This window comes from Sciurus carolinensis, chromosome 4 (assembly GCF_902686445.1).
Source record: "Sciurus carolinensis chromosome 4, mSciCar1.2, whole genome shotgun sequence".
NCBI lineage: Eukaryota > Metazoa > Chordata > Mammalia > Rodentia > Sciuridae > Sciurus > Sciurus carolinensis.
The window spans coordinates 97,392,065-97,968,780 of record NC_062216.1 but is presented as its reverse complement, the minus strand read 5'-3'; the positions used below and the strand labels follow the sequence as shown (position 1 = coordinate 97,968,780).

General features: G+C 39.3%; 4 protein-coding genes, 4 non-coding genes and 5 pseudogenes across 9 annotated transcripts in view; 5 read left to right on the top strand and 8 right to left on the bottom strand.

Moving 5' to 3' along the window:
- Fgd4 (FYVE, RhoGEF and PH domain containing 4) overlaps positions 1 to 116,181 on the bottom strand; it is a 188,573-nt gene extending 72,392 nt beyond the window's left edge. The window contains 1 exon segment of the mRNA XM_047548975.1: positions 115,703 to 116,181. Coding sequence (XP_047404931.1) covers positions 115,703 to 115,979 — 277 coding nt within the window. The 5' untranslated portion in view covers positions 115,980 to 116,181.
- Positions 116,182 to 129,146: 12,965 nt separating this feature from the next.
- On the bottom strand, positions 129,147 to 380,694 carry Bicd1 (BICD cargo adaptor 1). The gene is given in 15 exon segments (XM_047549256.1): positions 129,147 to 135,330; positions 140,963 to 141,038; positions 150,744 to 150,752; positions 162,473 to 162,666; positions 163,611 to 163,928; positions 167,633 to 167,784; positions 172,039 to 173,133; positions 187,036 to 187,129; positions 187,131 to 187,230; positions 187,233 to 187,418; positions 187,421 to 187,457; positions 197,667 to 197,786; positions 197,788 to 197,820; positions 284,668 to 284,880; positions 379,984 to 380,694. Coding segments are annotated over 15 exon segments (2,928 nt in total). The 5' UTR covers positions 380,197 to 380,694; the 3' UTR covers positions 129,147 to 135,242.
- Positions 202,520 to 203,852, bottom strand: LOC124982160 (PCI domain-containing protein 2-like; annotated as a pseudogene).
- Positions 312,409 to 313,715, top strand: LOC124982159 (60S ribosomal protein L26-like; annotated as a pseudogene).
- On the bottom strand, positions 327,626 to 327,828 carry LOC124984102 (small nucleolar RNA SNORA73 family). The gene has a single exon (XR_007108564.1). It is a non-coding gene; the product is annotated as a small nucleolar RNA SNORA73 family (small nucleolar RNA).
- LOC124984186 (uncharacterized) lies at positions 354,358 to 354,457 on the bottom strand (annotated as a pseudogene).
- Trnat-ggu (transfer RNA threonine (anticodon GGU)) lies at positions 373,272 to 373,343 on the top strand. Its single transcript has one exon. It is a non-coding gene; the product is annotated as a tRNA-Thr (tRNA).
- A 33,910-nt stretch (positions 380,695 to 414,604) lies between the features above and the next one.
- On the top strand, positions 414,605 to 415,153 carry LOC124982848 (leptin receptor overlapping transcript-like 1; annotated as a pseudogene).
- Positions 415,154 to 465,147: 49,994 nt separating this feature from the next.
- On the top strand, positions 465,148 to 465,254 carry LOC124984167 (U6 spliceosomal RNA). The gene has a single exon (XR_007108622.1). It is a non-coding gene; the product is annotated as a U6 spliceosomal RNA (small nuclear RNA).
- A 32,671-nt stretch (positions 465,255 to 497,925) lies between these two features.
- On the top strand, positions 497,926 to 498,032 carry LOC124984175 (U6 spliceosomal RNA). Its single transcript, XR_007108630.1, has one exon. It is a non-coding gene; the product is annotated as a U6 spliceosomal RNA (small nuclear RNA).
- Positions 498,033 to 522,001: 23,969 nt separating this feature from the next.
- On the bottom strand, positions 522,002 to 525,116 carry LOC124982471 (polypyrimidine tract-binding protein 1-like). The gene is made up of 2 exons (XM_047549156.1): positions 525,033 to 525,116; positions 522,002 to 524,437 (listed from the first exon to the last, which is right to left on the bottom strand). Exon 2 carries the CDS (start codon positions 524,283 to 524,285, stop codon positions 522,873 to 522,875), a length of 1,413 nt encoding a protein of 470 aa, XP_047405112.1. The 5' UTR covers positions 524,286 to 524,437; positions 525,033 to 525,116; the 3' UTR covers positions 522,002 to 522,872.
- Positions 525,032 to 546,582, bottom strand: Resf1 (retroelement silencing factor 1). 2 transcript variants are annotated; one of them, XR_007108286.1, is made up of 4 exons: positions 546,020 to 546,582; positions 537,185 to 537,315; positions 526,755 to 531,341; positions 525,032 to 525,116 (listed from the first exon to the last, which is right to left on the bottom strand). XR_007108286.1 is itself a non-coding variant. In XM_047549155.1 (3 exons), exon 3 carries the CDS (start codon positions 531,282 to 531,284, stop codon positions 527,082 to 527,084), a length of 4,203 nt encoding a protein of 1,400 aa, XP_047405111.1. In that variant the 5' UTR covers positions 531,285 to 531,341; positions 537,185 to 537,315; positions 546,020 to 546,582; the 3' UTR covers positions 526,754 to 527,081. The 2 variants fall into 2 exon arrangements, 1 of the variants encoding a protein (XP_047405111.1); XM_047549155.1 differs by lacking the exon at positions 525,032 to 525,116 and having other exon boundaries at positions 526,754 to 531,341.
- A 27,185-nt stretch (positions 546,583 to 573,767) lies between these two features.
- LOC124983523 (la-related protein 4-like) lies at positions 573,768 to 576,079 on the bottom strand (annotated as a pseudogene).
- Between the last annotated feature and the right edge of the window lie 637 nt (positions 576,080 to 576,716).

Genomic DNA, 576,716 nt, shown 5'->3' with positions numbered 1-576,716 from the left:
AATAACCCAGTTTTCAAAAGATAAGTACTGTGTGATTCCAGTTATATTAAGTAACTCGATTTGTAAAATTCATAAAAGCAGAAGCAGAATGGGTGTTGCCAGGAGCTGAGAGGAGGGGATATTGGGGAGTTATTGCTTAATGATGAGCATGGAATTTCCGTTTTGCAAGATGAAGAGTTCTTCTGTAGATGGATCATGGCAATGATAATGTAACAATGTGGATGGATTTTGATGCCACTGTACTGTATACTTAAAAATGGTAAAGATGGTAAATTTTGTGTTATGTATTTTTAAAATTTTTTTCAAAAATAAAAGTATATCTATTGCTTAATGAAGAAAAACTCCAGAAATACTAACTTTTCCTTATTTCCAATATACGTAGGCATCATAATTGAGCTCTTTGAAGGTGAAGTGCTGCTAAGTGCAGTGTTTGGTTCTTTCCCGGCCTGTGCTCACTCACACTTCCTTGGTGATCTCAGTCAGTCCCAGGCCTTCGATATGCTGGGACTGCTACACTTACTTTCACTCCAGACCTTTCACACAAACTCCAGAGTTATACATTCAACTGCCTATTCACATCCCCACTTGTATGATTAAGGACTTTGTCACAACTGATATTCTCAAATCTGAATCTTGTATCTCCAACTTTCTCCCCAAACCAATTCCATTACAGTTTTTGCCACTTCTGCTAATGACAACTCACCTATGCTTAGGCAAAATCCTTGGAAGTATCTGAAACTGCTTTCTCCTCTTTGTATATCCTCTTCATCAGAAAATCCTGTTGGCTCTACATTTGATATTTCCAGATGTTGTCCATCTATCACCACCTTCATTGCTACTTTCCTGGGCCACCCTACAATAATCTCTAACTGGATTGCAGCAAGACCCTCCACCTAGTCTCCCTGCTCTTTCCCTTATCCCCACTATAGTTGGTATTGTCTAAAAAGGCCCAGAGAGATCCTTTTAAAATCAAATCAAATCTTGTCCTTAAGATTCTCCAATGGTTCCCCATTTCACTCAGGGTAAAATGTCATGTCTTCATAGTGGTTTGCAGACACTACAAGAGCTGGCCTTGGTTCCATTACTTGATCACCTACTACTGCAACTGTTCACTCTGCTCCAGTCATGCTGTCTCCCTGATGCTCCTCACACATCAGGCCGTTGGTCCAGCTGTTCTCTGCTGGGATGTATTTCCCCCAGATAATGACCATCTGATTGCTCCACCTTCTTCAAATCTTGGCTCAAACTGCATCTTGTTAACATGGACCACCCTGACCACCTGCTTATTATAACTGCAACAACTACCCTGCCCTGCTGTACTCTTCGTTTTTTTCTCAAAGCACTTATCACCTTCTAACAAACACATTATCTATTTTACTTATTGCATATTGTCTGTTTGAACTAATAAATTCCAAAGACCTTAGGTTTTTCTTTATTTGCCTATAATCTTTGTTTCTATTTCATGAGAGTTATTTTCTAAATTCTGACAGTAAAGAAATAAATAGTTGCACTGGGGTTCACTCTATGTGAAATTTCAGACCTTTCCATTCTTGTCTAAAATCTAAAATACTCAAGGTTATTTCTACACAAGTTCTAAATATTTGGCAGAAAAAAGAAAAGGAAAAAAAAAAAAGCTACACCCAAATAATCTTCTTCACATCCCAGAAGCAGATTTGAAAGCATCTGGAATTGTGAAACTATGCAGATGTTTATCTTGTAAAAATAGTTGTGTGTTTGGGCTGGGGGGGGTGGCGGGGGGTGAAATCCCAGCAACTGACTGAATATTTCAGATTATAACCTGTAATTTTATTTATGGTCACTAGGATCACTAACGAAAATGCACTATGGGATGCCAATATTTCAGACTCATCACCCAAAACTACCTAATATTAAAGAGTGTTATACTATCAGGTGAAGCAAATGGTTTGATATCATTGGAGTTAAAAGGCAACATGAACTCAAAATAGATCTTGAAGACCAGTAGCTGCAGATATTCAGTATATTTAAAGGCCTTACAGGTAGATAGCACAAAATAAATGCAAGAGGTAATCTCTACTATTGTATCTTAAACATATACAATAATGTGTGCATGCAATTGAAATTTTTTAAAAAAATGTTCAGGATCTAAAAACTGGAATCATTTTTAGAAACTATGATCAAGTGGACACACTGGAATGTGTCTATAGTCCTAGCTACTTGGAAGGCTCAGGCAGGAGGATCACTTGAGCCCCAGAGTTGGAGAGCAGCTTGGGCAACATAGCAAGCACAACCCTGAGAAGAGGAGAGGAGAGGAGAGGAGAGAAGAGAAGGGAAAGGGAGGGGAGGGGAGGGAAGGAGAGGAGGGGAGGAGAGGAGAGGAGAGGGGAGGAGAGGAGAAGAGATATCATTTTCTGATTAGAAATATTTATTTTATTTTTCCCAAAACACGCTCCATAATTATGTGCTGATTTTTTTCTTTTGCTACCCCAAAGGGATGAAAAGGATAATCAACAATAAGATTTCTAGAGTATACTACTGTTTCTGGTCCCTTAAGAGTTAGAATTCTGTTAGGTGAAACACAGTCCCAATCCTTGTTCCACCACTCTATGGGTGACCAGTTGTTAGGTGTGGTGTTCACCTGCACAGCACTATTGACAGTGCATCCTCTGTGACGACACCTTCATTGGGGCTGGGATTGACTCAGCACATCTGACTCTACCTTGGCATAGTGTTTTCTTGGTAGAGAATGAACTTCCTACATCAAAGAGGCCACTTTCCCTTCCCTAAAGCTGCACTGATGGAAGTTCCCCTTTTGGCTCTGTTCAACTAAGAATGTGAGTCAACATTATGGAAAGCTCTTCCTATTCAAAGTACACCAATCATTCTGCATCTGCAGCCATGACTCCAGTGGAAGGCAGGAGTAAAGAGAAACCACAATTGATCACATGTGTTTTTTCTGACTTCTTGCAAAGACCCATTCTAGTTGACAGTCTTTTGAGCTGGAGGAGGTTCATAGGCTGCTGTGCTCTATCTGATGATTGTTTCCAACTCATCATAACCTCTGTTTGTTTGTCCTTTTTTATTGTTAAGCCATAACCATGTAGAAGTGACTGGGCCACAGATTTATCAAAACATCCTGCATTACTACTGAATTGTTAATGAGAAACAGGCCAAAAAAGTTGACCAATCATATGATCAGACAAATGCTGAGTTTTCAAACAGTCACATTTTTTGATGGAACCTAAAATTCCAACAGTTTTTAATAGCTTTGCTATTAAATATATCAAGATGACCTCTAAGCTGGGCATATTGGTGCATACCTGTAATCTCAGCAACACTGGACAATTTAGCTAGCTATTTTCCTCAAAATAAAAAATAAAAAGCTGGGATGTAGCTCAGTAGAAGAGCATCCCTGGATTAAATACCCAGTACCACAAAAATGGAAAGGAAGGAGGGAGGAAGGAAGGAAGACCTCTAAGTATATTATTGTGCAGAGGTGCCTGACACTGATAATTGACATCCAATTTCCCTGAGAAGATCATCTGTATCAAAAAGGCAACTCAGATGCTATGAACATGCACACCCAGGCAACTTTCTTTGATCCCCAGAAGCATGGCATTTGGTTGTTTGGATGCCAACTGTACTAGTTACTGTGTGTTAAGTACCCAGTGTACTTTTATAGCAATTGAATCATTCCTGTCATATAACTATCATTTTCCTGAGTTCAAGTCCAGCCTTTGCCATTCACTAGTTATTAACTGGATCAATCAACGGTGTGATTGACTTACTTTCTCTATAGTTCTATTTCTTCATGTGTAAATGAGAAGTCATAGGATTCATAATAGTATCCACATCAGAAGGTGGTTGTGGGGACAAGAGTAGTCAGCACATGGTTAATGCTACATTAACAATTTGCTATTATTATCACTTGTATAATACACAATGATGTATGCTGCCGGAGTTGTGACAGGGACCTGATCATTCTTTCCCCAGCTCCTAAGGCCCCAATTTCTTGTTTGCTTCTTTTCTACCTCTGTCTGCTTTTATCTGGTCTTGCTTCTGCCTGAATTTATTTTCTTACCATCCAACACTTGCTCATACTGGCTTATTTCTCAGCCTTTGCCATTTGCTCCCATGCTAGCCTCTCTGCTGCTCTCTGGGATTACCAATGAATGACTCCCCTATACATTAATAATAAATTATGTACAAGTGGATAGGCCTTATACAAATGTGAATCCCTATTCAATAAAGACAACAGTCTCAGTAATAAAATGTCTGACAATTGATAAGAAGTAGAATTTATGTAGAAAACAGGAGTCTCAAATCATCATTCTTTACAATATCTTTACCATAGTGCATTACTATAAATGTATGTCCTAAATTCAAACTTCTAAAAGATTTCCCTCTGTTTGCATTTCTTCCTTTATTATTATCACAAATACTACTGTTTGCTAATGATTCGCTTTCTAAAAATGCCTATTTCCACTTTTTAAAAAACTCAATATTTATTCTTAAAAGATTTCATCTTTATGCCTCCAGATTACAAACTGTTCTGTAAGTACCGAGATATCCAATGATCAACTGCAAAAAGAATAACAAAACTGCTTAAGTTTCTTTTGTATTCTTTTTCTCCCTAATTAAAGGCACTGAGTGATAACTCTCTGATTAAAAGGGCATGGTACTCAGATAATTCCTGAGGACAAAAAGACAAATAAGACAGTGTTTCCCCTCAAGTAATTCATTAAGGAGGTTAAGGAGGAAACTGTACAGTTAAGAGGCAACTGCACCAGCCCAGAAAGAATGACAGGAACCTTAGGAACACAGAGGCAGAGGATAAAGAAGAGATGGACGACGGTGTGATGCACTGAGAAGAAAATGAGGAGACTGGCTGCAGATGGCAGAGACAGGAGGAGAAGGCGGTGCTTACCTGGGCTCCTCACTAGTGACACAGGGAAATGGTGCCTTTCATTTTAAGAACACAAGAAGGATGCAGTTTGACATGTCATTTCAGGAGCCTACGAGACAGTCTGGAATACAGTCTGCCCTGAAATTCGTTAGTCCAGCCAGCCCTGCACACTCCATTAGCCCTCGCTTTTCAATTTTATTGTTAAAGTTTTTAAATACATCCCCTTTGGTACTTTCCTTAAAACTTTATGTGCATTTTAAGGAGGTGAGCCTATTTGTGTGATCAAGGACCAAATATACTCAGGCTCTGATCCATTGTGGGGTTTTTTTTTCCCCTTTCCTTAACCTTTGGCCTCAGTAATTATGGGTTGAAAACATTTGTTCTTCCTCTAAGAAGGACTGGTTTCCTTAATTGTGTTAACAGCAACAACAAAAATCAGGCAAGTAATTACACTAGAGGGAGAAAAAATACACCCAAGGAGAGCCCAGAGAACTTTTGCAGTGTCTATGGGTCCTTCAGAACCCCACAGGGTTAAGAACAATCCATTAAAGGATCCAAAGCAAAAGTCAGCATTATTCACAGCACAAGCCTCGTGCCCTGGGGCTTTTCTGAAGGTGTGTTTGGTAAAACTCTGCTAATTAGAGGATCCCTCATCCCCACCCCTCCGCCCCTGGCCAAGTCTCTAACTTCTAAGTGAAATGTTTGTGATGGCCAAATTTTAAAGCTTTATCATGTATATTCGTAATGTCAATGGGCACACTAGAGGCTCTGGAAAGGTCTACCTGGTTCAACTCTGAACCCAGCATCTGTTCAGGAAATTTTCCATAATATGCATGTCAACATCCCATGGCACTAGTGTGTCTCGGAACACATTTGGGAAAAGCTACCCTAAGGACTCTCCACAGTTCCTGGCAGTGACTGCCTTGGCTGTTTCCCACACTTTCCCACCTCCTGACTTCCCAGTAATCATCTTGGCTGCCCTCTTGACCCGGACTCTGAAACCATGAACTGAACTCCAACCTGCTCCTGCCTCTTGGCCCTGACCCTGTATACTCCAGCTCTGAGGCTGCATAAACCCACAATGCTCAGACCATAAAAAGCAGCATTAGGGACAGGACCCAGGACATCTGAGTTCTGTGCACAGAGTCTGGAAACTAGAGTAGCCCTCAGCCTAAAAAAAATCAGATGAAACCATGTTTTGTAATTCTGCTGGTCCGCTTTCTCTTTGTTTTCTACATCTCCCTCCTCTTTTTCACCTGCAAATTCTCACAACCTAACAGACATGGTGGCAGGCAAGTCAGTAGTCACAGGAAAGCTCCAAAGGAATTCTTTCTTTCCTTGAAGTGGTTATAAAATAAATCTGCACATTTCCTTAAGCATGGGCTATAAAGTATTATAATAACAATACAGAGAATAGTAGTATTCAGTTTTATTTCATCTGTAGAGGATCATAAGACCTCTAAAATTAAACCACACCACTGACCTTTAATTCTAAGTAGTGAACAGATACACTGTTCCTTTGCTCTATTTCCTCCCTCTGGGGGTTAAACCCCAAGATCAGGCAAAACATTTCACTTGATAACCTAGATTCTTACTAAGGACTTATAACCCATAAATATACCAACAAGGTACTAGACTAGGTTATGTTCCTTGTTTTTAAGAAAAAAAAAAAAAAGTTTTTAAAATGAACTTTTTCCCAACTGATTTGTTCTCTGGACACCAAGAGGAACCCGTATGAATGTTTTTGACAGGGATAAGTGGTTCCTTCAGTAGCATACCCTTAAAAAATTTATCCTGAATGTCACAAAAATATCAACAACCATAACCTGGGGTTTCATAGTGCAATTAAAACTTACTCATTTTACAACAAACTTGTTTTCAATGCTACTACTATTCTTACTGCAAGTAGTAATAAAGATACAAGTGTCTAACAATACTGGGTGTTTATTTTGAGCCACACATGCACAGTGCAAGGCACATTATATGCATTATTTCATGTGCCTCTCTCAAGAATCCTATGAGGTCAAGTGAGACAGGCATTTTAATATCCATCATAAAGATGATTAAACTGAGTGGTGAGGCTGGTGCCCAATGTCATCTCTACATTTGGTTCATAGGCACCTTCCGCACAGGGACTCCCACTTATAATTCTTAGGTTTTTGCCCTGCAGGTGAATGAGTGCTCACATCTGTTACATTAGAGCTACCTGCCATGACCTGGGCTTCGGTTTCAGCCAACACTATGTATCCAGGAGCTTCAAGAGATCCAGGATACTAAACAATCCCAAGGCAAGAGAATGGGAATTTTGATTTGGGATAACTAAATAGATAGAGACAATTCCAGATTACCTTTTCCATTCCCAGGTTTGAACCTTTTTCTCATCTGCTTTTCAGCTTCTCAGACACCTGACATCCTTCTTCTTGTTCTGCTTCCCATTTCTGACATACACTTGCTTCTCCACTCTGAGGCTCAGGAGGTCACCCTTATACAGACTCTCAGTCACTCACTGGGAGCCAGTGGGCACATCTGCAGGCTATCCTCCACACTAGTTAAGCTGCACACTAGTCCAGTCCCAGTGAGCTCTGGCTGCATGGCTGTGTTTTCTGCTAAGCCTGACCCACCCCTCCTGGGAGAGGTGAGGAAAAAGCTCACAAGGCCCTCAAACACATGTCACACTTCTCCTTCAGCATCCCTAAAAGGTTCATAGGCCAGGAATCTACATACTGTACTACTGTTGAAGAAAATAAAGTTGGTTAAAGCGGCAAAAGCAGGAGTCACACCACAACTTTTGATTCCCAGGTCCCTTCTCTGTCCACTACAATCAACAGCCTTGTTTTCAGGTCAATGTACTTGGCATTAGGAATGGGTTCATAATTTGAAACTGTATTTCCAGCATTTAGGGAGCTGTGAGAATCCACCATTGTTAGTTCAGTTTTGCCAGACACCATGTATAAACACCACTGATCTTAAATCCAAATGGCTTGAAATAAACCTTGTGTTGAGAAACTAACAATATTCACAAAATTATTAGATACCCAATTGTATCACAAGACCAAATTAAAGAAATACTTTGGGGTTTTAAAATATTTTAGAATATAAGATTTTAAGATAAGAATGTCCACAGAGTGAGGTTAGATCTCTAATTCACTTCAAGGATTCTACCAAAACATATTAATTACATCCTGCCACAGACCACAAAGCATTTTCTCTCCACAGCTGGAAGATGAGCCAACTTTTTCCCACACTGGAAGGGTTGGAAGTAGCAGAAGTTTGGAGTTACAGATCTGAATTAATTCAACAAGCTTTGATTTAACACTTGCAATGAAGGCATGGTAACAGGATTGGTTTGCGACAGGCATCATGTGGGATAGGTAAGATCCTCACCCTGCTCTCAAGAAGACCACCCTCCAACAGAAGGGTAAAGTGCCCCTCCGTCACAGTCTGCAATCTTCAGGTCATGGGCCAAATCCAGTCAGTCACTTATTTTGTCAGCACAGCTACACTCGTTCAGGTGTGTATCATGTGTGATACTTTTCACCACACTGGTTGAGCTGAGCAACAGAGACCCTGAGGCCTGCAGAGTCTAAAGTATTTACAATCAGGCCCTTTACAGAAAAAAATTTATGAACCCTGGACCAAATAATGAAGGCATCACAGTAGGAATTCATGTAATAATTTTCTAATCTTGGTTCTGTCTCCAACTAGCAATGTGACCTTGGGCAAGTAAAACCTCTGGGTTACAGGAAACTCATTAGCAGCATTATAACTCAGTGGATCATGGCATATAACCCCCTCTGGGGTGTATTTGGTAAATTAACAGTGTTACAGGCTATAATTTTTGTTTCTTATTGTTCTAAACTCTGCATGCCTGGCATGCTATTGTGTGGTTTGCCTTCTGAATATGTTTAGCCAAAATTATCTTTCTGGGACATGTTTTGCATGTGAACCATTAGAATCACCTGTGGAAAATTGCAATACCCAGTTTGCACCTCACATAGCTTAAATCAGAATCTCTGGCGAGTTGAACCCAGGTGTCAGTTTAAAGTTTTCTAGCAGATTCAACATGCAGTCAAGGGTGAGAACCAACATTCTTGGTGTTGTAATAGGCTTAGATCAAAACACTACCTCCAAAGGAAGCTGTATGAAATGAATACCATGATTTTTCAGTTAAGCTAAAGTTCCACCAAAATTTAAAAAGGGCATAAACACTTACTGACATATTTCAATAAAAACTATTTAGGTTCACAGTACCATGTGATTGTTAAGTCATAGCCAATATTTATAGGCTAAGTATGAAGCCCTCTTCACAGATAGGCAAAAGATGATCCGCTGATTTGTGACATAGTAAGAAATAAATTTGTCCCTGGTTTCTGACGAAAGGTAGCTCCTAAAACCTTTGGAACCTCCTGAGCGTTAAGGACACTAGGAGCATCATGTGTTCCTAACAGAGAGGTCTTGAAACCTTTGGAACTTCCTGTGTAATGGGAGCCTCTTTCATTCTCATCAGGTGATTCTTGGTGAGATCCTGGAGAGTTTCAGGATAGGGACCACTGCCAGAAAGTCCAGCTCTTGATTATAAGCCCAGAGCTTCCGGCCCCAGTCCCTGCAACTTCCGGGGAGAAAAAAGGGCTGGGTATTGGGTTAATAAGGACACATGCCTATGTGATGAAAGTTATCAATGCCAAGATCCAAAGAGCTTTTAAGTTGGTGAATGCAACCACGTGCAGGGAGAACAGAGCATGAGACAGGAGTGCCTATGTTCAGGAACCTTTTGGACTTCACTTCTCCATATATCTCTTCCTTTATAATACTTAGAGTAAACTGGTAAATGTAAGTCAAATGCTTTCCTGAGTTCCATGAGCCTTAGTGGATAAATGAACCTGAGGAAAGGGTCATAGGAACCTATGATGTATAACCAGTTGTTAAGTACTGAGATGTCTGGGACTTGGAACTAGCATCCAACATGGAAGCAGTCTTATGGAACTGTCCATTTGTGAGGGCTGAGGCTAACTCTAGGTAGTTAGAGTCAGAATTACATTGTAGCATACCTGTTTGGTGTTCAGGGAGTAGGAGAGTCGGTGTGAGGGGGAAAAAAATACCCACAAGTTTGGTGTCAGAAGTGTTCTATGAATAGAAAGAGATCATAGTACCACTTTTGGAAAAAAACATTAAGATATTCCCTGGCTTATATAAAAGTCCCCATTAGGAACTTTGATAATTCAAAACGAGAAGATTATTTATGGTAGACAAAGAATGTCGAAGACTCTGCTACATAAAGAGAGACTTCTACAATAATGAAATTAAAATTTATTTTGACTTTGTAAATGTGAATGAAATAAAAACAGATGTAAGAAAAGAACTTGAAGGGCAAAAGCTACAGCCAACTCACTTACTCAAGATGTCTGGTTTATAAACTAACTGGAATTTTGGCTTTTCCTTTTCTTTCTGCCCGCTGCCAAACTATTTTCCATTTATTCACAACAAATTTATCTGCACATCCAGAAAGAAGAAAATCCAACTGGCCAGTGTTTCATATGTTTTGACAAAGATGCTATTAAAGCCAATTATAATTGTTTTTCATTACTTCAGTCACAAGTAACCAAGAATGCACTACTGCTTTTCTTCACAAAAGGGAAAACATCCTTTTCATGAGCAAATCCTTCCTGACTTTGTTGATTTTCATTAATCTCGTACTTGTTTTCTGGTTAATTTTTTGGAACTTGATTCCTCTCAGTTTGAGTCCTAGCAGCTAAAATATCTTAGCCTACTACTATTTTGTACGCTAATTTCTGTGAGCTTCCAGCTGACTTCCACTTCTCAGCCCACTGTCCTGAGCACTTGGTTTTACAGTTTCTGACACTATGTATTTACTTTTCAAACTTAAGTGGAGCCCTATGGCAATAATGGATAAAAACCAACCCTACCGAACAGGAAAAGCTCCCTGGGACCCACTGTTCTAAATGTGTGCATGGGTCACCACAGGCACAGCCTCAGGATCAGCCAGACCTGGTAAGAGGAACGAGGTCATTTTTCTGGAAAGTACTTTTTTATTCCTCCCCAGGAGAAAATAGGGTGGATTAGTAAAATTAGAGCTTCAAAGGTACAAGTTTTGGCATAATTATGTATTTCATGACTGTGGGAAAGTTACTTAACTTCCTTAAAAATTAAAGAACTATTTTCACTGCTCTAAGTGACATTGCTTAGGCAAGGTCATAGGTAGACAGACGTAAACCTCAAATTTCTTCTATTTGACTCTTGGCAATTTTTAAAAGTCATTCTGACAAATTAGACGGCCCACTTTAAAAGGTTTGGGAACACCTTCCATCCTTTCCCAATTCTCTGATACCCTTTCATTTAAGATAAATGTCAGTATAAATTCCATCTTGCCACACATTTAATATTTAACAGTTTACAAAGTTAGGTATTTGCTTTCCTTAGTCCCTGCTGTAGAATCAACCCAGCAGGCCTTACAACGCTTTCCCTTGGCTAGATTCTAGCCAGAAGCACAATAGCTTCTTGTGTTAAGCTTCAAACAGTGCAGAGGATTGTTCCAGGCATGCAAAACTTAAAAAGCAAATGCTGCATCTAGCTTATCTTTTATTTCCTATATTTTTTCTGGCTGACAGAAGAAGGAAGTTAGGAAGAAAAAAAATGAGCCAATTCATCAAAGATAACCACTTTTCCAATTCTGATGATGCTCCTACAATAAAACGCTGAACTATTGTATTTATTCAATGAATGAAACCAATCTTATTACTCCTGTGCTTAAAATTCTTTAATGAGACTGTACGATCCAGTAGGAAAAACACTCCAGTTTGTATAAAGAATCCCTCACCAGACATCAGTCTACCCAGAGGCTTCTTATCTACTCACAATCCAGTTTCTATGTTCTCTACTCTGGAACACATCATACTCTCTTCACACACCTGTCTTTCTGTATATGTTGGTTCCCTTCTTGTGATACTCCTTCTTATGACAAACACATAATAATCTTTTTTGTGTGCATATGTGGTACTGAGGATAGAACCCAGGGTTGCTCTACCATTAAACTACATCCCCAGTCCTTTTTATTTTGAGACAGGGTATTGATAAGTTGCCCAGGCTGACCCGGAACTTGTGATCCTCTTGATTCAGCCTCTTGAATCACTGGGATTACACGGTTATGCCACTTTACCCAGGCCAATGTCACCTTTCTTGAGGAAATTTCCCTCAATAAATTCAACAGTGGGTTGCTCTTTCTTTCCTATTCTCCAAACATGTACTTTGTACCTCCACTCTGACAAATGTCACTCCCAGTCACTGTTTTTAGATATCTGTGGGGAAAGCAGACTTGTATGTCCTTAAAGGCAGGGGTATTAAATATTTTGGAGATTGAGTCTAGTGAATACAGTTATATTTCCTATCTTGTTACTATTCTGTGTTAAAATAATTTACCAATTTTAAATTTAAGAGGTATTCAGAGTATCTTTAGCTGGGTGGCATGCACCTGTAGTCCCAGCTACTCAGGAGGCTGAGGCAGGAGGACAGTCTGAGCTCAGGAGTTTGAGGTCAATCAGAGTAGCACAATAAGTCCATCTGAATGGAAAAACAAAAAACCAACAACTTATTGGGCAATATAAGAGTAGAAAAACATGTCATTCTATATAAACTGGCAATTCTACCAGTCTTAGAATCATTGGGTTGCTTACATCTACAATACCACCAAAATAATCATTTTCAAGCTTTGTATATTTTCTTTCATCTTACTAAGAAGTCATGAAGTCTAATAATGTGTCAATATTCAGATAAAGTATATTATCATATAGCAAATAACAGTTCATAGATTTTGACTGTTGGTTAAAGATTTTTAATGCAGGACAATTTCTAATTATTCAACTTTGGAAGGAAATTGCATGAAACATAAATACACAAATAATTTCACACTTTAGTTCATACACTCATTTTCTACCCCTTCAAATCAAGCTTTAAAAGAACTATTAGGAAGAAATGTTTCTAGATTGATACTTTTTATTCAATCTTTTTTCTTTGCCTATCTCCCTCCAGCAGAAATAGAACAACAGGAAGGAAAAAAAAAACATGAAAAATGAAAAGGAGGAAGTAGACTCAAAACACAGTAAAACATCACAAAATTTCTTTTCATCATGTCATAATTTTCTCCATACTGACAAAATGTTCCCCAAATTATTAGTTTCACATCCCAAAGCTTCTTATCTCCTTCCCCTCTCCAAACACAGTTCATGAATTCATCATCCAAAACCATTTACTAAACTCATCTGTAGACTCCAATCTCACTACTCCCCCTGCTTCCTTCTGTCTCAGTTTTTATCTTTACAGTTCTTTAGATCAACTTGGCTTCTCAGACTTTTCATGGGAAGAAGCCCATCATTCAGATTCTGCTCAACAATTGAGACCAGAAGCTAGCAAGCAGGGCTATTTACTCCTTAAAAGGAAATCAAGGGGAAGAAATGGAGAACACTACAAAGACTTATAAATTATCACCTTGTTGTATATTCTTGCTCATTTTGCTTTAAGTTTCCCAGCAGAAAAAAGGCATAGGAATATCAGAAATGTATTCATTCAACAAATATTGATGAACCACCCTGTATTTATCAGTTCCATTTCTAGACCCTAGAGATAAGGCAGTAAACATAACAATAACAAAAAAAAAAAAAAAAAAAAAAAGCAATTATGTAACATACTAAATGGAAAAATGTGTAGCCTGGAAGGTAAATGGGAGGGAGTACTATTTGGTGAGGGCAGCTATTGTATTTACATACACACACACAGTGGAGGAAGGCCACATGGATAAGGTGAGCTGAGCAGACCGGAAGGGAGTGAGGCACACAAATATTTGGAAGATCAGAATACCAGGCAAACCAAAACTGCAAAGTCCTAAGGCAGAGGTATAGTTGATGTGTTTGCCAAGAAACAAGCTTGCTGCTGAAGCCAGAGCATGAGTGGGGTTGGGGCTGAGGCTAGAACAGGAAAGGCCTTGCACACCACTGAAAGGGCAGGGCTTGTTCCCTCTGATAGAGCTGGGATCCAGTGGAAGAATCTGGAGAAGAGGATAATGATGTGTTTTCCATTTTTAAAGGGATACTCAGGCTGCTGGGCAGAGAACAGATTTCAGGAGGTCAAGGATAAAGAGGAATCATCCAGGGGACACTGAGTGTAACCTGAACCAGAGCCATAGCAGGAGGAAATGGACATGGTCAATTCCATGTATCTTGAAGCAGCATTTATTAACAGGCTTAATATGTAAAAGACAAAAGAACAAGGAAGACTGAGGATTTGGGCCTAAGCATTGTTTAAAAAAAAAAAGCAGCTGTATAATGGCATAAAGAAGACCAGACAGCAATGGTAACTCATGGTGATTTTATTCATTTACAATTAAAAAAAAAACAAAACTTCTCTATATTCACTCTCATCACTTTCCCCTGGCCAGGTTTTTAAACTATCATGTACTAGGAGTGGTGGTGCTCATCTGTAATCCCAGTGTCTCAGGAGGCTGAGGCAGGAGGATCACAAGTTCAAGGCCAGTCTCAACAAATTTGCAAGATCCTTTCTTAAAATAATAAAAGGACTGAGGATGGAGCTCAGTTGTAGAGTGCCTGGTTCAATCACTAGTACTACCACCACCACCACCCAAAGTCCCAAAACCACCATGTACAATGACTGCCTTCGATGATACACTACGTATCTCTTCAAAGGTGTCCTTCTTCTGCCTGTGCAACATGTGACCAACCAATAAACATAGAAGGTCCTGACCTAGTCAGGCACTGCAGGGGATAAGTCAGGGAACATACCTAAACCAGGACGAAGATCTTTAAAAAATATACAGCAGTCAAAAAATTAGCTCCCTATTTTATGAAGAAGAAAGAACATCCAGAATAAAGATTATCATTAGAATGTGAATCAGAAATGAGACAGGGATGGATAGGTCTACACAGCAGCTAAGAAAAGACCTTTAATTTTTTAAATGAATTAACTTTTTCCTAGATTATTCTAGTAGCTCCCGTCTACCCTTGACCTCTGAAGTCTGTTCGGAATCTAAGAGGAGTTAGTAAGTTTAAATCTGAATTCTGCATTGCACTTTAAGTGTAATGTAGGTTTAGGTGTATATTAAACGAAGACTATTCCTCAAAAGAACTGCATGGCACCTCATACTGAGTCTTTCGTCATACTCTCTCTTACTAAATTTTTATGTGAGAAGGGTTTGCCTACAAGCCTCAGTTTAAAAAAGGAAATTTTTTTCCAGTCATTAAAGACAAAATGTACAAATAACGCATACATTAAATTTGCATAAATTTTTCTTGCATAACTTACAAGCAATAAAGTTACCCGGTAACACGGGCAGGAAGTGGCTACATCACTGTCTTTTCAGTTCAGACCTTTTTAAAGGAACTCATAAAGCCTGCATTGTTGTAGTGGCCATGCTCTTCAGGGTGTTGTCCCCTCAAGCAGAAAGGAGGCAAGAGCTTCCCTCCGTGGATGCACACTGCCCTCTGAAGCTTGCCTTCCTCCAGCCTCACTGCAGTCCTCCCCCCAGCTGAGAGCTGATTCTCTCCAGTTGTCCCTAAATGAAGATGGAATGAGAAGCGACAGAAGTCATTTGAGGAAAAAGAGAACTTCACTGATGAAGAGAGAAAATACTTCCGTTTTGCTGCGTTTCTGGTGCTTTCCTTTTTGTAAATTTCACATTCAAATATAGTGGTAAGCCATGGAGAGATCACAAGAACCCTGAACTTCACACAACAGTGAACCCCTGGCAAAGGAATTCATGCTTCTGGCTGGGTGGTGGAAGAAGCAGGCGCAGAGGCATGGAATGAGCTGCTCAAACCTTCAGCAACTACTAGAACCTGGGAACACAGCCAGCCAGAGTCACGCAGCTGCAGGACGGGGCTCAGCTCAGTTCTCCAGGTGCAGGACTATGACCAACCTCACCCAGAGCTTCCACAATCGGTGCATGCACCCCCGAAGTCAAAGGCAGGAAGGAGACACACCACAAGTAAGAGACTCTTGGTAACTATCAGGATTGCCTAAGTTTCAGTTCATACTGGTTAGCAATGCAGACATTCTTCAGGGAGGTCTATATCCATACAGAACCAAGGGGAAATAGCTAAACAAAATGAATCTTTTTCAGTTTTTAAAAATATTTTTAGCAGATACTTCCTGTCACATGGTATTTTTACCACACAGTGGAATTGCATTTCTATGTAAAAGACTCAGTTTCTCATTAATTAGAGCTCTTGAAAATTCAAGGAAACCACTGTGGATTAATACTGCTACTAACAATTTTTAAAAACAAATCTATGCCCATCTAGACAATGTTACCGTGTATGAAAAATAAGGAAAATTCACTCCCTGAAACTTCTTTGCTGAAACAAGTCTGGGGTGGTGGGAATACTTGTTTTAACAGAATAACATTCCACACACTACACCAGAGAAAGGTGGCTGGTTAACACATCTTAACTGGGTTCACACCAGAAATGCAGGCAAAAGGGGAACTTTTGCTTTCTTTCTCTGCATTCCTTCCTTCACTGGCTGAATTTTCAACCTTTCCAAATATTAGTTATATTTCTCTGGTTCATTGTTACTACCAAACCAATCTGTATTGCGTTAGCCCCGAGGAAGCTGCTTGGGAAAGCCAAAAACTGTCAGTAGTAATATTTTAATCTTGAAGCTAAAAAACAATGTGAGGCTTATTCTTAACTTTAAAACAAAACTGAACTCTGCCACTTTTATGCCCTTTCAGCATGCAGTTATTACACAGTGACCCACACTGAAAACAACATAAGAAAGATATTGTAGAAAATGAAACCACTTACCTTGATCAGTGGACATGACTGCATGTATACTGATAATTAGTCCACTCTGGCTTAGTAAGGAAACATTTGGTTTTACTCTGTTAAAGTTCATGTGATAAAATGTCACTCCTGGCTTTATAGCACTGGGGTAACGAGATTGCCCGGGATCACCCAGGAGCTCTGGCGGGTGCACTGTGGACTTCAGTACATTCTTAGACCTTACTGTCCAAGGACAAGCCCATGCATAATATGCCACACCTCCCCAGAGGATGGGCTGCTGCTGTGTTTTGCAAGAGATGCAGTACAGGAGGACGGAGAGATTTCTATTTATTACCGTAAAATAAACAAGGTAGGCACATGGAACCTTCAGTTGCACTAGAAATACAGTTGGGAATAGGATGGTTTATAAACTGACTAATGCCTGAACTATTAGTAATCCTTAAAAAAAAAAAAAAAAAAAAAAAAAAGCTAATATGAAAACAGTTCGTTTCGCTTTTAACTGGGTCCATGCCCTGGACCAAAGATGTCACTGATTCACAATTCATAAGCTTTAAGATATTAGGATCTCAGTTTGAATGATGTCAAATGCTATTTTGCCAAGTATGACTTTCCTTTTTAGCATAGCTCATTGATTTTTGTAAATAAACTGCAGAATGAATAAATGCATCAATGTCCTAAGGAAACCGAGTTTTATGTTATTTCAGAACATTATTTAACTGGTAAAATATTAATTGCTCATTTTCATATAATTTGCAAAATTTGATCATTAAAGATTTCTCAGAACCTTGAATTAGGAAACGTCAGAATTAAAATATTTACAAAAATCACAATGAAGTAACAGGCTATAGACATCTCCCTCAAAGGAGAAAGTAACCTCTCCAAACCCCTCCTCCAAGTGTCCAGATACGGTGGACCTCACAGTCTAGTGCATACAGATAGATGTACCTGGGTAACTGTTCACACATATTGCTGGCTGGGTCTTCTTTCCAAGGTCTGATTCGACTGGTATGCTGTGGGGCCACAGAATTTGCAATTCTAGGCAGCTCCCAGGTGACACTCACAATGCTGGCCTGGGCTGACACTTCAGGAATCACACTTTGAGAAACACTGAGCAGGTTGCTTAATCTCACCAAGGACTGAGAGCACATGCTCAATTACACACCCACCAGGACCAGTTAAAGTCCAAGTTCCAAGGGTCAGTTCCCTTCCTTCAACACAGGTATCCATTTACATGGGACTCTTAGTAACTTGCACCTGTGCATGATGAAATGTGGGCCAATCATTTTTAATACAAATTATATTTTTTAATAAATTTGCTCCCTGTGCTTGGAGATATGGCTCAGTATAGGGAGCACTTACCTAGCAGGCATAAACACAAACTTGACCCCAAGCACAGCAAAAACAACGAAACACACAAAAGAAAATTGTCTCCATAAAAAGCATGAGGAAGATTTGTAACTAATCTAATAAAAGAATACAGAATTAGAATGTAGAAGAAAGAACTCAAAGAGAAAAAACCTAAATTGTCTTTTAGTTCCTTCACAAACTTTACCAGTATGTGTTTAAATTTCACTGTAGAAGGGAAACTGTTTAGATTTGACTCCAAGACCACGCAGTCTTGGCGCATTTCAGTAATGTAAAAACCAGAAGGCTTCTCTGTCACAAAAATGTCCCATCGTCTGCTTCCTAAGCCTTGATAGTAACATTTAAATTACAGTCTCAGGTTTGGTTTTTAAACAAATTCCTTTTTTTATAGCTAACATTTACTCTGTGCCAGGTGCATGTTAAGCACTTTCCAAGCAGCATTTCATTAAATTCTCACTGTCAGGTAATAATTTATCACCATTTTAAAGAAGAGAAAACCAGGTTTAAGAGGTTAAAAGCCTTGGCCATTCACACTAATAAAAGGACAACCTCTGAGAAATTATATTCACTTTTGTGCAACAAATTAAGATATAATGGTATTCATCTTTTCTTTATAAATAAAAGCCAGAAAACCAAAGCATGGTTTATAACTAGCAAGTGATAATTAAAATAAAACATCAAGGACCAGGAGTGTAATTTAGCAATGAGAATGTGTGCATAGCATGCCCAAGGCCTTCAGTTCAACCCCTGGCATCAAAATAATTAAAGTATAACTATTGCGATTGATACTCTATTGTTCTCAAGTAGATAATCTACAATTATATGCAGCATCTACCACAAACATGGAAATAAGTTCTAAGCCACTCAAGGTAGTCATGGCAATTCTCACACAATTAAGACACAGTTGGCCAGAGGCTTAGGAGGCTGAGACAGGAGGATCGAAAGTTCAAAACAAGCCTCAGCGACTTAACTGGGACCTAAGCAACTTAGCAAGACCCTGTCTCAAAATAAAATATAAAAAGGTTTGGGGATGTGGCTCAGAGGTTAAGTGCCCCTGGGTTCAATCTTCAGACCCACCCCCCCACCAAAAAAAAGGGATGCACTTGCACGTACCACATGATGACCCAGCAATTCCAACTCTAGGGACTTAGCCAGGTGAAACAAATACCCTCACTCAAAAATCTTGTACATAGATGTTTACAGAAGCTTTATTTGTAATCATCCCAAACTGAAAACACTCACTTGTCCATCAGCTAGTCAACCAGGACATCCCTACAATGGCATACCACTGAACAATAGCAAGGAATGACCTCAGGACACTCAAGCATGCACTCCAAAGAAGCCAACATAAAAGGCTACCCAGATATGATTCTGCATGACATCCTGGAAAAGGCAGACTTACAGGGATAGAAAACAGATGGATTGTGGTATGCACAATGACTGATCACTAATGGACAGGATAAAATTTTGGATGATAAAGGTATGACTGTATGCATCTATCAACACTCAGGAGTGTGCTCTAAGGGTCATTTTACTGTTTGTGAATTCTTAGTTTTTTTTTTTGTTTTTTGTTTTTTGTTTTTTTAATTAAGGAATGCAAGCAATTTATTCTTTTAAAAAAGCAAGAGGTCAGGAAACAGGTGTTCTGACTTCCCTAGTGTGAATGCAAAGGTGAAGGTGGTGCAGTACATCTATTGCCCTTCTCATCTTCATAAGTAGAGATGGTCCTTATTCTTTTGTCTGTTTTCTGTGATTTAAAAAAACTTGACAAGTACAAAAAAATGAATTTAGTAGCTCCCCACACAAAGTCCAATTGTGAAGGTTGAATTTTATAAAAGCACATTGAAAAGGTCCTTTTAAATACATGTTAAGACATTTCCTTAACGGTATTTGTTATAGATATCAGCCCTGGAAAATACCTAAAATCCCTCCTAACCAACTTGCGGCTCTTCATAGAATACCTGTGCTCTTAAGTCTTAGCAGGCTTTCGCCCTATCCTTCCATCTTTCCTCACCGTAGGGATGTTTATTTCTTTTTAAAAAAAAAATTTTTAGATGTTGATAGACCTTTATGTGGTGCTGAAGATTGAATCCAGTGCCTCACACATGCTAGGCAAGTGCTCTACCACTGAGCTACAACCCCAGTCCAAGATGTTTATTTCTGTATAAATTCCACTGAACAAGGAACTTTTAAACTTCTGCCACATATTCACGTGGTATTTCATAATAATTTTTTCATTATGTTGAATTTAAATTTCCTTTTAGGGAACACTGCCTATGTTATTTTAGTAGTTCACCATTTTTAATGAAAATGTTCTAAAAATCAAAAGTTTTGTGTGTAACCTGTACTTTTTGAATTAAAACCTATAAATCTACAATTTTCCCCCCTATGGAATAAATCCAGGAATGCGTAACCATTGAGCAACATCTCAGCTCTTTTTATTTTCAGACGGGGTCTCACTAAATTGTTTAGGGCCTCACTAAGTTACTAAGTTACTGAGGCTGGCCTTGAACTTGTAATCCTCCTGTCTCAGCCTCCTGAGTTGCTGAGAGTACAGGTGTATACCCCACACCTGGCTTATAAATCTACAATTTAAAAAATAGATGAGTGACTACGTTGTCTGCCTTGGCATATTTATTTAAAGCTAACTGGTACATCATCTGTCACATAATTGAAAACTTCCATCTATTAAAATAGCAAACCTAGGGCTGAGGAGATAGCTCAGTTGGTAGAGTGCTTGCCTTGCAAGCACAAAGTCCTGGGTTTGATCCCCAGCACCACAAAAAATAAAATAAAATAGCAAACTTAGCTTTAATAAATTATTTACTAACATACATTTTACAATAAAAGGAAAACTATAGTACAGGGATGTTAGTATTTAATCTTGTTCAGAAAGAACATGGAAGTAGTAAAAGTAGGAAGTAGGAAAAGATAATGAAAGACTCCTCATTTTCACTTATCAACTAAGAAGTCAAATCCTTAGATTGGTTCTGCAATGTCATTTAACTGGGGGAAATTCTGATTTTCATAGAATGAATCTAATCTGAATCTTAACCATTCTGCATTTGTTAGTATACTAATAACAATCTAATAAATCAAACAACAATTTAGTAGTAAAACAATTTCCTCATTGGTTTGAAATGACACATTTTTAAAAAACCATAACCAACTGAGGCATAATTTCCACGTTGCATGTCTGAGCCTTCCAAACCAAGGTTTAGAAATTTTTGAATATATGCCAGGTAAATCCTGTTGCCTGAGTATTTTTGTACTAAATATTTTTAGTTTGAAGATCTTCAGATCTTAAAAGCAAACTTAATATCCTTGAGCCTCTTCTTTCATTAAAAAGTTATTTAAAATGTTTCTATTTCTATTACTTCATTAGTTACATGCTCAGTTAAAACTGCAATCACACAGCACTGTTGAAGAAGTGCCAACCCCCACCCCCTAACCAATGTTTCTGGATGGATGAGACCATGATCATACATTGAATGGTTGCCCATTCTAAATCCATCTCATTACTCTTCTACTTTGGAAGTCCGACAAGGCGACACACCTTTCTAATGGCATGTGAATAGGGAGGTACAGTGTACTGGGTCGTAAGACACATAACATTTTGGTCAATGACAATCTGCACATACAACAGTAGCCTCATAAGATTATAAAGGAGCTGAAAAATTCCTAACACCTGGTGACACTAGCAGTTCTAACACTGTAGCACAACATATTACTCGCCTATTGGTAGTAAAGCTGGTATAGACAAACCTTCTGCACTGCCATTGTGAAAAGCTACAACACATAGAATTATATAAAGTATATAATACTTGATAAGAGATTACTATGCAACTGGTTTATGTATTTTCTGTATTACACCATTATTTTAGAGTATACTCTTTCTTCCACTTATTAAATAAGTTTACTATAAAAGCATATGCCATGTCACACTGGCAGTAGCCCCATGCATTTATCACTGTCTCCATTGCATCTCAAGGTTGTGTTGAAAGCCAGATGTGGTGGTACATGCCTGTAATCCCAGCTACATGGGAGGGTAAGGCAGAGGACTGCAAGTTCGAGGCCAGACTGGGTAACTTAGCAAAACCCTGTCTCAAAATAAAAGAGGGCTGAGGGTGTAGCTCAGTGGTAGAGTACCCCTAGGCTCTGACAAGTGGTTGAACTATACCACGTAGGCTTGTGCATGTTCTATGATGTTCGTACAACAAAACTGCCAAATGATGCATTTCTCAGAATGAGTCCCTGGTCCCTGCCATTAGTGATGCATGACCATATTTTTGAAAAACTGCTCAGAAGAAACCTTTTGACTGTAAAGCCATCTGACCTTAATAATTTTCTTCCAATTAAAAAAAAATATATAGGGCTAGGGATATAGCTCAGTTGGTAGAATACCTGCCTCACATGTACAAGGCCCTGGGTTCAATCCCAGGCACCACAAAAAAAAAAAAAAAAAAAAAAAAAAAAAAAAAAAAAAAAAAATATATATATATATATATATATATATATATATATATATATATATGGAGGCCCTAAGCAACTTAGCAAGACCCTGTTTCAAAAAATAAAAAGGGTTGGGGGGATGTGGCTCAATGGGTAAGCACCCTTGGATTCAATTCCCATTACAAACAAAAAAAACATGATCCTGCCAGGTGTGCACTCCTTGGGAGGCTAAGGCAAAGGGTCACTTGAGCCCAGGCGCTTGAGGCCAACCTGGGCAACATCATGAAACTGCATCTCATTAAAAGAACAAATTTTCAAAAACATCTATATAGATGTAAAATCCCAGAGAATAAAACTGTCTCCTGGCCTAAATTAGGGAACTGATCTTCAAACTCCAGTTTATAGTCTGTCCACATCACTCAATTGGATGTCATTTCCTCTTTTTCAGCATTTTCCCATGGGGTCTACCCACCTCTGAAATGTGTGCTGCCCTTGGCCAAGAGGCAGCAGGACTGCAAAGGGGCCCACAGCTCTGGCTCCCTGCCGCTAGTCAGAGCTCCAGGGAATAACACTTCCCTGCACCTGTAAAGTTCGGTTCAACACTAAATACTGCATAACGCTCCATAGTTTGACTATATCAGCAATTCATTTAAGTAAACCAGTAAATGTAATTTCTACTCTTTCATTTTTTAAAAAAGAGATAATTCTGGTAAATATTTCCCTGTACTTTTACAAGTACTTCTGTGAGAGATTACTACAAGTAGACATGATATCTCAATGGTACATAAATTTTACATTTTGATAACTCACTAAAAACTTTACCTCCCAGGGATGATACTAAATTCTTTCTTCCCTTCACTCTTTTTTTTTTTTCATTTTTAAAATTTGTTCTAATTAGTTATACATGACAGTAGAATGCATTTTGACACATCATACATAAATGGAATATAACTTCTCATTCTTCTGGTTGTACATGATAAAGAATCATACAAGTCATGTAATCATATATGTACGTAGGGTAATAATGTCCAATTCATTCCACTAGCCTTCCTACCTCCATACCCCCTTTCCCTCCCTTCACTCCCCTCTTCCTAATTCAAAGTACCTCTATTTTTCTCTAGTCCTCCCCCTTATTGTGAATTAGCATCCACATATCAGAGAACACATTCAGCCTTTAGTTTTGGGAGATTGGCTTACTTCACTTAGCATGATATTCCCAGCCCATCCATTTACCTGCAAATGCCATAATTTAACTCTTCTTTAAGGCTGAGTAATATTCCTCTGTGTGTGTGTGTGTGTGTGTGTGTGTGTGTGTCCTATTGAAGGACATCTAGGTTAGGTTCCATAGTTTGGCTATTGTGAATTGAACTGCTATAATCATTGATGAGGCTGTGTCATTGTATTATGCTGATTTTAAATCCTTTGGGTATAAACTGAGGAGTGGGATAGCTGGGTCAAATGGTGGTTCCATTCCAAGTTTTCTGAGGAATCGCCATACCACTTTCCATAATGGTTGCACCAATTTACAGTCCCACCAGCAATGTATGAGTGTACCTTTCCCCCCACATCTTCACCAACATTTATTGTTGCTTGTATTCTTGATAATTGCCATTCTGACTGGAGTGAGATGAAATCTTAGTTTTGATTTGCATTTCTCTAATTGCTAGCGATGGTGAACATTTTTCATATAGTTGGTGATTGACTGTATTTCTTCTTCTGTGAAGTATCTGCTCAGTTCCTTAGCCTATTTATTGATTGGGTTATTTGGTTTTTTTAGTGTTGAGTTTTTTGAGTTATTCATACATCCTAGAGATTAACGCTCTATCTGAGGTGCATGTGGTAAAGATTTTCTCCCAATTTATAAGCTCTTTCTTCATGTTGATTGTTTCCTTTGCTGAGAAGAAGATTTTTAGTTTGAATCCATCCCATTTATTGATTCGTTTTTAAAAGTATTTGCCAATTTAATATGTGAAAACAAAAAATGAATAAATCTATAGTGTATTTGTGTGATATAAAACAGCGAGTGAAAATAAGTGAAGTACAGCTACACCTCAACAGGGGCCAACTTACAATGTGAAACACAGAGTCACAGAACAGGTTGTGATTCTGGTTATATGAAGTTTAAAAGTATTCCGGGGCTGGGGATGTAGCTCAATTGGTAGAGTGCCTCACATGCACAAGGTCCTGGGTTCAATCCCCAGCACCACACACACACAAAATAATAAAATAAATAAATAAATAAATAAAATAAAGGAATCAGATAATATATAGACTTTGGGAATTGACTTTAAAAAAAAAAAGTTTAAAAGCATTCCATACAATTGTTTTACAGAAATGTATCCATATATAAAATCAAAGGGACAAGGCAGAGTACAATAAACACAAAATTCAGGACAGCAGATACCTCTGGTGGGAGGCTTGAAGAGTAGAAAGGCACACAGAGGGGCTTCAAATGTACTGGTCACATCCTCCTCTTTAAGCATGATGTTTTATTCTTGTTCTTTAAACAATTCTTAAAAACTTTGTGTGTTTTCACACACACACACACACACACACAATTTAGTACTTTACATTTAAAAACAGTGCCTTATTATTTAGATTTGTATTTTCCTAACCAGCAAATTTGTATGATTATAAATGTTTATTAACCAGTTATTTTTTAACTTCTGTGAACTCTACTCATAATTTTTTCCCACTGATTTCTTATTAAGTTATAGGAGTTTTGAAAGGTTTTCTACTATATCACAGATACTTTCTCCAAATCTGGCAGATCTCTTATCAAATTTTGCTTTTATATTAATCCTAGGGAATTTATGTTATCTTAATTCTGAGCAGAAAAATTGTCTGATAAATAATGGCATTTCTTTAACTATGACTATTAATATTTTTACACAAAACTTTCTTTGGATTCCACTTGATCCAAACTGGAAAAGTGCCTGGGTTTCTGGATGTAAATCACATTCACTTCTCTGGTCTGCTCCATCCCTTCATATCAGTCCCTCTGCTTCACCCACCTGCCCATGGACTATCACTCTGCATGTGCTTTCTACTGCAGCTTAGAGTAGATGAAAGACCCCCATCTTTTTCATCCATACCTACACCACAATGATGCTATGTGTTGCTAGCCAAAAAAAAAAAAAAGAAACAACAATAACAACAACAACAAAACTATCTATTTAATGAATACAGAGCTCCAGCTTGGGAAGCTGAAAAAGTTCTGGAGACAGATGATGGTAACGGTTTTACAACAGTATGAATGTACTTAAAGCTATGGAATTCCATTTGAAAATGCTAAAAAGTAAAATTTTGTTCTATATATTTCATCACAATAAAAAAATATTGTAACTAGAACATTTCCCACCATATATTTATGCTTCCCAATCTCAGCCAGCTTCTCCTAACTTGCTTGTTTGTGCTTAGCCAATTCCTGATCATAGACCTTCCATGACCTGTATTATTCCTTTGCATTCTCTCCTCACAATCCCTGACAACTGACTCATGCAGGGCTGTAGCTCACTCCACTATGCAGAAAACTCCAAAATGTCCATTTCCAGTTACAACCTCCCTTTCCGACTTCATCTCAATCCCGATGTCTAGGCAAGTACCTCTCCAAAGAAGAAGGGAGGGTTGAGGTTTATCTTGAAGGATAAGTGGGATTTTGCATAGCAATCAATGAATGGAAAAAGTATTATTTTAGGCTTTGTACTGAGGTGACCAGTGGCAGATCTGCAAACTTCACTGCAGCTTCCGGAAGTGTCCATCAGTCCCCAGTTGACAACCTCAGTGGCTGCTTTAGTGCGCTTAAAATGAAATAGAAACTCCATGCGGGGCCTGCTGGCTCTGCCCTGCTCACCTATTCACTCTCATCTTTTGCCACTTTGCTTTGCAAATATGTTCCCAAGCCATTTTCCCTCTATCAGTCAGCTGAAGTTTCAAGAAAGAAGTCAAGAAAAATGTTTTCTTTTCATAAATTTCCACAGGAACCTAACTATTATTTTTTCCAACTTTGAAATAACTATGCAGCTTCCAGAAAAGGCTCCTCTGAGGTTTTAAGAAAAAAATAAAATGTAAGCTCTGCCCTTGGCAGGTCAGACAAAGGATAACGTACAGCCAGTTATTTGCTACTAACTTGGGACATAAAAGGGGGAGTTTTCATTTCCCTATTTTTTGATCAACTGCCTGATCTTAATTTGTTTTAATTATTGTTTCCCTTTTCCCAAGAGACAAAAATGGAGTTTTCTGGGGTAACGTAGCTACTCAGACCTCTTGTATTGGCCCCAATATTCTCAAAGGCTAAAATTAGAATGTGGACAAAAACACCTGAAATATAATCAAGACTTTGCTTATTTTCTTATCCCCACTCGACAGATGATACTTTTCAATGTGCAACTTCCTTTCTTTGATGCAATTTCAGAAGTACATTAAATAATGAAAACAGGGCTGGGGTTGTAGCTCAGTGGTATGGGGTACTGGGTTTGATCCTCAGCATCACATGTAAAATAATTAAATAAAATAAAGGTCCATCTACAACTAAAAAAAAAAAAAAATTTTAATGAAGACAATTCCAAAGAAAGAATATTAGTAGATCCTAGATTTCAGTAACCCTTCAGATAATATTTCCCAAGTTACTATCTTTGTGGTGGTAAATAAGGTCAAGGTTATAAAGGAAACCAATTCAGAGGGGTGGGGGGCAACTTATATCATCCAGGCCTTAACTGATAAACTAGTATTAAATAAAATATGTATTTCCTTGCCTGAAAATTTCTAATTATTATAGTGGCAACCTACATATTGTCAACTTTAGCAATACTGCTAAAACTGAACCAGATTTTCAGTACTAGGCGAAGGATTAAAAAACATTCATAGAGCCCTTAAGACACTACACGTAGGTTTACACATTAATCACTAGTGGAACTTGAGATAAATAATCTTATATTAGTAAGCAGTCATGGCTCATGGAGTATGACTTATCTTTATCATCTACCTGGGACAGCAAGGACAAATGCATTCACTATGTAGGCAAGTGAAAAAACAGAGGAGACTCAGGTTTAAAAGTAGAAATTAGAGTTACCTATGTATAGGCAAACTGGAAAATGGTTTTTTTAAATGTTAAAAAAATTGAAATTCCTTCTAAAATGTTTGTATTAATTAATTTACATGGAACTCAGTATATGTGACACATCACTTGGCATTTGGGAATCTGTCATAAAGTTCTATTTTCTAATTGAGTTCTAATTGAGGAAAATAAGTTCATTATTTTCCTATTTCCTTCAGCCACACTATATCCTCCTCAATTCCTTGGGTTTTAAGGTCTTTACATATGAGACTATTTCACCATCTCCTGTGGGTTTCCTTTGAACATTTATTTAAAATAGGAATTAAATAATCTTACAATGTCCTTTATTAGCATTTGTTTTCCCCACTATATTCAAAGTTTCTGTAGAGCATGGATGGCGTCTGTCCTTTTCATTCAAGGCCCTGTGTGCATTGTGTCAAACACTATGTACAATCTCATCAAATGGTTCCTTCTCCAGGAGCTAAATGGAGAGCAGGCAAGTAAAATGGGGGTTGACAAGCTTGGCTGGGGCCTTGTCACTGCTGTAAATGCACAAAGGAAGTCAGGAAGGATTTCTAGAACAATGTTCTACAAACTTTTTGAAGGTGTATACCTTTATATATAAAATCTAAGTACTCCTAGCAATTGAGTTCCATATGTGAGTGTATGCATGAGTTAAATACAAGTATTATTGTACTAATACACATAGTGTAAAACAAAAATATATAAAACTTAAAGTCAGATGATGTAAAGGCAAAGTACAACTTTTCTGGGAACATACGATTAAATTTGCTTCTTTTTAAATTTTTTTTGTTTAAATATTTCATAATATAGCAGTCTGAAATATTGGGTCTAATCAGTTTACTTCTATAGTTGACATCAGGGAGGCCCTAACTGAGAATGATTAATTGCTCTAAGGGAAGAAGTACATCATTGGCTGTGCTTAGTAAAACGTAGATTTTACTAGCCTGTCTAACTAATTATACAAAGAATTTCTTTGAAATTCTTCCAACAAATTTTCATCTGCCCTGATATCTTGGAAAGTGGTTCTTGTTTTTTGTTTCTTTTTTTTTTAGATAACTTGGTGGTTCTTGTTTGTTTGTTTGTTTTAAGGTTGGTTTAAAAACCTGCTAAAACTATTTCAAAGATTTTTAAACAATGTTTAAAAGAATTCTTGAGTGTATATGCAGAAATTTTTTAAAAAGATATGCTTAACTCACTGTTAGTGATAAGATTACACAATAATGGAATCATTTCAAAAGAGTCATTTAAAAAATGTTTTGTCTGTAGTGCACTTTTCCCCCGCTCCAGATTGCAGGTACTTTCTCATTTAAATTTCACCTTTAAACAAAAGGGACTGTGTTCATTTTTTTTTTTTTTTCAAACATATCCACTAGGTAAGAATCTACTAAAAAGCTATGGACATATATTTACTTTCACATGAAAGGGTAACAAATGAACAACATTTGTTTTTCTGCAAAAGAAAAAGATGCAGTATCTTTAATCTGACACTCGTTTAAGTACTATGCCAACATAGAACCTATGATGTTTATGGTCACCTGTTACCAAGAACTGCCAAAATCCCACTGTCGAAAGTAATGTAATCTCTGTCTACCTAACCAGACTTGTTTAAAATGCCACAGACAGAAAGGTCACATGAGAGGCTGCGCTGTCCACAAAAAACCAGAGTCCTCATAAGTACCAGATATACTGGATACATTTGACAAGTGGACGGAATGCAGATGCTAAAATAAGTCCATAAATATTAGGAATGCTAATGTTTTCTGGGTTTGGTTTTGTTTTTACCTCTTTGGGCAAAACATATTTCTCTTGAACTTTTTTGGTACTCGCCAAAAACATATTAGATATGAATTTGCCCAACTGAAATAATTATCATTTCCAAATCTACTACAGTATTATGCAACAATATTTCCAGTATTAGGTCACAGATACGTAAGCATTAGACAAAATTAGTATTTTAAATCAAAGCACTAAGTTTCCTACTCCTTTCCTCATTTGAGCAATGAATTATACTTTTGGCACTTTCATAGGTCAGAAGCATTTTACTAGAAAACTATTTTTGCTTTTGTCATTTACATATAAACCACCTAATAGGTACCCTGGGGTTTGAAATAAAGCTTTAATCCTAGCGAACCTCATTCTACTTTAAATATAAAAGTTAGTGTTAGGAGATCACTTTTTAATTTACACACTTTGCAGTTCATCAGATGCATCAATGTAAGCATGTATTTTCAGAATTGATAACCTATGTCCATTTCATCATTGTTTCTATTAACCAAGATGGTGTTTAAAGGATCACAGCACTCAGTGCAAAGAGGAAATGCTGATCATATATAAATCACAAGCTTGAAGGTGGAAAATTGGTTTCTTTGCTGTATAATTCCACCCTATAACTTTTCAAAGGGCTTTTATTTTTTTGCTGCTTGCTATTGTTATTTTTCTACTGGTTTCTGAGAGTACTTTAAGTTCTGCTTTTGGCAATTTTAGTTATTACCTCATGCACTAATTTGGATGAACAGTCAGTTATTTACTAAAATCAAGTTACTGGGCTGGGGATGTAGCTCAGTGGTAGAGTGTCTGCCTATTATGCATGAGGTCATTGACCCCCAGTACTGCAAAAATAAATAAATAAATAAATAAATAAATGAAAATCAAAACAATAAAATCAAGTTACTAGTTGAAGATTAGGCTAAGCCACTTCTTCAATATGATTATCTCATACATTGAGTTCATTTATTTGCTTTTTAAAAGGGGGCATTTCATTCAAAACCAGTTTTCAATTCATTTGAACTTCCTCTACAGGATTCTGGCCCTTAGCCATCCCTGATCATTTTCATATTTAAAAGACACAGGGCTGGGGAGGTAGCTCAGGTGGTAGAGTGCTTGCCTCACAAGCACAGGCCTGGGTTCAATCCCCAGCACTGCAAAAATTAAAATAAAAATAAATTTTAAAAAAGTAAAAGACACAAGTATTCACATTTATCTTAAAAATTCTGTTTCTGTCTTCTTCTCTCTCTTTTACCCCCTGTTAAAAGGAGTCAAGAAGTTAATGATTACTTAATTCAGGAGAGAAGGAAATGAAGTTATCTGAAGTGCACCACACTGGAATGCTGAACCTCAGTACAAATAATCTCAAACGAACAGTAGGGACAGGTAGAAAAAGCAAACGAATATGTATTTTAAAAGTCTTGGTTTTATTCCAAAAGAATTTGCTGCTAACTCCCTGGGCCTACTGTCAATGATATCTTTCAAATTCTTAGAGATTCTCAAACACTTTGAAGAAGTCTTGAAAAGACGCATTTTTCTCATTTCTTCCATTAGGTGCTTTATCTAGCAACTTTTAGTTCCTGGACTTTGTGCAAACACCTGGAAGCACAAATAATTAAGAAAAAAAACCTCCAACAGTACCCAAACCAACCAGGGAGAGCTGGGTGAGAAGAGATAAAACCCAGCAGTGCACAGTGGATCACAGTTCAAGGCTAGCCTCTGCACCTCAGTGAGACCCTGTCGCAAAAATTTTTTTTATATTTTTAAAAAAACAGCCAAGACCCTTCAAGGATTTGCAGAACTGTGTTGGCAGAGGGCCCTTCTTTTTTTTTTTTTTTTTTTGGCGGTGCTGGGGATCGAACCCTTCTTAAAGCAGAGACACTAGGCCACAGGTGATCGCTGTTCAAGTCCCATGTTGTGGGACCTCTCCTATCCCCAATTACTGAAATGGTAACAAACAGCTATCGCTGGCAGTTTGAATCAGCTCCTTTACCTTATGTTTTTTTTCTTCAGCCTTAGTTCAATTCAACAATCTAAGTGTTAGGATGATTAGTATGGATTCCATGCCAAGCCAAAAGCTGGAACACAAGAGGATATAAGTAAGACAGTTCCTTGCCTCAGGAATTCAATCTAGCTAGGGAGAGAGACAAGGTAATAGCCAATTTCAAATACAGTTGACCCTTGAATGAAGTTGTCCATGCAGTGGAAAATCCACATGTAACTTTTGATCCCCCAAAACTTAACCACTAATAGCCTGCTGCTGACCAGAAGTCTTACCAATAAGCAGTTGACTAATACATTTTGAGTATGTACTACATATGGTAGAAAATACATAAGAACTGCAAGCAATCACTTTTTGTTACAATATGCAATTTACTGGAGAGACAAACTGCTCACGTGGAGATGATTAGTGTCACTTGAGTTTCAAGCGGATACTTGGCAACACTTGGACTAACTGCAAAAACAACAGGAGGTGGCTATGAAATTATTACAATAATACAATGTGTACCACAGTTAATTTTATGCAGCTATGATTTAATACTGCATCTTTTCATTTGTTTATATTTCTCTTGACGACCGATGGCGCCCAGTATGGCGTGAGTTTGAGTGAACAAGTTATGCCAGATTCTAACATTTTAGAATAGACTTGTGCATAATTTATGGGAGTAAATGATAAAATAGACTGTTGCCTACATATATTTTATGCATTTGTGACATACGAAGTTTTTTCTTAATTCTTTCAACATTTCTAGGCTATGTGGTTTGACTACAAGGTTTTTCAAATGATTGCAGGTCTTGAAAAAAATCTGCATATAGGTCTGCACAATTCAAACCTGTGTTGTTCAAGAGTCACCAGTATGTTGAGGACAGAGAAAATCCATCAGAGGTGCTTCAGGAGTTCAGAGAAGAGAAACAGAGCCAGGGGAAAGCAGCAGACAAGAAGTGTCTTCAAGGAGCCTAATACTGCAATACTTTCTCATTTCATTCAAAAGATCAAATATCTTACAGTCATTTCTTGCCTCAACATTCATGCTGCTTCAGTATCCTACAGCTGAAATATATATAACAAACTTGTTAACTTACCAGACAAGAGTTTAGACCTTTTTCCATGAAAAAAAAAAGTATGTATGTATATATATTGTATGTATGTATATATGTGTGTGTGTGTGTGTGTGTGTGTGTGTGTGTGCTTTTCTCCAAGTTATACTGTGAATTCTGATAAACCCTGTTTTATTTTCTGCTTTCACTTCACAGCAAGGATTTAGCCACCTGTTGATAGAAACCATTTTAAATAAGTAGGAGTTTGTCTTTAAATCTTTTTTTTAATTACTTTTTTATTTTACAGACTGCATTTTGATTCATTGTACACAAATGGGGTCCATCTTTTCGTTTCTACGGTAGAAGGAAATGGGAGGGAGGCAGGGAATGAAAAATGGTGGAATGAGACAGACATCATTACCCTATGTCTTTAAATCTTTTACTGTCACACATTTTTTGGCAAAAGAGATGCAAACCGTTTATCATACTAAGAATATTGTATTGGACTTAATGTGGCATTTGTTTTCAAAACATAAAAAAATACAAAATTCAAACATAAATTTAAACCAGTTAGACATGTGACAAGAAATTAAATGCAGTTTCTGAGTCATCCAAGGGACTGGATCTGCCTCTCCCACAGTGCCCCAGTGTTAACTAATGATGCATCATCTAGCCGCCCATCCAAGCTGGAACTTCAGAGCTGTTCGCCACTTCCCACTCTCCCGCCCCCATCCACACATCCAATTAATCACTAAGTCTAATGGGTCTACTCGTAGCAATTTCTCAGTGCCTTCTTTCTTCTCCATCCTTGAGCCACTGCCTTAACTCAAAGGATGCATCGTCTGTCTCCTGTACCATCTGCTCCTCATGAAACTGCCAAGGCTCCTACACTTGCAGCCCCAGCTCTTCCTCTGTGTACTGTCAAAGTCACCTCTCCAGAATGCATAAACCATGTGGCTTGCCAGCTTACAGCTCTCAGCTCCTGCAGGACTAAGTCCTGGCCTCGAGGCAAGGCTTAGACTAATACACCCCTATATCCAATCCCTGTACTCCAAGCATGCATTATTCTCTTATAGTTTTTACATTATGATGTAGGTTGTTCCCTTCATATGAAAGCTGTTCACCCAGCAGATAACACCTTATCCTGAAGATACAGTGCTGAGCTATCTCCAGGATAGCATTTTTCTGGTTCTCTGGCCTGGACTTAAGTCCCTCCTTCTCTCTTCTCGTGCGATCACCACACATCACACCCACCTTTGTACAGTTGTATGACCTTATGTTATACTTTGCTGCTACTCTGAGAGAAAGACTGTTTTCTTTACTGCCCTATCACAGCACTGGGCATAGAGAAGACTCTCAAATGTTTACTAAATGAATGGCCAGGTTGCCTGGACAAGGAAATAAAAATAAATCCATCTAACTTTGATGTGAGGAGATTCCATTTGATCTATTCTCCACTAGAATTTGTAATACCCTTCATTTTTCTGCCACTGTTCACGAACCAGAGAATGACCTTTCTGGAAAGGTAGTGTACCTCTGGGCAATTAAGAGAAATAGCTCTGGATGGTGGAGGATGCAGGAAAAATAGATGGCTGCTATGTATGCTTCAAAGCCTCTGACTTCCATCCTGTCTCCTTTTCACATCTGTGTGGTCAAAAAATCCCTCAGTTTTTTTTCTAATGTTGAAAAATATGTGTCCCCAGAGAGGTGAAGAGCTGGACCCTGGATCAGCCTTTTTCAGATTAACTGCATTTTAGGTAGACATTTTAGATAGATGGATTGGCTCTCTGCTGGTTTACCTGGTCTAGACCTGGTCCTTCTGAGAAAAGACACTCCTACTCAAACAATATTCCAGGACGAGAATAAGAAGTTATGTCTTTTTCTAATGAACAGAAATATATCTTTAACCACCTTAGCAAAACAATGATGACCACACTCAGGCCCAGATTAAATAAAATTCCCCGGTTTCTGCATAACACAGAGGAATTTCAATCCTGATAGTTAAACAAGGAGTTATTTTACAGTATAGCTGCTAATGTATTACTGTCATAGTTCAACATAATCACCAAAAACAAAAAAACCAAAACAAAACAAAAAACAAAAACAAAAACCCTGCACACTTACCGTACTGACTTCACTTTGCTATGGTGTGGAAAAGGGTCCCCCAGCTATTAAAGATTTGGTCCTCAGTCAGTGGCACTTTTGGGAGGTGGAGCTTAGTTGGAAGCCTTCCAGTCATATGGGAGCATACCCTTAAAGGGAATATTGGAACCCTGGCCCCTCCTCTTTCTCTCTCTCTACTCCCTGGCTACTATGAGGTGAGATACTTCCTCCACCTCATCCTCCCACCATGACTTGCTTCCTCACGATAGCCCCAAAAGAAAACCACTAGGAGCAACCAACCATGGATTGAAACCATGAGCCAAAAGAAAGCTTTCCTCTTTATAAACTGAATTAATTGAATTGTTTCAGGTATTTGTTACAGTCATGGGAAACTCTTGTTTATAATTGGCTGAATTCTAACTCTATTTCATTAATAATCGTTACCCAGAACTTAAAATGATTACCCTCACATAATCCAATCTCTGCCTTTGAGATATGACTCAAATTTGTTGCCACCTGCTTAATCCCACAAACTCTGAGACTCCTGCATGATTCCACATCATCTTGTTCTCAAAAGGTATGTGAGTTGTATTACACGATCTTCCTCTAATATTTAATTGAGAATATTTAAAATGATCTTTCCAGACTAAATTGTTTTCCTGACAGAACATTAGGGTTGAGAAGGACTTTAGAAGTCATGGAGTTCTACATACTTATCTGATAGAGGAATCTTCTCCATAACACCTCTTAGAAGTATTTGTCTAATTTCTACTTGAATACTACCAGAGATAAAAACAGTCCAATATTAGGAAATCAATCCATATGTTTTCACTATATAATCTGTAATACAAATACATACAAGCCTAAATTGGTTACTATTACTTGGCTTTTCTTCCCTATCAGATTTTAATTTGCCTTTTTAATCTTAAACTAATTTACTTTTGCCATAAAATTCCTATAACACCATTGCTAATCATTAAAAATCTACAGAAAAACTGTAAAGAAAAAAAATGTCAAGCTATTGGTCATGTAGCAGGTATGTGCTTGTATTTGTTGCTGCTGGTGAAGTAACCCCTGTGTCTCATGGCCACAGCTGACAGAACTTAGCTGACCAAAGCTTAGCCCATTAGCCTTTTTCTCCAGGGTGTTAGAAGTAAGAACTGCATGTCTCCACCAGGCTCTGAAACTGGGAAGTGCTATAATCCGACTGGGATGGCCATGTTTTCTATCATTCATAGAAAGATGTGTAAGAGGCTAGTGTGAAAAGCAGGAAGCACACAGCAGGGTGGGGGGCGGGGGACAAGAGGTCAAACACCCACAGGAATAGAAAGTGTAACTGTCTTGGTTCCAGGCTCTTGTGAGGCCTGGATGAATTCACCCCTGGTTTCCATGAGATACCTTTTCACTGTTTCTACACATTCCTCTTTTCTCTTAAGTTACAGAACAATTCTAGTCCTTGAAATATATTATATACTCCAAAGGAAAAAATATTTAGTACATTTGTTTTTCCCCCAAATTTCTATTATTGTACACTTATCTGAAGTATGCAATGATGCTAATCCAGAATATAAGAAGTCAGTAAATTTTTGCCAATATAAGACTATTGTGTATTTCTTTGACTGTTATTATACATTGGCCATTTGTGTTTATTTTTTAACCATTCACATTCTTTAACAATGACCAACTACCTAAGGGTTTCTTAAAGACAGTGAATCATTGTCTTCAACTGTTTGTAAACTCATGTCTATATGAAAAGTTTCTTCTGATGATGATTATGATGTTACCTAGGTTAATGTAATGACTTTATAACTAAAGAAAATAGAGCATAAAAGCTAACACTGATTGAAGCCCAAACAGATAATGGTTTTTATTCTAGCTTGCCATTTAACAGTTGGTAAATTTGGATTATTATGTATCTCCTAGAAGGTTTTATTTGTTCAATGAGCACAAATCCCTTATATTCAAAAAGTCTAGCTGGGATGATGAACAGACTCTGCAGTGTCTGCAGTACTGCATCAATTGCAATTACATTAGTTGCATCATAAGTACAGTTAAGCCTCCTCAAATTGAACTATATATGCTTTGCAGATAAAGGAAACAGTGGTGTGAGAGAGAGTGCATGCACAAACACAGATGCAAGAGTTTGAGTTGCTCTCCTAAGTCTGACCTGAGGTTCATGTGCCCTGTGTTCGAGAGTAAGACAGAAATCCTGAACCAGCTGCTGTCCCAATTTCTCTTGGTTCACTTGTGACTTTCCAAGCCCTCACCACACGGGGCTTAATTCTAGGCCGACATTTCATACATAGCCACACATAGCATAGCCCCTTAATACAAGCAAAGTAATTATTTTATCTCACACCCAACTGAAGAAGCTCCACTCTTTCTCACCATGGGAAAAACCGCACCCATTGCATTGGACTCAATGAGAGTTGATGCCCCACTGAGGGAGTTTTCAAGTGCTTTTTTGACTATGCAAGTTTCACTTTATATGCCGACTTTAGAATCTAAATACCAAGAATAAGATGTGACTTAAACATTGTGATGGTGACAAAAGAAGAAAAACTTTGCTGAGGATGAAGAGGAAGATGATGATGAAGATTCCCAGCTGCCTTAAGAAACATTCCCTCCAATGTTGCCATTGTTAAGCTGCCAATTGTCTTTTCAGGTTATGGGAGATCTATTTCCCAAATGTTTAAAGCCACTCAAAAGTCCCTTGTTCTTTACGGGACACAGTAAATAGTTTTGAGAAGGCAACACCTCCACCCCCACATCCTGCCCTGCCTGGTCTCAGATTCTGCCTTCAGCTACCAGCACTTCTGGGTCAGCCAGCCACCCTGCTCTAGCCTCCTCAGACCAGAAGTCCCAGCCCCACCTTCCCTGCCCAGCCGGTTGCCCCCCATCCCAACTTTCTCCACTATGTCACCAACCACCCTGAGGGCAGCACAGTGTGAGCACAGATCCTAGCCCTGTTCTTCACCTAGAATCTAGAAAGGTAGAGTGGACACTCAAACAGGGCTTGCTGAATAAATGAGGGTGAGGGTGAACAGTCCCTGGTGGTTCTCCCTGCCAAGAGTAGAAAAATCTTAATATTCAGGGAATTATTACCCAGGTCCCTTAGAGAACACCACAATTATCACCATCACCTTCAGTACTAATTGAAATTTTTTAACATACCTCTTCTCATACAATAACCCCATGAGTTCTGACAATGGAGAAACAGAGGTTTCCTGAGGTTAAGTAACTGGCTTAGAGACAACCAGGCAGCCAGTATGCATGGGTCTAAACCCAGATCAGCTAGATTTCAAAAGCCTGCGCTTAACCACTGTCCTGAAATGCCTTCCCATGCTTGTCTGTTAAAACTCTAGTTTTGAAAAAGAGTACATATTATGTCCTGGGGATGGGTAGCGGGTGGGTGGAGGGTGGTGTAGTGTAGCTTCACAGTTATTTTAACATGATTTTGGAATGATCCTGATTATTCACTCTCAATTCCTACCTCCATAAAGTGAGGGTGACAACCCTCCCACCCACACTGTATCACACTTGGCTGGCTCCAAATCATTTTTGTCTATGTGTACACAAGATGGCCCTAGATAAGCATTTCCTGACTACTCAGTATAAAGCTTGCTACTCTAAACCCTCCTTACCATTTCACATTTTGCCTTCACCAAATTGCCATTATTTGAAAGTATGTTGTTCACTTATTTTATTTACATTTGCCTTATGTCCCCCACCTTGCCTTATGTAAATTTCAATAAAGTCTTTGCCATTATGCCCAGCATCAAATTCTCCATACCTGCCCAGTAACAGCAGAGAGGAAATTTGTTCAATTGTATTTGATGATGAACTGGAAATGGTGGTACATGCCTGTAATCCCAGCAATTTGGAAGACTGAGGCAGGAGGATTGCAAATTTGAGGCCAGCCTTAGCAACTTAGTGAAGCCCTAAGCAACTTAGCAAGACTGTGTCTCAAAATAAAAAATAAATAAGACTGGGGATGTAGCTCAGTGGTTAAGCACTCCTGGGTTCAATCCACAATACCCCCCCCCCAAAGGCCCCCAAACAAACAAACAAACAAACAAAACAAACACATCAGTAACATCTGATAGACTGTCTCAATAGTAGCTGAGGTGGTCTGGTGCCAGTGGGGGCATGTGGTTGGTGAGGGGAGAAGAAAGGGAGTCTGGGTAGGCAAACACAGGCTGTACGTCTGCAGTTTTCACAGAAGAGGGACACAGACACACAACAGGCATGTATGATCTGAGTGACAGGTGTGCCCTGCAGTAGAACTACAGTTATCTGCCCTTCAGGCTGTCCTTCTTTAGTGCTCCACCCACCACCTGCTCTGGACTCCACAACTGCCAAGCGACATTCTGATCATCATTTTACATCTCATATACATATGGCTTTAGGAAAGAGAGCATGCAAACTGAGACACAAATATCTACATGGTTTGCCAGGTAATGAGAAATCCATTTCTTATGACTTGGATTATTAAGGAAATCATCTTTCAAACCTGTGTTCCCTGGAGACGACCAAAAGTTCCATCTGTGAGTTCCATCAGCACCCCCACACTGTGCTCCTTGAAAGGCCAACGATGTAGAAAATCAGGTGACCTTGTTCGTATCTTCGCATTCAACTTGCTGTACCTAACATTAGCTATTTCTGCAACTCACAGGTTTCCTGACCTGAGATAAGTTCCTTCATCTTTGGGGGTCTTAAATTCTCCTCTAAAATGAGGATAAAATGAAGATAATTCTGTTCATATTGGAATCTTTAAATAAATGTGAAAACAAATATCTAGGGAAATAGAATAGGGATCAAAAAGAATGTAATAGATTCAGTCTGTCTGCCTTATGCAACTATACTGTGTCTCATTATTTCAGTAATATGAGTTCAGGACCAGGAAATTGGTAAAATAAATAAATAAATAAAAAAACACAGGATTTAGACAGACGAGGAGGAAGGAAGGAAGGAACTACTTACAGGAGGAAGCCAAACATTCAAAACATTTGTTACAAAAGAACAATTAGCCCCACAGAGTGGTGTTATTTGTGAAAATACAGAACTTTTCTAAGAATAAGGTGCTGCTAGACACCCTGGTGCAACTCCATTGAGCTATTCCTGGGGTTAGAGTGATGCCAACTGAAGGAGAAAAGGCTAGGTGCCATCCATCCCCACAGCCGTTCCAAGGCTCCACTGCAGCCTACGTAGGCCTACTCCTTGCCAATTTATGGAAAGTTTGTCTTCTTGTGTTAGACAAGCACAGGAGCAGTTATAAAAACAGAAGAGCTGAGGACAACTCAGAAGAAACAGCAGCCAATATGCAAATCTATGCCACACAGAGAGAGAGAAAACCCCGCCAAATGCAACAAGCTTTGAACCATGGATTTTGTGCAAGTTTACAAGGTTCACACACCTGCTCTGTAGGCCACCCATCCTGTAAGTTCTGTATCTACCGCAGCAACGTAAAATTTTGCTGATGCACACAATTAATGCACTCCAAGCAAATGCTGCAACCATGGCAAAATGGAATTGTGGGAGAGGGCAAAAGAGAGCCCTTTTCAGTACATCTACTTTTAAGTCATGAAAAAATGCTAGCAGATTCAGCCCCAAGGACCAACATTAGTAACAACAGCATTGACAGATTCTCCACTTCAAATTCCTACTATTCCATCATCTCAGACAACTCAAGGATCCAGTGATCCAAAATAGCTAACTTCAAAAGATGGACTATTAATCTGTACTCAAAAGTAAAGAGAAACACCAACTATATTTAGGAGTTGGGCAGAATGAGTCAACGAAACATAAGAAGAAAAATGTATGAAATTTGCCAGTGTTTATTAGCTCTGTGGCCTTCTCTGAATATAAGTTAGGTCGGGCAGTTTCCCAGTATATGTGTCAAACAAAGTAGCAGAAAGAGGAGACGGTGGTGAACTTGTAGTGGGTTGATTTGCTGTCTGCACAGACAGCTAAAGATCTGAATCACTCTAAACACTTTAGTTCATGTTTGTGATCTATATGATACTTGTACAAGAAATAACTCCAAATAAAGTTAGCTTTGCATATTTACAAGAACAGTCCTTCACTCCTTTAGTAAAATCTTAAATTGTATTGAAAATTGAAAAGCATCCAACTATCAGAGTTGGGAAAGTTGGAAGAAGCCTCCCACACCACTGAAATCTAGCACTTCCCCTCCAAATATGAGGACGGTAAGACTCAGAAAGCAGGGCTCGGGGCAGACCTGAGGATTCAGTACTTCTAAATTCTTCGCCACCAGGCGCCATGCACATCATGGTAGCTTTCCCCATGGACACTACTGTGAATGGAAGTGGACATCTCACCAAACCCCAAAACCACATCCTCTTGAGAAAAGGATGTCATGGAACTGTGTACTCTTGTCCCTGGGGTGCCCTGGCTGGGATTGCAGGTGCTCCAGGGACTATCCCTGTTGTCTACTCCTCTTCACCAATTTCAGTAAAGGGGTCTCTTCAAGAACCACCAAGTATCTTGTCAGAGGTTGAAGGAATAAAGCTTTTAAAAGACATTTTGGAGAACCTTGCGGTTTTATTACTTGTTACTCTGGAAACTAAACAAGGAGCACATTGACAAATATGCTTTCAAGTGAAAGTAAGTGACCAAGTACCTGCAAATACCCATAAAGTGCTGGGATTGTGTTCCAGCATAAGCATTTAATTAAAAACCACGATCTTAAAACTTTAACTCAGTAACAGTAAAAATAGTAAGCATACTCACAAACATTAAAGAAGTCGAGAAGTGTACAGATTTACCTAGTTCACCTCAGTGACCTAAGTGACCACATCCCAGGCACAAAGAAGCCACACACTTTACACCCGCTTGCCAGGCTGTTTCAGGTTTCTAAGACACATATCATTAAAGTACTCTGAACACTTTAAATGTACGTGGTGCTTTTAAATCAGCTCATTTCCTCCCACACCTTATACTGAAAGACTGTTTTTTATGGGTCAAAATTTTATCCCAATAAGATTAACTCAGAAATTTTTACAGATGATGCTAAGGAAATTTTTAGACAAACATGTTATCATTGGAAAAAGATGCTTCTTAGAACTAGTATGTAACTAATCTAATTTTATACATTAAAAAAACAATATTTATGGACAGTAAGAGCAAAAGATCAAAAGAAATTTAAAATTCTTAATTAAATGAATAATTGGGAATTTAAATTCTTAATACCATGAATCTACAAATAACAGTCAGGCCCGAAAATCTATTCTTGAAGTAAGAACATGAGTTCTTCATCAATATGAGGTTATCTAATTTTATACTATCATTAAAAAAAAAAAAAAAAAATCAAGTAGGGTCTATTAGCAATGACCTTTTCTAGGTCTCTGGGCAGCCAATGGCCCACTGACACCAATGTCCAAGACGACAGCAGAACAGCACAATTAGGAAGACTAAAACTGCACAGGCAAAGCCTCGCCCTGCAACCCTTCCTATAGTAGATAAAAATGGCAGACCCAGTTAGACTCACAGCACTGGCGCTATGGTTTAAATGACAGAAAAAAAACTTACAAAAAGGAAGTCTCCAGAGTATGCACAGCACTCTTTTTGTTTTTCACTTTTATATTTTAGGGCACAGTTTTGGGGAAGGGGATATACAATGCTGCTTTACAAAAGACATAGAAGTCCCTTGTTTGAGCTACCAACCTCTTAGCCACACAGAAAAATGTCAGTCATCCATTTGTTAGCACCAAAATCTCCTTCTACTGCTCACAATATGCAACACAGATTTTAAGGGGCTGTTGAAAGAGAAAAACAAAGGAAGCTCTTGAAATAGCAGGGACCTTCCTAGCTTTGCCCCGGCCTTTATCACTGTGCCTGCACGCCGGCCGGTAAAGGACTGTCACATTGTTTCCACATGCTCAGGCCCTTGAAACTTGTGCAAAAAGCATTGCAAAATAAAACTGCATGAACATCACATTTCAAAACATGACCGAGTAATAGTAAACCAGTCCTGTGGGCCAGAATAATCATTAATTGAATCATACCCTACAAACATCCCTGACCAGGGACGTTTTTCAAGTAAGGACATTGAACATGTTGTGGCCATGGGCGTATTTCAGCAAGAATACTGGTGTAATCCATTCTGAGGAACCATTAAAAATGACTGTCTCTTTGCCACTTTTCAGGGGTCATAAAACAATTTCACAGGCAGACATCATTTTTAAAGATTAAAGGATAAAAATCTTTCATTTCCCAACATCAACATATTATTAAAGTGCCTAAAAATCATATGACACAAGTGTGTAAATGGGACATTTCTTCCAGAAGAGCTCAAAGCTCCCTTCTCTTGGACCACATGGAGATAATGCCCCACACCAAATGTAGTACAAACTGGATAACAGTATCAGGGTTACTTACCCTAGAAAAGCTGAATTTATTCCTGGTGGCTAGAAGTCACGAATGGTTGAAGTACGACCCCCTTCATTTGTTCTTCCAGTGAGCCAAATCGAGCCTCCCATTAACCCAGTCCATTGCAGATAATCTCCCACCACACAGGCTCTCCTGCTTACCCCAGTTCCCAGCCCAGCAAGGATAATCACATTCCAGCGGCGGGGAGTGAACAGATGGTGGATTCCATGGTAACCAGCCCTCCTAAGGCGATTGGTAGAAGTGTGTGACTACTGCTTATTGGGTAACAATCGCTGTCTTTGTGTTCCAGCCCTGCAAATCCTAAAGGAAGGAACGTACATAGCTACTCACATGCGCATGGCTTGCCTAGCAGGTGTTGGGCTATTTAAACAAGGCAATACAGCCCAACTAAAAGCTTTCTGCAAATTTACCCTTGGTGGTACAAAGTCCTAATGTTTCAGATCGTGAACACAGCTCATTTAGGGAGCAAGGTCACGCAGCTTAACTTGATAAATGGAAAGGAAAACTTGAAAGTTAACTTGCAAAGTCACGATAAAAGCATTCTAGAATTTAAAGCTGCATCAGCGAGTCATTTTCTGATTTGCAATTCACCTCAGAAGTGAAAACAGATCTCTTTAAGGAATTTTTAAACAACTATAAATGCATAAAAAGTTTAGAAATACAGTCCAGTTGCAAAATCAATTCTGTTGGAAGAAAACTTGTATAAATTCATTTTTTACTTTACTGTTTACTGAATGAGAAGGAAGGTTAAAATTTTATATTCGAATATAAAATTTTACATTTTCATTTAGAGTCTTACACAATTATAGCCTTGAAATCTCTTTATTCTATACCATCTACTGGGTTTAATTTGTATCTGCGTCCATGAAGATTAAATGTTGATTCAGCAGGAAAACAGTTGTTTCCTCACTACCTAATGTTCACTAAGGAATCAAAGAATAAGTCCTGGGAAGACCAAAATGGCTGAAAATGAAATGCACCACACAAAAAACAGCTGTCAGAGGTGAACAGAAACTACAGGCACTCAAAATAGTCATCAGAAGTAAATTTTAAAAGGGCAAGGAAAATTAATAATTAGGATCAGCCTAAAAAGAAAACAAAAAAATGGAACCACAACTAGGTTTTTAGGTATTAATTGCTTCCTGACTTCATAACCACTCTTTCTTCAACTTCAGAACTCTTTTCTTGACATGAGTAAGAAATGTGATGCAAACATTTAAAAAGACATAATTAGCACTTGCACATAATGATTAAATTCCCACTCCCCAAAAGAGAATCCCGTAGTATGTTATTTATAGTACCAGAAATTCAGTGCAGTAACCAAATATATCAGTATAATTTCTTTAGAAGAGCAAAAGTTATCACAACATTTACTAAGATTGAGTACTAACAATGGCAACCAAAAGTGAAGAATATGGTAAGTAATATTATCAAGAAATGTTATGTGAAACATTTGGGAAAGAACCATGAACTCTTACTAGGAGAAATAAAGAAAAAACAAAAGGATAAAAAGATCCATTAGAAAGATACCAAGCCTTCTCAATTTACCAAATAGTCCTCTAGTAAAATTTCTAATATGCTTATAAAAAATTTTAATGAAGAGAAGTTTGTTTGGATTTTTAATAAAAGAAACACCAAAGTATTTTATATGATAGGAGTAAAAGTAATAATGCGTAAAGTAACTAAATGTTCCAAATTTTTCAAATGTGTTATAAACACCACAAATACATTCACACACCCCTAAACTCAGGACCCCCAGACAAATCTCTCTCCTATGAATTCTAGACTCCTGCATCCATCTGCATATTCTACATCCTCCACCTACATATTCAATAAGCATCTCAAAGAACATTCTGAAATTCAACTCCTGATTGTCGCCTCAAACCTCATCTTGGTCCTCTCTCTTGCATCACTCCTTGGTTTTGGAAATGGCAATTCCATCCTTCCACTCAGGTTGAACCCCTGGGAGCCCATACTTATCTCCTCCCTGACATCTCACATCCAACCAGTCTGCTCACATGGTGGACTGGTTTTCCAAATCTGGCCACTTCTTACCACCTCAACCACTCCCAAATCATCTCTCACCTGAATTCCTTTAAAAATTCCCAATTGGACTCTGCTTCCATCTGCCCCCTACAGATCATAAAACCTAAGCAGAAAATGCCCATTCTCTTCAAATAAGTTTTTCCATTGTACTGAGAATGCAAGTCCCAACTGGTATAACGAATTAAAAAACCCTTAATATTGTGGGCCCCCACCTCCCTTAACTCATTCATCTCCTACAACCCTCTCCTACCTTCCCTGGGCTCTCCAGAGTCTGACATTTTGTCCTCTCCTCTGCATTTCTCAATATTTGAACTGTGATGTTTTACCACAGCCAGAGATTGTGCCACATTGTTCCCAACACCCAGCAAAGGTCCTTGTACGTAATGAGCACCAAATAGATATGCTGGATGATTAAAAGACTGTGCTACACAAATTTTATTCTAGGGCAAATCTACAGGTAACCGAAGAATCTAATATTAGATGAATAGTTATGCAAATAATAATGTACCTAATTTGATAGACTATCATGCAGTTATTAAAATGTGGTCACAAAGACTATGTAGCAAAAGGGAAAAGGTTATGGTATCTTATTAATAACAATGTACTCTCTACTGAGTTCCTAGTGTGTGCTAGGCACTATAACAGGCACTTAACAATTATTTTGTTTAAACCTCAGTGGAACTATGAGATAAATATTATCATCATCATCTTTTAGATATGGAAACTGAGACTCAGAATTCAAACTCTTAGTCCTGGATCTCTCTCACACTGAGACTAGAATCTCATTTGTCTGAGACCAAAGCTTAGGTCTAAGTTAGTGCTATACCACCTTCTAGAAGTTGGGGGAAAACTGAATACAGGCTAAAAAACATACACAACACCTTTACAATGACATACAAAAGAAGAGATTCTTAGGAACAAAGTTGATGTCTACCCAGGCTTCAAAATGTGAAGGGTATCTTGAGAAAGAAATGCTGATGATAGTTTCCTATTTCCAAAAATTTTATTTTCACAAATTTTAATTTTCTAAAAATAATATTTATTCCTCCTGTTCAAATTTTTTAACATCTACTCCAAAAGGTTCTTGGGTATATCCAATATCTAGTGAGACAATTTAAAAAAATTAAAAGGAACTTGGCTCATAGTTTCTGGAAAATTAATTCCATAGGAATTACTCAGAAAGGGAAAGAGTGGCAGATCTAAGAACAGCAAGTTGGGACAATGGGTCCTCTCCAGATTCAAGTTCACCCCTGGGTGTCCTGACATTGTCGTTATGATGGTGCCTCAAAACTCACTGCCCCCAGAATCTAACAATAGGGCACCAAACGTAAGTGATAGGGCATGTGACAAAGAGTCAACAATTACCACAAAGGTTCTCAAGACTTTAAGGGGGAAAAAAAGGCCTTGGCAGCAGAGGTCTAGTAATTTATCTTCCTCAAATACTGGGTGGCGGCAGCACTGCCTGGAATATCTGCTGTAGCAGCCGCTGTGCCAGCCACGGGGCCATCGGATAATCTTGGGAATGTGGCTCTCACTCCCTTCCCTGCTGAGGATGCCAGTTTCACTCACCTCTTTTTTCTTTTCCTTGGCTAGAGGCTTTATCCAAGAAGAGATTAATTAGAGGGTCCCGAACTTCTTCAAATCACAGGGCCCTTAGCATTTCAGTAACTTTTTCATGACACACCAAGCCAAGAGAAATTCCTGAGAGCTCTGTTTGTTAAGGAGTAAGGGACAAATGATCGGAATGCTTTCTGACCTAGCAACTTGGCACCACTTGAAAACATAATACAAAATAATTGCAAGAAAAATCATTATTTTTCCTTCACTGGCGTTACTTCCTAATGGAATGCGGGTGCCTTGGGGTCCTGTACGACCACACCCACCACAGATGGTATTAGACATCACAACCTCACTTCATGCCCCACACTGATTTTCACCACCTTGTTATCACAGTAGTCACCAAATCCCCAGCTTTGCAAAAACAATGACGTCATTGAAAGAAACAGCATATTCTAAACTAAATCTGGCAACAACCTGAAGGTAGAAGTTTGCACAGTGTTTGATAGCTGTTGCTGTGTTTTCCTTGAAATTTTAAGATATCCTGGAGGCAACAGCACCCCAGTGAGTTGGCAGTGGTGCTCCAAAGCACCTAGCACCTACTTTGGGAGTGATGTTTTTAAGCCCTGAGTTTCGAAAGTCCAATGACAGAAAGAATCCCTGATTAGAAATTCAGAAACCTGGACTCTTGTCCCTGCCAGTTCTTTCCCATCCTGGGTGTTGTGCATTTCAATCACTAAAGTGGGGAGCAAGGTTAGGTCAGCCCCAGAATTTCTTCAGCTCTAAAACAAGAGAGTGAATGCTAGAGGAAGGAAGGTTCTTCCTAATTCTTATTGAGTTGGAAAAAAAAAGCAAAAATAAAAAGCTGGAGTCACAAAGATAAGAAGAAAGATCTATTTTCCAGGGGGAAAGGGCATATTAAAAATTTCAGGAGCATACACCTGGGTACTTCCTACCCCAGGTGGGGATGACTGAAAGGCTGGAGCAGGAAGTGTGGCCCTAGCACCGGGGAAGACAGGCAGCTGACCCTGCACACACATGCCTCCAGGGCACACCTGGAGTAGCTGCCTATCAGAGCTTAAAATGAAACACAACATCTACAAAGTTGACGTTCTGTTGGGCATGGTAGTGCATACCTGCAATTCCAGCAACTCAGGAAGCTGAGGCAGGAGTATCACAAGTTCCAGACCAGACTCAGCTAACAAGAACCTGTCTTAATTAAAAGTGCTGGGATGTAGCTCCATGGTAAAGAGCTTGCCTAGTGTGCATGAGCCCCTGAATTTAACCCCAGCATCACAAAAAAAAAAAAAAAGAGGAGGAAGAAACATTTCCTTAGGTCTTTTCAGTGAGCTTCCATGAACTCTGTGGTTTGGGTTCACAGTCTATGAAAGTTTATTTGATGACTGGGTGTGGTGGCCCACACCTATAATCCCATCAACTCAGGAGGCTGAGACAGGAGGATTCCAAGTTTGAGGCCGGCCTTAGCAACTTGGTGAGACCCTGTCTCAAAAAATAAAAAGGGTTGGGGATGTGGCTTAACCCCAGTGGTTAAGTGCTCCTGGGGTTCAATCCTCAGCACAGAAAAAAGAGGTGGAGGGGAATTTGACTATTTTTCTTTCATAATCAGTTTTATTAAGGTGATTTAGAACAAAAAGATATTTGAGGATTATGGAGTACCTTATAAGCCAAAGAAAATACACTGAAATAAATTAAACTTTCCTGCCCAGTTTGGCAGGGGATAAGATGAAGAATCCAGCCTGATTTGATGGAAGCATTTCTCTAATTGCTCATCTTTCCTGATTTGGTTAGCATTTCAGAGAAATATTTGTTGTTCCAGAACCTGCCTAGTCTCCATGGTGCAAAGAAAACAACACATTTTGGACATAATAAGTAACCATCAGGGGTCTTGTGTTACTCCTTCTTTTCCATCCAAGTCCCATCATCAGGACTCCACCACAGGGTCACCGCTGCCCAGAGACATTTTTTACTAAAATTGGGATGATGATCTGTCTAGTCAAAGGAGAATAAAGGAATTTGACTCTTCACATCAACAGATTATATTACTGTCTATAAAAAAGTCAATCTTCCCTGTCTTTCCAAATCCTTAATACTAGTTCTAACATAGGGGTGAGAGGAAACTATCAAGCATTTGGGTCCCAGTCTCTTGCCTTCCACACTTTTCTCATCCATACTTATTCAAGAAGTGATTTAACCAAAGAAGTTAGAATCTAGATATTTTATTCCTTCCTAAGAAAATTTCTGAAATATGTGTCTATAGAAAGTACACAAGTATAACAATATATTCATGTTAACGTACTAAATTAATAAATATCTAAAATATTTGTAAGGTGTAACGAATAGAAAAGAGCTGAGAATAAAGAATGTTCTCTAAATAAGATCTGTTGAGTGGTAAATATGCAAAGTTCCATTCTAAACTCCACAGACCAGAGGAGGAGCTGGCCCCTCTCTTAATACATTTGAGAAAGACTTTTACTTCTTGTTGTAGGGGTGGATGGAGCCAACAACATAAGACAATAAGAGAAGAAGGGCAACAGGTGAGCAGTGAAGATAAACCACACAGACAAAAACCACCACAGTATCAACCTGTGAACCTTCTCTCTCCTATCAGGGCTAAGGTCAAAGCAGAACGAAAATGATGACAAGTAAGATTTTATCCTCATAAAACCCAATGCTGAACTGCTAATCCCTGCAGCTCAAAAAATATTCTCCATAGAGCTGGGTGCTCTGGCACAAGCCTGTAGACTCAGTTACTTGGGAGGCGGAGGTGAAAGGATCCTTTGAGCCCAGGAGTTATGAGCCAGCCTGGCCAACACTGTGAGCCCTGACTTAAAAAACAAAACAAAACAAAAAAAACCGAAAAACCCACAAACTTACAGGATCAACACGTGTGAGCTTCTGATCAAATTTACACAAAAACTATTTTTCTTAAGTTCTGGCGGGTTTCATTTATAAGAAGAAAATGCAAATTTAGCAAAAAAATTAATGATCAGCCAAACCTTTATTGTTGATACAAAGGGATTTATTTATGGCCTTTCATCTGATCTTATAAAGTCTAAATCTCAGAAGGAGGAAAGTATTAAAGAGAGAGAGAAGCCAAGCTTCTAGGCATGGGTCCCTTGAGACTAGGACTAAGCTACGTCCGTGAACATTTGAAGGTTAAGAGTTTGAGGTTGTGTGTGCTGTGGTGGGGTGGGGGGTGCGCAGAGATGTGTAGCAGTGGTGTGCGATGGTGGGTGAGCTGCATGTGTGTGTAGGGGGACGCTGGGTGCAGAAGAGGCAAATCATGGTTAGCTAATGCTGCAGATACAGATTCACACGTGGCTGGACAGGATGTAGTGACGAATTCTTGTCCCACAACTTATTTGCTGGGTGACTTTCAAATCACAACCTCTGAGATTTGAGGCCTTCATCGAAGAACCAGGTATAACATGATCCATCTTGTAAGATCAATGAGATCAGGTTGATGAAACCTCTCTGAATGACAGGTGGCAGGACAGTGACTGTCAAGTGATTTTGCCACCAGATTTCCATTTTTCCTAGCTATGACCCAGACTGTACCTCATCCCCTAAACCTGGTAATCAGCTAAATCCCAACTCTATTCCAAAAAGCTCATGCCATGGGGTTCTCATCTTGAAAACTGAAATAGAGTCAGAAGACCTGGTGCCCATAATAGTTGGCCAGTTCATAAACTTCCAGCTTCATCCTCTGTGGGTCTACTCCTGAATAGCAGGGCTGCCTGTGCTTGGGGTAGCACTAGCTTGTCACCTTTGCTAAAGCTAGAAGAAATGCTGATTCTCTTGCCTGCTGTAATTGCTTTTTTAAAAAACTTTAAGGGGTTGAAGGTATAGCTCAGTGGTAAAGTGCTTGCTCAGCATGCGTGGGTGCTCGATCCCCAGCACTGCAAAAATGAATGAATGAATCAATAAATAACTTTATGAATAGGAATTCATGCTTATTGAAAAAAAAAAACTAAAAGAGAAATAGCAAAAATATAAGTAGTGTAGTTTCTTCTCCTTACCTAGAAATAACCCCTATTAATATACTGGAGTACTAGTTCTAGGTTCTTGTGTATATTTATATATCTACACACATGTATAGATCACAAATATTTTATGTTACAAGAATATCATATTATACATGCTACTGTGTAGTACATAAGATTGGAATTTTTCTGATCATCATGCTTAGTAAGTAGTTTATGAAATCATTTTGACAGAGTAGTTTTTCATTTTTCCTCAATCACGTCAAGAAGTCAGTTGAAAAGGAAACTTTGATGTATAATTAAGCTACCTATAGAAAGTGTCACTGCTCAGGAACATAATCTCTCTAACAGTACAATAAACGTCAATATATTAATTTTAACGTTTTTTTTTTTTTAAATAAACAAACTCTGCCTGAGAAGACTTACCGCATGACTCAATGGGGACCTCTTTATTTTCAGCTAATACACAGTTTTCTCCTGCAGGTTAAGCTAATTCATTATTCAGAGTCACTACCTGACTTTCTGAAAAGGTTTCTAATAATCTCTTAAGTGTTGTTCACTTTAGAGGATTTCGAACCATCAGCTGAATAGTGATTATTGCCGGATGAAGCTTAAGAATTTTAACAGGGAATTGAGATGTATAATCTGGTTGTTTTCTTTAAAAACAGACAACATAATGTTTGAAAGAACAGTAATGCCAGGGAAAAGTGCTCACTCATGTACTAATATGTGTGTGCGTGCACGAACACACACACACACACACACACACACACACACTCCCCTCCTTCCTGCCCAAGCACCCCTGCCACCCCGGCAAAACAGAAAGAAAAAAATGCCACTGCTAGGAAGAGGATCAATGTTACTATGTTAACTTTGGAAAACTAAAGGATTTATGACTTTAGGTTGAAGTACTAGGTCCATGCTCACACTCAATGAGATCGATATGGTCACCAAGGAGACTCTGAGGCATTCCTATTCAGATAGAGGTTCATGACACAGGACACTGAAGCTTTCTTACCACAGAGACACATATGCTGTGAGCTAGAGAGAAGATCAAACGTTCCTAACCACAGAAAGGTTAAAAATCGTTAGGTTTTCCAAGGGAAGGGAACTTCTCTACTTGGTACCATGTCATTCAATCACTTTTATTTGACATTTACCAAGAATGTTAAGTCACTTGTCGATAATCAAAAGAGTCTTGAAAATTACTCCTTGTCCTCATGGGCCTTGCAGCCTAAGACAGTGATTCTGAAAATGTGGTTTCTGGCAGCAGCAGCAGCATGGTACTATTTGCTGGAAGATTTTAAGCTGCAAATTCAATTTGTTTAGCAGACATGGGGCTATTTGAATTTTTCTAGCTTTTCTTGTGTACAGTTTTGCTAAGTGTGTATGTCAAAGCCACTTGCCCATTTCATATAAGTTGAAGAACAAGTTGGCATAAAATCATTCACAACAATTGCTAGTGATCCTGTAGGCTGAATCCTGATACTGGATTATTTTTTCTCATTTCCGATCAATCTCAATCAGGATTTATACTTATCGATTTTATTAAACTTTTTTTTTTTAACTTTTACGATCGTTGTTACTTTCTATTTACTTTGAGTTTAGTTTGCTCTTTCTCTAAATTCACAAGGTGGATACTTAGACCACTAATGTTAGAACGTCTTTCTACTACATGTATGTAAGTTTACGTGCTTGCATGAACCCCAGTTCATGCCAGGTTAACAGTTTTTATGGCAATGTGGATTTCCAGCCTCCAATTACCCCATCATGGTCAGAACCAAGTTTTTCATGGAAATGTCTGTCTTAGTGTTTACTTAAAACTCAAATTGGTTATTGAGAAAAACTAATAAACTTAACAAAGGAGGGGTACGGTACCCATCATGTGAACAGTACACCTACATGTAGGTGCACTGGCCAGACAGCCTAGAGCAATTACAGAACAAATCAGATAGTGTGGCAAAGAACTATTTTGAATGCATGATTTCTGATACTCACTTTCAATCCAATGAGAGGGTTATAACCCAAACCTCCCTAAACTTCAGTGAAGACATTTACAGAAAAAGTGCATCTGGGAAGACTTCACCTGGAAATAACACTCAAACTGCTTCCATCTGGCAACATAAAGATATTTCCTCTTCCTTCTCATGCAGAAATGTATAACCCAACTACACCAATCCAATGACTGACAACCTTTTCATGACAGATGAATTCTCTCATTCCTGTAATGTATTCAAAGCACTCTTGTAGGTGAGAAGGTATGAAACAGAAAACGTGGCCTGCGCTGGAGATAATTTAACAAAACTATAAGAAGCATTTGGGTTAATTTAGATTCTAGAAATGTCGAATGTCAGAATTCTCAGAACAGTAGAGGTCACAAAGTTGCCACTGAAATCTAGTGAGCAAAGGTTGGTGTGCAATCAACTGGGTATTCACATCACACAGAAAAATGAATCTCGACTCATCTCACATCATTCACGCAAATCAATTCCAGGTGGATCACAGACCTAAGTGTGAAAGGTAAAACACTAATAAAGCTTCTAGAAGTGCTACAGGAAAACATCTTTATAACCTCCAGGTAGGTAAAGACTTTTAAATAGGACACAGAGCCCTAACTTGTAAGGAAAAGACTAAAAATGGACATCAGTGCTCAAATGACACCACAAAGAGCAAAAAGAAAACCTTAGAAAGAAAACCACAAAATGGAATAAAGAAAGCCTTAGAGGGGAAAAAAATGTGTAATTCATAATTCTAACTGGATTGCTATACAATATACACCAAAAAAACTCAGCAAAAAACATCAAGAAGACAATCGAAAAAATTTTTTACAGGCCAAAATTGTGAATGGGTACTTCACAAAAGAAGATCTCCGACAAACATATAAAACTATTAAGTATTGGGAATAAGCAAATTAAAATCAAAATGATACTACTACACACCTACCACATAGCTAAATGTTTAAAAACCAAGACACAGTACTGACAAGTATGTGAAACAGAATGGAAACACTATGGACCTTTAGACAATATTGCTGAAAGCTGAACAAATGCATGTGTCATGACCCAATAATTCCACCAAAAGATATGTATATAACAATAATAGCACCTTTCATCACAAGGGCTAAGGTCCACCACCAACATAATGGAAATTAAATAGTATTCACAATGAAAAAGAACAAATTAGTGCAATAGTATGCAATAAATAGGCCATAAACTTTGGAAATAGATGATCTTGGACTAAATTCCAGTACTGATACTTACCATGTAATATTGACTATGTAGATATGGGTATAACCTCATTGAGCCTGCTTTCTGCATCTGAAAAATAGGGTCACATCGCCTATCTTACAAGATTATTCTAAGGTCAGAAAGGTTGTATGTATAAAACAAAGTACTAATAAGGACCTAATAAACAGTAGCAATTATCAACCCTTTTTATATACGTATGAACTCCTTTTTATATATAATCTGCTTCTAGTAAATAATGGTCAGCCTGCTCTGCAAAATAAATCTGTAGCATTTCCACTACAGAAAAAACGAAGGCAATATGAATAGTCAACTGATTCCACAATATGAACTTCTGTGAAAAAAAATAAAAAATTACATGGCTTGATTGTTCCCACTCCAATATTAAGAGAGTTGCCAACTGAGTGGTCAGTGAAACTATATAAGAACCAGGTCATGACATTTTATTATTCAGTTACTTTAAGAACTCCATATGTAATTGCAGCTGTTGGCTCTAATGCCAGAGGATCAAGTGAGTGGAAAAGATTAAACAAATGGGCAGGAGAAATGCTAAGACTGTATAAGCTGCCGGATAGGAGTCCAACTGATTCGGTTAAAAGCTGAACCTTAGAAGCTATGTGCAGAGGGTGTACTCTCTGAAGAGAGGCATACGACAGGTCGAGATGTGTAGAACCACAAAAGAAAGAAAATGGGGACAAATCAAAGTGGGGAACCAAGCACCGTGGGGTAGTCAGACTCACTGAGTCTACTTTAAGTCTTACAGATAAGTCTTATTATTTGTCAGGGAATAAAACATGTATCCTGTAATAAATTCTACTTTGACTTTTAAAAATATTTATATATGTGTGTCTGTAACATTTTAATGCTTATAATGACTCTATGTACATAAAATTTGAAATTAAGTGGCAAAAAAAGATTTTTAAATTAAAATAAAATGAAAAATTACTATTTCTACATAGAGCACATAGTCAATAAAATTTTACTCATTTGTATAGAAAAGTCAGGTTCTCACTTTACATCAACATCTAAACTAGCATAAATCCTCTTTGATCTCTAAGTCAAATTTTCTGATCCAAAATTACACAAAGACTCCAAACTTCAACATTTTTATTCTATAATCATATTACCCTAGCTATTTTTATTCTATCAAATTTATCTCTGTGCCTTGAACTTGTAAATAGAAGAAATCCTTAAAAATTTATGAGTGAGTGCTCTAAACTTCATTCCATTCATTCCACAAGAAAGGTCAGCACAGCATCTTGGTGCAAGCCTGTGACCCAGAGCTCTTCATGACAGGAATAAAGGAGGATAGCCTCTCTCTTCTGTGGTTGAGTTACTGGGAGAAATTCAGGCCTTTTCTAATCTCATTAAAAAAAATAGTAACCAAGGTCTTGTAAGTTTGTATCTTTCCAGGCACCAGATTTTCAGAACTCATTCTTGATTCATATTGTGTGCCAGGGTCTGTTTTTTATTCATACAAGGCTTGGCACATAGAAGAACCTGCCTCAGTTACAGTTCTCTTTCTGTTTCTCTTCTGGTCCACCTATTTGAAAAAGCTATAGATTCTCTTCTACTTTGTCTCTATGAACAAAGCATAGGCTGGATGCCACCAAGAGGTTTTAAAAAATGTAAGATCCCTAACTTTAAACAAACGTGTGTAATTCAATATTTGTCCTTAAAAAATTTAAGGTCAGGTTATTATTAATATCTTAAAAGTCCCAACTTTTCAATTCTACATAGGATGATGGGATGCAATGGGTTAAGAACATAAGCACAACAGAACCCTGCCCCCAGCACTTTGCAAGAGTCTTAAAAATTGATATTCTTATAGTTACTCACAAACCAAAATCTTAAAAATTTTTAAATAGATTAACAGTAGATTAATAGATTAGTAATAGTTAACTAAATTAAGGTACTATCCTGTAAGAGAGTATTATTCAGCTACTGAAAGATAACTCTTGAGAATTTTTAGTAACCCGAAAAAATAGCAAGTGGCAGGGGAAGGCATGTTATAAAACCCACACCCACCATGGCCTCAACTTTGCAAAACAATAGAAACAAACAGGAAAAACGCCTCAACGTGGCAACATAGGTTATACCTGGATGTTTTAATTTTTTCCCTTTCTTACTCACCAAAAATATGTTTAAAAATGGGTTTCTGAATGAAGACATTCATCTAAAGTGGTTTTGGGTTAAATATAAAAACACCATGAGACCATTAAAGCCACAGAATTTAAAAGGATCTGGTCAAGTCAACTAGACTTCAGATTCTGATAAATGATGTGCACTGATTTCTAGAAATCCTTAAAGGAAGAGAGTCTGACACACAAGGCTCATGGGAGAAGGAGCCACAGTGATTGCATTTGAGCCTAACTCCCTCTACTCAGGAAAATGGCTGTGCTGTGAGCCCATAGAGAGGAATGCTCAAGTAACTGCTCTTGGACCCTGGAAACAACAAATATCAAGCACATCTTAATGAAAAGCACAGCATGAAACTTTTCTAAGCGAGATTCACAGTAATTTTTCAATAATGGCACAAATGACTATCATTTAACAGTAAATAAAGACGAACACCAGCAATTTCATCTCATGTACTTGATACAGTCAGAAAATCCAAATGCTTTTCCCCCCAAGTTCAGAAAAGGCAATCACAAAACAGCAGTACTCACAGCACCCCATAAAGGATTCCTTTCGAATAATGTCCAGCAGCACCTTTCACTTTTCTGATCAATTTAGTTCCTGCTTCTGGAAGAAGGACCTGAATTGGCGATGTGTTGTCGAAATCTATAGGCATCCTGCGTTTGGACAGCCGAAAAGCAAGCATCTTGTGTTCAACATGGTAAAGGATTAAATAATGGGAAGTGCAGAGTTATGTTTCTTAACTGTTAGCTGTGATGCAGCCTCAAAGAACTACGCAAGTAATACATTTCGACACTCCACGAAGGTATTTCAAAATGCACTCGGAGGACTTGAGAATACTGTGGGTGGAATGGGAAGGATGGGGCCAACTACATGTGATTTAACTGTAGTTACAGTCTCCTGTTTTATAATAAAACTATATGTTTTAAAAATAGCTTTTAGTCAGGCGCCACACTTGCCTGTTATCCCAGCTACTTGTGAAGCTGAGGCAGGAAGATTGTAAATTTGAGGCAAGTCCGGGCAACTCAGCAAAACCCTGCCTCAAAATAACAAAATAAAAAGAACTTAGGGTGTAGCGCAGCAGTACAGCATCTCTGGGCTCAATCTCCAATATCACTCACACACACACACACACACACACACACACACACACAAAAGGTAGGTCTTGAAGAATTTCAGGATTTTTTTCATGGCCATTCGAAACTTTGAATAGTGAAATTGTATATAAACTCTCCACATCCGAAAAAGTCATGGAAAGATATGTGGGTCACACAGTAATCCCAAGTAACTTCTTCATAAACACATCAGGATTTTAATGTCATAAAAGCACCAATAAGCAAATGTCTCATCCTTGTATGTACAAATTACTTATTAAAAGGAATATTTTAGTTAATATATCTAATAATATAGACATCTCAAAACACCTAAAGGTTTATCACCATGTAGATTTGACTTTTACATAATAATCCAAATTCTGATTTCCCTTTCCACGCGAGAGTTAGATGTTGTAGTTGGGATCAAACTATAATACCTAAATTCAGTTCCACTTTGTCACACCAGGTCTTCAAATATCAACTGAGGGGCTGGGGTTGTGGCTCAGTGGTAGCGCGCTTGCCTAGCATTCATGAGGTACTGGGTTTGATCCTCGGCATTGCATATAAATAAATAATATAAAGGCCCATCAACAACTAACAAAAAAAATTAAAAAGTATCAACTGAAAGCTATGTATTACCTCAGAGTGTTCTGAGAACACTTGAGGAAATGTTGATGCACACAGTAAAAATCATTTCATATACTTATGAACCAAAAGAAGCACAAAAGAAACTGCTCAGAGAAGTATACATAAAAATGACAGTCTCAAAAATTTAGAAATCCTACCACTGTATGGATAAGAAAAATTAGGTCAAGACTGTTAAGGCAGGCTCAGTATTGCCATACTGACACTAGGGAGACAAGTTATATATACTTCAGAGCTTCTAACAGACTGTTTTAGGGCAATTTCCAAGGCAATGTACATTGAACTGATTAGCTCTTTCTTAAACACCCGTGGTCCACTGTAATACCTCCGTAAGTGGGGATTTTGAAAGGTAGTAACCCACCTGCAACAATCACTTGCTGTCGATGTCACTGTCATTATTATAAGTTTTAAGAGCCAATCTCTGTGAAGTGAAAGGTGTAAGAGTGAGAAGAAGCAGGTTCACATAGAGTAGCGGTGTCTAACTGATGCTTAATGCTTTCCAAACCTCAGCAAGTCAAGCCACCAACTTCAATCAGGTTGTTTGAGAGTTGGGATCAACCTCTGTAGATTTAGGGTAAGTTTTGTACAGGAAGTGCTAGTGTTAAGCTCAGGCATGAGTGACACACACAAATGAGGATGTTAGCATTTTTGGTTCCCTGTCTTGAGTCAGAAAAGTATGGCAGGAAACTTCAATCTAACCATACATGCCAGTGAGCTGTGGGCCAAAGCTGGAACTTCCCTGCTTTGCTGCTATGCAACATGGTGGGAAGGAGCCTGATGTGTATTTTGGCCCTTGCTCTTGACCTCTTTTTCAATGTTTTAGCAGTTTGGGCAGCAAAAGAAAAGAAAATTTATGTGGAATGCCTCCTGAAGATTGAATTTGATTGCACCTTGTAAATTTTTATATATCTTTACAATTGACTAGACCTTTTCACTGTTCGGATATTATATGGCTACAGCTGTAGAAAAATGTTGCAGGGAGTGCATTGAAATAAAATCTCTCATAAATGTGTGCTATTTTTCTGAATTTGCCGCTTATATCTTGGTTTGCTAGACTTTATAGAAACAGATTTATCTCTCCTAACTTCACATCAAGTGATTTTGACCAATTTAACCATATACACATTTAAATTCCAGAATAGTTTTAGGAAACACAATTTGTTATAAAGCTAAATGTATAAAGTCCTCCTAAATTATTACATGGCTAAATATGAAGCTTCATAAAAGGAAAATAAGCAAAGCTACTTATCTTCTCCTAACAGCACCATCATTATATTCCATGTCTTTATAAAATCAATATTATCATCAATAATCATAAGTAGGTATCATCACTGTAAACCAACTTACTATGTGCCTGCCCCATTAACCATCTTAACAGAAAGGTACTAGGGGGCCCATTTTATAGATTGTGAAACTGAGAACATCTACACATCATCTACACTAAAAACTTCTGCCCTATGTCATTGTTTCCTTGTGTTTTCCTCCTTAAAAGAATCTAAAACTTTCTATGCCTGGTAAACTTTCTCTTTGTAACTCATGTGGTCATTTTCATAGTTAAATTGCTCACAACTTTGTATTTCATCTACTTGTAGGCAAATACTTTTACCCATAACCCAGAATATGGGATCATTTTGGAGTAACATATCTTACAGTCTGACAGTTCACTCAGTAATAGTCACTTTTATCTTAATTTGCTGACTGGCTATGATGAAGAAAAAGAAGAGTAAAATTGTCACTTCCTTAAGGTCACTTTGAGCCATAAATAGCTTTCTGATTTAAGGTCGGCTTGCACTTCCTCTACAGTGGTAAGCTACCAGTGGTGAGCTGGTCACCAAGAAACAGAAGAAAACAAGAACTACAGAATATTAAAAATACTTTTCAAGACTTCTCAAGTTGATTTCTCTTTCCCACCACCCATCTCCTTTATTTTGCCCACCTCCTCCAAACTGTGATGCGGGGAGGGGAGGAAAGAAGCAACTGCTTTAGCAGATAAAGGAAAAAAATAAAACCACCTTATTCCTATTTCAAACATGAAACAAATGTTTCACTTCCTTATTAATATATAAGGATACAATTGTAGCTACTTGAGAGACTGAGACAGGAGAATCACAAGTTTGAAGTCAGCCTGGGCAACTTAATGAGACCCTATCTCAAAAAATAGAGATAGGGATGTAGCTCAGTGGTAGGTAGAATGCTTGCCTTGCATGGGTAAGGCCCTGGGTTCATTCCCCAGTAATGCCCAAAAGAAGAAAGAAAACTACAATATTTTTAAAAATATGTGTTCAGAGCATTTCTTCTAATTTTACACTGCTTTTTGACTGATAAGTTCAAGAAAGTTCCTAAGACATGTGTAGGTGTCAATGCATGTGGCAACTGGTACTGCAGAAGGGTTTGTCTAATGTACACTGCCCAGCACCACTTTTCATGGTGATGAAAATATTCTACATCTCTGACACATAACAAGGTACCCATAAATGCTGGAAAGGATGTAGAGAAAAAGGAACACTTACACTGTTGGTGGGATTGTAAATTAGTACGACCACTCCAGAAATGGAGGTTCTTCAAAAAGGCTAGGCATGGAATCACCTTATGATGCAGCTATACCACTCCTCAGTGTTTATTCTAAAGAATTAAAATCATCACATGATAGCTATACAGGCATACCCATTTTACAGCAGCATAATTCGCAATAGCCAAACTCGGAACCAGCCTAGGTGTCCATCAACAGAAGCCGGGGTAAAGAAAATGTGGTATATATACGCAATGGAGTTTTATTCAACCATAAGGAGATGAAATGATGTCATTTGCAAGAAAATGGATGAAACTTCAAACCATTATGTTAAGTAAAATAAGGCAAACTCAGGAGGTCAAGGGTGTATGCTCCTTCTCTCATATGTGGAAGCTAGAGAGGAAAAAAGAAGGTGGGGCTGGCAGGAGCAGCGGGGTGGGAGTGGAAGGGTGAATGCATGAAAAGCAAAGGGAGGTGAGTAGAAAAGGAAAGGGACCAGGGGGTGGAAGGAAGGGAAGGAACAGGGAAGTGCTGGGGAGAGATACTGGCCAAACTGTATGAGTACATTGTGTGCACGTATTAATATGTAACAACAAATCTTACCATTATGTACAACTGTAAAGCACCAATAAATAAATGTGGGGAAAAAAACATAAGATAGCCACATGAACACTTGAAACAAGGCTCATGTGACAAAGGAATTGAAATCAACTTTATTTGGGTTAATTTAATTTTAATTTTAAAAGGAACCTTTGAGCAATGAACAGCACAATCTAATCTCTGGGTATATCTTCCTGTTTTTTTTTTTTTTTAACTTTTTACTTTGCAATAATTATAGACTCAAAGGAAGTTGCAAAAATAGTAGAGAGAGGTTCAGTATACCCTTCGCCCAGTTTCCTTTGATGACTACATCTTACGAAGCTACAGAATAATATCAAAGACAGGCCATTGATATTGGCACAAGGTGTTTAGTTCTGTACCAGTCTATCACTTGTATGGACTCGTGTAACCAACCACCACCACCATCAACATGCAGAACCATTCCATTCCCAAAGAGCTCCCTGTGCTACTCCTTCAGCCAACCCAACACCCTTTTCTCTACCATTTCTAACCCCTGGCAACCACAAATGTACTCTCTCTCACTATCATTTTATTATTTATAGAACATTATACAAGAGGAATCATGAAGTAGCAACTTTTTTAAACTCTTTTTTTTTTTTTTTTTTTTTTTAACTTAGCCTAACACCCTTGATACTCATTCAGGGTCTTGCAAATACCAATAACATGTTTTATTTTCCCACATAGAATTCCATTGTGTAGATATACCATAGTTGGTTGAGTCACTCTTATTTTAAAGAACACTTGATTGTGTGCACTTTTGGCCATTACAAATAAATCTGGTCTGACCATTCATGTACAGGTTTTTGTACAGATCTAACTTTTCACTTCTCTGAGATAAATGCCCAGAACTACAAAGGCTAGATTCAATGATAAGTGTCCACATGTGCATGTTTTCATTTGTCATCTGCATTTTCTTTTTGGTTAAATGTGTGTTATGTAGTTTGCCCATTTTCTAATTGTTTGGACAGGTTTTTCCACTGAGATTTTAGTATATATTCTAGGTAGAGTTCTATGCCAAATGATGGCCCCTGATCCCCACTGTTTACCGATTTACATCTTGCTTTTTTTCTCCCAGGGTGAGTTGGTGTAGTACTGAGGATTAAACCCAGGGCCTCACACATGAAAACTATACTCACTAAAACTGAGCCACATGCCCAGCCCAAACCCTCCTAACAGTCTTACGCAAAAAAAAAAAAAAAAAAAAAAAAAAAATTTGGTACTGAGATTGAACTCAGGGGCACTCAACCACTGAGCCACATTCCTGGTCCTACTTTGTATCTTATTTAGAGACAGGGTCTCACTGAGTTGCACTAGCACCTCACCATTGCTGAAGCTGGCTTTGAACTTGCAATCCTCCTGCCTCGGCCTCCTGTAGATGAAATTCATCCATTTTCTCCTTTATAGATGATGCTTTTGGTGCTATGGCTTAAGAATTTTTTGCCAACCTACAGATACTGAAGATTTTTTTTCCTATATCTTCTTTTAAAAGTGCATAGGTTTATATTTAAATCAGATCAGTGATTCATTTGAGCCAATTTTTGTATAAAGTTCTGAGGTTTAGACACAGTTTTTTTGTTTTGTCTTGTTTTGTTTTTGTCATACCCAATAGACAACTGAATTTACTGAAAAGACCATCCTTCTTTGACTATAATACTTTTTTATCTTTTTAAAGATCAATTGGCCATAGTAGCAGTGGTTATTTCTGGGTTCTATGTTTCCTATGTTTGTCTATCCTTCTTCCAATACCACAGTCCTGCTAACTATAAGATATATCTTAATATTGGGTAAATTGATTCCTCTCACATTATTTTGCTTTTTCAAAATTGTTAACCTATTCTAGTTACTTTGCCTTTCCATGCAAACTTTAGAATAATCTTTTTTATAGCTCAAAAACCTTCCTAGGATTTTTACAGGAATTGGGTTAAATCTACATATTAATTTGAGAAGTGATATCTTTACCACATTGAGTGTTCCAACCCACAAATACAGTATGTTTCTCTATTTAGTAAGTCTTTGATTTCTTTCATCAACACCTTATAGCTTTTATGGGTATATCATTTTAAAAAATGTAATGATGCACATTGCTGGTGGGACTGCAAATTGGTACAACTACTCTGGAAAGCAGTATGGAGATTCCTCAGAAAACTTGGAATGTATTTTAGTCAGATTTTTGCTGCTATGACTAAAGGACCTGACCAGAACATTTGTAGAGGAGGAAAGTTTTATTTAGGGACTCACAGTTTCAGAGGTATCAATTTATAAATGGCAGTCTCCATTCCTTGGGACTCAAGGTGAGGCTGAATATCATGGTGGAAGAGTGTGGCAGAGGGAAGCAGCTCACAGGATGATCAGGAAGCAGAGAAAGGGGTCTTCACTTACCAGATACAAACATATACCCTAAGACCATACCCCCAATTCCCACCTCCTCCAGTCATACCCTCCACTTCAGTTACCACTCAGTTCAACGCTATCAGGGAATTAATTCACTGATTAGGTTAAGACTCTTATAACCCAATCATTTCTCCTCTGAACCTTCTTGCATTATCTCAAACATGAGCTTTTGGGAGACACCTCACATCCAAACCACAGCAGAATGGAACCACCATTTGACCCAGTTATCCCACTCCTTGGCATATACCCAAAGGATTTAAAACCAGCATACTACCGTGATGCAGTCACGTCAATGTTTTATAGCAGCTCAATTCACAATAGCTAAGCTATGGAACCAACGTAGGTGCCCTTCAATAAAAGACTGGATAAAAAAAATATGGTATATATGCACAATGGAATATTAGTCATAAAGAAGAAGGAAATTCTGGTATTTGTCAAGAAGTGGATAGAACTAGAGACTATCATGCCAAGTGAAAATAAGCCAATCCCCAAAAATCAAAGACCAAATGTTCTGGTGTGTGGATGCTAATACACAAAAAGGGGGATAGAAGTTCACTGTATTTGACAAAGGAGAATGAAGGGAAGGAAGGAGGGATGGGGATAGGAAAGAAAGTAGAATGAATCTGATAGAACTTTTCTATGCTCACATATGAACACATGACAGTGAAACTCTACATCATGTACAACCACAAGAATGGGAAGTTACACTCCATGTATGTATAATATGTCAAAATACACCCTACTGTCATGTTAACTAAAAGAATTTAAAAAGAAGCAGAATAAAAAAAAAGTGAATAAGCTAGAAATAGTTTGTAAATCCTACCAAAATAAACAGAGGTAGTCCAAATTAATTTTGAAAGTCAAAATGCTCTTATATATCCACTTGGAGCAAATATTCAAAAGATAAGCTTTACATAACTTATGAAGAAAAGACATAGGACATGACAAAAAAATTGTTAGAACAGCCTACAGGGCAGATGAAGAAAGTCACAGTCTTCCATTTACCTGTAGCACTGTTTCCCCTTTTTCTGGGTTATGATGTCTGTTATATGCATCAAGCCTGAACATCAACACATGCAATATCTGCAGGCAGACTCTAAATTATGTAATTTCAAGGACCCCCTTCCAACTCTGACATTATTTCATAAATTATACAGTAGAAGAGCTAAGGGAAGAAAATAATACCTTATGAATTTTGCTGCTTAGATATCTATAGAGAGAAGGTCAAGTAGAAATTTAGTAATTCTGCTAAATAGTAAATGTATATAACTACATGGACAATTTTCTAGTGCTATGGGGAAAAATGTGTGAGAAAAATTTTAAACAATTAAGATTATTTAGCCCAGAAATGTGAATTCAGCAAGCACCTGTAAGATAAACAGGAGGTTCTGTACCTACCCAACAGAAATAAAGAACAAGTTTTGCATTTTATACAAGAATACCTTCTCACCATTAGGAGGATAAGATAGAATGCAGTGAGTTTTACAAACCCTGAAATAAGGTCTTGTTAAGAAGATTGAAATGTAGTTGTGGAGGCAATAGGCTGCCCAAATCACAACAATCAGCGAGTGTGTAATCCTGGACTTCAGACAACTATGTCTGGCTTTCAAGTCTGGCCATGAAAGAATATGAAAACTGTAGAAGGAGCAAAGGACAATGGCTACTCCCTGTCCACACTATCTCTCCTAGAAAGCTTTGCTAGTCCATGCTCAGTGATCTCTCCATGGATTAGCAAGTGCCTAGCACCTCCCGAAGAAAATGGAATTATGATTTCTGGTGATGCAGAAGGAGACAATGTCTGAAAACAAGAATGTGGAAATCATTTTCAAAATTGTGGGTAGGGATAGCCTGCCAGAGAACTTGACAAAGGGATGGAGTATCAATGCTTCTAGAAGGACTCCTCATACAGCATCATGTATGGTAGCAGTCAACACGCATCCTCCACACCACCCACAGTGTCATTCTTAAACACTGCACCAGAGTTGGCAGGGTATGAGGAAGACAGACATGAAAAGCACAAAGAGAAGAACCCAGGCTAGGGATGTGGCTCAGTGGTAGACAGCTTGTCTAGCATGTGTGAGGCCCTGTGTTCAATCCCCAGCACAAGGGGTGTAGGGAGAGGGGCGAAGAGAGAAAAATAAGAAACACTTCATCAGTCACATTTGATAATTATTCAGTAAAACCAAAATCAAGTAAAGGGAACTAGTATTGCCCCAAATATTTTTACGAATGATCAAAGTAAAGAAAAATATTCGTTATTCCCACACTTAACAATGACTTATTAGTGTTCTCCAGTAAATGTAGAACCAAAACCAAAAGCATTATATCAAAAGTACAACAGCAAAGCAGGAGCACACACCTGTAATCCAAGCTACTTGGGAGGCTAAAGCAGGAGGATCACAAGATAGAGGTTAGCCTTAGCAACTTAGTGAGACCCTGTCTCAAAAGGAGAAAAAGAGGGGAACTGGAAGTAGGATTAGTGGTAGAGCACCCCCGAGTTCAATACCCAATTCTGGAAGGAAAACAAAAAAAAGCTAAACATAGAAAATGAATGGCCAAAGATCTAATACCAAATTCTATGAATTTTAAAGGTAGAGGACGAATATAAACCCTGTCGAATCACTCCTGCAGAAGAGATGTAATTTGATTTTTTTTAAAAATAGAACTCCAAATTGAATAGGGAGAAATTTACTTAAACCTAAGTGCTTAGAAAATTCAGGAAGTCATTTACTGTCCCAAGTAAGCAAACCCAATATATGATTCCACTTAATGAGAGAAAGCAGAGGCAACTTCTGTAGCCATCTGTTTTGCCCTCCCCTACAAATCTAGACACAGTTGCACACTGAAGACCTGACTGGTGGAGAGCCTGAGATTTGTTCCTGTGGTCACTCACCCTGCTGCTTCACCACCATCATTTCCACAGCGCGTCGTATTCTGCCCTTCATTGTTCACAACAGCACTCGGTCATTATCTTGAGAAGTGAAGTCTGTGGCAAGGAACTATTTCTCTATAAATAAGGCTACTTTTCTTTATTAAAAACAAAGTCCAGGACTGGGGTTGTGGATCAGTGTAGAGCACTCACCTAGCAGGGTGAAGCACTGGGTTCGATTCTCAGCTCCACATAAAAATAAAGATATTGTGTCCACCCACAACTAAAAAATACATTAAGAAAAAGTCCCGTATCATGATAAAATAAGATGTATGCATATTTCCTTGTTGCTTACAAATTGACATAACCAAAGTAGTGATACAACCAGAGTATTATTCTGTTAATGAGAAATTTTTAAATTTAAAATTTTTTTTTTAAATTAAAAAAGACTTAGTTCATCTGTGAACTGTAACATTTAAAATGTCTAAAAGAGATATTAAGAGACATTCTTTATATATGAAAGTTCTAGCTTAATCTCCTTCCAGATCTTGACACTTTTTTTTGGGTACTAAACAAGAACTTTTCACCAACTCATAACCTTAGGCCAAAAGTGTTTTTCAGTACTGCTGAAAAGGAGCTATCAGGGTGTGATAAGCACAAATTCTTCATCACTACCTCCACAAAGAGGTGAGGTCAAGTCTCCACTTCCTTGATTCTGGGCTGGGTCTAGGACTGTTTAGTCTAGCGGAAAAGATGAGAAATCTCATTGTGCGAATTCTGAACTTAATATTTAAAAGGACTAACAACTTCTGTCTTCCTAATTTCTGGAGTCAAGCTACCATGTTATGAGATTATCCACACACCTACAAGCCAACATGGAAGAGAATCAAGACCTCAGCTGAAAACCTCAACTAAAATCCCAACTAACAGTCAGCACCTACTTGTCAGTCATGTAAGTAAGGCATCGTGGAAGTAAATCTATAGACCTAATCAAGATACCCATGCTGACAGTATAGATCAGAGATGAGCTATACTTACCAAACTCCAAATTGCAATACACTGAGCAAGAGAATAATTGTTATTTTAAGGTACTAAATTTGGGGATGATTTGTGTTATGCAGCAATAGATAACTGAAACAAAATTTGCTACCAGAAGTAGGGATTCTGCTGTAACATAAAACCAAAATGTATACTGGTTTTGTGTCCAATTGGTAGACAAAATCTGGATTTGTAAAACAGTACAGAAATGTTAATGGTAGCTGAAGAAATGAGGAACTAAGAATAATTAGTAAAGTTATTTAATGCAGTAATGTGGAAGATTAAAAGAGTACCTAATAAACTCATGATCTGACTAAGGAGAATTCCAAGAAGAATGTTGCAAGTGTCAAGTGGCTTATTTTAGCAGACTGTGATAAAATGCAGGAATAGTGAACTAGTTTTTTTTTCAAGCAGAATTTAGAGGAAACATAAAATGTTGAACTTAGGTTCAGAAATCATACTATTCATTTCTGCATCTTAGCAAAGACACTCAAAGTAAAAAAAGGCCTCAGGGTGAAGACCAAATCCAGTGCTGCCAGGAGAACACACGCCCAGGGATGTGTTTCTAAGGGCCTCTGATGAGATCTCATGAAGATTTTAGGTGGTCGCTTATACTTTCAGTTAGACCAGAGAATCTAAAACTTTATGTACATCAGACTCAGCCGGGTGGTTTATTAAAACCCAGATTGCTGGGCCTACCCTCCTAGTTTCTAATTCAGCAGGTCTGGGGTGGGACCTGACCACTGTAATAAGTTTCCAGGTGAAGCCAGTACTGCTGGTTTAGAGACCAGGCTTTCTGAATCACAGAGCTAGACCAAAAGGCTTTGAAGAATTTTGAGGGTGTGTATCTTAAGGAGCATCTGAAAGAGACAGCAGAACTTCTGTGACTCTAAAGGTATTTTCACACTGCATCATCTTAAAGGTGATCCAAAGGTAAAGAGAGTCCTGTCTTAAAGAGATGTGTAGGAGTGTTTTTTACTTAATGTTGTGAACCCCAAGGAGATCCATAGGGAAACCCAACACCTTTTTAAGAAAAATATAACAGTGGAAGCTCTATCAGCCCTAAGAGAATACAAGATTCAAGATGAAACTAGTGGGACCAAGAGGATGGAGATGAGACCCACAAAGCCACCCAAGGAGTAAACTGGACCCTAAATGAAAACATTCACCTAGCTGGGGTTTAGAACTGCTATAGACCACTGACAGCTGTGTGACTCCCATATCCCTCTCCTGCCTTTATAAAATATTAATAATGTAATGAGATAATTTACATCTCATACAATTCACTCATTTGAAGGTCACAATTCAGAAGTTTTTACTCTACTCACAGGTGTACACAACAGTCAATTTTAGATGGTTCCATCTCACCAAAAAGAAATCTATACCTTATAGCAATCACCCCCCAGCCTCCCCAGTCCAAAGCAAACACTAAGCTACTATCGCTGTAAATCAGCCTATGTGAGACATTTCATATATATGTGGTCTTCTGTGGCTGGCTGCTTTCACTGAGCATATTTTCTAGAGTCATCCATGTTGTAGCAGGTATCAGTACTTCATTTCTTTAATGACTGAAAAATGTTCCATTTATCATTTGATGGACATTTGGATTGTTTCCACATGCTGGTTATTATTCTGCTGCTATTAACATGCATGTATAGGTTTTTATGTGGACATGCTTTCATTTCTTTGGGGCATAAACCTAGGTATAGAATTGCTGAGTCTTACAACAACTCTATGTTGAGGTTTTGGGGGAACCATCCAGACTTTTCCAAAGCAAATGCACCATTTTACAATCCTTCCAGCAATGTGTTAGGATTCAAATTTCCCTGTAACCCTTAATTTCTTTTGGAAAGGGAGTGTCTTTTATAATTTTTCTGTGCCTGTCTCAGCCTATTGGTTGGGTAGCAAAAGAGAAGGGCAAATAACCCGTGCCTTTTGGAATTCAGACATGGTGGCACATGATGATCTGTGGACCTCTGGGTCCCAACTGAGTTCCCATCCAAACCTCAGGACACCAAAGCCATTCCAGCACCCAGCCTGATATGGCATGAAACAGAACTGCTTGGTCCACCAGCTAAATCATGGAAGAAAATAAAGTGCTGTTTTAAGTTACTAAATGCCGGAGTACATTGCAATCAATATAACCAGAAAAAAGGCTCCTTTTGGTGGTATTTTAAACTTGGTTCTAACTAGTCATATGGGATAGTTGCTTGTGAAGAAATGCAATGTGGAATAAACCTTTATTTCCTTCTGAAAATGTAATGCATTATACCTAGGATCAATTTAACATCATTTAAACAGATGAATCATACCTTCTAGTCTCAGGACAGTTTCCTTAAGATAAGCAATTGATAATGACAAAAATCTAGAGTTTCACCCTGTTCAAAAGATTCACACCTGTAGTCCTAAGTATATCACAGGCTGAGGCAAGAGGATCGCTTGAGCCCAAGAGCTCAAGGACAGCCTGGGCAACATGTGAGAGCTTATCTTTCTAAACAAAAAAAAAAAAAAAAAAAAAAGAAAACCCAAAAAACAAAAAAAATTAAGAGTTTCCATGTTTAGCAGAAAACAATAAGCAGCTAGCTTATCTGGGCCATCAGGAAAATCTAGCCAAAGATGAGCACACTAGGGCTACAGATAATCCTGAGGAAAGGCCCTGTGTATCAAGTAAATTCACAACAGAATTAAGAACTCAGCAAGGGATACACAGATGCCAAACAACATGTGATAATAACCAAGGGGACAGGAATCCTCAGGGTCATCATCAGAAGGAAGGTCTTCTCTCACTATGGCAACCAACAAGGATTCTCAACATGTCTAACTCCAACAAGAACTTGTAAACTCTTCTTTCTCTTGAAAGGAGGCAGCTGCTTTCCTGTGTGCATCTTTGGATTTAGAGGTCCTCACATGTCTGATCTATTCCCCCCTGTCATCATAGAAGGGTCCAAACAGCATAAGAGAGCTTAGAGGATTTCTGTATCCCTAGAACAGGAACAATGATAGTAACTCCCTCAGATGACTGTAGATCTATGCTTATAATTTTCACAGGATAGTTCTTAGAAAAGTACCAGAGACACAGTTAATGCTCAATATTACACTTTATCATATTATATGTGGTAAATTTGTTCAATAAGAAGTGTATCTGCTCTAAAAACAATAATTTTTTCAAGGAAAAAACTTTAAATAAAAGGTTACCAACCTATGCATCTATTAAGAAACTGGTTTAAATAAACTGTCGTATAGCAATAGAGTAAAATACTATGTTATCTTTAAAAATATATAGTAAATAAAGCAAGAGAATTTTGGGGAAATTTCCTAAAACATATAAATAAGTGAACAACCAAGTTGAAAAAAATAGACAATTAGGTTTACAATAAGTATATACCATATATACACACATAGAAAAAACCCTGGTAGGGCTGGGGAGGTGGCGCAGGGGTAGAGCACTTGCCCAGCATAAGTGAGGCCCTGGGTTTGATTCCCACCACTGCAAAAACAAAGAAAAAAATCTGGTAGAAACCACCAGACTAAACAGACACCACAATGTGGGTGAGAATTTCACTTTCTACACAACACATATGAAGACATATGCCTTTTATAACCAGGGAAACATTCATGGAAAGGCACATGGACCCTCCTAAAACAGCATGCTTTTACCTGTGCCGGCTCACACAGTTTCAACGTTCACTCTTCTCTCAGCATCAAGTAGCTCAGATCTGTTTTTAGAACAGGGTCAGAGGCTGCTTGCTACATGAGCTGTTTCCTGGAAAAGGCTGCTATTTTAAATTAATGAACATGCTGCTGTAAGAGATTACAGAGAAAGAAATGCACCACCTCTTCGGCAAGTTAAAGGCTTACTTTGTAAAATAAATGAAAATCTAAGTTACAGGGAAGTACTTTCAAAGGTGTTCGATGGTATTTTGTACTAAGCGCTTTACATCCATTCTAATATTATGATAAGTTAACCACAGTTAAAATCTCCTCAAGGAACAGATCTAAATCTATTTCCTTAATTTCTCTTAAATTAAGATAACAGAGCATCTTATTATTCTATCTTACAATAAACAAACATTGACTGGGGGTGGGAATCAGAGAGAAAAAAAGAACAAATACAGAAATAGAATAAGGTTTCCTTTATTTTATTTATGTTTTGTTTTGTTTTGTTTCGGGTGCTAGGGATTAAACCCAGGGCCTTAGCCATGCTAGGCAAACACTCCATCATTGATCTACGCCTCAGTCCCATAAAATTTCCTCTCAATTAAAATTTTAATAAGCGCCTATATGCAAAACACTACACTAAGTCCTACACTTACTAGAAGACTTAAAATTGTGGTTGCTCTAAGCATAACATAAGAACCCCTCCAATTCATTAGATTCTCCCAAGGTTTATATGAGATAATATAATTCAATTGACAGCTGCTATTGAAACTTCAATTATATGTTTTATCTTTCCAATTCTTCAATACTGAAGAGACAGCAGCCGGGGAAGGAGTTGAGAATTCTCCAAGGGTGGGGAGGTTCCCAAGGTCCCCATGCTCCTCTCCACCAGAAGACAGGTGGGGTTTCCCCACAGATCTAAGAGGAGGCAAGGGGAAGGCCCCACAGCACTGTGTTTAGTAAGTACATTCCAGACGCAAAAGAAGAAAGGGGTATTGTTCGTTTTCCAAACCATAATCCTCATGACAGGTGACAGTCACAATTATACTGAATTCCACCCACACCCTCTTCACTCAATACTCCCCTAAATTCCTTGCATTTGTGTTGCTTCAGGACACCTAAAGGGCTTTCTTACCTATTAGTTTAGTCAGTCAAGTAGGTTTTAGGATCTCTACCTAATAAGGTATATTTAGTTGAAATGCTGGGCTCTGAGAGAAGTTCTGGGTTTGGGATGAGGTCCTCTACAGAGGCCTTGGCCTGCAGCACATCTTGTAGGGAGAGCTGATAGTTAATTTTATGTGTCAACTTGGACACTACTTGGATGAATTCATATCAGCTGAAGGCCTGAACAAAACAGAAAGACCAGTCTCCAGAAGAGGAAGGGATTCTCCAGCAGATGCCCCTGGCCTCAGTCCACACCACTGGGTCTTCTGGGTCTTCAGTCTACTAGCCCACACTGCAGACTTGCCAGTCTCCATAATCCTGTGAGCTGATTCCTCTAAATAAGCCCCCCCGCGCGCGCACACACACACACACACACACACACACACACACACACACCACCCTGTCACATGCACACACACACCACCCTGTCACACACACACACACACCTCCCTGTCACACACACACACACACCACCCTGTCACATGCACACACACACCACCCTGTCACACACACACACACACACCACCCTGTCACACACACACACACACACACCTCCCTGTCAGTTGTGCTTCTATGGAGAATTCTGACTAATACAGTGGTCTCCTTTGGAAAATCATAACCTGGCTACCAGCAGTTTAACTTCTACACAGGAGGGGTTACTCAATGAGGGACAATGGCCTCTCCAGACTAGGGTGGCCTAACTTTCTTCTTGTCAAGGTGCTCTCAAGCAAACCATGCTGTTTGGGGGTGCAGGACTACCCCTGGAATGGCCATACCTAGGGACCTCTTAATATCCCTTACCTAGGAGATTCTCAGAGTGATAGTTTTGGAGGCAGTTCATTCTCTCCTCTTGAAATTCAAAAACACATTAGACCTCAGCAATGACCTGCTGAGGTCACTGTGGAAAGGAAAGGAAAGAGGGGAAGTGAGGACAACAGGCAGTGGTAGAGAGTACAACGACCTCTGATTCAGCGTGTGATGTAATCGTCTTCCCTGTGAATGATGTGCCCAAAATGCCTCAGTATTACCAATGACCAACCCAAACAGTCAAGGAGCTTCTTTATCCAATTATCATCCCTTCACCAAACATCTGCTAGGGAAAGCTTGGCTGAGCAGACATTTGGGTCCCTCCCACTCATCTTTCCATGGGTGCTGGAGCCAATGACGTCTTTCGCACTAACTTTTAGAAGAATTCCTTGGACAAGCACATTTAAAAATCTACTTTCTCTTGTTTTTAATCATCTCTTACTTTCCTCTCATTTCCACAGTGTATCCCTTACTCTATTACCACTACTCTTCTCTGACTTTAATCCTTATCTTAAATGGAGATGTAGGTAGAACCTAGATAATTATTCTACTTGGAGAGTAGATGTAGGTAGAACCTAGATAATTATTCTACTTAGAAAAGAGGAAACAGGCAAAAAGAGATGAAGTGACTTGTAGTACTTCATACTATAAATTAGTGATAAGACTATAATTAAGACCCATTTCCTATTTTGCATAGGGAGGCAGTAGATAATTATTAAAAGTCCAAAATGTCAAGTAGCATTGTATTTATTTCACTTAGGAAACCATGGCCCTTAATATTAAGTTAAACTCTTTGAGCCTTGGTTTCCTCACCTATAAAACTTGGAATGATAATATTATCTACTTTCACTGGGGTTTTGACCACACTTTATGAGACAAAATGAGTAAAACACTTTGAACAATACCTGGCATACAGGATGCTCTCCATAAACTTTATCCATTCTTATGCTTTCATTATTGTTTAATTAGTCTTTCAATGATCATGGAGAATTAAATACCTTACTTGCATTTGCATTTGTTTCTTTAATCTCTTATAGGATCATGAATTTCAGCTGGATGAGGCCAAACACACTTCAAAAAAAACCGTGAATAATCCAGTGTTCGAGTCTATAGCATGCTTCATTGGATCACATGCAAATAAGTGCTTAGCAAAAACACAAAGAAACTTGGAATCAAAAGGAAATCAAATCTCAAAGAATATTTCTACCTGTTGAAATGGCTGCTTAATGGCTATGTGAATGAAGTATCTTAAAAGGACAAATTCCTTCTGGGTTCACTTTCTAGAACACCAACAAAATGGTCTTCACATGGCTACCTAGTAAATCTGAGTAGCAAAGACACCCTGTGGTCTCCTCTGCCATTTTTGACCTCAGGTCTTTACTCCCCACACTCCATTACTCTGCCAGGGCCCCACTGCTCTGTTGGGAAGTGGGCGCGTGGTCAGAAGCCTGAGTTCCCATTTCAATTCTCACATAACTCTTTCAAACCTCAGTGCTACCCATGATACCACCTGCCCCACCTACTTCATAAGTTTTCAGAACAAAAACAGTAAGACAGATGGTTCCAGGTTCGCTGCACTGAGAAAAGAAATACTGGTAGGTCGTGGTGGCACACCTGGAATCTCAGCAGCTTGGGAGGCTGAGGCAGGAGGATCATGAAAAGCCAGCCTCAGCAAAAGTGAGGCATTAAGCAACTCAGTGAGACCCTGTCTCTAAATAAAATATGAAATAGGCCTGGGGATGTGGCTCAGTGGTCAAGTGCCCCTGAGTTCAATCCCTAATATCCTTCCCCTCCAAGAAAGAAAGGAAAGAAAGAAAGAAAGAAAGAAAAGTACTGTACAGATGCTCCTCCTCAGTGCATACCTGAGGAAACTGCCATGCAAAGTCAAACAGAATGGATTACTGATGTTTAAATGATGATACTCGAATGACACATTCCTGGGCTACATGTTCTTTAAACTACCGTGTTGCCCAAAGAGCATTTTAATCTACAACAATGTTTATTCTTGACATTGGCATTCTTAATTACACATTGAAGGGTATTTCATTTCAAGATTTTAGAAGGCAAACAAACCTAGGTGAAAGCTTTGCACTTTCTTACAAGCTATGTGACTTAGAATAAGCACCTGAACTTTGGGTTTTATTGCTTGTTCATGGTCATTGTTTTGAAGAAAGATAGTTCTATCCTTTGTCTCCCAGCCTTGTCTCTAAGGAGCACATGAGATCAAACACACCAAGTAATGAACGAGGTAGCACACTGATGGCCCTGTTCAGTTGGCATCTGAGAGAACAGTCGCATTTTCATTCAAGAGTTCACACTTGAATTTCTCAAGTTGTCTCAAGTGTATTCTCCAAGTGATGTGAGTTAACACAAGCCCACTGATCCAGGAATTGCAAGAAATTAGGTTAAAATCTCCCCACAAAAGCAATACAGGGTGAGTGAAAGACTCAGCAAAAAACATCAGCTGTGATTCACAGTACTCGTGCTGCACTTTCTTCCTGTTCTCACTGCCTTGTATCGTAGTTATGGCCCAAGTAAACACGGAGTGAGCAGATGGAAACTGCAATGCCCTTAGAGCACTACCTGAAGTGCCAACCATACATATTTCAAGAGGCGTAAGCTCATATGAAATTTGGCCCTTGGACATTGCCAACCTGTAAGATCTTCAGTTAAGACAACACTAAAGGGAAAGACTGTCTTCTTCTTATCTTTTCCTCTAAGGCGAGAGGCTTTTCAAACTGTGGTTTCATTCCATTAGTGGGTTGATAATTAAACACGAGGGTGTCTGAGCACCCAGAAAGGGTAAGTTGTGTTTCAGACACACATGAACCCACATGCGCAAACACAGCCTCGGGCTAGGCTGTGTATAAAGTTGGAAAGCCACAGTTCTAAAGCACACTGTTCTCCTGGAACCTAGTGGCAAACCTTAACATTCAGTTTCCCCAGTAACACTTTTTTGCAAAAGTTCATCACCATGACAAAGAAAAGAAGACAGTTTAAAAGGTTGGACTACGGAAAGGAAAGTTGTTTTTTTTTTTTTTTCCCCACTTCAGCGCTTTGGTTGCAACTGATTACTAATAAATCTAGATTGTTAATACATTTTCAAAACAAAAGACAGGAAAAGACTCATTAGGGAGAGGGTGGGTGTGGAGGGAAAAAAAATCTATGCATTCCAGGTATGGCCCTAGGTAACATTTAGCTCATTACTCTATACAATCCAAGGGGATAGCTACTATGACTTTATAGTTTTGCATTTTGAGGGAAGAAGCTTGCTTTCTTATAGACACAGGACTGGTAAGTATGGTCACTGGCACCTACTGACCAGCAATATCTGGTTTGAGTTCTATAAGGGTGTACATTTACAATTACAGGTAACCAGAAGGTAGAATCCAGAACATCTTCCAGTCTCTTTTTCCATAAATAGATCACACCTAAAGCAATATCTCAGTTGCCAAAGAATTGTATGTAACTCAAGAAACAAGACAGACCAATAATTAGGAAAAGACAAGTTCTAGCCCCCCCCCCCATTTGTGCATCTACAAAATAAGAATCATGATGCCTTACCTCCTTCAGATTTGCAATTTTGCCAACAACTAGAATTTTATGATTCAAGCCTTTAAAATGATATATCCTTTCTGGGTACAGAGGGGCACACCTGTAATCCCAGCAACCTGGGTAGCTCAGGCAGGAGGATCTCCAAGTTTGAGGCCAGCCTCAGCAACTCAGTGAGATCCTCAGGAACTCAGTGAGACCCTGTCTCTAAATAAAAAAATTAAAAAGACTGAGGATGTACCTCAGTGGTAAAGCTTCCTTGAATTCAATTCCCGATAACAAAAAAGATACATCTTAAATAATAATTTTGTCACCAGAAGTAGAACAAAAATAAGTAGTACAGAAAAAGTCTAGGGCATACATTCTTTTCCTGGGGCACCCTGACTGGCTACTCCCTATCCTCCAGCCCTGAAGTTCGCCTGACCAGGCTCCCCTAATCTTACAGGTCCGCCTAGAATTTTTGCCTCTCTGATGCCACCTAGTGGCAGCAGGATTCACAGGACTGCAGATCGAATGCTGCCTCCTAGTGTTCAAGAGACAGTCTTTCATTCTCTGAACCAACCAAGGGCTTTCCTCAGCTACCAGGCAGGAGGGAGATGAGAGATGGGCACCCATTGCTTGGTTTTCATTTTTCTTCTCAAAGCTTGTCTTCATGAAGAGAAACCTCCTTTCCAGAGAAGCCAGCACATCAGAAACCCCTGCACTGGGTAATTTTTTTTGAAAAGTAATATATAATATAGATGAGATGATGATGATGATGATGATGTGTGTGTGGTCTGGGGATTGAACCCAGGGTCTAGCACATGTAAGCAAGCATTCTACCACTGAGCTATACTCTAAGCTGTTTTTGTTGTTGTTGTTGTTGTTGTTGTTTTGTGTGGGGGGGGTTGTTTTTTTCCTTTTGGTTAGTGTCTAATGGCCCAAGTTATTTTTACTTTTGAGACAGTCTCACTAAATTGCCAAGGCTAGTCTTAAACTCGCAATCCTCCTGCCTCAATCTCCCAAGTAGCTGGGATTACAGGAATGTGCCACTACACCCATCTTTAAATAGTCTTAAAGACACATGCAAGTAACAAATGCTTTCATCTTTGACTTTATCCATGTGTTAGATTCAAGCCCACTGTGCTGCACAACTCTGGACCAAAATAAGGGGTATTCACAACCTAACATGTGACACAAGCCTGGAACCCAGACATGCTCAGGGGCCTGAGGGCACTCATCACTACTTCATGTAACTCAAGTAACAAGGTTTTCCGTCTAAACCCTGTCAGAGTTTTTCCTTCCTGTTTTCTTGGCAACAGAGCCTCCTGGCCTTACGCAAAACTAAACACCAGAAACACTTAATATTTAAAAAATAAATTAAAATTAGATCAATGGTACATAATGACAAAGAGGGAATTCCATAGTGATCATGGTATGGAATGCCTATTCTATCAGTTATTAGTGGTACAATTTTGGGGAAAAGTCTGTTACTTAAATTCCCTGAAGCCCAGTTTCCTTCAATGCGAATTGAGGATAAAACATCCCATAATGTTTACTAAACAGCCAAGCACTATGCCTGGCAAGTGTTAGAGGCATTCCCTCCCTGCCTCCCATCCTCCGTCTACTTCCCCCAACAATAAGCCAGGAGAGTGGAGCAGCCAAGAGGGGTCTCATAAATGGCCTCTAGTCTTTTTTTTTTGGTCTATTTTTAGAAATATTTGCAAATCTGGGGCTGGGGAGATAGCTCAGACGGTAGAATGCTTGCCTTGTAAGCACAAGGCCCTGAGTTCGATCCCCAGCACCCAAAAAAAAAAAAAAAAAAAAAAAAAGAAAAAGAAATATTTGCAAATCTACTTAAACAAAAAAATCAAGTTCAGTTCTAAAAGAAGACTGTAGTGATTTCTTCATAGACGAAAAAGGAATACAAGAAGGCAAAAGTCAGTGCACAAAAGTAAAAGGTAAGAAAAACCTGGAGACAATGTGAATGTGAATGATAATGAAAGTTAATTGCCTAGAACACCCCACCAAAAAAAAAAAAAAAAAAAAGGAGAAGATAATGAAATAATAGTAACTAGAGAATTTCTCAGTGCGCTGGACGTTGGGTTAGAAGTTTTGCATTCATCACTGTATTTGACACCCACCAGAAAAGGCAAGGTCGGGATAAGCTGGGAGGTCATGAGAGGCTGCCACATCAGAATGGAGAAGTCTCTCCACCAACCTGACTGTTCCACAAGGGCTGTGCTTCCTTGCTATACACCACCTGGTGGGCAGAACCCAAACTAAGTCCATAAATAAAAAAGTCACAGTTTAAACCTTTACAAAGATGAAAAGAAAGGATATTCACAAGACATAAACTGTGCAACAGAGAGGCCCAGCACGGACTTCCATTTTTAAAAATGCACGACATTCTTGAAATTCTCCCAGGGAGGTTTCTGTCCCTTTATGGCATTTCTCAGCACTCTGTGAAAATATGTGGACTTGAATTCCACTTCTGCTAAATTTCACAGAAGATAAACAAACTACCTGGCAAAAAGATGTCCAATGAAGTAGAGAAACAGATGAGTAAATGGAAATGTTACTACTAAATCGTGGCACTTTTCTTCAGCTTGTGAGCTGAAATCATTTGAAAACTTTTCTACTAGTCTGGAGATACCAAGGATCATAAAGGACCACAAAAACCTTTGCCCAAAACTGGGGGTTCGGGGGGAGAGTCAGAAAATTTCATATTTATGCCAGTTTTAATTGCTTGATTAGTTATGGCTTTTTCTACATACCCTGATTCAAAATATGATACTTCCCCAAAAGAAAAGTATTATTTTCCTAACTGAGTATTCTATTACCAAACACAAATTTAGAAGACTCAATACTAATTTTGACCATGAAGAATAAGTTATGGATCACAGACAAAGAAAGGAATAACACACATGAATGCATATATCAGAGGTCTTAGGTAGAGTTAATATAATCTTATAAAAATGAGAGGGAGGAGGGGGCAGGGGTATGAAAGATGGTGAAATGAGACAGACATCGTTACCCTATGTACATGTATGATTATTACATGAATGGTATGAATCTACATCATGCACAACCATAGAAATGAAAAGTTGTACCCCACTTGTGTACAATGAATCAAATTGCAGTCTGTAAAAATAATAATAAAAAATAAAATAAGTAAACAAAATAAAAGACCCATTGACAACTAAATATATATATATATATATATATATATATAAAATCTTTATAAAAAATGTAACTAGTAATCTACTGGAGAAAATCAGTTTCTTGTGTTCTTTATCTTAACTAATGACATTTCCAAATGCCTGGTTACTTCAATGGAAACATTATGTAGAAAAAGGTTAGTATGCCCTAGGCTGAAAAACGGAATCATTGGGATCTTGGGCAGGTGATCACACTTCCTCAAGTCTCAGTTTTGCTGATTATAAAATGACACTTTTAATTTATACAATTAGTGTTCACGCATCACATAACATATGCAAAGGAAACCCCAGAGGCACTTTTCTTTTCTCCCAGTACCAGGGATTAAACCCAGGGTTGCTCTACCACTAAGCTACATTCATTCCATTTTATTTTTTATTTTGAGACAGGATCTGGCTAAGTTGCCAAGGCTGGCCTGGAACTTGTGACCCTCCTGCCTCAAACTCCTGAATTTCTGGGATTATAAACATTCACCACCACACCCAGCTACACTTTTATCTACCAAATGCTTGAACAGATCCTCAAATGATCATCCCCTCTTTGCTTTATCGGCATCTTTGTCTAAATCAGTCATCTCAAAATTTTTATCAGGCAACCACTGACACTTTTTTCTCTGCATTTCATTTTTTCTCTGCATATTCTCTCCATTTATTAATTCTATATATGTACCAATCTACTAACATTTCAACACACAAGAATATGACTAAATAAGATGAAACAAAGATAAAATGGAAAGCAGTTTTAAATATACCACATTCATAATATTTGCTAACATCACAGGCATTATTAAACTAGAGTTGAAGTTCATACTTAACAATGGTGGTTGTAAATTCAGACTTCAAAGGATCTTCTGATGTGATTTGATTTAGGTCATTTTATTGTCCTGTCTGGTCAAACAGTCACTGCTTTTGCATCATCATATGACTCAAAGTTAGGAGTAGAAGCCCTACTATTTTTTTTTCTATTTTTTAATTTAGATTCATTGAACACAAATGAGGTACAACTTTCATTTCTCTGGTTGTACACAAATTAGTCACGCCATTTGTGTACTCATACATGTTCATAAGGTAATGACGTTTGTCTCATTCTATTATCTTTCCTGCCCTGCCCCTTTCCCACCCCTCATTTTCCTCTATACAATCCATCCTTCCTTCATTCTTGCCTCCCCCTCCCCCCATTTTCATCATCCACTTATCAGAGAAATCATTCGACTTTGGTTTTTTGATATTGGAAACCCTACTATTTACGTGTTCTTTACTTGTATTGTTAAACTTGTCTTCAAAACTGATTTTGTAGAGTACTTTTACACTCACATAGCTTTTTGAGTTTAAATCTAGAAAGCTGTTTCATAAATCCACTAAACCAAGCACATCTGAACTGCAGTGTTTAGCAAAACGCTGAAAGCAAAGGACCAAGAAGCATCACCACTCCTGAGTTGTGGGATTCTTATTCTTTCAGGAAATCCTACATACTCTCTGGATGTGACAATATGACATTCAGACCAGGAAGTCACCATTGGTGTATATGTGTCTAAAAGGCAATTCAACTTTTCAGCATACATAACTATTATTATGGCTTGTTGCATTTTTAAGTTCTAACATTTTTCTCCCAATGTCTGGGTTGTCTCTCACACACAGTCTACATCAAAATGCCCTTAAACTGGGAAGAACCTCCTAGCTAACGGCAGCCTCTTCCGCTCTGTAGTCTATCTTCTGTATCGCTTACAACCGTTACCTTTCTGAATTATAATCCTGATCATTTTACCATATTCTCCCCTCTGAAATACTCAAGGTCACTGCACTCTGTGCAGGGTAAATACAAACTCTTTAGCATGGCATAAAAACCAACGAAAGTGGGCCAGGGTTGTGGCTCAGTGGTAGGGCACTTGCCTCAAATGGGTGAGGAACTGACTTTGATTCTCGGGACCACATATAGATAAGTAAAATAAAAATCCATCAACAACAAAAAATGAAAGTAAAGTTAGTAGCCAGATCACACAACCTGACCCTACCATGTCAGGGTGACCATAAAAGGCCTAAGGCATAGGTAAAGTCTCCTCCAAACTCACATGTTCCCAGTTCAAATGCCTACTCGGTGCTTTATTCCAGAGTCCCACCAAACTGCTAGATGCTTCCTGCACATGGTCTTTCACAACTTTATTCATTCAGCAAGCATTTAATGTTTCCCTGGGGAAAAGAAATAAATCTTGGCCCTGGCCCTCAAAGGCTTGGTCTTCCAAGCCTTCCTTCACAATTATCACTGAGTAAATAAAACTCCAGCTTAAGGTGGAAAGCACCATAAAAGCACCGTAATGGAGATTTCCATGAGGGACTGTGAAGGCCTGAGGTGGAGGGGAGTTTCTCAGCTCTTCATGCATGGGAGTGCCCCTTCCTTCCCACAATATGCTTCTCCCCGTATTCCAGGCTCAATACCCTCTTAAAGTCCTTCAGGAACCCAGTCCGAATGTCATCATTTCCACTTCACAAACTGCCCTGGAAAGACTCAAGTCGCATCTCTCCAGAGGCTTCTAGATCACCCTTATCCATATCCTTACCACATTTGCAGCTTTGTCATAAGGACATTTTCAATACAAATTTTAATCACTAAAGAGACAGTTGCTTCTCAGGTGTTTTATTTTTCCAATTTTTAGTGTAAGTAAAATACAGAAAAGAAAAAGTGCACACACCATACTTAATGAATTTGCACACACAACACACTACTGTGAGCACACCCACCTTACATTTCTAAGTCCCAGAAACTACCTAGACACCTGTAGCCAGACCCTATGGGGGTGATGATCATTGGTGCTTCTTTAGAAAATGAGCACGAGGCACCATTATTTCAGGTGTATCAATCCTGAAATAAATTGACAGACAAAATAAGACCAGGCATACTTTGGCTAAAATGTATGCCCCACATTGATTCTCCATGTAACTGATTTCTAGTTTAAAACAAAACAAAAATAACCACACTATAATAATGTTAAAATAGAATAATTAAACCTATAGTTTTGGAGGTTTTGTAGGTACAGTGGCAGATGCCTATAATCCTTGCTACTCAGGAAACTGAGGCAGGAGGATCACAAGTTCTAGGCCATCCTGAGCAACACCCTATCTCAACAAATAATAAACAGGGCTGGGGATATAGCTCATTGGTAAAGCACTTGCCTAGTTCTGCATGAGGTCCTGGGTTCAATCTCCAATACGACAAACAAAAAACAAAATTATACTGGTTATCTTTAACAGAAAGTATGTTCAATCTCCATTACGACAAACAAAAAACAAAATTATACAGGTTATCTTTAACAGAAAGTATGTATTTCTGTGAAATAACTTTTTTTTTTTTTTGAGGGAGAAGTTACAGGGGATTGAACCCAGGGGTGCTTAACCACGGAGCCACATTCCCAACCTTTTTTTTTTTTTTTTTTGAGACAGGGTCTCACTAGCTTGATAAGGCTGGTTTCAAACTTGTGATCCTCCTGCATTACCTCCCCAGTCACTGGGATTACAGGCATGCGCTCTACACCCAGCCTCCTTTAATTAGCTTTTTAATTACAATGTAGAAATACATGGAAAGCAGAGGAGAGAAGACTTACTTTGATTTTAGGATCTAAATGTTTTCAAATAATTTAATTCTTTCAGTTCACTCCTGCCCATTACACAGCCAAATATCAGTTATACGAGTTTAAGTTGTCCCATTTTCATTTTGTCCCAAATATCACCCTGTCAATGCAGAAACAATGCACATTCAAATAAAGCACTTATTTAAAAAAAAAAAAAAAAAAAAAAAAGGCAAAAGAAAGCCAACTCATTAGCTGACTGGAGACCTTTGTGTCTCAAACACAAAAGAGGTGACGGAAGTCTCACCAGACCATTCCAACAAGAAAACCCGAATTATTTCTTCACATAGACTTCCATTTTAAAGAACTGCACCCTTTGTGGAGAAGGATCTGCTGACTTACTGAGAATACATAGCAGGTCTGAGTTTTCTGAATGTTCGCCAGCTCTTTCAGTATAGCACTTGATCGCTTTGATCAATTCTTTCTAGATTGAGGACATTCAAAGCTGTAAGGGCATGATCTAAACTTTATGAAGTTTTTTTGGAAAGAGGTCCAAAATTAAATTAATAACAACAGCAGCAATATGAGTATCATTAAAAAGATGATTAAAGAACCCCCTCCCACCAGTTCCTTTGCCATCTGAATCTACCTTTGAGAATTGGGCAGAAAAAATTCTTCCCAAACTGCCAGTTTCAGGAAAACCAAGGGACAGTGTCCTTTTATTATAATACTTCAATGTGAGTCACTAAGTAGCAGTCATTCAGCATCATGAAAACAGGAAGTAGGAAGGAAAATAGATAAACCAAAAGGACAGCTGTCCACCTACAGTCTCCTCATGAAACAGACTCTGAAATTAAGGGCCACTTCCTGATAGCTTGTTTTTCTGCATCCTGTATTTCCTCATACAGAAAGCAGAGGCTAAAGGGTTGCCCCCAGGGGTCTGACAGATGCCAAGGAAATTAAAACTGACATGTTTTCTGATTGATACAGCCTAATTTAATCTACATATGTGTATTACCTGACATTTGTTTCTGTAAATTTTAACTGCTTTTGTGTGACCCGTGGAGAAGCGATTTAACTGATGCTCCCCAGTTTCATCAAACTGCATAAAGTTCGCTTTTCCTTTTTCTATCATTTGTCTATTTCTTATACTGATGGATGAGCTTTGCCAGCCTAGGATCCATGACTGGCATCTTCGTTACAGCAATAGTCATATGGGTACATTCTGACCACACAGGACAAGAATATAATCACAATAAGAAGAATTAATATCTTCTGAATTTCACCCAATTGAGACAGCTTTTAATAATGGCTATAGGTGAGCCGTTATATTTGCTAAGATTTCTTTCATTTGCTAAAATTTTATTCAGATTATAAACATGTAACAATATTTTAGCAAAAATGTGAGTAAAAATAGAGAGTCCCAAATTATCAATGACAGGAATTCAGTAATGCTTGTTGAGCATTTACACAAGAGCTGAGATGGTCCCATGAAGAAGGGGGTCTGCAAACTGGAAAAACACCCATTCACGGAGATTAATTCCTTTGCTTTTTTATTGTAAGGCAACTGCCAGGGTAATCACAATACTAAATCCTTTCCCTTTTTAAGTAGTCACAAAAAGAGTAACACAATCACAAAAATATCCTTCTCAAGGACTTTGTGACCATCAGCAGTTATTTCATCCATCCCCAGAGTTATGTTTAGACTCAGTGGGCAAATATTTTCATAAGAAAAGCTCTAAAGTAACAAAGCTAGGTTTCCTTCTTTAGATCTACAGATTTTTACACTAGATCTTGCTGCCTCCTAGAGGCCAAAGATACATAAAAACAAACATTCAAAAAAGTCTTAATTTTAACAAAGACCACATATCTTCAAATTCAAGTCTTGATAATGACCATAGAGAACATACCCCAGTTAATTTTATTTTCTGTGCTTTTGGTACTGGGAACTGAACCCATGGGCTCTGTGGAAATCAGGCTCTGATTTACTCCATAACATCCAGAACAGCAGTTTTCAGGCCCATGGTAGAATGACTCTACACCTTGTTTGTACAAGTAAACAACCACCACCTGCTTGGCACAACCATTGGGCACAGATTGACTCATTAAAAAAAAAAAAAAAAAAAAAAAAAAAAACTACTTATAGGTGCCAATTTACCAAACTAAATCAAGAATACCTGGACATGTGGACACCTCAGTCACATCAGGAAACTCAGGTCCATTAGCTTATTTAACACACCAGACAACCAAATGAAGCAAACCCGTCACCCAAGACCCCACCCGAGACCCCACAAAAGGAGAAGCACCCTGGGACCAGTCACAGCAGCACACTAACCCCATCACCTGGTTACCCATCACAAGCCTTGCCCAGGAAAATTACCACTGCGACAACGCACCTCTGAATCTCTGTCCTTGGGATTCCGCACAGCAGTTTGTCCTGCCTGTGCACAACCACACACAGTCCACTCCAAGCTGACCTCTGAAACAGTCATCCGTCCAGATTCTAGTCTAGCGTAAGTTCTGCGCCCTGACAGCGCTGTTCTGAGAACAAGTACTTCTAGGTAATTCCACTGACCACCTCCAGTGGCTGCCTGCATTCCTATCTATATCTATGCTCTGCCTTTGCTCTCAGTTCAGCCTCCTGAGACCCTGTGGTCACCTTTCTTAGCCTTTCTGTCACCTATAAATATATAATTGTGTAAAGTGTGATGTGTGACTTCGGTGTTATAGGTATTAGTAGTTAAGATTAGAATCAAAGAGCCTGTGATTGTCCAACTCATGACTTCATAAGGTGACCCACGAGTATTTGGTGAATTGTAACCACTGAAAGTGGTATGGTCTGTGAATTTATTGTTATTCAATCAATTCTGATACTGTGGAAAGACATAAATGTATTTGGTCTATGTTAATGGAAGGACTCACTCATGACAGGTGCTCTACCACTGAGCTACACTCCAGGCCTTTTTATTTTTCATCTTGCAAGAACTTTCATTTTAAGTCACCCAGGTTGGCCTCGAACTTGCAATTGTCTTGCCTCAATCTCCTGAACAGCTTGAGATTACAGGACTGTGGCACCAACCCCAGTTTATTATTTTAACTGACTTATTTCTATGGAGATATCAACTATGTTAAAATACTAAAATACCAGCTGGGTATGATGGCCCATGACTCCCAGCAACTCTGGAGGCTGAGGCAAGAGAATCACAAGTTCAAGACCTGCCCAGACAACTTAGTGAGACCTTGTTTAAAAATAAAAACTAAAAAGGACTGAGGATATAACTCAGTAGTAGAATGCCCCCTGGGTTCAATCCCCAGTATCATTAAAAAAACAAAAAACAACAACTACAAAAAAATCTAAAATACCTACTTACATTAAAATATTAATACTCAGCATCACTAAAATGGTTAGGAAAAATGTCTACAGATATTCCATCCATCCCTGAATAGATGGACCAAATGCCATAGATATTCTGTTGTCAGTCACAAAAACGGAACATTAAGAAGTACAAACATTTCAAAATGTATACTTTAAGCTTTACTGTTACTATGGTGGTAGTTTATCTTCAAATATCTAAAAGGACTCTATTGCTATACTTCATGTTAGAGCCATATGCCTAAGTAAGCATGAAATATAAAGAAAATGATGCGTGCACAGAATGACCTATTTAACAAAACATATAAAAGTGTTTTCTTGACACAACACTTTGCTTGGTATTAAGAATGAGTACACATGCAATCAACTTGTTGCTAAGTCCTTGTTCACAATTCTTAATGCTAAAGAATCTGTAGAAAACTTCCAGATGAATAAAACTTGTTAATTCAAGGAAGTCAAACACAATGCAATCTTCCTTACTTCTTTTAGGCGGCCTGCTGCTTCATTGTGTTTGTGTAATAAAAGAGCTGGCAAGTGGCTGAGTTTTAATGCATTTGCATGGGGCAATTCTGCAGCAGAGTTACCTTGGGGATAAACATGCTCCCTCACACAAAGACCCATTCTAAGTAGGTCAAAGCTCTCCAATCAGTATTTAGATCACCAGAACCTTCAAAAAAGACTTTAGAACTCTGTCACTTCACCCAGAAAGGAACAAAAAGAATCACAAGATACTTTGTCAGCAACAAGAGCATTGAGGATAAAAAGAGCAACTATTAAAAAGAGAATTTCCGGGCTGGGGATACAGCTCAGTGGTAGAGTACATGCTTAGCATGCTCCAAAAATTTTTCTGAAATTTTAAATTAGAGTCCAGGGAATTTAAGATACACATTAGCAAAACATCATGCTGTATGATCTTGCCGAAATCAACTTTCAACAAGCAAAACAAAACTACTAGATTGGAGACAGAAAGATAAGAATCAAAACTGGTTTAAGATGGGTAATAAAAAATAAAAAGGGCTGGGGATGTTGTGCAGTGGTAAAGCATCCCTAGGTTCAATCCCCAGTACTTAAAAAAAAAAAAAATTAACTTGCTTAAACCGTCATTTGCTATAAAAAAATCAGAGGCTAGGATCTATCACATTGAATGTACAGCACTTCAACAATCGGAAGAGGGCATCTAGTGGAGAATGCTAGGAAAGCAAATAGCACGCATACAAACCCCAGGTTTTCACTGAACTCAAACCGACACTGAGAGGCACCTGTCACTGATTTCCTCATTCCTCAACAATTTCTCACTGCCCAAGCACTCTGAATGTTCAGAAGGAACTGACTTTATTGATATTTTTTTCTTTTATGGATACTGGGGATGGAACCTAGTAGGTACTTTACCACTGAGCTATGTCCCCAGCCTTTTACTATTTTGAGACAGGGTCTTGCTACATTGCTGGCCTTGAACTTCCTCCCACCTCACTCAGATTCCCAAGTTCCTGGGATTGTAGGAGTGTACCTGGCACTTCTACTGCACTGGCTGTTTTCTCTGTTCTTAGATATGACAACTGTAGCATGATTATTTACTAAAATAAATGCTATGGTTTGGTAAGTGTCCGCTAAAGGCCCATGTTTTAAAGACAGTCCTCCGCCCATAGTGCTACTGGGAGGTAGTGGAACCTTTAAGAGGTGGCCTAGTTGGAAGTCTTCAGGTCATATGAGGGTGTGTCCTTGAAGGGAATACTGGAATGCTACGCCCTTCTCTTTCTCTCTCCGCTTCCCAGTCACCAGCCTCCATGAGGTGAAAACCTTGCTTCCCTGTGACATGCTACCTCACCACAGGCCAAGGTAACGAGGCCCAGCAAACAGGAATTGAAACTTCGAAAACCATAAACCAAAATAAAACATTCCTCTTTTTAAGTTGATCATCTCAGTCATTTTGTTACAATGACAGAAAGCTGACTAACACAAAAAGCAATAAATACAATTTAGAACTCTTTTCAAATTTTTTTCTTTCGGTGACAAGTACCCAAGAGCATTTAGGGGTAGTTTAAAAGAGCTGAGTTTTAAAAGGGTGAGGAAAAAAAAGAGGTGAATTTATTATAAAAATAGAATGGTTCCTTACAAAATCCAAATGTGGAGCTGAACTTAGTCTCAGGAAGGACTAGAACTAGAAATTGGAAGACCACCAAAAACCAAAGGCACGTATATTTCTTACCTCTATGTCTCATTTCATGGACCATTCTGATTCTCTGCTCAATTTTCTCTAGTATTTAGTTCCTATGGCCTGCCTCAGGTAGGCCCCAACATATATATTAATATGACCAGTAGTCCAAACTCCATATTCCTGGAGGGAGATTCTCACTGGCCTACCTAAAGTTTGCTGAAGTTTATTTTTGTAAGCAAATGGCATACAATGAACCTGTTTTGATATCCTTCCTAGTTATTCTAACATCTGTGTCAGTCCTAGGACAGTCTCAAGAGATTATTATCTTTATTATGGGTTGTGCTCTCCTGTTTTCTTGCATGCCTGGAAATCTTTGAATGCTAAGAATTTTAAATTTTGCCTTGTTGGATATTTTTATATTCCTATGAATATTCCTGAGGTTTGCACTAGGTTATGGTTAGAAGTTACTTGGAAACAGTTTGTGCCTTTCAGGTCTTGCTTTTATGATTTGTTAGGCAGGTCAAGAGCATTAATCATAAGATTAATTACTCCCCAGTGTGGAGGAAAAATCATCCTGAGTCTTCTACCCAACACCCCAACAGCTGAAAACAAGTACTGGATTCCCTGTGAGCACTGGCCATTGTTTCTCATATCTATACTGGGTAGTTTATCACCAGTCTTGGACATATACACACATAATTATTCCTTCCATTTGGAAAGAGAGGAAGAAAAGAAGGAATGAAGAATCCCCCTTCAGATCTCTGGGTAGCTCTCTTTTTACAACTCTCTTCTTTGATATTCTTTTCTGCAAATTCTAGCCACCATGGTCTCCTGAATTCTCAACTCCCATGTAGTCATCTCGCGAAGCCTTGGAATTTATCTCCTTTATTTCCCTGGGCCCCGTGTCTCCATGCTATTTCCCAGGACCACTGTTCTTTGTTACCTTATGCCTTGTATTTATTCTGGTCTTTTGTTGTTACTGCTTTTGGTTTCATATGGGAAGATAAATTCAGTTGCTCTGTCTTAGGCAGAAGTTCAAGTTCTTTTTTTTGGAAAGAAAGGGAAAGAAGGAGAAATGAAGAGACTGACTGGCAGCTACCCCCAATACTACTAATGTAGATTCTTTTTCTTGCAGTACTGGGATAGAACCCAGGGTCTTGCCCATGCTTGGCAAGCACTCTACCACAGAGCTACATCCCCAGCCCTAACATGTGGATTCTATAAAAAATATTCAAGAGCATATGGAATTTATTAGATCACACTGGTCATATTCAACATATACTGACTTAATAAAACATTTATTGGGTGTCCAGTATGTCTACACCCTCAGAATCTATAAGTGAGAAAAACTTGGTTTCTGTCTCCTCCTACAGCTTATAATTTTGTACAGAAGAAAAAACAGATAATAGTAAAGAGGTGACAGGGGATGGAGGAATGAAAGATGACTACATATTTCAGAATCCTGAAATGAATGAAACTTTGGGAACAAAGAAAAAAGTCAATGTAGGGTCAGTTGAGAAAGAGCTAGGGAAGAAATCTTGTTCAGACACAGTAAAAAATCCAAAGCCTAGATTTATAAACATCTCTTCTTAATTTAAATTTCACTAGCATGACCAATAAATGTTTCACTGTACCATTTATCAAACTGATAGAAGAATTTTCAATGAACATAATTTTTCGCATTGCTATTTTTAAGTATCTGACTTGTTTTCCCCCTTTCACATTTAAATAGGTTACAGTGTCCAATAAATCTTTAAATTATTGATTTGCTTAATATGTCCCTTGTTTTTTTTCCAGCAAGAGGGGTAAAGGCAAAATTCAGACCAAAAACTTCATTACAAATTAATTTTACATGCTTACTAAAGAAAGGACACTATTCTCTAAATGTCTAGCTTCTCTCCTTTTCTTCTTAGGACTTATCAGTTTCAATGCCAGTATCTTAGGTTACCACCTGTCCTCTTAACCTGGAATATACTACCCAACTCACTGAAAATTTCATAATAATTCAATCCCCTTAACACATAAAACTCTAACACTACAACAAACAATAAATGTTAAATTTTTTATCACAAAAAAAAAAAAAGCAGGGAATAGATTCAGTCTCTACACATCACTGTATCCCCCCATAACTAATTAGAAATTTTATCATGGATAAAATCCTGAAGGAGGATAAGCACAAAGAGCACATTTGGGGTGGGGAGTTAGGTAGATACTAGGATTCAAAGTATCAACAAAAAGGGAAATACAAACAAAACCTGGAATTTTGTAATGTTTTGATTTTATGACTTGTTAATGTGATCAGAAAGATGCTTTTGAGTGGAAATTTTCACATCTTAAACTATTTTAGAGTTTGCTCCACTTTTCCTATTTGCTCTCTACATAAAGGTCAATGTCATTTTGACAATTTTCCAATATTTTGAGACATACACAATGTTATTGCTCAGACATATTCACTTCAAAAAATAATAAAGATCTTTTGTTTCTATATCTTAACCTCAGAACATGGTTTTTTATTATGAAATGATTGGCTTTAAGTTCTTGGTAATTTAATTAAAAACTCCAACTAGAAAAACCCTAAAACCATGCCGATTCCATGTTACATGTGATGCACTGGGTTACATTTAATGAAACTTCAAAATTAAGATATTTGTGACCCAAAGTAATCCTAGGTGCCTGAGGAACTAAAACTACTCAAAACAAAAAAATTGTTTTTAACCAATAACAAAAATTTGCTCCAAAATCTTCTACAACAGGAAAAGGATTTGAAGAGCCAATATTCATAAGAAATGGAAAGATGCTTTGGGGGCAACTGATGTTTTACATTTCAAAGTATGTGAGGCTAATGCTTTATCGAAGGCAATAAAAACTGCAGAAACACTTGCATGGGGTACCAATGCTTACATTTGCTCCTCAGTGCAACTAAGTATTTAATAAACTGGAGACAAGATTAGAAAAAAAACAATTTTCATAATCATTTCACACTGTACTTCTAGCGATTCTTTTTACTAACAGCTAAACATTCACAGAAGTCTACATGGGCTGGGTGCAGTGGCACACACCTGTGATCCCAGAGGCTCTGGAGGCTGAGGCAGGAGGATCTTGAGTTCAAAGGCAGCCTCAGCAACTTAGCAAGGCCCTAAGCAACTCAGTGAGACCCTGTCTCTAAGTAAAATATAAAAAGGGCTGGGGATGTAAGCTCAGTGGTTAAGTGCCCCAGAGTTTAATCCCTGGTACAAAAAAAAAAAAGGTCTACAAGGTCTTCCTGGAAGGTCACAGTATTTATTAAAAAAAAAAAAAAAAAAAAAAAAAAAAAGGTCTTAATGGGAAAGAAATTAATTAATTTCACCTAAAATTTTTTAAAATGCAAATAAAACTACTACTATAAAGATGCTTTTGATTCATTCATTCAAAAATGCTTATTGGACATTACCCATCAGTTGTCTGGTAGGTAAGGTGTGTGATAGTAAATATAAGAGGTGAGCCTGCTCTCCTGGATCTTATAGTCTAGAGAATGGGGCAGATGATAAGCAAGCAAACAAATATCTAAAAAATGAAATGTGGTAATACTATGGAAAATGTGGTTTTTGAAAGATATGGTTATAATTTGAAAAAATGAGCTCAAGCCTGGCTCCTCCCAAACAAGTAGATTATTAATCTATATGAGCACCATTTGCTTCTCTGAAGGGCAAGCACATACTGTATTAGACAAACTGGGACACTCATCCATGCTAAACACGGGACACTCATCCATGAACAAGAAGGCCAGGTCAAAACCCAAGAGGGTCCCAGGAAGACTGATATTATCTAGAAAAAGGCGACAATAATACCTACCTTGGAAGGTAACTGTTGAATTGTAAACAACACTCTTCAAGGACCTAATGGAAAGCCTGTCACATAAGAAGACTTAAATTTTTAATATGTGGGATATAATCAGACATTTACCAGAGATCTGAACTAGATCCTTCCAACTCCCTTCCTACCTTCCCCAAATTCTAAGAATTGTTCAAAATTAATCATAGATATTATTGTGAGGTTCATCTCATGAAGTCTGTGACTACTCAAAGCTAACAGCTTAGCAAAAGAGTAATCTGATCTAAAAGATCAGACTCCAGAATGAGCTGATCAAAGTAGGAGAAAGAGAAGCAAATTTTGAAGCAGATCAAGTGAAAATAATTACTTCATCTGTGTTCACTCTGGTGGGAAACCTGGTGCTCCCCAAAGAGTTCCTGTGATGAACTGGCAAGGACTGCCTGAGGAAGATTTCAAAACAAGAGACGAAGGATTTTCTGCAAAAGACCTCCATGAACTCCTTTAACTCATTCAGAGAACTACCCATCATCAATGCAAAAGGCCCTTTTTTTTATTTACATACAGTTGATTACACCTAGAGGCAAGTTTTCTTTTCTGAAAAAAATCCCAATAATTTCACAAAACAAAGGGGGAAAGGAATAAACAGTACCTAAAGCAAAGACGAAATGGACTCCAAGGAAATTCCTCATTTGCCATAAAGTTACACACGGGCACAGTGTGCACACGAGTCTCCACATTTACAGAGCTTCCTATAAAGTACATGGGTGCTTTAAAGATGTTATTTTTGTTCTGTGAGAATACTGCAGGCTGAAAAATTTAAATTCCATTTCACTAAAGTTATTCTTCTGTTTTAATCTTTAAAATTCAAAATTATGACCTGCGCGATGACAAAGCTGGAGCATGGGCAATGGGGTCACTGTCTTCTCCACTTGGCCTAAGTTTGAAATGTTCCATAATAAAAAGTTAAACAGGGCTGGGAATAGTCAGGGGCACAGTGCTTGCCTGGCATGTAGGAGGCCCTAGTTCAATCCCCAGGACAGTTTTGTTTTGTTTTTTTTTTTAATTTTAAGTTAGATAAAATTGTGAATCTAGTGCATGCTTTAACTTATACACTTTTGGCTGTTGAGTCCTATGGCTCAAGGGGTAACAGTAGATTAGAATTCAAAGCAAGCAGAAGGCTCAAATCAATCATTCACCCACTGAGTGTTCACTGAAGCTCTATTGCTTCAGCCAGTTGCATTATTTATAACATACTGTCCTTCACAAACTGACATACCTACATCTGCACTTGTACTGGTAATTTCTTCATTAGCTTCCTATTTGTCTCACCAACATTTCATTCTTAGACCAATGAATGGGTTAGCCTGCTTTTAGATGAACAGTTATCTGCCCACTGCTAGCTCCAACAGTGATCTCAATTATCTGCACATCCCACCGCTAGCTGCCGTGGTGATCTCTAGATTCACCGTACAGAAGGGACAATAGTTGAATCCTGTCTGGTGCATCCCAGAACTGGGAATTCCACAATTATTATTAATTGTACTTCAGAATAATTATAATTATTCTGTACTTCATGCAGAGATATAAAGTCTTTCCTATAAAACTGCTCCACAAATAACCAAAAAATAATAGCAAAAGAGGATGGCTTCAGTGAAATGAGATGGGTTCCCAGAAGGGTTATTTCAATAGGAGAGACTTAACAATAAAAAAGTGTGAAGAAAAATAAGAGTTTTAAAGTTAGCCTGCTTTCTCATCAGTCAGAACCCTGGAGATAAGCCAATAAGTGTTCAGAGTCTCCACATTTACAGAGCTTCTTATAAAGTACACAGGTGCACATGTGAAAAAAAAAAAAACATTCAGGAAGTTCTATTTCCCAACAAATTCGCTTGTTTGTGAAGGAGGATCTGCAAGGGAACACAGTTGAGCAAGGTAAGAAACCCAATGCTATCTTGAGAATATCAGCCTGATCTTCTGCAATAACTTCCTCCCTGTGTATTTTCGAAAGAAAAAGACACCTAAAGAATCACACAAATACAACAGCAACTAATACCCTAGTGGTGACGCCTTTTAGAATCAGAATATAACCTTAAAATCAGAGAATCATAAATTTATAAAATATTCTAGTTTATACAGGGGACCCTAATATGACTTCACAGGTTGAATGCAATCCATGAAGATGAGGATTCCATGTAGCCATGGGATTTGTAAGCCAGTGCTAACATTTTTGTATTTTACGTTGACATATAAACATATGACTTTGTTATATCTAAAAATCTATCTTCACAGATAACATTTAAGTAACATGTCATAAGTTGTCCAATAATGATGTACACGAGCATTGATATGAGAATCAGCACATCTACAAATAATATATCCACCACTTTAGTAGATAAGGACAAAACAGGCCCCCCCAAAAAGCCTAATTAGATGAAAAAACAATCAAAAAAGAAAAGCAATTAAAGATTAAAGAAATACAGGCAAGATTATAATTATCTCTTCACAAAGCTTTACCCAAAGTACCAGAAGTAAATCTAGTCCTTCTGGACTAGTCACACTTAAAAACAGAACCAGGCTGGGCACTGTGGTGCACACCTAAGATCCTAGCTATGCAGGAGGCTGAGACAGGAGGATCCAAGTTCCAGGCCAGCCTTAGCAACTTACTGAGAACCTGTCTTAAAACATAAAAAGGACAGACCGAATATCAGTGGCAAAGGACCTCTCAATGGAATCCCCAGTACCAAACAAAAATACAAGAGAACCGAGCACAAGTCAGATGAGAGGCCCACATGTGGAGGCCAGGGTGGCCCAAGGCATCAGGGCCCAAGTAATATAGGACATCTGCATGGAAGAGGGAGGTGGGGATAAAATAGGTGACTGGTTACACATGGTGGACTGATGAAACAGGTAACTATATTAAAGATAATGGGAGCCAGGCTTCCTATTTTAAGGGAAGGAAGTTATGAATATGGCAAGAGAGAAAACTAGAACAAATCCTGTAGAGTCAGATTAGAATCTGATGTTTCCATCTGAATAGTTTGCGATTTTTAGATAGAGAGCATGTAAATGTGTATATGTGCATATATGTACAGGTACCTATATTTCATTTCCGTCCACTGGGAAGGACTGGAAGGAGTAACACCTCAATATCTTTGATCCTACTTAAAGCCACACATCATTTCCACCAAAAAGTACCTGGGATCTCTGAAGAATTGGCTGATTCTAGTAGTGGGGTAGGAAAGAATGAGACGTGCCTGAATAGCTCATGTCAGCCTGAAGTGCTCAGAGATTTATGGGAATTTGTCAAGAGAAGAGAAGGAAGGCAGCCTCAACTGAGAGTAACAGACCAGAACCCATCAGGAAATGATGAGTACACATGATACAAATGAATAAACTTCAAGTGCAATGAAAAGCAAGATATTTAAACAGTTTCAAAGTACTCTCTGCAAAATACCGTTTAATTACAATAAAGAAATTTTATAGTAGGTAAGTCAGGTACACTCTACCCTCTAAAACCATCAATAATGAAACAAATAGAAACTATGAGCTGCCTGAGAAGATGCAATTAAATGAACAGAGCATCAGTTCAATGATATTCCCCAAAGATGCCAAATCTGAAAGTCTCTAATCATAGGAAACCTAAGATAAACCCAAGGTGAAGGACATTCTACAAAATAGCTGGACTTTTCAGAACTTCAAGGTCATGTAAGTCATAAAAAGACTAAGGATCTGTCCCAGACTGCAGGAACGTAAACAGATCAAATGAAAGCAATTTTTGAACCAGATTCTTTTGTTACAAAGAAGATAATTGGAGCAAATGGAAAACGTTAAATAGGGCCTCGGGATTCCATGGTAATAATGGATCAATGCTAATTTCCTGATTTTGATGGCTAATTTTCGTAGCTGTCATTATGGCTATGTCAGTGAATGAACTTGCTTGTATGAAAAAGAAGGCACTAACAATTTGGAGAAGCTGGGGTTTCATGTGTGCAACTTGCTGTAAAATAACCAGGAAAAAAGTTCTATGTGCTATATCTGCAAATTTTCTATATGTTTGAGATGGTTTTTAAAATTTTAAAAATTGATATTAAGACCACACCTGGTTTAAGTACCCTAAGCAAATTACTTACCTTTAATTTCTCTACCTTAGCTTCTCTGTCTACAAATAACCCTCCGAAAATATTATGGAGACAGTGTTATTTAAACAAATACATTCATTTATAACCATGCTTTAGAAACATTCCATTGTTTCTTATGGCTTCACATTTTACTTAGCACCCCTCCCATCCTTCCTCTCCCACAGTTCAGCCTGTAGGAAGTGACCAGCTGCTCCTGTGTGGCCAGGCTCTTCCCTTCACCTCCCCCTGCTCAGGCGCAGTTGTATTCCAAGACCAAGCTCCAGCACCCCATTTCCTCTGAGCCCATGTGACTCTGCTCCAACTGCTTGGGGCTACATTATCTGTCCTTGTACCTCTACTACCATGCAGCACCGTGACCGCTTCTATTCATTTCCCTCTTAAGATGAGGGCCAACTAGATGACACAGACTCATGTTCATCCCAGACACCGCCACGCTCAGACCGGGGCTCTGAGTTCTGAAGGAATGGATACGCCAAAGTGAAAGAATGAGCCGGTGACACGGGAGGGGCTGAGGTCACAGTCTGCAGCTTCTGAAGATCTGAAACAAATCAGGGATTCACATCTAATGTTTGCTCAGCGGTTCTTTGCCTTGTAGCAATCATCTTTTCCTCTGTAATGAGTAAGTCTGGGGTCCCTACACACAAGGACACAAAAGCGAACCATGGAAATATTTGCCTTCTGTCTCTAATAACACCACAGATAAAAGAGGTTTCTCTTCTGCATTGATTTCAACCTTGAGAACCTGCCACGCCTGAGGAACTGTACTTAGTGCTGAGGATCCCAAGGTACACTAATCAGACTCGGTGTGAGGGAAGGGCAGTGTTTTTGGTTATGCATACCAACCCTTGTCTTATCAAGTATTTTATAGGTGAAAAGTGAGTCATTCAAAGTGATTTGTTCTGTCTCACTAAGTTAATGGATGACCCAGGACAAGAATGCTAAGTCTTCCTTGTAGTTATAGGCCGAATTCTTAGGTGTGTCAGACTGCCTCCCATATTTCAAGTGGACAGTCTCATTTAACACAACATGTGTAAATATCATATTGCCATCTTAAGTCATACTCAAATGTTCAAAGGGAAAGACAACAAATTTTAACTCTGGGCAAGAAAAAGAATAATTTTAAGAGCCCCTATTTGAGTCATCCATCCACACCCGGGAAACCACTCAGTAAGAAATATGAAAGTGGTTCTGAAGCAGGAAGGGTCGAGTGAGAAACAAAGCAGAAATTTAAGGGACCAAAGAATTAAGCAATTCCTCCAGTCTGGACCGATAACCCGCTTAGTTTACAGTGAGATGTGTGAGGTTTCCTCTGCAGCCCAGTGATCTCACTGATGAAATGACCAGTGCCTACAGAGCCGCAGCAGCACCACTATGTAGAAAGTTCTCAAGGGTCACTGGTCTGGCTGGACTAGGGGACTTGTTTTAAGTCTACTTTTTCATAGTTTCAAATTTCCTTGTTCTCTTTTAACCTACACTGGGGAAAAAGGGATGTCAGGATTTTTGAAGACGCAGGGACACAGAAAAGAATGAAACACTCAGGGTTTGCTAACTTCCCCCAGTATGTTAGTAGATCATACGCCTTCCTTCAATTTCACTTCTGTGTGACTGTTCACTCTCCATTATGCCTAAGCATGAAAGTACACATATTTTCCTATTTCTTTGGGCCTTCATTTCTAAGAGCTCCTACGTCATGTAAAACTTATATTAAGTAAATTTATATGCCTTTCTGTTGTTAATCTCTCTTTTATTATAGGTGTCTTTCTCCATTCAAGCTGCTAAAACAAAACACTTTGGACTGGATAAACTTATAAATAACAGAAATTTTCTATCCATGGTTTTGGGGGCTAGAAGTCCAAGATCAAGGCACCAGTAGATTTGCTGTCAAATCTTATAAATGTCCTTTATAAATGTCGCCTCCTAGAGGTGCTCCCACAGAGACACAGAGTGGAAGGGCAAACAAGTTCCCAAGGGCCTCTTCCTGATTTTTTGGTGCTGGCAATTGAACCCAGGGCTTCCAGCAGACTAAGCACAGGTTCTACCCTGAGCTACACCACCCCGCCACCAGGCCTCTTTTATAAGGACCCTTATCATGCTTTTGAGGCCCCTGACCTCATCACTACCACACTGGGGACTAGGTTTCCATATAAATTTGGGGGTTTAGGACCATGGCAGTGCCTTACCTATGAACCCTGCAATGATAAGGGGAACATTTTATTCCTCCCAGACACCATCTAGGGCAGAGAAGACTGGATTTGCCCAGTCCATAGGCATGTCTCATTGGCCCACAAAACAACATAACACTTTTTGTTCGTTGTTTTTTTTTTCAAAGTAACACTTTTTAATTAGCTTCAAACACTGAGAAATACAGAAAAGTGCAGGCTTGAGGCTTCTCTTGAAAAAATCAACATAAAACTTCAGCCTTGAAAAATTCACAAGTCCCACAGGCAGGAGGAGGCTACTTGAATCTGATTTTAACAAAGAAATTTCAGACCCTGGGGAACAGTATTATTTACAACTCACAGAATAGCACCATCCCAGTCCCAGATTATGCTACATTTCCAAAACAGCTGTCTATGTGATCACAGAGATGCGCCCAGCTCAAGACTAGCCAATGAACAGAGGCTGCTCTGGCTTGGATGTGGTTTGTCCCTGAAAGGGTCACAAGTTGGAAGCTTGACCTCAGTGGGGAGGTGCTGGAAACTTTCAAAGGTGGAACCTAGTGGAATTACGCCATGGGTGCTCCACCCTCAAGAACTGATTATTCTGCTTCAAGGGAGTGGGTCAGTCTTATAGGAGGAGATTAATTCCCACAAGAGCAGTCTGTAATGAAAAGAGCAAATCTGGCCCTACCCATTTTCTTGCCATGTGACACTTCATCTCCTTCCCTCTCTCCCTCTAGGTGCTCCTTTTGTGAGGTTCTTATCAGAAGTGGATGTTGATGCGATGTCTTGGATCTCCCAAACTATGAACTAAATAAACCTCTTTTCTTTACACATTATCCAGCATCTGGTATTTTGTCCTATCAACAGAAAACAAGCCAAAACAGAGACCGAGTGATGAACTGCAATAAAGAAGTTTTCCAACTGCCATTTTCAGTTCTCACAGAAACAAGAGATTTTATTCAATAATCTGAGTCCTTACCCAAATAAAAAGCCATTGTTCTGGAAAACAATCCCCCATTTGCAATCTAATCATTCCTAAGCAATGGTCAAAGGGTAAAATTTATACAAGTCAAAGTCAAATTTCCTCAAAACCTACTTTACAGCACAGAAATAGCAAAATACAAGAAAATCTCATTACAGGACTTTTACAAATATGAAAGCTTGTTTTCAAAGAGCCATATTATAAATACTATATTCCTCTGAGAAGAGTTTGTTTCTTGTAAGGACTGGACAGACTGAGACTTCACTAAATATGTTATTATGCACCTAATACTGCTTTTCTAACAGAACAAATCTTGTTCTGGCAAGCACAGGTTCTCCTATCTCTTTAAGGACCTCTGGTCTATCTTCACACTTCACTTGTCCCACATTCCTTCAAGGCTAATTCATGAACACACCCAGTATTCCAGTGGTGAATGTTAGAGGAAGGTCATATTTGCATAGGAACTTATTCATCAATTCTTCATTCCTGTTTCAATTTGCTAAACTTCTCTGAACCATATTCCAGTAACTCAGCCAAATATATTTATAGTAATCATCACTATAAATATATTGTTATACAACTTAATAGAAAACATTTAAATTGTTACAAAGTTGCAACAGAGTATTTTTAGTTAGTTTTTGGTACCAGGAATTGAACTCAGAAGCTCTCTATACCACTGAGCCAAAACTCCTGTCCTTTTTAAAAATTTGTATTTACTTACTCATATCTATTTAATTATTTTTTTGTGGTACTGGGGATGGAATTCAGGGGAGCCTTACCACAAAACTATATCTCCAGCACTTTTTATATTTTTATTTTGAGATAGGGTCCTGCTAAGTCACTAAGACTGTCCTCAAACTTGGAATCTTCCTGCCTCAGCCTCCTGAGTCACTGGGATTACAGACATGCACTACTATGCTGGGTCAAATGGATAGTCCTCTTAAAAGGTTGGCAAAATTTTCTGCTAAATTCTAAAGACACGTCACCCTCAATTTGTTTGTACTTCACCTCACTTCTTAGACTGCCACAAATAAGCACTTTTGGAGAGAGAAAAATTCTTGTCAAAAATCACGGCTTAGTTCACAGTTTCAGGGAACTATCTCAAACAAGCCAAAGTTTTCTCTTAAAAGTCACCCTGTCCATTTTACATGGGTAAATTATATGGTATGTGAACTATAGCTCAATACAGTTATTTTTTTTTAACAGACTGCATTTTGATTCACTATACACAAATGGGGTATGACTTTTTGTGTCACACACGATGTATATTTTAACTTAATAAAAAATACAAATTACTACTTTAGTTTGCTTCTTCAAAATTGTCATCAGAATTAAGTACAAAATGAACTTGGGCTGGGCATGGTGACACAATGCCCATAATCCAGCTTACTCTGGAGGGTAAGGCAGGAGAATTGCAAATTTGAGGCCAGCCTGGGAAATTTAGTGAGGCCCTTTCTCAAAATAAAAAATAATAAGGACTGGGAATGTAGCTCAGTAGTAGAGCATCCCTGGGTTCAATGCCCAGTATCACAAGAAATGATAATAATTATATAAAAATGAATGAATGTAAACTGGGCATAGTGGCGCACACCTGTAATCCCAGCAGCTTAGCCAGGCTGAGGCAGGAGGTTCTCAAGTTCGAAGCCAGCCTCAGTAATTTAGTAAGGTCCTAAGTGAGACCCTATCTCTAAATAAAATACAATATAGGGATGGGGACGTGACTCAGTGGTTAAGTGCCCCGAGTTTAATCTCCAGTACTAAAAATTAATTAATTAATTAATTAATTAATGTAATAGAACATGACTCAGCAAATTGGTGAGAGGTTTAAATGAAACCTTGCATATAAAGCTCTTTGCTCAGTGCCTGGCATGTAGAAGGTTCTTAAACATCAGGAATAAAATACCTACTCCATAGCAACATTTATAGTTCCCTCAACTCCTCTCACAGACTTTTCATTACGCCCTGCATTTGTTCCTGGGTCTCTTTAATACTCTCAAAGCATTCTTAACAGCCCTGACCCCTCTAGTTCTTCCTCAAGTTCATGCCTTGAAAAATGTGGAAATGCAGAACTCTCAATGGAGTATACAGGAAGAGGAACCAATGAGAATCAAGACAGCAGCCCCTTCTCTGGTCAGGCGGAAAGGCTGGCAACCGCACATCCCAGGCAGGTTCTCTGGCACTCTGCCCACAGATCAACAGAGTACAACAGAGCCACAGAGACTGGTTTCAAGAACACCAGCTATTTGGGGGTGCCAGGTCAAATTAGGTAATCCCTTCTCTTCTACCATACTTGATACTTTGCTAAACATATATGACCCACCAAAAAGACTAGAATCTTCTGTAATGTGAAGCTAAACAATGAGGACTATTTCCCTGCATGAGTCATAGAAATACTTTTTCATGCAGTTTGTCAGTGTCTGCTGGGGATTGGTTCCAGGTCTCCTGCTGTGCTCAAGTACCTCATACAAAAAGGCACAGCATTTAGTATAACCTATGCAATCCTCATATATACTATAAATCATCTCTACATCACTTATAATACCTAATGTAAATGCTATGTAAATAATTGCTACACTGTATTAGTCTTTTATTTATTATTTTATACTGTAGCATTGTTATTTTTGGTAGATTTTTAAAATATTTTCAACTAACAATTAGTTGGATCCGAAGATGCAGAACCCGAAATACAGAAGGCAGACTCTGTATACGTATTTACACACATATATACATGTTCCATACACACATCTTTGAAAAAAATTATAGCTAGCATTTAATGAGTATTGAATATGAAAATATACCACGTTTTGTTTGCATTAGTCTATTCAAACCTTCATAGCTTTGTGAAATACATTATCCTGATTTTATAAATAAAGAGCTCAGGGAATTAACTGACTCACCCAAATCTGTGAGGAGGCAGAGACAAGATCTGAACCCAAACCTTTCTTTTTCTTTCTGCCATAGTGGACACAATATCTTTATTTTATCTTTATGTGGTGCTGAGGATCAAACCCAGTGCCTCACGCATGCCAGGCAACTACTCTGCCACTGAGCCACAACCCCAGCCCTAAACCCAAACCTTTCTAATTACTTAAGTCAGGCCTCTCAGCCAGTTTGATCCCACTTTCTCTTGAAGTTACTCTTCTCAGAATAGAAATTTCTATAATTTGCCATTTTTTAAAAATTTTGTTCACTACTCTGATTAGTATCCTGTACACTAATAAAATTCAGTCAAGTCAGGTGCAGTGGCACACACCTATAATCCCAGCAGCTCAGGAGGCTGAGGCAGGAGGATTGCAAGTTCAAAGCCAGCCTCAGCAAAAGTGAGGCACTAAGCAATTCGGTGAAACCGTCTCTAAATAAAACACAAAATAAAACTGGGGATGTGGCTCAGTGATCGAATGTCCCTGAATTCAATCCCTGGTATCCCCCTGCAAAAAAAAAAATTTAGTCAAAACACCATATGGTGCCTCATCACAATATCCACAAAAATTTAAAGTACATTCCCATTTTCCTAGCATGAATCGCCAAGAAGGCAATTAAGTTAATTATACCCATAAAGAAACTGGAGTGGGCCCAGATGCACAAAAATTCTTACTTACATGAAGCAAATGACCTTCCTGAAGAAGACAGTATAATTAAAGCTTTCTTGTTTGAAAAAGCCAGGCTGTTTCTAAGGAGCTAAGAAATGAATTTAGCCTACACATTTAAAATTATTTTCATGTGCATGAAATTTTCCCATTTGGAAGAGGGGAAAGAAACTATTTTAAATATTCCTGCTGTATAAAAGCTATTGGTCCTTACTGTTTTGATTTGGAGATGGCAGGGATTGAAGGGCCCTCAATACGTTGCCCAGGCTGGACTTGAATTTGTTACCCTCCTGCTTCAGCCTCCTGAGTAGATGGGATTACAAACCCGCTGCTTTAGGCAAAAGTTGTGTGTATTTAAACCAATACTCTTCACTCAAGCCTCCTTGTTTGAGCTATAGGATGACCAGCTTTCCATGGATTAGAAGCATGTAGCACAAGTTAAAATAAAAAAAAGAAATTACCATTAAGGTTCTCCTCCATTTTCTAAGTGTGGAAAAGTTTTAGGATGTCATATTAACTAAAATTGTTGCAAAGGGATGGCATGTGTGAGGAACTTTGAAAACCAAGGGAAAGGGCCTGCTTGCTGTGTAATCTGGTTCAAATATATTATCAGTTACTAAGGAGGCTGAGAGCAAGAGGATCAGAAGTTTTTTGTTTGTTTTGAGAAAAAGGAAAAAGATGGTTTATTGCTTTGCTAGCAAAGGAAAAACACAGGGGACTCCTGTCCCAAAGGCTGTGATTCTGCCCATCATGGGGAACAGGGGTTTTTTAGGGGCTGATTCAGAGAAAATGAGATTAAGGGAGGAGAGACAAGGAAGAAGATCAGAGAGGAGAAGGTTGGGAAAAAGAAGATCAGGGAGAAGTATAGGGAAAGGACGATCAGGGAGAAGGTCAGGGAAAAGGTTAGGGAAAAGAAAAACACATGTCAGTTTCAAAGTGACAAGGGATAGAGTCAAAGCATCAAGTGAAGCCCTATTATATTTCCACACTGTCAACATGGGAGGCTGAAACAAGAGGATCAAAAGTTTGAGGCCAGTGTCGGAAACAGTAAAACCCTGTCTCAAAATATAAAAAGGGCTGGGGGTATAACTCAGTGGTGCCCAGTACAAGGGGGAAAAAAAAGTTTTGCCAGTTAGCGCATGAGCAAGGAGAAAATATTGTAAGAAAAAAAAGAGAAATTATTATTTTATTTTTGGAGGGGGATACTTTTGGATAAAGGAAAACAAGCCAACATAAACTATTAAACTTTTCCAAAAGTCCATGCAAAGTTTATTTTCTGAATGATCCACTAGAGTGCAGGAAATGGTTGTGAGAAATTGACTTTGAGACTCAAAACAAGGAAAATAAAGTCCTTTTCCAGATGAAAAAGCAGAATTTATGCCAAAAAATGGACAACTGACAAAATAACTGAAGGAATAAATACTCCAAAAATCAGTGTTTTTAATACAGCAGTGTTGCATGTAATTGCCAGTATAATTTCCCTTAAGTTTACAGAAACAACCCCCATCAACAATACCATAATGCACAGTGTGCATACCTGCAATCCCAGTCACTCTTGAGACTGAGGGAGGAGGATTCTCAGTTCAAAGACCCCCCTAGTCAGTTCCTATTCCTGTAACCAGTTCTTCCACTTTGTACAGCATCTGGAGTATGAATACGCTATGGGTAACATAGCAAGATCCTGCCTCAAAGTAAAAAGGGTTGGGGATGTGGCTCAGCAGTAAAGCACCCCGGGTTCACTCTGAGGGATGAGAGAGGGGAGAAGCCCATGAGGCAGAGAAACCCTTAATGCTCATTGTGCCAGTTCATCAGAGCTTTCAGGACATTTCATGATGACAGCTACCACTGCAGGTGAGGGTTAAGTGACTGTCTCAATTTTCTACTCTTTTTTTCTGCCTCCCTAATGCCCATCACGTAGCTGAAGCAAATCTCCCAGGTTAACAAAAGCATATGAGTTGGTACCTCCATTTCAAAACTTGGAAATGGTCATTAGCTCTCAGTGAAAATGAGCTTACCCTGGGCACCACACTGACTTCAGAACAATGACTGCCATCATTGGCAGTTTCCTCCTTACTTCCTACAGAACACTTCTCTTCCCTTCTTTTCACTGTTTTCAGAGGCAGTGGCCTGGGTTTACCACATTCCACAAAAGAACTACAGAGGGGCTTTAATTAATACCCCAGTCAGTTCCCAGTCCTGCGACCAGTTCTTCCACTTTGGACAGTATCTCGGGTGTGAATTCTCTCACCCATTTTTTATTACACTAAGATGTTAGTAGAGGTGGGGGCTGTACACAATTCTTTTAGGAAAATTAAAATGATTTAACAACAGATAGCAGAAGGACATTGATACATTACTTTTGGAAACACAATTACAAATCCATTCATTATAATTATTTTTTAATGTAACAAAGGGAAAAATGTTGTTTTACCTGTTTTTGCAGAACATCTAAAATTTCTTTAAAATAAATGGCTATTTGCATACTTCAAAATTTGGTACAATACTATCCCCTACTCATGATATAATTTAGTCAAGCAAGTTCTTAGAAAGTAGTGGGGTGGGGGCTGGGGATATAGCTCAGTTGGTACAGTGTTTGCCTTGCCATCACTAAGGCCCTGGGTTCAAATCCCTAGCACTGCAAAAAAAAAAAAAAAAAAAGAAAGTAGTGGGGTGCTTGAGCAGTTAGGTGAGTATTTTTAAAAGTTTAGAGGCACAGCAAAAATGAAAAAAATATTTCTTGTTGCCATCTCCAGACCCTTTTATAAGAATATGGTTTCTATTTTCCTTGAAAATGCCTTGTTTTGCCTCATCAGCTGCAGCAGATCAAAGAGTTGTTTTTAGACTTGGATGAACTAAAGAATATCTGGGGGAAAAAATTTTTTTTTCATTACTAAAGATCAATAATCAGCATCCTTATATTCAAAGAAACTGGCAATAAGACATTTATGGAAAGGCTGGGGTTATAGTTCAGTGGCAGAGCACTTGCCTATATGAACAAGGCCTTGGTCTGATCTCCAGCACTGCAAAAAACACAAAGTTGTATATAAACACTTTTTTATACATGTTATACATATATACAAGTACACATATATATGATACATGTATATGCATTTTTTAATGGGAAATAGGAAAGTACAGGGGCAGCCAGACATGGTGTTACATACCTGTAATCCCAGGAACTGAGGAGGCTGAGGCAGGCAGATTGCAAGATCAAGGTCAGCCTCAACAATTTAGCAATGATCTAAGCAATTTAGTGAGACCCTGCCTCAAAATAAAAAATAAAAGGGACTAGGGATGTGGTTCAGGGATTAAATGTCCCTGGGTTTAATCCCCAGTACCCTCTCAAAAAAAAAAAAAATTAGAGGAGTTAAAGGCATGGATTTAAATCTTGACTCCCCCACTGACTAGCCATGTGAACTTGGATAAACTATTTCAACTGTCTGGACTTCTAGTTCCTTTTCTGTTTAGTGGGGATAATAGTTCGCACTTGTGGTAATTAAGCAAGTTTATACACGTAAAGCACTCAGAATGCATCTGCCTTAAAGTGCTCAGCAAGTGAGAACTGCTATTATTATGACTTAAGATTATAATTAAGAAGGCTATAAAGTGGCAAGAGATATGGAAACAATATTCACACATAGTTTGTTTTGGGATTAGAAGAGGGGGTTGGGGAATTGTTAGCCAGTTTATCCATTATATAATCTGGGACCATGTTTAATAATCTGTGTTTTTCAGATGCAATAAATATTCTACACGTTTATTTTAAAATCTGGGTCAATCTACATTTTAATACCACATGACTTTAAAAATACCATCAATTGCAAGAAATATCCCAATTTCAGAATTTTAAAATGTGAAAAAAATAACATTTTAGATTTAATGACATACATTAAAAGATGGAAAATAATACGGGATATTCAAAATATCAGATTATAATCTTTTTTTATAGGGACTGTGAACTAAAATCCAGCTTCTGATCCTATCTGTCTGCTTGTTTAATCAAGCCCATTAGAAATGGACCATGCATGCAACTGGTTGGTTAACAAGCAGAAGCAACACTTAGGAGACTTGATCTTGAAGCCAAGTCCTAGTAATAAGAAAATTAATTAATTAATTTTAGAAAAAAAAAAAACAAGGAACAAAGAACAATGAAGAAAGAGGATATGAAAGGAAAGAAGACAGGAGAGAAAGAATGGGAAATGAGAACTAAAGGTATAAGATAATGACGCCGAAACTCCTGATAACATACCAATGCATTAGCATTTTCTAGTCTTTCAGCGGAAGAACAACCAGGCCCTACACTCCTCAATATGCTCCTGAGGTCAGGACCTATCACAGCATAAGAAAGGATGCCAAGATCAGGAGGGGAAATGTCAAGGAAAGCTAGGAGAGGGCTGACCTCAGCTCCTGACCAGGAGATAAGATATGCGGAACATGAAAGATGTGAGTCACTAGGGAATCAGTGTTATGGGGGAAAAGCAGGCTTCACTTGGGAACAGAGACAGAGGTGGCTCTGTGTTGAAATTTAAGTTTTAGGGGAGTTGCTTGACATAAAACTTGGGCTCAAGACAGTGTAGAAGGAAAAACTGAGAGAAATCAGCAGCAAAAGGCAGTTTGTCAGGGACTGAGGGGAGGAGAGGGCTAAACCAGAAGGGGAAGAAGGGAGGTAAAGGCCGGTGCCTGGTAGGAGCTTCACATCCGGGGCAGAAACTTGCACAGTAGGTTCCAGGGAGCTTGCAAACAACCAATCACAATCAAGAGACAAACATGAAGGATACACAGAAAATTCCACAAGGTACCCAGACCATGAGGGCACTGCTTGTATTATTCCTAACAACAATACTGAAAAATAGTTAATACTTGGACATTTCCAGGTCCATTAAAAATATGACTCCTAACAACTCCACAATGTAATATTATCATCTCCAATGCACAGATGAGAAACTGAGTCCAAAAAAGTTTCCCAAATCACCGAGCTAATCAGTTCCAGAGAAGGATTAGATTCAGGCAGTCTAAGGCCAGCACTACACTCGAAGTCACTACAGTGTATTCTCTCTCCTTAACTTCTAGGCCCTCACAATGCAGTTCTATAATGTTCAAATACTTGTTGAAGTAATGAAGGATTTCTAGCCTTGTGGGATCAGAAAAAAAAAAAAAAAAAAAAAAAAACAGAAGGCAAATTTTGTAATGAAGGATACAGGGATTTAAAAAGAACACAGAGATACTGATGGAATTAATAGGATCAGAGCTCTAAAATGAACTTGGAGGTAATTTTTTTTCCTGACCTGGTATAGATTTCCATATTGTGTCAGCAGGATGTTGCTCCAACCAGATGCATAAGTCAGCAGACTCAGGCTTACGGATGACCTTGACCTTGTCCAAGTCAGAGATTCAGTCTTCCTCAAGGCAGGATACAACACAGTACAAAGTGTGCCTTCCTCTGTACTACAGCCACCTGCTTATTTGTCTTACACACACAACAGTAGTTTTTTTTTTTTTTTTTTTTTTTTTATTACATTGCTCCTTCTGGGGTGAAAATTATTCAAAGTAGAGGCATTTGTCTCATTTACCTTTGGATTCACAGTGCTACTTATTATATTGGTAAGTCATTAATCAGCATTAAGAGCATGTTTCAGGAAAAAGTTACATGTTAGTCAACTTTCTGCAGAAGAAACAAAGATCATTTTGTTCAAAATTTTATTTTTCTTTAGAGAGCTTTTCATAATCATTTTTAATTAAATTTTTCAATAAGTTGCTAACTTTCTATATATTGCCCTGCCTTGCATTTGAAATTATAAGCAATGACTTCCTTGGTATTCCTCAGTTAGGATATCTTATAATTTATGTGGTTCTTCTATATGCTGACTTTTCACCTTCTAAGCACATATTTTTAAAATACAAATAAAGTGATTAACATTTTTTAAAGTCATTATTAACCTACATCCTAACACAAAATCCTGTCAGGAGTCTCAGTCTTGCAGAGTAGGCTAGACATTTGTCTGCAGCAGCTGCATAACAGCTCACTGCCAGCCCCAGATTGGAGGCAGCTCCCTATTGTCCAGCAGCTCCCTAGTGTCTGCATGGATCACACTTGCTCAAGTTGACAGTTTAATTCCAGAGAATGGATATGCATGTTGAGGGGGCACAGCACCTGGGTTTTCAGTTGATTCCTGCAGAAATGGGAGGCAATAATACAAAGTGACCCACAGAACCACAGTCAACTGCAAACCCAGAATGACTAATTCAAGACAAATACTCCACCAAATATACCAAATTTACTCCTGAAAACAAACACATCCAACTCCTAAATTGTTATCAATGCACAACTAGTCCAACTTTAATAGTCCAAAAAAGATTAAATATTTGTCTGAACTTTATAAAAGGGCGTCTCTATATCAAGCAGTTACCCGTAGTGAAGGGGATCATTTTTGGATATAAACACCCCATTACAGATATCAATAAGGGGGATCTGGGGAGCCATGAAACATTTCTTGACCATGGGAAGGATATGATCCATATTCAGATTTAAGAAAAGTAATGCAGGATAACAACACTGCTGTTGAGAGATGTAGGCCAGAAATAAGGCAAAATCTGACATGGTGAAATAACAGAAATACTGATAAGAACTAGTGGCTGATTGGGTAGCAAGTAGATAACAGATTCCAGCAAATTTAAAACGAAAATTGAAGCCAAAGAAACAGCATATTTGGTGAAATCTGTAGGAAGGGCTGAATTGCAGCAACAAAATAAATTGTCATTTCTGCTCTTGGGAAATTTACATTACTTGAGCAGATCCTTGAAAATGCAAAGCAGGTATGGATAAGATAAATAATTATGCCCACAGGGTTGAAGAGACCATCAAGGACCAGGGAAGGAAGGAAATAAAGGGAAGAGAAAAAAGGGGGGATGGTGGAGGGAAAAAAGGAAAGAGAGGGAGAGGGTAATGTGGGGGGGGTAGAAAGAATAAAATTAAGAACTGGTAGAAAGAAACTTGAAAAACCAGTATAGTAGGAAAATCAAGCACTCTGAGGTCATTAAGACTAAGAAAAGGGGTTTAAAAAGGTGCAAATGTCACAGAAATTAAGAATAAGGGCTGAAAATAGGTTACTGGATGGTGCTTGGGAATTAATTCACTGCTGACTTTACAGTTGAGGAGGACAGCCTGCAGGGATAAAGAAATCAATGCAGGCAGGAGGGAAGCCCACATAGGAGCCTGAGGAACAAAGTCAATGCACAGAAGCTCGGGAGAATATCAAGGTTTAAAGTCTAGGAAAAACTCGTGGGGGAGGAAGGGAGTAAAAGAAGCCTGTGAGAGAGAAAGTAAAAGATATACATCAACATTTTATTATAAATCTTTAGGTAAATTGCTGGTGTAGAACATGGTTTTCCAGTTATTCCAATAGTATTAAAGATAGCTTTATTTTACACACTTCTAAATGTTACAAATATTAGCCCTAACATATATGAACACATATCACCAATTCATTGTTAGTTCTTTCTTTAGGCTTGGCCATTTGAAGCCCTGGGAAACCTTAAGAACTGGTGTTACAAACAGGCGCTGAAACCAGAGATGAGTTCAGATCCTGTCTCTGAAACTTACTAGGTGTAGGGCATCTAATGGAGACTTTCTGAAAAATTTTTTTCTTCTTTAAAATGGTAATAATAACACCACCTATGTTACAGGGTTGTCCTAACAGGAATTGAGGTAGCACACACAAAGTCCTGGTTCAAACCCAGAATTCAATAAACGGTACTTATTCTCATTGCTCTTACCCAAAAATGTCCAACCCTCTTCCTCCAACAATGGTGAAATTCGTCCTCTAAAAGTGCTCAGGGCATTGGAGTATGTGTTGAAAATCTGAGTATTCCAGTTGTGGTGAGAACTAGAAAAGGAACTAACTGTACTTGCACAGAAACTTGTAAAGTCCATAACATGCAAATTCCCTCACCACAAAACACCTCAATGTTGAATGAATTACAACAGATACAGTTTTAAATGCATTTTAAATATTACAGAACTCATAAGAAAATAAAGAAAATGCCCAAGGACAAGAAAAAGAACTTATAAAGCTAAATATGTAACTCACAAAATCATGCTTCCCTGGGAATAATGTCATTCCAAGACCCCTAAGTCCAAAGGACCAAGGGCCTTGCAGGGGAAGGAAGTGCCACATCCGGTAAAAGGGTGGCCTGGGGAAAATCGGCCTTCCACCAAAGCAAATGATGAGAAAATTTATAGACCTACACTAAGCCTAGGCAGAAAAATAACGATAGCAACAATGTGCCCAGAGCAAGCCTGAGTTGAAATTTACATTACCTTGAAATTAGGGAAATGCCTGGCTAATACATTAAAGCAGTCCTGGACTGAACAGGAACAAGTAAATGTTTAAAACATTCCCATAAAATTAAGGGGTAACGAAAGAAAGAAGCAGCCTTGCCTTAGAGTCAGCAGAAGCAACACTGAATAGACAAGGCTCTCCCTCACCCACAAGGGCTTTAATTTACCTATGGAAAAGAAAAAAGGGGAAGGTCTAGAAAAAGCTGGACCAAAGAAAGCACAAAACAAGATAGAAATAAATCCAAGTATATCGTAATTATAAACGGACTAAACTCACCTGTTAATTGATAGCATATTTAATGATTTTAAGCCCCACCTTATATATTTTTTGAATGTATGAATTTTCATAATGAAAAAGATAATTTTGAGAGAAAATAACCAAAAGATTTCAGAATCTTTAAACTTAATTTATGGGACTACAACAATCACATTTCCCTTCCAAGCCTAACAACCACTGGAGTCCAGGACCTTCTTCCTCTCCCAGCACTTCTCACTTCTTGCTTAGGACCAATGAAGACCCGTCACTTCCCAAGGAGGCTGTTCCAAGCAATGCACGGGAAGAGCTGCCTGGGATGCCAGACACACAGGTGTGAATCCTGGCAAACTGATTACCAGTTAATGATTCCAACCAAGTTAGTCACTCTGTGCCTCAATTAATTCATTATAAAGTGGGCATACTGCTACCTAACAGGATTGTGAAATTTATGTGCCTGTATATTTGTGTGTGTAACTCAGTTCTTAATATAGAAAATGTATTCCATAAATAGTAGCTATAATGAATGTCATAGTAAGATAGGTGGGCTCTCAGGGAGAAAGAAAGCCGCACTAGAAGGAGACCCGGATCTATAAGCTTGACTAGCCATGCTCGTCTCTTTAGTGAGATGAATAAAATCTCCAGTGTATGCTTGTACCAGACTAATTGGAACAAAAACATAATCAATTTCAATGTCACTAGATTCACAAAGACCTACACAATGTTCCCATAACTGATTATAGCTAGCAGCTTAACCAAGAAGAAATATTCTAAACCGCAAATATTAAATGATTGATATGGGGTTTGATTTTTTTCACAAAAGCTTGCTGAGAACCTGCACTTTTTTCCTCTATCCTGAGTGGTTTCTCTGAGATGAGCATCTGCGTAGTGCCTTTGGGGTGTGTATATCCTTCTTTTGCAGTTCAATAAATCTTTGCTTGTGCTTTGCTTTCCATGTGTCCCGAAATTCTTTTCAGCAGTATGAGTCAAGAACCTGCCCAACCTGCCCCAGTTATGTCGAAATTCCACTGCCCCCTTGGAGGGAACTCTTCAAACCCCATCTGGTGACAACAGGAGAGCATTAATTCATTAATTTGATAAATATCACAGAATGTCTCCTACGCATTGTTCCCAGTGCCAGATTTTTAGCAACACAGAGATGAATAAGTGACTCCTTTTCTTAAAAATATTTTTTAGTTGTCAATGGCCCTGTTTGTTTATTTATTTATTTATATGTGCTGCTGAGAATCAAACCCAGTGCCTCACACATGCTAAGCAAGCGCTCTACAACCCCAACCCAATGACTCCATTTTATGACATTTATGAGCATGTTTATTTTATGCCAGACATTTACCTATATAATCTCAATCCTCTTGTCATACCATAAGGGTGTACTGTTCCCTCCATTGTCCAGGTGAAGAAACTCAGAAATTGAGAGACTTGGTCCAACTCACAGCCAAGTGATGGAAAAGGGACTAGAACTTGAGTTCCACATGACTCAAAGCCTGTGTACCTCTCTGCTTCACTCAGATAAGGAGCTTCAATTTCAGGCATGTACAAAGGATAATGTTGGTAGACTTTATTTTCATTATTTTTGGCCCAAAACCAGAGAACTCTAAAAATAGTGGGTTTCATAGCCAGAGAATATAGCACTGTTGAACTAAATTCTCTGCCAAGTTCTCGACCTCTTAGTTTTTGTTCCTTCTTTAAGAGGGAAAGTAATATTTCAATTGAGTAATGCTCACTGAATGCATTAGCACCTAAATTCTATTTTTCATATATAAATATTTTTCTGGGTGCTATAGAGTGAACTGGCATTTCTTAGGAATTTAAATATGATTTATTTTTTGATGGGGGGGATATGCTTATATAATATGGATGATTCAATGAGATTTAGTAGGGAAGCGGACTTGATTTAAAAAGGGAAGCACTTTATGAAATGTTTTTACCCTCCCTAAATTGAACAGTGTGTGGTCTCCCAGTGGTTTAAGATACTGCATCCTGGGCTGGGGTTGTGGCTCAGTGGTACAGCCCTTGCAGATTATGGTGAGGCACTAGGTTCCAACCTCAGTACCACAAAAATAAATAAATAAAATAAAGGTAGATAGATAGATAGATACTATATCCTTCTACAGATGCTACAAATTATATTACAGAAAGCAGAACAGTTTTAAGAATTAAGATGCAATCATTACTTCTCAAGTCTGACAATAATAGCAAGACTTTACTTTCAGGGAGTGAACAATGTTGAAACAATGTAACAAACCCAGAAAAGTTATGGCTAGGTCTCTATTTCTTTAAAAAGTACTCCAGATTTCCTTTGAATAAAAAAAAAAAAAAGGTGGGGGTGGGGGGATGCGACTCAGTGGTAGAACACTTGCCTAGCATTTAGAGACCCTTGAGTTCATTCCCCAACACTGCAAAAGTAAATAAATGAATAGAAAATAAAAAAGGAATCTTTCTTTTATAAGCACAGCTGCCTAAAGAATGTTGTATAGACTGCAACAACTCTATTCATCCTTAGTTATAACAAGACATTTCTTATTTTGTTCCTCTTTAGTTTGAAATTAGGTCAGGTGGTCTTAATAAAATGTTAAGAACTGGGAACCCATTATCCTCAAATTTAAAAGAACTAGTTAACAAATTATGTGAATTAAATAACTTGAAAAATGATAAATAAGTACCTTTGAAAAGCAAAGCATTTTCACTTGATAAGGAAGAAATCACTCTTCCATTCATTTTTTAGAGTGAATCACACCTAAAACTGGAAGAGGTTACAGAAATTACCTCACCAGTTTCCTATTTTTGCAGGAACTAAATTGAGACTGAAATCACTGTAATTCAGTTACTTGTTTATATATTTTCTCACATTACTATCTCTGCCCTTACCTAATGTGGTTACACATTTTGAATTCATCATCCATCATCTTTTTCTGCTGTATAAAGACCACAACTTCAGGACAAGAACTAAAAGGGAACATTTTAAATCTCCAAAAGTAATCATATTCAAATCATAAAAATAGCTTTATTTAATTATCAGAAAATGTGTGAAAGAAAATTATTTGCATTTCTGCTGATTAAATAAGGGTTTTGACTCAGAAGCTGGTCTACATACCAGACTTCTCTGGTTATCACATGAATGATGAGAGGAAATTGTAATAAAATTTTGGAAATTGGGCAGAGGGATCCCTAACATGTTCTAGTTTCAAGTTTCCCTGGGGAGAATTGAACGCATTTACAAAACAGAAGAGGTGATGTGGCCTTGATTAGATCATCCTGAGAACTTCTTCCTATATTAAAATTTGATAAGAATTTCAGAATCAAAATGCTGTATTGCTGACCCATAAATATATCAACATGAAAACAGCAAAATTCGGCTTCCTGGTATTAGGTGTTTCCTTAATAATAGACTTGCCGCTTTCCCCTCAGGGTGGAAGTCAAGTGTCCTTTGAAAAGGGAAAACCAGGGCACTAAGGATAGCCAGTTCCGTCACACCCAATAGCGAGTCCGGGGGACCAGGATGGACATCAGTCTCCGCATTCACAGTAGTAGGTCAGCCAAGAGTAGGAAATTAGCGAATAAAATTAAACTTACAAATTTCAGGATTTAGAAAACAGGATTTGCTGATACCTAACAAAACTTTGTTTAAAAAGAGTTAAACTTTACTCCTGGAATTCTAGGAGAAGTGACCTACAGGGCAAGTTCAGGGCTAGGAGGATTCCTGCCCAAGGTCTTTTGGAGGAAGGGCCAAAATAAGTAAAGGGTGTGTGGCCAAGAGCAGCCCTCTAGTACCAGAGGGTTCCTTCTGCAGCCGGAGGAAGGGCACACCTGCAGGGCACAGGGCGCGCCGCTCACCTGCAACCGCGAGCCCTCCCAACCCTTTCCCCGACGCATCCGCACTTACCTGTGGGGTCTGGGGACGCCTGGCGCCTGAAGATGCCCATCTCAGCCGGTCCCAAGTGCGACGAAGGCCTACTCCAGGGCCGGGGGGTCCCGGGCGGCAGGTAGGAGAAGTTGGACTTCCTGCGGATCGCCACCCGCCTGAAGTTGTAGCCGCCGTCGACGCTCATAGAGCTGGGCTCGCTGGCGGCTCCGCCCTCTCTCCTGCCCTGTTCCAGCTGCAAGTGCCCACTTGGCCGGCTCCTTGGCGACGATCGGACCCCAGAGGGCGTCGCCTGCATGCCCAGGTTCGGAGCGGTCCCGGAGGGATCCGCTCTGCAAGTGCCTCACGGTCTCTTCCTGGGACGCTCCGGGCCTCACAGGGAGTTTGGCTCCGACTGCTTCGGCCGCAGTCCCAACGCCTCGGTCTCTGCGGCTCCCGCACTCACCTGATGCTGCCACCGCAGCGGCCGGGCCAAGGCAGCCTCCACCCCCTCCACTCTGGAGCCAATCGCCCGCAGGCCCCCCAGGGAGACGATCCCGGAGGCGGGGAGTCCAGCCTGTTTGCGCCGCCGCGGCCGCCTCCTCCGGCCGGGGAAACAGCCAAGGACGCACTGTGCTGAGCGCAGCGCCCAGGGCGCGGCCCGGGAGTCGGCTGGCTGTGGCCGCCCCGCCCCGCCGCGGACGCGACCATTGGCCCCGGAGAGCCGCGCCGGCGCACACCTGCTGCCGTACACCTGGCGTGCTGGCAAGGTCCGGCGCGCTCACCTGTGGACAGCGCACTGGACTGGGAAGAAAATAAGTCCAACTATTCTGAACTCTGTTCAGGGTGCTTGTCATTCTCACAAACCCACGCCGAGGGTCACGCACGTCTTTCAAGACGCTGTGCAGAGCCCTTGATACTCATTTTGAGTATTTCAGACGAGGAAACCAAAGCGTGGAGTCTACCGTGGGTCATCGAGCACTACGGACCCAGAATCCCTGAGGTTCTGCATACTATCTGCGGGGAGAGCAGTGGGCAGGAGAACGAAGAGAAGAGGTGGAACGAACAATCCACAGGTTAGATCCTCGTCATCATGACCACTTTCAGGACTTTATTAGTAGTGCACTATAGAGTCCTTTTAAAATTGTCAAGTCATATATATATATATAATATATATATATATATTATATATATATATTTAACACAAACTATAAACAAATTAAAGAAAAGAAAATTTTAACGGGCGCAGTGGCGCGAGCCTGTAGTGCCAGCTACTGGAGAAGTTGAGGCAGGAGGATCGCCTGAGCCTAAGGGCTGGAGTTCTTCGAAACTGTTTCCAAAAATAATAAATAAATAAATAATTCACAACTCTGCCTAATAACCAAGAGGTCATGTTTCCAAACCACAGAGACAGAAAGGGAAGATCCTCAGCTCAAGCAGAGTTCCCAAGCCTTCACCTCCACCGTGGAAGCCTCCTCATGTGGCATGGTCCTTCATCCAACTCCCTGAAATAGGATTGGGTAGCCCATATCCCAAACCTCTTCAAGAAACCTTTGTGGAATACAATGAGCTCTCTCAGTCTCCTGGGCTGCTACTCAGAAAACATCCAAACATACCCTTAAAAGAGGGAACTTCTCCTCTCTTGTTCTGTGTGGTGCTAGGGTGTGAACCCAATGACTCCTACATGTTGAGCAAGCACTCTACCACGGAGCTATGTCCCCAGTCCCTGTTCCCTAATTTTTTAAAAAACGTTTTCATTTGTTGCTGATGAAACCTTTATTTATTTATTTGTATGTGGTGCTGAGAATCTAACCAAGTGCCTCGCTCATGCTAGACAAGCGCTCTACCACTGAGCCACAATCCCAGCCTATCCCCTAATTTCTTAATGTATCTAATGTTCCCTGTTAAAAGGAATTTTTTGTTCCCTTAGGAGTAATTGTCCCTTTATCACTGTTGCACCTAATCATTGTTTCTCTTTCTATTTAAATGCAGTGTTGTCTACTGTGCCAAAATATTGTATATCAACCTGGACATATAGTATTAATATTTTACTTGTTAATAGAGATAATAGGAAGTTTGCCATTAATTCATCAACACGTATTGAACAAGAAATGTACTGGGCCCCAGAATACAGTAAGGAGTACCAGAGAGGAGTACTTACACCTATGTTTCTGTGGCTGGACAATGATTATGCTGACCAAACACTTTGTGTTGGGCAAACAAGGAGACTGCATTTAAGCTTTTCAAGAGAAAAATTATGAATGATTTAATTACTGATAGAGCATCACTCACAAAGTTTAAGAAAAATCAAACTTTTGAAGCAGATTCACTCTTATTTCACTCTTACTCTAGGACTGGGGAGTAGCTTAGTAGTAGAGCATTTGCCTAATAAGCATAAGGCTGGGTTCTATCCTCGACACCATAAAAAGAATAGCAAAAGTTCTCTCACTTGGTTGATAAATTGTGTTATTTCCTCAGTAAAATGAGTTATGAACTTCTTAGTTATTAACTTTGATGCTGTCTTTAGGTAGGAGTTTATATAAATGTCATTAAAGTAATAAAGGTCACTAAAGGGTATGAGTCATGCTGATTTTATGTAGTAGCATTAGGGGGCTGTATACAGAAGATAATTTCATAAGGACCTAATTGAAGAAGATGATACAATTATATAACAGAACTTAGTAAACAGTATAGTGTGTGTGTGTGGTACTGGGGATTTAATCCAGGGGTCTTCTACTATTGACCTATACAACTCCTTTTTATTTTGAGACAGGTTCTTACTAAATTGTCCAGGTTGACCCTGAACTTGGGATCCTCCTTCCTCAGCCTGCAGAATAGCTGGGATTACAGGTGTTTGCCTCCATGCATGGCTAACAATATGATACTTGAGTTGGTACAAATCAAAATTTCAATAAAACTTTATATGTGTGTATATAATTTATATATGATTAAATAATTTCTAACATGTTAATTTCATTTCTATGTCTATATTTAGATGTTTTACACAGATTTGAGGTGCCACCCGAAACTGTCCTGGTACAAGTTTGGCCTTCGACTTAAATTCCTAAAGAGGAAATTTTCAGTTGATATCTTTTAGAATTCATTTGAAACTGGAATGGAAGCATTCACTTTGTAAAATGTGCAGTCCCTGGCATCATGGTGCTTACAGCTCATGAGATTAGGAGCGGAGGACCCAACCTGAACTTTGTCTATCAGTAGACCACTGCGAGGAAGTCAAAGTGAAGGGAGACCCAAAGGACGAGGAGTTCGCCTAGTCTGGGGACAGCAGGGTGCAGAGTCACCCTAGTGGAAGGAACACAGGACAGGCAAGCAGGTGGGGTTTACAGAGGATAGAAAAAGAGAAATGAAGCCAGAAAGAAATTGGGGTTAGATCATTGAGGACTATGGAGGTAATAGTTACAAGGGAATAATTTTTAAGAGTTTTAAGCAAGAAGTGATGACAGGTTTGCATTTTAACAATCATAGATGTTCACATCCCTTATTTTTAAGGAAAAAATGCTACTCAATCCTGGATTTTTTTTTTTTTTTCTGTTTTGCACAAGACCTGTGTATGCTAGGTAAACACTTTACCACTGAGCTACACCCAAGTCTCAATGCTGATTAGTTTCATCTAAGAGGATTTATACCTCCATGAATAAGTGAATGAATGAAATGTTGGGGGAAATTTACTTAGATTATGTATTAATAGAGAATTTTAGGAAAATTTCTTCACTACATCTTACACATCTTTCTGCTGGCTACATCGTATTTTTTAGTTTAGCTTTTATTGTGGTAATGTTATCATAGTCTGTTTTGTTAAACATCTCATATATAAACACTGCTGAACTATCATACCAATGCCAAGTTGTCAGGACAATTAGAGCATAGAGTGATGGGATGCAATTCTATTATTTTTGTAATGCTTATAAACTATTTTTTTAAATAATACATTTTTTTTAAATAATAAATTTTAAAACTCTTTTTTTTTTTGATGTTGGGTATTGAACCCCAAGCCACATGTATGCTAACTAAGCATATTCTCTATCACTAAGCCATATACCCCAGGACCTGAAAGTCAGAAGAATATTTTATAACATGAAATTTTGTAAAATACAAATTCGTGTCTATAAATAAAAATTTTATTGAACTTAGTTTATGGCTGCTACAGCAACAGAGTTGAGTAGCTGTGACAGAGACCATATGACAAGCAAATCTGAAAATATTTGCTATCTGGTCCTTTACAGAGAAAGTATGCTGACCTCGATCTTGAAACAAAAAATAAACTTTTAAAAGGCTCATTTGATTTTGGAAACTAATTAAGGCATTTTCAAAAACTATAATATAAAGCAGCTACCCCACCCTTTACGCTGCATTCATTTCCCCACCTCCCAACTACTTGTCAGTCTGTGAACATCCTAGCTAGCTCTTGGTTCATCGGTCGGCTTGCAAGCATCCTTCTCCAATATTGGTCCCATTAGCCCAGCAGAATTCAACTGCTTTAGGATAGCTTCCCGCCATCTTTTCTCATGCTTTCTCTCTCCTCCTCCTTGCTTTTCAGGCTCTCTCCTGCATATGTGCCCTTTCTCTTTTCCTCTCATTTTCTCTCTTACCCTGCAGGGAGACACTCTGTGTGCTTAATAAACTCCCTTATGTGATTTCCTGTGTCCGGAGTGGTTTCTGGGTTCTTACAATAACTATAATTCAAGTTCTGCCATACGATACGTTTGTACATACATAATTATGTCAATAGGAGGTGACAAGCTATCAGACTGTAATGCCTATCTGTACTTGTAAATTTACATCCTTCTCTGTGGGGGGCCTCTCTGCCACATCCCACGTGGATGAGAAAAGGGTTAACTGCTGGAGGATTATGTTAGCTATAAATCAGTCAATTACCCATAAACTTATCTACTCAATAAACACACAAGAGCCAATACTCTCTTTAAATAAGAGGGGTTGTGATTGGTCTGGTCATACCAGCTCTGGCCTCTAACAACATGGAGTAGCCCATTTCTCTTTTATTTATAGACACACAGGTGAAGGGGGCCAAGACCAGGAGGAGCTTCTGTGATGGACAGGATGGAGTTAGGGGAGCCATTCTTTTAGGGGAACTAGACAGGGAACTGTCTGATTCTACTAGATGAGGATGGCTTCCCACACTTCTCCAATGACACCATTGCTTCATTACAAGGCTCACACATTTCACAGGCATTTGTAGTAGCCCATACAGCTCTGCATAATTAAAATTCAAAAGAACTATGTTCATCAGATCATGAAATCTGTGAAAGAGGCAAACTATAAATCTGAAGTTAGTGATATATATGTAGCACCTCCAATAGAATTGTTTTTTCAAAGTAGATACAAATAGACATCTGATACACATTTTAATGAGAATAATGGCAATTAAATGTTTTTAAAGTAGGGTATAAACATTTTTTATGCTAATAATATTCAATTTGTCACAAGAAAACAGTTTCCTAATTTTGGGATCTCCAAAGTGCTGATGAAAAACTGTGTTCATGACCCAGCAGCTCAGAAGGCTGAGGCAGGAGTATCCTGAATTCACAGCCAGCCTCAGCAACTTAGCCACACCCTAAACAACTCAGTGAGATCCTGTCTCTAAATAAAATTTTCAAAAAGGGCGGGGATGTGGCTCCATGGTTAAATGCTCCTGGGTTCAATTACTGGTACCAAAACCAAACCAAACCAAAAGAAAACAAAAAACTGTGTTCAGGAAATGTTATCATCTTTTACTGTATGGTATAGCTACATACCTTTGTCTGATTTTCCTTTCTAGATTATAAGCTCCTTTATGACCCAGTCCAATTCATTTGTATGTTCTTTGTTGCATCTTGTACAGTAACTTCTTTATAGTTAAATTTCTCAATAAATTTTACTGAACAAGAGACTGAAGGGAAAATTACTCATGAACATTAACAGCAATTCTTCTTGGAGTAATAATTCACCTAATAAAATTCAGGTGACAATTTAAAAAAGAATTTTTTTTTTTTTTTTTTTTTTTTTTTTTTTTTTTTTTTTGGTACTGGGGTTAGAATACAGAGGCTAAGTATTCAGGTGAAATTTTTTTAAATAAAAATCTTATTTTTATTTTTTGCAGTCCCAGGGATTGAACCCAGTGTCTTCTGCATATTAGGCAAGCATTCTACCACTGAGCTATACTAAAGTTTAAGTCATTTTTTTTTTCTTTCTTTTTTTGGGGGGTTGGGGTATTGGGGATTGAATCCAGTTTCACTACACTCCCAGCCCTTCTAATTTTCTTTTTTATTTTGAGACAAGTTCTTGCTAAGTTTCCCAGTCTGGCTTGAACTTGTGATCTTTCTGCCTCAGCCTCCCTTGTAGCTGGAATTGCAGGTGTGCATCACCATGCTGGGCAGGCCTCATTTTTTATAATAGTAAAAATCTGGAAATGATTTAAATATCTAATACTAGAAAAGCATTTTCTTTTTCTTTGAGCATTTTCTTTTTAAAAGAAATACAATTTATCCATCCTATAAGTTATTATGCGAGCCTATGAATAATGTAGTCAAAAACTTCCACTAAACTAGTAAAGAGATTCACTATAATAAGCTTAAAGAAAAAAAAATGGATGATTCAAAATTGTATATTCGGTATGATTCATAGAAAGGCACCAAAATATTAGCAACAATTTTTGTCAAGAGGTAAAAATTGTGGGTGAATTGTGTTATATTCATTATACTCCTCCATATTTTTCAAATCTGCTACACTATATGTGTATCTTTTTTATTACTAGGAAAAGAGAAACGTTCAGCAAATAAATAAAGGAAGGGGGTTGACAGATCCTACAAATTGTCTGTGGTCAATTTGTAGGAAAATAATCTGATTTATTCCAGGTGAGATCAATGTTTTTATCCTGAACTAAGCTGGAGTCTCCCAAATTCCTGCTGTGAAGGAAGATGTCACTCCTATCCAAGGGAGAAGCTCTGCCAGGGACAAGTGTGCTGAGCAGCACTCAGCTGTTAGTAGGATCCTCAACTTAGAAGAGCTGACACTGCCTCCGCAGCCTTGCTGGTGTCATTGTCACTTAGCCAACCAATTAGCACCCCATGTCTTTGCCTATCTAGAGGGCATTTAAGAACACAATCAGTTCTTGAATAATTTGTTCAATACCTTAAGCACAGTTTTGCCATCTGAAAATAGGCACAGCCATAGGCTCTCTGTGTCTCTTTTCAAACTTTATCAATGTAGCCCGAGACATATTTTAACTATGTTAACTGAATTTGCATTTCCTAAATGATACAGCTCTTGAGAAGCATCAGTTTTATCCAGGATAGTGCTGCAAATGCTAGAAGGCAGCTGTTTCAGTACATATATATATTTTTTTCATGTTTGGTAGTTGGTGCAAGTTTGCTCAACTGGTTGATCATAAAGAATTTCTAAGATGCTAGTGATGCATATAGCCTATGGTTAATAAATGTTCATCTACTGACTTCCATAAGAAGTAGTAGTAATGAGATTACTTGTAAAAGAAACCTCCAGTTTGATCATGTGCAACAGTATTGAGAGAACACAAGAGAAGAACTGATACCTTCACTTTGAACTCATTATAACTCATTTAGTTTTCAACAATACAATTATGAAGTTATTCCATGGCCCTAACCTGGCCTTACTTTCATAGTAATAATGAAGTACACAGAACAAGAAAACATACTTTAAATGTAAAGGTATATATCTTTTTAGAAATATAGAAACCAGCTGCTAGGTGCTGTGATGCATACCTATAATCCTCGTGGCTAGGAAGACTGAGGCAAGAGAATCACGAGTTCAAAACTAGCCTTGGCAATTTAGCGAGCAAGGTCAGTGAGACCCTGTCTCTACATAAAATATAAAGAAGGACTGGGGATGCGGCCAGCGATTTAGCCCCCCTTCATTCGATCCCCAGTAGCAAAAAAGAAACAGAATCCAGGGGCTGGGGGTGTAGTTCAGTGGTAAAAAGATTTCACTAGTGTGAGTGAGCCCTGGGTTTGATTCCCCAGCACTATATAAGCAAACAAATTAGTTAACTACATAGGAATATGCATAATATGGGCAAATATGGACTTCAAAATACTCAACATCCAACAAAAATGTTTCTGAGGAGCATCTCAGAAAATTTTGTTTTTCTGATGGTCATTAGATGTGGAAATCAATTGGTATTACAGACAATGGTAGGCTGCCATTGTCCAAGGTGAACAATAGTCATTTTCCAGATAAAGCACACTTCAAAAGGGCAGCCTTTTATTGGTCTGATATGCATAGTTAAAAGTACATTATCATAATTATATCTTAATTCAACTCAGCTTTTTTTTGTACTTGCTGGGCATTTTAAAAATAATCTCTTCACAGAAAATATTTAAGTAGACTTTTAATAGGTAACATCTTCATCATCTGGATTTTATTTTCATCTTTGATACTTATTGTGTATGTATAGTACTTACCTAGGCATATAATGTGATGAGAACTTTTCCAAATTATATAAGTATATTTAGTAACATGGTATTTATTTTCTAATAAAATAAATAACCCAGAATTAGAACAACAATTGATGAGAATGAAGCAAAGTCTGACTTTTAAATGTATTCTAATTGCTGTTAATTATCCTGAAATAGGAAAACTTGAAGTTTGAATCTGTACAAATCTAAGAAAAAAGGTTAACACTTGACAGGAAGCAAGTGCAAAGTTTAACAGTATGATAATGGCTTTCTTATAAAAATATTTGAAAAGATACATTTAATTCTATAGAAAATCTGGATGAAAGGATCATTTAAGGAGAGAGAATTAAGGACTAGAAGAAAGAATAGCTTAGTCTCTGTCTATGTATTGAAAAACAATATTATGGGTTATTAAGGAGTATTAATAGGGTTAATTACAAAGACATTAGAATTAATAGTTATCAATAAACTGTTGATAAAACTGTTTTCATAAACCTATTTGTTGCATAAAACTATTTGATAAAATGTTCATAGAGAAAACCTAAATGGAAAAGTCCTAAAACTCCAAGGGGCATACTATCTCTATAGGCTAACTATCGGAATTTCAAAGCAAGATTTTCATGAAATAAAATATATGCATATTTTATAATGATTTTTCCAAATTATTACACTATTTTAAAAGACTAAATTTGAAAATGTTCTTTTGGGCTTGGTGGCACATGCCTGTAATTCCAGCGGCTCCAGGGGCTGAAGCAGGAGGGTTGAGAGTTCACAGCCAGCCTCAGCAATTTATCGAAGCCCTAAGCAATTCTGGGAGACCCTGTCTGTAAATAAAATACAAAAAGCTGGCTGGGGATGTGGCTCAGTGGTTGAGAGCCTCTGGGTTCAATCCTCCATACCAAAAAAAAAAGTTCTTGCGTAATGTTAAGTGTTGATTATATTTCTAGACAGCCAGTAACTTCTAAAATTTTTGAAAAAATTGAATGTGTAAATTAATATTTTTAAAAACTGATACCCATCATGTGAAAAGAATAATTTTTTATTTTATTTTTTTAATGAGGCCCAACTGATCACACCACTTACAATTGTAATGTTTGACTTTCTCCCCACTCCAGTCTGACATGTTTTTTCTCTATTTCTAATTGTTTCTTTTTCCATACAATTTCACTCTCTTAACATACTTTGAAATTTACATACTTATATCTACAGGATTTTGGGGTTTTGGGCATGTCTCCCCATCTATGCTAGATATGTGATACAAACTTTAAAAAGGTCTGAACGATGTATCTTAATCTTAGAACAATATCTGGCTCAAAAAAAATAGGTTCACAAAATATATTTGCTGAATTAATCCATGTCAGTGTGTTGGACTCCAATAGTCTAGGCAGTGTGTTATTAAAAACAGTATTAGCTACCAAGTGCTAAACACTGTAAGATAGTTTGTGTGTTATTTCATTTAATCTTTGAAATTACCTTGTGAGGTAGGCATTTTTATCCTCATTTTAAAACCGAGACAGTTGAGGCTTGGAAAGGTTAAGTCCTTTTTCCAAAATCACAGAGCTATAAAGTGCAGTGCCAGGGCTAGAATTTGAAAAAAAAAAATTCATGTTTTTAAAAGTACTTCTGCTAACATAGCTTGCTTTGGGACAAATATTTCCCTAGAATCTGTGCTTTTTTTTTTTTTTTTTTTTCCCCTGGCTTCATTTTGAAATTTTTGAGAGCCCATATTTTCTTTTTTTCCCCATTTTTTTCCCCATTTTTGAATAGATAGAATCTCTATTCTATCTATTTGCATGGTTGAAATAGCAAAACAACATGAAAAGGTTACCTACTGCAGAGTCTGGCTCCTCTCTGGTCCCTGTCCTCCTATCTCTCATTCTTTTACAGGTAACCATCTATAGGTTTCCACTGTTACTTTATCAAAAACAAGAAAAAAATTAACATATTTTTATTTTCTTCCTTTCTTATATATTGGGTAGCTTACTATATATGAGAGCTCATACTTTTAAAGCCAGTGGATTTCAATGAAGACAATAATTTTTCTTTCCTTTGAAAAATGTGCTCCTTTAAATGAGGCAAATCTTCCTGTGACATTTGACTGACATTATTAATAATTTACAACTTCAAGGGAAGTCGTTATGAAGATAGCAGTAGGTTTCCTAATTAATTTTATATTAATATACACTAATTAAAATGGCTACTGCTGCTATTTTGAAGATTTTTAAAAAATTGTTTTTAGTTGTGGATGGACCTTTATTGTATTTTTTTATATGTGGTGCTGAGAATTGAACCCAGTGCCTCACACATGCTAGGCTGTGCGCTACCACTGAGCTACAACCCCAGCCCCTATTTTGAAGATTTATTTTAAAGATTTTAATAATCTTAGTACAAGGTGGCACATGGGTCAGAGTTTAGAAATTTTAAGTTGAAGCATTATGGCTACATGGAAGAGAGGAGTACTGAAAATTTCAACTTTAAACTTCTTTAACCAGGCGGGGTGGTGTGCACCTGTAATCCCAGGGACTCAGGAGGCTGAAGCAGGAGGATCGTAAGTTTGAGACCAGCCTGGGCAACTTAGCAAGATGTAACTCAGGGGTAGAGTGCCCCTGGATTCAAACCCCAAAACAGGGGAAGATTAAAAAGAAAGGGGGGTCCTCATGCTTGGTTTCATGCTCTATTGTCACTGTCTTGAAATTCTTAATTATTTTGAACAGGGTCTCACAAATTATGCTCATAGTCCTGTTGTGGGATGTGAAACAGACATCTGAATGAATATTTATAATGTCTCTCACCTGATTTTAGTAGTACAGAAGTTAACTTACTGACTTATTCTTCTCTTATCCTCTGACGTAGATAATAAAGAAAATTAGGTATTTTAACGGTAACATTTCTTTACTATAACAATGCACCATTATAGTTATGATTATTTTATATTGCTTTCCACATTTGAATTATATTACTTTGGACACTGCTAATATTTTTCCTGGTGAGATTTATCTTCCTTGACAATTATGTCGTGTGTTGAGCATGCTGAAGTCCTTCTGATAACCATTCACCACTTCTCCGAATCAGTTGGTGTTTAGAGCCTGCTGAAATTATTGTAGGTGACATTAGGTTCTATACACTCAGCTCCAGATGTCTTATGAGCAAAGTTAGATGTTAAGGAGCCAAGAAACCCACTTCTCGGGTACTTGCTACTTTAATTCAAATTTATCAAGTTCCTACTAGTAAATATGTGTACAACCAAAAATTAAGAAAATCTCTTCTGAAAGGTACCATCAATTTTGACCACTTTGTTAAACATAGTGGAGATGTGGGAACCCTCCAAGTTACCTTCATAATGTAGTACCATCTAAGTTGTCTGCAAAATGTAAGAGATAAGACTCATTTCCCCTCCCCACTTTGTTGCTGATTTTTTTTTTTTTTTTTTTTTTTTTTTTTTGAGATACACTAGGAACTTCTGGGCTCAAGCCTCCTGCCTCAGCCTCTTCCCAGTAGCTGGGGTTATAGGCGTGCACTACCCATCTAACTTGAGAAGAAACTTCTCAGGTTGATCCAGTTGTTTTAGTTTTGTGTGTGTGTGGAAGAGCCAGGGTCTTGCTAAGTTGCTTAGGGCCTGGCTAAGTTGCTGATGCTGGCTTTGAACTTGCGATTCTCCTGCCTCAGCCTCTAGAGTTGCTGGGAATACAAGTGTGGGCCACCACTCCTGGCTGTTTTAGCTTTTTGAATGTGACAAAAGTGGTGTTATTGTATATGAGAAGGTCAATATCCAATAGACTTAAAGGTTCAAGCTCAAGAAAGAAAAACAAAACCAAACAACAAACCCAGAGGAATGTGAAAGAAAAAATAAAAACATTTTTAGGAAAGTATTGTCCCTGTGAAACAGGTGAGCAGGCGACTTTTAGCCTGGATGTTGTGGCCCATGGTGGGTGAGTTTGATTAGTTATGAGAGTCGTGTTAGGGGTTTCAACTCATTAGAACCTCACATATATCCACATTCTGTCTGATTCTCCCCCTACCCTGTCCTTCAAATTCAATTCAATCAAAGAAGTTGATTCCCAAAGTGGCTGATTTACTACCAGACATATTTGAAGGAGGAGCCCCGTAAATTAGCCCCCCTCAACAATTTGGGCCTCTGCTTTTCTTTCATGCACAAGAACAAATAATTATCTCCAAAAATAAAGAAGGCAAGCTTCACTTTTGCTGGGTACAGGGGTGCACACCTGTAATCCCAGCAATTTGGGAGGCTCAGGCAGTCTGGGCAACTTAGCAAGACTCCGTTTCAAAATAAAATAAAATAAAAAGACTAGGGATTGGGGCTGGGGTTTTCAATGGTAGTGTGCTTGCCTAGCACGTGTGAGGCACTGGGTTTGATTCTCAGCACTGCATATAAATAAATGGATAAAATAAAGGTCTATCAACATCTAAAAAAATTAGATATATATAATATTAGATATATATAAAGACTACTGGGCTGGGGATAGCTCAGTTGGTAGAGTGCTTGCCTTGCAAGCACTAAGGCCCTGGGTTCAATTCCCAGAACCACACACACACACACACAAAAAAGACTAGGGATGTAGCTCAGTGGTAGAGTACCCCAGGTTCAATCCCCAGTACCACACACACACACAAAAATATATATATATATAAACAAGGAAACCGCCCCCCCCTCAAAAAAATCCCCTTCATTCTTCTTTCATTGAAATAATGTTTCCTTTTTTTTTTTTTTTTTTTTAAACAGGCCTTTTCTTCAAGTTGAGACATTTCTAGCCAAATTTAGCTAAGTGTATCTTCCTGCCAAATACCCTTTTAGGAATGACTACAAGTGGGAGAGAGTAAATACAGAGTATGGGCAAAGTTACACATTACTTAACGGGAGTGTACAGAAATGTTGTTAAAGCAAACCATTCCATTTTTAGTTTAAATAAATTTTTGAGTAAATATATAGATTATATAGAAATTCCAACACTTTTTTGTAATTATAACGCAAAATGACATACAGAAAAATTTCTAGGCTGATAAAAAGGTAGCACTGATGAAATGAACAAAAGGTAACCAGTTTATTTACTGAAAAAAGTTATGCATTACACAATATTCAGTCGTTAACATAAACCAAGGTATAAGAATCGATATATCGGCTTCTGGTTACTTTCTTAGCACTGGAGTGCCTTTCTCAACCCTTGAGTGCATGATCAGTTACACAAACACAAGCACATGGTGTAGGGATTCTCCCATGAGACATTCACTTAGGATTGTCTACAGTAAAAAAATAAAAAGGAAGCAATAATAAATTCATAAGGATTTTTTTCAAATTTAAAACAAATGCATGTGTCTGAGAATGTTTCCTTTGAAATTTGGACTTTTAAAAATAATTTGCCAACAAAAGTTCCTTAGATCAGTCATTTAGTTATGTTTCCATACTGTATTATTAGGTGGAACACTTCACATCATTTAACCCCAAAAGGCATAATAATAAACTGCAATTAAATGCAGGAAAGCTGAATCATTACAACAATAATCGGACAGTGTACAAATCAGGGTTGGCCACGCATGACACCAATGTAAACACTGGAAAGGAATACAATGTGGGAATTATGTTTGGGTCACTGTATATGCGTAATCATGCAAATAAAAACATTGAGTAGATTACAAAAATGTCATAAAAGATTTCCAAAGAATTGTTGACTCTAACAGTCAAAACCATTGAGCTTAAAAATTCTGTGGTGATGACGTTAAAATGATGCATTTCCTCTATGACTTGCTTCTAAACCATATCTATGAACCCCACATTTACTCTGTGTCTCCACTGTCACCGAATAATGATTTTTCAACATAGTGATGACATACCCTTTTACTTTATAAGGTCTCTGATCTTCGTTTTAAAATGATTTTTTTTTTAAAGAAAGGCATACACTCACACTAAAAAAGTAAACACACAGGTTTACTTCTTAGTGTTTTGATTAGAGTCATGATTACCAGAGAGTAATTCTGAAAGGAAGAAAGTTAAAATAAAAATAAGTTCTCGACAAGTGTTGTATAGCAATTAAACGCCAATCTCAGAAATAATCTGGTTCAGCAGTTTATCCAGGCTTCAGTTTAAATAGGGCAAAATTTAAATAACTCCAGAGGAAAGGGATAAAAATACATTGAAGAGTAGAGCCATGCATTTCAATATGGAAAGGAGACCAGGTACAGGTGGCAATCTCCTTACATTCCTAATGGGGAGATCACAGGAGAAATAAGATTTCTAGAGTGTTCATATCAGGGATATGGGAAGGTTTATATGGTGTGAACTATCTCATGCAAACATCTTACACTGTGTACCTCTGTGTACTCTTGCCTTACGCTAATGGCAGTTCATTGTTTCTCCTCTTCTTAAACAGAATACCATTTCTAGAAAATTCTCAGCTGAGGAACATATCTCAACACTAAATACCTCTTTCAAGTATACTTTGAGTAATAGGATGAAAGAGATGTCTAGATGAAGTCTTTCAGGTGTTAATGGAGCCAACCTACAAATGCAATACATCAGGAACTATGGTAGTAAAATTGGCATCTAAATAAAGGTGAAATTAATTTCAGACACAACTCATCTGGGAGCATTGTTACAGAGAATGGAAAAGGTCACTCAGGAGTATTTATTCTCATATGTCCATACAAATTGATTTTAAGGTAAAAAATGATTTGTCAGAATCAGCACTGATCATGCTATCTATCATGACTTCAGTTTGATGGCTTTCTGGAAAATTATGTTCCCTTTATTTGAAAACATATTCTGTAAAATATTTGCAATCTTAAGTGCAGAATTATTTTAAATCACTCTGGTTTATAAATAACAACAACAAAAATCAGAGAATGAACTTTTTAAAATGGGAAATTTACCCCCAAGAGTTGCTTTCAAATCTAGGTCTATCTACAATATCAATGTATTTGTGGCATCCCTGGATTGAACCAGTACTGTTCCTTCCTGAAAATCCATCAGCTTCTCCAGATGTCTTTCTCAGAGACACATTATGTCTTTTGACTAACTGGAGTATGTCAACAAAATGTGACATTCTTATTCCAGTAGAAAATATATTTCATTTCTTCATTTTCTTATTTTGTAATCTTAATTTGAGAATTGGAGAGAATTTTATTTAATATAGTAGATCAGAAAATTCTTACATCTTAGCTATTTTGTTGGACCACTGTTTTAGCCTTTTCAAAATAGCAGGATTTATCTGTTTTATTTCCACAGGATAGGAAAAGCCAACCATAAAGCTTGAAGATTCTTAAAAGTAAAGATAAAATTCAAGAGGTACTTGTCTCCCCTGAGGGATTGCATACCTTTTCTTTTTGAAGTATTCCTGAGGAGATTTTTTTTTTTAAGATTCCAACAATTGAGGCTTTTTGTAGCAAAACTGCTACATTCTAGATAACTTTAAAGATCTTATGAAATATAGCTGGGAGGAAAAATAATACCAACAAAAGCTTTTTAAACCCAATATGTTGGAGAAAGTAAGATTACTATCCTATTTCAAAGGATAAAATACTTTATGACTATCAATAAAACTATAATGTATTTTAAAAAATAAATCATAGGATTATAGCTTCCCATAATGATAACACATTATTGTAAGATATTTTAAGATATTTTGCCACTTAATGCTTGCTAGCTCACCAATAACGTTAATTTAAGAAAACATATTTTCCTTATGATTATCAATCCCAATGATGAATTTTTCACTGTAAAATCCTCCTTCCCAGAATTAGTATAAATCCTTCACACTGAAGACTTTCCTATTCTAGTCTCAGGGATATCTATCGCCGGTGTCTATCACTTGCTAAAATTTCTCTTTTCTTGAAGATCACTATTGTACATGCTCTTCCTTCAGCTACATAAAGTATATCCAAGTCTTTTCTTAACTGTTTAAGAATTTTCTGTTTTTGCAAAGTTCCACAAATTCCCTTTTTTGGAAAGGAACCTGATAAAATGTGAATTGATTGGAAAGATTCATTCAAGGTTTTTTATGCCCCTGAGCACTTAGGCCAAAGGCAATTTATTGCTCCTTTTAAATTTTATTTATTTTTTTTTTTTAATTAAGAAAAATCCCTAGTAAGAAAGCATTTCTGCATACTAACTATTCTTTTCAGCATTGTAATTGTGCTTCCTTTTTGAAAAAACTGCTTGGGTCAGGAGAGGCAGCACTCAGGAGGCTGAGGCTAGAGGGTCACTGGAGTCTAGGAGTTCAAGACCAACTGGGCAGCATAGTGAGAAAGCATCTCAACAAAGTCAAAAACCAAATCTAAACAAAACTTCTACTTGGTTATTCTGCTAAACACTCTTGCTAGATTCCTTTCATCTTTGCTCACCATGTTTGCAACACTTAGCCACTATATACTGTATTTTCTTCAATTTTGTTTTCCTCCCCAAATGTGTCTTTAATTAATAAGGTTCATCCTTTATGGTTTTCACTAGTTCTTCACTTTTTCAATTTCCTTTTGGATCCTGATGTTATCTTTACAGGTACTGATTCTTACCAACAGTACACATATTTATTCATTTAAAATGCCTATAAATAAATATAAATATGGCTCAATTTAAACTATACTAAATGATGCCACACTGTAAATACATGGTATTCTCTCTTACTGCTTAGGGACTACCACCTAATTTTGTGCTGAAAGTGAAAAATTTATTTCCCAGTTTTTAAATTTTCTTGACAAATTTCCACTAAAATTAGTATTTTATAGTTAATTTTTCAAAACAAGCATTTTCCACTCTATTCAGATAAAGAACTGAAATAAAACTAGTTTATAATAGATTTCATACTGGAAGAAATAAATGTTCTGTATATGACTCACTTTTCACTGGGACCTAAATCCAGATAAGGGAACAAGAATAAATACAGCCCCGGTAACAGGACAGTCGTGTGGTTACACAGAAGCAAGACTGACTGCTGAGTTCCCATCTCACCAGACAAAATCCATGAGGCAAACAGAAAGACGTTCTGAGGTACTTGTTAAAAAGGCATGTTTTCCCTCAGGCACAAAGTCAACTTAGCAGCTATGCCACTTTTCAGGTCCAAACACATGATGCTTGAAAAAGGAAAGAAAACAAAAAAGTGTATGTGTGTGTATGTGTGTGTGTGTGTGTGTGTGTGTGTGTGTGGCAAGCGTTCTTGAATCAAACGCTAATAAAATCCACACTGCCTCACTAATCCTGGTGGAGGTAGATGCAACACCATCAAAATGAGGGATACATGTAGAAACAGCAAGGGAATGCAGGCAGGATCGAGCATGTTAGGTTACTGTGAGGAGGGCTTTCGTGAAGATCTGCTTTGCTTGTTTCTGTACTTGAACCTGAATCTCTCTTTTGGTAAAGATTTCAACTATTTATTCCAAGTTGCATAAGAAAGGACTGTTGAAAATAGCACTTGCACAAGGAACACAAAACCTCTTGGTTGCTTTGGTAATGACCACTACTTATCAGGCAAATGACTGACAGAGTCTCCTGCAATGTGCTTTATGACTGACCAGTGGGCCTCTGATGGGCCCCTTTATGAATGTGTCACCCACTTCCACTCTGTAAGCTGAGTGGCTCCTAAACCTCCACTGCTAGTGTCCTGGACTATGAACTGTCCTTCGTGTTAACAGTGGGACCGTATCCGTCCTGAAGAGAAGTTACATGAAAAGGTGAAACCCTTATGGTTGTAAATAAGTTAAGGCTACCTGACAAAGACAAGGAATCAGGGCTAGGAGCAGTTGTGTGGGCAGCACTTGAGAGTTAAGGAGCCCTAGTGTTAGACCTTTCAGCTCAATTAGCTGTTTCCTTGTTTGTCAGATTATGTGCAAAATAAATTTTGCTATGAAAATCCACTGCCTTAAATCAAGTCATAAAAGTTACCTAGCAGAATCTGTAAATTAACTAGGAACATGTCTTATCTCAATATAATATAATGATTGTAGGCACCTGAGTGTTTGTCAAAAGTAGACAGTGAGCTAAGATTTATTATCTATTTTTTTTTTTTTTGGCAAGGAAGATTCGTTATGAAAAAACCTAACAACAACAAAACATACAATTTTAATCAAAATCTGAACACTTTCTGGTAAATAAACTAGCCAAAGTGACCTTGCATCTCTCTATGTATATATTTTCTCATTTGTTCTTGATACCTTTTAGGAGGAAAAACTCATAGTAGGACCCTGAATTTGGAAGAAGTAAAAAAAAAAAAATTCCGGTCATTAAATAAACACACCATTTTTTCCCTTCAGGTTGTTTAGCCTTCCATAATGTCATCACAACGTACACACGTACAAAGAAGCAGCACCAGTACATCTACGCAACTGCAATTTTAAAAAATTGAAGATGCCATCAAAACTTGAATAAGTCAATGAATCAAAACAGTCTCTTTCTCAGGTTTACTTAATAACGTCCAGTGAAGAAATCTAGTTAAAAAAAAAAGCAGTTAATGAGCTACTGATTAGAAAATAAGTGCATAAATAATCAGTGTAGCAGCAAAATACAGTTATTGTTAACATTCTGATGCACCACATTTATCATTTTGTGCAAGAAAAATGACCACAGTCTGGCCAGCTCCAGATTTCAAACTAAATTAAAACTCATACTTAACTGAGCAAACTATGCTTATTTGAAATAAATGAATAAATCCACCTCTCACAGAAATTATTTTTATAGACATAAATCACATAGCAAATAAAGTACAAAATAAATATCAATGACCAAAAATATCAGAATCAACTTCTACAGCTGAATTTGGAGCGTGAGGAAAGATGATTTTACAATATACGTATTTTACATTGTCTTAGGTCTCTCTTATGCTATCGAGGTAAGCCAGCCATCTGAGATACATATTTCATGTTTCTTTGTAATTTTTGAAATTTAACTGAACGGTAGCCGTTTGATTGGAGAAGTTTATCAGTGACTCTGAGGAACCATAAAACTTTTAATCACACCAGGGTCTGTGCTTTTTTGTCATTCTTCTCAACTTTCTCTCCTCTTCCAAGATGATGGACACTAATCCGAATGTACAGCTAACCACCGAGAAGAACACACCCGCCGGAGCGTGGGCAGTATTCTGCGAGTGGCTACAGAACCTTCAGCCCAGATGTTCATCCACAGGAGCTGGAGACTAGGGGTAAGGAGGCTTGGAGAGACAGTGGAGAGGGGCGCACTGCGAGCTGGAATGTGGCTGCTCCTCGGGGAGAGCTACGTCAGGACTGAAAACGAGAAACAAGCTGGTCAGCAGGAAACGCAACGCCCAGGGGCGGCCAGACCCTCAGGGTCAGACCAATCGTTTTCACAGACATTTTTAAAACACGATAGAAGTTATGCACAGAAAATAGTTTGAACCCAAAGCATGACAAGACAACTGTGGTTTTCAAAACCACGCATTTAAAAAAAGAAAAAACATGTTAGAGACATTACATGTGAACTCTGGCCCCAAAGTCACTTTAATATGCATACAACTTTATATGCATTTCAATTTTAATATGCATACAGATCGCCTGGTGATATTGGTAGATTCTGATTTGGTAGATCTGGGTAGGACCCGAGATTCTGCATTTCTTATAAGCACCCACACTTCAGTGATTTGGTTTGTTTTTACAGTACAGGAATTGGACCCAGGGGTGCACTACCATTAAGGTACAAAGCTACATTCCCAGCCCTATTTATTTATTTATTTATTTATTTATTTATTTATTTATTTATTTGGGACAGGGTCTCACTAGTTGCCCAGGCTGATCCCAGCCTTGTGATCCACCTATCTCAGCCTCCCAAGTTGCTGGCCTGGCTCTCTCCACTGATTTGGGTGATGCTGGAAGATGGACTACAGCCTTAAGAGTTTAGGGGCTTCTACAGTTCTCTAGTGGATCTGAATTCAATGGGATAATTAATTTGCTTGTGGAAGGCTAATTCATTCTGAGTTTCTCCTACCTGCTTTAGCACCTGTGGTATAAAAACAACTGAGGAGTTTTATAACATTTTCCATTTGTTAAGTAAATGATGTGGCCTTCCAAATGACTGACTGTCATCTCTGTGGGTTTCCAGTTTAAACAACTCAAGCTCATCAATATCCTGAGTAATCTTGAAAAATGAGGAAGCAAAATAACTGAATTTCCTAGGGTAAAACTAAAAACTTTTGGGGGTTCAGATCTTTTCAAATGTTACTAGCACTGGGGAAAGGACACCATAGGGATTTTTCTCTTCTTTTTCTGAGATGATTATTGCTATGTTGCCCAGGCTGCTCTTGTACTCCTGGGATCAAGCAATCCTCCTGTCTCAGCATCACAAGTAGCAGGGTCTATAGGCATGCAGCATGAAATACAGCTAAGATGGGCATTTTTCTAAAACTGTTGTGTCCTCATATATTATGAAATGCAGTACCATATAGTTCACTCCCGTCAGGAATGTTTGAGAGAACTATTCAAGGTTTATCAATATTGTTGTTATTATTAACTAATTTAAATACTTTTTAAAGCTAATATCATTGAAATAATTAAAAATTAGTATTAAATACATTTTAAACTGTGGTACAGAAATTACATTCATATCTATCTTGAATTTTAATATAAAATCATAATTAAACCAAATATCTAGTCTGCTTCAAGTTATCTTTACTTCCCAAGTTCTTTGCATGTGTACACTTAGTTTAAAAGGAGAATCATGTCCTGCATTTGTTAGAACCAATGGTAAAAGTTATTCTCCTGCGTATTTTAAAAATGTGTGGTACATAAACACAGGAGAACTGGAAGGTCATCAAAAGAACTTGGTATTATTTATCAATTTTAAAAATCTTTTTAAAAGGAAGAAAACAATGCACAGCAAGATTAACATTCGCAGATGGTCAGTCAGATGGTTGGGAAACAGCAGGTTACTGCTACATCAGACAGATTTTCCCACAGACCTAACAGTTTCTTTCTGCAAATCTGCATGAGTTAGAACTGATTCCATTTTAGGGAATTAAATATGTTATACAAAATAAATTATAGCAAGCAATGCATAGTCACATTGTACAAGAAAGATGCATTTTTGAAGACCTTGTGTGATTCAATACTTTCTTTGATAAAGGAAGGCAAGTTTTTTTTCCGCAGCTAACTGACATGTGTGTCAGCAATTTGGGTGTGGGTTACAGTTCACTTGGCCCTGTACCCTGACATAGTATCATTCATGATGACTTACGATTATTTTCATCATTTCAGACTTCTGACATAAAGCAAGAGTTTAAATAACTTCGTAGTATTACTATTACAAATTTGCGTGAAATGAAATCACACTGCATATTATGTATAAACTAACCTTTAAGAAATATATTCATGGTTTGCAGCCTAAGAAATTGTTCCTTTTTTTCTTTCTTTTAAAAATTTTTTATTGGTTCTTTTTAGTTATGCATGACAGTAAAATCCCTTTTGACATAATTATACAAGCTTGGCATATATTGTGTTCTGATTCAGACCCCAGTACCTGTCCTTCCCCTTCCCTCTCCCCACCCAAAGCATCCTTCCCTCTATTGATCTTGAAGACCATATTATAAACAGTAAACTTAGAAACTATTATTATGTCATAAAGTTGGATATTATTTTGAGAAAGTTGTTCTTTTTTCCTTTTCCAAGAAAATAACTACTTGATAGGAATAGAGATGGGCTGAATACCAAACACCTCTATATATTTAAGTAGTATATCCAAGGCTGCAGTACCTTGGGTATTCCTTTCATATTATGAAATCACCCATATAATTTTTGATAATTTAGCCCTATAATGGAATCAGTTTGTAAAAAGGATGTATGGAAAAATTCTACATTTTCAAATGTGAAATATTCTATTATGAAAAAGTCATACAACTTAAGTTATGTGAATATGGGGCTGGGTGTGTAGCTCAGTCCTTGCCCAGCACAAAATCTTGTGTTGGATTCCCATCAAGTGGGGAGGGAGGGGGGGAGGGCGGCAAATAAGTGTATAAACTAAGGGAAGTACAAAACTTCTCCAAAATGAGCAACAGAAAACACCTAATCAGAAATCGCTCAACAATTTGTAGCAAATTTTCTCATTCTCTCATTAAACAAACATCTCTTTTGAAAGGAATCAACATGGATAATTTAAATACTCTTGCTCCTCCCACTGTAAGTAAAGTGAGGGAGGGGTCCTGCCCTCTGCAGGGCAGTTTCTACATGGCGGGCAGTAGGATGGGTGTTGGGTCATTGGGCTGTTATGTTCAGGATGCGTGACCCTGGACAAGTAATTTGACACACTTTGAACTAAAATGGGTATAACTGTGCTTACCTTATGAGGGAGGTGTAATGATTAATACATGTGAAGAACTTAACCCTTGTCTGGAATGTAATATGAATTATAATGTTGGCTATGTTTTATCTTTTCTGTTAGGAAGGAGTGAACAAGGGTTGAAGGCATTAACTTTTACCCACTTGGTAGTGGGTGTGGGTAGGAACGGAGTCAGTCAAAATCCCAGCAACTCTGCAAAGAAGTCTTTTCCAGTTCATATGTGTTTAAACATTTCTTTTTGTTTTCTTTTCTTTCTTTCTTTCTTTCTTTCTTTCTTTCTTTCTTTCTTTCTTTCTTTTTTTTCCCCTCCAGTATCAGGGATTGAACCCAGGGCACTGCCCCTAAGCTATATATCCCCAGCCCTTTTTATTATTTATTTTGGGACAGTCTTGCTAAATGGCTGAGGTTGATCTGGAACTTGTGATCCTCTTGCCTCAGCCTCCCAAGTGCCTGGAATTCCAGGCATACACCATGCATTTAATCATTTCTCTGTGTCAACCACAACAAGGAATGGAGGAAGCTGGGTCTGGACCACGCCGTATTCATGTGGGCAGAAACTGAAACATTTGTAATTCATTAAATTGCTTTTTCTTTCAAGAAAATCGTCCCCATGGAGGAGCAAACAGCCTACATTCAGTAATCGTAGAAGAGATGGAACTGGGTCACAGAATAATTTAGTCACACCAGTTTTCAAAAAAAAAAGATGAAATAAAATTTAAAACATTTCCTCCCAGACTTTCTGTTTCCTATCTCATTGAAACACTTAAAACAATAGGCTTCTCTCTACTCTGTGTCCAAGCAAATTAGAGAGGTTATGATCTTTTTCTTGAGAATCAGTTAGGTAAGAAGTTAGTACTGATGGGCTGGTGTAATAGCTCAGTGGTGGAACACTTGCCTAGCACATGTGAGGCACTGGGTTCGATCCCCAACACCACATAAAATAAATAAATAAAGGTATTATGTCTACCAACAAAAAGTAAAAAGAAAGAAGGAAAAGGATTTAGTACTGATAATAGAGATTGAGTGGAAAAAACAGGCCATGTCTCACTAAATTCCCCTAATATCTATTCTTCTTCATTTTACAAGTGAAGATACAGAATTTTAGTTGCTGAAGAAACTTCCAAGATTGAGTGTTAGAAGTAGGATTCGAAACCACGCCAACTGAGTCCAGAGTTCATTCACTTATTCATATGATCAATATTTATTGAACATCTGTCTTGTGTCCAGCAGTGTCCTGGGTGACAGTGGATGCTGGACTGTAGAATCCCACTGAGATGGATTTGAACATTTATACTTGAATATTCAACTATTTGCAGAATGAAAATTACTCAAGTGTTGACTGCTGATATTTAATGGCATTGGTATATTAGCAAAGAACCTTTCCGGGGAAACAAAACAAAACAAAACAAAACAAAAACCCTCTTGCTGGAACTAGTGAGAACAGCTGACCAGGAGACATCAATTGGAAGACCCTAGTTGGCGACTCTTTAATAATACTCCTTTCTCTAACTCCAAGTTTCTCTTATATAGCTGGCAGCACAACTGTCTCAGAGTCCATGCCATACTTGGGGTTTGGCTGCTACTGGTTTTCTGTCTTTGTAGTTGCCCGGTTGCCCTAACATGTGACCACAGGTAGCCTGTCACTGATATCTATTCCTCAGACACGCATGGAAATATGTTTGGGTCAGCCTCTGCTCAAAAGAAGCTTTCCCTGGTCAGAAGAGCAACAGATACGTTAAAATACACGAATTAGCAGACCATAAAGACACAGCCAGACTATAAAAGCTTGGCACCAGCAAGGTCAGGTAACGGGAGATGAAGTATTCCATGGAGATGAGGAGGTCCTGACCGATGCCATGACGCTGTGTGCAAGTTCACCCTGGGGGAGGTCAACTCGTGACTGATTTGGAAAGCTTTCATCTGGAATAGGAACTGTCAGCAACCTCTCCAGTTCAGTGTCCAGGGAGTGCGCAAACTTGCCTTTACAATTCTTCAGTTAATCTATGTAAAGTGCCTTTCACTACAGATATCCTTTTTTGAATGTCAATTATAAGGTTTTTCTTCAGCTTTTGAACTCAGTTTTGATGAGGGCATTGAGCAGACAGAAAATAGAATCACTTTTGTAAAGCCATCCTGGAATAGACAGTAGACATGTTTTTATATTCCTCCTGTTGATTTGCCTGAGAAATGCATTTGAAGGACAGAAGACAAGCAGAAGAAAAAGCAGGACAAACATCCTAACAATTCCAGGTTTTAAATTTTGAAAGGCTTTGAAACTACTAATTCAAATACTTGAAATACTAATTCAAGTATTTATTCACAGGCAGGAGCTGAAAGCAGCCTTCAGTCTACCAGCTAGTTGCTGGTGACATACATGCAAGCTGTCTTGCATTTTCTTTGGGAACATATGAACTTCAGGTAATGCAAACTGTTTATGAAGGCCATACATGAAATAATGTGTAGCAAAATATAATTATATATAGGTAGTTATGGCATTGGAAAGGGGCGATGGGAGGTGTCTAGGAATCTGTCATGCAGCTGGGTGGGAAGAGAAAGGATGTGTGAATTTACCTGACAGTTGGGCAGTCTTGCCTCCCGTCTAGTTGTGAGCACTGTGGCGGTACGGAGGCAGCAGGCTGCTGACAATCTACAAGAAACTGATAAATTAGACATGTATACAAAGAGATGACAGAGCAAGGTGTTAGTAACAGTAACTAAAGCAGCTGCCTGAGATTTAGTGAGGAATATGCATTCACACAGAAACAGCTTGATTAAGCCAACAGAAAAGACATAGTATTTTTCTTGATTAAATATTGTATTAAAAAATTAGTGACATAAAATTAGTAGTGAGATTTTTCAAGTACATTAGGACACATAGTCATTCATATTTGGTATTTTGATACCTCTAAAAAGGAAGGAGCTATTAATAAAAGATCTTCAAGTTCTGAACTTGAACATGATGGTGGTTACTTGCATAGCACACAAATCTGCTATTCTAAAATGGAATGTATTGAGATAACTGATCCTATTGTCAGGATGTATGGGCATATTGTCAATTCTACAGATACACTGAGAAAGGCATATAATACAATCTTTTTCATAGAAGGATAATTGGGCAAGGAAATCATCTTTATAGTTTTCTGAAAATTGGTTTTATATATTGAAAATAAGAATTGTCAGCAGAAATCTCAGAATGTTTATTGTATAGCAAATTGTTAGTAACTTGGACTTACAGAGAAAGTTAACCTGAATTAATGGGAACTCCATTCTTTGTCTTGTTTTTACCATTTTGAAGTCACACTAGGTTAACAAAATGATAGCTCATGAAAGTCCATGCTATAGCCAATCAATTATGTTAATCATCTGCTTCAAAGAAGACCGTGTGCCTGGTATTTTAAAAAATCAAACATCAGTCTGTACTAGAATCACCCAAGAGTCTAGTTAGAAACACATACATTATATTTATGCAAAAATATTTTTGCAAATAAGTTAAAATTGGAGTTAGACTTAAAAATTGTTCTTAAAAATTTGAAGCACTTCCTCTTGATAACTGTTTAAATTATGTATTTGTTTTGCAAACCGCTTCCCCTATATTTATGTAGATAACATTTAAACCAAATTACCACAAACTCTGTATTTATAGCCTTGAATGAATGACATTTACATTTAAAAATGTATAATAAGTATCACTTGTTCTAAAGCCAATATATTCTCTACATAGCTAAGGAATACCCAAATTCATGAAAATTGTTGATGCTTTTATGCAAGACTTTGGAAATACACTGAAATTGTACCATATAGAATATGATATAAGGTAGGCTTGAATTTAGTTCGTTTAAGAGATTGTTACTGAAGGGACTCTGTTAAATGGTGACCTGTGTTGCAGAGTAACATTAATTATTGCTTACTATATGATCAAGGAAATCTGATTTTGTTGAGTGGCTGGTGTTCAGATTATTATGTTGGTAAAACCTTTCAAATATTACAAATTTATTTTCTCATATTTGGGGAAAATTTTTTTCTTTCATTTTGTTTATCCATGTTTCACCTTAATTAGCTCCAAAGATTCCCTTTTGTAGAAACTCAGAGTCTTAAGGAATACATTCCTTTGTGGTTTGTTTGCTTTTAATCTTTGCTCCTTTGGTCTTTCCTACTAGCTTTTCTATCTGGCTTGCAATTTAGGCATATCTTGGACTAATTTAGTCACTTTTTTTGTTTGTTGATTGGTTATTTTTGAGAGTGTCTTGCTATGTTGCCTAGGCTAGTCTCAAATTCCTGGGCTCAAGAGATTCTCCTGTCTCAGACTCTCTAGTGCTGGGACTATAGGATGCACCACCATGCCTGGCTTAGACAGCTACTGTATTTTAAATGAGGCCAAGATTGTGCACTTTTGAAGTTAACCAGGTGTGAGTTGCCCTCCTGTGGTGTATTTGGGTAAATGCAATGAATGTAAAGAAACCTGGAAAATAACTTTGGAATCTCTGTTTTATATTGGGAGGGAGGTATAAATGAAGCTCTTCTAAAGCCAAGTACTGCCTCTGCTGAATGAGAATACTACAATTAATTGGAGTATTAAAATACTTAAATCTTTTTTAATATCTTACATATATTATACTTTTTTTTTTTTCCCAATAAAGTCATGGGTTGTTATTCATTCAAAATATACTTTGGGATAAAGTTTAGAAGGCAGATGATCAGGACCACAATGCTCTCCCCTAGTGAACTGTTTAATGTGTGGTAGTTATTCTTTACATTTGTAGCGAACATGATTTTTCCTTCTTTAGAAGTAACACCTCTGGCTAAATATTATTTTACATTTATTATTTTTAAGGACTTAGCTAAGTGCTATCCTCAGAAAATAAAAATCAAATTCCACAGATAAGTTGATGACAGACAAAAATTTTAAAAATTATTTATATTGGTCCCACTCAATAATTATCTCTCTCCTCTGGTCTATGGACCTCCGGTAATGCGCAAATCTAGCCCAGCTGAGCTGCAGCTCTCTCTTAGCATGTACTCTATAAGATGAAGGGGGTGGCTGAAAGAGGGAGACAGTCCCTTCTAGCTGAGATCCTGTGGGCTCCCCATGACCTTCCTGGCTCTGACGAGGACCTCCTTCGGCAGGCTCACTCTTGAAGGAAATAGGCTGAATCTCTTTGCAGGCACTGTGGATCCCCCTGCAGCCACTGCTGTTGTTTGGCCACCAGGATTGTCTCAACCATTCAACACTCAAGTCACTCAACTCCAATTGTATGTCAGAAACTGTGTTAGGCAGTGGGAACAAAAGGTAAGCAGAGAAGATAGTTGCTGCTTAATGGAGGAAGACAAACAGATTCAATGAGCAATCACAGGAAGTGATGGTGATGGTGGTGATGGTGATGGTGGTGATGGTGATGATGATGGTAACAGCATCCCACACTTATTTATGGCTTTGCCATGTGTCAGGCACTGTGTAGGCACTTAATATGAACATTCTCCTTTAATCCTGTTTTATTCATCCGATTTGCAGATGAGGAAAGGGCAACTTATGCAACTTGGCAAATTCACTAAGGGGAAGAAAGGCTTTGAATTTAGGATTGTACGAGCCAAGTGCTGAGCTGAACCTGCAGACACATTAGATTAAATCTAACCAACTCAACTAAAACTATTTTTCTTTTCTTTTTTTTTTTTTTTTTTACCAGTGATTGAACCCAGGGATGCTTTACCACTGACCCCAAATCCCCAGCCCCTTTTATATTTTATTTAGAGACAGGGTCTCACTGCATTACTTAGGGTCTTGTTAAGTTGCTGTGGCTGGCTTTGAACTTGTGATTCTCCTGCCTCAGCCTCACTAGCCTCTGGGATTACAGGCATGTGCCACCATGCCTGGCATTAAGTAAACTAAATCTAAATGGTCAGAGACTGCTTCCTGAGATGTGACATCTGAATTGACACCTAACAGATATGTTCTCAGCAACTACACACTGTTTATGGTCTCTACTGATAGTAATAAGTTACTTCATCATAAGTAAAAAAGTGAACCAAACAGAACCGAATTTGATAATATTGTAAGTTGTCACTCACAGGCCTGAGAAATGTCACAGGATATTTAAGAGATTGTTCGTGCTCCCAGGGTAACTACTGTGCAGGGCCAAGAAGGAATCTTAAAGGGAAAAGCATCTAGAATCTTGATAAGCACAGGAAGAGTATTTTCATGTGACATTCCTCATAAACAAAAGCATCAAGTAGGAAGGAAGGCAGAAAAGAGAGATGTCTTTCAGTGATAGAATGCATGCTTAGCGGAGGGAAGCCCCGGGATGCATCCCCAGGACCAGGAAAAAGGAGAGAGAGATAGAAAACAACAGAGGAAAGTATTAGCTGAATCAACATGTAATCTTTCATACAAATGTTACATTAATCATCTGTTTTCATTCTTAGCAAATTCTGGAGTTTTTATTTTCACTATTCCCATAATGAGGAAAATATTTTCAATATATGGGACCATATTAATATATCATGTATTTTGTGCCTATTCTTTTTCTTATTTATTTATTGGTACTGGGGATTGAACCCAGGGGTGCTTTACCACTGGGCTACATCACCAGTCCTATCCTGTCATCTAGCATTATCTTCTTCCTCTCCCATTTTGTTTTTGTCTCACAAATCAGAAAATGTGCTAATCATGATTTTGATATTTTTTATCTTAAGATTAGCAACTAAGAGTAGGGGATGGCCAATAGAGATCACATTTTATAAATATCCATGAGTTTGGACCCTTTGTATCTGTCATCCAACCAGTTATGAATCAAAAATTATCTTACCATCAGGAATTGATTTCTCTCGGAGTCTCAAAAATATTTAAACGGCTGGGGAGATAGCTCCGTCAGTAAAGTGCTTGCCTTGCAAGCACAGGGCTATGGGTTCGATTCCCAGCACCACAAAAAAAAAAAAAAAAAAAAAAAAAAAATATATATATATATATATATATATATATTTAAAAATACCTAATTGTCTATTAGTCAAGGTTCAGTTATACTATGTTCTACTTTCCCAGGTTTTATGAGAGAGGATGAGGGTAGTCTAGCAGAAACCATTTCCTTCCTTCCTTCCTGCTGTGCTTGGAACTGAACTCAGGGACTTGTACATGATAGACAAACATTCTACCACTGAACTGCACCCCCAAACCCCAAAAGTCATTCTTGATGGGATTCTTGTTGGTATTTAGCAATCCCCATTGTATATGAAACTTGCCTAGGATCAAGTTTGTTAGTCTACAGTTCAGAGAAACTTTTCACTTTTCCACTGTATAAAAACTCTATTTCTACATCTTCTCTCCTGGCGCACTTAGTATTGATCCTCTTCTTTCCGTGCTCTTGTTCTTCCTGGGTACCTCTTCCTTTCCTTTCATATACCCATGACTTTTTAATATCTTTCCTTGAATAAGAAAAATGAAAAGGAAAGGGATGTGTGCTTTCTTGTTTTGAGAATGACGACTCATACTTATTCTTGAAAGGGGAAATGCAAGTTCATGGTACAAAGTGCACACACGCCTCTTGTGAGACTTTCAGTCATCTTTGTTAATTTGGTGTACTGTTTCAAGACTATTTTAAAAAGTTTACTAAGGCTGGGTGGGTGGCACATGCCCGTAATCCCAGTAGCTCAAGAGGTGGAGGCAGGAAGATCACAAGTTCAAAGCCAGCCTCAGCAAAAGCGAGGCTCTAAGCAACTCAGTGAGACCCTGTCTCTAAATAAAATACAAAAATAGGGCTGGGGATGAGGTTCAGCGGTCAAGTGCCCCTGAGTTCGATCCCCTGTACAAAAAAAAAAAAGTTTACTAAATCTCCTTGAACAATTGAATTGCTCTCATAGAATATGACATCACTGTTATGTTCAAGTAGATACCACATAGTTGGAGTAAACGGTTAATATTCATCAAAGACCTTTCACAGATGACTAATTAACAGTATGTAGAAAAGCAAGATTATTTAATTATGAAAGATACTAGATAGGAAATTGACAGAGTTATGGACTGTCTTAAGATCAGCACAGCATGGTTAATGATCAAAGCATAGAGGCATTCTCTTTCATGTCCTTATGGGAGGGGAAAGTATATCCATCTTCTTTCCGCAAGTCTGGGCATGGGTTTTGGGTAATGACGGAAAAGGGAAGAACAAGCAGAAGAAGAGTAGAAGGAAGAAGGAAGGATGAGAAATAATGATAACATAATATCTATAAAGTGATAGATATATGCATACACATACATGCACACACACATGTATATATGTAAATGTATGCATACACATACTTATGAACATCTATGAGGCCAAGTACTTTGCATGCAAAGATTCTTTGATCCTTATAAAAACTCAAAGAGACAGATGAGGCCATTGGCAGGGTGATTTAAGTTAAAATCACACAGTTAGGCTTGGCCCTAATTCAATCTGACTCCTGTCCTTGTGTAAAGAGATTACAGAGACACAATGTTGCTCATGCACAGAGGAAGACCACGTGGGGTTCTAGCAACAGGCAACCATCTGCAAGCCAAAGAGAGAGGCCTCAGAAGAAACCAAATCTGCTGGCTCCTTGAACTTGAACTTCAAACTTCCAGAATTGTGAAAAATAAATTTATTTGTCTAAGTCGCTCTGTTTGTGGTATTTTGTAATGGCAGCCCGAGCAAACTGAAACAGAGCCTTTAGTACTTGCTCCAAAGTGGAAGCAAGGATTACTTCTGCTGCCTCTGCCGAGAATGCTCTGCAGTACAAATAAACCCTAATAGCCACAGTTCTCTCAGATTCTTCTAGTCTCCAGGCTCTCCAAGGATTGAAATAAATGGAAGAAAACTCAAAGCAAAATGATATATACATGAGGCCAGCAGTATAAATTATGAATGAAAATATGCACTCGAATTTCAGCAGATTTTCTTCTTAGCAAAAAGCATGTTAGAGAGAAGAGAAAATGTCCAAATCAGTAGTATCGGGGGAACTAAACTGATGATAGGATGTGAAATTTGAAAATCACATTTAAGGATTTGTAATTACATTAGTAGAAAATATAAATTTCTACATACTATACACTAAGGTGGAGATAGAAAAATTGTGTCATTACAAACAAGTCTTCCAAACTCAGGAATTCTGAATGTTGGTGGATAACAGCACAAAGCACTCTCCATAATTGGTAACTGACAATTTTACAGATACATTCAGATCTTAAGTGAGGATTTTAAACAAGATCACAGTTATGGATAATAGGCTAACCACAGTCATTCCCCCCTCCACTTGCCAATGACGCTTCTGCAACAACTTCTTGGTGGCCTTTGTTGTCTGTCTTTATTCTGCATTTGCAAATCTCCTCTTGGCATGGGACCTGGGGTCCCTCAGAGAGACCTACAAGTTTGGACCACTTCTCTGCCGACCAGTAGTGGAGTGACACTAAAAAATGATGGAAACATTTTAAGCCTCAGTTTTTAAGCCTCGCTTATTTGATAAGTGAGAAAATGAGATATTAGTCTTGCAGGGTTTGCAAGAAGACCAGGGAGAGGATGTTTGTGAAAACATGCAGAGTCTACTGATGAGACAAGAGATAGGAGAATGGGGGGAATCTGGCTTAGCAGTTTTCAGATTCAAGAAACAAAGTTATAACAGCAATCAATCAAGAAAGGCCAAGACAGTCATATGGTGAACTCGTTTCCATGGCCATTTGTTCCTGTCATTACATTCATCTCAAGTGTTCCTGGTCTCTCAGACTTCAGAGCTAACCAGTTCCTGTCTAGAAGGAAACTTCTGCTCCTCTAAACTCCTTCAGCCTGACCTTGTCTCCTTTAGCACTTCTTGTCCCACTTTTGACAACTACTTTCCTGACAGTATGTCTGATCTCCCACAGCAGGCAGGACCCTGTGTAACAATTCTTTGTTTTTCCACAGTCGTTTGCTTAGAGAATTTTCATGTGGTTCAAAAATACCTGCAACCCTTCAAGGATCCTTCGATTTGTTTCATTGTTAGGACTTCATCAAAGTTTGAAAGATCCACCAGAAGGGAGAGCTTTCAATTCAGACATTTCTGTCATCACAACAACATCTTTCAATACTGTCTGATACAAAGTTTTTTGTTTTTTGTTTTTTCCTGTACTGGGGACTGAAGTCAGGGGTGCTCTATCATCACGAAGTTATAGCCCCAGCCCTTTTTTATTTTATTTTGAGAGAGGGTGTCACTAAAGTGCCCGGGCTGGACTTGAATTTGCTATTCTCCTGCCCTAGCCTCCCAAATAGCTGGGATCGAAGGGGTATGACATGGAATCTGGCAAGTTTTTAAAGTTAGTGTAGTCATAACATTTTTTCTTTTCTGATAATTTGAGCCATTATAGTATAAGACTCTGATACATAAATATTGAAGATAATATTTAAACTCATTATTTAAGAAGTGTCAAATAACATTAATACTGAATAATTCCTCACTAAATCTACAAAATGATTAATTGTGTGTTAATGAATTAACAGAAAAGTTAATGGAAAGCAGCATCAAGTATATTCTCCCTATAGTAACAACTTGAACATTTAATAGTCCTATGGACTCCTAAACACATAAATTGAAAAGACAGACATAGAGAGAATTTAGAAAAAAATGAGGAAAACTTGAGATAGATGTGTGATAAAGAAAAGTAAGAAGAACATGAGATAGAAACACACAAATACTAATATTTATATAGTAGTTAGGAAAAGTTGAAATCTTAAAAAATATCTAATGATGAGTTTAATAGTACATTGATACTAATAAAAGTGCATAAATGTGAACAACCTTTGACATTTTTTAATCAAACACATAGAGTTGGCCATCTCATTCCTTTATGACAAACATAATCACATGTCCTGTTAACACATTAGTTTCTCTGAAAGAACCCACGGATAAGACAACAGCATAATTTCCAACTTCTCAGGGGTGTAATCTGCTAATTGATATCACCACACACTTCAGACTTCTCTTTACATCAGTGTTTAACAGCAAATTCCATTCTATGTTTATACCCTTGACAGTCAGAAACAATCGTTATTCGTTAATAACCTTCAGAGAACAAAAAGACAGAATGGTTGAAACACATAATTTTTTAAAATATAGATCATGCAAAAATAAGGCCTGGCGACAAAATCTTAAAAAGCATCTGGCTATGCCTCCCATAAGCGACAACTGCATCTAGTTTATCACAACTTGGTGACAAGCATTAAAATTGTCTTCAACGGTGTAGAATCAGAACATGACTTGCTAAGAGAGAGGGAGCTTTTTTGGATTTGCAGTGATTATTGATTAGACAAAAACTTTCACCCAACTTTCCATTTCCTGTCTTAATGAATATCATATGGCTAGCTGATAAAGCAAATTGGTATTCATAGAAAAATTTACTTTTATTTCAAATTTTTCAGAAGAGAAATATGAAAATGCCCTGCTGTCTAGTCACCTTTGTGCTTCTACACCACTTACAATTAAACCATGAACGTGTGTGTCATCAACAGCCTACGCAGGAGAGACGTGGAGTGTGAAGTGGGAGGAGGAACTGAGCACAGTGGCACTAAGAGGGAAAAGTACACTCTTCTTACACCAATTAATCAGCTTTTAAAACCCAGCCTTTTGTTTGGAAATGACCTTCTCAAGAGCAATGCCAGCGGGCACATAGTTAACTCAAGGTGGTGTGGTGGTCTGTTCTTGGTAAGTCAATAAAAGCAAATGAAGACCAGCTTCTCCTCTGAAATGGCAGAATGAATTCATCATCAAAGACACGAAAGAGAAGTACATTAAACGAGCTACAACCAAGCACCCACTGAAAAGATCACTTGTGAAATTAGACCCCAGACAAGAAAAATATATGAGACACCACTCAATGAAATGTGTTTGATTTTCTTATTTAATATTGTCTTCATTTTTAAAAAACCATTGCCAAAAAAATCACACTAGAATATGTTCTGAGAGACTCAGGGCATCCTCTTCTGTAAATCGATGGATCTGAAAATTATAGGCTTTGGTCAATGTCAGTTTCTTGGCTTTTTTTTTTTTCCTCCCCTTTTAAGAAAAGAGATACTTATCACATGCAATTCACATTTTGGGGGGAAACAATTCAGAAACCCAAAACAAAACTAAGTGTTTCGAATATGTCCTATAAATTAAACCATAAGTACAACTTAAAGAGCAATATATGTAGAGTGGATATTTTAAAAATCCAAGTTTACAGAAGGTGCTTATACATTTTTCAAAAAAGATAAGGATTTACAATTACAAGCTCCCTAATGCAATAGGATTTGATTTATAAAAATTTAATTGAACAAAAGCTATTCAGGAATGAAACTATGAAGGAAAACAAGGTTCACCTACATGTTTATAGCCAACTTACCTCTTTTTGCTTTTGATGTCAAGTAGTGCATAAAAAGAGAAAAAAATTTATGTTTAACTGATTCTAATGCATTACATAATGGCTCATTCCATAAATACCTACTCAGAGTAAAATATTGTACTGATTTTTAAAGGATCCTATGTACAGAAGTGAAGCAAGGACTGCTTGGACAGTCAGAAACAGGGATTTCAGATGAACCCAGCAGCATATTCATTGAGATATCTGGGCCAAGGACCTGGGTACCATTTGACCATAAGCAAAGGGCATGTTTCTACTCTAAATTTCTGTCTTCGGTTCTCACTGTCCACATGGGTAAGAGACAGATTTTCTATTTGTAGTACGCTCTTCAGTGCAATGAAAAACTGGGGACAAGGCTCAGTTTAAAGTAAAAAATGGGTAGATGATCAGCATCAGAACAGCAAAACAGTCCACAGCCTGAGGGAAATGTATCCCCACCCCCAACTAAACACAACAACAACAAAGTTTGGGTTTTTTTTTTACATCCACCAAAAATTAGATAAAATGACAGTCCTGTTCTAGATCATTATTGTACAAAACTGATGTACACATTCTCATATAAATCTTTACCTCCACAGTTTTGGAATTATAAATGTTTCTTTTAATGGTAACCATCACATCTAGTCCATCACCTAAGACCTTTAATTGACTAATGTAATTCTATCAGAGGCCAGCTGTAGAAGCAATTCCTCATAAGACCTTGGGTGGGACACACTTGAAGTGACATAAATAATCTAAGTGCTGAAAAAGAATAAGAAAATCCCTAGGGTCCAAGAATGACTAAAGTCAAGATAAACAAGGCTTTTACATGCACATTTCACAAAAACTTTAAATTTGTGATATTTAGAGTATATGGATGACTTTATTTTTGACTGAGAGTTGACAATTAAAGGACATTGATTTAATGGTTGGACAGCATCTTTATGACTTCACGCTTTTTAAAGGGTACAAAGAAATAAAGCCAATCTCTTAGAGTTGTGCTTTCCCTTTTCTTTCTCATACCGTCCAGGCAGAAGATACACTGGGAAAGGACCAAGAAATCCAACAAGATCACGAGATGCTGCATGAGGAGGGACATACAGCTGTGCTGAGGGAATCTCAGAGGGTGGCAGGGATGCTTCATGTCCTTTAATGAATACAGTGCTGTGCGAATCTTTTCTGATTGATTAGCTGCACAAGTTTAATTACTAGGTCACTTTGATTAGTAATCTAGATGTAAATGCTGTGGAACTACATTTTCTTTTCCTTCCTTCCTTTTCTTTCATACTGGGGATTGAACCAAGAGGCATTCTACCACTGAGCTAAATCTCCCAGTCTTTCTTATTTTATTTTGAGAGTCTCGCTAAGCCGAGGTTGGCCTTGAACTTGGAATCCTCCTGCCTCAGCATCCCCAGTACGTGGGATTTCAGGCATGCACTACCGTGCCCAGATGGAGTCACACTTTCAGTACATTGTTTAAAACCAAAAAGTAGGAAGTAGCAAGCCTAGGCCTTCCATGAGCACTGTACCTACATATCATTCACACCATGGTCACAGGCAGAGCTCAGAATGCTCCTTCAGATCCTGTCCAGCTGGCTTGGAGCTCAGGAATATAGAATATAGAAAGGTCCATTCCCCTAAACTACTTATAATGCCCCAGAGGAGTTTGAATGCCTGCCAAGCTGATGGGCACCAAAGAAACATTTCTGAATTAATTTGATGACCCCAAAAATCAGCATAACAATAAAGGTATATTTTTAGATCATGAATCCCAGAAACAAATCAGAGTGTTAGTACACTGCAAGAATTCAGCATGAATTCAGGAACACTGCTCTTTCCTTCCTTGTATATTCAGTTCATTAACACTACAGTGTTAACGTCAAGAGTTTTTTTTTTTTTAATATCTTAGATCAAGGACATTTTCCTCTTTTTTGGAAAAAATTATCTTAGAAACTATATAGTTCTGTGATTTTTAATATTTGTATGTGTCTATTTAGAAACTCGAGTTTTATGTTAGGGGCTCCAGACCCGCTTCCAAGGATACTGGTTGAAGCTCTCTCTTTCAGATTCTTTGCAGATAATTCTTTCCAGGTACAGTTTGGATATAACTTTTCAGGTAATGCCTTATAATCAGAAGATTTTTTATAATAAAGGGTGTCATGTAGTTACAACAAGGGTGAATAGAATACAACAAACTAGTGCAAGCAGGTTGTACTAAACAGTTTGGGCACAACACAGAAGCTTGACAAAGACCCGGATGGCCCCTTTCCCATGGAGTACGAGGAGGAGGGATCCCAGCTGCCCACCAGAACTCTTTTTTGCATGTGGGGCTTTGGGATATAAAGGCAATAACAAAGGCAGGCCATTGTAGTACTCAATTCCTTGGGAAAAAGGACACCGAAGAAACTAAGAGTCAGGTGCTGTAGGTAAGTAATTAATTGCATGTGGTGGGACAAAGGTTGTTCTCAGACGGGGTGGAGACAGGTTCAGGAAGAAGGTAGTAAGATAAAATGCACACTTGTTTCATTCTGTATTTGGTTGAGTTTGTTATTACTGGCTGCAAGGTTGGTCACTTAACTGAGTCTATAGCAGGGTGTGTGGTCTAGGAACCAACTCTGAAAGTGTCCCTTTGGGTTTTCTAGTGCCCCTGCCAGAAAGCAGAGCCATTTGGGCAGGGTCAGGAGAGGACAGTAGTTATTGTTGGGAATGTCCTGGGCTTTCCATGTGTCACAGCACACCTGTTCCTTCTCATTGCCCTCTGGACACAGCTGTCTCCTGGAGACCCCAATCTTCAGCACCATGTTGGTGGATTTGGGTGGACACAAGTACAACCTAATCACTTTTACTCTGAATATGTAACAATTCAGAATATCAAATAAGTATATTTTCTTTCACTTAATGGATATATTTAAAAATTATAGTTTTTCCCTTAAGGATTTAAATTAGAAAACTTCAATTTTTGTAGATTTAATAAAATTTTAATGTAATGTTAAGCCTTAAACTTTAAGTTTAAAACTTCATAATAACACGAAATAGTCAACATGGATTGAAAAATATGATCTAATCTATGCACATTCCTGCTTTGGAGTTCTTACATGATCCCTTCAGTAATGATGGAATTCCATCCTTTTATCATAGTTTATTTTGCTTACAATGCTCAGGTTTTGAATGTGGAATCTTTTAAGGAAATCCAAGTTCTGGACAGGAGTACCTGATGGAAGAGGGAATAAAAAACAAAAATAAAAACAAAACAAATAAAATGCTGATAGAACTGTGGTCATCAGATGTCCCATTAATCATTGCCTTATTTGTTGAGTGGCTCCAATCTGTAAGCATGAAATAGCTTACTCAGTATTGTCTTCATCTTCTCTGTTATTCTGGGAAGAAGGAAAACATTTGGAACTCACCTTGAAAGAGTTCGATGCATTTTCGATCTATATGTGGCACCATTAAATGCCGCCACTTAAAACTGGCAAGATGCATTTTAAACACTTACAAGGCGCTCCCTGCTTAAAATAAGAAATATGGGATTTTCACAACTTGACTACAGCAATGAAAAAAAAAAAAAAGGTCTTGAAGTCATTTTGTTGTTTTAAGAATATTTAAGGAATGTGTTTGGTTAGCACACACCTAAACAATAGGAATTAAGTTATCATATTAACAAGAAAATCTAGAAACAAATAAAGGAGATGTATAAAAAAGGATATGCAAACATTTAATATTACTTACTATTTTTAATATTAAATGTTAATATTAAATATTTAATATCTATTTAAAACAGAGCTATAAATCAGAGAGAAAGCAGAATCAATTTGCAATGGCAAATATCAGAACCACTATTTCTATTTAACAGAAAAGATATGTGCCATCTTAAATCTTATTTTAAAAATCAGATGTTAGTTATTAAAATTTAGATTTCTGTGTGGCAGTTGTATCTGGTCAAAACAGTTGGTAAGGGAAGGTTTAGAACCGTACTGTCCAATAAACTAGCCATTAGCCACGTGTGGTGCCTTTCATGTGGCTGATCCAAATGAGATGCACTTGTAAGTTCATAATACACACAGAATTTCAAAGACTGAGTAAAAAAAAAGTAAAATATCTCATTAATAACTGCTTCTATGGATTTCATGTTGAAATATTATTAATATATTTAAAATAAAATATCATTAAAATTAAGATCACCTGTTACTTTTTCTAATCTATTAGAGAATTAAAAATTATGTATGGGGCTTATATTTCATTTCTACTGGATAATTCTGGTCTAGGAGGTTAAACAGTCTTATAGCTGTCATTTTGTTATTCAGTAAAAAATGTTCCTATTCTACACATGGAAACATTTCAAGGGGTTTTATTTTATTTTATTTATTTATTTATTTTTTTGGTGGTACTGAGGACTGAACCCAGGGGTGTTTTACCACTGAGCCACATGCCCAGCCTTTTTTAATTTTTATTTTGAGACAAGGTCTTGCTAAATTGCCCAGACTGTCCTCAAGGTTGTGATCCTCATGCCTTAGCCTCTAGAACTGCTGGGATTATAGGCATGCAGCACAGTGCCTGGCTCATTTTAAGTTTTCTTAAAGAATTCAAGCTTATCTTTTTTCTCCTATGTAGTTTCTTCTGATTAAAAATAAAAAGATGAGTCGATATGAAAGAAGAGTTTAGATACATTAGGTGAATAAAACAGCATGCATAACGTTGGTGGATGTGCCAGTGTTGTTAATACATATATAAAATGCACACTTGAGTTTATATATGTATGTATTTATGTATATTTGCTTGCATCTGTACAGAATGTCTTTCTGCAAGGATACAAAAGGTTGGGCAGGCACAGTTGTGGTAGAAGTCTACTTTTGATTGTATACCCTTTTGTGCTTTTTGAATTTTGAAACATAACTATTGAAAAATATACTTAAAAACTCTAACATAAAAAAGGAATAAAATAAAAACAAGGGAAGCTTATTATTTATGTATACCTTTCTAGAGTACTTTATAATACATGGTCCAGATGTTACCATCTAAAGTGGATATTTGGACTGGGGTCTTAGCTCAGTGGTAGTGTGCTTGCCTAGCATGTGTGAGGTACTGGGTTTGATGCTTAGCACCGCATATAAATACATAAAAGTCCATCAACAACTAAATATATATATACATATATATGTGTGTGTGTTAAAAAATAATAAAGTGAATATTATCTTATCTTTGTATTGATTTTTAGGTGTGCATTTATTAAAGCAACCAAATAAACACAATTCAAAATGACAAACATGCTGCCTGACTTAAATAAGGAGAGAAAAGAATAATTCACTTGGAAATTCTCCAAAGGCAATTGTTAGGTAGATTTCACTGCATCAACTACAGTAAACTGCATCTAAAATACATTGTCAATAACATGTACACAGAGGGAACCACACATGTGGAAGACACACCACAATAAAGTATTTTCTGATACTGTAGGAAATATGAACCAATGATCAATTATTGAACAAACTGAAGGCCCAGGTACAGGGCAAGATCCTGTGATTCAAAGACCAAGGAGGTTCTTGACCACAGGAGCTTAGGACTTATCCAGGAATCTGATGCTAACCTCTGTGCTGACTGCAGTGGCACACAGTGGGGCAGCGGCTAGTCCTCCCTAGTGGAGATGGGGTCAGGAAAGACTCCGTAACGTTTGTACTTATGTACACAACAGCAAACCTGCTGTATATGACACATAAAGCTTAAAGTCTTTGCAAAAGAAAATAAGAAAGCAGAAATCTTAAAATTCCAAAATATTTTTTATGAAACCAGTTATCAAAATAAAAAACACTGGGCTAAATTTGAGGACATTTGTTATTTATCTAAACAAAGCAAATGTGGAGCTAGTTGAGAAAAATTGGATAAATTCCTATATTTTTCAGTTTTCTATTAGGTGTCTATCATGAACAGTGACAAAGAAAATCCAATAATGAGATGCATCTCTCATGTAATATCCTTAATAATGCATATTCCAATTCAAGATCATTCTAAAAAATTTCCTGTAAAAATAAAATTATCACTTGAATACTGAAAAAAACAAAGAGATTTCAAGGTTTTGTATATTTCCACTGTAAAAGGAATCATCATTAACCTCCTCAAAGGAAGAAAAAAACCTCCTGCAGCATTTATGATTCACTTAAATTTGGAAATCTGAACCAATTTCTAATTGTATACTATATTGGGGCATATATTTGTATTTTTCAACACGTGTTTAGTAATTTTCTGAATTATTTATTTTATTTAAAAATTTTTTTGTGGTGCTAGATTCTCATGGATGCTAAGCAAGCTTTATCACTGGGCTACACCCCCATCCCTAAATTAATATTTTTGAAATAACTTTTGTTTTAGCAGATCCCAAACTAAAGACAACATATTCTAGCATCAGGCAATGCCTAAGCCTTCCCCCATAAGGAAGAACTCTGTGGAGGCTGTGTTAAAAGAAAATATAAGCCTCAAAGACTACAGGTTTCTGGAAGGAGGTGTAGCTCAGTGGTAGAGTGCTTGTCTACCACATTCAAGCCGGTGTTCCCCACTCCGGTAAGATTACAGGTTTTAGCAGATGCTGTTCACTCCAACTATTTAAAGAATTAAATACTGTGGAAAAAGAAAGGAGAGTGATATGAAGACCTGGAAGACGCAGAAATAGGGAAGCCTCTATAGAAAAATATAATTTACAAAAAAACAAACTACCGAGGCCATTAGTTCAGGAAGTAAATTCAAATAGCATTCACTGAGCTCTTTCCAGAAGAAGAAAGGTGATAAGAGCCGGCCTGTGTACGCACAGGACAGGACTGGATTTCATCCGTAGGGTGGACTTTTTTAACTTCACATACTTGAGAACATTCCTCGCAGTTTTGATTCTGGTTAACAAGCGCTTTCATTTACACATTCCATTAGTTTCCATACCTGCTTCTTTATCTTAGATATTACCCATACCTAATCCATTCTTCACCTTGCTGTCAGGATGGTTTTATATAATGGACCTATTCTTGTGTTAGGTGTGCTCAGTGGGACTGGTCCCTGCCCACTTTTCCAAGTCTCATCTCCCATCATTTCCAAGTCTTGACCTAGGTTCCACCCCCAAGTTTAAGGCCTTTGTACAGTTGACTTCCTTTCCTAGAAAGCTGTCCTCATTATCCACCCCTGCACCTCAGTCTCTAGTCACCATTCACGGCCAGCATGTGCCTCTGTTATGGGAGGCTGTGTCTAACCTCTCTAACTCCTTCATTTATTCCAGGAACACCTGTTAACTCCATTACTTATCTGCCTGCCTTCATCCCATACAAGGCTGTGTGTTTCTTGAAGAACAGGGTTGTGTTTCATTTGAATATCATTGTATATCAAGAGCCAAGAAAAGTGCCTGATACATAGTAGGTACTCAATAAATTTTGCCAAATTTTGATGAATAAGTGAATGAGCAAATGAACAAATGGTTTAATGAAAGAAATGTGGTTTTGGTAGAAGCTTAAGAACATAAGCTTTGAAATACAAACAGAAAAATGTTTACTTGTTTGAATGTAATGAAATGTTAAAGCAATTTTTACTATGAACATGCTTGTAGGTATGTTCACAACAATTTTTTTTTTAAGTACTGTAATTGAACCCAAGGGTGCTTTACTACTGAACTGCATCACCAGCCCTTTTCAAAATTTTTTTTTTAATTTTGAGACAGGGTCTCATTAAGTTGCCAAGGCTGGCCTCAAACTTGTCATCCTCTTACCTCAGCCTTCTAATCACTGGGATTGTAGGTGTGCACCACCATGCCCTGCTTGACTACAGATTTTAAAAGGTGATTATGAATCTAAGGTTAGCACATTTCTCTGAGTTACTTTTAAAAATCAGCAAAATCTAAAATATGATAGAAAAAAATTCAGATTTCAAAACAATGCAATTCTCTTACACTAGTTCAGTAATTATGTAAGGAGCAAATTATTTAGGATAGTACTTCAAGAAAACTTCAAAGTTACTTTTTTAAGTTTGGAATTTCTTATCTTGCACAAATGCTGCAATCAGATCTTTACTACAGAAATAACATCTCTTGCCTGTAAATTACATGGATTCCTTTTAAATATTCTGATAGACAGATTTTAATTATTGATTAGTGGTAAGATGATATTGTTGTTGTTGCTGTTTAAGTCTAGGCAGTTATAACATCAAGATAAAATGTTGGCTACAAAATAGCAATGAGTTAGGAAGATATGCAATTTGCTGCCTGATTATAAATATCTTGATGGCAACAAGGTCTCTTTTGATTCAAGTTCATCAACACTGGAAGGCACTTCTCAGATGAGCTGGTAATTGAGACTGTAAAAACTAAGAAGAGTCGAGGACACGGGAGTTTATATGCCAGGATAAGGATAATGGCAAAAATAAGAAGTCAACAGTCATGAACAGAAAACTCTGGAATTTCAGGGGATGACTCAGCAGAATCAAAGTCAGAGGCAAGGGCCAGAATTTTCCCCCAAAAGGTTGTACTAATGTAACAAACCAATCAGTATAGTGTACTAACCAACTAGCATAAAACTAATATTGTAAATCAGTGTTCTACCCTAGAGTGGATTCTTCAGAATTGAGAAGTTGTGCCTTCAAGAGGATGGGGTTTTTTTGTTGATCAGCTTATAGAAATGAAATCTATTTAAAAGTATATCTTAGGGTAAAAACATTTTATGTCTCATGTTTTTAAAAAAACTAATATAATTAACTTATTGATATAATTATTTCAATGATCCTCAATAGAAAAATAATGCTGACATATCTGCTCATTAAAATAATTTAAATTGCCTAAAAATATATATTAATATTTATTTTAGAAAATACATATTAATTTAACAAAAAATCCTGATAAGTGAACAGGGAATGGTACATTAAAAATGGCTGATATAATTTGTTATCAGTCAGTAAATTTTATAATAATCAATAATTAATATTAAACTCATGAATAAAAATCTCAAAATCTACTATTACTTATAGGTTTAAGATACTGCTTGCATAGAATATAGGACTGGTTATAAATATGGCATATTTCTCCTTTTTTGGCATAATGAAAAACGTTTTATATAGTAAAAGCATTCTAAACAACATTCAATATATTTTACCCATTATAGTTCAGCCTAGGAAAAGTAATATATGTTATCAATAATGCAGGTATTTTTAGGAGCTACAGTTTGTTTAATGTGATCAATCAATTTTTATAGTAATTGATTTAATTAAGATCTTTTAGAAAACACTGTTGGTTGACCTAATAATTTGTTAAGAATCTAATTGACTATGTTATGTAATTGAAAGCTCTGTGGGATATAACAGCTTTACTTCTTTTCCTCTTTTATTATTATAACTTCAAATAAAGGGTTAGAATTATAAAGTTTACTTGTAAGTTATCATTAAAGTGATTTTTTGGTCTAGTAATGTTTCTGAAATCCTTATTATTTATAGTTATAATCTTATATATAATAACCATTTCTAAGGCCAACCATATTTTCTGGTTACTCGAAACTAAAGAATTTCAAAAAAATAATGGTACTTTAATTCACATAGGCTAAGCAGTCTTAGAGCTGAAGATATTTACAGTGTGTGTAAAGTAGCAGAAAGATTTAGGTTTTGCAGAAGGGGAAACGCTTGTGGGACAATCCACACACTGATATACCCTTTTGACAACAACATCAAAATGTAGCAAAAGTTATAAAGATGTTCAATTTCTAACCCGTGATTTCATTCTTGAGCAAAAAAATCAAGTACATGGGTAGTAGAATGCATGCGGCTATTCCCAGCAGCATTCAATAATATACCATTATCCATCCCAGTGGACAACCACAGGGGAAGGAGTGACTAATGCAATAACAACATCTGAAATAAAATTTAAGATACAATAACCTTAAAAATAACAATGACCAAGTAGCAACATGGAAATGTTTATGATATAATATTAATGACTTCCACAATGTAATGATAATGACGTAAAATATATAGTCATGTACACAAGAACCAAGCAGTCATACAAAAATGAAAATAGCTATTGTTAACTTTTATTAATTTTAGTCTTATTGCCATACCACCTTTTAAAGTGAAATGCAACAGGAGTTACTTATTAATCATATCATTTGTTTTCTAAGGTCTGGTAGACAGTGCTACTAAATCCATTTGTTAACACTAAAAAGAAGGCTTTTGAGGGTTTTCCCCAAGTTAGATGCTCTGACATATCATTACCCTTTTGGTGACTCACAGAATATCTCAAGGTACCTTCCAAAGGTGTCTAAAAAATAGAAAATGAGTTATGAAAGTAGAAGTGACCAGTGGAAGGATTACTTTCGTGTGTGCACCTGTGCATCTTGGGCTGTTATGCCATTATAATTCACTATCATTGCCGATTTCCTCAACATTCCCCTAACATTCTTAGAATGTAGAATATGTGGTATAAAATATTATAGCACATCTTTTAATCCCAGCCAGTAGGCTGATTAAATGAATCAGATAAGAAAAATATCAGAGATCTAATGGCTGAGGTTTCCAAAAAGGAATTAAGGTAAAATTGAAGTAAATTAGGTAGGAAAGTAAAATTGAAATTAATTAAAACAAACAGACAGACAAAACTCTCACAAAGGTGGCAAACTCAAAGGCTACAGTAGAGGCCAGAAGGTAACAGAAAAGGTACAGCAGGCTAAGTGTCGGTAATAGGGAGTGATGTGACCAAGTGCCAAGCTCACCCTGTCTACCAGCGGCAGCCACCACTGAGCTCCAACAGGTTGTTGGCATGCATGAATGCAGACCAAGGGCTGCCAGATATCCAGAATCGTTTGAAAGAGTTCAGAAATAACAGGCGTTCATATGAAATCCCTGAGTTTGTAACTGCTGACAACTAACTTGAATTTGTTTAAATTTTTTGTTCCCTGTAATAGACAAATAATAGCTGCCCTTGGGCTTATTTTCTTTCATGGGCGTCCTGTTTGGCATCTCTAACTTATACTTAACATTCATGGGTTTTGCAAAAGGATAATCTTTATTTGCCAGAAGTCCCATTTTCTTTATTTGCCATAAATCGTGCTTTTGATTTAGGCCTTTTCATAGGTAAGGTTAAAAAAAAAAACCCAACAGTGACACTAAAGTAAAGCATATTGGTAATCATAAATAAATGGCTTACAAATGACAAGAACCTTATACTAACACCTAAATGTTCCTGAGGAGCAAAGCCTTCAAGGAGTTCACTTTAATTTTCTGTATAATTTTCTGTATAATGACTGACTGTATAATTTTCTGTAGACATGCTGAGTCACTACAAAAGGAATTAGTCCGAAAGCCATAATATAAACAATGTGGCTCTCTGCTGAAATTACATTAAACGTGGTAAGAGCCAAACCGAAATCTGACCAAGATGGAATCGCCACGAGCTACCAAACTGCAGAGAGGATTCAGGTGTGCGCACCTCGGTGCACCTCTCCCTAATTTCCCTTTCACGCTCCCATTCCTTCCAGCTCTCAATTTCCATCCTTGGCTGCTGGAAGGAAGCCCCTGCAGCCTTCTCAACAATGTCTGGCTGTGGACAAGGAGGAGACAGGAAGCCAAGTGCAGAGGAGTATTTACTTCAGTGGTGGGAATTCACACATCATCAAAGTCCTCAGAGTTAGACTCTGTGGATGGGTGAGCGTGAGCGGCTGGAAGGAAGGGGAGAGTTGTCTATTCAACTAGACATTTGCATCACATGCACCCAAGGAAAAAATGTTTACCTGGTGGAGCCACGGTTAACCTTTTTTCCTTGCTGAGCCGGTGCCCTTGGATGAATTCACTCATGGAAGGGGGGCCCTTCAGAAGAAATGATTCTGTGGAGGTGGGATCAGGGGGAACTCTTAATAAATTCTGTAGGTAGGAAGCCCCTGAAGTCCTGGGACGGCTCTGATCACAAAGGGAAGGTGAAAATTGTCTTGCAGGAGATCCAAGAAAAATACATATAGGAAACAAAAAAGTTTTACTTTAATTACCTTTCAACACCTCACCAGTGACAACATTATTTATATTGGCATTTACTTGTTTTAATATGTAAATCAAGATTTTTGCTAATTTTTTTTTAGTTTCCACATCAGGATACAACCCTATTTGGAAACTGCTTTGGATACTGGAAAAGATATTTATTACAGTTAGTTTGACCCTCAAATAGAAAATATATGTATTATTTGATTCTTAAATGAAAGCTCATAAAATAGAAAGTTTTACTATATTAACAGAAAACATAGCGTTAGTAACTCAATAGCCAGGACTTGGGGGAAGAGTCATGAAATCAGGTCACCAAAAACCTTACAAGTGGTTTCTCTGTGAAAGTCACATGCCAAGTGAAAGAGCACAAAAACTTGCTTTTAAAGAAAAGGACTGTATGTATTCCATTCCATTTTACCTAAATACAGGCATGCCCTTTCAGTCATCAGTTTTGGTCATATAGACAAAGTTCCCTTAAGAGAACATATTCATATCCTTGCCCCATGAAAGAGAAGCTGGTAAATAGCACCATTTCCAGAGGTACAATGACTTAAAATTATAATCCAAGTAGAACACAGCTTCATTCTTAATATCCACCTTTACCGATTTTCCGGTTGGAGGTAAGGGAGAGGCATATATGCATACAAAGAGCAGCAAAAATATTAACAGACACTTTGAAAATTATATTATGGTCAAAGCGGTAGGGATGGGGACAGAAAGGAATATAGTAGCATAATTATCACAAGGAAGACAAGCATTTGCGAGGCCCCTCTATAGCGGCTCCCATTTTTTCTTCTTCCCCTCCTCCAGCCACCACAACAAGAGCACATTAATTTTTGCAGTTAACTAAAATCTGGCCACTGCACCATACTATGAAGATCGCTGCATGCATACCTTTTCCTCTGAGTGCCACTGCTGACCCGAATGGTGGGTGTCTGTGGGCCCTGACTATGCAGGAGGTAAGTGTCTATGGTGGGCACGGTGACTGATGCCTCCCCACTTACTTTAGGGCTGCCGATCTTGCTCTTTCCAAGTTTGCCTTTGCTGCGTCGGGACTGCTCATGGTCAAACTCTAAGTCCTCCAGCCGCTGGGTCAGGGCGAGTTTTTGCTGGATTGCCATTCGTAACAAAGTGTTTAGAGTCTTCTTCTCATCCTCTGCAGCTGCTAACTGTCTCTGCATCTCATCCAACTGTGTGACATATTCATCACATCTGGAACCCAAACAGAAAGGTGGTGAGGGGGACATCTTGGTGGACTGACCTGGAACTCAAGTTGGAAAGTACAGTGCTCCTCCCTTAACTATAATTTCACTTCCCCACAGTTTCAGTTACCTGAGGTCATCTGTGGGCCCCAATTTTATGTGTCTTAACTCAAAAGGTTTTTCTTTGAAATTATTTAATCTTATGTTTATTTGTGGTACTGGGGACTGAACCCAGGGACACTCTACCACCAAACTATATCTCCAGTCCTTTTTTATTTTTAATTTTTAATTTTGAGACAGGGTCTCACTAAGTTGCTGAGGTTGGCCTCAAATTTGAAATCCTCTTGCCCCAACCTGCAGAGTCACTACAAATATAGGCAAGTACTATCATGCCTAGCTCAAGAGAGTTTTCCATTCTCAAGATTTTATTACACTATATTGTTATAATTGTTATATTATTTGTTATTGTTACTCTTTTGCCATGCCTATTTTATGGATGTATAGGAAAAAAACATGGCATGTAACCTTTATTACAGTATATTGTTAGAATCGTTCTATTTTCTTATTGTTAACTGTCATTGTGCCTAATTTATAGCTTAAACTTTATAACAGATATAGGGAAAAAAACACTACACATCAGGTTTAGTATTATCAGTGGTTTAAGCATCTACTGGGTTTCTTGGAATATATCTCCAACAGATAAAAGGAAAACTATTGGAATGAATTTGACTAGAATTTAGATATACAGATATATAGAACACTGGTCTTCCTACCAGTGGAATGAATATAACCTTATAGTAATAGAAAACTGGGAACAACAGAGCATGTTCAATAACCCACACAATGGGGTACATATGGGAGCACTCTGAATAGGCATCATGAACCCCAAGGACAGAGTTCTTTGGAGGGGCTGCTTTGTGGCAGTAATGTACAGTCTCACATGTCCAAAGTACCTTAAGTGTTACAATGGCTCTTTCTGCTGTATAACATTTGTCTTCTTTGCAGGAACAAGACAAGTTTGTCATAGGTTATGTCTGTGGCATCCGAAAAAAACAATAATGTTAATGAAGAAAATATTTGCTTCTTTATCTCTATTTATAGGTTTTATTTTAATTTAGTACAGATTGCAGTTGACACTGTTTTCAATATGGTTAATTTGTCTAAATTAGAAAATGGTGTTTTCAATGATTTCTCTACCAGTTGAGAAAGCAGAGAGTTGTCAGAGAAAACTTGCACAGGTTTGATGGAGGTAGAGCCGATCCTCAGAAACATCTTCATTTCAGCTTCATGCTTGTGCTAAGCACGAAGGCAAGCTCAGTGATCTATTTCCCCACCCACTGGGAAACCTGAGCCCATCCGTGTGCATTTGGAAGGAAGAAGGAGTGTGGGAAAAAAGCTTACGCTGAGATTTTGCTGTTTATTTACCCACTAAGATATTAATAACAAATACTCTGCATACACCAGCAGATGGTTAACGACCATCTTGGAATTATTCAAGATGCATTATACAAACTTGGAAATTAGCACAAGCCTGGGGTAGTATTTTAAAGAAGAAAACAGGCTCTGTGTTAAAGAACTTGAAATCTAGGGAGTGCCATTCTCTTTACCTTTGAATGTCAGGAAGCATAGATCATAAGAAAAACCAGAGCTTAGTAAAACACAAAGTGAATTTCAGGACCCTGGATTAATCCTTACTGGCCAGATAACAATATTTTATACAAATAGCATTAGGCAGTTACTGTATCTGAAAAATCAAATGTCTATGAAAATGAACTAATTAGGGATACAGGTTATCACTCGTATATGGAGACTTCAAATATCCCTTTAAAATGTTTTCAATTCCTTTCTCAAAGAAAGAATTTATGTTCTCTTAATTCTTAACATAATCCTGATTTCCGTCATTGGAAGCAGGACCATTCCTGTTCTCTATCCTGCACCTCCGTAGTGGCCACAAGTACATGTATTACACTTTCCAATGCCACTGTGCTCTGAGTCTCAGAAGCCAGTTCCTCTCCACCCCCATGGTCCCTCAGGCAGGTGCTTAGCCTTTTCTCTGTCATTTCCAAAAGATTCAATTACTTAGGACCTTGAGCCTTTTCTTTCCCAAGTTTCGAAGAAAGTTGCACAGATCCCTGGGACTCCCATAAAGCCCAAGTTATTTTTTTAAATTACATTAGCTACATGTAAATCATTTACTGAGTATGCAAATAAAGTCAAAGTTATGCTTTGTGAATTTTGCACCAAATTTCTATCAGAGAAGATATATATAATCGGTGCTTTCTTTCTTGGGGGAGGACTGCATTGTGACAACAAAAAAGGTATTTCAACAGTATATTGAGAATCTCCAGATTTTGAAACCCTCAAATCATTACATTATAATAATAATAGTTATTATTATTGCAGTACTGGGGATGGAACCCAGGCCCTTGGGTATACTGGGAAGAGCCCTACCTACTCCAGAGCCATATCCCAGCCTAATACATCCTCCCCCCCGTCATATTTAAAAAATTAGTGCATTATTAGTTGTACTTAATGGTGGGACTTCTTGTTACATATTGGCATATACACACAATATAACAACATAATTAGGACAGTATCACTCCCTGGTATTTCCCCATTCTCTCCCCTAGTCCCCTTCCTCTAGTCTACTGATCTCCCTTCCATTTTCATGAGATCCCCCACCCACCTTTCTTTTAATTTTTCCTCTCTAGCTTCCACATATGAAAGAAAACATACAACCCTTCACCTTCTGAGTTTGCAGTCCAAATATTCTTTTTTTTTTTTTTTTTTTTGGCGGTGCTGGGGATTGAACCCCGGGCTTTGTGCTTGCAAGGCAAGCACTCTACCAACTGCGCTACATCCCCAGCCCTCCCAAATATTCTTAATAATCACTTCAAATTTAAAAACAAAAGCACTGCCTCATAATAAAATGTCTGTGGGGGGGATAGATACGAATATTTGTAGAATTATTGGGCAATGTGAAAAATTCAGCAATATACACAATTACTATTTTAGAAATAATGTAAGTAGAATTTAATTCACAGTGTATTAAAGTTTCAATATCAGTTGATTTGATGAATATTAATCTTCATTATGGGGGAAATATTGGTAAGCCCCTTTATATATTTTTATGTACTTTGTCACAGAAATATATTTTAGGGACCATAATATTTAGCTATTTTAAGAAGAATTTTTTCCTTTATGGGAAGCTTTAAAAAAAATCTAATATTTGGGATAGGGTTGCAGCTTAGTGATAGACCTCTTGCCTAGCATGTGTGAGGGCCTGGGTTCTTTCCCCAGTATCCCTGATCCCAGCCCAATATATAATTCTTTTGAGCATAAAATCTCTAGAAAAAGTTTATTAAATTAATTAACTTTTTTGTTGTTTGTTTTTGAGACAGTATATTGCTGTGTTGCCCAAGTTGGTCTGGAGCTCCTGGGCTCAAGTGATCCTCCTGCCTCAGTCTCCCAAGTGGCTGGAAAAAATATTTTTATGTAACAGAATTGCTTGATGCAGTGTGTCCAGTAGAGGGCTCTGGAATTGAGCACCTAAGATTTTGCCTTACATTTGTCAGAGTGGAATCTCATATATTTTATTCCTGCTTTCCTGTCCCAGATCATAGTCCGATACACTCAAGATGCACCAAGACCCACTTGTGAGTGCCACAGTCTTTTCTCCCGTGGACTACAATTTTAGGAAGAAAACCCAGTTACCTTGTTGCAAACATTGCTCTCAGGGATGAGAAGGTGGCTGCATCTTCTTTCAAAGCCTTCAGTTCGTTCCTCAGTTTCGTCATCGTTTCTGTCACCATTGCTTTCTCATTCTCATATTTGTTCTTCAGATTAGCTAGGGCCACCTCAGCTGTCTGAAGCAGAAAAGTCACAATGCTCACCCCGTTTATATCAGGAACACTGGTCATACACACTTCTTCATGCTGGGTCTATTATTTCCTCTCATAAATGGAAAGTGAAATTGACTTGGTTAGACTTTACAGAAGCATATGTACATACAATGGATATAAGGAAGGTTTTCTTTAATGTCAAAATGTGTTGTGAGGGCTGGGGATGGAGCTTGGGGGTAGAGAGACAGATTGCCTCACACACATGAGGCTCTGGGCTCAGTCCCCAGTGCTGCCCAAACAAACAAAAACCCCACATAAACCAAAACAGCAACAAAAAGCAAAACAAAACCAAAAACCTGGTGTGAATTCATAATGTGGTAAACTGTCCTAGAAGCCAACTGTGAGCCAGTCAGTATGAGGAGGGAAGAGACTAACTGCAGTCCAATAAGTACTTCATGTAGATTGTTGAAGGTGCAGGAATTTCAGAGCTGGAGGGAGCCAAAACGAAACCTTACAGAAGATGGATTTTATTACGAAGTTAGTAAAGAAGCACAGCTTCCAATTGAAATACATTAGAACTCAATTATTTTTGCATCCTCTGTGCTCCTACAGGCCTAACACCTGAAATAAAAGACCATTGTAATCTATAACATGAGTATATGATACACCATAAGCCTATGTTATTATATGTTTAAGGAAAAGAAGTAACAAAGAATCAGTGAATTATAGTTAAATTTAATTATTCATAATCTCCAAGAAAGCAAAACTCCAAAATGTAGAATAAGTTAAAATATTTGTTTGGATTTGGGAGTGTGGCACATCTGGTTTCTAGAATTAGTAGTGTCTCAAATCAAGAGCTAACCTGGCACGGTAGAAAGTAAAAACACAATGACTGAATCCAGAACATAAAATTGGTGCATATTTAGGACTGCCTGTTTGATGCACAGCACGTGGCACTGGGAAGTCAACACGGAAGTGTGGCATATGGCATGCACTGTGAAGTCAAACTGGAAACAGAATTTTTACGGACTCTAGACTACAACTTTTCAGAGGGTGTAAAAATATCCAATACTAGTGAAAAACCCATTACTAATGGAATTCCCAGGAAGACTACCATTATATTTCTGTGCTTGAAATGGAGAGCTTCAACTTTCTTATGCAAAGTGTCAACTTCTATAGAAATGGATGGATTCATTTTTAATTAAACCAATATCAGGATAGGGGTATTTCATTAATATTTGATTCCAAATTAGTTTCTTATTGGTTTTGACTAAATTTAAATTCAGATTAAAATGACAACTTATATAGCAATTCTGTATGTTCTGTAATACTAATAATCAATGGAATCTTCAGAAAGAAATATTAATATCAATGGAATCTTCAGAAAGAAATATTATAAATTCAAAAAATTATCCAGAATAAATTGACCTGGGGAAAATGTCAGAATGTCAGGTTTTCTCTCTCTCTCTCTCTCTCTTTCTTTTTTCTTTTTTCTTTTTTTTTTTTTTTTTTGAGGTACTAGGGTTCAAACCCAGGACTCACATGTGCTAGGCAAGTATTCTAACACTGAGCTACATCTCTAGCAATGGTTTGGTTTTCCAAAAAGTTTAGACACATATTCATTTTGAACAGATGATTAAGTTTAAGTCATGCAAATGTAGGTGTAAGGAATTTGTAAGCACATAGAGTCATATGGTCAGTTTCTAAGGGGTCCTCCCCCTTAGGGGGATGACAGAAAGCAGGATCTGAAATAGAAGAACTCACTTATTATTTGTGAGAAATGCCCAAAAGGAATCAGTTTTATTTGTAGATTTATTTGTTCATAGACTATGCAAAACTTTTTCAGAATTTATTTAAAGCATCTAAAAATTCATTAGATTTGTTGATATCTTACTTACTTAACTTTCTCCTAGTCACAATCTGAAGTTAACTTAAAAAAAATTTTTTTTTCTATCCTCAGAGACCATCACAAACACACAAACATTCCCTCAATACATCTTCCTGTTTTGTCACTCTTGACCCACTGTACCTAACTGTTTGTCTGTCTGGGATTATTTCTTCTTGCCCTGGGAAAACACTTTCTTATCCTTTAAGAACAAAAGAAAAAACTCAATAATAATTGTTCTTTGAAGTCCTTTCCAGCTTCTCTAAGAAACATCGTTTGCTTCCTCTGCAATGTTCCCATAACTTGTATTACAGCACATATAACATAAAACTATAATTATCTGTATTCTGCCATTCCCAGGGGGCTGTGAGTCCTCTTCTGGCAGGCAGAGACCACATATTAGTCTTATTTGAATCTTCATATCTAACACATTTTAGTACATAAATGATGCTTTAAAACCAAATTATTCCATCAGAAGATACCATGCCTCTGAAAAAAAAATCCTAAACTATAATAAAAGATTCATAGATGGGCTGGGATGTAGCTTGGTGGTGGAACACTTGCCTAGGATATGCAAGGCCCTGCATTTGCTGTCTAACATCACGAAAGAAAAAAAAATTCATTGAGAATACAGAATGCCCATCTCAAAACAAGATGATTCCCTTTCCCCCTAAACCACAGAATTCTCACCTTAGTCTCAATAATTAACATTTCACAATGTCTAAATATAACGATGTTATCTGCTGATAGTCAAAGCTATTTATGGGCATAAGCATCACAGTAACAGGCCCACTGTTATTTAAATGGGCTAGAAATGTGTTTTCATTTGATTTACTGAGCATACTACACAGGCTGTGACTCTGTTGCAATGCAAATGATACCATTAGCACTGTGAAAATAAAATTCAGCTAGGCGTGCTTTGCTCTGCTCTAATTTCTATGGCACTGTTTATACCACTCTAAAGTGTTACACCTATTTTAGCCTATAATTACAAGCATGCGTTGAATTTGTACTAGATTATTAGTCATTTTTTTTTACTAGTTGTTTATTTTTGGATCCCTACTTACTATCTCCCATAAATTATGTGTATAGTCAATGAATGTTGGCTCACAAATTAGTTCTCTCTTGGCTGATCAACCAACTTTACTATTTCAGTCAAATCTCTTGACATTTTCATTGGTCTAGTTTTCTAGGTTGATTAATATTCAACCCTTAGGTAATAAATCAGAGAAGTTATCTGATGACTCAACCAAGAATGACCCCAGGATATTGTGCTCTTGGTAAAGATTGTGTAAGTCTTGTCTAGTGTGATTTTGATCCATGAATTAGCACCCATCTGAAACTCAGTTTCATATATATGGTCACTAGAGTTCATTCTCCCTCTCTCTCTCGCTCTCCACTGCTTTATTTTTATTTTTACTTTTTTAGTTGTAGATGAACACAATACTTTTATTTTACTTATTTATTTTTATGTGGTGCTTAGGATCAAACCCAGTGCCTCACACATGCTAGGCAAGCACTCACTACTGAGCCACAACCCCAGCCCCTCTCCCTTGCTTTTTGATTTGTTTTTTGCAGTGCTGGGAATTGAACCCAAAGCCCATACATGGTAGGCAAGCACCCTACCACTGAGCCAAATCCCCAGTTCTCTTCTCCTCACTCCCCCACTGCCACCACCATTTCCTTCTGTCTCATTTGCTTGCTAGTGTGGGCACCAAACTATTTCATTTGTTGGTAAAATCTGCCTGGTCTTGTTTTTATCACATGGCTTCCCGCCGCTGTCATGTTCTTCATCCCTGAGTCCATGACTTGATCATTTATCTAATACTCTTGTTTCCCTAAGTCTAGTATTAAAGACAAGACACCCATTTTCTGTCTTGTTACATGCCCAGAACTTGAGCCTTGAAGAACCCCCATCTCTAAAGTTGAGGTCAGGTTGGTGGCTCTTAGATCTCCTTTAAACCTGTCTGTACCCAGACTCCTGGAGCACCCGGCTGCCTGCCAGGTGTCTGTCTTTCCTGCCATAGCTCCCTGGTAACTGTTGTAAGCTGCCATGCCCAGTCTCTTCTGCCACTCTCCAACTCTTGCTGCCACACTCACAAGACTGGGGTCCTGTACTTGCAGTTGGGTCTTCTCTTCTGCTCCTACTTTTACCTTCCTCACCCCTTCCTCCACCTAGTTGGGCACAACTACTCTCTGTTCCACCTATTCACTCATTTAAAATAATATCACATTCTGATCTGGCACTAGGATGTAGTTTGTTTTTTTACTCCACTGACCAGTAATTTGAATCTTTGTCTTGATAGTCCTGGAACCTCAACAAAATGGGGCGGGGGTGTAAATTGGTTAAGAAAGCTTTTGACTAGCATGCTTTCACTGTAGAAGGAGGTTACCTGTTTGTTGGCTTTCAACACTGCCCTCAATGTGGCGATCTGTTCCCGTTTAGTGCTCAGCAGGGACTTTAGCTTGAGGATCTCTTCCATTAAGGCCTCCTTGTCTTTATCAATCATGGGGGCCAACTCCCGAGCCGCTGCTCTCTGACGAGACAGTTGCAAGGACCGGTCCACTGCTTTCTGCAGATGCTTGATTTGGTCCCGGATTATGGCATTAAGGTTGTAGATATTCATTGGCTCTTTGCGGATATCACTTGTATCCAATACTGGAGATGACGGTGGGGCAGTAATAACAGGAGAGATCGTGGGGGTCTTAGTTGGACTTGGTTCTTTGCTGGCCTCTGTGTTTTCTTTTGGAACAGGTTCAGATGAGGTCCTTGTTTCTACTGGGGATGACACACCCCGTCTGGCCAATCGTGGAGACAAAAGTCCCCTGGGATCATCAGGGCCTTTCAGGCTGCCACTGCGGGTAACTCTGCTTTGCCTGTAGTAGTCCAGCATGACCCTGTTGGGAGTTTCATTATTACACAGACATACATGGTGGTAAAGCTGAGCTAGCTCCTCACTAAACGTCACCAGCTCATCCTGGGCTGTATTAAGGGTATTGTGATTTTCATTGGCTATGCTGGTCATCTTTTGCAACTCCTTCTCCATGTGGGCCATCTTCTCACCACTTTCCTTGGTGTTCTTCTCAAGGCTTGTCACCTGCTCATCATACATTTGGATCTTACTCTCATACTTGGCCTTCTCTTCTGTATAATTTTCCACAGATTTATTATATTTCTCCTTTAAGGCCTTAATTTCTGCTTTCAAATCAATCACCTCAGTCACTGCCACTCTGTATTTGCATTCAAGGATCTCTAAGCCATTGATGTCTACCTCATAGTCATGGGCCTCCTCCCCTGAGTCCCGGCCCTTCTCCCCGTCCAGCTCCGCCTTGAGCTCCTTGCTGCTCTGCAAGCCCCTCATGGCATTGACATGCTCTGTGAGCCGGTGCACCCGCTCGTGTTGCTCTGTCAGCGCCCCCTTGGTGTGTTCCAGCTGTGTCTGTGACTCCTGGAGATTGGCCAGAAGAATGGCCTTCTCACGCTCTACCTGCAATGAAAAAGAAAGTTTCCAAGTAACTGCAATGCAGTGCTGTGGGGAACTTAATCCCCTCAGAGTAGGGCATGGGCATATTTAAAATAACAGCAGCACAATCAGTGTTCCCATTATTTCAAATTAAATTGGAGTGTTGTTTTCTTATTCAGCACTTCTGGGAAGTCAATCTAGAAGTACATAATTCATAATATGGTATTGATAAAAGTGGAGCCATTTGAATTTTTCATAAAGGAGATAGAAATCTTCTGAATATTCTATTATTGGCATTATGTACGATCCCAGTGAAAATGGATTTCAGCAGTGTTTTATTCTTTTTCCCTTGAAAATCTAATGAATTTCCCTGGAAAAGTCTAAACATTATTTGAAGTGTACATGATTATAGATAAAACCATTTCCAAAAAGCTCCCAATAGGAAAAAAACTTTTGATAAAATAAAAATTGATCAAGACAAAGTGTACTGAATGTGCCTCAAACTTTTTTGAGACAAGTGTCATGATAAATGAGGTAATGGGTTTGGAATGGTTTTCAAGCAGTGCTCTGCCAGTTCATACTTAACATAAATATATTCTAAGCCTAAAAGGATAAGCACACCATTCTCTTCATGATAGCACCTCCAGAAAACATCACACAGAACAGTTTCATGTGGGTATGTCCATATACAGAATTGCTTTCCACGCCCAATGTGTTTCTGATAAGATCAACTGACTACGGAGTGGTAGCTTTTTTTTTTTTTTTTTTCCCTTAAGTGCTACTGGGGATCGAACCCAGGGTCTTACATGCTCAACACACCCTCAGCCCTTTTTCCTATTTTATTTGAGACAGGGTCTCGATAAGTTGCCCAGGTTGGCCTCACACTTGTGATCATTCTGCCTCAGTCTCCTGAACAGCTGGGATTACAGGTGTGCACAACCACACCTGCTATGGTATAAATTTTATATGTATGTATATATTGAATAGGGAGTGGTGTACACACACACATACACACACAACTGAACCGGCAGTGGTACTCAACTTTTTACATATACATATGTATATATACATATGCATGTATATATACACACTACATATATGCAGAGTATATCTATATATCTATATTTACACACACACACGTAATTCTACTCCTTTCCTCCAGACAATTAAGGTTGATCTGACCAAAACGTGATTACTGAATTATTACAGATAATTTTTATAAAATTCCAGCATTATATTCTCCTTTGGTTATTAAGGATTGTAGTACCTTAATGTATTTGGATTTCAAAGAGCAGGCACTTAAACTATTTAAGATTCATTGTGGCTAGAATTAATAAATGTAAAACACTTAAAAGCTTTAAAAAGACTATACATTTTATGTGTCATTATTTTAATCTCCATTTGTGAAGAACTTATTCAAGGGAGATTTGCTGAGTTGATTATAATCTTCTAGCACCAAAAGAGTCACCTTATTTTTTCTTATCCTCTTCATCTTCTATCTGGAACTGGGAGTTTTTTATTTTTTCAAGGTAGGGCTGAATGTTTTATCAGAAAACCTAAATGCCACATTTGTAATCTATTGAGTATAAGTATACAATCTACGTGAGCTATTACTGTTGTTGTTATATCCCATACGTATTTTTAATTTCACTGAGTGTCTGCTATTCATTTATTTCTTTTTGGTACTGGGGATAAAACCTAGAGCCTCCCACACACCAGGGAAATGCTCTATCACAGTTACCTCCCCAGTTCTTTCTTTCTTTTTAATTTTGAGGCAGGGCCTAAATTGCTTACAGTCTTGCTAAGTTGCTGAGACTGGCCTCAAACTTGGATCCTCCTGCCTCAGCCTCCCGAGTTGCTGGGATTATCACCTGTGCCACCATGTGCCCTGCTTGCCTTTTAAATAAACATATTGACATGTATTGTGAACCTATAGAGTTTTTGTGAAAGACCAAGAAAAGATAATTACAGTTAGTATTAGAATTTCTATAGGAAAAGAAATCAAGGCTGTTTTCTAAGCTATCAATTTCCATAAATTTCATTTTTTAGCAATTTAAAAGGATGAGTTTTCTTATTTGTGAATTTTATCTCAATGTGTAATTTTATTGTTTATATTAAAAATAATAATTGTATATATTTTGGGGGGCAGTGTGATGTTATTATACATTTATGTGTTGTAGGATGATTAAATCAGGCTACATATTAATCATTGCACATAGTTATCCTTTCTTTGTAGTAAAAATATTTAAAACCTACTTTTAGCCTGGCACTTTGGTACATGCTTATAATTCCAGTGACTCAAGAGGCTGAGGCAAGAGGACTGCAAGTTCAAGGCCAGCCTTAATAACTAAGCAAGTCTCTAAGCAACTTAGCAAGACCCTGTCTCAAAATAGAAAAATAAAAAGGGTCGGGAATGTGGCTCAATGGTAAAGTGCCTCTGGGTTCAATCCTTGGTACCCAAACAAAACAACCTCCTACTCTTAGCAATTTTTGAATATACATTATTCCTAACAACACCACCACACTGTACAATGGGCTACTAGGACTTACTACTCCTCTCTCACTGAAGCTTTGATCACCTCTCCCTTCGCTGTTCACCAGCCCCCTCCACGCCTGTGGTGACCACCATTCTACTCTAATTCTGAGTTTGATCTTTTTAAGATTTCATAGGTAAGTGAGATCTGTGCCTGCTTATTTCACTTTGCAAAACATCCTCTTGATACATTCATGTTGTCACAAATGACAGGATTTCCTTCTTTCTAAAGAACAAATGGTAGTATTCCCTTGTGTACATAACCCATTTTCTTTATTCATTCTTCCACAGATGAACATTTAGTGTGTTTCCATATCTTGGCTATGGTAATAACATGGTAATGAACATGGGAATGTAGTTGTTTCTTCAACGTATTGACTTTGGTTCCTCTGGATACCAAAAGTGGGATCCAGAAATGGGATTGCTGGAATCTAAGTAGGATAATTCCATTTTTACTTTTTTTTCCCCCCCATAAAATCTTAATTCTAGTCATTTGACTCAATTTGACACTTAAATGATCAATGCAATTCTTATAACAGGATATATGGTACCAGTATGTAAAAAGAGAACTCAGAAAGAAGTAATTTATTCTTCTCTGCCTGGCAATGAGTATCTGCCCTAATGAAAGAGAACGCTATAAAAAAAGGTCAACAGAGATCAAAGGTGAGAGAATCCATCATAAAAATGCATATTTCAAAGGATGTGCTGAAAATAACTCACAGACACAGGCACACAGAAAAGTAAGTCAGGTGGAAAGGACTCAAAAAAAAAAAAAAAAAGGTGAGGGGGGCTGGGGGGAGGCACACTTCCCAACTCATTCTGGGATACTAGTATTACTCTGATACCCAAACCAGACAAATATATTACAATTAATGAAAATTACACACTGATATCAATTAGGAATATAGAACAAAATACTAGCAAACTGAATCCAGTAACATAAAAAGTATTAGACAATACAATGAAGTGGATTTTTTCCTGGGGATGTAATGTTGATTTCACATGTAAGAATCAATAAGTGTAATACCCTGTTTTAATAGAACACATGACTAAAACCACATGATCATCTCAACACATGCAGGAAAAGCATTTGACAAAATGCAAGGTGCCTTCATGGGGGCGGGGGGAATGTCAATGATCTAGGAATAAAAGGAAATTTCCTTACACCAATAAAAGGTAACTATGAAACAGTTACATATTATACACTTCTGTATATCAGCTTTCTGTCACTGTTGACAAAATATGTGAAAAAAATCAACCTGGAGGAGGAAAGAGTTACTTTGGCTCAGGGTTTCAGAGGTTTCAGTCCATGGCTGGCTGGCTCCATTGGTATGGGCTTGTGTGAGGCAGAACATCATGGTAGAGAGGACATGGCAGACCAGAGCTGCTCACCTCATGACGGTCAGAAAGCAGAGGGAAAGAAAGTGAGGAAGGGCAAGGCACAAGATCTACCCTTCCAGGATGCACTTCCAGAGACCTGCTTCCTCTAACTAGGTTCCACCTCCCACAATTTCCATCATCTCCTGATAGTCCATTCAACTGTGAACCAGTCAATGGATTACTCTAGTTTTTGTTTTGGTTTGATTTTGGTGCCAGGGACTGAATCCTGGGACAACTAACAACTGAGCCACATCCCCAGGTTTTTTACTTTTTGAGACAGAGTCTTGCTAAGTTGCTTCTTGCTATTGCTGAGGCTGGTCTTAAACATTCAATCCTCCTGCCTCAGCCTTCCAAGCTGCTGGGATTACAGGGATGTACCACCATGCCTAGCTGGATTACTCTAGTGATGAGATCAGAGACCTTATGATTCCAGTCACTTCCCCAAAGTCTCATCTCTGGACACTGCTTCATTGGGGATTACGTTGGGGGATATTCCAGATGCAACTATGATGAAAGTTAATGGTGAAAGACTGAATCCTTTCCTGCTAAGATCAGAAACAAGACTATGACTAATTGCTTCTACCACTTTTATTCAACATAGTACTGAAAGTTCTAGCCAGGGAAATAAGGCAAGAAAATGAAATAAAAAGCATTTACATTGAAAAGGAAAAAGTATAATTATCTTTATTTGCAGATGATGTGATTTTTATATAGAAATTCTTAAAAAGTCCACTTTTAAAAAACTATTAGAACAAATACACAAGTAGAGTAAGTTTCCAGGATAAAAGATCGATATACAAACCTCTAATGTATTTCTACATACTAGCAATGAAAAATCAAAACTGAAATTAGTAAAATGATTGTATTCACAACACTATCAAAAAGGAAAAAATATTTAGGGAAAGTTTAACAAAAGAATGCAAAATGTATACTCTGAAAGTCATAAAGCAAAATTAAAGAGGACCTAAAGCCAGGCATGAGCCAAGTCCAGAGACTTGGGCGGCCAAGATAGGAGTATTGCAAGTTCAAAGACAATTTCAGCAACTTAATAAGGCCCTAAGCAACTCAGTCTCAAAATAAAAAATACAAAAGTTGGTGATTTAGCTCAGCAGTAAGGCACTCCTTGGTTCAATCTCCATAACCAAAAAGAGAAAAAAGACCCGAATGGAAAAATAAATATCCCCTGTTCCTAGGCCAAAGACTTAATGTTAAAAGGAAAATATTCCCTAATTAAATACATATGCAATGCAAACCCTACCAAAACCTAAGCTGAATTCACAGAAACTGACAAGATGATCATAAATTCACATGGAAATGCAAAGGACACTGAATAGGTAAAAATGATCTTAAAAAGAGTTTCAGAAAAGGACAAACAAGTTGGGGATGGTGGTACACACCTGTAATCCCAGTTCCTCAGGAGGCTGAGGCAGGAGGATTGACAGTTTGAGGCCAGTCTGGGCAACTTAGTGAGACTTTGTTTCAAACTTTTAAAAAGGGTAGGGCATATAGATTTAGTAGTAGAATACCCCTGGGCTCAATCCCCAATACCACAATTAAAAAAAAAAAAAAAAGAAAGAAAGAAAAGAAAAGAAACAAAAGCAAACTGCACAGTTTACTATAAAGCAATAGTAAGGTAGTGTGGTACTAACATAAAAGTGGATATGTAGATTAATGGAATAGAATTCAAAGGTAAAAAATAGACTCATACATCTATGGTACATTGATTTTTGATAAGGGTGTCAAGACTACTCAATTAGGAAAGGAAAGAACAGTCTTTCAACAAATGTTGCTTGGATAAGTGAATGCCCACACGTAAAATAATAACAGGAAACCCCTACCTCACATCGCTTATAAAAATTACATCCAATCATATCAGAGACCTGAATGTAAGAGCTAAACAGTAAAGTTCTTTGAAGTAAACCTACTTACAAAACTTTATGACCTTAGACCAAGCAATAGTTTAATGACATCAAAAGCAACATAACAACAAAATAAACTATAAACATCAAAATTAATTTTGTGTGTGTGTCCCCGCTGTTGAACCCAGTGACTTGTACACGTATCAGTTCTACAACTGAACTATACCCCTAGCCCCAGATTAAAAACTTTTATGCATCAATGAACACCACCAAGGTAAAAAGTCAACCCACAGAACAGGAGAAAATATTTGCAAATCATATATCTGATGAGAATTTTCTATCCAGAATATATTTTTTTAAAAAACCCTCATAATTAAATAATAAAAAGAAATCACTCAGTCAAAAAATGTGCAAAGGAAGTGAACAGGCATTATTCTAAAAAAGATTTACAAATGACCAATAGGCACATGTAAAGATTCTCAATATCATTAGTCGTTGAAGAAATGCAAATCAAGATCATAATGAAATGCCACCTCACACCTGCTAGGATAGCTACGATTGAAAGGGCTGATAACAACAAGTGCTAGAAGAATAGAGGAATCAAAGCCCTCATATGGATGTATAAAGTGGGGCGGTCACTTAGGAAAACAGTCTGGCAGCTCCTTGGAAGGTAAACAGAGTTAACCATGTGGCCCAGAAATTCTACTCCTAGAATTCTACCCAAGAGAATTAGAACATATGCACAACCCAAGTTTGTAGGTGAATGTTCACAGCACACAGCAGCATAATTTATTCATAATAACTCAAAACTGGAACCATTTCAAATGTCCATTAACTGATAAGTGGACAAATAAAGTGTGATACATTTATGCCATGGAATATTATTTGGCAACAAAAAGGAATAAAGTGCTGGTACATGTTACAGCATAGATGAAGCTTGAACATGTTAATGCTAAGAAGCCAGTCACACAAGACAATGTGCTATATGATTCCATTTATATGAAACATTCACAATAGACAAATCTACAGAGACAGGCAGTTCACAGATGAGTGGCTGCTTAGGGCAGGGGTTTCTGGCAAAAATGCAGAGTGGCTGTTAATGGATACATGGTTTCTTTCTTCTCTTTTTGGTACTATGGATTGAACCCAGGAGCACTTTACCATTGAGCTACACCCGCTGCCTCAGCCTTCTGAGTCCCTGGGATTACAGATGTGCACCACCACACTTGGCCCACGATTTCTTTTTGCTGTGATGAAAATGTTCTGAAATTGACGGTGGTGATGGTTGTTCAACTTGGTGAACCAACAACCACATCAGACAGAAGGATTGTTTGCTCCATGAATGGTAAATGGTATCTCCGCAGCCCTGGTCTACAACAAAGACGAAAACAAACAGCAACAACAAAATACTACCCAGAGGCTTTCCCTGATTGTGATTAGAGACAGTCTTCTAATGTTTGTTGATATGTAATAGAAAAAGTAAGGCTGTGGGAAATTTGCTTCCCTACAAATTTATGAAGACTCTAGAGTCTGAAGTTTAATCACTTAAGTGGTACTAGGAAGGTGTCTCTAGGGTTTTAAGAACCAGGACGGACCAAACTTGTAATTCACTTCATCCCATACATATGGAATGAGTCCTTGCCAAGCAGAGATAATATTCAACTGCGTGGGGCAGCTCCCCTGCTAGATCTGTGACCTTGAACACATGATGCAACGTGTTGTACCCTAGTCCCACATCTGTACCGTAGGGACGACATGATCTTCCCCCTATAGTGGTTATAAGCACCAGCCAATGAAGCAAATAAAAATTTGAACTCTTATCAGACAAATAGCAAGCCTACGAGGCTCAACAAAATGTATTAATTTCAATTTTATAGAAACATTGAAGTTTTCTCACACCACACGTAAAATTATCCAATGTGATACTAAAATATAAATCAATTCATTTTTAAGAATTGAAAGTCTTGTGCTGCACTGTATAGAGGGAAAAGAGGGTGTGAAGGGTGGGAGGGAAGGGAAAAAATAACAGAATGAATAAAACAACATTACCCTATGTAAATTTATGATTACACAAATGGTATGCCTTACGCCATGTACAGAGAAACAACATGTATCCCATTTGTTTACAATAAAAAAAATAAATAAATAAAAAAATCACAAACCCAAACTAGAAAGAATGAGAGAAAATCAACAACAACAACAAAAAGAAAGTCTTGTCCTGCTCAGACTCCATATGGATGTAAAGTTAAAAAGAGTTTTTTTTAATCAGAGGTGGAAATTTCAGCACAAGCACAGACTCCTTGTATAGAGTAATTTAGTTAGTTTTTCCAGATAAGATCTACTAATTTTCATTCTAATAAAACTAATTAAGGTCCTTCACTGTCAATGGAAAATGTCAATTACAATCTGTTTGAAACAGAAAGGTCCTGAGGGCAACAAAAAGCCAAAATAATTTATCCAGTAATACCCTCAAATTTTATTCTAGTGAAGAAAGAAAAGATGACGCTAATGGAGCTGTTTACTGTCAAGGCCTACTGTCAAGCATATAGGGACTCTCAGAGGAAAAAAACACCTTTCCTTACTATATTATTATTATTATTTTGTAGTGCTGGGTATCAAGCTTGGTCTCACACAAGCTTGTCAAGTGCTGTACCACTGAGCTACACCCCACCCCTCTTGTATTTTTTGTGTATATGCTTCTGTGTTAAACAAAAACTGGACTAATTAAATTTAAAATTTTAAATATTCCTGTAATTTATTCCATAGTCTTAGAAGACCTAGAGCAGTAAAATACACCAATTTGCTCTAGGAAGAAAAGCACCCCCTAAATTCAATCAGGTTACCATCACCTACCTTTTCCCATACTTTTATGGTTTATGTATTGATTGTCTAAATCAAATAGTAGGGGAGACCTTGACACCTCAAAAACTGATGATAGTTCCAGGACAGTAATGATAACTTAGTTTAGAAATTACACATAGTTTCATATTTACCCTCCCATTTGTTTCTCACAGTTCTACAAAGGAAGCCTGGCATAACTACTGGGGCTTCAAAGTATAACTGTGCAGATTGTACACAGTGCAATTCTAGGAAGAGGCAGGATTTAAACTGTAGTCCCTGTAGATTTTTTTATATCTTATTACCATTTCCCAGCAGATGGCAGTATGACCTCTTAAAGAAGGAGACCTGGTTTCTTTTCTTTTTCTAACAAAGGCCTGGTAGGGACTAGTGCTATGCTAATAATGTATTGCCTTCCTCCTTTGTGAAGGAGTCTCAGAGAAAACAACTACCCAGCATTCCTGACATCCAAGGCAGAAAGATGTGCAGATTTTTTTTTTTCCTGGAATCAGGTTAAGTAAATATCTAGAAATGGGAAAACATAATTTATGTACATAGCTGGAGCCTTCTAAGATAAGAAAAGGCCAACAGGGTAGAGCCTACATACACTGTTTTTAAAGGGGCTCCTTTTTATACAAAATTTAATTAACTTTAATTGACAAATAAAAGATTGTACATACTCTGCATGTACAACAGGATGTTGTAAAATATGGATACATTGTGAAATGGCTATATTTTGAGCTAATTAACGTATGCATTGCCTCCCATACTTATCATCTGCAAAACATCTACTCTCTTGGTGACTTTTAAGAATATAATGCACTGTTATTAACTATAGCCACCACATTGTACTGTACATCTCTTGAACTCATTCCTCCTATCCATCGAAAGGGTTCTTAATCATGAGGAAGACAGTCTTAAAAGCTGCACAGTACACCTCATTTAGGAAGTTGTATCCTGGCCTGTATAGCTCGACACTGCATGGTGTCGAGCTAACTAAGGATAGATGTTGGATTGAAGGTACACGGTTTTCATTTGGATGCAATGCTTTAGACTTGCCAAAAAAAATCCTTAGAGACAAGGGGACTATGAAATACCAAGTACACTGATGCTCTAAGCTGAGGCATACAAAATTGAGACCTGCTTAACAGTGCAGCCTGAGCTCTACCTACAATGGCCACAATTTCAATATCCAAAAAGCTTGAAATGGAAGTTATGTCATAACTCACATGGTGGCAACATTCAGACAGGCCTAAACTCCTGTGGAGCAGCAAAAGTGCACCTGACCAATCTAAGGCCTTTTATATGAAAAATAAGGTTCTCATTTTTTTCTCTTCATGAGTACTAGCATGCTTTACTATAGAAATTTTAATACTAGTATTTAACATTTAGTATTAAGTTTTTAACATTAGTATTAAATTTTTCCACATTTTTATGGGTGCATTATAGTTGTACATAATGGTGGGATAATTTGTTACATATTGTACATTAACATTACTATTTTAACATTAATATGTGATTGTTGGGTGCCACATGTGACCCCATTGGGGATGACACAATATGGTGTGTGCTACATATTATCTTTCTATATTCTGAAAATTGAATTTTAAAAACATGTGGCCTCAAGCATTTCAAGTAGCAATACTTGAAGTGCATTTTATTGGCTTCTCTTCAGAAGCCTAGAACAGTGCTACTCACTATTTTCAAGCTTCACATCAAGATCAATTACAATAATTTCTTGGCAATGTATCCTGTAATGTTTTTATAATTTACTTATATAACAAAACCCAGAAGGATGCACAGCTAAGGAAAAACTACCACCTCATTAAGCAATCATTTATAAGAAGATATACACTGTTTCACTTGTACCCACAGGTTGAATGAAAGGTATTCCCTGAAAAGTTGATATGGTTTCTAAAAAAATGCTGGTCATGCTGGGCATGGTGGCATTTGCCTGTAATCCCAGCTATGTAGGAGGCTGAGGCAGGAGGATTGCAAAGCCAGCCTGGGCAATTTAGCAAGAACCTGTCTCAAAATTTAAAAGGGCTGAGACTGTAACTCAGTGGTAAAGCACACTGGGTTAATCCCCAGTACCTCCACCCCCAACACACAGCTAATTAGGAGAAGATAAATGATTACTTTGAAAAAAGAAAAAAAATTAGATGTTAGTGTTGTTGGTGTGAGGCTGGAAGCTGCAAAGTCCTTCCTGTGCTGAGTCTGGTTTTCATTACTCAATTTGGAGCCAACTTTGTGATCCAGTGCCTGCCTGGGCCCCTCTCCATCTTTACGAACTGTCCCTATTAACTGAATGCAGGTGAAAGACTTGAAGGCCCACAGCCCTTGGGTATATTCGGAGGAAGGGTTTATTCCAGTTTTTCTTACTCTAATGTTTTGCAACACGAACATCCCTTTTCAGACCTTTCCTCTCAGTTGCACATTTCAGTCTTCTCCAAGGTGACAGTTCTTGAGCTAGTAGCAAAAATAACAATACTTAAATAAGCCAGGTGCTTCAAAAACGGAAGGCACTATGGAGTTGGAATAATAATCATAGTTCCAAAGAACTGAGCATTTACTGTGCACTGGGTTCTGTTCTAAGCAATCCACATATATTAATTAGTTCATAATCGTTCACAACAATCAAGAAAGGTATTACGGCTCCCCATTTAATAGAAAGAAAAATGTTGTAGCTCTAAGAATGAATCTCATCTAGCAGCTGACAGGGCATTTGAAATGTGTGGGACATTTTGGTTATCCACAATGACTAAAGAGATGTAACTGGTACTTAACAGGCTGGGGCTGGAGATGCTAAACCTCCTGTAACTTGGGAGACAGTCTCAGAAAGTGAGGAATTGTCCCACATGCATATGTCACTCTGTTGACTTATTATTTTTTTCCCACCACTCTTTTTTATTAAACTACTTCTCTTTTTTGGACTTTGTATTTCCCAATTCTGATTACATTTAAGGTCAAGTGTGAGAAGAGCTTTGAGTTTTCACCCAACAAATGACCTGGTTGAAAACTTTTGAGCTGTCTTACAGCTTGAAGCACCAATTCCTAAAATCTTCTACCCTGCCAACAAAATAAAATAGAGAAACAAAAGCCTCAACTCACTTCTTTTTTATTCCAAAGTCATTAACATGATACTTGAAAATATACTAATCATATATTTAATGCTATTTAATTTGTGGCACAAATTTTTGTGAATATATTTATCATGTATAACTTTTTCAAGAAGAGAGATGTTTTGTATTTCTATCAACCTACTTGTATTAGTATAAACTGAGCAAAAAGATATAGAAAAGTATTACACAGAAAGAACTGGATTTTGTGGTTAGGAGAAACGCTGTATGAAATTGGTTTTCTTCCACTGGTCATGTCCTCTTATCTTGATTCCAATTAAATAAGGCAAAAACAAATTATCTTTTAGCAGCCACAAGCACTGGGGTGGTAAAGTGTAGGGCATGCTAACTCTTGATGCAGTATTAAAAATAAACCTATTAACAAATTAACTTTATTGGCTCTCTAGTCTTTAATTCTGCTAGTTTCATTCTTTGGAAGAAGAAAATTAGAAGCTCTGTTTGCTATAAAATACATGATTGCTAGAGTCTTAACAGTCTCTCATTATCAGCTATACATAAAAAATCTTGGAGGCATGAGACTGAAGATTTGTCCCAAATTTAACCACCTAACAAGCCAGATTCCTGGATCAGTAGATCTATATGGGTCCAGCAATTTGTAGTTCAAATAAACCCCCAGGCAACAGCGGTACCACTGTTCTGTAATATTTCCAATGGCATTGGATTAAGAGATGACAAAGGGGAAGGACTCTAAATAAGAAAATCCTATTACAGTGAAATAAGGTAAAGTCCCTGACTCTTCTCAATACATATGATTTGAAGATGCTAAAAATTTAAGGTTTAGTTTATGTTGAAATATCTAGAATCTGTTGGTTTCAGATTTATACCTGTTCTGTGGTTTTAATCATACAGTATCCTAGCCATTTTGTATACAGAAGGTCCTTGTTGTTTTTTAAGGCTTAAAGTACTCCTGGGAAATGTAACCATTAATCTGGAAGCTAGAAATACAGCTACTTGTGATGGAAAAACTGCATTTTCTGATGTTTCACTTGTGTATACATGACAGTAGGATATATTTTGACATATCATACGTACATGGAGTATAACTTCTTATTTTTGGTTGTACATGATGTGGAGTTACACTGGTTATGTATTCTAAATGAACATAGGAAAGTAATATCCAATTCATTCTACTGTCTTCCTCATTCTCATTCCCCTCCTTCTCCCCACTCTCTCCTGACCTGGTCCAATCCGGTGAACCTCCACTCCGCACCCCCAACAATTATGAGTCAGCATCCACATATCAGAGAGAACTATAGGCCTCTGAGTTTTTGGGATTGGTTTATTTCACTTAGCATGATAGTCTACACCTCCATCCATTACCAGCAAATGCCATAATTTCATTCTTCTTTATAGCTGAGTAATATTCCATTGTGTATATGTATCACATTAAGAAATTCATTTCTTAATGTGATACAAATGAGAGACTTCTTTTCAACATCCCTTCTGTCATGTCTTTCTAAAATACTGTGCCTTCAATTTCTGTTTGAAGAAACAATATTTTTTTTTTCCTTTTTATTTTTTTATTTTTTTAATTAATTTTTTTATTATTATTGTATACAAATGGATACCATGTTGTTCTCTCTATTTGTACATGGAGTCAAGGCAAACCATTGTGTAATCATACATTTACATAGGGCAATGATGTTTGATTCATTATTTTTTTCCTTCCCCCCCACCCCCCCCCCCCTCTTTTCCCTCTATACAGTCCTTCTTTCCTTCATTTCTTACCACACATCCTTATCCCTAACCCTAAACCTAACCCTAACCCTAATGCTAACCCTCCCACCCCCCCATATATGTCCTCATCCGCTTATCAGCGAGATCATTCGTCCTTTAGTTTTTGAGATTGGCTTATCTCACTTAGCATGATATTCTCCAATTTCATCCATTTGCTTGCAAATGCCATATTTTATCATTCTTCATTGCAGAGTAATATTCCATTGTGTATATATGCCACAGTTTCTTTATCCATTCATCAACTGAAGGGCATCTAGGTTGGTTCTACAATCTGGCTATGGTGAATTGAGCAGCAATGAACATTGATGTGGCTGTATCTCTGTAGTATTTTAAAATCAATTTGGAACTAAAACATGAGAATCAGAAATCCCACAAACACACTACATGCAACCTACAATAGTGCCATCTACAATTCTCGCAGACCTAAGCAAAGTTCTACCTGCATAAGCTGCTGCTTCAACTTCTGAATCTCCGAAATGTTCAACTCACTGAATAAGTCAGAGACAGGGTGCAGGACTCTCCTTTCCTTAAGGCGGGTGTCGGTAGTCTCCGTTCAGTTTCACTAGCGGTCCGTGGATGTGCCCGTTCATTTTGTCGTCGTTGTTCGGTTCACTCCCGTCCTCAGCAAACTTGAGCCATCTACCGAGATGCTGATGTGGTTATCGCTGAGGGTGATGTACTGGGAGAGCTCCTTGCGCAGGTTGTTCTTTTGCTCCCTTTCATTTTTCAGCGTCTCCAGCGCTTCTTCCAGCTGGTGCTCAGCGATCTCTTTCAATCGGATGGCATCTTCCAGCTGGCTGTTCAGCAGCACTGTCTCCTCTCGAATCGCTTGATCTCATGCTTTAAGCCTTCGTATTCAACCTGAATTAGATAGGATAAGAAGATTCATAAAACTAAAATTTGGGCCTTACAAAACTGCCATCAAACACTCTAGTGGACCTAATCATTAAAAAATTACATTAGCCTGCAAAATAAAACCATATATATATAATTTTCTTTGGATGCTAGGGATTGAATCCCTAGCATGGGCCTTGTCCATGTTAGGGAAGTACTCTACCACGAGCTATCCCCCCAGTCCAAAATAAATCATAAAAAGCAAAGTATACCCTTCAAGTAACACTGGATGGTTTCCTTAGAAATTATATATGTAATAAACATATATATATACAGAATTATATATAATTAGCATTTAATAGCATGATGTCATTGTTACTTTTTCTAATTTATGTTGGTAACAGAAGTATATAAATATAGGGGCTGGGGATATAGCTCAATTGGTAGAGTGCTTGCCTTGCAAGCACAAGGCCCTGGGTTCAATCCCCAGCACCGTGAAAATAATACGTATACAATATATTTAATTCTTAGTAGGATGAAAAGGTGTCTACTGTCCTAGGATTTCTTTTATAAGATCCAATAGTTAGGGGGTGGGGTGTGCTCAGTGGTAGAGTGCTTGTTTCGCATGTGTGAGGCACTGGTTTCAATTCTCAGCACCACATATAAATAAAATAAAGGTCTACAGACAACTAAAAAATAAACAATATAAAAAAAAGATCCAATAGTCAAAAGAGGAGGAATTGTTTGTCTAATAGATCAGGATTTTTTTGGTAATAATTTATCCAAATACAATCCATGGAAGATTTTATCATCAGTGTTACTTCTAAAAATTTCACTTTTAATAAATAGGAAAACTTCTATACCCAGGGATAAGTTAGTTAAAAGATTGTAATAAGAAATAATCTCAATAAAATATGTTTGAGATTAAGATGAGAAAGCAAGAAACTTATATAGGCTTAAGGATCAAATCTGAAAGAACAATGGGGCATAGTGGCACACGTCTCTAATCCCAGCAACTCAGGAGGGTGGAGGCAGGAGGATCACAGGTTCAAGGTCAGCCTCAGAAATTTAGTGGGGCCCTAAGCAACTTAGAGAGATCCTGTCTCTAAATAAAATATGAAAAAGGACTGGAGATGTGGCTCAGTGGTTAAGTGTCCTGGGTTCAATCCTGGTATGAAAAAAAAAAATCTGAAAGAATGGTGACAAATTACCCAATAACAAAACAATATCTACAATGTTATCAATGTAATATTTTTTTAGTGTAATCAAGTCAGAGCCAGCTCAGATGACCTCTTGGCCATGAAAACCCACAGGTAACAGGGGTCTCTCTTCTGAGTTGCTGTACCTTCCCTGGGACTGTTTCCATGGCACTTGTCACATGCCACCGTTTCCATAAACATTGTATCTCTACACCTACCTTGAAATCTGCTTGCAGAAAGTACTTTTTAATTCACCGAGGTGTCCCTCATAGTGCTTCATTGTTCCTTCAGTGTTATAACACAATTCTGCTCTTCAATAAGCATTTGCTGAATAACTGTGAGTGAAAAAATAAACTAGAAAAAGTAACAAAGACATCAGGCTATTAGATGCTCACATAAAACTGTTTTGCTTTATATTTACTTTTGTATTTATTCATCTGAACTTAAATTTTATAAATGATTTTAAGTATTGTTATCTTACAAATATTAAAAAATAGGTTTGGTGGGGATGTAGGTTTGGCTGATGTAACAGAAACCTACATGAGAATAAGTCAGTCAGATGGAAGATTTTCTCTCTCTGTACCAGAATGGAGGCAGTAGTCAAGACCAGTGGGGAATCTCTGCTCCAGGAGGTTATCCAGGAACCAGGCTCCTCCTCTCTGTTGCCCTGCCTTCTACTCGGTCCACATGAGCCGAGCTAGCTTGTCATCTGGATCGTTTGTCCAGCAGTGGGCTGAAGTGAGGGAACACGCCCTCTGCCTTTAAGGACATGTTCATTGCTCTCATATTGCTTTTTCTCGTATTCTATTGGCCGTTGTTGGTTGCTGCAAGGGAGGTGAAAGAATGAAGCTTTACTCTGGGCAGCCTTGTGCCCAGTTAAAACTGGGAAATGGGGAGAAGTGAAAACCAAAACTTGTTGTTACAGAAGGTCATTGGAACACTGTGGGGCATGGTCTGTAAAGACACTGTATAAAGAAGTTTTCTAGGAATACCAGTTACATAAGGGAATAAGCATAGCGGTATTTCATTAAAGAATGTGTTTACCACATTATACAGCATAATAAACTCTGTAAGGAACATGAATAAAAGATGTTTTTAAGAATGCTATTTGTATATATGAATAAGGAGAGTGGTTATTTCAATAAAAGGAAGTGTTTACCATATTGTGGTGCCTGGAATACATTATGTAAAAACGTCCTATAAAAGATGTTTCTAAAGGAAAAAAAATAATTCAAATTTCAACATGTCAATGATAGAAACACTCAAAAGAGTCAATCAGGGAGACATATGTCTATTATTTATAATGGTAATTATAAAATGCTAATGTTCTACCCTAAATATATCTTTGAATAAATATAAGGAAATACAACAAATCAATTCATGTCATACTACCAATAACTGGCTTCTAAACGAAATTTTGGTGTTTCATATTAACTATAGTACTTAAGATTGTGGGTACTTGATGGGAGAATAAATTGCCTGATGGGGAAAGTACGTAACTGAGCTTTAATTTTGCTTATTTTAAGGTTTATGAATGAAGATTAAATATGACCATTTGACCTAACAGTGCTTCCTCTTTTTTTTTTTTTGCGGTACTGGGAATCAAACCCAGGGCTTCATGCTTGCAAGGTAAGCACTCTACCGACTGAGCTATCTCCCAGCCCTGTAACTGAGCATTTAAATAGTATACAACAGCTATGATGTGAAAATAAAATATATGTGTGTGTGAGTGTGTGTGTGTGTGTGTGTGTGTGTGTGTGTTGCTGGGGATTGAACCCAGGCCTATGTGCGTGCAAGGCAAATGCTCTACTAGGCTACACCCCCCATCACTGAAATATACTTTTCAAAATTCCAAGGAGTTGTTACCTAGCCTAGAGTATTCAATAATTTGACAGTCCCTGGCTACCAACCAACCACTTTCCCAAATGTGTTCCTGTGTTTGCAGTCAGTACTGTAGTGGGCACCATGGGAAGGGACATGTTCTAGTGTTCTTTCCATCAATTCAGACATCAAATGCTTTCAGAGTAGTGTTTACTAAAGTGGCCCATAGACTAACTAGCCTGTAGATGTCTTAGGTCTCACATCTTACTTTGGCTGTAAAATGTTATCAAGTTTTTCGATTGGTAGCTTAATACTAGGAATATCTGACTTCACAAACAGTTTTTTTTTTTTTTTTTTTAAATCTCTAGTTTCTCTTAAAAAAAAAAAAATCAGAAATTCAGGCCTACCTTCCCAGAGGACAAATATCATCTCTAGTGAGCAGTGACTTGACTAGTCCTTTAATGTCTACCTTTTCTCTACATCCCTGTATTTACTAATGCTATTTACAATCCCTTGTGATCATTTGAGTTTGCTGATCCTGCCCTGTACTCTCTTCAGCCTTCTCTGTCTACTAAAGCTAAAGGATTCAACTACATGCTTGCCGACTATCTGTGCTGGAACTAGGTGTTATTTCACACAGGAAGTGCATCTTTTCACCTTGTCTCTGGGAGTGGAAAGGAAAGCTCATTCCTTGATTATAGGAATCCCAGTTGTTGGCAAGGAAGCAAGGGAAACTGAGATGAACTAGACAGGAAGGAATCTATAAAACCACCCTCAACATGATTTAGTGCTCCGCAAATGCCTTGGGATTAAGGGAGCTTGGAAATCAGAAGGGCCTTAACCCTATATGGGAGGAGAGGCAAAGGTGACCTCAGTGTGTTTATGGAAAAGCTAGCCTGACTATTGCTTAGGACAACAGAGTTGGAATTCTTATGACATGGGTTCTTCCAGGCTGCTTATGTTGAGATAAAGCCATCTTCCTCCTCACTTCTTTTCTTTCCCTGGACAATGCAGGACACCCTTTTGCCAACCTAGAATTTAAACCAACCCTCTGACTATCTCCAGATGATGAGATAGCTTATATTTGCCAACACTGATTTAGTTTGTATTGTAAATGTTTTATTCTGTAATCTTTGTTAAACTAATGGGGCAGACCAAGGGTTGTTAAATATTACTATGTCTATGGGCCAACTCCAGCCCACTGCCTTTTTTGTAATAAAGCTTTATCGGAACAAAGGCACAATAATTGTTTAGGTATTGTCTATGGCTGCTTTTTCAGTGGGGGTAGTTGTATGATAAACTGAATGGCCTGCAAAACCTAAAATGTTTACCTTCATAGAAAAAGTTTTGCTAACTCCTATACAGACCTCAAGACATGAAATCAGTTTGCCTTATAGATTTTTAAATTCTGTGATCTTTATTCAATTCATGGCCTAGATTTCCTATAAGACCTGATCTATTTCCATCTGGGCAAGCTTCACTCACAGCACTCACTCAGACGTGGTGCAGGCTCTTAGTGTTCATCCAGCTGCTTCCCGTGGCTCTGCCTGGGCAAAGGCTGCCATCTGGAAAACTCCTCTTCCTTTAAGACCTAAGTCTGATCCTCACTCCGAAGTCTTTGCTACCCACTGAGGCAAACTGGTCACTCTTTCTGGCACCAATGTTGGAAGACTGCATCATAGGACGGGGGCCCCAGCGAAGGGCAGGAACCAAGAAACGGAATGAGAGGGCCTTAAAACTTCATGTCTGACGGGCTGAAGGTAACTCTGTTTGAATGCAGATTTAGCACATGGGAGGCCCTGGATTCCACCTCCAGCATCATCCTCCATTGTGTGTGTGTGTGTATGTTTTTAAAGAGAGCACCAAAGTAGTTATCATGAGAAGAATCAGTAGCTTGTTAAAGATTCCTTATAGCAACTTCATAGTTTAATTTTTATTTTAACTACCTGAGGGTCAGGGGTAGGTGCTATATAATCTTTTTAGGGCTTAGGCACTCTAACAATTCTAATCTGGTGCTGTATTGCTAAGCCTAGCATTTGTTTTCAATAATCACTTACATGGTTGTCAAGAGTTTATTAGTTGCCTTCCCTACTGTCAATATAAGCTTTTTGAGACAGTGACCCTAAGTTTTGTCTTTAAAAAAGTAAATGGGGGAGAAAAAAGCACATGGCCTCACAAAAAGATGACCTTTGAAATACTGGTTAAATGAAATAAAACTGAACTGAATATTTTTCCTAGATCTTTTAGGATATTATTACCTCATATAGAAATCCCTGGAGAAAATGTTCTTCTGGGGGGAGCAGGTACTAGGACTTGAACCCAGTGGTGCTTTACCATTGAGCTACATCCCCATTGCTTGTTCTGTTTTTGTTTTTTGAGACTGGGTGTCACTACATTGCTTAGGACCTTGCTGAATTGCTGAGGCTGATCTCGAAGTTGCAGTCCTCCTGCCTCAGCCTCCCAAGTCACTGGGATTTCAGGCATGCACCACCTATAAGGAGATATTCTTAATGACAGAAGAATGATTGAACTGTTCATTTTAACAAGGTTTTTTCAATGCTTAGATAACAAATATTGAGTGTTTTAGTTCATTATATGAGATATAAGGGGTGTGGGGTTTATTACTTCTTTCCTACTGTCACACGACACCCCTAAAAACTGAAAATAACATAATGTCCTGCTCTTTGTTAGTAATACTGGAATCAGGCAAAATTTTTTGTCCCTATGCTAAATAATACTGGGAGCAGACATAAGCAACTTAGCTACTGGAGGGCACTACTTCTACTTACTCCTGGAAGATAAGACTGAGACCCAACTGAAACACAAAACTCACTTCGAGACCCTCATTTTAGGGGCTGGGGGCACGGCTTGGTGGTAGGCACTGGCCCAGTAGGCATGAGGCCCTGGATCCCATCACAGCATGGAATCCTCTCTTTGCTATGTTTTCCAGCTGAAAGTTCAGTCATAAACTCTGTGTCAGCTAGTTTCCAAAAGGAAGACCCATCTGAAAATCACCTAGTCCAGTTTCTTGAAACCCTATGACCTCTACTCACCCTAAATACCTCTCTTTGAAATGTTACTATGGCTCTACCCAGGAAATCGCTAATTGCTTGACCTGTGGATTTTTCTGGCCATCTGCTGAGGAATCGACAGTTGAATTGACTTCTCATGGCTACTGCCTCTTTCTACACTTTTTTTTTCAGATATCTTGGTTTGAAGAAGTATGAAGTGCAAAATATGTTTATAAGGTCTGATTTGATTTTACTTTGGGTACAGAAGCAAATCAGCATCTAGAGGGATATGGCTAAAGTTTTAGAGCCAACTCTTTAATGCTCCCACTTTTCATATCTAGGATCATGAATGAAAATTGATAAGGTTAATTATGATCATCAACATTAGCTCCTTCTCTAAAATGAAGTGTGTATATTGAGAAATACCAGTTTTCTCATTCTTCCAGCAAGTATTTAGTGAATAGATGCTTAGAGAGGGAGTAGGACATGTTACTTAAATATTATTTAGAAACAGAAAAATAAAACTTCAGAAGGGAAAAATCCCTGTGAACCAAGCATTTTACAATGGCCAGTAGCTTTGCTGCCTGGAGAACACCCAGCCAGGCTGGGGATTCATAACACGGGGGAGCATCAGTAAAAAGTAAATTTCAGACTGATTTTGTGAATGAATGCCAGTTGTCTCTGAACAAAAACGTGTGGCATTTGTGCACAAAATACTTTGCTCGATTCATTAATTAGAGAATTTATGATGCTGATGTCTATAAATAAAGGCCAATAGTAGGGGAAAACCCATGGCATTTCCTTATCTGGGGCAGACTTGGAGCTACAGTATACCCATGTGTCAGGGAACAGGCCTGAACAGCGTGGTGTACAGAAAATGATTTTGAATTAATCTGACACTTAATTGGGGAAATTATCATCTGACATCTAGAAAATAAAATTGAAGAGATGTATACATTTTCCTTTTTCTTCCTTGAAACTCTTGAGTGTCCATGTTTCAACTCCTGAGAGAAGGAACTGGGTAAATGGTAAACAATGATAAGCCATACTGAGAAAATTAATTCCCTTAGAAACAACTTCCAGGTTAATGAACACAGGCAGGGTACTCCGGCAGTCTTTCAAGGACCCCTAATCCTGGCCTTAATTAACCCCCTGGGTGAATCAGCCAGCTACACAGGACCACAAGGAGGCTGTCTGCTCCTGTTCCTGCCTGAGCAGAGGACAGGGAGGAAGGAGGGCAATTTAAATATTTGTATTCCAAGTAAAGTCCTCTACATTCTTCATCAGTGACAAAAAACCAAAACCACACCAAAAAAAAAAAAAAAAAAAAAAAACACAAAAGAACCCCTAAGTCCCTACCCACACCCACCCAAAAATCCTTCTTATTTTAAGAAGTATTTGAGAAGCATTTTTTTTCTAGTTGTAGATGGACACAATACCTTTATTTTATTTATTTATTTTTATGTGGTGCTGAGGATTGAACTCAGTGCCTCACACATGCTAGGTGAGAGCTCTCTACCACTGAGCCACAATCCCAGTCCTTGAGAAGCATTTTTTGAGGGTACTAGGGATTGAACGCAGGACCTTGCACATGTTAGATAAGTGATCTACTATTGCGCTTGTCTCCAGCCCTTTTTAAAATTTTATTTTGAGACCAGATTTCACTAAGTTGCTAAGGCTGGCCTTCAACTTTTAATCCTCCTGCCTCAGCCTCCCAAGTAGCTGGGACAAGTGTGTGTGCTACCATACCCAGCTGAGAAGCATATTTTAAGAATTCCTCTTAAGTATTAATTTCTCTACTGCAAGCTCACTTACCCCAGCCAAATCCAGACCTGGGATGCCTGTATGTTAGGCAGTATTTAGTAATGAACAGTGGAATGTTAACCAATAACACGGCATGGTCATGGGTTTTCTTTACCTTTTTTTTTTTGTATCAGAGATTGAACCCAGGGATGTTTAACCACTGAACCCCATCCCCAGCCCTTTTTATTTCTTATTTTGAGATAGAGTCTCACTGAGTAGCTTAGGGCCTCACTAACTTGCTGAGACTGGCCTCAAACTTGTGAGCTTCCTGCCTCAGGCTCCTGAGTTATTGGGATTACAGAACATGTACTACTGCATTCTGCTTCTTTAAATTACTTTTAAGGCAAATGAATAGTTGAGTGACATAGAAAAATAACAGGTGCATAAATCCTGAGAATAAATTGGTGGAAACAAAGAAAGCCAATTAAATAGGTCAAGAAAGAAAGATCAATGAGGTTAACTCCTGACAGGCAGGGTCCATTGGGGTCACTGTGAAGTGAGGATTTGTGGCCATAAGTTTCTCAATATATTTCAGAAGAGAAATTTCTTTAATAGTGCAGGTACCCTAAGGTAGTTTGACTGGCCACCAACCCCAGTACGCACATTAACACAGGACTGACTTGTAGATGAAGCCACCCTGAACAGGATGGCCACACCACAGTTCTGGAGAGGACCAACTAGGGTCAAAAATTCCATTGCCCAATACCAAGGAGGAGTTCAACACCCGACTCGGGAAGAGTACAGAAGGGGAACCCCAGTTCTCAAGGCAAACATAAAACAGCAATGCATTGGGGGCAGCACTGTTTCCTTTGTCATTCTCTGCTCAGAGACCACCCATCTTCTCGAGAGTGCTATCTGCTTGAGCCTAACTTTACTTTTACTCAGAACAGAATTTTCTTGCATGGCTTTTCTTTAAATTCTTTAAATTTTCTTTTGCTGGAACACAAGAATGGAGGTTTGGAGCTTCAGCTCCCTACTTTCCTGTGACATGTGGATCTGTGGCTTTTAGTGCATGGGGTGTTCAGTGCTCAAAGGGGAAGGAATGAGGTAAAAACACATGGAGATTTCCTGACAACCCTTGTTTTTATTTACTTATTTTTTATTTGTAGATGAACACAATACCTTTATTTTATTAATTTATTTTTTTATGTGGTGCTGAGGATCAAACCCAGTGCCTCATGCATGCTAGGCAAGTGCTCTACCAGTACTGAGCCACAACCCCAGCTCCCTGACAACCCTTGTTGATGGGCTGAATCTACACCCTGTTCTTGTCAGTAGACAACTTGTTCCCCCAGCAACTTCAAAGCTGGGGGAGGTGGCAATGATCAGAAACCAAATTTTAATTGTGTCAGTCCATGAATTTTTCTTTTTTCCTTCCCCCTCATGTTAGAGATCAAACCCAGGGCCTCACAACAGCCAAGCAAGTGATCTACCACTGAGCTAAATCATAGCCCATTAACTCTAAAAGCATAGACTGGCTGTTTTCCAAGTTTACCAAGGTCAAAAATCATGTTTTATAGATTCTTGTATCTCTCCAGCCTTGCACAGTGCCGGGCACATGGATAGATGTGACCTGAACTGAAGGTTACGATAGCATATAGACCAAAATAGAGGTTATGGCTGAGGAAGCTCCTTAAAAAGAATGTGGATATCCAAGTTGCCTTTGCTTCACTACTTGAAACAGCTGTATTCATTCTCATATCACAGATTCAAGAATGTAATTAGTAATAACTATGCAAAACCACAATGCAAAACAATTAAGAAAAAACTAAGCCATCTAAGGCCCGCTACAGAAAAAAAATTACATAATTATGTAAATGTACACCTTTAGAGTTAGGTTACAGCTGAAAAAGAAATCAGGCACTTGATTTCTTATGCTTTTGTTCCTACTAGTATATACTTCATAATCCCTTTCCTTCTACGATTTGAAAGCAATTTACCAAAAAAAGGAAAGTTGAGAGGAAGGGAGGAAAAAAGGGGAGGAGGAAGGAAGCAAAACCAATCAGACAAGTGATTGTAGGGAGACCTTACGCTTGTAGAAAAAACTAAGCTTACAGACACAGGCTTTGAACTAGAAGTCTTCAGATTAGTTTACTGCAATGGGCTTAATTACTGCTGAAACGAAATTAACACAGAGTTAAGGTAGAAACTAAAATTCTTCTTCCTATCAAATAAAGCCTTATTGTAAATTATACTACTTATACATGTATTTTTTCCTTGGACATTTTAGCTGACATTGGAAGGTTGGGAAATTTCAGTACATAAATATTACAGGGAAAAAATTAAGGGATTACAAAATATTTGACAAACTCCTTCCTAAGAAATAGAGGTGGTAGAACCCTAGGTGTCAGAATCTGTGGATCCATTTGCGTATATCTGAAAGAAACCTTCTTAAGTCTCACCTGATTCTGCTTTAACGTGGATACTAGTTTCTGCAAAGTGATATTCTCTTCTTCAAGTTCAGTGTAGTCCTGAAGGAGCCGAGCCTCCCGGAATTTATATTCTCGAATTTCATCCTTCATTCCGTATTCTCTGTAGCTCCACCATCTCATTGTTCTGAAACAACAGAATGAATAATCAATACAAAACTTCCTCATTCTAGATTTTATAAAGTGCAGAGACAGTTCTGCTGTTAATAATAATAATAATAATGCCCCCTGGGGTAAATTGGCCAATTGCCTTTTCTGAATGACAATGTAGTGATATATATATATATATATATATATATATATATATATTTTTTTTTTTTTTTTTTTTTTTTTGAGATGGAGCCTTGCTGTGTTGTCCAGGCCGGTCTCAAACTCCTAGGCTCAAGCAATCCCCCACCTCAGCCTCCCATGTAGCGGCCCTATAAGCATGCACCACTGTGCCCTGCCTATCTGTCAAAAATTTAAAAGCACATATACATGACTCACCAATTCAACATCTAAAAATCATTCCTAGATATATTCTCATATAGGTAAATAAAAAAAAATTCATGTATGCTTTCACAAAGAATTAGAAATAGTTCAAAGTTCTGCTAATTTGACAAATAAGGGAATAAGTTATATATTCACTGATTGGAATGTTACAAATTATTTTTAAAAAGAGAAAAAAAGAATGAGGAAGAACTCTGTTTTACAAAATGAAAATATAGCTATAATATATAATTAAATATAAAAACAAGTTATAGATTAGTATGAGTATTAGGATCCCAGGTGTGTTAAAAAACAAAGTGTACAAATACACACACACACACACACACACCACACCACTTTCATGTCATAAATATATTTGTAAGAATACCCCCCCAAAATTGTCAATTGTTATTTAGAAGAGGTTGGACTGGACAAGCCATACGGATGAGCAGAGGAGTCCATTACTTAGATGCTTACATTCTTCTGGGTCATTTCAAAATTTTTTACAACAAACATGTACTGTCAGGTCTTACGTGTAAAGATTCAGGATAAATAAAACAAATAAATAAATAAATAAAGCAATTAAGGAAAATATTTAACTTTTCCCCTAAACTTGTGTGCAAGTATAAGCTGTTTTAATACAAATATGTAAGGATCTCGAACAGGTATTTACATTTATACATGCAATATATTCATAACCATGGAGAGAAGAGTTATATTTTCTTTTAATTCAGGATCCATGAGATTATTTTCCTATTTGAATAAAGAGAAATATAAATCTATTTTTAAAAGGTACTGTAGGAAGGAAAGACTTTTTTTTTTAATACTTTGATATCTATAAGTTAAAAAATGAATCATGACCACATTTGGTCTTTGGGTTTCATTCTGCTAACTCATGATATAATATTATATAGGGTTGACAATGAATAAAGTACTGCTATTTGAAACATGAGTGAATCTCATTAATGTATTGTTGACTGAAACAAATCAGGTGCAAAGACTGTATGAGTACATGTATAAAAGTTTTTTTGTACTTTATGCATCTTTTTAATAGAAATTAAATTAGTCACTATATAATAATGTAATTATTATATACATTATTATATACACATATATTATATATAATTATTATATACATATATTATAATATAAAAAATTATACATTACATTATATAATAATGTAATAATAATGTAATTATTATATAATGTAATGTATATATAATGTAATTTTTTTTTCCAGTTTAGTATCTTTTCAACAGTCACTTCTAAGTCTTATGGGAAATGTTCTTCAGCATCAAGATGTGGTTGGATGAGTGAGCAATGTCAACATCAACTGAAAGATTTGGAGTTCATCTCTAGTTAATAACTTGGCAAGTAGGAAGAAACCCAGACCCACAAGAGTATTATGCATTATTAGGCCAAGATCAGAGTTAATCCAATCCACACAGACTTTTTCTAAGTTGAGAGTACACATGAGAAGGGATGACTTTATTGAGACTAATAGCCACGTTACTAAGGTTCATCAGGGCAGAATCCATAAGTTTGGTAGTACATCTAAGAATGCCATCTGGTTGGCCAATGTCATCCATTCCAAGACTGCCAGAAAATAAATGCTGCTCAACTACATCTCCACTTTGAAGATGATGATCATTGAAGAAATCATGGCTCCTTTGGAGGCAATTAATTCACCTGAACTATAGAAATGGTCAAGTCTTTCAAGAATATCTCTGTCGGGCTGGGGAGATAGCTCAGCTGGTAGAGTGCTTGCCTCGTAAGCACAAAGCCCTGAGTTCGATCCCCAGTACCGCAAAAAAAAGAAGAGAATATCTCTGTCATGGAAGTATGCTCAATTTGATCATCACTATACAAGTACTGCTCACTCTCGTTCATCTGGTGGCTCTACACCATTTCCAGTCACTAAGAGTTATCCCAGTGAAACTTCTCACTCTGAATTTTCTTAGCCCATTCTTCATCATATTCCACTACAATATACAGCATATTATCACAGACCTCTCAGATTTCATTATTTTTAATCATGCATCATGTCTATAAGACATGCTGAAGCCTGGGTCTCCTTGATAATGATGCTTCTCGTGGCTTGGTGGAAAACTAACAGATAGAAGACAGATTATCTGACACACAAACTCAACATCTTAATATTGAGCAATTAGCAATTTGATGTGTGCAGGGACTATCCAAGATTTAGCTAACACTGCAGCATAAGAGTCATTCACATAAACAGTTCCAATCATTATAACCACTTCTAAAACAAAGTCATTTTCTGCAGCACTTGGTTTTAGTTTATACTTGAAACCAACTGGTACTACTTAAGAACCAATTCCCATCTAATTCTTTAATGATCACACTTGCAAGAGTTCCCAAATATTCAATCACAAACTCTTCCTCTTCATTATTAGAGATCTGGGCTACAGGATCCCAATATAATCAACAAACAAATTTTCAGTTGGTCCATCAAGCTCGGAAATGTTTCTAATCATTTTCATCAGCAATGGATCCTTAAACTTCAGAACCCTTTTCATAACATCTTCAACCCATTCCTTCAGAAAGGACCCAAACAAACAACCTAATGATGCACTTCAAGGCCCTTGAAAAAGAAGAAACCAAGTCCGAAACCAGCAGAAGGAAGGAAATAATTAAGATCAAAGCTGAAATCAATGAACTGGAGAATAAAAAATAATTCAAAGGATTGATGAAACAAAGAGTTGGTTCTTTGAAAAGATAAACAAGATTGATTAAGCCCCTAACCAAACCAACCAAACTAACCAAAAGAAAAAGGGAGAAAACCAAATAAATAAAATTAAGGGATGCAAAAGGAGCAATCACTACAGACATCTGAGAAATCCTGCAGACCATTAGGGACTATCTTGAAAACTTACACTTCAAAAAATTGGAAAACCTAGAAGAAATGGATATATTTCTAGACAACTACAATCTGCCAAAACTGAATCAAAAGAACATAAAAAACCTAAACAGACCAATAAGATATAAGCATAATAAAAAACCTTCCAACAAAAGAAAAGCCCAGAACCAGGTGGATTCTCAGTTGAATTCTACCAAACCTTTAAAGAAGAACTAATACCAACTCTCCTCAAATTTTTCCATGAAATACAAAGGGATGGAACACTTCCAAATTCATTCTATGAAACTGTTATCACACACCCAAAACAGATAAGGACACATCAAGGGAAAAAAAAACTACAGACCAATATCCCTGATGAACTTAATTGCAAAAATACTTAATAAAATATTAGCAAATCATGTTCAATAACATATTGAGAAGATTGTACACCATGACCAAGTTGGTTTTATTCCAAAGATGTGAGGATGGTTTAATATATGCAAATCAATAAATGTAATTCATCACACAAACAGAATTAAGGACAAAATCATTTAGTAATCTCAATAGATGCAGAGAAGGCATTTGACAAAATTCAGCACCATTCATGATAAAACACTGAAATAACTAGGAACAGAAGAAACCTACCTCAACATCACAAAGGCTATAGATGAAAAACCCAAAGCCAAACTCATAGTAAATAGGGGAAAAAAAGAAAGAATTTCTTTAAAATTTGAAACAAGACAAGGATGTCCACTCTCATCACTCATATTTAATGCAGGAAATTCTAGCCAGAGCAATTAGGTAGGAGAAGGAAATAAATGCAATAAAAATTAAAAAGGAAGATGTCAAATTATCATTGTTTGCAGATGATATGATCCTATACCTAGAAGATTCAAAGAACTACACAAAAAGACTGCTAGAGCTAATAAATTTGGCAAAGTTACAAAATCAACATTTAAAAAAAATCAATAGCTCTCCTATATACCAACAACAAATCTGCTGAGAAGGAAATCAGGAAAACAAACCCATCCACAAGCCTCAATAAATAAATAAATAAAATACCTAGAAGTAAATCTAACCAAGGAGGTGAAAAACCTCTACAATAAAAACTATAGAACATCAAAGAAAGAAACTGAATAATAGAAGTTAGAAAGCTCTCCCATGTTCATGGATAGGTAGAGTTAATATTATTAACATACTATCAAAAGCAATATACAGATTCAATGTAATCCCCATCAAAAACCAAAGACATTCTTATTTTTTTTCAATTATATAAAAGTTCAAATTTAATAAATAAAAATGGACACGTCAGAAGATAACAACTCAAAATATCCTTTTTTATAGAAAGACCTACAAAACTCACAAAGATCACCTCTGTGAACACCACTTGGGAAGCAAAGCCTAGCTGCCTGGCACCTCCCTCAGGAGGCTCGCCAGCACAGCCAACTAGCAGACTGTCTGAAAACGCAGGCCCAGGTCTCCCTGCGACTGACACTGATCACAGATGACCACAAGGGTTGGGAGGCTGGAGTGTGGGCAAACTAGTTTTGGCAGATTCCAGTTGCGGAGAGGCGCAGCAGGGAGTCGGATGGAGACAGTCCCGCTCTCCAGGCCGCAAGGCCCCCTGCTCAGCACACTGTGGATGGGGGCAGGTGGGGCGGGGGGCCAGGTTCTGCTTGCTGACTACTAACTTCTGATGCTGGTGGGATATGTAGCCTTTAACGGGACCCGTGTATGTCAGGTTGGCCAGGATGCACTGCGCCTCGTCGATGTCCACATCCTCCACGTGCATGAACTTCAGGTCAACTAGGAAGGCCTCCAGAGACAACTGGTATGTTCTGAGCCACAGATACACTTTCTTGAAGAGGTTCTGGTAGGTGATGCTCTTCAGCTTCTCGAGGATGAGGAAGATGCCGCAGCGATGAAGAAGGTCTCTGCCTTGCCAGTGCCTGGTTGAGCAGGAGCAGGTTGCCCTCACTCACAGCTTTGGTCACAGCTGTAAACTGCATGAGATGGTTCTTCCTCAAGAACTCCACAGTCAGCATGTGGCCCAGCAGCATCTTCACGGGAAGCAGGTAGATCAGGATCATTCTCTTGTTCTTCCGGCTGGCCTGGTGGCAGTGCTCAAAGGCGAATGACAGATGCTCCTCAGCTTGCTTAAAGTCACTGCTGAACAAGGCCTTTTGTCAACGTAGTATTTGTACCTCACTCTTTGTGCAGGGCTGTAATCGTCTCTCAGATTGGAGCTGTGGATGGCTCTAATCAGGAGTTTATACAAACGGAGTTTGTTGACCTTAAAGTAGATCTTTAAAAACTGGTTCACCAGGAACAGCATCCCCCACTTCTTAGAGTCCTCTATGCCAGTGCGGGTGTTGCTGGCACAGATGTGAAAGCAGCTCATCAGCAGTTCAGCAGCTTTTTCCAACATGTGTCCAACTTTGCTCTTTCCTTTCTTCACCAACTGCTGATATGCATTGTTGGCAAACATGCGAAGGTCCAGGGCTACTGCGTACATGACTGGTAGCCTAGTTTTCTTTTTGGGCCTGGAATGCCCACAGGCGTGACTGGACTTGATTGGTGTGGCAGTCGTAAGCTTCCACAAAGTCGCGGCTCCCCACAGCATAGGTGCACCTTAAACGAGCCGCAAACATTTCATCATGAGGGGGTTCCAAAACTTGTTGACATTGCTCTTCTGGAGAAGTCATCTGCAGTCGTGGGTTTGTAACATGAAGATGCCTGAAACACACCAGCTCTGCACAGGAAGCCCCATCTCTGGTGTCAGGGGCTTTGTACACCTGCTGTAGGTACTAGTTGATCATAATGTGCACCATGGCAGAGGCTGCCCAAAGACATTCTTTACAGAAGTAAAAAAAAAAAAAGTCTTCAAATTCATTTTGAAGAATAAAAAACCCAGAATAGTAAACTAATTCTAAGCCAAAAAAGCAATGCTGGAGGCATCATAATACCTGATGTCAAATTATACTACAGAGCTATAGTAACAAAAATTGCATGGCACTGGCATTAAAAGAGACACATAGACCAATGGTATAAAAGAGAAGACACAAGACAAAACCACACATCTACAGTCATTTTTTTTTTTTTTTTTTTGCGGTGCTGGGAATTGAACCCAGGGCCTTGTGCTTGTGAGGCAAGCACTCTACCAACTGAGCTATCCCTCCAGCCCTCCTACAGTCATTTTTGACAAAGGTGCCAAAAACGTACATTGGAGAAAAGAGCCTTTTTAACAAATGGTGCTGGGAAAACTGGTCATCCATATGTAGAAGAATGAAACTAGACCCTTATCTTGTATCCTGCACAAAAAAGCAACTCAAAATAGATCAACCACCTAGAATTAGGCAAGGAACTATGCAACTCCTTGAAGAAAACAGAGGGTCAACATTCCAACATATTAGGCACAGGCTATGAGTTTGTCAACATGACCCCTATAGCTCAGAAAATAATGCCAAGTATTAATAAATGGATGGCATCAAATTAAAAAGCTTTTGCATGACAAAGGAAACAATTAGAAATGTGAAGAGAGAACCCACTGAATGGGAGAAAATCTTTGGGACATATTCTTCTGACAAGGGTTAATATCTGGAATATATAAAGAGCTCAAGATACTTTACACCAAAAAATCAAATAATTCAACTAATAAAATGGGTAATTAATTAAATGGACACATCTCAAAAATAGAAATACAAATGGCCAATATATACATGAAAAAATGTTCAACATCATTAGCAATTTGGGAAATGCAAATCAAAACTACACTGAGATTTCATCTCATGCCTGTCAGAATGTCAGCCATCAAGAATATGAACAATAATAAATGCTGAAGAAGATATGAAGAAAAAGGAACATTTTTACACTATTAGTGGAATTGTAAATTAGTACAACCACTATGGAAATCAGTATGGAGGCTCCTTAAAAGACAAGGCAAGGAACCATCATTTGACCCAACTATAACCACTCTTTGGTATTTATCCTGAAAAATTAAAGTCATCTTACTACAGTGATAAATGCACATCCATGTTTACAGCAGTGTAATTCACAATAGCCAAACTATGGAACCAGCCTTGGTGTCCATCAATGGATGAATGGATAAAGAGAATGTGTAATTTTATTCTATCATAAAGAAAAATGAAATTATGGCATTTATAGGAAAATGGATGGAACCAGAAACCATCATGTTAAGTGAAATAAGTCAAACTCAAAAGGTCAAGAGTCAGACATTTTCTCTCATGTGGAAGCTAGAAAGGCAAAAAGAAAAGAAATGTGTGGGAGGGGGCAGGGATCTCTTGAAAAAAATCAAAGGGAGATCAGTAGAGGAAAGGAACCAATGGAAATGCTGGGGAGTGATACTGGCCAAATGATATTATGATATTGTGTGCATGTATTAATGTGCAACAATAAATCCCTCCAATATGTAAAACTACAATGCATGAATAAAAAAAAATGTGGAAACAATTTAAAAAGTTCAAAAACATGCTATGTTGGTTGATCCCAAAACAGATATGTCAATGTCCTGAGGTTATTGGGTTGGTCCAATCCAATAGACTGGTATCTGTATAAAAAGGGGAACATGGGCCATTGAAGCATACCACACACAGAGGGCAGACTACGAGGAGATGCACAGGGAAATAGGCAGCCCATGACCACAGCTTCTACAGACAAGGACACCAAGATCACCAGCAAACACCAGCACTAGGAAGAAAGAAGGAAAAGTGTCCCCTTGGGCCATCAGAGGGAGCACTGCCTTACTGACACCTTATCTCAGACTTCCAGCTCCAGAACTGTGAGACAATAAATTTCTACTGTTAGTAAGCCGCCAGTCATGGTAGTTTGTTAAGGCAGCTCTAAGAAATGACTGCACATGCAAAACTAGTTGGTGACAGAAGTTGGCATAATATTATCTTTACAGGAAGAGGAGCAACATCTGCAAGCACTAGAAAGAATTTAAAGGTCTCTGTCCTAACAGAAGGTCATCCCTAAAGATAATGCCTGATTTTCCTCTATATACTTTCAAATGTCCCTTATCTTGCTTCACTTTCTGTAAATCTTGATTTCAAGTCGCCCCTTGAACTCTGGTTTTTATATGTACCTCTGTCTGAACATGGTGATTTTTTTCCCCTACTGACTTGATTCCTCAGTACAGCTTTCCCTGGTTCTGCTTATGCTTGTGTGAAAACAGCAAATCATAAACTCAGAATTTTTCACGTACGGAAAACTCAGCTACAGGATCCAAGATGGCAGACTTGAGGGTGACTGCAACTCCAGTCACTCCAGAAACCAGGATTCAAGAAGGGGAGGCATTGAGAGATTCAGACTAAAATAGAACCACGGGGTGAGTCTCCCCACTGGGTGAAGCTCGGCCTGGGCGGCAGGCCCGGATAGGGGTGGCATATCAGAACAGGGCAGGGCAGCTAGAGTCTTCCAAAGCTAGCCCTGTTCACTCCGGCAGTGGACTCCTCCCACATGGCCAGCTTCTCCAGCTTCTCGGAGCAGGCCCCCCAGTGAGAGCCTTTCTGCACAGAACCAGCTCCAAGTTCAGGAGCCAGCGCAGTGAGCTCCGGCCTGCAGGCACCTTCAGGGACCAGGACAGGGCAGCCAGGGACTTCCCAAGCAGCCTGGCTCCCTCTGGCGGGAGGCACCTTTCAAGGCTAGCTTCTCAGAGCAGACCGCCATCTACACAGAACCAGCCACAAGTCCCCGAGCCAGCGGAGAGCTCCAACCCACAGGCAGCCTCTGGGACCAGGGCAGAGCATCAGAGACTTCTCCAGGCAGCACCGCCCCCTCCAGCCACAGGCTCTTTCCACGGGGTGGCAGGCCCAGAGAAGGGCGACTTATCAGAGCAGGGCAGGGCAGCTAGAGTCTACCCCAGGTAGCCCTCCTCACTCTGGCGGTGGGTTCCTCCCACATGGCCAACTTCTGGGAGCAGGCCCACCAGTGAGAGCCTTTCTGCACAGAACCAGCTCCAAGCCCTGGAACCAGTAGCAAGCCAGAGACAGCTTTCTTGGGAAGCACTGCATTATCAAGTTCCTCCAAGACTTCAGGCTACTGAAGGCTGGGAGTGATACACCGGAAATCTACAGGGACACTATAAGTCAATAGAGGAAATCTGCAATATCTCAGAGTCTCACTGACATCTGACCAATATGAGAAAACAAGGGAAGAAAATGTTCCAAATAAACTTAGATACTATATCAATAAAACCCAATGACAGCACAGCAGAAGAAATGTCAGAAAGGGAGTTCAGAATGTACATAATTAAAACAACCAGAGAAGCAAATGAAGAGATGAAAGAGCAAATGCAGGCATTGAAGGAGGAGATGAAAGACCAAATACAGGCATTAAATGATCACACCAATCAACATTTAAAACAGCAAATATGGGAAGCAAGAGATCATTTCATAAAGAGTTAGAGATACTGAAAAAAAAAAAACAAACAAACAGAAATCCTTGAAATGGAGGAAACAATAAACCAAGTTAAAAACTCCCTAGAAAGCATAACCAATAGGTAGAACACCTGCAAGACAGAACCTCAGACATTGAAGAAAAAATATTTAATCTTGAAAACAAAGTTGACCAAACAGAGATGGTAAGAAATCATCAACAGAATCTACAAGAATTATGGGATATCATGAAAAGGTCAAATTTAAGAATTATTGGGACAAAGGAAGGCATAGAGAAACAAACCAAAGGAATGAACAATCTATTCAATGAAATATCAGAAAATTTCCCAAATCTGAAGAATGAAATGGAAAACCAAGTACAAGAGGCTTATTGGACTCCAAATACACAAAATTACAACAGACCCACACCAAGGAACATTATAATGAAAATACCTAACATACAAAATAAAGACAGAATTTTAAAGGCCGTGAGAGGAAAAGAATCAAATTACATTCAGGGGGAAACCAATAAGAACATCAGCAGATTTTTCAATCCAGACCCTAAAAGCTAGAAGGGCCTGGAAGAACATTTACCAAGCCCTGAAAGAAAACGGATGTCAACCAAGAATCTTATACCCAGCAAAACTTACTTTCAGATTTGACAATGGAATAAGATTCTTCCATGATAACAAAAGCTAAAGGAATTTACAAAAAGAAAGCCGGCATTACAGAACATTCTCAGTAAAATATTCCATGAGGAAGAGATGAAAAAGAACGATGCAAGTCAGCACGAGAAACTAGCCTAAAGGAATAGCCAAATAAAGGAGAAAGCAAGTTGTGTCAAAAACAAAAAAAAATGAGTCAAATGACTGGGAATACAAATCATATCACAGTAATAACCCTGAATGATAATGGCCTGAATTCATCAATCAAAAGACATAGACTGGGAAATTGGATTAAAAAGAAAAATCCAACAATATGCTGCCTGCAAGAGGACTCACCTCATAGAAAGAGATACCCATAGACTAAAGGTGAAAGGATGGGGAAAAACATACCATGCACATGGACTCAGCAAAAAACTAGAGTATCCATCCTCATTTCATATAATGTGGACTTCAAGCTAAAACTAGTCAGAAGGGATAAAGAAGGACAATACATACTGCTTAAGGGAAGCAAAAATCAGGAAGACATAACAATCATAAATATCTATGCCCCGAACATAGGCTCATCCATGTGTGTCAAACAAATCCTTCTCAATTCCAGAAATCAAATAGACCACAACACAATAATACTAGGCGAGTTAACACACCTCTCTCACCACTGGAAAGATCTTCCAAACAAAACTTGAATAAAGAACCATAGATCTCAATAACACAATCAACAATTTGGACTTAACCAACATATATAGAATATACCATCCAACAAAGAATGAATACACTTTCTTCTCAGCAGCACGTGGATCCTTCTCTAAAAAAAAAAAAAGAAAAAAAGAAACTCAGCTACAAAATCAATGATTGAATGCTGGCTAACAAAAAGGCCATCCTAAGGCAGACACTGCATTCTCTGTAGAAAGGTTGTTAGCTCAGAGTCTTGGAAGGATGAGACGTTGTTGACTCAAGTGAGAAGACAGATGACAACAAAAAATCATTGCAACCTTTATTAAATTAGTAAGGAAGACTATTCAAAACCACTGCAACTGAAAGGAAGAGAGATTGGCTCAACTCTGAATATAGCAAGGGGAAGTAGAGACTTAGAGTTAAGGACCATGGTAAGGGGGACAACAGAGGGGAAATGATTAAAGGAGATATCAAGGGTAGGACAGCTCTTGCTAAACTAGACCAAGAGAACTCCTGCTAATGGCATTTCAATGACCAAGGCATCACAAAGTAGGGTTGAAGAACTTGACTGGATGTGAAAGGTAATCAGGTTATCAAGGGTCCGGGCTAACTTAGTAGGATTTTCTGTGACAGCTGGCTGGCAGGCCAGACAAGACAGGAGGGAAGGGCTGAGGCCTAGGCCAAAAGAGAAGTCAGGGGAGCTTAACTGAAGTTTGGTCAAGGAGAGAGTCTATGTCATAGACAGTCATACTCTGCACTATGATAAGAGAGTTCGCAAAACATCGGACTTGGTGTCAAGAGAATGTAAATTCTAACTTGGGCAGGGCCAAGGCCCTTTGGGTATCAAATTTTGATCTATTCTGTGTCTTGTCATCATAAAAGTTAGATTTTAAGGGATTTTCTGGAAGTGTACAGACCTTGTGAATTCGCTGTATCTTCTGTGGAATGTAATAATCAATCCTGGGGCTATCCCAGCTAATGGGCTGCCCTTGAAACCTGCGTTCAACTTACTCTGTGTCGTATCACTTGTGCATGAGCAATCTAAGCTTCTTGTTGGAATGCTTCAGACGTCTAGGTCCTCTCTCCTTAGATCTCATTATGATAAATTAATAATTCCAACAGTCACTTCTTCAGTATCTTAATAATTCACCTGTGTCTGCTCCACTAGTTGACTTCAGCTTAATCTCCCTATTGAGCTTCACTCTCTGCATCAATGACTCTCAATGGGATCCTACCCTACTGTAAGCCACGAGTTACTACAGCACAGAAGTGTTCTGAAGATAGTTTGCCAACTCAAAAGAACCTTAGGATTGGCTTCTATGAATTTTCTAAAAACTAAAAGGTGAACTTCTGCTTTCTTGCCTTGCTACAGGAGACATTTCAAGCACATATGACCAGATTTATGAAATAGTAAATACTGGCATATAATCAGAATGTGGTTTTCCCAGCTCTGGAAAGCTATTGCCCAAGCATCCAATACAAGCCAAACTCTGCTATCATAATAGATGGATGGAATAGCAAAAAGAACATTCTTATTCAGCCAAGATCACACAGAAGAGTTAGCAATGACCAAAAAGGGTCATAAAATACAATTTAAACACAAGGCCTGCTTTTCATATGCTGGGGAGGCCCTTCTGTAAGTTTCAAAATCTCCCACAGGGCCTGGCTTGCCTCTCCCTCCACCACTCTGCCCTTTGGCACTCAGCTCTGGCCCCAGATCTTCCCTTCTGTTCCTCCACCCTGTGGACATGCCAGCTGTGCTGCTGCCTTCAGCTTTCTTAACTCCGCCTTCAGACAGGGGGCTCTCAGGCTCATCTCGTGCCATGTCCTCTTTGACAATGTGGGAAAGCTGTGAACCTCTTCTTAGAATATCACTTTAAAGGTCATGAAAGTCAGGGTTATAAAAGACACTGGTTTTGTTAAAATTTTACAGTAACTTAAAGAGTCATGAAATGGTATCTGGGTAGATTAATATAATAATGGCCCAATTACTTTCCTATAGGCAACCTGTGGAGCCTCTTTTCAAAGCAACTCTGAACAGGCCTTTTAATTTGCTTTGACCCACACAACACAGAGGAGGTGCTATGGGACTTCTGGGTCCAGGCCTCCAGGGGCCTTACAGTCATGCTCTTGTCTTATTACAACTTTGCTACCAGGAGAAGTCACCCAGGTTAGCACATGGGGCCACGGGGCCCAGCCGTGGTCAGCACAGCTAGTAGGCTCAGTAGGCCAAGTTGGACTGCTTGGCCTCAGTGAGCTGCCTGATGACTGCAGCCATGCCAGTGAACCCAGCCAAGTCTGTAAGAACTTTCCAGCTGAGCACAGCCCAAACTGCTCACTACAGAATCACGGGTTATTATTTCAAGCACCTAAATTTTGTGGTCACTTATTATACAGTAATACATAACTGGTACAGTGATACGAGCTTCTTTATAAACACAATGTAATCAGATTTTGTGGCAGATCTAGAAATATTATAATGGTGAAGCAATGGCATTGCAAGATACCTGCAAAATCTAAGAAAATTACTTTCTACTGATTACAAAGACCAGGTGCTGCTAATATACCACTGGGGTTTGTTGCCTATATTCAAGAGAAAGAAAATGCCAAATTTTCGTCTAACTTTAGTGAAAATTAAAAAAATAATTATTTTTCCCACCCAAGTTTAGAGATCTCTCAAATTCTATCCACAAACATCCAGAACCTCTGTTAAGATACTTCTGCTGCTTCTTGCCATTCAGGTCTCAGTTCAAATGTTCTCTCCTCCGAGAGGCCTTCCTGAACAACTAAGGACAGCCCCCACCCCCAATCACCCTACATGACTCACTCTATGGATCAATATTTAGCACAGAGTATGTACTAAAAAATATTGTTGAAGGACTAGTGCTAATCATTATTTGAAATTAGCTATTTACTAATTTTTATGCATTTTGCATTAGATGATTACACTTATTTTTTGTTTCTGAATATAATGGACCTTTTCTACCTTGTTCATGGCTGTGTCACTAGTACCTGGCACATTTTAGTCCCTTGTAATTGTGGAATAAATAATCACACAGGTAATGAAGGATTTAAACACAATTTTGAAAATATATATTATTGCATAGATGATGGATGTTGTCTTGTGTTATTTTAGAGAGGGATAAAGGGAGAACAACACACCTTGAAGAAAATATACCCAAATCTGTGAAATAATAAGTAGGATTTTGTATAATGCTTCCTCAATATACTGGTAAGCTACTTGGAAGCAGAAACATTATTTCCTGCTCTTTGGAAATATGCTTTTGCAACATATGTACTCAATTAAATACAGATTAAAAATCAGTAGAGTTCCTCTAATTTAGTTATGAAGTTAAATTATAATATTTTATGGAATTATTATATTTCCAGAAACATGAAATCCTAATTGTTTTCTGTTATTTGAAAATCTATCATTAACTGGGTGAATGATATACATTTATTTACTTCTCCTTATTTAATATGTATAAAGATACCAGGAAGTTCAATAAATTGCATGCCCAATCACTTATATAAAATTGTAAAGAAAAATGTTAAGCTATAGAGCTCTGTACATGAGAATACATACATTCCAAAAAAAAAAATTAATGGCCAGAAATCTGGTTTATATACACTGGGAATTAACCATAAAATCTTAGTAAAACAGTAAATGTCAAACAAATTTAAGGACCATAGCAAAAGTTAATGAGGATCCACTAACAAATAACTCATAAAATAAACTAATGAAAAATGTGGGCTTATTAAGGAAAAAGGAAGAGCTTGGAGCTAGCAGACCAGTTAATGTGGAAGGTACACCAGCAATAACACAGGCACTGGCCCAGGGAAGAAAATGAGTCCTATTTATGTCACTTAAAAAACCTTGCTTTTTGAATTGCCAAAGATCACACTCTATGAGGAAGGTTTTTAAATTCCACAATAAATCAAATAACCATGGCTTTTTTGTTGCACCATTCATGAAACATTCACCTCATGATTTTTTTTTTCTTCCTGGGATAAGGAGTTTTGAGCTCTACTAAAAACTCCCAATGAGAAATATGAGGCATGAAAAATAAAACAGGGGAGGAGAAAGGGGAGGACAGTGGCCAAGCAGAGGATGCCTACCAGACTCCCCTCCTCTCCAGCTTCCTCAGAGAGCAGGATCAACCTAAGATGGTAGCGTGGAAAGAAACATCCTCTTTAGTTGCACTGCACTATGTGTGGCTGCATTCCTACAGCATATTTTAATCAATATTAAAAAGATTTCTTCTTGTATCATCATAAATTCCCTCTATTATTGGTAAGCAGTTAAAATTAAACATGAACCCACACAAAATTAAACATCATCACACAAAGAATAGATGAGAAATGCACGTAAAGTATGTAAAAATAATAATGCCTTCCAGTTGAAATGTTTAGTGTCTCATCTATTAATTAATTTTTGCAGTGCTGAGGATGGCACCCAGGGCCTCACGCATGCTAGGCAAGTTTTCTACCACTGACCTATGCTCTGGTCCTCTCAGTGCTCTTTAAGAATAATTGGACTCATGGCCACACTAGATTTTTTCAAAGTTTTATTTATTAACTTTTGAGATGGGGTCTCAGTGAGTCACCAGACTGGTCTCGAACTCCTGGCTCAAGCCATCTTCCTGCCTGAGCTTCCTGCCTAGCTGTGACTTTAGGTGTGCACCCCTGTACCTGGCTCACACTAGCTCTGAATGACAGCTTGCATTGAGTTGGAGGAGAGAGCTTCAGTTTATTGGCTGCAAAATGGGAATCTAAATTCATAAAATTATATGGTCGCTGTGAGGATTCAGTGATATAACAAGGAGAAATAAGCAGGGATGCCAGACAAACAGATAATTTACCATAACACAATGGGTCCACACACAAAACCTGGGCAATTATTCTGGGTTTGTTGGGCAAGTTTTAGAAAGGAAGTTACATTTGACTGGAACCTTGAAGGAAAAGTAGTTAATGGAAATGAAAAAAGAGTAAATTAAAAAAGAAATGAAAAGAGTAAATGAGGAAAAAGTAAAGTAGAACAAGGAGGACAGATATTCCAGTCAGAGATAAGCCTTTGAACAAAAGCCTCATATTGTGTCAAAGGCAACATTAAAATACCCAATCATCAGACTGAACTTTTCCTTAAGGCCCCAGAGAAGCTATAGCCCTGACAGAAAGTCAAAGAAAAGAGAGAAAGTAGAAAAATCTAGAAAACTGTTGTATGTTTTCAGCATATGCTTAAGTTTGCCTGCTATCTCATAAAATACAATGTTAAATTATAGTCTAGTGTTTGCTAACCTTTGGGAGAGTGGGAAAAGCCAAAAATATTTTCAGTCCTTAGAATCTTTAAGGTTCTTAACTAGGCTGTGGTTTGGGAATAATGCAGTTGGTGTGGTTGGAGCAAAGTAACTTGAAACAGATTCTGTAGGAAATTTTTGTTTAAACCAAGTAATGTGGGGAACCATTGAAGTCTTGCAGGCAAAGCAGCCACGTGATCAGACCTGTTTTGACAAGTGAGTGCAGAGTGCAGAGACTAAAAGACAAGAGTCAAAGACAACAATAAGCAACTGCTTCAACAGCCTCAAGTGATAGAGAGATGAGGAATTTTGAGGAGTGGACAGATCAAGAAACGGCTTAGTTGGAATTAATGAGACTTTGTCATTGATTGATGTAACAGCAAACAGGAAAAAAAAAAAGTAAAGAACAATGACCTAAAAAAGGATAAAAGTACTGTGTTAATCAGCTTTTTGTTTCTGGGACAAAAATACCTGAGAAAAACAACTTAGGAGGAAAGACTGATGATGGCTCAGGGTTTCAGAGGTTTTAGTTCACGGTTGGCTGGCTCCAAGGCAGAAACATGGCAGAAGGGCATGGTAGAGGGCAGTCGCTCCCTTCATGGCCGCCATGAAACAGAGACGAGGAAGGGTCTGGGGCAAGATGCACCCTTCCTAGCGCACGCCCCCAGTGACCTGCTTCCGCCACGAGGGCCGCATCTCCTGCAGTTCTCACCAATTTCCAATAGTGCCACCAAATATTAATTAATGGCTTGATCCACTGATGAGGTCAGAAGCTCATGATCCAAAGACTTCCCAAGAGCCCCACCTCTGAACACTGCTGCACTGGGGACTGAGCCTTCAACACATGGGTATTTGGAGGACATTGCTAATACGAACCATAACAAGTACCTAACAGCTGTTAGGAAAAAGGAAATTTGATATAGAGTTAATGTGAGAGTGAATGATACATCCTGTAAAAATTATAAGGGGTATTTATTTGGAATGTCATACCAGAAAATTTCTGGACCCATGAGAAGAGTAAAGGAAGAGAGCTGTTCAGGTCCAAGTGGAGAAGTTGGAAAGGGGAAGCTGAATAGGCTTTCTGCCAGTCCCAGACTATAACATGTATTTTCCTTCATTTGGGCAAATATTAACCCTTTTCTTATTGGAGAGAGGGGTGGACAATAGTTTTCCTTACCCCTCCGGTGTCTCTTTACCCCTCCAGTATCTGCCCTGGAGTTAAGGGAATTTTGAGGATTACTGGTGGGCAGGGATGGCAAGGGGCTGCCCACTGACCCAAGCGAGCCTACCAACATGGTTGCCTGTACTGCTCCTACTCTGCACCTGAGGACAAGGACACACTCTACTTGTGGATTCCAGGAGCACAAGGCTCTGACTTTTCTCTTTTGCAAGGAAGAAGGATGGGAGCACAGAAGCGTGGGGAGGCCCTGATCTCTCAGTTCCTCGACCTCCTCAACTCAGGTGGTTCGTCTTCCACTCACACCAGTCACTCATTCCCATACTGTCTGTCGCACCAATGCCAATAAAGGCACCTCCTGTTCTTGCAAATCCCCTTCTCCAGTTCTCCCAACCCAACCACTCTTCCACCTCATTAGGGATTCCTGATCTTTGATCTCCAACTTGGTCATTATCTACAACTTCGGTTCCTCCCTCCTCTCCTCAGCCAGCTTCCATTCCACTGTCCTCACATTCTTCCTCTCTTGCACACAAACTTAATTCCCTGTGCCTCCCGCTCCACCCCCCTCTCTGTCGTTAATGAAGCCTAACTCTCTGCCTTCCCCATGTATGTCCATAGCTGAATAGAACTAAAGAAAATATGAATTGGGGTGGACTAGTTTCTGCTCTAATTCATGAGAAGGCAATGTAGTGTAGTGGTTAAAAGCCCAGACTCTGAACCAGACTTCCCTGGGTTCAAATCCTGACTAATACTTATTGATCTTGTCAAAGTCACTTATTTCTCCTTGTCTCTATTTCTTTTTTACTGTAGGGGAATTAGTTTGTGGGTCAACATGTAGATTAGAAGATTGTTTTGTATACGTGATTGATTTAAGGAACAAAAAAAGCATCCTGAATCTCTCACAAATGGGCCTTACATACTGTCTAATGGTCATACTGTAGGTTTAAGTATAGCAAGTTTTCTGCTTCTCTCTCTTCAATTGGTTCCTTCTTCCCTCCCTGAGAATCTTGATTCATAATTCCTTAGGGGGAGGAAGAACTTAAGGAGATATGGCTTCTAATCTTGCTCCTATTTTGATCAATTTCCTCTATTCTACCATAAATCCAGTTTTAAGATAAATCTGGACCTCTATATTCATGCTTCCATTTCTCCAATCACATGCCTCCCTAGTTCTTCCGATGAACGTGGAACCTGGTCCTATCAAAGTCATCAGCAACTTGCACCTTGTCCCTGGATTTGGCTGCCACTTCTGTTTTCCTCTTACTGGACTACGTCAACAGTGTCTACTACCTTTCAAATATTTATTTATTATTTTTGGTACCAGGGATTGAACCCAGGGGTCCTTAACCACTGAGCCACATCCCCAGCCCTTTTTATTTTTTATTTTGAGACAGGGTCTTGCTAAGTTGCTTAGGGCCTTGCTAAGTTGCTGAGGCTAGCTTTAAACTCATGATCTTCCTGCCTCAGTCTCCTGAGCCACTGGGGTCTACTACCTTTTGAAACACTTTCTCCTACTGGCATTCCAGATGCCTAAAGTCTGCTTCTGTATGGCTCCTTATCGCCCCCCTGGTTCTCTGCTGAGCCTCTAAATGTTGAGTGTTTGGGGTCTGCACCAAGCCCCTGCCCTTTTCTGTCTACTCATTCTCTCAAGGCAACCTCATCCAGACCTTGGAGCTTCAAATATCCTCCTATGTGCTGATGATTTGCACATTCACCCCCTGTGGCTAACCTTACCCTATGCACCCTGAGTCTGAAACACTTTAAAAAAGCTCATCACATATCTTTCTTCTGCTCATCCACTGAGCTCCCTTAAGGCCTTCTTTTGTTAAAGACCTCAAGCTGGGTCCTGCTTTAGAGGTTTTGCACCAGCTGTCTCCTCTGCTTGGATTTATTTCCTTCTTGTTCACACTGTTCTGTCTTTTAATTAAGATCTCATCCTGAGCATCATTTCCACAGAAAACTTTCCCAGACCATTCAATTTTAAGGAGCCACCCAGTCATACTTGCTTAACTCTAATGATAAGAAAGCATGTATCACTATCTGATGACTTTATGTGCGTGTTTCCCACTAGATATAAGATTCACTGCCGCAGGGACTTAGTCAGTCTACCACTGTTTCTACACCCTACCCCATCCTACCCTATGCATGGTGGTTGCATCCCACAGCTCAGTCCCACCATTTCCAGCCTGGATTGAATTGGCAGTGACTTGAAGAGGGTTGGTGTATTAATCAGTTTTTTGTTGTTGTGACCAAAATACCCCACAAGAACAACTTAGAGGAGGAAAGATTTATGTAGTCTCACAGTTTCAGAGGATCAGTCCATGGTCAGCTGGGTCCAAGGCAGAAACATGATAAAAGGGTGTTGGGACTAATGACAAATTAACTAATTAAGGCTGACTCCTTACTACCTGGCAAGTGAGCAAGATCAAGGCCTCAAAGGCAGTTTCAATAGTTAATGACGATAAATCAGACCACCGTCAGGGATTGGTTAACAACAGTTCCGCGAACGTGATCAGCTGGTGCTTGCTTGCCATATAGTCCAATGGGACTCTCGCCTGCGTGAACACCCCATGCCTTGCTGACCTTTAAGCTGACTGGTTCCCGCCTAGCCCCACCCTACATAAAAGCTGTGTGACTTCCTCAATAAACGAGTTCCTGCTGTGACTGGTCTCCCTGACGTGTCTGATTGTCCTCCGCCTGGAGGGCTGGGAGCGGGCGGTCAGCTGGCCTTACCTATCCTGGTCTGATCTTGTTGGGGAGTGTCCCCTTCCCTTGTTGCTGGTTGAGAAGAGCAAGGGGGCTTAAGACCCCGACAAAGGGCACAGTGAAAGACAGCTGCTTAGCTCATTACTAATGAGAACAGAGAGAGCAAGACAGGAAGGGACAAGAGCAGGTGTAGTCTCCAAGGCCCTGCACCCAGTGGCCTACTTCCTCCAACCATGCCCTACCTGCCTCCAGTAACCACCTCCCAGTAGTTCATTCAAATTATTAATCATCAAATGGATTAATCCACTGACAAGATCAGAGACCTCACGATCTAATCATTTCACCTCTCAACATTTCATCTATGAACAATGTTGAGTTTATATATTGAAAAGAAAAAAAAAAAAAAAGGGCCTTCCTACAAAGCAGGCCTTGTGTAAAATTCTCCAGTGTTTAAAAACTTTATTGGTGATATCCATTTCATGTATGTTTATACTTTATTTTCTCTCTGTAGAAATATGCACTAAGGAAAAGAGTCAATGAATTCACTCACTGTAAGGTACACTTGGCTGAAGTGACTTGTTATCTCTCTTAAGGATGGGTCCAAGTAATGAGGGAAGAGAAGCACATCTCTGAAATCAGTCAACTGAAATCAGTTCTATCAGGTACAGATATGGGCATCGCAAATCTTGAAGAGAGTTACAGACAAAGAGAACAAGGTATTCAGAGCCCCAAACAGTCGGCATCTTCCCAATGCAATCCAGGCTTAACAAGTGGGCAATAACGAGGAAAGACAAATTTGGCAAGTTTGGAACGTGGCTTAAAACAAATATGTTAAGTAAAGGAAAAAATATAAAGAGATTCGTCAAGGCTGGGAAAGAATAAAAAAGGAGGTGAGAATTAGAACTTCAGGACAGTCAGGAATGGATGTTCTTCGGTTCTGTGTTGTTTCACTAGGAATTACTCACAAGTTTGGGAAACACTAGGTTAAATGAAATTACACACTTTTTTTGGCTTCTGAACTTCTCAGAACCTTTAATATGCTAGTGTATATTGAGCATTCAGACTTTGTAAGAGAAAGATACGGTATATACTGTATTCTAAATTTATTTGACCACAAGAACTTTGCCCCTTCCAAGGAGCATTTTAAACAATTCATAGATAAGATCATCAAAAAATGTTCTGATAGTAAAAAAGATGATAGTATTTGTATAGTGGGGTGGGGAAAAAACCCAAAGCTAACCTAGGATTCTTGCAATTGCAGGTAGCTGAATGGACCATTTGTTTTTGTCTTTGCTTTTTAAATTTTTCATAACATTTTATTTAACACTGTATCTAAAAAACCTAGCATTAAACATGTGACATAAAAATATCAAGATATTCTACATTCTTTCTCATATTAAATCTTCAAAATTCAGCACTTATATTAGAACTGATGCATGAACCATTGATTTAATGATTTAATTTAATGGCATAAAATTAAAAGTAGAGAAGTAGTTGAATGTGAAAGAGAGTGAAACAGATGACCAGATCCTGCACAGCAATGAGTGAGTAAACAAGAGAAGGAGTTCAGAACGTGTCCACCCTATAACATGCCACTTTGGGATATTGGTTATTTTGAGTTGAAGGCATTGGAGGAATAGCAGATGCTGGAAGGGCTTAAGCCCTTTCCTTTTCTTCCTAAAAACCAGCCATAAAATTTCCCAGAGAAAGGTACTTCCTGTGACCAGGAAGAGAAATAAACCCTTATCAATGGACTGAAATCAATGCTGAAATGGATCTGTACAAACAAATTAAACTAAAATAACCCTTATTTTCTACTAGTTTTCCCCACAATTTACAGGTCCTGGCCCAAATGCCATGGTCTTGTCATTTCTTCACAGATTTATTATTTCTTCATCTATGTATAAGTCTATTTTCTGTTCCAGTAACTTTGGGGAGGTCTTCATTTTCTTGTAAGGATTCCCCACTGCAAATGTAAAATTATAATAAAATGCGTATGCTGCTCCAACCATCTATTCTACATCTGCAGAAACTTCTCCTCTTCTTTCCTGCAGAATTGTTTTATTGTTCTTCATTTTCACTTTAAGGTTTGTGTAAATATTGCTCTAAAGAAAGTGGCATGAAGGGTTAACCATCTTATTCTGGATTTGAAGCAATACAGTCTTCTCCCCGTGGGATCACTGCCTCCATTAGAAGCTAAGGACCATCTCATCTCACAAGCAGTTCACGCTTCAGTGCCTCATTTTAAATACTTATCATAGGCAAGATCTTGGCAGCAACACAACATCTGTCCTTTTAAACAGTTGAAATAAATGGTGCAAAATAAATAATATAGGACGGGTCTTCATCTTATATGCTGCTTTATAGATTTTTTGTGTGTAAAAGGACATTAAAAGAATACATGTTATTTTAAACAATAAAACAGATCAATAAACATTTAAATTGCATCTTAGTTGGGCAGAAACATGTATATTACAGGAAAGCTTTCTGTGCAAGATCTTTTCTTTGTATCAACTTTTTGAGATATAAATCACATCTGTATAATTCACTCATGTAAATTTTACAAGTAAATAATTTTTAATACTGTTACATAGTTATGACCATTACCACAATCAATTTTAGTACATTTTTATCACCTCAAAAATAAACTCCATACCTTTAGCTATCACTATTGCCCTTCCTCACAATGCATGGAATTCTCTCAAACCCTAGGCAATCACTAATTATTTTGTGTCTCTATAAATCTGTATACTTTAGACATTTCATATAAAGAAATCATATAATATGTGGTCCTTCGAGAAAGCAAATAAGATTTTAAACAATTTAGTTACTGCTGATAAAATATTTGTTTTTTCAAAGTCGATAGCTTTGCTGCTGTGCAAAATATATTTAAATATATTTATTTAAATATATTTTAAATTACATCAGCAAAGTTACTACAGGGGCTGGCATTTGCTCAGCTTACAGTAGATCCAGTAATTGAGATACTATGTTTCATAAGGTAGTAGGGTCATTTAAAGTTCACTCAAAGGACTGAAAGTTATTTTTTCTTAATAAAAATGTGACTTTGTGACCTGGGTATTGTAACCTGAGTATACTTTGTTTGTTTTGGAATTAACTTCTGCAGATGTAAAATACTGCAATCTTTTCTCTTTTCTATAATCTACCTTGAAGTCAGGAAACCACTGATTAATGTCCCAAAGTAGAGTGGTATTCTCTTTGCTTACTTGTTCAACTTAATTTCTTACTCTTTCTTTTTTTTTTTTTTTTAATTAAAGATGCAAGGCAAACACCATACTGAATGATAGCATAACAAGGTTCTTCTCTGATAGTATCCTTGCATAACTGAATATGTGTTCTTCTTGATACCACCATTACTTCAATCAAAAATCATTAAGTGGAAAAGGGAAATTTTGGTAATGCACTAATAGATTTAAATCCTAGGTTGTACAATGAAGGTGAAAGGTGAATTCACAAACATGTACAATAGTTCAATCTGTAGCAAATATCCTTTCACCTCAGCTTCACAGACTTAGTAAAGAATGATCTAACCCAGAAGATAAATGGCACCAACAGTCTGAAAATCATTGATCCTGATAAGTAAATTTAGGGAATACACTATATATGGAGACAGAAGAGACACCGTGAAAGGGAAATGAGTGAACAAAAAGAGAGGTGATGGTATGCAATAAAGTGATTTGGTACAATGGAGTTAAACATTGAAGTAAACAAGGAAAGAAAAAAATATAGAGGGATGAGAAAGGAGAAAGAACAGACAGTAACAAAATGTGAAAGCAAAGCTTGTGTGGAAAGGGGAATACTGATATAACTTGAGGTTGATTTGAAAGATAAAAGTTAACCGCTCAAGAGACTTAAAGTTATTAGTGATGCTATTTTTATTTTTTAAATAAAAAATTAAAAATTGTGTTTACTTAGAAGTATTCAGACTATCAACAAAACTGCAACTCTTTTGCAATTACAGAGTGCTACACAGTTAACAGAACCACAATTATTTCATATAAGCTGTATCAGAGACAATGGAAATGAAAAAAATCTAATATCTGTATAGATAACTAATTTGTGTTCTCCACCAACAAGAACATGCTTTAAATTTCCATGCTAATTTACAACCCCCATACTGTACTGGCATCTACTATTCCTCTAATGCCTTCAGCTCAAAATAATCAATATTCCAAAGTGGCATATTTTAGGGTGATAAGTTCGGAACTTCCTCCCTTGTTTACTCACTCATTTCTGTGCAGGACCTGGTCATCCGTCTCACCCTTTTTCACATATGACTACTTCTCTGCTTTTAATTTTATGCCATTAAATTAAATCAAATGGTCCATGCATCAGTTCTAATATAAGGGCTGAATTTTAAAGATTTAATATGAGAATGAATGTAGAGTATCTTAATAATTTTATGTCACATGTTTAAATGCTAGATTTTTAGATCTAGTGTTACATAAAATGTTATGAAAAATTTAAAAAGCAAAGACAAAAAACAAATGGTCCATTCAGCTCTCTGCAACTGCAAGAGTCCTGGGTTGGGTTAGTTTTGTGTTTTACCTGTGGACAGGCGAGATGTTCTCCTTTTACTTAGGGGTGCTCTTCAGAACAGAACAAGAAGGCCCACAGAAGCCTCTTGGGTGCCTTGGGATTCCTGAACTTTATTTCCCATTTAGGGGGGATACAGGGTTTCATTTCTCTTTCACAGTGGGCCTTGTTTGCCATTGCCATGTCTTTGGATTTTCCCTTCTCATCATAGACATGGTCTTCCACGTCTCTGAGCACGTCTTAGAAATTCTGAGCTTACTAAAACAGGATGACATTTTGCCTCTTAGCTTCATAGGATCTCCTTTGCCCACGTTGCTGTTTTTCCTCGACAAGGCTGTTGCCAGTGCCTGTCCAGCTGTCACCTGCCCTAGCGCTGTCTCTATAGAGCTCAGGATACCATAATGGCTCTATTTTTGTTTATTCTAAGTATGTGTGTAGTGGTGACTGACTGGCCATTTTGATCCAGATAGTTTCTGAAGTTTTCATAGGGTACCTCATTGGTCTGACTTAGCTGTTTATTTTTGCTGCTATAAAACGTGTTTCTGATCCAGGAAATAAAGTTTAGCCTAAATATTGGTAATGAATGAAAAAAGCTTAAAATAATAGTGAATATAGTTACTCCAATACAGACTTCAATATAAGCAATAATATGAAAATAATAAATAGCTCCAAAGAGCAGTCATTTATATAAAGGGGATGGGAAACAATGCTGAACATGGTCATGGGCTCAAATACTGGAGTCCTGCCCCCAAATGTGTTTCTGGAATATTCCCTGTGAAGGCTTTTGATGTTCTGGGAAGGGAGTACTGGAGGGTGATTAATACAGAAATTCAGTTGTGATGTGCTTATTAAAATTGACAGACTTAGAAGTATTGATCAGTCATAAATTAGCTGGTATTACAATTTTTGACAATCACATCAAAATGCTAAAAATTCAAAGATGTGAGTTTCAAGTAACTTTCCTAAAGATTATCTATCTTCTCCTTTTAGAATCTACATTAGAGTTTCAACAAGAACTCTCCTTAACAAGGTCTTCCTGGCATTAGCTTTTCCCTTTTGCTTTGAAATAAGTGGGAAAACAGGATTTTGGAATCACTTAAAGAGAGGGTGACAAAGGGGTGATAGCCTGGGATATGAGATAAAGCCTAGATAGCAAATTTTTTTAAATTATTAAGGTCTGGGTGAGAAGGAAACTATAATTATCAAGAGGTATGGGCTACTGTGTACAGATGGAGTTAACATAGCATGGCATAGCTCTAGAAGTCAGGACTGACCCTCAGTCATGATAAGGATGAAATAAACTAGCCAGTGATTTATAGGTGTTATTTAAAGTCTGCTCTGAAGTACCCTCTACTAGTTTGTCTACATTGTCTACAGCATTTATAGATTGCTTGGAGGCTGGTTTAATTGTCCTGTTTGAGCTATGTGAGCAGCAGGGCAAAAAGGCCTCTCTGTACACTTTGTGCTTTGGCTTCCCTGGAAACAGGTATCACACTTAACCCTTGGTGGTTCAAAGCCTGGACACAAAGCACGTCCACTGAGACTGAGGAAGGGTCCTGGCACTGAGCCCAGACAGCCCAGCCCTCTCTGTGCCTGCCTGTGCTTGCTCTCTCCTGCTGAACCACATCCTTTAAATTATCAAACCTTCCACAAGTAGGCCCTTTGGAATTTTGTGAGTGATCTGACCTGTATTTATTGCAACTTCCGTAAAAGCAAACAACAGAAACTGAGGCTACAACAGTTTGCAATAATTATGAATTCCAGCAACCGCCCAAGAGGATACTACACAAAAGAGAAGAAGGCACAGCCTCTCTTGTATCTTGCACACTCAGATGAAGCTGAGCTGCAATTCCCAGAGGGCGGATTAGTCACATCAGCCCTAAAGTAAAACAGTGGTGACAAAGGATATGAACTGCATCTCAAAAATGTTGCCTTCCTAAGAAGATATTCTTCGGTATTTTCTTCAAACACTCACAGTAAGAAACATTTAGGATACCATTTTTTTTCCCATAAATTATCTTTGCAAATAGAATTCTAAAACCAAATAAAGTAATATGGGTAAGCTGCACAGAAAGAAACATCTAAGCACTACTTTCCTTACAGCAATTCAATTTATATTTGAAATATATATGTATGTATACACAAATATATATTCAATGCTTTTCCTTATTGGCAGGTAAAGAGAAATAGATTCCTAGTCTTGTGGTTTCTTTCTTTTATACTAACATAACTATATTACTATAATTACTTATTTTTATAACAACTCAAAATGTACTTTTCAATCAATTACAATGCCACTTAAGTGGATAACTTTAGTATTTTAAAATGTTAATAAACATGTTTTCACCGCATACATATCATTTAGACATAGGAAAGAAATTTCTTGGGCATAAAAATGTAAGAGAACATCATCATTCAAACATATATAACTAATATGAAGTATCGGTATTTGGTAATTAAATATAGGTAGTAAAAATAACTCGCTATTTCAATATTTTACTGAAATAATGAGTAAACTGAGGTCCTAATCCTAATCCCAGAGACATTAAGGAGATTGAAATTTCTGAATGAGTAACAGCTAAGAAATGATAGACCTAGGTTTTGACCCAGAGACCCCAGATACCTAAGTCTGAGCTTCATTAAGACTTACTTGTAGGCTCTCTTCACGGGGCGATCCAAGATGGCGGCCTAGAGGGAGACTGCACCCCAGTCGCTCCAGAACCCTGGAGTTAAGAAGGGGAGGCATTGAGAGACTCGGACTGAAATAGAGCCACGGGTGAGTCTGCCCACTGGGTAAAGCTCGGTCTGGGTGGCAGGCCCAGATAGAGGTGGCTTATCGGAGCCGGGCAGGGCAGCTAGAGTCATCCACAGGCAGCCCTGCGCACTCCGGCGGTGGGCCCCGCCCACACAGCCAGCTTCTCCAGGTTCTCAGAACGGAACTGGCCCGCTAGTGAGAGCCTTTCTGACCAGAACAAGCTCCGAGTCCCGGAGCCCCTGCAGTGCAGCGTACTCCAGCAACGAACCAGCGGAGAGCCGCGATCTGCAAACAGCCTCTGGGATTAGGGCAGGGCAGCCAGAGACCTCTTCAGGCGGCTCTGCCCACTCCGGCTGCAGGCTCTCTTCACGGGGTGATCCAAGATGGCGGCCTAGAGGGAGACTGCACCCCCAGTCGCTCCAGAACCCAGGAGTTAAGAAGGGGAGGCATTGAGAGACTCGGACTGAAATAGAGCCACAGGTGAGTCTGCCCACTGGGTAAAGCTCGGCCCGGGTGGCAGGCCCAGATAGAGGTGGCTTATTGGAGCCGGGCAGGGCAGCTAGAGTCTTCCCAAGGTAGCCTTCCACACTCCGGCAGTGGGCTCCTCCCACACGGCCAGCTGCACGGCGCAGGCCCACAGTGAGAGCATTTCCGCACAGAGCCAGTTCCAAACCGTGGAACCAGTAGGGGGTTAGGGGCAGTTTTCTTCGGATGAGCTGCTTTATCAGATTCCTCCAAGACATCAGGCTACTGAAGGCTGGGAGGTGATACACTGGAAATCTACCGGAACACTATAAGCCAGTAGCGGAAAACTGCAATATCTCAGGGTCCCACTGACAACTGACCAATATGAGAAAACAAGGGAAGAAAATGTCCCAAACAAACCTAGATACTACATCAATAAAACCCAATGACAGCACAGCAGAAGAAATGTCAGAAAGGGAGTTCAGAATGTACGTAATTAAAACGATCAGGGAAGCTAATGAGGAGATGAAAGAGCAAATGCAGGCATTGAAGGAGGAGATGAAAGAGCAAATGCAGGCATTAAATGATCGCACCAATCAACAGTTAAAAGACCAAATACGGGAAGCAAGAGATCATTTCAATAAAGAGTTAGAGATACTGAAAAAAAACCAAACTGAAATACTTGAAATGAAGGAAACAATAAACCAAGTTAAAAACTCAATAGAAAGCATAACTAATAGGATAGAACACCTGGAAGACAGAACCTCAGACATTGAAGAAAAAATATTTAATCTTGAAAGCAAAGTTGGCCAAACAGAAAAGATGGTAAGAAATCATGAACAGAATCTACAAGAATTATGGGATATCATGAAAAGGCCAAATTTAAGAATTATTGGGATTGAGGAAGGCTTAGAGAAACAAACCAAAGGAATGAACAATCTATTCAATGAAATAATAACAGAAAATTTCCCAAATCTGAAGAATGAAATGGAAAACCAAGTACAAGAGGCTTATAGAACTCCAAACATACAAAATTACAACAGACCCACACCAAGGCACATTATTATGAAAATACCTAACATACAAAATAAAGACAGAATTTTAAAGGCCGCGAGAGAAAAGAATCAAATTACATTCAGAGGGAAGCCAATAAGAATATCAGCAGATTTTTCAATCCAGACCCTAAAAGCTAGAAGGGCCTGGAACAACATATACCAAGCCCTGAAAGAAAACGGATGCCAACCAAGAATCTTATACCCAGCAAAACTTACCTTCAAATTTGACGATGAAATAAGATCCTTCCATGATAAACAAAAGCTAAAGGAATTTACAAAAAGAAAGCCAGTATTACAGAACATTCTCAGCAAAATATTCCATGAGGAAGAGATGAAAAACAACGATGCAAATCAGCAACAGGAGGCGCTAGCCTAAAGGAATAGCCAAATAAAGGAGAAACCAAATCATGTCAAAAACAAATATGAGTCAATTGACTGGGAATACAAATCATATCACAATAATAATCCTGAATGTTAATGGCCTGAATTCATCAATCAAAAGACACAGACTGGCAGATTGGATTAAAAAGAAAAATCCAACAATATGCTGCCTGCAAGAGACTCACCTCATAGAAAGAGACACCCATAGACTAAAGGTGAAAGGATGGGGAAAAACATACCATGGACACGGACACAGCAAAAAAGCTGGAGTATCCATCCTCATCTCAGATAATGTGGACTTCAAACCAAAACTAGTCAGAAGGGATAAAGAAGGACATTACATGCTGCTTAAGGGAAGCATAAATCAGCAAGACATAACAATCATAAATATCTATGCCCCGAACATTGGCTCATCCACGTACGTCAAACAAATCCTTCTCAATTCCAGAATTCAAATAGACCACAACACAATAATACTAGGTGATTTTAACACACCTCTCTCACCACTGGATAGATTGTCCAAACAAAAATTGAATAAAGAAACTATAGATCTCAACAACACAATCAGCAATTTAGACTTAACGGACATATATAGAATATACCATCCAACAAAGAACGAATACACTTTCTTCTCAGCAGCACATGGATCCTTCTCTAAAATAGACCATATTTTATGCCACAAAGCTACTGTTAGCAAATACAAGAAGATAGAGATACTACCTTGTACTCTATCAGATCATAATGGATTGAAATTAGAAATAAATGACAGAATAAAAAACAGAAACTTCTCCAATACCTGGAGACTAAATAATACACTATTATATGATGAATGGATAACAGAAGACATCAGGAGGGAAATAAAAAAATTCTTAGAAGTAAACGAGAACAAAGATACATCATATCAAAATCTCTGGGACACTATGAAAGCAGTACTTAGAGGAAGATTTATTTCATGGGGCGCATTCAAAAAAAGAAGTAGAAATCAACAAATAAACGACTTAACACTACAGCTCAAAGCACTAGAAAAAGAAGAGCAGACCAATACCAAAAGTAGTAGAAGACAGGAAATAGTTAAAATCAGAGCCGAAATCAACGAAATCGAAACAAAAGAAACAATTGGAAAAATTAACAAAATAAATAGTTGGTTCTTTGAAAAAATAAATAAAATTGATAAACCCTTAGCCACACTAACAAAGAGAAAGAGGGAGAAAACTCAAATTACTAAAATTCGGAATGACAAGGAAACATCACAACAGACACGAGTGAAATACAAAACATAATTAGAAGCTATTTCGAAAATCTATACTCCAACAAAACAGAAAACCTCGAAGACATCAACAAATTTCTAGAGACATATGAACTACCTAAACTGAACGAGGAGGACATACACAACTTAAATAAACCAATTTCAAGCAATGAAATAGAAGAGGTCATCAAAGCCTACCAACAAAGAAAAGTCCAGGACCAGATGGGTTCTCAGCCAAGTTCTACAAAACCTTTAAAGAAGAGCTCATTCCAATACTTCTCAAACTATTCCATGAAATAGAAGAGGAGGGAACCCTACCAAACTCGTTCTATGAAGCCAATATCACCCTGATACCTAAACCAGACAGAGACACATCGAGGAAAGAAAATTTCAGACCAATATCCTTAATGAATATCGATGCAAAAATTCTCAACAAAATTTTAGCAAATCGCATACAAATATATATTAAAAAGATAGTGCACCACGATCAAGTGGGTTTTATCCCAGGGATGCAAGGTTGGTTCAACATTCGGAAATCAATAAATGTCATTCACCATATCAACAGACTTAAAGTTAAGAATCACATGATTATTTCAATAGATGCAGAAAAAGCATTTGATAAAATACAGCATCCCTTCATGCTCAAAACACTAGAAAAAATTGGGGTAGTGGGAACATTCCTAAACATTATAAAGGCAATCTACGCTAAGCCCATGGCTAATATCATTCTAAATGGTGAAAAACTGAAAGCGTTCCCCCTAAAAACTGGAACAAGGCAGGGATGCCCTCTTTCACCGCTTCTATTCAACATCGTCCTTGAGACTCTAGCCAGAGCAATCAGACAAACCAAAGAAATTAAAGGGATACGAATAGGAAAAGAAGAACTCAAACTATCCCTGTTCGCTGATGACATGATTATATATTTAGAGGAACCTGGAAATTCCACCAGAAAACTTTTAGAACTCATAAGTGAATTCAGTAAAGTAGCAGGTTACAAGATCAATGCTCATAAATCCAATGCATTTTTATACATAAGTGATGAATCTTCAGAAAGAGAAATTAGGAAAACTACCCCATTCACAATAGCATCGAAAAAAATAAAATACTTGGGAATCAATCTCACAAAAGAGGTGAAAGACCTCTACAATGAGAACTACAGAACACTAAAGAAAGAAATTCAAGAAAACCTTAGAAGATGGAAAGATCTCCCATGTTCCTGGATAGGCAGAATTAATATCGTCAAAATGGCTATACTACCTAAAGTGCTATACAGATTCAATGCAATTCCAATTAAATCCCAATGATGTACCTTGCAGAAATAGAGCAAGCAATTATGAAATTCATCTGGAAGAATAAAAAACCTAGAATAGCTAAAGCAATCCTCAGTAGCAAGAGCGAAGCAGGGGTATTGCAATACCAGATCTTCAACTCTACTACAAAGCAATAGTAACAAAAACGGCATGGTATTGGTACCAAAATAGACAAGTAGATCAATGGTACAGAATAGAGGACATGGACAGAAACCCAAATAAATACAATTTTCTCATACTAGACAAAGGTTCCAACAATATGCAATGGAGAAAAGATAGCCTCTTCAACAAATGGTGCTGGGAAAACTGGAAAACCATATGCAATAGAATGAAATTAAACCCCTATCTCTCACCCTAAACAAAACTCAACTCAAAATGGATCAAGGACCTCGGAATCAGACCAGAGACCCTGCATCTTATAGAAGAAAAAGTAGGTCCAAATCTTCAACTTGTTGGCTTAGGATCAGATTTCCTTAACAGGACACCCATAGCACAAGAAATAAAAGCAAGAATCAACAACTGGGATAGATTCAAACTTAAAAGCTTTCTCTCAGCAAAGGAAACTATCAGAAATGTGAAGAGAGAGCCTACAGAGTGGGAGAATATCTTTGCCAACCATACCTCAGATAGAGCGCTAATTTCCAGAATCTATAAAGAACTTAAAAAACTCTACACGAAGAATACAAATAATCCAATCAACAAATGGGCTAAGGAAATGAACAGACACTTCACAGAAGAAGATGTACAAGTAATCAACAGATATATGAAAAAATGTTCAACATCCCTAGTAATAAGGGAAATGCAAATCAAAACTACCCTAAGATTTCATCTCACCCCAATTAGAATGGTGATTATCAAGAACACAAGCAACAATAGGTGTTGGCGAGGATGTGGTGAAAAAGGAACACTCATACATTGCTGGTGGGGTTGCAAATTAGTGCAGCCACTCTGGAAAGCAGTGTGGAGATTCCTCAGAAAGCTTGGAATGGAAACACCATTTGACCCAGCTATCCCACTCCTTGGCCTATACCCAAAGGACTTAAAATCAGCATACTACAGAGATACAGCCACATCAATGTTCATTGCTGCTCAATTCACCATAGCCAGATTGTGGAACCAACCTAGATGCCCTTCAGTTGATGAATGGATAAAGAAACTGTGGCATATTTATACAATGGAATATTACTCCGCAATGAAGAATGATAAAATTATGGCATTTGTAGGCAAATGGTCGAAATTGGAGAATATCATGCTAAGTGAGATAAGCCAATCTCAAAAAACTAAAGGTCGAATGATCTCGCTGATAAGCGGATGAGGACATATAATGGGGGTGGGAGGGGCTAGCATTAGGTTTAGGGTTAGGTTTAGAGTTAGGCTAAGGAGAGCGGCAAGAATGAAGGAAAGAAGGACTGTGTAGAGGGAAAAGAGGGGTGGGAGGGGTGGGGGGAGGGGAAAAATAAAATAAACATCATTACCCTATGTAAATGTAAAAAAAAAAAAAAAAAAAAAAGACTTACTTGTCTCCTGGCTTCAGGCAGAAAGCCAAAAAAAAAAAAAAAAAAAAAAAATCAGATGGAACAGAAGCAGAACAAAATATGGAAGGAGAAAATGCAGGGTTCTCTGGAAATCAAAGAAATAAATTCCTCATTTGAGGACCTCCAAATTGGAAGCCCTGTGAAAACAGAAAAGTAAAGATCCATGGTCACAAGTTCTGAGCAAAGTCTTATTTGGCTTAAAGAAAGGACACGGATTCAGGAGAAAATGCAGTGTTTGGAGGACGAGAACATGCTTTACCTCTATGGAGACTCGGAGACGAGAACATGCTTTACCTCTATGGAGACTGGGAGCTCCACACTGGGGCTCCCTTCCCCCAGCCCTGGGAAAGAACTTAGGGAGGTGCAGGCCCCTTCTGGGGCTGCCTAATTGCCAGGGCTGAGACAGCCGTGGAGCCGTACTGTGGAGCAGAGTGCCCAGCAGCTTCCGGCTGGTGAGCAACTGCTCTCTCTGTTGTTGCCTAAAGATCCCCCAGAACACACTTCACACACAGGGCTCCTGCCAGTGTGCAGAGGAGAAGAGAAGCCTTTATACTGAGAAGGGCCCAATGAGAAGGCCTTTCATAAATACACAAAGGCCAATGATGTATTCTTCCCTGCCTAGAATTTCAATTAGCACCTCAGCCAACAGACCTGAAAATGACCAATTGAGAAAAGTCTGCATTTAATTTGCAGGCCCAGGCCAAGGAAATATTATAAAACATATGTTAAGACTCAATATTAGTCAAATGAGTTTTTTGTGTGCATGGGATTCTATGGGAGTTCATATCTTGTCATGGTTTTACCTAAAAAATCCTAATAATTACCTTTTTGTTTTACCTATTTCACAGTTTAGTGAGTTGAATCGTGAGATAAAATTCCTATCTCCCATCTAATTAATCAGTATGTGTCAAATATCTTTGATCCTTCAGTGGTATCTCACTTGTTCAATATAACTTTTATTGAACTTTTATACTTTCAGTAAACTTCACATTAAAATGGTAGACACCCCCCACAGTGCTGGGATTGAAACCAGGACCTTGCACAAGCTAGGTAAGTGTTCTACTACTGAGCTACACCCTTAGCCCTTTGATAGGCTTCTAAATGTGAATTTTCTGGTAAGCCAGGGTTGCTTTTCATAAAGAACCAGCCATGACACAAATATATTCAGATATGGAAATTTATTTTATTACTATCCATATATTTAATGTTTCATTCATCATAATTTTCATTAATAAATTTAGAATTCAAAACTATATAATGGTATTTTGGATCAATCACAATTGTAAATTAACATTTATCCTGTCCCCATGATAGGACAAGACTAGGACAAATCAATTTTAAGCAAACGTAAAATGAAACAGCAACTTTAAAAAATCAAGCGGCACATGTCTGTAATCCCAGCTATTTGGGAATTTGAGGCAGGAGGATCACAAATTCAAAGTTAGCCTGGCAACTCAGTGAGAACTTGTCTAAAATTAAAAAAAAAAAAAAAAGGGCAGGGACCTGGGACTATAACACTACTAGGAAAAAACAAAGTCAAAGTCAACAATTTAAGCATATATTCCTAATGTGTTATAGGCCAGTTTCTCAGCAATCAGATTTATGACATAGGAAGGCAAGTTAACAATGTTATAACACAGTTTAACATTTCACCTGTATCCAGGTGTGGTAGTGCACACCTGTAATCCCAGTGACTTGGAAGGCTGAGGCAGGAGAATCGCAACTTCAAAGCCAACCTCAGCAAAGTGAAGCACTTGCTAAGCAACTCATTGAGATCCTGTCTCTAAATAAAATATAAAATAGGGCTGGGGATGTGGCTCAGTGGTGGAATGCCCCTGAGTTCAATGCCCAGTACAAAAAAAAAAAAAAAAAAAAAAATCATCTGCTTCAAAATTTCATTTATTTCCAATAATACTATTAGAAATACTAAAATGAGTGTACATCCACAAGACTGGGATCCTAATTAGAATAATATATACCCATAAATATGTCAAAATATACTCTACTGTCATGTATAACCAAAAAGAACAAATACAAATTTTAAAAAAAGGAATACTAAAATGATTCCTTAAGTATTAACCAATCTTTGAAACATTTTCCCTATAATTCTCTGGGTTTTTTGATTAAAAAAAAAAGCTATAAATATACACTAGTAAAAATGCCTTTTTGCATATGGCAAATTACTGTTGAATTAGTCCTAAGTACTCTAAAAGTGTACAGTTTTCATAGTCTAAGAAAATAATTTACCTTAAGAAAACTGAGCCAGACATAATGGGTCACTCCTATAATCCCAGTGGCTCAGGGGGTTGAGGCAGAAGAATTACAAGTTCAAAGCCAGTCTCAGCAATTTAGCAAGGCCCTAAGTGAACTTGGTGAGACACTGTCTCAAAATAAAATATAAAAAGGACTGGGGATGTGGCTCAGTGGTTAAGTGTCCCTGGGTTCAATTCCTGGTATCCAATTAAAAAAACAAAACAAGGGCTGGGGATATAGCTCAGTTGGTAGAGTGCTTGCCTTGCAAGCACAAGGCCCTGGGTTCAAATCCCCAGCACTGCAAAAAAACAAAACAAACAAACAAAAAAAAACCTGAAACCCTACTAAGTTTTGGAGGACAGCATTTATATTCCTTAAAAAAAAAAAAAACCCACAGCAACATTTAAGTCCAAAATATTATGTACTCATGTGACTATTTCTAGTATTAAGCTTTAAATAAATCTGCCTTTCTAATATGATGTTCTATATTAATATATGCTACCATTTAAATTTATAATATATTAATTATGGGAAAAATTATAAGCATGTGGGGCTGTGAACATATTATTAATAACAAAGATTCTCAAAGAGTAGTCTTAGAACCATCAGCGACATCAATATCACCTGGCAACTTGATAAAAATACTCATCTTTAAATCTCAACCCAAACCTGAATAAGAAACTCCAGCAGTCTAGTCTTCTGATGCACAACAAACTGACAACCTGTGGTCCGCAACAGAAAAATTCACTTAGGGCAGCTTAAGCACAGTCAGACAATGGATGTTCACAGGAGACTGGCTTACTTGTTATTCAATGACGTCTAGTGTTCATCGATAAAAACAAATACCCATGCGTATTTGACATTCGTCAGTTTTCATCACAGTCACTCCTGTGTTGGCACGAAGAAACCATGAATGTACTGCAGGCTCTTGTCAGTACATAATAAATAAAATTCAAGTCTCAGAGCCAGGGCTCTGGGGCAGGGCTCTAATTCTATAAGGAATAATAATTTCTTACCAGTAAGTAATCATTATTCATTGTTGTGAATAACTAATGAATAATGAATAACTGAATAATTATTCATTGTTCTCATTATAAATTCTCTCTCAGATGCCATTAGTGTGGATTTTAGATCATAGGTGTTCCCAAGGTATTTTTTAGATGACATGGTTCAAATGCCATTCTGGAAGATATTAAGAAGTTGTAATTAACAAGCATAAGAATTTTCAGAATGTGGCCTATTCTCACAATTATAGCACTGTATTGATAGTCACCATACTGACAAAAGAAAAACCCTTATTGTAAACTTGACAATTTTAAAAATTTTCAAAATGCAATTTCATGTGTGTTTCTAGGGCCAGAAAATTCTCTAGGTGATATAAGGAACTGTTCTGATTAAATGACCTGCACCCGCCTCCTACTACCACGGCAAGGTTCTATTACAATGGATGGTTTTATGCATGATAGAATTATAGGGCTGTGACCTGGGAAGGGGAAATGACTAACTGCACAGAAATGACCTCAACAGAAATGGTTTCTGTGCTTAGGCAAAGAAATCTGTATGCATCATCATTAGAAGTTTAAACCAATTTGTGAAAAGCCATGGAAGACCCTACAGACAGTGGCTGTAAGAATGCAGGCACAAATCAATGTAAGAGATGACACACTTCCTCACCATCCTGCCTGACAAGCTAAGAGACACCTGATTGGGGAAGGTGACAGTGTACATCCTTCATACTTTAGAATTCATTCTCCACTTTAATTCACTTAAGCTGGGGATGAAGATGGAAGGGTGTTTTTGAAGGAAACCCAACCTTTGCTCAGAAAAGTCTCTTGGAAACTGAGGAATGACGCTAATTCTCTATCAGCAAAGAACCATCTGAATGAATTTAAATGTCTTAGTTTATAGTAACCTATACTGTTTTCTTTTAACCGAAACACTTGCATGAGCACTTCTAAAGCTGGCTATGATGAAGAGGGAAGGGATGGACTTGGCTCTTCATCCTGGGCAATCAGAAACTGCACAACAGGCCCTAACAGGACTGATATCTAGGACAGGAAAACTGATGAGCTCAATAGGAGGAAATTTCTGCCTAAGGGCCCTGTAGGAGGTACAGAGGAAGGGGTGGAACCCAGAGAAGTCTAAGGCCTAGCTGCGTGAGGAGTTCAGACTCAGGCAGCTGGAAGTTGCCGGGTAAGTACTGGAAAGGAGACAGCTATGGGCTACGCAGAAAGAAAACTCCACAGATCTGCCTATGGGCTTCCTCGAACCCTTTCTGTCTACAAGAATGTGTGCAAAACATTATGCAAAGGCTGGAATTACCAAGAAACAGGGCCCAAAATAGAGTTAAGAATTTCGCATTGGCAGTCATTTCCTTTTCTTTTCTCCTTTTAACTATATTTGTAGTTCTTTGACAATTTAAGATTAATTTCAGAAAACAATTTTTACTGAAACAAACATTAGAACTTTGTCAATGCTACAGGTATTTGATTTTTCAAGAAGGCATTGTAAACTTAACAACCAGTCATTCATTCACTCCTTTTAGTAGTTCAATATATACTCACTGAGTGCACACAGTATATAAGAAATTGTGTAGGTGCCAAGATTATAAAAAGTAAAGGACATTGTCCCTTCCTCAAAGAGTTTTAAATTGAGTTTATAATTGAGTGTATAAGAGCTAATAACAGTATTTAACACTTATTGAATCCTTATGTGCAAGTACAGCTCTAAGTTCTTAATATGTAAGAACTCGTTTACTCTTTACAACAGCATTATAGGATAGGTGTGTGTGTATAGTGTGTATGTTTTGGTGGTGCTGGCCTCACACATGCTAGGCAAGTACTCTACCACTAAGTTATATCCCCATCCCTTTTCAAATTTTCTTTTAGACAGGGTCTTGTTGAGATGCCCAGGTTGACCTTGAACTTAGTGATCTTCCTGCCTTAGCCTCCCAAGTAACTGGGATTACAGGCGTGCACCACTGTGCCCAGCAGTGGGTATTATTATCCCAATTTTATAGGCAAATAAATTGAGATACAGAGAGATTACACAATTTGCTTATTTACATTCTGTGAGTGACAGAATCAGAATTTCAAGCCCTGCAATCGGACTTGAAAACAGTTGCTATTAAACATTAGCATATGCTGCTTAAAAAATGAACTATACCTGAAGTGTTTACTGACAGGCTACCAAGTAGGAATCTCTTTGTTAGGCAGCCAGTTTTAAATACATATAGGATAGCCCCTAGCTTGAATAAATTTATGGTCAACCATGATTAGCATTAAAATAAATACTATGGATTAATCTCTGAAAACATTCACAATACAACACATGACTCCTGCAGGAAAAAAATGCATTATGAGTCTCAAACAATTTGCTTATGAGTTAACTTCAGGAGCACTTTATTGCCAGCTAAAAACTGGCTCTTTAATGTGTGATAAGTTATTAATAATTCTTCTCAGATGAATACTTTTCTTTTTGTGTGTGTGATGCTGGGAATTAAACCCAGGGCCTCCTACATGCTAGAAAAGTGCTCTACCACTGAGCCACATCCCAGTTCTTCTGCTCCTGTTTATTTATTTATTTATGTATGTATTGAGACAGGGTCTCACTAAGTTGCCCAGACTGGCCTCAAACTTGTGATCCTCTTTCCTCAGCCTCTTAAGTAGCTGGGTGTTATAATTTGGATCTGGAATGTCCTCCAAAAGTTCATGTGTTGAAAACTTAGTCCCTAGTTGGCAGTTCTATTGAAAGGGGCTGGAAACTTTAGGTGGTGGGGCTTACTTGGAAGAACGGTGTCACTGGAAGCATGGCTCTGAAGGGTATAGTTTGTCCCTGGACCCTTTCTTCCCTTCCTTTTTCTGGCTACCATGTGTTCCCCTCCATGATGTTCTGCCTCACCTCAGGCCCAGAATCAATGGAACCAAGTGACCATGGACTGAAACTCCTGAAACCATAATCTAAAATCAACCTTTCCTCCTCTAAGTTGATTTTCTCAGCTGTTTTGTCACAGTGACTGAAAGCTGACTGACACTGGAGTTGTAGGAACACACCACCATACCTAGCTTACTTTTTTTCCTTCTAAAAATTTCATCAATCAGGAAAAAAAAAAAAGTACTTTTGGTGCTATATGTTTCCTGCTGTCTGAGTTTCCTGGAGTTGCTGTCACAAATTACCACAAGTGTGGTGGTTTGAACAACAGAATTTATTCCCTCATGGTTCTGGAGTCCAGAAGTTTGAAACTAAAGTGCTGCCAGAGCCTTCCTTCTGAAGGTTCCAGGGATGAATTCTTCCTCACCTTTTCCAGTTTCTGATAGTCCCTGGCATTTCTTGGCTTGTGGCTGAAAAATTCCAATTTCTGTCTTCTTTTCTGTCTCTTATAAAGTATTAAATTTAGGGCCCACTCTACTCCAGGACTGTCTCATCTTTAGTTCCTTACCTTAATTATATTTGCAAAGACCCTTATTCCAAGATCATATTCTGGGGTACCAAGAGTTAGAATGTGTTGAGCTGTGTGGCAGATGTTTTGGGGGCCAATAATCATTCCTCTATATCCATTCTACTCTTATTTTTGTTGTTTGCGGGATACCAAAAGGGGTGGATGACAAGGACATCAGGAAAAGACTTGTTAGTAACGAGAATGGAGATAGAGAAGGACATGAGAGAATGAGTGGAGAAAGCAGGAAGAATATAAGACATCAACCACAGAGTGGGTAGCCAAGGGTTCATGACTCTTCTTCTTAGGCTCAGATGTAGAGAGATCATGGGCAGAGCAGCCAGAGAAGACATTATTAAGAAAAAGATAAGAAACAAATGTCAAGGCAATGGGGCAGCTTTGGGGATAGTGCTCAAAGCTCTGGGTAAAGAGTTGCATTTACATTGTTATAAAAACTTTAAGACATTTATAGATATAGCACATTCATGGACAAGCATAAATAACCTTGTTATATAAACCCAGGATGTAAAACAGGGTCACATTTAATAGTAACAACCCACATATTTCTGAATTTTCCCCTTACTGTTACTGTAACATCTCTAACCAAGTACAAACTCAGCTCATACCCACAATTATTTCTGAGAGTCTTCATGAGTTGACCTCCTGGGATTATAAACATGTCCACCAAGGTATTAGCCATTTCTGGATCTCTGCTACCTCCCCGCTGGCATGAAGGGGCCTCTTATGGGCCCCCTCCTGCCATGTTCCACCAGGACTTGCTGCCTGAATCTGCTGGGTATACCTGGTGCCAATACTGCTTGAGTGGTGGAATCTCTTTCAGATGCCAACACCATGGAAGTGGTAGAATCATCTGGTTTCAAAACAGCACTGGCATCAAAGTGCAAAGCCTCCTGGAACTCCAATGGGGCAACACTGCTTACCTCCCCTATAATATTACCCTCTTCCACTGGGATTTACAGCAATGCTTCTTGTAGACTTCACATCCTTATATACTCTCCCCAGCACCAGGCACACTTTCATTCCACACCACTACAGAAAAACACCAGTGAGATCCACACAGCTGAAGGACACGAGTGGGTAAAGCACCAGGCCACATGGATGGATTTCTGGGTCAAGGTAAGAAAATAAAAAATAGGAACAAATGAAACATAGAAAAAAATGATTACTACCTATACACTGTACATCTAGGAGATGTGTGCACAAGTTTTGGGTGAATTCCCTAGTCTGGCACATGGGTAATCCCTAAGTATTTGTTAAATTAATAAATGAGATAAAGGAGTCAATTCTATGGAAACTACACGATTGGGCCTCCCTAGATAACAAAGTTCACAGTCATCCTTTCTTTCCTGCACCTACAGTAAGACTTGCTTACATCTGCTGTGGATTCCCCAGACTCAATGGGGATTTACGATTTTTGAATCAGTATTTTATTTGCCTAAAAGGCTATTTTTATTGAAATAGAAAATCCAGCAGCTGGGGTTGTGGCTCAGTGGTACAGCATTTGCCTAGCATGTGTGAGGCACTGGGTTCAATTCTCAGTACCACATATAAATAAAGAGAATAAAGGTTCATTGACAACTAAAATACATATTTAAAAAAAAAAAGAAAATTCAGATGATGGAAAAGTCAGTAGGGAACCTATCAGGTACTCAAACAGTTTAAGTTTTAAGACCCTTGGGCAAACCCAATAACTCCACAGGTTTGAATCTGTGGGTTCAGTGGATGCTGCTTACCCCCACAGCACATGGATCTGAGGATTCTGAAGGGCTTCAACAAAAGTTCAGTCTAGAAATCTAATCAGCAGAAGAGAGCAGACAAACCACATGGCTGAAAGCAATGTTTTCAACTAAAGGGCTGTGACTCAGAAGTGGCTTGTGAAATTGATTTAGGGGGCTGATTCCAGCATTAAAAAAATAATAAAAAAATAAAAGAATAGCATAAAGCAGAAGAGAACAGAGTAGCACACACCACAGAGAGTAAAGGTAAACATTGTTTTAGCAAAGTATTTTGCTTTGGGATGTTACATATATGCGTATCTATGACTATGTATGACTGCACACACACATATGCATGCATGTGAGTCATGGTAACAGCATAAATTGTATTGTTTATAGTGGGCTATGAATAAAATGTCTGAAAGACACCATTACAGAGAAGGGAGGCCGACAAGAGTCATGAAGAACCAGAGAGTATTCCACCGAGAAAGGCAGCTACTGCTCAGCTCCAGAGGATTCTGGCTATAGCTTATGATTACCAAGAGAAGGCAGAAATCTTCATCTTTGTAAAATGTCTTGCTTTTTAAATGTTGGCAATTAATTCAACCAAACAAAACAGAATAGATATATGTGTTGAAGACAGTCCTTACACAAACAGTTTGGTTTCTCAATTGTAGACTAGTATTTTAAAATATCTACTGTGCAGAAAGAGATGTTATTGGGCACCCTCCTGCTCACAAATATTTACTGCTATTCTTATGAGGCCCTCCTTTTTATTTGTTTTTATTTTTATATTTTGCAGTGCCAGGGAACAAACCCTTGAGCATGCTAGGCAGGAGCTCTCCCATCGAGCTCCACCCTGGTGGTCCTCCTCTCAGGAAACTGTACGATCCACTCACAGACACCAGTCTTAGACAAATGATCTGCACTGGTCAGTTCCAGGTGAATGGAAGTGAAGGGCTCGTCACTTCTGAGCAGAAGTGTTATGACCCAACACATTGCCACCTCTCTTCTCTGTCTGGAAGCCAGCATTGCCCCATATTGGGGCTGCCTCTTCACCCAAACTTCCAGAATGTTAGTTATGTGGAACAGACCCACTGCCTGTTGGAAACAAACAAGGAACAAGAACAAGAGTTAAACCTTGTTGTTTTAATCTACTGAGATTCTCAAATCATGTGTCTCCGTGGGGTAATTTAGCCTGAACTCACGGACACACTGCTTTTCATAAACTACCTTATTAAATTCCCAAAGATCCTTTTATTAATAAATATCTTGCCTTAAAATAACAGCATATCATATGACCAACAGACACTTTAGAAGTCTGCAACTTCATTACTTTCAGTAAAAGATACAGTACAACCATAGTACACCACCACTGCACAGTCACTAGAATGGCTTAGATGGAAAGGAGAGAACATACCCAAGTACTGGCAAAGAGGTGGAATAACCAGACACTCACATATTAGATGTGTACACTGGGGCAATCACTTCCGAAAATTATTCAGCAATCTCTACTAAAGCTGAACAGGCATATCCCACAGTGACTCTAGACAGATAACTAACAGAAATGTCCACAGACATGCCCCAAAATACACAAACAAGAAAGTTCATAGCAGCCCTACTCATAGGTGCCAAACATCTAAAACCATTTAAATGTCAAATGACAATGGAATGGAAAAACAAACTGATCTATCCATACAATGAGATAAAACTATACATACATGCATAGATCACTGATATGTATTATATGTACCATATGTATGAATATGAACTAATGAACCACAATCACCTGCAACCACTTGAATAAACTGTACAAATGTGAGCTTCTACTGTTTAACTATAACACTCATTTTACTATGAATGGCAGTTGGGTAGTTCCTAGTTTCATCTATTACAAACAGTGTTGCTATGAATTTTGTTGTTCATGCCTTCTTACTCAAAAATGCAGGGTTTTCTGGGGTATATACTTGGGATTAGAATTGTTAGAGCTTAGAAGCCAAACATCTTTAGTTTTACTAGACAAAGTCAAATAGTTTTTCTAGGTGATTTTGCCAAATTACAGGCCTACTGTCAGTATTGGAGACTGACTGTAATGGTTAATTTGAATTGTCAACTTGATTGGATTAAGAGATGCCGATGATTAAGAGGCTTCTGGGTATGTCCATAAGGGCCTGTCTAGGAATGACTGGAATGTGGGATAGTGAACTGAAGTGGAGACCTCCATAAGCATGAGCGGCACAGCACAATAGGATGAAATAAAAGCTGGAAGAACGAGGAAGCAGATGCAGATGCAAGCTCTGCTCTTCTTGAATGGGTTCTTGGTTACTGCTTCAGTCGTCTAAGGATATTGGACTCTCACTTCTTCACTCTTCCAAAGCAAACTCTGCCAGTGATTCTCCAGGGAGTTTCCAGAAGCCTTGGTCTCAGACGAAGGTAGCACTGTTGATCCTCCTTGTTCTGGGGCTTCCGCCTCTTGGACTGCACAGCTGCTGGTTCTTCCAGCTCTTTAGCTGCAAATGGCCATTGTGGACTATCCAGTTACTGGTCGTGTAAGCCAATCCAATAAATCCCCTTTTATAATCATACTTACTGTTGATTCTGTTCCTCTAGAGAACCCTGACTAATACACTGTTGACATCTTCCCAGCATTTGGTATAATCCATATCTTTTAGAAATCTTTCAAGAGACATAAGGGCTTGACAAGATGTTACACAAGTTCTTATGATCACTGGATCATAAGAGCAAGGCAGGTAACATACTTTGTGTTCCAGAACAAATAATTTTCTGTATATATTATATATATTTCTACTTCCCTAAGAAGTAATCTGATCTCTTCTCCATAGTTCTGAAACTTCTGAAAAATTTAAATTTCTAATCCTAATGTTGCTTAGAAGAGATTTTACACCACTGAAAAACATTGTCACATGATAATTTGCATTTGATGCTGAACTGCACAAAGTAATTAGATACTGAATTTTGTTAATGTTGTTCAAGAAAATCAAACTAATATTGAATGAAACTGTTTGTACCAGTGTTTCTTATCTCATGTAATCTTCTAACTTGCCTTTCCACAGATAAAATAAGAAATGTCTTTAACCCACAATGACAGAGCCAAGTGGTAGCTGGATCACAATTCAAAACCAGGTCTGTCTGATTACAAAAAACCTTTATTTCTAATAACCATCTTTGTTTCTTTTTGTAATTTCCTTTCTGAGCTATTATTCTTTCAATTTTTCAAAGTAAGGACACTTTGTGCTGTTGATTTTTGATTTTTCTTTTTTAATTTGACAAAAGGGAATTCTTGCTAGCTTTCTGAAGCTTAATGAAAGCAGGTAACACTCTGTCACCTCACTTCCTCCTGAATGTTCTTCAGCAAGTGAGTGGACCTCCCTAAGCTGCAGTTTTATGACCTTTTATAAAGTAGGAATAACAATCATGTGTTTATCAGAGAATAGCTGTGAGGATTAACATCGATAGATAATGGCAAAGCCCTGGTGTAGTGCCTTGCAAATAGTAAGTGGTCAATATTTGCTGTATTACTAATAACACAGACACAGGCCAACATTTATTAAGAACAACACTTTAACAAGCCTGTCTTCACTACTGTTCTCTGTTGTCTTCATATCCAGCAAAGTTTCTGGCTCAGACCAGCTGGCCCAGGGAGTAGTTTGGGTAGGTGTCAGGGATGTCCTATGAGTGGTGACAGCTGAGATCTGAATGGTGAGAATGTGTCAGTGGTCTGGGGCAAAGCATCTCAGTAAGAAGGAGACGCAAGAGCAAAAGCCCTGAGGGAGGAAGCAGCAGCCAGGAGGCCAATGAGGGTGAAGCAGAGCAACACAGGCATCTGGGAAGTCAGCAGGTGCCTGACCACAGCCTTGCAGAACACAGTACGGGTGACAGTCCCAACTTAGGATGGTGTGGCTTAAGGTTTTCCAACTTTACAGTAGTGCAAAAGCAACGAGCTTTCATCAGAAACCATAACTGCAAGTCTGAACTGCTGTCCCTATGCTAGCTTTTGTGGTAAGATATTCTCACAACGCTGGACAGCAGCAACCAGCCGCAGCTCCCAGTAGCCCCAGTGCTGTGATGGAAATAATGGACATTCTACAATGTACTGTGTCAGTAAGCTACCACGGTCACTTGGTTAGGTGTGTTGAATGCATTTTCCACTTAGGATATTTTCAACTCACAGTGGGTTTATCAGGACAGGATAACATAGTGAGTTAAGAACCATTTGTTTGGATGCTTTCTCCAAATTCAGTGCCTCATCATTAGAAGATTTTTAAGGCAGGAATATGGCACAAACAAGGAATGTTGGTAGAACAAATAAGTATTAAGAGAATCACACTAGCAGTTATGCCTTTTAAAAAGAGGCAGGGCTTTCACATGAGTAGTTTTTTCAAACTCTGTCCAGATGATTGGCATGTTATGGGTTTTTATGAACTGAAAGTTTGCTTTCCCCCAAAGTTCCTAGGATGAAACAGTGACTACCAATGGATATGGGATCTTTGGTAGTTAATTAGGTTTAAATGAGGTCATGAGGCTCTCATCTGATGGGATTAGTGTCCTTAAAGACACCAGAGAGTTTGTACTCAAAATGATGTCTCTGTCTCTCTCTCTCTCTCTCTCTGTCTCTCTCTCAAAGTCATGTGAGGGATATGGCAAGATGTTGACTATCTAAGTAGGAAGTGGGCCATTACCAAGAGCCAAATCAATGGACATCCTGATCTTGGATTGGATTCTCAGCCTCCACAACTGTGAGAAATAGATTTCTGTCCTTTAAGCCACCTGGCCTATGGTATTTTGTTAAAGCAGTCCAAGTAGATTAATACAATAGCCAAGATTTAGTCCAAGGAAGAATGAATGGGTTTAAATGAAAGCACTGAATTCATCTTACTTAATGCTTCTATTTTGGGAGAAAAAAAAAATGCCTCTGGAGAGCTCAAAGAGAAGAAAACTGACTAATTAAACAAGAAGAATAGTAAAGGAAATTGCTTTTTAAGCAATGTTATCTATTGGTTCATTGCTCTTTTCTAATTGTACCCAAGAGAAACTAGACAATAGTATTCATTGAATTCCAGAGGATGGGCCCTGATTTTGCCCCTGTGATTTAAAGCTCAATTCAGCAAGAGGAAGACGATCTGACTGTCCATATTGAATGAGACAGTGGCACACACAAATGCATCACTGTTGATAGCAGCATGCTAAGCAGAGGAGGAAAGATCTTGGAGAAGGTCAGTGTTTCATTTATTTGCTAGTGCTGTTTATGGATTTCCAAATAGATGTTACAAGGAAGTATGTCAAAATATGGGACCTGTTAAGAGGTTCAAATGTCTTGTTTTGCTTATGCAGCAAATATTTCCCTTAGCAAATATTCACTGAGCATCTGTGAGTGCCAGACACTCTTCTGGATGCTTGGAATATAGCAATGAAAAAGATAGGTGTGGTCCCTGCCTACAAGAGCCTGCACAGCACTTAGAAACAGAAAATAAACAAGAAAAACAACCACCCCAAAATCTCACACAGTGGAAGATGCTAAGACTGAAATAAGCAGGAATCCACTAAAAAGGGCTGAGGGAACTATTTCCATCATTAATCATCTACTTCTTGGAATGAATAAATATTAACTGGAATCTTAATATTCATCTCTGCTTTCTTTTTGTGCTCGGAAGAAGAAATGTTTCCATCACTTTGAGTATTTAAAATAACAAAATAAAAATCCATCGTCTTTCTATTGTCATTCAATCATATTTGTGCAGAGTGAGTCCTTTTGAAAGCAAAATGGAAAGATTGCTGAATAAGTCCAATGAGGCACTGAAGTGCATAAAATGTAAGTAGTGTAGCACAGGGACCCTCATCTCTGCATCCTGCACAGCAGCTAGCATAATCCCTGGCATTATTAATATGCTGAATGTAACAGAAAAGTGGGCAAATATATCAAAAAGTAGTTCAAAGAAAAAAAGGAATCCAAATGGCTAATAAACACAGTAAGATGTTAAAACCAATTTTGTAGCATATTCTAAGAGACATATTATGGTTATAACATCAACGATAGCCACAAGGCCCACTCAAGCATCATACAGAGCTGACATTATGTGTCACTTGGCAATAAGAATCAACCTGGCCCAGGGATTCCCAGGAGACAAGGATGCTTCAACATATTGTACCTCTCATCAACCATAGAGCAACCCTGACAAGAACAGCCTAAACTCCCTTTGTGAAAGAAACACTCCGAGTACAGCCAGAACAGCCTGGTAAAGAGGTCTAGGACTCATCTTTGAGGGGAATCAGACGGAAGGGGAGAAGTCACCCCTGGGAAAGCTGGTTAACTAGGACCACCCAGAATCCCAATGATACCAATTAAAGAAAATCAAAGTAAAAAGAGAAGTGGTTTAAAAAATTAAAATTTATCATAGTAGTTAAGTTGAGAAACTTTTGTAAAAACAAACCTCCAGGGGTCTCCTAAATTATGTGGAATCATAAACTTTTACTTATTATTGGAGGGAGATTTAATAGATGCAGTCTTTTGAGAAGGCAATTTGGAAAGAAATATCAAAATATAAGTGTACATCCTGCTTTATATGGAAACCATACCATAAACAATTTATGCCATGTATATATTGCATAAATATGAAATTACAAAGATATTCCTTATATATATTTATAACAATAAAACCTGACAATAAACCAAGTGTCTATCAACGTGGGTGACTGCACTCATAAGCTGTGGTATATGCATACAGTAAAATAGTATGTAGTTGTTTACAAGAATGGAGAATTCCACAAAATATATAATTAGGTGAAAAAAAATCAAGAAACATTAAACATTTATGAAATAATATATAAGTGTATTAGTCTACTTTTCATCACTATGACAAAATACCTGAGAAAAACAATTTATAAGGAGGAAAAGCTTATTTTAGCTCATAGTTTCAGAGATTTCAATCCATGGTCCGCTGGTTCCATTGCTAATTTTAGGCCTAGGTGGCACACACCATGGAGGAAATGTGTGTAGAGTGAGGCCTGTTCACCTTATGAAAGCCAGGAAGCAAACAGAAAGGAAGAAACCAAAAGCCCCTTCTGTGTCGTGTTCCTAATAACCTAACTTCCTTCCACTGGGCCCCATCTCCTAAGGATTCCTCAACTTCCCAAAAGCACCCAGACTGTGTAAGCACAAAACGACAGGGCAGACCTCAACAGATTCAGAGAAGCCGTTTATTCATTCGCGACACGGGATACAAAAATGGCTGTCAGTTACAGAGGGGATTTTGGTTTTGTAGGGTACAATGAGGATGGTTTAATCATTGGAAGCTGTGGACGTGCAGTTTGGACAGTCAGGGCTAGTTGGGTAGGTAGGAGGGTAGTTATAAAAAGGCTGAAACTCATTGTTATGCATTGTTATGGGGAGATAGGAGTCCAGATCCTGAGGGATGAGTACTCAAATCTTGCCCATTGCTTTTCTTTCTCTGGGATCCATTGTTTCCCAGAGTTTTGATATTTGCTATGTCTCCATTTAGGACTAATTTGCATGGGGGAAGGTCAAAGTCCAGGGCCCAACATTCAGTATGGCCCCTTTCCTTCAGGGCCCGTTGTAATTAGGAAAGGATTTACTGGGAGGTTAAAGCGTGGCTAGTTTCACATCTCTCTGCTTTTCTTCGGAGGCTATCTTGTAGGAATATTATTTCCCATAACCCTTCAGGCTGGAAACCAATCCTTCAACACATGGGTCCTTAGGACACATTCAAGATCCAATAATAAGCAAGTGAACTGTGGGGTGGCAGAAAGAATAATAGCTTCCCCAAAGACGTCCACATCCTAACCTTTGGAACCTGTATATATGTTAGGCTACGGGACACAGGGAATTATCATTTGATCATAATCATTTAATCATGTGATAAGAGAAGAGACTAGATTACCCAGGTGGGCACAGTGGAATCACAGGGATCCTCCCAAGTTGAAGAGAGAGGCCAAGGAGGGGACCGTGGAGTTGGCAGTGAGGACACAGCTTGATGTTGCTGACTTTGCAAATGGAAGAAGGGGGGCACAGGCTAAGGAATGTGAACAGCCTCCAGACTCAGGAAGGGCAAGAAAAAGGATCCTTCCCGGGAGACCATGAGATAAACACAACCCCATCGACTCCTTGATTTTAACCTATGAGATGCACTTCAGACTTCTAAACTTTAAGATAGTAAGTCTTTGTGTTTTGTTTTGTTTTGTTTCATTTTAGGTGGTAAGGCTTGAACCCGTGGCTTCATACATGGTAGGTAAATTCTCTACCATTGAGCTACACCCCAGTTGCACTTAAATATCTAATATCCATACATATAACTTTAAAATTATATAATAATAACAATATAGAATTATTTCTAATTGGCATTTTAAAACGTATAATTCCTTTTGTAATGGTGATAATTTTAAAGATAACTTTCTATTCTAGCCAAGAAATAATGGGAGGTATATGTAAGAAAAATAAAATTCAAAGGGGGAAATTTTATCTATGTTCTAGTTCACTCAAAAGGACTAAGAACTGCCTGGTGCAGTGGTGTACACCCGTAATCCCAACAACTGGGGAGCGGAGGCAGGAGGACTGCAAGTTTGAGATCAGCCTGAGCAACTTAGACCCTGTTTCAACATAAAACAGAAAGAAATGGAGCCGAGGAGGTAGGCACATGTCTGTGAGCCAGTGACTTGGAAGGCTGAGGCAGGAGGATCACTAGTTCAAGGCCACTCTTGTAACTTGGTGAGACCCTCAGAAATTTAGTGAAACCCTGTCTCAAAATAAAAAACAAAAGGCCTGAGATGTAGCTCAGTGGTAACAGTTCCTGGGTTCAAGCCCTGAGATGTAGCTCAGTGGTAACAGTTCCTGGGTTCAAGCTCCAGTACCAAAACAAAGCAAAACACAAGTGTATCTTAGTGGACGAGAGTCCCTGGGTTCCATCCCTAGCACCCCCAAAATAAGACTAGTTCATCCTTACAATTTTAGATATGGTGGCCTAAACTTACTGAGAATATGTCTGTATGTAATAAAGATTTAGCAGTATATTTCTGAAAATTAGGTGGGTCCCTAGTAAAAGGCAAAAACAAAACAAGATACATCTGGAGTCTCATTTCTCCTCCTGAGTATCTGAATATCTAATACATCTGCCCCTCATCATCCCCTGGTTTCTCTCTCTCTCTCTCTCTCTCTCTCTCTCTCTCTCTCTCTCTCTCTCTCTCTCAGCCCCAGGGATTGCTTAACCACTGAGCCACATTGCAAGCCCCCTTTTCTATTTTATATTTTGAGACAGGGTCACACTAAGTTGCTGAGGCTGGCTTTGAACTTGTGATCCTCTGCCTCAGCCTCCTAAGCCACTGGGATTATAGGTGTGCACCACCAAGCTTGACCCCTTTCTTTTTTATTTTGTAGGGAGAGGCAATGGGGATTGAATCCAGAACCACATGCATATTGCAAGGAGCACTCTACGACTCACCCAGCTACATCCCCTGACCACCATCTCTTCTAACACAAAAATAAATGTGCACTGCAAATCCCACCTAAATTTTCTAGTCATAAATCACATGGTAATAATAATAAAAATATCTGAAATTGAATGAACATTCTGTTTCCCAAGCATCCTACCAATAGTTTTATGTGTCTGTATTAATTTTATCTTTACATTCAGTGATGAGGAATGAAGGTCACATCACTGAGGTAGGTACAATTTTCATTCCTCTTCATTGCCCAAGGTCCATGCAGCCAAAAAGTGACAAAACCCAAATTTGAACAGAAGCAGGGTATTTGCAGAGTGTGCAATCTTGACCATTTAATTTAATCTTTTATTCAATACAGTCAAGAAAGCTTGACTCAATGTGTAAACAGAATTTCTTGCAATCAATATAGTGTAGGCAAGCTTTAGCTCTAGCATTGGGGACCTAAGGCTGTGGAATTAGCATAATAATGGTCCTTTCATTCCAATAGTTCAGTCTGTCCACCACAATGGCTCACACAACATCTTTTCTTGTGTCTCTAATTTGGTCTCAAGGAATGAATGGGTCACTAACAAGAAAAACTAATCCTGACCAAGTCCCTTATGTTCTTTTAAAAGTCTGTTCTAGGACCTGTGCTTTAGTATCCCTGGGAACCAAGGTCATGCCACAATAAAATCACTTGCAGATTATAGGTATTATCACATTATATTATTACATTGGAATTATGACATAGGAAGAAATTTGCACATAAGAATGAACAAAATGTAATAAGGAAACAACTGAATTATCCGGGCTGCCAATTAACCAAATGCCTTTAAAACACCAGAAGCAAACAAGCAAAGGAACAACAACACATCCGCAGGACTCTGGAAGCCCTTAGTGTTTTCTCTAGGAAAACTCATCCAAAGATGCAACATTTTTAACTAGACTCCATTTGAATGATGTCAGACACCCAGGAAACGAAGGAATCCTCCCTCCCCAGCCACAGAGATCTCTGTAACCTTCTAACAGGGACTTTAAAAAGCCTAGTATGTGTGAGGTACTGGGTTCGATTCTCAGTACTATATATAAATAAGTGGATAAAATAAAGGTCCATCTGCATTAAAAAAAAAAAAAAAAAAAAAAAAAAGGCTAGCTTTGGCCAGGCATGGTGGTGTACACCTGTAATACTAGCAACTCAGGAGGTTGAAGCAGGAGCATCGCTAGTTCAAAGCCAGACTTAGCAACTTATCAAGGACCTAAGCAATTTATCAAGATTCTGAAAATAAAAATAAAAAGGGCTGGGGATGTGGCTTAGTAGTAGGGTGCCCCTGGGTTCAATCCCTGGTACCAAAAAATTAAAAAATAAAAAAGGCTGCCTTTGCTAAAAGTGAAGCAGTGACTCTTTTCTTAGGCCTGCAGATGCCCTGTGGGTAACCAAAAGCAGGATGCAGTGTGACACTTTTGCCTTCATTTAGTACCTATCTGTCTCCTTAATTACCTTGTGCTTCGCTCAGTTGTGCACTGGCATGTTAATCATTTAAGCAGGGTTCATCTAAACTTGAGTAATACAAGGCTGATTAGCCCTAAATTTACCTAACCTACCTGTTCCTCTTCAAGTCTGAGACAAAATTTACAGGGACATTCAAGTTCAGCTTTTATACCATCAGGACCCCTGGAGTGGCACCTTAAAGACTTGGTCATTCTCCTACATCTTCCAGCAACAGCAGAAGGATGAGGCAGTACCCAGGCAGGAGCAATCCTCTCCTGAGAATTAAATTGCCCCTTCCCGATAACGAGTCTGATAGATGAACACCCCAAGCAACAAGTGAAATTGCCTCACGTGATCAAGACTTCTCAGAAGCCACCTTGCAGAAACAGAACTGTAAAAAATGATCCACCAGATCACAGTTTGACCAACACTGCTTAATCACACAGACCTCTCGCCCTGGTCACAGTTCTTCTTCCAGTCAATTCTTCTGTTGGCACCCTGAAGGCAGGGCTGAGATGCTGGATTTCACTTTGCCTTCCCAATATGGCCATATTCATTAAAGTTTCCTTTCCTTCTTTTCAAAACTACCTTTTCTACTTGGTTTTTGAGATAAGTGTTTGGACCTGGTTTGTGGGGACCCCTGGAGTCAGGCCTCTGGCTTAGGGTTCCAATAACACTTTGCCTATGAAGATCAAATCAGAAACTCTTTTCTCTTGTTTAAATTCTAGGTGAGAGGGGAAAAGAAAAGAGAAAAGGCACATTCCCAGGCCAGCCAATTACTTTTAAGAAGATTTGCCTATTGTTAACTAAAGTTTATAATTATTTCAAAGAACTTGTATAAATAACGTTTTCGGTTTCAGAGATGGCTGTACACTTCAGGACTCTTGCCAGTTAAGCCCAGGTTCACTTTTCCAATTCAGGTCTGTTCCTCAGGGCACCAAGAAGTCTGTTCCTTCAAATTGAGATAGAGGGAATAAAAAATATTTAGAAAGGAGATATATAGGAAGGATAAGGAAAAAAGATTTTAACAGAAGTCCCACATACTTTTCCAGATCTGTCACTCCCAAATTCCTGGGAAATCTGTAAATCTTCAGGTGGGCTCCTAATGACTCCCCCAAATAGACTAAGCAAAGAGAAGAGATATATCATATCTTGATGATTATAATTTAGAGAACCTTTCAGCATTACATATTGATCAGATAACGAAGACCATGTCTGCCTGAGGATCTCAAAACTGACCAGATCACTAGAACCCATCTTGAGATCACTGTACTGATGTCATTCCTATAAACCTTTCCATGCCCATTCCTCATCATATTTCCTTTAAAAGAGCCAGGAACCCCAAAACACATCCCTTGCTCCCAAGATGAGGGGTGTTCTCCCTTGAATGTGTATTCCTTGCTTTATCTGCAAAGGTGTCCCTCTCAAGACAACCCAGGTTCTCCATTAGATGTGTACACACTTTCCTAAATCAACCTCTGTCTATGCTTATGACTGACACTTGCTGAAATTCTTTTCCATCACATATTCCAGGAACCTCACTGGTCCTGAATCAGGTACCCGCTTCTCTCTAGAATCTCCCTAAAATTCTCTCTAGAATCTCCCTAAAATCTCCCAAAATCCCTCTTCGGAGATATCTCTTCTCTGGTGACAAAACCTTTTTCTTTCCTTTTTTTTTGACAGCTGCTACTGCCATCAACCCTATTCATCCAGAGTTCCTTTCCCTGAAGCCTGGTACTGAATAATAAAAAAGTTCCCCACTTACTTAGTTTCTCCAGACCACCATCCCACCCTCTCCTAACTCAGAATTCTTAAAATCAGCACAGTAGTCTTTCTTTCATCTCAAGGTTTCCATCTATACAAATAATGAGAACGGAGATCTCCCCTGCTGGAGGACATCACTCTCGAAATTATCCCTCCCACGGCTCTCCTTCACCATCAGTTTCCTCTGCTTGAAGGATCTTCAGTTTATAAACACAGACTACCACCAAGGCAGAATTTAACGACAAAACAACATTAAAATAAAGATGTCCCCATCCTTCTGCTGCCTTTCTAGCAAAAACCTCCAGCAAAATCCTCACATGGATGCTGACACTTGCCACTTCCATTTCCTCATGTGCTCTTCAGCTGTGGTTCCCATTACCCCAGGGGAAACTCTCCTGCCAAACTCATCGCAACTTCCATCTTGCCAAATCCCATAATCAATTCCTGAGCTCATTCTACTCGCGTGGTTCTTCATTTCTTTTTTTGGGGGGGAAACATATTTATCTCTAGGATTCTAGGATTCTAGGCAGCTGCTTTTATCTTGGTCTCTTAAACGCCTCCCTGTCTTCGTGACTTCTGTATGTCAGTGTCCAACACTAGATCCTTGGAGATCTTCTCCTGTCACTCCTTAAGTGATCTCCTCTGACTCAAGGCTTTGAATGCCACCTATTTACTGAAGACTCCCCAGTTTCTTTCTCTAGCTTCAGTTCCTACCCTGATCTCCAGACTTTACATCCAATTATACACTTGTCTTTTCACTTGCATGTCGAAAAGTTTGCTTGAACCGAACACGACTGGAAGTCTGGATGTGCTGCCCACTCTCCCGGCCAGAAGCCCAGTCACTCCGTGAGGGTCTCCCACAGAACAACATGACATCGTGTGATGATCATGCTTTTTACTTGTCTCACTTTAATGTAAGTTTCACGGGGAGAGGGGTGTTGTCTTGAGTTTTGGTGAATTTTTGCATCTAGACCAGAATCTGGCAAAAAGACTGTGTCTAATAAATATTTAATGGATGCAGAATAGCGAGAAAAGAGAAATGAAAAAAATAAACACTACAAAAGCTGCAAATATCAAATAACTATAAAGATGCTTTCTTAAAAGTTCTTTCTAATCAGTAGAAAAGGGTAAACATACCACATTTTTTTTAATGCTCTGTTGGAAATCTGCCATGTATTATGGTGTTATGTCTGGAGGTGGAGATGTTTACTTCTTTTCCTCCTTAGTGTCTCATGCCTCCCATTATTTTCCTAGCTATGTGGTAATCCTGAGAAGGAGAAGCCATAACTAGGAACTAAGAGGACACTGAAGGGATTCAAAGGTATCACTTACATCTCTGGAGGCCAATGCACCGTTGTTTTCCTGTCTAAACACTCCTTATTATATACTAAAGTCAACCTAGGCTATAAAAAAAATAAATAAAAATTTAAAAATAAAATAAGCTCACTGGAAATTTTTAACATTCCTTTTCCACACTTGCCCCTCAGAGTTGTAAGTCTGTACATCTCCTGGAGAGGGAACAGGAAGCACTGATGCCTGGTCCATAGATGTTCTGGTTTTAAGACTTTAGTCCAGTAATTCTCACATCTGTCTCCAGATCTCACATTTATCTCTGGAGAATGAACTCTGGAATTAGATCTTCCCAAGAGCATTTAACCAAATTAGGGCTTCGTGACATTCTTTAAGCAATTCCTAAACTTAAGAGGAGCTATGACAAAACAAGGAACTATTTATCTACTATATTTCAAATTTCTTGATAAGAAAAGCCGAGGGATGCTTTTTCTTTCCAGACGTCAATCTCGCTTCAACCCAACACTCAAGTCCTTAAAAATGCCGCTCCATGTTGAGATTTCATTCTCTTTTCTTAAATATCTGTTTATTGGGCATTTATCCTACTAACCACTCTAAGAGCCTTGCATTAGTTCATCTTCAAAGTAACACTATCTTCAGTATTTTTCTCATCTACAGATAAAGAAACTGAGGCAGGGAGAGGTAAGTACTTGTTCAGGGCCAGATCTTACGCTTTGACTACTATGTATTTTTTGTCCCTGTTGATAATTTGGACTGCATTATGATTGATATATATCATTATTATTTATGCTGTACATATTTAAGATATTTGAAAGCACTTTTAATGAAATTATAAATGATAAAGGAATTAAGATAAAATAGTAAACTTTTTAAACAAACAAAAAAAATCCTTGAGAAATATGATGTAGCTATCAGGTCTAAGAATGGAGATTCCTCTAAATCAACATGACTTAGTTGTTTGCTCCACAAAAACTTTGCCCAGTACAGATGAAACCATAAACCAGTAGTTCAATTTTGCCTTAGGAAAATCACTTAAACTTAGGTGATAGATTGATTGCTCACCTGGGCAAATAGCTCACATATCAAATAACATCAAATAGCCTGACCAGCCCTCAAGCAGTTACTTGAACTGAGTTTTAAATTGAGTTCTTGAAAATGTGGTATATATACACAATGGAATTTCATTCAGCCATAAAGAAAAATGAAATTATGTCATTTGCAGGAAAATGAATGGAACTAGAGGCCATCAAGCTAAGTGAAATAAGCCAAACTCAGAAGGTGAAGGTTATGTGTTCTCTCATATGTGGAAACTAGAGAAGAAAAAGGAAAAGAAAGTGGTGTGGGGGAGAATCACATGAAAATCAAAGGCAGATCAATAGAGGACAGGCACCAGGAGGGTAGGAAGAAGGGAGGGAGGGGGAAGTGCTGGGAGTGATACTGGCCAAATTATACTGTTATATTGTGTGCATGTATGACTATGTAACAACAAATTCCATCATTATGTACAACTATAATGCACCAATAAAAAATGTGGAAAAAGAAAAAAAACTGTTCTTTGATTCCTAGCAAACAAGTAAAAAAGGAAAAAACACACAGTCATACAAGTCTAATTATCTGATTAAAAGTGCTACAAGACATTCAAGAGAAAGGCATTACCTATTATTTTTATCACTATTATACAGATGAAGAAACTAAGGCCTAGAGAGAGTATACGATTTAGACAAGATTCCACTGAAACTAAGTGGTGCGGCCTGAATTTGAATTCAGGTCTTAATCTGACTTCAAAGTGCAGTGGTTATTTTGTTTTTTGTTTGTTTATTTTTGTTTTAGTGAAACTGGGATTGAACCCAGGGGCACCCTACCACCGAGTCATATGCCCAGTCCTTTTTATTTTTTATTTTGAGACAGGTCCTGCTAAATTGCCCAGGCTGACCTCAAATTTATGATCCTCCTGCCTCAGTCTCCTGAGCAGATGGGATTATAAGTGTGCACCACAGTGCCCTGCCAGAATATGTATTTTAAAAATCACATCATACTGTTCATAAGAATGTGCAACTTTTAATCTCCTACATCAAGAGAAAGTCAAAACTTAAGAAAAACAGAGGAGTGGAGGCACTGCAGGACACTTGGGCTATGCTGTGCTGGTTTTGGACAGCGGTGAAATAAAAAATAGGCAATTGGAGATAACTCTGATAATAGCCTCAACTATCCTGTGTCGTAGACTGAAGGGGATGCAGATGTTGTAGGTACCAGTGAGCAGGTATCCTGGGATGATCTGATTGGATGTGGAGGTCATCTTATCTTCTGACAGGGAGACACAGGGTCAAATAGACCTTAAGAAGAGCTATGTCACACTTAGAAAATATTTTGCAGAAAAAAAATGATGCTGAAATATTTGGGTATTATTAGCTCTCTATTTCAAATACTAAAGAAGCTTAATATCAATTTTTCCGATATTTGGTTGCAAAAATAATAGCTTTCTATATTTCATTTTAAGAGACTATCTATGAAAATTAACTATGCAATAGTTGATAAAGAATTATTCTTCTTGGTTAAAGACAACTGAACTAATGATTTTTTGAAGTTACTCTTAGAAGAGATACTAAAATTAGCAGTTTAAAACAAAATAAAAGCCTGAATACGTCTTCCAAACTGCTCTATTAAGAATACACACGAGGGAGATCCAAGATGGTGGACTACAGGGAGGCTGCGTTCCTTGTCGCTCCGTAACTCCGGTTTCAAGCAGAGGATATTTGTTTCTTGGTGAGGCAGTTTTTGCTGCTTATCGATCTACTGCTGTTTACCCCATTTGTCTACTGCGATCACCTGCAGTCTGCCAGTATATCGATGCCTTTTTTGAGTGCAGATTGCTCACTGTCAGGCGCCTATCATCCACCATTTGCCTGCCTCTTGCCTGTCCATCGCCTGCCTTTCACCTATCCATCACCCAATGCATGAGGTTCACCTCCTGATAGTCCCACACCTGCCAGCAGACTGACTGTAGACTGCCAGTGGAGCCCCAGCTGCCTGCTGTTGCCTGGAAGTTCACGGTTACAGTACCTGCAGGTTTGATTACACGTGGCTGCTGCCATTTTGAGACAACAGCCAGGCCCTGTAGGACCCCTGGCTGGACTGACTGAGCGCCATCTCCAGGATCCCTCAGCCCGACCAATCACTCCCTGCCTCTGGGGCCCTCACATTGACTGACTGCTCCCTGCTGCCAGGACCACCAGACCAACTGACTGTGTCCTATCACTGGGACCCCAGACCGACTGCACCGGGCCTCCAGGATCCCACAACCACACCAAACACACCCCACCTCCAGGACCCCTGCCTGACCAATTGCACACCACCTCCAGGATCTCCAGCCGACCATGTCCACACCCCGAGCTGCAGCTCCCCATTTGCCAACACATTTGGAAGCCACAGCGACCATCTTGGATAATCCTGGAAGCCCTAGCTCCGATCTTTAGGTGGGGCAAATCCCATCCTGAGATGCCTGCTGGAGACTTGAAGCTCATTGTCAGGTACCTCTCATGCATCAGGCTACTGAAGACTGGGAGGATTGAATACTATATGACTGTTATAGTGTAGATTTTCTTTCTTCTCCTTATTGAACAATTTTAAGTTTTTATTTCTTTACTTTTTTTGGCTCTCTTTTCCTTTTGTTTACCTGTTCCGTCAGAGTCTCTTTCTCCCTTTTTGCATGCTAACATCCAATTTCTTTTGATTACATTCTCACAATTTCTATTATCTAGAACTTCTATATATTCTTTTCTTATCCCATTAACAGATACATCCTACATCCCTCTGCATCCTCTTTGTCCTCCATTAGAAACTGCAGACCTTATTGCATATCTGATTGTTATACTGAAGATAATATTTGAACTCCCTCTCTTTATTATGACAATTTTGTTATTGTCCTCATAGGGGCTATTTGGTCTAGGATTGCATAGTGTCTGAATTGGGCACCGCTAATATTGATCTCCCTTTAAAGAAAGGGTTTTGGAAATCTATAGGGCCACTATAAGCCTATGGGGGGAAATCTGCAATACCCCAGATCTACACTGCTAGAGGGGAAGATACATGAACAACATGAAAAAACAAGGGAAGAAAATAATCCAAACAAATCTGGATTCTATATTAATAGAATCCAATGACAGTATGATAGAAGAAAGGTCAGAAAAGGACTTCAGATTATACATGATTAAGATGATTCATGAAGCGAAGGATGAGTTAAGAAAGCAAATGCAGGCAATGAATGATAATACCAATAAGCAATTAAAAGAGCAACTGCAGGAAGCAAAAGATCATTTTAACAAAGAGATAGAGATTCTCAAAAAAAACGAAATGGAAATCCTTGAAATAAAGGAAGCAATAAACCCAATAAAAAACTCAATGGAGGGGCTGGGGAGATAGCTCAGTTGGTAGAGTGCTTGCCTTGCAAGCACAAGGCCCTGGGTTCGATCCCCAGCACCCCCCCCCAAAAAAAAAAAAAAAAAAAAAAACAAAGTTGCCCAAACAGAGAAGATGGTAAGAAATCATGAACAGAATCTCCAAGAACTATGGGACATCATGAAAAGACCAAATTTAAGAATTATTGGGATTGAGGAAGGCACAGAGATACAAACCAAAGGAATGAACAACCTACTCAAGGAAATAATATCAAAAAATTTCCCAAACCTGAAGAATGAAATGGAAAATCAAATACAAGAGGCTTACAGAACACCAAATACACAAAATCACAGCAGATCCACATCAAGGCACATTATAATGAAAATGCCTAAAACATTCAAAATAAAGATAGGATTTTGAAGGCTGCGAGAGAAAAGCATCAGATTACATATAGGGGGAAACCAATACGGATAGTAGCAGACTTCTCAACCCAGACTCTAAAAGCTAGAAGGACCTGGAACAACATATTTCAAACTCTGAAAGAACATGGTTGCCAACCAAGAATCCTATACCCAGCTCAGATATGAAGATGAAATAAAATCCTTCCATGATAAACAAAAGTTAAAAGAATTGACAAACAGAAAGCCTCACTTCAGAATGTTCTCAACAAAATATTCCATGAGGAGGAAATGAAAAACAACAATGGAGGTCAGCAAAGGGAGAAACTACCTTAAAGAAAAACCACTCAAAGGAGAAACCAAGCCAAGTTAAAAACCAAAAATAAGCCCAAATGACTGGGAATACAAATCATATCTCAATAATAACCCTGAACATTAATGGCCTAAACTCATCAATCAAAAGACATGGACTGGCAGAATGGATTTTAAAAAAAGAACCAACAATATGCTACCTGAAAGATACTCATCTCATAGATAAGGAGATCCACAACTAAAGGTGAAAGGATGGGAAAAAACCTACCATGCACATGGACTCAGTAAAAAAGCGGGGTTTTCCATCCTTATATCACATAAAGTGGACTTCAAGCCAAAGTTAGTCAGAAGGGATAAAGAACATTTCATACTGCTTAAGGGAACCATAAATCAGGAAGACATAACGATAGTAAATATTATGCCTCAAACAATGGTACATCAAACAAATGCTTCTCAATTTCAGGAATCACATAGAACACAACACAATAATTCTGAGCGACTTTAACACACCGCTGTCACCACTAGATAGATCTTCCAAATAAAAACCAACCAAAGAAACCGTAGAACTCAATAACACAATCAATAACCTAGACTTAATAGACATATATAGAATATTCCATCCATCAACGAGCGGACTCACTTTCTTCTCAGCAGTACATGGAGCCTTCTTGAAAATAGACGATATGTTATGCCACAAAGCAGCCCTAAGAAAATGCAAAAAAATAGAGATACTGCCTTGTGTTCTATCAGATCATAATGGACTGAGAGTAGAAATCAATGACAAAATAAAAAACAGAAATTACTCCAGCACTTGGAGACTAAATAATATGCTATTGAATGAAACATGGATAACACAAAACATCAGGGAGGAGATAAAAAAATTCTTAGAGGTCAATGAGAATGATGATACAACATGTCAAAATCTCTGGGACACTATGAAAGCGGTACTAAGAGGAAAATTCATTGCATGGAATGCATTCCGGAAAAGAATGAAAAGTCAACAACTAAATGACCTAACATTACAGCTCAAAGCCCTAGAAAAAGAAGAACAGAATAACAGCAAAAGTAGTAGAAGATAGGAAATAATTAAAATCAGAGCTGAAATCAATGAAATTGAAACAAAAGAAACAATTCAAAAAATTGACAAAACAAAAAGTTGGTTCTTTGAAAAAGTAAACAAAACAGACAAACCCTTAGCCACACTAACAAAGAGAAGGAGAGAGAAAACTCAAATTACTAAAATTCATGATGAAAAAGGAAATATCATGACAGACACCACTGAGATACAGAACATAATGAGAAGCTACCTTGAAAATCTGTATTCCAACAAAATAGAAACTACCGAAGACATTGATAAATTTCTAGAGACATATGCTCCTCCCAAACTGAACCAGGAGGACATACACAATTTAAACAGATCAATATCAAGCAATGAAATAGAAGAAGCCATTAAAAACCTACCATCCAAGAAAAGCCCAGGACCAGACGGATTCTCAGCCGAGTTCTACAAGACCTTCAAAGAAGAACTCATTCCAATACTTCTCAAAGTATTCCAGGAAATAGAAAAGGAGGGTGCCCTACCGAACTCATTCTATGAAGCTAAAATCACCCTCATACCCAAAGCAGGAAAAGACACATCAAGGAAAGAAAATTTTAGACCAATATCCTTGATAAATATAGATGCAAAGATCCTTAACAAAATATTGGCAAACTGTATCCAAAAACATATTAAGAAAATCGTGCACCACGATCAAGTGGGGTTCATCCCTGGAATGCAACGATGGTTTAACATCCGTAAATCAATAAACGTAATCCATCATGTCAATAGACTTAAGGATAAGAATCATATGATTATTTCAGTTGACACAGAAAAAGCGTTTGACAAAATACAACACCCCTTCATCCTCAAAACACTAGAAAAAATAGGGATAGTAGGAACATATCTGAACATTGTAAAGGCTATTTATGCTAAGCCCATAGCCAACATCATTCTTAATGGATAAAAACTGAAACCATTCCCTTTAAAAACGGGAACAAGACAGGGATGTCCTCTTTCACCACTTCTATTCAACATTGTCCTCGAAACTCTAGCCAGAACAATTAGACAGACTAAAGAAATTAAAGGGATACGAATAGGAAAAGAGGAACTTAAGCTGTCACTATTTGCAGATGACATGATTCTATATTTAGAGGATCCAAAAAACTCCTCCAGAAAACTTCTAAACCTCATCAATGAATTCAGCAAAATAGCAGGCTATAAAATCAACACACATAAATCTAAAGCATTTTTATACACAAGCGATGAAACATCTGAAAGGGAAATGAGGAAAACAACTCCATTTGCAATAACCCCCCCCCCAAAAATAAAATACTTGGGAATCAATCTAACCAAAGAGGTAAAAGATCTCTACAATGAAAACTACAAAACATTGAAGAAAAAAATTGAGGAAGACCTTAGAAGATGGAAAGATACGCCCATGTTCTTGGATAGGCAGAATTAATATTGTCAAAATGGCCATACTACCAAAAGTGCTATACAGATTCAATGCAATTCCAATTAAAATCCCAATGATGTACCTTACAGAAATAGAGCAAACAATCATGAAATTCATCTGGAAGAATAAGAACCCAGAATAACTAAAGCAATCCTTAGCCCGAAGAATGAAACAGGGGGTACCGCAATACCAGAACTTCAACTATACTACAAAGCAATAGTAAAAAAAACAGCATGGTATTGGCACCAAAATAGGTAGATCAATGGTACAGAATAGAGGACACAGACACAAATCCAAATAAATACAATTTTTTCATACTAGACAAAGGTGCCAAAAATATGCAATGGAGAAAAGATAACCTCTTCAACAAATGGTGCTGGGAAAACTGGAAATCCATATGCAACAGAATGAAACTAAACCACTATCTCTCACCATGCACAAAAATCAACTCACAATGGATCAAGACCTTGAAGTCAGACCAGAGACCCTGCATCTTATAGAAGAAAAAGTAGATCCAAATCTTCAACTTGTTGGCTTAGGATCAGACTTCCTTAACAGAACTCCCATAGCACAAGAAATAAAAGCAAGAATCAATAACTGGGACAGATTCAAACTAAGTAGCTTTCTCTCAGCAATGGAAACTATCAGCAATGCAAAGAGAGAGCCTACAGAGTGGGAGAAAATCTTTGCCACTCATACTTCAGATAGAGCACTAATTTCCAGAATATATAAAGAACTCAAAAAATACTCTACACCAAGAATACGAATAACCCAATCAACAAATGGGCTAAGGAAATGAACAGATACTTCACAGAAGATCTACAAGCAATCAACAAACATATGAAAAAATGTTCAACATCTCTAGTAATAAGAGAAATGCAAATCAAAACTACACTAAGATTCCATCTCACCCCAATTAGAATAGCGATTATCAAGAATACAAGCAACAACAGGTGTTAGCGAGGATGTGGGGAAAAAGGCACACTCACATATTGCTGGTGGGGTTGCAAATTAGTGCAGCCACTCTGGAAAGCAGTGTGGAGATTCCTTAGAAAACTTGGAATGGACCCACCCTTTGACCCAGCTATCTCACTCTTCAGCCTATACCCAAAGGACTTAAAATCAGCGTACTACAGAGATACAGCCACATCAATGTTCATTGCTGCTCAGTTCACAATAGCCAGATTGTGGAACCAACCTAGATGCCCTTCAATTGATGAATGGATAAAGAAACTGTGGTATATATATACAATGGAATATTACTCGGCTATAAAGAATAATAAAATTATGGCATTTGCAGGCAAATGGATGAAATTGGAGAATATCATGCTAAGTGAGATAAGCCAATCTCAAAAAATCAAAGGACGAATGATCTCACTGATAAGCAGATGATGACACATAATGGGGGGTGGGAGGAGGACAAGAATGGAGGAAGGAGGGACTGCATAGAAGGAAAAGAGGGGTAGGAGGGGTGGGGGGAGGAAAAAATAACAGAATGAATCAAACACCATTACCCTATGTAAATGTATGATTACGCAAATGGTATGCTGTTACTCCATGTGCAAACAGAAACAACATGTATCCCATTTTTTACAATAAAAATTTTTTAAAATTTTAAAAAAAGAATACACACATATGCCAGGCACGGTGGTGCCTGCCTTTAATCCCAGCAACTCAGGAGCCTGAGCAGGAGGACTGAGAGTCCAAAGCCAGCCTCAGCAACTTTAGCAAGGCCCTGTGCAACTTAGTGAGACCCTGTCTCAAAAAAAAAGTTGGGGGGCTGGGGATATGGCCCAATGGTTCAGTACCAAAAAAACAAAATGAAAAACAAAAACCCATATGCATAATATTGATAATCTACAAACTGAATTACATCATTCAAAGACAAATTAAGAGCCACCAAAATAACTGAAATAGGAAAAAAATAAGAGGAAATAGTATTTTTAAACTTTACATATAGTATTAAATGGCAATAATTAAATAGTGCATCCTTGGAATAGAGTGGGTAGAGAGAATAACATGTTAGGACAGAAATAAGACAGACACAATAATAGAAAATCACAGGAAAGACAGAATGATGTGGAATTTCTCTTAGAAACACAAGTGTCCTTAAAGGAGGAATAAATTTAATTAAACGGAAATTATGAAGAAAATAACTCAGACCAAAAATTGTTTTATTTATTCATTAACTATATATGGAATTACCTTCTTGGAACTGATAAGAAATATAAAGCCTACTGAATATTTAGAATGCATGAAGGTAATCAAAACCTATGTCAGACCAATCAGGCTAGGGGAAATGAGATTACATTTGATTATACTTTGTGGTGCTTTCCTGACCATTTAAAGTAATCATATTGACAATTTAACAAGAAATGTAAACTCTTAGCCTCCGGATTTGTGCCAATTTAAAAAGTTTATAAATGATGTTTTATTCTTTCATCTATTTATTTATTTTTGGTTCTGGGAATTGAACCCAGGGGTACTTTCCACTGAGCTGCATCTCCACCCAGACCTTTTAATTTTTTTTATTTTGAGAGAAGGTCTCACTAAGTTTTAGAACTGGCTTCAAACTTTCAATCCTCCTGCCCCAGCCTCCCAGGTAGCTGGGATTATAGGCAGGCACTGCTGGGCCCAGGGAACAAAGCATACTTCTTATTCATTTCTTTCTTTTTTTTTTTTTTTTTTCTTTCTTTTATATGCCAGGATCCATGCCAAGTTCAAATTGATAAATAAGACAAACTATACCCCTACCCTCAATGACCTTACAAATTCATGTCAAAATATCATTACTTGCCTACCAAATAAGCAATCTAAAAAGAATTATAAAGCTTAATGCTCACCTGATGCTTTCCCAAAGGTCCTGTGTATAAAGCTTGGTCTCCAGCTGTGGCTCTGTTGGGCAGGGAGGCAGAGGACCTGTAAGAGGTAAGCCTACTTGGGGAAAGTCAGGACACTGAGAGCTGCCCTTGAAGAGGAAATTGGGACCTCAGCCCTTCCCTCTATTTGCCTCCTCTCTGTCATGAGGTGAGCAATTTGTTCTGCTGTATGTTCCTGCTAATGAGGTGCTACCTTGTCACAGAACTCAAAGCGAAAGGGCCAACTAACCATGCACTGAAACTTCTGAAACCGTGAGCCAAAAATAAACCTTTCCTCCTTATTAGTTGCTATCTCAGGTATTTGGTTACATGACATGAATGTGACAAACACATCGGGTTTTGTTAAAATGGAAATTTTATCTATTATTGGAGCATAAATTGGTTTAATGCATTGGAAAAGCAATGCAGCTTTCAATAGGGTCTTTTAAAAAAAGTCTTGCCAGGCTCAGTGGCCTACACCTGTAGTCCCAGTGGCTCAGGAGGCTGAGGTAGGAGGATCACCAGTTTGAAGCCAGCCTCAGCAATTTAGCAAGGTCCTAAGCAACTTAGTGAGACCCTGTCTCTAAATAAAATACAAAAAGGACTGGAGATGTGGATCAGTGGTTAAGTGTTCCTGGGTTCAATCCCTGGTGGAAAGAAAGAAGAAAGAGAAAGAGAAAGAGAGGGGAAGGAAGGAAGGAAGGAAGGAAGGAAGGAAGGAAGGAAGGAAGGAAGGAAGGAAGGAGAGTCTTGTACCATTTGATACAGTAATTCTACTTCTGAAATGCTATCCTTAAGAAAAAAACTTAGATATATTTAATAAATATACACACACAGTATTGAAATAATACAATTATCTAACACTGACTCAGCCTTAACTCTGTGCTAGGTACTATTTCAAGTGTTCCGCATGTAAGGAGGTGAAATGCTTGAAATCATCCTTAAAACATCCCCTTGAGGTAGGTATTGTCATTATCCCACTTAACGGATAACAATATTAAGGCCCAGAGAGGATAATTTAGTTACCTAAGGTTACTCAGTTAATATGTACATAACCCATGTCAAACCCTGTGAATGTGGAAGTAACACACTTGCAAAATCTGTACTTAGCTCTAAAAACAAACTCCAAAGCTTTTAATTTCTATTATTTGTAAAGTTTTAAGTAATAAACTTATAAGCAATTCTACTTAATACAATTTTTTGTGTGCATCTTCTTTATCCAACATGAAGTATTTTATTTCTAGACTTCAATAAAATTTCCTGACAATCTAGTTAAAAAAAAAAAAAAAAACGGGTCCCAGGCCCCAGAATAGGACAAATAAGACCATTTTTAGCTTGCAATTTGGTATAATGTGTCGGGGAAAGTCTATCTCTAAAAGCAGTTTGAGCAAAGCACCAATAATGTAGTTACACTTCATAGGAATTCATGCTGAATCCAACCTTCTTAACTATCTAAGTCTGTTTTGCGCTACTATAACAGAATAGCTAAGACAGGTAATTAAAAAAATTGTTTTGTTGTAGATTGACACAATGTTTTTATTTTTTAATTTATTTTTTATGTGGTGCTGAAAATCGAACCCAGAGCTTCACACTTGCAAGGCAAGTGCTTTACCACTGAACTATATAACTCCAGCCCCCTGAAGTAGGTAATTTAGAAAGAAGATAAATTTATTCCTTCTGGAGCCTGGCAAGTCCAAAAGCACAGGACCAGCATCTGGAGAGGGCCTCTGTGTCTTCACAACATAGTGGAAGGCATTATATGCAGCTCAGGTCTTTCTTCCTATTATAAAACAACTAATCTTATCATGGGGCTCTATCCTCATGGCTGCATCTGACTCTAATTTCCTCCCAGAAGCCCCACCTCCTAATACTACCAGCATCTGAACTTGGAGATGATGTTTCTAACATATGAACTTTTGGGGAACACATTCAAACCATAGCAATAACCCTGACTTCTACTCATTTCAGATAGGAATACAAGGACAGATTGCTCATAGACAACCAATCAGTTTCAAGGTCATCTAAGATATGCATAGAAAAACAAAGGACCTGGTGTTAAGTCTTTAAAAAGATTTCTCTCGGACTAGAGAGCTAAGTGGTGTCCACCTGGATGTTTCCCACAGGACATTAATTCAGGTGTGTATTTGGAGAATACTAGCTAAGTGCTTTCTGCTTTGCAACTGCCCCAGGAGGAGCAGCACATGGGCAGAGAATTGTCTTCCCCCATCAGAATGAATTGTATATTCATTTTATTCCCCTCAGCAATGTAATAAAGGTGGACATTGCCTTACACATTCTGCTATTTCCAGCAATGTCTGGCACAGTATTTGCAGAGTAGGTGCCTAACCGGATGGTCATTCCTGAAGGAGGCATTTTACAGCAAATGAAAATACAGCACCGGGTTTCCATTTCTCTTTGCCGGAGTCTGGAAACTTGTGGTTACATATGACTCTCTGCACGTACACATGGAAAGCATTTGCCAACTCAATAGTATTTCTCTCAATCTGAAGCTTAATGGTGGATTTGTCCATCACAATAAGAGGGTAATAACACTGTCTGACCTTGGAATGACTCATTGCCCTTCTCTGCTGACTGGCCCCAGGCAGGAAGGGGAATACAAAATAAATGAATGGGTGAGTACACCGCAATGAGATGGGCATCGCCACTCTACTCTTCTGAATCCAATTGACTTTAAATATATCTTCTCTCTTTGTCCTAATAACACATGCCCCATATAGATTGAGATATGATAAAGAATTGAGTATTAGACAAAGTTATATACTATCTCTTATTTCTCTTATTTTTAAAATTTTTTTTCAAACTAATATAGAATATGCATTTCTAAAGGGGGATGGTATGACCCCTGAGGAGGACCAACTAATGACCCCCAAAGATATTCAGGTCCCACTCCCTGGAACCTGTGAATGTTACCTCATGTGGTAACAGAGACTTTGCAGATGTGATTAAGGAATTTGAGATGGAGAAATTGTCCTGGATTAGCTGGGTAGACCCTAAATGGAATCACAGTGCGCCCTTCAGAGGGAAGCAGAGGGAGGCTTGATACAGAAGAAGGCAACGTGATACTGAGACAAGAAGCCATGCTGCTGGCTGGCTCTGAAGGATGGAGGAAGTGGCCATTAGCCAATGAATCCACGGAGGGCAGACTGGGGACTTGGAAAAGGCTGTGTACACTTCCCCAGCACCTCCAGAGGGCGTTTGGCCCAACCAGCACCTTGACTTTAAACCAGCAAATTGAGGACTTCTGGCCTCTAGCACTGAAGAGAGAAGTGTGTGTTGTACTTAAGCCACAAAATTTGTTGTGGGCCAAATTTGTTATACCAGCCACGCAAAATCAATACCATTCCAAACAGGTCAAAATTGGCCCTTGGAGAATCCAAAACTTTCTTAGATATTATAATGGTTTGTGGACTTCTCAATTGACAGGAAAAATTAGGGGGAAAATGTCCAAAAATGCTCCATAAAGAGATGGCAATGCAAAGAAAGGTTGTGAACTATTTCATTGGCAAGCACTGCCAATGAGAGAGCAATTCAAATACGATGCAACATTTTTATCAAACTCAAGACCCAGTATTATTATTATCATTAATTGTTGGGATAAAGAGGTAAATTAGTATTCTGTTAGTGTTTTCTGTTTTGTTTTTCTTTTTTTTTGTACTGAGGATCGAACCCAGCGGTGCTTAACCACTGAGCTACATCCCCTGCCCTTTTTGTCTTTTATTTTGAGACAGGGTTTCACTGAGTTGCTTAGGACCTCACTAAGTTGCTGTAGCTGGCCTCGAACTTATAATCCTCCTGTCTCGGCCTCCCTAGCCACAGGGATTACAGGCAGGATTACCATGCCCAACTATCATAAGTGTTTGTATTGTTTGTTTTTGTTTTGTGGGTGTGTATATGTGTGGCAAGCATGTTTGTGGATATGGAGGGGCATACTGGGAATTGAAAATAGGGGCACTCTACCACTGAGTTACATTCCCAGTCTTTTTGTTTTTTATGTGGAGACAGGGTCTCACTAAGGAGGTTGCTGAGGCTGGCCTTGAATTATGATCCTCATTCCTCAGCCTACCCAATAGTCTGTTATGTTCTTTCACTTCTTTCATTTCTTTTTGTTCTTTTTAGATATACATGACAGTAGAGTATATGTTGACATATTATACATACATGGAATATAACTTCCCATTCTTGTGGTTGTACATGATGTGGAGTTACACTGGTTATGTATTCATATATGAACATAGGAAAGTTATGTCTGATTCATTCTACTGTCTTTCCTATTCCCATCCCTCTCCTTTCCCTTCATTCCTCTTTGTCTAATCCAATAAACTTTTATTCTCCACTCTGCTTTGTGTGTTAGCACCCACATATCAGAGAGAACATTCTGCCTTTGGTTTTTGGGGATTGGCTTTATATCTTTATTTTAACTCCTGAATTAGCTACTCAGAAAAAGCTTGCTGATCACCTTTTCATACAGGTAGAAAATGTTTAGATAGATATTCTCTTACATGTGCTACATTAAGACATTGTAATAATTTTGCCTAAATATTGTCAATCTATTAATATGCATATCTAAAAACAATTGCATACCAAAACACTGGATACCAAAATACCTAGGTATCAGGAAATTCATTTTGATATTCTAGATTCCTATAATCTGATGTAGGCTATGAGGTCTCTGTAATCTGTGATGGCTTCAGAAGAGATGTATGGTTACAATTCTGCTCTTTGAAAAATTGTTTTAGTAAAACCAAAACCCTCTCAGGAAACTATTTCTCAATAAGTACTTTTAACATTACCACACAAGTGATGATATATAAGACAGCTGAGTAATCAGTATGCAGACTTTTTTCTGGAATGCACAGTATTTTACTTTAATTCAAATTCAAAGTTAAAGTTTCTATTAATACATCTAGTATGATTCAGTCCACAGGGTTTATTTTTGAAATATCTGTGTATAGTTCAAGATATATATAAAAATTCATTATGATAACTCAGCTCACTCCTTAGGTTGCTCAAGTATAAGCTTCCCATAACCTTCAAGAAATTAAGTCCTGAGTGGCTTCGGGTATCCTTGATTGTGAGATTAAGCTATAAATTCCCTTAGGAGAATTAAATGCCTGGACAGAATCTCAATCAGGCTGGACCTGCCAATTGGGATGTTCTTTGGAGATAGAGGTCAAGATATTAAAAAAAAAAAAATGATTAAAATTGCACACTAAGCGTTCCAGCTGAAATGCTGACCACATTCCTTCTCCTTCTGCTCAGTCTGCACAGGGAACAAAATCTGAGCCTAGGGTGGGAGAAAACGTTTGAAACAGAACCAGGCTATTTTTAGTCCAAGAATCAATGTGTGCTAAATGGATTGTGCATGGATCCTTATTCTTATGTTCCAAGAGGTATAAATGACCCTGTTCAAAAGATAAGAAAGGGAAGGAAAGGGAGGGAGGGAGGGAAGGAGAAAACAGAAAGGGAGGGAGGGAGAAAGAGAAGGAAAGAAATGTTCATGTATATGCTGAGTATGCACCAGTTCTACAGTTTACAGAGTGGGCCGCCTCTTACTGTTTTTTATTTGTAAATGGTGAGTGAAAATTAATAAAAACTTAATGACCTTGAATAAAGTAAAGAGGCTGTGCAAGATTATTTAAAAAGATTTTTTTTGTTTTTTTAACCTATGTCAGCTCCAGAGCTTCCATTTCTACAGCATGTCCTGAGCAGGGCAGTCTTGCTATTTCTAACTGCAGTTTGACCTTCCTGGCAGTTTCCCATTTAATTCTCCATTTGGCACTGGTTTAATGACTGGCTATCACACAGGAAATTGATGTAACTGTCACATCAGACCAGAAGTCTATGGCCCTTCTCATTGTCTAATGTAGAAATAAAATAGTTACAAACAATAATGATAATATTTTGAACTATGTCCAAATCATATCTAATACCTGGATGTTGGGACTATTTAAATATGCTTAAGTTTTTGAAGTTTTTCCCAAAATATTTGGGATTATGAAAATGCAAGTCCTTACTACTACCCTATAAATAAGCTCAAAATACTAAAAATATTTTTAAATGAAGATCAGAAGACATCATTTTGAGAACTATTAAAAAGTCATATTATGTCTCATTGACAACTATAATAACCCAACTTTCTAAATAATTGAAAAAAACATTTCCAATCCTTATGTAGAGAAACTGAGTGTATATGCTCTTGATAAGGATGCATGCATTTTATGGCCAATCTATACTCACTGGCTCTCTGGGTATATGGGATTACAATGGGCAACATGATACTTCACAGATCTGCAGGATGCACGCCTCACCTTCCTCTAATGGAAACCGGAGTGTCCCCGAGGGACGCTATTTCCCCCACATCCCTCCCAAGTGCTGACCACTGTATTTCTGAAGTCCCTCTAACCCTGGGCCTGGGAGTGGGACTGCTGCCCCTCGTGGCTCTTCTCTGAGCATTCTCCCTTACTCTCCCTAAAACACTTGTGCCTTAAATCTTGTGTCATCAGACTGCACCATCCACTACCCGGCCCTGCTACTGTGCCAGTTCTTCAGTCCCACCAAACGTCCACTCATTTCCCTGCTGTCACCTTCAGAACTTCTGGTCTTAATTCGGGGCAATCTCAATACGCATGCTCTTGTTTGGATCCTACCTGTCACTTAAGTTCCCAGCTTGCTGCTACTGGGAGGTGGGAGGACCTTTAGGAGATGGAGCCTTGTGGGAGGTGTTAGGTCTTTGAGGTGTGGCCTCACAGGGGGCTGAGAGCCTGTTCTCATCCTCTTTCCTTTATTTAATTTCCTGGCCAGGAGGGAAGTGTTTTTGCTTCACCGTGCACTTCTGCTATGGTGTGCTATACTTCCCCCGAGAGGCCCAAGAGCAATACATCCACCCCATCATGGACTAGAACTTTCCAAACTGTGAGGCAAAATAAACCTCCTCTCTCAAGTCGGAAGGTAATCTCTGATCGCTTCAGGTGTTCCTCAATGACAGAAAACTAGCACGATGCACATAGATGATCTCATTCCCGCAGTTCCTCTTCTCGGGGATCTTCTCCTACCACCCTCACTCACTCCCCCACTTCGACCTTAGTGACCCCTCTCCAGGTCACGATCGCCCACTTCTCCCCTCAAATCCCAACACCTCCCCAACTTCCCTCTCAACTGTGGCTCTGTCCTCCCACTTCAGTGACGTGACTGAGGCCAACCAAAGACGACTTACAGATTCTCTTCTGCATCTATGGATGTGGCAGCACCTGTCTCCACATATTCTGCTTTTCCAGGCATTGCCACAGATGAGAAGCCCTTGCTGACCTCCAAAAGTAGTACCTCCACATTTTTTTGGTAGGGGAGGGTACTGAGGATTGAACCCACAGGCGCTTTATCTCTGAACCACATCCCCAGCAACCCCCTTTTTTTGGTACCAGAGAATAAATTTGGGGGCACTTGACCGCTGAGCCACATCCCCAGCCCTATTTTGTATTTTATTTTGAGACAGGGTCTCATTGAGTTGCTTAGTGCCTCACTTTTGCTGAGGCTGGCTTTGAACTTGTGATCCTCCTGCTTGGGACTCCCGATCCACTGGGATTACAGACATACCCCATTGCGCCTGGTTAATCCCTTCACTTTTGTACCAGATTCCATCTCTCTCTTCTTTGCTTAAGGAGATCAATTGCGCCATGCATCGTTCCCTGTTCTTGGTACAGCCTTAAAGTTCCCCTCTCCAGTGAACGTGCCTATCAGCATTCACATATGCTGCTACTTCATCCATCTTAAAACAGAACAGAACCACCTTGCCCTGAGCCCATTCCCTCTCCTGGCAACCTCCTCATTTCTTTCATCTTCTTTACAAACTCCAATGAAAACATTGCTTCTATCCCGCTTCCAGTTCCTCACCTTATATTTCCTCTTATGTCCACTCTAATCAGGCTTTGGCTCCCACCATCCTCGGGAAATTCTCCCATGGGTAACCAGTGACCATGCCGCTAAGTCAAGGTCAACTCCGTTCCCTCGTCTTGCTCACCCTGTGGGCAGTGCTGGCGCTCTTGGCCGCTCCCTTCCAGCTTGCCGCTTTCTTCACTTGGCTCACATCCTCTCTTCATTTTCTTTCTGCCTCACTAGTATTTTTTAGGGTTTTTTGTTTTTTTTTTTTTGTCTTTTTGTTTGCTGGTTTCCCTTCTAGTCCCCAACCTCTTGATGCTGAGGGGGCCCAGAGTTCAATGCTTGGTCCCTTTCTCTTTCCTGTCTACACTTCTGTCCTTAATGATCTCAACAATACCATGACTTTAAATAGCATCTGTCTGTTGACAACTCCAAAATGTGTAGCTCTACCCTAGGCCTCTCTCTGAACTCTAGGTCCTCAACTCCCACTACCCACCCCACACCTACGCTTGGAGATCTAGCAGAAACTGAAAACCTTATGTGCTCCAAACTGAGCTTCCGATGTTCCCTCATGGAACCTGTTCTATCTGAACACTCCCTGCCTCAACTGATGATAATTCCACTTTTTAAGTTGGTCAAACTAAAAGCCTTGGACTAGAACTATTTTTTTCCTCCCTAACTCTGGTTCTGTACAGCCAACCCATTAGAAAGTCATGCTGGCTCCTTTCTCAAAATATGTTCAAAATATGATGCCTGTTCCCCACCGCCACCTGTCCCCATGGCCTGAATCACCATCTTCTCGTGTGCAGATGGGTCATCTGTGATAATTCTCACTTGTGGCCTTGCCCCAATAGTCCCGTCCCTCCTGTGCTCAATACCTTCCATAAAGTAACAAAAAAAAAAAAAAAAGTTTACCAAAGTAAAAACCAAAACCTAGGCAACAGTCTATAAAGAGCTGTGTGATCTGGCTTCCTGTTTCCTCTTTCTCTTCATCATGCTGGTGTGGTATTGGTGAAGGGACAGGCGCAGAGATCAATACAAAAGAATACAAAGTCCAGAAACAAACCCCACAAACACGGCCAGTCAACCTAGACAAAGGTGCCAAGGCAAATCAACAGAGATAGGGTAGTGTTTCCAACAAACCATCCTGAACAATTGGACATATATATGCCTGAAAAAATGAACTTCAACTTGAACCTCATGCTTTATATAAAAATTAACTCAAAATAGACTGTAGATCTACATATAACACTACAAAGCTTTAGATGAAAAACTAGGAGAAAATCTTTATGACTCAGAGATAGAGAAAGAGTCTTAAACCTGACATCAAGAGCACAACATGCAAGAAGCTTATTGCTGTTTTCAGTGCTAGATGTTGAACCCAGGGACTTGGACGTGCTAGGCAAGTGCTCTGCCACTGTTCCCAGCCCTCAAAATTAGTTTGTTTCATATTTTTACTACCCAGTGTCTACCACTGTCAATATTTTATTGAGTTTTTCTAATTTTTACTTCTATAATGTCAGTAAAGAGCACGCTGTACAGTTTTCGTACTGTCTTTTTTCTTAGTTACATTTATGTGTTTGTGTGAGCATAGGTGTTCATTTTTGGTCTTACTTACATTTATGTGTTTGTGTGAGCATAGGTGTTCATTTTTGTTTTTTTTGCATACATTAGACTTAATCACAGTAAAAAACTTTTTCTTTGTGTTGTGGTTTGAATGTGGTTTATTTCCCAAGGGTTCATATTGGGAGTTTGGTTGTCAGTGTGGCAATGTTGAAGGGACTCGTGGAAGGTCTTTAGGTCAGCTGGAGGTGTACCCTCAGAAGGCACTGTGGGACTCCAGTCTTTCTGGCTTCTTGTTAGGTAATATAATCTTTCCCTCTTGCAGGCATTCCTGCTATCTGCCATGAGGTCCTCACCAGAGCTGAGTGATGCCAGTATTATGCCCTTGAATCTCCAGAACTGTAGTTAAAAAAACTCTCATTTATTTAAAAAGTAGCCTGCCTCTGGCATTTTGTTACAGTAATGAAAAACAGACTATTATACTCTGGCAGAAGGCACTTTTAAGAGAAAGAAAAGATAAGCTGCATACTGGGAGAAAAATATTTGCAAATCACATTTGACAAAAGGCTTGTATCCAGAATATATAAAGAATTCTTAACATTTACCTAGAAAAGAAACAACTAAATTAAATTATGGGCAAAAGCCTGGACAGACATTTACCAAAGAGAATATGTAGAAAGCAAATAAGCGTAAGAAGTATTCAATAGTATTATCCATTATGAAAATGCAAATCAAAACTACAATGGGATACCACAACATGCCTACCAGAGTAGTAACAATTAGAAAATACTGACAATACCAAGTGTTGAAAAGGATGAAATCCAGGCGACAGAAACTTGTGCAATGCTAGGGGGAGTGCAAAATGGTATAGTTACTCTGGAAAAGCTACACACACCTTACCTTATCACAGGACCTGGCTTCACCACTCCCCTAAGTAGTGACCCTGGAAAAATGAACACCTATGCTCACACAAACACATAAATGTAACTAAGAAAAAAGACAGTACGAAAACTGTACAGCGTGCTCTTTACTGACGTTACAGAAGTAAAAACTAGAAAAACTCAATAAAATATTGACAGTGGTAGACACTGGGTAGTAAAAATATGAATGTGAGTGATTTTAAATGTATAAAAATAACATTGTATACCTGTAACACATATAACTTTGTATACCTGTAACACATATAAATTTAAATGATTTGAAAAATAAGCCTTTTTGTTTCATCCCCTATTCTTTCCTTTTCAGCCGGTCGTTAAGTTCTGCCAACTATTTTCTGTTCCCTTCTTACTGATTTATTAGCTCACCTCTAACCATCCACAACCTGCCACCTGCAGCCCTTGAGTCCCTACCTGATAACCACCTGCCCAGCTGGCCCTCCTGAAAGGACACTTCCTCAAAGATGGCTGGGATCATGGGAGTCCTCTGAAATGAATTTGGTGTGATCCTTCATCCTCTACAACATTATGAGCTTTTGATCATGAGCTGCAAATTTGTGGTTAGCTTCTGGTTACAAACCACTGTATAATATCCCTTGGTTCCCACCACAGACTCATATCCCCAAATCCCCAAAACTGCCTTTCTCCTTTATCTGAACAGGTCCTGGTTTTTCTTTGCAACTCCCCTCTACGATCATCTTCCTCAGAAAAGTATCTTATTCCTGTATCCACCTTTCTCCAAAGAACTGTACGGTCACCCTGTTCCAGCAAACCTTCTCTTCCATATACTTTTGGCAATTGTGTGTTTGTTGTTTGCAATCAGACTTGAAATATGGATGGGAATTCCTCTTGCACCAAAGCACTGCCTATACAGCAAAGGTTTTGAGTGTACTATTTCTGTAAGAAAATGAGCAGTGGAGTATGTGCTTAGCATATGTGAGACCCTGGGTTCAATACTCAGCACAATTAAAAAATAATAAAAGGTGATATATCAGTGAAAAAACATAAATGCAAGCGAATGTGTACAGAAGTTCTATTTATCACCACCAAAATCTGAAAATAACCCATGGTTTCTTCAACAGGTGAATCAAGTAAACAAGTTGCAGTGTATTTACACAGTGGAATGATACCCAGCAATAAAAAGGAATGAACTTGACGGATGCAATGACTTTGATGAATCTCAAAGGCATGATGCCATTTTCAAAAGATTACATATCATAAGGTTACATTTTTGTGACATTCCTGAACAACAAAACTTTGGTGACAGAGAAGAAATTGCAGGCTATCAAAAGCACCTAAATGGCATCTGGCTTCACCACAGGCACTGAAGATGTGGAATGAATGAATAAATAAAGTTGAAAATCCAAAAAGATTAAAAACCTATAGAGGAATGCCTAAAGAGAAACTCAATACTAAGGTCTGACAGCTCAAATTTTCAAGGATTCCCAACAGGTGTAACAACAGCCGATAGTGTCGTGTGTGTGTTTTTGTTTGTCTGTTTGTTTTAAGAAGATACACGTGTCAGTCTGAAAACCAGGATGCTGAGGCATCCTGAAACCTGCCACATGAGGAAGTACTAATAATGGATCTAGATATGTTTAGTCTGAAAAAAGAAATGACAAGACAGCTTTTTCTAAATATGTGAAATTGTTGGGCATGGCCTAAAATTGTCAAGTGAAATAGGAAACAACAACAAAAAAATCAATCTCTGTAGAGCCAGAGGCTAGAAATATGGTCACCTGGTAAGAAGTACATGGACCAATGTTCACTTAACAAAAAGGAGCAGCTGAACAATTAGTGCTGCCACACAACAGGATGGGCAGCCTTGGGAAGGAGGCAGATGACAGGAAATGAACAGTTATTTTATTATTTTTAAATTTCAATTGATTGATTGATTGATTGTGGTACTGGTGAGTGAACCCAGGGCTTTCCACATGCCAGGCAAGCACTCCATTACTGAGCTACAGCCAAAGTCCATGCACAGTACTTTAGCATGTTCATAGTACCTGTCTTCTTACACAGGACTTTAGAGTTAGTACTGCCATCTACATGTTGTAAGTAAAGAAACTAAAGCTTAAAGACTATTATAGTTGAGATAAGTGTCCCCCAGTGACTTACATGGTAAATAAACTTTTGGTCTCCAGTTTGGTGTTATTGGGAGGTAGCAGAAACTTTAAGAGGTCTAGTGGAAGATCTTCCAGTCAATGGAGTTATGTCCTTGAAGAGGGTAGGGGAATCCCAGCCCCTTACTCTCATCATGTTTTTGAGTCCCAGTCAAGAGATACTTCACAGAAGAAATACAATCAACAAACATATGAAAACATTTTCATCATCTCTAGCAATTAGAGAAATGCAAATCAAAACTACTCTAAGATTTCATCTCACTCCAGTCAGAATGGCAATTATGAAGAATACAAGCATTAAGTGTTAGCGAGGATGTGGGAGAAAAGGTACACTCCTACGTGGCTGGTGGGGATGCAGATTGGTACAACCACTATGGAAAGCAGTGTGGAGATTCCTCAGAAAACTTGGAATGGAACCACCATTTGGCCCAGTTACCCCACTCCTTGGCCTATACCCAAAGAGCTTAAAATCAGCATACTACAGTATGCAGCCACATCAAAGTTTATAGCTGCTCAATTCACAATAGCTAAACTAAGGAACCAACCCAGATGCCCTTCAACAGATGGATGGATAAAGAAAATGTGGTATATATACAATGGAATATTACTCAGCCTTAAAGAATGAAATTATGGCATTTGCAGGTAAATGGATGGAACTAGAGAATATCATGTTACGTGAAATAAGCCAATCCCCCATATCCAAAGACTGAATGTTTTCTCTGATAAGTGGATGCTGATCCATATTGGGGGTTGGGAGGGAAGAATGAAGGACCTCTGGATTGTCCAGAGGGGAGTAAAAGGAGGGGTAGGGTGGTGGGGAAGGGAAGGATGGTAGAATGAGACAGACATTATTACCCTATATACATGTATGACTACATGACTAGTATGATTCTGCACCATGTATAGCCAGTTATGCTCTGTTTGTGTACAGTGTGTCAAAATGCATTCTACCGTCATGTATAACTAATTAGAACAAATTTAATTTTTTTTAAAAAAGGTAAGGTTTTGCTCTGCTACTCATTCACTACGAGATGTGCTGCCTTACCTGAAGTAAGGGAGTCACTTGATCATGGACTATAACTTCCAAAACTGTGAGCCAAAATAACCTTTTTTGTTTTTATAAGTTTATCATCTCAGTTATTTGTCACAGTGATAGAATGTTAACACAGAGAACAAATGTAACTTGCCTAATATCACAGAATTGGCAAGTGATATTCACACAGAGATGGCTAACTTCCAAAACATGTCCTTTCAGCTTAGTTTAATTCAAATGTGACTCAATAAAAATTATTTTTTAATTTTAATTTCTATTATCTGATTTTGGTTAGGCTTGATATTAGGGATAACAAGAAAAAGGATGGACAAAATATAGTCCCTTCTTTGAAAGGGGATCACAGGTTCTCTTTGCCATGATTCTCGGACTGTCTGAATAACAAGTACATGACCATTTAGGAATGTTGAAGAAATACTCTGGTTCTGGGGGAAGTATATACCAAATAACCACTACAGTACATTCCCACTGCAGAATGTTATGAGTATGAATTCTTTATGGTAGAAGAGATGTATTTTTTAAATGTTCAAATAACAGATTTCTGGAAATTGGGCTACTGGTCTATTATGAAATTTGATTTTCTTATTCCACTGAGGGAAAAATTTGGACTTTCAAATGTGATAAAAATCATATGGACTAAGCATCTTTAAAATTATGCCAGTGTCATATCCCACTAAAATGTTAATATCATTCCAATAAGTTACAGATTAAATTATTGTCAAGCCAGGAAAAGTAGTAGTTATATGCCTGCAATTCCAGCTACTTGGGAGCATGAGGCAGGAGGATTACAAATTCAAGGTCAACCTGGATGACTTAGCAAGACTCTATCTCAAAAACTGAAATGAAATGAGGTAAAGGGCTGGTGAAGATAGCTCAATGGCAGAACATTTGCCAGGAAGACCTAAGTTCTTGGCCTGGTACTGCAAAAAAAAAAAAAAAAAAAAAAAAAAAGTTTGGCTCTTGTCTTAGTCTTAGTCTATTCCTGTTGCTAAAACAAAGTACCTAAGACTGGGTAATTTGTAAAGAACAGAAACTTATTTCTCACAGTTCTGGAGGCTAGAAGTTTAAGGTCAAAGCCCAGAAGCTTTGGTGTCCAGTGAGAACCCAGTCTTGACTCTCAAGATGGCACCTTATTGCTGCATCCTCTGGAGGGGAGGAATGCTGTGTCCTCACATGGAGAAGGGCAAAAAAGGCCTACCCAGTTCCCCCAGTTCTGTTATAAGTGCTAATCCCATTTATGAGTGCACTGTCCTCATAACTTAATCACTTCTTACCACATTATTAAGTTTCGATACATGAATCTGAAGGAGACACAGTAAGACCACAGAAGCTATTATGCTAGTGCCTGTTACATTCTCCAAGAAATGTCATTCGTTTGAGGCACAATTCAGAAGAGGGTGATGCACTTTGGGCAGCTACCATGACAAAGCTACGAGCTTATAGATCAGAGCCAGTTTTCCTGAGTTTAGATCCTGGCTTATCACTTAGTACAAGTACACTGGACAAATAACTTAAATGTCTCTTCAATTCACATGTCCCATTTCCCATTTGAGTAAATAAAATAGGATAATCTACTCATAGCACCTACCTCAATACAGTTGATACAAAGATTCAGCAAGATAACACATGTAAACAATTTAGAACTTTAAAGTATAGGCTTAATCTCTACTGAGGTCAATAAATTTTGACCTCAATTTTGACTTAAAAAGAGGGATTTTTTTTTTTTTTTTTGGTTTGTTTATTTTTTTGCAGTGTCAGGGTTTGAATGAAGGGCCTCACACATATTGGGCAAGCACTTCACCCCTGAGTTATATTCCTGGCCTAATTTTTTCATTTTTTAACTCCAATCTGCTGCATTCCTCCTAAGAGGTCTATCTTATCTGACATACCAATTCTGTTTAGAAATACTGATACAAATGCTTTATGTGCTTTGTAACTACTACAGTAAGTTCTGGCATACCTTACTAAGCAAGCTGTAGGTAATATAAAAAGTTTAATTATCTTACTTTATGGTTTCATCAGTGTGGATTTTAATTAAATTTAGTACAAAGAAATTATTCAATAAACACTGTCCAAATAAACCTACTTAGGTTATCTCTCTTAGGCCTAACACACTGAAGGTAGAAAAATGAAATCCAAACTTGTTTTAGTAAGCTCCGTTTAGGAACTACAGTAATCTATCTGCTTTATGTTCTCACCAAAGTGATGCAAATTAAGATAATGCAGGGAGAGACCCTGCATCTTATAGAAGAAAAAGTAGGTCCAGAGCTTCAACATGTCGGCTTAGGACCAGACTTCCTCAACAGGACTCCCATAGCACAAGAAATAAAAGCAAGAATCAACAACTGGGATAGATTCAAACTAAAAAGCTTTCTCTCAGCAAAGGAAACTATCAGCAATGCGAAGAAAGAGCCTACAGAGTGGGAGAAAATCTTTGCCAATCATACTTCAGATAGAGCACTAATCTCCAGAATATATAAAGAACTCAAAAAACTCAACACCAAGACTACAAATAACCCAATCGACAAATGGTCTAAGGAAATGAACAGACACTTCACAGAAGAAGACCTACAAGCAATCAACAAACATATGGAAAAATGTTCAATATCTCTAGTAATAAGAGAAATGCAAATCAAAACCACCCTAAGATTCCATCTCACCCCAATTAGAATGGCGAGTATCAAGAATACAAGCAACAATAGGTGTTGGAGAGGATGTGGGGAAAAAGGTACACTCATACATTGCTGGTGGGGTTGCAAATTAGTGCAGCCACTCTGGAAAGCAGTATGGAGATTCCTTAGAAAACTTGGAATGGAACTACCATTTGACCCAGCTATCCCACTCCTTGGCCTATACCCAAAGGACTTACAATCAGCATATTACAGAGATACAGCCACATCAATGTTCATTGCTGCTCAGTTCACAATAGCCAGATTGTGGAACCAACCTAGATGCCCTTCAGTTGATGAATGGATAAAGAAACTGTGGCATATATATACAATGGAATATTACTCAGTCATAAAGAATGATAAAATTATGGCATTTGCAGGCAAATGGATGAAATTGGAGAATATCATGCTAAGTGAGATAAGCCAATCTCAAAAAACCAAAGGAAGAATGATCTCGCTGATAAGTGGATGATGATACGTAATGGGGCGTGGGAGGGGTTAGTTTTAGGGTTAGAGTTAGGGTTAGGGAGGGGGGGCAAGAATGGGGGAAAAGAGGGATGGGAGGGGTGGGGGGAAGGGGAAAAATAACAGAATGAATCAACCAACATTACCCTATGTAAATTTATGATTACACAAATGGTATGCCTTTACTCTATGTACAAACAGAGAAACAACATGTATCCCATTTGTTTACAATAAAAAAAAAAAGAGAATGCAGGGATTCCCCATGCATACGGTCTATTATTGATCTTATAAGATTAACTTCTAATTTGTTTAAGATTAACTTTTAATTTGGTTTTTTGATTTGGATGATAACTTTTATTCTTACTGCCCATACTTTTAAATACTCTTTAAAACAGTTTGCCATTACAGACATGTTTACAGTAAGGCTGATAAAATGTCAAATGTCTTAAAAATTGAGAGGAATTATATGCAAATATAGGTTAGTTTTTAACAGTTAACCATAGTCCTGAGGTTTCTTAACAACCAAGGCAGAAAGAGAAGCATATTGTAATTCCTCCTGCCGAACCTGAACCACAATAGAAAGGATTTCCATGATGGTAAATTCAGAGACCTTTATCTAATGTTTCCTTAACCTAAGAATATAGCTCTACATAATGAGTGATATCTTCATCGACTTTTATGGGGAATGTAGAAAATTATTAATGATAATAGCATATGCTTATTACAGATTTATTGTATGCCAAAATAACCTTAAAATAAATTTTACCAATATCAGGAATATAAACTATTAGCAGAACGGAGAAAATTGATTTCCAAATACTTAATTAGGCAATTTTTCCATTTCGCCACTATACTTTCCTACAACTACCATATATGCAAGACAATTTGACCTGGGAATAACACACACATATACACATACCTATATGTGTAAAGCTACCCTACTGCACACAACTTCAGAAACACACCTTTGCCAATACCAACAATAATGATCCTACTGAAACAAGAGATGAGCCCTTTTAGTAACTGCACATGATTTCATTAATTATTAAATTCACACACAGCATCTATCAAGCTGAGGATTTACTAAACTTTGGTTGCCCTTGTGTATTTCTTATGGTCTATTAGGCATATTTTTTTTCTAACTTGCATGATCTCTCTTCTAATCACTATGTATCAGAGTGTACAAAAAATAAAACTGAGCCTACAAAATCAAATCTGAAATTTCAATTTAATATCAGTCACCAAAAGTATGTTATCAGTTAACTAAAAAATATATAATTTATTTCTATTCTCCTTTTATTTTATTTCTATTCTCCTTTTATAACGTGTTCTGCTCTAAATGCTAATAATAATGTTGTTAAGGGCATCAAACAACTTGAAGCCTGATGAAAAACAGCAGGCCCCAGAGACACAGTAATACCATTAGCTTTCAGCCTGTCAGAACATCAACAAACACGTCCTGACACACTTAGGAAATGAGAGAACTAATAAGTTTTTAAATTTTTTTTCTTTCAACTATCTGACAAATCTGAATGAATATATTCATAGCCTAAATTGCCTTGAGTTGCTTTAGATTAAAAAACAAAAACAAATTTGTATGCCCCAAGCTAGTCTATTATTGCAAACCAATTACCCAAAAAGCATAGAAATCTAAGGGTTGTCGAAGAATTCGTTCAGGAGATCATGGTGCTCAGCAATTATCCAAATTGTGATTCTTCTGATCCTCCCTTCCTCAGCTTTGGGCAGATCAAAAAGTCTGAATCAGAGGTTCTTAAAATGCTTCCAGAGCAACAGCCACAGCATCACCTGGGAACTGTTAGAAATGCATATTCTTAGATTCCACCTGACCTACTACATCAGAATCTCCAGGGATAAGACCCAGGATTCCTATTTTGCTGAGTTCTATGACAATTCTGATGCTCGCTGAGTTTTGAGATCAGTTCTCAAACTTCAGTGAGCATTGGAAGGAGTCCTCAGATATTTTTCCACCTGCTGCCTCAATTCCTTGCTAGCCTATGTCCTCATTCTTAATTAAATTTACTCATTGGAAACTACTGTGCATGAGAATGCTCTCAACCCCCACTGCCTGGACTCACAGAAAACTTTTATGGATTCCCTGCCCTTTCCCAAACCTTAGCTGCTTTTTCCTCAGGCAGAGCCATCGCACACAGTAGGGATGTACAGCAGACTCATCCACTGGTCATCAAGACTGCTTGACTCGCGGGTCATAATTCACATAAACCACCTACGTGGGTGCCCATGGTCCTCATGTTGTTCACAACACTCACCGCCCTCTGCCAACCTGCACACAAACCTGCCACTCATACTCAGGTTGCTGCCTATAGATGTCCAGTGCTTGCTTAATCCAGGTGGTGGGCAGTGGCACTACCTTTGGTCTACTTCTGCAGGGAGGCTGAACCTACGGGGAAGTTGGAAGGGTGAATGGCAATTCCTTAGGAGGAGGAGGGTCTAGTACCCTAAAGGGTGAACAAGCAATAGCCAAAAAAAGCACTTCAGATGCTTTAAAATGAAGAATTGGAGAGCAATTTGCACTGGAGGAAAATGAGGCCAGTACTCTGAAAATTGTTTCATGTTCAACACTAGCCTCCACTTGATTTGCTCTGTTCTCAGTTTCTAGAAGTCCTGTCATGTATTTGGGCATGTCCAAAGATAAGGAGATGGGTAAAGCAGAGACTTTATTGTCAATATTCATTTCATTTATTATAATTCATGTGAAAATGTAAATTATTTTTTAAATTTCAGTAAATCTTGGAAAATTTGTATCTCATAATAAGGGGATCCTATCTGTCATATGTCACTACTTCTCTTATATTTAACAATATTTGAGAGAAGGGATTACTTTCTTATATTTCAGAAGATTGAGAAATTTTCTGAATTACTAGATGTTCAATTCAGGAACCTAATTGGTGTGATTCTCGCAGCTGCATGTCAATCACTCCTGCATGGGTGTGGGTGCTAAAGGACATCAGCACCTCTTCTACAGATTCCATATGTGCATGCTGTGTGCGTGTGTCAAAATATCACACTGAGCCCCATTAATAGGTACAGTTAACACATATTAATAAAAAGTAAAACATATTGCTAAAAAATGGAGTGAATGATAGAATATGAAGTTTCCAAAAATGGTCTTATAGGGGTTTGATGAATGAGGCTGCATTTGGCTACCTCTCTCCTTATGCTACCCCTCACTAAAGAATGTCCTGGCAGTCTGGAAAGGATATGGTATGTGATGTTGCCTTGAAAAGGCTGGTGAGGATAGTTTGGTGGAGACTCAGAGTCTGATTGAGATCCCTTGATCTAATTCATACTGGCTATCATTTGCTGTCTTCCTTACAACAAGTAAAATGGTTTAGAGTTCTGCATCACAAGACTCTAAGGCCCTTAGAACACTCCCCTGGGATCTCATTCCCCAGTGAGGAGCATTTTGGGCTAACACTGCTGTCACTTTCAATTCACACTGCTACAGAGGATCACAACCCAACATTCTTCTCTAAATTAAAACAGGCAATGGGGGAAGGAAGTGCTAAGGTCACTGTATTTTTTAAATACACCTTGGCAAAACGGTCAAAGTCATTCCCAGTCCATAAAAATTTTAATTCTTAAAAGACAATAAAAGAGAGGAAAGATCATGTCAGAACAAGCTGCTGTCATTTGCTATAAAGGCAGGAAAATTGCTAGCATCAGTATTATGTGCTTTTTGCTTAATACAGTTCCTCAGATGAAAGCAATGGTTTTGTTGTCTCTCCAGCAGAGAGCACTTTATCTTATTTCTCTCTCCCACACAAGTACTGAGGGAATTGGTTTACTTGTTTACCTCCTTCAGATCCTGCACAACGGCCGTGAGCCTCTCATTTTCTGCTTGGACATTAGTGACCACAGCCCGGCTCTGTTTCAGTTCGTTCTGCATCTCCAAGATCTTGCCCAGGTAGTAAGCTTCCTTCGATGCAGACTCCTGCAGAAGCGTTTCCTCCCGGGTCTCTCCATCCTCGGCAACTTTACGATGGATGGAGAAGGACTGCCCAAATGCCTGTAGATTATTTGTAAAGAAAAAAAGTACACAATGAAATATATCACAGCACTCTAAAGTACACTTGGAAAAACACTTTGGCTTTGCGTATAAAAAAGCTATGCTGAAAGACCTCCAGGAGAAACAAAGAAAAGTAATAATAACCAATAAAAAACATAGGTAACAATCTAGCGGCCCTAATTGGTACTTGAAATCCTTTTTGAATAATTCAAATCCTTTTTGGGGAAAGTGGTGCTGGGGGATCAAACCCAGAACTTCCTGTATGTTAATAAGCACATGCTCTACCACAGAGCTAAAGCTTCAGTCCCTTCAAAATCCAATTTTAAGGAGAAAAAAAATTTTAATTATCTTACAAAAATAGCTATGTGTTAAGGAAATACTTTACTTTAAGGAAGACATCACTGTTTGTTTTGTGTTATTTTTGTTTAGACAGATTCTATTGAAAAACAGCTGAGTTCTAATCAGCCCATAAAAATTCACATTGTCACCTTTGTTTTAGGAAAAAATCCATAGCCAGGCATGATGGTGCACACCTGTAATCCCAGCAGCTCGGGAGGCTTAGACAGGAGGATCCCAAGTTCAAAGCCAGCCTCAGTATTTAGCAAAGCCCTAAGCAACTTAGCAAGACTGTCTCAAAAAAATAAACCAAAAGGGCTGGGGATGTGGCTCAGTGTTTAAGTACCCCTAGGTTCCCCTATGTTCAATTCCCAGTAACCTGACTCAAAAATCCCATAATATTTTACCAAAAGAAAATAATAGTTTCATTAGCTTTCTAATACATTAGCAGTAATGCCAGACCAATTATGAACAAATGCCTTTAAGAGAGAAAATCATCAAAGAACATTCAAATGGCCCAGTACCACAGACATTGAAATGTCATCTCTGTGTAAGAAAACATGTATCTATTTATTTGGGCAGAAAGGAATACAGAAGAATAAACCAGAAACTAAACAAATTGGTTGTCTCCAGGGGATGTTGGAATGGGGTGGAAAGAATAAGGGAATGAAATGCACCGGAGGAACAATGGGGTGCGAGGCTTTTCTGGGTATGCCTTTTCACATAGTTCTGACTCTCAGAACTACAGTTATGTTTCACATGCCCCACAAATACACAGCAGAAACCACATCTTTATGTGTGGTGAAAACCCAAAACAGAACACGAATAGTAAAAGACAAAACTAACTGTATTATAACTGAACAACAAAGTCACACCAGAAGGTATATGGACTAAAAATCAAACCTTAGTATTTTGGAAAACAATATTTTTACTTTATATGAGGTTAAAGACAACATAGTCACTGGGTGCAGTGGTGCACACCTGTGATCCCTGCAGCCGGGAGGCTGAGACAGGAAGACTGGGGATACGAAGCCAGCCTCAGCAAGTCAGTGAGGCCCTGTCTCTAAATAAAATATGAAAGTGTGGCTCAAAGGTTATGCGTCCCTGGGTTCAATCCCTGGTACCAAAAAATAAATAAAAATAAAATTTAAAAAAATTTTAGTTAAAAAAAAGACAACATGGTCTGTACCAAAACACTATATAATCTAGCTAGTGGTGAAGTTGTTTCTCATAGAGATTATGAAAGCAAAGTTTCTCATTGTTGGAGAAAGGAGCCACAAATAAGGAAGGGAGAAATTGAGAAGGAAACTAGCAGTATTAGGTTGTAATGGAAATATCAGGATAAACATAATTTAATGGGTAAATAAATATTCATAGGTGGAGAGAGAGAGAGAAAGGCTTCCCATGGATGTGCATATTCATACACACACACACACACACACACACACACACACACACACACACTTCCCAGCTCTGTCAGCTGTGGGGCCCAGAAGCAATATCATGCCAATAGCAATAAGCACACCCCGCACCCAGATTTTGTTTCTCAATATCAATCTCCAATAAAAAGAACAAGGCGCTTTGGAAAAATTACTGATTCTAGGACTGGAGCACAATGAGTTTGGCATATTTGCGGAAGCCAAGAGTGGTAAAATGCTTTTTAAAAAATGACAGGGAGCCAGGCGCAGTGGCACAAGCTTGTAATCCCAAAACTCAGGAGGAAGGGCAGGAAGATCACAAGTTCATGGCCAGTTTGGGCAACTTAGTTAAGACCGTCTCTCAAAATAAAAAATATAAAAGAATTGGGTGTACATGCAGCTCAGTGGTAGAATGCTTGCCTAGCATGTGCAAGGCCCTGAGTAGAATCCCCAGGACCTCAAAAAAATAAAATAAAAAATTATGGGGATGTGTCAAAAGGACATAGGAGCCTACCTGAAGGAGTGCCCAATGACCAAAATGAATAATTATAATAATACATTATAATCCATTGAATAAAGTATATATTCATGAGCACACATTAATATAATAACTGAATAAATGGGGGAAGAATAGTTCTTTCTTATAGTAGATTCTAATAACATAAAAGGAATGATAGAAATAAATTATGTCAGCATTTGAGCAAATATCAAGTAATAACTATTGAGGAAAAGAATCATCCTTATCATCCATATAACCTAAAATGTTGGGGAAAAGTACTATGAGAAACAAGGTATTTGTCTTAAAGTATCTCCCCTCACGATACTTACTAAATTCCATGGGGAAAATAGTAAACTTATAGTAAAAAAGAATTGGGAGACACCACCTTAACTAAGTGACCAAAAGTTAGATCAACTATGAGACACTGATATCATGTACCCACTAATACAATATGTTGAGAAGCACAATATCACTTCAGTGGTACTCCTGCCCCAAAGCATAAGCCAATTCTTACCATAAAACATCAGACAAACCCATACTGGGAGACTTTCTACAAAACCGTTGGCCAGGACTCTTCAAAATTATAACGGTTATAAAAAATGGAGAAAGACCCCTCCAGATTAGATAAGACCAAGAAGACATGACGTGCTGGGTGGGGTCCTGGATGGGATTCTGAACCTGAAAAAAGGCACTGGTAGAACATATGGTCTATATATCCAGTGGAGTTTTACTCAGTCAAGAAGAAGAACGAAATTTAGGCACTTGTTGGCTAGTAAATGGTTGGAACTAGAAAACATCATGCTAAGTGAAATAAGCCAGACTCAGAAGGTCAAGGGTTGAATTTTTCTCTCATACGCAGAATCTAGGGTGGGGAGAATTTTAAAAAGGAAGAGAGTCTCACAAACAGAATGGAGACCAACAGAATAGAGAAAGGGGACAGAGAGGAGGGGAGAAGGCAAAGGAATGGGGAAGGACTGAGGAACAAAATCTATCATATGCTGTGACCATGTACAAATACACTACAATGTGTATTATAATCACATACACACAATTATATAATTAATAATAACCATACTGTTAATATAATTAATTACTGATTAATATAATTACTAGTAATAACAAGGGAAATTGGTACAGCAGAGCATGCAGATCAGAGGAAGGAAGAGGGGAGAGAAAGGGAAGGTACTGGGAAATGGGATTGATCAAATTATATTATAAGCACGTATGAATAGGCATAATGAATCCCACTATTATGTATAATTATAATACACTAATAAAAAAAGGCCCTGGTGGGACAGTTGATAACACTGGGTAATAGACTGGGTAATCATATTAGATCAGTGTCAATCTCTGGCTTCCACAATTGCAGAGTGGTTATGTAAGATGGTAACATTTAGGGTATAAAGAGTATGTGGAAATTCGTGTAGTATTTTAGCAACTTTCTCTACATCTAAAGTTATTTCAAAATAAAAAGTCAGTACATTCATGGCCTCTGCTCTAAAGGACTTTCCAGGTCTGATAAAATACTGGCACAGAGTTATGGAACAACATCAAGGGCATGAACACCAAAGAAGCACTATATTCAATGAGAATACTATAGCTTTATGGTGTGCCACGATATCATTACATTTTGAAATTTAAAATGCTCCTGGATCATGCTGTAGTCCATGGAAATACAAGACCATAATCAGCCTATGAAACTCCATCTTACATTTGTTATACTGTTACTCTGAAGGCAGAAAAGATATGTGTTAATTATTATAAGAGACATCTGATAATAGGAGGAGATATCATGATTTAGTGATTTTAAAGACAATTTGGGGCTTCTCTTAAATAATACTCATAGAATAAAACATTTTAAAATAATACCCTGAAAACGTGTGTCTTAGTAGACTATATTTAGAATGTCAACAAAATCAAATATGGCTCCTAAGCACCAGCTGAGAACCAAGTCTTCCAAAATAGATGTTCCTCTGTGCACAGAATACTCCTGGTGCTTGGCTTGTTAGATCTCAGGACAGAAAGGAATTCTTGAGTAGTTAGATACCCATGTATGGTGATAAGCATATAAAATCATGAACAGATGAAAAATTGTGTTTGGAGGTCATGTTAATTCTATTCTTCAGTTGGTAATAAACAGATTCTGTGAGGTCACTTCTGAATTGATTACCCATTGAAATACTTCCAGAGCAAGGGAGATTCTGGCAGCAGCTATCACCAGAGTGGGCTGGTGAGCCTTCTGTAGCCTCTCACCCTGCTAAAGGATTCTAGATTCTATAGTCAAGTATTGGTAAAATCTAAAATTATCATGAACTGTGTCAAGAACCGCAGCTAGCTTGTTTTGCACAATGATTTCCCCACTTCTGGGTACAGAAAACTTGAAACATCTGCCAAAGGGTCGTTTTCTTTACTCTGCCTCAGTAAAATCTGTAGGCTTGGGCATTTCTATAGCCCTTGGTTGAAACAACTCCTAACATCTTCATGGGAAGTAAATTTATTATTCCAACCTTCATGTAAAGTTTTCAAAAATCTGTACTCTAGATTGAGCACCAAAGGAGAAAAAAAATTTTTTTCAGAAATAGACATTGAACAGGTTTTCAAAAAACGATCAAGAATTAAAATTGCAAATACAAAATCTTGATGAATATTTTATTTGTTTTTATTCCAGCCCAGAAACTTCAACTAAACATATGGGTTTCTGAAATAAGTCATTATTTTAAGAACTTAGCCTTTCACTGGACCTGATGTGAAAGGTGATCAAAGTGCAGAATGTAATCTAAGGACATTACTGGTGTTTTTTACTTGAAATAGCAAAATAATACCTATTCTGCACAGGCCAGAGATGCCCCATGGTACACATTTGCCAATGAGAACTAATACCACTCAGAAAATATCTGCTTTTCTTAAGAAAGGGAGGGTGAGCCAGGTAGCGTAGTGCATACCTCCAACCCCAGCTACTCAGGAGGCTGAGGCAGGAGGATCACAAGTTTGAGGCCAGCCTGAGCTACTTAGCAAAACCCTGCCTCAAAATAAAATAGAAAAGGACTGGAGATGTAGCAAAAAAGTACAATGCTTTTGAGTTCAATCCCCAGTACTGAAAAAAAGAAAGGAAAGAAGAAAAGGAGGGAGGGAGGAAGAAAGAAAATGAAAAAAAAAAAAAAAAAAAAAAGAAAGAAAGAAAGCGAGGGTAAAGAAGGAAACACTTCCATTTTCCTAATTGCCAGTGGCTGGAACTTGGCATGACAGTCACTGACATTCATCATTTAGTCACTTGCTAAAATTGATTTACCAGACCTGTCTGACTCTCCCAGGCATCTCCTTCCTCTATAACCAATGGTCTCCTGACAAGAAGACAGCAATCTTTTTCAAGGTTATTGAAGCTACACTCTGTGTTGAATCACAAAACCAGCTTCAATGTCCACTTACAGGCAAACTGAGGGTAGGTATGCTTCCAATTATTTTTTGTTGCAATAGAAAATTCCTTTTAGGTACTACAGTAATTTTTTTTATTTTATTGTAAACAAATGGCGTACAACTTGTTTCTCAAGGTACTACAGTAATTTCATGGGTAATTTTTATTTGAAGTCAATTGAGGCAAACTAATATTTCTGTACAGTTTCCGCATGTCCTATGATTTCTCATCAAGTTAGTGTAGCTATAATTGCACATTACTTTTAATATATTCCATTGCAATGGACCAAAATTGCTTTATTTATTAGCATAAGTCCAACTAGCTAATAACAAACACTTTTTTTGTCCTATTATATGACTTCTTAATCCAAAGAAAACTGATATTTTATGTCTTCATGTTCAGGATAACATGTTAACTAAGAAATAGAATTTTCATAACTCTTATTCTTCACAAAATGAAAGGTAAAATTTTGGTGAGAATATTTAACAATATCATTTGAACTTCAATAAGCATGCTTGTTTACAAAATTTTCATTCTTTCATCTTAAAAACTGTGGCAGAAAGTGTACTAGGTCACCCAAGGACATGAGACAAAATATTTTTAATTTGAAACTGCAAAATAATACTGAAATTCGCTCATTCATTCATTCATTTGTTCTTCACTCCACAGATTGACAGAACACTATACTACACCAGGAACTACTTTAGGCACTGATACCACAGTGTTCTAGAAAATCTGTGTCATCCAGAGCACACATTCTACTGAAACATAAACAAATAAATCGATAATAACTGTGTGACATAATGATGGAAAAGTTCTAAGAAAAAAATGAAAGGTAAGCCAGACGCAGTGGCCCACGCCTGTAATCCCAGAGGCTCTGGAGGCTGAGGCAGGAGGATCATGAGTTCAAAGCCAACCTCAGCAAAAGTGAGGCGTAAAACAACTCAGTGAGACACTGTCTCTAAATAAAACACAAAATAGGGCTGAGGATGTGGTTCAGTGGTCAAGTGCCCCTGAGTTCAATCCCTGGTACCCCCCTGCAAAAAAAATGAAAGGCAAGATAACAGTCCAATGGAGCTTTCTGCAATGACATATCTGTGTTGTCCAATGTGGTCACTGTGCTCTTCAAATGTGGCTAGTACAACCAAAGTACTGAATTTTTAATTTTATGCAATTTAATTAATTACATGGCTAGTGGTTACTGTGTTGAACAATGCAGGGATTGAGGGTAACATAGGGCAGGGAGAGGGAGCCTCATTCAGAGATGGTGGTCAGGGAAGAGATTTGAACAGAGTGAGAGAATGACCTAGAACTGGCCTTTCCCCAGAGAAGCCAGCCTAAACTTAAACGTTGCTAAGCAAAAATTATAGCAGTGCCATGGTATCTCATTAAGACTGTCAGTGGCCAGGCATGGTGGTACACAGTTGTAATCTCAGCAACTCAGGAGGCTGAGGGCAGAAGAATCACAAGTTCAAGGCCAGCCTCAACAACTAAGCAAGACCCTGTCTCAAAATAAAAAATTAAAAAGGCTAGTGATGTAGCTCAGAGGTAGAGTGCTCCTTGGTTCAATTCCCAGTATAACACTATCAATGGCAGTTCATGAAAAGCTTTCCAATAGTACTTCATAAACTGAGTGCTCCAGCAAATATTTAGAAATGATTCAACTTGCCATTTCCTTCTTATAAATCCAAATGAGCTAGATCAACCTCCCCAATGAACTGGTTTACCTTCTGTGAATACATAACAAACATTACTTGACCAATTATATTTCTGTTGCCTCAGTTTCCAGGAAATTCAGCATTAAATGAAAAATAGCAATCACAAAATACCTTATGTTTTCGGTATAACTATCTCCTATTTTCTCTATTATAATTTGAGTTTCATTGCATTTATCCCATTGTGTTGTTTTCTTTCATTTTAATCTACTCTGAATACTTTGGGAGTAGAAATGACATGAGTTATAATCCCATCATAAGTTAAAATGTTTAATTACTGTTTGTTTTAAATGAAGTATTAAAGAAAATAGTCATGTTAAAGGAGTCTGAGAGTTTGAGGACTGAAAGCTCTTCCAAGGATTCATTCTCATTCCTTGGAAAATACTGAATCCAAAGGATCTTATGAGGCACACACAAAAAATGGAAAGAATCTAGCTTAACTTGCTACAACTGACTGAGAAGGGTCTCCCAAACACTATATTCCCGCAGCAGAGACTTAGAAGGTAAGATCCAATTGGAAAAGAGCACACTGCAGGTCAGGCAACCCAGAAATATCCAGTTAGTAGAAATGGGTTTCCATGCTTACAGAGTTCAAAAGTTATTAGGCAACATGAGGTTTCACTGAAAAAAGCAAGCCTGATCCTTGAAAAAGGAGATGCACTCATAAGAGACCAGAAAAGGTTAAGAGGATGAGCTCCTGAACCATAGTAAATTTGCCCACTTAGTAACTGTGGCACTGGGCAAGATACTCGACATTCTGCACTCAGTATTCTCATCTGTAAAATGGGAATAATAATAGCTTCTATTTCATAATTTAATTGTGAGGCTTAAAAGGGAAAATCTATGTATCACGTGGAACAGTGTTGGGGACAAAAATAGTAAGTGCTCAATAACTATTCGTGCTTTGAAATCAAGTGCATTTGAGTTTAAATCAGCCTCCTCTGAAATCCTTTTCTATTTTTTGCAGTACTCCAGATTTAACTTGAGGGTGGCCTACCATTGAGTTACACCCCCAGTTCTTTTTATTTTATTTTGGGAGACAGTGTCTGGCCAAGTTGCTGAGGCTGATCTGGATCTTGCAAGCCTTCTGCCTTAGCCTCCAGAGTTGCTGGAATTACAGGTATGCGCCACCACATCTGGCCTTCTTTGGAATTTTTGGCAACATTTAATTTCTGTTTCAGTTACTTCATGTGTGAAATAAGAGCAGTAACATCTATCTAAAAGATCAGACTATCCTAGTTTAGCTGGATGTAATGGCATGGGCCTTGGGAGGCTGAGGTAAGAGGATCACTTGAGCCCATTAAGTACAGGCCAGCCTGGCCAACAGAGCAAAACCATCTCTTAAAGAAAGAAAATACCTAGCCCTTAGGGATATCTGATAAGAGGTGTAAAACTCAGAGCAAATGCCTATGCACAGTAAATGCCTATTTAGTGTTAGACCCCATCCCCTTCTGTCCTGACCATAGTAAGTCTCAGACCTGACCCCTGCAGATCACTGCCTTCTCTGGTGTTAAGCTTCTACTTGGACTTGAGACCAGCTCCATACAGACTTCTGAAACATTAATCCTCTTACTGCAAGGGGACCTCTGATGTATCTTTCTTCTCTTGAAGTGACCAAATATGTAAAAAGACTAAGAGTAATTTCTTAAGGTATAGGCTCTTGAGATATCTTACTGCTGACTTTTGAAGCTGGTGGGTCTTGGTCTATTTCTTAAATTATGGAAATTAATTTTTGTTATATTTTGTGCTTATATCACAAATTTTCTTTTATGTGTATTTAATATATAACAATAAAATTTAGAAAAATCAGGTCAAAAGAGTTTGTTAAGCAAGACAGAAGTGCCAATTACAAGCCATCAAGTATAGAAAAACAATCCAGGCTTTAAGTAAATGCACGTTTGAATAAGAGGCTGTTAGGTGTTACATTGTTGCACAGTTTTACATTCTGCAAACCATTTTTCAATGACCATAAAACTGACAGATATGCATTTTTAATTTGATTACGTTTTTTTTAAAATAATAATACATAACATATTATTAACTGATTTAATCATCACACTCTATGGCTACAGAACATTATTCTAAATAATAACATGATATTTTCTATACTTCCAACAAGTTCTGCAATAACCTGGTTTAATGACCCTGATTTTTCTCAGTGTAACACCTAACAGTCTCTTATATTCAAACATGCATTTACTTAAAGCCTGGATTGTTTTTCTATACTTGATGGCTTGTCATTGGCACTTCTGTCTTACTTAACAAACTCCTTTTTTAACCCAATTTTTCTAAATTTTATTGTTATATGTTAAATACACATATAAAAATTTATAATAAAATATAAGCACAAAATATAACAAAAATGAATTTCTGTAATTTAAGAAATAGACCAAGACCCCAAAAGTCTCTCTGCACCCTCCTTGGTCCTACCTTCTTCACCCCACTCCCCACCCCTCTCCGAGTAGACACCATCCAAAATTTGGTATTTATTACTTTATTTATAATCTACCCCATATGCATTTATGTGTAAACAATGTACTGGATAATATTGTTTTTACAATTCATACAATGGAATACTTCTATATGTATCCTTTTGCAATTTGCTTTCTAATGCAAGCTTAAATTTCTACAATTTATAGATTTATTAGGTGTGCATTTTACATTTATTAGTTTATACATTTATATATTTATACATTTATTAGTTGTTCGTATGTATAGTTCTTTTTCATTGTTATAGTCTCATACATAAATATATCTTATTCTAATAAACCATTCCCTTAACAATGGATGACTGCATTATTTCAAGTGTTTTGCTGTTACAAACAATGTAGCTATGAACAACATTCTCATGCATGCCTCCTAGCAAATGTATTTCTCAAAATACATTTGGAGAAGCAAGAGTTTTATTTCCAATCTTTGGTAAACTAACACTTTTGCAAAACACAATAAAAATAAGTTACTACAAGCCTACACATACCATGTGACTCTCTCTTCCACTCTTAGGTATATATTTACCCAAGATAAATGAAAGTATATGACCACATAGAGATCTGTACACAAATTTTCATAGCAGCTTTATCTGTAATGGCCCCAAACAGGACCAACTCTGACTCCATCAGTAGGTGAGTGGATAAATGAGTGTGGTATATCCTCACAATGGAATATTTGGCAACACAATGTTATGATCTACTGATAAATGCAACCACATGGATGAATTGTAAAATAATTATGCTTAGTAAAAGAAACCTACAAAAGTATAATCTGTAAAAATCCTATTTATAGGAAATTCTACAGAATGTAAACTAATCTACAGTGGCCAATAAGAGTATACTCTGTAAAAATTCCATTTATAGGAAATTCTAGACAATGTAAACTAATCTACAGTGACAGAAAGTTCTGTGGTGGCTCTGAGAAGGGGGAAGAGAATAGGAGCTGGTAAAGGGTGTGGAGCATCAAAAAGGAAAAAATACAAAGAGGCAAGAAATTATTTAGAGAGTGACAGATACGTTCATCACCTTGGCCATGGGTGTATGCTACATCAAAATTTATACAACTGTATATTTTACAAGCTGGGGATTCAGCTCAATAGTAGAGCATTTGCTAGCATGTATGGGGTCATAAGCTCAATTCCCAGAATCACACACACACAAAATGTATACTTTAAATATATGCAGTTTATTTTATGCTACTAACTCAAAAAACATAAAATAATAACTCACTAGAAAAAGGCAGAAGTCCTGGTCTTTTAAATTAAATTTGACAAAACTCTATTTCAATAAACTTAATAAGAAAAAAAGAAAAAGATTATAAAACTTTACCATTATTCACTAAAAGTAGGATTAATATAACTTGTGCTTATCTTGATGCAGACCTGTAGGAAATCATTTCCAAGCCAGCACTGGTCCCCAGATAAAATTTGAGAAGCAGTGTCCTAAGCTACATGAGCAACAGGTTCTTTAGCAGTGCTTCTTCGCCTTATTTGGCTGTTAGAATCACCCAGGGAGCTTTTTAATATTAACTTCATTTTTAATCTTTCTTTTTTTTTTAGGGTCTCTCTCTGTTCCCCAGGTTGGCTTTGAACTCACAATCTATCCTCCTGTCTTCAGCCTCTTGAGTAGCTGAGATTAAAAGTGGAGGCCACCATGCTTAACGCAACAGGGAAACTTTTTAAAAACAAAGACATAGGCCTGGGGATGCAGCTCAGTCACAGAGCATGTGCTTAGCATGTGCAGGAAATGAAGGAAGGAAGGAAGAAAGAAAAAAGGAAGGAAGGAAGGGAGGGAGGAAGGAAGGGAGGAGGAAGGAAGGAAAGAAGAAAGGGAGGGAGGAAGGGAAGGAAGAAAGGAAAGAAAAAGGTTCCATCTCCAAATACTCTGAAGTAACTTATTTGGGATGGAGATTCCCAAATATTCTTGGTTCGAGGACTGGCATGTCAAGTTTTTCATAGCACCCCTGGAATCAATATCTAATAATTCTGTTGAAGTAGTTAGTGCCAAACAATTTACGTCTTTATGTTCTAACAACATAGGAGCTGTTTGAAAAAGCTGTATAAAAAATTGAAAAAAAATATTTTTATTTCATTCTTAAATAACCACGAGTACCTACTAATGAGATGTGTGCACCCACAGGGCACTCTACAGCTTCTAAAACCCTGGTTGGATTGAACTCCATCACCCTGGTTTCCTGTTCCACAGCAGTTTTCTTGAGGCATCTGAAAACAGCAACCACCAAAAACCTTTTATATTAGAAAGGACTGCTGGGTGGACTAATACTGAATCTGCGCTTAACTGTCTTGAGCTAGTCATTCACATAACATCCAATGGAGAGATGCCAAGTGTCACTGAGTTCACTTGAATATTTAAAATATCCCACAGTCCTCTATGGTTTGCTGCGGTGCCCAGGACACTTGGAAACACAATTGAGAACCACAGGTCTGGTTTAAGGCCCAGTTATGTTTTTCTTTGAGATCTTCACATGGCACTGAGAACCACTGCTCTAGAGCCTGGACCAGGAGCTGAATGGCTGTACTGTGACCGCATCAGTTCTTGACAAGGCTACCCAGTTCTCCAACGCCTTTGTCCTGATTCATACTGCCATCAGCAGTGCCCGAGAGTCCCTCTTGCTACATATCGTTACTGCTGGTGTGGAGACTTTAAAACTTTTGCCACCCCAGAGTCTGTGAACTAGTACCACAGCTTTAATTTGCATTATTAGTAATCTTTGATTACTAATAAAATTAAACATTTTCATACTTTTATTAACCATTCACTTTTCCACTTCTGTAATTTCTATCCAAAGCTTCTGTTCATTTTTCTAGAGTGCCTTTTTTTCTTTATTAATTTACCAGTTATATGTTTAACAAATACCTTCTCCCAGTATTATTATTATTATTATTGGTACTAGGAATTGAGCCCAGGTGTGCTTTACCACTGAACTACATCCCCAGTCCTTTTTTATATTGTATTTAGAGACAGGGTCTTGCTAAGTTGCTTAGGGCCTCACTAAGTTGCCGAAGCTGGCCTTGAACTCACAATCCTCCTCTCAGCCTCCAGAGCCACTGGATTACACACATGAGCAACCGCACCCAGCTCCTTCCTTCAGTCTTTATGGCTTGTTTCCTCATTTACTTTGCAATGCTTTTGATGAGATGAAGTCCCACTTAAAAAGGATGAGTTTCTGTTTCCTAAGCTTTCGTCGGTTATATATATGACAAATATTTTCTGCCAGTTTGTGACTTCTTTCCTTCATCCCTGCCCCCACTCTTTTAGATGTGGCTTTTGATAATGTCCTTGCTTTTAAAGTAGTCTAATGACCGATCCTTTCTCTTGTGGCTAGCATTATCTTTGTTTCATTTAAGAAACCCTTCCCTCCCCCAAGGTCATAAATCTATTCTCCTTTATTTTCTGCCAAAAGTTTAAAAGTTTTGCCTTTTAGATTTAAGTTCCTTAATCTACCTGAAATTGATTTGTGGATGAAATGAAGTACCGATCTATTTTAATTATTTTCTATATGAATAATCAATTTCCCCTGTACCATTTAATGCACTGCCCCTCCCTTCCCACAGAGGTGGGCTGCCAAGTCAGCCGTGAATCATATTGACAGAGTGTGTCTGTTTCCAGGCTAGCCTATAACATTCCACTGATGTAGATAAGGTACTGAGGTAAAGGACAGTTCCTCCGAGAAGAACGTTACATCATCTACACCTTAGTCCATAAGTTTGTTACACTTTGAATTTTCTGCATCAAACTGGATGTTGCTACTAAGGTAGCCTAAGAGCAATCTATAGATGAAAACTGAATTTGAACAAAAGGAGCAAAGCCATAACGATGCTGAATGTCATCAATGGATATATCAAACCTAAAATTTTTATCATTATGTAAGTAATGTATATTATATATACATATATGCATGATTAAAGAAAATATAATACACAAATCAGCAAAAGAAAAAAATTACCCCTGTAGCACCTTTTCTCCCCTACCCCCACAAAGTAGGTAAGTTCAGGATCTCCACATCTTTGTTTACCGTGGTCCACTAGGCCCTGGGTGTCCTGAGTATTTCTTCTTCCCCATGTTTGAGCCTCGAACTAGGATCTGGTCTCCTATGCCGGTGAAGTTGTTTCAACTACAAAGGACTCCACGCGCCCAAGGTGATAGCCTCCCATGCTTTCTCTCACTAATTCCTCCCTGGGTTCCTAATTTTTTGTTGCTGGCAGTGTGATAAATGTCAAAAATCTTGGAATCAAAAATTGTTGGACAACTACTGTCCCATAATTATTTGTCTATGTTTGATGTCATTTCTGAGGGTTCGCATCAACTTCTTTTGGTTGGGGTAGAAGCTAGTCTCTTAGTACTACAGCCATGATCCAAATGCAGACTTCAAGAATCAGCACAAGGAAAACTACATGTGCTCAGCAAGAAATTCCAAAAGAGACTGCTTGCTTTGCAGAATGTCAGTCCAGAAGCAAAACTGAACTGCATACATTTTCTGATTATTATAACCAGAAAGAAATTCTCTACATGCCTAATAAATCTCATCTTTTTTTGAACAAATATATACAGAATATATAGGCAAACTATTTTTCCTGGGTCTTGTCTCATGAATGTCTTTGTCTTTATAATGTAGATAAGAGGAAATTATTTAAGTCATTGTAAGTTATATTCTGGGTATCCATGTATAAAGGTTTTAAGTGATAAGATTCATATTCCCTTTCCTAATGAAAAAATCAAACCTCTCCACCACTGAAAAATTAAGGAATGAATTTTTTTCCCTTGTTTTCCTTTTCTTTCTTTTTATGATCACTCTTCCTTCCAATGAACATTCATTGCATGCCCTATGCATTTAGGTGCCAAATTGTTGGCTTCATTATAATGTATGAAAAAAATCTGGAGGATTTATTTATATGCATGTTTTGTATAAAAGCAAGTCTGTCCTGTTCAAAGACAACTTGTTAAGCCATTCATTCCATTCAGCTCAAGAAAACAGATTGAAATCAGCTGAGGCTGTGACCTCACTACAAGGCCCCAGATAATAGGAATATCTCAGAGGAAATTATTCTAGCTCAGAGCTCAGAAAATGAAAGCCTTGTTTCAGAAGAAAGAACCATAGAAAGGAGGCTTTCTTTTAGGGGAAAAAGGTTGTTTCATACTACTCCAGAAAAAAAAAAAAAGTGGTGTCTCTTCTGAAAGCCAAAGAAGAAAGTAATTAGGGATCATTCCAGATCTTGTAATTACTAGCAAAAAGCATTATATGACATGAAATTATCAATGTGACCTAGATTTTTTCCTTTTTCCATATTTTTATTGGTGCAGTACAGTTGCACATAATGGTGGGATTTGCTGTTATGTATTTGTACATGTACATGATATAACTATATAGTTTTGTCAATATCCTTCCCCAGTATCCCCAGGATCTCACCTTTCCCTCCCCTCCTCCATCCTCTGGTCTCTCTCCTCTCTTCTGATCTCCTCTGGATTTTCATAAGATTCCCCACCACTACCACCTTTCTTTTCCTTTTTCCTTCCTATCTTCCACATTTGAGATAAAACATCAAACCCTTCACTTTCTTAGTTATTCCACTTAACATAATGTTCTCAAGTTCAATTCATTTTCCTGCAAATGACATAATTTCATTCTTCTTTATGGCTGAATAAAACTCCATTGTGTGTGTGTGTGTGTATATATATATATATATATATATATATATATATATATATATCTATATATCTCACATCTTCTTTATCCATTGATCCATTGATAGACACTGAGGCTGGTTCCATGGTTTGGCTATTGTGTATTGTGCTTCTACAAACATGAGTGTGCATGTATCACTTTTGTATGATGACTTTAATTCTTTAGGATAAATTCCGAGGAATGGTATAGCTGAGTCATATGGTGGTTCCATGCCTAGTCTTTTGAAGAACCTCCATACTAATTTCCATAGTAGTTGTACCAATTTATAATCCCAACAGTATAAAAGTGTTCTTTTTTCTCCACATTCTCTCCAGTATTTATTATTATTTGTATTCTTGATGGATGTCATTCTAATTGGAGTGAGATAAAATCTCAGTGTAGTTTCAATTTGCATTTCCCTGATTGCTCAAGATGTTGAAAAATTTTTTCATATATTTGTTGGCCATCTGAACTTCTATGAAGTGTTTGTTTAATTCATTTGCCCATTTATTAATTGGGTTATTTGTTTTTATGGTGTTAAGATTTTTGAGTTCTTTATATATTCTGAATATTAATTTTTTGTCAGAAGAGTAGGTCAAGAAGATTTTCCCCCATCCTGTAGGTTGTCTCTGTACATTCTTAATTGTATTCTTTGTTGTGCAGAAGCCTTACAATTTGATGCCATTTCATTTGTTAATTCCTGGTATTATTTCCTGAGCTTTAGGGGTCCTATTGAGAAAGTCATTGCCAATGGCTATATGTTGAAGTGTGGACCGTATGTTTTCTTCTAGGAGTGCCATAGTTTCTGGTCTAATTCCTAGGTCTTTCATCCATTTTGAGTTAAGAGATAAAGGTCTAGTTTCATTCTTCTACATATGGATAACCTCTTTTCCCAGCACCATTTGTTAAAAGGCTGTCTTTTCTCCAATGTGTATTTTGGGCACCTTTGTCAAGGATCGGATGACTACAGATGGGCAGTTTGTCTCTGTGTTTTCTGCTCTGTTCCACTGGGCTGTTTTTATGCAAGTACCATGCAGTGTTTGTTACTATGGCTCTGTAGTATAATTTGAAGTCAGGTACTGTGATGCCTCCAGCATCGCTTTTATTTGAGTTAGAAAAGCTTTGGCTATTCTGGGTCTTTAATTCTTCAAAGTGAATTTGAGGACTCTTTTTCTAGTTCTGTGCAGAATGTCACTGGTAATTCGATGGGGATTGCATTGAACTTGTATATTGTTAATACCAATCTAGATTTTCTTAAAATTCAATTGTGACTAGGATGTAGAACAGATAAAGTGACTTTTATTAAGAAAAGAATTTCTTGGACATAGTTTCTCTTTCGATCTGTATTTGGGTACTGAGCATTCTTACTGGTTAACAAAAAAATAAACTGTATGTTTTGAGTTCATCTTCTTGTCCTCATGTAATACAATTTTTCCCTCAATTTTTAAAAACTGCCTGAGTCTAAATGATTATTTGTAATAACAGATAGCATCTCTAATTCTGCATAGAAGATTCCATAACCTGTCAGTGGGTAAGTGACAGAGCCAGTATTTGGAACTGGTTACAAAATCTGCCTATCACTATATTATGCTGTCTACAAGTCAAAATGCAGCAAGAAGCTAAAAATTAGGAACCTAATAAGAAACATTCATGAGAGAACATGAAACTTTTGCCCTGGAAGTACAGAAATAAAAAAGTAGTTTAAGCAGAGTAAGAAATGAACTTGTTCAGACCAAACCAAAGCAAAAGCATCCTCCAGTTATCCCTGTCCCAGTCTGCTATGGTGAAAGCGACTGTGAGTTGCTGACACAATATATACTCTTCTCATTCCCTTACTAAAGAATGCTGATGCTGTTTGGGTGACAATGTTCCTAGAATGAAGGCTACTTTACCCCAACCTCCTTGGCTGCTAGATGTATAACAAGGATACGTGAGCAAAAGTTAAGCAGATGGAAGCCAGGGAGCTGATTTAGTTGAGATGGATAGATAGATACATTGTTTTGTTATGTTTTGTTGGCCATTCTACTTTCTTCCTGCGTGAAACATGATCTGGTGGCCCAAAACAATCTACAGTTTCAGTACAAGATACTAATGGCATTTTTCCCAGATATAGAAAAAGCAATCCTAAAATTTGAATGGAACCACCAAAAAATCCTGAATTGTCAAAGCACCTTGAGAACGGACAAAGCTGGAAGCATCATACTCTCTGATTTCAAACTATACGACAAAGGTACAGTAAACAAAAAGTATGGAAATGACATAAAAGCAGATACAAAGACAAATACCAATGGAACAGAATAGAGAGCCCAGGAGTAACCCCACACATGTATGTGCAACTAATCTCTGACAAGAGTACCAAGAATACACAATGGGGAAATGCTCATCTCTTAAAGAATGTTGAGAAAACTGAATATCCACATGCAGAAGAATGGGACTCTTGCCTTATAGCTACATAAAAGTTAACTCAAAATGGATCAACCATACATAGGAGAAAAGCTCCTTCACATTGTCCTGGACAGTGAGGTTTTGAACATGACATAAAAAGCACAGGAAACAAGAGCAGAACTAAACAAGAAGGACTGTGTCAAATTTAAAAGTTTTTGCATAGCAAAGGAAACAATCAACAAAACGAAAAGGCAGCCTATGAAATGGGAGAAAACATCTGCACACCATTTATCTGATAAACTGTTAATATCAAAAAATAGAGAGCCCTGGGCGCAGCTCAGTGGTAGAGCCCCTGCTTGGCATGCGTAAGCCCCATATTCAATCCCCAGAACCACATAAGAAAAAAATTGTTAGGACATATTTTTGGCCCAACGTATGATCCAGATGCACTTAAGGAGAAAGTATGCTCTGCTCCTGTTGAACGATATGCTCTGTGTGTGTCTATGGGTCCATTGGTTTACAGTGCTCCTCAAGTCTGCTGTTTCCTTATTGGTTTTACTTCTGTATGATCTACCCATGGGTGAAACTGGGGTGCTGAAGTCCTCTTCTGTTACTGTACTGCTGTCTGTTTTCCCCTTCAGTTGTGTTAATATTTGCTCTATGCATTGAGGTGCCCCAGGGCTGAAGGTATGTGTGTATTGTATTTATAAATGTTATTTCCTCTTGATAAAATGACCTCATGATTACCATACATAGTGACTTTGTGTCTTGTGACAGACACTGAAAGTCTGTATGGTCTGAAATAACAATATTCGCTCTGCTCTCTGATGGTTACCATTTGCATGGAATGTCTTTCTATCCCTTTATTCTTAGTCTGTTTGTGTTCTTAAATCTAAAGTGAGTTTTCTATAGGCCACAAATTGTTGGATCTTGTTTTTTCATTCATTTGGCCAATTTTTCCTTTTTATTGGGAATTTAAAGTAACTATTGATAGTTAAGGACTTACTATTTTAATTTTGCTAATAGCTTTATGACCTCTGTAATTCCTTTGTTCTTTTCTTCCTCCTTTGCTGTCTTCCTTTATGATGTGTGTGTGTCTGTGTGTTTGTGTGTGTGTGTGTGTGTGTGTGTGTGTGTGTGATAGTATGCTTTGATTCCTTTCTCTATCTTTTGGGTATCTGCTAGAGGTATTTTTGTGGTTACCATGGGTCTTACATAAACCATTGTATAGTTATAACATTCTATTTTAAGCAGATAACTTTAATCATGTACAAAAACTACACTTTTACTTCTTGTACCTCATTACGCAACTGATGTCATATTTTGTAACTTTTATATTGTATATCCATTAACAAATTATTTTAATTATAATTATCTTTAAAGCTTTTGTCATCTAACTTTTACACTAGAGTTAAAGTAAACTTCTATTGTCTACTTAGCAATAGCTGGTCTGCCAGATATTATTTATGGACCAAGCATTTCTCTTTGATTTTGCCTTATGCCTCACCACATCTCTGATCTGCCATTATAGTGAATATTGACAAGATTGGGGTAAGGATTAGGGGGAAACAGGAGAGCAAGAAGAAAAAGAGAAAGAAAATATTATAGACTGGTCAACAGGGGAGTAAGGCTCAAGAGAAGGTGAGGTTTTCAGCTTTGTACATTATTTGGTGATTTTTTTTAACCAGAGAATGTAAGTATCTTTTTTAGTCCCGTTGAAATGGCTTTGTAAAAACTAGAATGTTATTCTTCCTTAAAGGCACTTTCTAGGTTCTAACCCCGTATCCTCAACATGCTGATTTTGGAGCCATGGTTGAATTTCCTAAGGTAAAACTGTGAACCTAAGGACGAAGTTTTCCTATCAGGGTTCATGAAGAAATGAAAACTTGAAAATATTTTAATTTAGTCTTCATTAAAGAAAGTTATGGTGGCGCATGACTATAATTCCAGTGGCTCAGAAGGCTGAGATAAGAGGATCACAAGTTCAAAGCCAGTCTCAGCAAAAGAGAGGCACTAAGCAATTCAGTGAGACCCTGCAGCTAAATAAAATAGAAAATAGGGCTGGGGATGTGGCTCAGTGGTCAGGTGCACCTGAGTTCAATCCCCGGTACACCCCTGCAAAAAAATTAAAGAATCCATGGGTGATGAAAATGCTTAGTGAGAGAGTTCAAGAAAACTTTGAAACCAGTCATTTAAGAACTGAGGGTATTGGGTCCAAATTATGCTGCATCACCAAGTACTTTCACTTTGTGGTCTTGAGAGTACAGTGAACAAAGAACACATAAGTGACAGACACAGACATCTGCATTACCCATTGATGCATACATGCTATCTCTTGTCAGACTAACAGGCAGCTTTCTTTTTTTTTTATTGGTTCTTTTATTTATACATGACAGTAGAATTCACTCTGATATAATTATACAAGCATAGACTATATCTTATTCTAGTTAGGCCCCCATTCTTATGAATGTACATGATGGTGGGATTCACTGTGGTGTGTTCATATATGTACACAGGAAAATTATTTCAGATTCAGTCCACTTTCCTTTTCCTATCCCTCTCCCTTCCCTTATCACCCCTTTGTCTAACCTATGAATATCTATTCTTCCCCTCTCCCTCCTTATTGTGGGTTAGCTTCCACATATCAGACACATTTGACCTTTGGCTTTGAGGGGACTGGCTTATTTCACTTAGCATGATAGCCTCCAGATCCATCCATTTACTGGCAAATTCATACAGTCATTCTTCTTTATAGCTGAGTAATACTCCAATGCGCATATATACCACATTTTATTTATCCACTCATTTGTCGAAGAGTACCTAGGTTGGTTCCATAGCTTGGCTATTGTGAATTGAGCTGCTATAAAAGTTGATGTGGCTACATCATTGTAGTATGCTGATTTTAAGTCCTTTGGGTATGTGCCAAGGAGTGAGATAACCAGGTCAAATGATGATTCCATTCCAAATTTTCTAAGGAATCTCCATACTGCTTTCCACAGTGGTTGCACCAATCTGCAGTCCCACCAGCAAAGTATGAGTGTACCTTTCCTCCACATCCTCACCAATATTTGTTATTTGTATTCTTGATAATTGCCATTCTGACTAGAGTGAGATGGAATTTCACTGTAGTTTTAATTTGCATTTCTTTAACTGCTAGAGATGTTCAACATTTGTTCATAAACTTGTTGACCTTTCATAATAGGTGGCTTTCAATTGTTGGTAAGTAATATCATGGAAGCTCTCTGGCAGGCAATTTTACACCACAGAGGACTTAATCTATGACCTTGAGATTATGTATATTTGTTACAGAAAACTGAATTTCTTAGAACACAAATTATAAAAGATCTTTTTACATAAATTTATAAACAATGTTTTACATAGAAAATTGATTTTCTCACTCACCTTGCTATAATTAACTCAATGTCCATGATTTTGCTCCTTTTGTTATGATTGATCTCACCAATATATAAACTCATGCTACTCAGGAAAAATACCCAGATTCACATAATAAGATATTTTACTCCCAGTTACATAGTAAAATAAAATAACACTTACAGCAGGTTCATTTACAACACCGCAATGCCTAATGTCATTCTCTGCAAACTTGGCAAGCTGTTTGCCCAGGTGAACAATATATTGTTCTAATAAGAACTGTTTGCCCAGAAGAGCAAACTGTTTGTCCTGATAAATTGATTTGCAAGAATTTCCCAAAGCAAACACTGAAGTTATTTATTAATTTACTGTCTTATCTTCCTGGGCAAGAACTTCCTGGAACAAAGAAAGAAGTCCTGTCAATGCAAGTGGGTGACTCAGTTCTAATATCTCCCGTCACACGTGTGACTAACAAATGGCTGAGGAGAAAAAAACCTGAGTGAAAGAGAGGAATTTTCAACCATAGAATTGTAGAGGTGGGTGATTAGGCTAAGATCATAAATTTACTGTAAAATTAACTGGGACCCAGACAGTCCAAATAACCTGCCCAAATCCACACAGTAAGAGAGGAGACAATAAAACCCAAATATTTTTGCCTCCTAATCCAATCATATCACTCAGTTCCTGCTTTGAACTAGTCCTTTCAAAGTGGAGAAGCAGAGGTAAATGTCTTACAACACCTATAAAGAGCTTCCAGGTCTTCGAGCATCCCCATAAATGTGACACAGATTTAAGCAAAGGCACAACATTTGCAAAGCTGTCAACTCATATAACTCCCATACTTCACGATGAAAAACTTGAGAAATGAATAAAGTTTTGTTCATTTTATGTCTATAGAAACCATGATACACTTTTGCAAAAATGTTCATTCCATCATTTGTTCTTCTGCATTCTAGATTTGAACACTATTAATCTAAACCCTCACCTAAACTAGTAAAGAACAAGTACTAGTAAAGAACTTGGGGAGCACTCCAATGTCACAACGTCACCACTGAAACATTTTACATAAAGGTCTGATTATTTTTGTTCTTTTTGTGACTCTTAATCATCTTGAAAAGGTAAAATCTAGACAACATGTCTTATGTTTAGGCTGCTGAGACAGTGGAAAGACAACACATCACACTGAGAAAAACTTCTTGTTGTGTAACGCTTGGTGGTCCAAACACAGGAGCCACTAGCCACATGTGACCATTTAAATGTAAATTAAGTAAAGAAAACAAAATTCAAAAGTCTGTTCTTTGGTTGCATTTTTATATTTTTACAATAGAAATGAATGTGAACTTCCAGCAATTTTTAGGGGTATGTTGTATTTGGCCACTTTACTATTGAATATAACATCACTCTAGTAAATGTGCATAATTAAATAAAAACCAAGCAAGGATAAATCAGTTAGGATAGGGTAATACATAACAAAGAACCACAAAATCTCAGTGTCTTAACACAACAAAGCTTCATTTGTTCCAGTCCATGTTCAAAGTAGATGTTTCTGGTCAGATGAGGTTCCCCTGGATACATCTCTACTAAGCAGTGATTGGGAGAGACAGACTCCTCTGAATTCACTCCACCACTGGAGGGAGAGAGGAGGAAGGGAGAGACATTGTGTGCATGGGAGCATTTTAGATTTTGTCAAATATTTGGGAACTAGGTCTGGAAATGTCACCCATCATTCCTCCCCATCATCTATGGACCATAAATAGTCTTCTCATCCCACAAAGATGTCAAAGAGAAGAGAAGGCTATCTCCCTACACCCCCATGAAGAAAATGAAATGGAGAGGTGAGCACAGAGTGCTATCTCTGATACAGAAATCAGGAACATTCAGACCTCATCATTCGAGTACATGAGAACCTGTTTCCAGCAAGTCCCAAGATGTTATTGCTGTGGCAGATTGTGTTATTGGTCAAAAATATTCAGTGTCCCTCACCTGGAAGGATTATACATCTCTACCATACTGATGCCAGGCTTGGCTGTTTGACCCCTCTCTGGCAGGGCTGCACACCCAGAGTGGCCATCTGACTCAATTTGTAAAACGGTGGCATGGCATGCGCACTGTCAAGCAGAAGCTTTAAGAACCATTGCACATTTCCATTTCTACTGCCCTCTGCTAAAAGACTAGCAAAGCCTCAGAGAGGGCTGCTCCTTGAGTACATGCCTCAGAATGACCATGACATGGGAGAGTGTCCTGGTTACCTACCATGGACGTCCAGAGATAAACTTTTGTTGTAAGTTCCTGAAATTCTGACTTGTGCTTATCACTTTTCTATTCATAAAACACATTTTGTGAATTGAAGAAAATTTAAGTGTCAGAAACTTTGTACATAACAATGGAGATCAAGAAATCAAAAGTCGACAGAAAATTTGTCACTAATTCATCTACCTATTTCCAAAGTTTCAGGCAGAAAAAGTCCTGTCATCCTTGATTTACTTTTCTGAAGAGTCCAAAGTCATTTCTCTAATGAGAAGCAAATTCTCATTAGATCTTAAATGGGGGGTGGGGGGGACCATCAACCATAAGACATTGTAGTTACAGTCAATTCCTGACTATTCAAGGCAGTACAGTAGCAAGAAATCAGCGTAGGCCAGCGTGGTGGCCCATGCCTGTAATCCCAAGGACTCAGGAGGCTAAGGCAGAATTGTAAGTTCAGGGAAGCCTGGGGAACTTAGCAAGACCATTTCAAAATAAAAAAAATAAAAAGAGTTGAGGATATAGCTCAGTGGAAGACAGCGTCTGTGTTCAATCCCCAGTACCAGAGAGAGAGAGAGAAAGAGAGAGAGAGAGAGAGAGAGAGAGAGAGAGAGAGAGAGAGAGAGAGAGAGAAATTAGTGTAGCATGAAATCAAACCAATAAATGTTTTCTCCTTGCAAGGCACTGCATTAGAGATCGTCAAAAATGATCAAACACTTCACAGCACCCTAAAATGCTAGCTGTCTTCAGCAGTCCTGACCATGAGGATCGATATGCCTATTTATAAACTAAGAGCAAAATGGCCAAAAGGCAGATAGAAATAGAGAAATAAGAAAATTAAGAAACATGAATTTTCAAACCCATTGGACAAGTAAAACTCTGTGAATAACATTCATCAAACTTCATGATAAGTTATAGCAATGCCTTCAATTCTCCATCATTTCCAACCCTCTGATTTCCTCAAAACAATTTTCTAAAACTTTTATGAATCAAAAAACTACAAATCTCTTCAGGTCAGTAAATTTTTATTCTGCACAGTACCAGACAGTGGGAACTGCAGAGTCTCATCCTTGGAAATGAATCATCTGCTCAGGAGAGAAATTTACATATAAGAAAATACTGGAAAATTACAACTCAAACCATGCATGGTGGTACATGCCTATAGTCCCAGCTAGTCAGGAAGCTGAGACAGGAGGACTGCTTAGCCCAGAAGTTCAAGGCCAGCCTGGGCATCATAGCTAAACCTCTGTCTCCATCTCTCTCTCTCTCTCTCTCTCTCCCTCTCTCTCTCTCTCTCTCTCTCTCTCTCTCTCTCTCTCTAGTGCCATCAGAAATCAAAATTTCATCCCCCCTCCCAGCACCACCACATGCCATGAACTAAGAATCTTTCTTCTGCCATGCCTTTCTGCCATGATGCCAAAGCAATGGAGCCATTCAACCATGGACTGAAACCTCCATTAACTGTGAGCCAAAATAAATCTTCCTTCCTTAAAAAAATAAAAAAGAGGGGCTGGGGAGATAGCTTAGTCAGTAGAGTGCTTGCCTTGTAAGCATAAGGCCCTGGGTTCAATCCCCAGCACCAAAAAAAAATAAATAAATAAAAATGAAAGCGATCAAAATTTTTATCCTTCCCATATAATCAAAAGAACACATTGAGATATTTGCCACTCACTTTCTGAACTGGGTCTACAATGAGCAGTTTCCTATTTTACACTGACACTCTTTAAATTCTCCTCTATTTGAAATCAAATAAAAGTAGGTACATCTAAACAAGCATACCCGGGCAGTTCTTCATTTCCAACAGATAATTAAAAGCAGCTGCAACAATAATCTTGGTGAACAGAATGCACCTTGGAGCAACTGCCACCATGATTCCGCCAGACACCACAGTCTTGTCCAGGCAGATCAGTAACTTACTTCTCCCCTGGGATCGGCTGCACCAGGATTTCTAGATCAAATTTGGCTTTGGTGAATTGATAAGGTGCACACAGATACAAGGAGAAAAATGTAATCACACTAAAATTGCATAGGTCATTGTTTTTCTTCATTAGCAGTATAAGTAAATTCTAATTTTAAGCATCAGTTGTTAAGAAAACCTAATTGTGTTTCAAAAGTCAGTGAAGGAGAAATGATATTTTCTGATACAATCATTAGCTTAGCTAATTTTGAAAATGAACTGAAAAACAGAATCCTAAACATACAACATAAGATAACCAGCTGTCTTATTGCCATTTAGATGCATAAAATAAAGGGCTCCTGATGGTAACTTTTAATGATTTCAAATGTTAATAAGGAAAAAAATTGAGACTAAAAATAAATTATTTTCATTCTGTATCCAGAACTGCTATACACCATGGCTTTAAATATGACAAATTAGTAAAAAGTGGAATTTTCTATAAACACCTTTAGTACTTTTCTGCATTGCTCCAAATGCCAAAAATATTCCTATATTCATTTCTGGCTCCACTGTAAAAAGTAATATTCTAATTTCTGGGTAAAAATGGATTGAAAACATATTTTTAATTTCTGAAATTCCCCTAAAGCTACAGTCAATTTAAAAAAAAGGTTTTTTTAATGCCCACAAGAGAATGTGATAGGAGACAATCTCTACAAACTGTTAAAAGCCAGATACAGATGGCCGAGGAGTAACTGACCGTGCAGACCTGAGAAGCAAATCCTCGTTAATTAATAACACCACTGTGAAGATTAAATGAAATGTTACAAAATCAGTACAGAATAAATGCTCACTTTTCTTATTAATAAAATGTTTACAATGGGTGATCTTTTGGAAGACAGCATAACATTTTGAATCAGGAAACAAGAACCAGGAGAGAATGCTGTAAGGAAAATCAAACCTGCCAAAGCCAGAGTGGACTAAAGGAAAATGAAAAATTCAACTTTAGACTCTTCAAGGGAACCATGTACTTCCTTAGGACAAGGGTGACTTGGCCTAGGAAAGTCTTTGTAGAAGAGACCCAAGGAAAAGCATATTTGGAAATATGAGAAAGTAAAGAAATTTTAATAATCTAACCACAGGAAATACCAAGAGAAAGGCCTAAACCCAGAATAGAATGTGTACCAGGTGCCTATTTTGGGGCCTCTGTTCCCCATTAGATGAAAGTTAAGTGCAGCTGAGAACATCAGAGAAAACATCCGTTTTGAAGAAGAAGGAAGTGCAGAACCAGGAAACTCGTCCTTGGCAGGTGACTTCACGATCAAGTCAGGAAGTCCTCTGGATTCTTTGAGAGAAGCACTAGAATTGGACCCTGAAGTCTACATGTAAATTCAACTGTCTCTGCCACTTCATAAGAGGAGAGAGCAAAAGAACAGGTAAGAACTCTAGACTTGGGCTTTGATTAAGTAGGGTTCTGCCTCTTTACCTAGTATGAGTGCAAATCCTCTACTTTAAATCCTCTTCAAGACTGGGCATGTGGCTCAGGGGTAGAGCACCAGCCTAGCATGAGTAAGGCCCCGGGATTCATGCTCAGCACCACTAAATAAATAAATATATAAATGAATAAATAAATACTCTTCAGTCCCACTCCAACGATATGAATTACCTCAGTCTCATACACAATCATCACACAATTAAAAAAAATAACAATATTATCACTATAAAAATTACCTTGTTTAGTCCCATAGTTTTTAGCCATGTTTCCTGGGAATCAGGAAAGCAGAAATTTAGATTCCTTAAATATTCAACCTATCACATCGTTAATTTTAAACACTGGACAGCACAAATAGGAAGAAAAACAAATTACCTCAAAATGTGTTTTATCTATTTTAAGAAGGGATTGATATTTTTCTGTCAGGTTCAACTTTAGTTAATATGGAGTCATAACTATGTCAATAATACAAAGTGTCTACTTTGTAATGCACACCTTATCTGGAAATTGATTTGATCATTTATTTAAAATATAAGTATATATTCTTGGAACTGCTCCTGGTGGAAATGGCATCCAGACTCTGGTGTAAATGGGCTTCTCCACAGGGGCCCTTGGTAATTTGAAGAGAGCCCTGCTGTTCTCACAGAACCACAGGCAGGGTCCCTTCACTATGTGGGACAAGTCCTTCTCATGGATATATTCTTACAGATTTATTTACATTTCAGTGGCCTTTAAAAAACTATGAAATACATCATGCTTTTTTCAGTTAATATTTTACATTCCAAAATGTGTCCTACCTCACATGGAAAAAAAGAGGCTGCCCTCTGTCAAAAGTTGAGAGTTGCTTGAACTAAGGAACAAACAGCTTATTTCCCCTGAAATGAAGTGTGAATCCCCTCAATTAAAATGTAATACACGAGCCTCACTCACCTTAGCTGAAATAAATGACCACCCCCACCCCAGAAATGATGCCTGGTGTGTGGGGGCCAGGACAACCTACAGCAGTAACAAAACAACTCCCTGCAGCAGCCTAGGGGAGAGCTGACATTTTTCTCTCGTTCGTCAGCTGCCCGGTTTCTGTACGTACCTAGAGTCTGCTCAAAACCAACAAGTATAACCTGCCTGAGTTTTTAATATTGCTAGGTCATGAGATTCCTGCTGCTGTGGTCCATCCACCAGGTAAGACATCCTGGAGTAGAGACTCCAACTGAAACTGAAGCAAAGGTAATTAAAGTCTAACCAAATCAAATTCCAAATCTGGTTATATAAATCAGGGACTAATTGGCTGACCCAACAAACGGGTCAGTCCCCATAAGCCCTGGTCCTGCCCTACCTTGGCTTTCTGTCCTTTCCTTGAAACTGGAGCTTATGTCCCACCAAGAACTGTGGCCTCCTGTTTTTGTGTGTTCGTCATTGAAGTGGCAGCAGCCAAAACGAAGTTCAATCCCTTGGTGACTCCTGACCAAAATAAGAACCATAAAAGACATTTCCATGCACCCTCCCACAGGCACAGAAAGATTATGCCTTCCTCTCTTTCCAAAGAGCTGCTGAGACAGCAGTACCATGGGCGACCATGCCCATTTGAAAGGAGAGGGAAGTTCAGATTGTACGAGGACACCACGGAGGTCGGCAGACTGGCAAAGTAGCTCGGGTTTACCGGAAGAAATGTGTCATGTGCATTGAGCGGGTGCAGCAGGAAAAGGCTATTGAGGCTGAGGGCACAGCTGTCCCTGTGCTCACCCCAGGTCAAAATTGGACAAAAGCCTCAAGAAGATCCTGGAATGGAGAGCCAAATTTAGCCACGCAGGAAAGGAAAAGGGCAGAGATGAGGAAGAAGCAATTAGAAGATGCAGGAATAAGTGCATCTCATATACAACTAAAACACTGATAAAATGATATCTTTAAAAAGGGAAGAGGAACTGCGGTCAGGTCTATTTAGTTGCAATGGGCTGGACTCAAGCATTGAAGTCACTGGGAAGCACTGTTGACCACGGTCTTCTCTTTTAAATGCTCATGCCCTGATCTCTTCATGCTGTGCCCTTTCCTCAGATGGCTGATGATGATTTCTTGTTACTACGAATCAGAATTATTCTGGGTTCTGAAAGTGATACAGAATCTCAAGAAGGGAGTCCCATCCTCAAGCATTCTACTATCTAATTAAAGATATGACTAAATCTCATGAAATAACAGCTAGCTCAAGACAAGTATCATTTAAGGAACACAACTCTGTTTTGTTGATTCATACTTCTAAAAATGACTTTTATTTTCTTCTCTCATAAGGTTAAACAAAAGCAACAAAGCCCATAATCACACAATCATTTTAGCACAGGGTCATAATATGCAATTGGTATTTTCACTTAACATGCACTCAGATCCACGCATATCACTGTTTTTAACAGCTGGAAATAATTTCAGTAAGCTAATTTTTAGGCTGTTTCCAAATTTTTCATTATTAAGCTTTTGCAATAAATACTATTTTACATAAATAATTATACTCTCTTAAAATCATTTTCTTTTCTATACATGTTTTCTTTATCCTTGCTTCCTGTTTTTAAAAGTCAACTCCTGCTATCTCAGTCATCCTCACTCTTCCAGACAGAAAACCTGGATTTAAAACAGGTTATCTTTCAAATCTTTTCTTTTACCTATATGAATGGTGAACATATATATACATTGTTATTGTTCATCTTACAAAATCTCCATCATACTATATATACTATATATGGGCAACTTATTTCACTAAGAAATTAAATACAAATTTAAAAACTGAAAACCATGTCAATGAAATCCACCATCAATAAAGATCTAAAATTCTTTTTATTACTTAAATGAATTCCATTATATAAACCTATGACATGGAATTTTTATTGATTTTTGAGACAGTCTCACTGTGCTGCTGGTCATGAACTCCTGGATGCAAGCGAGCCTCCTGCATCAGCCTCCCAGATAGGTAGGGGCTTATCAGCAAGTGCACCAAACCCAGTCTTATATGACATGGATTTTATCCAATCATTCCTCTTCAGGTTTTTCTAGTTCTTTTCATTACACAAAATGATCTTTGCATTCGTACACTTTAATCATGGTAATTTTATTTCTTTAGGCTAGGTTCTAAAATTTGGGGTTGATGATCTAACAATTACACGTAATAATATTTTTAAAGTATTTGGCCAGATAGCTTTTCTAAAAGGTTATGATAACTCACATTCCTTCCAGTAAATGAATATACTTTTTTCTTAAATTCTCAGTACTGGGAAGTATCACTTTTTCTGCTAATTTGATGAACAGAAAATGGTATATCAATGTTACTTTAATATACATTTTCCTGACAAAAACTAAGGTTGAATATCTTTTCATGTTTGTTGGCCATTTAGATTTTCTCTTCTGTAAAGCCCTATCCCAATCCTTTGTCTTTTGTAGAATTTATTTCAGGAATGCTAAAAGAGTCTATTTTCAGGAAATCTATAAGCATACTTCATCATAGCAACAAATAAAGGAAGAAAAGCAAATAAATTTCTACAATATATTTGGTAAAATTCAGCAGCTAGGCAAAAAGGGAAAGTTTTACTAAAACTATTTAAATATGATGAAACTGTTTACCAAAAGCAAACATCGTTCTAAATGATAATGTGCCAAAATAATTTCCATTAAAATTAGAAACAAAAAAGACAATATCTCCATTATTATTGAAAAACTATTAAATGTTTTAGAAATTCTGAATAAATAAAGCAATCAGTAGCAATATGATAAAATAAATTATACATATCACCAAATTGTACATTATTTAGAAAACCCAAAAGGTGATATTTTAAAAACTGTAAGTCTAAAAGACTTTTGTAAGGTGATGTAATACCAGATAAAAGTCAGCAGATAACATACAACCACTCTATGACCTAGTATTGACACTCAGATATTGACACAGAAAAAAAAAATGAAATCAAGTCCACAAAACGACTTGTACAAGAATGTTCAGTAGCACCTTTGTTCCTAATTAATACAAACAAAAAGTGACTCGAATATCCATCAACAGGTAAGTAGATAAACAAAGTGTGGTATATGGGCACACTGGAGTACTCTCAACAATTAAAAAAGAACAAAGTAGCCAGGTGAGGTGGTACACATCTGTGATCCCAGCAGCCAGGTGAGGTGGTACACATCTGTGATCCCAGCAGTTCAGGAGGTTGAGGCAGGAAGATCATGACTTGAAAGCCAGTCTCAGCAAAAGTGAGGCTTTCAGCAACTCAATGAGACCCTGTCTCTAATAAAATACAAAATAGTGCTGGGGATGTGGCTCAGTGATCGAGTGTCCCTGAATTAAATCCCCGGTACCTCCCCACCAAAAAAAAGGAACATAGTACTGAAATGAGCACTGAGATGAGTACAATAACACAGGTGAAACTCAGAGACCTGATGCTGCCGGAAGAAGACAACAACAAGCACACTCTGTGGATTTGGTTTACATGAAATTCTAGAATAAACAATATTCATCTGTGCAAACCCATATTTACAAAATGTCCAGAATAGGCAAGTTCACTGGAATAAAAATAAAATTCATTGTTGCCTAGAGTTGGGGGTGAAAACAGGAATAAACCCTCACTGATCAGAGATCTTAGGAAGGATGAGATATTTTAAATCTGACATATAGTCATGGTTGTACCACTCAGTAAAGTAAATAAAGATTATTTAATTGTGTAATTCTTAAGTATTAAAAGTGGGTTATTTTTTATGATACATATGATAGACTTTAATTAAGTTGTTTTTTAAAAGTTAAAGAAAAAACTGAAGAACCTTCCCTCCTAATTTGCTGTAGTTATCTTAAGGATATCAAAGCTTGGTATGAATTAGAAACACAGGGGAAAAGGAAGGAAAGAGAAAATAAAGAAAATTATTGAATGTCATCTCTAACTCTTTTTAGGATATCATTCATTCAATTACTCATTCCTTCACTAGGCATGCTGAAATGCTGGGGATAAAATAATAAGCAAGGCAAACATGATCTACCTGCTCTTACATTCATAAGAAGAAACAAACCCCCAAAATCAACTAAAGATGCTTCCACATAATAAATGCCATAAAGGTTAATAGAAAATAATCATGTTTCTTTATAATAATAATAACCAGGTAGAAAGGGAAATTTCCATTATTTCCATTGACAAAAAAATATATATATTGAGCACAGGAACACACCCTACAAGAAGAGAACTATAAAACTCATTTTTAAAAACATAAAAAAAGATCTGTATAAATGTAAATACATTCCATTATTGTGAATCAGAAGATTTCATTCCATTTATACTCCCAGTGACGTTTTGGAACTAAATGATTTATAATTTCATTTGTTAAAAAAAAAATCTGGAAATAACCAAGAAAGTTATTTTAAAAACAATAAGAAGTCTTTGCTATTTTAAAATTTCCATTAAAAGCCAGGTAGAGTGGTGCATTCCTGCAAACCCAGCAACTCAGGAGGCTGAAGCCAAAGCACTGCAAGTTCAAAACCAGACTCAGCAACTTAGTGAGACCCTGTCTTAAAATTAAAAAAAAAAAAAAAAAAAAAAAAAAGCTAAAGGTCTAGAGATGTAACTTATTGGTAAAGTGCCCCTGGGTTCAATCCCCAGTACCAAAAATAAAAAAATAATAATAAAAAAAATAAAATTTTTGTTAAAGGCAGTGCTTTCTGTTAAAGGGCACTGACCTATAAATAGATCAGTGGAGCCAAATAGAAAATCTGGGAAAACATTGAATATAAACAGAGCTAGTGATTCATTGCATCTCACAGGCCAGGACAGTTAATAATATTAATACTACTGGTTACTACAAGAAGTACTACAAGAAAATAATCATTCCAGTAAACTAAACTTTAACTGGAAAGTAGAATTTAAAACTTTAGAAGAAAGTTAGGAATATTTATATAACTGAGGGATTTGGAACACATTTTTGTATACAACAAGAAATGAACTTGAAAGAAAAATAGATACCTTTGGGTAAGCATCTTACATTCTTATAAGAAAAAAAAGGTACATAAATAGAGAAAATAAGAAAAACAGTACAGAAAGAAGAACTATTTTTCAAAATAGACAAAGTAAAAATATTCGTAAGTAGACAAAGAAGTCCTATGAATTCATGGGGAAAACAATGAACTATCCAAATGAAAAAATGTGATGAAGCATTTTTATTTCTGTCATAAACAACATTAAAATATGTTCAAGATTGTTATGTGAAAACTGCTTTAGAATTCTGTGGGAAGAGGCAGGCTGGTTTTTGTTTTGCTTCATTTTTGTTTTAATCTGAAAATACTTTCTGGAAATCTCAGTAAGAGCCCATCTGTGGGGAAAAAATTATTCCTAAAGCATTCATATTCCTTTAGAAGTTAATAATAGGTAAGCATGAGTCTAGACGTTCTTTCTTTCTCTTTTTTAGAAAAGGTTTCCCAGAAGGCTGATATAAACTGCAGTTCTCATGGACAGCTGAGAGGCAAGTGCCTGCCAGGCTTGCCTCAACCTGTGGGCAGGGAGTATGGAGACAACCAGTCAGGTATGCAGGGCGGACAGTCCCCAAGAGGAAGTTAGTAACCAGCAGGCACACAACTGAGGGTGGTCACTAGCTCTGCCTGAGCAGAGAAGGGTCTGGCCAGCCATCTGGGAGGTGGGGGTAGGGATGAATTAGGCATTTTGTACTATGGGTATTACTTATGCTGTTGCCTGATAAACTGTCCAGCTGGTGATGCTGGTTTAACAACTGAACAAGGCCTATTCAAAGATGAGGAGAACAGAGGAGGGCCTGGCCTACCTAGGGCATGGTATGGAGCGGGGATTAATACTGAGAACGTAAGTACCTCAAGAGAAAAAACCCTGCCTAATTTAGCAGTGGATCTCCAACACTAGAATGGTGCATGGCCCTTGGTAAGCACATAGGAAATGAGGGAATGTCCTGCCTACCCCTCTGACTCTCCTAAGAGTAACACGAGTCATTCATAAAAGCCCCGGAGGATGGAATCCATCAGACTTTCCTACTCAGGAACAAGATAAAAGAGACCTGAATCCTGGGAGTTCTTCACACTCTTAAAAACCCTAAAGTGTGGGAAGGACCAACAGCGGGTAGGAAGTGGAAGAGATCTACCGTAAGCCCCCAAGAGAAAGCTCTAGACGCTGTTCTCTACTGCCTTTGGTCTCCGAGGATGTTTTCCTCACCACTGAAGTGTTACAGAGATTCAAGTGTGAATTTAGAAGTAAGGAGGTAGAATAGCTTGCATGTGAGTTCACTTCCTTACAAGACTCCAAGGTTTTTAAGATAAGGAACCTCATCTTTCATCTCTGTATAACCAGTACCTAGTATAAAACCAAACTAATCACTCCTCTCACAAAACACCCAGCTGCTTGGTGATTCCAGTACCACATCACTAGAACCTACTCCCTCCTCTTAAGGTAACTGATCATTCTAGACGTCCACACATAGATAGATAAAAGCCAAATGTGTGCCTTGGTGCCCAGTCCTGGGTAGCAAGAAATAAAAAAGAGAGAGAGAGAAAAATGATAAACACAAGGGAGAAGGGAAGGAAAATTCTGTCTTGCTGTCTAGTGCTCAAGCCATTTCAGGACTATAATTTTAAAGATATAAACAACAAATCACAAAAAGGAAAGCATTCGTATTGCTATCTCAGTCATAGCAGGACCGCAGCAGAAGCCTTACCGTGCACTCCAGATGGTGCAAACAAAACGGCCCCGACTGAGGTACCACAGAAGTAAGAGCTGAAGGCTGCGCATGCAGATCTGAAGTTGCAACAGAAAGGAAAGCAACCAAATCTTGCTCAGCAGCCCAGCCCTATATGTCACACTCCCTAGGGTCCCAATTTATATCCTGACTACATTTTTAAAATAGCAGTAAAAGCCTATTTCCAGTTCCCAGCATGTCCCACCATGGGGCAGCTGTGGCTGCCTCTCCCTGGAACGCTGTGGGCCATGCTGGCAGAGGGAGGCTGAATGACACATCAAGCAGGTGTATCTAGGGCTCCCACCTGAAAGGAGACATATGTCGATGCTGCTCACACTCCACAGGACCAAACAAGTTCAGCAGCCATGCCTGACTTCAACAGGGCTGCAATGTACAGTTCTCCAAGGGAGAGGTGTCCCCAGGGAGAGCGCCAAATTTCTGACATCAGCCTACCATAGCAGATGTCTGATTTGTTCTCAGTCTTAAAGGGAGATTTTTCATCATTTCATTATTTGAAGAATGAATCTAGGTAATTATGTTTTTAATCTTATATTTGAAGACAGGTTATTTAAACACTCTGTATCTCAGTTTGTCTGAAATACCATGGAATCAGCCTGGATCAGGATTTCCCAAGCCCAGAAGCACTGTCGTTTTGGCGTGGGGGCTGTCTAGGACTCTGTAGGATGCTTAACAGCATCCCTGGTCTCCACCCCTAGATGCCAGTAGCACCTGCCTTAGTTGTGACAACCACATATCTCCAAATATTAACAAACGTCTCCTACATTGAGAATCACTGAGCCAGATGATCTCTACTGTCACTTCAAATTCTAAAATTCAGTGTTCCACTAGTCTCTGTTCAAATTGATAAGACCCTTTGCCAAATTTTGCTCACACAATATTATGCCAGCCCAAGTAATAACTCTAAAATTCATTAAGGTAACACTTTGTAAATAGGACTTCACCTGACGTAAATATAGATCCATGAGCCTTCTCATATGCTACCTATAATCCTATGACCTTTAAAGTGCAATATGAAGAAATGAGAAAACTATTCCTGCAGAAGGTGGGGGCCTGATCCCTTTGTATAAGTAACATTTCGGCCGAGTCCCAAGAAGATCTTGCCCATGAGTGGTTTAGACATCTTTTATTTATTGAACTTATATCCTGTCTTATTCCAAGAAGCACTGAAGGCATCTCACCAAGAGGCATATAGAATAAAGTGGAGAGGAAGTGGTAAAAATAGGTGGAAATAGATAAGGAACAGAGAAAATAAACATTCCAACCCCTGAAAGCCAATACTGTTTCTGTGATGGGCAGAAAACACCTCAGAATTTCAGGACATCTAAGAAAAAGCTGGAAATAAAACAATTGTGTACCTTACATTGTCAGAGAAGGGAATTATACTCATTCTCTAGTGAAATAAGGTTTTCCTTAGGACTAAACTCAGAGAGATGCTTGATGTGAAGCCCTGTGTGGAACACATGTCGAAAGGACCCATATTCTATGTTTGCACAGTGAGAAAGGCCATTCTTATATGAACCTTCAACATACTATAAAAGAGTAGCTCAAGAAATTTGGGGAAGGTATTTCTTTGGGACAGTAAAGCAACATGGGTGGCTTTTAAAATGGAAGTCGTTCAGTGACCTTGGTGATCCAAAGATAACACGTCACTTGCAGGGATGGGGATGTAGCTCGGTGGTGAAGCATGTGCTTTAGCACACACAGGCTCTGGGTTCAGTCCCCAGTACCACACACACATCACACACACAAACACCACACACATACACAAATGTTACTTGTCAGTAGAAGTTTTTGCTGTGGTTAACAAAGGAAACTTTTCTTCAGAGAGAACCTTCTAGAGAAGTCAAGTATATAAAAAAGATCAAGGCAAAGTTGTATCTTTCCTTCCTTTCATTGTTTCCCCTCCCCAAAGGCCTCAAAGGCTTCTGTGGCAGAGTTCAGAAGCCATTAACCTAGAAAATAAACTTTCAAATACTTAGGATAAATTCAACAATACAACAAATATTCATTGTGACAAGTATCAGAGTAAATATTATTTTTTACATTATTTTTCTTAAAAATAATTTTCTCAGTTGGACATTTTATGAGAAAATTAACAGTTGCAGGTAGAATCCCCATTAGAACCTAGAAGGCTGATTAAGCCCAGATCCTTAAAGTTGGCAGAATTAATCATTAAGCCCACTCTCACTATGGAAATTCACAGCCTCAGCAGGATTCACACCCAGGGCAAGGCTGTTTTATCTCCTCACAGCAGATGGACACAAGTGGGGGTTTTTCCCAGGAGTCTATTTTGGATCCACATAGGACTTGACTAAAAGTTTGGTTCATATCTGTAGTTTCTACATTGTTGAACATCTCAGGTAGTTTGGATCTGAAGATTTTTCAGCATAAACATTGCCAGCAATTGACCAGTGTTATACTTGCTGGCTACTGTCAGTCAATGTCAGGTAACTGTTCTCACCTCAGTCTCAGAGACGCCTCCAAACCTCCCATTCTCTTCCCTCAAAGCCCAAGACAGAAACACCCTTGAGCAGCCAGCTTCCACTTTTGCCCCTGGACCCTCACTAGGCCTTGTTCCTCAGTCCTGAACTGAGGCCCTTCAAGTGAAAGGTTCATTTGCCACATCTCACCCAGACAAGAAAGGAACAGGAAACTGCACCTAAAAAAAAGAAACTCTAAACCCCTGGCTCTTCCACCACCTACCTGTACCACAGAATTATGGTGGGAAGTAATACTCCATGTATGTAGGATATGTCAAAATACATTCTACTACCATGTAGAACTAAAAATAACAAATAAAAAATCTTAAAGAATTGTGCTTTTATAAGAGGGACTTTGCTAAAAGTACAGACTCTGGGGCTGGAGTTGTGGCTCAGTGGTAGAGCGCTTGCCTGGCATGTGTGACACCCTGGGTTCAATTCTCAGCATCACATATAAATAAATAAAATAAAAAGATCCATTGACAACCAAAAAATATTTTTTAAAAATAAAATAAAATAAAAAATAAAAGTACAGGGCTGGGGATATAGCTCAGTTGGTAGAGTGCTTGCCTTGCATGCACAAGGCCCTGGGTTCAAACCCCAGCACCACCAAAAATAAAATTAAATAAATAAAAAAATAAAAATACAGACTCTGCACTTGGGCCTGTGGATGCCCAGGCTCAAGTCTGAAATCCCTGCCTTCATTTTGTACCTCTTTCCTTTATTACCTTAAACTTAGGATCAGATTCCTGCTCAACTCTGCACGTGGGCACGTTAACGATTTAAGGAGTATTCATCTAGATCTGGTCATCCTCCCCATTTAAGGCTGAAGACACCAGGAGAAGAGTAGCTAAGGTATTTTCAGCAGATTGTCCACTCTTCCAGACCCCTGTGGTGGCACCTCAAAGTCTTCCATCATCGCCCACACCTTCCAGGAATGGTGAGGCTTACAGGCAGATCACCCCATGATGAAGCTGCCTCCCCTAAGTGAGAGCAAGCATCCCCTTCCAGGATCACAGATCTGATGGAAATTTTCCTGTGAAGCAATGGAAATTGCCCCCTGAGCAGTGGCCATTTCCTTGACCTCTGTAATACTGTGTGTGACCAGAACTGACATAATGATCAACCAGACCACAGTCCAACCAAGACTGCTTAATTATGCAAACCTTTGCCGTGGCCCCAATTCTTCTATTTAAAACTAAAACTCATGTCAGTACCCCCCAGAAGACAGGGCTGAGACACTAGATCTCACTCATCTTTCCAACTGGCTATGTTGATTTAAGTTCCTTTCCTGCTTTTCACCATTAGACTTGTTGTTTTTTGGAGTAAGTGGCTGGACCTGATTGTTGGGCCCCTCAGAGCTGGGCCTCTGGTCTAGGACCCTGGTAACACTTTCTCAGACTTTATTCCATAACTGAAACACACATGGGAAGCCCTCAAGTCCTTGAGGAACAGTAAGAAGTGAAGAAAGTGTTTGATAGGAACTACAACTTGGAAAAGCCATAGTCATGCATTAGTAGGTAGATCTAAAGTGCCATGATCTTCTGGTGTACCCAGCATATGAAAAAACCATAGAATGCAATCTGATAAAACCGATCTAATTAATATAGAACTAAGCAATAGACAGCTGTCTGGTATTTCCTATTGACACGTTGGAGAATGTCTATCAAAATTACTTTTGTTTTATCAAAATTAATGTTGTGTCTTTCTTTGCAATGGGTTAAAAAAAAATTCAGCCTTCAAATAATAGGTATGTTGGGAACCAGGCATTGTTTAAGGATGATATCCATGCCTTCTCCTTTTAACTTTCAAGCTTCCTTTTGAGGGCATTATTACTCTCTTTTCAAAGATGAAGAAACTAAGTCACAAGGAAGTAAAGAAACTTCCCCAGGTCAAAAAGCTAGTGAGTGATACAGCTGCGATTTGTCACAGGAAAGCCTGGCTCCAGAGTCTATGCTTTAACCAACAGAAAACAGTGCTTCTGGGTTTCCTTATTCACATACAAGCTGGCAGTAGATAAGTCCCTGTCAAGTAAGAATAACTTGAAGCACGTAATTGCTACATGCCCACAGAAAGAGAAATAATGTTGAAACCCAAACAAAACACGAATATATGTAAATAACTACACCAAAACCAAATCCATAATCCATTCTCCAGTCCATCGTAAATACTCCATTGCTTTTGCTATCTCAGAATATTAACAATTTTACTTCTTATTTTCACTTCCTTCCAGTGATGAAGAGATGCAGCTTTCCACATATTCATGAATTAGGAATTGGCTGAAATATCTGATTATTTTGTGACAGGGACAACCTCAACTTGACTGTGGAAAACAGAACATTTAGAATTGATGATATGAAATCCAAAGCTCCCTTTTGAATTGATATAAAATGTTTACCATTTTCTTATTAGAAAAGTAATACATGTGCCAGGCGCGGTGCGGCTCAGGAGGCTGAGACAGGAGGATTGCGAGTTCAAAGCCAGTCTCAGCAATGGCGAGGTGTTAAGCAACTCCGTGAGACCCTGTCTCTAAATAAAATACAAAATAGGGCTGGGGATGTGGCTCAGTGGTCAAGTGCCCCTGAGTTCAATCCCCAGTACCAAAAAAAAAAAAAAAAAAAAAAAGTAATAAGTAATACATATTATGGTAGAAACATTTAAAATACAATCAAGGGTCTATGATAAACAATACAAACAGTTTGATGTACATCTTTTCCATTTTATTTCTATGCTGAGTATAGTTTCCAATCAGGCATTTAAAGATTGTCAGGCATCATGACATGTACTTATTTCTGTTTCTTATTTGATATTCCTAAGTCTACAAGGCAGGTACTGTTGTTATTTTTATTCTAAGTTTTGGTAACTGAGGCTTTAGAAGGGTCTAGAACTTGCCCTCACTCAGGATGCCAAACTGGGACCCAGGATTGCTGATCCTATAATCTCAGTGAAGCAGACAGCCTTTCTTTAATCTGTCTCAGGCCCTGTGCTTGGTAGAGATTTAACAAATGTTGCTAGTTTTATTTTCTACCAGTTTTATTTCTTTTCTCATTTAAATACAGCTTCCCTAGTTATTTTCACCTGGAGGTTTTTTTTTTTGGCCTCTGCACTATAGGAAGTCAGCTGATTCCTTGTGGGACTGCCCTGTGAAACCTCTGATGTTTAACAGCATCCCTGGCCTCCACCCACTAGGGGGCAGTAGTGTTTCCCATTCAGGGCAATCTAAAATGTCTCTAAACGTTGCCAAATGTCCTGGGGGAGGGAGGGAAAATATCAGTTTAATAAAAATCTCTTAACAGTCTTTGAGACCTCATCGTCATATTAACATAGTACATTCACTGAGATGGGCCTTTTCATAATTTACAGAAACAACTCAACTAACATCATCTGCAACTTGTCATTTATGAAGAGCCCCTTCAGGGTTCCTAAACAGGTCTACTCGTATGTATTTCCCTATTGTTTTGAGGTATCTTCATTGTTTTTTATTGTGCTGTGCTTTTGAACAGATGAGTCCTGCATATCTTCCAATCAGCCAAGTTGTAAATTAGTTTGAGACAGGACTGAGGTGGTCTTATCATTAATGCAAATCTTTTTGACAAATGAATTTTTACAGAACATCCGCTCAAATACATTCATATACAATCAAATTTAGGTTAATCCCGGGTCTCTTTTCAACATCTCTTCCACTCATTCTAGTGTTTTGGCTCATTACATGTAATCCTCATGAACCTAATTTATCTTTATTGCAGTTCCTCTGGCTTCTACCATGAACTTCAGACTCTCAAGGAATACTCTATTCAATGGTGGTCCCTTCTGGATCTTTCCCAAGAGGTTTGTTTCCCTTTGCTGCAGCAAAGGCAGGACAGTGTGGGCTAATTACACCCCTAGAGCCCCAGACATGCCATTTCACCTACGCTGTCAGAACACACAGTTGTTACAGAGCTCAATTAAAACAATTTTGATGAAGAACGCAAATGCTGACAATTGGCTCCTGTGACCTTCTAAAATCCAATTTCTCCCAATAGTTAGATTGTTTCCTAGAGTGTTAATGGATTCACTTTTGTCCTTTGAGGCCCTTGAAGAACAATCTTTCTCTTTAACTATCACTGCACTACTGAAAGAATTTCTGAATCCAGGCTGACCCTCACTACTAAGAAAAAGAAACACAGGGACAGGTTGTATTTGGCTTTCTCTAATTATTCTAATTGACTTCACAACAAACACAATAAAGTTCCATTTAAAAGCAGAGAATTCTCCCAGTTCATTCACTTTCTTCCATTCAGTGAGAATTCCTCAGTCTAAAACTGTTAACTAGATTGATGTCAATAAAAAAGACAAAAGGGACGAAAACAGATGCTGTGGTGGTAAACTTTCTTTATTCTCACTTTCATACTATATATTCTGATCTATCTTCTGTTCAGATGGTGGAAAGAAGTGACTATTAAGTGCACTAATGAGAATAGGGGTGTAATCGCATGGCCATTAAAATGACAAAGACTAAAAAAAGTATAATAGTAAATCAATACCATTGGTAAACAAGATGAATTTTGCAAATTATCAGGATGATTAACAGAAGCTGCTACAACAGACGAGTCTATAAATCTCAATGATTTAACTCAACATGTTTATTTCTCTCAGATAAACTTAAAAGTAGCCTGAGAGACCTCCTCCATTTTACAGTTGTGTCATCTTGAATATTCCACCTCCAAGTTCATTTTCACAGGGAAAGAAAGGAACAAAGCAAACACACTGGCTCTGAGCTGCCTCCTGGAAACAGCACTGGTGAGGAACTGTTCCCGACCACCGTTGAACCTTAGTCTCATGACTAACTCAGAAGGGAAGCTAGGATTTATAAAGGGACACGTGAGTATCTGATGATTTTTTTTTAAGTAAAAAATACAGGAAGAAATGAAGAAAAACATCATTCTGTCAACAACAGCTCTCTGTATAGTTCTGTGATTATGGGTGACTTGATTTTACTCTCTATGCACTTTCTTATTGTTAAATTCTCTATTCATCTTAATAGAAGAATTCACATTAATTCTTCTATTACTATGAAGCACTGATTTATAATAAAAATATTATTACAGAAATAATCTATATTATTCAATTTCAAATAGGAGTATCTTCCCACCTCAGCTCTGTGTACATGATAAACCCTCAATTACTGCAAAAATGAATAAAAAGAGGACAATTTAAACAACAAATTTGTTACACTTATATTAAAATCTATTATGATGAAAATCAATCTCAATTTCGGGTTGGTTAAGTATAGTGCCAGTAAAAAGCAGATAAAAATATTGCAACAATTCTCAAGACAAGACCCCTGCTACATAATTCTACATTCACAAGAAACATTCATGAAACTTCAGACTACTCTTTTCCAAATAAATACATTAAATTTTGAATTTAAAACTATGAAGTTTCAAATTTTTTCCTATTTTTTTTGAAGATTGGATTCTTGATCTGGAGTGTACCTCAGTGGTAGAACATTTGCCTAGCATGCACACAGCCCTAGGTTTAATCCCCAGCACCACACAAAAATATAAATAAAGATTGGATTCTTGAAGAGCTTAGTCTAATTAAAAACCTTAATATTCTAGATCATATTTCCTGCTTGGTTCATCTTCTCAGTTATTGTCCACAGGACTCTGAGAAGTTTTAGGAAAATGCAGGTGTACACACAGAGCCCAGCTTTATCTCCAATGCTAGGAAAGGGACTGGGCATCATGGAGCAGAGCCCTGTGCTCCCCTATGCCACTTGGACAGGGGCCAGGGAGAGTGACTTCCTGGGGTATCTGTGTTGGATCAGATTTTATTTTTAATTAAAGAGTCTCCGTTTCCAAACAAAAAGTTAAAAAGTGAAGAAGGGTTAGAATTACAATAGCTAACACACATTGATCTGTTCCACTTGCCAAGCACTCTGCTAAGCATATCATATTCTATCTCTCATTTATTCCTCAAAGTCAGATTCTGAAGAAAGACTATGCCCATTTTATAGATATGGAAATTAGTTCAGATAGAGGCAGAAGAGGATTTGACATCAAATAGCATGACTGGATCCCATACTCGTAACCACTACTCCATGTCATTTATACATGTCAGATCACTTTTGGCACTGAAAAATCTTCACCTACAACACCTTCTTCCCAAGACTGCCAATGGAATGTAAACTTTTAAGGAGGCAGAATAAATATAGTAGATTGGTGCTTGATATCTATCCCAACTTCTTCCTAATGATCTCCTTCTTTCCAGCATAGGCTAAATTTTTTTTTTTTTTTTTCTTTCCAGTGCTGGGGATTGAACCCAGGGCCTTGTGCTTGTGAGGTAAGCACTCTACCAACTGAGCTACATCCCCAGCCCAGGCTGAATGTTTTTAAAGAATGCATATTCCATACTTCTTTGCACCCAGGTTTCTGAGTGTGGTTTCTGAGAGTCCACCACACACTCCTGAGGGATTAAAAATGGGGAGTGAGACAGGTATGGTGGTTTTTGCCATCAAGCATGATCATGGTCACTTCACTAAGACAGTGCGGCCAGAGGTTGTATGCTGTGCCCTCAGTTCATGGGTGTTGACGGGTACAGTTAGGAGCACTAGCTGATATACATCATAGCAGACCTGGCCTGGTTCTGGAACCAGCAATACTATCTGCAAGTGTCATTATGGACACTGTCCACAGAAAAAAGACATGGCTTTTTGCTACAGTAGTGGTGGTACAGTTCTAAAGCTGGTAGCTTTAGAAAACTGAGCACAAATTCATGAAAAGGTACAAGATCATTAAAAAAAAAAAACCTTATCCAGAGCCCTTTACTGACCAGGAATTATACTGTACAAAGTGATGCGAATACAGTGACAAAATACGCTTGTCCCTGCACTTAAGGAGCTTATGACCTACTTGAGGGAGCAGAAATTAACAAAATAATTATAGAAACCCAATCTCTGATTATCTTTACACTCTGGTTACTCTTAAAGATCCACATGCTTTCATTTCACCCTGGGCAGTGGATACCATCGGGAATTTCTAGAATTCATAACTTACTGAACATTTAGTCCAGCTGATCGATCTTAACCCTCAAACTAAGGCAAGTTACAGTCAGGAATTCAGATATCAAAGAAACCAATAATGATGACAATACAGAACGTCCAAGAAGACTCCTCAGGCCATGGCTACCATTCAACAATTCCGGTAAGCAAAACTATTCCCTCCTAAAGATGAAGTGGGGAAAGGCAATCATGACATCAGTGTTGAGGAAAATAATTGGTCATATTGACACACCGCTAATGGAGCCCGGGTCTCTGGCTGAATCGTATTGATTTCACTAATGTTCTTTCTAGTGTGAGCTCCCTTCATCTGTTCTTAAAGCATGCCAACTCTCAGCTTGGAGGGATCACTACTCAGCGTTATGATGGGTCAAGACTGGCAAAGGGAGTTTTCAGGCCCAGATCTTTTACCCCGTGGGGAGCTCAGAAAGTCATGTTAAAGACTGGGCTCAGGTGAGCCTGTAGACATCATGACATTTAAATCTTTTTTTTTAATCTGATTATGGGCAGTAATAGATATTATGATTGTGTCATTACAGCTTCCAGACAGATGATAAGGGTATTATTCACAGAGCCAGTTAACCTAGTCTGTAAAAATGCTTTAAAAAATGTTAGAAATTTACAAAGTTATATTATAGTCTTGGCTGCAAATAAAAGCAAACTCAGTCTATAATCCCAGCAGCTCAGGAGGCTGAGGCAGGAGGATTGTGAATTCAAAGCCTGCCTCAGCAACAGTGAGGTGTTAAGCAACTTGGTGAGACCCTGTCTCTAAATAAAACACAAAATAGGGCTGGGGATGTGGCTCAGTGGTAGAGTGCCCTGAAGTTCAATCCCTGGCACCAAAAAACAAACAAACGAAAAATGCAAACTCAGAGCTTGAGTACAATTGAAATTTTACCTACTTTCATTTGTTTTAACTTTTAACAGGAGGAGGAAAAGAAAAACACATAGATGAATATATATGTGTATAAGATATCTGAAATTAAATAATACATAAATATGTTTCAACATTAACAGGAGTCTCTACCTACCTCAGTACCTTATACCTAATAAACCCTAAATTGTTGTATGAACAAATGACTCTGAAACACAAAAGCAATGTCAAATGGCAACACTATTTCAAGGTGATTCAGGTTTCCATACCAGATTACAAAAATTAAAAGTAATTTTAGTAAGCTCTGTTACCCAAACTTAATATTGAAATATTTGCTTTCTTCCTGATATTCCATATTTTTTTAAATGAGGCACTTCTATTTAAGATGAACATTGCCTTTCTAAGAATGGTTACTTTCAGTTTAACAATATTTATGGAAATATTTCTAAAGTACACAATGGATTATTACAGTTAGCTTAGCTTTTTAAAAATAAAATACTTCATAACAACATGGGGAATTATAAAATCTTATCTAAATTGGAGAGGAGGGCAAACCGGGAGAGAGCCTCCTCACTGTGGGCTCCTCTGTGAGGGATCAGGCAAAGCTGCCTGGTAAAGGTGGGCTTGGTTCCAGAAGGGGATGATCCCAGAGTGCACTAAGCCAGTATCTGGGACATGGCTGTGGGAGGGACAGTAGCTACCGTGTGTTGAGTATGAAGTATGAGCCAGATTAAAGCACATGCTAAGCATGCGTCGGACCCCACATCTTATCTGAACTCATAACAACGGGACATTATTGAGGGTAAGAAATCTGAGGCTCAGAGAACAAAATACTTGCTAAGACTGACACAACTAGGAAATGGGGGAGCCTGGATTCGAACCCCCAGCTCTCAGGTCCAACCCATCCTAAATAAGGAGGCTGCATGTCCAAAGCAGGCAGCTTTTTTGTTTTGCAGGAGAAACTCAACTACAGATGGAAAACGAGTGCTCTCTTTCCTCTCTGGAAAGCAGCAGAGAAACAGGCAGGATCCAAGTCAGAGACCCCATCCACAGAGGACAGTTAAGTGGAGACTTTGGCTTGGAGACACAAAGGCCCAGGAATGCTGGAGGCACAGCAAATCCTTCAGCATGACAGTTACAGAATCCCACCTGCTGGTGAACTCATGCACCTCGACACGACGGGCTTTTAGAGTCCCGTGGTTGGTGCTGTGCTGACAGATGAAGGACAACTCTGGCTGCAGCAGGACTGGGAGGACACGGTGGTTGATCCTGATGCTACAGAGATACACGAAAGGGGTACTGGGAGGTGCAGCCTGACCGTGTCTATGTTAAACAGCTCCATACCACTCTGCTCTTCACAGCTTTCTTCTTTTCCTTCCTTGGAAGGAGTCATTTTTTGGTGTCAGTTTGCCTAAATAGCAAATTGTGTCCCCCTACTCTCTCACCAGGCTTCTCAAAAACTACACATCATTGCCTACACATCCTGGCAGCTAGACTGTATGCCAGGAACTGGTAAGCCCAACTCCTTTCCTAGGTATTGCAAATGTATAACGATTTAACAGCACAACAGGGAAACTAAGTCATGGATAAGTTAAGTAATTTGTCCAAGGTCACATACTAGTAGGGAGTAAGGACGCTGGCATCTAAAACCAGGCAGACTAATTCCAAAGCCCACACTTTAACTACTCCAACTGTTAGCCTACAGGAAGGTGCTCAATAATTAATAGTGAAGTTAAAATTAAATGTACTGTGTGATATATGACTTATTGAATTAAAGGCGCTGGCCTCCTCTGAAGTTCTGAGAGTCCTAGGGATCCCAGATCATAGTCGGTCCCCTGTTGTAGCTGAGCAGGTACAGCTCCAACTTACAAACCCATTGTCTTCCAAACATTCACTACAGTATTGCATTCTGAAAATATTTTCCCAGATATTAAATGGGGAAAGTACCCTATCCCAAAACATATTTTAATCCATAATGCTGTTAAATCGTTATACATTTTCAATACCTAGGAAAGGAGCTGGGGTGCTAAGTTTTAAAGAAATGGTGGCAAGATGTGGGGTCAGATAGCTCGTGGTACCAGCCCAGGGGGGAATCTTGTTGCTTCCAGAAGGAGCAGAAAGGGGAGGGGTCGCCTTAATGGAACACTTTTAAATATTTAGAGGTTGGGGCCTCTTGCCTCAGGCCTCCAAAATACATAGGAGTGGTCTGATAATCTGAATTCAAACTACCAAAAAATAATGATAACAATATTCCTGTAGGTGCTTCTGCCACGTTTCATCCCTTCAAGAGAAGGTCAGGGTCCTGCATTAACACTAGGGTCTTTATGTAAAGGATCCTATGAAAAAGCCTATGCATAAAAGTGAAAGCAAATCAATGCAAAGAGGCAAGGATCAGGTGCCTAGCTCTGAAAATAAAACTCTGGATTCAATTACAATAAGCAAGAGTGATTGCTAAAGAATTCCATGTGCTGAATCAATTTCTGATACTTTCAAAACATGTGCCATTTATTGTCCACTTGTGCTTTATGTAACCCTATGGAAATCAGACCTTTGCTTTAGAAAAATAAGTAAGCATAACTACCATGGATTCCAATAATCATATTCCAGACAACAGTTCAAATTGTTTTATATTTACTGTTAGTATATGTCTCTTGGTTTCTCTCTCTGTGTCTCTGCTGTGGGTATGTGATACACAGACCTTAGTCTACATACACACAGACACATATTCACATTGACAGTAATTGGCTCATACTAATCCAGGGATAATCAATCTCAGCACTATGCAGGTATTAAGCCAGGTGATTCTCTGCTTTGGGGAGGGCTGTCCTGTGCATTGCAGGACATTCAGCAGCACCCTGGGCCTCTACACGCTAGAAGCCAATGACAGCCCTAGACTGTGACAATAAAACTGTCTCCTAACATTGCCAAATGTCCTCCCTCCAGTGTGTGTGTGTGTGTGTGTGTGTGTGTGTGTGTGTGTGTGTTGATACACATCCTATTATATATTTCAAGAGAGTAGGAAGGAAAATTATGTACACATTGTGTACGCAGACAGATAAATAATGTTAAGTCTCTTTGAAGGTGGTATGTATTATTAACATACATAGTTTACAAATGGGAAAACCGAGGCACAGAGATGTTAAGTAATTTGTCCAAGATCACACAGCTCAGCAAATAACAGATCCAGAACTTAAATTCATACATTTTTAAGAAGTCGTTCTTTTAAACACTGAACAATGCCACACAATGTAAACTATTTAGGAGATAAATAATTTAAAAGTCTAAACTAGAGTCTACCACCTCTTTTTATAATGTAACACAGTAATAAAACGTGACAGTATCTCGGTTTATACCCAAAGGACTTAAAATCAACATACTATAGTGACACGGTCACATCAGTGTTTACGGCAGCTCAATTCACAACAGCTAAACTATGGAACCAACTTAGATGCCCATCAACAGATGAATGGATAAAGAAAACGTGGTACGTATGTATATACACACATAAACACACACACACTCACACACATACACACACAATGGAATATTACTCAGCTTTAAAGAACGAAATTTCTGGTATTTGTAGGTAAATGGATGGAGTTAGAGAATATCATGGTAAGTGAAATAAGCTGAACCCAAAAAAACCAAAGGCCCAATGTTTTCTCTGATATGCAGATGTTAATGCACAATAAGGTGGGGAGGGGATAGGGAAGAACAAAATAGAGTTACTTTATATTAGGTAGAGGGGACTGAAGGGAGGGGAAGGGGTATGGGGGTAGGAATGTTAGTAGAGTGAAACAGACATTATTACCTCATGTACATATATGACTGCATAACCAGTGTGATCCTGCAACATGTATAATCAGAAAAATGAGAGATTACACTCTATTTATGTGTGATCTATCAAAATATATAAATGCATTCTATTGTCATGTACAACTAATTAGAACAAATAAAATTTAAAACTTGTAAAAAAAGATTAACAGTATTTGAGGTCTGAGATTCTGGGTCCTACCCCCATCTCTTTGCTGGCTGTGTTGCTTGGGCAAATTACTTATAATTACTTATAACTTTATTAACATAAACATAGCAGTTAACCATAACTGTGAGAATTAAATAACTCACTAATTGTGAAACATCATGTGCAAGTCAGACAATTTGCTTATCTACAAAAATACTTCTTGGGCTAGAGATGTAGCTCAGTAGTAGAGTGCAGACCTAGCATGCAGAAGGTCATAAGTTTGATCCTCCAAACAAAACAAAGCAAAAACATTACTTGGTGTGTAAATATTGTCATTTCTGTAAGAGCCAGTAGCATATAATTAGTATGAAATAGCACCATCCTTTCTGTGAAACTGTTTAAGCATTAAAATTTAAGTATTTCCTGAGCTTTTATTTTTTATTTTCTGTTTTTAATGTTTAAATACTGTCAAGTGTGTACTAATCTTAAGGAGATATAATCATACACACATTAGTACACAGCACTGCTCATACATGAAGAAACAGTAATAGCCAGGCACGGTGGCACACGCCTTTATTCCCAGCTACTTGGGAAACTGAGGCAGCAGGATCACAAGTTTGAGGCCAACCTGGTAACCAAGCAAGAACCTGTCTCAGAGTAAAAGTTTTTAAAAATAGCTGAGAAAGCTGGGCACAGTGACGCACACCTGTAATCCCAGAGGCTATGGAGGCTGAGGCAGGAGGATCACAAGTTCAAAGTCAGCCTCTGCAAAAATGAGGCACTAAGCAACTCAGTGAGACCCTGTCTCTAAACAAAATACAAAATAGGTCTGAGGATATGGCTCAGTGATTAAGTGTCCCGGGTTCAAAAAAAAAAGTTCTGCATACCACATCACTAAAGAAAATGTATCTCCACACACACCTGTATATGTGTGTATATATACATATTTATGTGTGCATATTTTATATGTATAATGTACATGTTCATGTGTTTGTACATATATATGCACATAGGATACCTGTACATAATACATATATATATATATATATATACATATACATAGGTGTATGTGTACATATATAAACAACACAGAATTTTCCCTGACCAGAATTTGCTTGACTACAAGTAATTTTCAAATAATCTATGAAGAATAAAAAAAGCAGCCTTTGTTGCTTCTGGGTCTGTGTCACAAGCAGTTTTCCTGGTTGATCTGTGACCAGTGTTCTGTAATGCACACATCCCCTGTTGTGGTAGGTAATGCCTCACAAGCTTAGGCAGATCATCCTGATATCACTGAAAAATGTAAACTCGACAGGTCGTTAACAGCGCTTTAGAAAAGAGTTTTGGAGCCCAGAACACACACACCAAAAAACTGAAAATTTAGGGGAAATGATCTTGGTGTCTAGTCTGAATAGCTCCCAGGATGCTATTCACAATGATCTCCCAGAGTGCCCCATCTCGAGCCAACAGAAGTCTGCAGCACAGTCCTTCAGTTATGGCAAGTACATCCTTAGATCTCAGCAGTCTGATAGCTGGGAACCAGAGCCCCAGCTAAGGCTGCCCTGGCTGCATCTCTTTATTAATTCATCCCAGAAGGGGGCCGAGCCATGCTGGGGAGCCGAGAATATGGCACTGTGTCTTCCCTGGCAAAGGCAGGACAAACACAGGCACTTCATACACAGACATCCTTGTCCTGCATTCAGAGAGCTGTCGGGCCACTGCCAGAACTGCAGCATGCCTTAGTACGGCACACAAACCCCTGGAGGAGAAGTCGTTTTTAAGTGCAATTTTATTGCAAAAAGGACCAAGTCTGCTGTTGTCTCTTTCCAAATGTCTGATAGTCTGCTTCTGTCACAGACTGACAGGAGCTTCTATTTTATCTCCAGTCGTCAGGGTAGACCTCAGAACAGTTCCTCTCAGTGGGCAGCAACAGCAGGGCTGTTTTTAAGACCTCACTACATTTAAAGATGTTATTTGTCCACAGAGACTTATAAATCACCCTCCAACATCTTTCTGAAGTATGTGCTGGTCTGTAGCATGGCTAGATATTTCCAGATGGGTGGGAGTCCCTGGTAAAGCTCAGGACATCTTGCCAGGCAGATCATTTAAATGATTCGGGGTTGCGTGTGATAAAAAAGGCAGAGAAATTTTAAAAAAAGATTCTTTGTTATAAAACTCACTTAATATAAGTGAATATATCTTAATACATCAAAAAAAGCTGTTCCCAATATTGTTTCTTTTGTTTTAATGCAGCCAAACTATTAAACTAAGGCATTCTCTTTTCTGTATCTTGGGGATTTGGGAGTTCAAGCAAATGTCCATACAAGAGAAATGGACGCAGCTTTGCTATGCTAGAGCAACATCACAATCCCCTTGCATTTAGAAAGGACTTGCTTTCTCTGAACAGTTTAATTTTTTTACAATAAACATTAAAGATGATGCTGTTAGATGTTCTAATCTCAATGAAGAAAAGGGCTTGTATTTCCCTCTTCTAAGAATCCTAAAGCAATGAGTTCTTGAACTAGATATGATGCTTACTAAATAAATAAATAAGTAAGTAAAAAAGAGCTAAAACCCACAGCCTGAAGTTGAATTTTAATCTTCATAGCTGGACAGCTAAAAGTCTCCTTTTGCATATTAATTAGATTTAGTCTACCTTATGGTGCTACTATTCACAGATGGTTACTCCAGGGATGGATGCATCTCAGTAACAGTTGGAAATGCCCCTGGGTAATAAAGAGTGTAAATGATTGCTTGTGCGTTTGAAACAATACAATGAGACCATTGGCGGATGATGGGGTACAGCTGTGGACCTAGTTCACATTTGCTTTTAGGCCCTATCTGCACTGTGGATTAAACAAATTTTAAAATATGCTGATTAACTGGGAAAAAGGTCATTCCAGATACTAGATATAAAAAAAAAAAAAACAGCTTAATGAAAACGTAGCAGCCTTTGAGACTAAGATAAGCAAAAAGGTTGATTTCACAGATGCAAACATTTTTCTGCCTAATTACAGAAACAATGTGGGGTAAAATGTTGTGAATCAGAGGAAAGCCTGAAATGGGATCTTTTTAACTGGATATAAGGTACAATAGGAAGCTTATCAACAACCCATTAGTACAGATATTACTTAGTATGTGTGCCATGAATTGAATAAGTGTCCCTCAAAAGCCCATGTGTCAAAGGCTTGGACCCATCTCCTGGTGCTACTGGGAGGTGGGACCTATTGGAAGGAAATCCAGTCACTGGGAATGTGCCCTTGAGGGGGATACTGGAGTCCCTGGCCCCTTTCTGCTTTCTCTTTCACTTGCCAGCCACTAGGAAGTAAGCACCTTCCTCTACCATATGCTCCCACCACAATGTACTGGCTGGCCACAGGCCCAAAAGCAACAAGGCCAAGCAATCCTGGACTGAAGCCTCCAGAACCATGAGCCAAAATGAACTTTTTCCTCTTTTTAACTTGATTTAGTTACTAATATAGTATGATTAAGTTGATTTGGAATACCAGGCTATGCTACAGTATGTGCAGGATACCAAAGACTTTTCTGTTCTTAGGAAACTGAAAATCTACTTTGATTAAAAAAAAAAAAAAAAAAAAAAAAATCATTGATACAAAACAGTTCATAATCAAGTACTGGGTTATAATATAAGCAGTAGAGATGATAAAAGGAAAGAAATTGTGGGGGGGGGACAGCAAGAGCTATATTTTCATAGGTTTGGTAGAGAAGGGGGTCTTGAGGGAGTTAAGGAAGAACTACTTTATTTTTTTTTTTATTTTTACAGACTTTTTTGATTCATTGTACACAAATGGGGTACAACTTTTCATTTCTATGGTTGTGCACAATGTAGACTCACACCATTCATAGTCATACGTGTACACAGGGTAATGATGTCTGTCTCATTCCACCATCTTTCATACCCCTGCTCCCCCCCCACACTCATTTCCCTCTACATAATCCAAAGTTCCTCCATTCAAGAAGAACTACTTTAATGAAACAAGTAAAGTCATAAGAGAGCTGGGGATATAGCTCAGTTGGTAGAGTGCCTGCCTTGCATGCACAAGGCCCCTGGGTTCAATCCCCAGCACTGGAAAAAAAAAAAAAAAAAAAAAAGTAAAGTCATAAGAATGAGCGCAAATGTGGTAGATAAAGGAAACACCGGCTGCCAGGAGTTGAGGGCTCTCAAATAGAGAAATGGTGAGCATGGCAGGCCAGACTGAGGAGCTTGACCCATCAGGCATGAGGAGATGAGGAGGTTGCTGGCAAAAAGAAAGATTTAAACAGTATTTAAAGAATGGATCACTAAGCCCAGCCTGGGCAACTTAGTGAGATCCCATCCCATTAAAAAAAAAAAGAAAAAAGAAAGGAGGAGGAGAAGGAGAAGAAGAAAGAAAGAAAAATAAAAAGGGGGAAAAAAAAAAAACAAAAAAAACCCAAAACTGATCTAAATAGTTGTGAGATAAGATAAACTAAAGGGAAGACCAGAGACGGGATCTTTAACCAAGGGCATATCAGAATCACTAGGCATTGCTCTACAACAGAACTTGCTATTATTTTTCAAGATTTTCAGGCCACTCCAGATATTCTATATATAATAGATCCCAGAGCATATATATTTTGAAAATATTTTGCATGTAATTCTGGTGATTTCTAGCTGTGAACCACTGGGTCAATGGTTTTTTAAAAAGCAAAACTCTCCAAAGAAATTAATGAAGGATCCACTGAGAATTTGGTTTGTAGTCATGACAATAGGAAGAGAAAACAAAGAATTATTCCTAGAGTCACCACAAAGAAAAACTCAACGGACTCAATAATGGGACTCAAGGAAGGAGAAGCTGTCAAAGGTAAGTTCACTGAATGAGGCCTAGGTTAAGTGGAAGAATTTTCTGACACTAACAAAAGCATGGGAATGTTACTAATTGTAAACATAATCACCAACTGAATTACAATTCAGTCTACAAAGAAATGGATATGGGAGAGGTCCAGGCCAGATACAGGCCTTCTCAGCACCAAGACATTAGAAGAATTTGTGAAAATGAAGAACAGAGACCAACAAAAACCTCAGCCCCAATTCACAAAGTGGGGAGATAAAGGAACTAGGCAATCTTGGAAGAACAGAAGAGAGTGTCATGGAAGCCCAGAGAAGAAGTAACATTAGGTCCAGAACATTCAGCATTGGGAAAAATATTATTGACTAAAATAAAGTTCTTTGTCCTGGAGAAAGTCATCCAAAAATCTAGAGTTGGGTCAACTTTGGTTCTACTTCCTGATATCCAGCACTAGCAATGTGATAAACATCTTAATTGAGTGGCAGGCCTGGGTGACTCACTAAGAGCAGTTTTACTACTGACATTCCTAGAATGTAACTGAGCAATCCTCTCTCAGACCCAGGTGCAGGGTGAGGGATCAGATCTAACCATTACAGGGGCTGAGGGTGTGACTCAATGGTACAGATCTTCCATAGCACGTGCCAGTTCCTGGTTTAATCCCCAGCACTACAAAACAAAATTAGACAAATCTAACCTACATGGCTGTGTATTTCTCTGCCTTTATTATTACTATACTAATTAGGTCCTATTTCTTTAAAAGAAAAATAAAAGTTTTGAGATGCCAACCAAAATAACTCCATCAACAGGAAAACTTATTCTAACATTGCTCAAATCTTCCCCCCAACCCCCAGGATTGTATCTGGCAACCATGTTTATACACACAAATCTTTCTCCCTGGTTATAGGAGAATGGGTTGCCAGCAAACACCTAATCCAGAAGGGTTCATCAATTCTTCTCTCCCTGGCAGCTGGAACTGGAATTTTAAAATGCTAGTCTCTGCTGACTACTGAAACTAAAGACATGCAGTGCTCAGGACTGTGGACCATCCATCTTCCACCAGGGCCACAGGGGAGGAGAAAAGAGCTAACTAGAGGCAGGAATGGAAGGAGATATGCAGGCAGAAGTAAGGATGTCAGCCAACATCAGATCTACCTGGATCACCAGTGACTCAGGATGCTGTGACTCAGTTGCTTTGCTGGCTCTCCTTTCTGCTGTCCCTGCTACCACCCCTGGCATTTCTAGTCCTAGAATCTCTCTGTGTCTCACAAACTCCCAGAGGAGGATCTGATCAAGTTTGTTTGGTCATCCCCCAATATGAACTAATCATCATACAGAGTTAGAAGCCTAGAGATGCCTGGCAACATGACCTTCAACCCATCTAGCTTTGCAATAAATATTGTGCAATTTACTGTGCTTAGGTTGATGTGTGCCTGTCTCCAAATTAATAAGAATGAATGATGTAAGTGATTTAGGCAAAGCTGTACCATAATCCAATAATCACATTGTATACAAGCAGTTAACCAGCTGCACCTGCTGAGCTAGCCGGCAAACGGCCAGAGACTCCAGAACAGTCAGAAAGGCTGTGAGGGCACAGGCAGAAAGGAGGCAAGCGACTGTCCCTGGTGGAATCTGTGCAGGCTCCATCAGCAGCAGCTGCAGCTCTATGTGAAGAACTCAGGAGAGCAGGGAACCTGCTGAGGACATGCTACACTGTCTCCTTTGTGCAGAAATTTCCATCACATTAATCTCAGTACTCTTTGACATCAAGGAAGTCACATCCTCAGGAAACAACGTCTGCTACCATCCTTCCAAAATCCCCACCACCATCTGTTTCAATACCTACACTCAAGAATATAAGCCAGTAGATCCTATTTTTTTCCCCAAAGGCTGGCTGAAACACAAAAACTTATCAGAATTGCTGAGAAGCATGCTATGTTTTCTATCAAGGTTACACAGAAGAGCTATAGTGAAAACGACAGGGAAATGTTCAGCAGAAGGGTCAATGGATTTGCCAGGGGTCTTGCATGTCTTCTTCACTATGGAAGGGGTTCTCCCTTTAGGCTGTCTCTTAATGACAGCTGCATATTCTCATCTATGGTGTAAGGGACCAGAGTGAGATATCAGACCATCCCCCACTGTCATGGGCCAACCCGGGGTCCTGTGCGAGGCTGTGCATATCTGCACTGCATAACCACATGGCTACCATTCCCTCCGCTACTCCCCAAAGCTGTGCAACACAGCAGACCTGGAAACATCCAGCCTACAGCACAGCAGAGCAACTACGTGAATCCGTGGAAGTCAAAAAGGAGTGCATCCGAACAGCTAAAGAGACACCTCCCACCTAAGTGTCGTTTCAGAAGATCACTCTCTGTTCAGGCCCCAAGCACAGTTCTTTTAATCTCCACCTTCATCCACTTGCCTCTAGAATTGATGAGGCATCTCCTAGATCTCACAGGATCTTCTGTTTGTACAAAGAAAGCCCAGTTTAAGTTCTCAAGGTCAGGGAGACAAATACACGCTTTTTTTTTTTCCCCTTACTTCTCTAGACAAAACCTTCAGAAAAGCCAGAAAATAAGTACTGCTATTGTCTGAATGTTCATGTCCCTCCAAAAATGTTAGATTGGAAGCTACTACTTCCAGTTAAGAGGTGTGATAGCAATAGAAGGTAACTGGGTCAACAGGGCTCTGCCCTCTTGATTGGGATGAGCACCCTTACAAAAAGGTGTTGAGAGAGGCAGTTTACTCCCTTCCACCAAGTGAGCACACAAGAAAATGCCACCTTGGAAGCAGAGAGCCCTTATTAGACATTGATCCTGTTGGTGACTTGATCTTGGATTCCCAGCCTCCAGAACTGGGAATTATATATATTTTTTTGCTTATAGATTATCCAGTATAAGGTATTTTGTTGCAGCAGTTCAAATGGACAAGACAAGCATGGTTAGGGAATCCCAAACTGGTTATGTTCTCACCTTAGGATCACATGACCAGAATTCTCCCACATCAGATAAGTCAATGTCTTGCCTTCATTCTTGTTCTGCATCTCTTTAACTTTGATACCAATCTTCTTTTTCTTGGTTCACCTAGCACATCTAAAGTCCCTAACTTTACTGTTCTACATTTCAGTCCATTTCCCAGTAATATTTATTCAGCAAAGCATACAAATTTAGAAACACAATGCCAGGCATGGTGGCGCATGCCTGTAATCCCAGCTGCTCAAGAGGCCGAGGCAGGAGGATCACAAGTTCAAAGCCAGCCTCAGCAACTTAGCAAGGCCCTAAGCAACTCAGTGAGAACCCATCTCTAAATAAAACACCAAAAAAAGGGCTGGGGATGTGGCTCCATGGTTAAGTGCCCCTGGGTTTAATACCTGGTACAAAAAAAAAAGAAAAAGAAAGAAAAATAGGCTGGGGTTGTGGTTCAGTGGTAGAGCGCTTACCTAGCATGTGCAGGGCACTGGGTTCGATACTCAGCACCAAATATAAATAAGTGAATAAAATAAAGGTCTATATACATCTAAAAAATATTTTTTAAAAAAATAACGAAAAATAGTTTCTCCTATAATGTTTATAGAAATATATAAAAGGAAGGTTGGATTGACTTACAGAACCTCTTACAAGTTGTGAGTTATGTACAATATACAAGAACATATACCAGTATTAATACCATCCTTTATAAGATACCAGTCCATCAACCACAGAGAAAATCTTTATCAATGACCAAAACTAACTCCAGTATTATACAAGATATACATTTAATACATGTTTAGGGGCATCATGATTCCTTACTCAAGGAATCAGGATGTACATGAACGGCTTATCCCATGAAGTTGAGACCAAGGAAACCCAGTGCAGTATGGGAACTGTAAGGTATAAAGTCACCTTTCTCTCCCGTTACAGGAATTTCCCGCCTCCCAACCACTTGTCAATCTGCGCTCTGCCCACCTCTTCCGTTACAGGAATTTCTGGCCTCCCCATCACCTGTCGGTCTGCATTCTGCCCACCTCTTACTTTACAGGAATTTCCAGCTTACGCTGCCGCCATCTTGCTGCCTCCCACGTTATGTTCTAACATGTTATTGGTCCATCAGTCAGTCTGCAAGAATTCTCCTCCACGATTGGTTCCTCCCAGCCCGCGAAATTCCAATATCTGGGAGAAGCCATACGCCATGTTTTTCTTTTCTTTTTCTTTTTCCACCCCGAGCGAACCTTATCCGTCCCCATAAAATAAAGTCTTTTGCATGAGTTCTCGTGTCTGCGGAGCATTTTTCTGGGAGCTACCGGCAAGCCACAACTGAGCCAGCGACCCCTAACAGGAACCATATATGAAATGCTTACAAATGACCAGTGTTCATCGCTCACTAGATAATCCCTGCTTCATCTTTTACAATTATAGACTTCTTACCACATTAAATTTCATTATTTTTAGAAAAATATCTGCAACCTATAAACATTCCTAAGGGAAGGCCTCATGGTCATATGGAGGGTTCACGCAGGACAGCTCCTTCCTGCCTGCCTGCTAGCTGACCTGAACAAGAAGCACCATGCAGTGAATTTGATATGACTCAGGTCATGATCCATGAACTGGGAAGCTTCACCCACTCCAGGCTCATTCAGGCTTAAAGATACTCTTACATGTGAATTAAACCCACAGGAATAGATGCACAAAATCTGAACAGACATTTATTTTACAAGAACCATATGATTGCCAAGAGGTCGGAGAAAGACAACAGTGAGAAAATCACATTCTCTCCTCAAAGGCAGGCTTTCCAGCAAGCCAGCTGCCAGGTACCTGCTGGGGGAGCACGGAGGCCAAATCAACCGGAGCTCTGCCAGATTCAAAAGTAACTGCACCAGGCCCTGAAACCCAGAGTGCCTATCTCCACAACACAGGCCTGGCACAAGTGGCCACTACAGGGACCCAGCAGTGTACCCAGCACTTGGTTGGAAATGGCCAACACATGCTTTTCAGGATCTCTTTTTTTTCCTCTGCCTTATTACAGCTAGCTTGCTTGTTTGCTTGCTTGTTTGAGCACTGGGGTTTGAACCCAGGGCCTCACACATGCTATGTAAGCACTCTATCACTGGGCTACATCCCCAGCCCTTTTTATTTTGTGTTGAGACAGGGTCTCGCTAAGTTGTTCAGGCTGGCTGTGAACTTGCAATCCTCCTGTCTCAGCCTCCCATGTACCTGGGATTACAGATGAGTATGGCTACACTCATCTGTAGCTTGATTGCTACAGTCTTGACATAGATACTAATATCTTTCTTAAGGTTACTGTCAAAGCTATATGACCTGGAGCCATTCTATCTCTTGAAGAGCTTCCCTCTCTACTCCAACCCATTATTCCTTACTTCCAAGTTCATTAAAGACACTTCACTATCAGAAAATGCACTTAATGCCCACATGAACCAACTTACTGCATACTTTTTCATGCTTCTAGAAAACGTACAAAAACTTTTCAAAATTCAAAAGTATAAACATAAAGAACCTAAAGAAGCCTTGAAGCCAATGTTTTAAAAAAAATGATGAACAGTGAGATTAATCGTGAATTCGAATAATTGTTTTTTCATATTTATCCTTTCAATTGGTTTTCTAGCATTTCCAAGTTTTGATGAAAATTTTTCCTTCAGTCTGCAGCAGGGCAGATGTGCATAACTTTAATGTGCCCATCACAATCTCAGGAGAACCAGACTCATCCAAAGGAGAGACAGAGTAGCTGACATTCTCACAAGTGAGTTTCTGTGTTAGAAAGCTGAGACAGGGATAGTTAGCTCCTGGGGTTGCATTCCTGTTTGGAAGGCTGGAGTTAGCAGGCATTCCCCTTGGAGGCAGGTGATGCAGGACTGAGGACAAGTGCTTCTTCCAGAGGAGGGGGAACTTGAAAGAATGATGTGGAATTCACTGGAAGCACTTGAATAGAATGGTGTGGAAATCACTAGAAGCAATTGTATAGAATGGTGTGGAATTCACTAGAAGCAATTGTATAGAATGGTGTGGAATTCACTAGAAGCAATTGTATAGAATGGGGTGGAATTCACTAGAAGCAATTGTATAGAATGGTGTGGAATTCACTAGAAGCAATTGTATAGAATGGTGTGGAATTCACTAGAAGCAATTGTATAGAATGGGGTGGAATTCACTAGAAGCAATTTTACATCAAACTTTTAGCAGGATTCAACTTTAAAAATAAGTTTGGTCTTGGTACAGAGTTTTTTTCATAAATACTTCAAATATTAAAAGGAAATGAAGGTTCCTTCCTTCGACTTTATCAAGTTGGCTGTTGATCACAAGAGAACAAAGAGGGATAGTTCTTTTAAACTTTTTCACAAGTTCAAGATCAGCCTCAGCAACTCAGTGAAACCCTGCTCAAAATAAAAAATAAGAGGGGCTAGGCGGAGCCCCGAGCTCACTCCCCAGCACCACCACCAAAAAAAAAAAAAAAAAAAAGTGCTGCCGAGCCTGGCATCATGACAATCGCCCTGGCCACAATCGAACGCGCACCATAACAGCACCAGTCATGGTCAAAACGGCACCCCTGTGAGGGAAAGCAGGTGAGGACCTCCCAGAAACAAGCAAACCATTCTTTTCTCAGTGTCATCACAGAACATCACGTACTCAAAGCCAGACCCTTCTCCCTGACCCAAGGCTTCTGAAAGAACAAATGTCACAAGCCCAGCTCTTCACCAGAGCTTGGAGGATGGACTGGCCCCGAAGCCAACTCAGATGATTTTAATCATAGATTGTGCAACCTTAAATACATAGAAATTCTTCTTGCTAAACCTCGACTACCAAGAAGGAAGAAGTTTAACCATCTGACAATTAATCAAATATCCCAAATGGTGGTTAAGGGGAAAACAGCAGCCCATGGATCTTTCAGTGAAATGAAGACCTGAGGATGTATTAGAGTTCTCTGCTCTGAACACGGAATTCGCACCACTCCTAAATTAGGAAAATAACAAATGCTAGCTCCAGGCAGAACTGTCTCCTTTTGTTTTTGTTTTCTGTATGTGTTTGTGTGTGTGTGTGTGTGTGTGTGGTACTAGGGATTAAATCCAGGAGTGCTTTACCACTGAGTCACATCTTCAGCTGTTTTTTATTTTGAGACAGGGTATCACTGAGTTGCTTAAGGGCTTGCTAAGTTGCTGAGTCTGGCCTCAAATTTATGATCCTCCTGCCTCGGCCTCTTGAATCACTGGGATTCAGGCATGCCCAGTAGGCCCAGCTTCCTTGGCTCCTTTTGATGTAATCAGAGGTTCCAGTTCCAGGGGCTCTGAAGAAAACTAAACCTGTGAAATTCCTGTCTTTTGTCCTAAAGTGCCCCTTCCCCCTTTTAAAAGCCTTCCTCCTTCCAGAACTACTTGGAGACAAAAACTTTGAAACAAGTAAGCTTCTTCTATCTTACTTCAAAGCTGGCTTTTGGAAATTTACTTCCTACTTTGACTCTAAAATATTCTGGAGCAGTGAGCCTTGTGTCCAGCCTCTCTCCTCCCAGGTGGTATTAGAGCTGCCCAGTAACAATTCCTGGAAAATCTCCCCACCTGGCTGCTTCCCATGCCCCAGCTTACTAGGCCCCTGCAGGGTCTCTCTGGTTCTTGAACGCTTCCGGTGTTGTTTCCACAGACTCCTCTCCTGATCCTTCTCCTGGCTCTGACCATGCTTCTCTGGCCCTTTCACTGCATGGCCTTTCTCTGCCTACCCAGAAGCGCTACTGACCCCCAGTACTCCTCCACACCTCTTTTCCTTCTTCATCTACTTACTCCTGTGACTCACTCAATGCTGGGACTTCAAGAACTACTTATATACAATGCTTTGAAACCAGGCAAAGCACAACCAGAGCAAGACACATATCTATGTTTCTCACTGTTACCTTTCTTGCTTTTTCATTAGTCCTGGGATTCAGAAGTGTATTTGCACTTTGCCGACTCAGTATCTCCACTTCGATGTTAGTTCTCTTTAATGCTACCTGTTTAAAACATTTCCCCCCTTAATGTCGAATGGCCTAGGGATGTAGCTCAGTTGCACAGTACTTGCCTAGCCTGCACCAGGCTCCAGGTTAGATTCCCAGCATTGAGGGAAAAAAATCTCAAATCTTTTCTCCTGTGGTCTGTATGAGTTATAGTATCCACCCGTTTTCCCCAAGTTAAAACTTCAGAAGCCATTATGAATATGAAGCATTATTGGCCAACATATCATAGTGACCATGTCATAGTAATGATCAACAATGTGTAAGAAAATATTGCAAAGTTAGTAATTAAATGACAAATAACTATTAACTTAAACTGATGGCATAATTAGGAAGAGTGAAAGAGAAGAATGAATGTATTATGAGACAGCCTTGATGTGTACATGTATGTCATTTGTAAGCATAAATATGGAGATTTGAGTAATTCTGCTGTCCCCTCTCTAAGTTCTACGAGGGCAGGACTGTTTGTATGCCATGCCTAGGACAGTGCCTTACATACAGTAGGTTTATTCAGTAAACACTAGCTGGATACTTAGTTGCTAACACAATTGGCTAAAAACACAATTGATTTCTACTTTGCCTTGCAGGATCAAAGCATACTTGTGGAAAGCCAATAGACAATATCAGTCTAATATGACCACAAACACTAAAAAATATCTAATGGAACAAATAAAAACTCCTCAGTTTATCTATTAAGTCTTCAGTTTATCATATGACCAGAAATCTCTTTATTTCACTAGACCCAAGACTAGGATTATGATAATGACTCTCACCTCAGCAACACTAAGCCGACCTTGAGGGCCACTTATTATTTTTAAAGCTCCTTCTGAAGATTAAACAAAGCTAAAATCTCTGATACCAATTGAGCATCAGTTGATCAGGAAGGTATGAGACAAACAGAGACCAGGACTCTTAAGGGCAGCAGGACAGGCAGGAGGACGGGGAAAGGAACCTCTTTGAAAGCATTCCACTCCAACAGGAAACTGACTCCCAGCTCTCTGTAACCAAAGCTGACAACTCAGACTGGATAAAGACAGGCATTATAAGAACTATTCATATATACAAAGATAAGTGTTTACATGTGTAAACGTAATGTCATGACACAAATATATAGAAAATAAAAACCTACTGTCTTTCGAAACTTTGTCCTAAGTCTTTCTCCTTAAAATTCTGCATTTGTAGAAATAACATTCACTCCAGTCTTCAAACAAACAAACAAAAAACTTCTCTCTGGCCCCTCAAATCTAACTGATGGGCAAATCCTATCAACTTGGTTATCTAAGATTCAGCTCAAAAATTGCTTTCTCTGTGTCAAGTTACTGGCTCTCTATGCTCCAAACACAAACTCCATATTGCCATGGATTTTAATAATATAATTATTTCAGCATCTCCTTCTTCCTTCCCTCTTGTAACTACGTAAAGATTTTTTGGGTCTCCTATCTAATAACTGGACTTAAAATAGTATTCAGTAAATCATTAGTTAAAAGAAAGAAGAAATGGGAATTGGGAACACGAGCAGAGGATTTTGATAGCAAAGATGAAGTCTTTCAGAAGCTGGGAATGGTGGCATATGCCTATAATCCCAGTGACTTGGGAGGCTGAGGCAAGAGGATCACAAGTTCAAGGCTAGCCTCAGCAACTTAGCAAGGCCCTAAGTGACTTAGCAAAACCCTGTCTCAAAAATTAAAAAGGACTGGGGATGTGGCTCGATGATTAAGTGTCCCTGGGTTCAATCCCTGGTATAAAAAAAAAAAAAAAAAACAAAGATGAAGCCTTTCATCCCTCCTACTTTGAGCCTCTCAATTGTCTTTTCCTCTACCATCTTTTGTCAAATTCAGATCATTATCTTGTGTTACAGCACCTTCTTCATGGTTTCAATGACTGGAGCGTGGGCACTGAATGGATGTACTGACTTTATCCCTTTCTTACATCTTTGTTCCTCCCTTATTCTGCTCCCTATCAGAAGCAAAGACCACAACACGTAGGCATCCAACACAAAGTACTAAACCATGCAGAGATGATGTATGAATAGTGGTGCTGATTAAAACACTGACAAAAATTAAAGAACGCTGTTTTCAAGAAATTCAGTCATATGTATAAGCAAGCATATGACTCAACAAGTCAACTCTTTCCTAGGTAAGAGACCACAGCACTGGTCCCACCTATACTATTGCTATTGGTATCTGTCCATCAAAGTAAATGGATGACATCATATTTGAATATAAAAGAGGAGAGCGCAGAGTTCTGAGGTGACTGATAATGCAGTTTTGCTCTCCTATGGAGAGAAAGTGACTTGGATTAATATTTGAAATCTTAATCTTTACGAAGGAAACAGGAATTTAAGTTGCTACATAAAAGATTACAGTAGATGACAGAGTTTTTAACATTGGTGTGCAAGTAGATAGTATATTAACCTACCTTGATTAATGGAAGCAATTACCGAGCGCTGTTACCATAAGTGGAATAATTCCACTCTATGACGTCTCTGGGTAATTCTTCATTTAGCCCAGATAAAGCCAGGGGCTATCTGACGAAAAGTTTCTCATATCTAAAAATGTATATTTTGCTAGTTTAAACATAATCTTTGGCATTTACACCCACTATAGATTTATGCGTTTTGTATATTCATTACTATGTATGCAAAACCATATTCATGAGTGAGAAAGAAAAATCTTACATTTCACTAGGAAAAAAGCTACTCTCCTATTATGGCAAGCTAATACTCACCTTGGGAAGAAGAACTTGTAAACTCAAGATTTTATATAGGCAATTCAACTACTGTGAATTCAAAGATGGTCACAACAATGTATTTACATTTAAAGTTATAAAGGATTAAAGAACTAATTATAAAAGACAAAAATTATGTATAAGACCTCAGGGTAGGGAAGCATTTCATAAAAACACAAGAATATCTGAACAACAAAGGTAAAATTGACAAATTCAATTACATTAATTAAAGTGGGAATTTTATCAAAAGACACCACAAAAAGAGTGAAAAGACAAGCCACTGTGAAGGCAAAGATATCTACAACACACAGGTGATAAAGGACTAGGATTCAGAATATATATGAAGAACTCCTATACATCATGAAAAAATAAAGATAAATCTAATGCTTTAAATGGCTAAAGATTTAAATAGCCATTTCATAAAACAGGGAATCCAAATAAGTGGATTAAGCAAACATGAAATGAGGCTTAAGCCTATCAGTAATCAGAAAAATACAAATTATACTAGGATACAATTATACACCCACCAGATCAGCTAACCTTAAAATCTAACCATATCCAACAAGGGAGAGGATAGCGAATTCTTATGCACTGATAGCATATAAATTGCTATATATAAATTGGCATGATCACTGCTATAGTTTGGATCTTAAGCATCCCCCACCTCCACCCAAGGGCTTTTGTGTTAGAGGACTGGTTCCCATCTTGGTGATTTTGGGGAGTGAAACCTTTAAGAAGTGGGCCTAGTGGGAGGTCTTCAGGCCAGCAGGGGTGTGTTCCTGAAGAAGATATTGGGGGTGGGGGGATTCCTCTTTCTCACTTTCTGACAAGGTAAGCCCTTCTGTTCTATCTCACACCCCTGCCATGAGGTACCTCCAGAGGTCCAAAGCAGCAGGGCCAGCCAATCATGAACAGAACTAAAACCAAACTAAGTCTTTTCTCTGAAGTTGACTGTCTCAGTTATCTGTCATTGTGGTGTATTAGCTGACTAACACAATCACTTTAGAAAACGCAACCAGGTTGAAGACAGGCAAGTTCTACACCACAGCGATTACACTTGTAGAAATTCATGAACATGTGCACCAGGTTATATGTATAAAATATCCAACACAGCACGGTTCCTAATAGCCAAACCAATGAAAGCAATACAGGTCTACCCACCAAAGAAAGGACAATAAACTGGGGTGCAATGATACAATGGAATGCCACATAGGAATGAAATGAAATAACTACTGCTGCAGGGAATGACCTGGACATCCCACAAAAAGTATTCAGCAAAAAGACATCATGAAAGGATATATACAATACTATTCCATCCAAGTAAAGTTAAAAAGCAGACAAAAACTAAAATATGTGTGGTTAAACCATAAAAGAACCAAGAAAATTATTAGGACAAAATTATGGATAATGATTGCCCCAGGTGAGGGGAGATTCTGGGGGTATTCACAATATTCTACTTCCTTCACCAGTCTGGTGGCTACATGAAAAGTGGGTTTATATTATTTGTTCAATTGTGTGTTCATATCTGTGCACTTTTTCTATATATGTGATGTGTTTCATATTTTTTTTTAGAAATGTTAAATATATATAAGACTAGATGTTCTGGGGCTGGAATATAGATTGATGATAGAGCACTTGCTGAGTAAATATGTGCAAAGCCCTGGGTTCAATCCCCATACCAAAAAAAAAAAAAAAAAAGAAGAAGAAAGAAGAGACATTCTGAAAAATAGCAAATAGCAAGGGGTTAGGGCAGAAAAAGAACCAAAAGAGCCAGACACCATGGTGCAAGCCTGTAATTCCAGTGACTTGGGAAGCTAAAGCAGGAGGATCCAAAGTTCAAGGTCAGCCTCCAGGCTTAGTGAGACCCTGTTCCAATAAAAAGGGCTGGGGATGAGGCTTAGCAGTAGAAGACTCCTGGGTTCAATCCCCAGTACTTCCTCCAAAAAGAAAAAATATTTCAAGAGTCAAACATGAAGTGAAGGTTGTTTTAATGTGCCTTTTTTTATATACAAAATCGTGCCAAAAATAGCAATAAACCATTTTAATGTGATGAATTAGTAGACTATTAATTTTACCAATAAAATTTTGGATTTTTACATATTTCAATAAAGAGTTCTGATCAAAAACAAAAAACGTTCTGATCAACCCTTTTTTCCTTTATTGTTTACTAGAAATGTTAGTCCTTACTTTAAATGAGTTCATTTTGCTTTGATTTTTCTGTAGGTCAGGTGTTCTCAGTTAACAAAGGTTCTCAGAATAGATTACAGTTTATACTACCCTCACTTTATACTACCTTCCTGTCTAATACATTAGGCTGAGCTGTGTAGGACTGCCATATTTGATTATTTTTGACCTACAAAAATAGCAATTTTATATACATCATCCTAATAGATGGCTTCTGCAGTCTAACCTACACAGCCCTGCCCATGTGCTTAAGGAGATGATAGTTTTGCAGAACAAGATGAAAATGAAACACCCCCCCCCCGTTTTCATTATAACTCTTCCTCCCTATTTAAAAGGAGTTCACTATCTCTGCTTTCATTCGACAAAAGACAAAGCAGCGATGAGATGTACACCCTTTTATTAAACTAGACTATGGTTGAGCTCATGTATTCAACAAACATTTGTTGATCACCTACCATGCGCTAGGCCCTGATGACAGACAAAAAACAAGACAAGGATCACTGCCTCAAGAAGCTTATAAAGAAAGAGGAATAAAAAAGGTAAGGAAATCAGTATGTCCAGCATGCTGTGGTTAGTGCTATTCAGAAAGTGTATTCAAAGGAGAAGCCTTTAACTCAGATTTCTCACCCAGTATCAGAAGGACAGGATTTCATCTTTACCATATTTTTTCACACGTTTTTAGTTTAACAAAAACACAACAAATCAAAGGCAGACATCAGGAAAGAAAAATCAGAAGGGTTAATTCAGAGTCAGCTGAATAATAAGGTCCTGTATAAATCCATTTTCTTACACTTAAGTTGGTGGCTTATAAAACGGGAGTGTAACAGCTAAACGTCGTCTCCTTTGAATCGTACCTCCTTGTTAAATCGGCAGATGGCTTGCCTTATGTTCACAGAGGGAGAGCCGAGGTAACTGCTCTGCCAGAGGGAAAGGAGCAAATCAGAAAATGGCTCTGAACTGCTGTCCCCTCCAAAGGTCAGTGACGACTGAGCTTCAGAGATTTACAGGATGACAAAGGTAACTAGTGCAACGTTCTCCAGGGTGTTTTCTTTTCTGAATCAAGGAAACATGTTGGTCCTGAGGAAGATTTCAACTACACTGAAAAAGTCTCCTATCACAGAATTTAAGGTACCATATTCGCTCTAGCATAGACCATGTTGTTAGTACAGTTGTTAATGTCCTTTTTTTGTTTTCTCAGTTCTGCTTCCTTAAATGCCCCAACTACACACTTAGGTATGTAACATGAACGCTGTGAGAATGAGGAAATGCAAGTATGTGTCGTTCCTCCAAAGAAACTAAAACCCAACATTTTGCTTTTTGTTTATAGATATACTAGTCCTTATATAACCAAATTCTCATACTATGGCACTTTTTTCAAAGGAATCATTGACATGGAGCTTGATAGGAGACACACCCCAAAAACAATCCAGAGAAGAACTGTAAATGGTTATACAAGACAAAAAAAAAGTGTTCAACCTTACTAGTAACTTAAAAATTTAAAATAGTATGGAATGCCATGTTTTACCAATTCAGTAAGCAAGGGTGTTTCTAGTAAGAAGGCAACAGATTTCTATTTACTGTGTGTACAGGCCAGTAGTGCTTGAGACTTCAAATAAACTCCAGCATTTTTCATATTTCCATTTCTAATTGTATGTTGCTCCTACTGCATCCTCAGAACAATATCAGACTTTAAATGTCAGGTCTGGGAAGATTTCTAATAAGAAATGAAAGCACCACTGAAATGCTTCTTGGAAAACAGGACCATTTTGATTTGATATGTTACTATTTCATGATAAAATTGTGCATTTTTAACCAAAAGGATACTAGTATTTCTACCTTCAAATTAGCCACCCAAAATTCATTACTGCTGCTGCTGCTCTGTGTTCGGTCATGTAGTCAAAATCAAAAGCTTATGGCCAGACATGCGGCACACACCTGTGATCCCAGTGACCTGGGAGGCTGAAACCAGAAGATCACAAGTTCAAGGCCAGCCTCAGCAACTTAGGGAGACCCTATCTTAAAATAGAAAATTAAAAGGAGAAGTTCAGAGGATAGCAGGGGAGGTGAGGAAGGGGATAAGCAGAGGGATGCTTGAATGGAGGAGGGAACAAGTTTCTATGAAGGTAAGAAGATAAAGGAATAAAGGATATTCAAATCCATTGATAACAGTCTCATTTATAGCCTTTCTGGTTTTTTTTTTTTTTAAATAGTACTGGGGATTAAATCCAGGGTGCTATACCACTGAGCCACATTCCCAGCCTCTTTTTTATTTTTTTATTTTTTTTTTGAGACAGGGTCTTCTTAAATTGCTTAGGGCCTCACTAAGTTGCTTATGGCCTCACTAAGTTGCTGAGGCTGGTATTGAATTTGCAATCCTCCTGCCTCAGACTCTCAAGTTGCAGGGATTGCAGGCATATGCCACAACACCCAATTTATAGCCTTTCTTTAATTAGACCATAGTGAGAGGTTTATAAAAATATTATATTCTTTTTGCTGTTTTATTTTATTTTTAATTGACAATTTTACACATATCTATTGGATACAATGTGATATTTTGATATGTCATGGAATGATTAAATCAAACTGATTCTATCCATAACCTTATACACTTATTTGTGTGTGTGGTACCAATATTAAAAATCTGCTAAGCAATTTTGAAGTATGCATTGTTATTAATTATAGTCACCAGACTGTACAACAGATCTCAAGAGCTTAGTCCTTCCATCTAACTGAAACTTTGCATCCTTTGACTAACATAAAAATACGGAATGTTTCTTGGATTTATGTCATCCTTGCACAGGGGCCATGCTAATCTTCTCTCTATCATTCCAGTTTTACTATGCTGCCCCAGTGAGCACCAGATGTTGTATTCTTGCTTTGGGGCAGTTTCTAAAATACTACATTTTCAAAAAATTTCTCTGCCAAGAAAGCAAAATCCATCTTTGTCAGAGCAAAGGAAGTCGATACACCAAGAAATTCACTGGGAATATAATTATAAATGTTTAGTGTTGTTTTGAATATGGGAAAAGGAAAAGCTTTTATCTAGGAGTTTTTCATAATCTCAAGAAAGAATTCATCCGCCATTTATTTTCAAGGAAATGCAGGGTTTCTTGGAAGAAACCCAGAGGATCCTGCTGTTAAATCAAGACACATGCAGGAAAAAAAAATTATGCACTGCACAATAACATGGCATAGAACACAAAGGAGCGCTACCTCTCCAGCAGGGACAGGGCCCCTCGACACAGGGACTCCTGCGGGGGACTTAATTACAGCGCAGCAAGGGGATCCACCACAAAGCCAGCAGCCACCTTACAGGGCCAGTGCAGACCTGGGTCCTCCGTGTAGGCCCAGATGGCAACACAGCTTCTCCTCTGGCAGGAGACCTTCTAGAAAACTCTGAGAATGGATATGTGCCAACAAGATTTTCACTACCAGTGTTTTTAAAGAGCTCTGTGCCCACCATAAGCTACTGTAAAAGTTATTCTTAACTTGAGAGTCAATGAGCAAGAATTCACTAAGTCTCAACTATGTGCAAGGGACAGGAAAAAGGGCTAAAGCGGCTTATCATCCAGTTTAGGAACATGGATTAAAGTCTGATTTAATTTAAGGGCTTTTGATTTTTTTTTTTTCATCAAGTTGCACACACAAAAATAGTGGAAGAGACACCATAAAACCACTGCCCTAAGAATGGAGGCAAAACAAACACAAATTTACAGAAACAGTTCTATCCACATAAGAAACCTGGCCTCTGACACAGGGAGGTTGCATTGAAATCTAATTCAGCAGCAAAGGTCACTGAACCTTTTTAAAGCAGTCACCATAGCAACCACATGGACTACAGCACAAACAGGCAATTAGCCCCCAAATTATGAAGCAGTAACACAGTTGCTAAATAGCACTGAGTATATTCTACCTTGTAAGAAATTTTAAAGAAAATGAAAATTTAACCACATGCTCACTAAAGAAGAACCAGACTATTTCTTCCACACTGCTTTATGAAACTAACCTACATGTAGCTTTTCTGCATACAAACCCTACCTTCAAGGTCACGCTTGAATCAATAAAAATCACAAAATTCTTCATTCTTATGGGTGCACATACAATAATACCACCTATGTAATTTAGAGTTCATTTACAATTTCTATAGCATGCTTACATATCCATATATATATACATGTGAACATGTATGAAGACACAAACACACATATTTATAATTAATACCACTCTGAACTAAGAAAGCACCGCTTAGAGAGTTGAATGAACAAAGGTACAGCTCTTGGATAACTAATTTACTCATAACCAGCACCATTTAATCCACCCTATTACTTCTACCATGACACTATTAATAGTGTTATTGCTGTATTTTGTTGTTGTTGTTGTTGTTGTTATTTTTAAAAATACAAGTATTTTGTTTGTTTTACTTTGTTTTGAGATGGGGGTCTCACTACATTGCCCAGGCTGATCTCTTAACTTTTGATCCTTCTGCCTCAGCTTCCTGAGTAGTTGGAATTACAGGTGTGAGTCCCTGTACTCAGCAAAAATACAAGTTTTGAAGTCACACTGCCTGCCTTGAATTTTGTTTTCATCACTAACTAGACAAATCACCTAATCCATCTGTCTCAGTTTCCCCATTTAGATAATGGAAATAATAATAAAAAACATCTATTTTATAAGATATTAAGAGTACCACCATAAGGCACAGTATTTAGCACAATACCAAGTATGTGGTAAGTAGAGAACACAATTTAGCTATTTTTCCATTTAAATATTTGGCTTCATCTCCTAACTGGTAAATAGAGAACCTGAATTAAAACCCACGTCTCATTCTAAAGTTTAGAACACTTTCTACAGCCATACTGCTGGGAAACATCCCAAAAAGTCCATTTAATTAAAGTATACAACTGTCCCATTATTATATAGTAATAAAAAGTAACCTTGGTTGCACAAGCTGACACTAAATGCCAAAGGCTTTATATGATGTCAGATAATAAGGGCGGATGCTATAGCAGAACGCTCACTACCTAAATATTACCTTGTTCTCTTTTTTTCTTTTTTCCTTCTTAAAAAAAAATACTTGAGTAATGAATTACTATATAAAATATTTCAGAGTATTATTTTTAAGTCACAAAAGCAAAATAATTTGTTAATAAAACAACTTTAGGACTTGGGGGATGGCTCAGCTGGTAGAGTGCCTGCCTTGCAAGCACAAGGCCCTGAGTTTGATCCCCAGTACCGCAAATAAATAAATAAATAAATAAATAAATAAATAAATAAATAAGTAAAACAACTTTAAACTATGAAGTGTCCAGTGATAACCAGAGTCATGCTACACCAAAACAGTGTTTTAGCTCCAGGTACTAATGGCTATTTCTGGAGTCATAAACAAAACTCATTTTTTAAAAGCTCCTAAACAAAGAACCAGGATATACCTCTTCATAAGAATATTCAACACTGGCACAAAGTGGTTCAGGTGACTATGGATGAATAGCCTAAAGAGATTTGACCAGAAGACCAAGGACCCACAAAAGAGGAAGAAAGGAGATCCCCAGTCACCGCCCTTTTCTATTTCCTCTCTTACCACCCTCAGAATTCACTCACCAGTTCATTTATTCATCAAGATATCATGTTAGGTACTTATTATTAAAAGCTGAGTAACACAATGAAGAATCTGGCAGAGAAAACAAACACAAAAACCATCACAGAACAGTGGCGCATCACGGTTGCCTCGAGTTTCTCAGGGGTCACAGAGGGACCCCTGCTGACCAGCCCTGAACATGGAACTTAGGGCAAGATTATATGCCAGTGCTCCTGTATATGCTATCCCATTCAAAAATAAATACCAACAAAGGCTTACCAAGCGCCACTCTAGAGGAGTGAGTGAGCTGTTATTTCTACTAGCCACATTTTTACTTTAATTCCAGCTTCAGGATATATGTATGTCCCAGTCTCCATGTTCCTGTTTGCTCTTTCTGTTCAGTAGATGAAGAAATAAAGGCTTCAAGTTATAAGAGGCAGAACTGAGAATGAAATTTAGGTCCTCTTAATGCAAGTCCAAGGCTCTCTGTTCTGCACTATGATCCTCCATAAATACCTTCCCTTTCCTGTTCCCCACTTTCCTTTCTCCTTTATTTTTCTTCCCTAGATGGGCAGGAGTGTTGGCATCTCAATCAGAAGTCAAAACTCAAATGTCAACAGGTAAGGGATAGACGATGTAAATGAGGGAAGCAGACAAACGGGAAGACAGGTGCATGAGACGGAATGGTGGGGACTGTGGCGAGGTGGAGGTTCATGTCCTTCCTAAAGAAGGAAACTCGGGCTGGGGTTGTGGCTCATGGTAGAGCACTTGCCTAGCATGTGCGGGGCACTGGGTTCAATTCTCAGCACCACATATAAATAAAGAAAGAAAATAAAGGTCCATCGACAACTAAAAAAGAATGATTAAAAAAGAAAAAAAAAAGAAGAAGAAGAAGAAGGAAACTCACTCAATTTCAGGCCTCTGAGTCCAGGCAGAAAATGTCAGCCCTGGGCTTTGTGAAATTTTACAATTTTTGAGAGAAGTTTTAAATCCAGATTTTTGTATTACTCTCCCTATTTAAAATTTTTTTTAATAAAAAAAAAAAAAAAGCAGCTCCTGAAATCAGTCATTCTGGCCCTGGGATACCAGTTTGTAATTTCTGCTCTAGAAGAGAGATAGCCAAGCTTGCAGGTGTGACCCTCCATGACTGTGGTGTTTCTCTTGTGAAGGTTGACCACCAACCAGTCATTGCAAAGCAAACCACAGGACAGGTGTTGTCCACAGACTTCATTCTAATTCTGAGGTGTTATGGAGACAAGTGCATTGAATGATAGTCATGGTGCTGCAACAATTCAGACATCACAGTTCCAAAATCCATGGAGTGTCTGACTCGCTTCCTTGACATCCTACCACGTAGCTTTTTGGTTTCTGCTTGGACACCCTGTGAGCCAACAGGGAAGTCTCCCCTGGGGTGTCCTGCTAACTCACTATGCCCTTAGTCTTTATGGAAGACTCATCTTCACATTAAGTTCTGTATCCTTGTATCTGCCATCCATTGGTCCCTGGATCATCACACCTAAAATACAATATTCCAGAAGCAATAAAGTAAAATTTATCATCACATTCTGGACAATGTTTCTGCTAATGCATACAATGCTCACATCAGCTTCTCCCCACCTCCCACCAGTATTCGGGATTGGACCCAGGGACGCTTTACCACTGAGCTACATCTCTAGCCCTTTTTATTTTTAATTATTTATTTATTTATTTTGAGACAGGTTCTCGCTAAGCTGCTGAGGCTGGCCTCAAACTTATGATCCTCCTGGATTACAGGTGTGCACCATGGCACCTGGTCCACATCAGCTTTTCACCCAGTCTGTCACACTTGGCCTCCCTGGCCTCTAGCAACCCCAGCAAGTCAAGGCTTGCCAAGTGCCACAGTGAGTTGTTATTTCTACTAGTCACATTTTTTTCCTTTAATTCCAGCTTCAGGATATATTTATGTCCCAGTCTCTGTGTTCCTGATCTACAGTGCACACATTGCTTCCTATAAATAATTATTTTAGCTCTTTGGTTTAAAAAAATCCTGACATCCATTTTAGTAACAGGATGGGGTTGGTTTCACAGAATGTAAAGGGAATACACCTGGCTAGTTCATTTGACTTTATAGGAAGAAAAATGACTTAATGTTTTAGATTTGTAATAGAAATTAAGAAATATTGCTAGACTCTCAATGTAGATCATGAAATGTAGCCAACTTCAGTCCAGTAAATTACATCATAGAACATTACAACTATAGAATGAAGCTTGTTTTTCTGTCAAAGTGATGAATCCTTTCCAAATGATCTTTGTTTTGGCAGACTCCTTTTGAAAAACTTTTTAAAACTGAGTATCAAAATGGGATCATAAGAATTTTCAAATTCAAGTAAATAGCCAATGTTTCATTTCCTAAATTGAATGTATTATTATTCTGCTTCGTTTTCATATTCTCCTACCATCTGATTTCTTTACATTCTTCCCAGCTCCTTATAAAGTAACTGAGAAGCCATCTGATTTCTCCATTTCTTTTCTTTCCCACAACAAATTAGTTAGCATACTGGTTAAAAAATCTTTCAATGAGTTAGAGAAGCTCATTTCTTATCCCAGAGGAGATCCCCCACCCACCATCCCAGTCCAAGCTGCCAGCATCTCTTACCTGGACTACTGCAAGAGCCACCTAACTTGATTCACTCTCAATCTGCAAGGATAGCCAGGGTGATCTTTTTAGAACATTTATCAGATTATTATTCCAGTGGCTGCCTGTTAGTAAAACAAAATCCTGGCTCTTGCAGAGCTCAAGGACTTGACTGCAGTACACCTCTCCATGATCTTCTCTCACATAGGTCTCTCTGCTCCAGCTACACTAGAGTCCTTGGGGTTCTTGGGTGGAGGCTGTACCGTCCCCGTGGGGATGCAGGAAGAGGGTGCCACTCTAGATCAAGCACTCCCACAACATACAGCACAGTACTGCACTACGAAGGATCACTGTGCCTAGTGCCAAGAACACCCATGTTGGCTTTTTATTTTTTTCAAAACAAATTTTTTAAAAATTCGTTCTTTTTAGATATACATGACAGTATATAGTGTGTTTTGACATATTACACATACATGAAGTATAACTTATTCTAATTAGGATCCCATTCTTGTGATGAATATGATGTAGAGTTACATTGGTCTTATATTCATATATAAACATAAGAAAGTTCTGTCTGATTCATTCTGTCTTTCCTATTCCTATCCTCCCCCCTCCCTTCATTCCCCTTTGTCTACTCCAAAGAACTTCTATTCTTCCTCCGCCTCTCCCCTTATTGTGCGTTAACATCCACATATCAGAGAGAATATTTGGCCTTTGGTGTCTGGAGATTGGCTTATTACACTTTGCATGATAGACTCCAGTTCCACCCATTTATCAACAAATGCCATAATTTCATTCTTCTTTATGACTGTGTAATATTCTACTGTGTATATATATATATATATATGACATTATATGAAGAAATGTTCAATATCTCTAGCAATTAAAGAAATGCAAATTAAAACCACATTGAGATTCCATCTCACTCCAGTGAAAATGGCAATTATCAAGAATACAAGCCTGTAATCCCAGGAGCTCAGGAGACTGAGGCAGGAGAATCCGAGTAGAGTCGGCCTCAGCAAAAGGGAGGTGTTAAACAATTCAGTGAGACCCTGTCTCTAAATAAAATACAAAACAGGGCTGGGAATGCAGCTCAATGGTCAACTGCCCCCGAGTTCAATCCCTCGTTTCCTCCTACCAAAAAAAAAAAATACACAAAACAATAAATGTTGCCGAGGATGTGGGGAAAAAGTTTCACTCACATTGCTGGTGGAACTTCAAATTGGTGCAACCACTCTGGAAAGCAGTGTAGAAATTCCTCAGAAGACTTGGAATGGACCCACCATTTGACCCAGCTATCCCACTCCTCAGTTTATATCCAAAGGACTTAAAATCAACACACTATAATGACATAGTCACATCAATGTTTATAGTAGCTCAATTCACAATAGCTAGATTGTGGAACCAACCTAGGTGCCTTTCAACAGATGAGTGGATAAAGAAACTGTGGTATATGTACGCCATGTTTTCTCTTTTCACAAACACCAAACTCATTTTCCACCTCAAGGTGCTCTTGCTTTCAGCCCAGGACACTCTTTTCCCAGCTTGTTCCTTCTTACACTTGGGATTCAACTCCAAAATCATCTCCTCTGGAAGGGCCATGCCCAGACCTCGTTACTAAAAGTGCCTCTTTTACCAACACTCCTGCCAGTCTTATTATTCCTTACCCTGCTTTATTTTCTTTTTAGCACATATCACTGTGCACAAGTATTAATTCATTTTCTTACTCTTTTATTATATTTTTTTCTCCTCCACTAGTATGTCAACCCCCTAAAGGCAGGAATTTGTACCCCTACCACCTAACAATGCCCCAGGTTCAATCCTCAGAAACAGAATAAAAGAACATCATTCAATATCTATAATAATCAAAATCATGTGTGAAGTAAATATCTATAATAATTTTTCTTATTTAGGGTTAGAAATTCTTTTTTAAAAACGTCACTGTGGGAGGAGAGTGGTTATATTCTCCTAGGTCAAGTTTCCCTTTTTAGTTTGGGGGTTTTGTTTTGTCTCTTCCAGTGCTGGGGATTGAACCGAGGACCTTAAACATGCTAGGCAAGTTCTCTGCCACTGAACTACATCCACGGTCCTGGGAGTTTTTACATTTCACAATTTTTACTTTTACATAGCACAGAGAGAGGTAATGGCAAGTTTAAAACTAAATTAAAAACTAAGTCACCATCTAACTTCCTTGTAAAAAAAATTTTTTTTTAGTTGTAGACGGACACAATACCTTTATTTTTTATTTACTTTTATGTGGTGCTGAGGATGGAACCCAGTGCCTCACACATGCCAGGCAAGCGCTCTACCACTGAGATACAACCTCAGTCCCTCTCTTATAAAATTTGAAAGGGTTTTTGTAAATGAAGTATTTTAGTGGAGCTCACAGTGAAGGTGCAGTTTCTGCTGGCTCAGACAATCATCAGAGCAAGAGGGAGCCGCCTCTGAGGGCCCTCCATGGAGAGCAGCCACCCTTGACTCTGACAGGAGCAACCCCTGAATCTACTGGAATATAGAATAAACATCACCCTTCATCAAAAAGGCACACCAACATATTCTCAAGATCAAGAAGACTGAAACAACACAGTGCAATTTTTTTTCTTTTTTAAATCATGCTGTGAGAGCACTAAATCAAAAGTTCAAAGCAGAGCTGGGAAGTGGGCTCAGAGACAAGTAAGTAACAAGTGAGGTCACTGAGGATTACACCCAGATTTTAAAATGTGCTTTTATTTAAATGTCTAGAACCTATACAAACCAAGACTGGGCGTCTTTTCACACTTACTGGTCATCTACAAGTCCTCCTGTTGGTCTAGTTAGAGTCTGTGCCCTGTTTTTATTACCCTGTTGTTTTCAGTCCTCACAGGAGCCCCACGGTAGGGATAATAATACTTTGTGAGTTAACCATATCACATGATTTTTTTCCAAGCTGTCTGGATTCAACTTTTGTTTCTAGTATCTATCACATTTCTTTTCTTTTTTCCCCTATGTAAATCCAGAGTATCAGTCCTGCTTTATAATAATTCTCAGTTTTATATCCTGCCTAGAAAGATGCCCTCCACATGGACATTTGACCAATGTTCTCAGGAACTCTCTCCTTATTAGAATTCATTCTTTAATGATCCACTGAGTCCTTGGTATTCTAGTGTAAAGTTAATGAAGGGAAGAAGAAAACAAGATGAAAGAAAATGTACAGTATTAAAATAAGATTGAAAAACTCTTTTACAATATATATATTTTAAGTTGTCTATGGACCTTTATTTTATTTATTTATATGTGGTGCTGAGAATCAAACCCAGTGTCTCATACATAATAGGCAAGTGCTGTACCACTGAGCCACAACCCCAGTCCAAGACTGAAAAACTCTTATTTTTTAATGTTGAAGAACAAGTTTCTTTTTGGTTTTTGCAGTGCTGGGGATCAGACCCAGGGCCTCCTGCATACTACACAAGCTATATCCCCAGTCCACAGAAGCAGTTTTAAAAGTGACACTAAGTTACTGAACTTTTCATTTCCATGTTGTTAATATTAAGAAGGAAAACAAACCTCAAATATTTACTTAATGGCAATAAGATAAAAAAAATTAATTTCAACTTAGGTAATTATTTCACATGAGCCTTTTCCATAAAAGTTGTAAATTTTATGTGATCCTGATATAATTTATATCTAAATAGTTAATAGGGAATTACTGTAAAGAGTTATTTTCCACTGATGGGATAAAAAGAAAAACAACCAAACGGAGAATTTTTACAGAGCTATATGTAAAGAAATTTCAGATGTTTGTCTAAGTTAGAAATGTCCTTGCTCAAAAACCACAAAATGGATTACTGGATTCAAGCCTGTACTTCTAAATGCTTTATGAAAAGCCCAAAAATAGTATTTTTCTCCGAAAGTGACTTAAGAATTAGATCACAGATCCTGTAAGATTTCTGGTAACATCAAATTAGACAATTGAGTTCTCTTGCTGGAGCTAGCATGCTCTGCTTACCAAGACAGACACAAAGTCTAGCACAACCACAGACACCAGCATCCTTCTCCTTAGGCTCACTGCAGGGATAGCAGTAAACCTAGAATCTTCCCCCATTCACACTTGTCACTTCCTTATAAATGCTGGAACTACTCCAAAGCAAAAAGCAGATGACAGCAAAGACTTCAAAAGATAATGGCTCCTAAGGAAGAGCAAAATGAGAAAAATTATCCCATCAGCCATCAGGAACATATCACACAGCTCCAACAATAATACAGTGTGGTACTTGCACAGGAATAGACCAACAAGCCAGTGGGAACAGAATAATTCGCAGAAGGACCTGTGACTTTATAGAAACTTGATTTACAACAAAGCAGACATTGAAGATTAGTGGAGGAAAGCAATTACCATTCAGTAAATGTTAAGAGAATTGGCTATTCAGTTTTATGAGGAAGAAATTATAGGAAAAACTTCAATTATATTTCTACCTCACACCAAATATACAAAACAATTCCAGTGAGAATTAAAGATTTAAATGTAAGAGGTAAACCATCAAATATTCAGAAAACAATTCAGTTTTTATGACCTCACTGTAGGAAAGGACTTCTTTTTAAAAAAATATTTTTATTAGTTGTTGATGGACCTTTACTTTTTATTTACTTATTTATATATGATGCTGAAAATTGAACCCAGTGACTCACACACTCGTACTCTACCACTGAGCCCACAACCCCAGACCACGAGCAAAACCCCAGCCCCGAAAGGACTTAAGAATCAAAACATATAATCTATAAGTACCTCAGCACCACATAAAAAAATAAATAATATGAAAGCATTATGTCCTTTTACAACAACAAATAATTGTTTTAAATCCTAACTGAAGCTATAGTGAGACCCTTTCACTTCTACCAGTGAGACAAAAAGTTCTAAAGTTGGACCATATGAAGCACTGCAAGGAGGTGGAACCAATGGTGACTTGTTCCTTGTATATGCTGCAATTTTGTTTTGCTATAAGCTCATCTACAGCTTTTAGAATATCATCTGTACTGGCTCTCGGTGGCCATGGCAGTGGGTTTCTACAAAGCGAGTCTGCATTTGCTTCTGACAGATGGCCGCAGGCACGATCAAACTGGGAGTACTCAAAAGGGAATTCTCACCATATTTTGGACTTCATCCCCTACACACACACACATGCACACACATTCAGTGTGAACAGTCGGCAAATCTTGGTGACAGTCAACTGGAGAGTCCTAAGCCAGGAGTTTCACATAGTCCCCTGCTGGAGGAAGACAGTGCATCCAATCTCCATGACACTGCATGTATAGTCCTTTGGAGCCCAAACGTGTGGGGATTCTAAGCTTTGTCTTCCATTTCCTCTACCTAAGTGGCCTATAGACAGATGTTCAATTTTACCTGATATGGCAAACACGCTCAAGGCCACAGTCAGCCTTGATGCCCTCCTGACTTCCCAGGGTTCCTGCTTTCACTCAGTTTCAGCTGCTGACCACCTTCACCTTAGTTGATTTCATTCATGCATCTTAAGAGCTAGTTTTTATATTTCAATGAGCATTTTCCATGGTTGCCAGCAGGAAGGTTAGTTGGACATCCTAAACCACTTTACTGACAGAATTAAAGTCAAAAATCACTGTTTTGAAACATAATCATATTGCTCTCCTGCTCTAAAATTTTCAGTGCTTTTCCCATGGTTTACAGAAAAAAGTTCAAGCTTAGCAGTTCCCTGAGAGGCCCAACCCTGTCCAAGAGGCGTGAGGGGGGCTGGGAGTGTGGCTCAGTGGTATGTGCTTGCCTGCAGGTGTGAGGCCTTGATTTCATTCTCCAGTACCACAAAAAAAGGAAAAAGGCTTGAGGAAAACTTTCCCAGAGGAGAAGCAAAATGGAAATTACACTGAATCAGCAGCAACTCAGAGGCAAGACGAGAGCATAGGAAAACAGCAATGAATCCTAATTAGCAAACTCCACAGCAAGGGAATATTCAACCCTAGTAAGGCAGAGATCAGCAGTGGGAAGCCAAGACAGGAGGACAACAGAGCTTCTCAAGGCCAAGTCAAGACTTGGAACACTGGATGGGAGACCAGGGCCATCTTAGCAGCATTGGCCCAACCACACAGGACAGTGGGCACCGAGGACCCAAACTGAAGGGCCAACTGGGTGACATGGTCATAAAAGGAGTGAGATAAATCTGCCACTTTCCAATTCACAGGCTAAGCCTTCCCAATCTTGGCCGGGCTCATCACAGTCAGCTGGGCAGAGGCCTTGGCTGGCAGAGGCTGACAAGCCTCTCATCACCAGGCCCTCACCATCTGGGCCCGAACCATCTCTCCTGGCTCACCTCCACCTCCCCTCCCGTTTCATCCACCACCTCCTGCCACAACACACATGCTGACAAGCAGCACCGCTCCAGGCTCCCTCCTGCACAGGCAGTTCCCTCTTCCTGATTGGCTGCCCCTCTTTCCTCCCTGGATGTCCCTACTCATTCTTCAAAGCTCCCTCAAATGTTGCCCTGATCAGGAAATCTTCTCTGATTCCTTTAAGTCGAGTCTGTATCACTCCACTTTTGGGTCACGTCAAGTGCAGCCAACACATTCTTTTTAATATTTTTTAAATTTTTTTTGGAGGGGTGGGTAGCAGGGATTGAACTACAGGCCACTCAACCACTGAGCCACACCCCCAGCCCTATTTTGTATTTTATTTAGAGAGAGGATCTCACTGAGTTGCTTAGTGACTCACTTTTACTGAAGCTGGCTTTGAACTTGCAATCCTCCTACTTAGCCTCCCGAGACACTAGGACTACAGGCATGCACTATTGAGCCCTGCCCTAATATTATTATTTTTTTAACATTTGTTTATTTATTTTTTATATGATGCTGAGGATGGAATCCACTGCCTCCCACATGTGAAGCAAGTGCTCTACCTCTGAGCCACAACCCCAGCCCCCTAATATTTTTAATCATGATTTATTATCAGTATTCATAGCATCACATTCATCACTTACTGAATGCTTAGCATGCATCAGGTGCTATATTAAATGCTTTACATGGATTTTTTTTTTACCACCCACTGTTAATATCTTCCTCCATTTTACAGAAAAGGAAACAGGTTCACAGAGGTATTATAAAATTATACCGCTACTAAAGGGATTCAAACACAATTCATCGTGACTCTTAAGTTCATGATCTTTTCAGTAAAATATTATAATCACATTTTTTATCTCTGCTGCTTCCAACAAAAACTTAAAGACCATGTCTTCCCTCCCCCTTGTTATACACAGTAAAATGCCTGACGTAGAGCTGATGCTCTCAGAATATTTCATACATGAATAAACAAATCACCAGCGTTCTAGAACATGAACTATATCTCCAAACCAATAACAGAATGTTGCAACTGTCTTTATCTCACCCTCAACTAGGGTATACTGGATCGCTCATATTGTCCAGAAATGAGCAGAGAGGTCAGTTAGGTGAAGACTCAGGTACAAGGAACCAGGCAGGTCAGCACGGTGTCTGTTCAGCAAATTGGTTTAATCTAGTAAAACAAGTAGTTACTTTTAAAAACAAGTGGGGAATTCTATTCTTTTCAAAATAAGTGTCTATCTCAATAACTTCATTTTTATTTTTTCCTAGCCCAATTCAATACAATGCTATAGAAGTGGAGGAGAGAAGTCACAAACCTCATGGATTACTGGGTTGATCAAAACTCCTTTTCCCTGAAGGAGGTTACAGTCTTGCTCCAATGTATACAATGGGGGAAAGTAAGTAGCTGCAGAACCCCATGACTCCTTCAATCAAATCCTCCAAAAGTTTCCCACATCTGAGCAAAAGCCAAAGTCCTGATAACAACCTACGCACTGCTACATAATTTGAACCCCTGTTTCCTCTATGGTCTCATCTACATTCACCCCATTACTCAATCCCAGCCAGCCCCACAGCCTCCTTGCTGTTCCTTCTCAATGAAGCCTTCTCTGATCATCCTATTAACACACCGAGGGCACTAAATACGTCATCACTATAGGGAAGAATGAATGAACGGTATCATCTTTACATAATGACCTACTGACTCAGCCATTTACTCTGGTATCCATTTTCCAAATTTCTGAATCACATTAGTGTCACAAATTTAAATAAATCTTTAAATTCTTTTTACTTGGAATTGATCAATGATGACTAAAATCTCATTGGTCTAGAGGTTTTTTTTTTTTTTTTAATTGCTTTTATCGTAAATGACCTACTGTGACCATTATTATTTTAACGAACAATAGCTTGTATTACACCAAGCACGTTAATGTGATTTACCAAGATATATTATTTATTTTGCTACAATGAAAAACAGCATTCAATTGTAAAATTTGATGGAAAATACAGTAATTAGACAACCTGAGAACTTTCTTCGAAAGGATTCTAGTTCAAAATTACTTTAAAATATTGATAAAAAGGACTTTCTTGTTTAGATCACTGGAATTAAGATCACTAAACTATAGTTAGTTTCCAGTTACCAACGTTAACTAAGAACCTGCGTCATTTTTTTTAAAAAATCCAAAGAGCCAAAAGTAAAAGCTACTTAACAACAGATTAACTGATTTGGGAGTGCATTATAGTGTGTTCTCTTTCTTTCTCTCTCTTTCTCTCTCTCTCTCTCTGTTTATATTTCTTCCTAATTATATTTTGATATTTTGAGTTTAAAGGCTCTGAGCACATAAGCCACAGAAGAAAGCTAGCCAGCTTGTGATTTAAAGGGGGAAAAGTGATCCTGCATAAGAATATCTCCACCTCAGCAGAGAAGTCATGCACAGGGTCAAGCTCACTCTGTATCCACCTAGTTAGCTCACACGAGGTCAACTTGGGAAAATCTCCTATAGCCATCTCGAAAATCTCAATCAGTGAGGCTTAACAATAGGCCCATCCATGTCACAATATAAATCTTTTTCAATTTCAAAATTGATGGCTAAGGGCTCTTGAGTGGTGGCATTTGATTCCACATTAGTCTGCAGTATGTAAGCAAAAAACAAAGACCCGTGATGCTGAACCCTCTATTACAGACCCACGCCACACTGTGAAACAAAACATTCCTCAGGAAATTGCTAGTGTTACTGCGTTCTTCCCATAAATGTAAACAGCTTTCCTATTTTGCATTCTAAATTTTAGGATAGGAACATAGCAGTTAAATATTACATTTTAGAGTAGTGCTTTTTCTCCTCAAAATGTCTAAAACAGCATGTATAGACAACAGAACAATTTAAAATAACCCATAAGTTAAAGACCAATCCCTCAAAGAAACTCTTTAATATTCTATTTACAACCTTCCAAAGTTAACATAAACAACTGTAAACAGAATAAAGCCAACAGAACAGACATAATAAAGTAGACAACTCAGTGGGAGGCTACTGGGGACTGAAACCAGGGTCGCTTTTCTACTGAGCTACATCCTTGGAAACTTTTTATTCTTTATTTTAAGATAGGGAGAGTCTTACTAAGTTGCTGAGGGATAAATTGCTGAGGCCGGCCTCGAACTTGTGATCCTCCTGCCTCAGCCTCCTGAATCACTGGGATTACAGGCATGTGCCACTGTGCCCAGCTGAGACAAAATAACATTTAAAAGAAACTTCAAACAACCTTCAAGAATGGAACTCAGGGGCGAGGGTTGTGGCTCAGTGGTAGAGTGCTTGCCTAGCACATGTGAGGCACTGGGTTGGATCCTCAGCATCACATAAAAATAAAATGAAGGTATTGAGTCCATCTACAACTAAAAAATATACATATATATTTTTTAAAAAGTATGGAACATCAAATGCAGTCTAATTTAACATATCTCCCTGTCCAATGCGGCTAGGTATTTGGTGGTGTTTATTGGTTTTCAGAAAAGCTTTACAGTGTCTTCATTTCCAGAAAATAGAGAAGACGAGTTTTAAAAGACCATGCAATCACGGTTTATTATTAGCTCATAACTTCCCAGCTTTTCTTACTGAACTCTTCTATTCCTAGGGCATCGTTTAACTGTGGAGTTGAAAATATGCAGAAGAGAGGTCCTCAGCCAGGCTGTACCAATTAAGGGCAGGGGGTTAACATACTGAAGCTCAGCTGCACCTCCAGTGCCTGATTCAGCTGCACGTGGTCTTAATATTAGTCTGTATTCAAAGTCCTTGGTTCCCAACAACCTCTTCTAAGAAAAGATCTTAGGCATATCTAGGCTCTGCTCAAAAACTTGCCATGTTGAGGCCTGATACCTCATTAGAAAAATTCAAAGGCAATGTACTACTTTAAAGAATGTGTTTTGTTTTGTTTTGTTTTGTTTTCAAATAGAAATGGTTATTTTTATGGTTTAGAAACAGATCATTGCCCCTTAACAACAGCAACAGAGTTCCAAGATCTCTGCACTTGACCACCTAAAAATCACTTCCCCCATCTCCACATGCCTAGCTCTTTGTCCTCTCAGGTCTGGGCTCAAATGTCACCTTCTTGGGATATGGTGCCTGAGCACACTTTTTCCCAGCCAGTCTCTGCTTGTACAGGGCACTTCTCTGTGACTCTCCTCGGGTACCTCATTCAACATTGTAACTTCAGCAAGTGGCACACTGCCCAACAAATAACCACTCAATACAGACTTCTGAATGAATAAACAAGACAGAACAAGAGATAATAAATGGGCTAAGGAACTGAACAGGCACTTCACAGAAGAAGAAATACAATCAACCAACAAATATATGAAAAATGTTCAACATCTCTAGCAATTTACAGAAATGCAAATCAAAACTACTCTAAGATTTTGTCTCACTTCAGTCAGAATGGCAATTATCAAAAATATAAGCAACAATAAATGTTGGGGAGGATGCAGGAAAAAGGTACACTCATACATTGCTGGTGGGACTGCAAATTAGTGCAGCCACTCTGGAAAGCAGTGTGGAAATTCCTCAGAAAACTTGGAATGGAACCACCATTTGACCCAGCTATCCCAATCCTCAGCATATACCCAAAGGACTTAAAACCAGCATATTACAGTGATGCAGCCACATCAATGTTTATAACAGCTCAACTCACAATAGCTAAACTATAGAACCAACCTAAGTGCCCTTCGAAAGATGAGTGGATTAAGAAAATGTGGTATATATACACAATGGAATATTAATCAGTCATAAAGCAGAATGAAAATTATGGCATTTTTCAGTAAATGGATGGAACTGGGAATATTATGCTAAGTGAAATAAGCCAATACCAAAAAAACCAAAGGCTGAATGTTTCTCTGATATGCAGATGCTAATTCAAATAAATGGGATGGGACGCACTAGAGAAGAATAGAGTTACTTTGGATTAGGTACAGGGGAGTGAAGGGAGGGGAGGGGGTATGGTGATGGGAAGGATAGTAGCATGAATTGGATATTATTACCCTATATACATATATAACCATACAATTGATGGGATTCTATCTCACGTACAACCAGAAGAATGAGAAATTATACTCCATCTATATATGAAGTATCAAAGTGCATTCTACTGACACGTATAACTAATTAGAACAAATAAAATAATTAAATATAAGTGATAATGAGCAGTCTAATACAAAAAGAAAAACTCAAGATTGCCATGCACAGTGGCACATACCTGTAATGCCAGCAATCGGGAGGCTGAAGAGGACTGCAAATTCAAGGACAGCCTGGGCCATTTAGCAAGACCCTATCTCAAAATAGAATTAAAAAGGACTGGGAATGTAGCTCATTGGTAGAGCATTCCTGGGTTCAATCTTAATTTTGTAGACAAAGTAATGAAATCCCAAAAGGAAAAGATGCCAGTCTCCACCTTTATTTTGTAATGAGTGTGACACTTTTGCTGACAATTTCCTATTTCTTACCCTCTTCTCCCCACTTCCGTGAGATGTTGTATAAGATCCTAATCAACTATCTCAGAACCCAACTACCAGAGAGCAAAGACGGGATGATGAAATAAGGTCCAATTGCCTGAATCATCCTGGCTTCTCACAAAGATCCAGAATGGACAGGATGTGGTCACACTGCAGAACCAGCTTGGCTGGCCAAGGAAATCAGCCAGGTATTCTGCTAATAAATGTATTCCCATCACCAGCCAACAAGACAAGGAAGCAAAATCACTGTTAGTTCACCCAAAAAACCGTCCACCTTTTCCCTTGGTGTCATCACACAGGCTTGCTGTGGGACCAAATTCCACCAGTTTCTTTTACACACACATTTCTTCTCACTGCCCAAATAAGTAGAGCCTGGACCACCTTCCCCCAATCCCAGCTCCCAGAGTCACCTACACTCTCTGAGTCTCTCTACTTTTCTTCCCTAATCAGTTCTATTTTCTTCACACTTAAAATATCAGTATCCTTCCCCAGTACCGCAAAAAAAAAAAAAAAAAAAAAAAAGAGAGAAAGAAAAGAAAGAAGAAAAAAATCAGTATCTTGCCAGGTACAGTGGTGCACACCTGTAACCACAGCAACTTGGGAGGCTGAGGCGGGAGGATCATAAGTTCGAGGCCAGCCTCAGCAACTTAGCAAGGCCCTCAGAAACTTAGCAAGACCCTATCTCAAAAATAAAATTTAGGGCTGGGGTTGTGGCTCAATGGCGGAGTGCTCACCTAGCATGTGTGAGGCCCTAGGTTCGATTCTCAGCACCACTTATCATTTATTTATAAAGGTCCATTGACAACTAAAAAAGTATTTTAAAAAATAAAATAAAATTTTAAGCTGGGTACAGTGGGGCACTCTATAATCTCAGCAGCCTGGGAGACTGGGGCAAGAGAATATCAAGCTCAAGGCCAGCCTCAGCAATTTAGTGAGGCCCTAAGAAACTTGGTCCTAAACAACTATCTCAAAATAAAAAATAAAAAGAACCAATTAGAACAAACAAATAAATAAATAAATAGGGCTGGGGATGTTGCTTAGTGGTAAAGCACCCCTGGGTTCAATCCCCACCCTAAATAAATAGATAAACAAATAAATGAATTTTAAAAGGGTTGGGGATATGGCTTAGTGGTAGACCCATTGCCTAGCATGAGCAAGGCCCCAGGCTCAATTCCCAGCACCAGAAAAAAATAAATAGATAAAAGTCCTATCCCAGAAACACCTGCAATTTAAAAGGACATAGTATTAAATGAAAAAGGGGGAAAAAAAAAAAAGCCAGGTTGCAAAAGAGTATATATGGCATGACCTTGTTTTTATGAAAAGAAAGGCACAACAACAACAACAACAACAACAAAAAACCTGCACATGGATTCATAAGTTTAAATGTATTTAAAACAAGTACAAAAGAGTACTCACTAAAGCGTCAACCATAGAAAGGGGAGTGGAGAAAGGAAAACCTATGTAGTTCATATATACTTTTTTTTTTTTTCCAGTGCTAGGCTCCATCCCAGGGCCTGATACATGCAAGGTAAGCACTCTATCACTGAGCTACATCCCAAGCCCACAATTGTAATTCTCAAAGAGCAATCAACCTCTTGTGACCAAAAATAGGAGGGAAAAAAAACCTTAATTAAAAGTACCAGCTGAAGGACTGGGATGTAGCTCAGTGGTAGAGTGCTTGCCTGGTGGGCATGAGGGCCTGGGTTCAATCCCCAGTACCACAAAAGTACCAGCTGAGCATGATGGCACACACCTGTAATCCCAGCTACTCAGGAGGCTGAAGCAGGAGGACTGAAAGTTCAAGGCCAGCCTCAGCAAATTAGCAAGACTCTGTCTCAAAATAAATCATCATCATCATCATCATCATCATCATCATCGAGGGCTGGGAATGTAGCTCAGTGATAGAGTACCTCTGGGTTCAATTCCCAGTATTGCGAAAGAAATGAAAAGATGAAATTAACTTCAAGAACAAGTCAGGGAGCAGCAAGTACTATTGCTTCCAGCCCCCATGACCCAAAGAATTCAAGAAGGACCAGTTTTCTACTTAGGCTACCCTCTTAGTCCTCATTGTGTCCAGCCAGCTTCTTTGCTTGTTGTTTTAGTTTGCATTTTTCCTAATGCAGAATGCAATCCAAATAAACAGTGACAGCATATTAAAATGTTCACATATTCTATATTCTAGAAATTGGGTGTGAATAAAATGACAACCTATGGCAAAAAACATTCATTTTACTAAATTGAGAGTTGAATATTTGAATTTATCATGCAACTTATGCACACCCCAAAGAAAACATGAATTTAAAGGATTCACAAATTTTACACTTCAATTTTGCCCTCTAAAAGTGCTCTTTCCCATAGTATCTGCCTTTGTAAATAGAACCATCTTCTGTCATCCTGAGCTTCTCAACTCCACCCTCTGGCTCACTTTCCACAGCCAGTCACATCCAACGCCGTGTTCTATCCTAACTCCTAAATAGCTCTTAGATGCGTCTCCTCCTCACCATCCCCACTGCAACTGCCTGCCCCACTGCACAGAATCTACCCCCTATGACCATCACCTGACTTTCAAAGCTGCACCTGTGGCCCTGGTCAAGACATTTCATTATCTGGTGTAAAATGATATGGTGATAAGAAAGTGGGCTTCTTAAATTTCTTCTTCCTAGATTTGTGGCCTTAAGAAGGACCCTTGACTTCTCTAAGACCCAGTGCATATCTACCTTATCCAGGGACTGCTGTAAGAACCAGATACAAGGCATGCAAAGCACCTAGACCTAATGGAACTTCACATCTAGTTCAGTGTTTTCTTAGTAGTATAATTTTCTTATCTATAAAAATGAGCAATGAGGGCTGGGGTGGTTCAGTGGTACACTGTTTGCCTAGCAATGTGTGAGGCACTGGGTTCAATCCTCAGAACCACATAAACAAACAAACAAACAAATAAATAAATTAAATAAAGGTATTATTCCCATCTACAACTAAAAATATTTTTTTAAATGAGCAATTAGTCTCTGAATGATTTTGAAGATTCAATTAGATGAGATGTGAGGCATCAAACACTGCTACAGTGTCGTTTCCTGGGGTGGCTCCCCATTCCCAAGACAAAACGTGAGCAGTGCCCTTTCCCAATTGTATCTCTTGCACTTGACTTCATATATCTTCTCCTTCAGCATAACGAATTGTTCATAGTAAGATTCCAACTCTTCATATCCTCCTCTCCTTCAAAGCCATAATTACAGGTGAACTTTATGTGTGGGAAAGTCCTTTACCACATATTTCACATGCAAGTAATTATCACATTTTCAAATTTGGAAAGTAATATCCATAAGTGCAAGGGTATTTAAGGGAATGACAGGACAGAATATTTTTAAGTCAGTAATTCTGAAAAAGTCTTCAAACTATGGTTAGTATACATATTCACAAAAATAAGGTGAAGATGATGAAAGATTATAAAAGTCTTGCTGAAATCATATCTGAGAAATAACTTTGTCAGAAATGACATCTTGAGTTGAAATAAGAAGAGATGGTATAAATCTGAGAAAATAGGTTTAAAAAGACAGAGATGACAGAAAGTGATTAATTTTTGAGGTTGTGTTTTTACAGGTCCCAAAGTATACGTCAATATATTTTAGATTTTGTAATTAATGTGATAACAAATGCAAATATTTCTTCTTTAAAAATGGCAGCAGAGCAAGATGCTGTGGTGCACATCTGTAATCCCAATAACTTGGGAGGTTAAGACAGTAGGATCACAAGTTCAAGGGCAGCCTCAGCAACTTAGTAAGGTCCTAAGCAACTTAGTGAGACCCTGTCTAATTTAAAAAAATTAAAAGGGCTGGAGATGTGATCCAGTGGTAAAACACCCCTGACTTTAATCCCCAGCACCACAAAAAAATCAGTAAGAGAAAAAAGCCAGGTTGGTAGCACACAACTGTGATCCCAGCTATTCAGAGGCTGGAAGCAGAAGAATCACAAGTTGGAGGCCAGTCTCAGCAACTAAACGAGGCCAAGTCTCAAAATAGAAAATGAAAATTTAAAAGAATCAAGGATATAGCTCAGTGGGAGAGTGTCCCTGGGTTCAATACCCACTACTTCTAAATAAATAAAGTAAAAGAAAAGTTAAAATAATAATTTAGGTACATCAATTAAGTCTTAACTTTCTCTTCACATTTATTCATATAGATTGGAAAAGATATTTGAGAACTTTTTTTTCCTCATATGATTGTGTGATTTAGAATGTGCAAATATAAAAGAAGCTAACAATCTTTCTAAACATGTGAGGAATAAAAATTAATTCGGTTTAAAGAGGAATAAAGGCAATTTAAATGACTTTCATCAGGCCCCTAATGTAACAATTTCTAAAACTGCAGAAATAAATGTTTATTTTTTGAGCAATTTAACTACAGCTCTGAAAAGTTGCTCAGTGCCCAGAAAGCAGCGAGTTACTATCTTTGGTGTCAGGGTTGAGAAAACAAGGCAGAAAATGAGTTGAAGATTCTTGGAACCCTGTCTGATGTGGCCTAGCTGCAGAGCGCACCTAAGGCTGTCACAGGATGCTTTCTAAAATGCTACCAGTAGATGCTGAATCACTCCTTTCTAGGGGAGTTCTTTAAACTTTGTATTTCTAATATCAACCATTCTGAAGTAAAGGAGAATTTTTAAATTTAAAATCTAGGGTCTTTGGTGGATGTATTTTTTTAGTGTTAGTTATTTTAGAACCATGACTCTTCTTCAAATACTATTTTGGCCTGGGTGACAGACACAGTACTGATTTGCGCATATCCCAAACATATCATCAACCAGGCCCTGAGCATAACCAGGCAGGTGTGCCCCTCAGGCCACTGAAGAGCTAGCACTATTTCGTGAAATCATAAAACCATGGTCAAGTACTCTAGGGGACATAATACTTCATCCACTCAAAGTATAAAGAATTGGAGAACATTATCACGATGTCGGACATTCTCTTTTTTTCAGATCCTTGGTATTTTTTCTTCAAGTGTGTTCCTTTGTGAACAGAACTGTAGCAGTCTTATAATTAAGCACAAGGCAAAGTCCTAAACAATATCAGGTCAGATCAAAAAGCAATTAAGCTGAGGGAGGGAGGAAATAACTAGAAAAATATTAATGAATTTGTTTTACTGATATCTCCTTCAGACCATATTTCTCCCTGCACTATTGTCATAGCAATACCTAGCCTGGGAAGGAGGGTGGCAACATTCTTGGGTACCGACTACAGAAAACAAAATAATTTGCTAAGACTAAGTCATGATGCTAAGCTGCAAATTACTAATGTCCAAAATGAAGTTAGTGCACTAGTTTTCTGTTGACATTCCCATAAACTGTTCCAGTTATTTTTCAATGAATCATTTCTGCCAAAAGACCTAGAAATAAGCCAGAGTCCTTTTATACTTGGTTTTTTAGTTATAATGCAACAACGTTGTTTTCTCTATATTCCTGATAAGGAACAAAACTTCCTCTTGAAAAATCAGAGCAGTCACAAAATGTTTTTTCCAAAAATGACTTCCATGTGACATCATCACTAGAATACCTCAGTTTGCACAAGTATTTTGAAGTGACTTTTCAAATAGGAAACATTACATGAGACTGCTTTAGCAGTTAACGACTATAGTTAATGCTTTAGCTCATTTAAGAAATGCTCCCAACTAAAGTATATAAACTTATTTAAAGGGTTAAAAATAACAGGTCTATCAAACAACCAAATACAATGATTGTTTTACTACCTCAAGATACATTTTCAAATAACCATATAAGCCAATTCATTAGGAACCACAAATTGTTATTTTATTTATGCTAACGGTAACTCAAAATACATATATGAACAAATACCATTTGGTAAAAATAATCCTGATCATTTTTTAACCTCCTGATATACAGAAACAAAATTGCCTTACATTTCTATAGAAAAAAATATAAGTGGTATTTGTATTATTCTGCACTAAGAAACTACTGTTATATTATTTATTCCCACAAAATATTTTTTCTCATCTCATTGCTGATGATGACACTGTTACAGGTAGTTACTCCCTACAGTTCCTAGTTTTCTTAGTTTTTCTCTGACACTAACCAATATTGACTAATGAATACTTGATAAAGGTATCTTCTTCCAGTATAAACTGATTCTTTTATAAAATATCCATTGTATACCCTCTATGACTTAAGCTTTGGTTAAAGATTTTGGATGCAATGTGTACTTAGATTTCTTCAGGTTCATTATATTAAATAAAATAATCCAGGCACAGAGAGACAAATACATCATAATCTCATTATATGTAGAATCAAATAAAGTTGATATCATAGAAGTAGAGGGGTGATCACAAAAGGCTGGGGTATTAGGGGGAAAAGGGATTGAGGAGATACTGGTCAAAAGATACATAATTACAGTTAGCTAGAAGGATTAAGTTGAAAAGATCTATTGTACAGCATGATGACTAGAGTTAATGCTGATATATTCCTGGAAAATGCAGAGAATGGATGCTAAGTGTTATCACAAAAATGATTGCTATGTGAGGTAATGCATGTGTCAATTAGCTAGATTTAACTATTTCACAGTGTATATATACTTCAAAACATCACATCATACATAAATATATACATTGTTGTCCATCAAGTTTAAATAAATAATTGCCAAATTCCTTGACTTAAGAGCTCATGGTCTACTAAAGGCAAAAGACAACTGCGTTAAGGTTTTCCACGCAGGGTAAGTGCAATGACATAGAAATATCCCTAGAAGGGATGTTTGAATCAAGCTGGAAGGTCAGCTAACAGCTATATTTCATGTCATGAAATAAGTCCACCTCCTTTATCACAGAGGTGATGCCCTAATACTGTCTGGTTTTCACTTCTGCATCTTGGCAAATCACTGTTGATGGGCGAAGACATCGAATTGTCTCTGAGAATCACAATCATAGTCCTGTTTCCATACTTCATAAGGATTAGCATCACATCAGACTAACACCTAATCTAAGTTGGAAAATATAAACAAGTCCAGTGGTTGTTAAGAGTAGACATGCACATAGCAAGAAAAGCATAAGCCAGGAATTTATAGCCTGATACACAAATATTGTATTTCTAGTTGAGATTTTAAGCCATATTACTACATTTATTTTCTGATTATTTACTAACTGAATAAAGTAAGCTATCTGAAAGTGTAAATGCTTACCATATTATATACTAAATTAGAAGGCAGGTTGATTAACTATGTCATAAATCATGTCTTTTAATTGTAACAACACAAACAAGACCTTCCCCTCCCCTAAAATAAATTTATTAAAAAAAGATTTTTGATGTTATAGGCATAATATTTAAAATGCCAGTATGCACCCAAAAATAAAGACTTGACACATAGAAAAAGTGTATATGTACACTAAAATTTATAATTGGTGACTTGCTACTCACAGTGCCTACAGAACCAGGTAAAACAGACTGAGTGCCTTAAACAATATGTATATTCTTACAAGTGCTTTATAGGAAATCAAAGCACATTCCTGATTTTCTTTCTGAACATCAGATTCTTTAAAGAAGCCAAATACCAAAAGATCAAAGAGGACAAACATTACACATGGCCCATTTCTGTATTCTGCTTTTATAAGTATTGTCATTTCAACCTGAAGAACCTCATTTGAAACGCAGGGCTACCTACATATTTGATATATGCCATTCTTTCAGACCATTTGAAGGCCAGTTCAATTTCCCCCTGGTCAGGGTGACCTCATAAGATTTGGGCATGGCCCAGCCTGTCTCAGAGGTGAAATCAAGGCAGCAAGATCACCCAGCAAAGTTGTTTTGCTTCTGCAGCCCCGTAACAAGAATGAAGCCAACGAGAATTAAGATTGCCCAGCCTTTGTCAAATGGAATTGCCAGTTCTCCTAATGACAGTTCCCAGTCTCACCAAGAAGCAGTTATATTCAGCAGAAAGCTGAGGTACTACTGATCCTACATCTTGAAACTGTGGGTTCTGACACAAACATACTGGTCACCTGTGCGGATTGCGGGATTGTTACTGAAACCTGGGTTTGAAATAACAGTTTTGAGAAGTTTGATTTATACATTCCAACCCAGTTCTGTATGGCCTTAGAGAGCTGATACTTAAGAACTCCAATCAATCTCCCTCCCCGACAGGCTAAACAGCCAGGGCCTCCCAAATTCCAGCTTAGACATTCATTTCTTGGACAATTTTTCTCTTGGGGGGAAAAACAATGGACTCTTTCAATTTTTTTTTCTTTATCAACAAAGGACTCTAAGATGAAGTCCTTTCAATCACATCCTTTCCGACTTCCTTATAAACGACGGGTGGGCCAGGGGAGTGGGGGGAGCGGGCGAGAAGGGAGGAGGTGACAGGCAACTCACCTCTTTCAGCTGCTCCAGCTCCTGTTTGAGGCTGTCGTACTCAGCCTCCAGCTCGTCATACTGCTGTTTGAGGGTCAGCTTCTCTTCCAGGACCACCAGCCCGTATTCGGCAGCTTGGATCTTCTCGTGGGTCGTCTCTGTGAGCTCCTTGGTCAGCCTCTCTATCTCGGTCTTATAATGATCCACCGTCTGCAATACCTCTTCTGCGGCCATAGCCCCGGTGGATGGAGGCAGAAGGGGGTGACCGGGTGGGGGAGATGGCTGCAAAAGCAGGCGGGGAACGGGAGAAGCAAATGGGGAGGGGAAGCAAAAATGGAAAAGAAAAAGTGTGCCTGGATGAATGAGCAAAGCAATACCCTAACGGCTCTGCGGGCCGAGGCAGCTACACTGCCCGAGAAATTGACGCGAAATGCAACATGGAGAATGTAGGCGAGAGGCTCAGGGGCGAGGCGGCAGCTGCTGCGGCATGTGTCCTCTGGCCGGCCCTGCGTGCGGTCAGCGGCGGTGCGGCATGGCCTGGGCTGCGGCGGCCCGGGGCGGCGAGGGGCTCCGGATCCCGTCTTTCAGAGGCGCGGGGCCGCCATGTCTCCCGGCCGCGTCACTGCAGTCCCCCTGGGTCTGGCGCGCTCCGGCTCCAGGCTCGCTCGCTCGCTCCACCTGCTCCCTCTGGCCGTGCTGCAGCCGGTGCGGAATGATGCAGTCTCGGGCCCTTCCCGCCTGCCCTCGGCTCCAGGCAGGGGGCGGGGAGCGGATGGAGTCAGCGCGGGGGGAGGAGGGAAGGACCAGACGGAAACGTCCCGAGGCGCCTCCCGCCGGGCGCGCAGGCTGCCACCGCCGGCGGCACCGCCGGGCACGCGAGGCGGAGGCCGACCCGGCGGGGAGGCGACGGGATGCGAGCAAAGCCCAGCGCCTCCGCCCTGTCCGGCTTGGCCGGGGCAGGAGTATCTCCCACGGCTTTGTCCCCTGAACTTCGAAGCCCCTGAGGGTGGTGTGGACGCCCCAACTATCTCGCTGTCGTGTGGCCCAAAGATCAGGAAACTGCCTGGAATTGGCGCCTTCTCCAAAGAAAAGCAAACAAAACCAACATGGTCGTGGGGCGTCGGGGGGTGGTGGGGAGAAGGGCGGCTATACAACCTTCTTGAACCCTGGGACCCCTGGGCTCACAGCAGCCTTTCCTAGCTTCCTACATCCTAACAAACACTGTTTCCAAAGTCTCCTGGATGTGACCCCTAAGGCACTTGTCCTCACCCATCCTCTTTTCTCTGCCCCTCAAGTCTTGCCGGGTCAACCAAACCCGCCACTAAAGAACCTTAACCATCCGCTCTTAAGACAGGCTTCGCTAAAGATTGCTTGTCCTTGCTGGAAGAGGTGGCACTCACCTGTAATCCCAGCGACTGGGATGGATGAGGCAGGAGGATCACAAGCGTAAGGCTACCCTGGGAAACTTGGGGAAACACCGTCTCAAAATGAAAAAAACAGAAAGGGCTGGAGATAGTGCTCAGTGGTAGAGAACTTCTGAGTTCAATACCCACTACCAAAAAAAAAAAAAAAAAAAAAAGAGAGAGAGAGAGAGAGATTGCCTTCAACCAAGCTTTTCCGTATCCAGCTTATCACAGGATCATTGTCTACTCAGAAATATACCATTATAACGCATGCACCCAGTGAGCCTTTAGGCACAATTTCTTCCCAATGGTTCTTCCATTAAAGCACCTTACTCTATGGATTCTTCAATAAAAGAAATGTCCATGAAACTCCATTTACAAGGTATCTACAGTACCCTACAACAAACACTGTAAATAAAAGGGCAGAGTCCTTGAGATCACGTGTCAAGCATTCTTCTAAGTTTGTTATATGCAATCTTTCCAATCCTCACAAGGATTCTGTGATGTAGGAACCATTGTCTCCAATTTATAGGTGGTGAAAGTCACAGGGAAGTTGGGTGATTTGCTCAAAGTTAGGCAACTCTTTGAAGTGGTGGTGAAGCCAAAATGTAAATCATAACTCCCAAACCCTAAAATGAATCATTACATTAGTGTCATCTCTCATTACTAATACAAACCCAGCAACCAAATAATATATGCTTGTAAGATAACCACATTAACCAACATGAAGAGTGATGAAGAAGTGTCAAAGGGACAAAAAAGCAAAGAGATGAAAGGATGGGGGAGAAATGAGAATGAAGAACAATCAAGGGAAAAGGAAGCCTAGGAGGGCAAAGGAACAGAGGCTGTGGTCCATAGATCAATGGGTCTCACCAGTTCCTTCCCTTTCTCCTACTGAGAGGTACCTATTCCAGAGTGTTTCTCAGTGGCCACGATGTGTTCAACACATGAATTTTCTGAACGGGACAGCAGAAACTAACCTTCCAATAACTGTGCATACGGTGTACAAAAGAAGACAATCAATGGTGTGGGAGAAAAAGCAAATGAAAAACCTTTAGAATGTTCCAGTAACAGGCTCGACGGAGGTAATTTTCATGGCTCCAGAAAACAGACAAAAATTAAAAAAAAAAGATTCCTTCCAAATGCTTACAATCAGAATATTCTCTTGCAATTATCAGTTATAAAGATAAAGAAAGGAGAAAACATTCAAACTCTTCAGCCACCCTGAATTCCAACCTCGAAGAGGAGCTGGAATGATAATGATCCCATTATTATACCTATGCTTCCCTGGCCTCACTCTCCAGTTGAGAAGCCCCTCGTGTGTGCTCCTGTAGCACCTGTCCTTTGTCACACTGATGAATGATCATGAGCTGCTAAAGAGATGAAATTCACAGCAGGTGATTTTGCTTAGTTCAACTTTGGTCCTTTATATGTTGATATTTAACTTGAAGAAGGTAAACTTACTTCCTTATACAGCATATTCTTCCAGTACTGCAAGTTACAGTTCCCTCTTTATATATATATATATACATATATATATGTCCGCATATGTCTGGGTATATGTCAGTGAGAGATATATATGAATGACAGGTACATAGAAAATAATCTGGGTTTTGCTTTGGGTTTTTTTGGTACTTGGGATTGAAACCAGTGCTGTTTACCACTGAGCTATATCCTCAGAGCTTTTAATTTTTTTATTTTATTTTATTTTATTTTTTTCATTTTAAGGCTAAGTTGCTTTGGGTCTTTCTAAATATCTGAGGCTAGCCTCAAACTTGCAGTCCTCTTGCCTCAGGTTCCCAAGTCACTAATATAGTCATGAACCATCAGCAGAAAATAATTTCTTAAACATTCCTAGAAGCAGAGTTTCTTATACTTCTTTATCTTACCAGACTCCACTTATTCTGAAACTTTTTTACAGATATTTAGGGGGGAAATTTTTATTTTGTAACATAGTTCCTCTAACCAATCTCCCACCAACTTTGTCAGCATGGATATTGTTCTCTTTTGCTATCACTCATTCGTTCACTCATTTAAAAGATATTTATTAACACCGCTGTAAGCATCTTTTTTACAATAGTAGTCACTGTGAAATAAATGACCAATAAGATGTCAGTTGTCGATAGTTCCTTATGTCACGGTACTTATGTTCTGGAAGGAACAGAAGAAAACAAAACAAACAAAAAGCAAACAACCACCACCACCAAAAACATTAATTACTGGGATAATTCCAAACTGTGACATTGGCAGGCAGGATTTAACACAGTGGTTAAGAGAACAAGTAAGTCAACTTGAGTCAAATCCAACTTTGCCACTTACTTGCTATATATTTCTCAGTTGTCTCACCTTTAAAAGAGGGATAATAATATAACCTAGCATTATGAATAGAATAGTACCTGACACCTAATAAACAGCTTTTTTAAAGTTTTTGAAGAAAAATAAAGATAAGGCAGAGAGAAGAAATAACAGGATGATCAGTGGAGATCTCTCTAAAGAAGTGATACTGTATTACCCTATTATCTTAGGACCAAGAGTTGGCATGCAAAATGTGGGGGAAAGCTTTCCAAAAAGACAGAATAACATATGTAAAAGCCTGTGGTAGAAAAGAGATTTTTATGAAAGCAGAGAATAAATATCAGAGAGACTGGGATTTATTAAGCAAATCAGACATGGTCCAAGATTATACAGAAGGACAAGTAACTCTGGAAAGACAGAGGGATTATCCTGTCTTTGTTTTTATTCTCAGGGCAGTGAGAGGTCTTTGACTATTCTTTAGATAGGAAATAAAATGATTTGTATTGTGAGAATATTTGTATTGTGAGATTAGAGGCATCAAAAGATAGACGTGTATAAGGCACTGGGTTCAGTCACAATACTGAAAAAAAGAAAAATAAACAATAAAAAAAAAAACCTGAAAGATAGGAGTGGGGTCACTAGTTAGGAAGCTGTTGCTGTTGTCCAGGAGAAAGAAGATGGTCTGGACTGAGGTGATAGTAGTGGGGGAAAGTGGATGGATTCCAGATCAACTGGGGTTGGGGATGGAAAGGTGGAACTCTAAGGACGTGGTTGAAGATTGAATGTGAGCTAGGGAGAAAAAAAAGAATCATGAATAAATTCTAATTTCTGACTTGGGCCACTGGGAAGATGGTTTGTCATTTAGTTGGATGGGACAGATTCAGGAAATCAAGAGTTCTATTTTGGGCATAAGAAGTTTAAGATGGTTGGAAGACATTTGAATAGAAATGTTAAATAGACAATTTGATATAAGACCAAAATTAATTAAAAAGAGACTTTTTAGGAGGTGTAATTTTTTTCTTCAGGAAATCATTAGCACTAAATCGAGTGGCTGCCGGTGTAGCTCTGTGGTAGAGTGTTTGCCTAGCATGTGTGTGTGAGGCCCTAGGTTCCACCCCAGCACCACAAAACAACAACATGGAAATGAATGGGATCATCTGAGAAAAGGTGTAAATAAAGAAGAGAAGGTGGTCCAGGATCTAGCTCTAAGGTTCTTCTTTTGAAGGCTAAAGGTTGAGCTGAAGAGGAAAAGTCAGCCTAGGAAATTAAGAGGGACCAGTCAGTGTAAAGGGAAGAAATTCAAGAGAAAATATTTGAAAGGGAGCAAAAGTGAAAAGAAAAATAGTTTGAAGACTGAGGCAATGAGGACTAGTATACCATCAAGAAGTCAAAGTCAAGTAAGGTAAGGACATAAAATATCACTGAATATGGCAACACAAAGGTGGGTTTCTCAACAAGAGTTGTTTGTGTGGAAGAGAAAGGGCGGGAACCAGATTATGATAGATTGAAGCACAGACGTTGAAGATGAGAAGACAACCTGCAGGCAACTCTGTTCCCCCAGAAGTGATGGCGGGAGACATGTGCTGAGAAGGGGGAGCTGTGATAACTGAGGTGCTCTGCTATGTACAAATGGTAGGAAATTTGCCCTTGAAGGGTGCCTCCTTCAAGACCCCAGGTGAGATGTGCGGTTTCCCCATCAATGACTTCAGGGGCCAAGACCTGACTCCACGTTGCTCAGATACCTGCTCAGGGAGTGGCTGTCCCTGGCCCAGACTGTGGCGCACCTCTGGGTGCAGGCCTCCTGGGAGCTGCTGGCCCCCTCTGCTCAGGTGGCTTCCTGACCCCCACCTGCCGCTGACCCTGTGGATTTGTTCAGGGAGTTTTTCCGGCTCTACGACCTCATCCATCTTTTGTCTCTTCTAAGACATTAATTAATTAAAGCAGGAGCGTTTTGTTCCAGGAAAACAAAAACAGCCAAATAAACCTTTCTCTCCTCATTTTACATCTCCCAAATCAGTGGCCAACAGATTCTCTGTGGTTGCTGTGGTTATTTCTTAGCCACAGATTTATCCCTGTCATCCCTTCTCTAGGAAGGCACTGCCTTCTCCTGCTACTCAATTTAAGCTGGAAGTATGTTTTTAAATTTATTTTTTTGTGCCAGGGATTGAACCCAAGGACCCTTAACCACTGAGCCACATCCCCAGTCCTTTTCATTTATTTTTTTTATTTTTTAAATTTTGAGACAGGGTCTCATTAGGTTGCATATAGTCTCTCTAAGTTGCTGAGGCTGGCTTTGAACCTACCTTCCTCATGCTTCAGCCTCCCAAACCATTGGGATTACAGGTGTGCACCACCATGTCCAGTCATTTTTTAAAAAATTTTTGGTTAACTTATAATAATTGTATTTATGGGATACATGTAACATGTATTTATGGGGCACAGTGTCACAATTTCATATGTGTGGGACTGCACTTTTCCATCTTGTTTTTTATCTTGCTTTCTAAACCTCTTCAAAATTCTTAATGATCCCATTTTTGTCATCAGCATTTACTTGTCCCGGGGGCAATCTCATATCTCATGTTATTAATTCTTTCTTCAATATTAAATCAATTCCCCATCTATTTTGGCTGAGAGCAATCAGCAGAATTAGCAGCATATTTCAATATGCAGAGTAATATAACGCATTCTTCCTTTGAAGGAAGACTAAAATATTCTGATTACCATTTATTATATTTTTAGAATTTGTCCCCTGACCAGCCTGGATTTTCTTGATGTGAAGCAGTGTTTTGTATCACCTATGTCAGAATACCAATTCCTCTTTTTTGTAAATCTTTTATTTCGAGGACCACTTTTGTGAAGAAAACTACATGCTAACAGCTAGTGTTAAGTGCAGTCAGGGTCTTCTAAAGTACTCTGGATCAAAGAGTACACAAATTATCTTGAATACATCTTTGTCACTAGCTGAATCAAAAACCCAGCTGAAGTTTAAAAATCACACATTTGAGGCTGGGGCTGGGGCTGTAGCTCAGGGGCAGAGGACTTGCCTCACACATGTGAGACACTGGGTTCCATCCTCAGCACCACATAAAAAAATACATAAAGATATTACATCCATCTACAACTAAAAAAAATATTTTTTAAATCAAGCATTTGTAGAGGCACCTACAACTAAAAAAAATATTTTTTTTAAATCAAGCATTTGTAGAGGCACCAAAAACCACATAATTGTTTACCTTTTTCCAGAGGAAAAATGAGTAGAAATGATGGCTAGTTGCATTGATACAGAACTACCCATCATTTTGTCAATGAGTGTCCAAGAGGACAAGGAGAAAAAGAAACTGAGGGTAGTATAGAGAAGGCAGCTAATGAGTAAAGGCAAGGAGTATAGCACATAGCTAGGTGTCTCTCCACTGCTAGTCCTTCCTTCCACTTTCTTGCTATGCACATGTCATGTAATAAATGTGACCACTTATTTAAGTTAATAAGCTAAGTTTGCCCAGCAACCAGAATCTGGCTCATTGAGTTTTTTAAGTATTGGGTGCAGCTCCCAGTAAGTATCCTTCACATAAGGAGGTATGTCCCTCTCCCTGTATCCCTGCTGTCTGGAATGAAGATAAAATGATAGGAGCCATCCTAGCCCATGAAAAAAAAAAATCAAAATAAAAGTAATGCAGAGGGAATAACAAGACAGAAGTAGTCTGGGTCCTCGATCCTTAACAGGAGAACTGGTGGGATAACCAGTCTTCAGGTTCCAAAGTCAACACTCATTTGAGGTAACTTTTTTTCAGTTAGATAAAATAAAGAGAAAATTTATAATTGAGGGTCAGTTCAGTCCTTATTCTTCCTTTATGACTATAGGGGAGCACCTCAGGCTGGGAATGACATTAGAGTTTATTCTGGTGACCTTAAGAAAAAAAAAAAAAACTTTGTTGAAGGGGCTGGGGAGATAGCTCAGTTGGTAGAGTGCTTGCCTTGTAAGCACAAGGCCCTGGGTTCGATCCCCAGCACCCAAAAAAAAAAAACCTTTGTTGAGATGTAGTTCACATACCATAGAATTCACCTATTTAAAATGTACTACACAGTGGTTTTTAATTGTGCAACTATCACTATAGTCAATTTTAGAACATTTTTATCGCCTCAAAAAGAAACTGTATCCTTTAGCCATCAACTCCCCTCCCATCCCCTAACACCAGACCCTGTCCTAAAGAATCATTAAACCATTTTCTGTCTCTAGATTTCCTTAATCTTAACACTTCATATAAATAGAATCGTGTAATATGTAGTTTTTGTGACTGACTTCTTCCACTCAGCATGATATTTTCAAGATTTATCCATATTGTAATATATCAGTATTACTTTTCTTTTCATGGCTGAATAATATTCTACTGCATATACATAAAACTTTTTGTGGTGGTGGTGGTGGTGGTACTGTGAATTGAACCCAGGGCCTTGCACTTGCTAGTCAAGCACTCTACCACTGAGAATATATCAGTCTGTACATCACATTCTTTTTAAAAAAATTTTATTAGTTGTTGATGAACTTTTATTTATTTATTTATATGCAGTGCTGAGAATCAAACCCAGTACCTCACACATACTAGGCAAGTTCTCTACCACTGAGTCACAATCCTAGTCCCACATTTTTTATCCATTCATCAGTTCATGGAACTTTGGGTCATTTCCACTTTGGAGCTGTTATGAATAATGCTGCTATAAACATCATGTACAAGTTTTTGTGTAGACATATATTTTCTTTTCTCTTGGGTATGCTTAGGAGTGGAATTGCTGGTCATGGAACAACTCAAAGTTTAGCATTTTGAAGAACCTCCAGATTGATTTCCATTTCAGTGGCTGAACCATTACCTTCCCAGAACCAGTGTATGCGGCTCCAGTTTCTCCACATGCTCAGTGATTCTTGTTAATATCTGATTTCATTTTTTATTCTAGTCACCCTAGCATGAGAGGTGGTGACTTGTGATTTTTATTTGCATTTCCCTAATAGCTAATGACCATCTTTCCATGAGCTTGTTGACCATTGGTGAGTATCATCTTTAGAGAAATGTCTGTCTAGGTACTTTTCCCATTGTCATTGGATTATTTATCCTTTTACTTTGGGTGTATGGGTTCCTTATATATTCTAGATGCAAATGCATTATCAGATACTTGATTTGCAAAGATTTTTTTTCTCATTCTGAAAGTTATACTTTTATGTTCTTGATGGTGTCCTTTGAGGCACAGAATTTTGTTTTTGTTTCTGTTTTTGTGGTGCTGGGGATCCAACTCAGGGCCTTACACACATTAGGCAAGCATTCTACCACTGAGTTTTAGGCCCAGCCCAAAAGTTTTCAATTTTGATAAAGTCCACTTTTGATGTTCGTGCTTTTGCTGTCATAGGTAAAAATCCATTGCTAAATCTGAGCTCATGATGATTTAGACCTATCTTTTATTCTAAAATTTTATAGCTCTAGCTTTTATGCTAAGTCTCTGGTATATTTTAAATTGTTTTTATATTGTGTGTTTAAAGGAATCATCTTTTTGTTCATCTTTTGTGAATATCCTAGTCCCAGCATCCTTTGTTGAAAAGACTATTATTTCCCCATTGAATGATTATAGAAACCTTGTCAAATATCAGTTGACCAGTCAGGTGCAGTATCACACTCCTGTAAGCCCAGTGACTCAGGAGGCTGAGGCAGATGGATCACAAGTTCAAGTCCAGCCTTACCTATTTAGTAAGGTCCTAACCAACTTAGTGATACCTGTCTCAAAATAAAAAATAAAAAGGTCTGGGGACATAGCTTAGTGGTAAAATGCCCCTGGGTTTAATCCCCAGTATTAAAAAAAATTTTTTTAAATCAGTTAACCATAAACATATGATTGTGTATGTGTGTGCATGTGTGCATGTGTGTGTGTCAGGTACTAGGGATCAAACCCAAGGTCTCTTGCATTCTAGGAAAGCAATCTACCACTGAGCTATATCCCCAGTCCTTTTTATTTTGAGACAGTGTCTCACAAAGTTGCCCAGGCTAGACTCAAAATTGCAATCCTTCTTTCTCAGCCTTCCACAAAGATGAAATAACAGGTATGTGCCACTGCATCCAGCTGTCTAAATATATGATTTATTTCTAGACTTGCAATTCTACTTTACTGATCTAAATGTCTATCTGTCTTAGTCTGTTTGGGCTGCTATAACAAAAAAATACCTGAAATGGAGCAATTTATAAAGAATAGAAATTTACTTCTTTATAGTTTGGAAGTCCAAAGTTAAGGTACCATCAAATTTCGTGTTTGGTAAGAGCTGCTCTCTGCTTCCCAGATGGTGCTTCTTGCAGTGTCCTCACACAGGGGAAGATCAGAGGCCCAGAAGGCAAAAAGGGCCTTGCTAGTTCCCTTCAGTCCTTTTTTAAGACACTAATCCCATCCATGAATGCAGAGCCTCCATGGCCTAATCACCTCTTTACTGTCTCACCTTTTAATACTATTACCCTAGAGATTAAAATCCAACATGAACTTTGGAAGGGACACAAATATTCAATTCATGTCATAACTCTATCTTCACACCAATACCACAATGTCTTGATGATTGTTGTTTGTAGTAACTTTGAAATGGAGAGATGTGATCGAACAGAGTCTTGAGTCTGGCAATCATCAGCTTAATTCAAGTTCAAGAAGGAGCAAGGCCCACTTGATGCCTCTGTGAGAAGAAACTCTGGTGTAGCCCAGGGGGTGCTGGTAATAGGCACGTTGACAGGTGAAGGTGCATCTGATGGGGAATCAGAGTTGTCTCCCAGTCCTCTCCTGAACACAGAAATCTTCTAGCCCTGCTCCTTTCTCTTCATGAACAACTTCAGGGATCAGCTTTCAGGCTTCCCAAGGGCCACCTTGGGAATCCTCCACTCTGTTAGCTTTCTCCTCAACCTTTTTCCCTCACATTGTCTTTATGAACCCTGCATATACTCTCACCCTTCAAACAAATCAAATGAAAGCAAAACCTGTTTTCTTTTTCTTTCCCTGTTTTGATGGCCAATCTTGAGAGCTTGTCTGGAGGTTCTAGCAGAGGAGTGCAGCTACTCGTATACCCTTGACCGAGGAACGGTCCTCCCCTATCGGGGAAGGTCGTCCTCTTCAACTGAGTGCGCAGCTTCAGGAGGGACACACATGGAGCAGTGAGGCAGGAAGGGGACAACCGTCTAGCCAGCCAGATCAGCCAAATCAACCCTGGTGATCAATGGGGTGACAGATGTCCCAGCCAGATTGCCCCCACATCCTTGATGGCCAATCTTAAGACCCAAGGAATTACTAACTAAAAACTTGTGTCTCTTTTTAATATTCCAACCCATCCAGAAGTGTCTTTCATCCTATTATTGTAAATAAAAAAATAAGATTCTCTATTAAGAAAAAACTAAAGGTTCATATCTTGACACATACATATTTTAAACATTGCTGAGATCATATGTTATTAAATCTAATTTTGTATCCTGCTTTATTTATTTAACATTATAGTGTGAAAATTTTTGCACATCATCAAAATACTTCTTAAGTATTATGTATAATAACTGCATAAGTGACCATTTCATATTATAATAATTTTCACCAATTCTACCTCCAATCAAGCCGTCCTTAATACATATAAGGCTACCTGACAGATCTAGGGATATAATTCAGGGGTAGAGCATTTGCCTAGTATAGATAAGATTCTGGTTCCATCCCTAGCACTGCAAAAAAATAAAAAATATAAATGATTATATAAGAAGATAGCAAATGATGCTTTAATCTTCTGTTGTGTATGTCTATGTGTATTACTGTGGATTGAACCCAGGGGCACTCTACCACTGAGCTACACTCCCAGACCTTATTTTTATTTTGATACAGGGTAGATGTTCAGGCTGGCCTTTAACTTGTGATCGTTCTCCTTGAGCCTCCCCAATAGCTGTAAGATGGAAATTTAGGGATACAAAGAAAGCACAGAATCTCAAAAGAAAAACACCTACAACTGTGGGAATGAAGAACAAACAACTCGAGAACAACCGATCCCATATTCTTGAGCCCAGGTCATTGCCTACAGCTTGCTGATTAGCTAATGAAAAAGCAAAGAAACTGCAAGATAAGCACAAGGCATCTGGAGAAAACACTCCTTTCGGGGCCATGCCCATTAAAAGATTTTGGTAACTGAGAAATGACCCTAACTCATTACAATAGTAAGATGCACACCTCTAGATAGAGAAGACGGTAATGAGACACTCATGTAGGAAATAGCATGATTAGAACATGCGAGGGCAATGTGTGAATGCAAGGAAAACTGACAGGAAGCTTGAACCCCCCTGACTCCGCCTCCAGTTCTGTCCCTAGCTACTATCCCTCTAACAATGTTAGAACTCCAAACCAACATGGCTCAACTCACTCTCAGATTGCCCACACTCCCATTCTCAAGTGTGTATGCCTTTACAATAAACCTCTGCTACTCATAATTGATGCATCCTTATATTTTCTTCTATGACATTGTCAAGGAGTAGAGTACTCCTCAGCTCTTAGGACCCACATGTGGTAACAGTTGGGGTCACAAATGTGTACCACCAGGCCCGGCTACTTTTTGAAAATTCTGATCTCATGCCCCACAACAGCATCACAGCAAGGATTATTTAAAGTCTATTAGCCCATTCATTCTCAGGCACTCTACAATCCCTGACCAGTGCAAAGCCAGGTGCCAGGACCACAACCTGATGACTGGTTACCATGTTTTGATATTGAGCCGTGTGGCCCTGTGGGACATGCTGGAAGACAACCTAGTAAAAGTGGTCATCTTGTCTACACAACGGTGCTCATGAAGTCATCATCGTTAGTTTACACAGTGTCTCTTTTAACGAAAACCTTGTGTGTTCTGCAGAATAAATCTGTGTCTGATCTTGCTATCAAGAATACTTGCTCTTCTCCTAAGACATTGATCTGCTGTTATTTCATGGATACTGGGTGGGAGTTGTATAACTACTCAGATTCCCTTTATCCCAAGCTGCTGGAAAGCTTCTAGTCACATTTGTGACCCTCTTTTAGCAAGTGTGTAGTTCAAGTGACATGTCCTCTTGGCCAGCCTTTTTTTTCTGTCTGTCCCCACCATTGTTTTTCTTTCTCTACAGAATACTTGAAATTATCTTTTGTTTTATATAGTTTGGCTTGCTGCCTTAAGTCTTTTCTGGAAGGAGGCATAGTTAGAGGCATTTGTGTCTGTGTGCCACTGGACAAGTTACAGATCTTATCTGAACCTCAGCTACCTCCTCTGTGAAAAAGGAATAGCAGCATCTTCCTCATGGAGTTCTGGTGAGGATCAAAGGACAAAATACATGTAAACATCTCAGACATGTGACTGCTCATAGTTAAGTGCTTAAAATAAATTCTTAAATAATCAAAATAAATCATTGTGATCATTCTATTGTTAAGAGTTTGAAGGGGAAATTCTGGGGAATCATAGTGGACAAACTATATTGTCATAGTGTGTGCATATACCAATATGTACCCACAAATCACACCATTATGTACAACTATAATGACCAATTTAAAAAAATGTGGGGAAAGAAAGAGTTTGACCTTGTATAGAATTTACTTCAAGTGGAACAACTGGGTCAAAGAGTATGCATGTTTTGAAGGCTGTGTACTAATTTCCATGTCAATTGGAGTGGAAATGAGCTCTAGTTTTACCATGCCTTTATAGGGGTCAAATGCTATTACTTGCAAAGCTCTTTGTCAATATGACAGGTGCAAAAGGAGTATTGCCTTATTGTCATTTCAATGTACATTCTGTTGATAACTCATAAGATTGAACCTATTGACCAAACCACTACATTTATTTATTTATTATTGCAATTTCTTCTCTCCCTTTTCATCTTTTGCAATTTTTCTCTTTGTGTTTTCCTTTAAACCATCTAAATGAGTTGATAAACTTTTTTTTTTTCTGTCACCATCATTTGCTGAGAGGAAGTCAGGTTACAGGGACTTGAGAAGAGTAATAGTCACAGGGTGGGGGTGGGGTAGAAAAAAGGACACCAAGGATATATAAGTGAATGATCAGGTCATCATATGTGGCCTGCATGGAATGAGCTACCGTCTTATTAAATGAGAGTGGGTGTATAGTTCTAAAAGCAGAACATGGTTAACAGAACATCTGCACAATCTGACTTTCTCTTGTGCTTCTAAGGATCAGTTCCAAAAAAAAAAAACAAACAAACAAAAAAAAAAAAAACAGTTCATCTTTAAACTGAAAGAAAATTCCTTGAATTACAGAGTAATTTTAAAATCATAATCAAACACTTCTCTATACAAAGACTGTTTGTGGAAGAGTATTCTTGTAGCCATGGAAACCTAGCTGACGCCATGGCTACATAACCAGCTTGCACAGAATATTTTAGTAAACTGAGTCGCACCAATCCATTCACCAGTTAAGACCATTTCACTTTAAAAAATGCTTTCTCACCAGGCACAGTGGTGCATGCCTGTAATCCCAGCAGCTCAGGAGGCTGAGGCAGGAGGATCTGGAGTTCAAAGCCAGTCTCAGCAAAAGCGAGGCACTAAGCAACTAAGATCCTGTCTCTAAATAAAATACAAAATAGGGCTGGGGATGTGGCTCAGTGGTCAAGTGCCCCAGAGCTCAATCCCCGGTATCCTCCCACAACCCACCAAAAAAAAAAAAAAAAAAAAAAAAAGCTTTCTTTCATTGCTGGTGGAAGCAAGTTAAAGGCTTTGACATTGTGTTACATATACCAGTTCAAATTCTTAACTTTTCTGTTTTTTTTTTTTTTTTTTTAGCTTTTCTATTTTGAACTTTCAAATTCTTTTGTTCTTTTAAAAAATTTTAACAAGTGCAAACACATGCCACTATAGTTCTTTACTTTCTCTTCTAGTTTCTCCTAACGAAGGCCTGGGTCACATGGGTTACAAAAACCTCACACACAACCTATTTTTTTTTTTTTTTTTTTTGTCCTGGGGATTGAATGCAGAGCCACTTTACCACAGACCTGCCCAACTATCCCTTCCTATTTTTTATTTTGAGACAGGGTCTCACTAAGTTGCCCAGGATGGCCTTGAACTTTTGGTCCTCCTGCCAAGAAGCTAGAATTACAGGCATGCACCACCACATCTGGATAACACACAATTTATTTAATGTGTAACTAGTCTTTGGGTGGATTGAGGAGAAACTAGTTACAAGCTCTTGATATTCCATTTGGTAAGCAAAGTCAAAAGTTGATTGCAATGTACTTTTCTTCAACCTTTATTTTTATTTATTTATTTTTGTGGTGCTGGGGATTAAACCCAGGGCCTTGGGCATGCGAGGCAAGCACTCTACCAACTGAGCTATATCCCCAACCCCTCAACCTTTTTTTTAATAACATAATTTGAATGCTACTCTATGCTAGGCCTTGTTCTAAGCTTTTTGCATACATTTATTCAACTCTTATAATAATCACAGGAGGTTGAGAGTAATAATAATACAGTAATAATATTGCCATTTTATAAATGAGGAAATGAAGTCACAGAGAGGTTTCATACCTTGGTGGAGACCTCAGAGCTGGGGAGTTCATACAATGTTCATCAACTGTCAATAAACCTTCTTTCCCAGGCCGTGTCCTCCTCTCTGACCCCAATTTCTTCTACAAATGACAAGTCATGTTTCTGCCAAAATGTTGTAGTAGATCAAACAGTGGACTAGTTGTCATAAGACCTGAATTTGTGTCTTATATGGGCTGGGAAAGTCACTCAATCACATTGGGGTTTTTATAAATGAAATTGAAATAATAATACCACTAAACTCACAAAGTGTTATAAAAATAAAGTGAGAAGGTGAAGATGAAAGGTCTCGGTAAAGAGAAAAAATTTTAATAACTCCAGTGACTTTTTTATATCCATGCTAGTGGGAGTTGTCAGGAAGGTTTCACAGAAGAGCCCATATTGAGCCAGGTTTTGAGGATGTTTGTGTTCTAATAGAATCACAGATAACATTTAATGAGAAATTCCTATGTCCCAGGCTCTGTGCTAAGAGCCTTATATACATTTCTTCACTTAATATTTGTAACAACTCTGTCAGGTCATTCAGGTAGGCCCTATCACCTGTTTGTAGAAAGGCCTGTTAGCAGGAATTTAAAACAGTCTGGCCGGGCATGGTGGTGCAAGCCTGTGACCCCAGCAGTTCAGGAGGCTGAGGCAGGAGGATCTCAAGTTCAAAACCAGCCTCAGCAAAAGTGAGTTGCTAAGCAAGTCTCAGCAAAAGTGAAGTAAGCAACTAAGTGAGACCCTGTCTCTAAGTAAAATACAAAATAGGGCTGGGAATGCAGCTCAGTGGTTGAATGCCCCTGAATTCAATCCATAGTATCAAAAAAACCCAGGCTGGTTGGGGCTGGGGTTTTAGCTCAGTGGTAGAACGCTTGCCTAGCACATAAGAGGCACTGGTTAGATCTTCAGCACCACATAAAAATAAGTAAATTAATAAAAGAAAGGTATTGTGTCCATCTATAACTAAAAAACAAAATAAACAAAACAAAACAAACAAACAAACAAACAAAAATGGGCTGGTCATTGCTGGGTACAGTGGCACACACCTTCAATCCCAGCCACTTGGGAGGCTGAGGCAGGAGGACCACAAGTTTGAAACCAGCATGGGCAACATAACAAGACTCATTTCAAAATCAAAAAGGAGTGGGGAAGGAGCTCAGTAGTAGAGGCCCGGCTTCAATTCCCAATAGCCACCTGCAAAAAGAGAATAGACTACTCATGCTGCTGTTCATCAATCACAGCCTGAAGACAGAAGCGGTAAGAGCAACAAACTGCACAGATTTTGAAGATAACAATCTGTGTCCTCCAAATGAGTGAATCCACAGAAGCTCAAGCCACGCACCCAATGAAGACATAAGAGGAGCTGGGTGGCACACACCTGCAATCCCAGCTACTCAGAAGACAGGAGGATCACACATTCCTGCAGTAGGAAGATCACCTACTCAAAGCCAATTTAGCAAAACCCTATCTCAAAACTAAAAATTGCTGGTAGAGCACCAACCCCGGGCTTAATCCCCAGTAACACACACACACACACACACACACACAGGAACAAGTCCAAGGGGTCAGTGACGACAGTGTGGGACATACCTAGCGTGTCAATTAGATCAGCCTTTTCCCATTGCACTCAGACTTTTCTTAACTTTTTTGCTTATTTGGACAATTATTCTGGTTTAAACTTTGTCTGCCCTTAGACTAAGAAAACAGTAGAGACCTCAATAAAAAGACTAGAAACCTAGAATGTTTCCAAATATTGTCCCAGTTTATATAACAACGAATTAGGAAATGCATTTTAAGGCATATACAGTGCACAATGAGCCAAATGAAAGAAATGCTGTTGGTGTTTTTTTGTTTGTTTTGATTTGTTTTTTCATGTTTCCAAACATGACTCTTGTTTTTTTGGTTTTTGTTTTTGCAGTGTTGGGGATGAAGTCAAGAGTTTCTCAAATGCTAAGCAAGCACTTATCTACTGAACTGCATTCCCAACTCTTTTTATTTTATTTTGAGACAAAGTCTCCTTAAGTTGACCAGATTGGCCTCAAACCTGTGATACTCCTGCCTCAGCCTCCTGAGTAGCTGGGATTACAGGTATACACTATGGCACCCAGTTCAAGCATTGCTCTGTATGTGTGTTACTAGGGATTAAACCCAGAGCCTCATGTACCCTAGGCAAATGATTTTCCACCGAGTTGCAACCCCACTCTACAAACACTATTCTTGAAGCAATTTCTTCAAGTGAAAATCAAAGTAATTGCTGCACAAAAGAGGAAGTGGCAAGGGACAAGGGGCAGGTTTTCCGGACTATGGGAGTATCTGATGAAACTGGACAGGTAGGGCTGCAAGGAGAACAACTGGTAAGACATCTAGATAGCAGTTGGGTGGGGATTTTTAAAACCACCTTTCTACTTCAGGACCAGAAATTCTGTTATTCATTCCCATAATGAAAATAAAGAAGTCCCAGCCACTTTTGATTGTTTTTCATGAATGTGACAGATAGAATTACAAAGAGATAAATGAGTGAGGTTGGCTCCTCCTCACATGTGGCTAAGGCAAGACTGATGTTTTGTAGTATCTGTCTCACTTCATGTACAGTATTGACCATGATAAGGATTACTTGTTACACCTTCAAAAGGCTGAGAACAGACAAACGCAGAACAGCACTCAAAGCCATTTGCTTCTGCAAGGCCAAGGGTACAGGCTAAGCAGGACTCCTAATGGAGAACAAGGGAGGTGGGCAGAAGAATCTTGAGACATCAAGCTGGGCACAGTGGCGCATGCCTGTAATCCCAACAGCTGGGAAGGCTGAGCTCAAAACCAGCCTTAGCAAATTAGCAAGGTCCTAAACATTTTAGTGAGACCGTTTCTCTAAATAAAATATAAAAAGGGCTGGGGATGCGACTCAGTGGTTAAGCACCCTTGAGTTCAATCCCCAGCACCAAAAAAAAAAAAAAAAAAAAACAAGGTCATTATCAACCTAGTTACTTTGACCTTTTACTCTAAATAGAATGCTCTCTTGGCAATCTTTCCAAATACATGCACAGCCTATGACAAAGAATGTTAAGTTAGAATTCCATTATTAATCTACCAAATCATGTCAATAGCTGTTAACTTCATAATATTTGGTCCAGACCATATTTGGCTCTTCCATTTGGATGCTGAAAAATGAACATTATATGCCAGCAATCCCTCATGGAATACATCTGAGACCAGAGGGAAGTATTTCCGTATGTTTCCATAGAGCTCACTGATGCATCCCTTGCGTGCTTGCAGATTAATTAATCTGGGGAGGGGGACCAGGAACACATCTTCCTTCCTTCCTTCCTTCCTTCCTTCCTTTCTTCCTTCTTTCCTCCCTCTCTCCTTCCCTTCCTTCCCTCTTTTCTTGTAGTACTGGGGACTAAATCCAGGGACACTCTACCACTGAGCTACATCCCCAACCCTTTTTATTTATTTTCTTTTTCTTTTTTTTTTTTTTTTTTTTTATTTTGAGACAGAGTGTCACTAAGTTGCCCAAGCTTTAGATCCTCCTGCCTCAGCCTTCCAAATCATTGGGATTACAGGCATGGGTCACCATGCCTGCCACATGTTACCATCTTTAAAGTCTGTAAAAAATGCTGTGAAGGAGATGGGAAAACAAACAGTTTTGGTCAGGTGAACTCACATAATAATAAAGTAATAAAGACCCAACCACACTCACAGTAGAAAATTGAACTATGGCCACCAACTGGCCTGAGGAAAAACTACAAAGGGTTATAGGTTGGAGGAGGCAATTAGGTAAATCCTGAATCATTCCACCAATGATCTACAGTAAGAAACATGTTCAAACCTCTAAAGGGATAACAAAAATAATGAAATAGAGGGTTGAACAATGAATGGAAAACATTTCATTATTTTATAAATTTTATACCTTCTCACAGGAATGCAAATATGTGCAAACTAGGAAACTTGTTGTTATGTTTCTCCTCCACATATGAATATGTAAAAGTTTATAAGCCTTTATAACTGACAGCAAAGTTAACTGAACAAGTCATCTGCAATTACAGAAGCCCTGTGCTCTGTAGAACTTGTAGCACAGGCAGGTCCCATGCCTTTCTTGGGAACTCCTCCAGCCCTCAGGATGCCTCTAGCATGCCTTACATTTAATGAGCATCAGAGACTTTGTTGATTAGCATCATTGTGTTAGAAGTAAGTTCTCAGTGGTAAAATTGGCGACAGACAAGACTGCCTCATCAAAAGAGCAATGACATTCTTCACAAAACTAGAAAAACCAGTCCTAAAATTCATTTGGAAGAATAAAAGACCCAGAATAGCCAAAGTAGTTCTAACAAAAAGCAATGCTGGAGGCACCACAATACCTGACTTCAAATGATACTACAGAGTTATAGTAACTGCATGGTACTGGCATAAAAATAGACACACAGACCAATGGAACAGAATGGAAAACACAGAGACAAACCCACACATCTACAGTTATCTGATCCTTGACAAAGGTACCAAAAACACACATTGGAGAAAAGACAGTCTTTTTAACAAATGATGCTGGGAAGACTGGTTATCCATATATAGAAGAATGAAACTAGACCCTTATCTCTCCCCATGCACAAAAATTAATTCAAAGTGGATCAAAGACCTCTGGATTAGACCAGACACTCTACAACTACTAGAAGAAAACATATGGTCATCACTCTGGCATACAGGCACAGGTAATGACTTTCTCAGTAGGACCTCTAAAGCTCAGGAAATAATGCCAATAGCTAATAAATGAGATGGCATCAAAATAAAAAGCTTCTGCAGAGCAAAGGAAACAATTAGTAATGTGAAGAAAGAACCCACAAAATGGGCTACTCTTATGTGTTGGGGGCTATGCCATGGGGACTACGCCAAGATGGCACCTGGCAGTCAGCCAGAGGTTGCTTTGATCACATTGGTGGTGCGGAGGTTGATTAACATAAGCACACCCAGGTGATTTATCATTGGCCATATTCAATTAAGTCTACACACACAATGCGTGCACAGGTGTTCCCGAGTGCTCCTGATCATGCCTGCTGGTTTTGACCTTTACCGTGATTGGACAGCTAGCTCCTCGCCTAATCTTCGCATAATTGGCATCAGCCCTACCCTTCGCCTCCTGGAGGGGATATAAGCCGGCTCTCCTCGAGCGCCGGTAGTTCCCGGGTTTCCTGAATCATCAATAAGCCCGTCCGATCGTTTGTGTCCTGCGCCAAATTGACTCCGCTGGACAGTGTCACTTATGACAGAGGATTAATATCTAGAATATATAAACAACTCAAAAATTTATGACCAAAAAATAAATCAATCCAAGTAATAAATGAGCAATGAACTAAACAGACACTTCTCAAAGGAAAGCAAATGGCCAACAAGTACATGAAACACTGCTCAACATCATTAGCAATTGGGGAAATGCAAATCAAAACTACACTGAGATTTCATCTCATGCCAGTCAGAATGGCAGTCATCAAAGATACAAATAATAATAAATACTGGAGAGGATGTGGAGAAAAAGGAAGACTTTTATACTGTTGGTGGGATTGTAAATTGGTAGAATCATTATGGAAATCAGTATGGAGGATCCTCAAAAGACTAGGCATGGAACCACCATATGACCCAACTGTACCACTCTTGGTATTTATCCTAAAGAATTAAAGCCATCTTACTACAATGATACATGCATACCTATGTTTATAGCAGCACAACTCACAATAGGCAAACTATGGAACCAGCTTTGGTGTGTCCATCAATGAATGGATAAATAAAATGTGGTATGTATACACCATGGAGTTTCATTCAGCAAAAATGAAATTATAGCATTTGCAGGAAAATGGATGGAACTAGAGATGATCATGTTAAGCAAAATAAGTGAAAACTCAGAAGGTCAAGGGTCACATATGTTTTCTTTCATATGTGGAAGCAAGAGAAAAAAAAGGAAAAGAAAGCTGGGTTGATCTCCTAAAAATCAAAGGAGATCAGTAGAGGAAAGGATATAAAGTAGGGAAGGAAGGGAGTATTGCCGGAGAGTGATACTGACCAAATTATATTGTTATATTGTGTGCATGTACAAATATGTAGCAACAAATCCCAACATTATGTACAACCATAATGCAACAATAAGAAAATGTTGGGAGAGGGGAGAATTAAAGTCATCATACCATAGGATACAGGCATACCCATGTTTATAGCAGCACAATTCACAACAGCCAAACTATGGAACCAGCCTAGGAGTACCAAGAATGGATAAAGAAAATGTGGTATATATACACAATGGACTTTTATTCAGTCATAAAGAAAAATGAAATTATGTCACTTGCAGGAAAATGGTGGAACCAGAGACCATTATGCTACGTGAAATAAGCCAAACTCAGGTCAAGGGTTGAATGTTTTCTCACATATGTGGAAGCCAGAGAGGAAAAAGGAAAGGAAAGGTGGTGGGGGCAGGGAAGTGCTGGGGAGTGCTGCTGGCCAAATTACATTGCTATATTGTGTGCACGTACCAATATGAAACAACAAATACCATAATTATGTACAACTACAATGCACCAATTTAAAAATGTGGGAAGAGACAAAAAAAAAAAAAAAAAGCTATGTGACTAGCAGAGCTGGGATGTACCTCAGGAGTGGAGTGCTTGCCTAGTATGCATTAAGACCTGGGTTCAGGCCCTAGCACTGCAAAACACAAAAGAAAAAGATGCATGAATTGGCTACAGTATTTAACCACCTTTGCAGAAACAGAGTGAAAGAATCCAGGATGCTGCAGGTCCTGCTGCCCAAGAGATAATCCCCAACATCATGGTTCCTAAGCCTCCTGTGTCCAACCATTGGTTTGGAAGATTCTGTTGTTCTAGGATACTGATGGAGTTAACCACATCCTGCCTCCAGAATACCAACACCTCTGCCTTTCAGAATGAACTTTTTTATGCAAGATGGGCTCCAGCATCAAAAAGGACAGAAACTGGACCTTCCTGAACAAACAAGACAGGTTGTATGAACTGTTGTGTGTCTGTTTGCTGATAAGTACCTGCACAGGTAGCCAATTTTGTTCAAAGTTTGCTTTCATTATTACCTGGGAATGCAGGATAGGAAGTAGCTAAGTCCAACCCATGTGTAAGAGCAGTTACTGATAACTATTTTTAAAAAATCTCATTTGAAACCTGTCAGTTATGTAAGTAAGTCCAAATCAAAGTGTATCACTTAGCAACTATGTTTAGTGTTCATTTTAATCTTCCTCCTCTGGGGAAAAGTCATGACAGTTTGATGGCATTGACTATTCCAGGTGTTGACTCTTGATCAATTCTTTGAGAGGGGCCCATAAATTGTGCCCTTCTTCTCACCTGGGTTCTAGGCCAATTGAGAAATAATTCAAGGGGATTAGGCAAATGAAGACTCAACTATTACTTTTATTATTGATAGAGTGAAGTTTAGAAGATGAAGCTTTTAGAAACACTAAATGATGGTACTTACTCCCATCTTCCAGTCTGGATCTCAGAACCCAAGGGCGAATTTGGGATCATAGAAACACATACACCGAGTGGCTGCTTTCACTGGGTTGGGAAAAACAGTCTCCATGCTTTGGAACTTTGATAATTTAGTTTTAATCAATCAAGAAATTAGGTCTAAAAAAAAAAAAATGAGGTCCAATGGCTGTCACTCAACAGTAAGGCAACGTACACCTCATAGACAACAGCAAGGGACAAAGCAAGTGGCCTTATTTTTTAATTATTTTCATTACTGGGGATTGAACCCAGGGGTTCTTAACCATTGAACCACATCCATAGCCCTTTTTATTTTTCATTTTGAGACATGGTCTCACTAAGTTGCTTAGGAACTCACTAAATTGATGAGGTTGATCTAGGACTTGCAATCCTCCTGCCTCGGCCTCCTGAGTCACTGGGATTATAGGCATGCACCACCATGCCCACAAGTGTCCTTATCTTGAAATACCTAATATAAGAAATATACATATATATCAATGAATACCTTACATAGTGTCCCATCATAAGGTCATCATCTCCTTTTGGGTCCTTAGATCACAGTCAGGAAAAACACAAGATCAGCAACTTTCCAGGAGCCTCCTTAGCCTGGCTCAGTTAGTACCCCAGCAACCTCACCTGTTAGGAAACAGATAAAGGGTGCCCAGAATTAACCAGTAAGTCTGGGACCTCCCCAGAATAATAGGTCTGAAAACTTGAGGTACAGTGTCTGGCTCCCCACAGCCAACCCTGTTGGAAATCCTGCCACATCCAGGCTATTGTTTGGGAGCAGATTATTTTTCTGTACCAGCTCATGAAGAAATTGTCACTCTTTGCTCCTTCTAAACTTGTAACAGGAAAATCATATTTTATGTGAATTTCTTTCTCAAAAAAGGAATCAGATTTATGTTATTTTATAGACTGCGCATTAGATTATGGCATAAATATGGCTCAGCTGTTATCTTATTTTAGCAAAGTAGACTCAAAGTTCACAAAATGAACTGACTCATCACTGTGGCTTCTACCCAGACAGAAAACAAAGTTGGAATCTAATAATAATCATGGAAATATCTTGAGTGTTGGAACTTTGATTAATACTTACATTTTATGTAGGAAGAAAGAGTAACATTAAAAGCATGGCCAATTGCTTGGTGTTTGTACTATTTCTTTAAGAGCATATAATATTTGGGCAAAAGTACGGCAGCATACCTGTAGTCCCAGGTACTCAGGAGGCTGAAGTAGGAGGAGAGCTTGAGCCCAGGAGTTTGAGGCCAACCTGACAACATAGCAAGAGCCCATCTACTAATCCCCCCAAAACTGCAGGAATTAGACAGGATCTCCATGTTGTTTTGAGGATCACAATAAAAAAATAATGTGGGATAATGAAATTCATTATAAATAAAAATAGACATATTTTTATAAAAATAGAGCTACATTGTGAGATAAAAACAAAGTTGATAAACTCAACAGAACAATGAAAAGTCACATAGATAAGCACAAAGTCTTTATATCAGTCACAGTGTTACTGTGACTTCCTCAGACCCCAGATTGAAGGTGCCCTAGTCTTGAGAACAGTTCCATTTAAATCATGGAAAGTCACTTAAAATCACCCCATCAGGAGAGGAACAAGAGAAAACAACTCACTCTACATAAGGAATTATTTGTCCCCAAACCATCTCTATGAATTTAGTCAAATCACAAGTACAGAGTGTTATTTCTTAGGAAATTGGAAAGGAAGCTAATATTTAATGTTTGACATACACTGTCTTCTCAATATACATACAATTTTTTTAAACTCCACACTACTTAAGTATGAAGCATTATCCCTATTTTATAGATGACAAAATTGTTGCTCATTATGATATACAACAGCCAGGTGTGGCGGCACACACCTGTAATCCCACCAACTCAGGAGGCTAAGGCAGGAGAATCACAAGTTCAAAGGCAGTCTCAGCAACTTAGTGAAACCCTGTTTCAAAATAGAAAATAAAAAGGACTGAAGATACCACCCAGTGATAATGCACCTCTGGATTCAATCCTCAGTTAAAAAAAAAAAAAAAAAAAAGATATATGACAGTAAAGCCAGAATCCAAACCCAGGTTTAACTTCTAAGGAGTTCTCCACCCATTCTAGGCCTACTTCAGAGTTTTGAATAATCCAAGATCCCACTATCCCCTTCAAGGGCATGCCCACAATGACCCAAAGGCCTCTCTCTAGACCTCACCCCTGAAAGATTCCGCTGCCTCCCAGTAGCACCATGCTGGGGACCAAGCCTATACTTCATGGATCTTTGGGGGGACACTTAAGATCCAAACTATAGCAGAGAGATATAACAAAGGAGAAGTAAGGAAGAGAGTAATATCAAAATTTAGACTCAGGGACTGTGGCTGTGACTCAGTGGTAGAGTGCTTGCCTAGCATGTGCGAGACACTGGGTTCAATACTCAGCACCACATGTAAATAAATAAATAAAGGTTCATCAACAACTAATAAAAAAAATTTTTACGTTCAGAATCCTTTTGCTATAAAAGACCAGATAGTAAGTACTATTGGTTTTGGAGGCTACATCATTGTGCTACCAATACTCAAGTCAGCTGCAATAGTGTGAAAACAGCCAGAGATGATACTTCAGACAAATGGAGCAACTGTGTTCCAATAAAACTTTATACGTGGACATGAAATTTGAATTTCTCATCATTTTCACATGTTACAAAGTATTAGTCTTAGCTTGGTGTGTGGCACAGGCCTGTGAACCCAGTTACTCAGGAGGCAGGAGAACTTCAAGTCTGAGATCAGCCTGGGGAACTTAACAAGACCCGTCTCAAAATAGAAAATAGAAAGGATTATATCTTAATGTGTAAGGCCCTGGGTTTGATCCCCAGTGCAAACATTTTTAGTCGGTTTTTTCATCACTGTGACCAAAAGACCTGACAAGAACAATTTTAGAGGAGGAAAAGTTTATTTGGCACTCATGGTTTCAGAGGTCTCAGTCCACAAACAGCAAATTCCACTGCTCTGGATCCCAAGGTAAGGCAGAAGAGTATGGTAGAGGAAAGCAGCTTGGGACATGACAATCAGGAAGGAGAGAGCGCTTGCTTACCAGGGACAAATGTAAACCTCAAAGGCATGCCCCCCAGTGACCTAACTTCTCTGGCCACACCCTCCCTGCCTGCAGTCACCACCCAGTTAATCCTTTGGTGGATTAAAGCACTGATTAGGTTAGGTTTCTTATAACCAATCATTTTACCTCCAAACTTTCTTATATTATCTCACACATGAACTTTTGGGGTACACCTCATATCTAAACTGTAACAAACAAAAAATATTAGTTGTCTTTTGATATTTTTTCAACAATTTAAAAATGTAAAAACCACTCTTGGTTCAAGGGCTATAAAGAAACAGACATCAAACTAGATTTGGTCAATGATCCAGTTTGCTAACACCGACTCTAGGTTAAACCATTTCTCAATAGTAATTGTTCAATAAAACATTTTTGCTATTTAGTCTTCTGTGAATTTCTTTTTCTTTTCCTTTTCTTTTTTTTTTTTTTTTTTTTTGTGGTGCTGGGATTGAACCCAGGGCCTTGTGCTTGTGAGGCAAACACTCTACCAAATTAGTTACATCCCCAGCCCCTTCTGTGAATTTCTTATCAATGATCTGCTGACTTACTTTTCCTCACTTTTATCTCCTCTTTTAATATTAATTACTACATATTTTCTCTGTATAAATAAGACCTCCTTTGCTAACATATACGCTAATGAAAACAGAAAAAAAAATTAGGGAAGAGATTATTTTCACAGCATGCAGGGATCAGAGATTAGTTCATTTAGTCAGTGAAACTGATGATCAGGTAGTAGGCCTGGTTCTAGAGGTAAGATGTCCTAGACTCAATAATGGCATAAGACCCTTATGAATGACACCAAACATTGGGGTTTTTTTGTCTTTTTGTTTTTGGGTTTTTATTTTGTTTTATTTTTTGTTTGTTTGTTTGTTTTATTACTGAGGATTGAACCCAGGGGTGCTTTACCACAGAGCTACATCTCCATAAAAGGTCTTATTAAGTTGTTTAGTGCCTTGCTAAGTTGCTGAGGCTAGTCTTGAACTTGGAATCCTCTGGCCTCAGTGTCCCAAGTCGCTGGGATTACAGGCATGCACCTCCACACCAGCACTAGTCAAGCATTTTACCTAGTAAATATTCTGATAGTAGTGAGAAATACACATTTTTAACAAAATTAATCAAATTGGTCAGCAAACAGCAGAAAGCAATTTAAAAAGAGTTACCTAGTAACTAAGCCTATAATCTTTAAATAATATGATTTCAGTCCAAAGCAAACACTGAATTATATCTGTGCTGAAATGTACTCAAATTATTATTGATATTCCTTTCTCCTGGAAAAGTTTTTTTTTTTTTTTTTTTTTGTGGGGAGGGAGGCTGGGGAGATAGCTCAGCTGGTAGAGTGTTTGCCTCGCAAGCACAAGGCCCTGAGTTAGATCCCCAGTACCACAAAAAAAAAAGTTGTTTCTTTTTTTTTTTTAATTGGCTTCATTCTGTTGAATGTTTTTACTTACATGTTGAAACTAGTGTTTTTTTTTTTAAAGGTATTGACATCAGATCTTCTATTTTGCTGCCTCAGTATTCTGCCCCAGCTCCCACCCAACACACACCATTTTACAACCCAGATCATCAGTCTGTGAACTTCCCAGTCAGCCATTGGTCCACTTGTTGGCCTGTGAACATTCTCGGCAGTCATTGGTCCAGATCGGGAGCCCAGGAACTCCCTAGTCAGTCATTGGTCGGTTGTTATTAGCCCACAAAATTCCACTAAAGAATAGCTCCATCACCATTCTTTCTCTCGCGCTTCCTCGCTCTCACTCTTGCATGCGTTCACTCTCTTTCTCTCTCTCCTCCTGTCACTTGCTCTCTCTTTCCTCCTCTCTCTCTCTCTCATCCTCACACTTGCTCTCTCTCTCTCTCACTCACTCTCACACTCTCTCTCTCTCACCCTGTGGGCAGACACGCTGCCTGTCCACTTAATAAAATCTCTTGCATTAGTTCCTGTGTCCAGAGTGGTTTCTGGTGCTTTCAAAAGGGTATAGGAATTCTATAAGATGATGCTAATAAGAAAAACAAGATTCCATTTTAAATAATTTCATAATCTTTGTGGTGAAAGCCATGCAATGTTGCAAAGAGAAGCACATTTCATCTTTCAGAACATTTGTTAATGAAAATCAGATTCAGTGACTCCCCAGCCCAGTGTAGTTACCAGGGGGCTACATCAAGAAAACGGACCAGCCAGGCATGATGGTACATGCCTATAATCCCAGTGGTTTGGGAGCCTGAGGCAGGAGAATTGTGAGTTCAAAGCCAGCCTCAGCAATTTAGCAAGGCCCTAAGCAACTCAGCGAGACCCTGTCTCTAACTAAAATATTAAAAAGGACTGGGGATGTGGCTCAGAGGTTAAGCACCTCTGGGTTCAATCCCTGGTACCAAAAAGAAGAAAGAAAGAAATGGACTATAAACTGCTACATTTGAGGATTCAAAACAGTAGGCATGTTCTACTGCAATGTCAAGTTAGACAGTTCATTTGTACACCTGTCACAATTCTCCCCAAGAAGCCTTGTCTAAGCAAAATCAGGCTTGGAAAATGAATGAATGAGGTGGGTACTGAATGCAAAAAAGAGCTTCATTCTATAGCATTTGATTTCTGGCAATAGCAGGAAACCTTTATTCTGCCACTTGGTGACTCCCCACCAGTGGATTGATGTTCTCTGCTGTCAGCACCCTGAATAGGGATGAAAAGTTCTCCAACATCCTTCAGGAAAAAGCAATATCCTTGTCACTTGTTAATGCTCTTAACAGCCCATTGGACAAACTGTCAGTTGACCTGCTGTGCTAAATGATCATTGTCCTCAAAAGTTGAAAATGACTAACAGTTTAGCACAGATTGCTCAATGAAGACACTTGCAGAATTTTCTTTACGGTGTTAAAATGTGCCCACTACTAAGGTGTTGAGTGTGGAAGCAGTTCAACAAGGTTCCCCATAATCAGAGGAAGGTTTCATTTGGCCATATTCCTCCAGAAGTAAACTTGAAACAGTAAAAATTCTTTTTTAACAAAGTATTTAAATTCTCTGAAGTAAAACAACATCATCCCTCCCCTTGCCTCCGTCCCCCCTACTGAACCCAGGGGGAGGGCTCTCCCATTGAGCCGCATCATCCTCAGCCCTTTTTATATTTTATTTTTGAGACAGGGTCTCACTAAGTTGCCCAGGTTAACCTTGAACTTGTGATCGTGAGTCACTGGGATTATAAGCACCACACCCGTGTGATTATTACCACCACACCCGGCCCACCATCTAATTTTTTAAAAAGAGGTATGTGAATATTTTAATAAGCTTATATACTGGGCTACCTACAAAAAAGTTCAGGAATAACTTCTTAACCTACAGTAAAAAGTCATCATTTCCTCCTTCTCCGATCAGGGAAGGCATCATTCATTCATCATGGTCCTCATTCCCAAGATTCCACCTTGAAATCATTCTAATACTGCTGGTTTTTTGGAGATGCTGCTGCATTGCAATTCCTTTGCTCCCTTTGCCTTATGGTGGCAGCCAAGTGAGTGGCTCTCTTGTAAAGAAACGTGTGACTTCCAGGAGACCCGTGGCAGATCTTCCTGTCGCCATGTTCCATGCCCTTCTAGCTTGCCATCCTGGAAAACTAAGAACTATATTGTCAGGGGTGGGCTCTGAGGGCCCCAGAGCCACACTGTGGCCTGATCTCTAAGATGGCGCCTGGCAGCTTGCCAGACATAGCTGCACTCGTAAACAAGTTTTAGGAAGTAACTCTGGTTGGCTGTTGTACATGAGGCAATCCTGGTATCTGCCTGGAGACTGTTCCTTGATAGGCTGGCTTTCCTGGTAGTCTACTCTCTGATAGGCTGATGTTCTCAATATAAGTCTGAGACTTGTGGAATAAAGCTCTCTTTTGGTTCCTGTGCTCAAGAAGAGCGTAAGCGTTGTGATTGTCCCCGCGGGTGGTGGGCGATCATAAGTGGTGCCGAAACCCGGGAATGAAAACTTTACAAGGATAAGTAAGAAAACAAGGTAAGATATTCTAAAATTTTAACAAGTTAAACTGGTTATAAAAAGGTCAAAAATAAACAAGTGAAAGGCAGCCTTAACGTTCGCGGTACGCGACTATCCGGACTAAGCGGAAAGCGGTCCAAAAAGGAAAGTAAAACAGTGGACTAAGCGGAAAGTGGTCCAAAAACAGTGAACTAAGCGAAAGGCGGTTCAAGGACTAGATAAGCACGTGGAACGCGGCTTACATTGTACAAGATGGGGTCTGAAATATCAAAAGTTCGTATGCAACAACCCTTACGGGAACTGCTTAAGGCCAATGGTACACCTTTAAAAACCAAAACTGCTAGAACATTCTTAGATACAATAGAGAAGGTAGCTCCTTGGTTTTTAGATGAAGGATTATTAAATATTCCACAGTGGGAACATCTTGGAGAGGATCTTCATAAGGCAGATCGACAAGATCCACTGCCTGTTGGAACTATGGCTATATGGTCTTTAGTGAGAGGGTGTCTAGACACAAATAAGGACAAATTTGTTGAGCCCCTTAACAGAGGGAAGTCAAGTTTTAGAGGAGATAAAAGAGGAACGCTCATGCCGTTCACAAAAAACACAAGAATCGGAAAGTAACTCTGAAGGGGAACTAGCTCAACATGTTCAAAACTGGACAGCCAGACTCGGAACTTATGGGCAATAGTTAGAGCTTGGCCATATCCTTTGCCTTTAACTAATACCTCCTCCTTACTCCCTCCCATATTTAGCACTAATGCTTCTACGGGATTGCCTACTACACTATATGACCCAGAAATTATACGGTACAATGTTTCCTCTGTAGTTCTCCCTGGAACGCTATGCTTTGATATACCTACTAATACTAGTGCAAATGTTTCTAACCCTTGTATAGTTCTTCAACATCAAGCTCAAGGTCTATTTTATAATGCTTTAGAATCCCCAAATGTTTTAGCCGTAGGGAAGCTCGCACTGCAACAGAACTCTAATGACTCTATCGTTTCAGAATTCATGAAAAATTTAACAGGAGATGCTGTTTTAATTTCAGGATTAATGCCTCGCAAAAATAATGCTATGGGATCAAAATTCTATACCCCTGGAATTTTCCCTCCATGTAACCCTAAATATAGCACACTTCCCATATGGACAGGCTGTCAACATGCTGGACCAGCTTCTCCTGTTCAACAAGGGTTTTTCTTCACTCCCAATTTTACCTCTCTCAGTGCTAATGATAATTTTACAAATAATGATGTTCATTTAGGCATGAGACGTGTCAATCCTTTTGACAGCTGGCTACTCTTCACTTCGACCTCAGGATATACTAACTTACAACCTTTCTTTGCTCTTTTAGGAGGATCATTTAGGCTATGTACTTGGAGTTCCTCTAAATGGAGGAGCTCTAAATTCTCTGGCGCTGCATCGAGCACCCACTGTACCAGAAATATTATGTTTCCACCTATGCCAGTTTGTGTTTTTCCCCCTTTTATGTTTCTGCTAACTAACGAAACAACTGTTTCTCTCAATTGTACTGTAGTTTCGTGCTATCTCTCTCAATGTTGGAATGCTTCCAGGTTCTCACGGGCAGTCTTAATGCGTATTCCTACCTTCCTACCAGTCCCAGTCTCTGTTACAGATACAGAACTGCCAGTGCTATTATCAAGAAACAGAAGAGATTTTGGCATCACAGCAGCTGTGATCACTGCCATTGCAGCCTCTGCAGCAGCAGCATTGACACAACCATACAGACAGCAACAACAATCACTTGGCCGAAAATACAGCTGCAGCCTTACAGACTAAAGAGACCCTAAACCAACATCTAACAGCAGGCATACTCCTTGTAAATCAAAGAGTGGACTTACTACAAGAACAAGTGGATATCTTGCAAGAACTTTTGGGATTGGGATGTGTTTATCCTTTAAGAGCAGTGTGTGTCACCCCTATCACTTATAATAACCTTAGCTCTGCAGCTATGTTATCTAAAAATCTCTCTGTCTACCTTACTGGCAATTGGTCATCTACGTTTGATAATTTAACCAGTCAGCTACGAGCTGAAATACTCAGAGTCAATGCCACCAGGGTTCAAGTTGCATCGGTATCCGAGATGTTCTCTTTGTTATCTAAAGCCCTGGGATTGACAAAACAGTGGGCTGGAACAGTAGCTGTTCTGATTATTATCTGCTTAGGGATAGCCTATGTTATACGCAGCCAAATCAGAGCTCGCCAAGATGCCCAATGTCATCAACGGGTTATAGTACAGGCTTTGACAGCTATTGAGACAGGCACATCCCCCCAAGTATGGCTAAGCATGCTGGACCAGTAGTCAAAGACGGGTAAGATCCATGGAAATGCATACCAACATAAGACAGGGTTCTGACGCCTGGAGGTCAGAATTCCAATGACGGGTAAGGATGTAATTTGCCATGGACAACCTAAGACAGGCATGGTCCCAAGTCATCTTTTCTTTATTTAAAGAATAAGGGGGAGATGTCAGGGGTGGGCTCTGAGGGCCCCAGAGCCGCACCGTGGCCTGATCTCTAAGATGGCGCCTGGCAGCTTGCCAGACATAGCTGTACTCATATTCAAGTTTTATGAAGTAACTCTGGTTGGCTGTTGTACATGAGGCGATCCTGGTATCTGCCTGGAGACTGTTCCTTGATAGGCTGACTTTCCTGGTAGTCTACTCTCTGATAGGCTGATGTTCTCAATATAAGTCTGAGACTTGTGGAATAAAGCTCTCTTTTGGTTCCTGTGCTCAAGAAGAGCGTAAGCGTTGTGATTGTCCCCGCGGGCGGTGGGCGATCATACTATATTCCAGACTTCCTTGCGACCACAGTTACATTTGTAACCCAGGTCCTGCCAAATGAGCCTAGGAGACTCAAAAAAGAAGGGGCCAGCGGAAAGGTCAAGTGGCTCTTATGGCAGAGACATTTGATTCTCCAAAACTTCCAGAGCAGAGTTCAACCAACCAAGCCCTAATGTCATAGGTGCCCAGTGCTTATATGCACAAGTGGTGGTGGAATGTCTGTGTGGAGAGTCCATGGTGCAGTTGGGTTTTTCCTCAAGTTGTATAGCATTCCTTCTTGGTCCCACCACTCTTGTGAATTCTATAAAATACTCTAAAACCCTAAAATAAGTCCCTTTGTGCTTAAATTACCTAGAATGCGTTGCTTTCTATTTTTTTTTTTCAGTTGAGAACCCTGACAAATATAAGCCTGATCCCCAAATTGCAAGAGCATCTGGACATCCAATAGACCTGGCTGTCAAAACCGGCTCTATCAATTGCTAACCGAGAAGCCTCAGGTAAGATCTCTAACATTATCTTACTCTGCCTTGAAAAAGTAGTGGTGGAGGAGAAGACATATCTACACCACATTGGACTCTTGTGCAGTTTTAGTTGAGGTAATATCTGTAACATACCTGGTGTGGTGCCCAACACATAGCAGGTCCTTTGTACATCATTGTTTCCTACATTTTTTAAGAATTACATTTGTGTTGGAGTAGACTACCAAACTCTGTAGAGAAAAATGCAGGTGGACATCAGCAGCGGGCCAGGAAAGTGTACAGATTAAATAAAATTCCAAGAGAGGGTTGGGCCAGGAGTATAAGAATATGAGGTCACCGTAATGCTGGATGAGACAATACCCAGAAATAAGAGCAGACTGGTGTGCTAAAAGAAGAAAATTAACTACAAGTTAGGAATGCGTGTTTTTGCAAGTAAAAATAAACACAACTCACAGCTTAAATAGTTCTTCGGTAATCTTTCTCCCAAAACAAATCCAGAGGTAGGTTATTGCGGCCTCAGTTCAGCTGCAAAATTGTGCCATCAGAGATTCAACTTTCTTCCCACTCTGCTGTGCTTAGCGTGTTGGTTTTTGTCCTCATGCTAAGGGAGTTGCTCCAGGCATGCCCCATTCAAGCTGGTAAAAAGGCAGTGGGTGAGAGCTTTCCTCTGGAGCCTTTGTGTTTTTAAGGAAAGGAATCCTGTGTCTGCTCCACTTCCATCTCAATTGCCAAAATTGGATCACATATCCACTCTAAATAAATTATTAGCCAAGAGAACAAAATTATAGGAATGCCATAATTTCTTAAAATACCACATTTGTCTTATGGTTCATTAAGGGTAAGGCAAGATACTCCTGTACCAAATAAGATAAGGATAAATTGGGCTGGGGATATGGCTCAGTTGGTAGAGTGCTTGCTTGCCTCACAAGCACAAGGCCCTGGGTTCAATCCCTAGCACTGCAAAAAAAAAAAAAAAAAAGATAAATTAAAGCAATAAAGTCTTTCTAGTCTTTCTGTCTTTCCCTGATCCTCACTGAAAGTCCTTGCAGTGCCTTGCAGGGAGGTTCTCTCGTAACCATATGTAGCCCTGACCTTGAGAACTGCTGGGAATTCAATAGTGAACTGGAAGAGAGAAGGAAGTAAACCCTAGGAATGAATAAGCAAGGACTAAGAAAACATTAATGAAAGAATCAGTTCCCAAAGTGGAGACAGTATTTTAAACTTAAAAACCCCCAAGGACTGACCAGGCATAATGGAGCATGTCTGTAATTCCAGCCTCTAGGGAAGCTGAGGCAAGAGGATCTCAAGTCCAAAGCCAGCCTCAGCAGCTTATAGAGCCCCTGTCTTAAAATTTAAAAAATTAAAAATAAAAAAATACAAAGGACTGGTGATATGACTGGCTCAGTGGCTAAGTGCCTCTGGGTTCAATCTCTGGTACTTACCTCCAAAATCCAAAGGGGTGTGTGTGTGTTAGGAGGGAAGAAGTGTTATTGAGTCATGTCTGATACAGGTTGGAATCAGAACTTAGTGAATTCACTCTGATAGGTCTCAGAAAGTCCATGGGTACTGGCAAAACTTGCTATCAAAATCATGGTATCACTTCCGGGTGTTGTCTGGCCACCGTGGTGCTGTTTTTGGTCTCCCGGACCGCCACAGCCTCAGGTTGTGGAGCCAGGAGCGACATCACCACCAAGGCGGGCATCAAAGTTTTGATTAGTTTGTCCTTAGAGGAGCAATTGGGCTGATGTTTTTGATGCTTGGATGTGCTTTTCCAATATACAACCAATACTGGCCCCTTTTGTTCTGTTTTTTTTCCATCCTTTCACCTATTCCATACTGCATAGCAAGAAGATTAGTGGATGATACAGATGCTATGCGTAATGCTTGTAAGGACCTTGCCATATTTCTTACAACAGGCATTGTTGTCTCAGCTTTTGGACTCCCTATTGTATTTGCCCGAGCACATTTGATTGGGTGGGGAGCTTGTGCACTTGTTCTTACAGGAAACAAGGTCATCTTTGCAACTATACTAGGCTTCTTCTTGGTCTTTGGAAGCAATGATGACTTCGGCTAGCAGCAGTGGTGAAAAGGAATAGCTGAACTATTGTCACATGGACTTCTTGTCATCTGTTGGCCATCCACGCACACAGGAGGTGGGGCAGTAATGCTGAATGGTGTAGCAAGCCTCCTGGGGGTATTCTAGGTGCTCCCTACTCAATTTTATTGTATGCATACTATTTTCACAGAGACTTGCTAAAGGATTAAAAGGATTTTCTCTTGACTTCACACTTATCTATAGTATGCTTTTTGTGGTGTCCTGCTGAATCTAAATATTTGTTTTTCCTGTTCAGCTTTTTTATCAATATGCCATGTTAAAAGTTTTTTAAATGTAATAACCATTTGCATTGTTTTTAGGAATTCAGAATTCTGCTGGCTTTATTACTGGGCTAGTGTACATATTTTCTCTTAAGATTTGTTAACCTCCATTATTATAAAAAAACATAAAAATAAGTTTTTAATCAGTCAGGATGACATCACTCCCAGTTTTATGCAACATGCAGACCGTTAGCATACCTTATAGATTATCTACTCAGTGCAAATATAGCTGCGTTTATACCTCAGAGGGGCCAAATATGAATGCCATGCCCTCCATAAGGGTTGCTGGTTTTACTAGTAGATAGGTGTTTTGTGCATTGAAAATTGTTTTATGGATTTACTAAAAGGAATTCTTTTCTTCTCAATTGATGAAAGAGTTTATGTTAAACTTTAAGGATATAGAAACAGATTTTTGAGATACGGCTTTTATTTATGTTTATTATAGTCAAAGTAGAATGATTTGCAGTGTGGGAAGAAACACACTGAAATTCCATTGTTTGAATGCTATTTCTGTTTATGTGAATTTTTTTTATCTATCAGCCTTTCATGTTCTACCATGGGTAAAATGGACATACAAGGAATTATTACTGATGAGGCAAAGTTGTATGTTTGCATCATAAATACCAGAAACCCTCCTCTGCTTCCTTCTTTTAACTTATTTTGTACGTTGTATGTATTAAGTAAAAGAACCTTTCAAACACTTAAAAAAAAAATCATGGCATCAAGGCAGATTCAGGCAGAGTCAGGACAAAAGACAAAACTAGGGCTTCTAGGATCTGAGGCCAACTCCAAAAAAGAAAGAGAAGGCTAACAGGAGCTATGCAAAGGATCTGTTCTATCACCAAATGGGCTGGATTTTTTTAAATAGCAGGACTCAAATCCTAGTGGGCACTTAATCAAAATCCCATTCAATGAAATTAGACACAAAAAGTGTGGAATAAGGAAGGAAGAAGAGGGAAGACCACACCTCTAAACTTCACCTGGAGTCCTCCCTAATAAGAAGATCAACTTCAGATGTTGGGGATCCTAATCCAGTCATATCTGTTTTTCATTGACTTGGAGACTGCAGGTGTAGAATGAGTCTATGACTCTCAGGTGTTGAAGGAGGAAAATCAGTTCCTTCAATAAATTGAGTACTACTGTGTACCAAGCACTGTTCTGAGTGCTAAGGACAAAACAGTAGGCAAAACAGGTACAATCCCTGCCCTTCTGGGGTTCACTGCTTCCCCCTGAAAAACTGTGGGACAAAAAAATAACCATTGATCAAGGGTACGACTCACTGTACTTCAACATCCCCTGATTTGGAAGGAAATGTGAGTCCCATGCAGAGATTAAAGGTATGTAGGACGTGATCCTTGTCTTCAAGGACCTGACCGTCTGAAGGGAAAGGAAGCACTCCAGGAGATTTCTAAAGAGACATGACCACTAAGAGACCATGACAGCTTCAGGAAACCAGCGCCTGCCTCTCGTTTCTGTCCCAAGCTTTCACCTGGGGCAAGGACTGGACTAGGCCCCTCCTGACTCCACAGCCAAGCAAGTCAGCACCCCATCCTCCATGTACCACCACTTGCTTCTTACCAGTTAGATTTTCGAGTCTGATGTTCCTCTGGTGAACAATGGACACTACCTGGTGATTGGCATACATGAAGAAGGGAAGAGCTGGCGATACGTGTCCCTAGGAAGGATCTGTCGTGCAATTTTCAGACTTCCAACAGCTGTAGCCAGGGCTTTGTTGTTATTGAAGTTACCTGCCATGTGCCTGAAAATGCTGTCCTACAGGTGATTTCTTGCCTTACTCACCTGACAACCTAATCACAAATATGAACAGAGAAAAGAAAAGCAGTTCAGAAATGCAAAGGTAGTCATGCAAACCATCTCTTTGTGAGTCTACTCAGCAGATAGTCTGCTAAAGCACATGTTATCAGGCATATGCAACTTTCAGACAACACTGTTTTCCAAGGTGCTAGAGAATTAAAATGCATTAAAATCAACAATCCAGGGAGAATATTTCTATTTAGTTAACTTAATGTTGAATGATGAGCAAATAGTGAAATTGACTGATTTAATCAAAACTATGTTATGTTCTTTAACTGACTTCATTATCAGCTAGTAAGGAAAACATTAATAATTGGTAAAATAGTCATAGATCATATGAGAGAAGAACAAACAGCGGAAATAAAGGTTTAACTAATTCATGTTATAGTCAGTCTCTGAATTTACATTAATGTAAATGCAAGTCAGGGGTAATCAATTACTGATCAAAAATTCAACACAGGGCTGGAGATACAGCTCAGTTGGTAGAGTTACTTAGGGCCTCACTAAGTTGCTGATGCTGGGTTTAAACTCACAATCCTCCTGCCTAGCCTCCTGAGTCACTGGGATTACAGGCTACATTAGCAATATCTGTTAAAAGGCAAAATCTGTAAGCATTAACAATGATTCAGGAAAATATACTTGAAAATATGATACAAAATGAAATAAAAATTCTAGTAAAATATCTTTTCTTACCTATCTGTTGGAAAAGCTCCAAAATTTGAAATATATTCTGTTGGCACAGTTGTGGGAAAACTACACTCTCTCCTATTTTTCTGTTGGGAAATCAAAACACTTCAGGCTTTTATACAGGGGAATTTGTCAATCTCTAGCAAAATTACATATGTGTTTATGCTTTGGCTTAATAGTCCCACCTCTACTAAGTTTATATCAAAATAAAAATGTAAATAAATTTTAAAAAAACACTTTGTTATACCTGCAGAATAAAGCAATGGAAAGTTAATGAAATATTTGTTAGGTCGGAATTTGGGCTACTATATGAGGGAGAACGGAGCAACTGAGGCAAAGGGCAGCCCGTCACACGGTGACCAATCAAAAGGGCAGGAAAACTCCACTGACCCTTACTGTCACCTGTCACTCAGCAGGACCCCCTGCCCTTTCTGGCCTATAAAGACCCTGGGCAGTTGGAGCCATGTGTGATTTTCTCTGGCTCCCTACCCTGACCCGTACCCCAGGGGACTGGGAATTTTGCCCAAGAGCCAAATTCCAATAAACTGGCTTCGGCCACTTTCTGTCCAATTTTATTTGGCCACTAGCCATGCCCCCGAGCTTACATTTGGTGCCAAAACCCAGGAGGGTTTTCGGGCTTCCTCCATCAGCATTGAGGTCCACACCCTCCCTCAGAAGAACCAGGAGATTCTGTTCCGTTCCGCTCAGCTCTGCTCGGTTCCTCTCCATCCTGTTTCCCTTTATCCAGCAACAGATGGGGTAAGTTCCCTGGAGTTTCCCCCATTTGCCTTTCCAATCTTTACCACGCGATCTGCACAGGGTCTGTCCATTGCGCATGCCACAGATCGCCACACCCCCACCCACCCCGTCTGTTCCTTTTGGGCTCTGGTCGCTGTGGAGATGTCCCAGCCTCCAGTTAGTCCCTGCCATTTATTCCGTTCCAGACCTCTGAAAGTTGAAAGACATTTTGGCTTTTGGTCCGTCTGCCGTTTTTCCGGAGTGTGCAAGCTAAAATTGGGACGCCTTTTTCTGTTTCTGTACATCTATCTGGATAAAGTTGGATGGTTAATGGGAAATACTGGTAGCTCATTGGACCCCAAAACTCCTTTGGGCTGTCTCTACTGTAATTTTACTAAACTGGGCCTCCCCCAAGACTTAAGCCTTAAACAGCTAGTTTTTTATTCGACTGTGACCTGGCCTCAGTATGTTTTAGATAATGGCTCAAGACGGCCACCAAAGGGCACTCACGTCTATTTGCAAGCTTTTCTTTTTGGAATTTGGCGCTTGTACTGCCCTTTCTTTCTACCTGTTCCACCACCCAAGTTCTCCTCCCCGGGGCTGGTCCCAAACCCCACCCCCTTCATGCTCTGGCCAGAATTCCGCCTCCTCTTCCTGTCCTCCTCCTGCAAACCTGCCCCCTCCTCCTGCAGATGCAGCTCCTCCCCCTCTTCCTCCTCAGAGCCCTCCCACCTCCCCTCCAGAATGTCCCTCCACCCAGTCTGTTCCCTCCTCCCCTGTTAGCCCTTGCATAGGATCTCATCAGACCTTCCCACCACCTAACCCAGAGCTTCTTTCTCCTCCAGAGGTGGCTGGTGCAGAAAGCGTTGTGCAGATCCAAGTTCCATTCTCAGTTCAGGATCTTTCCCAGATTGAGAAACGTTTAGGGTCTTTCTCTGCTGACTCCTCTACTTATATTAAGGAATTTAAATACTCAAATGTATTTCTTGGAAACATCTAATTAATTTACAGGGTGTTGCCACTGGCCTCCTTGCACAACCAACTGGACCTTCCTACAGACTGGTAGCCTATCTCTCAAAGCAGCTTGATTTTACCATTCTTGGGTGGCTACCATGTCTCCAAGCACTGAATTGTGTTTTCCACCCATTGACTACAGGACCTCATAAGCCATAAATCCCTTCCACTCCCACAGGTGCTAGAGGCCCTATGTTCACCTCGTGAAGACGTCTTCAATTACCCACTCCCCTCACCTGAACTAACCATTTTTGTAGATGGCAGTTCTGTGTTGGGTACAGATGGACACCCTAGAGCCATTTACACAGTGGTCACCACTGCTCAGTTCTGGAAGTCAATTACCTTCCAGAAGGGACCGCTTCCCAAAAGGCTGAACTCTCTGCTCTGATCAGGGCTCTAATTCTATCCAAAGGTAAAAAGGTTAATATTTACAGATTCCAAATATGCCTTCGTGTGTGCTCACTCACATTTAGCTATTTGGAAGGAACATGGATTTCTCGCCACAAAGGGGTCACCAGATGGGAAAGAAAAATAGAAGGTTCTAAGTGTGGGAATGTATTCAGTAGAAGGGAAAAGAAAATGTTTCTGGGTAAGAAAGTGTGTGATAAAATACATGAGGGTTTAAGTAAGCGCTAAGAAAGTCTGTGTGTAAGTAAAGGGCAAATTTCAACAAGTTTGCATGTAACTAAGTTGGTTATATGTACATGAGACAATCAATTAAAGCTATTTAAGGTTTTTCCTAAGGTCAAATACTAATGTACTGTTTTTTTGTTTGTTTGTTTGTTTGTTTTTGTGGTGCTGGGGATTGAACCCAGGGCCTTGTGCTTGCAAGGCAAGCACTCTAACAACTGAGCTATCTCCCCAGTCCCTAATGTACTGTTATAAGCCAAAGTTTAAGCTATTTGTTAAAATGACAAGGATTCCTTTAAAAACACTAATTTACTCTTGACATTGTGTCTGTTAAGATTTATTCTTTAGAAACTTCTTGAAATGACATTTAAAAAAGAGTGTGATGTGCAATAGCAAAAAATGGGAAAAGAGTGACTGAGATTGGGGTCTCTAACCGCATGGCTGTGGCATGCCTTGTGCCTGGGAGTGTTCCTGTGCAGGAGCACAAGATGCCTAGCTGCTGTGGCAGTACCCTCCCTGGGGAGGCTCTGTGCAGGAGTCCTATCGGCTCTGACATTGATCTCAGGCACATAGCTCTTGGGCAGAAAGGAATTCCTTTGCCAGATAACCAGTGTTTCCTCAACTCCCTTCTCTGGTTCCTGCCCACCTTACAGTAACTTTGGACAGTGGACTTTCTTGAGAGCTATACAGAGCTCCTAACATTGCACTTTGCAGCTGTGAAAAAGTTACATAGATGTCCTAGTCTCTGTAACTTCCCTGAAAACAAAGAATAATGCTTACATAGTCTTTAACCTGATAATAAGACATATATAAATAAAGATTGCCGATGTAACTCTTTGGATCTGCATTTCCATCAAAGAACAGAGCTCCATCTGATCCCAGCTTAATCTTCAAAATCTGTGTTTATAAATCTTTATTTTATAATCCTCCTTTGCCCCTCACTGAACTTGAGAATTTGGTCCTGCTGGTCATGGCAAAAGAGGCAAAAATCAGCTTCAGAATTAGAACATTTTACCTAAGTTTTGTGAAGAGCCCCACCTTACCTGAGATAGCTCTGCCTGACACCCTGCTTCATGTTAGAATGGCTCCAAAGTAAGCCAGACTTTAACTCATTTAAAGTTGTGTTCAGAGTTTGATGTTTGTTGTAAAGATTACTGTGATCTCAAACAGGGGATATAATGAATAACTCAGCCATAATTCAAGGTAGATATTGGACAAAACAAATGTTTTACTGTTGGTGATTCCATTTTGTATTTTCCTTGTAAACTCTGTTGTCTGATTAATTTTTTGCAGAAGTACTGCTTCAAGAGCAAACACCATAAATTAACTTGAAATAGTAAGCCATTACCTATAGGATAGATAATGTAGACCCCAATTAGATAAAAGGGGGTAAATAACTGTAAAGTCATAGACATTGAAATTAAAGCTCAGTACTCTTGATTTATGACTGGTGAGACTGACTTGCTTGATGTTTAAGATCAAACTTAGAAATTGAGATTAAATACAGAGACCAAGAAAAGTCAGTATTTGGCTCTTTCCCTGAGAGTCAGCCTGAATCCAGGGAACAAGAGAACTTCTCTAAGAAGCTTTGCAACTCACACAACCTCCCAATCAGGGAGATTAATGAGACCACTGGAGGATGAAAAGCCAATCAGTGCATCTGCTGCAGAGGAGGGTCATTGGAAAAGGGAGACATTCCTGATGCTTCCAAGGGAAGCCACCTCATCAAGGAGACGTTGCCTAACAAACGGCCCTAACAGCGCTAAGAAGCTGCTCTTAAGTTCCCTATGAGTGACCCCTGTGGGAACTCAGCCAACTCTTAACAGACAGGAACAGGTCAATTTGACCAGCTTGGTCTTAAACACCTAGCAAAACAGTTAAAACTGAAATATAGTCATTCTTGGACATTTAAAAAAAAGACTAGTTTAATGCAACCTAAGATGTACACTTGTGTTAATCCCCCTAGAATAAACAAAGACTGGAAGCTACAAGAGAGAAATTCTTAGGCAGATGTACCTGCTAACTATCAAGAGAAACTGCCAGAATCATGAGTTTTTAGTTAAAGGCCTACAGATCCTCCTAAGCTACATAGGTAGGCTTAATCTATGCTTGCTAGAATGATTATCTAGCCCTAAGTCACAGAATTATAGAGATGTCTACTAAACACAGGTTATACCAACAAGAGGACTTGGTTATGCAGTCACTGCCACCCAAAAGCTAGAACAGCAACTCCAAGAGGCAGTAGAGACATCTGCTGCCTCCCTGGCGTCCTTACAAAGACAAATAACATCTATCTCTCAAGTCTCTTTACAGAACCGTTGAGCGCTAGATCTTCTGACAGCAGACAAAGGGGGAACATGTCTATTCTTAAGGGAAGGATGCTGCTACTACATCAATGAAACTGGACTGCTCAAAAGAATGTCGAAACTTTCAGCCATCTGAGTGAAAGGCTGAAGCAACATCAATCAAATGACCCCTGGCCAGGATGACTGAACTCCACTCTTGTCACCTGGCTGACCCTGACCCTTACTCCCCTATTTGTGATAGGATTTCTGCTAATGATTGCTCCCTGTCTTCTTGGGTTTGCCCAGAACCACATGAGTAAGGCTGCCAGGGTGACACACAACCAGACACTCCTACACTCTTATAGCCGCCTCCCCACTGACCTAGAACCCGAACCTTTATTTCCCCACGATGCCCCCTAACATGCAGGAAGTAGCCAGATGAACTCTGGTGTCCTATATCACCAAAAAGGTTGGGATGTTTGGTTGGGATTGGGGCAACTATATGAGGGAGAGCAGAGCAACTAAGGCAAAGGGCAGCACGCCACACGGCAGCCAAATGGGCAGAGAAACTCCACTGACCTTTACCTCCACCTGTCACTCAGCAGGACTCCCACTCATTCCGGCCTATAAAGACCCTGGGCAGCCGGGACCAAGTGCGATTTTCTCTGGCTCCCTACCCTGACCTGTAACCTGGGGGGCTGGGGATTTCGCCTGAGAGCCAAATTCCAATAAAACTAGCTTTGGCCACTTTCCGTTCGATTTTATTTGGTTACTAGCCATGCCCCCCGAGCTTACAATATTGACGAAAATAGTTCTCCTTGAGGAAATGGGATGGAAGGGACAAGGATGGAAATTACACTGTCCAAATGTGGTTAGTGAGCTTTAATTTTGGAATAATTAAAATACTTACATAATCATAAGCTAAATTAAGTTTAAAATCAATGCCTGAAGATTGAAAATAAATAAAGACAAATGAACCTAACTTTATTACACAGTATCATGAGCAAACATCCACAGTGGGATGCATTCTTCTTTTTTTTTTTTGGTCCTAGGGTTTAAACCCAGGACATTTTTCCACTGTGCCACATCCCCAGCCATTTTTATTTATTTTGAGACAAGTTCTTGCTTAAGACCTTGCTAAGTTGCTGAGGCTGGCCTTGAATTGGTGATCCTCCTGCCTCAGTTTCTGGAGCAGCTGGGATTATAGGCATGCACCACCACACTCGGCCCACAGTGGAATGAATTCTAAGGACAAAAGAAACTGTAAAAAACAGCTTGAACTTCATTCAGTGTTCTTATTGTTAGTAATGGCATTAACATTGAAATTTGGATAAGAATATTTGTATATCTCAGGCTAAAACAAGTAATTATGTGAATGTCAGGAACCAGAGTTTTCAACCTGAGATACAGGTTTAAAAAAAAAAAAATCAAAGATTTTAAATAAAAGTCCTGTAATCTAAAACTTGAATGGAAATATCAGTGTACACTCATGATCTCTTCTTAGCAGTACTCAAGAAAAGCCCTAGCAACAATGACAACCCAGGAGCAATGAATGGTCCTAAAATCTAGACTGCAGTCTTTAAATATCATACTTCATTTACAAAAGAAGTTCCTAAACTAATAAATGGGCTTGACAACATCAAAGTATACAAGATTATGAACATAAATATCTATCAATATTATTAAAAATTGGAAATTGAGAATAAAAATACCATTCACATTAACATCCAAATCATGAATTACTTTTCAAAAATTTTACAAAATATGTGTGAGTCCTGTATACTGAAAACTACAAACATTGTGGAGACAAATTAGGGAAGATCTAAATAAATGAAATGATTTACCATGTCCACAGATCAACAAAACACTCAATATTGTTGAAATATAAATGCCCCTCCAAGTTTACTAACGATCTAATGCAATCCCTATCAAAACTCCAGGAGTCTCTTCTGTGGAAACTGACAGTCTAAAGTTTACATGGAAGTGCAAAAAATGTACCAATTTTGAAAAAGAATACAAAGCTTAAAAACTAAAACTACCAGATTTAAAGACTTACCATAAAACTACAATAAGACAATTTTCTATTGCCATAGAGAGGACATATAGATTAATAGAACAGAATAGAGAGTTAAGAAATAGATTAATGCATACATGAGCAATTGATTATTTTTGTTTTGTTTTGTTTTGTTTGCAGGAGTAGGGGTTTAACCCAGGTCCTTGCACAGGATAAGCAAGTGCTCTCCACTGAGTTACATTCCCAGCCCTGATCAATTGGTTTTTATACATAATGCAAAGCAATTCAATGAAAGAATAGTCTTTTGTCAACAAATGTTGTAGGAACAAGAATATACCCACATAGGGAAAAATAAGTCTGAATCATACATATCTCATACTACAGACAGAAATTAACTCAAAGTGGATTATAAACCTAAAGATAATAGTTAAAACTATGCAGCTTCTAGAAAACATAGGGGAACAATCTTCACAATCTTAAAATAAAGATAACTTAGGTCACACAAAAGCACACACAAAAATTCATATCCAGGGTGTGATGGGACAGACCTGTAGTGCCTGCCATTCAGGAGTCTAAGGCAGGAGAGTAAGTTCGAGGCCAGCCTGGGCAACTTAATGAGATTCCTGTCTCAAAATAAAAAATAAAAAGGACTGGGGATGTAACTAAGTGATGGAACACTCTGGGTTCAATCCCCAGTACCAAAAAAAAAAAAAAAAAAAAAAAAAAGAAAAGAAAAGAAAAAGAAAGAATAAAAGAAATATAATTATTAAGCTGAATTCATCAAAATAATAAACTTCTCTGAAAATATAATTAAGGAAATCAAAAAGCAAGCCACAGCTTGGAAGAAATTATATATATATATATATATATATATATATATATATATATATATGATTCATATATATGTCATATCTTCATACATATATATATACATATATATATATATATATATGAATGACAGGACTTGAATTCAGAGTGTATTTTGAAAACATTTTTACAACTTAATAAAAAGATGACCTAGTTTTATAAATGAGTGAAATTGTTGAGCCAAATAAAATACAGAATTGTCAATCAAATGATGAAAAGATGCTCAAAATCATTAGTCATCAGTGAAATGCAAATTGAAACCACAATGCAATACTACTATCCACTAATTAAAATAGCTAAAATTAAATGTCATTTCTCATTAAAAGGCACCAAGGCCATTGAAGGTCTAGGACAGAAAATGTACAAAATGAGCTCGGAATAGCTTTTGTTCCAGAAAGCAAAGGTACTATCAAAGGTTAAAAATGGAACACATCCAAAACAAAACACAACATCCTTGAGACAGCTTAAAGAGGCTCTCTATAGTCAAAGATGAGATTTGAGCATCAACAAGAATTATGATTCCAATTTATTAAAATAATTTAAAAATGTAAAAACCCATAGCTGTGTGTGCTTCTGTGTGTATACATGTGTGTGCGCAGTTTATGTGTTTGCAGTGCTAGAGATTGCAGGAGCACTCAACCACTAAGCTATATCCCAGCCCTTTTTATTTTTAGATGAGGTCTCACTAAGTTGCCCAGGGTGGCCTTAAACTTTTTTTTTTTTTTTTTTTTTTTTTTTTTTTTTTTTTTTTTTGTGCTTGCAAGGCAAGTACTCTACCGACTGAGCTATCTCCCCAGCCCCCGGCCTTAAACTTTTGATCCTTCTGCCTCAGTCCCTGGAGTTGCTGAGCATACAGGTGTCTCCCACCACACCCAGTTATAATGTATTTTTTTAAAAAGAAGAAAAAAAAACAAAACCAGACTCAATGGACACAATTGAAAGTTGCTAGATGCCAATGCATTACTCCAAAAATTGATAATTAAAAGGAAAGAAAAGAAGACACAGAAAACCCACATAAATAGAATTATCTCATCCTAGACAAAGGTGCCATAAACATACATTGGAGAAAAGATAGCCTCATCAACAAATGATGCTGGAAAAACTGGAAATCCATATATTGTAGAATGAAATTAAACCCCTCTCACTTGGCAAAAATATCAATTCAAAGTGGATCAAGGGCCTAGGCATTAGACCAGAGAAAATTAAAACTACACTGAAATTTTATCTCACTCCAGTCAGAAGGGCAATTATCAAGAATACAAGCAACAATAAATATTGGCAAGGATGTGGGGAAAAGGTTCACTCATACATTTCTGATTGGACTGCAAATTGGTGCAACCATTATGGAAAGCAGTATGGAGATTCCTCAGAAAATGTGGAATGGAACCACCATTTGACTCAAAGGTGGTCTCTATATACACTCAAAGGACTTAAAGTCAGCATACTACAGTACCACAGCCACATCAATGTTTATAGCAGCACAATTCATAACAACATACCCAAACTGTGGAACCAACCTAGATGCCCTTCAATGATGAATGGATTAAGAAAATGTGGTATATAACACAATGGACTATAACTTAGCCATAAAGAAGAATGAAATTATGACATTTGCTTGTATATGGATGGAACTGGAGACTGTCATGCTAAGCAAAATAAGCCAATCCCAAAAACCAAAGCAGAATGTGGTTGCTGACACACAATAAAGGGGGAGGGAGGGAAGAAAAGAAGTTTATTGGATTAGACAATGGGGAAAGAAGGGAAGGGAAGAAGGATGGGAATAGAAAAGACAGTGGAATGAATTGAACATAACTTTCCTATGTTTATGAATACACGACCAGTGAAATTCTACATCATGAACTACAAGAATGGGATCCTAATTAGAATAAGTTATACTGCACGTCTGTATAATATGTCAAAATACACTCTGTCATGTATATCTAAAAAGAACAAATAACAGTTTTTCTTTTCCTCTTCTCCCTCTCCAGCTCCCTACCATGGGGACAGGTAACAAGATTACCTTGAGTTATCTGTGCTCCACAGGAAGAGGATAGCCGCCAGAGGATCTAGGAAGTAAATATCTCCCAAATTCACAAGTGAATGTTAAGACACCATCAGGGGCCCTGGGACCCCTTGTCAGGGCGCACCTGGAATGTAGCCTTTGAAGAGCTCTTTTAAAAGCTCCCTCTTCCTCTTGATGGGCAGAATCACAGCCTCTGGGACAAGAGTCCCCTCTGCATCTCCTTTGCTAGCAAAGCAATATAACTTCTTTTTCTGTTTTCTATTAAAAAAAGAATGAATAACAAATTAAAAATAAATAAATAAAGGAACTGAGAATTTATGTTGCTATTCTAGTATGAATAGCATTTCCTGGAAATACTATTAGCCCTAATATGTAAGACTTCAATGTAAAATAACTCCAGATAATAAATAAAAAATTAGAAAATCAACATTTTAAACTCCTAATGAAATTACTCAAACAATGATTATCAATGAACAATAAAAATTCCTAGATAGGAGACTAACAGGAAACTTTATAATAAGGGGATCAGTTTGCCACCACTTGAACTCACTGATTAATCTTAGCATCCTCTAAAATAGGAACAGACATTATGCACTTTGGAATATGATGCACTATGAAGCACACTACACCACTAAGGAAGTAGTCCTAAAAAACCTGAAGCTTAACCCGAATGAATTCAAGCCTGCAGTCTATACCAAACATAGAGCATAGAGGGAAAAGTTAACACTACCAACTATAATCCAATCAAACCAGAACTAAGGACATTCTTCAGGTCAACAGATCAGCCTTCACAGTCAAATTGACATTGAAAAAAAATTTTTTTTTTAAGTTGCCAGATGTGGTGGTATAGATCTGTAATCCCAGTGGCTTGGGAGGCTGAAGCAGGAGAATTGGATATTCAATGCCAGCCTAAGCAATTCAGTGAGGCCCTAAACAATTTAGCAAGACCCTGTCTCAAAATAAAAAATAAAAAGTGTTGGGATGTGGCTCAGTGGTTAAGCGCCCTGGATTCAATTCCTGGTACCAAAAAAAAAAAAAAAAAAAAAAAAAAAAAATTCCAGGGCTGGGATTGTGGCTCAGTGGTAGAGCACTTGCCTCCCATGTGTGAGGCACTGAGTTTCATCCTCAGCACCACATAAAAATAAATAAATAAAATAAAGGTATTGTGTTCAATTACAACTAAAAAAATTTTTGTGTGTGTGTGTGCTGGGGATTGAACCCAGGGCCTTGTGCATGCAAGGCAAACACTCTACCAACTGTGCTATATCCCCAGCCCAACTAAAAATATTTTTTGTTAGGTCGGAAATTAGGCGACCGTAGGGGGCAAAGCTGAGCGACTGGAACACAGACCAGTCGGCCAAAGGTAACCAGAAAGTTCGCAGCAAGGTGGATGGAAAGTTCCACTGACCCTTCACACCCACCTGTCACTCAACAGGACCCCCTCCCATCCTAGTCTATAAAAACTCTGGGCAGCCAGGGCCACTTGCGATTTTCTCTGGGTCCCTATACTCCCAGGGGTCTGGGAATTTCGCCGGAGAGCCAAATTCCAATAAAGCTTGCTTCGGCCATTTCCCGTCCCATTTTATTTGGCCGCTAACTGCCCGCCGAGACCCGCCGAGTTTACATTTGGTCCCGTCGTTGAACTCGCCGAGCCCGTCCAAGCTTACATTTTTAAAAAATGATTCCAGATTGAACAGCTAAAAATCTACTATAGGTTTGTAATCACTCGTGAACTACCTGAATATGTGACTTAAAAACAAATTTTGCTCAATAATAAACTTGGCCAATTCTGTTTATGAATTGTCATTGTTATCTTTGGTCTTAATTTCTTGTTTCCCTCAAAAATTTTTTAAATTTTATGAGACAAAAACAAATGAAAAGAGTGGACTTTTTAAATTTGGCATCTTGATTCAGACAAATCAATAATATAACTTTAGATGCTTATACAAATTTGAATAAGGACTTATTATTATAAATTTGAATATGGGTATTGGATATTAAAAGATTGGACATGTCCCATGTGGATGAGAAAAGGGTTAACTGCCAGAGGATGATGTTGGCTATAAATCAATCAATTACCCATGAACTTATCTAATCAATAAACACACAAGAGCCAATACTCCTTTTAAATGAGAGAGGGTGTGACAGTCTGGCCATACCAGCTCTGGCCTCTAACAACATGGAGTAGCCCAACACTCTTTTATCTATAATCACACAGGTAAAGGGGCCTGGACCAGGAGGAGTTGCTTCTGTGATGGACAGGATGGGGTGGAGTTAGGAGGGTCACTTTCTTAGGGAAACTATCGCAGAAGCAGACAGGGAACCACTCCCACAGCACCACATACCCCCAGCAATCTGACACAGACCTCCATATCTGCCAGTTCCAGGAAGTCAGACCTCTGTGTCTTGAGGCTCAACCTAGTTTGATTCTGCTAGCTAAGGATGGCTTCCCACAATCAGTGTTAATTTTAACCCAATAATTCCTCAAAGTTTTTGCAGAATAATCCTTGGGCCACATACTGTGGTGCTTCCATTCATCCTACTCTTTCTCCTTCACTGGTGGGCAGAATTGCACAGATCTACTATGTCTGATTGGTCTCTTGGCCTTTCCTGGCTGCCTGCCCATTCCCTTTAGCACAAGTATTTCTCCTAGTATAATAAGCCATCTTTATTCCCATGTTTATTGACATTTCTCAGAAGACGGACTAATGGTCTTTACATGTTTAATCCTGCTTCATTAGTTGTTTTCTTTCTATCATTTCTATATCTCTTTCCACTTGTGAATTTACAACATCCCCCAAGCTCCTTCCCAAGAAGGCAAAAGTGAATGGATTCAAGATGTGATGTGGGAAGCCAGGTGTGGTGGTGCACACCTGTAATCCCAGCAGCTCAGGAGGCTGAGGCAAGAGGATCGACAATTCAAAGCCAAATCTCTGCAAAAGCAAGGTACTAAGCATCTCAGTGAGAATCTGTCTCTAAATAAATACAAAAGAGGGCTGGGGATGTTGCTCAGTGATTGAGTGCTCCTGAGTTCAATCCCCAGTAGCCCCCTCCGAAAAAAAAAAAAAAGATGTGAAGTGGGGAGCAGATGTACAAGCATTGTGTACATGAGATGTCCCAGTATTGGTGTTATGGTTTGGATCTTGAAGGTCCCCAAAGCCTCCTCTGATTTGGATCTGAAATGTCCTCCAAAGGTTCGTGTGTTGAAGGCTTGGTCCCCAGGACTGCAGTGTTCACAAGTGGTGCTTATGGGAAGCGATTTAATCGTGAGGACTCTGATCTCATCACTGGATTAATCCATCCAGGGATTCATAAATGAATGGACTATTGCCAGATGGTAGAAACTACAGGAGGTGGAAGCTAGTTAGAGAGAGTGGTTCCTTGGGGGATGAACCCTTGGTGACTGTACCCTGCCTCCAACTCCTCCTCCTCTCTCTCTTCCTCTGCCTCCTGGCTGCTATAAGGTAAACGGTTTTCTACTGTCATGCCCTTCTGACATGATGTTCACCTTGTCTGAGGTCCAAAGCAATGGAGCAAGCGGACCATGGACTGAAACTCTGAAACCATGAACCAAAATAAATATTTCCTCTTCTCAGTTGTTTTTCTCAGGTATTTGTCACAGTAATGAAAATTTGACTAACACAAGGCCCATATTCTAAAGACTTATTGCAGTGGTCCTGTTGAAAGAAGTTGGAACCTTTAGGAGGCAGGGCCTAATGGAAGGAAATTAGGTCACTGTAATTTTACCCGTGAAGGGGACATTGGGGCCCCATCACCTTTCTTTCTTCGCTTCTGCCTACCATGAGGTGAGCAACTCTGTTTCACCACTCCCCTAAAGTAACCAGGCCATGTGACCATGGACTGTCAGGGACCAAGAAGTTCTCATTCTGAGAACATTCTGACCTTTACAATAAGCGGCAGCACCCCTCCCCCACTCCTGGCTGATAATTCTGACAGGATGGTGCCTATGGCACCGTCCCTGTTTCTCTTCCGGGACTTCACCTTCCCACCAGCGCGAACTTGCAGCCTATCAGGAGCCCAATAGAAGAACACAGCCAACCAGCCTGCACCTCGTCATACCCCTCATTCCCTCAGCATAAATACCCATGAGAACAATAAAAATTTGCAGCTTGATCAGAATTCCTGTCTTGCTGCCACTCCCTGTGTCTCTTGTCCCTTTCATTCCTTCTCTCTTAGGTTTGCCGTCCTACGTTGATGTCCCGCGGGCCGGGACAGTTGGCGCCAACGTGGTTGACTCGAGCCTTTTGTCTGAGAAGCAAACGCCGCCCTCCGGGGAAGCCTTGGCCAAGCGGGATTCGGGATCACCTCGGTAAACGCGACCGGGAGTCAGATCCAGGAGGAGAGTGAGGCCGGCGCAAGGTGAGTGACACACCATGGGACAAGCAGTTTCGTCACATGATTTGTTTCTGACGGGTCTCAAGGAGGCCCTCAAGACTCGGGGAGCACGTGCTAAGAAAAAGGATTTAAGATCATTCTTTTCATACATAGAGGATTTGTGTCCTTGGTTTCCCCTCGAGGGGTCGATTGATGGTAAAAGGTGGCTCAGAGTAGGAGACTGCCTCAAAGATTATTATGAGACTTTTGGCACCTCAAAAGGTGCCCGTCACTGCCTTTTGTTATTGGAATTTAATTAATGAGATTCTTAAAAGTTCACCCTTTGACAGTGGCACTTTAAAACTTGTAAAAATTGGGGAGCAGGCAATGCAATCCACCTCTCGCCCCCCCTCGGCATGCCCTTCGGTTAGTATTCAAATGCCCCCTACTCAGCCTTCTCAGGACCCTGGGACCCTCCCAGACCCCGGGAACCTCCCAGACCCCACCTTACCAAAAGAGTCCCCTAAAAATCCCCCTAAGATTTATCCAGTTTTAAATCCCCATGATGAGTTGACCCCAGAGGATGAGGCTACCCTGGAGGAGGCAGCGGCTCGATACCATTCTCCAGACCTGCCACCTCTTAAAAATCCACCTCCCTCTTATATATCCCCTGCCTTTTGTGCTCCGGCCCTTCGGGGACCTACTACCTCCCGCAGACATTTTTCCCCCACTTCCCTTGCCTAATCTAACCCCTTTACGCGAGTCTCTCCAACATAGGCGGGAACAAATCCAACTTTTAAAAGAATTAAAAGCCCTTGATGCCGAACTTCGCTCACTGGCCTTGGGCACGGAGTTAACACAAACTGGCCCAAGACCCCTTAATACTCGTAAGGTGAAGCCACGTGGTCAGCCTGTTCTTGCCTTTCCAGTCACTCGCAGTCAAGCAGATCAGCCCACACAAACTGAGGCTGAGAATTTAAAAGGAAGTCAGGAAGAGGAATCAGGGGAGGAACAAGAGGTAGAACCAGAGAGAGAACAAGAGGAGGACCAGGAATCAGGGGATAAGGAGGAGCCCACCTCTGGACAGAGTGGAGCCCTTGGTTCTTATAAAAGGCTGAGCCTCCACTTTTTTGAAAGACTTAAAAAGGCTTGTACACAGTATGGTCCCATTGCCCCTTATACACTGGCCTTGCTAGAGAACCATAGTACACAATAGCTCACCCCTAATGATTGGAAATTTTTGGCCCGAGCCACCCTCAGTGCGGGTGACTTCCTGTTGTGGAACGCAGACTTTAGGGAATACTGTTGAGAAACTGCCCCAAAAAATTCAACCAAGGCTTCCTCTAAATCCTGGACCTATGTTAAACTAGTGGGTAAAGCGCCATTTGATACTAACCCTAAACAGGCGCGTTTCCCTACTGGGCTCCTAGCACAGGTTCAAACTGCTGGTTTGCACGCTTGGAGACGGCTCCCTCAAAAGGGCTCAGCCACCACCTCCCTAGCAAAAATTCGTCAGGGTCCTGACAAGCTTTACAGTGACTTTGTTGCCCAGCTTAATCTAACTGCAGAGCGCTTACTTGGACCAAGTGAAAGCGAGAGCTCCTTTGTAAAATATCTTGCCTTTGAAAATGCCAACCCAATGTGTCAAGATGTTCTTCGGCCCCACAAAGATAAAGGGGAACTTTCTGACTTCATTAGGCTGTGTGCCGGAGTAGGAACAGCCCATGCCATGGGTCTCGCCATTGGCGCCGCCTTCACCAAGGCCCTTCACAACCCTGGCCCACGTACTTGCTTTACTTGCAAACAACCTGGCCATTTGGCGTGAGACTGCCCAACAGGGAGACTGGGTCAAGGACCCATATCTCCTCAAACAGGGGCTAAACCACCTCCGCTCACCCTTTGCCCTAAATGTGGTAAAGGTCGCCACTGGGCCAAGGAGTGTAGATCCAAGACCAATGCCCTTGGACAGCCTATTCCCTCTAACTTCTCGGGAAACTCCTCTCGGGGTCAGCCCCTGGCCCCGACCGCCCCCAGAACAAACCCAGGGGCAATAAGGTTTGTTCCCTCTCAGACTCCCAACCCAATCCAGGCCCCCTGTCCTTCTCCACAATCACCTCCCTCCAATGCGCTACCCCAGGCAGTGCAGGATTGGACCTCTGTGCCTCCACCGATACAATATTAGACTCTATGCAAGGACCCCAAATAATACCCACTGGGGTTGTAGGCCCCCTTCCACCTCATATGTGTGCTCTTATTCTTGGGAGAGCTTCTACCACCTTACAAGGTGTTCAGGTCTTCCCTGGCATCATTGATAATGATTACACTGGAGAAATTAAAATACTGGCCACAGCTATTAACGGAGTAGCGGCCATCCCTGCAGGAACAAGAATTGCACAATTAATACTCCTTCCCCTCAATTCAGGAAACACTCCCGACGCCCCAAATTCACCACGAAACACAGCCTCTTTAGGTTCCTCTGATGTGTATTGGGTCCAACCTATCTCCCACAAAAGACCCACTCTTACCTTACTTATTGAAGGAAAGAAATTCCAAGGGATCCTAGATACTGGTGCAGATGCCACAGTTATTTCTCAAAAATATTGGCCATCAGAATGGCCCCTCACCTCATCACTAACTGACCTTAAAGGAATAGGGCAATCAAGAAACCCCTTAGTTAGCTCCAGGGTGCTTAATTGGACTGACACAAAAGATAACACAGGGAATAAAGGAACCGTTACCCCCTTCGTTGTTCCTGATCTCCCTGTCAACCTTTGGGGACGAGACATTCTAAGCCAAATGAAAGTTATTCTTGCTAGTCCCGACTCTTTAGTCACTCATCAAATGCTCCGTATGGGCTTTGTCCCTGGTACAGGCCTTGGGAGGCTAGGACAAGGACAGGTTGAGCCTGTACAGCCCATACAAAAAACAGACAAATTTGGACTTGGGTATTTGGATTTTTAGTGTCGGTCCCTGACCCTCCTGTACCCCATGCAGACAAAATTATTTGGGAAACTCAAACTCCTGTGTGGGTGGATCAGTGGCCCCTTACCCAAGAAAAATTAGAGGCTGCCTCCATGTTAGTACAGGAACAGTTGACAGCCGGCCATGTGGAACCCTCAACCTCACCCTGGAACACTCCTATTTTTGTTATTAAGAAGAAATCAGGCAAATGGCGCCTTTTACAGGATTTGCGCGCTATCAATAAGGTTATGCGCCCGATGGGGGCATTACAGCCAGGCATCCCTACACCGGTAGCTATTCCTAGGGACTATTATAAAATGGTCATCGACTTAAAAGATTGCTTTTTTACTATTCCTTTACATCCTGAGGACAGACCCTATTTTGCTTTCAGCCTTCCCCGCATCAATTTTCAGGGCCCTATGCAAAGATTTCAATGGAAGGTCCTTCCCCAGGGTATGGCTAACAGCCCTAGTCTTTGCCAAAAATATGTTGCTCAAGCAGTAGACCCTGTGAGAGAGCGGTGGCCACAAGTTTATATATTACATTATATGGATGATTTGTTAATCGCTGCACCTAATACCTATGATCTTAACAATTGTTATTTGGATCTCTATAAAGCCCTTACTGCCTTGGGACTTCAGATAGCCCCTGATAAGGTTCAGACACAGGACCCCTACACCTACTTGGGCCTCAAACTTCAAACTAATCAAATTCAAATCCCTAATATACAATTGCATGTGGACCATCTCCACACTCTTAACAATTTCCAAAAATTACTAGGGGATATCCAATGGCTAACACCATATTTAAAACTACCCACCTATGTGCTTTTGCCTCTTAATGATATTTTAAGGGGAGATTCTGACCCTTCTTCTCCTCGAGAGCTTACTCCTGAGGCGCGGCAAGCATTAATTCAAGTCACAGAAGCCATTGCTCAACAATTTATTACACAAATATCTTATGACCTTCCTTTGGTTTTGGTTATATTACACACCCCTCATACATCCATGGGACCATTCTGGCAGCGGGATCCATATTTTAAAAATAAAGGTTGCCCCTTGCTTTGGGTTCATTTGCCCACCACATCCTCTAAAGTTATTGCTGTCTATCCTGCTCAGGTAGCTTCTATCATATCCAGACAATTGATTTCTGATGTACAGATACTCTCAAGCACCATACAAGATCTTCAAGATCAGGTGGACTCCTTAGCAGAAGTGGTCCTACAAAATAGGAGAGGTTTAGACCTTCTAACTGCCAAACAGGGAGGCATTTGTCTGGCTTTGCAGGAAAAATGCTGTTTCTATACCAACAAGTCAGGAATTGTTAAGGACAAGATCAAAGGCTGTGGGAAGACTTAGAAAAACGCCGACGAGCACTGGCTGATAAAACACTATGGACTGGATTCAGTGGACTCCTTCCCTATCTCCTTCCCTTCCTAGGTCCCCTCCTTTGCTTGCTGCTTATTGTATCTATAGGTCCTTTGATATTCAACAAGATCATGGCTTTTCTTAGAGCTCAAATTGAGGCTATACAGGCGAAACCTATTCAGGTTCATTACCATCGACTGGAGATGATGGATCGTGATGGTGATCTTAAAAGACCATCACCCCTGTGAGCTGAACTGGACAGCCAATGACGGGTAAGATTCGTGAGAGCTCATACCAACCTAAGACAGGAAATGAGGGCTAGAGCCTCATTATCCAATGACGGGTAAGGATGTTGCTCTCTCACGGACAACCTAAGACAGGCGCAGTTCCCGAGGGATTGTCACTCCAGCTCTGTACCTGTTTGGGCAAGCCGTGCTCCTGCCTTGCCTCATAGCCTCTATTACCCCCTTAAAATATGGCTATCGAAAAATGGTCAATAATTTTATATAAGAAAGGGGGAAATGTCAGGGACCAAGAAGTTCTCATTCTGAGAACATTCTGACCTTTACAATAAGCAGCAGCACCCCTCCCCCACTCCTGGCTGATAATTCTGACAGTATGGCGCCTATGGCGCCCACGGCTTCTCTTCGGGACTTCACCTTCCCACCGGCATGAACCTCACCTTCCCGCCGGCGCGAACTTGCAGCCTATCAGGAGCCCAATAGAAGAACACAGCCAACCAGCCTGCACCTCATCATACCCCTCATTCCCTCAGCATAAATACCCATGAGAACAATAAAAATTTGCAGCTTGATCAGAATTCCTGTCTTGCTGCCACTCCCTGTGTCTCTTGTCCCTTTCATTCCTTCTCTCTTAGGTTTGCCGTCCTGCGTTGATGTCCCGCGGGCCGGGACAATGGACAAAAACTGTGAACCAAAATAAAACTTTCTTTCTCTTAAATTGTTTATCTCAGGTATTTTGTCACAGGTATGGAAAGCTGACTAAAACAATTGGCTTGGTTTTTCAGACATCAATAGAAAAGATTTAGTTTGCAACAAATTCCAGCCATAGGAATTGGTTTATTCAGGGACTTTGTATATGCTCTGTTGTTGCTGTTCCTGGATGAGCTTGTCACCAAGTTCCAAGAGATAGATCTGACGTTGACCCTGGACCTTCTCAAATAGCCTATTTATTCTGAATTCAACCAGCCTCTGTCTAGTAAAGGCAAGCAACTTAAGCCAGTGCTGCCTTTATCCCACACTCATCACACAACTTTTAAGCAAGCAGGGTTCAGCATGTTGCAGGAAGATCTCAGAAGCACAGTAAACACATTCACATATATTCTTAACATTTTTACACCTTATTCTGGTCTCTCTCAATGCATAGCATAGAAAGTCAATTCAACCAACTTTTTTTTTTCCCACATTTGATCTGTCTTCACATCAGTCTATTAAAATCTCCCATAGCTCATACACTTTTGGAGGCTGTAGCATTTTTAATTAATGACAATAGATTCGCAAAACACACAATCTGAATTGAAATCCCCATTCTACCTCTTCACACTTTATAAACCTTCATTTCCTGGTCCATAAATTGGGTTCCACAAATTAGGTTCCTGCCTCAAAATGTTGTAAAGATTAAATCAGAATAATGTTTGATACTGAGCCATCTATGATCAGAGTGTCAGAAATGCTTAGTAATATTAATTTTTATTTGATAGAGTAGACCAGGTATCTCCACTTACTCCTCTCTCCTGCTCTCTACTGGTGACTCTGTCCTCAGAGATTTTGCCATTGAACTTCATTTGGGGAATACCTGGGGACTTGGTACACAAGAGATAGGTCACTACAGAAGTCCCTGGCTAAACAAAATGAGAGTGACCTTCTCAGCAAGAGTCTGATGACGGCTCTTCCACTTTAGAGAGAAAGTTTCTGCTCACCCAGCATTCCACTTGCAAGCCACAGTGGTCAACTCTGACTGACCTAAGCAGAAAAAGGAGTTAACTCAAAAGAGAATTGTTCAGAGGAAAACCAAGTTCAAGTTCGAGTAGCAGGTGCCAGAGAGAAAGCTGGCCATCCCTGTTCTTCTGTCACTGGTTCTGTAATTACAAGCCAGGCAAGAACATTGCAGGAGCTTATGTCAACCTGCTTATGCACCAAAGCCTGTGTTAACAGGCTGAGGAGACCTAATCTCTGGCATAAGGTAGTGGAAGGCCGTCTCTGCCTCCATCCAAGAATGAATGGAGAATTTCCAGTGGCACCCGCCTGTAATCCCAATGACTCAGGAAGCTGAGGAACCAGGATCACAAATTAGAGGTCAGTCTCGTCACCTCAGTGAGACCCTGTCTCAAAATAAAACATATAAAAGGCCTGGGAATGTAGCTCAGTGGTAAAGTACCCTTGGATTCAATTCCCAGTAACCCTAACCCTGCCACTCACAAGTAATGAAACAGAATAAAGAAAATTTCCCCAAACATATTTAGAAGTTCAATTACTAGATTCCAGCTTATGGAAGTGCCATAGGTTGGTTTTTGTTGTTGTTGTTTCGTTCTTTGTTTTTGTTTTTGTTTTTTCTTTTGTAGAATCTAGTCTCCTGTTTATGGATATTTAGAATGCCTCCACTTTTTCTATAATACAATGTGATAATGGTGTGTGCGTGTGTGTTTTTTTAAAAAGTGGGCATATTTACGCATATACATAAATATTTCTGCATTTGTTCCATTATTGTTGCAGGTAAGACTTTTTGTTTTAGTCCCCTGCCCTTTTGTTTGTTTGTTTTTTTGTGTGCAGTACTGGGAACCAGTCTCACATCCCCCACTCCCTTTGACTCCAGCTTTCTATAACAGGCAAATTGAACAAGAAAACTCAAAACTCAAAACTCCAGAAAGGAGGAACCTTTGTCACTCATGTATGGAAAAGCCCCAGCACTCCTGTTTCCCCTATAGAACTAGGAAAAGGTAAAGAAATATTCCTTTGTCCACCATTCACCAGCTGCCCCAAGCCAACCTCCCACACAACAAAAAATAAAAATAAGTTAATTTGCTCCTACAAGTAATTCTCCACAAGGATGGTACTGCCCCCTAGAGGATGATTTGGAAGTCTCTCGGTCCCAGTGATTGAGGTTTGGGGTAGAGGGATTTGCAAGAGCACCAATTAGTGCGTGAGGGTCAAGAACACACCACAATGTAGAACAGTCCCAGTGCAAAATTGTTCTTCAGCCCATGTAAGATTCTAGTTCCTCTGCACATCCAAGGAGGTTAAAAAATCTATTTATACCCAGCAGTTCAGGAGGCTGAGGCAGGAGGATCCACATTCAAAGCCAGACCCAGCAAAATGGAGGTGCTCAGCAACTTAGTGAGACCCTGTCTCTAAATAAAATACAAAATAGGGCTGGGGATGTGACTCAGTGGTCAAGTGCCCATGAGTTCAATCCCTGGTACCCTCCTGAAAAAAATCCATTTATAATTATCTGAACTTAAATGTAACTTTGTTTTATACATTACAAAATATTTTTGCATGGTTTTACTAGACACTGAACTTTCCACGAATGCAACCACTGTGAAAAATCTAGAAAAGATTGTATTTTGCTTGACTATGAATTTTATTTAGTTACTCAGCATTTGGAGAATTATTTTTCTGAAGGAAATTCCACTTACAGTATTTAGGTCAGTCACATCCATAGCTGTTTCTATGAATTTATATCCTTCACATTCTTATTCCACATAGAAGCCCTGGCATCTCACTCTTCATCATGACTTACTGTTACCATACACAAACATTTACATATTAGCTAGATAATATTTTTATTGATAAATTATTTTATCACTCTTGTGTTTTAATTTAAGCATTATGTAATGATTTTTTTTAAATGTGGTGCTGGGGTTGTGGCTCAGTGCTAAAGCACTTGCCTAGCATGTGTGAGGCACTGGGTTCGATGCTCAGCACCATATATAAATAAATAAAGGTCCATTGACAATTTAAAAATATTTTTTAGAAAACTGTGTGTACAAGTAGCTAAGTAGTAAAAAGGGTGTTAGAACATTTATTCCTGTAAGAAGGCACAGTAAGACAAAATGCTATTGTAACAGTGGTCTGCTTCTCCTTTGGAATGTAGCCCTTGCTACTTATTTTAAAAGGGATATGTTGTTTTCCTTTTCCTCTTCCCCCATCCCTCCTCCCTAACCTGGGGGCAAGAAACAAGATTACCTGGAGTTATCTTTTCTCCACAGGAAGGAGAAAAACTAGAAAAACTTACCAGAAAAACTAGGAAGTGATTATCTCCTAAATTAACAAGTGAATTTCAACACACCTTGAAGTCGAACCCCGACCCTCTGCCTACACCTGGAATGTAGTCTTCAAATAACTTCTTTAAAAGTCCTCTGTTTTCTTTCTTTCTTTTTTATTTATTTATTTATTTTGATTCATTGTACACAAATGGGGGAGGGAAAAAAAAAAGCCCTGTTTTCCCTGAAGGGCAGAACCACAGCCTCTGGGGCCGGAGTCCCGTGTGTTATGACAAAGCAATAAACCTTTTTCCTTTTTCTCAAAACTGTGTCCTCATTATTGAATTGGCATGAATTGGCATCGGGGACAAGGACCGAGCTTGGTTTGGTAACATGATACCATGCAAAACAACTTCCCACTACCTAACACATCTTCATTCCCAAAGTGGACTTCAGTTTTACCTTTCCATTATCCGAAGACCCATTAAAGAGGTTTTCCTGAAAACAGAGATGTCAGGGGCGGGCTCTGAGGGCCCCAGAGCCGCACCGTGGCCTGATCTCTAAGATGGCGCCTGGCAGCTTGCCAGACTTAGCTGCACTCATATACAAGTTTTAGGAAGTAACTCTGGTTGGCTGTTGTACATGAGGCAATCCTGGTATCTGCCTGGAGACTGTTCCTTGATAGGCTGACTTTCCTGGTAGTCTACTCTCTGATAGGCTGATGTTCTCAATATAAGTCTGAGACTTGTGGAATAAAGCCCTTTTGGTTCCTGTGATCAAGAAGAGTGTACGTGTTGTGATCGCCCACCACCGGTGGGCGATCATACAGAGACCCCAAAGTCAATTCACATTTTCCCTTCTGGTAACTACTGATGTCTCATTTCCCTTTCTCCCCCACCTCCAGTTCTCAATGTCTAGGACACCTTCCTCAATCCATCAGTGTTTCTCTCTGAGAAAAACCTTTTTACTGCCACACCTTTGACCTCCTCTGTAAATGTGAAAGTGACAGGCTCAGTTCTGTTCAGCACAGCATTTTCTGGCACAGTATGTGTTCCATAAATATTGATTGATAAGACTTAGGGAATCTGAGATAGAAAACCTAAGTGAAGGTAATGGAGACAGATCAATTATATATTAAGGTTGTCAGCTGCATGCCACCTTACTTGGGAGGCCGTGGCAAGAGGTTTTCATATTCAAGGCCAGCCTGGAAAACTTAGTGGGACCCTGCCTCAAAAAAAGGGGGGGTGCTGAGGATGTAGCTCGGTGGTAAAACACCCCTAGATTTGATCCTCAGTACTACCAAAAAAATAAAGGAAAGAAAAAAATAATTCTTAAGTATGTCAGAAATATGTGTCTTAGCAAGAAGCTGATGAGGAGCTTCTATCCCATAGGACGATGTGGCTGTACTTCCCTGGCTCAGCTTGCTGGCACAAGCACTGTTATCTTGAAAAATAGCTGTTTGTTTTTAAGTTCATTGTGAAAGAAAAGGTTTAGCTGAAACTAGATAATACCATCTGCATTTCACGAGTCACACAATCTGCCATAGGTGGCTGCACTTGGAAGGAGTTCAGAGAGTCAAATGTGAGACTCCAATTTTTCCCTAACAAGGAGATACACGGTAGTAATGTAGATAACAGGGTGAAAAACCCAGTGCACACAGGTGGATTAAATATTAGATTCAGTAAAGTTTAAATTTTTGCTTTCTTGATTAAAAATAAAATGAAGTGAAACTTCTGGTGTTTTCTTCCTGCATCCCAGTGGTTTTTCCCACATACTCCTGGCTTGCTCAGAGCCCTCTGGAGTCTAACGCAAGAAACTGTTTCAAGTTCAAAGTTGTTAAGTGAAATACCACCACCAGATGGCAGCAGTGTCCCACAACTGTGAGGTTCATTTTGCAACCAAAGGAGAAACTACATGATGAAAGACAGAAGTAATTTCGTGTGCTCGTGAGGTGACACATAGGTCACCATTAAGCCAGGTTGATTTTTTCTGAGCTCTGTGCTCATGAAAAGCACAATGGCAAAGAAACCCCTCTAACTCCAGCCTTTTGTTCTGAAATCCTCTATTTTTAAAAAAATATATTTTTAACTGTAGATGGACACAATATCTCTATTTTATTGATTTTTTTAGGTGATACTGAGAAAAAACCCAGTGCCTCACACATGCTAGACAAGAACACTACCACTGAGCCACAACCCCAGTCCTGAAATCCTCTAGTTTAAAAAAAATACTGTATACATCCATATACAGTATCATGTTTCAATACAGTGCACAGCCTGTTCCGATCAAACTATTTAGTGCTATCATCCCCCAATCATTTCTTTTTGTTTAGAACCCTCAAGTTCCTCGTTTCTAGTTCTTCCTGAAACACATAACAGGTTCTTGTGAACTACTCAAACCAAGCATTACAAATGTTTCCATTCATTATAGGGAGTTTGGCAATCAGCAGGAGGGCCTGGGGCAGCTACTCCCACCCTCTAGCTGGTCCATTGTGTAACACAGAACTCAGCAAAGACAAGAACAGCCCAAGGAAGAATTGATCACGAGATTTGCAGCACTGAAAAGATGCCCAAGACTAGGGGATAAGGATCTGATGTGCACATCTGGCCCTTACCCCTAAGAAGAAGGCATCCTCTGGTCTGGAAACACCATCAGGCACCTATATAAGCTTTTAGGCAATAGGTGCTTTGTGACAAGAGTCCTCCTTGCTTTCTCATTGAGCCCGATAAAGGATTAAGTCACTTTCCTTGCTTAAAGTCACTTTCCTTTCCTCGATACCTTGTCTCTCAACTGAATTGGCCTGTCACTGAGTGAGCAGCCAGGCTGGTCTGGTAACACTAAGTCACCCCACTCTGCTGTGGAACCCTAGAACTTGTTCCCTCTATCTAACTTGAGTTTGAATATCCATTATTCAACTTCTCTGCGTTACCCTGCCCACAACCTTTTGCAGCTTTTAGAAATCACTAGTCTACATTCAGAGTGACATGTTTTATCTTCCATACTAGAAAGAGCATGCAGTGTTTCTCTTTCAAGGTCTCACTTATTTCACTTAATGCCTCCAGTTCCATCCATCCTATTTCAAGTGACAAGATTTCATTTTTTCTGACTGAATAATTTTCCATTATATATATGTATCACATTTTCTTTTATCTATTCATTTGTTAAGCACCTAGGTTGATTCCAAATTTTGGCCATCGTGAATGGTGCTACAATAAACAGATGTGTATGCCTCTCTTTGCTATGTTGATTTCATTTCCTTTGACAATAGATAACACAAACACATACACATGGAAGCAGGACAGCTAGATCACATGACCTATTAGTTTTTTGAGGAACCTCCACATTGTCCTCCATGATGGCTATACTAATTTATATTCCTACCAATGGTGTACCAGAGATTTCTTTTCTCCACATCCTTACCAGAGTTTTTCTTTTTGTTAATTAGCCATTCTAACCAGGTGAGATGAAATGATAGAAATTTGAGATTAAAGGAAGAGATACTGAGTCTCAAAAGAGGTGTCCACAAAGCACTTAAATACAGAAAATACCCATGAACCACTGAAATGCTGAAAACTCTCTTCATCCATGTCCTCGTCACATGAAGGCAATGGGCAAGGAAAGGAAAAACTGGCAGGAAATTTTGCAGCTCCCCCCTGGCTCCACCTCTAACCCAGACCCTAGCGACTGCCCCTCTATAAAGATCAACACCCCACACCAATGGGTTCTTGTCTCTCCCTCTGTGGGTAGCCTGCATTCTCCCTTGAATGGGTATTTCTTGCTTCACCCCAAAGGCATCTCTCTTGAGATAGCCCCCATTATCTCTTGAATATGTACCTATTTTTCCAAACAAATCTCTGTCTATGCCTTTGACTGACACATACTGCATTCTTTTCCATCACTGATGTCAAGAGCCCTACTTGCGGGGAGCCAGCCCCAGCAACTCATGGGTGGGGTCGGCACAGAGGAACAACATGAACCCCTGGAGCAACTTAAAGCAAGTGCTGCTCAGATTTATTTTAGCTCTTATTTTATAGTATTAAGTAAAGCAGGATGAAACAAGATACGAGTAATAGAGAAATTAGCACAAGATTTGTCATTAACCACACTTTCCAGCAGGTGTCTAACACAGTGCAGGTATATTAAGGTCAACTTTTTATATTTACTTAAAATTATTCACATAAGCATATACAGTGAAAGATATTTTCCTCTTTTCATCCCACTGGCCTTTGTTTACCCTTTGGTGTCAGACCTATTGTCAGCATAGTGACTCTATTTTGTTTTAAACTAATTTTACCCGAACTGCTAAGCAAAACATGCACTTAATCTTTAGCTCAAATTATTATGTTTTTGATTTAACCTTAAAGGTCTACTCTATTACCTAAACAAGCTCAGTTAAGACTAAGTTAGGTTATTTACAGCTGAACCATCAGTGTGAGTGCTTAATTTTTATCCTAACATTCTTTATGTTATTGATTCATCCTCTACCTACTGTAATACATATGTGAGTAGTTTAAGCCAGCATAAACTACTTAACCAGTTAACATGCAATGAGGACATTTGATCTTAAGATAATATTTTTCTAGTTGTTTGCATATGCTGTTTCTTTGTTCTTTAGACCTACATTTCCAGGGTGGCCCTTGACGTCCAAGCCTTTGAAGGAAGGACAAATATTGGACTTTAGTCCATTTACCATTAATATTAATCATTCGTTCACCATTTTCATTGTACACTCCTGTGTAGGGAAGAGGTGGATCTGTGGGAGGTGGGTCCTTATACTTATTTGTTTGTTTCCCTCTAGGTGGATACCACAAATGTCCCCCAATCCTGTAAGCTAAGTAGGGGGGTTCTTGCACTGTGGGGACAACAAGTCTCCTGTTCTGTTTGTCAGGCTGTTTTACTGGTAAAGCATTAACTGGAGCAGGTGTGCTCAGCATAGGTGCAAGCAATTCCTGTAACTAGTTTTCTGAAGAAGTCCTCCAACTCTGTACCTTCAGACTTATGTGTGATATTGATACATTTTTTAAAGCATTCCTCATCCTCCCCTAAGCTCCGCAGACTCATTGAGGTTAAATTCTTAACACAACAATCCAGGGAATATGATTTGTTGTCGCATAGTTATAAGTATGATAATTACAAGAAAACATCCGATTCCTAGGAAAGATGACAGCGGCAACTTCCTGGAATGGTGGCCTTGCCAAGCCTTCCCCATGCTCGGACCTTGTCCCGCAGCATGGCGGGAACAGTCCCCGTCACCTACTGGTGCTGAGTCAAGTTCCCTCTTCTCTCTGTAAACTCTTCAGACCCTTCTTCAGAAATATGTCTTCTCCCATGACAAAATGTATGTCCCTGTATTTTCTCTTTCTTTCTTTCTTTTTCTTTCTTCCTTCCTTCCTTCCTTCCTGCCTTCCTTCCTTCCTTCCTTTCTTTTCTTTTCTTTTCTTTTCTTGCTGGGAATTGAACCAGGGCCTCACGCTAAGCATGTGCTCTACTCTGAGATACAACCTCCCGCCCACATCCCCTTCATTGTGGTTTTGTTTTGCATTTCCCTGATGGGTAACATTGATGTCGAACAGTTTAGCATATATTTGTTGGCCTTCTGTACATCTGCTTTTGAGAAACGTCTATCCGAACCATTTACCCAATTTTTTCACTGGGATACTTGGTGTTTTCATTGTTGACTTTTTTGAGCTCTTCATTTATTTTGGATATCATACACTGGGTCAGCTTTTTTGTCTCTGTGACCAAGAAACTTGACAAGAACAATGTAGAGGAGGAAAAGTTTACTTTGGCTCATGGTTTCAAAGGTTCAGTCCATGTCAGCTGACTACATAGCTCTGGGCCTGAGGTGAGGCATAACGTCATGACAGAGGGTGTGGCAGAGAAAAACAGCTCAAGACATGGCAACAAGGAAGCAGAGAAACCTCTGCTAACCAGGGACAAAACACAAACCCTAAAGGCACCCACTCAGTGACCTACCTCCTCCAGCCACACTGTTAATCCACATTGGTGGATTAACCCACTATGTTATAGTTCTCATGATCTGATTATTCCACCTCTGAATATTCTTGCATTGTCTCATACACGAGCTTTTGGGGCACACATCATATCTAAACCATAACGCATCCTTTGTCGAAGTAATGGTTTGCAACTATTTTCTATGCGTTGTTTTTTCACTCTGTTGTTTTCTTTGATATGCTGAAGGTTCTTGATATAATCCTATTTGTCTGTTTTTGCCTTCCTGAATTATGAGGTTTTTTGTTTGTTTGTTTTTGGTGATTGAATCCAGGGACACACACATGCTACCAGTGAACTGAGTTATGTCCCAACCCTGTTGTTGTTGTTGTTGTTTTGTCTAATTTTTCTAATTTTTTCCTTAACTCTGTGAATATCATTGGTTTTTGATGGGGATTACATTAAATCCATAAACCACTTTGTACCATACGAACATTTTAACAGTATTATTTTTTCAATTCGTAAATGAGGTATTTCCATTTTGTTGTGTCTTCTTCAATTTCTTCCATCAGCATGTTATAATGTTCATAGTAGAAGTCTTTCACTTCCCTGGATACATTTATTCCTAGGGATTTTTTTTTGTTTTATTGGTAGTTCCCATGAATCTGTGAATGGGATTTCTATCATATTTTTTTTCTTGGAAAGTTTATTACTGATGTATAAAAATGTTACTTATTTTAGTATTGTAAATTTTGTACCCTACATATGTACTAAGTTTTTTTTTATCAATTCTAAGGTCCTTCTGTGGAATCCTCAGATTTTTCTAGATACAGAATCATGTCTGCAAACATGGATAATCTGACTTCCTCTATTCTTTTTCAAATGCCTTTTATTTCTTTCTCTTTCTAATTTCCCTGGCTAAAATTTCCCGTGATGTATTGAGTAAGAGTGAACCCTCTATTCCAGATCTTACAGGAAATGCTTTCACTCAAAACCCACCATTGTGTGTGTGTGTGTATGTGTGTGTGTGTGTGTGTGTGTGTGTGTGTGTTTTCTAGGAAATGACCTAATTTAAGAACTATCATTCCCCCCAGGACTTAGGTAAAACTATTGTCTACTCTCTCCTGACTTCCATGATTTTCATGGATGACTCCCCTGCTCACCTGTTACAATGTCAAACACAGAGCGTCCAACTCTCTGTTCTTTGTTATAACTGACTAGCTAAGATTACAATTCTTTGTTCCCCTGAAACTAGCTAACCACAGAGAAAAACATTTCCTGTTCAGCTGAGACTTCTGCTTGCAAAACAACCCCCACTGTAAATTACCTCACCTCTAGCCTATTTATTCATCCCTATATAAGTCTATGGCAAAAGCATCCCCTGAGACTCTTCGATCTTTGAATGCTGGCTATACTCCCTACTTCAGTAGCCCAAATAAAACTCAATTGCCTTGCTGGGTGGAGTGACACACACTTGTAATTCCAGCAACTCAGGAGGCCAAGGCAGGAGGATTGCAAGTTCGAGGCCAGCAAGGGCAAATTTAGCAAGATCCCATCTCAAAATAAAATAAAAAAGGTCGGGGATGCAGCTTAGTGGTACAGTTCTTGCCTAGCATGGGTGAGACCCTGGGTTCAATCCCAAATACCACACACACACACACACACACACACACACACGCGCGCGCACACACAAATAAAACTCTGCAAAAATCAATCTCCTTGCTTGTTTACATTTTTTGCTTGCTTGTTTTGTTTTTGCTTTAGGTGTCATGCTGGTGATGGAACCCAGGGCCTCACACAAGCTGGGCAGGAGTTCTACCTCTGAGTTGCACCCCACCCCCACATCCTCTGATTCCTCTTTGAAGAAGTTCCATCCTCCCCATCCCAAGGGTGCCATCTAGAGAGTGAGACTGCTGCTCACAGTGTACCGTGTCTCCCAAACCCTCTCCCCCACGACCTCATTTGTAATACCCAAACTTCATAGAACGTATGTATTTCTCAATATAACATTTCTAGTCAACATTTATTTAAGAAAAATCTTATAAACATAAGGATTTTTAAAGATAAATATAAGAAAAATCTTTCATCTTGAATACTATTGCTATTTAATTAGAGTCCATTATGAGTTCCTTTACAGCATTACAAAAAGATACGTTGAGGTTATAACCCTGGAACTATGAATGTGACCTTATTTAGAAAGAGTCTTTGCACATTTAATTAAGATGTAAACTAAGAGGATGTCATACTCAAGTAGTGTGACCCTTTAATCCAATATGACCAGTGACCTTAAAAGCAGGTAAGAGACAGACGTGCAGGAGGAACGCCCCTCAGTAACAGGCACTCCCTGGAGGGATGCATCTACAGCTAAGGAGTGCCAAGGATTTAATGGCAAGATCAGGAAAGGCACAGAACAGATTCTTTCCTAGAGCCTTCAGAAAGAGCACAGTCCTATCAGCACCTTGATTTTGGATTTCTGGTCCAGAACTGTGAGAAAATATTTCTGTGATTCTTTTTTTAAAACCACCTTATTTGTGGTACTTGGTTATGGCAGCTGTAGAAACAACTATAGAATTCCTGTTAAATTTTTGGAAAATTATGGAACTACAAAGAAAAAGTGCATTAAACTTGAAATTAAACAGATTTTTGGGCATGGTGGTGCACATCTGTATCCCAGCTATTGGGGAGGCTGAGATATAGGAAGATCATAAATTCAAGACCAGCGTGGGTAACTTAGCTGGAACCTATCTCAAAATAAAATTGGAAAAAATGGATGGGGATGTAGCTTAGCGTTAGAGTGCCTCTGTGGGTTTAACCCCCAGTACTGTAAATGCATGCAGGCGCGCATGAACACACATACACACACACAAGAATTAAAATAGTCAATGATTTTATCCATGGCTACTGCAATAGGGGAGTGAGGCTAGAGCTAAGTCTAGACTAAACTCTGTTGTAGGAGAAGGGATTGGGTTTTCTAAGCCTGGAGTGAGCTAGTAAAAAAGTACTGCAGGAGGTGAGGGAGAAGTCAGAGGCCATCTGGGCTTGCTTGTTGGTTTTATTTATTGTATATATTTATGGTGTGATGTGATGATATAGGTACACAATATGGAATGATTAATTCAACCTAGTTAACATATCCATCACCTCACATATGTATCATTTTTCACAATGAGAACATTGGAAAGTCTTAGCAATGTTGAAACCATCCTTATTATTAACTACAGGCACCATGCTATGCAATACATCTCAAACTCATTCCTTTTGCAAACTGAAACCTTGTACCCTTTGTCTGACATGTCTCCATTCTCCTTCCCCTCCAACCTCTAACAACCACTAGTCTACTCTCTGCTTCTAAGAACTCAATTGTTTCAGAGTCCATGGATAAATGAGAGCATGGTGTAAATGTTTTTTTATGCCTGGCTTATTTCATTTAGCATGATGACCTCCAGGTTCATCTAGGTTGTCACAAGTAACAAAATTCCTTTCTCTCTCTCTCTCTCTCTTTTTTTTTTTTTTTTTTTTTTGGTAGCTACAACAACAACATCTACAGGTGGACAGAACGTCTTATTTTATTTTATTTATTTATTTATTTTAAATGTGTTGCTAAGGATGGAACCCAATGCCTCACACATGCTATGTAAGTGCTCTGCCACTGAGCTACAGCCCCAGCCCCTCCTTTCTCTTTTAAGGATGATTGTATTTCATTGTGTGTGCTGGCTTTATTCAAGGAAAAGTCCCTGTTCTCCTCCATATGAGGAGGTGATGATAAGTTAGCAGTCTGAAACCTTGCAAGAGGGTCCTCGCCAGAACACCACTGTGTTGGCTCCGTGATTGTCAGACTTCAGAGCTCAGAGAAAAAAGTTTCTCACATTTTTATAATAGGAAGTAGTTTGTAACTTGGAGCAAGACAACTTGAAATTAGGATCATATCCTCCCACAGAAACTGAGTGATAGGGATGCTAAGTGCCTTGTTAATTGTATTCAAAGAAATGGTTCCAGGAGCTGGGATCGTAGCTCAGTGGTAGAGAACTTCACTAGCATGGGTGAGGCCTTGGACTCTATCCCAAGTACCACAAAACAAAACAAAAACACCACAAAGCAATGGTTCCCAGGTTTTTGTTTTGTTTCTTAAACTCCTGGACTCAAGTAATCCTTCCACCTCAGCCTTGGGAGTAGTTGGCAATCTAGGCCTGTACCGCAATGCCCAACCCAGGCCAGGTTTTTGAGAGTCTTTTCCTGGGTCATAACATTAACAAGGCTTTGGGGAAAAAAAAAAAAAAAAAGATTTAGACCTCAAGGGGCAAAGAAAAAAAATTGAAATTATAAGTTTCTGAAGTAAATGCTATAAAAGGTAGAGGGTGGAGGCCAGGGTCCCAGAGTTAGGAAGAAGGCTGTTTCTAGCTAAATCGAACTGAGGAGGACACTGGGTTGCCTTGGACAGCAGGCTTCCACCACACAAAAGTCACTGTTCATTATTGGTCATGTTAATTACTTGGCCATTAAAGAGCAACCTGTTAAACACTTCACAACTAACAAAACTAAGAGAGTTTGTTTTTATTAAAATTATACTTAGTTATATTGCCATGCTTAGCTACTTTTTAAAAAAATTGGTTGAGGGCTTGGGGATGACATAGTATGATTTTTCTTGTTTAAAATAAAGTAAAAAACAGACTCGAGTTAACACTTGCATGCAAAACAATCACTTTTCAGTAACAGATTATTGGTGTTAAGCAGAAGATGACTACATTTCTAAATCATCCTGTTTTTCAAAATTATAAACCCACATTTCTTTTAAGGAACAACATTTCTGACAAGGTGATTCAGTGTATACCCACTGCATTCTGAATACCAGGAAAAAGCCGTGTCTTTTCGTTTTTTTGTGGGGGTTTGAATTTGTTTTGCTTTTAAGTGTTGGGGACTGAACCCAAGACCTCACATATGCTATGCATTCTGCCACTGAACTATACCTTCAACCCCCAAAAGGCCATGTTTACTGCATCCCCCTCTTTACTCCCACTTTCACCAAGATTCAGGGCTGCTGAGCCACCAACTCAAAGACCAACAGCAGCACAATCCAACTGGCAGATTGCCTGGAAATTGAGAGTGAATAACAAACATCTGGATGGAAAATCCACAACCCAAATCCCAGAAGAAAACATCTGCTAGCCATGTTCCTACGCCCCAAAACAGCTGCTGCTTTTTTTGTGTGTTTTGTTTTTTGCAGTACTGGGGAGAGAGCCTAGGGCCTGACACAGGTTAGGAAAGCACTCTAGCACAGCCTTTTTCATTTTGAGCAAGACAACTTTTAAAATACTATCGGAAGTCGAAAATGTTTTAAAAAATTGCGGGCTGGGGATGTAGCTCAGTTGGTAGAATTCTTACCTCGCAAGCACAAGACCCTGGGTTCAATCCCCAGCACCGCAAAAACAAACAAAAAAAGGAACCAAAAAAAAAAATCACCGGGTGTGGTGGCCCTCGCCTGAAATCCAGCAGCTCAGGAGGCTGAGACAGGAGGATCTCCAGTTCAAAGTCAGCCTCAGCAAAAGGGAGGCGCTAAGCAACTCGGTGAGATCCTGTCTCTAAATAAAATACAAAATAGGGCTGAGGATGTGGTTCAGTGGTCAAGTGCCCCTGTGTCCAATCCCTAGTACCCACCTCCAAAAAAAAAAAAAAAAAAAAAACCAGGACTAGTGTAATGACACACACCTGAAATTCCAATGATTCAGGAGGCTGAGGCAGGAGGATTGCCAAGTTCAAGGCCAGCCTTGGCAACTTAGTGAATCTTTGCCTCAAAATAAAAAATATAAAGATCTGGGGATGTAGCTCAGTGGTAGGACTTTCTTAGTATGCATGAGGCCCTGGGTTCAATCTCCAGCACTGCAAACAACAGAATAGAAAAAAAATGGTGCAATGTAATATATGTCCTTGGTTGTAATGTAAGGTGTATTTCTTTCTTTCCCTCTTTTCTTTTTTCTTTTTGTGGTGCTGGGGATTGAACTCAGGATTAGTACATGCTTAGACAAGTGTTCTACCACTGAGCTATATCCCCAGCTCTATAAGATGTATTTCTTTGAGAAATGTCCTAAGAGATCCCTAATAATTACTTGAAGGGGAGGAGGTAAGAGGTCAGTTAAGAGCAGAGTGCAGTGGCTCAGGCCTGTAATTCCAGTGGTTTGGGAGGCTGAGACAGGAGAATTGCAAGTTTGAGACTAGCCTCAGCAAATTAGGCCCTAAACAACTTCCCAAGACCCAGTCTCAAAATAAAAAATAAAAAGGGCTGAGGATGTGGCTCAATGGTTAAGCACCCTGGGTTTAATCCCCAGTACCAAAAAAAAAAAAAAAAAAAAAAGAAGTCAATTAACTCACTTCAGTGTCTCAGAATTTAATAGGCCAGGTTTTCAGATCTAGCCTATGTCTCAATTCATCTACCAGTTGATACTACTGGTAGTCCAGATCACCTATGGGGGTTTCAGCTGTCCCAAGTTTGGCATTTGAAACCTGAAACTCATTTTATTTTCACTCACCTCTGATTTCTTTCACTTTCTAGAAAGTAGCCTCCTTCACTTATCTCAAGTAAGGCCTGTATATTGCTCCCTTTTCTGCTATTATAACAAAATGCTTGAGGCTGGGTATTTAAGACATAAAGGAAAGAAGTTTACCGAGCTCAGTTCTGGAGTCTCAATGGTATGATGCTGTATCAACTCACATCTACTAAAGGCCCATTGGGCTGCCTCACTGGTAGTGAGGCAGGAAGGTAGACTTCCCATAGGCAGACAGGATAAAGGTCTTTGGAGAAAGAAAAGACGGTAGGGGAACATCATGCCAACCTGGAAGCAGACTTCGGGTCTGCAGAACAGCCTGTGTAACCACACTTCTTCTGAGTTAGAACATGTTTCTGTTCCTAACAGCTTCAACCACAGCAGCCCTTCCTTAGTTACCCTTACCCCTACCCCTAACAACAGGCGACCACAAAGTAGAGTCCTACCCAAAGTGCTTCCTCTTTCTAATAGACATGTCAAACCACAAGGTAGGACCCTTCCTCTTAATTATGCAAATAAGAGACTGAAAATATGTACTTCTGATTGGCCCAGACCAGCAACTCTCATTAGCATAGACCCCCGCCATCACCACCAGTCATCCCTGCCGAACCAGTAGATAGACTTTAGCACCACCCCTCCCCACAAAGATTAGCCAGTGGTACCCTCCCCTGGGTACCTGCTCCCGGAGTCTTTCCCTGCTTTAAATAAATACTTAGTACACTACCCTCTACTTGCCTGAGGATCTCATTCTTTGAATTTGATAGGTAAGGAACCCACCTGACTGCCTAACTCAGTGTCACAGCATCACAGTGGAAGGGTGTACAAGAGAGAGGTCACTGTGGTAAGCCAGGGAAAGTCTGGGGAAGGGCCAGGCTCACTCCTCTCAGGAGAAGTAGCCAGAGTTCCGCAAGAAAGTCATCCCTTCTTCTGGCAGTTCTCTTAGGGACCTAATTACTTCCCACTAGCACCACCTCTTACGGGTTCCACACAAAGTCCCAGCATCACCACACTGAGGACCAAACTCCCGCTTCATGAACCTTTGGGGGCACACTCAAACCATGCCCAAACCATAGCAGCCACTTAAGGAATAAAGTGGGTCTGATGAACAAGAAAAAGGACATCATCTAGTATCTGTAAATAGATGGGTAGACAGATATGGACAAATATAATCTTGAGGGACTGTAAAAAGGTCTCAAACCAAGATTTGTCATTTTTCCAAATGAGAAAAAGTTAACGCCATTGACGTTTAGTGATTTACCTGAGGTTGCATAGCAAATTAGTGATAGATTTAGAGCAAGAAACTAGGTCTTCATCTTTTTCAGACCAGTGTTATCCCTCCCTGCTAACCCCAGGCCCCTGACGGACGTATTTTCAGTTGGTCCAACTCCAGTCTGCACGCTGCACGTCCAGGACGTCCGGTTTGCCTGGAATGCGCCAGAGGAGCCCCTGGCGGTGGCGTGAGGAGCTGCCATTCTTCATTTTCCCTGAATTTACTGGAGACAACATGTTGAGGGGAGACACTGGGTCCAATTAGACTTCACTAAACACACAGCCATTGCCTGGGGAAGTAGGGGAATGATGACATCCAGGGATGTTCTGAGTGGTATGTTGTCAGATCTGCAGCTTACAGACACCTGGTGGAGATTTTATCTAGAGTTCATTCAAATACCCAAAGAGAAAGTGAACAAAACAAAGTTCAAGTGGTTTGAAACTTAAGAACTTTGGCTGGGATGTAGGTCAGTGGTAGAGCACTTGCCTACCATGTGCAAGGCTGTTGGTCCAATCCTCAGTGCTGCAGAAATAATTAGATAAATAAATGGAATTTCTTGTCTCAAATTTTAAAGCAAAATTCTACCAGGTGAAATGCTGGAAATATTTTCATCTTTTCCATCACAATGCACATTCTTAAACAGATGCAATCTTGATTTTTTTTTTTTTTTCCCCAATAAGGGGTTGAACCCAAGCCTTACACAAGTTAAGCAAGTGCTCTACCACTGACCTACATCCCCAGTCCTTTTTTCCCCTTTATTTTGGGACAGGATCTCCTACGCCATCCAGCCTATTCTGGAATTTGTGATTCTCCTGCCTCAGCCTCCTGAATAGCTGGGATTACAGGCATGCACCACTGCATTCAGCTGTTTGATTTGTTGTAGATGTACTATACATACCATTTCCAACATTTCTTTTCCTTGATCCAAATCAAAGCTTTGCCAATTTTCTCTTTACAATTAATATTTTGTGCAGCATAACTGCAGTCTAGAGTTCAATACTTATGTCCAAGTCAACATAAAGCTGGCAGGTGGCTCCTATTCTTCACATGCATTCAAGAAATTAATATAAATTGCCAGGTGCCATGGCACATGCCTATAATCCCAGATACTTTAGGAGGCTGAGACAGGATTTCATGTTTGAGGTCAGCCTGAGCAACTGGACATTCTGTCTCAAAAATGGGGAAGGAAGGGGCTGGGACTACAGCTCTTTAGTAGAATTCCCCTGGGCTAAATCCCTGAAAAAGAAAAAAAGAAAAGAAATTAATATAAATGTTTCCCTTACATGATGAATAATCAAGATAAGACATAAAGGACCTACCCACCAGGAGCATATGCTCTAACACAGATACAGACAGATTTTAAAATTAAAATTACAGGTGTGTGCCTATAATCCCAGTGACTTGGGAGGCTGAGGCAGGAGGATCATGAGTTCAAAGTCAGTCTCAGCAATTTAGTGAGGCCTTAAGCAATTTAGTGAGGTCCTGTCTCAAAATAAAAAATAAAAAGGGCAGGGGATGTGGCTCAGTGGTTAAGCCCCCCTGGATTCAAGCCCTGATACACAAATAAAAAGTTCATTTTGAACCATGTGGTCTTGAAGCAGAAATCATCTCACAGAGCATCTCTTCCAAGATCATCTAAGGATAAAACTCTTTTAGTTAATGAAAGTGGCTGAACAAGAACTCCAGTTGCCTCATTCAATTTCAGTCATTGATTCCTTAAATATTTATTTATTTACTTTTCAGAGCTGAAGATCAAACTCAGGGCCTCATTAAGAGTCAACTTCATTCCAGACACTGTACTAGTTGATGTGCAGACAAGGTAAACAAGACAGACAAGGTCTCTACTGTCACCTAGCTTACAGTCAGTGGAGCAAGAGTCCACAACAAGTGAACAAAGAAAATAAAATAAAGTGACCAGGCACAGTGGCACACACCTGTAACCCCAGCCACTTGGGGACAGGAGGCATGAGGATCCTAACTTTGAGGCCAGACTTGGCAACTTACTGAGACCATGTCTCAAAATATAATAAAAAGGTCTGGGGGTGTAGCTTGGTTGTAGAGCATTTGCATAGGATGTGTGAGGTTCAATTTCCAGTAAACTAAACAACAACCGAAAAAGACAGCGTGCTTTGAAAAAGTATAAAAGCTGCCTAAAACAGGTTGGATGATTAGGAAAGGCCTCTTGGAAAAGGTGACATTTAAGTAAAAAACTAGATGATGAAATAGTGCTATGGTTGATTGGGGGATTAGCTTCAGGAAGAAGAAAGAACATGCAAAAGCTTCGGATAGGAAGAAGCTTGTATATTCAGACTGGAGAGAAGACCTGGGTACGTGGCACTTTGTGAATAAAGGCTTTGGCTTCAGTTCTCTTTCCTAAAAGGAAAGCTTATACTACAACCCAGTAAATTAAAACATTCGGGCACCTAGCTGCTGGAATTGGAATGATGGACAGAAGCCCACCTAGATGAGCACCTTCGAGTGCAAAGGGCTCAGAACTGTGCCTGGCTCACAGTAAGCGCTTGTCGGCTTCAAAAAGGCAAGGCTGGGGCTGGGGTTGTGGCTCAGTGGAAGAGCGCTTTCCTACGATGCATGAGGCACTGGGTTCAATTCTCAGCACCACATACAAATAAATGAATAAAATAAAGGTCTATCAACATCTTAAAAAAAAAAAAAAAAAGGCAAGGATATCATGTTTCTTGCAGCACTATTCACAATAGCCAAAATATGGAATCAGCCCAAATGGCATCAGTGGATGAATGAATTAAAAATAAATAAAGAAATAAAAACTGGCATGTTTATGCCAGTTTTATTTAGATATAAAAAAGAATGAAAACCTAAAAGCTGGGTTTGGTGGCTCAGGCCTGTAATCACAGCAATTTGGGAGACAGGGACAGGCGGATTACAAGTTTGAAACCAGGCTGGGGCAACTTAGTGGGACCCTGTCTCAAAATTTTTAAAAAGAGAAAGAAAGAATGACTGCGGTGTGCCTCAGTGGTAAGGTGCCCCTGGGTTCAATCTCTAGAAAAGAAAAAAAAAAAAATTAAAAGAATGAAATCCTGCCATTTGTTTCTCACGTTGAGTGAAACAAGACAGACTGTAAAGAGTATATGAAGTGTAGGCCTAGATAGATAAGCACATGATGACTGAGCCGGATTTATCAGACACACCCACAGCACCAGACGGGTGGAGACCCACAAACCAAGGCGGAAACCCACAACCGGGACTTAAAACCTGCGCTAAGCTCCAAGCCTTCGGAGCAGCAGAACCCGAGCAGCACCGCACAACATCAGAAAGAACGCCTGACCTGCGCTCCCCTGCGATCCCTGCCACCCCCGAGGAGGAACCCCACTACCTCTCCTCACTAAGATACCTCTTGGTAAGCGTGCTCCGGGTTCAGCACTAGGAGGAATAGATTTGAAGTGATGTGTGATAGATACCTTATGTGATGCGTAATAAAATGAGTTAAACTTGCCAACCGACTCCTAGTCAATAAGACGTTCGCGACCCCGACACAGACGGATACAGCATTTCTCACTCGTTTATGGAAACAACTAGGCCAACCTTTAGGGGAAAAAAATGCAGAATTGAACAGTGGTTATTATTGAGCGGGGACAGATAGAAATGAAAAGGGACATGCCAGGCATGGTGGTGCATGCCTCTAAACGCAGCTATTTGAGAGGCTGAAGCAGGGGGATTTCTCGAGCCCACTAGTTTGAGACCAGCCAGGTTGTTACGACCATGTAACAACGACAGCAACAACAGATTTCAGCCAATCTACATTTCTTTAACATCACTAACTTCATCAGTCAAGACCCATCTCTGATATTTAGTCCCATAAATAAAGTGTTGGGAGCAACAAATGAATTACAGGTTTCTTTGAACCTTCCCAAGGCAGAGGCAATTACCCTCTTTTTTTTTTTCTAGTACTGAGAATTGAACCCAGGGTCTTGTGCTTGCAAGGCAAGCACTCTACCAACTGAGCTATATCCCAAGCCCCCAACGATGCCCTTCTGAGAACTCTCGGTGGAAAGGTGCCAATGGAGATTGCTTTGTTGCTGGTGACCACAGGTGTTCAAAGGGGATTCTGTGCAGCTCACGGAATTTATCATTTCATAACCTAAGGTTCAAATGCCAGCCACCCCCGGGTGGAGAATTGTGTGGCAAACTTTTGACCTCTGTTCTGGTTTCTTTTTTTCAAAAATTTTTTTTATCGTAGATGGACATAGTATCTTTATTTATTTATTTTTATGTGGTGCTGAGGATCAAACCCAGTGCCTCACATGTGTAAGGCAAGCACTCTACCACTGAGCTACAGCTGAGGCCCACATCCGTTCTGTTTTAAAGTAACTTTCTTAGGGTGAACCCCCTTGATGTTGAAATCTATATAATAAGTGCATGGAGCCTCTCTCTCATCAGGAGTTTGGATTGGTCCACCAAGTCCCACTTTCTCTATGTAGTGTGTTTGTATGTCTTATTTCCAATTCTCTGCAGCACCCTTAGGAAAACTCAGTAAATATTGCAGGGGCAGCGATAGTGAAGTTTCTGGGGTTATTCAGAAGTACAGATGACTCACCGTTTGTAGTAGCCACTTCTAGATTATGGCCTTCCTGCTGAGAATGTCAAATAAACCCTGTTGGTACACCCAGTGCTACCCTACACGGTACCTACATGACATCACATTGTTTACACTAATGTGTTTGAATGATAATTACAATGAAAAAGCCACAAACTATACTAAAAATTTTAAAGTGGAAAATTATTGTTAATAAAATTGAAGAAACTGGACATAGTGGTGCACACTGAGGCAGGAGGATTGCAAGTTCAAAAGCCAGCTTCAGCAAATTAGCAAGCCCCTAAACACTTTAGCAAGACCCTGTCTCTAAATAAAATACAGAAAAGGGCTGGGGCTGTTGCTCAGTGGTTAAGCGCCCTGTACCAAATATATAATAATAATAAAATAAAAATAATAAAATCGAAGAAAGACAATCTTCACATATTTACTCTGGATTTAGCTTAGTGAATTGGTGATGAATGCAATGAACTGTATGTTTCCCTGACCTCCAAAAAACTCATGTTGAAATCCTATCCCTCAATGTGATAGTATTTAGGAGGTGGGACCTTTGAGAATGAATTATGTGATGAGAATAGAACCTCACAAGTGGGATTAGTGCCATTATAAACCGTACCTGAGAGCTCTCTTGCCCTTTTCACCATCTCAGAATACAATGAGAAGTCTGTAGCCTGCAATCTGGATGAGAATCCAACCATGCTGGCAACCTGATCTCAGACTTCCCAGACTGTAAGGAATACATTTCTATTGTTAAGTTACCCATGCTCTGGTGTTTTGTTATAGCACCCTAATGGACTGATACAGTGACCTGAGAATGACATGACAAAGATCTCTCAAAATTCTTTGATTAAGGTTACATTGCATTTAGGGACTGGTGCTATTCTTCTTCCCCTTTGTCCTCCCTGCTCCTCCCTTGTAAGACATCTTCTTTTAATAACTTGTGCTGTGATTTATTTGTCCATGCTATTTTCAGTGCTTTATCCTGAGCCAGCTGGAGCAGAAGGCCAGTTAGGCAGAGGCCCAGGGGATGAATCTGTGAGTAGGGAAGATGACCATATAGTTTATTTTTCCAACAGTACCATTTTGAGATTAAAAGAGGATATCAAAAGTTATCATAATTTTATAACTTTTGAAATATCTAATTTTATAATTTTTTGATCAACAAATTGATTTTATTGTTTTAGTTGATCTATAAAGTAATTTAATGTCAAAATCTTTCTCAAAATAATAAAAAATAAGATGCATCTATGTATATTAAAGCAAAATTTAAAAACTTCATGTTGATTTTAAGAACATTTTCAAAATCAAAATTGGAATAATTATTTTACAGTCACATACAGTAATCAATTTCTTAATCATATAGATGTATGCCAATACAGTATCATTGGCATTTTTCTGAAAAATCTTTTTGTGGGCATATTACCTTTTAAACTTTTTTTCTCTGATGTACTGGGGATGGAATCCAGGGCACTCAATCACTGAGCCACATACCCAGCCCTTTTTATTTTTTATTTTAAGACAGGTCTTGCTAAATTGCTGAGATTGGCTTTGATCTGGAATCTTCCTGCCTCAGCCTCCTGAGCCACTGGGATTACAAGTGTGTGCCACCTCAAATTTAATCTTATGTACTATTTCACCTCTTGCTCTTAAAATTGTTCAGTTTTTCCTTTGCTTTTGTAAGGATAAATTTCAATGTGTTTCTCTTTGCAAGTATATGGTGGTGTTTTTTGTTTGTTTATTCTTGTAGTGCTGGCGATCAAATTCATGAGCTACATTACCAGCCCTACTTGCAATTTTTTTATTCACTAATTACAATTTGCTAAACATTTTTGAAATTTAATTTCTTTGATGTTTCATTTCTTAAATATTTCCCATTTTAAATACTATGCACTCATGGAATGGAAAAGAACCAAAGTATCATCATTTTGTTCTAACCTGACTCCATTGTATGCTTGCTTATGTTTTCCTTTCAACCTCCTGAAGCTGTATCTATGTTGACAGTACAGTAGGACCTTCCTGCGTCCCTGACTATGGCCCTGATATATAACAAAATGACTCTAAAATGTATAATCAAAACAATTCTCTCATGTAATCAATATATCCGTCTCTACAGGGTCTTTCTGATCTACATGTGCCTCATTTGTTCTTGTGGTTTTGTGGGTTTTCTTTATAAACTCTGTATTTCCAAAATTCATGTGCTGGAAGTTCTTTGAGGCATTAGCCTGCTTCCAGCTGCTTGCCTGGCATGCCCATTAAAGAACCCTTTTTTCTCTTTCAATTTGGCTCAATATGCTTGGTGGTTTATAATTCTCAGATAGGACTGGCTTATTAAAAGATTCCAAGACTCTTGGGTTTATTTATTTATTTTTAATAGTTCTTATGAGATTCAGGTATTTTGAACAATTTGACTAATAATAGTTTTTGTGTGTTTGTTTTGTGGTGTGGGGATTGAACCTAGGGCTTTGCATATGCTAAGTATACATTCTACCATAGAGCCACATTCCCACCCATAACAGTTCTTATTTGAATTCAAATAAGCCTCAGTAAAATTTTGCAGTTTCAATTGTTATATATAAAATATTTATTAATTTTCAATTATAGCTTCTATTTCCATTGATATCTTGTTGCAATTTTTAAAACAATTATAAACTATATGTGTACCTTAATCAAATTCAAGAACATTTCTAATCCTAGATTTCTTAATTTAATAACAACGTTGTTTTACCATAAAACTGTATTCCATCAAAGTTTACCTTTCCAATATCAGTGAAAACAAATCATTTTATCTTCGATGCATTTACTTTTTACTTTGAAATAATAATAATTCATATTAAAGGTTGTGCTTTTGACAGATTGAACTTCTAAAAATTTGACTTTTAACTGGGTGTGGGTGGTGCATGCCCGTAATCCCAGTGACTCAGGAGGCTAAAGCAGGAGGATTATAAGTTTGAGGCCAGCCTCAGCAATACAGCAAAGTCCTAAGTAACGTAGTGAGACCATGTCTTAAAATAAAAAATAAAAAGGACTGGGGATGTAGCTCAGTGGTAAAGTTCCCCAAGGTTCAATCCCCATATGGGAAAAAATAATAATAAATAATAAATAAATAATAAAAAAATAAAAATTTAACTTGCTTCTATGATTACTTGAATAAAATCAATTTATTTTTTCTTTTTAGTTATACATGGCAGTAGAATGTACTTCGACACATCATAGAAAGATAAATTGTTGGGATTAACTTAAATGTCCAATGACAGCAATATAAAATGGACCTAATTAAACGTATTGCTAATTTCTTTCTGCTGAGAGAGCTAGAGCATTAACAAATATCATTTTACTTTTCACATGAGCACGGGAAAACTTAGAGAGTGAGAAAATTAATTTAGAAGAGCTGCTGTTTGACCTAAATGGAAAGAATGCCTCACTGAGGGATAAGTAAATTCATCTCTGCTTCTGCATCTTGCATGGTCCTCCTCAGGCATAGTCATTTTGTTTTTGTTTTGCAGTACTGAGGATTGAACCCAGGGCCACACGCAGTCCAAGCAAGTGCTCCACCATCACTAAGCTATATCCCTAGCCCCTCATTAAGAACTTGTTTTAAAAGGTTATTCTTGCCTGGCACAGTGGTGTACACCTGTAATCCCAGTGGCTTGGGAGCTGAGACAAGAGGATCCTGAGTTCAAAGCCAGCCTCAGCAACTTAGTGAAACCACGTCTTAAAATAAAAAATAATTTAAAAAAATTTTTTTAAAGGACTGGGGATGAGGGTCAGTGATTGAGCTCCTCTAGATTCAATCCCCAGTACAAAAACAAAACAAAACAAAACAAAATAAAACTTTTTTTTTTTTTTTTAATGGGAATTGAATCCAGGGCCATTTTTACCACTGAGCCACATCCCCAGCCCTTTTTATTGTTTGTATTTTGAGACAGGATCTCCCTAAGTTGCTTTGGGCCTCACTTACTTGCTGAGCTGGCCTTGAACTTGTGATCCTTGTTCTTCAGCCTCCTGAGTCACTGGGATTACAGGCATGTGCCACCATGCCTGGCAGATGACATCTTTTTTCTTTTCTTTCTTTCTTGTTTTTTGGCGGGGGTGGGGGGGTGGGTTGTGTGTGTGGTGCTGGGGATTGAACCCAGGGCCTCCTACATGCTAGGCAAGCTCTCTACCACTGAGCTACATCCCCAGTCCATATATAGTGTCTTTCTATGTTGTGCAGGCCGGTCTTGAATTCCTGAGCTCGGGTAATCTTCCCATTTGAAGCTTCCCAGGAAGCTGGGACTACGGGTATATGCCATCACACCCAGCAAAAAGCTTATTCTTAGTGAAAGACTTTATTGGGAAGCAATAACATAATAAATAAATTGCTGAAACTTATACAAACCGTGTATCTTTACACAATATATAATAAAACCAATAAGGACTGGGAAGTGAGTTCCCTGGTGGCTACTTGTTTAGCATGAGCAAGGTTCTGGGTTTGAACCCCAGAACCACCAAAAACATCCACAAAATCCTGAAACTAGAATGTCTGCTTCTCTCCAGAACCACTCAGTCTATTTTCTCCACTTGTGTCATGTACAGCTAACCTGCAATTAGGCGGACTGGAGACTTTGTACAACTCAGATGAAAGCCTAGGCTCAAATGGCAAGTGTATCGAGTGGCCAGCAGCAACAGCATCCACAACTTGTCACGCCATCATCTGAGACCTGAATGAGTTCATCGTCCCCAGCCACCCAGTGTTGGATCACACTTTATTTAGCAGCAAGCACTCTGCCCCTGCCTGCAGCCCTCTGAGGGGGTGGCATTAGGTAATGTCTGGCAAGGATTGGCAAAAAGGAGACAGATGATCTCTCCCGTTTAATGAGAGCCCTGTTTCCAGCACAAGTGTCCATGAGATCTGCTGCCATGAGTTCATGGCCGAAGCTGTAAGGTCAAAATGCAAGTCTACCCGGACCCATACCAGTTGACTTTAATAAAACTATTTATAACCCCAGTTTGTTTAAGTATGTTCTTTTTAAAGGGACAAGGGTAAGGTGTGACTGTCCAAAGCAAACTCCCACGACCTAGAGATGTAAGGGATCATGGAATAAGCTATTTATCAGATGTCTTAGGGATGTCTTCTTGGGGTTGGAATGGACTTTATTGAACTGCTTAAGATGATACGGTGAGGAGATCTTAAAGGGTCATACTCAAGTGATCATAACTAGTCTCTTAAGGAGCAAAGATTTGTAAGTGGAAGTCATCTGTTTGGCTGAGTGAGTTTGGGCTGTCCAAGTAAGGCTTACGATCTGCTCCAAGCAAATGTTGAACACATATTTGGACAATATTTGTCTGAAAAGAGACTAGAGTTCCTTCCTCCATCCCTGGTATTAATATTATGAATGAATATTATTCATCTCTTCCTTTGGCATCTCTAGTAATTTCCTCTTATATTACCTCAGTTGTGAAAAGGAAGGTATCTGATTTTCACAAGAAGGGGTTTTTTTGTTTTTGTTTTTATTTTTGTTTTTGCAACACTGGGTATTAAACTAGGACCTCACACATACACATGCTAGGCTAGACAAGCCCTCTACATCCTAATCCTTTAAGTTTTTTATTTTGAGACAAGGTCTTGCTAGATTGCTTAGGACCTTGCTAAGTTTCTGAGGCTATCCTTGAACTTGTGATCCTCCTGCCTCAGCCTCGGGAACTGCTAGGATTATAGGTATGTGCCACTGATCCCAGCATAAGTAGTATTATTCTTTTGGGGAGGGCAGGGGGAGGACTGGGGAGTGAATCCAGGGGTGCTTAACCACTGAGCTACATCCCTAGCCCTTTTTTTGTGTTTTATTTAGAGACAGGATCTCACAGAATTACTTAGCACCTCACTAAATTATGGAGGTTGTCTTTGAACTCTTGATCCTCCTGCCTCAGCCTCCCAAGCCACTAGGATTACAGGCATGCGCCATCACCCTGGGTTACAAGTATCTTTTTTTTTTTAATTGCAAAGGACCTGGAAAGAAGGGGTGATGGAGATGCCAGATTTCTTTTCTCCCTCCAGTACTTGGAAATGAACCCAGGGCACTCTACCACTGAACTACATCACCAACTCTTTTTATTTTTGTCTGGAGACAGGGTTTCACTAAGGTGTCCTTGCTGCCCTCGGATTTACAACTCTCCTAAATCAGTCTCTTGAGTAGCTGGGATTACAGGTGTGTGTCACCATGCCTAGCAGCAATGCCATATTTATTGGGCTTGCCTAAGATTTCAAATGAGATAAATCACAAGTAAATAAAACATATTTTGAGGCTCAAAGTAACTGTTTAACCAGTAAAATGGTTCAGACAAACCTTTATCTTTGGTTGTACAGAAAATAGCAAAAATGAGTTTAAGGAGGAGGGATTCAATTCAACTTCATTTTATAAACATTTATGAGCATTTTCTGTTAGCACAAAAAGACTGGGCAGGTGCTCACTTGGGCAGCACATATACTAAAATTGGAACGATACAGAGAAGATTAGCATGGCCCCTGCGCAAGGATGACCCACAAATTCGTGAAGTGTTCCATATTTTTAATATCATGCTAAGTGAGATAAGCCAATCTCAAAAAACCAAAGGACGAATGAGCTCACTGATAAGCAGATGATGACACATAATGGGGGGTGAGAAGGGGGCAAGAATGGAGGAAGGAGGGACTATATAGAGGGAAAAGAGGGGTGGGAGGGGTGGGGGGAGGAAAAATAACAGAATGAATCAAACACCATTACCCTATGTAAATGTATGATTACACAAATGGTATGCCTCTACTTCATGTACAAATAGAGAAACAAGATGCATCACATTTGTTTACAATAAAAATAAATTTTAAAAAAAGAATATATATATAAAAAAAAACACACTGGGCAGGATGCAAACCTCATGTGTCATCTCAGCTCTTTATTCAGGGGAATGAAATGGTGCCCATGGACCTACTCTACTGGTGGAAAATGAGCCACTGAACAAAGAAAGGGGCTGGGTTTATATAGGTTATTTTGAGGGGTGGTCTAGTGAACATATTGACATATGTTTGCTTGGACACTCAGGAATGTGGGCCTTCTTGGTCAAGGTCTGTGGACAGCACCTGAAGAGGATTTACTTTGGAGGAGATAATGCCTCCTAGAGACTGTTTTCTTTGAGGATGAGAAAACACCTCCTCCCTGTCTGCAGCCGGCTGGCACCTGGAACACATTTGTCCTGGGAGACGAAGGCTGTCAGTGCATGGCCTTCATTTTTACTTCTTTTTCTCAGGTCTTATTATTTTGGGAATTTCTTATTCTCCATATCCATTATTTCCTTTTACTAGGGATTGAACCTAGAGGTGCTTAATCACTGAGCCACATCCCCAACCCTTTTTAATATTTTATTTAGAGACAGGGTCTCACTGCTCAGCACCTTGTTAAATTGCTGAGGCTGGCTTTGAACTCAAGATCCTCCTGCCTCAGTCTCCTGAGCCACTAGGATTACAGGCTTGCACCACCGCACTTGGCTCTTATGAGCATTTTCTAAAAGTCAAGAGCAATATGAAAACCGGGCATGGTTGTGCACACCTGTAATTGCAGCTACTTGGGAGACTTGAATCCTGTTGGATTCAAGTTTGAGGCCAACCTAGGCAACTAAACAATACTCTGTCTCAAAATAAAATAAAAAGAGCTGGAGACGTAGCTCAGTGGTAGAGTACTTGCCTAGCATATACCAGGCCGTGGGTTCAATCTCTAGTCCCACCAAAAAAAAAAAAAAAAAAAAAAAAAAATTATATACATGTATATATATATATTTTTCCACACACACACACACACACACACACACACACACACGCATAAACTAGGTCTGGGGATGTGACTCTGGCAGAGTATTTTCCTGCACAAGGCCCTAGGTTCAATCCCCATCATAGCATTAAAAAAAAAAAAAAGGTAAATGTAGGTGCCTAACCTATAGGAATTTACATTCCCTTCAGGGATGTAAATCATGACTGCACTGGGCATGTGGCACACTTTGGTAATTCTAGCTATTCTGGAGGCTGAGGGAGGAGCATTGCAAGTTCAAGGCCAGCAACTTAGTGAGACCATAACTCAAAACAAAAAAATAAAATAAAAAGGGCTGGAGATGTAGAGCCCCCCTGGGTTCAGTCCTCTGCAAATAAGCAAAACTGTGACTGTAAGAGGGCCTGGAAGTTTATGTTAACAGCTTGAATACAGTGTAACAGGATCCCAGGAGTGGAGTTCAATGAATTCTCCCTGGAAGGGCCAGAATGCCTCACCACTGAGGTGACATTTGAGCAGAGCTTTGGAATAAAATGAATAGGTTGTTCCATCAGTTGGAGAAGCAGGAAAAGGGTTTTCTAGATAGCGGAGAACAACGTGAGGGCAGGCAGCTCAGCACACCAGGGGCTGGTGCGGTTATTTGGGGGAAAATGAATAGTGTGGCTGGCACAAAAAAAAAAAAAAAAAAAAAAAATACAGGACAGGAGAAGGGGATGAGAGTATAAGTTCAATCTACAAAGAAGAGGCGAAGACCAAACAAATGAGAACAAAGGCTATTCATCCAGGGCTTGCTATACAAAGGAGTTGCCATCATCACCAGTATTTTGGCAGAGACTCAAAGGAGGCAGAGAGAGGAATGTAAGTGTTAAAAAATAAATGCTGGGGACATGACTCAGTGGTAGAGTGCTTGCCTAGCATGCACAGGCCCCAGGTTCCATCCTCAGCACTGCAAAAAAAGAAAAGAAAAAGGAAAGAGTTTCAGGCCGGTTGTAGTGGCACATGCCTATAACCCCAGCTACTCAGGAGACTGAGGCAGATCCTGCCTCCAAATAAAAAAATAAAAAGGACTGGAGGTGTAACTTAGTGGTAGAGCACCTCTGGGGGTTTACCAATCCCCAATTTGGGTAAATAAATACATAAAATTTCTCTAAAAAAAGAAGGATTTCAAGTATGTTTTGGAGCTGTGGCCTATGTCTATAATCCCAGCAACTTGGGAGGCCAGAGCAGAAGGATCACAAGTTCAAGGCCAGTCTCAACAACTTAGTGAAACCCTGTCTCAAAATAAAAAAAAATTTAAAAAGGAGGCTGGGGGTTCCACTTAGTGGTTAAGCAACCCTGGGTTCAATCCCTGGAACCAAAAAAAAGAAGAAAGAAAAAAAAAAAAAAGAAGGAAGGATGCTTTAATGCCAAAGTCAATAAATGCTAGTTTTCCTAGTTTCCTACCTGGATTCTAATTTAGGACCAACTAAAGAAAACCGAGTATGCACCCCCTAACCAATCACATAGGATGTTCCATTTCTAGCTAACCACCTATAGCTTCCCATGTCAACTTCCTCCAATAGAACAACACCTTTTTTGTTTTGTTTTTGTTTTTTATTTTTTATTTTTACTCTTCCAGTGAGCTATATCTCCAGTCCTGTTACTTTTTTTTTAAACTATTCTTTTTAGGTGTAGATGGACACAATACCTTTATTTTGTTTATGTGTTTTTATGTGGTGCTGAGGATCCAACCCAGCACCTCACACGTGCTGAGCAAGTGCTCCACCACTGAGCCACAACTCCAGCCCCCTTTTCTCTTTTTGAGACAGGATCTTGCTGAGTAGCTGAGGCTGGCTTCACACTTGCCATCCTCCTGCTTCAGCCTCCTAAATTGCTGGGATTACAGGCATGCACCACCATACCAGGCTCTCTGACTTGAGTTTGGGTCTTCACCAAATGCAAGCGATCATGACAACTCCCTTGCTTTGGCAAACTACAAATAAACAACCTTTGCACGTTCTGATTTGGACGGTCTTTGTTCATTTCTACTCAATCAAGTCTAACCTGCTCCCTGGCACACCTCATGACTCCTGAATAGTCTCCCTCTTCAACTCCCGCCTTCACCGATAGCACAGGTGAACTCTGATCACAGTCACGCATCACTTAGAGATGGGGCTGCATTCTGAGAAGGCTTTGGTAGGGGATTTCATCATGGTGTGAACAGCACAGAGAGGGCTCACACAAACGAAGAGGCCTGAGCTACTGCATGACATAATTTTTTTTCTGTTTTTCTTTCTATATTTTAGATGACATCATTCTTAGGGGGCCATCATCAGATATGCATCCACTGTTGACTGAAACATCATTATATTACATATAACTATCTGAAAATTCCAAAACACATAAAGCAATGCAGAGTTTGTGATAAAAACCTTTGCGGGGCTGGGGAGATAGCTCAGTTGGTAGAGTGCTTGCCTTGCAAGCCCAAGGCCCTGGGTTCGATCCCCAGCACCCAAAAAAAAAAAAAAAAAAAAAAACCTTCGCACTGTGTTTGAAGCTGTCCTGATGCCCATCCATACTTGTGAATCTGTAACATAGGACTCGCTGATTTCCAAAGCACAAGGTTGGCTCTGGCAGCCTGAATAGAAACACTGCCCCAGCAGTTTATAACCACTAGTTCACTGAAGGAGGTTGGTGTAGAAATATGCCAGCTCCCTCCCCCATCTCATGGGTAATCCTGCTTTCACACTGATGCCCAGTTCCCCAGGGGAAAGGCTATGACTGCTCACAGTGATGGCCTGCTTGATTAACAGCTTACCTGTTTCTTATCTGCCTTCCCTTTCCCTCCTCTTCTCACTCAGCCATCCCCCAACCAGTGTTGCCTGAGATCAGCTCCCCCTCAAAATTATGTTTGCATCTGTGGGAACTCAAGAATATGCAGTATTAGAATTCTAAATAATCCAAATCACCTTTATTTAAATAACAACTACAGAAGGAAGAGGAGATCAAATTGCCATCCTCTTTACTCCGTGGATTTTCCCCGATATATATACACATGTTTGGGAAAAAAGTATCTTTTTCTTTGAAGGAGTGGGACCTGGTAATGCCATTTATTTACTTATTTCCTTATTTATTTTGTGGTAGGGGGGATTTAACCCAGGGGTGCTCTACCACTGAGCCACACCCCACAGCCATTTTTATTTTTATTTTGAGACAGCGTCTCAGCTAAGTGGCTGAAGTTGGCCATGAGCATGTGATCCTTCTGCAAAAGCCTCCCGAATAGTTAGGGGGAAGCCACCAAAACTGGCTCACTTACAATTTTTAAGAGTTAGTGTTAGGGTCCCGTTCCGACTAATCCGCCGAGAGTCAAAGTGAACACACAGTAATGCAAATCACACAACGAGGTTTTATTAAAGCAAGCTCGAGCCTTGACCGCAACCAGCCCCTCAGATCGATACAATGGCTGCAGGGGAAGCGACCCTGAGTGGCGAGAAAGCGCTCTATTTAAGAGCTTTTTCAGCATTCATACACAAGGACCTGTACATTATTGGTTAAAATTCAGATAGCTAAATATTTGTCCTCTTTTGGTTTGGTCCCTCCACTTTATTTGAATCTTATTGGGTCCCGCCAAAACTGAACGATCCTGGAGGGAGCAGGGAGGAGGGAAGGAGTGAATTATGAGGGAGAGGGGTCAGGGCTAGGTTCCCCTGTCCTTGATAGATGGGGTCTCCAGACAGCTGCACATTCCTCAGATAGATATCTCTGAACAGCCTTGATAAACCTGGGGCCCAGCACATCCCATTTGACCTGTATTGGCCCTCGAAGGCGCCCCTGCGGCTGCTGGATCCTCTGTGCTTGCACGCCCTCTTCCTGGGGGCCCAGTTCACGAAATGTTTATACAAGAAGGCTGCACGGATGGCACCCCGTTCTCAACATTAACTGGCTCACTTACAATTTTTAAGAGTTAGCAGAGGCTAGGGGTGTAGCTCATGGTTATGGTTTGGATATGAGGTGTCCCTCAAAAGCTTCAGTGAGACAAAGCAATCAGTGAATTAATCCCCTGATATGGATGAACAGAGTGGTAACTGAAGGCAGGTGGGGTGTGGCTGGAGGAGGTGGGCATTGGGGTGTGTGACTTTGGGGTGTATATTTTGTATCTGGAGAATGGAATGTCTCTCTCTCTCTCTCTCTCTCTGCTTACTGATCCTCATGTGATCTGCTTCCCTCCACCACTCTCTTCTGCCATGATGTTCAACCTCACCTGGAGCCCCAAAGAATGGAGCCTGCTGTCTATGAGTTAGACCTCTGAAACCATCAGCCCCCAGATAAATTTTTCCTCCTCTACAATTGTGTTCTGATCAGGATCTTTCAGTCACAGAAGCGAAAGAACTAAGACATTCATGGTAGAGACAGGCTGCATAGAAGAGGCCCTGAATTCAAACCCCAGCACCACAACAAACAAACAAACAACAACAACAAAAAAACTGGTTCCTTAACACTTTCTAATCATGAATACATTATATCAGCCTGAGGTAGGAGAGGAGAAATAAAAAGATAGGCAGAAAGGAAGCAGGCAGAAGGACAAGGAGACCACAATCTAAGCACCTTGTGCTAAAGCTCCTCACTCCGTCACTCCCCAAACCAGTGAAGCCTGTCTTCCTCCAGGCCTGTCACTTCCCAAGCCATTGCCTCTCCCAGGCCAGACACTCCCAGTCTTAATGTTGGCAATTCACTGGCCCAGGAAAGTTGCCCTGGGCCCTTTTACTTAGCCCACAAATAGTGTATGTTCAGAACAAACTGAGCTAAAGGAGATACAAAACCAGTAAGTGTTTCCCCAATGTTATCTCGTGATCAGATACCTAAAGAAGGCTTCAACCTGAAGATTCTGAGGACTGTGAGAATGGACGGTCTGGCGGTTCATTTTCAGAACACAGTATTTAGCTTTATGTAAAATGAAGGGGGGATGTAAGAAAGGCAGCTGGAGAGGAGAGCAGAATGAAAAGGTACAAGCCCTTAACACCCCAGGGAAAAATTCATAGCCCCTTGACCAACAGGAGGTGAGAAGCACCATCTGACCAACAGAGAGAAGCTGTGTAGGTACCAAAAGGCACTCAATCCAAGGGGGCTTTCCCACCACAAGAGAATAAAGGGAAACAAAGGGAGGTGGGACAACTAAAGGAATAGTTCTTTAAATAACCCAGTAGGAGGCAGTAAAACCTAGGTGACATTCCAGAAGACTGTATACCCCCTAATACTCAGCCAATGAGGAACTGGGAGAGGGACTTTGCACAGTAGGGGATAAAACACAGGTTGTACCCAACCTGTGGGTCCCTGATCACCAGGCATGCGATCTTGCAAGACCCTCATTAAAGGAAAGCCTCGTTTTTGCTGTACCTTGTGTCTCTTACTCCGTTCTTTGGGCTTGGACAGGAGAGTGCGGTTCCCATAGAACTGCCAGACCACCATAGTCTAGTGATGACCAAACTGTTATCATCAGTACATGCCTTCCCATACCCACCCTCATGCAAGCTTCCTTTAAAAGAAGAGCCCAAGGAGCTGGGTGTGCACACCTGTTTCTCAGCAGAGAAGGGGGAGGCTGAGGCAGGAGGATCATGAGTTCAAGGCCAAACTGGGCAAATTAGGGAGAACCTGCCTCAAAATAAAAAGTAAAAAGAGCTGGAAATGTAGCTCATGATAGATGGTCTGGGTTCAAGACTCCCAAGATGCAGCTGAGAGATGGCCCATATTCTCCCTTGAATGTGCACACCTTATTTTCCTAAATAAATGTGTCCAATGTCTGAGACATTTAGAAATTCTTTTCTACAGTAGTTGTCAAGGACCCTGTCATTCTGAGTTCAGGTCCCCTGCTCCTGAACCTCCTCAGACCACCTCCAATGACAACACTATGCACTTATTTAAGACTTTTGAATCAACACAAAACTCGAGGTCAACGATTACACTGAGAACCATTAAAGGCAGAACCCAAAGTCAAATACTGTGATGGAAGAATCTAATCTCTTGACATGGAATGGAAGAAACTCAACAGGAAATCCCCCATTATGGTAGACAGGGAGTGCTGCACCTTGAATGGACAGAAAGCTGTTTTAGTAGCAGTTCTCAAATGTTTCCTGCTCAGGGCACAATTCTTACTCTGAGGACTCTAATGAACTTTTCCTTTTGATACTGGGGATTAAACCCAGGAGCACTTAACCACTGAGGCACATCACCAGCCCTTATTTTTATTTTGTGACAGGGACTTTAAGTTGCTCATGGCCTCACTAAATTGCTAAGGCTGGCTTTGAACTCACGATCCTCCTGCCTCAACCTCCCAAGCCCCTGGGATTACAGGTGTATGCCACCACACCCGGCTGAACTTTTTCTTATAGTTCATATTTATGTACACTTACTGTATTACAAATTAATACTAAAAACTCTAGAATATTCCAGATGGTAGCGTATGCCTGTAATCCCAGCTGCTCGGGAAGCTGAGGCAGGAGGATCACAACTCACATGTCAGCCTCAGCAATTTAGTGAGAACCTGTCTCAAAATGAAAGTTAAAAATTAAAATGGGGATGTAGCTTCCTTGTGAAGAACCCCGGGGTTCATTCCCCAATGCAGGTAAGCAGGGCAGTGAGAGGATGCTGAAATATTTGCAAATAGATTTTAAAAATAGTGACAATAGGGCTGGGGATGTAACTCAGTAACAGAGTGCTTGTCTAGCATGCACAAAGTCAGTACATATTAAAAAAAAAAACTGGGGAATACTATTGGTCAAATCCTATTGTTATACTGTGTGTGTGTACAAATATGTAGCAATCAATCTCACCATTATGTACAACTATAATGCACCAATAAAAATACGGAAAGAAACAGTGTCAATAGATGTAAATGACACATTTATTTTTTAATGTTTTTTTAGTTGTCAATGGATCTTTATTTTATTTATTTATATGTGGTGCTTAGAATCGAACCCAGTGCCTCGCACATACTAGGCAAGTTCTCTACCACTGCACTACAACCCCAGGCCCACTTTTTTTACTTAAAATTTTTACTTGTTCTAATTGGTTATACATGACAGTAGAATGCATTTGACATGTTGTACACAAATGGAGCATAAGGTCTCATTCCTCTGGCTGTACATAGTGCTGAGTCACACCAGCGGTGTAATCATGCATGCATATAGGGTAATAATGTCTGTCTCATTCTACTGTTCTTCCCATCCCCACGGCCCCATGCCTTCCCTCACTCCCCTCTGCACAATCCACAGTTCCTTCATTCCTTCCTACCCTCCACCCCCACCCCATGAATTAGCGTATCAGAGAAAACATTTGGCGTTTGGTTTTTGGGGATTGGCTGATTTCACTTAGCGTGATATTCTCTAGTTTCATCCATTTACCTACAAGTGCCATAATTTCATTCTTCTTTAAGACTGAGTAATATTTCATGCGCTATTTTTACTTAAGGAAAATAAAGTATATTCCAAACCCACCCCCAAATTTTCAATGCAAAAAGAGGCATTATTTTACATTTTTGTAAATTTCTTTGATGTCTAGCCAACTAGACGCCTGCTGGACTGCCACATCGGTTATCTGTCATAGGTTTAATCTGTTACACTGCCATATACCACATAGTCTCTGCAAAACTCCTTTTTGCTTTCATGAGAGAATGAAAGTGAAGCAAACAAGTAACAATTTGTTGTTTTTGTGACACTAGTTTTGACCTAGGGGACCCTTGAAATTGTACCAGAAAAGGTCCAATTCTGCTGCCGTTGGTTAAAGTCAATGACTCAAGAGACAGCCACAAGGACAGAAAAGCAGTATCCAGTGGTCAAACAACAGAGAAGCAGCAGCTTTGGTCACAAAAAAACCTTCTCAACTCCAGATGTAACAGTGGTCCACTTTAGGCTTTGAATATGACCCCTGCTGCTTGGCCACTGCAACTGATTTTTAAAATGGACACTTCTCTTTCTCTTCCTCTCTCCCTGCTCCTCCCTAATCTCTCCCCTCCCTAATCTCAGGGGAAATAGGATTACCTTTCTTCCCCATCCTAGGCAGAGGATGTCCTTGAGTGCACACCCCTGTAGGAACTAGTAATCCAGACTTTAGGGATGATACCAGAAGATCTCAGAAATGACCATCTCCCAAGTTAACAAGTCTTTACAACTCCAACAGAGAACACGTGGAATGGAGTCTTTGAATCACCTCTTTAAAAGCTCCCTGTTCCCGCTGATGGGACAGCCTCTGGGACAGGAGTCCCCTGTGTTTCTCCTTTGCTAGCAAAGCAATAAACCTTTTTCTTTTTTCTCAAAACCACATGTTGGATATGGAAAATGACAAACACCAAAATAATGTGACCCAGGGAGAGGGGATGAGGGAGAAGGCAATATATTGATTCTTTCCCAATACATTCTTTCGTAGTGACAAGAAAGGCCCCGGGAGGAGATATCCATCAAGTCTGAAATGACACTTTCTGGGAAGAGGCCAAAGCATTGACCCCTTCTTAAACAAAGTCTTCCCCAGATACTGACCACTGACCCAAGACCCTCTCCCATCTCGCCCAGTTAAACAGAGTGCCCAAACTGATGTGGTTACAGTGTGCGCAAGAATTACAAACCACGATGCTTGTTGAGCCCAATTTAAAAGGGAGAAAAAAGGTCCTTCAATGGGCGAGCCAGGCTAGCGACTGGGAGCAGTCTAGCACCTTAAAAACTCCCAGCACTTGCATTTTGGGGTACATAGTTTATAAAGATAAAAACCTCAAGGACAATTTAGCCAAATGTAGGTCAGAAAGACCCTGTTGAGACAGATATTTTGATTACATGAGAGAATTGTTTTGATTACACATTTCAGAGTCATTTTGTTATACATGAGGGCCATAGTCAGGGACGTGGGAAGGTCCTACCATACTGTCAACACAGATACAGCTTCAGGAGGCTGAAAGGAAAACATTATAAGAAAGCATACAATGGAGTCAGGTCAGAACAAAATGGCATCACTTTAGTTCTTTCACATTTCAAGATGCTGATTAAGAAAGTCACCTCTCAGTGTAACCTATATCAGTATAAACTCTCCCCTTGGCCAGGGGCTGATTTTCCATCAGAAAAAGGGTCCATCAAAGACATCACTTCATTCCTGAATAAAAACTGTGCCGATCCATGAAATTTGTGTCCAGCCCAGTCCTTTTGTGCTAACACCGTGTCCTCGTTATTGGATTGGCATTAGGGACAAGAACAAAGCTTTTGACAAAACCGAGAGTTTCAGAGTCACAGACAGGATAGGAATGAAAAGGGGGAGAGACAGACGAACGAACGAAGGGGAGGAATATTCCCTGGGAATAGGGAGGGGTCTTCCGGGAACTCGAGTACCACCTCTTTTTGCTCCTTGTGTGGTCTGGTGTTTCTGGTCATGGTGGCTGGCGGGTGCTTTAGCGCAGAGGTTAAGGCCACAAAGGAGACAGACATAATATGAAGACAGAGCTGCCAAGCCTTTGCACCCACTCCTGTCACCATGGGACATCCGTAGGCCCAAGAAAAGCCATTGTTTTCAGCAAAAGTGGCCTTTAAGTCCCTGAAAAGTAACCTAGATAAGTGTCATCATCAGAACTCATGTGGCAGAGCTGTTGTAACCGAGGTTCATTCATGCTTTGAATACAGCCCTATTTGTAGAGTGGACATCTTTTTTCTCTTCTCCCTCTCTCCCTCCTGCTCCTTAATCTTCCTCTCCCTAACCTGAGGGATGGTGGGGGAACAGGATTCCTTCTCCATCCTAGGCTGAGTTATCTGTCCTTGACCACACACCCCCCCCATGGGAATTAGGTAATCCAGACTTCAGGGAAGTCTGCCACCAGAAGATCTAAGTGAAGGATATGGGAAATGACAATCCCTGGAAAGAAGGTGTTATGGGGCACAACTTAAGAACAGACCGATCAACACTGAGAAGTCCAAATTTGAGTCTTTATTAAGCTGGCCAGCTGACCGTCTCACACAATGCCCCAAAAAATGGCTATTGGGAGAACAGCCCCAACCATAGGTTTGTAGGGGTTTTCATACCATAAATCACATTAATTATAAAATGTGTTGCTATGATTTAAAATTACAAACTAACATCATGAGATCTAAAATCATAAGCAGAAGAAGTGGGTCAAAACAACCTTACTTAGGTACAGGTTAAAGAATGGGCACTAACTTATAGACAATCACTGTTGACATGGCACATTGGTTAAGGAAAAGAGAACAATTTTTCATTATATAAGAACTGTCATTTTGCATTGTTAAACATGTCAGGCTAAGTAACTGATGATGGGTACAGAGGTACAGAGGCGGGTGTTCCCATGGGAGTAGCATTTCCTACATGACATGGAGTCTGTTTAGTCACTCCAGATAGAGCCTGTCCTGTAACATTTCCATGGAGCCAAATTTGTCAGCCCGTCACAAAGGCAGAACATGGATCCATCCCAAGGACAAGACAATCCCTGGGAAGGAGATATCCATCAATCCTAAAATGGCAGTCCCTGGTGTTAGTACAAAAGGACAGAGCTGGACGCAAATTTCACGGCTCAGAAAAACCCTTTATTCAGGAATGCAGTCCCACCTCTGATAGACCCACTTTCTGGAGGAAAATGAGCCACTGGTCAAAAGGCGAGTTAGTGCTTATATAGGTTACACTGAGAAGTAACCTAATTTTTGACAGAGTGTGTCTAATGGAGGGTCTGGGATCAGTGACCAGTATTTATCTCTTTCCTTCCAGGGTCCCATTGTACTGTCACTGAAAAAAGGACTTATTCTGGGAAGGATCAATGCTTTGGCCTCCTCCCAGAGACTTCCAGTCTATGCTTGATGGATATCTCCTCCCCAGGGCTTGTCTCGTCCCTGAGAAAGAATATACTAGAAAAGGATCAATGTTATCAGTGTGTTGCCTTCTTCTTCACCCACCCTTCCCAGGTCACACTATTTTGGGGTTTATCATTTTCCATATCTAATACCTGAGAAGAGGACAGGCATTGATCCTTTCCCAATAAATCCTTTCCCAGTGACAGTACAATAGGCCCTGGAGGGAAAGAGAGATGCACCAAATGCTGAACTGTGGACCCTCCATCGTTGCCCAGTAGAAACAAGTTTCAAATTCAAATTCTCACAACCTGTTTCCTGAATGCCCAAACTGACACATTCTGTTAAAGAGATGGTCATCTTTGAGTGTAATATATAAAAACCCAGACCCCTTTTGTAACTGGGGGCCATTTTCTACCCAGAAAGTTAAGCTTCTTCAATGCCCGATGCCCGGTTCTGCGGCTGCTGACTAGTAAAGGCTGCTCCTGTCCTGGTTATTTCATTATGGTGCTGAAACTGTTTGGGTTATTTTTGCTTACACCTGAAATCTCTCAAATTAACAAGTGGATTATCGCTCCTCCCACTCCCTCCCCAGGGTCAGGGCTCACTTGGAATGCAGTCTTTGCATCACTTCTTTAAAAGTCCCCTGTTCCCCCTGACAGGAGAATCACAGCCTCTGGGACAGGAGTCCCTTTTGTTTCTACTTTGCTAGCAAAGCAATAAAGCTTCTTTTTCCTTTTCCTCAAAATTGTGTCCTCATTGGAATGGGGACAAGCAGAGCTTTTGGTAACAATGTTTTCTACAGCAAAGCTAACGGGAGAATAAAAATGTATTGCACACTACAATGTGACCTCCAAAATTACTAACTTTTAAGTCAACTGAGCAAGTGAAGCTAGAGGGTTCTTTTAGGTTTTTCCTTGGTTAAAAAAAGGTTCTTGGGGATCCCTAGGACTCCTGGCATACACTGGAAGAACTGTCATATTAAAGGATACACATTACTGGGTTCAGTGGGACATACCTGTAACCCCAAAGACTTAGGAGACTGAGACAACAGGATTCGAGTTTGAAGTCAGCCTGGACAACTTAGGGAAATCTTTAATGATGTAGTGAGACCCTGTCTCCACATAAAAAATAAAAAGGACCGGGGATATAGCTCAGTGGTAAAGCACCCCTGGGTTCAATCCTCAGTTCCAAAAATAAAATAAAAATGAAAGATACACATTCATGCCCCACCCAGGTCTTGGCCTCTTGTATCCTCCTAACCTGGAGAACGATGCCATCATATCCTAATATGGAAGTAACACTCTCCTATTAATTGACAAGCTGCCAGCACCTGTTGTTCATATTCCATATTCTTCCCGTTGCTATTTATTGCCAGTGCTCATGCACCCTGCACCCAAGAGTCAGAACTTTTCAGTTTCTGAGGCCCAGAGGCCCAGGATAAGATGGTAGGAGAGATGTCCCCATAACCAGCAGGGACATGCCCAGAGACCTGAACAAGGCTTTGGGCCTCCCTATGTTGCCCAAGTGGCCCTGTAACTCCTGGACTTAAGTGATCTTTCTACCTCAGTGTCTTAAGTAGCTGGGATGACAAATGTCAACACCATGCCCATTCAGAGCATGACAGAGTTTCACATGACTTAGGACTTCCCTGAACTTTGATCATTCAGTTGATTGCATTTCTTTGTTGGGATCACTAAGGGAAAGTCAAGTTTCTTATCAGGTCAGAGGTAAGACCTTGAGCTCAGCATTCATACAAAGCAGTCATTTTATTTTATTCTTTTATTTTATTTATTTATGGTACCGGGTACTGAACTCAGGGGCACTTGACCACTGAACCACATCCCCAGTCCTATTTTGTATATTATTTAGAGACAGGGTCTCACTGGTGGCTTTGAACTCATGATCCTCCTGCCTCAGCCTCCTGAGCTGCTAGGATTATAGGTGTGCGCCACTGCGCCTGACTTATTTTTCATTTTGAGATAGGGTCTCAATAAATTGGTGAGGTTGTCCTGCAAATTTCCAGCCTTAGCCTCCTGAGTAGCTGGCATTACAGCATTACTGTATCTGATGAGACTTTTAAATGTAAAACTGCATAATGGAATTAATACAGAATTCTTTTTTCCTATTAAAATATACTTTCAGGGGCTGGGGAGATAGCTCAGTCAGTAGAGTGCTTGCCTTGCAAGCACAAGGCCCTGGGTTCGATCCCCAGCACCACCAAAAAAATAAAAATAAAAAAATAAAATATACTTTCAAAGTATGTTGTGACTTAAATTTTAAAAAAGAACACCTATCTCTGTTGCTCCGTCTTAACCTGTCTTAGATGAGGGACATTGTCTTGTTTACTACTATATTCCCTGCTCCATCCTCAGGATGGGTCCATAGAGGATGTCCTAAAACTTTTTATTCCCTTTCTTTCCTTTTTGTGTTTTCCTTGCAGTACTGGGATTGAGCCCTGGGCAAGTGTTCTACCACTGAGTTACATTCCCAACCCCTTTTAAAATTTTATTTTGAGACCAAATCTTGCTCAGTTACCTAGACTGACCTGTAACTTGTGCTCCTCCTGCCTCAGCCTCCCCAGTAGCTGTGATTACAGGTTTGAGTCACCTCACCGTGTTCCCCCTCCAATAACTGTTTTAGTTGAATATGTAATGTCCATGTGTAAACTCTGACACCAAATCCAGAACATGAGCCATGACTTGAGAGGTCAGCAGGACTTGAGTGGGTCCGACCTCTAGCCCTCTTTGCAAATATACAGTTTGTGCCTCTGAGCTGCAGCCTACGCTTGGGAATGTGTATATGGGATTCCCCCTTTGTCTCTGTTCCTTCTGTTTGGTCCTTGATTTCTCATTCTGTCACTTTCCTTGCTCAGTGTTTCTTCTACTTGTAACTGGTTTCTTCTTGGGGTGTATTTTTCTTCAATTTGTTTGTTGAGAAAAATCATTGCTCAACCCAGGAATGTAAAAGCCCCACCACATTGTTTACCGATTCCAAAGAAAGAATTTGGAGGACTCAACTGAGAGGGTTCGGGCACTGTACTACTCAGGCACTCCTTGGTGGCAGCAGGAGGAACAGTAAGTAGGGAGGTCACACTGCACCTGAGCAGGGGCGTCTACCCAGGAGGGTTGTGTGATGGGTTTCTTCAGATGTCTGAGGAACACATTCCTTTACTTCACCATCGAGGTCCTTCTGCTTTGATTTCCACCTAAAGATTGGAGATAATAGAAGTGACCAGTTTCCCAGCTTCTTACCCATGATTAACACATTCTTTGAAGTTCTTCTTAGCTACCACCAGGAACAACAAGCCTTCCTAGGCATGTAATAAGTGAACAATAGGAAATCCATTTTGTCCTTGAAGGGACTCAATTGAACCAATCTGACTCCATCTTAGGGAAGAGCCTCCATCTCAGTCGGGCCCCCAAGAACCCAAAGAACAAAACAGACCAATCATAGTGCAAGAGGAAAGTCCCTATGAGCTCAGAAGTTCCTGTTCTGAGATCATGCCCACCCCCTGACCTATCCCCAACAAGGTCAGGTACATCCCACATACCCTTACCCAATCCCGAAACACTAAGGCATGAAACCCCCGCCTGTGGTCCCCAACTCCCTGCTTGTGGTTTTTTCCTATAAAAAAGGAACCCTTGTAACGGTCGGGCAGCTCCTTCTCTGCCTGCTGAGTCGCTGCATTGGATGATGGTCCGGAATCGAGTCTGCTAATAAATGGTCCATTTGTGCTTGCATCGGGCTCTGGCTCCCTGGTGGTCTTTGGGGGACTTGTCGACTTGGACATTTCATCCTCAGCAGCCATATTGATTTCTGGGAAGTCAAAAATAAGTCCCAGGACTGGGGATAGAGCTCAGTTGGTAGAGTGCTTGCCTCGCAAGCACAAGGCCCTGGGTTCAATCCCCAGCACCGAAAAAAAAAAATTAAAAAATAAAATAAAAATAAGTCCCAGTTCTGAGAAATGAGGAGGAACACAGAGAGTCTCATGCAAACTCATGCTAATAGGAACTAAAATTAGGACAGGCTAGTAGCAAAAAATTTGCTTCTGTAACTTGGCTTGCTTTCATTGACTGAAACACTGTAACCCCATATTCCACCTGCTTGTGGTTTTTTCCTTTATAAACCCCCCAAAATAACTGTTAAGCTCGTCATTCTAATACACTGCTTTAGGTGCCTAGGGTGGTGGTCAATGGCCAGCTCAATAAAGGCTTTGGTTTTTACATGAACACTTGGATTAATTTTTGATTCTCCTTGGGTACAACAGGCACTGGCTGGTGTACAGTCCCAACAGCTATATACTCCTTATTTCTATCTTAGAAGCAAGCAAACTGAGTGTGGTGATGCACGCCTGTATAATCCCAGTTACTTGGGAGGCTGAGGCCAGAGGACTGAAAGTTCAAGGCCAACCTCAGCAATTTAGCAAGGCCCTAAGCAACCTAGCAAGACCCTGTCTCATAATAAAGAAAAAATACACAGGACTGGGGATGTAGCTCAGTGGAAGAGGGTCCCTCTCTAGTACAAAAAACAAAACAAAACAAAACAAACAAACAAACAAACAAACCAGAAAGCCAAAATGCAAAAAACACCCAATTCTACTAAGTGGTGTTCTCCCTTGCTGCAAGGAGTCTATTAAACACAGTCTTACTTCATCAACAGGTTTCTTTCTGATAGGTCTGGTGTGTGTGTGTGTGTGTGTGTGTGTGTGTGTGTGTGTGTGTGTTTCTACAGTGTTTTTTTCTTTTTTTTCTTAATTTTTAGATATTGATAGACCTTTATTTTATTCATTTATTTTTATATGGTGCTGAGACTTTAACCCAGTACCTCACACATGCCAGGCAAGCACTCTACCACTGAGTCACAACCCCAGCCCTGAAGGTGTTGTTTTCATTCTTACTAACAATTACCTAAATTTTATGTGTGTGTGTGTGTGTGTGTGTGTGTGTGTGTGTGTGTGTGCTGCTGGAGATCAAACCCAGGGCCTTGTGCATAATACTGGCAAGAGCTCCACCACTAAGTCACACCCCAGCCTTTTTCATTTTTCGAGACAGGCTCTCACTAAATTGTCATAGCTGAACTTGAACTTGAGATTCCAGCCTCCCTAGTTGCTGGAATCATAGGTGTCTCCCACCACACCTGCCTCCCGTATAGCCTTTTGAAAACTAGCTTTATTAAGATATAACTCACATATCATTGAATTCACCCATTTGAAGTATACAACTTGGTGGCTTTAAGATATTCATAGTGTCATACATCACAGTAAATTTTAGAATATTTTCAACTCCCCCAAAGGAAATTACACATTCTTCAGTGTCACTCCGCAATTCAACCTCTACCTGTACACCAAGCTTTAGGAAACCACTAATCTGACTTCTACATACGAGGGTTGCCAATTCTGGACAGTTTATATCAATGGAATCAGTGCTCTGTGACTGCTCCTTTCACCTCCCATAATGTTTACAAGGTTCATCCAAGCTGTATCAATATTGCATTTCTATTTCTTGCTGCTAATTTTCTATTGTGTGGCTAGACCACATTTTGCTTACTTGTTCACCAGATTATGTACATGTGAGCTGTTCCTGTCTTTTGTAGGAAAACTTTTCAAGGCCTTGTTCTCTGCCTGACATTTACGTTTAATTTCCAGCCATTTTTTGAAGTGGAGAGATGGAGAGACTTTTTTATCTTTTTTTTTTTCACTGCTGGTGATTGAACCCAGGGTTTCACACATGCCAGACAAGTTCTCTACCACTGAGCAACATCCAAAACCCTTTTTATTTTATTTTGAGATGGGGTTTCACTAAGTTGCCCAGGCTGGCCTTGAACTTGTGCTCCTCCTGTCTCAGCTTCCTGATTACAGACTGTGCTGCCAAACACTCCCATAATTTTTATCAAAGCTCCAAATTATTTCTTGGTTGGTTTATGAATGTAATCCCTACTAAAAATTATGTTCTAAATACACACAGCAATATTAAAGAATTTTTTGTTCATTTGCAGCTGGTTTATAACACCTCTTAGAAGTACTGAATCTTAGATACAGTTCTTTTTTTTTTTTTTCGGTACCAGGAATTGAACCCAGAAGTGCTTAACCACTGAGCCACATCCCCAGACCTTTTTTATATTTTATTTAGAAACAAGGTCTTACTGAGTTCCTTAGGGCCTCACTAAGTTGCTGGGGCTGGCTTTGCACTTGCAATTCTCCTGCCTCAGTCTCCTGAGCGGCTGGGATTGGGGATGTGAGCCACTATGCCCTGTCAGTTTCTCTCTCTCTCTCTCTCTTTTTTTTTTTTTTTTTTTTTTTTTGGTGAAGTTATATATGTGTAAGGGGTCAGAATATACTACCCTAACCCAGACATGGTGGCACAAGCCTGTAATCCCTGCTAATCAAAAGACAGGCAGGAGGATCACAAGTTCTAAGGCCAGACCCTAAGCAATTTAGCAAGACTCTGTCTCAAAATAAATAGAGGGCTAACAGTATTGCTCTGTGGTTGAGCCCCCATGGGTTCAATCCCTGGTACCAAAAAAAAAAAAAAAAAAAAAGAAAAGAAAAGAAAGAAAGAAAGAAAGAAAGAAAGAAAGAGAAAGAAGAAACTTCTTCACAAGAAGGGGGAAATATAGTAAAACTTATAGTCAAGTGAAAAGAAACTTTCCTGAGAGAATTTTCAGGATAAAAGCATGTGGAATTAGAATCTTATTATCCCTCTTTTCAGTTTCCTTCATTAAGGAATGATGGGAAGAAGAGTGAGTAACATGTTAGGTGCACATAAGTGAGGTCATACAGTATTTCTGTGCCTACTTGATTTCACTTCCAAGCTCTCCTCTAGGTTCATTCATGTTGAAAATGTTTTTTGGGTTTTCATGTTGTTTAAAATGTTTTGGGGTGTTTTTTTTTCACATTTATTTATTTATTTATTTTTCATTATCTTTTTTTGACAGTGATAAATATTTAAAAATTTTTTTTCATACATGTGTTGCAAATGTTTTTATGGCTAAATAATATTTTATCCGTGTGTGTGTGTGTGTGTGTGTGTGTGTGTGTGTGTGTTTGTGTGTGTGTGTGTAGTATTTTCTTTATCCATTCATGGGTTGACAGGCACTTGAAGTACTGGAGGTTGCTTCCATATCTTGGCTATTATGAATAGGGCTGCAATAAACATGGGGATGCAGGTGTCTCTTCAATGTGCTGATTACATTTCTTTGCATATACACTCAATAGTGGAATTATTGGATCCTATGGTAGTTTTTTATTGTTGTTGTTTGTAGTACTGGGGATTGAACCCAAAGGTCCTGTGCATGCTAGGAAAGTGCTCCACCACTGAGCTGCATTTAGTGCCCTTTTTATTTTTTATTTGGAGACAGGTTCCCACAAAGTTTCTAAGGTTGACCTCAAACTTAAAAATCTCCTGCCTCAGCCTCCCAAGTAGCTGGGATCACAGGCATGTACCACAGGCTCATATGGTAGTTTTAAATTTTAATTCTTTGAGGAACCTCCATACTGTTATTTTTTTTATTTTATTTTTTTGGGGGGGTACTGGGGATTGAACTCAGTGGCACTCAACTACTGAGCCACACCCCCAGTCCTATTTTGTATTTTATTTGGAGACAGGGTCTCACTGAGTTGCTTAGTGCCTCCCTTTTGCTAAGGCTGGCTTTGAACTCTTCATCCTTCTGTGTCAGCCTCCCGAGCCCCTGGGATTACAGACGGGTGCCACTATGCCCTGCTCCATATTATTTTGCTGCACAAATCTACATTCCCACCAAAAAGATTCCCTGTTCTATACATCCTTGCCAGCATTTAGCATCTCTTGTCTCTGGGGAATAGCCGTCTACTAACAGGGGTGAAGATTATATCTTATTGTAGTTTTGATTTGCATTTTCCTGATAATTAATAATGTTCAGTACCATTTAATTTACGTGTTGTTCATTTATATGTCTTCTTTGGGAAAATGTCTATTCAGGACCTTTGCCAATTTTTAGTTGCATTATTTGTTTTTTGCTCTTGAGGTATAGGAGTGTAATATGGAACATAGAGTCAGGTGGGTTCTTTGCTCCTGAATTCAAAGAATAAGATTCATGGACAGCATAGGGTGAAAGCAAAGTATAAGAATTTATTAAAGCAAAATGAAGCAAAGCTCCGTGGCTGGGAGGGGACCAGAAAGGGATGCCCGTGAATAACTATTGTCTAGGGGTTTATATGGCTCTATAGGTTTAAGGAAGTCAACCCCCAGCCCAATCCTGGGTAAAGCACTCAATATCCATGAGGCATTTAGTTCAAAAAAAATATTGATCAAGCGTTTTTCCTTCTTTGGAGAGACTGTGGACTCCAGATCACGTATACCCTGATTTAAAAAATAATCTTGTTGCAAGTTTCTCAGCAAAGCTTGCAGTTGTTTGTGCTCTGCTGCTCAGGAAATCACCCAGGGGCCCATTTCCCTATCTTCCTAATCTTATCTTTCTCTTGACCTCAGGAGGAAAGGGAAATTTTCCCTACACCTCCTGAAAATTCATTGGGATAAACCAACCAAGATTACATAAGAGAAAGGGCATAAAAATGTATTGACCTGCAAAAAGAGAAAACCATAGCATGAAGGGAAATCATATGCGTGTGATTACCCACTAGCTTAACAGTATCCAGAAACTTCTAGACCCCTTTTTTAATAGGGGAGAGGGGAATGAAGAATGTAGACAATTTTGAGGTCCTTTAAATGATTTTTAGGGAAATTGAATGGTTCTGGAGACAGTCCCTTGGAATCTGAGAGTGTACAAGGGACAGACCTTATCTTGTCGTGAGGAAGTCTGTTCAGGTAAGGTCACTTTCCTATTTCTTTTCTGAGATAGATGATGGGAGGCAATTGTGTTCCCTGTAGCTATCTGGTCTTAATGCAGATGAGAGAAATTCCAGAGAGAACCAGACAGCAAGAAAACTCTTAAGGTTTTTAAATTTTTCTTTAGATCAAATCGCTTAGCATGCTTACAAAACACCATAGTTTGGGGGCTTTGGGGGTGTTTGCCTCTGAGTCCCAACAGAGGTGCATGAGTTTCTTAGGTATTTGGGATAGTAACTCCTTTTATACTTTGAGATATATGGTTTGCAAATATTTCCTGCCATTCCCCAGGTTGTCTTTTCATTTAATCTACTATTTTCTTGGTTGTGCAGAGGCTTTTTAGCTCAATGTTATCCCAGGAAAAAAATTTAAACATTATTTTTTTTTTCAAATCTTTCAGTTTGATTCATACCCTGGAAGAAAGTCATCCCCCACAAAGGTCTGTGACTCCAGGTGTCAGCAGCACTCAAAGAATACATTAGGATTTAAGTCAGAGAAACCTCTTCCTGACCTGTGATATTGGGAAAAGTTCACAGTGGTAAGTGCCTCTCTCTCTCTCTCTCTCTCTCTCTTATTAAGGGCATAGGTTAAAGGGTCAACATAAAACTATGCAAATTACCCTAGCAACAAGCAATGTCAAAATTGAGACAAATCCATTTACAAATGTAGGAAAAATAATTGGAAATAAAAGTAATAAGATAAATTTAGGACCTGTCCACTGCAAAGTAAAAAGGAAAGGTGAAAATCAAATGCAAAAACACATGGAAACAAACAGGAAAGTAGCTAATATTGATACCGTCATTTACCAGTGACAAGTTCTGCTCCCTCTAATGTTCAAGTTTGAACACTAGAGAAGCATGCAAAGGCAAGCATATTAAGCAGATTTTATTTAAAAGTAGTAATAATACAGAGATCTCCCGGGAGGGAGAAGGGGGCCATGGCTGATGTTCTAAAGTCCCAAGAAGTGCAGGTCTCTTTTGTTCTCCAGTTCTCTCCCCCTTATCTCTCCTTCCTGCCTATGTTACTAGGCCTGGTTTTGCAGGTGAGATGTATAAAGTGAGAAGTGAATGGGCAGGGGGAGGGCCAAAGTGATTCAGTCAGGCAAGGGCCCAGGGGGCATTAATTAGCAGCTCCTTGCCTGCAGTCCTTGATAAGGGCAGGTAAATTTGGTAATCAATGAGCTCCGGAGATCCTTGACATTCCATTCCCCCCAGGGCAGTCTCCAACTTCCAGAGGCAGATGGCTTTCATGGCCTGCATTTCCTCAATTTGATTCCCTATTTCTATATAACTGCCTGTCCCCAATTCTGGCTTCAATATTCAATGATCAAAGTTGTGGTAAAAATCACAATATCCCACAGTGAATCTACAGATTAAACGTGATTAGATGCCAATCCCAAAGCCATTTTGTTAAGAGTCTTCTTATGCTAATGGTGACTGAGGGCTGGCAGTCCCTTGGTAGCTTCCAAATGAGACAGATCTCAGGAAAGACCTGGCAAGGTTAGAAGTTAGGAACCTTTTAGCCCTAACCCCCAGGAAGGGAACGGGGCTGGAGGTTGAGTGGATCATGAGGGCCTAAAGCACATAGGTTAAGGCCCTGGCACTAGCAAACCTGTTTTTTACGGTTTCTGTTTTGCCTCACTCCCCAAATAATTAACCAATGAAGTCAGCCTTGCCTGAAAGAAGAATGAAGGAAAACATCAAAGAACAATACCAGTCATATGACCTCCTAATCAGTAATCTTTCTTTAGATTTACAGGAACCAGGAACAACTGGGATGTCTGGTCACCTGTGGACAACGTTGAAAACTATGTCAAGAGAGTTGATTGTTGCCAAAGTTATAGCCCATTCCAGGGCGCGCCAGGCTGTGGCTAAAGTTAGACTTCCCTAGGAGCCTCAGATAAGTTTTCACACCTGTGGTCCCTGGCAAAATTTAACTTGGGTGACAGTCCTTGATCCTCAACCTGATAGCTTAAGACCAATAAATTTCTTTCTTTCTGATCACTCCGTCTCTCTGACTTCATCAGGTGGCAGCAGACCTGGATCTTTCATGGTTACATGACCAATGATTTAATCAAGTGTGCCTACATAAGGAAATCTGCCTAAAACCACAAAGGATGGGGTTTAGGGAGCTTCCTCTTGGCTGAACACAGGGGAGCTCCTGGAGGGTTTCACGTCCTCAGAGGGTCCCTACCCACATGCCTTAGCCTATGTGCTTCTTCACCTCTGTCCTTTGCAATGCCCTTTATAATAAACCAGAAACATGTTTCCCTAAATTCTGTGAGCCACTTTGGCAAGTGCATTAAACCAAAGAAAGGGGTTTGGGGAACCCGATTTATAGCTCATTGGGCAGAAGTTTTGTGACAGGGACTTAGAGAGGCTGCCTCCGCTAGAGGCAATGACTCTTTTCTTAGGCCTGCGGATGCCACATGGGTGACTAACAGAAGGATAGAGCTTGGCATCCTGCCTTCATTTGGTACCTGTCTCTACTGGGTGTGATGGGGCAAGCCTGTCATCCCAGCAATGAGAAGCTAAGGCAGGAGGATCACAGTTTCGAGAAGCCAGCTTCAGCAATTTAGCAAGACCCTGTTTCAAAGCGAAAAATTAAAATGGTCTGTAGCTGTAGCTCAGTAGTGGTAAAGCGCCCGAGTTTAATCCCCAGTTTTTAAAAAATATCATTTTATTTATTAAATTTTTTTAGTTGTAGATGGACAAAATATTTTATTTACTTATTTATTTTCATGTGGTGCTGAGGATCAAACCCAGTGCCTCATGAGAGAGGCAAACACTCTACCAATGAGCCACAATCCCAGCCCTGAAATAAATCATTTTATACCTATCTTTTTTGTTTGTTTTGTAATCCCACAGTGCTGGGGATTCAAACCCGGGCCTTGAGCATGCAAGGCAAGCACTCTATGTGCTGGGCTATATTGTCAGCCCCATACCTATCTTTTTTATTACCTTAAGAACTTTGGGTCAAATCCTGTTCCTGGGCAACATTAATACCACTCAGGTGGGAGACAGGGGACATGGAGAGGTAGGCTAAACCATTCGCACTGCTCCATATATAGTTGGAATCATATTGGTAGGAGAATAGGTTTTATTCAAAGCCAGCTCTTGGGCTGGGGAGATAACTCAGTTGGTAGAGTGCTCACAAGGTCCTGGGTTTAATCCCCAGCACCGGAAAAAAAAGCTGTCAAAGCTAGCTCTATTGTTTCAAAAGTTTCATTTTAGAAATCTCTGAAGGCAAGCAAAGTGGTTTTTTGTTGTTGTTTCGTTTTTGTTTTTGGTACCAGAGATTGAATCTCAGTGGCTTAACCGCTGAGCCACATTCCCAGTCTGTTTTTAATTTTTTTTTTTTTTTTTGGTACCAGGGATTGAACTCTGGGTCACTCGACCACTGAGTCACATCCCCAGCCCTATTTTGTATTTTATTTAGAGACAGGGTCTCACCGAGTTGCTTAGTGCCTTACTTTTTGCTGAGGCTGGCTTTGAACTCTCAGCCTCCTGAGTTGCTGGGATCAAAGGCGTGAGTCACCATGCCCGGCGTGTTTGTTTGTTTGTTTGTTTTTGTTCATTTATGTTGAGACATGGTCTCACTAAATTGCTTAGGGTCTTGCTGAGGTGCTGAGGCTGACCTGGAACTTGGGATCCCCGGGAGTACCCAGGCAAGCATGGTCTTTACAGGAGATGAGGCTGGGAAGTGAGATGACAGGAAATGCACACATGTAGATTTAGTTGGCCTATGATACACAGGCAGGGGTTGGGGTGGTGTAGATTCCACTCTCAGCTTTCTTGGTGCTCCTCAGGGTGAGCGGCTAACACTCTTCAGCCTCTTCTCTCAGTATGAAAAAGTTGTTCTTAATTTCAGAGCCCTTCCATCCTTCAGCCTCTCTCATTCCCTACTCAGCTCTGTACACAGGCATAGGCATGTTAATCATTTAAGGAGTGTTGACCTAAAAACTGGTAACACCGGGTTTATTAGCCCCAAATTTACCTAACCTATCTTGTCCCCTGTGAAGCCTGAGGTGAGATTTGCAGCATCCTGTTTCAAACCCCAGGACTGGTGCCTGGAAGTCTTCGGTCCTTGCCCTAACCTTCCAGGAACAGCAGGAGGCAGGTATGTAGCCCCAAGATGAGATTGCCCCCAAGCGAGAGCCCAAGAGCCCGGGTCTCCTGTGAACTGAATCGCCCCTTCCAGGATCGCAGGTGTGATGGGCAAATGTCCTGTGCGACAAATGGAAATTGCCCCCTCAAGCCTTAAGGACATCTCTGGAGCCACCTCACAGAACCAGAACTGAAATCATGAGAAATCAGACCATAGTTTGACCAAGATGGTTTAATTATGTATACTTCTTGCCCCTTCCCCAATCCTTCCTCTGTTTAAACCCAAAGCTCCTGTTAACACCCCAAAGACAGGGCCGAGATGCTGGATCTGACTTTGCCTTCCCAATACTGCCATACAAATGAAAAAGTTTCCTTTCCTTATATTTGGTTTCCCTTTCTGTTTGGTTTTGGGGAGAAGTGTCTGGACCTTGTTGGGACGCCCAGAGTCAAGCTTCTGGCCTGAGCCTCCCTTAATAGCTTCCAAGGCTCACACCTTGACCAGCATCTGAAGCAGGTATAGTCCTGGGGACTGAGCCCTCAATCTGTGGGATCTGATACTATTTCCAGGTAAAAAGGGTCAAAAGTGTGCCAGGCACGGTGGCCTGTAATCCCAGCAGCTTGGGAGGCTGAGGCAGGAGGATTGCAAGTTCAAAGCCAGCCTCAGCAACTTAGAGAGGCCCTGAGCAACTTAGCGAGAACCCTGTTTCAAAATAAAAAATAAAAGAGGCTGGGGATGTGGCACAGTGGTTAAGCACTCGTAGGTTCAATCCCCAGTATGAAAGAAGAAAGGAAACAAAGAAAGAAAGAAAGCGGGGGGTGGGGAAGAAGAAGGAAGGAAGGAAAGAAATTAAAGACACCCTACTGGTGTCTGCTGAAGAGTGTTTGTTTTGTGTGTGGTAAAAGCCCCCACGTGTTTGGTCCAGATGTGCTTTGTGTTATGAGAATATAGCAGGAGAAACTGTTTGTTCTTTGTATTCATTCACCTTCCTACCAGCTAATAATGTTCACATCATGTGTTAGACACCAATATATAGAATTTAGAGAGACATTATCTGCCTTGAAATCAAACCCCAGCTGGAACTTGGGTCAAAGACAGATGACATGAAACCTCCCACTTAATTTTTTTATTATTATTTTTATTCTTAGTAAGTACACATCAATTTCATTTGGGAATAGGAAAAACATGAACATTTTAGAATAATCTTAGTAAAGAGATATGTGGTATTGAAAATTTTTTTCATTATCTTTTTTTTGGACAATGACAAATATTTAAAAAACATTTTTTTCATACTTGTATATAGGGTAATAATGTCTGTCTCATTCTTCCCTCCTTCCCATCCTCACCACCAGACCCCTCCTCTCATTCTCCTCTGCACAATCCAAAGTTCCTTCATTCTTCCCTACCCACCCCCTACCCTCCATCCCCTCCACCCCCCTTCCCCCCACCCCCCTCCAATGAATCAGCATCTGCCTGTCAGAGAAAACATTTGGCCTTTGGAAACCTCCCCATCCCAAAAAAAAAGTTTTCTTTTGCAGTACTGGGGATTGAACCCAGGAACGCTTTACTACTGAGCTACATCTCCAACCCTTTTATTATTTTTAATTTTGAGACAGGCTCTCACTAAGTTGCTGAGGTTGGCCACCAACTTGCCATCCTCTTGCCTTTGGCCTCCAGAATCCCTGAGATTGTAGACGTGTACCACTGTACCCAGCTGAATTTTCTAAATCTTATACAGGTCAAATCCCTTTAGAATTAGAACATCAAACAGTTCGTTTATTTGTTTGTTTATTAGTGCTGCAATGGAATCCATGACCTCATGAAAGGGTGGTAGAGAGAGGTCCCTGCAACTATGCTCACTCTTAGACTGATCAAACAAACTTTAAAAATTATGGTGTCAAAGAAGAAAAAAACTAGAAATAAAATTAAGAAATAAAAATTATAGGGTCAAGCCAGGTAATTTCAGTGACGCCTGTAATTCCAGCAACTCGGGAGACTGAGGCAGGAGGATCTCAAGTTTGAGGCCAACCTCAGCAACTTGAGGTAAAACCCTGTGTCAAAATTAAAAAATCAGTATAGGTGGGAATGTAACTCAGTAGTAAGGCACCCTGGGGTTCAAGCCCCAGTATCGAAGGGGGGAAATTATGGGTTAAACCATTATTTTCTTAATAGGTAAAGAAACTGAAGGAAGAAAACCTGTTGAGTTGCAGAAGCAAGGCTGTGGGTGTGGCTCAGTAGTGTGCTCACCTAGCCCTGGGTTCAATCCCCAGACTGAAAAAAATAAAACGAAACAAAGATGGAGTTGCAGAAGCAAGCAGAGTTGGCTTCCAACATGCCTGCTGCACGGAGCCTGACACTCCTGGGATGCGGCTGAGAAGCTGCTCTGCTTCCCGAAGGTGCTGGGTGATCAAGCAGCACCCCTCTATCACAAACAGGCATGCAGCAAGCGAAGGCATCAGTTAGGAGAGCAGGTCATCTGAAGAGATGTGCCAAGAAAGCATGAGCCCTGGAGAATGTCCTCGCCCAAAGGCTCGTGGAATTTGATCTTGTATGAAAGGCCCAGAAAAAGCAGAATCGTTCCAAGTGTTCTACCTAAGTGAAATTGTAGCTGAACCTTCTGAAAATTGTGTTGTAAGTCACCTATCAGGCTGGATGTGATGGCACAAGACCATAATCCCAGCAGCTTGGGAGGCTGAGGCAGGAGGATTGCACATTTGAGAACAGCTTTGGCTATTTAGCAAGACCCTGTCTCAAAATAAAAAATAAAAAGGGCTGAGGCTGTGACTCAGTGGTAAAGCATCCCTGGGTTCAATCCCCAACAAACAAACAAAAACAAAAACTTAACTATCGGGAATCCAACATGAAAAGGAATGGTTTTTTAAAAAATATATATTTTTTAAGATGTTGATGGACCTTTGTCTTATTTATTATTTTTATGTGGTGCTGAGTATTGAACCCAGGGCCTCACCCATGCCAGGCAAGTGCTCTACCACTGAGCAACAACTCCAGCCCCCACTTGGCTTCTCCTTTTTTTTTTTTTTTTAAATTTTTTTTAGTTGTAGATGGACACAATACCTTTGTTTGTTTGTTTGTTTGTTTGTTTATATGTGGGGCTGAGAATCAAACCCAGTGCCTCACACATGGTAGGCAAGCGCTCTACCACTGAACCACAACCCCCAACCCCAGGGACGTTATTTTATTTTAACATACTTTCCTACATTGCAAGGAGAATCTTGAAGAAAAGATTCAGATTAATGATGAACTTTGGAAATTCATTCATCTCTTCCACAAATATCTAGTGAGGCAGATGCTGTGCTGTGCAGTATCCAAATTGGCTCAAAGAATTCAGTGCCCTGTAGGGAAGGCAATGTAGAGGAATCATACAAATTAATTATATACTGAGAATTGAAGTATATGTTATGAAGGGAAAGACAGAGGACCCAGGAAACTGTTAAAGGAAGACAGCCCAGCTTGGCACAGTAGGGCACAACTGTAGTCCCAACAATTTGAGAGGCTGAGGCAGGAGGATGGTAAGTTTGAGGCCAGCCTCAGCAATTTAGAGAGGCCCTAAAGAACTCAGGGGAACCTGCCTCAAAATAAAAAAAATAAAAAAGGCTGGGGCGTAGCTCAGAGATAAATTGCCCCTGAGTTCAATTTGTTATGGGCCTGGTTGTGTGGGCAATAACAAAACAGACTCCATTTTACCCCGAGACTCCATGTCATATAAGAAATGCTTCTTCCATGGGAAAACACTCCCTCTATACCCACCAACACTTGCTTAGCATAGCATGTTTGGCAACACGAAATGGTAAAATTGTTCCTTCTATTCTTATAGCTGTACTTGAGCAATGTCAGAGAACATTTGTCCAGACATTAGTAACCAGTCTTTAATTTGTACTCAACTAGGGTCGTTTTGACCCACTTCCCCATCTGTTTATGATTTTAGATCTCATGATTTTTGTTTGTGATTTTGAATCATAGCAATAGCCACTTATGATTAATGTACTGACATGCTTTACTTGTAGTTTTGACCTAAAAAGATTTGCTCTAACTCCTGGGGGTGGTCAAGAAGTGCAGACTTGCATTTGCCCCTCAGCCCAAAGGCTGGTGAATAAAGGTGGTTCCATCTCCTGCCCTGAGATCAACTTGGTCATTTATTGCAATCTCGCCATAACAAATTTACAACATGAAAAAAGAAAGAAAGAAAACAAAAAAAACCAAACCCTAGTCTGGAATACCTGGGAACAAATCCTAGGAAGTGCTATTTAAGCTGAAAACTAAATGATATAGGTTAGAGGGGGAGATGTTCCTAGAAAAGGAATTGCAAAGTTTTTGTTTTGTGTTTGCTGCTGGGGATGGAATCCAGATGACCTCCCGCACGCTTAGTAGGTGCTCTGTCATTGAGCCACATCTTCAGCAGAAAATTGCAAATGTGGTGCACTCTGGTAATCCCAGCAACTCAGGAGGCTGAAGCTGGAGGATCTCAAATTGGAGACCTAACCTCAACAACTCAGTGAGACCCTGCTTCAAAATTTAAAAAAATTAAAAGAACTAGGGATATTGCTTTGTGGCAAAGTACCCTGGGTTCAGTCCCCAGTACCGCACCCCGCAAAAAATGATTGCATCATTTTGGGGGGTGTGGTACTGGGGATTGAACTCTGGGGCACTTGACCACTGAGCCATGTGCCCAGCCCTATTTTTGGTATTTTATTTAGAGACAGGGTCTCACTGAGTTACTTAGCACCTCACTTTTGCTGAGGCTGGCTTTGAACTCTTCAATTCTCCTGCCTCAGCCTCTGGAGCTGCTGGGATTACAGGCATGTGCCACCGTGCTCAGCTGCAATCGTAATTAAACTTTTTATTTATTTATTTTTGGTGCTGGGGATTGAAACCAGGTGCACTTAACCACTGAGTCACATCCCAAGCCCTTTGTAGTTTTTTATTTTGAGACAGGGTCTTGCTAAATTGCTTAGGGCTTGTTAAATTTCTGGCACTGATTTCAAACTTGCAATCCTCCTTTCTTAACCTCCTGAGCCACTGAGATTACAGGCATGCACCACCATGCTTGGCTCAGATAATTTTATTAGCCTAAAATTTGTGAAAAATGTCTACCTGATTTGCCTTCAAAATGTTGTAAACTCCCATAAGATTACCAGAGCAATGTGCTCAAAGTTGACTGATTAAGATTATTATAGCAGGGGAATGCTACCTTGACAATGATAATTAAGTCTCAGAAGGGTAGGAGATGGTTAGGGAAGTACTAAGGGTTTGGGGGTCTAGGTGCCAATGACTAAATGAAGGTCCTTCAAGGTACTGACCCTGGTTAGAACTGGTAAGTTTATGACAGCAAAATGAGGATTCTGAAGAGAGTTTTTGATAAGCAAACTTGTCAGCAAGGCAAGCTCTTCGCTGAGGCAAGCAAGCTGTCATCTAAACAAGAGAATTGATCCTGCAGATGACCTGCTCAAGATACCCTGTTTGGCAACCACATCCTGAGGTGAACAGTTTTATCTTCCCGGACAAGAGTTGCCTGGTATTGTTGTGCCCAGTGTCTCGAGACCCCATGAAGACCACCAGAGACCACAATCAATGCAAGCAACAAAGAGTCATTTATTAGCAAGCTCGAGCCTGGTCCTCCGCGCACTCGGTAACCGGTGACACTAAGAGGCCCCTAGCCCATGTTTAGCAGGGTTTTTATAATGAAAGGCAAGCAGTTTTACAGTGTTCTTTTTGATTGGTTAACATATAAAATTGCATACAAAGTATGTTATTTAAGTTCTGGGTCACTCTGACCACCGAGAGTAGGGTGGTCGTTATTTTTAAGTTCGCTTTTGTATCAGCAAAGTTTGCCTTTGGGTCAGCCTGACCGCTAGGGGAAGGGTGGTCGGCCACCTGGCCTTTACAGACAAAATAAGGGACAAAAATACTTTGTGGTTTTTCTGAGGGGTTGAGGACAGTTTGGGAAAAGCCTCATATTTACACAAGTGCAGGCTTTTTCTATCTTTTCAGTATGAAGGATGAAGACCAGCAATCTCACTTTCCACTTTCCCTTCAAAAATTCTCCTTTGTAAGGCAACTATCAGCAATGTGAAGAGAGAGCCTACAGAGTGGGAGAAAATCTTTGCCACTCATACTTCAGATAGAGCACTAATTTCCAGAATATATAAAGAACTCAAAAAACTCTACACCAAGAATACGAATAACCCAATCAACAAATGGGCTAAGGAAATGAACAGACACTTCACAGAAGAAGATCTACAAGCAATCAACAGATATATGAAAAAATGTTCAAAATCTCTAGTAATAAGAGAAATGCAAATCAAAACTACACTAAGATTCCATCTCACCCCAATTAGAATAGCGATTATCAAGAATACAAGCAACAACAGGTGTTAGCGAGGATGTGGGGAAAAAGGCACACTCACATATTGCTGGTGGGGTTGCAAATTAGTGCAGCCACTCTGGAAAGCAGTGTGGAGATTCCTTAGAAAACTTGGAATGGACCCACCCTTTGACCCAGCTATCCCACGCCTTGGCCTATACCCAAAGGATTTAAAATCAGTATACTACAGAGATACAGCCACATCAATGTTCATAGCTGCTCAATGCATAATAGCCAGATTGTGGAACCAACCTAGATGCCCTTCAATTGATGAATGGATAAAGAAACTGTGGTATATATATACAATGGAATATTACTCAGCCATAAAGGATAATAGAATTATGACAGTTGCAGGCAAAGGGATGAAATTGGAGAATATGCTAAGTGAAATAAGCCAATCTCAAAAAAACAAAGGACAAATGAGCTTGCTGATAAGCGGATGATGACACATAGTGGGGGGTGGGAGGGAGGTAAGAATGGAGGAAGGAGGGACTGTATAGAGGGAAAAGAGGGGTGGGGGGGAAAGGAAAAAATAACAGAATGAATCAAATACTATTATCTTATGTAAATGTATGACTACATAAATGGTATGCCTTTACTTCATGTACAGAGAAACAGTATGTATCCCATTCGTGTACAATAAAAATAAATTTTAAAAAAATTCTCCTTTGTAAATCCACTTGTACAAGAGAGCCATGAAATGTAGTTCAGAAAAATTTATTACAGAGAGTGTGATAAAAGATTAAAATTCTTAATGCATGAAGAAAAATATTAACAGTATACCTACATATGCTGTTATATGCTGTTCATATGCTGTAAGTCTTTAAATGCGAAGTCTCAAAAAGTTAAGAGTAAAGATTTCAAAAAAAAGTCAGACCATGTAAACATCGGCCGATGGAAAGCTGGAAAGGCTATGTACCTCAGATATGTAGATTTCAGGACAAGGAATATTAGCAGAAATAAAGATTTATTTCATGATGATAAAAGACTCAATTCATCAAGAAGACATAACAATCCTAAACACATACATATGTAGTTGGTAACAGTTCAAACCAGTCTGTTGCATGAAAAAGGTATGAGGGGGAACAAAACTGAAAAGGGACCTTGACTATTTCTTGTGATGGGCTGACAGATCTGGGTCCATGAGAATGTTATAGGCCAGACTCTAAGGGAAATGACTAAACAGACTCCATTTTGCTCTGAGACTCCATGTTATGTAGGAAATAAGTTTCTCCCATGAGAACACCCCACCTCTGTACCCATCATCAGTTACTTAGTGTGACATGTTTAACAATACAGAATGATAATTCCTATGTAAAGAAAAATTGCTGTGCTTGCTTCGGCAGCACATATACTAAAATCGGAACGATACAGAGAAGATTAGCATGACCACTGTGCAAGAATGACATGCAAATTCGTGAAGCGTTCCATATTTTTTCAAAAACTATTACCCTAGGTTAACGTATGATTACACAAATGGTATGCCTCTACTTCATGTACAAACAGAGAAACAAGATGTATCCCATTTGTTTACAATAAAAATGAATTAAAAAAAAGAAAAATTGCTCTCTTGATTCCTATTGCTCCTAAACAATGTACCATGTGAACAGTGATTGTGTGGATGTTATTAACCACACAATATGGGTAGATATGGGTCATTTCGACCCACTTCCCCCTCTGTCGATGATCTCATGATGTTAATGTGTAATTTCGAATCATAGCAACAGACACTTATGATTGATGTGATTGATGTGATTTTTAGTATAAGAACCCCTACAGCCCTGTGGTTGGGGCTGTTCTCCGGATAGCCATTTTTTGGGGCATTGTGTGAGACAGTCAACTGGCTGGCTTAATAAAGACTCTCAAATTTGAACTTCTCAGTGGTGATCGGTCTGTTCTTAAGTTGCGCCCCATAACATTTCTCTATTTTTTAATGGTTTCTTGGGACAGTGTCTCACTGTGTTGCCCAAGCTAGCCTCAAACTCTGAGGCTCAAGACATCTTTCTGCCTTGGTCTCCTGAGTAGCTGGGCCTATAGGCGCATGTCACTGTGCCCCTGTTTCTCAATTATTGTTGGTTATTTTTTCCTTCCTTTCCCAATAACTAATAAAATAATAAATAGAACTAAAAATAGATTAATAACCAAAATGTTATCATTACCAAATTTATTATTATTACCAATCTCTTATTACCAAAGGTTTTTAATTTATAGAATAAATAGAATAATATTTATAGAATTACAAACAGAAACCAAAAAGGACACAGAAGAGTTAAAGGAAGAGTCGCTAAGTTGAGAGTCCTTCCTCATCATCCGTCTTTACCTCCTGTCAATCACAAAGTGTCATCAATACAACTTCCTACATCTTTCCATCCTTCCTTCCTTCTTCCCTCCTTCCTTCCCTCCCTCCCTTCCTGCCTTTTTTCCTTCCTAGAGCTGAGATTGAACCCAAAGTCTTGCATATCCTAGGTAGGCCTCCACATTTCCTAAATCTGTTCCCCATTTTCATAGTTTGCAGACATAGACTGATCTTCCTCCCCCATTAGCTAGCAGCAACCCAATTTCCCCTTGGTAATCAAGATTAATCAACTCTCAGTATAGTGACCTCCTTCCCCCTGCTTGTTTCCATGGCATAAAGAACCCAAAGTGGTAAGGGAGAAGTGTCAGCTCCCAAATTAGCAGAATTAGGTCAGTGCTCAGAGGTGAAAAACTCAATTTTTTCTGAAGTGGATTATTATATTTAAAAGTGAAAGTCCATACGGTGGTATGTTATTCAGTGATGGCCTGGTGGCACAGGCCTGTAATCCTAGTGACCTGGGAGGCTGAGGAAGGAGAATCACAAGTTCGAAGCCAGCCTTAGCAATTTAAGTGAGACCGTGTCTCAAAATCTGAAAAAGTTTGGGTATGTAACTCAGTGATTGAGTGCCTATGGGTTCAATCCCCAGTGTTGCAAAAAAAGACAAAAGAAATGAAGTACTGATTCCTGCTACAACACAGGTGAGCCGTGGAAACGTGGTGCTCAGTGAAGGGAGTCAGATGCAAAAGGCCACATACATATTAAGATTCCATTCATACTTAATGTCCTCAATATGTAAACCCATAGAGAGAGAAAGTAGATTAGTGGTTGCCAGGGCCTGGGGGTGAGGTGCAGTGAAGGGAGAGTGGATCAATAATGGGCTTGGGGTTTTTTTGAAGTGATGAAAATGTTCTGGAATTAGATAGTGGTGATGGACATACATACACTTCGTGAATATAATATAAAAAGAAAATAATCAAGGAATTGTACTGTTAGCACAAAATGACAGAGTCGGGCGCAAAACTCACGGATCAGCACAGCCTTTATTCAGTGATGAAATCACACATCTGATGGACCCACTTTACTGATGGAAAGTGAGCCACGGCCCAAAGGGGGAGTCTGTGCTATACAGGTTACACTGAGAGGTGACTTAATTAATGACAGAGTGTGTCAGTTTGGGAACTCAGGAATTTGAGAGCTCTTTTTTTTTTTTTTTTGGTTGTTTGTTTTAAAATTTATTTTTATTGTAAACAAATGGGATACATGTTGTTTCTGTTTCTACATGGAGTAACAGCATACCATTTGCACAATCATACATTTACATAGGGTAATGATGTTTGATTCATTCTGTTATTTTTCCTTTCCCCCCACTCCTCCCACTCCTCTTTTCTCTCTATACAGTCCCTCCTTCCTCCATTCTTGCCCCCCTCACACCCCTCATTATGTGTCATCATCCCCTTATCAGTGAGATCATTCATCTTTTGGATTTTTGAGACTGGCTTATCTCACTTAACATGATATTCTCCAATTTCATCCATTTGCCTGCAAATGTCACAATTTTATTATTCTCTATGGCTGGGTAATATTCCATTGTATATATATGCCACAGTTTCTTTATCCATTCATCAATTGAAGGAGATCTAGGTTGGTTCCACAGTCTGGCTATTGTGAATTGAGCAGCTATGAACATTGATGTGGCTGTATCTCTGTAGTATGCTGATTTTAAGTCCTTTGGGTATAGGCCAAGGAGTGGGATAGCTGGGTCAAAGGGTGGGTCCATTCCAAGTTTTCTAAGGAATCTCCACACTGCTTTCCAGAGTGGCTGCACTAATTTGCATCCCCACCAGCAATGTATGAGTGTACCTTTTTCCCCACATCCTTGCCAACACCTGTTGTTGCTTGTATTCTTGATAATCGCCATTCTAATTGGGGTGAGATGGAATCTTAGTGTAGTTTTGATTTGCATTTCTCTTATTACTAAAGATGGTGAACATTTTTTCATATGTTGGTTGATTGCTTGTCGATCTTCTTCTGTGAAGCATCTTTTCATATCCTTAGTCCATTTGTTGATTGAGTTATTTGTATTCTTCATGTAGAGTTTTTTGAGTTCTTTATATATTCTGGAAATTAGTGCTCTATCTGAAGTATGAGTGGCAAAGATATTCTCCCACTCTGTAGGTTCTCTCTTCCCATTGCTGATAGTTTCTTTTGCTGAGAGAAAGCTATTTAGTTTGAAATCTATCCCAGTTATTGATTCTTGCTTTTATTTCTTGTGCTATGGGAGTCCTGTTAAGGAAGTCAGATACTAAGCCAACAAGTTGAAGATTTGGACCTACTTTTTCTTCTATAATATGCAGGGTCTCTGGTCTGATTTCAAGGTCCTTGATCCATTGTGAGTTGAGTTTTGTGCAGGGTAAGAGATAGGGGTTTAGTTTCATTCTGTTGCATATGGATTTCCAGTATTGCCAGCACCATTTGTTGAAGAGGCTATCTTTTCTCCAATGCATATTTTTGGCACCTTTGTCTAGTAAGAGAAAATTGTATTTATTTGGGTTTGTGTCTATGTCCTCTATTCTGTACCATTGATCTACCTGTCTATTTTGGTGCCAACACCATGCTGTTTTTGTTACTATTGCTTTGTAGTAGAGTTGAAGTTCTGGTATTACAATACCCCCTGTTTCATTCTTCCTGCTAAGGATTGCTTTAGCTATTCTGGGTTTTTTATTCTTCCAGATGAATTTCACGATTGCTTGCTCTATTTCTGTAAGGTACATCATTGGGATTTTAATTGGAATTGCATTGAATCTGTATAGCACTTTTGGTAGGATGGCCATTTATTATTATTAATTCTGCCTATCCAAGAACATGGGAGAGGGGAAGGGTGGGAAGGGAGGGGGGGAAGGGAAAAAATGGCAGAATGAATCAAACAACATTACTCTATGTAGATTTATGATTACACAAATGGTATGCCTTTACGCCATGTACAGACAGAGAAACAACATGTATCCCATTTGTTTACAATTTTATAATAAAAAAAAAAAAAAAAAAAAAGAACATGGGAGATCTTTCCATCTTCTAAGGTCTTCCTCAATTTCTTTCTTCAATGTTTTGTAGTTTTCATTGTAGAGATCTTTTACCTCTTTGGTTAGATTGATGCCCAAATTTTTTTTTTTTTTTTTGAGGCTATTGCAAATGGAGTTGTTTTTCTCATTTCCCTTTCAGATGTTTCATCGCTTGCGTATAAAATGCTTTAGATTTATGCGTGTTGATTTTATAGCCTGCTATTTTGCTGAATTCATTGATGAGGTATAGAAGTTTTCCGGAGGAGTTTTTTGGATCCTCTAAATATAGAATCATGTCATCTGCAAATAGTGACAGCTTATGTTCCTCTTTTCCTATTCGTATCCCTTTAATTTCTTTAGTCTGTCTAATTGCTCTGGCTAGAATTTCGAGGACAATGTTGAGTAGAAGTGGTGAAAGAGGACATCCCTCTCTTGTTCCCGTTTTTAAAGGGAATGGTTTCGTTTTTATCCATTAAGAATGACGTTGGCCATGGGTTTAGCATAAATAGCCTTTACAATGTTGAGGTATCCTACTATCCCTATTTTTTCTAGTGTTTTGAGCATGAAGGGGTGTTGTATTTTGTCGAACACATTTTCTTCGTCAATTGAAATAATCGTATGATTCTTATCCTTAAGTCTATTGACATGATGGATTACGTTCATTGATTTACAAATGTTAAACCATCCTTGCATTCCAGGTATGAACCCCACTTGATTATGGTGCACGATTTTCTTAATATGTTTTTGGATACGGTTTGCCAATATTTTGTTAAGAATCTTTGCATCTATATTCATCAAGGATATTGGCCTAAAATTTTCTTTCCTTGATGTGTCTTTTCCTGGTTTGGGTATGAGGGTGATATTAGCTTCATAGAATGAGTTTGGTAGGGTACTCTCCTTTTCTATTTCCTGGAATACTTTGAGAAGTATTGGAATGAGTTGTTCTTTGAAGGTCTTGTAGAACTCGGCTGAGAATCCGTCTGGTCCTTGGCTTTTCTTGGATGGTAGATTTTTAAAGGCTTCTTTTATTTCTTTGCTTGATATTGATGTGTTTAAATTGAGTATGTCCTCCTGGTTCAGTTTGGGAGGAGCATATGTCTCTAGAAATTTGTCAATGTCTTCTAGATTTTCAAAGTAGTTTCTCATTATGTTCTGTATCTCAGTGGTGTCTGTCGTGATATTTCCTTTTTCATCATGAATTTTAGTACTTTGAGTCTTCTCTCTCCTTCTCTTTGTTAGTGTGGCTAAGGGTTTGTCTATTCTGTTTACTTTCTCAAAGAATCGACTTTTTGTTTTGTCAATTTTTTGAATTGTTTCTTTTGTTTCAATTTCATTGATTTCAGCTCTGATTTTAATTATTTCCTGTCTTCTACTACTTTTGGTGTTATTCTGTTCTTCTTTTTCTAGGGCTTTGAGCTGTAATTGTAGGTCATTTAGTTGTTGACTTTTCATTCTTTTCTGGAATGGGCTCCATGCAATGAATTTTCCTCTTAGTACCGCTTTCATAGTGTCCCAGAGATTTTTATATGTTGGATCTTCATTCTCATTGACCTCTAAGAATTTTTTATCTCCTCCCTGATGTTTTCTGTTATCCATGTTTCATTCAATAGCATATTATTTAGTCTCCAGGTTTTGGAGTAATTTCTGTTTTTATTTTGTCATTGATTTCTACTCTTAGTTCATTATGATCTGATAGAACACAAGGCAGTATCTCTATTTTTTTGCATTTCCTAAGGGCTGCTTTGTGGCATAACATATGGTCTATTTTCAAGAAGGTTCCATGTGCTGCTGAGAAGAAAGTGAATCCGCTCGTTGATGGATGGAATATTCTATATATGTCTATTAAGTCTAGGTTATTGATTGTTTTATTGAGTTCTATGGTTTCTTTGGCTGTTTTTGTTTGGAAGATCTATCTAGTGGTGACAGTGGTGCTTTAAGTCGCCCAGAATTATTGTGTTGTGGTCTATGTGATTCCTGAAATTGAGAAGGATTTGTTTGATGTACAGGGATACACCATTGTTTGGGGCATAAATATTTACTATTGTTATGTCTTCCTGATTTATGGTTCCCTTAAGCAGTATGAGATGTCCTTCTTTATCCCTTCTGACTAACTTTGGCTTGAAGTCCACTTTGTCTGAAAATAAAAATGGAAACCCCCGCTTTTTTACTGAGTCCATGTGCGTGGTAGGTTTTTTCCCATCCTTTCACCTTTAGTCTGTGGAAGTCTTTTTGTATGAGATGAGTCTCTTGCAGGCAGCATATTGTTGGGTCTTTCTTTTTAATCCATTCTGCTGGTCTATGTCTTTTGATTGATGAGGTTAGGTCATTAACGTTCAGGGTTATTATTGAGATATGATTCGTATTCCCAGTCATTTGGTTTATTTTTGATTTTCAATTTGGCTTGGTTTCTCCTTTGAGTAGTTTTTCTCTAAGGTAGTTCCTCCCTTTGCTGACCTCCATGGTTGTATTTCATTTCCTCCTCATGGAATATTTTGTTGAGAACATTCTGTAGTGCAGGCTTTCAATTTGTAAATTATTTTAACTTTTGTTTATCATTTTATTTCATCTTCAAATCTGAAGGTTAGTTTTGCTGGGTATAGGATTCTTGGTTGGCAACCATGTTCTTTCAGAGCTTGAAATATGTTGTTCCAGGCCCTTCTAGCTTTTAGAGTCTGGGTTGAGAAGTCTGCTGCTATCCGTATTGGTCTCCCCCTATATGTAATCTGATTCTTTTCTCTCGCTGCCTTCAAAATCCTATCTTGGAGGGGGCCAAGATGGCGGACTAGGGGGCGGCTGCATTTCACGTTGCTCCAGGACGCAAGATTCAAAAGAGGAGATAGTGAGAGACCTGGGACCAACTCAAAGCCGCCAGGTGAGTCTCTCCTGTTGGGGAGGCGTCCCGGATGGGGCAGTAGCCCCGGAAAACAGGGAATTTGTGGAGTGGAGTTGCTCGGCGAGATGCCCCTCCCCCCACTGGAGCGGTGAACACGGACAACTGGGATCATCGTAGAGGAGGCGGCTCAGCACAGCGCTTGGACTCGGGCAGCCACTGGGGCTCCGGGCGGCTGCCTGAGGAGGAGCTGCGTGGCGAGCTGTTTAGACCCAGAACAACCACTTCTGAACACCGGGGGATTTCCCGGAGGAAGAGGAGAAGCCCGGTGGTTCGCTTGGTCTAGGTGTGACTGCATCGGAGCCACAGGCGGTGGCCAGAGGAGGAGCTGCGTGGTGAGCTGTTTGAACTCAGAGCGAGCGCTCCTGAACACTGGGGGACTGCCTGGAGGAAGAGGAGGAGCGCGGCGGGACACTTGGTCTGGGAGTGACTGCATCGGAGCCACGGGTGGTTGCCAGAGGAGGAGGCGAGTGGTGAGTTGATTGGACTAAAAGCGACTGCTCCTGAACACCGGTGGCCTGCCTGGAGGAAGAGCGTGGTGAGTCACTTGGTCTCGGAGCCTCCGCTCCTGAACACCCGGGGGGCTACCCTGAGGAAGAGGAGGAGGAACAGGGCAGGTCACTTGGACTTGAAGTGACTGCCTAGGGCTAGGGGTGGTTGGTGGGAGGAGGAGACCCGAAGTGAGTTGTTTGGACTCCTAGTGACTGCGTCGGAAACCGGGCGGCTGTCCGGAGGAGGAGGTGTGTGGCGGGTCTCTGGGTCTCGGAGCTATTGTATGGGGCTCCAGGTGGTGGCTCAGAGGAGGGGCTGCATAGCCAGGCGATTGGTGCAGAGCAGGGTCCCAGGAGATAGGTGGCTTCTTGCTGGAAGAGCCACACAGAGACACGCCTAGGGGCAGAGCGAAGTTTCCAGGGCGGTGGGCAGATTCTCTGGGAGAGGCAGCCTAAGGAGACTCGCCTGCGAAGGGTGAGGCTCCCAGGCCCAGGACGTAGGTCCGGGCCCCTGGAATCGTTGCAGAGGAAGATAGCCCAGCCCAGGTGGTAGTTGTAGATTGAGGGGAACCTCTAGGAGGGCAACTGACCAGCGAGACATCCCCACCGAGTGAGTCTTCCCGGCCGGGGGAGGTTTTCCCACAGGGATGGTAAAACCAGAGACACAGGCACAAACAGGCCTTGCCTCAGCCCGCAGTCTAGTTCCCCATTGGATGACCATTGGTCAACAAGTGGAGGCACCTCTGCCCACTAGCAGGGAATATACGCCACCTGAGGGTCACCACCCCTAGAGAGGCAGCTTCTTCGTGGAGCTCTGCATTATCAACCTCCTCCAAGACTTCAGGCTACTGAAGGATAAGAGGGGATATACTAGCTATCTTCAGGGACACTATAAGTTGATAGAGGAAATCTGCAATATCTTAATGACCCACTGATTCCTGAACAATATGAGAAAACAAGGGAAGAAAATGCCCCAAACAAATCTAGATGTTACATCAATAAAATCCAACGACAGCATGGCAGAAGAAATGACAGAAAGGGAGTTCAGAATGTACATAATTAAAATGATTAGGGAAGCAAACGATGAGATGAAAGAGCAAATGCAGGCATTGAACGATCGCACCAATCGACAGTTAACAGAGCAAATTCAGGAAGCAAAAGATCATTTCAATAAAGAGTTAGAGATATTGAAAAAAAACCAAACAGAAAACCTTGAAATGAAGGAAACAATAAACCAAATTAAGAACTCCATAGAAAGCATAACCAATAGGATATAACAGCTGGAAGATAGAACTTCAGATATTGAAGACAAAATATTTAACCTCGAAAACAAAGTTGAACAAACAGAGAAGATGGTGAGAAATCATGAACAGAATCTCCAAGAACTATGGGATATCATGAAAAGGCCAAATTTGAGAATTATTGGGATTGAGGAAGGCTTAGAGAAACAAACCAAAGGAATGAACAACCTATTTGAAGAAATAATATCAGAAAATTTCCCAAATCTGAAGAATGAAATGGAAAATCAAGTCCAAGAGGCTTATAGGACTCCAAATACGCAAAATTACAACAGACCCACACCAAGGCACATTATAATGAAAATACCTAACATACAAAATAAAGACATAATTTTAAAGGCTGTGAGAGAAAAGAACCAAATTACATTCAGGGGGAAGCCAATACGGATATCAGCAGATTTTTCAATCCAGACCCTAAAAGCTAGAAGGGCCTGGAATAACATTTTTCAAGTTCTGAAAGAAAATGGATGCCAACCAAGAATCTTATACCCAGCAAAACTTACCTTCAAATTTGACGATGAAATAAAATCATTCCATGATAAATAAAAGCTAAAAGAATTTACAAAAAGAAAGCCAGCATTACAGAACATTCTCAGCAAAATATTCATGAGGAAGAGATAAAAAACAAAGAAGCAAATCAGCAAAGGGAGGAATTATCCTAAAGGAACTGTCAATAAAGGAGGAACCAAGATGTGTCAAAAATTTTAAATATGAACCAAATGTCTGGGAATACAAATCATATCTCAATAATAACCCTGAATGTTAATGGCCTGAATTCATCAATCAAAAGACATAGACTGGCAGATTGGATTAAAAAGAAAGATCCAACAATATGTTGCCTGCAAGATACTCACCTCATAGAAAGAGATACCCATAGACTAAAGGTGAAAGGATGGGGAAAAACATACCATGCACATGGACTCAGCAAAAAAGCTGGAGTATCCATCCTCATTTCAGATAATGTGGACTTCAAGCCAATGTTAGTCAGAAGGGATAAAGAAGGACATTTCATACTGCTTAAGGGAAGCATAAATCAGCAAGATATAACAATCATAAACATCTATGCCCCAAACAGTGGCTCATCCATGTATGTTAAACAAATCCTTCTCAATTTTAGAAACCAAATAGACCATAACACAATAATACTAGGTGATTTTAACACGCCTCTTTCACCACTGGACAGATCTTCCAAACAAAAATTGAACAAAGAAACCATAGATCTCAATAACACAATCAATAATTTAGACTTAACAGACATATACCATCCAACCAAGAGGGAATACACTTTCTTCTCAGCAGCACATGGATCCTTCTCTAAAATAGACCATATATTATGCCACAAAGCTCATGTCAGCAAATACAAGAACATAGAGACACTACCTTGTATTCTATCAGATCATAATGGATTGAAGTTACAAATTAATGAAAGAGTAAAAAACAGAAACTACTCCAACACCTGGAGATTAAACAATATGCTACTATATGATGAATGGATAACAGAAGATATTAGGAAGGAAATTAAAAAATTCTTAGAGGTAAACGAGAACAAAGAAACATCATATCAAAATCTCTGGGACACTATGAAAGCAGTACTTAGAGGAAGATTTATTTCATGGAGCGCATTTAATAAAAGAAGTAAAACTCAAAAAATAAATGACCTAACGCTACAGCTCAAAGCCCTAGAAAAAGAAGAACAGACCAACACCAAAAGTAGTAGAAGACAGGAAATAGTTAAACTGAGAGCTGAAATCAACGAAATTGAAACAAAAGAAACAATACAAAAAATTGACAAAATAAATAGTTGGTTCTTTGAAAAAATAACCAAAATTGATAAACCTTTAGCCACACTAACAAAGAGAAGACGAGAGAAAACCCAAATCACTAAAATTCAGAATGAACAAGGAAATATCACAACAGACACAACTGAAATACAAAACATAATCAGAAGCTATTTTGAAAATCTATACTCCAACAAAATAGAAAATTTTGAAGACATCAACAGGTTTCTAGAGACATATGAATTGCCTAAACTGAACGAGGAGGACATACACAATTTAAATAGACCAATTTCAAGTAATGAAATAGAAGAAGTCATCAAAAGCCAAAGGAAAGTCCAGGACCAGATGGGTTCTCAGCTGAGTTCTACAAAACTTTTAAAGAAGAGCTCATTCCAATACTTCTCAAAGTATTCCAGAAAATAGAAGAGGAGGGAACCTTCCCAAACTCATTCTATGAAGCCAATATTACCCTGATTCCTAAACCATACAGAGACACATCGAGGAAAGAAAATTTCAGACCAATATCCTTAATGAACATTGACGCAAAAATTCTCAACAAAATTTAGCAAATCGCATACAAAAACATATTAAAAAGATAGTGCACCATGATCAAGTGGGTTTCATCCCAGGGATGCAAGGTTGGTTCAACATCAGGAAATCAATAAATGTAATTCACCATATCAATAGACTTAAAGTCAAGAATCACATGATTATTTCGATAGATGCAGAAAAAGCATTTGATAAAATACAGCACCCCTTCATGCTCAAAACACTAGAAAAAATAGGGATAGTGGGAACATTCCTTAACATTGTAAAGGCCATCTACGCTAAACCCATGGCTAATATCATTCTAAATGGTGAAAAACTGAAAGCATTCCCTCTAAAAACTGGAACAAGGCAGGGATGCCCTCTTTCACCACTTCTATTCAATATCGTCCTTGAAACTCTAGCCAGAGCAATTAGACAGACCAAAGAAATTAAAGGGATACGAATAGGAAAAGAAGAACTCAAACTATCCCTATTTGCTGATGATATGATGGTATACTTAGAGGAACCAGGAAATTCCACCAGAAAACTTTTAGATCTCATAAGTGAATTCAGTAAAGTAGCGGGATATAAGATCAATGCACATAAATCTAAGGCCTTTCTATACATAATCGATGAATCTTCAGAAAGAGAAATTAGGAAAACTACCCCATTCACAATAGCTTCAAAAAAAATAAAATATTTGGGAATCAATCTCACAAAAGAGGTGAAAGACCTCTACAGTGAGAACTACAGAACACTAAAGAAAGAAATTCAAGAAAACCTTAGAAGATGGAAAGATCTCCCATGTTCTTGGATAGGCAGAATTAATATTGTCAAAATGGCCATACTACCAAAAGTGCTATACAGATTCAATGCAATTCCAATTAAAATCCCAATGATGTACCTTACAGAAATAGAGCAAGAAATTATGAAATTCATCTGGAAGAATAAAAAACCCAGAATAGCTAAAGCAATCCTTGGCAGAAAGAGTGAAGCAGGGGGTCTCGCAATACCAGATCTTCAACTCTACTACAAAGCAATAGTAACAAAAACGGCATGGTATTGGTACCAAAATAGAAAGGTGGATCAATGGTACAGAATAGAGGACATGGACACAAACCCAAATCAATACAATTTCTCATACTAGGCAAAGGGGCCAAAAATATGCAATGGCGAAATATAGCCTCTTCAACAAATGGTGCTGGGAGAATTGGAAAATCCATATGCAACAGAATGAAACTAAACCCATATCTCTCACCATGCACGAAACTAAACTCAAAATGGATTAAGGACCTCGGAATCAGACCAGAGACCTTGCATCTTATAGAAGAAAAAGTAGGTCCAGAGCTTCAACATGTCAGCTTAGGACCAGACTTCCTCAACAGGACTCCCATAGTACAAGAAATAAAAGCAAGAATTAATAACTGGGATAGATTCAAACTAAAAAGCTTTCTCTCAGCAAAGGAAACTATCAGCAATGCGAAGAAAGAGCCTACAGAGTGGGAGAAAATCTTTGCCAATCATACTTCAGATAGAGCGCTAATCTCCAGAATCTATAAAGAACTCAAAAAAACTCTACACCAAGAATGCAAGTAATCCAATCGACAAATGGGCTAAAGAAATGAATAGACACTTCACAGAAGAAGATCTACAAGCAATCAACAAACATATGGAAAAATGTTCAACATCTCTAGTAATAAGAGAAATGCAAATCAAAACCACCCTAAGATTCCATCTCACTCCAATCAGAATGGCGATTATGAAGAATACAAGCAACAACAGGTATTGGCGAGGATGTGGGGAGAAAGGTACACTCTTACATTGCTGGTGGGGCTGCAAATTAGTGCAGCCACTCTGGAAAGCAGTGTGGAGATTCCTTAGAAAACTTGGAATGGAACCACCATTTGACCCAGCTATCCCACTCCTTGGTCTATACCCAAAGGACTTAAAATCAGCATATTACAGAGATACAGCCACATCAATGTTCATAGCTGCTCAGTTCACAATAGCCAGATTGTGGAACCAACCTAGATGTCCTTCAATTGATGAATGGATAAAGAAACTGTGGTATATATATACAATGGAATATTACTCAGCCATAAAGAATGATAAAATTATGGCATTTGCAGGCAAATGGATGAAACTGGAGAATATCATGCTAAGTGAGATAAGCCAATCTCAAAAAACCAAAGGAAGAATGATATCGCTAATAAGTGGATGATGACACATAATGGGGGATGGGAAGGTTTAGTGTTGGGGTTGGAGTTGGGTTTAGGGAGGGGGGCAGGAATGGAGGAAGGAAGGACTGTATAGATGGAGGGGAGGGGTGGGGAGGGGTGGGGGGGAGGGGAAAAATGGCAGAATGAATCAAACAACATTACCCTATGTAAATTTATGATTACACAAATGGTATGCCTTTACGCCATGTACAGACAGAGAAACAACATGTATCCCATTTGTTTACAATTAAAAAAAAAAATCCTATCTTTATTTTGAATGTTTGGCATTTTCATTATAATGTACCTTGGTGTGAATCTGTTGTGATTTTGTGCATTTGGTGTTCTGTAAGCCTTTTGCAATTGATTTTCCATTTCATTTCAGGTTTGGGAAATTTTCTGATATTATTTTATTGAATAGGTTGTTCATTCCTTTGGTTTGTATCTCTGTGCCTTCCTCAATCCCAATAATTCTTAAATTTGGTCTTTTCATGATGTCCCATAGTTCTTGGAGATTCTGTTCATGATTTCTTACCATATTCTCTGTTGGGCAACTTTATTTTCAAGATTAAATATTTTGTCCTCATTGTCTGAGGTTCTGTCTTCCCAGTGGTCTAGTCTTTTGGTGATGCTTTCCATTGAGTTTATTTGGTTTATTGTTTCCTTCATTTCAAGGATTTCCGTTTGTTTGGTTTTTTTTTTTTTTTTTGAGAATCTCTATCTCTTTGTTGAAATCATCTTTTGCTTCCTGCAGTTGCTCTTTCAGCTTATTGGTATTATCATTCATTGCCTGCATTTGCTCTCTTATCTCATCCTTTGCTTTGCGAATCATCTTAATCATGTATAATCTGAAGTCCTTTTCTGACATTTCTTCTAACATACTGTCATTGGATTCTATTAATATAGAATCTAGATTTGTTTGGATCATTTTCTTCCCTTGTTTTTTCATGTTGTTTACGTATCTTCCCCTCTAGCAGTGTAGATCTGGGGTATTGCAGATTTTCCCCTATAGGCTTATAGTGGCCCTATAGGTTTCCAAAACCTTTCCTTTAACGGGAGATCAGTATTAGCAGTGCCCAATTCAGACACTATGCAATCCTAGACCAAATAGCCCCTATGAGGACAATAACGAAATTGTCTATAATAAAAAGAATGAGTTCAAATATTATCTTCAGTAAAACAAACAGATTTGCATTAAGGTCTGCAATTTCTAATGGAGGACAAAGAGGATGCAGAGGGATGTAGAATGTGGCTGTTAATGGCATAAGAAAAGAATATACAGAAGTTCTAGATTAAAGAAAGGGTGAGAGTGTAATCAAAAGAATTTGGATGTTAGCATGCAACAAAGGGAGAAAGAGACTCTGAGGGAACAGGTAAACAAAAGGAAAAGAGAACAAGAAAGGTAAAGAAATAAAAACAAAATATTTCAATAAGGAGAAAAAAGAAAATCTACAGTATAATAGTCATATAGTAATAAAACCTCCCAGTCTTTAGTAGCCTGATGCAGGAGAGGTACCTGACATTGAGCTTCTCGTCTCCAGCAGGCGTCTCAGGATGGGATTTGCCCCACCCAAAGATTGGAGCTACGGCTTCCAGGATTATCCAAGATGGCCGCTCTGGCTTCCAAATATGTTGGCAAATGGGGAGCTGCAGCTCAGGGTATGAACGTGGTCAGCTGGAGGTCCTGGAGGTGGGGTGTGGGTTGGTCAGGCAGGGGTCCTGGAGGTGGGGTGTGTTTGGTGTGGTTGTGGGATCCTGGAGGCTGGGTGCAGTCGGTCTCGGGTCCCAGTGATAGGGCACAGTTAGTTGGTCTGTGGGTCCTGGCGGCAGGGAGCAGTCAGTCGATGTGAGGGCCCCAGAGGCAGGGAGTGACCAGTCGGGCTGAGGGATCCTGGAGACGGGGCTCAGTCAGTCCGACCAGGGGTCCTATGGGGCCTGGCTGTTGTCTCAAAATGGTGGCAGCCACGTGTAATCAAACCTGCAGGTAGTGTGACAGAGAACTTCCAGGCAACAGCAGGCAGCTGGTGCTCCACTGGCGGTCGGTGATCAGTTTGCTGACTATTGTGGGATGATCGGGAGGTGAACCTCGTGCGTTGGGTGATGGATAGGTGTAAGGCAGGTGATGGATGGGCAAGAGGCAGGCAAATGGTGAATGATAGGTGCCTGACAGTGAGCAATCTGCACTCAAAAAAGGCATCGATATGCTGGCAAACTGCAGGTCATCACAGCAGACAAATGGGGTAAACACCAGGGGATCCATAAGCAGCAAAAACTGCCTCACCAGGAACAGATATTCTCTGCTTGAAACCGGAATTACAGAGCAACACAGAATGCAGCCTCCCTCTAGTCTGCCATCTTAGATCCTCCAGTCCTTGAGAGTTGTTTTTACGGGCTAGATGGAGGATCTGGAGTCAGCAGTTAGTGGTCAGTACCTGAGAAAGGACTTATTTTGGGAAGGATCAATGCTTTGACTTCTCCCAGAGACTGTTATTCTAGGCTTGATGGATATCTCTTCCCCAGGGCTTGTCTCGTCCCTGGGAAAGAATGTATTGGGAAAGGATCAATTTATCAATGTGTTGCCTTCTTCCTCACCCACTCTCTTCCCAGGCCACACTATTTTGGGGCATGCCATTTTCCATATCTAACATGTACACTTTACTATTTTATTTACTTTTTTTTCCTATGGTGTTGGGAATTGAACCCAGTGCCCCACCCATGCTAGGCCAGTGCTCTACTATTGGGCTACACACCCAGTCTTGAATTAAACACTTTATACTTTATGTATACATTGAACTATATCTTAATTTTTTAAAAAAGGAAGTGAAGAAAAGTGAGAAGGGTCATTCCAAACTTTTAACCCTTGTGTGTGTGTGTGTGTGTGTGTGTGTGTGTGTGTGTGTGTACCCATGTTCTCACACATGCTGGACTTGTGCTCTACCACTGAGCCACACCCCCAGCTCAACCCTTGATTCTTTGGCTCATGTATTTGACTATGAGAGAGATGTCACCAAATATCAGCCAGTGTGCTAAATCATATATTTATCCTATAAGGCAACCTCCCAATCCTGAAATTTTCCCTTGACTAATGTAGTCACTGAGTTTGTAGCAGGCCATTCCACCATTTTGTCAGACCAGATGCTTTGGGGTTTTGGGGACTTGTGGCAATGCTAGTAAATTCTGTGAGCATCATTCCATTCAATCAAGTCCTTCATTGTAAATAAACTCCTTGTCTGAGGTGATTTGTATGGAGTTTGCCTTCTGTTTAGTGCTGGGAGAAGAATTTTAGGCAGGAAAGGCAAACCTGTATCTGGAATGTTTCTAACCCCAAGGGGACAAATCATTGTTTCTTCATGATGGAAAGGGTTCAATATATCAGTCGACCACTAAGTGGCTCACAGATTCCCTGGAAAATGGCAGAGTTTACCAGGGACTCCACATAGCTTGACTCTTGGTACATGGATAAAGTCCTTGCGGAGACTCCTTCCCTGTTGCCATGCCATTTCATTTATTTATTATATTATTTGGGGGTTACTGAGGGTTGAACCCAGGGTGCTTTGCCACTGAGCTACATCTCTAGTCACCCCTCCCTTTCTTTTTGCAGTACTGAGAACTGAACCCAGGGGCACTCTATCCTGGAGCCACATCCCCAGTCCTTTTTATTATAAGGCAGTGTCTCACCAAGTTGTCCAGGCTGACCTCAAACTTGTCATCCCCCTGCCTCAGCCTCAAAAGCTGGGATTATAGGCATGCACCAAGATGCCCTGCACCATATCACTTTAGCACCTGGATATCTGGGCATCTCAATCTATGTTCTGGAAGTTATTTAAGGCTGAATTTTGTCCATCTGCGTTATGCCAGTGTGTTGATGCTATAAAGGTGAATTAGTTAGTATCCTGCTTCTCATTTAGTAAGTTTAGGAAATTTCTATTATAAAGACTATGAGATATTAAAAAAAAGTACCAATGAAAAAGGGGATGGGCTGTGGGTAGGGGGTATAGCTCAGTGACAGAGCACACACTTAACACAAGTGAGGCCCTGGGTTCAGTTCCAAGTACCACAAATCCAACCAAACAAAAAGCTAGAGTTGTGACATTTGGGTGTTATTGTAGAGGTGACTCAAAAGCTATTAAAAAGAATTATTCTGCTCTGCCCCTGTTGATAACATATAATGAAGGTGGCCTTATCACTGACTTTGATCACCTCTCAGTGGGGCTATATAGTACTTCTGGCTGGAGTCAGCATATTGTACAATTCATAAACCAGGACCTCACTTTTGCTTTTCTTCTGTTAACTACTGATAAAACCTCTTTCAATAAAACCCAGCTCATAAGAACCGGGCACAGTGATGTACATTTGTAATCCCAGTGGCTCAGAAGGCTGAAGCAGCCAGATCATGAGTTCAAGGCCAGCCTCAGCAATTTAGCAAGGTCCTTAGCAACTCAGAAAAACCCTGCCTCAAAATAAAATATAAAAAAGGGCTGGAGATGTGGCTCAGTGGTTAAGTGTCCCTGGGTTCAATCCCTGGTACCAAACACACACACACACACAAAACAAAAAAACCCAGCTGCCAATAGCAGAAGTTACTGAGCAACCAAAGAAATATGTAGAAATACTCAGGATTGCACAAAATGCAATTTATTAGGGACTTAAGAGCAGAAGCTTTTCTTCAGCAGTAGCATCAGGATGGGAGGCTCCTCACACTCCAAAACAGGCTGAAGGTGTTTATAGGCTAAGCTAGACAACAGTGACTCATGGCCAACCAAGCACCAGTGAGCAGTACAAAATGCTTCATTGACTGTCTTAACAATTTTGTTTATCCTGTAGGGTCTGGAATGTGTGCCAGGATCACCTGATGGGCAAGATGCAGTTACAACCAAGATGGCTGTTGTCATGTGAAGCTGGATCCCTACAAGGTGTATGCATGAATTGAGGGAAAACCAGCAAAGCAGAAGGAATAAAGGAATAACTATCAGTTATTTCTGAGCTAGCTACTTGCTTATATGTTTCAATTCTATCTTCGAGACCTGATGGGCTATTCTCGTATTTTCATATAAGAATGAAATGCACAGTCTGGTTTTATAATTTTTTGTGGGGGTACTGGGGATTGAACTCAGGGGCTCAACTACTGAGCCACATCCCCAGCCCTATTTTTTATATTTTATAGAGACAGGGTCTCACTCAGTTACTTTGTGCCTCACTTTTGCTGAGGCTGGTTTTGAACTCAAGATCCTCCTCTCAGTCCTCTGCAGCTCAGGGGTGTGGGCGTGGTCAGCTGGAGGTCCTGGAGGTGGGGTGTGGTTGGTCAGGCAGGGGTCCTGGAGGTGGGGTGTGGTCGGTCTGGTTGTGGGATCCTGGAGGTGGGGTGCAATCTGGGGGTCCTGGTGGCGGGGAGCAGTCAGTCGATGTGAGGGCCCTGGAGGCAGGGAGTGATCCGTCCGTCTGAGGGATCCTGGAGACGGGGCTCAGTCAGTCTGCCCAGGGGTCCTACAGAGCCTGGCTGTCGTATCAAGATGGCGGCAGCTATGTGTAACCAAACCAGCAGGTACTGTGACAGTGAACTTCCAGGTAACAGCAGGCAGCTGGGGCTCCACTGGCTGTCTGGGGTCACTTTGCTGACTGCTGTCCAACGATGGGAGGTGAACCTCGGGCGGTGGGTGATGGGTAGGTGAAAGGCAGGTGATGGACAGGCAAGAGGCAGGCAAATGGCGGATGATAGGTGCCTGACAGTGAGCAATCTGCACTCAAAAAAGGCATCGATATGCTGGCAGACTGCAGGTCATCACAGCAGACAAATGGGGTAAACAGCAGGGGATCGATAAGTGGCAAAAACTGCCTCACCAAGAAACAGATATCCTCTGCTTGAAACCGGAGTTACAGAGCGACAAGGAACGCAGCCTCCCTCTAGTCTGCCATTTTGGATCCGCTGCCTCAGTCCTCTGAGCCGCTGAGATTACAGGTGTGTATCACTCACTGCAACCACTAAATTTTATTTTTCAATGGAACCCAGGGCCTAACCCATGTTAGGAAAAAGCTCTATACCGAGTTACATTCTCAATTCAAGTTGGAGAATTTTGTGAATCGTATAACATTCCATTCACAATGGGCAGGTCAGGATGCACAATTTGTTTCCTAAGAACAGAGCGGAGGCAAGCTACAAGCTGCTTTTCACATGGAGAATACTTGTCATCAGGGTTGGGGAGGGGTTGTGAGGATTTTCCCTAAAGCAGTTTGCAAGAGGCTTCTTGAAATCTAGATGCTCCCTGTGCTGCTGGGCCTGGTGTGCCCCGGGGCTCAGGGCAGCTTGTACCATAGCCAAGGTCTTCTGTGCAGCCTTATCTTACTTGCAGCCTCATAGAATGGGAGTCCTGTGAGTTACCTGATAAATTGCATAGGGCAGCCTATCCACATATGGCTTATGTTGCCTCCAAACTCTTCAGAGCCCATCAAATTTTGTGCCCCTTTCTTTGTGGGGGGTGTTGCAATATGCACCAGAATACTGTCAGACCCTTAAAAACCTCAAAGATGTGGTCGGTCTTTGAATTTTTTGCAAGTTTTTTTTTTCTCATCTTCTGGTATGCATGTGTTTTATTAAGTCTCATACAATGCCTATTCTGCTTGTCAGGTCAAATTAGCATATTATCATCAAAGAAATGGACCAATGTTCTGTGGGACATCACTATGCCAAAGTTTGCTCGATATTATAAACGAAAGCAGAATGCTTGAGGGCAGATGTCTGAGCTCAAAGTAACCACAACCAGATATACTAATTGTCAGTTCATGCTCTAGAGTTTGAAAGAATTATGATTAAGAAGTTAGATGGTAGTCAGGTGTAGTAAGCCCACTGGGAATCCAGATAAGACCTCAGCCAGGTTTTCCCAGGGTCCTAATGAGAATAACTCTCCTGTCTGGGTGCAAGGTCTGTGGTAATCCCAAGACTGAGACACAGTAGTGAAAATATTCCACACATCCTACAAGGTTGTTACTGAATAAGGTTCATGTAGCCAAGCAAAGCTTGTTATTTAATTAAAATTAAATAAAATCTAAAACTCAGTTCCTCAAAAAGTCATATTTGTGTAGGGGGAAGGAAAGAATAACAGAATGAATCAAACACCATTAGCCTTATGTAAATGTATGATTACACAAATGGTACGCCTCTACTTCATGTACAACCAGAGAAACAACATGTCTCCCATTTGTTTACAATAAAAATAAATTTTTTAAAAAAATCATATTTGCTAGCAGCTACAGAGGCAGACAGTACAAACTCTGTGTGGAAGTAGCCCAGTGATAGTCACCTAAAGAATAAATGGACAGGGCTGGGGTTGTGGCTCAGTGGTAGAAGCGCTTGCCTAGCACGTGTGAGGCACTAGGTTTGAACCTCAGCACCACATAAAAATAAAATGAATCAAAGTATTGTGTCCATCTACAACTAGAAAGAAAAAAGTGAATGGACAGGCTTCCTGAAGGCCTGTCAAATAAGACAGAGCATTTCCTAGCAGGTTGTTTCCTGTTGGTTTTTGTCTGTCTGCACTCCACTCTATTACCAGTCTGTAGCTGTTGTAAAGATGAATGGACCAGTACAATCCTCACTGCCTCCGCTTCTTATCTAATCACACCCAAGAATCTGCTCATAAAAGGGCTATGGGGTTGCAGTATAAGTAACTCAGAAACTAAGTGAATTATTCTCATTTGTGCCTGGTGGCAGAATAAGGTTTACTGCGATCTGAATTGATTTTTTATTGATCACATACCATGATATCTCAAATGTCTCAATATTTATTTTCCTAATATCCCCAATCACTTCTAAATATTTTTCTGACAGTTATTAAGCAGTTGCTTCAGATAGGAATGCTTTAATGGTAGGGCTTAATGATGTCCTTATCAATGTGCTATTGATTGATTTAACCTACCAATTCCTCCATCTGTTCACAGAGGGGGTATAGCTTGAGAGTGAGACTCCAAGAGTACTGGGTTTGAACTTGGCTCCAACACTCATTGGACAAGTTATTTAACCTTTAAACCAATTTTTGTTTAATGAAAAAACAAAACAAAAAAGTCCTTATATCCTATGGATATAGGAGACTTATATGCACCTTTTATGTGCTAGTCTATGCTACCCAGTTCAGTAGCCAGTAGCCCAAAATGTTATTGAGCATTTGAAATGTTAATTCAACTTAGGATGTACATAAAATATACACCATAACTCAAAGTCTCAGTATTGACAAAAAGAGAAATTACAAAGTCTTTTACCTATTTATTTTTTGGTGGTACTGAAGATTGAATCCATGGGCACTTTACCACTGAGCTATATCCCCAGCCCTTTTTCAGTTTTTAATTTTGAGGTCGGGTCTTGCTAAGTTGCTGAGTTTGGCCTTGAACTTTTTTTTGTACCAGGGATTGAACCCAAGTGTGCTTCACCACTGAGACACATCCCCAGTCCTTTTTATGTTTTGAGACAGGGTCTTGCTAAATTGCTGAGGCTGGTCTTGAACTTGTGATCTTCTTGCCTTAAACTCCCAAATCATTGGGATTACAGGCATGAGCCAAAGTGCCTGGCTAAATATGCATTATTAAACTTGCCTTCACCTACATCTTTTTGCTGTTTTTAAATACTAGAAAATGTATAATTACAGATATGGCTCACATTTCTGAACAGCACATGCTAGATAACAGGTACTGTGAACATGGACATAACTAAACCAGCATGCCTGTCCTTGAGGTCCTAAATTGTCCAGGTATTGAGAAGAAATGTAATATCTGATAAGTGAAAGACCCTAAGACCCCCTGTCCAAGGAAGAACTCACGTAATCACTGGCTGCAAAAGCAAGAGGCAGTTTATTGTTATGTTACACAGGCGCCTGCGGGTGCTCAGCGAAACCTCAGCCGGAGCTTCGGTGAACTGGCACACCGGGCTTTGGGGCACAGGTTTTTTTACAGGGTAAAGGGGCAGCTTTCACGCGCAGTAAGCAACAGATTTCTTATTGGTTATTTTGAATCCAGCATTTAGACATCCTTGGAAAAGCCATAAATTTACTTTAACTGGAGATGGGGGGGATGATAGAGACACAGACAGAGACACAGGCTTCCCCAAATTGCCCGCAGCCTCGCACTTCCGCACCTGCATAAACACAGGTTTTTCCCTAATTGCCCGCAGCACGGGTCGTAAAAATGGTAAAGAATGTATAAACACAGACTTCTTTCATTTTATCTGTGAAGGCCCGAGAGGGAACCTTGTTAAGGATAACCTTCCTGGGGGGGGGGGGGGTCAGAGCGGCTCAGAACTTAGGATAACACGCTTCACAAGCCATAATTTTACTTTGTCATTTACAGTCCTTTGTTATCTCATCCTATTTACTCTGTCCTTGGTCAGGAATCTGGTATCAGAAGTTTTACAGGACAGTTTTATAGTTCCTGCTTATCAGCTCCTGTTAATGAAAGACATGCTCTGACTTTCCCAATTATCCTGCCCTTTCTTAGCTAAATCTTCAGATAAATTTCTTTAACATGCCCCGATAATTTTTTTCTCTTTCTCTTAAAATAGGCCTGAGCTGGTGGGGCAGGGGTCTTCTCATAAGTACTCTTATAACAATATATAAAATCAACAAGGTAGTACTGTACAAAGAAAGCAACACTGGGAGAGCAGGGCCTGGAGACCATTGTGGAAGGAAAATGCCTGTATGGGAAGATGGTGAATGAAGTTCTGTGCAGCCCTGTGGGATTGTGTGCTTGCCACCGGGAGGGTACTTGATGCTTTTGGGATCTGTGGACTGTAGCTATATCTGAAGTACAGAGTGGTGACGGGGCTTCTTCACATGCTTGGGTCACTGAAAGAACTCATGAGACTCCAGGCTTTACTTAGGTAAGGTTTTAATAAAAGTAAATGATACAGTACTGCAGAAGAAAAGTACAATCGGGTGCACAGGGGAGATCTGAGGCTTCACAGCACAGCACCCTGGGCCCTTGTCAGTCACAGCAGAAGAGTTTGGAGCGTGAACTACCAACACAGTTGCAAAGTACTATGGTCTCAGGGAGGCCCAGGCACAAATTTAACAAGGGTTTTTTTTTTTTTTTTTTACATCACCCCCTTAGCTACAACTGGATTAGGTAACTGGTTAACCGAACAAGCACTGGGCTACCTCAGTCCGACAGAAATCATGCTCCCACTCATGTCTTCTATTGTTACTCTAAGATGGAACAAGCAAGGAGTGAATTTAGGAAAGGACTGAGGCTGGCAGCCTCTAAGATGATGCAGTTTTTTTTTTAAAAACCAACCCAAATGTGTCTTTCTAGGAGGCTAGGAAACCAAAAAGAAACAAAACTGAAGTTTTTTTTAAAAAATAAATGTTTATTTCAAGTATGAAAAGTAACATTAAGACATTATGCAAAAATTGTGGTCAGGTTTAACCAGTATAAAACAAGACATGGAAAGTTTACAATTAGGTATAAAATACTTAAAAATATATTGACATTCACAGTAAGTATTTTTGAAAAATATGTTTTGCCAATGTAGCTTAGAAACAAAAATATATTTACACTCCAAGTTAAATAAACAAGTCCTTGAATGAGGAACAATCACCTCTCAGGATGAACAGGTAGCATTTGTAGAAACCTTCTCAAATAGTCAACAATGTCTAAGAGCAAACACCTTATGACTTCACCATCTTCCTGACTCAAAGTTGTAAAGCCATTTTAATTAAGCAGTATAAATGAAACATAACAATTGGTAACCAAACTCTGTGGCTGAAAGATCTTTATTGTGGCAGTAATCCTGAGTTATTTCCAGCAAGATGAATAGAAAGCAACAGAACTTCCTGTGGCAATTACAAAACCCACATCTTGTGATTACTTTACAGGGCTGCTTCCAAGGCTCCTGCTTCTTTTCTCCAGGTACATCTGTTTGTAGGTCTGAAACACTGAGTCTTTTACTGGGTTTTGTACTCTTTCAAATCCATCTGCACTGAAGCTTCTCTTGGAAAGTCTTAAATTAGTCTCATCTAAAGAAACAAAAATGTTACTTTATTTACTTTGATACTGTTCATATGGTGATGAATACACAATTTAAAAACTGAGGGAAATTACGCATTTATCAATGGGACGAAAATGTTAAGGAAGAGTTAAGCAAAAATTAGACAAATTAGGACTCTTTATGGAGCAAATTATGAAGCATACACAAGTCGTTGCCTTTTCTGTTTCCTCCTGTTAACCCCACTGTCATGGCCAAGGGCTGGTTTGCTTTACCTTTACCCTTGCTTAATAAAGGCATCCAATGATCTGTAGATTTCAAATGAATGTCACCTTTTTGTGTGTGTATATGTGTGGGCAGGGCTCTGGGGATGCAGGAGTAGTCTACCATGGAGCTATAATCCCAGCCTTTTTTATTTTGAGACAGGGTCTTGTTCAGTCTCTGAGGCTGGGCTCGAACGTGGGATCCTCCTGCCTCAGTCTCCTCAGTTGCTGGGATTACAGGTGAGCACTACCACACTCGGCTGAAGGTTTGAACTCTTTGGCCTGGGACCTGAGAGAATTGATTCCAGGTGCTTGTATATGCTAGGCAAGCCCCTCAACATTGAGCTACAATCAGAGTCAGTAATGTCTCATCTTTATTTTTACTTATTTATTTTTGTCAGTGAGGTGAGCTAGATTTAATTTTTTTTAAAAAAGAGGTAAACTGATTTCTCTTTAAAAAAAAAAAAAAAAAAAAAAATCCCTGGTCTGTTAAGGTCACTTCAGCTGCTTCTTAATGTGGCTTTTCTCTGGAATGATGGAAGTGGCTCCAGGAAACTGGCCCAAGGAGGTGAACTTGGAGAAGGAGATCCACAGGTGTTCGTTCTTGCCCAAGTCCAGGTGGTGCAGGTCAATGAGCACCTGCACTGCCTCCTCCACAGAGCCCATCTGGATCAGTGCCATCTTGTGGTACTTTTTGAAGAACATGAACCCCTTGACTTTGCCCCCACTGCTGGAGAACAGGACCTTGAGGTCTTCTTCTGTTACGGAAGGCGGGATGTGGGAGAGGCACAAGGTGGCAGAGGGCGGGAAGATGTGATGGAAGTTTTTGGAGCCGGGCTTCTTGAAGCGGTGCAGTGGGGAGTTGCTGAAGTCCCTGGTGAGGCCCTCGTCCTCCTGGTCCTTGAGGGGCAGCTGCACATTCTGGTGCTTGGTCAATGTGATGCTGATAGGCTTCCCATGCAGCGTTTGCCCATTTAGGAGGCTCATGACCAGCAGGGCCTGGGTCCCGTCTGCCATCTGCACCAGCGCATTCTCCTTGTTGAAGAAGATCTTCAACCGGTGAACGTCCCCATAGACCCCAAAAAGAATAAAAAGGCTTCGGGGTGTGACTCTCTCCGGGTTGAGGTTGCTGACCAGCAGGACAGAGTTCCCAGTCCCTGCCAGGCCTGGGATGGCCAAAGGGGCCAGGGCTCCGGGCACATTAGGAATGGAAAGACCTGTGGCTTGAGGAATCGCAAAGGTGGGAGGGAAGCCAGCTGCTGCATACAGAGAGGCTGAGATGTTACCAGGTACAAAGGTTGTGGCCATGGTCTGGTCCAGCAGAGGCTGGCTGCCCCCAGAGGGCAGGTCTGGGCGCGTGTAGTCGTAGCTTTTGCTGTTGTTGTACTTGATGTTGAGGCAGGTGAGCCTGGAGAAGTAGATGAACAGCGTGCAGTAGGGGTGGTAGATGTTCTGTCCATGCAGCGACTGCTTGGCATGCTGGGCACTCAGAGGATCGGCGAACTGCAGTAACACCTGGAATTGGGTGTTCCTGATGAATGTGATGATTTTCAGAACGGTGCCAAACCGGGAGAAGATCTGATACAGCACGCCCAGAGTTACAGGGAAGAAAAGATTCTTCACAATGATCCTGAGCACAGGGCTCTGCCCATCCATTGCCATTCCTGCATCCGCAGCTGCAGCTGAGGCCAGGGTTGCTGACTGGACCAAGTTCCCCGCCTGCAGAGCCGCCTGGACCTGCTCTTGGATTGGGGAACTGTTGGTCTTGAGCTCCTTGTGAATGGAGAACTGGATGTAGATGTGATGGCCGCGCAGCACAGGCGTCACTAAGGTGGAGTAGTTGACCAGGTTGTTGGCTGCTTCCTCTGTGTTCATCTCAATGAAGGCCTGCTTCTTGCCCTTCAGCATCAGGAAGTTGGTGACCTTCCCAAAGGGCAGCCCCAGGGAGATGACCTCGGCACTGGTGACTTCACTGGGCAGATTGCGGACGTGGATCACACGGGACCGGACACCAGCACTGCTTCTGTCACCTTTGAACTTCTTGCTGTCATTTCCGTTTGCTGCAGAGGCAGAGTTGCTGCTCATTATAAAGGGTCCCTTAGTGACACACGTAGAGAAAAGTTTGTCAGATCCCCGCTTCCTGCTACTGCTACGTCTGGGTCAATGCAGTCCATGGCACAGAGCAGACCAACAGGGGACAGGAGTGGAGGCACCAAAATGATGTCTCATCTTTAAAATGGAAATATTCCTAGCCTACTTTGTTATGAGGATTAAAAGAATTAAAATCGCCTACAAGGGGGGGTTAGCAAACTCTGACCTGAGACCAAGTCCTGCTGCCTATTCTGGTAAAGAATTTACTTAGAATTTGGCCTACACTAATTTATTTGCACATTATCTGAAGCCTTTCTCTTGGTACAATGACAGTTGAGCAGTTAAGCCTAGACCTGAAATACCTAAGTGTTTCTTATATGGCCTCATATAGGAAAAACATGAAAACCCCTTAGCTAACTTAGCTTCCCAGCCTATGGCATGACAGAAAATTGGAGAATGCCCTCCTATCACTCATAAAAACACTGAATGACTGAAAAATAAATAAATATTTCTTAAGCATCATAATCTAATTTACATGGTATTAAATAAAATAGATGATGTTACCTGTTTCTTGGTTCGTTTCCTGCTTCCTTTTCTTCACTTTTTCACATTTTATCCAATCTTCTTTTGTACTTTTTATTCCTGAAACTATTTAAATATGTATTTTCAGATCTCTAGATATTGCTATTCATCTCTTTATTAAAAAGAATTACTAATCACATTAAGTCAAAAATAGATTTTGGAAGAAACCAAGATACATTGTATCCATATAGAATATCATCATTTAAAGGGGCCTGGAAGGGTTGGGGCTGTAGCTCAGTGGTAGAGCGCTTGCCTCCCATGTGTGAGGTATTGGGTTCAATCCTCAGCACCACATAAAAAAATAGTGTCCATCTACAAATAAAAAAACATTTTTTAAAGGCTGCAGGGGGCTGGAAAAATTTCTCGTTTGAAGTGCTTGGATACCTCAAATGAAAAATTAAATGCTTTTAAGGTTTCTCTTCATATTATGTGTTTCCCCACCTGGGCTGAAGGGTATTCAAAGGCACCAGAGATAGCAAGCCAGTCCCACAGTCCACCTACTTCCCCTGATGTGGCTGTTACACCCAAGGCCTCAGGTTCTAAGGACCCAAATGAAATGGACTATTGGAATCATCCACATTTAGCAAAATGGAATTTTGTACTCTCATTATACATCCCGATCACCTTCCATGAAAATGTACCCTGTTTATGCTGTAGCTTTATACACCCCAAAAGAAAGTCAGAAAAGCACAGCAAAGACTGATTTCCACTCAAATTCTGTTAGGTTTCCAATCTGGATTTCTAAGCACAGTGCTTTATCTTAACAGTAACAACCCATGAATATAAGAGTACAAATAACTAGTCACCCATTTTCTCCTTTGTTCTTCCTATGCAAATACTCATGGCTGCCACTGTCTTTAGTGACATAATTCACTACGGGGTGACTCTGCTTTCTGGTCCCTACCTCTTACGCAGGCCAGATGTCACCATCTGTACTTCATGGAAAATAGTCATTTGACTGTTTCAAAGATGACAATAAATTGATCAATTTCTATATGAACAATAGGATTTCCCTACTAACCATTACATAGCTCCCAATGGTTAGAACAAAATTTCAACTGATAGGGCTGATTTAAAAGTCCAAAGGGGGCTGGGGATATAGCTCAGTTGGTAGAGTGCTTGCCTTGCAAGCACGAGGCCCTGGGTTCAATGCCCAGCACCGCAAAATATAAATAAATAAAAGTCTAAAGGAAAATGAGCAAAACCAAATCTCTTAGAACAAATGTATATTTGACACCTTCCTAAACACAAAATAATATCTCCCACAATATTATTCTTTTAATTTTGGCACTGGAGATTGAACATAGGGGCACATTACCACTAAGCTACATCCCCAGCATATTTTTTGACAGGGCCTTGCTGAGTTGCTGGGGCTAGCCTCCAATTTGTGATCCTAAGTGGTGGGATTACAGGCATGCACCCCTGCACCCGTCTCACAATACAGCCTTCTTCACGGTAAATGAAGGCTGTGTTTTGGGCAAACTACAATTTCGCATAACTCTTGTCATTGCTATGAATTTACTATAATTTACAAAAAGGGAACCATTAAGCTTAAAACAAACATTGCTTAAGAAAACATTTACTAACAAATAGTAACTGTTGTAACACATGCACATGGTCCCCAGTCACAGCACAAGGTGCCAGCTCTCTTATCACTTACACCTCTTCACCATGTTGTACACAACAAGAAAAATCATACTTGACCTTGCACAGGGGCTTGCTCCTTTGAGTGAGGCTTCCGATCATTCCCTTTTCAACTGAGTTTTCATTCTTTAACAGTACATCTGGACATAATTTAAACTCCAACATACTTGGTTTTACTGGGGCATCTTCCACAGAGATCTGAGGCTTCTTTTCTTGCTCTTTATCTTTATGAAGCTTTTGAGGTGGACTGTCATACTGGGTGAGACAAATACTTTTCCGTTCTGTGCACTTAAATGCAACCCTATTCAGATACAATTTCCTTTGCTCTTTTGCCTGGGAAGGCACTTGGTGAATTCAACTTACTACTTGTACTGGTTGATTTTTGGTCTACTTTGGTTTATCAGTGCACATTTTGTGAGGCAGCATTTTATCGGCTCTTTCTTTAACAGTCCTTGAACTGTTGTTCATCTTAGACTTCTCAGAACGGTGGTGTTTGAGGCTTTTACCATGGCTGGTACACACAATTGCTGGTTCTTCAGAGGCCTCTATACTGCCGCTGGGTCTCTCATTTGGTTTCTTACAGTTCCCCACTTGCACAGGAAGCAGACTGGGCTCAGAATCACGTGGTACATCATTAACACATATCTTCTGGGATGTTTGGTTGGCCATCCATTCTTTATGCTTCTGCCTTTGTAAATATTCCTTCGGTGTTATAATTCTCTTAGTTGAACTGTGCTTCAAGTCTGAGTTGGTGTTTGACACTGTCTTTTCTTTAACACTGACTCTTTCATTAGGATTTGACAAAATATTACATGGCTTGTGTGTACCTCCCACATTTTTATTCTGTTCCTGTTTATCAGATTGTTCCTTCTTTATCTCCCTATCCAGTATGTTCCCTTGGTCTAACTTCCTTTCTTCTCTATGTTTTTGTTTGGAGCGACCTACTCTAAACTTAAATTTTTTCTTTTCTGGTGATATTGAATGTACCGAAGAACCATTCCTCCTGTGTAGCTCTTTAGTCTTTACTTGCAGTGGACGAGGGTTCTGTGGTACACGTTTCTCCTGGTTTACTTGGGAAGCTTGCTCATAAAACGTCATTTTATTAGTAGAGTGCAAAGACACCTCATGGAATTTCAACTTTCTTTTCCTTTTATTACTTTGTAAGCCATCAAGTTTGTTGCCTTTTGGTGAAAACTGACAATTTGATTCTTTTCCCATTTTTAGGGAGCTGTCCTGTTTTGCACTAGATGTATGCTTTTTGTCACCATCACATTCAGAGAACTGACCAGGTAATTTTGGTTCTGTCCCCAACAAACAGTTCTGCTTTGTTTCAGATGTCTTTTTTATACTCTCGCCATGTATTTCAGATAAATTTTTTTCCTCAGTCACCTGAGGAAGAGTCATCTTTGGATTATTTGAAACATTAAATGCAAGGATAGTGACATCTCTCTCTTCTGAGTTACAACTCTTGGTCTCCAACGAACTCTGATCTTTCCCTTTCTCCTGCTCCGGGGTGGAGCTCTTAATGGAATTACACTGACACTGGGGCACTCCTTCATAAACCGTTGTAAGCCAACCCAATGCACAGCAGTGGATTTTGTCTTTTTCTGGGTCCCATATTATAGATTCATAAGGTGCTTGTGCAGTAGCTGCTTGTGGGTCACATGGGCTCTTTTGTGCTATAGGCTTCTCTGTCTGAGATTCTGGCAACTTGTCTACCTCACAGGCTTGCTGCGTGTCTACCTCACAGGGCTCATCCTCTTCAGGAAATAATTCTTTCATCTGCTCTGTGCTTAATATTGTAATTTGTATTTGGTCTATGGAATCCTTATCCTTAGAGTCACAAATGGTTTTATCACAAGTTGGATCTTGTGAGATCTGGCCGGTCACTTTTTGGCCCACAGATCTTTCACGTGTGTTCATAGCTTCAATGCCATAGGGAAACTCTTTCAGAAGTTCTGATAGCTGGTCATGTAGATACAAGATGGGTGTGTTGTCATCGTGAACCTCCTTTCTAGCAGAATCATGGGTAGTGACATTGCTGGCTGCCTTTTCCTGAGGGTTAGTACTTGGCTGAATCATGGTAGGTGAACAACACACATCTTTACCTGTGCTTTCCATTTCAATGGTTTGTTCTAAATTGCTTTCCTCTGGAATTCTTCCATTTGTTTCAAAATGCTCAAAAGATGACAACCCTGGAGGTTGCAGTGACTCTGACTGATCAGTTGTTTCACGAGCAACATCTGCGCATTGCATACATTCGTGTCTTTGAAAACCAAGGTCCTTATTTGCAGTGGTGTTATCTACTTGTTCTTTTTGTCTGCTATTAATCACTTGCTGGTAGGATGATGAAGAGAGGTTCTGTGTCTCAACTTTTTCCAAAGCAGAAGAGCTGAATATTTTTGCGATTTGAGAATTATAAGATACATCACCTTCAACAAGAGAACAAATATTTTCAATCAGTAATACATCACCACTCTCAACAGGAATGTCCCTTGATTTACATGAGGTTTGCTGATCACTCAGAGAAGAGTGCTTTCCTTGACTGATATGAGTCATGCGTTCTGAATCACCACTAGTTGCTTCATTCTGCTTTTCCTTCTGAGTTAGTGGAACAGCCTTAGTTGAAATTGTAGTACTAGCAACTGGACTGTTAACATCAACTTTCACAGTAGCAACCACTGTTTTATTTTTTTCCATTGGACTTTGTAAGCTACAAATGCTACCTTCTTTGATAACTGGATACACCAGTTCAGGTAAAGCTTCAGGTGTCATTCTTTTGAGAGGCAATGATTTGACATTTGAAAGAATTAAGGGTGACACAATAGCAATCTGAAGTTCTGTCCCCTTGGTTATGTTTGCACCAGAAGAGTCATAATTCTGGGTTATCACTGGCAAAGTTGTTTCTTGGGATGGCGTTACCCTTTTATTCTGAGAATTTCCTTCAACTGAACAAAAAACCTTAATATCACCTTCTGCAGTCTTTGAAATTCCAAGTGCAGTTGTGTTTGTTTTTAATTCATTACATTGCTTTTCCTCTGAAGGTTGTGAAGGTTTTTCTTCTGTTGTTGTTGAAGGTGGCTTTTTCCAAAGATTAAGACACGTTGTTAGCAACTCCATGGAACAGTGACTGTCACTTTTAGCAGATATCCCTTGTGTTGAGAATTCAGACTGCCGAGCTGGTTCACCATAAGAGTTATTTGTTGTTTTTGTACAGCCCATCAGGAGATTTTTATTAATTCTAATTTTCCTTGCAAGTTCTGAAAACTTCCTTTTAATTTCTACTAACGATTTAATATCCCTCACTAGCTTTTCTTTTGTGACATTTGTGTCCGGTATTAGATTTGATGCTAGATTGCAGGAATCCATTCTTTTCTCTTGATTATTTTGAGCAAGAGTCTGAGCACTATCCACAGAAGATCTAACTGGTTCATTAAAAGGCTGTGTGACATTGGTATGTACCTTCAAATTACAGAAATTTCCAGTTGTGTGAAGACTTTCACTAGCGTTTGGCCACAGCAATTGAAAGCCTTTATTGAAGTCTTTTACTTCAGACGAGTACACTTCAGGACTCTGAGGAACTTCCACAGGTAAGTTTTTTATAACATGTTGAGAATTTGACAAAGGCTGTCTTCCATATTTGCAGGGGTAAGGAAGAAGAGGACGGAGTCTTTTGTTTGTTTGGGTAGGATATTGATAAGAGGACACAGGCACAGTCTGTGATGATTGTAAAGTCTGTGTTAATGAGGGAAACTGACAGTTTTTAACTTGAGATGATGTAGATGGCATGTTTTGTTTCTGAACAGCTGGATCTTGCAAAAAGCTTTGTGGCATAATGTTTTGTTTCTGAACAGCTGGATCTTGCAAAAAGCTTTGTGGTGTAATGTTCTGTTTCTGAACTGCTGGATCTTGCAAAAAGCTTTGTGGCGAATAAGAGTATTGCTTTGGAAGTGGTCTGTAATCAGGATAGGTCTGTTCATTCGATGCATACTGCTGCACCCAATCAATCTGTCGATCTGATGGTGGTTGGCTAAGTGCTCGATCTCCTTGAAAAGTTACAGGAGCTCTTACAGAATTTGAAGGATTCATTTGTAGTTGCACAGAATACCTATCTGATGATACAAGCTGACTCTGTAGTGTATGAGGATTAGATGTATTAGTTCCAACATCAGCCTGATGACACACAGTTGCCTCTGTATGAGAAGGCATGGAATTCCTCACTGATGAGTTCAACCATACATTTTGCATAATTCCTGAAGACATTTGCAAATTATGGTTTGGTTGTGTGGGTCCTGTAATAGTTCTACATGTTATCCTTTCTACTGATGTTTGTGAGGCCACCAATGTCCTATTATGCATATTAGAAACCTGAGGAGTACTGTAATTTCTGATATTTTGCACTGGTTGTGAAACTGGATTTGAATTGCTGGAATACATGCATGCTTCATTACTTCCAGGATAGTTGAAAGAACTTTGAGATGTTGTGGTAAGCTGGTTTACTAAAAACTGCTGCAGAACAGATGACTGGCTTTTAGTATATGGTGGTGGTGGTGGTAACATATCACCCACTGTCTTTGCATTCCAATTCATGACTGGTGTAATATGGTAGCAGTGTAGTATCAATCTGTTGTTTTGAATGTCAGGAACCTGCAAGAAATAAAGATGTTATTTTTTTTGAAAATTAGTATCTAACTATGACTATCGTAATTACTGAAATTTGAGACTAAAAAAACTCACCTTGGAAAAGGAATAGCAATGAAAGCTCCAATAATAAATAAGGCAAGATTAAATGTGTATACAATGTATAGGAGGAACTCATTCTACACAACATAGTTATTACTGTTACATTTAAGTGAGTATCACTTTGTTTTTACTTGTTATTTTTGGACCAGAGCTGGGGAATCAAACTAAGGGCCTCATGCAAGCTAAACATGTGATCTACAACTAAGCTACATCCTTAGCCCCTGCTTTTCCTTATTTTCAAAAACTTTTTATTCTAACTAATCTATGCTAACTTTAAGGAAAAAAAAAAAAAAAAAAAGTATGTTACTTTATCTAGAAAATTTCTAGCCATAGCCTGGAAGGGCGAAGCATGCCTATAATCCTAAGCAATTTGTGATGCCAAGGCAGGGGGATCATAAGTTTGAGGTCAGCATGTAGCTCAGTACAAAGGGCCCTTGAGTTCAATCCCCAGTGGGGGGGGGGGGGGGGGAATCAAGGAGTAGGTATAAACAAACACTGATTCATAAATAAAATCACATGTCTATAATCCCAGCAATTTGGGAGATTGAGGCAGGAAGGGAGTTCACAGCCAGCCTCAGTAACTTAGTGAAACCTTCAGCAACTTAGGAAGACCTCTCAAGATTTAAACAAACAAACAAACAAGACAGGGGATGTAGCTCATTGGTAAACTGTCCCCAGGTTCAATCCCCCACCACAGCCCCCGTCACAAAAAAAAAGAAAAAAAAAAAAAGAAAAAAGAAAAAACAAAGCTGTTCTGAACTGAAGTAGCAATGACTCTCACACAGAGTGGGAACTGGGCAAACAAGTGTTCTCAGAGACGTGTTCTTTTCTGCATGTACCCCAAAGCCAGCTGTCAGAATACTCGTCAGACAAGTGAACAAAGCAAACTAATGGTGCTTACATAGCTTAAGTTTATGAAACCTATCCCTCCAAAGCAATAGGACTAAGTACTATCTATTCAGACGGCTGCCACTAGACTCTCCCTATTGGTAAGCAAGTTTCAATAACTGTTTTCTGCTATTTTCCTGTATTTTCTTTGGACTGTCTACCCCAGTACCCATTGCTCCACTGCCCTGGTACAGCTGGCCATGGAAAGGACACAAACTTTCAAACTAAAATTTAATGAATTACACACTTTAAGAACACATCTTTTAAAATACATGAAATACAAGCTAGGCACAGTGGTGCACACCTGTAATCCCAGCTTCTCAGGAGGCTAAGGCAGGAGGATACAAGTGTGAGACCAGCCTGGACAATTAAGTGAGACCCTGCCTGTCTCAATAAAAATTTCAAAAAGGCTGGAGATATAACTCAGTAGTAGAGTGCCCTTGGATACCAACGCTACTGTCAATACCAAGTACTACTGTCAAAACAAAACAAAGCAGGGCATGGTGGTGCACACCTATAATCTCAGCGGCTTGCAGGACTGAGGATCACCAGTTCAAAGCCAGCCTCAGTAACGGCAAGGCACTAAGTAACTCAGTGAGACCCTATGTCTAAATAAAATACAAAATAGGACTCGGTAACTGAGTGCCCTAGTTCAATCCCCAGTATAAAACACACACACACACACACACACACACACACACACACACACAAAAACACTTAAACCCTAGATTCCTTCCAAACACATGATCTATAATGGGCCTGTTTTCCATTTTTTATAACTAGGATATCTTATTTTGCTATACATATACCTACCTCACAGTCTACATAATACTCTATACAGGTGTTACAATACAAAAGAACAAAAATTAGTCTTTGTCTCTGGTCCCCGATTCAAAGTTAAATCCCTGGGAATTTCCTGAGTGATTGGAATATTTTTTGTTATTCACAGTGAACCCCTTTGCTCACTATGCTACTGAGGTGAGTTGGAGCAGGTTCCTAGACAGCTCTGGGACCAGACTGGTCAGAGGGTTGGAACGAGCAGAGATTAAACTCTACAAAAACTCTGAACAACGAAATCAGCTGAGCTTCCATGTTGGTAAATACATCATGATGCTAGAAGGGTAGTGCACTCACAGGTCACTGAAGCTTCACCCCACCCGCCCCACCTACTTTGCTATCTGCAACTCTTCACTTGGTTCTGCCAGAACTGTATCCTATATAATAAACCAGTATACATAAATAACATGTTTTGCTGAGTTCTGTGACCCATTCTAGCATATTACTAAATTCAAAGTGGGAGAAGTCACAGGATCCACTAGTTTACAGTTAGTCAGTAGTATGGAAAACCCAGTCTAGTGAATGAGGTCAGTTCTTGTGCGATTGAGTCCTTTAAGTGACTATGATACCAACTCTAGGTAAATAGTACTAAAACTAAACAGAACTGCAGGCTACCCAGATAGTGTCTGCAGAGAATTAGAGAATAGGTTGACATGGGGGAAATCCATATATCTGGTAAGATAAGTGCTCTGTGAAGAGTAGAGGAATCATGTTTAGTCTTCCATAAAAGTGACAAATTATGTTTCGAAAGGTCTCACCAATAGCCCATTGATAAATTTAAAAATGGACGAAAGCCAGTGTGGCATGCCTATAATCCCAGTGCCCTGGGAGGCTGAAACAGGAAGATTGCAAGTTCACAACCATCCTTAGATATTTAGGGAAGCCCTAAGCAACTTAAGGAAAATCTGTCTCAAAATAAAAAACAAAAAGGGTTTATAGCTCAGTACTTTAAAGGGACCCTGGGCTCAATCCCCAGTACCAAAAACTAAAATGAATTTAACTATAAGATCCCCACCTGGAGTCCATCAGGGAACTGGTTGCTAACGGGCAGAAATGCATAGAGGTGCCGGAACAACAATTTGGTCTGGAGTTTTCCATTTCAAACACAGCCCCAGCAAACTAACAGAGTACAGGTAGGAAGAGAATCTTTATGTACTGTAGATGGGGTTTCCCCCCACCTACTTCTTTGCTGGCCCAGAAGTAAACTAAAGGGTATAAAAGCACTCCTGAATAACTCAAATTAGAAGGAGGAAGTTGTCCTGGGAGTTAAAAAAGTTTTCTCAAGAATTTCTAAAGGGCTGGGTGCAGTGGCACACGCCTGTAATCTCATGGCGCTGGAGGCTGAGGGCAGGAGGATGTCAAGTTCAAAACCAAGTTCAGCAATAACAAGACACTAAGCAACTCAGTGAAACCCTGTTTCTACATAAAATACCAAAAAGGGCTGGGGATGTGGCTCAGTGATTGAATGCCTCTGAGGTTCAATCTCTAGTACCAAAAAAAAAAAGAATGTATGAAGGGCTGGAGATTAGTTCACTAGCAATGCACTAGTGTGCAGGCCCTGGGTTCAATCCCCAGTACCAAAAAGCAAGCAAACAAAACTTTTTCACCACTGTGTGTGGTGGAAGGACATGGCAGAGGAAAACACCTAAGGACATCAGAATCGGGAAGCAAAGAGAGCTCCACTCAGCAGGAACAAAATATATAATGCAAGGGTACGCCCCCATCAATCTACCTCCTCCAACAGCATTCTACCTACTTAGGGTTACCACCAGATTAATCCATTCAAGTGGATTAATGCACTGATTAGGTTAATGCTCTCAGACTGCAATCTCACCTCTAAACTTTCCTGCATTGTCTCAAACATGAACTTTTGGAGGACACCTTTTTATCTAAACCGTAACAAAAATTCATCTCTTGGGTTGGGGCTGTAACTCAGGTATGGAATGCTTACCTAGCATGCACAACAAGGCCCTGTATTCAACCTCCACCACTTCCAGGAACAAAAAACAAAAAAAGAAATGAAAGCATCTCCTTTTCATAAAAGCACTAAAATTTTCTGAAAAGTCAAAAAACAAACATGGACATCTAACTCAACATTACCTTTATTGTACTGAAATCTGATTTATATTTAAAGTAGGTTTATTTTTCCATTCTCTCAGACATTTTTTTCTCCTTCCAGGTCCCCAGTTACTCCAACCCATATACTTCTCCCCATACTCTGCTGCCTATTTTTCTAAGGATTGGGGGGGAAATACAAATACAAACACAAACACACACGGCATCATCTGTTATTCTCCCACCACAAATTCCATAAAAGATGAATGCTTGAAAGTGTAATCTTCTAGTGACACCTGGTGCTATGTAGATTCCATTCCTGGGGCTGGGGGTATGGCTCAGTGTTAGGTTATAGGCTTAGCATGTGCAGCACCTAAATAAGTAACATCCCATTCCCTTTTCCTTTATTCCTGGTATCAGTATGTCTCCATGGGGTAACTCACACAGCCTGTAGGATAGTCTCATTTACAGCCCTTCACAGAAATCTCCTAAGAGGGGAATCTACTTAGGAGGGGAATCTACAGCTGCTGCCAGAATTGCTCCTTATCCTGGCATCAAAACACCCAGAATGACACTGCCACGTGTGTCATTTTTCTGCTGCATCAAAGAAATATTACACAAAATCGTATTTCCTCTACCAGTTGTGGCGGTGCATACCCGGCATTGCAGTGACTTGGGACGTTAAGGAAGGAGGATCCCAAGTTGAGGTCAACCTCAGCAACTTAAATCCTGTATCAAAATGAAAGGGAAAAAAAAAAAAAAAAAGGGCTGGGGATATAGCTCAGAGGTAGAACAGTCCTGGGTTCAATCCCCATATCATTCATAAATAAATAAATATAACTTGTGTTTCTGTGAAACTAAAATATATAATGAAATATCATTAAAGAAATTAAAATACTAAATTAAGCAATATTCGTTTATCTGGGCATGGTACAGGCCTGTAATACAAGTACTTTATGAGGTTAAGGCAGGAGGATTGCAAGTTCAAGGTCAGCAACCTCGTCAGACCCTGTCTTAAAATAAAATGGTTGGGGTGGTAAAGCATCCCTAGCTTCATTATCCAATGCCATTAAAAAAAAAAAAAATCATCTGATGCAAAACAATAAAACGGTATGACACTCGGAAAACAGTAGATGTGAATCCAACTATATCAAAATAACCTTAAATGTGAATTGAGTAATCAGTCTAAAAGAGATATCAGAGTGGATTTAAAAAAATTACCCAACTATATGTAGTCTGTAAGAGATACACCTTAGATTCAAAGATAGAAAGATTGAAAGGAATGGAAAAAAATCATGCAAACAGAAGCCACAACTGGTACCTTATTTTCTATTTCTATAACTGACTACCACATCTTGGGTAGTTTACAAAGAATATTTATTTGGAACATGGTTCTGAAAGGCTGGGAAATTCAAGACCTCACAGCAGAATCTAGTGAAGTCTTTCCTGTTGATGGGGACTTTATGGCATCCTAAGGCAGCAAAAGGCATCCCATGGCAAGATGTAGACCAAACATCCAAGCTCAGATGGCTCCTCTAAACCTTAATGACCCTTCCAAAGGTCCCACCTCCAAACATGATAGTTTCTACTGTCTTAATACCTCACAATGGGTATTAAATTTCAACATGATGTTTAGATGGGGGCATTCGAACGATACCAGTTGGAATGGCTATGCTAATATACAGACGAAATAGAATAAAATAAAAATTTAACAGAGATAGAGATTCATTGTATAATCAGGGTAAATAAATCAAGGTGTAACAATTATACATATACTTAAAACATCAAAATAGAAGAAGCAAAAACACAAAAAATATTCACCAATAAGACACAAAACCTCAATTCCATACTTGCAATAATAGAAAAAATGGTCAAAAAATCTTTAAGAAAATAGAAGCCTTGAACCCATACACACACACACTCCTTCCCTGTTAAAAGAAAAATAAAAAATAAAAAAGCCAAAGTACCTTGAGTTATAAGGAGAGTGACTGGTTGTCTGCTAGTTGTAGGTAGGGTGCTGTCTCTAGTCTTTGACAGTTACTGTGGATTGGATCCAGGCATCCAACTACTCATCAAGTGATAGAGTCAGCATGCAGTCCTGTAATGGAAGCAGATGCCAATGTACTCAATTCTTTTTTTTTTTTTTAATATTTCCTTTTTGGTGGCAGTGTAGTTCAAACTCTACCACTAAGCCACATCTTTAGCCTTTTCTATTTTTATTTTGAGACAGGATTTCACTATGTTGCCCAGGCTGGCCTTATTCCTCCTGCCTTAGCCTTGTGAAATCCTAGAATTACATACAGGTGTACACCACAGCACCTGCTATCTTTACATTTGCTTTTAGTTATTTATATATCTTTATGGTGATATATAATTTATGGTAATTCAATACACGTATAGTATGGAGAACGGATGAGCCCCCAGTCATCAGCTAATCTTGCAATGTCAGCAAAAGCCACCCTGGGAAACAATCCTAAAAGGCAAGGAAGTTAAGTCTTGAAACTCGGTTTTCACACTGTTATCAGATGGTCCGGTATAATAGGATTCCTGGGTGCAGCAGGATAACAGGATGTTCCCAGCACTGTAACAGTAGGATAGCTGCAAAAATATTTCTAGCTCTTTAACTATTTAGTGCACAAAAGAAGCCTCTTAATAACTCACAAGCCTTGAACAATTTACAATGCCCCTATAGTTAGCTTCCTGATTATGAGACCCTATATAAAAAACTTGTGGAACTAGTTCTGGGTCACTGCCCTCCATTAGAGGGCAGTGTTCCACCTGGTCCCAGCTTTGCTTAAAATTATGTTTTGTTTCTGGGTTTTTCTCCCATCTCCTGTTGCCCCTACTCAAGATCCTTTGCTAATGCTGTGCAGGTTGTGGCAATATATATAATGCAAAATGATCAGAGTACCTGCATCTCCTCAAAGTCAATCATTTTAATATTTTGGAAACTTTTCTCCTCTTATTTTGAAATAAGGCAGACTGACTGTACAACCACAAGAATGGGAAGTTATATATATTAAAACACAGTATTATCATTCTTGTATATCTAAAATAAACAAATAAAAATTTTAAAAATGCACAGATTGTTGCAAACAAGTTACCCTACTATGCTACAGAAAAATCAGAAATAGTTTTCCCCATCTAACTGGGTTTTCCTTCCTTCCTCATATTGGGATTGAATCCAGGGCCTTCCACATGCCAGGCATGTTCTCTGCCAATGAGCTAATTCCCAGTCTTTTTATTCTGAGACAAAGTCTGGATGAATCACCCAGCTTGCCTTGAACATGTAGACTTTATGCCTCAGCCTTCCAAGTAGTCTGAATTACAGGCATGGGCCACTGAACCAAGCCCGTTTTTGTGTCCCTTCCCTAACACCTTTCTGCCCATTCTCCCTCCTCCTTCCTGCTCTTCCCAGTATGTAGTAACCACTATTTCATCCCGTTCTATGAAATCAACTTTTTAGTTTCCACATATGCATGAGATCACAGTACTACTTGTCTTTCTGTGCCTGTCTTATTTCACTCAAGAAATGACCTCACTTATCCATGCATGTTGTCGCAAATCATTTTTCTTATGGATGAACAATATTCCATTATGTATACCACATTTTCCTTATCCATTCATCTGTTGATGAATATTGAGTTCATTCTGTCTCTCAGCTATGAAAGGGACTGAATTCTTAAGACTCTGTTGTGTGGAAGTGCCCTAGAACACCCTTTGTAAGATAGGATGTAGTTAAATAAGCAAACCTGAAACTCTGACCCTAGATATGGGGTAGTCTTCCCTTATTCATGGTTTTGCTTTCCACAGTCTAAAAATATTTAGTGGAAAACTCCAGAAGTAAACAATTCATAGGTTTACCATTATGTAACATTTTGAGAATCATGATGAAATCTTACACCATTCTGCCCATGATATGAATCATCCCTTTGTCCAGCACATGAATGTATCTAGTTTGTATATGCTATCCACCTGCTCATCACTTAGTAGCTACCTCAGTCATCAGATTCACTGTTTCCAGTGTTCATGTTCAACTAACTTTTATTTTACTTAAAAATGGCCCGAAAGCACAAGAGCAGAGCAATCATGATGGCAATTCAAGCATGAACAACAATAAAATGTCTGTAGAACTGCTCCTTTAAGTGAGGAGGTAAAAATTTTAGCATAATTTATGCACAGTAAAAATACAGTATCTGGTATAGTCAGGTGTGGTGGTGCAAACCTGTAATCCTGGTGGTTCAGGAGACTTAGGCAGAAGGATCAAGAGTTCAAAGCCAGCCTGAGCAAAAGTAAGGTGCTAAGCAACTCAAAATACAAAAAAGGGCTGGGGATGTGACTCAGTGATTGAGTGCCCTTGAGTTCAATCCTTGGTACCAAAAAGAAAAAAAAATCAAATAATATCATCATCCAGTACTACCCAGTTTCCATATCACCTGGGATTCTGAGAACATACTCCCCCCACCAATAAACGGGAACTAATATGGTTAGCATGATTTGTTCTCTATTAATCCCAACCATATACCAAGTTTTACATTTGCAAAATAGGCAATTCTAATGTGCTAATGCTGGTAAGCTGTGTTGGCCTTCACTGGGAATCAAGCAAGCAGCCCTTGCCTGTTGAGGTTGATAAAGAGTCATGGCCCAAATTTAAGAATTCAAAGCCATAATTCACACATTCCTGTTCTATACAGAATCTGGAGGCTTTCTGTATGTCTTAATGAAAATACCACGCAGACACTTTTTACTATAAACTGTGGTGATTGATTGTTTCTGGTAGAGAAGAAATCAAATCAAAGGGTAAATTTTACTGTCTAGAATTTTTAAATTTGGTGCTGTGGATGTAGCTCAGTAGAAGAGATCGTGGCTAATTTCTAATTTGCTGGGGGTAGTGATGCATGCCTCTGATCCCAGGTACCTGGGAGTCTGAGCAGGAAGGTGGCAAGTTCAAGGCCAGCCTCAGAAACCTGACAAGATACTGTCTTTAAAAAAAAAAGGGGGGGGTGGGAGCTGGGGAGATAGCTCAGTCAGCAGAGTGCTTGCCTTGCAAGCACAAGGCCCTGGGTTCAAATCCCCAGTACTGCCCCCCCAAAAAAAAGGTTAAAAAAGCTGGGGATGTAATGACGTTCTGGGTTCAATCTCCAATACCATACCAAAAAAGTAATGATTAATTAATTTCAAGTTAATTAATTTTTAAAATACAATTGTACGCTGGGCACAGTGGTACATGCCTATAATCCCAAAGACTTGGGAGACTGAAACAGGAGGATAGCACGTTCAAAGTCAGCCTGAACAACCTGGCGAGACCCTGTTCCAAAATAAAACCATAGAAAGGCCTGGGGATGTGGCTCAGTGGTTAAGCATCTCTGGGTTCAATCTCAGGTACCATAAAAAAAGTCCAGTTGTGTTATAGTGAGCCTGTATTCCCACTGACTTAGGAGGCTGAAGCAGGAAGATTACTTTGTCCTGAAGTTTAAGACTAGCCTGGGCAACACATCGAGAACCCCATCTCAAAAAACTCTAATCCTTACCTCCTGTAAGCAGACAATGTCTATCATTAGATTTGACAACTGGGGGATTTAAATCTTAGAAGGTATTATCAATGCTACTATTTCTTGTTAGAAGACTGGAAAGACAACCAGTCACTTAAATCCAAAGTGTAGGAAGTCATGCACAGCAAGCTATGAGTTGTGAAAGTCAACTGTCACGTAGGGGAAAAAAAAGTGATGTGAGTTGCTATAAATAAACCGTATAAATATAACTACTACTGATGTGGACTTACACTAAATATTTCTCAAATACCTTACAGGGTGAGTGGCGCATACCTGTAATCCCAGTGACTCTGGCGGGTGAGGCAAGAGGAGTGTGCAAGACAGCCTCAGCAACTTAGAAAGGCCCTAAATGACTCAAAAAATAAAGCGCTGGGAATGTGACTCCATGGAGAAGCACCTCTGGGTTCAATCCCCAGTACCAAAAAGGAAAAAAATAAAAGAAGTTCTTGAAGATCTCACTAAGGTTAACAGAATTCTTTTGGGGCTGAGGATGTAGCTCAGTGGTAGAATCTGTTTGGTATGCTTGAACATTTCAATCCTAGATAGCCACCAGGGCTGTCTACACCACATTCTCTTCCTTTTCTAGGGACTTCTTTGTTTTTATCCTCCCCACTTTTCTGAGTATTGCTTCACTTATACACAATATTTTTCTCACAAGAGAGCTTGCTAACCTGCCTGTACAAGCTAACCAAATTCACTGATAAACAACTAATGTAACCCCTCTACCCACTCTTCTGACTTTTGCCTTTGAAACCTCTTTGAAATCTCTACAAAAACATATGTTCAAAAAAAAAAAAAAAATGTTCAATATTGCTTAAATCTGCATTTTCCCAGAATGCAACTATGATCAGCCTAAAATAACGCATTTCTTAATTTATACCTCTGTTTCTCATAAGGGTGGACACCTCCAACATTACCAAAAGCAATGTTTCTTCTGGAGTATCCACTGATGTGGAAAATTGTCAAAAGCCAGTATTTCTCACTGAAAAATTGATCTGTAATAAAAACATCTGAAAAAAATCATACATACTATTAAAAAAAAAAACAGATGCCAACACTTTGGGATTAGGTCTCTTTTCAGAAATTTCAAGTGTCATGATTTATTCAACCTATAGTAAGTAGCTCCTTTCCTATTCTTAGTTAAGAAATCACACTGTCAGTCCTTGAAATAGGACTTCCATAATCAATTGTTTTAAAATTTACATTTTACAATTCTAGCTAGTATAAAAACATAGCAGCTAACATTGGAAACTTAACTACATATCAAGAACAGCACTGGGCCAGGCATGGTGGTACATGCCTGTAATCCCAGAGACTCCTTAGTAGAGGCAGGAGGATTGAAGTTTGAGGCCAGCTTCAGCAATTTCGTGAGGCCCTAAGCACTTGAGACCCTGTCGGGGTACCGCGGACCCCACCCTAGTCTGGCACTGAGCCGGGGTGGCCCAGTTTGCAACATCGAGGACCTCAGTCTGGGGCCCCTGGTTTGCAACAAACAGCTAACACTGCTGACTCATGCTCGCTGCGTGCCTTCTTGTTGCCCTTATTGTATTACATTGTTATCATGCTCTCCCCACATGCTCAGTAACTCTGATTGGCTGCTGTATTCTTGTAACTGCCTAGAGACTGATCTCAGGCTGATTCTGATTGGCTTATGCTTGCTATATAACCCAGACACTTCCTCAAATAAAGAGCATTTTGTTTGTTGGGCATTGTTCGTCGTTCATTGTTCGTCGTTCATTGGTCTTTGTCTTTTGGGCTTTTTTGTTCATGTGAAAAGGAAGCGAACGCGTTATCATTGCCTCCGCCGCCGCGGTACCCCGACAAGACCCTGTCTCAAAATAAAAAATATAAAGGGTTAGGAATATGGCTCAGTGTTAGAGCAACCCTGAGTTAAATCCCCTGGTACCTAAAAAGAACTGTGATGAATGCTTTAATTACAATACCTTGTTTAAGTGTCCTAACAAATTAAGAAGTCAAACAGCCCTCCCTTGGGTGCAGCAGTGGCCAGTAAGGGCAGAACACCTCTCTACGATTCCAAAGACACAGGCCAAAAAGACAAGATCAGGCTGGCATGGTGCTGCACCCCTATAATCCCAGTCACTAGGGAGGCTGAGGCAAAGAGGATCACAAGTTTGAGGCCAGCCTCAACACTTAGTGAGGTCCTCTGCAATGAAGTTGAGACACCATCTCAAACTAAAAAGTAAAACTGGCCAAATTATATTGTTATAGTATGCATGTATGAATATACAACAAATCCCATCATTATGTACAATAAAACCAATAAGAATACATGGGGGAAAAAAACTACTCAAAAAAGAAAACAAGAAAAAAGATAAAGGACTGCAGATGTAGCTCAAGGGTCAAGCACACTTGGGTTCAATTGAAATATCAAAAGGACTCATGGTTTCCTTTCTTCCAGTACTAAGGACTGAACTCAGGGGTGCTGTACCACTAAGCAACAATCACAGACCTTTGTATTTTGAGGCAGGATCTAAATTGCTGAGGGTCTCACTGAATTTCTGAGGCTGTCCTCAAACTCGAAATCCTCTGCCCCCGCCTCCTGAATCATGAGGATTACACCACCATGCCAGGCTTGGCTCATGGTTTTAGAGGTTTCAGTTCATGGTCATTTGGCCTCATCGCTATGGGCCTGTGGTAATGCAGGACACAACAGGGAGCACATGGTGAAGGACATCTGCTCACCTCATTATGATTGGAAAGCAGAGAAGGAGAAAGAGAAAGGAGTAAGGGACTAGATGTAGTCCCAAGAGCATGTCCCCCAAGAACCCACTCCCTTCAACTTGGTCCTACCTCCTACAGTTTCCAATAATCCATTCAGCTATGAATCCCTCAATACATTCATCCACTGAAGATCTCAGAACTCATGATCCAATCAATTCCTGAAAGTCACATTTCTGTATTCCTACCTTGTAGATGAAGCCTTCAATACATGGTTGGGAGATATTCCTGATTTTAATAACAATAGTGAAAGAATGACTGTTCTCCCTGTACAAGATCAGGAGCAAGACAAGGATTCCACCTTGCCACTTCTATGCAACATTTTACTAGAGGCTAGCCATTGCAGTTTTACTCCAAAAGCATCCAGAGTGGAAGTGATGTATAACTAACCTGTTATTTGATCAATATATAGAACTAAGAAACTAGTTTGGTTAGGTTACAAAAACACAAGATCAATATACAAAACCAATTGTATTTCTATATAATATTTTACCCACAAAAACAATTCAATTTACAATAACATTAAAAAATATAAAACAAAGCCAGGTCATACAGTACATGCCTATAATCCTGCTTAGGAAGTTTGAGCTAAAAGAATCTTGAGTTAAAGGACAGTCTGGACATCTAAGCAACCCAGTCTCAAAAAAGAAATAAAACTATTATAAAATACTGCTGAATGAAATTAAATACCTAAATAAATGGGAAATATCTCACATTCATGGGTTGGAAGACTTAATATTGCGACTGTTGCAATACTCCCCAAATTGATTTACAGATGCAATGCAACCCTTTTAAAAACTGAGGATTTTGAAACTGGGGTTGTGGCTCAGTGGTAGAGCGCTTGCCTAGCACATGTGAGGCACTGGGTTTGATCCTCAGCATCACATAAAAATAAATCAATAATGTCCATCTATAACTAAAAAAAAATTTTTTTTAAATTGAGGATTTTATCCTAAAACTCATATGAAAATAGAGGACTGAAAAGATCCAAAACAATCTTAAAAAAGCAAAGTTGGTGAACTTATACTTCAAATTCAGAGCTTAGTACAAAAGTCCAGTAAAGAAGACTACTGGGGTATTCATGTAAGATAGGCTTTGGTCAATAGATCAGACCCAGAAATAAACCCTCACACTTATGATCACTAATAAGGAATAAGAACATTAAAAAATAAACTGGTCAACATGCACATGAAAAGATGTTTTACATAACTAAGCATCAGGAAAATGCCTATAAACTCAGGGACTCAGAGGCTGGGGCAGGAAGATTACAATTCAAAATCAGCCTCAGCAATTTGGCAAGCCTCTGTTTCTAAATAAAATATAAAAAAGGGCAGAGAACATCGCTCAGTCATTAAATGCCCCTGAGTTCACTCTCTATTACTAAAAAGGAGGAGAAAAAAAAAAAGTTATTTAAAAAAAAAAAAAAGAAAAAAAAAAAACAGGGCTGGGGAGATAGCTCAGTCAGAGTGCTTGCCTTGCAAGGCCCTGGGTTCGATTCCCAGCACCGCACCAAAAAAAAAAAAAAAGGGCATCTACTTCTGGTTTCTGTTTAAGAAATCACACCATCCAATTAAGTTGTTTTTGTGTGTGTGTGTGTGTGTGGTGTTGGGGATTGAACCCAGGGCCTTGCACACGCCACGCAAGCGCTCTACCACACTGAGCCGTAGCCCCAGCCTCCAATTAAGTTTTAACAGTGAAATTTTCATCTCAAACTTTACAAATGAAGCCTGTAATCTGATATATCTCAAGAGAATCTTGAGTTACTGTCATTAAATCTTGGCAACTGTTTTTTATAACTTTGAGCACAAAAGGTATACCTCTAATCTCACCTGAGACATTTGCTTCAACAGGCCACTCCCCCACTTTGCCCTTCATTTACAAGCACACTTAGGTTATAAAGAACTTAAGCACAGCATAGCTAAGTGCTTTTGTAAGCACTTAGAATTCTTCAAGGTCTACAAAATTACTTTTTTCTCTAAAGGCACTTTCTTCCCCCCCCCCCCCCAAAAAAACTATGTCTTGCTAAATTGCTTAGGACCTAGTATAGTTACTGAGGCTGGCTTCAAATTTGTGATCCTCCTGCATCAGCCTCCCAGGTAGCTGGGATTACAGATGTGCCCCACCACACCCAACTAAAGGCTTCTTTCAAAGTGAACTTTAATTCGCATTTCAATAGCCAGGGCTGATGAACTATTCTTGCTTTATCTCAAACTGAATGCTTTCTGTGTTAAGTTTACACAGCAGAAAGGGAAGCCAGCCTGCTTAGACAAAACAAGGGTTCTTGAAGTTCAACTCTGCAAATACATTTTAAACAAGGTAGATCAATTCCCTAAGGATTTAAGCCCCAACTATGTCCAAAACAGTGACAATCTAGAAGGGAAGATTCCCATACAATCCAAGGTAACAGAGAACAAAGCTGACGCGAGCACCCGGCTCGCGTCTTCTTCTTGAAGTGCACCTAGGAACCTTCACCTGAGGTACAGATCAGAGGAAACAAGAATTGACTCTTACCAAGAAGTTGGGTCCAACGTGTAGCTCTTTATTGACGGTTCTCTCATACAGCAAAACAGTCTCGGAGGATGGCGAGGCAATGACCAATGGTGGCTGGTACCGACGGGGCAGTCGTGCTCCGGGAGGCAAGCAAGGAGGACTGCCACCGGTCCAGTTACAACGTTGGGTTTTTATACATTTTTAAAATCAGCAAAAATCACAGCACACACTTTATCACACTCTAAAACCTTAGGGTTACATAATTTGCATAACTATCTGAGCACACATAGTTTTTTTGGCACAGCACACATTCCTTATCATACTGTAAAACCTTAGGGTTTACTCATTAGCATATCACTGCACACCTTAGGGTTTCCTAATTAGCATATCAGTATGGCTCACACAGAAAGGAAGGAAGGACAGAGAGAAAAGAAAAATTACACAGTCAGATTGGTCTGGCAGCATGGAGTCACTCATGTCCAATTATATGCTCCAATCAAAAGCTTTGGGGCAGTTGCCCTGGCCAAGATATTTAATGGATATTAAATGACTCTGAGCCTGTAGGTAAAACCAGATGTGGCTTGGTAGTGACTGTTACTATAACAAAAAAAAAAAAAAAAAAAAAAAAAAAATCTAGGGGATCTGCAGGGATGGGATTTAATAGGACACAAAGCTCATGAATTTACTCAGAGCTTAAATGAGCAAAATGAACTTCCTGTAAGACAATGTTAAATGCACTAGGTCACAAAACACTTCCTTTAACATGACAATAGCTATTATGTATTACCATATGCCAGTAGCTATTCTGTGTATTCCATGTATGAATACTCATGTAACTGATCACAATAATTCCGTGCACATACACTGTTATCCCATTTCATAGATAAGAAAACTGAAGCAGAGATGTTTCTCTGAAATTGTATATTGAGTGACAGAGCCAAGACCTGAACCAAAGCAGTGTGGTCTGACTGCGGGGAACAGTCTTCATCATTACATAAGGCTTTCAAATACAAGTTTTGTGGTTACTGAAGGTAGGCCCCACAGATGACTGCTTTGCCATTACAGGACTAGTTCTCCCAGAATGGTCCTCTATGATACACTCCCACTACCCCCCAAGCTAAAAACATTCAAGGCAGGAATGGTGGTGCATGCCTGTAATTCCAGCAACTCTGGAGGCTGAGGCAGGAGAATTCCAATTTCAAGGCCAACCTGAGCAACTGAGTCCCTCAATAACTTGGTGAGACTCCATATGCAAAAAAGGAAAAAAGAAAGAAAAGGGAGGTTTTGGTGACATAGATCAGTGGTAAAGCATCTGCGGGTTCAATCCCCAATACCAAAACACAACAAAACAGAAAACAAGTGCCAGCACATGAAGTGCTGCCTTAATGTAACTAGGTAACTGACCTGTCACTTCACTATAAACAATCTCTTCCTGAACTAAGGATGTAGCTCAGTGGTAGAGTGCTTGCTCAGCAGGCACCAGGCCCTGGGTTGCATCCCTAGGATGAGGGGGTGGAGGGGGGCAGGGAAGAGGGTGGGTGTTAGATATGGAAAATGACGAACCCCAAAACTATGTGGCCTGGGACAAGTGGGTGAGGAAGAAGGCAACATATTGATAAAATTGATCCTTTTTCAATACATTCTTCCCCAGGGAAGAGATATCCATCAAACCTAGAATGACAGTCTCTGGGAGGAAGCCAAAGCATTGATCCTTCCCAAGTAAGTCCTTTCTCAGATACTGACCGCTAACCGCTGTCCCCAGACCCTCCCTCTGACCCAGTAAAAACAGATCTCAAATTCCTGAGTGCTCGAACCGACACACTCATTAATTAAGTCACCTCTCAGTGTAACCTATATTTGCACAGACTCTCCCTTCGGGCAGGGCTCACTTTCCATCAGGAAAGTGGTCCATCAGACGTATGATTTCATCACTGAATAAGAGCTGTGCTGAGCGTGAAATTTGCACCTGGCTCAGTCATTTTGTGCTAACAGGGAGGACTATATGGCAACACTATTATTTCTTGTGTCATCAAATCCATGGGTTCTTTTAATTTTTATCCAATGCTGACCTGCTGAATTAACATTTTATTCCATAATAGGTAAAATTATTCTACAGTAGAGTGTGAATAATTACCTGGTTAAATCAAGGTAGGTGACATACTTTTAAATGATTTACTCTTTATGTATTGTATATTTCCATTTCCCTCCACATGTCAGTCGTTTCCACCCAGAACGTGTGTTTCTTTGGTCCTAGGGACAGCAAAGAACATTTTGATCAATAGAAAGCACATTTCTGTGGAAAGTATATTCCTTAAGGCTGCACTGAAAGTACAGTAAGTTCACTGAATTCTTATTAAGCATGCTAAAAACAGAAACATTAACCTAACTCCAGCCACAAAATACCAGCAGGTTCAAATTTATTTGCTCCTCCAGGTCCACTATTGTCCTATGGCTCCAAAACGAAAATACTTTATTTTAGCAATTTTATTTTAAATTGCACTACTGAATTTGAGAATTGTACAGGGGTGAAAAAAAAAAAAAAAAAAAAAACACTAAGTAACACCTTAACACATGTGCACAGATACACTGAATGCAGGCACGGTGGTGCACGCCTGTAATCCCAGCGGTTTGAGGCTGAGGTAGGAGGATTTGAACCTGGAGGCTGGTTCAAAGCCAGACTCAGCAATTTAGAGGGATCCTGAGCAAGTCTGCGAGACCCTGTTTCAGATTAAATATAAAAACGGCTGGTGATTAAGTACCCCTGGGTTCAATCCCCAGTAACTACCCCCCTCAAAATAAAACAAGATTTACCGCTAACGTATCACCTTCAATAGAAAATGACAATCACTAAACAAACTGAGAGTGGCCCATTAAAATGAACCGCAAGTTCATACATATCTGCCTTTCTCTTTATTTTCAAGGTAGGTATTCAAAGTACTACAAATAAAACTCTTGCCACATAAATGATTACCCGAAAGCTTGCTGCTGAACTCAGGACCCTAAGGACCTTAGCTTAGAGAATCCGCGTCCCCGGGGACCATCTAAAGTGGGTATGCATTTTAAAATGCCTCGAGGAACTATCAGAGAGGAATAATAGAGAGTGAGCATCTTCTGCACACACGCCTTCATAGGCCAACTGTAGATGGGAGCAGAGAAATTCTGTTACAGGACGCTGTTGCTCAATGGGGGCGGGGAGGAGATAAAGGTAAAGAAAAAGAGTAAAAGCAAAACAAAGATTCTTTTTATCACTCCACCGACGGGGCAGAATTAGACTTAAGCAGCACTCACACACCCTGCCACCCGCTTCGCCGTTGAACAAAACGCGTTCTCCTCCTCGCCAGTCGCGACCTCTAAGGTCCAGAACACCGAAATTCAAGGAAAGCAACCAGCGAGGCGGGGCCGTCCGGACGCAGGGCTCGGGCGCGGCGCAGCTCCGGGCGGCGGCTGGCGGGGCGCGCGCCGAGCGCCGAGGCACTGAGCGGCCCGCGGCTCCGAGCTCGGCAGAACAAAAGCGCTGGGCCGCCGCGCGCAACCCTGCCCGCCAGTGGCTCGGGCTCCCCGCGACCCCGCCCCGCTTGGGATCCCAGAAGCGAGCCCGGAGCCGGGGTCCCGACCTCACACTTACCGACAGGCGCAAAGGACAGCGTTCTCCAACCAACTGGGAGAAGCAGGAGAACGCCCCCGGCCTCCCGGCCCCGGAGTTTAAGTCAAGTAGGGCCCGCCTCTAGGGGCGGGGCGAGGAGCGAGACCCGCTCTCCTCCAATAGCTGAGCCCCGCCCCTTGCCGGCGGCTGCGCGCGCCTCGCAGCCGCGGTCCTAGAGCCGGGTAGATGAGCCCCAGCTGCGCAAAACTCAGCAAATAGCGTGAGTTTTGCAAAGCTCCTTCACTTATCTGATGGGATGACTCCTGCAGTCCAGTACCTTTGATTTGTGTTAAAATTGTTATAGAGGGATACCGTGGAGCCGAAGCTTCCGTGGGGATCCTAGGAATCTCCCCGTGTGTGCCAGTAGGAAGGAATTCAAGCCAGACACACAGAATAGCAAGCAAGTTTGTTAAAGGAAGCCTGGTGTGGCAGTGGCACGCCTGTAATTCCGTCAACTCCGGAGGCTGAGGCAGGAGGATCCCAAGTCCAAGGCAAGCCTCAGCGATTTAGTGAGGCCCTGCCTTATAATTAAAAATAAAAAGGGTTTGGAATGTGGCTCAATGGGTAAGCGCCCCTGGGTTCAATCCCCATGTAAAAAAAAAAAAAAAAAAAAAAAATTAATTAATTAGTCAAAATGAAAGTAAACACAAGATAGCAGAGAAAGGCATAGCTTTAATAGAGTCTAGGTTTCCGGAGTCTGGGTTTCTTTGTTCTTGTTTTGTTTTCTCATACCCCGCGGCTTGATCAACAAGTTATTTATTGCCCTTTGTCCTTCTGTATGGCCTTTAGCCATACATAGAACCAATGGGGCTCTATCACTGACCTACATCCCAGCCTCTTCAATTTTTTGAGACAGGGTCTGGCCTTGATTTTGCAATCCACCTGCTTAAGCCTCCAGGTGTGTGCCACCTGGCCAGGCAGCAAATTTTCTATTATAGTGGTAATGACCGGGTCATAGGAAATAGTTTTGATATGATTTTGAAATAATAGTTCCTTTAAGGGGTTATAATTAACAGTGGCCTCGAGTGGTTTGAAATACCAGTTCCCGATTTTTTTTGGTGAACTTTAAGTGACCAGATGCTTGTCCTTTTTGTTAAGGTTTCCTGTTTTAACCAGTCCTGTTATCTACAAACTTAGTCTCTCATGTACACTTGTGATATCTTCCATAAAATTTTCTTCCCTTATTTTCCCTCTTACTACAGGCTTATAACTAACTACCTACTTAATAAGAATTAATAAAAATTACCTGGAGGGCTTGTTAAAAAGGGATGAAGGGCTGGACGCAGTTGCACACTGTAATCCCTAGAGGCTCAGGAGGCTGAGGCAGGAGGATCCTGAGTTCAAAGTCAGCCTCAGCAATTTAGTGGGGCCCAAAGCAACTCAGTTGAGACCTGTCTCTAAATAAAATATTTTTAAAAAAAGAAAAAAACAAAAATGGGCTGGGGATGTGTTTAAGTGCTGTTGGGTTCAAGCCCTCATACCAAAAAAAAAAAAAAGTATGAAGTGTTGAGCACACCAACTGGAAAGGCTGAGGAAGTAAGAGCTCAAGTTCAAGGCCAGCTTCAGCAACTTAGTAAGACCCTGTTTCCAAAAATAAAAAGGGCTGGGAATGTAGGTCCCTACTCTGGGTGCAATTCCCCAGTAGAACCAAAAAAAAAAAAAAAAAAAAAAAAGTCAGGGAGGGGATCGAACCAGACCACCTACAAAATTGCTGATTCAGTAGGTTTGGAATGGGGCTAAAGATTCATATTTTTAACAACTTGCTTTTCTGACAAGTTGCAATTCTATAAAGAGGAACCGTTGCAGCTGGCCTCAGAATTATTGATCTAGAGTAGGGAACAGCCAACATTCTCTGTAAAGTATGTAAGAGGATAGTGTTTAGGGTTTTGTTTTTTAGACTATCAATGTAGGGAGAACATCCATTATGCTGAGGAATCTTGAAGAAAATTGGCCTGGGATTATCATAAAATGAAGTAAACAGAATCCTGTTTAAGAAATGAGAGCAACAGAGGTGGTTAATTCTTGTATATTTCTTTGAAGTTCGGATCTTGTCTCTGCAACCCTTTAACTATACAACTTGGGGGTGTTTGGGGCGAATGGTCATTTCAGCTCACTTTTTAGTTTCTCATCTGTAAAATGGGGTTAATACAAATCTCAGGATTTTTAGATAGTTACATGAATTAATACATAGTCCTCACTTGGAACAGCTTGTCTAAGGGTGTCGCACTTGGCTTAAATATGGGGTTTCCGGGGCCTAACCACATAAGTCAACAAGTAAAAACAAATTTAAGGGAGAGAGTGAAAAGATAGAAAAAGCCTGCACTTGTGTAAATATGAGACTTTTCCCAAACTGTCCTCAACCCCTCAGAAAAGTCGCAAAGTATTTTCGTCCCTTATTTTATCTGTGAGGGCCAGGTGCCGACCACCCTTCCCCTAGCGGTCAGGCTGACCCAAAAGCAAACTTTGCTGACACAAAAGCGAACTTAAAAATAATGACCACCCTCTTTTCGGTGGTCAGGGTGACCCAGAACTTAAAATAACATGCTTTGTATGCAATTCTATATGTTAACCAATCAAAAAGAGCACTGTAAAACTGCTTGCCTTTCATTATAAAAACCCTACTAAACATGGGCTCAGTGCTTCTTAGCGCACCGGTTACCGAGTGCGCGGAGGACCAGGCTCGAGCTTGCTGATAAATGACTCTTTGTTGCTTGCATTGATCGTGGTCTCTGGTGGTCTTTGTGGGGTCTCCAGCCACTGGGCACAACAAGAGAGTGTTGTTGCCAGAAAAATCTGGTACACACTCTATACAGCCTAAGGAAGTCTAAAGGCCCAGCAAATTCAATAACTGGGAGCTATAACTCCTGTTGGGACTAGGTTTATGCTCTCTATGCCATGTGTCCTTAACAGACTCCTTGTGAAGCTGGAACCCTGCTGAGCAACTTCCTCACTCTGAAAGTAAAGGCTGAAGGACTGCCCCAGCCTGGCGTGGGAGATGTCAAGGAAGCTGAGAATGTAAATTGAACCCACACACACCTGTCGCTGGCTAACTAAATATGCATATGTAGATCACCTGGCTTTTGTTTTTTATACATTCTCATTGTTTCTGTGTTTGGAGAGGGTGATAGAGGATGGGAGAGCAGTGACTGAGATTAGGGGTCTCTGATGACCTCATGACTGTGGCATGCCTGGTGCCTGGGAATGTTTCTGTGCAAGGGCACAGGATGCTTAGCTGCTGTTGCAATGCCCTGCATGAGGAGGCTCTGTGCAAGAGTCCTATCGGCTCTGACCTTGGTCTCAGGCACATAGCTCCTGGGAATAGAGAAATTCTTACGCTAGAGAACCACAGTGTTTCACCAGCTCCACTTCTGCTGTTCCTGCCCGCTTTACGGTAACTTTTAACAATGGACTTTGTTGACAGCTACACAAAGCTCCTAACATTGCACTTTGCAACTGTGGATTGCAACTGTAGAAAAGCTACACAGAAGTCCTAGTTTCTTTAACTTTCCAGAATAATGTTGCATAGTCTTAAATCTGATGAGGCATATATAAATAAAGATTTCTGGCAGAACTCTTTAGATCTACATCTCCATCAGAGAGCAGAGCTCCACCTGATCCCAGCTTAATCTTCAAAAATCTGTGTTTGTGAATCTTTATATTCTAATTCCTCTTTACCCCTCACCGGACCCGAGAGGTTGGTCGCACTGGTTGAGGTATCTGTGGGTCCCACCAGAGAAGCAACCTAGCTGCTTCTTCCCAGTTTAATCAAACTGCATGAAATACATTTTTCCTTTTCCTATCTTTTGATTATTATGTGGGCAGGTGGCCAAATCCAGCCAGAAAGCTTTATTCCTGTTAACAGGTACCTGTGGGGACTTATTCCTGTTTCCATTGGCTAAAGAAAGATTGATTTCCAAGTGTTTGGTCCTTGCACCAATCTTGAAGTACAAGGGACATTCACCAATATAGAAGCTCTGAAAAATCACCAACTAGGAGACAAAAAGGAAGAACACATCCAGGTGTGGTGGCACATGTCCATAATTCCAGGGGTTCAGGAGGCTGAGGCAGGAGGATCAAAAATTCAAAGCCAGCCTCAGAAACTTAGCAAGGCCCAGAGCAACTAAGCGAGACCCTGTTTCAAAATAACAAATACAAAGGGCTGGGGATGTGGCTCAGTGGTTAAGTGCTCCTACATTCAATCCTTCAGTACCAAAAAAGAAAGAAAGAAGGGAAGGAAGGAAGAAGGCAATTTCATGAACCAGAAAGCATACTCAAGGGATGAGCTTACATTGTAGTCACTTGAGGAGATTTACACTCAGTGTGTCATATTAAACTTTGTCATTTAACAGAACAGGTTAAGAAAAGACACCCCCCAGAGAGAGAGAGAGAGAGAGAGAGATTAGATTACACTAGACTGTAATCTAATTTCTATTAGATATGGAAAATGAAAAACCACCCAAAATAATGAGACCTGAGAAAAGGGAGTGAAAAAGAAAGCCACAGATTGATAGCTTTCATCTCTCCCAAGATAAATCCTTTCCAGATGCTGGTCACGGGCAGGGAGAAGGTGTTTCATCAAACCTAAAATGATAGTCTCTGGGAAGCATTAATCTCTCCTCAAACAAATCCTCTCCAGATGCTGCCCACAGACCCCCAACTCAAAAAGTTCAAATTCCTGAGCGTTCAAACTGACACATTCATTAATCGATAAAACAGACCCCAAATTCCTGAGTGCCCCAACTGACACACTCACTAAATCACTTCTCAGGATAACCTATACAAGCCCAGTCCCTTTTTTTGTTCAGTGGCTCATTTTCCACTAGGAAAGTGGGTCTACCAGCATTGCCCTGTTTCTGCATAAAATTTTGTTCCTGAATAAACAGTTGAGATGATTCGTGTGGTTTGCATCCAGATCGGTCTCCTTGTGCCACGCAGTATCTGCTTTCATAAATTACAGCCCCTCTCCTTGTGTTTCCTAACCTTCAAAAGCCAGGTGGTACATGCCTATAATCCCAGAAACTCTGGAGACTGAGGCAGGAGGATTGAAAGGTAAGGCCAGCCTCAGCAATTTAATTTACTGAGACCCAGTCTCAAAAAAAAAAAAAAAAAGCAAAGGTTCTTAATCCTTTTAGAGCACAATACTTGGCCATAAGGCTTGTTAACGCCTAGTCTTATCAGTTTTATCAATCATGTTTTAGAAAAACAGCATGACATCATTAGCATGTCTATACAAAGAAATTCTGTTGGTTTAGGATTCATTGTAAATGAGGCCATTAGTTTTCTTTTTCTTTCCTTGGTTTTTCCCCCTGCAATATTTCCTGTTCTTTTAGTATTTAGCTGAGCACAGAGCCTCTTTGCACATAGTCACTTCGCAGGTAATTTGAGAGTATATTCCCCAAGCCTCCCTTGCAGCTAATATGTATTGCCAAGTTTCCATTTTCACAATGACTCAGGAGCAGAAATACTACATACAAATTTTGCCTAAAAGCATGGTTGATCTGAAGATACCTTTATGTTTTTCCATTCCCTTGGATTGGAATGTAAAAATGGTGGTAACCTAATTTCAACCACACAAAGGAAGATAACTCTTGAGAACAGGCATTCTTTTTGCTTGTTTTTGTTTTGTTTTGCTTTTTGTTTTTGGTTTTTTTTTTTTTTGTTTTTGTTTTTGTTCCACAAACTTCTTTGGCGGTTTGGTAGTGAGGCAGGAGTATAGGGTTAAATTGGTGACTATTAAAAGAAAAGAACTACAAGTTCTTTTATCTTGAGATAAATGGTCAAAGTGTAAACAAAAATAACCAAAATAGTTTCATCACCACAATGAAAGTACAAATAACCAGGACGGAAGCAGACCTCATGACCAGTCATGCCTTTTATTCATCATCAAATTCAGGCCTTAGATGGTTCACTTTCTGGATAGAAAAAATGGCCCCCATTAAAGGGGAGGTGTGGATTTATAGAGGCTATACACTGGGAGATGACTTAACCATTGAAGACCTTAACAGAACATATCAGTGTGGGCATTCAGAAAACAGTTTATGAGAATTTGAAATTTGTTTTTACTGGGCAAGAATGGAGGGTCCAGAGTTCTGCATTTGGTGCTTTTCTCTCTTTCCCGCCAGAGTCTATTGTCCTGTCACTGGGAAAGGATTTATTGGGAAAGGATCAATGTTATCAAAATGTTGCCTTCTTCCTCCTTCCCTCTTCCCAGGCCACACTGTTTTGGGTTGTCATTTCCATATCCTTCACAAAGGACATTCCTAGTTCAAGACTAAGAACAAGAGAACACTGAATATACAAGCAAATCTGACCACACTCCCTTGCCTTAAACTGAGAAACTCAATTAGATATGGATTAGGGTAGATTTCTATGCACATTTTGAAACAAATGCAAGCATTTTTGGTCAAGTATAAAATAATGCAGATTTGGTGATAACATTGCAACATAGTTTATGAATATGTCAATTTCTTTTTTAAATGGTACTGGGGATTAAACCCAGGGGCACTCTTCCACTCTGTTGTATCCCCAGCCCTTTTTATTTTTTTATTTTGAGACAGGGTCTTCCTAATTTACTTAAAATGGAAAAAAACCAAAGTATCATTTTGTTCAGACCTGACTTCATTGTATGCTTGCTTATAATGTTTTCCTCTCAGTCTCCTGAAGCTGTATCTATGTTGATAGTACCTAGGACCTTCCCATGTCCCTGACTATGGCCCTGATGTATAATAAAATGACTAAAATGTATAATCAAAACAGTCCTCTCATGTAATCAAAATATCTGTCTCTACAGGGTCTTTCTGACCTACATGTGCCTTGATTGTTCTTGTGGTTTTTGTGAGTTTGCTTTATAAACTTTGTACTTCCAAAATTCAGGTGCTGGGAGTTCTTTGAGGCATTAGCCTGCTCCTAGCCACTTGCTTGGCATGCTCATTAAAACCCTTTTTCCCTTTCAATTTGGTTCAATAGTCATGGTGGTTTGTAAATCTCGTGCACTCCGTAACAGCTGAGACTGTCCTCTAACTTGTGCTCCTCCTGCATCAGCCTCCCAAATTGTTAGGGTTACAGGTATGCACCACTGTGCCCAGCTATGAATGTATTCATTTCTAGCCCCCAGACCTTATATATACTGTTCGTCCCTTGATTTCCTTGCTATTCTGCCTAGGGGGCAACCACCTTGGTATGTAAATCAATGCAATAAACAATTCTTACTCTTTCTGTTAGCTGTGTTTGATTTCTTTTTATGGTGATGGTGGGGGTTGAACTCAGGGGCACTGGACCACTGAGCCACATCCCCATCCTGATTTTGTTTTTTATTTAGACACAGGGTCTCACTGAGTTGCTCAGCACCTCCCTTTGGCTGAGGATGGATTTGAACTCATGATCCTCCTGTATCAACCTCCCAAGCCTCTGGGATTACTGGCATGCGCCTAGGCACCCAGCAGATGTGTTTGATTTTTATTCTGCATGACCTAACAGACCCACTGAGTCACTTACAGTAGAATCCACAAACCCATTCTTAGAATAATGTTTTTGAATGCAAAATAAAGTACAGTAAGATGATAAAGATTAATTCAATGTGAAACTTATCAAAAATATTTGAAAAAGCAGACACGTGATAAGGCAATATGCCTTCCTGCCAGCCTGTCTGCTGCTTGCTTTCCTTTCTTTCTTTTTCAGTGCTGGGGACTGAACCCAGGCCTCCTACACGCTAGGTAAGCACCACCTCAGAGCTACATCCACAGACCTGCATTTCCAGTTTTAGGGGTTTTGTTGTTGTTGTTTTGGTACTGGGGATTAAACCCAGGGGCTCTTAACCTCTGAGCCACATCTCCATCCCTTTTTTATACTTTGTTTGTCTCGCTAAGTTGCCTCACTCTAGGGTATAGCTCCTGACCAAGCCACTGGGATTATAGGCTTGAATCACTGCACCTGACCCTGCATTTCTTTATAAATACAATAAATAAGATCTAATACCAGAGCTGGAGTTGTGACTCAGTGGTAGCGCACTTGTCTGGCATGTATGAGGCCCTGGGATTGATACTCAGGACCACATATAAATAAAAAGATCCACTGGCAACTAAAAAAATCAAAAAAATAAATAAACAAAAAGATCCAATACCAGGTCTGTTAGGAACAAGGCTGCAGCTATTTCTCCCCTGATTCTGCCCCCTCCCCTCACACCAATTTGTAATCTAGATTGTTAACTTTCTTGTCAGTCATTGGTCCAATTAGCCCTTGGGCTTTCACTATTTAAGGGTAATTCCTGGGCCGTTTGCTCTCTTTTCTCTATTTCACTTTCACTGTCTTTCGCTCTGCCTTTCTCTCGCCCTTAAGGGCCAACACTCTGTTCGCCTGTTTATTAAAATCTCATGTGCGGAGTGGTTTCTGGGTGCTTTCATTGGTGCCATGACTTGAATGGGCTCTTCTACCACCACTTAGGTGAGTGGAATCCCATCTGTCACCCCAGACCCCCAGACACTGGTTTCATTTTCCATTTTCTGGACGCTCGGTTGCACATCTACCATTGGCTTCAGATTGGTGAGTTTTCCCCTAGGTCCACGTAAACACTCCTCTGCTGACCTGAGACTCAACCATTGATCATCTGGCACTCTCGAGGAGCTTGAGGAGTGGGCTTCCCCCAGCCACGACTTTTACAGTTATAGCTGGCCCCCTTAGTTGACCTTTTCTGACAGGTGTGTCCCCGATCTTTATGGTGGAGATTCTCTCTCAGGGTTGGGGCTCCTCTTCACTTTCTCTCTCGAAAATCCTGACGTCAGGTCCTCGGAGCTCTCGGTTTTTGCCTGGCACACACTCACAGGAGTGACAACATCCATCATTGTGCTGCCTTCTCATCTCCAACTAGTCTGTGACCTTGGGACGTGTTGGACACTGACTTGGTTGTTTCTCAGTCTCCACCATGGGATCTAGGTCTTCCATTCTGCAGGCTCACCCTTGGGGTGTTTACTAGAAAATCTTAAATCCCTTCACCTGATCCCTGACCTAGAGCCATCAAAACTTGTTTGCTTGTGTAATGATATTTGGCCACAGTATCCTTTGGATAATCAACCTAGGTGGCTGGTTAATGGCACTTTGGATACTAATGTTTTGAGGAACTTATGCAACTTCTGTGACCAAGTAGGCAAGTGGAAGGAAATTCTTTATACTCAAGCTTTCTTTCTTGGGCACTAAACCTGACTTTTCCTGCAAACCAGAATACCTCCTTTTGGCTGCTTCTCCCCCTCCTAATCCTTCCTCCTTCTGCGACACCACCCCCATACGTGTCTCCTACAGTAGATGTCTTTCTGGCCCCTGCTCCTCCATCTCCTTTGCCCTGCTCTGTTTCTGCTTCCACCCCAACCCCCGCCCAGCCTGCCTAGTCCTCCATCACATGGTCTTGTGCACATGTTCTAGCCCCCCTATGGGAAGTGGCTGGTGAAGAGGGAGTGATCAGAGTCCATGTTCCTTTATCACTTTCCGATCTTTCCCAGATAAAGTAGTTAGGTTCCTTCACATCCAACTCTGCAAACTATCAAGAACTTCAGTATCTCACTCAGTATTATGACCTTACCTGGCATGATATTTACATGATCATGTCCAGCACTTTGACCCCTGAGGAGCGCAGGAGAGTCTGGGAACAGGTGTGCAATTATGCAGATGAGGTTCACCAATCAACCCCAGCCCATCCCAGTGGGGCTGAAGCAGTACCAGATAGGGGCCCCAATGGGACTAGAACACAGGGATCGGGCAACTACAATGGGATGGGCTCCAAACTTGCGTCCTTGCAGGTCTCTGTAAGGCCACCATTAAACCTATTAACTATGATAAACTTCAGGAAGTAATACAGGACAAGACTGAAAACCCATCTGCCTTTCTGAGTTGCCTTACAGCGGCCATGCTCAAATATACTAACCAGGACCCTGAAACTCCAGAGGGTGACAGTTACTCATGACTTTTTTTTTTTTTTTTTTTTTTCCTCAGTTACCCGGACATAAAGGCTTAAATGAGGTGGTTGGATAGGGGGCCCCCTCACCCACAGCCAGAGGTTCTAGCAGTGGCATTCAGGGTGTAAAATAGAAGGGAAGGAAAACAAAAACAAAAACAAAACTAAAATACCTAATGCTGGCCAAAGCCTTTCAGCCAGCTAGATCTGCCCAGCCGACTACTAGGGACACCTTTGCTCCCAGAAGACCTCCAGGCCCATGTCTTGAGTGTGGAAAAGAGGACCACTGGGCGTGAGTCTGCCCCAACCCCCAGCATCCCCCAGGTCCTTGTCCAAAATGCCACCAACCAAGACATTGGGCAGTGGATTGCCCTCGTGTTCAGAGAAGTGCCAGGTCACCCCCTTCCCCCAGTGACTTACTGGGATTGGCAATGGATGACTGAAGGGGCCAGGGACTTTTACACCCATTGACCATCACCATTCAGGAGCTCCCAGGTGACCCTTACAGTGGCAGGCAGGCAGCTCCCTTTCCTTATAGACACTGGAGCCACCTTCTCAGTGCTGCGGGAGTTTTGGGGGCCCACTTCCCCTGCCAGGTCCTCTATTCTCAGGATACAGAGAAAACCATATCACCCCCCTACAAACCACTCCAAGAAGTTGCCATATCAGACCAATCTGCTTCACTCGTTCCTTTTTGATAATTCCTATATGTCCCATTTCCCTCCTGGGAAGGGACATCCTGACTAAATTGGGTGCCTCTATTTCCTTCTCACCTACCATGAGCCTCCGCCAAGACTCCTCTGCTGCTCTTCTCATGACCTTGAACATAAAACTCAACCTGAGTCTTCATATCTCCTTCCTTCCTCCCTTGTTGACCCCAGGGTCTGGGATACCCACACACCCTCTGTAGCAACATGCTTGCCTGTACTCATTTGCTTGAAGGATCTAATGTCCTACCCAGCTCGGGCCCAATATTCCCTTTCCCAAAGGAGCCTCTTAGAGCTTCAACCAGTCATCCAGGATTTAAGGCAGAAAGCCTTCCTGGGCCCCACAACTCGCCTTATAACACTCCCATCCTGGCTGTTAAAAAGCCTAGTGGATCTTACCATTTGGTGCAAGATCTCCACACCATCAACTGGGCAGTTGTCTCCATATTCCCCATTGTGTCCAATCCCTGCACCTTGCTCTCCTCTATTCCCTCCTCCACCATAATTTTCTGTTGGATTTGAAGGATGCTTTTTTCACTCTCCTCCTTTATCCTGACTTGCAGGATCTCTTTGCTTTTGCATGGACTGACCTCTCAAGTTTTTTCTTGGCTGACCTGGACAGGTCTCACACAGGATTTTGGGACAGCCCTCACCTCTTTGGCCAAACACCATCTCATGATCTTGCCTCTTACTTTCGACTCCTCCTGTCTTACAGTATGTTGATGATCTTCTATGTAATCCCTCTCTTGAGGACTCGCAAGGAGACACTATTAAGCTTCTAAATTTTCTGGCTGACAGAGTGTACAGCTTTCTCAACCTCAAGTTATTTACTTAGGAGTCAGCCTCTCACCTGGAAGCTCCTGCCTCTTGCTCTTCTGCATCTTCACTCACTCCCAAAGATACCTGCCAATATGTCCCCTTTGAGCTGATGTGTGGTCCTCCCATCCTTCCCCTCTTCCTTCTCATATTCTTCTCTTAAATCACATTCAGGCATTCCTACAGGGTTATGCCAATTCCTCCCTGTCTAGACCCTTGTCTGGCCTCCGGGCTTGACCTCTTCAAATAGGAGGCCAAGTTCTTATCTCGCCTCCTCAGGAGGCCACAGCCCCTCTATCGTCCTATTGGCAGGGACCCCATATGGTGATTCTGGCTACACCAATGACTGTCAAGGTGTGAGATTTACCAGGATGGCTACACATTACTCAGGTTAAGCTCTACTCTCAATCCACAAACTCCTTTTCAGCTTCTAACCCTCAGGCTTCTTCCAATCAACACTTGGCCACCCCAGTGGGACCTCTGCCTCAGGCTGAAGGCATCAAGCCCTCCACACTTCTTCCCATTCTGGAGGCAAGGACTAGAACACCATGGTACAAGAGAACTACACCCAGCCGTGAGGACTGGACTGCCAGCTACATTCTTGTCTTTCTTGCCATTCACCCTGTCAGTTTTTCTAACTATTGGATTTTATTCCTAATACATCTGTCCAGTTTGTATTATAGGACTATCAGGACCTTGTAAAGGATGAATCAGAACCTGGCTACACGTGCACTGCCATGTCTATTGCCCACCACTCCGATACTTGACATGGTTCTGTCGGAATTAATGGTTCAACACTTGACACAGATCTGTTGAATACCTCTTGAGGGTTATAGGCATGACATTCACCCACAAAAGTTTTGTCTTTCTACATTATCTATATCTTTAGATTTAAGTTATGAGGATTACTGGGAAGATTTTTATGGTATCAGGATATAAAATCATATAAGCTTTATATTACTTAGATAAATTAAAGAATAAGTAATTAGGATGTATTCAAATTTGTGAGGGCCTGAGATTTCTTCATTATTTGAAGCTGTGAAAGTTATTTTTTAGATACATAGGGATCAGTTCCTCTGAGCTTTGATGTGGTATTTACAAAATTATTTGAATAAATTCTTTCTATAATCTATGTCAAGGCAGGGTTCATGGAAAGATGAGTTCGTCATGGGATCTATACTGTTTCAGAAATAAGTTAATCATTAGTTTAAATGTTACTTTAGCTTATGTAATAATAAAGTGTTAGATGGGAAAAAATGTACTGTGGTCCTTGAAATGTACTGTTTTGTGTTCCTTGAAAGGGTTGCCATGCCTGCTTTGGTTCTCTGTGATGATTATATCTTGTTATGACTTAGAGGATGATCGAATTCTAATTTCATCTACTTAAAAAAAATTTCCTTGTACTAATGCCAAAAAGGAAAGTATAAGAAGTTGTAAGCAAAATAAAGATTCAGATTCAGCTTCAGAACACTTGTCTCTGTTTGCTGTTTCTCTAACTCACCGATGCTTCCCATCCACCAGAGACCCCTGACTGCTGCTAGGGCTGGTCCCTGGCAGTGCACTCCCCAGGGGAACTACCCAGTCCCCAAACCCCGCCTACTGCAATGACATCTTCCCCTGAACCAATTCTATACCCATGTACAGCAGGAAGCAGTCACTGAAGATGGATCTTTGCCCATATGCCCAAAAGGATCTTGCAAAAACAAATATGGGGGGAATGTAAGGAACAAGGCTGCAGTTATTTCTCCCTGATTCTGCCCCCTCCTCACACTATTTTGTAATCTAGATTGTTAACTTGTCAGTCATTGGTCCAATTAGCTCAGGGACTTTCACTATTTAAGGGTAATTTCCCTGTTATTTACTCTTCTCTCACTTTCACTCACTCTCTCTTGCCCTTCCTTTCTCTTTTGCCTTAAGGGCAGACACTCTATTCATCTGCTAATAAAATCTCTTGTGTGAGTTCCCTTGTCTGGAGTGGTTTCTGGGAGCTTTCAAGAACAAATGACAGTGATTTTCAAGGTGAACATAAGTGATATTTCAAAATTCTCTGCATTAACTCAAATATTTTTTTTTTAACTCAAATATTATTTAAAAATCTGCAAATTTTATGGTGATAAGGTTACTACTGATACTGCTACTATCTGGATTTGTTGCTAATAATTGAAGAAATGATACATTTCAGTACGTGTAAAAATAGAGGTAATTATCTTGCCTTCCAAATCCATGATATTCTTAAATTCTATACACAGATGTGGTAGGTAGAATTTTGGGTGGTTAGGTCTTTTATTTCCTGGAGTTACTCCATGGTTACGTTTCTTGAAAAGGGGACCATGCTGGAGTAGCTTAGGTTAGCAATCAGATGATCTTAAACTAGAGAGGTTTTGTGGTCCCAGGATAATTACAAAAGCAAACCTGGCACCATAGTGCTTACCTGTAATCCCAGTTAGGAGGTTGAGGTAGGAGGATTGAAAGTTCATGGTCACTCTAGGCAATTTAGCAAGACCTTGTCCCAAAGTAAAATGAACTGAGGATGTAGCTCAGGGATAAAACCCCGGTCCAATCTCAAGTACTAAAAAAAAAGGGAGAGATCAGATTTGGTAGAGGGGAACGGAAGACTGAACACATTAACATGGATTTAAACCACTGTTCCTGAATTGACTATGTAGGGAACACATGGAAGTTTGAGAAGTAAATTCCGCCAACAACCAAATGAACTCTTCCCCAGAGCCTTCAGAAAGGAAAGCAGCCAGGAGGACACCTTGATTTAGATCTTGTGAAAACCCAGCTAAGCAACATTGTGCTCAGACTTTGGATTCAGAGAACTGAGATAAGTTTGTTTGTTAGGTACTGGAGATTGAATCCAGGGGTGCTTTATCACAGATATATCTGAGACCCTTTTTTTATTTTGAGACAGGTCGCTCTGAGTTGCTGAGGCTTGCCTCAAAATTGTGATCCTCCTTCCTCAGCCTCCTGAGTCACTTTGATTACAGGTATGCACCACCAGGCCTGACCAAAAGTAGTTATCATTTGTTTAAGCAGCTAAGTTTGTGTAATTTGTTTTGGCAGCAACAGAAAGCGAATATAATGGACTGTAGGATATATCTCCTGCCCAAAAGAAAATTCAAGGAAGAAAATGGAAGGAAACTGGATACGTAAAGATCTGTGAATAGCTCTCCATGAGCCTGGACCAGCTAAATTATTACTAAGACAAGTAAATTTCTCCTTCTACAGTTGATTACATATCTGGATATGAAAGAGCTTATCTGAAGTATAGTATGAGAAAAGAGATTCAGGACTAAAACATCCAAATTCCCACATTTAATGGTAAGGGAAGGGAAAAAGCCTTAAAAAGACAATAATAACCAAGGGCATAGAGGAAAAACTAGGAGAATGGTATGACAGAAGGCAAGGATAGAGAACAGTTTCCATGAGTAAAATCTATTTGCTTCTGTTAAAGGTCATGTAAATAACCTTCAGATTGACAAGATAATTGGAAACCTGAGCCTAAAAATTCAACAGACCAAGAATAATGAAAATAATACTGAAGAAAACCAAAGTTGAGCCCACAGAGTGGCACATGCCTGGAATCCCAGCAACTCAGGATGCCGAGGCAGGAGGATCACAAGGTTTGAGGCCAGACTCAGCAACTTGGCGAGACCTGTCTCAAAATATAAGATAAAAAGGGCTGAGGATGTGGCCTAGTGGTAGTGATTAAGTGCCCCTGGGTTTAATCCCCAGTACCAGAAAAAAGAAAGAAAGAAAGAAAGAAAAACCAAAGTTGAATAACTTTTATAAAATGATTTCCAGGTTTACAATACAGTAATCAAGAACTATGGTACTGGTGGAGGCAGGTATGGCACTGAGACTGGGTGTAGCTCCATGGTAAAGCTCCTAGCGTGCTCAAGGCCCTGGGTTAGATCACAAGTAGGACACACACAGACAAAGTATATTATCTGAGGAATACGCCACCAAATCCCCCTAATCCTTAAGTACCTCAGTACTTCTCTCATTTAGCCATCTATTAAAAAAAATACATATTTTTTTCTAGTTTGTTTTTGTTTTGTTTAAGCACTAGGGATTTAAACCAGGGTCTCAGGAATGTTAGGCAGATGCTCTATCACTGATCTACACCCACAGCCCTTTGCATTATGTTTTGAGACAAAGTTGCCCAAGCCGGCCTGGAATTTGTGGTCTTCTGCCTCAGTTTCCCAACTAGCTGGGATTGCAGGTGTGTGCTACAGCGAGTGCCTAACATAGAGAGATTTTAGTCAGCATTTTATTATATAGCACATGGTACATTCTTCCCTGAGCACACTTGCTGTATTCAACAAGTCATTCCTCCAACAATATGGTATCTATTCAGTTGTTAAAATACTAATGCTTATTAAAGCTTGGTAAGGAAGACCTTATTCAGGATCATTGCAATATGTGTATGAATCACTGCAATGGTCTTGTAGTGGAGAAGAGCAGTTGGTTCAACTCTGAATACAGCACAGAGAAGTGGGAATTTATAGCCAAGGAGCATGGTGTGATCAGAGTGTGGGAGATTCTGGATAAAGCAATCTAACAGATTCTTGCTGAAGAAAAGACAAGTTGATCAGATATCCTGGGGTGATATGAAGGCTGAAAAGCTTGATCAAATACAATGGTGTGGATTCTTGCTAAATTTACTTAGGAGGATTCTTTGATAAATTTCTTTTATTAAAAATTTTTTTTCATACACATATATAGAGTAATAATGTCTGTCTCATTCTATTGTCCTTCCCATCCCCACTGCCCCACCCCTCCTCTCATTCCCCTATACATGATCCAAAGTTTGTTCATTCTTTCCTACCCAACCCCCAGTATGAACCAGCATCTGCTTATCAGAGAAAACATTTGGCATTTGGTTTTTTGGGTTTGGCTTATTTCACTTAGTATGGTAGTCTTCAGTTCCATCCATTTACTGGCAAATGCCATAATTTCATTCTTCTTTAAGGCTGAGTAATATTCCATTGTCTCTTGAGTCATTGACTTTAACTAGCATCAGCAGAATTGGACCTTTTCTGGTACAATATCAAGGGTCCCCTAGGTCAAAACTAGCTTCACAAAAACAACAAATTGTTACTTGCTTGCTTCACTTTCATTCTCTCATGAATGCAAAAAGGAGTTTTGCAGAGACTACGTGGAATATGGTGTGATGGGCTGACAGATCTGGCTCCATGAGAATGTTATAGGCCAGACTCTAAGGGAAATGACTAAACAGATTCCATTTTGCTCTGAGACTCCATGTTATGTAGGAAATAAGTTTCTCCCATGGGAACACCCCACCTCTGTGCCCATCATCAGTTACTTGGTGTGACATGTTTAATAAGATCCAATGGCAACTCCTATGTAGTAACCAATGTACCATGTAAACGGTAATTGTGTGGATGTTAGCAACCATTCTTTAGTTTGTACCTAGGTAAGGGTCAGTTTGACCCACTTCCCCCTCTGTTGATGATCTCATGATGTTAGTTTGTAATTTTGAATCACAGCAACAGACACTTATGATTGATGTGATTTTTGGTATAAAAACTCCTACAACCCTGTGGTCGGGGTTGTTCTCCCAATAGCCATTTTTTGGGGGCATTGTGTGAGACAGTCAGCTGGCCAGCTAAATAAAGATTCTCAAATTTGGACTTCTCAGTGGTGATCAGTCTGTTCTTAAGTTGCGCCCCATAACATCGACAGTGTAACCGATATGGCAGTCCAGCAGGCGTCTAGTTGGCTAGACATCAAAGAGATTTACAAAAATGTAAAATAATGCCTCTTTTTGCATTGAAAATTTGGGGGTGGGTTTGGAATATACTTTTTTTCTTTAAATAAAAAATGTGTGTGGAATATTACTCAGTCTTAAAGAAGAATGAAATTATGGCATTTGTAGATAAATGGATGAAACTAGAGAATATCACGCTAAGTGAAATCAGTCAATCCCCAAAAACCAAATACCAAATGTTTTCTCTGATATGCTGATTCATGGGGTGGGAGTGGAGGGTAGGAAGGAATGAAGGAACTGTGGATTGTGCAGAGGGGAGTGAGGGAAGGCATGGGGCTGTGGGATGGGAAGAACAGTAGACTGAGACAGGCATTATTACCCTATATGCATGCATGATTACACCTCTGGTGTGACTCAGCACTATGTACAGCCAGAGGAATGAGACCTTATGCTCCATTTGTGTACAACGTGTCAAGTGCATTCTACTGTCATGTATAACCAATTAGAACAAGTAAAAATTTTAAGTAAAAAAAGTGGGTCTGGGGTTGTAGTGCAGTGGTAGAGTACTTGCCTAGTATGTGCTAGGCACTGGGTTCGATTCTAAGCACCACATATAAATAAATAAAATAAAGATCCATTAACAACTAAAAAAAATTAAAAAATAAATGTGTGATTTACATGTATTGCCAGTGTTTTTCTCCATATTTTTATTGGTGCATTGTTGTACATAATGGTGAGGGGCTGGGGAGATAGCTCAGTCGGTAGAGTGCTTGCCTTGCAAGCACAAGGCCCTGGGTTCGATCCCCAGCACCGCAAAAAACAAACAAACAAACATAATGGTGAGATTGATTGCTACATATTTGTACACACACACAGTATAACAATAGGATTGGGCCAGTAGTATTCTCCCATTTTTTTTTTTTTTTAATATGTACTGAGGATTGACCTCAGGATTTTGTGCATGCTAGACAAGCACTCTGTTATTGAGTTACATCCCCAGCCCTATTGTCACTATTTTTAAAATCTATTTGCTAGTATTTTAGCATTCTCTCACCGCCCTGCTTCCCTGCACTTGGGAATGAACCCCAGGGTTCTTCACAAGGAAGCTACATTCCCATTTTAATTTTTAACTTTCACTTTGAGACAGGTTCTCACTAAATTGCTGAGGCTGACCTGTGGTGTGTGATCCTCCTGCCTCAGCTTCCCGAGCAACTGGGATTACAGGCATACGCTACCATCTGGAATATTCTAGACTTTTTAGTATTAATTTGTAATGCAGTAAGTGTACATAAATATGAAGTATAAGGAAAAGTTCAGTCGGGTGTGGGGGCATACACCTGTAATCCCAGGCTTTCCTTTAATGAGGGTCTTGCAAGATCGCGTGCCTGGTGATCAGGGACCCACAGGTTGGGTACAACCTGTGTTTTATTCCCTACTGTGCAAAGTCCCTCCCCCAGTTCCTCATTGGCTGAGTATTATGGAGTGTACAGTCTTCTGGAATGTCACCTAGGTTTTACTACCTCCTATTGGGTTATTGTCAGGAGTGCCTTCTTGAATAGGAGTAAATTGGCAAGTTCAACTCTTTTTATTTATTTTTTAATTTTTTAAAGTTGCAGATGTACACAATATCTTCATTTTACTTATTTATTTATTTCTGTGTGGTGCTGAAGATCGAACCCAGTGCCTCACATGCGCAAGGCAAGTGCTCTACCACTAAACCACAACCACAGCCCAAGTTTAATTTTATTACGCATCACACAAGGTATCACACATCCCTTCAGCCCTATTCTACGCCTAACCTGTTCCTCCTAGTGCTGAACCTGGAGCAGGCTTACCACGACGGGTCTCAGTGAGGAGCTGTAGTCCAGGTCCTTCTCAGCGGTGGCGGTGATCGCGGGGGAGCGCAGCGTCAGGCGTTCTCTCTGATGTTCTCCAGTTCTGCTCCTGTTCTGCTGCTCCAAAGGCTTGGGGCTTAGTGTAGTTTATACGTCCTGATTGTGGATTTCCACCCCATGGTTACACCCATCTGGTATCCTCAGTGTGTCTCGATAAGCTGGGCTGAACCTTGGCTTGCCCCTTCTACCACACCCATGGTGTCCAGCCTAGGCCTAGACAGATAAGTAAGCTCTGGTGAAGCACCAGGCTGGCTTCACACTTACTATTTCTAACATGCTCACCACAGTTTTCTTTAAAGAACTATTCCTTTAGTTGTCCACCTCCCTTTGCTTCCCTTTATTCTCTTGTGGTGGGAAAGCCCCCTTGGATTGAGTGCCTTTTGGCACCTACACAACTTCTCTCTGTTGGTCAGGTGGTGCTTCTCACCTCCTGTTGGTCAAGGGGCTGTGAATTTTTCCCTGGGGTGTTAAGGGCTTGTACCTTTTCATTCTGCTCTCCTCTCCAGCTGCCTTTCTTACATCCCCCTTTCATTTTACATAAAGCTAAATACTGTGTTCTGAAAATGGACCGCCAGACCTTCCATTCTCACAGTCCTCAGAATCTCAGGTTGAAGCCTTCTTTAGGTATCTGATCACGAGATAACATTGGGGAAACACTTAATGGGGGTTTTGGGTTTTTTTTTGCTTTATAATATTATTTTTTCTAATTTTGTTACTTTAATTTCCCGTAGCACCTTGGCAACGCTAAAAACAAATACAAATACAAGAATGTACTCATTTAACATTTTATGAAAGAGCATGTGTCACGCCATTTTTTTGGAGGGACAGCTCTGACAACAAGAACAAACCTAAGCAATGGACAAACTAGAACCCAGATAACTGGTTCTGATCCCCCAGTATTTAAGATATGCCATTCAAGGGACACCTTAAACAGGTTTTATTTTTAAGGGAAAAAAATCTAAGCTTGATGTGGATAATTCTTTTATATAAACTAATCAGTGTTATGTGTTACAACTGAAAATAAAAACATTTAATACACAGCCTGTAGATAGATATCTGAGTTCCACTTTTAGGAGATGTCTACCATAAATTCATAAAAAGTTCTTATCTTTTAGAAATAAACAAAATTATTTAATAATCTGGTGAATTTCAAAAGAAATTATTCTCAACTTGAAAACAAAATTTCTTTCAACTTAAAATGTCTTCATTCAGCTAATGAAAATGAAATGTCCACACGTCTTCTTCAAAGCTCAGACTTGCTACAAAAACATGCCAAAAAATTCTAAATTTGAACTAGTGGCCATCAAATTTAAGGAACTATTTTTAAAAATTTTAAAAAATCCATTATATATTATAGCTAAGAATTTATAAAAATACCTCAAAAGGAATACACTGTCTCTCTTTTGAGTTTTGTCTTTTCCATAAAAAAAAAAAACCTATTACTTTTAAAATTTGGTTAATATATATTGCCAATATAAATATCAGCGACTCAGCCCCAGGGTTTTTCAACTGTGTCAAGGTAACCCAGTGGACATTTAAGCCAGGAAACTAATTATTAAGGCCATAACTAATAAAACTAGAGAAAATGTTCAGTAACTTTTAAATACTATTTCCTGTTTCAGCAATATTCTTGTTTTCCTTTACACTAGTGAAGATGCTAACATTCCATCATTAAACATTTTCAAAGCAAATGTGGTTATTTAAAAAGAAAAAGGAATGTGAAACAATATTCAAGCTAAGTTAAGGAACTTTAGGAACCAAAAATAAATTAGTTTTTGTTTGTTTGTTGTTGTTTTTTGTTAGTTTGAATCTGAAAACCTGGGAATCAAACCCAGGGCCTTACTAATGCTAGGCATGTGCTCTGCCACTGAGCTGCATCCCCATTCCCTGTAGAAAACAAAAATAAATTAGAATTCTTTTTGTTTTTTGATCACCTGAAGATTAAGCACATAAGAGACAACTACTCCCTATCAATGAAAGACCTATCCTTTAAAATGAAGGTGAAAAAAAATGTTTTGGATGGATCATCTTTTTAAATGCCAGTGTTTATATATTAGCAAAACTAGGATGACCAAGATTGGAGACAGACCCTAGATATTATGAAAACCTTAATTATCAGGATAGAAAATAGAGGCAGGTTTTCCAATGTCTCTATGTACCTTCTACATGAAGTAGAAAGTGATCAACTTGTATGACTGTATCATACATTCAATATAATTCTATCTTTCTACTTTCAGCCTCCAACAGCTCAAGGAAATGTTAGGCCACAAGGATGAAGAGAAAGAAAAGAAAAAATTGAGATTTCAATCCTTCTATCTACAGAAGCAATAAGTAGTTGAAGTATAATAAACACCCACCTTCAGCAATTAAGACTAATGCTGGGAAAACAAGCCAACAGTTTCACACAACTCAGTGGCATCAATACAAACATTAAATCTGTTTCAATAAAATAAGTGCTAAACACATTCTGTGAATATATATTATATATATACACACTCACACACACATTCATCCCTATACATCCCATCAAATGGGAACTACTAGATGTACTAAGGCAAATTAAATTACATTTTATTATTTATTTATTTATTTGCGGTGCTACGGATTGAATCCAGGGCCTTGTGCTTGTAAGGCAAGCACTTTACCAACTGAGCTATCTCCCCAGCCCTAAATTACATTTTATGAAAAATAAAAATGGGGCTGGGGAGATAGCTCAGTTGGTAGAGTACTTGCCCCGCAAACACAAAACCCTGGATTCAAGTCCCCAGCACCACAAAAATTAATAAATAAACATTAAAAAAAATAAAGAAAGAAAGAATGGTCATGTTGCTCAAAAAAAAAAAAAAAAAAAGTCATGTCTTTAGCTTTTTTACTTTCAATAACATTTGAAGAAAAAGCAAGGATATGATTGCTTTCTTTAAAAAGAACTCCTTTCTTATGTTTCAGTTATAACCTTTAGGAGGTAGGAGGTATACCTTTAGGAGGTAGTGAGGTATCCCTCACTGATAGAGTGCCTGCCTAGCTTGCGCGAGGCTTGGGTTCAATCCTCAAAAGCAGAAAACAAACAACCCTTTAGAATTTAGAAGTTGGTGGACTAATAAGTCACATAAGCATACAAGTAAAATGAGCCTACCTCTGTGACACATTGTTTAAAAAAAAATTAATGCTTCATTTTAAGTGCAATAATTAAGTTTATAATTCTTACCAAGTGATTTTCACAAAATGTTTATTAAGTCCAATGTACTCACAAGGAGTTAACACTTTAAATGTTTCATTTCTGCCAACGGCAGCATTATCTAAGTACACCAAAATAAGCACTTTTATTTTAGATGTAAGCCAATGATTAGTAATCCTTTTTTTCAAACTGCATAAATATATTATACCATGTTATCAATTCACCAAATCAAAAACAACTGCCAAACTGAATAATAATTCTGGCTTGTACAGAAATATGCAGTGTTTTCAAAGCTCTTAACGGTTACCTACTAATACAAATCTCCAAAACTTAGAGCTGGAAGATGAGTTTCACAGTAATGTAATTTTAACTTCCATTCACATTCATTTTAATATATTACTAAGATGTTTATTCTATGTCATAATGCTGCTTTCCAGTGTTCACAATTTACAGTTTCAATTTGTACATATGTAACTCACTAACATAAGGGACAGTTCTTCCTGTTACAAACTATCCCTGAGAGAAAAAAATAAAACCCGACCCTACATGGTATGACTTAAAACAGATTAATGCAACATGGTTTTTAATATTTTAGCCATTTTCTAAATACCAGCATATAAATTTGCCTATTTAATATATGATAGCTACAACTTTATTCACTGAGAAATTCTGTATTAATTTTATTCAACCATCTTTATCACCTTATCATAAAAATCTCTTGCTGTTTCAGTGAATTCCAAACTGTGTTTATATATATATATATATATATATATATATATATATATAGTTTTTTTTTTTGAGAAGAGGAAGGAAGCAAGGCGACAAATATACTGTAAATGAAATTTTCCCCCAAATTAAGCCTTTATAAAAATTTTCTCTTTACTTCTATACTATTTAACACTTAAAAAAAGTTAGTTACATTATTCCAATAAACAAATATATTACTGGATGGTCAATCTGCTCCACCTTTCTGGGACTAAAATTCTGAGTATGTGAATAGAAGAATAAAATAATTCAACACAAAATTTCCAAATTTATAACCTTTATATGATTTGACTGAACTAGTTAAAGCAGACAGAAATATACAATTCAGTAGGTGGTTGGTTATTTTGCTTTTCTGGGTAGGTAGTCAAAAAACAAAGAGTAATAAATGAAGTAGCAAAAAAGTTTTGTTTCCCATCTTAAAGGGGTGGGATGATGGATCACAGGGTAGTTTAAACCTCTAAAATCCACTTGACCTATCACTTCAGGTCCAAGATGAAGTTTTTGAATAGCCCCCATTCTTTCCTTGAGTATCAAAGTGATTGGTAGTCACATCTCCAAGTACAATCAGAATTTAACAGCCTGTTGAATGAAATATTAATAAAATTGAAAAGACAGACTAAATTTCAAACTAGAATAAAAATCTACTCAAGTATTACATTCAGTTTTCAAATCATTTACTAACATGACAACAGACTTGGCTTAAATCGCTCTGGCACACACTCATACTCACAGACACACCCCAGTCACTGATCTACTTTGCAACACAAGGCCATATAATCAGAGATGACATTCTCCAAGCCAAACTTTAAATAGATTTTTAAAAGTAATTTCTAATTTTTACAGAAAAGCTTCTTTAAAAAATATTTTTTCTCACTCCCTCATCTCCTATACTGAAGGATGTATACTGGTTTTTGTGTTGTTGTTGTTATTGTTTTGTTTTGTTTTGTTTTGTTTTTTAAAATTTCTCAAGCTAAATCTGAACCCTCAAAATTGATTCCAGGCAGAAAATCTTTGTAAATTAAAATCGAAAACAAAAATAGAAAAATTAATGGGAAGAGAGAAAGTTTTTGAATCGTTTTGTTTTTTTAATTTTACTTTGGCAATCTGGGTGGCACATAATGCTCTTTGCCATTATGTCGAGTCACTCCCTGAGGTACAGCCTATGGCTAAACTGGTGTCTCTGTTCCCTGATTTTTCCAGCTGCTCCCCTGGGAATGGTATTGCCTTGGAAGCCAGAATAATCCTTACTAGCCCTTGCTTCTGGCTTCTCATGTGATTTTTCAATGGACTTCTCAGGAACTCCAGTCTCTTTTTTTTTTTTTTTTTTTTGCGGTGCTGGGGATTGAACCCAGGGCCTTGAGCTTGCGAGGCAGGCACTCTACCAACTGAGCTATATCCCCAGCCCAGGAACTCCAGTCTCTTCATTTTTGGTGGGAGACACAACACTGGAGCCAAGTTCCCGTAGTGGCTGCACAAGAACTGGAACTTGCTCTTTAGGGGGCTTTTGGCACACTTCAGCATAACTTAACTTTCGAGGTTCCTGTAGGGTCACAGCTGCAGGTGCATTTATGTTACTATTACTTGGTGAAGCAGTACTTGCCCATGATGTCTTTGCAGTGTTTGGAGAAGAAACTGGTATAGTCATCTGATTGAGAACGTCCTTCTGAACAGTGGATTCCTCTTTCAGATCCTTTTCTTGCTGAGTTGTGCTTAATGCAAGAAGCTAAACTGTATATGGAGGACTGTACTCATATCAAGTTGCTGGGCAGAAGTGCAGTCTGTTTGCAGTCTCTGCAGGCACTGGACAACTAACTCTCAAGTCTTCATCCTCCTTTTCTTTGTAGACACCTTTAACAACATCAGACATTCTGTTCTCCAAAATCAGTTCACCTGGCATTCTTGATGAACTGACAGGTAGTGAAGGAAAGTTTGAAGCTACTAAGTCAAACTTTGGTGTTGGAGCCTTTGTTTCAGCTGTTGAAAGATGGGGTTTGGGGACTCTGTCATCTTCTCGTAGTCTTCGACCTCTGAAAGCAGTTCTCCTGCCCCTATCATAGTCCCCACTCTGTTCCACTTGTAAAACAGGAGTCTCCTTGGGAAGTTGAGTTTGCTCCTGATGCCCTGTTACCGTAGGGTTGTACCGTTCCGGTGGAAAGTTCCTTGAACTAGATCTGTTTAATGGTCCATCCCCCAGTGACACAGAACCCTCTGTTGAATGTTCTGAACAACTGGATGACTTCAAATGAGGCTTCACATGATTTTTTTGGAATGGTCAACCAATATTCAAGCAGCAGCATTTGTTTTATAAGATCCTGGTAAAAAAAAAAAAAAAAAAAAGATCCTGGTGAATTAAAACCATTTCCAAAACTACCATTGGGAAAGGGAGCCAGTGGCGTTTCAAAGTAGGGTGCAGGACTTGGAGACCAAGACTGAGGCACAATACTATAGACTGAGTACTGTTGGTGGGGATTATATACAGGTTGCATAAAGACTGGTGAGGAATACTGTGTTGAGTTTGAATGGGCTGACTATACATACCAGAATCCGTTAATCGATAACCATTCTTAGCAAAAAGAAGTGTTGATGGTTTTATCCTTGCCATGATTGGCTTGCCCTGAAATGTTTTAACTTCTTCTCTTAAGTATTTAAAAGCCTATCGGGCATCTGTGTCTGACTGAAAAGTGATATATCAGTTGCTATTGTGTGCAAACCCACAACTTATCACTTTGGGGCAGTTTTCACTTTTAAACAAAGCTTTCACTTCCTCTACTGGTGTTGTTCCAGGAATCTCTCTGAGAATCACAATACAACGCTTATGACTTGGTCTCACCTTCTCACCCTTCTCATCAACTTGTACCATAGGAGAAGATCTCAACACTTCAAGAATTAGATCAGGATCTGTGATCAACCTTTTTATTTCTTCCATGTTGGCAATTGTTCAAATTGAGACAAACTGATCACTACCCATCTGAGAAGTCAAATAAAGATCCTTTGACAAGTTTTCTCGTGAAAAACAAAATTCTAATTGTTTCTTTAGACATTCTTTTAGGTCTTCTGTAGAAATTGCTGAACTACTTTCTCCAGAAACATCCTATATTTGGTAACTCAGCTCTTCAGGCCCTAATATCATTCCATCAGTGGTTCTTCAATGCCTGTAGTGTTTCTTGTGGTTTCAAAAGATGGAGAATACAATTACTTCATATTCCTTACACATAGCTTCTGAAAGCTCAGCATTTCCTTCAGGATGAGACCCTGATGTGGTTGCTGTTTCATGCCAAGAGCTTTCAGTTCCATGAGTTACAGGAGTGGCATCAGGAGTTCCAAGAGGAATTGCTTGCCATATGTTGGCATTAGGATTTAAACCAGTTCCTTTAGATGTTACCTGCTCCACGAAGAGCAACATGTCTTCCTCCGCTCAGCCCAATCATTCCCACCAGGGCGACTCCAACTGGCACCACTTAATGGGTTTTTGAAATTTTTTTTATTTGTTCTAATCAGTGTATACACGACAGTAGAATGCACTTAAGCATTTTGTTAAGTCACACGTAAATGGAGTATAATCTCTCACTTTTCTGATTGTTCATAGGTAGATCACTTTGCTCATGCAGTCGCTTATTGGTTTTGTATCTCCTTTTGCTCAGTCTGTTCTGAACATACACACATTTGTGGGCTAAGTAATAGGGCCCAGGGCAACTTTCCTGGGTGACTGAATTGCCAACATTAAGACTGCGAGTGAAGATCTGCAGACTTCCCAGAACCCTGGGAGTGCCTGGCCTGGGAGAGGCACTGGCTTGGGAAGTGACAGGCCTGGAGGAAGACAGGCTTCACTGGTTTGGGGAGTGAAGGAGTGAGGAGCTTTAGCACAAGGTGCTTAGATTGTGGTCTCCTTGTCCTTCTGCCTGCTTCCTTTCTGCCTATCTTTTTATTTCTCCTCTCCTACCTCAGACTGATATAATGCATTCATGATTAGAAAGTGTTAAGGAACCAGTTTTTTGTTGTTGTTATTTGTTTGTTGTGGTGCTGGGTATCGCCGTCCAGCG

What these genes read in the sequence shown, in the direction of transcription:
- LOC124982471 (XM_047549156.1), bottom strand. Translation starts at nt 524,285, where the DNA reads ATGCTGAAGGGCAAGAAGCAGGCCTTCATTGAGATGAACACAGAGGAA.
- Resf1 (XM_047549155.1), bottom strand. Translation starts at nt 531,284, where the DNA reads ATGAATTGGAATGCAAAGACAGTGGGTGATATGTTACCACCACCACCA.